Source organism: Diceros bicornis, chromosome 13, assembly GCF_020826845.1.
Source record: "Diceros bicornis minor isolate mBicDic1 chromosome 13, mDicBic1.mat.cur, whole genome shotgun sequence".
In the NCBI taxonomy this organism is placed as follows: Eukaryota; Metazoa; Chordata; class Mammalia; order Perissodactyla; family Rhinocerotidae; genus Diceros; species Diceros bicornis.
Window position 1 is genome coordinate 35,198,678 of NC_080752.1, and position 573,951 is coordinate 35,772,628.

Sequence of the window (573,951 nt, forward strand, 5' to 3'; positions counted from 1 at the left end):
CTAAGGGATAAAGAGATTTCCAAATTTGAACGCCTTGAATAATTTGACAAAAAAGGAAAACACGTCACATCTACCGGCACCATCAAAGGGCCACAAACAGAATGCGCACAGATGCGTTCTTGCACACACTCGCGCGCAGGGGTACCCTAGGTGTGTGTGCACGTGTGCACACCTGCACATGGCGCTGGCACTGCACTTGCTTCTGTTTTTATCCCTGGAGAGCACAGTGATTTTGCCATCTGCCTGGGCTGGGGGCCCCCACCCACAACCTCCTCCTGGACTGTCTTGGCTGGATGGAGGACTTCTGCCCACCGGCCTCCTGCCTCGTTCAGTCAGAGGTCCCCGGGCCCTTGAACCTGTTTGCAGTCCCATCGTGATGCTGGTGCAGTGGGAGCTCAGTGGGCAGCGCTAACAACCCTGGGTCCAGTCCTTCCTTTTCCCGCGATGGCCGGTGACTCTGGGCCCCTGAGACTCACCAAGGATGGTGAACCCCTCCCTGTAAAATGGGGACAGAAGTTCTTACTTTGAAAGGCTGTGACGGGGATTAAATGTGAGGGTTTATAAAACCCGTACTATGGGTTTGTTCAGCAAACACGAGTCAGGGCCCAGGTTCTAAGGGTCGCTCCATCGCGCGTCTTCCTGCCCTGGCACATAGTAGACGCTCAGTAAGCGGAAGTGATGGTCAGTATCAATCGGTCATCGCATTGACTGAGCGGTCACCTGATGCCAGGTGATGTGTCAAGTTCAGAGGCAAGTAGCTCGACTAACACAGCCCATGTCTCTGGAGGGGGTGTGTCCGGGATGCGAGTGAGACAGACGTGTAAGAAAGTTATTCCAAATGACGCGAAAAACGCTATAGAAGACGAAGCAATGGTCACAGCAAAATTAGAGTTCATGTATCTAGGCACTTACCATGTGCCTGTGGGCTGGGTTCAGTGCTTTGTCTCTTCACCTTAATAAATTCTCAGAACGACCCTAGAGGCGAGTACTGTTATGACCTTCATTTTACAGATGAGGAAACTGAAGCACAGAGAGGGTGAGTAACTTGCCCAAGGTCACACAGCTGGTGGGTGGTGAAAAGGGCAGTGGAAGCACAGAGGAAGGGCTGCTAACTCCAAAGGGGGAGTCAGGGACGGGGCATCTCCGACAGGGAGAGCTTTGAGCTGGGCCTTGAATCCTAGGACCCCGTCCCTTCTTTCCTGCTCCCCTGTGCTCCCCAGAGAGCAGCCCACTGCTTGACTCTGAAGGGGCAGTCATGTGACCTGTCTCCCCTAGCCCTGGCTGACTGGACCAGGATGGGCACCTGAGCTGTGAGCTGGACCAATCAGAATCTTGCTCTCAAGAATTTAAACGTGCGCAACTGGGGAATGGGAGTCACAGTGTCAGAAGACTGGGGGGTCATGGAGGAGCTAGTGCAGAGGGAAGAGGGGGTGCAGAGCAGATCCAGAAAGAGGCAGAGCCAGGAAACCACGGTAGGGGCTGGGGGTGCATGGGAAAGGGCGGCAATGAACCTGGTTTGGATCTGATTCTGTCCCATTTCTGAGTTCTGGAGGCCCAGCTGTTCCTCTAGCTTCTGGGGTTCGTGGGGCACCCTTGTGGGATGACCAAATCCTCTTTACTTGAGTGAAGCTGGAATGGGCTTCAGTTTCTTGCCACCAAACAATGTCAGCCTAAGACAGATGAGCGAATGCGTCCTTGCCAGCCAGAGAAGGTGGGGAAGGGCAGAGGCAGAGACAGGGAGGCAGAGATGCTCCTGCAAAGGCCTAGAAACCTGCAGGCTGGCACGAAGGGTGGGGGGGGGGCCGTGGGGAGGGGGTGCCGAGGACAGACAGCACAGAGCCAGTGGGCCTCTCTGCCTTAGAGTTTGTGCCCAGATGTTGACGGGGCCGGTCCATTTGTGAGGCTGCTGGGCCCTCCGCCTTGTAACAGAGGCCCCACAGCTCATTTTCAATCAGGCCCTGTCCCCAGCACACAAGCAGAGTTAATTAAACACAGCCTTCCCTTCAGCAAGGAAATGAAAAGCAGCCTCCTGATACAACAATTAGTATTTACAGCCCCGCCCCTCTCTTCCTTCCTCCTACCTTCTCTTAATACCTCGCCTTCCATCTCAGACTCTGCCTGCCATCCATAAATTAGCAGTAAGAAGCCAAGAGGACAGCAGGAGGGAAGGGACAGACGGCCCATTTATCCCTCCCTGGGACAGGGAGACCCTCCCTGTCAGCAAGGCTTGGGGCCAGCGCAGCACTGGGGAGCACATGTGTTCAGGGGTGGAGAGCTGGGCCACTGAGTTGCTGGGAGCAGGTGTCTTAACCTCTCTGTTTTCTTGTCCATATCACAGGGATCATATGGCCTACCTCATAAGACTCTTGTCAGGATCAAATGAGATCTTGTGTAAGGAAAATGCCCAGCACAGTGCCTGACATGGAAGCGTCCTGCCTATTTCCCCCTTATTCCCAAGGTAGGTGAGACTAGGGACCTGTGGTCTAAAGCCAGCTGAGTCACAGTCTTGTTGTGTGACATCTGGTTGGCTACTTGGCTTCTCTGGGCTTCTGTGGAAAGGAAGGCTACGGCAGCCTCTGCATGAAGTGTGTTCCCCAGAGAGCTGGAGGGCAGGCAGTATGGCACAGTGGTAAAGGGCACGTGGTCTGGCCTGAGACTGCTTGTGTCCCATCCTCCCTGGCTCTACCGTTTCCTGGCAGTACCAACTCAAGCAAGTGGTTAACTCTCTGTGCCTCAATCTCCTTGACTATAAAATAGGGGTGGCTCCTCCCTTCCTAGAGGGATGGAAGGAGTTAGTATGTCTGGAGCATTCAGAGCTGTGCTCACTTAGCACATGACCAGTACTTATTCTTATTTTCCCTCTGGTCCAGCCCCTGCCTTCAGACAAGACTGAAGCCAAACAGTGAAGCCTCTTCCTAGAGGATCAATGTGGAGTTTCCACCAAAAGTGAGTCCAGAAAGAAGAGTCCGCCATCTTGCCAACTGTTTCCATGTCTAAGATGGGGAAGTGGCGGGTGAGTTTTCTGGTGCCTGTGGTATCTTTCTTAACACAGAGCTAGTTAAGTTTGACCCGCGGGGCCGTCAGGAGCGTTGAGTGGGGTTACGGTGCAAAGTTCTTAGAGTGTGGCTCCCCCCTCCATTCTCTGCCACCCTCTGCTGACTGATGGGCCCCTGCCACCCCGAGGGTCTCCAGCAAACTGGAAGCACGTGTTGAGCACCTGCTGTATGCAGGCACCATGCCAGGTGCTGGGGACGGAGACGGGAGACAGACCCGGAGCTGCCTGCTCTCGGAGCAGAGGTGCAAAGCCGGCATGCATTAAACTAAGTGGTGGCTTTGGGCTCCGGGCTATGATGAATCCTTCCCAGGGAGCGATAAATCAGAGCAGAGTGGCGAGGTACAGGTATGAGTGCCAGAGGAGTTGAGAAATACGCGAGGAGCTTCTGAGAACGGGATGGCACAGCCTCTCTCAGGGCTGGGCCCTGGTTCAGCCATTTTGACTAGAAGTGCACTTTGGAGTCTAACCTGAATCCTTCCAGCTGCAAAAGGATCTAATTTCTCCTAATTTCATCATCCCAGTAACAGATCTTATGAACTAGAGGCCAGCATGGCAAATGTATGGTCAGACTAGTAGATAGTGAGATGGATTTCCTCGTGGGACTCAGAAACAGCTCGGAAGGTGATTCCCAAAGCAGATCTAGCCATGTTCGGAGCTGTGGCAGCCTCGAGCCTTCCATGATGACTATTTGAAGGGGCAACATTGGCGGTGGGGGGTTAGCACCGCCTGGACTAAACACCTGGACTGTTGGCGCTAAGACCAATCTCACTGCTTTACACCTTGGAGATGGGCTGTCATTTAAAAAAATAATTTTAAAGAATTTGGGTTTTGCTAGAGATGGGGTCTGGACATACTATAAAGGGACAGAATTTTCTTTAGTCTTAGATTTTATACCCCTTCCTAAGGCACTAATTATCACTGAGCTAATAATCAACGAACTTGGCTGAGCTATCCCAGGATGGGATGGTTGGGGTGAGCTGCCTTTAAACCCAGCTTCCAAGTCAACCCCAATTTGAGGAAAGGGTCTTTTTGGTCTTAAAAAAGCTGATGAGCAGAATTCCCCTTTTGGGCAGGCCATGCTGAAATGATTTTCTTGGCGTGCGCCTTCTGGGCTAAAGGAGACCCTCCCCCTGCCCCCTGTCCGGGCCTGGCCCCCAGTGTGTTTGCTCCTGGGTGGTGGGGAGGATGCTCCACTTCACGGTCACCCCACCTGGCCTCCTCTGGGCACTGCTCTCTGCTCCTGCCTCAGATTCCTGCCCTCACTTCTGAGTCTGCCAGCCTTGCTCCCCAGCTGCTGGGCTCGGTGGCTAAGTTGGGGTGGGGAGGCAGGAGTGGGGGAGTGGGAAGAGGGAGGCTCTAGAGGGAGGCTCCCAGCCCTGCCCTTCACTGACTGCATTATCTCAGGCAAGTGATTTTGCCTCCCTGGGCCTAAGTTTCCTCCACTGTAAAATGGGGATAATAAGGATGCTGCATTCAACAAGAGAGGCATTCAAGGTGCTTAGAACATCACCCAGACACACTGCGAGTGCTAATTAAGAGAGGGCTGTTATTACTTTTGTTCCCTATCTCAAAGACTGGCTGGGAGTCCTCATCCCAGATCTGGGGGCTCTGCCAGACCCCAGCCCAGGGCTCTGGGGCCTGGAGATGACCACTGGTGGAGCAGCTTCTCTGCGCTATGCACCACGCTAGGCTCTGAGGATAGAGAATCTAACAAGACCTGCGAGGTCCCGGCCCCCAGGGAGCTTACATTCTAGTAGAGAGAGGAGACACACAAGCTCTCCAGCCCTTGACCCAATGCTGTGCCCCACGTATCACCATCGACCTCCCGGCAAAGCTGATTTATCTCATGTGTTGTCTCTCCCCACACTGCGGGCAAGGACTTGGTTTTGTTCCCCAAACCTGTCTTTGCTGGGCGCTGTTGTATCCCCAGCGCCCAGCAAAGACCCTGGCATACAGCAGGTGCTCAATAAATACTTGCTGAATGAATGAATGAATGGATGGATGGATGAAGGCGGGATGGCGTTGACCAGTCTTTCCTGGGGGCATGGGATGGCCACAGTGGTCACTGGGGGCTCTCACTCTGTGGCCAGTTGTCTCCTGGCGGCTGGCCAGGAGACCTCCTCCCCTGGCTCTGGGATGCTCTGTCTCCCTTGCTGTAAAATGGCAAGGCTGAGCTATCCTGGCTGCTCCTGGCCTGACTTTCGACTGGGGCTGGGGGCTTGGCCTGGCCTGCCTCCCCTGGCTGGAATTGCTTCTCCTGCCCACTAGCCTGCTTGGGTTGATAGAGGAGAGCTAGGGGCCTTCTCTGTGCCTGGCCCAGGCTGGGTGTGCAGCCCCCACAGCTTTTGCCTCTGCTCTCCTGCCCAGGAATCCTGAGCGGTGCATGCTGCTGCACCCTCCCTGCATCGGCCCCTGTCTCACTGACAAATCCTGTGCCTGCCATTCTATTCGGAATGTGACTGTCTGAAGGGTTATTCCCAAAGACAGACCTGGGTTCAATCCATCACTTAGCCGACGCATGATCTTGGTCAAATACCTTCCTCTCTTTGAACCTCAGTTCCTAATCTAGATAATGGGTAGCAAGCATTCCAATCCCAAAGGATCAGAGTGAGGATTAAATCTGGGGACGGTTAAGAGCCTAGTACGTCAGAGGCAGTTCAAATCCAGGCACGGACACTGACTAGCTGTGACTTTGGCCGAGTGAGTATATATTACTGAGCATCAATTTATTCATCTATAGAATGGAAATAATAGTAAAAATAATCGTTGAATCCCATGATTTTGCGCAAGGATGAAACGAGATAATTCAGGTAAAGCACTTGGCGCCATGTTTGGCACATAAGCAATTTCTTCCTGTTGGCTCTTATTGTTATCATCATCTTCGTCTTTTTAAATGCTGGGCACTTGGGTATAATCAGTACTCATTCTCTCGCTCTCCTTAAAAGTCAGGGCTCTTATTTTGTTGTTGTGGTTAGGAGGGTGAGCACAGTGAGGATTTGAATTCACCTATTTCTGCCAACCTGGAGTTTATTCTCCTGGATGTAGCTGTCTCTCTGGTAATTGTCAGAAAAGCTCTTCTTGTCAAATAAATATTGACTAGAGCAAAATCCTGTCAAACAGGTGCTCAGAGTCCTTCCACACCTCTTATCTCAGTGTGTCCTTCATTTTCTGCATTTGACAGGAGAGAACACCAAAGCCCAGAGAGGTTCACTGAGTTGTCTAAGGTCACACAGCATGCTGGTCCAACCAACACTTCCAGCCTCTTGTTAAGGGCTCAGAGTGCGAGGCCGCTGTCATCAACACCACCACCATTATCGTTGTCATCTATACGTGAATGGGGTGTTAAGGTCTTTCAGTCATTTCCACAACCACCATCTCTTGTGATCCTCTCAACAGCCCTGTGAGCTGGGCAGGACAGGATCAATCAACCATTTTTCCAAGGGGGAAGCCTGAGGCTCAGAGGAGGCTCAGACTGGGCTAAGGTCACACAGAGTCAGTGGCCCCCTGACACCCAGTCTGGTGTTCCAGCCCGCAGAGGAGGGCAGCCCTCATGTGATGGCTCGGCCTTGCTTCTTGTGTCACCCATTCCCTACCCTCCAGCTGTCCTCCCAGCCCAACTCCGAGATCCTCAGCTGAGAGCACTCGAGTAGGTGGACACGCCTTGTAGGACACCTCAGAAACTGTTTTATGGGCCTGAGACCCCCGAACACCAACATGCAATGACTTTTCCTTCTCTTGAAGAACAGCTTCTGAGTACTGACTCTGCTTTTAACCAAGTTGCACAAAAACAACAGGCGTCCCTTCCAGAAAGAAAGATGCTGCCTCTGCCACAGGAGACGAGAGCCCAAGAGGCTTGTAGCTTCCCTGGTAAATTTCTTCTTGTTTAGAAATCACCTTGGGGGTATGAAAAATGGATCCATGGGAGAAAGTGGTGAAACTTGTCACTGGGAGTTTCCAGGGAGTTAAAGGAGCTAGGATTCCATGTCATGCGGGCCCAACCTTTTCTCCCCGGAGGAGGGCAATATACCAGGTCAGAGCAGCTCCCCTCAACTAAAATGTGCTCTTGATTAAGTTCCTGAGGCTCAGCTGCAAACCTGCAAAGAAGGAGCTCCTCTTTGACTAATGGGAGCCCCACCGGCTCTGGGGCCCAGAATTCACCAGACTCTTATGAGGATTAAATGAGTTGGTGCAAGTAAAGCCCTTGAAACAGCTCCTAGCACCTGGCAGACTCAAAGTCACTGTAAGCCATTACTATTATTATTCACAGTATTTGTATAACCTCAGGCAGAGGGTGGGGGCCTGTAAGTCCTATAGCAATACAGTCTCGTTCAGGGAGTAAGAGGAGAATAGAACTCTTTTGGTCACTGTCTCTCAGTGTCCTGAAACTTGCATCTCATTGCATTTAAAAAGAAAAACAATAGCAACAATAAAACAAAGCAGCCTGCCCCTGGAGAAGGAGGCCTCTCTGACCCCGGTAGGTTCTAAGACAGCGGCTCAGGGAGAAAACAGCCCAGAGCTGGGGCCGTGGCACCAACACGCATTTCACAAACCAGCTGTTCCACCCGCCGTGAAATGTTCTGGGTCCCGGGGCACCAGGCCTGGAGCCCACAGTCGGGCCTGCAGTGCTAGGAGCAGCAGTGGCCTGTGTTTGAACATCATGGGATGTGACAATGTGTGCACAGGGAGCAGAAGGTCTGGACTCGCTGGGGAAATGTCAGCGCTGAGCCTGGAGCGCTTGGTTTGGTGTCGAGAGGCCTGAGCTGATGAGCCTTTCCTGGGAGCTCCATCAGCATCTGCTTCTCTGACTCGGAGGGGAAGTGGCGACATCGCCCTGCAGGGATCAAAGCCACCTCCCTCTCTCTCCTGTTCCTGCCTTTGTCTGCGTGTCTCACCCAGAAATTGTCTAGAAGAGAGCCCTTGAGGAGGTGGGGGCTGCAGTGTCCACTCCAGGCTTTTGTGATATGTGGACCCCTTCCCACACACCTGCACCCACCACTCAGTTATCTGAAGGTGGCGCATGAACCAGGCTGATTAGAGCCTCACTCTAAATCGCAGGGTCCCGGGTGGGAGGCTGGGCCACAGAACAATGACAGTAGTCATCAGGGCTCTGTTCATAAGGCATTTCTTTTTTTTTTTTTTTTTTTTGGTGAGGAAGACTGGCCCTGAGCCAACGTCTGTTGCCAATCTTCCTCTTTTTGCTTGAGGAAGATTGTCCCTGAGCTAACATCCATGCCACTCTTCCTCTTTTTTGTATATAGGACGCCACCACATTGTGGCTTGATGAGTGGTGTGTAGGTCCGTGCTGGGGATCCAAACCCATGAACCTCTGACCACCGAGGTGGAGTACGCCAATGTAACCACTACACGACTGGGCCAGTCATAAGGCATTTCTTATGTGCCAGGCACCAAAGTGCAGTATCTCTTTTAATTCTCCCAAGAACCCTATGAGGGAGGTGTGACAATCCCCATTTTACAGATGAGAAAATCAAGGCTCAGGGAGATAAAACAATTTGTCCTAAATCATTGTTTGAAAGAAGTAGAATCAGGGTTGGAACCCAGCTGTGTGTGACTCTGTTCTTCATCACTGCACTGTCACAGGCTTCGTAAAGTGGGAAATAGTTTTCTTTTTAATTAATAGACCCACACCCTGTCCTTTTTTTCTTTTTTACAGATTCCAAAGTTTCCCCATCCATTCATTTGCTTGATCCTGTGAGAAGGGCTTCCCATTTTAGTGATGAGGGAGCTGGGGCTTGGAGAGGTGAAGAGGAGCCCTGGTCTCCTGCCTCCTCTCCCTAGATGCTGGGTTAGAAGCGGCTGTGTGTCTGGGAGAAACCATCGGGGTGTTCTGCCAACAGAAGGAATGATTGTCATAAAGTCATCTCCCAAAGTCTCAATCCCCTCTTTTCAGAGATTGGATTTTGGTCGTTAATAAGGGCTGAGTTCCCCAGCCTTCCATCCCACCTCCAGGTTTCGAGCTTCCTCCCTTGGCTGCAATTTAACCAAGTTATTCATTAACTGCTATGCGCCCAGAGGTATTTATATCAACTGCGCATTTGAAAATTCAGCCGCATTTGAAGTGTGAGTAACAAGCTGATGACTTGCTTGGGGATCAGGTGGGATCTGGGAAACCTGCTCTGGCAGCCCTCACCTTTCCATGACCCTGAATGTGCAGAACAGCACTCTGATGCCTTGAGAGTGGAAGCCTCATAGGATGCAGGGGATGGACAGATGTAAGTATTGTCATTCCCTTACTTGAAACCTTTCAGTGGTTCCCACCATCTAGCCAGCCTTCTCATTCCTTCTATCCATTCATCCATCCAACCATCCATCCATCCATCCATCCATCATCCATCCATCTGTCCATCCATCCATCCATCTATCTTTATTCATTCATTACTTCATTAATTCACTTAATGATAGCCAACCTTATCCTCCTCTAATTTTCCTGTTTTCCAGAACACTTATCATCTTTTAACACACTCAGTTATCTATCATTATTATTGTTTATCATCATTACTGTTTATTGTCTTTCTCTCTTCATCACCATGTTCCTCTGACCCACTAGAATAAAAGACCCACAAGGGCGAGGATCTTGGTTTTATTTACTGGTATTCTAAGTGCCACCCAGTAGACACTTAATAAGCATTTTTTAAACAAGTAAAAGAACATGGGTATAATACTGAAGAAGATACAAATTTATAGGAATTAAGATAGAACTGGAGACTTCAAAGTATTATACAGAAATGCCATTGTCTAGACTCCTACAGGCAATATTTCCTTCCATCTACCTTTAGTGCTTCTTATGAGGGAAAATTCGAGATCATAGGCCAATAGGAGGAATTCAAATACCTTACCTGGCATTCTGAGCTCTCCAACATCTGACCCCTACCCTCCTCTCCTGTCATTCTCTAACTGGGTCACCCAGTTAGTTGAAACTGCTTGCACTTTCCAAACACACTTTGAGCTCTCTTTTCATACATCGAGGCCTTTGCACACACACTCTTTCCCCTGCAGGGATCTCCTCCACCCTCTTGTCCATTTGGAAAACCTCTGCACACTATTTGGAACTATGTTCAGATTACATCTACTTTGGGAAGTCTTACTGGTCTTTTCTCTCCCCATTTGGGGCAAAATTAGACCCACCCTCTTCCCCTTGTGACTTCTTCTACCAAAGAACATTTCAGATGGTGAATTTGATTATTTCTGTCATCTCCTCCATGACGTGGGAGCTCTTTGGGCCAGTAACTATTTCCTCCATACCTAGGAGAGAGTGGCATTTGGGGAATTATTATAATAATAACTATTTGTGGAATTATTGTAATGATAGTGGCTACTGATTATTGAGTACTTACCAGTTACTAAGTGCTTCAACATTCCATCCTCATAATAACTCTATAAGGCAGGAACTATTATTTTCTCCATTTATAGATGAGGAAACAGATGCAGAGACATTATGGTAATTTACCCAAGATTACACCGTAATAAATAGTGGAATCAGAAATAGACCCTGAGCAGGCTGACTCTAGAGCCCCTGAGCTGAATGTCTCTGTGACATTAGAGAAGACTTTGCACATGTCTGGGTCTCAGTTTTCCCATCTGGACAATGAATTGTTAGGGAGAGGTAATATTTAAGGACTCTTTCATTGAAGACTCTCATTGGATTCTCTTCTATCCAGAGACTATCTATCTCCACGGTCAGCAAACTTCTTCCCCTAGAAAGGTGGTTGGGACCGCGCAGGGCTGGGGGAGGAGGGTACCTTTTGTTTGCAGGACTGTTTTGGTCCAGAAGGATGGATAAGGAGATGAGTGAGAGCTTGAACATATCAGAGACTCTTTCTGGACTGTTAGATTTTATTGTTTTCCCTCAATTTCTTTTTCCTTCTTGCCCTTCCCATGGCTTCCCTGTGGGAGGAATATACTCTCTCATTGACTTTGGACTTAGCCACGTGACTTGCTCTCGCCAACAGAATGTGAGTAGAAATAGTTGTGTGCTAGTTCCAAGACAAGATCTTTAGAGCCCTGGCAAGTTCCTACCAGCACTCTTGAGCTTCTGTTCTCCATGAAAGAACCAAAGGCCTGAGGTCCTAGAATAGACACTTGGAGCAGATCTGATCCCTACTGAAGCTTGGAGTCCAGCCTGGCCCAACTTAACCCAGCCAAGATCAACTGAACTGTAATTGACCTACAGACCTATGAGTATGAAATACATGTTTGGTATAACTAGTCTCTGAGAATTTGCGGATGTTTGTTATGCAGCATTAGTATAGTGGAAACGTGACCAATGTATAGACTAAGCACCAGACCAGTGTGAGTGTAGCATCCTTGTTGAATTGTATTGTCCTTAATAGTACAGAGGTCTAACATTAAAGTCAAATGAGCAGTGACCCTTGAGCAAACAGGTAACATTCAGACTTTCCATCCTCCCCCAGTCCTTGCTAGGCAACATCTTAGGGAGGAAGGCTTTGACAGACTAGGTACCCATATAGTGACTTTTCTTTGTCCTTGCTGTTATATAGCTAATGAAGTTTCATTTCCGCTGTTAATCCAATATGCCTCCAAATGAAGTACCTGGTCACAGCCTTCTAGAAGAGTCTGAGTGGGCAAGGCCTGTCCCCTCTGTCAATTTGGTGTATGTAATCTAGAGCTAGGACCTTCAGGGTTTGATTCAGGGTATGGAAGAGTCTTGTTTGAACTATTTGAAATATTAAGCAAGGAGGGAAGATGTCTCAGAAGAAAGGTTCGTGTGTCCCCTCCTTCCGGCTCCCCGAATCTGTCATATGGGTGTGGGTGGTTTCAGTGGTGTGTTGAGAGGGAGATGGAGATGGTGGGAAGGAACTTGGAAAGTTTCTGTAATTTTGGAGCCTACATAGTCTTCGCGAAAATGTCTGCTTCTGATTCAGGCTTGGTTTGGGCATTGCCTAACTCACATGATTTGGCACGTGCCAATAGAATCTCCAAAGATCCTGCAGGCCTGTTTTCCCAGTTTTCATGACCTGACTCCTGGACCCCAGGGCCATGGCTACAATGATGAATGGGTCCTGGTGGTCACCACACTCAGACACATTGTCTCATTGGGTCCTGCATTAGTTTCCTGTCTCTGCTGTAATAAATGTCCACAAACTTAGTGGCTGAAAACAAAACACATTTATTCTCCTACTGTTTTGGAGATCCGAGGTCTGAAATGAGTTTCCTGGGGCTAAAGTCAAGGTGTCAGCAGGGCTGCTTCTTTCTTGAGGCTCTGAGGGAAATATGTTTCTTTGCCTTTTTTAGCTTCTAGAGGCCACCTGCTTTCCTTGATCATCACCCCTTCCCCTCATCACTCCAACCTCTTGCTTTCATCATCACACCTCCTACTGCTGACTCTGATCCTTCTGCCTCACTCTTATAAAGACTCTCATGATTACATTGGGCCCGTCTGGGTAATCCAGGCTAATCTTCCCATCTCAAGATCTGCAAAATCCCTTTTACCATGTAAGGTAACATAGTCACAGGTTCCAGGGACTAGGACATGGACATCTTGTGTGTGTGTGTGTGTCATTATTCTGCCTACCAAAGACCCTGACATTCCCCCCTGGTAGGGAACACTGATATTATTACCTAGTTATTCCCACTGTACAGCTGAGGACACTGAGAGCAGTAGGTTGCAGATCCAGGATAAGCACCCAGACTTCTGACTCCTACTCTTTAAGCTATTATTATTATTAATGATAATTTAAATAATAGTGACATTCATTGAATGTTTGTGATGTACCCTGCACTGTTTTAAGCACCTTTACCTATGTTAGACACTGTTATTACTCCTATTTTACAGATGAAACAGCTGAGGTTTAGGGAATTTGGGAAACTTGCCCAAGATCACATAGCCATTAAGTAGTGGAGTTGGGATTCAAAGCCAGGTCTTCTAATATGAAAACCCACGTGCACTAGATGCTGTTGGTGCCTCACCCAGATGTCCTTACCAGGCCAGTACACCCATCCCCGGCTGCTGTGAGTGTTGACTGCTGACAGCTCACAGCTGCCCCCTTCTGAGAATTGCCATTGGCCCCCAGGAAACATTTCATCAGGAAAGGCCTGGAAGATTACATCCTCCCCAGAGGGTCCCCCAATAAATAGCTGATTGACAAAGGGAGCACAATGCTGACCCTCTTCCCTCAAGGTGGGACAACTCCATGGTGTCATTCGTGTTCCAGAGCTCCCCATAGGATTAGGCTGAGGCTAGACTTCAGCTGAACCTACATCTTTGTTTAGCTTCTCCCCCCTGCCCCCTCCTATTTCACTCACTCCCAGGTTTCTCTTGAGAGGTCTCCTTAAATAAATCACTTACATGGGACTTCCCATCTCAGCCTCTTTTTGTAGGGAACCCAACCTAAGACACAGTCTCGGTTAGGGTTTGGTCAAGGAAGCAGAACCAATGTGAGTGCTAAAGAATAAAGGATTTGTTATAGGGAATAGACCTCCTGTCATTGTGGGGACTGGTTAAACAGTCTGTGTTGGGTTGTTGCCTCTGCATCTGGCGCTGCTTCTGAAGTTGGGAAAGAAAGATGGATGTGCAGTGGGGAAACGACTCCTGCAAGAATAAGCCAGAACCCACAGTGACGAACTGCAACTCGTGGATGACTCTCGCCATCTCCACGCTTCCAACCTGCAGAAGAAGCTGGTCCCCTTCATCCTGAAGTGCACAGCATCCAGCACGGGATCTGGAGATGCTGGAGGAGGAGGAGTGGCAGGAGCTGGGCTTGCTGTGAGGTCCAGCTGCTCTCCCAACCCAACAAGGGGAGCCGTGTGTGAGAACTCAACCTTACCTGATCCTACACTGACCTCCTGAATGCAAACATGGCTGCTACTTCACTTCACTGCTGCCTTCCAAATCCCAAGCACATTTCTCTACTGTCAAGCAAACTCAGAACTAGAAAGGGAAAGAGATTCTGTGAAATGTAGTTCCAGCTTAGTTAAGTCGACCCAGGACAAAACCACCATAGATTACCCATGTCAACTTGGCACATGTACCTTCTTCTTTACGTACCATTGAACTTCCAAATTAAGATCATAGCAAAATCATGCTTCCTCCTAACATAATGCAGCCATCCCTGGAACATCTTAAGACACACTAACCTTTTTCCCAAAAGAGGATACAGTCCGTTTATTCATCTTTGGGTGATGTTCATAACCTATCATTTAACAACCTATCATTTAAATACCGAACGATAAATTAACTACTGTTATCAAATCTCGTGTTAGATGGTGGGAGAATGAGAGGGGGTAAAGGAATTGATTAACATATACACCAATATTTTTACACAAAATAAGGAAGAAATTCTCAAATCTATTACCCTCATTTCTTCAACTGGTCATATATGTGACTGTAGCTGGTATTTATAATTTTCTTCTTCTGCTAACCAGTTTGTATTCCATTTGCCGTTAGCAAGACCCTTGGCCTAGCACAGTTCCTTGCCTGGTGGGGTGACTCGAACCTTCATTCTTTAAGGGTCTGGGCCATTAGCTGTCCTACCTATAATGGGTGGTTGTGTTTTTTATTGACTTTTATCACAGGGAATACTAAGAGATGCCTCAGAGTATCTCTTGAATTCAGGGCATCTTCCTATTTATCTCCATTGTATAGTAGCAACCTAATTTCCCCTTGATATTCAGGATTAATCACTCTAGCCAGTATGGAGACCCATTTCTATACCCATTGGTTCATTGCCTTGGGAAGCCCAAAGTAGCCAGATAGCAATCTCAACTCCAGTTTAATGGTACCATTGTTCTGTCTCCTGGTGGAAGCATTTCTCCTTTGGGAACTAAGACCTCTAGACCAACAGAACCTAAAGTCATAGGGACAGAAAGTGAAAATTTTGCTAGTGGATTACGTGGGATAATAGTGAGAAGAGCCACGTCCATATGACCCCTTGATTCCTGGGCCTGGGAATCTTGGCTATGGGATGAATAATGCTGTACATTTATTGCTGATTTTAGAGTGCAAACTGCTTCCTAGAGGATATTGCCCCAGGCACTTGCAAGGCTGGTGCCATAACTGAGCCTTCAAAAGGCCATTCCACCATTTTATCAGACCAGCTGCTTCAGGGTGATGGAGATCATAGTACGACTAGTGAATTAACAGAGCATGGGCCTATTGCCACACTTTACTTGCTGTAAACAATTCGCTTGGTCAGAAGCAAAGCCATGTGGCATGCTATGATGGTGAATAAGTCCACAGATGGTGGTTTTGGCAGAAGCACTGTGGGCAGTGAAGGCAAACCCAGGTCCAGGGTAAGGGTCTGGACAAGTGAGTGAGAACAAAGCACGCTGCCGTCCTGGGGGTTCAGTGTCCGACTCTGCCATTTTACTTGGGCATTAGCAGTGACTGTAGCCAGATCAGCCTTGATGAGCAAAAGTCCAATTTGCTGAATCCATGCATAACCTCCTTCCCTTCCACCATGATGATTTTGTTCATGAGCCCTTTGGGTAATGATAAAGAAGTCTTGGGAAGGAATTTGACTGAAATCCACAAAATGGATCATTTTGCCCACCCAGTTATTAAGATCCTCCTCTGCTGAGGTCGCTCTTTGATGAGTGTTAACACAAACACAGATATATTCACCCAATCTGGCAATTCAGAAACTTCTGACGTATGCTTCTCCTAAGACCTCATTTCACCAATTTTCCAGTTATGTTCCTTCCAAGTGCCTGACTATTCAGGCAGACCATTAACCACGGCACATGAATCAATGTAGATTCATACCCATGGCCATCTCTCCTTCCAGGCTAAATAAACAATCAGGCTCACTGCTCAACGTTCTGCGGCTGGGAGAATTTTCCTTCACCACTGGCACAGAAAGGGAGGCTGAGGGACTGCAGCTGCCCCTTTTTGGGTAGTGCCAGCATATGGTGTAGAACTCTCTATAAACCAGAACCATTTTTTTCCCCTCAATCGGCTTGTCAGGAATTCCACGTGAGGCCATAGGTGTGGGTTGAGAGAGAGAAAGTAATGTAGCATAAACAGGGGAGGGAGCATTCGGAGCGTTTGCTCAGGTGACTTACTTGTGTCTTCCCGACCTGCTTGAGCTAATATTGTTTATGTCACTTCCATTTTGTGATGAAATTACTGCTACAAATGCCCAATTTTGTGGATTAGTTGCTCAGACAACACCCAGTTTGTGATGGGCAGCTCAGAAGGCATGGTAACTTGGTAGCTCACGATCAAGCTTTCAGTCTCTAAAAGGTCCAGGAGCAACACAGAAGCCATTTCTCAGAAGGAGAATAGCTATCTTCGGAGGGTGGCAAAGCTTTTCTCCAAAATCTTAAGAGTCTGTGCTATGATTCACCTCGGGGGCCTGCCTAAGTCTCCATACAGCACCCCTCTCTGCCACAGACCTTTCAAGCATCATCAGATCTTCTGGGTCACACAGCCCACCTGGCAGAACAGCTTGCGTGGCAGCCCGCACCTGTTGGGAGTGGATGAGCAGATCTTGCGTGATAAATCCACTTCAGCAGTCCAACATCCTGAAGCCTTTGGATACCTTCCTCCACAATTGGCCAGGGAAATGCTGGCATTAGGACTTCGTTTAGTGTAGACCACCTTCGTGTCCAGGTTTTAGTCAATCAACCAAGCAAACTGTTAGAGCCAGTCCCAGCTGCTAGAGCTAATGTGTTGAATCCAAACTCTCTGCTTAATGCACTCGTGTCAATGCATTTGACCTGATCTGACATTATATTTTTTCCACTCTGACCCAACATCCTTAGGGTTCATTCCCAGAACTACAGAGAAGGGAATGCTGGGAAATGTAGTTCCAGCTTGACTAAGTTGACTCAGTACAAAGCCTTGCAGATACCATGTGTTACTTTGCCATGTTGCCTCTTCCAGTTTCCAAACAAAACTACTTCTTGATTTCCCCTGAAGTGGAATTTGTGTCGTTTTAGAGCTACAAGGGTAAGTGCAATAACATTCTTTCCCCAGGTTGAAACCCAAGGTAATTGCCGCATCCTTTTAAGCCTTAGAGTTGTACTCATCTTCTACTGAGCATCCCTGTCTCTTTGTAATAAGAATAGCTACCCACCTCTAGTCTGCCCTCAGCAATTGACACACATCATCTCCCCTAATTCTGACAACCTTAGGATGAAAGAATTATTATCCCCATTTTACAGATGTGGATATTGAAGCTGAGGGGGCAAGGTTGTGCAAACTCAAAGGTTGTGCATTCAAACTCAGTTCCCTCCTCTGCAGCCAGGGCATACTGTAGGGAATTTCCTCTCTCTCTGCTCCCTGCTTGAGCTAAAATCTGTACCAGGTTATTGGTGATGGATTAGATATGGAATCCCAGGACCACAGCCTGTCCTTACTGGGTGGAGTCCTAAAAAACACTTTAGTCGAGGAAATTGAAGCCCAAAAAGGTGAAGTAATTTGTCCAAGGCCACCCAGTGGGTCATTAGTAGGACCTGGGCCAGAAGATGACGGCTGGAGCTGTATCTAAGGGGACGAGAATTAGGTGGTTGAATGAGCTTGCTGTCCAAACGTACCAGATGCTGGGATCCGCATCAGCCTTAGACCAAAATGCTGCCTGTTCAGGGAATGATGTACTTCCGCCTGTCGTGCCCTCTGGTCCTAATAGCCGGGTAAAGCTGGCCAGCTGGGCTCTAACCAAGCTTCATCGACTGCCCACCTCATTGGCCCAACACCCTCAGAGAGAGTCCCTTTTTGCTGGTCCCCAGATGCCACTGGGATTTCTCTAGCCTCCTTTGGTGCAAAGGGAGCAGGGAAACGGGTCCCATGGAGGCAGACGACCTGTTCCTTGAGGACTGGCCTGATTTGTGGGCTCAAATAAAAAGACACGAGCAACATTCTGAGCTCATCGGGGTCCAGCCGGCGTGAAAGGTCCTGTTCAGGTGCAGGCCTTACAATTTAGTGGGGACATTCTCTAAGGCGTCCAGCCAAAGAGTCATTTCCCGACATGTGGCCCCTTGGGCTCTCCATCTCCACTCAGAGCCCGAGGAAACAGCGGGAACTGGGCAAGGAAGGCGTAGGCCGGATTCATGCATCCATTCAGGGAATATCACTGGGCGCCTTCCATGGGCCGGCACTGCTGGAGAGGCTGGGCACGTCAGCCGCAAAACAAACGATACCCGGCCCTGTGGGGTGACGTTCTAATGCAGGAAGACAGGCAATTAGATCAAACAATAAATAACTAAATTAATAGTGTGCTAAAGGTGATACGTGATGTGGAGAAAGAAAGAGCAGAGAAGAGTCAGAGGGAGCAGGAGTGAAGGGCAGGAGGGCAAGTGTAGAATTGCAGGGGGTGGTGAGAAAGGGCCTCATTGGGGAGGTGAGAGGCAAGCAAAGACTTGCAGGAAGTGAGGGAGTCAGGCCTGTGGATGTCTGGGGAGGAGCATGCCAGGCAGAGGGAGCCCCCAGTGCAAAGGCCCTGGGGCAGGAGGTGCTGGTGAGTTCCAGGAAAGTGAGGGGACGCAGTGACTGGAGCAGAGGGGAGGAGAGATGTGGGAGAGGAGGTGAGAGAGATGGGAGGGGTAGGGACAGATCCTGCCGCTTTTCAGCAGTGGTAAGGACTCAGCTTTTACTCTCATTGCAAGGTGTTGAGCAAAGGAGCAGCAGGATAACTGAATTATATAGTGTGGTAACTTTTGTTTGTAGAGGATGCCTCAGGCTGCTCTGTGGAGAACAGACTGCAGGGGAGCAGGGGAGGGGGCTGGTGCAGTAACCAGGTGACAGATGATGGGGCTCAGACCAGGACGGTAGTAGGGGTCGGGGGAGTAGCCTGCAGATTCGTGAAGATATTTTAAAGGTGGAGCCAATGGAATTTGCTAGCAGGTTAGATGTGGGGGTGAGAGGAAGAGAGAGTCAGAGACGATGTCAATCTGCTGAGCCTCTGGATGGGTGGATATAAAGTAGAACTTCCTGACTCATGCTGCCAATTACTGGCTGGGGTACCTTCAGCAAGTGAGTTACTTAACATCTCTGTGCCTTAGTTTCCTCAACGGTCAATTTGCGAGAATAATAGTCCTAACTTCCTAAGGTTATTCTGGGGACTGACCTGGTGCATAGTGAGTGCTCAGTAAATATTAGCTCATTATTATTACTGTTGTTGTTGTTACTGGCGTAGAATCTGGACTAGGAGTCAGTGAACTACAGCCCAAGGGGCCTGCTTTTGTAAATAAAGAATTACTGGAACACAACCACACTCTTCGTTCACGTGTTGTCTGAGGCCGCTTTCCTGCTGCCAGGGCAGAGTTGAGCCGTTGCAACAGACACAGTGATTGCAAAGCCAAAAATATTTACTACCTGGGTCTTTACAGAAAGTTTACTGACCTCCGCTCTAGACCAAATTGGCCCTTTTTCAAAGCATGTTTCAGCAAAGATCTCATGCTCTTTCTGGGGTGCCAGGACAGGGGTGGGGTGCTGTGGGTGATCTTTGTCTTCCCCTCCATCCCCAACACCCTGAGACCGTCCATTCCCCCAGGCCTGTGGCTGCCGGCTCTGGGAGGCGCCAGGGGCCCCACATCCCTTCCTGCCCCAGCAGAAGGCAAATTGTTTGTGGTAATTGCTGCCCATCACAGCACTTGGGTGACACGATGCTGTAGAATTACACGGCTGAGTGGAGGGAATCATAGCTGCTGGAGTGCGTGGCCCCGGAGAGTCAGATGCTGATCTGCGGCAGCTGGGGTGCACGTCCCTGCCCCGTCCCTGCCTCCCTGACCTGCTCCCAGGCTCTGCAAAGCTGCCCATCAACAACTGACTTGGAAAGAAGACAGACCAGCTTGGGTAGCATCCGGGCAGGGTTTGACGCAGCTGTGCCCCTCACTGGCTGTGTCACTCGGAGCAAGTCACCCAGCCTCTCAGAGCCTGGGTTGTCGCACGTGTAGAAGACGTTGGTTTATTTGTTTGGCCCCAAGTGGAAACTCATTTTCTTAGGGACCTTGGCTGCCGTCTCTGACCCTCTAACATCAGGGCCTAATCACAGTGGTTGGCACATGACACATGCTCAGAAAACATTTGTTGAGTGAATAATGGAGTGCGGAGTGGGTGCCCAATCACCACGGCTGTTTGTGATAATTATAATTTTGCTACAAGATCGTAGGACTCCCTGAAGGCCAGCGTCTCTCCCCTCCTTTGACCTGCAGGGGCAGGTGCGAGTTCCGGGAGGGGAGGAAGGAAAGCGCCCGTGATGGCTGTGGAAGCGTTCGGATCCCCGCTGGAAGGCGATGAGAGAGCGAAGGCTGTGGGCAGTTCTGACACACAAAGAGAGAGAGGTGATAGAAGAAAAGACAGGCAGAGAGATTGACAGATAAATAAATAGAAGACAGAAGAAAAGGGAGATAGGCAGGTTGCCAGGCAGGCAGATAAATAGATGGATAAGTGACGGCTGGTGTCCTGTGCACCCAGCCCCTCCTCCCTCTCTCCACTGCCACACTCCTGGAAAGACGGCCGAGCCCAGTGTTGATTCAGCCCCTGAGAGGTGTGGGGGCGCAGGGCCACATCGCCTGTGTCTGCCTTTATGGGCAGGTGCTGATCAAAGGTGCGCGTGGGGACAGAGCGAGGCAGAGTGGCAGGGGCGTGGCTGGAGAGCCTGGACTGGAGGTGGGAATGTTGGGTTTGAGCCTCAGGTCTCCACTTGTGACTCTGTGACCTGGAGCAAGCCCGTGCCTCTCCGGTCCTCTGTCTCCTGCCCCGCCCTGAGAGCCCGAGGTGGACTGAGGTCACGGTGAGAGGCGGCACGCGGGAATGTCTCCGACATCGAGAGGTGCTGTGCAGCGTGAGCGGCGATGATTGCTGGCGGGCACCCATCCGGGGGATGCTGAGTGACAAAACGCAAAGCCATGGTGAAGCGAGGACTGTGGGCATATGCTCGCCCGCGTGTGGGTCTGTCAGCTCGTGTGGGGTAGGAGCTTGACAAGGAAACCGGGAGGGATCCATGTCACGGTCATTGGCTCTTCAGCCAGACCGCCCGCCTCGAGGAGTGTGCACGTGGGAACTCAGTTCCCTTGCTTCAAGCTACGGCGGGCCAGGCCACTGGGTGCAGAGAACGTGTCACTGTCCCCAAACTTCACCATCGCCCTGCAAAACCGACATCCAAAGGCAGAATTGGCTACACAATTTGCAGAACCCAGAGCAAATGAAAATGTAGGGCCCCTTGTTCAAAAATTATGCATTTCAAGACAGTGACAGCAGAGCCGTAAACCAAGCCCCGTGTGCCTGCCCAGGTCGCGTGCCTGCAAAGCAGCCCTGTCTGGGGCCCTCGGTCCCCCAGTGCCGTGGGGGAGGGAGTTGTGAAGGACAGGGGCGTCCTCAGTGTATGCCTCGGTTCTACCACTTGCTAGCTCTGTGACTTTGGACAGGTCTCAATCTCTCTGTGCCTCAGTTTCCTCATCTGTGAAACGGGGGTAATAATAGCGCCAATGCCCTATGCTTGTTGTCAATTAAATGAATGGACCCCCCTCATATGCTGGGTGCTGAGCCTGGCACAAGTGCTCAGTGAATATCAGCTGTTGTCGTGACATGCTGACCAAGTCATGGGGCTAGTAGATGACCGGGTCCAGAGTGGGAACTAGGGCGGTCTAAATCCACGTCCTCTTCCCCACGGGCCCCGGGGATGGGCAGGAGTTCGCTTTGTCCCTAGAGGAGCTCGTGGCATGTCTCTTTAAGAGCAAGTATGTCACCTGCTGACACTGACTATGGGCCCTGCCTACTCCACACCTTGAGTCTCACAGAGCCTGTTCCCGATGTCTCCCTTCTCTTCCTGCCCCATTAACATGACCTTGACATTCACTTTTACTGCTCTCACCTGAGTCTGAAGGCTTGGGCTGAAGAGGGGGAGGCTCAGGGACACGTGAGGGCTAAAGAGGGGTGTCCCCGGGGTCAGGGGTGAGTGGACGAGGGGCTCTCGGGACAGGGGTGGGCCTGCAGCCTTCTGGGGACTCCTTATACCGAAGACCCCACCCTTGAGCTAGGAGCCTTTGATCCGACTTCCATATGAGATTTAGGTACATAAGATGATTATAGATTTATATACCACCCCTCCCTCCAACAAATGACCAAAGAATAAAGTCAGGAAGATATTCCAAGTGTGGATACGGTGGGCAGACCAGCTTTGGGTGGGAAGTTAGCGAGGAAGTGTGGGAAGTTGGGCTGATCAGGGAGGACTTCCTGGAGGAGATGCTGCTTTGACAGGCAGTGCGGGGCTGGCGGCTGTGTCTTCCTGTGCAGTCTTCTCCTGTCACAGGAGAGTGTGTTGCCATGACAGCAGCAGGCACTGAGCAGTGGGACCAGAAGTGTCTAGGCACCATCTGGTCCTCTGCATCTGGGAGCCCTGGGGGCTGGGCAGGTATGAGACTGTGTGTGGGGGACACCAGGAGGACAGCTGAGTGGAACCTGGTAGAGCGAGGTAGAGGGTGGCAGGCAGCTCGTTAGAGCCTTGTGAGCCAAGGCTGGTGTTTGGCTTTTATTGTAAGTAATGGGAAGTCTTTGCAGAGTTTTAAGTTTCAGGGAAATGACCTGATTTGATTTGTGCTTTTACAAGATCAATCACTCTGCCTGTTGGATGCAGAATGGAGAGTAGGGAGCTAAGAGTAGAGGCTGAGAGCCAGCGAGAAGCCTGTCACCCTCATCCAGGGGGGAGGTGATGGTGGCTGCGACCAGGTGGGAGTTGGAGAGAAATGGACATATTGGAGATTTATTTCAGAGGTAGAATTTTTAAGACATGCTGCTGATTTTGAGGTGGGGGATGTAGGAGAGGGAAGAACCCTGTGAGACTCCTCCGGAGGATTAGGGGCAGTGGGGAGCAGGGTGGAGGGGAAGGGAAGGTTACTCTTTGGGGCTCGTGGAGTCTGAGATGCTAGTGAGACTCTCAGGGACACTGGCTGGAGAGCCCGGGACTCAGGAGTGAGGGAGGGTCTTTCGTTCTCTGCCTGACTTCGCGTTCAAGGGTCACGCAGGGTTCTCTTCGCTGCCAAAGGGTAAAGTTCTCAGGTGCTTGTTCCCACACGACAATGCTCTGACCCTTCTAGAGAGACCCTAAAGGTGGAACTCGGGCTGGAGGTGTGGGGACTGTTGTGGGGGGTGCTCTTTCAAATGGGTACTTTCTTCAGGGGCCTCAGAACCTCACAGAAAGTTCCTCTATGCTATCTTGAGGGGGGTGTTAGATCCTATCTCTTAAATGGAGGACTTCATGTAATCTGGGGAGAGGAAAGGAAGAAAAAAGAGAAGAGGGGACCAAAAGAATGAGGCAGAAAGAATAACACAGAAATGGGAGGGGATGGAATTAGAAAGACAGAGCTAGAGTAATGAGGCAGAAAGATGGAGAGAGAAGGATGGAAGAGGCGGTAGAGATGGAAATGGTTCGAGAAGCAGATGCAGGTGGGGAGACAGACTGAGATGGAGATGGAGAGCGTATCAGTCAGGGTCCCAGGGGGAGACAGTGGGCACATTCGGAGCATACTTGAAGAGAGCTTGATGAAGGGACCATTTACAGAGATGTGGTCGGGTTGGAGGGAGCCAGTGGGGGAGGGCAGAGCACCCAGGGAGGAGCGGCAGTGAGGGGCCATTACCCCTTTCCCCAGCAAGCCAGAAGCCAAGGTGAGAGAGCTGGTACCAGAACCCAGCAGCTGATGGAGGGGGCAAGGATGGGAGCCACAGCAGGTGGTGGAGGGATTCTGGGACCAGCCAGAGGGAGAAGGTCCAGGGCTGGGGGACACATCCTCCCCGCCCTCTCCTCCTCTGGCCTTGGATCTCCTGCCACTGCCTCCTGGGTCAACAGAGGCCACAGTCAAGGGAACCCTGGTGATGTACCTGAGAGGTCAGCCTCTAGGGGCACAGAGCTAGGCAGAGAAGGTCAAGGCAAGGATCTGGAAGGGCAGACAGAGAATACTCAGCACAGAGAGGACAAGGCCGAGGGAGAGCAGTAGAACCACAGAAAATGGGGCTGGAAAGGGAGATTAAGTTGGGAGGCAGAGACAGAAACGAGAAAGTACTGGCCCAGGGAGAGGGAGACAGATTCAGGGAAGGAAAGGGCCATTGGCTGGCGATGCTCCCTGCGTTCATTGGCCTTGCCTTCCTTAGAGCCACAGGACTGGGGCTCCGGATAAAATGTTTTTTCCCCTAGAGATGGAGTCTGGTCACCAAGCTAGGGACTCGGGCAACTGCAGGCTCTGAGCTCTCTCCACAGATGCATTGTTCTCTCCCTCATATTGACGCATGAGGATAGTTTGAAGAAAATGGCTCTTGATGTCATGGTTCTGCTTTCTGATTTTAACCTAATTAATTGCAGGCATCCCTGCCTCATCTTGCCCTTCCTTCTGGAAGTCAGGGGTGCTCTGGGGATTATAAGGCAGTCGTCTTTTGAGGATTCCAATGCCAGCTGGTGCCTCCCGCTACTCTGCCTGGACTGAATTAAACCTGGAGGTAGTAAGGTTAGGCCCTCAAAGGATGCTGGGGTCCAGAGCAGAGACGTGGGCAACATCCTGGCTGGTGATGTGGGTTAGGGGGGTCCAGGCTCTTGGAGGTGTTTGAAACAGACACTCTCCTGGTCATATGATCAGGGTACAAATCTTCTGTGTTCTGATGTGCTTGAAGAAACATTTTCCCCCGAGTTATGGAGCTTTGAACTCTCCATTTGAGGACTTTGAGAAGACCATTTCTCAAAGGGTCATTTCAGGGGCCCGTGCAGGTCAGTCCAGCAAAGACCTGGGCAGCTCGAGGAGCCTTTGGGCTGTTGCTGGCGTTCCTTTGGTACCATTGAAGCCTAGTCTGGGAGGCAGCTTTCCAGAGCATCTCTGCTCCTTCTCTCTCCTGCAACAGGGCTGACCACAGCCTTCCTCCCTGGAGCAGCCCTGCCCTGGCATCAATGAGGGGAGGGGGAGGGGAGTTCACATTGGTCAAACTCCTACAGAGCCTGTGCTGGAAACCCTCATCCAACAGGCATGGTTTAGAGTAGAGTCTGGAGCCAGATTACTTAGGTTTGAATGCTGGCTCTTCTCTTACTAGCTGTGTTCCCTTGAGCACGTCACTTAACCTCTCTGTGTCTACTTCAAAGGGTTGTGAAGGTTAAATAAAGCATATATGTCCAGTGTTCAGAACCAGGCCTGGCATATTGTGAGTGCCATGTAAGTATTAGCTGTTATTGTGTTCTCCCTTTTGAATGATCCTCAAACCCCATAAGGTGGGTCCTATTAGGACCGCCACTTTTTGGAGGAAGAAACCAAGGCTCCAAGAGGGGCATGACCTGCCCAAAGCCATATAGCTGAGGAAGGGCAGCGTGGGCCTGTCTCACGCCCAGCCTGTGCCTTTTCTGCTGTCCACACCTGCGGTCGGGAGTTTCCTAAGTAATCACAGTAGCCCCCAGTAGGTCCCCTTGCTCCCCAAAGTCCCTTTCATGAGGCAATCTAGTGGCACTTCCCAAACTCACATTGACAGTCCTATACCTTGATCTCACGCCGGGCAGCTGGGAAGGGGAGTGGCCCTCCCCCTTGTCTCCCGACTGTCAGATCTACTCCAGCTCAGGTGAAGGAAGCAGCTGGCACAGGGCTGCCCCATCCATCACTAGGGGAGCCTCTGCTCTGCTTCTCTGACAGGCTGCCCACTGTCTCCAGGCTCAGGGGCCAGGATGACTAGGACCCGAGTGTGGATGGAGGGACCTAAGGGGAGGGTGATGGTCAGGTAGTGGCCAGCCCCGGGACCCACAGACAAGCCTTCTGCCTGGACATCTGGATTGGCTCTGATGGCCCAGCCTGGCCGTCTTGGCTCTGGGATCCATTAGAGAATCTCTCAGAATGGGCCAGAAGAGAACAGAACAGACCATAGGAAGGACCGTATAAATGCTGCTGTGTTAGGATGAGGAAAGTAAAGCAGGCTTGTGGAGCTAAATTCCCTTCCCTGTACCAGGAATCAAAACCACTGACTCCCATCGTCTTAGAACTGGGCATGCAAATGAGAGATTTCTTGGTACAATTGCTTCACTTTCCAGGTGGGGAAACTGAGGCTTAGAGATAGATGAGTTACTCGACCAAGGCCACACAGCAAACTTTACATGACTGAATGGGACCCAGAGCCTAAATTTCTAGAGTCACAAACTAATGAGCCTTCAGAGAGGTTTCCCGTCTTAGCCAGAGTCAGGTCTCTGCAGAACCAGCCTCCCTTGACCCCACCTCCATCCCCATCATGCTGATAACGGTAGCTAACGTTTATTGAGCACCTACTGTATGCTGGGCACTCTTCCAAATGCTTTACAAGTATTAACTTATTTTATCTCACCTCTTAGGAAGTAGTTAATAGCCTTATCCTCATGTCACACATGGGGAAACTGTCACAGAGAATAATTTGCCCAAGGTCATCTTGCTAGGAAATAGCAGTGTCAGGATTTGAATCCAGATTGTTGGGCTCCAGGGTCCAAAGCATCTTGAAGCTTAGAAAAATACAGCTTCAAGGGAGCTAGAGCCCTTTGTCTGCAAGTGGTCATTCACTTACAGTCTAACAGCTTTTGTGTGCTGCTGAATTCCTTTCATAAAAATCTTCTTTACTGTGTCTTCATGGAGGGCCCCAGGGCCAGAATTAGACTAGATTCAAAGTGGTTTCATGAAATATGATATTAGTCTGTGAGAAAATCCTACCACTAAGGGGGAAAGATCAGAGCAGGAAGGCATGGAGACGACTATTGTCTGGTGCCTGGCCTGGGACAGGAGGGAAGACAAGTGAGTTCTAACACTGAGTTGGCCTCTCCTTCATGTGTCACTGTGGTGTCTTCTAGCCCTAGCCTGGACCTCAGAATCCCCATCTGTAAAGAGGGAAGTTGATCTGAGAAATGTTCTCTCTAGACAGCCTTCCAGCTCTGACATTCGAGGATTCGATGAGCTGCTCCTGGTAATCCCTTTGTTTCCCAACAGGTTTGCATCAGAATGGCCCCTTAAGAATTCCCTGCCCTTTTCACAGGTATCTGCTCTCAAGTGAGTTTTTCTCAGCCATCCTGGAGCTGGACAATTCCTGCTGTTGGAAGGATCTTCCTTAGGTCTAACTTAAAAGCCTTCTCTGCCATGTTTTCTGTCTTCCTCAAGGATCCTTTATGTCTTTTTCTTAATGCCAGACTAACTCAACATGATCCTAGCTCAAATTTGCCGCCATGTGTTGGGGCATGTCCAGGCCTGTCAGAGATGCCACTGATGGCTTCGCTGTGCTGTTGCTGAGCAAACTGAGCCACAGAGGGGAGAGAACGTGCTACTTCCTCCACCCCAACCTGAGCCTGCAGGCGAGGAGAAGCCTCTCCACTCCCTCAAGTCAGGCAGAGCCTTTGTGGGACAGGACAGGGAGGAACAACTAAACCCACATGCTGCAGTGTGAGCCCCTCAACCTCACTCACCCCATGACCTGGGTGAGATGGTCAGCTCCTTCAGAGGGAGAGGGAGTCAGGGTCACCTGAGCTTCCTCTGCAGTCCAGCATCTGATGCAGCCTGAGATGCATCTCCTCCCTGCTTGTTTGCACATTCACCCAGTCCACGCACCATTCTTTTATTCATTCACTCAATAATTTGACATTTACTGAGCCCCTGCTGAGTGTCATCCCCTAGGATGGTGCCTGGCCTCTCTGGATGCTATTAATTGGCAGAAAAGGGCATGGAGTCCAGATTCAGATGGACCTGGGTTCAAGTCTTGGCTCTTGTGCTAACAAGCTGTAAGATTTAGGGGAGCTGCTTTGCTCATCCCTTCCTCTGTATCCTCACCTGTAAAACAGGCATAATATCGACCTTCTACAGTGGCTGTGAAGACTTTATCTGTTTGGTGCCTGGCATGGTGTTGAATAAATGCTAGTTCCCTTTTTACCACTCTTTCCTCTCCTACATTTACCCTCATACATCGTGACTTTTGCAAGTGTGTCTCTCATCCGCTGCACCAGACTGGAGACTCTTAGTATGCTCTTTTCTCTTACACCAGCCCTCCTCTCCCCAAAGCAGGATCTGTTTCCTTCTCAACCATCTGTTTCCTGCTGCCTGAGAGAGGGCCTTCTCCTTCCCTACCATTTACCCTGTAGTCCCGGGAATCCCAAGTTAACTAAGCCCACAGTGATGAACGGAGCAGGAGCTCCGTTCCGGTGCTGACCCACTCTCGCTGCTCTCACTGCGGAGAAAGAGAGTTGTACTCGACAGATATCTTCACAATCCCTTGTAGATCTGCTGGTTCCTCCCATCACAAAAAATGTTTCCAAGTGTGAAAAGCTCTTAGACTTAGCTTGTATGACCAGGCCTAGTATAACCACTCTAGAGCGGTGAACAGGTCAGGGTGACCATTCAAACCAAAGGTGCCAAGACTTCCTGCCTCCCTTCCTCTGATGATGGAGCGGATGGGGAATGATGTGAATGGGAAGCTTCAAAATGCACAAGAAATACAGCCATAAGGCAATCTCTGACCTGTCTCCCTGCTCTTTTCCAACCTAGCCTGTATGCTGCAGCCAGATTCATCTTCTGGAAGACTCGCTATTATCTGAGAAAGAACCACAGAACATTAAGAACTAAAAGAATCTGGATCTGGGCTAGCCTTTGTCACTTGCTTAACCAATAGAATGCTTAGAGTGTTTACCCAGGGGAAGCCAGCACCGTGTAAAAACTCTAACTACTCTGGGACTACCACGCTGTGAGGAAGGTCAGTTTGGCACCTGGGGAGAGAGAGGTGCCTGGCCAGCCCCCAGCTGACCCACCATCCCAGGTGAGGTGCCCGACACATGCATGAAGATATATCATGGACACGCAGCAGCCGTGTGACCGCAACTGTGTGAAAGACCCTAGTGGGTGCTGCTCAGCTGAGCCCAGTCAACCCTCAGGACTTCAGGAGATAATAAAAAATTTGTATTTTAATCCACTAAGTCGTGGGGATGGTTTGTTACAGACTAAAATGTCATCGAAACAGGCCCCCTGCTGTGTGTACCCACGGACCCCTGAGCTTCTCCCATTAAGCATTCAATGTGTGTTATTGTGAGTACTACTCTGTATTGGCAGAGAGGTGGGTTATTCAACCAAGACTTTACATCCGTTCCATATGGTGGTGTAGTTGTTAGGAAACAGTCACTAGATAGACTACATTTCCCAGCTCCCTTTGCAACTTGGTAGCTCAGGTGACTGAGTTATGACCAGTGGATTATGGGTAAAATTGATGTACATCTGGTCCAGTCCTGGCCTACAAAACTGTCCTGTGTGGTCTTCCATACTCTCTGTCTTCCTCTGCCTGTTGATTGGATGTGACTTTGGGAGCCATACATTGAAGATGAAGGTGCTTCCATCTCCTGGGTCCTGAGGAGAACTCCCTCCCTCACACAATGATTGATCTTTATGCAGGAGAGAAATAAATGTTTACTTTAAGCCACTGAGATTTGAGGAGGTGTGGTGGTTCTACTACACATTACCTCAAAGTAAACCTGGAAATCCTGTGTTCCTGCCAGCCGGACTGTAAACACCACGAGGGCAGAGACAACGTCTGACTTGCTCGCTATAGTATCCCCAGCCCTAACCCGACTACATGATGGACATTCGATAAATACCCAGTGAGTGAACCAGTGCTTGGGCTATTTATTTATTTTCCTGCTGGGTTATCTGAATCTCACTTTACCCTCAGGCTAAACTTTGACGGTTTGGTTGTCATGCTCAGCTGGGTGTTTGTTACGGACTGCACGTGTGTGTCCCCCCAAATGCATATGTTGACATCCTGCCCCCTAAGGTGTTAGTATCAGGATGTGGGGCCTGTGAGAGATAATTAGGATTAGACGAGGTCATGCGGGTGGACCCTCCGTGAATGGGATCAGTATCCTTGTAAGAACCCTTATAAGAGCCACAAGAGAGCCTGCTTCTCCCCTTGTCTCCGCCATGTGAGGATACAATGAGAAGTCACCAGTCTGCAACCTGGAAGAGGGTTCTCACCTGAATCTGACCACGCTGGCCCCCTGATCTCAGACTTCCAGCCTCCAGAACCATAAGAAATAAATTTCTCTTGTTTATAAGCCCCCCAGTCTATGGTACTTTGTTATAGCAGCCCGGACAGACTAAGACAGTGGCGAACCTGAAATGTAACACTTCCTTTCCTCCCAGAACCTCCCTGGAGAAGTGGGAGTTGGGAGTGCAGCTTCCAATTCCTCCCTTTGCTTTGGCCTGATTTTAATGACTGATGTTTTTTAGTTTTTTTTTTTTTTTTTTTTTTTAGGTAGAAGAGGGTTAGGCGGGTCGCAGCTTCATTCTAGTCAGAAGCTAAAAGCCTTGTCGATTTTTTGTGATATCCTTTGAATGTGCCCCTTCTCCACAGACAGCTCCTCGCAGCTGTGAGGACTTCAAATTCCTCGTGCATTGAGGGGGGCAGAGAAAAGATATGAAAGGCTTTTCGGCTGACACAAAAGAGGGGAAAAAAGTGGAATGAAAACGACAATGTGGTTAATACATAAAACGGTGAAATTTCTGGCACTCACTGTATCATTAATCTGTCTAAAGTGGCTTTGATCTCTTCTGCTTTAATTAACTTGTAATTATAACATGATGATTTTTGCAGCGGGCAGAATCTGGGAGCCGGGCCCTGAAAGCGACTTCAGCCTCTGAGCAGCATCACAAAGCGGGGTTGGCAGCATCTGCCTTTCAGAGATGTGTTTCCCACATCTGTGCTTGCACACGAGGGCATGCACACACATGCACACACACACGGGCGTGTTTGCACACACACACACACCCCTCAGGCTCCCTGTCACACGTTATCATGGGATAGTAGCTGTGTGTTATAAAATTCCCAGACCCTCTGTCTGAGTGGGGGGCTATCGGGGCAGGGTCTCCTCAGGGTACAGTTGGTGGGGAAGAAGGCCATATCATTTATGAACACCATTTCATTCTCATGACCATCCTGGCAGGTGGGTATTATTAGTCCCATTTTCTGGATGAGGACACTGAGGCTCAGAGAGTTTAATTCACTTGCCTAAGGTCCCCTAGTGAGAAGCTGGTTGTGGTGGTTGACTTGTTGGCCTCAACCCTTCACCCCGCCCTTGTCACGGCCTCATTGTGAGAGAGTGTACTTCTTCAACCTGGACTTGGGTTTGGCCATGGAACTTATTTTGGTCGATGATATATTGGTGAAAGTGATAGAACAGCCCAGTCTCACCTTCCGGTCCCAGGAAGAGGATGAGGAGCAGGTGAAGCAGAGTCACCCTGGTGGAGGTCAGCCTAGATGGGCCAACATCCAGCAGACCTGCAAGTGCATGCATATAATAAACAATTATCTCTGCAAGCCCCTGAGTTTTCAGCAGCAAGAGTTAACCAATATACTAGTGGGATTGGGATGCAAACGTGGACCCATAGGTCCATCGATCTCTAAGGCCTGTTTGCTTTCCTCAAAGCCATGTGACCTCAGAGCAGAGGGCCCTCAGGGCTGCCAGTGTTTCTCAGACAGTGAGGGTGGAGGAGGGGAAGGACTGACCACTAGAGCTCTGTCCCCATCTCCTCCACATCAACCAGAGCTGGTCCACTTCCATCCGCCTTGTGTTGGCCTGCTCTGTAATATTTTGTTGGAAGTATGTGTTTCATGGCTTAAACAATGTTTGAAAATCATGTATCTACTCCAATCTCATTATTTTACAAGGGAGGAAACAGGCTCAGAGAGGGGCAGCAGCTTGGCCAAGACCACAACTGGTTAGGGGTCTAGCCAAGATTATAGCTCCAGCTCTCCAGGCCACTCAGTCAGAAAATCACCTCGCAATATGTGTCAGGAATCTTCGAGACAGAGGACTGGGCAGGGATAATGATGAGGAGTCAGGCTGCAAAAAGAGGCTCAGAGGAGGGAAGCACCTGGGTGTGGGGCCTCCAGCTCCTCCTTTCCCTAGCTGTCTCTCATTTCACTCCATCCACTCCAGAGGGATGGCTGCATGGCAGCTGCTCTCCCATGGCTGGACTCTGAAAGCCTTGAGGAGGGCATTTGTGGTTTTGGCTCCATTCACCGTTTTTGGAAACAGATGTTGGGAGACCCACCCTTCCTCCTATTCAGCCCTTGAGGCTCATGTGTGCCCCCTCCATGCCACACCCCTCCACCCCTGATCTTGGGGTAAGAGCTCATGACACCTCCTCCCTGGACACTGTGATTGGTTCAGGGATAGGCATGTGAGATAGTCAGATCCAAGGGGACCAGTGGGCCTTTCCCTGAGCTCCATGTAAGGTGAATTTGAATGAGAGAGAGACAAGGAGATAGTCTTTCTGAGAATGGAGCCAACATAAGAGAAATCCAGCTGAGTGAAGTGAGAGTAACCAGCTTTGGAGACACAATCTGAGCCCCTGGGTTAGACTGTCCCCGAAGTCCTCCCTGTCCCAGACTTAGGAGTTGGTTGAGCCAATCAAGTCCCTTTGGCCTAGGCCAGTTTGAGCTGGATCTTCCATCATGAAGCCTCATGCTGCTTGGCCTCCTGGCAAACAAATGCATATATCTTCAGAAGAGGCTAAAATTAAATGAGAATAATCCAAATAGGGATTTTTTTCTGGTAATTTCTTTGTAAGAGCATTCCTGGTCACCTGTTTAAAATAAAGTGGGTTCAGGGCTGAGAGGATCCTCCTGGACACATTCTCTCTTCCCACCTTCTCCCCCGTTGGCCTCTTTGACACACTCAGCTCCCAGAGCTCTGGGCTGTGAATGCTTCCAATCAAAGTTCTGCTGCCCAAATGCTGTGTGACTTTGAGGAAGTCACTTACCGTCTCTGGAGTTCAGTCTTCTCACCTCTAATTTGTGTTGGTTGCCTCAAAAGAGGTCTTAGGCCCCTTCTAGCTCTCAGGGCCGTTACCTGCAAGGCCACTGTGTTCTGTGTCGCCTCCCAGGCTCTGCAAGTGGGACTCTCTCACAGCTCGCTTCCTCCGGGTAGCCTTTCTGGCTTTGGTCCTGCCCTGTCTGATTTGGACATCCCTCCTCAGGGCTCCTGTGGTTTATTCTGGTTCCTGTTGAGTGAGAAGGAGTTTTCCTCCATGTGATGCTAGCTGGACCAGTCAGAGATGCAGCTGGAGACTCTGGCCCTTTCCTACCTGCCGCTCCACCCTGATGCTGAGAAAACGGGCTATAGTTTAGAAAGTAACCTCTCATTGGGGCAGAGGCTGGAGCCAGAGGTAGTGGAGATGGCCCCCAAACAGGTGTGCATGTCACAAGTGCCCTTGCTTCCCAGCACCACTTCCCCTCCATCCCCTGTCTATCCTTCATGTGTACTCGTACCGCCACACTTCTGCCCTTGCTGTCGCCTGCTTGTCATCTGTTCCCTCTATCAACCCAGATAGCCTCACAGACCAGCAGGAGGGCAAGCCAGCTCCCCCAAGACAGCTCCCTGGAGAGCCCCAGCTTGTGGAGCCCGGTTCGCTGGTGTTTCAGCGTGGGGGCTTCAGACCCTTGCACTTCTCTTTAAGCATTTCACAGAGTCCCCACCTGACTGTAGAGAACCCAGGGGCATCATCTCTGGTTCCCCAGCATCTGGCTCAGGGCCTGGCACAAGCTGGCCCCTGGTGAACTGTTGAATGACACCTATTTGTGCTCCCAGTGTGTTCAGTGCAGGGCCGGGAACGCAGGTGTCCTGGTGATTCCACGTCGATTACCTGTGGATGCGGCCCGGTGATTAAGGAGGTTGGATGGGTGGATTAACTCACAGTGAGTGACTAGCAAGCACCAGCTCATGCACAGTGTCTTGTGGGTGGCATCTCATTTAGTCTTCCCAGCAAACCCATGGGGTAGTCATTCATTCGTTCATTCACTCATTCAACAGATACTTCTCGAGCGCCTTCTCTGAGTCAGGCACTGCACTGACACCAGGATACAGTGGGACCCAAGGTTTCATCCGACAAACTGAGGCACGCAGCAATGAAGGGACTTGCCCAGGGCCACACGCCTGGTTGGTGTATCCAAGATTCAGACCAGACCTGTCTCTGTCAAGTGCAGAGCCAATAACTGTTGTGCAAACAGATCTCACTTGCCTGAGCATACTCTTTCCTTCAAGGCTCCCCACTCGTCTTCTTTCACCATGCTTTCATCACCCACTCACTCACTCGCTCTCTGTCTTATTAGTTCAGTCACTCATTCACTCAGGCTCTTCCTAAGCTCCTGGCAGGCCTCGACCCCATGCCGGGCATTAGGCGCAGCAGGTAATAACTCAGCCAACAACAAGCCTGGAAGCCAAGCTGGGATTTCCAAGGGCAGACTCCCAGCTGCCCTGTGGGTGTAAGAGGGGGAGATGGGCCCATCTCCACCAGGCCTGGACCGGCCAGGTGTTTCTCCAGGTGTGGTAAGCCCGAGCAGAGGTGGGTAGGAAGTGAGAGGGCAGCAGCATGGAGACCAGTATGGGGAGCCCTGGAGAGTCAGGAGCAAATTGTGAGCAAATGTCAGTATTTTTGGACAGGAAATAAGTGCTATGCAAATGAGATGCAAAACTATGCAAATCATGGACATTCAATTTCAGTCCAAAGCTACTTTTGGTAATAAGTCTACAGCAGGGCTGGTAATGAAGGAGAGGGCGCATCAGCAGGGCCAGCCCCGCCTTGGAGGGAAGCATAGTTGAGCTGGAGCAGTTGTGCTCTGAGGCAGTCTGGGGTAGCTGCTAAAATGGGCATCATCACGGGGCTGGGCTGTGCAGGGTGCAAGGGGAAGCAAGAGTAGTCTTGACTGGGGTGAGGTGGGAAGGTTTCCGGGTGGAAGTAAGATCTGAGAGGAAGATGCGAGTCTGATCATCAACCACTGTGTATGGAGGGGGCTCTGCTGGGCAAAGGGGTGAGGGCAGGAGCAGAGCGAGTGGTCATGGCGGCCTGGGCTTTAGGGACATGGGGGTGGGGACAGGGGAGAGAAGACTGGAAAGGTAAGTAGGACCACTCTGAAGGAATCTGGTCTACAGCTAGCGTGGAAAGTACAGATGCCTCCAGGGGCCAGTATTAATGAGAGAAACCGGCTGTTGTTTGCATTTTAAATACATGGAAATATCCATCACTTCCACAAAGAAACATACTCTCTTTATTTTCCTTGAATCACGAGGCCCTCAAGGTCTATCTTTTGTTTGCCAACTTTTGACAGAGACATGCACGGAGAAATTTCTCTAAAATAAGGAACCAAGAGCATAAGCTAGACCGTGACTGGTGCTCAGGCTGGGTGTGGGGGAGACAGGAATGAGTGGTGAGGACTGTTGTCAAGTGTGGGGACTGCACATGTCCCAGACTAACGGAGCGGCTGCTTCTTAGGCCCAGATGGTGGGTGCCATGCAGGAAGGTAGGGCCCAGAATCTTCTGCTTTTTTCAAAAGAAAGATTTCTATGCAAGGGCTTCTGATATTTAAATGTTGGCTCAACCTTTCTTTTTTTTTTTTTTTTTTTAACACACTGTGTGAGCACAAAGGAAAAAGAAAGAACAAAGAAAAGAAAAAATATCTGGAAGCATGAGCTGCCAGTTGTGATCTCCGTGGTGGCAGAGGGGTTAAGGAAGGGGGAAGGCTGGAGGAGGGGATGTCAGTTTTATGGTGGCTACAATCGTCCCAGTGAGAGCACCTTGGCATGCCAGTGAGAATAACAAGGAGGGAAGGGGTGGGAGACGTGTGTATCGGTTATCTATTGCTGTAGTGATGCTGCGTAACAACCAACCACACAGCCTCAGGGGCTTACTATTGTAAACTTATATGTTTGCTCATGAGTCTCTGGGTCAGCTGGATGGTTCTGCTGAGAGGAGTGGGCCTGGGCAGGGCACACTCCTCTGTCTGGCCAGCTGCAGGTTGGCCAGGCAGCTCTGCTGATCTTGGCTAGGCTCGCTCACATTTCTGGGGCCTGGCTGGGACAACCGAGCTGATTGGGCTCTGCTCATTCCTCCAGCTGGCTAGCCCAGAAATGTTCTTGTCAAAGTAGAAGAGCAAGGGAGACACCAAAAGTGCATAAGACTCTGGAGACACAGGCTGGAAACCGGCATATAAGCATTTCCGTCACCGTTGGTCAAGCAAGTCATGTGGCCAAGCCCAGATTCAAGGGGAAGGGAAATAGGTTCCTCTTCGTGGTGGGTGGAGCTGCGTGGTCACCTTGCGAAGGACATGGATGCAAGGATGGGTGGAGAAGTAGGGCTGTTTTTGCAGCTAATTTACTACAGCGTAGCTTTGGGTAAGTCATCCAGTCTGGATCTGCTTTGTCATCTGCAAAAGGAGGAAGTTGCACAGGATGATCCTTCCAGCTCAGCAGCCTGAGGATTTGCCTCATCTCAGGCCTCCAGGGCCCAGCTGGATTCTAGCTGGTGCCAGCGAGGTGAGCGTCTTGCCTCTGTCCCTCCTCTGCTGGGCCCAGGAAGTGCCTACCCAGGATCCAAGGTGTCTTTCATCAGGGATCAATAGCTCTTTGCATTCCCTAATGGGCTCCTGGATGGTTGGCGGCTGTAGCAGAGCCATGTGGAGAGATGCATTAGCCCCCCTTGTGCCCCTGAGGGGCATTCATCCTTAATGGAGGGAGGGACATGGCTGATCGTTCTCTCCATTGTTTGAGACATTAATGTGGCTTTTGTAGATGGCACCTCACTGAGGAGAGTGACACAAAGCATAGGACTATCTCACAGGTGCAGTTTCTATGTGCTGAAACCTGCAGAAACCTGCTTACAAGGAATTCATTCTATCCATCCATCCATCCATCCATCCATCCATCCATCCATCCGTCCATCCATCCGTCCATCCATCCGTCCGTCCGTCCATCCATCCAACAGTCTTTTTAAGACCTTCTATGTGCCAGGCCAGGCATAGACAGCCCAGAGATGAATAAAACACAGCCCCAGCCCTCGAGGTGCGCGGGCTGACAAGTAAGCAGCCAGTGGGCCATGCTAGGTGTTGGGTGCAGCTAAGCATGATGGAAGGAGCCAGGCAGAGGTAAACTCTGCCCAAGGCCTCACAGGGAGTCTTCTCTAGGCTGAGCACCAAGGGAAAAGATGTGGCCAGTCCTCTGCAGGCCCCAACCACTGTCCTGATGTTGGGTCCAAAACTTCCCGCCAACATTTATGGGAGGAAGCGTAATCCCAAGCCAGAGCATGAGGCTCAAAGTCCTGCCCCCATGGATCTACATTTAAGAAGCCCACCCGTGAGAGTCCGCATGGAAGAACACCATGGTGATGGGATGTACACAGGCAGGACCCGTGGGGCTGAGCTCCAGACCCGCTGTCCTATCTCCTGGGTCCCAGGGAATGGCCCCTCCATCCTGCCCCTGCAGCACGTGATCAGATGCGAACAAGGGTCCTGAGCTCTCTTGCTTAGTGGCCATCCACGGGAAGCCGTGAGCAGCCAATGGGGTGAGTTCATCCACATCCACACTTCCTGAGGGCTTTCCCCTGAGAGTAACTGGTCCATTCGGACAGATCCAGGTAACAGGCTGTGTAGACGCAGCTCTGGCTCCGGGCTTCATCCACCACAACTCTCCCTGCCAGGGTAAGTGGAGGCGGAGCCAGGAAGGACCAGATAAGGGAGAGACCCCCTTCCTCAGCTGGACAGAACCCACCCCAGACTCCCGGATATGTATTTAACGTTCTTTTGCAGCCACAGAATGATGTATAAGTGCTCAAAATCAGGCATACAATTTTAGGGAGACCCCTAAAGTCCCAGGATAAGAACCCCAACTTCAGGACTTAGATTAGACACCAAATTGGACTTCCAGCTCAGACCAGTAAAACTTCCTAGTACCATTAGAGAAAGCTGGTGCCCAGCCCCCACCAATATGGGAAGGGAAAGTGTTTTTGAGACATTGCCTCAAAGTTACAGCCATGGCCCCCTGCCCCTGAGAGATGTAACCACCCGCAAAGACAAAGGAAAGCAGCCATTTCTCTCTGTAGTCAGAACCAGGAGACGCTGGGCAGAAAGAAAATTTCGCATCCAACGTGAGCCTCTTCGTCATGGAAAACCTCGGTATCGATTCTTCACTTACTGCTTCTCCAGTTCCAAAGATGGACTGTGTAGATATGTAAAATAAGTGTAACAAATAAAGGAAATACATTCAAAAGGTACAAGAATTGGCCAATTTTGCAATATTTCGCCTCGATTTTATATGCTGTCAAATATACTTGAAATACATGTGCGCTAAGCATGACAAATATATAGAGACTAAAGCTCGATTATTTTGCTCTAATGGGCCAGGGGAATAGCCCTGAAATAATATTCTTCTGTCTGCAATAAAGGCTTTTCTCTGAAGCTGTCTTAATGCTGTGAACAAAGCCTAGAGCTCTCTCAAAAGTGGCTTTCTTTGAATTACTGCCCTTCTCTGGGGCCTTCCGCCACGATGAGTTTGGCAACCACCTTGTGGGTGGATGGGAACCCAGCCCATGATGCAGTGGGGCTAAGGGAGCGTGAGCCCTCAGGCCCAGGGTGATAAGCATGGAGAGGATGCACACCTGGCGCCATGGTAACTGTGTGGCAGGCAGACATGCCCAGTGCCCGCCCCCTGGAGACACACCTATCAGTCAGCCTCTCCACTTGGGCAGCAGTCCTCAGGAAAACTGGAAGCACACTTGTCTTGAGAGGTTGGCTGCAAGTGACTGTGTGCATGGCTGCAGTAGGCTGGGAAGGAGTCTAAAGGCCTCAGGGAATAAGGCTCTGAAGTCAAACAGTTTCAGAGCTGTGGCTGTGTGCTTTTGGAAGGCCATATAACCTCTCTGAGATTCACTTTTCTTGGCTGTAAAAAGAGAGTAACAATTCCAACCTTATAGGTTGGAATTCCGGGGGGCAGGCCCCGCTCTAGGTAGATGGTGCTCCTTGAAGTTGTACAATGCGCTACCTATGCAGCTGTACATGGAAGCTCTGCATGATATAAAGACCCTGGCACAGAGTAGTATGCAGTAAGTATTAGCTATTACTATCACTGTGATTCTTAGTCTAGAAAAGCTAGTTCTAGAATGTTGAATTTGGAAGGGGCCCAGAGTGGGCTGTTTTGTAGAGTGATTAAAAGAGAGGACACTGGAATCAGACAGGCCTAGATTCAAATCCTACTCTGCCACTTCCTAGCTCAGTTATCTTGGGAAAGTTGCTTAACCCCTGCCTCAGTTTCCCATTCCATAAAATGGAGATGATAACAGAGCTGACTGCAGAGGTCACTGGAATATAAAGTCTGATAATTCGAATCTAAGCCTTTATTGGTCAGTGTCTGGCAAATGACAGATGTTCAGAATGTTAGTTTCCACAGGGCAGCTGGATAGACAGAGCGAGAATATGGCAACCACAGGGCTGAGGGTGGTTAGAAGCCACACACCAGATGCACCCATAGCAATATGGATTGATTACAAACCCAGAGCTAGGACGGAAATTTCATTTAAGTACATTGAAAATACACACACACAAAACAATAATATGCATTTCACAAAAAGATGTATAAACTGAAGGATACACAAAAAGCAGGCCAGAAGGGCTGCCTATGGGAGGGAAGAGATGGAGTGGGGATCGAGGATAAAAGGGAAGATGTGGATGAATATGAACGAGCTGCGACAAAACCACAGCTCTTTGCTACAAGTCTCTGGATAGTGCTCTTTTCTGGAGCCAACGAGTAAAGGATCGCCTCGGACTGAGTCCCATCGAACTTCAGAGCTGGGAAGTGTCTCAGAAACGGTCCGGCTTACCCACCTCCCAGAGAAGGGAGGAGAGAGGAAGACAGTAGAATGGGCAACACGGCCTGTGGAGCAGGTGATCACCGAGAAAGAAGGGTGTCTTCTTTAATAAGAAGAGTGGTGAAAGTTCCACTCTGTTTGCACTGCAGCACGGTAGACTTCTCTGCAACCCTGCACAAATGGAGTTGCGCCTGCTACGCGATGTCTAGTGGGGTTTGGGGGAGATCAGGGAAACACGGCAGAGTCCAGCAGGTGGGCTGCTGCCGCTGTAGGAGAGGAGGCGTGAGACAGGGTGAGTCACCGGGAAGAGGAATCCGAGCCGGAAGTGATCGCGAGACCCTGCTCCCCTAGGAGTGCTCAGAAAACCTGGGGAGAGCACCAGGCTTGCCACAGGCTGTCGAACAAGGGGCTTGATGGAGCCAATTATACTTCAGCATTCAAGCCCAGGAGTCCTTGTCCCACGAGGGGTCATAAGAAGAACCTAGAAGTAGAACCAATCAGCTTGTCCCTGCGTGGGGGTCTCCCAGCATTTTGAGGCACATGGTCAACAGTGCAAAGGAGGCAGAGCTTGAAATGCAGGACTTGGCGGGGGTGGGGGTGTCAGGAATAGAGACATTCAAGTGTTCTGGTTGAAAAATAAACAAATGAATGAACGATTGGATGGATGTTAGATGCAACACCTGTTACCTAAATTGGTAGACTTTTTCAACTTTTCCTCTGGTCTGTTTGGGGATGTGTCGCTCAGAACCGCTCTTGATGTTGTTGGCTACCTCTGTCTCCCCGTTTCCCGTTCTTCTGCCGGTCACCTCCTTCTCCCTTCACCTGTGTGCCTGGTCCTGCTCCTTCAGTGCTTCTGTCCTTCCTCTTCTCTCCTCCTCAGCACAGAGACGCTGCTCTGTGGACCAGCCCTGACCACAGACCTTGCAGATGCTCCCCAAGTAAGAAACAAATCAAATCCCTTAAAGGATTCACCCGCCTCGGCTGTCTCCCCAGTCTCATGTCTCCGCAGGGACTGAGGGTCCTTTGAGCCACCAGTGAGACAGGAAGGGTTCCTGCACCCCTGGAAGTGTGGGCACCCAGTACATTCTTGCATCCCTACAGAATCAGAGTCATGAATGCGCGCAGAACACGCACACAGGCACACAAACACACAAAGGCACGCGTTAGCAGCACCGTGAGCACATGAACACGAACCCATACATACGCCCCAAATCTAGATGCGCACCCAGATGTGTAGGCGTGCACGGACCCACACGTGGATATGCACACACATATACATCTACACATGAGCATACAAATGGGAAGAGCTAGAGACCTCTGTGCAGCCAGGCACACACACAGGTGAACCAGGAAATGGATGAGGAAAGCACGCCCCCCCGCCACCTCACACACTGGTATACAACCAACACACACACACTGAGAAAGCACCACACAGCTGCTCAGAGAGGTGCACAGCCAATAGCCCTCTCCCCTCCCACCTCTCCTCCTCGCCTCATGGCATATGGGGAGCATGTCTGCAGTGAGTTGGGGCTGTGAGATGCCAAGGCGGAGACACATCATGGGAGCCTCATGAAAGCTACAATAGATCAGTGAGTTCTATGGCCCCTCCTGGGGTTGGGTCTGCAGCACCTCAGAGTGACCGCAGCAGACATTCCTGCTGACTCCCTGTGCTGTGCTGGTGGAAGAATTCCATGGAGACGGTGCCTTCATGCAAGAGGGCTGAATATGGGAAACACCGCCACGCATCTCCCCTTCTCTCTACACACAGCCCAGCCCAGGTTCCTGAGGGGAGCAGGTGAAGGGCTGAGAGGCCCTAGTTGCAGAGAAACCCTTGCAGGTTTCCAGGGGGTTGGGCAGACACGCCTCCTTCAAGCAGGAGCATCTGGGTGAGGCTTTAGGGTGGGTATGGGAGCCCCCTGTGAGCTCGAACGGGGTGGAAACCCACTGTGGAGCATCAGCCAGGCCCTTTGCATACATCTTCTCATCTGATCTCCTCAGCTGTCCTCTCTCCCCTGGACGTACTACAGCAGCTCCCTGACTGAGTTTCCTACTTGCCTCTTGGAGAACATTCTCTGCATATCAATCAGAAAGATTCTGTTAACATATAAGCCCAATCATGTCACTTCTCTGCTCTGAACCTTCCAATGGCTTCCGTTTCATCAATAGAGCCATGGCCCGCACAGCGTCAAGGATGTCCTCCATGGTCTGGCCCCTCGTGGCCTCTCCTCTCCTGCTCTTCTCCCCTCACTCTCTCTGCTCCAGCCACACCGGCCTCCTGGCAGCTGCTCAAACACGCCAGGCCTGCGCTTGCCTCAGAACCATGCTGATCCCTCCCCTGGAAATGCTTCTACCTCCCGTTACCTGCAGGACTCTCTTAAATATCACCTCCTCCATGAAGCCTTCCTTGGCCACCTGATCTAAAATTGCGTTTCACCACAGTTTCTATTGTCTTTCATGCTTCATTTTTCTCTGTAACACTTACCACCTCTGACATACAACACATTTTCCTTGTCTTTCTCGTCTACTTTCCGTCTCCCCACTACAGCGTTAGCTCCACGAGAGCTGGGGGTGGACTTGCTCTGTTTATTGCCTAGGACAGTACTCAGACATAGTGAGTGCTCAATACATGCTTGCTGAATGAATGAATGATCCTGTGAGGCAGGCTCTTTCACCCTCATTTTACAGATGAGAAAACTGAGGATACTGAGGCTGCAGGGATTTGTCCAAACTCAAAGGCTGGCAAGGAGTAGAGCTTGAGTCTGAATCCAGGTTGATCTGGCTCACAAGTCAGAAGCTGTATTTATCCTGCCTGGCTGCCACCTGTAACCATGTCATAGGTGACCACGTGCCACGTACCTTGTGTAAACTCCAAACCCGTGGTTGTCAAACTTTGGTGCATATCAAGGTCAATGAAGATCCCTGGGTTCCACACAGCCCTAATTAAGTCAAACGGGTGCTACATGGAACACACTTTGAGAAACACAGCTATATACTGTTTTCCCAAGATACCCAAAGACCCATGGTGTCACTTGGATAAACCCTCCCACCATGTTCCAGAAATCATTACTTTCCGCACTTCCTTTTCAAAACTTCCCTGGTGGTGGCATCCTGTTTCTCTTAGAATCTGGCTATCTAGGGTTAGAGTGAAGGGAAAGTAACCTTTACTGAACTCCCCTTACATTTGAGCACTGTTTTAGAAACATTCCCTGTGTGGAGGAGGCAGACCAGTATTGTAGCTATGTGTACAGGCTCTGGACTCAGACTGCTGCATTTGAGACCTGGTTCTATCACTTTTGCTAGCAGGTCAACCTTGGGTGACTTATTTAACTTCTCCTGTCTGTGGAATGCTTACTTTGTTGCAGATGGTTGTCTCCAATATTTATTCCTTTCTTTTTCTTTTAGTAGTAGAATTGGTGAATTTTAGCTGGGCACATGGTCACCAGGTAAAGACTACATTTCCCATACTCCTGTGTTGCTAGATATAGCCACGTGATTATGTTCTGACCAATAAGATTTAAGAGGAAGTTATAGGAATGACTTCCAGGTCATGCCCTTAAAAGAAAGGAGAATATCCTCTACTTCTCCTGTTCCCCTCTGCCTCTGGTGAGACTGCTGGACCAGGCGATGGAAGCCACGTGTGGACAACAGCTGAGCAATAAAGTTGAAGGAGGCCTTGACTCTGATATTGTGAAACTACCTTAACAGCCCTGGATCGACTGTTATCCAAGAGAGAAACTTCCATCTTGTTTAAAGCACTGTTCTTTCGGATTTTGTTACAATAGCTGAGTCTGTATCTTAACTAAAACCAGTTTTGGTACCAGAGTGGGCCGCTGCCATAACAGAACAACCCATGAAGCTTTGAGCAAGTGGTCAAGGAGCAGGGGGTGAAGAGAGGCATCTCAGAATAGGAAGATGGCGCTCCTTGTTACGACATGGCAGACGTCTGAAATTGCTGTGATACCTTGAAAGCAGATCACGTGCCAACAGCGTTTGTAACTTGAGCAGGTCTGTGGGAACTCTCGGAATGTAATATGCCTTGGCCTGTTCTTTTGTGTTAGCAGATCCTACGAGAGAGGTGATCTCAGGCTAATTATAAAACAGGATTTGGAAGAGGAAGTCTTAATGGGCAGGAGAGAAGACTGAAGCCCAGCCTTTTCTCAGACACTCAAGCCAGACTGTAGGATGGACTACGGTGGCAAAGGTCAGATCAGCCTTCTGTCCTAGGAGGGACGCCACGGGACTCACCACAGGGTTTCTACTTGTTATCAGCTCCTTTGTGCATAACTTCCAAGAACAAGTGTAATGAAAAAAAAAAAAAATGATGTGTGTGAAAACAGTGTACAAAAGCAAGGGATCATGAACCAAGATGGTGGCATCTGTCACGGTGACTGTCCCTGTCCCAAATCCCACTCCCTCTGCCTCCTTCCAGGGAAATGGAGGACATTCTGCCAAGACAAAGGGAAAAGAGGGCCCAGGCGTGAGTGCCACCCTCCTGAGCTTGAACCCTGATCGTGCCCCGTGCTGCCTGTGTGACCTTCGGCAGGCGATTCACTTCTGTGGACCCCAGTCTCCTCATCTCTGATGACATTGCTGCCTCGTGGGGCTGTCGTCAGGTTGAGACGAGGAAATGTTACACAATGCTCACAGGGGTGCCAGGCACACAGTAAGTACTCAGTCAATGTCGGTTACCGTATTAGGGTGATTAATGTGACCTGCTCGCATCTCCGTGGCTTTGTACAGCAATTGTTTATTTCTTACTCATGTTATAGTCTGATGGCACCTGGGTGGCCTTCTCTATCTTCCAGCTACACTGTTCAAGGTCTCCAAGCAGAGGAAGAGAGAGACGGAGGATGTTTCTAAGGGCCAGGCCTGGAGGTAACAGGCATCACCTTGGCCCATGTCGCATTGGCCAGAAGTCATCAATGACACAGCCACACTGCCAGAGGGATGCTGGACAATGTCATTCACCAGGTGCCCAGGAGAGGAAATGAAGTCTTGGCCAGATCTGGGCTGCGCTACTGGCTCGGTCCCTTCTATATTGTGTGATTCCCTCTGCTGTTCAACATCTTTGAGCCTTGGTTTCCTTGTTTTAAATGGAGCTAATAACACCAGTTTTACTGTTTTGAAATTCACATGAGGAAAGTTAAGTTCAAAGTGCCTGGTGCATGGAGGCCACTTGGTGAATGTAATTTTCCTTCCTTTCTTTGCTTCACAGGCCTCCTCTTTCTCCCACCTCTATCTTCCCTCTCTTCCCACTCTGTCTGTCCTCCTCTGTCCTTCCTTCCTCTGCAGTGAGTAGGCGACAGCTGGGAGGGCCCCTGGTCTGCAGGCACTGAACCTGCTCATTTTCAATCAAAGGGACAAAGTGACCAAAGAAAATCCTGAGAGCCAAGGTGGTGGCCCCGAGTGGGTGACTGGAGCCACGTCCCCTGCTCCTCAATGTAAATCTTTGGGAAAGCTATCAGTGGGCCCTGCAGCTCAGAGACAAATTACAAAGCAGGAGGATCAATGTTATTTTTTTTCTACAAGCTGAATTCATAACAGTTTATGGCAAATCGATGCAAATCTTCATGAATAAAGTGATGGCAGGTGCACGTTAGAGAATAATGAGTGAGAGGGAGGAGAAATGTCAGCCAATCAGCAGTGGAGGTGGGGTCCCAGGAGGATTTGGGGTTTGGTCCTCTCTGCAGTGCAGCAAGACCCCTCCCAGACTGGCCTCAGCCTGCCTGAACACCCCTGGGAGGGAAGGGGCCCGAGAGTGGGAAAGGAGTGAAGAAGAGACAACTCTGAGCTTGATGCTTTATGGTCTTACTGGATCCCCAAAACCACTCTCAGAGGTCTATGCCATCACAACCCCCATTTCACAGCTCAGGAAACTGAGTCTCAGAGAGGAGAGGCAACTTGCCTGGCATCACACAGTTAATAACTAGCAATATCTGGATTCGAACCCAGGTCCTCCCTATTCCAGAGGCCCAGAGCTACTTTTTAAACAAAATACAGCCTCTCTGTCCTGTGCTTTCTTGCCTCTGAGCCTCTGCACATGCTGTGCCCTCTATCTGGTGTGCCCAGCTCCTTTTTCCTCCACCCAAGAAAGAGAAACTCCTCATCGGCCCTCACCACCAGGCTGCAGTGTTGCTGTGAAGGCTGGCAGTGTTTGTGATGTCTTCAGCTGGCATCATCATGCCCTCCCAGTGGGATTTTGTGTATGTGTCCGGTGTGGACCCTGTGATATTGTCTAGGGAGTGTTTGTCCTCCTTGCTCACTACCTAGGCTGTGAGCTACTCCAGGGGTGGACCATATCCTATCTTACCATCTCTCTTTCAATACATCCGCCTGAATTCCAGCGATGACATTCATCCTTCCATCCATCTAATCATCTATCCAACCATCTATTTGTCCATTCAGCCGTCCATCCATCCATCCATTTGTTCATCCATCCATCTATCCATCATCCATCCATCCATCTGTCCTTCCTTCCTTCCTTCCATGCATCCATCGTCCATCTATCCACCCATTTCCAGGTAGTTCCCAGCACTTTCAAAACTATCAGATTTTACACTGACAGATACTACAACATGGATGAACCTTGAAGACATTATGCTAAGTGAAACAAGCCAGTCACAAAAGGACAAATACTGCACAATGACATTCACATGAAGTACTCAGAGCAGTCAGATTCGTAAAGACAGAATGTAGAATCGTGGTTGCCAGGGGTTGGGGGGGACGGGGGAATGGGGAGTTAGTGTTTAATGGGTCTACAATTTTGATTGTAAAAGATGAAGAAAGTTCTAGAGGTGGGTGGCGGTGATGGTGGCACAACAGTGTGAATGTATACAATGCCACTGAACTGTGCACTCAAAATGGTTTTAAGATGGTAAATTTTGTCATGTATATATTACTACAATTAAAAATAAGTTAATTAATTGAGAAAATGGTCAGATTTCCCTAGGAGGCAACGGTATCCCTTCTACAGAACACCACGCCCTCCCTACCTCCTCCGATCCAAATTATTGGCCAAGCTCCACCTTGAGTCCTGCCTCCCCTGTGCAGCCCCAGCAGTCTCTCCAGCCCCCTCCAGCTCTCCTGTCTCAGATTCCCCAGGAGCTCATGGTTTTCACAGAATTGGTACACCTGTGTTTATAGTAACAACCATCTCACGGTGAGGGTGCTCTCTCTGTGGGAGCCTGTTCTAGGGGCTTTGCGTGATCACTACATGCCCAACCTGCGAGTGAGGTACCACCACTAGTCCCACTCTAAAGATGAGGAAACTGAGGCCCAGGGAAGGTTAGTAACTTGTCCAAGCTCCCCCAGCTAGTAAGCCACAGAGGCAGGACCCTGACCCAGCACCAATACAACAACCTGTCCTTAAAGCTACCTGGTGCTTCTTCCCACAAACCACCCTTGCTCATATGCCCCGCGAGGCTTTGAGCTTATATGAGTCTTCTCTCCCCAAGACCTTGTGAGCTCCCTGAAGGTGGAGGCTGGGTATTTATGTTCATCAGTACCCACTCTTGACCCAGCATGGACACAGGGTAGGAGCTTTGTAACTTGGCCAGGGCTTGAGTGAGCAGGGGTCCTCTCAGGGGCAAAATTGAAGGAGGTTCCAAAAATTGCAGTTATCACAGGGTAAATGATATATGTATTTTTCGTGTGTGATGAAGACGGGCCCTGGGCTAACATGCGCGCCCATCTTCCTCTACTTTATACAGGACGCTGCCACAGCATGGCTTGACAAGCGTTGCCTTGGTGTGCACCCGGGATCCAAACCTGTGAACCCCGGGCCGCTGAAGTGGAGCATGCGAACTTAACTGCTATGCCACCAGGCTGGCCCGAGGTAAATAACACCTTAATGCAATGTTTTAAAATATCAAATTTAATGCAAAAAGTCCATGATGAGAGGCCAGCCCCATGGCCGAGTGGTTCAAGTTCCGTGTGCTCCACTTTGGTGGCCTGCGTTCATGGGTTCAGATCCCAGGCACAGACCTACACAGCTCATCAAGCCATGCTGTGGTGGCATCCCACGTACAAAAGAGAGGAAGACTGGCACAGATGTTAACTCAGGGCTTATCTTCCTCAGCAGAAAAAAAAAAAAAACATGATGAACAAAATATCAAAATTTTAAATAAAGACAAGATCTGATCCTGCACAATCACCTCTCACTTACTTTACCTTAATTCTGGTCCTGCTGTAACCACCTGTGGCACTTGTTAAGTTGGAGCCATGCTCTGGCATGTTTTGGGGCATCACTGATTCCATTTGCTTGAATAAGTGATCATTGCCCTCTGCACTGGCCCATTTGACAGGAACTGTGTGCTGTAGGGCAGTAGTGCATGGGCCCGGAAGTCTATCTTGGCTTGGTAGCCTGTTTCCAGGCCTCCATAGCTGCGTGACCTTTGGCAAATCTCTTAACCTCTCCGTGCCTCAATTTCCTCCTCTGTGAAGGACGCATCTCGTAGTACCAACTTTGTAGTGCAGCCTTGAGGATTAAACAAGATAAAGCATGAAAAGAGCTCAGCACAGCGCCTACCCCTTGGCTAACTAAAAAGGGCAACCTCCCGAAAAATGAGTCAACTGACTTTTCCATCCAGGAAAAGAAAACCAAGTGTGACATGTGAATTGATGCTAGTGGGCATAAAGCCCTCAGCTTTTGTTTTTCATTTTCTCGTTTCCCATGGACCTTTCTTGACCACGCCTGGCACAGGGGAGCTGGCAGTTGCAAAAGTAGGACAGCAAAGAGTTGGAGAGGGGCTGGCAGCAGGGGGGTAGCAAAGTGGTTCACAGCTTATCAGGATCAGGCAGCTGACGGCTCCCCTCGTCCACTCTCTAGGTCTCGCATATTGTTCATTGACTTTCGCAGGAGATGTTCTTGGTTCTCCAGATGCATGCTCTGAATAGACTGCTGCACTTCTGGAGGACAAATAGCTGGGAAATGAGCTGTTTTACCCCTCCGTGCTGCCAGGAGTGTTCAGAGAGCCAGGTGCCCAGTGGCCGATGGTTATCACATGTGGAAGACAGGCCGAATCTTTTCAACCAGATGCGCCAGGTATTGTGGTGACGTGGGCACCCTCGAGGCCCTAGTCATGGGGAACAGCAGAGAGATGGCCAATCAGGATCCCCATTGCCTGTCCAAACCAAAGGTAGCTGTCATCTCCATCTCTTTCTGGTGTAGACTTTGAGGGATGGGGATCTCTACCCTGCCCCTCAATCCCAGCCTCCTGAACCTGAGGCCTCTGGCTGGAGTTTTCTGTCCATGAAGCCCCTGGCAGGGTGTCCCCCTGAGCAGTCAAGGGGACAGAAGCCAGGCCTGTGGTGGCAGAAGGAAGGGGGCCGACCTCGCTGGATTGTCTCCATGTTGGTTAGGGAGGTGTTGGCCACTCGGCCGTCTCATGCATATGCCAATCCTCAAAAGAATCTTGGGTGCAAGAGAAGTGGCAGTGACTCTCCTCACGTACAGATGGGGAAACCAAGGCTTGGGGAGGTTAAGGGATTATATTGGGCCACTCAGGAATATTGGGCAATGCTAGGATGGGCACTGTGGTTGGTTGAGGGCAGTTTACTTCCAATATGCCAGGCTAATGATCTGGTCATGATGGCACCACTCTGCCTTCCAGAGACCTTGGCCTCTCTCTTCTTCTGGATTAAAGGAAGCGGGGGAAGGTGGAGGAAATGTCCACCTCCAACTACGGTGGGTGGGAGAAAGCAAGGGCCAGGCTTGATTCTTTCACAACAGCCTCAAAATCATCCTTATTTGCAGTGAATCTTAGCATCCCAGAGCATCAGGGCTGGAAGGACCCCGCTGCTTCAGTTCTGGTCCTGCCCAAGTCCCAACCGGGTATACCAAGGCCAGATACAGGCAGCAGCCTGCCAAGGAGAGGAGCTGTTTCGTGGGAGAGCCAAGACCACTACACAAGTCTTCTGACCCCTGTGATCAATCCCCTTGGCTCCACCTGATGCAGCCTCCCTGGGGGCGGCCAGACCCGCCACTAGCTCACTCGTGACCATAGGCAGGCCCTACCTCCTCCGAGCTCTGGTTTCCCCACGTGGATGAATGAGGGAATGAGTCCCTGCCCTGTCCGACTCAAAGGGCAGTTGGGAAGTTGGATGATAGTCAGGTGTAAACATAAGGGTAAAGAGAGCTAGCGCTGTCTGAGTTACTACTGTGTGCCAGGCCCAGGGCCAGACACTGGACATATGAGGTCCCTATGAAGCTACCACAAGCACCCTCTCTGCCTGGAACATCTCCTGACTCCTCTTCTTCTAATTTCTCCATTTGGCCCACAACCACTCAATACAGTCATGCGCCACATAATGATGTTTCGGTCAATGACAGACCGCATAGACGACAGTAGTCTCATGAGTACCGTATAGCCTAGGTTTGTAGTAGGCTATACTATCTAGGTTTGTGTAAGGTCACTCTGTGGTGTTCACACAATGATGAAATCGCCTAATGACACATTTCTCAGAACGTATCCCTGTCGTTAAGTGACACATGGCTGTACTGCAGTCTCAGCTAGATGTCACCTCCTCCAGGAAGCTTGCTCTGATGACTGATGCCCCATCTCTGTTCCCACGGCAACCTGTGCATCCTGGCATACACTGGTCACAGAATGCGTTCATTGGCTGTTTAAGCATCTGTATCCTGCACTAGCCCACGAGATCTGAGAGTGTAGGCAAGGTCCATATCTTTCTTGTTCACTGTGGCATCTCAGTGCTCATCAAGGTATCTGATATGTAGTATGCACGTGATACAAATCTGTTAAATTTTACCGGTGAGGAATCTGGGATTGTAGATATGGAGAAACCGCAAACTATAAAGGACTCTTTTTACATCACAAGGAGCGGGGAGGGGGTGGTGGTGGTGGTGGTGGTGGTGGTATGAGGTGTTGTAATTCCATAGCCCATCTACAGAGGGCGACGCTGAACCCAGGGGAATGCTCTGATGGTTGTGGCTTTCACACTAAAGTGGGGGGGAGGGTGAAGTGATGGTTGGGGGAAAGGAGGTCTATGGACCTCACATCACATCACATGGTAATGACAGAGCCTACTCCAATGATTCCTGAGACCTACACAGGTTAATTCTGGCAAAGAAACAATTTTCCGGGGTTTTAGCCCCTGGCCTGGGAGCCCTGCCCAGCTGGTGGTCGGGGGTGATCAGGCCCAGCTAGACTCTATTTATTACTTCGGCTGCATTTTCTTCCTCCCTCTTTTCCTGGCCCCAGATTAGATTTAATTAGATATTGATACAGACGCGGCTGGAATGAGCCTCCGTGGTGCCGGCTGGAAGGTGGAGAGGCAGCTAGAGAAAGAGGAGCCACAGGACGGGGGCAGCCGGCCTCTCAGGTCAGGACTCGTGGAGCCTGGGCCCTGGGGTTCTGAGCACCACCTCCGATTCCTGCATTTTCATTCCCCTCCCCTCCCCGTCGCTTCCTGCTCCCCGCTCCTCCCTCTCTGTTTTCCTCCAGGATCCATCGCCCTGCCCCTGCCTGGACCTGCCGGTCCTCCCCCGCCTCGGCCTCACTGTTTTATTTCTCTGAGCGTCAGGTGTTTTAGTGCACGTCCTCTTTGGAGGAAGATGGGACACTTTGGATGACAGACATCCTCTCCCCTCTCCTCCTGCTGCGGTAGAGATCCCCAAGCGCCAACGTGGAGCTTGGCCAGACGGCTTGCGTTGCTGAATGCAAAGTTGGCAAACATGACCTGAGCAGAGACCTTAAACATGCGTGTGTCAGTTGGCTTGATTTCCTGTGTTCTTGTAACCTGACATGAGCAGAAGATGCCCAAGGTAGCCACTGCCCCATCAGGCTAAGCTCCAGAGTGACCCCCCCAGGTCAGATCTGAGCCCAACCTGCAGCCGGAGTGCAGCAGCCCAGCCGGGTCCAGCCTAGACCAGCCAAAACACAGCCAAGCTGAGCCCCACGAGTGCGAGAATAAATGCTTATGGTTGGAAGTCACGAGAATTTGTGCTATTGCATAATTGCTGTAAAATCTTGGCTAGTGCAGAAGGTAAAGCGGGACCTCAGTGAATGATACAACAAAACAGATTATTCTAGACCATGAGGCAGGAGACCTGGGCTCTCTTCCAAAAACTTCTCCTAACTTTCACATGCCTTTGGAGGAGCAGGAAAGAAGCTAATATGGGTTGATCATCAACTATGGGCCAGGCCCCGTGCTAAGTACTTTCCACGAATCATTTTATTTTATCACCACCATTCCCATCTTATTTTGACCCTACTCTGTGCCTGGCATTGTGTTTATAATGCTAACTAGGATTATGCTAAAAGTGATACTAATGCTTAAATGATTAATAACTTAAAAAAACAGCCATTTGTTAAATACACACTACGGGACCAGCTTGCGTCAGGTTATTTAAATGTATTGTTTCATTCATGTACCCTCAACACGACCCACTGGACTGTAAACTCATGAAGCAGTTGTCACGTCTGTTTAGTTCACTGCTGGGGCGCCAGGGCCTAGCATGTGCCTGGCCCCTGGGCGCTCAATAAATTGCTGTTGAAATGTAAGTTCTATGAGGTAGATGCCAGTATTACCCCCCTGCCACCCCCCAGCCCCCTTTCCGTAGCTGATGAAACTGAGGCTGATGAGCTGGTAAGCAGTGATTCTTCATTCAATTAAGGGCGATTTTGTTCCCCCGAGGGACATGTGGTAATGTCTGGAGACATTTTTGGTTGTCACAACTGGGGGAGGGGGTGATATAGCTACCGGCATTTAGCTGGTAGAGGCCAGAGATGCAGCACACGTCCTATAAGACAATCCCACAGCCAAGAATGATCTGGCCCCAAATGGCGGTAGTACTGCCTTTGGGAAACCCTAGCTTGGCTATTAGGGGAGCCTGGCTCGTTTGGCCAGGCAGCGAATTAAACTCAGATTTGTTTTATCTCAAAGCCCCTATGTTAGTTTCCTGTGGCTGCCATAGCAAATTAGCAAACTGGGTGGGTTAAAACAACAGAAATTTATTTTCTCGCAGTTCTGCAGGCCAGAAGTTCCAAATCAACGTACCGGCGGGACTACCCTCTAGGGGAGGCTCTAGGGGAGAGTCTAGGGGGGAGTCTGGTCCTTGCCTGTTCCAGTTTCCGGTGGTCACCAGTGTTCTGTGGCTTGAGGCTGCGTCCCTCCAATCTCGGCCTCTATCTTCACACCACCGTCTCCTCTTCCGTCTGTCTCAAATCTCCCTCTGATTTTCTCTTATAAAGACACTTGTCACTGGATTTAGGGCCCACCCAGATACTGCAGGATTATCTCCTCATCTCAAGAGGCTTTAACTAATCTCATCTGCAAGACCCTTTTTCCAAATTAGGTAACATCTCCGATTTCGGGGATTTGACATGGATACCTTTGTGGGGGGCATTCTTCAGTCTTCCACAGCACCTCTTCTTGAACACAGACCCATCCTGCCCTTCCACAGATGTTATTTCCATTTTGTCTTCACAACGACCCTCCAAGGAGTGTGTTTTACTCCATTTTACCTGGGAGGCACTGAGGCTCAGAGAGGTTGTGTAACTCTCCCAGGAGAATCAGTGCTGGGGGTAGTATTTGCTCTCTGGCTCTGAAGCTCTTGCTCTCACCCTTAAACTTTCTCCCAGAGCACTACCTGTCTTCTGGGCTCAGAGATGCCCACACTCCGAGGAGCACCTGGAGCTGTGCCCTGGAACAGCCCTGCAGTTGGTGGTCACTGGGCATCCTACCTGGATGCAGGGAACAGACACATGAGTCATCAGCAGCCTTTTCAGGCAAATACGTCTTTCAAATAACTGGGGATACTGGGCTGAGGGACTCCAGGATCAGCAGCCTCCTCTGGAGAGGGAGAGCATGCGGCCTCCCCTGGGGACTTGGCCATGAGAGTCAGGCCCAGGCCAAGCCCAGCCTCTCAATCACTGTTGCTCCGATGAGCTCCTCCTCTCCCCTCTCTCCCCAGGTGCCTTCTTCTCTCTCCAGCCCTCCACTTAACGAACTGCGTGCCAGCACACCGCGGGGCCTCCCGGATGGGGATGGGATAATGAAGAGAAGGGGCTTGGCTCGCCCTGGTCAGTGTTTGATGGTTTGGATGGAGCCAGTGAAGGGCATAGGTGCGAGACCCACATCTCCACCCTTTGCAGTGAAAGTCCCACCAGACGCCACAGAGATAAATGGGGAGCCACTGCATGTTACATCATTTAATATCCTCAATGAGCTTTTGGATTTTTCCCCCTTCCCGTAATAGCTTTATTGAATCATAATTTACACATAAGAAACTGCATATCTTTAAAGCGATATATTAGATCCATTTTGACATATGTATACATCCATAAAACCATCACCACAATCAAGATAATGAATATATTCATCACTCTCCAGAAGCTTCCTTATGCCCTTTGTAATTCCTCTTTTCACCTCCTCACCCGCCCTCCCATTCTCAGGCAATCACTGATCTGCTTTCTGTCACTTAGATTAGTCTGCATTTTCTAGAGTTTCATATAAATCATGTACTCTGGACTACTTTTTTGTGTGGCTTTTTTCACTCAGCGTGATTATTTTGAGATTCCACCATGTTGTATCAGGTATCAGCAGTTCGCTCTCTATTGATGGCTAATCTTCCATCTTGGGCTGTTTCACAGCTGGTTTATTCATCCACCTGTTGATAAACATTTGATCTTTCCCAGTTTTTAATGATTATGAATAAAGCTGCTATAAACTTTGTGTAAAAGTCCTTGTATGAACACATGCTTTTTTCGGTCTTGGTTAATACCTAGGAGTGGCTGGATCATATGGGGGGTTCGTGTTTAATTGACGAAACCACCAAATTGTTTTCTCAAGAGTTTCTACCACTTCACCTTCCCCCCAGCAGTGCATCAGATTTCCTGTGGCTCCACATCCTCACCAACACTCAGTATGGTCAGTCTTATACTTTTCGCCATTCTAATAAGTATGTTGGTGTCTTTATGACTTTAATTGGCGTTTCTCGAATGCCTAATAATGTGGAGTTTTTTTTGTGTGTTTATTTGCCATCCATGTATCTTAGTGAAATGTCTGTTCAAATCTTTTGCCCAATTTTAATTGGATTGTTTACTTATCTATTATGGTGTTTTGAGAGCACCTTATATAGTCCAGCTATGTCTTTTAGCAGATATAGGATTTGTGAATATTTTTTTCTCAGTATTTGTCTTGTCTTTTCATTCTCTTAACAGGATTTCTCAAAGAGTGGGAGTTTTTCATTTTGTTCTTTGGTGGACTATGTTATTGGTGTTGTATCTAAGAAAATTTTGTCCAGCCCGAAGTCTGAGGCTCTCGTGGTAGAGCTGGGGCACTCGTGTGATTCTTGTTTCTCAGGGGTCAAGCTCCTCCATTCCCGGATGCCCAGTATCTTGAAAACCATTGTTTAGTATATTTATCTCTTTTTTGTTGTTTTGGGCAGGAGGGTAAATCTGATCTCTGTTACTCCATCTTGGTCTGAAGCCCCAATAAACATTTAAGGTATTTTTTACATTATTTTACTCATTCTGTCACCATTCCTCAGTTGAGGCAACAGAGTTCAGAGGGGTGAAGCGGCTTGCCCGGGGTCCTATGGCACATAAATGGTAGTGTCAGCACGGAATCCCGGGGCTGCCCAACTCTGAAGCCTAGTGCTACAGATCAGGCACCCTCAGACTCCCAGGACCGGTTCAAGGCCCACTTGCTGCTGAAAGTTTCAGAGTCTGGAAAGCATCTAGGGTCAAGGATTGGCCAGAGAGGAGGCTCCCATCCAATCTTGCTGGCTTGGTACTGGGACCCTAGAGAAAAAGTAACCTCTCTGAGCTTTAGTTGTCTAATCTGCCTACCGAAAATGTTAATTCTGACTTAACTTGCTCTGTATGGGGTGGAAGAAAACACTATCACAAAACCATAGGCTTTCCAAGACCTTGTAGGATATAGAGCCCAACCTTCCACTCAACGCCACTTCTACAGCAGGCTTAGAAATCTGAAATGCTCATGCCACCACATACCCCTCCTGTGTCCCTTGCAGACATCACTAATTAATGATGGAACTCTTTCCTGCTGTGCTAGACTTCATCTCAAAATCCAACCTTCTTTAAATCTAATACTCAAAGTGCCGACCACCAGTTGACTGGATTGGCACAAGAAATGAAGTCCATTTGCATCCCAGTTCTTAAGCATTCTGCTCAGATGGCCATCCGGCCTTGCGTGCACACCTCATTTGACCAAGCCTTCACCACCTCCTGGGACAGTCTGTTTCATCATCATCCAGCTGCAAGGCCTGAAACTTTCCTGCATGGGACAAGCAAATCCACCATCCAGGCAGTGGTATCCCTCACACAAACTTGTGCCCACTGGGGACTCAGAGACCAGACATGGCAGTCTTCTAGAAAAATTGAAGTCCTCCGAAAATAATGGGAAGATAACAGTCATGGCCTCTCTTCACCTGGTGAAATGTCTCCAGTTCCTGACACGTGACACACGACCCTTTACCGCCCTGCTTTCCCCAGTTTTGGACTCCGTTTTATTGTCAGCATCTTCCTTAAAATGTGAATCCGAATTTGAAAAAATACCCAACGTGTGGTCTGATGAGAGCACAAAAGAGGAAAACTGTTATATTTTGGTCTCAACATTTTACTTTTATGAACATAGCCTAGAACTTGATCAGCTTTTGGAGCAATCATCTCCTATTTAGCTCATGTGAGAAATGGAAGCTAATTTTTATACAAACTGAGTGAGGTCGGAAGTCTTCTTCCCCACAGCTGTGCAGTTGAATTTGTGAACTCAGGGTAGGGCCCGATGCTTTGTCCCTGGTCATCTCGTCAGCCCAGCCAGTGACTGTTTGCAAAGGTCCTCCCAGCACCTGGAGCACCAGGCCAGCCGAGCGCCTGGTACACGCTGGGTGTTGATAAGAGTAATGGTATTAGCTGACATGTACATAGCAGTTCCTGCAAACCCAACACTGTCCTAAGCACATGACGTGTTTGAACTATTTAATCCTCACGACGGCCCTGTGAGGCTGAGGCTATTTTATTCTCATTCTACAGAGAAGGAAATGGAACCAGAGAGATTAAGTTAGCTTGTAAGTGGCGGTGCTGGGATTTGAACCCAGCTCCGAAGTCTGTATCCCCAATCACTACGCTGCACTAGTGCGTAGAGCCTGAACTATTATAAATACCTGTTGTACGGATATTTATACTTTTGCATGTAGTTCTCAGAGAAGCTTCTGGAAGTGGTAGGAGAAGGCTGGGATGTGAAGGATGCATTTGCTGGGCAGGCCTGTTTCCACTTTCCCACCTGGACAAGGACCCCTAGCTGGGCAAAGACAGGAAAGATCACCAGTTGGTGAATCATCCTCTAGCCTGTTGGTTTCTCTGCCGACTTTCTGAGTATACTGCAGGCAGCAAGCAGGTGAGGGCAGATCAAAACCCAGACGTGACTTTATATGTAGCCTAGTTAGGCCCAGCCTGCCTCTCCCAGCACCTGGAGGGCCAGAGCCATGGCCTCTGATTCATCACTCAGGGCTCCACTCTGGAGGGTGCCCTGTGGGCTCCCGCTCAGAAAGGATATCAGAAGACTGAGGGCACAAAGAGACAGCCCAGGTTTGAGACGAGGACTCAGGTTCAGCATCAACAAAGCCACCTCCTCCCCTCCCAGGGTCTTGAGGAAGCCAGTTTTCCTCCCTCCCGGGTCCTCAGGCCCTGGGGTTTGGGTGGGGTTTGGGATCTAGACGGAGCCGATCGACGCACTTCCTCTCCCTGGTCACTGAGGCTGGCTCGGCTGCAGGCACATGGGCCAGCCTGGGACGAGGAAAAGCAGGCCTGGGATTCTGACAGAAATCTTTCTTTTCTATGGACTTGAGCCTAGGAGGAGGGGAACCTTCATCCTTCATGGGAAGAGTGTGCCTGTGTGTAGAATACGCAAGAGGGGGAAGCAGAACTGAAGGGCCTTGCTGAACCCGGAACCCAGGCGCGCTGGACAGCTCAGCTCTTTGAGCCTATAAACCTCCTGGGCTTCTTGAGCTGGTGAGTTGGCTTTTCCGCCACAGACAGCCCAATGAGCTCTGACAGGGACTGGCTGTGACTCCAGCTTCAGTTGGGCCCTCAGTGGCCTTTATATGCCAGCCCAGGGCCAGGGACCACGAGGGGATTTGCCACCACCATGACACGTGAGCCCCAACAACGTGTCAGACATTGATGAGTCAGCCACAGACCTGCCCGCCAGGAACTCACAGCCAGTTAACAGTTAACCACCATATGTACAATTGATGTCCACGGCACGAGGCATATCACAGAGATATACCCAAGGTGCCCGGGACCTCAAGGGAGGGCAGGCCACCCATCCTGGGGCGCGGGGAGGGAAGATGAAGCAGATCTCCAGAGAAAGCAATCTTGAAGGAGCATCGTGATTGACTGCTCAGGTCCTGCATCATTCCTGGGCTTAAACCCTGGTCCAACCCTTGCTAGCTCTGTAACATTGGGCAAATTACCTAATGTCTGTGTGCCTCGGTTTCCTCATCCGTAAAATGGGCGTCTACCTCATGGGTGTGTTGAGAGAATTAAATGTGATTATATAGGCGTAGTGACTGGCCTAGAGTAAATGTTCACCTATTATTGCTGTTATTGTTATCATTATTTCAATGAGGGCAGGAGAAAAGGATACTAAGAATTACACATTCATGAAGGGGGTAGGTGTGCAGGATTCAGGTCTGTGGGAAAAAAGGAGGGGTTCCAGGAGGTGGGGCCAGCGCAGGCAGCAGTGCAGAGGTGGGACAGAGTGAGGCGGACATTCAGCACAGCCCCCTCCCGGGCAGCAGGGAGATGTCAAGGTTGGGGGCAGGAGGACCAGTGTTGACCATCTGGGTTGGGGTGAGATTGTAAAGACCTAGTTTATTCCTATAAACAAAAATGTTGCATTTTCTTCAGAAGAAGAATTTGCAGCCATGTAACTCAGAGGTCACTTGTCAATTTGCTCTATTCAGTTAAGTTACTGGTCAACTCAGGAAGAAAAACACCCAGTCAGGCCACCTGTTCGGCTGAAGCAGGCGGGCGCTGGGCGCCGGAAGTGTGTTAGGATGTGCTATTACGTAAACATCTAGGCAGAGCTCCCTGAGCACACAGGGCCCAGGAGCCCAGCCTCCAGGAAGAATGAGAGAAAACAGCGTCAGACAATGTCACATGTGTTTTTGCTTTTTATCACGTGGAAAAGAAGGGTGTTCACTCCTGTAAGCTCCTGAACAGCGGGAATAAGTAGTCCTTGAGAGGCCAGCACCCCTCCCCCGCTGTGCCGGACCCTCCCCTCCCCTGTGCCCCACCCCTCTCCCACCACTACGTCTGCCTGTGAGGGAAAAGGGCAGACCCGGTGTCAGGTCAGCACCCCAACTTCCTGGGTGACTGAGGCTACATCGAGCAATTTGGACCAGGGTGCCACTGGCACCTCAGGGAAAAGACCACCCCTCTCTCCCCACATAGGCACCCACCCACTCACTGCCCCTCCATTCATTCATTCACTCACTCATTCATTCACTTGCTCACCCACTCACCACCCCTCCATTCATTCACTCATTCGTTCATTCACTCACCCACCCACTCACTGACATCCTCACTCACTCATTTGTTCACAAATCCAGTCTTCCGACCACTCACTTTTCCACTCACACATCCCCGTTTTTACATTCATGAACACTCTCCCGTCACCGGGGCACTGGCGTGGTGACGGGGTGCAGGTGGCAGCGGCGGCCTAGGGCAAGGTCATAGCGAGCTGACTGGGCTGGCTGCCCGGGGCATTTACATTGACAACAACAGCGTGGGCCACCTCCGGGGCCCCAGCAGGAAGCTGGGCTGGCAAGAGACTAAGGCTGGGGGCAGGGGGGTGAGCAGATGGGGGAGCTGCAGCAACTGGGTCAAGTACGGGACGAATTTGAGCGATGTGGGGGAACATTCTGGGCTCCCGACCCCTACGCGTGAGTGGTCTGGCACTGTGGCTGCTCCAGATCAAACCAGGTCATAGTCCTCCATCCCGCCATTTCTTGATACGTGACCTCCCTGTGTATTTGAATGTTTTTGTCGTTTCCCTAGGGATATGCCGCATCTTACAGAGAAGGAGAACTGAGAGAAGGTGCAGGGAGGGAATGACTCTGGCAAGGAGATGATGGGTAAAGCTGAGCTGGGAGAAGGCCTTCTTAGAACTTGGGTACATCTTGGTCAAAAACACGTGCCTTTGAGAGAGGTTTGAGGAATCTCATTGCCCGTCTCCTGTACGGTGCCTGGGTCTCATGAGAATACAAAAACCTCTTGGGTTCCTGTGAACCAGTTACACCTTTGACTTCAAGTTACCCCAGGACCCTAAAGCGTCATGGCCATGGGAAGGGGGTCCTAGGATCCATGAGGTAAATTTCTTTTTAAGAAGGAAAGAAGAACAGAGTCTTAGGCTTCTCCATTCCAAGCACCTAGTGCAAGGTCTGACAGTAAAGACGTTCATTCATTCACTCAACAAATACATATCCCTACTATACTAGTTTTCTATGGCTGCTGTAACAAAGTACCACAAACTGGATGGCTTAAAACAACAGAAATTTATTCTCTCACAGCTCTGGAGGCTAGAAGTTCAAAATCAAAGTGTCCAGGGCCGTCGTGTTCTCTTTGAGACTCTGGGTGGGAGTCTTCCTTGACTCTTCCCAGCTTTTGATGGTGACTGTTGATCCTTGGCGTTCCTCGGCTCACAGCTGCCTCACTCAGTCTCTCCCTCTGTCATTACATGGTGTTCTCCCCGTGTGTCTGTGTCCAAATTTCCCTCTTCTTTTAAAAACACCAGTCACATTGATTGAGCCCACCCTAATGACCTCATCTTAACTTGATTACATTTGCAAAGAACCTATTTCCAATTTAGGTCACATTCACAGAGACTAGGAGTTTGGACTTCAACATGCCTTTTGGGGGGGACACAATTCAACCTTTGGCACCGACTATGTGCCAGGCCAGCTGAGAGGCGCTGGAGGAAAATACCTGTTGAATGGAGATTTCACTCCTTCACCCCACCACACTCCCATTGGGAAAATGCTGTCATAGGGCTGAGGACCCAGCTCACATGAAAAGTCCCTGGGCCCCAGGCTTGCTGGGACACCCACCTCACCTCTCCAGGCTCACCTGTCTGTTTGCAGCCCCTAGTGGGGCCTCAGCAGCTCATCGGTAATCCTAAAAGGAGCAGTGGGCAGAATAAATCTCACCCCGAAATTAATGTAGCTCAGGAAAAAAAGTACATTTACTCATTTCAACTTCTTGTTGCAAGACTCATAAGTGAATAAATCCAAAATAAATGTAATGGGGACGAAGAGAGAAGCCAAGATAAATGCAATCCCGTTGCCCTAAATGAAGACAAAGGCTCTGAGACAATATTAAATTCCATCCCCAAAGGCTCATTTCATTTCAGACCCAGATTTCCACAAAATTGAGTTTTCCAGAGAGCCAAGCACCCCTCCTGCTCCAGTCCTTCCTTCCTCTGCCCCCTCTTTCTGCCTGTGTCTTGGTGTTCTCATCCCTGCGGGTTGCCTGCTCTGTCCGCTCACACACCAGCTGGTTCCCCAAATCCCAAGTCTTGGCGACTTCCTCAGCAGCTCTCGGATGGATAGCTTCCACCACCACACTCTGGGGCCCCACAACAGCATCTGCTTGGGCTTCCAGGATTTGCATATTGTTGTCTGCGTCCTCCTGCAGCCCAGGCAGAGCTTGAGCAGGGCTGCACTCACCTGTGTGCCTCCATGGATGCCTTGGACCTGTGGGGTTGGGAGTCCAGGCCTGCAGGTGGGAGGCTGGATGGTCGGTACTGAGCAGCCTTCTAGGCTAAGACCTAGCCTTAAGCCAGGTCTGCAGTGGGTAGAGGCAGGGCTGTGCTCTGTCTTATTTTGTTTCATGTTGACCCAGTAACTACAGATCTCATCCTTGCTCTATATGCTACAGACCCAGTGTCGGGATATCTGTGGGGTAGGGCGCGATGGGAGTGGGGAATGCAGAGAAACAAGCAGTCAGAGTCTCTGTTCTCAGGAAAGTCTCCAGCTGGTGTGGGGGCACTTGTCTCCTCCCCAACGGAAGGTGATCCAGCCTTCATCCAGGGAGGGTAAACTCTACCAAGCCAGGGACTGCGCCCACCTATTCACAGCGGACCCCACCCCATATGCCCAGCACAGAGCCTGGCACATGCAGGGCATCAAAACATGCCTGTCGAGTGGATTTAGATTGCCCTCACTGCCCCGTCCTCCATGCCCAATGATGTCACTAGCCAGGTGATCTTGGGTAGATTATCAATGGTCATGAGCTTCGATCAGCGGGGCTGAACGTTTGACCATCTTAATGACTCAACTGAACTGACTGGGTACGTGGTGAAAGGTTGTCAGGGAATCCAGTTAGATCCCTGACGGAGCTGACAGGTGTCTATCACCAGTACCAGAACACTGCCAGTGTCAACAGCTGTGTTACCTGGACCCGGCCCTTCCTGGGTCTAGGCTGTGGGTATTGACCTTGCTGTTGGTGGTGGGGGTAGGTTTACTTTAACAATAATAAGAGCTGCCAGGATTAACATCTACTATGTGCCAACTCCCTTCCACAGGCTTATCCATCTCTTCATTCAGTAAATCTCATTTGAGTGCCTACTATTAGCTAGGTTCTATTTTAGTAATGCTGAGGATTGCTCTGCTGTCATGAAGTTCACATTCTAGAAGGGAGTAGTATATTCTGCTTTATTCTATCATGTTCTAGTAGGGGAAGTTATATATATCATCATAAAATGTATATTTATTTTATTATATAAAATTTAGTTACATTAAAATTTAGTATATAAAATTTATGTTATATAAAATATATATGTTATATTACATATCATACCATATCATATCATATCATATCATATCATATCATGTCATATCATATCATATCATATCATATCATTCTATTCCCATTTAATCCTCATAACAACCCTGCCAGGGAGATACTATCTTTGTTCTGTAGCTGAGGAGACAGCTTGGAGAGATCAGTAACGTGTTAAGTGCCCACAGTTAGTGAGCAGGCAGGTGGTGCTGTGTGACAGCCAGGTGGGAGGAGGGTGGCCTTGGAGTGGGACAGACCTGGATCTGAATCCGAGAGGGAGACCTGATCCTCTGCAAACTTCAGTTTTCGGAGCTGCTGCGGTTTCCCTGCTAGGTCGGCTGTAAGACTCACCCGGGATAATGAGCATGCCGTGCCTCACTCAGCTCCTGGCTCATCACCGGCACCAGGTAAGAGCCACCCTTCATTATGGCAGTAATTGTGGTCACTATGGAGCCAGGACCACGGAGACGCTCCACGCAGGACCCAGGCCTCTGGTCTCCTGCACTGGAGCTGCTGATGTTACCCCGTGGTGTGAAGACCGAGCAAGAATTAAAAAGCCCCCACTCTGCACTTGCACTGGAACACCGAGGGGGAGCCCCTCCAGCTCATTGGCCGTCGCTTGTCACTTGAGGGGCAGCAGGTGTCAGGGTTAAGAGAACAGACTCTGGACCCAGGCTGTTGGGTTCCAATCCTGGCTCTGCCACTTCCTCACCACGTGAACCAGGGCAAATTACTGTACCTATCTGTCAAATGAGGTTTTACCTTGTATGGTTATAGGGAGAATCAGGTATGTGTAAAGGGCTCGGGACAGAGCTTGTCCCGTGGATGTTAGTGTGTGGATGCAGGCCAGGCTGTGTTGAAGCAAGCCTCGCCCTCCTGGCAGAAGCTGGGTTGGCACCTGACCCCACCAAAGAGAATTGCAAATGAGTCTTGAAAATGCACCAGGGAGATGGTGGCTTTTGTCAAGGAAGTCAGGAGTCAGGCAAACACTTCTCCCTGGTCCTCTGCTCAGCTCTCTGGGGGCAGAGAGTCCAGGAAGCCCACCCTTGACCTTGACCCCCCTCTCGCCTCCAGAGGGCCCCAGAGGCTCACATGGAAGATGCAGGTGGCTGCCTCTGGGGTAGTTTCCAGGACCAGCACCCTGCAGGGTGCTTAAATCAGACTTACTTTTTCTTTTCTTTCTTTCTTTGTTTTTTGTTTTTTGTTTTTTTTTAACAACTCCATGGGTTTTAGTATATTAACAAAGTTCTGAAACCATCACCACAATCAATTTTAGAACATTTCATCACTCCAAAAAGAAACTCTGTATCATTTAGCTATCGCCCCCCAAGACCCCCATCCACCCCAGCCCTGGAAACCATTAATCTGCTTTCTGTTTCTATAGATTTGCCTTTTCTGGACATTTCATATAAATGGAATCATACAATATGTGGTCTTTTGTGACTGGCTTCTTCAGATTTGTTTATAGACTCCTACATGGATAGAGTTAGGAAGAATCTCCTAGATCATCTAACCCAAATCCTTTATATTTCAGATGAGAAAGTGAGACCCAAGAGGGGCGGTCACTTAACTATGGTCAGGGAAAGAATTAGCTCTGGTGACCCCTGACACCCAGTCTGACCCTCTCTTCCTCCCCCAGGAAGCCTGGGTCAGGAGAAGCTTAAAGATAAGATCCCTGAGAAAAGATCAAGTCCCACTTTGTGGGGCAGTAGTTAAGGAGTTACATTTATTCATTCATTCATCCATTTGTGCATTCATTCACCAGCAAACGTTTATTGGATACAGATAATAAGACAGACTCTGTTCCAGGCAATGGAGAGACACAGGGGAAAAGGACAGAGGAGTTCAGTGCTTGAAGCTACAGACAACAAGCACAGAAATAGATGTACAAAAATGGAGCTGTCCGGTGGCGACCAGTGCTGAAACACAATTACAGGAGGAAACGGGAGAGAGTGACTGGTCTGGGAGAGGGATGCTACTTCAGCTTGTGAGAGAAGGCTCTGGGATGAGGGGATATTTGGTGTGAGGGAGGCAGCTCTTCTAGGGAAATGGCATTCTAAGAAGAAAAAACTGAGTTTGGAGTCTGGGGGAGGGGTACAGAGAAGACCAGCGTGGCTAGAGCATCACAGTAGAGGGACAGTGGCAGGAGGTAAGGTTTGCTTTCCCCCTGACCTTCCCAGGACTATTTCCATTGCAATGTAGTTATTTGTTCACGGTGGTGTCTCCTTTGCTGGTCTGGATGGCAGGGTCCACATCCTAGGGACTTTTTCATGCTTGGTTCCCAGTATGGGGCATGCTTCCTTCTAGGAGTTGGGTCTGCTTCCTTCTAGGAGTCAGGTCAGCATTGTTTGAATTGATGGTTTAGTGGGAATCCCCATGGTAGGCCTCTCTGAGAGCAGGTTTGCATAAATGAAGATGGAGTGGGAGACAGCTGCAGACCCCAGAAGGGTGTCAGGTGACAGGTCCTGCGGGAATGGGGCAGAACCGGGTTGCCAAAGACATGCTCTACCTGTCAGTGCTCTCCTGCTTCCCACATCTTGGTTTTTTCACGTGCCCTTGCCTCTTCTGTCATTTCTCCTTGAGAATCAAGTTGTTTGGGAAAGAGAAAACCAGTTGCATAACTGTGTCCATTGGCAGGCGCGTTCTAATTTTAAAAAATGTGTCACTCTCCAAGCTGCGCATCCCTTAATCAGGCAATTACTTTATGATGTAGTATAGTTAAGGAGAGAAAAAAATTAAAAAAAAAAAAACGACTAATCCTTGAAATCTCAAACAATTTCTTGTAGAGAATTAATTTGGTAAATGTTTGACTTGAGCTAAAGAATGTCTTTTGTTTCCATTTCTAAATGACAAAAGGGACACAAAAGAAAGGTAATAATTTGGTAATAATTAATCAATCTTCTTCATTAAAATTAGCTCCCCAAACCAAGGGTGTCACAGAAACAGCGAATATTGGGAGAAGGGCTTGGGGGCCTGTGAAGAGTGGGCGTGAGTGTATGGGCAGGGTTATTGCGTGGGCATGGCCCCGGGGAACACAGGACAGGACAGGATGAATAGCACTGACACTGAAAATAGTAACCATCACAGATTGAATGCTTCCCACATTCCAGCTGTTGTTCCAAGCCTTTTCAAATACCCTGTTGTTTTTTTGCCCAGGGCAACCCTGTGGGGTAAGTATTGCTATGCCCATTTTACAGTTGAAGACACTGAGCCTTGGGGAGGTAAGAGAATTTGCCCAACACTTACCTCTGGAGGTGGCAGAACTAGAGCCTGAAGCCAGTTCTCCTGACCCCAAAGACCAGGCTCTATCACTGCTCTGTCTTACCATCCCTGAGTGCCCTTTGCCTCTACAGAGTCCTGGGGCAGGTCCCTCAGGTCAGGAGAGGCTGCCAAAGGCCCTAAAGGTATATAAAGACCTTTACCATTTCTGCCAAGGTTTTTGTGAAGGATATTTCTGCCAAGGATGCCCTGAGTGGAAAGGCAAAGTTGAAACAGTTAAGTATCTTCTCACCCCGTGGCATCCCAGGGCCCCCGTTCTTCACCCTGGCTTGCCCATTTTTTTGTGAGGTCTGTATGCCAAATCCTTCCTGAGCCCCTTCCTTCTTCAAAATATCCAGGTCTCTCTGTCCTTCTCCTCGGCCTCCTGGGTCGTGACGAGTCAATATACCCCTCATCCTGTGTGATATATGTGTTGTTAAACCCAAGAAATCCGAAAAGCTAGAGATTTCTACTTCTGCACAGGCTTGTGGAGGAAGCATTCTGAGCTGGAAAGGCAGGCATGGGGTGCGGGGAGTTGGGTCAGTAATCTTTGGATCTAACTCTCTCTCACCAAACTCAAGCACTGAGAACCTTTCTCCTTCCCCCTCCCCCAATTGTTTATTATGTAGAACAGTGTAGATAGCCATTCTTGTTAATTCTGCCCCCATTTGTTCCTCCTGTCTTTATCTAGTCTCCTGCACTGGGCTGCACACAGGGCTGGCCATCACTGGAGGTGGAGGGGAGGGGATGGGATCTTAGTCACAAAGACAACATTTGGGAGAAGTTGAGGGTGGTGGGGAATCCTTACTGGTTAACACACCTCGACCCTGTCACAAGATCACATATCTTTCAACAATAATGCTGTCACCTGGAATTTGAACAGCTCTCTTTATCTGCTAAAGCACAGCTGGGTCTTGAGACTGCAGGAAGTCCAAAGGGCCCACTAAAACATTCCCACCAAAGGGTGTTTGGCTGCTGGTCCCCTGAAAGGCTGATGCGTGCGGGCAATGGGTGCCTGAGCCTAGGCAGCCCCTGAAGGACCCTAAGTCCTCTGACAAGTTAAATGGGAACCCCTAGGCAAGTAATTGCCGCATGTCAGGCTTCAGGCCTTGTGAAGAAAAGCAGTCAATTATTAAGCACTTACTGTATACAAAGTACTCACTTCCCTGCAAGATACGTATTATTTCCCTCCATTTTACAGATAAGAGAACTGAGTCTCAGAGAGGTTAATTCACATTTTCAAAGCCAGACAGCTTGTAAGTGGCAGAGCAAGGACTTGATCCCAAGTCTGCCTGATGTTACAAGCCGTTCCCTGACCGTTACACTCTCTTGCTTTCCAACGATGTGCACAAGGTCTGTTTTCCCATCTGTTGAAAGAGGCACAACATCACGAAGCAAAAGTTTGTGATGTCTTTCTTTTGGGGACTGGGTTGGACTCTGGGGCAGCCTGGCACCCCTCCCTGGGTTACCATTTCAATAACTGTATAGCATTTAGTTATCATGGTAAGAATTTGCAGTAGGCAGTACATAGTCTCATGCATTCAGTCGTTCAAGGCACTGCCTACTGTGTGCCAGGCACTGAGATAGAAGTTGCCATTGTGAGCACCACTCATTGGTTTGGGCTGGCATGCAGTTTGCGGTCTTACTGGGAAAATGGCATTTGACCAAGTAGTTAAAACATTGTATCTGTCAGGGTGCAGTGCTGTGTTTTAAGGAGGAAGGGATTTAATACAGGTGATTATGTGTTTATAAAACCACTAGAAGGTGTGAAGAAGCAGAGCTTAATTTGGGCCTTTGGGAATGACTCTCAGAACAATGCAGGCCTGGACATGAGAGGGCCTGGGACCCTGGGGCCACCCCAGATGCTGTCACGTGGGTTTGGAGCCACCACCACCAATGGCACAGCCCTGCACGCCAGGAGGTGGTGAAGGGACACTTGACACTGTGACCCAGTGATTAGGGAGTCAGCTCAAGGATCCGTCCTGGCCACCACTCTTTCATGACACCTGGGATGCTAGCAAATTAATCTAGGAACTTGCTGCAGGAAACTCACAGCTATCCCAACGGTGGAGAGGGTTAGAAGCCACAGGGAGATGCAGTCACCTCATGTTTGCCTTCCAAGTGTCAAGCAAGCACATATTGGTGGAAACATCCTTTTATCTTGAGTCCCAGATGAAAAGGAATCTGGGAGATGGGGATTTCAGCCTTCCAGACCACGAGATATAGGGGGTAACAGAGAAGGGGCTGGGAGTAGGTGCCACGTGTCAATAGATAATTTCCAGAGCAAGCGTGATGAGGGTTGGGAAAGAAGGAAAACATGTGAAGCAGAAACGAGCCCAACCTGCGGCCTGGAGCCAAACCCAGACAACCATGGCCTGAGGCAGAACCATTTGGCTGAGCCCAGCCTGGATCAGCCAAACCCTAGCCAACTTGCGGACCCCCAGACATGAGAATAAATGCTTGTTATCGTAAGTCGCTGAGCTTTTGGCTGACTTGTTATGCAGCACTAGTGTGGCTGTCACTGACTGATACAAAATCTGAGCTATTGAAAGAAAGCTCAATATGCTGCAAGGTGGAGAATGCAGGGAGCACAGTGCAAGGTGCAGCTGCAGAGCTGGCTCTGCAGACCCTGTGAAAGATGTGGGGAATTGTCCCATTTTACACAGGGTCAGACCAAGGCCAGGAGAGGCGAAGTGCCAGTGGTACACAGTAGGTTAGGGGCAGAGCTGGGGCTGGAGCCCAGGCCTCCTGGATCCCTTCTATACCCGTCTCTTCCTTGCATCTTAACGACGACAGCAGCAACCATTCGACAGCATAATATTCAATGTGATCCAGTCATATCGGATTTTTCCAGTGCTGCCTGATTTAACCCCGTTAATATCTCCACTTGCAGATGAGGAAACTGGGGATCAGAGAGGTTCCCCATTCTGCTAAAGGCCACACCTTAGTTTGTTCAGTCCAGTGGCCATGATCCTAACTGGGTGCCACTGCCCGTCACCAGCCTGGTCTCCATGGGCCCCACTGGGCATGAGCTTCTCATCCCAGCTGTGCTGAGCCAGACTGCTGCCTGCATGGGCACCAGCTTCTGACTCTGTGACTCTCTGCAACTCCGCTCCGGCTCAGGCGGGCTAAGTTTACACCGCAGGCTGGAGTGTGTGGGGACTGTTTGCTGCAGGCGAAGGAGAAGTTCAGATTCCATCGTGCATTCTTGGTAATTACAGGCATCTTTGTCGTCGGCAATCGCTCAGATGCCTGTGGGGAGATTTCCTTCTCAGAAGGTGGCTCCTGAAGAGGGCTTAGCCTGTGTCTAATGGGAAGTGACAAGGGTAAGAGACACAGAGGGGGAACAGAAAAAGGGAAGACACAGGCACCGCTATTCTCGGCTCATCGGAGGAAGGAGTGGGGAAAGACCTCCAGAAATCCAAGTGGAGGCTGCCCTGGTCCAGCCTGGGACATTGGATAACCTGGAGCATCCTTCCCAAATTGGGCTCCGCAGAGCCATAGGGGCCCACGAAATGTCCCCACATAATCTGCAGGCCAGAGAAGAGACCAGAGGGGACCAGAGAACTCCTAGGTGTGGAGCTCTCCCACATTTTTCAGCTCTGTGCTTCCTGGGCACATGGCAGCAGTGCTCTTCCCAGCCCCCTTGTCCGTGGATGAGGCCATGTGACTCATTCTGGCATGAGTTGCAAGTGAAAGTGGCATGGGTCACTTCCAGACTGGGGCAATTAATTGCTGGTGCAGATCCTCAGGAATTCTCGGCCCCCTGCTGGGAAGCCCCTGTTGAGAAGGGGTTTTGAGTGTCAACCTGCAGTGGACACAGTGTGGGTGAGACATACACCTTTGTTGTTAGAAGCCAAGAACATTCTGGAGACTTCTGTTATTGCAGCATAGCTGAGTCTGGTCTCACAGATAAAGATGACCTGCTGAGAAAGGGAAATACTACAAACCACATCTGTTTCTTAGAGATTTACAGGGCATGTTATCATAGTGGAGGATCTGAGAAGTCCTAAAAAAAAAAAAGAAGAAGAAGAAGAAACCTGTTTACTTCGGTTTAATTCAAGTTTCCCAAACTCATAGCCTAACAATCCTCCCTCCACTTTTGTGGAACCCCGTGAATATCCAGAGGAACGTCTTTGGGAAAGGCCCATCTGGAAGGCTTGGGACAGCAGGGTGGCACCACAAGCCTTCCAGGGCACTTGCCCAGACTTGAGGGGCACCTCTGGAAGTCTCATCTCAGGCACCCTCCTGGGCGAGGCTGAGGAGGGGAAGCACTGGGGGAGGATTCGAGCACTCAGATAGAAGCCAGAAAGTCTCCTTACCAACCCAGCTCTGCCGCGAGCTTCCTATCCTACGTGGAAAGTTGTCTAACCTCTCACCTCTCTATGCCTCAGGCTCCTTCCCCAGCATCCGGGCTACAGGGAAGATGAAATGACTCTGTCAAGTGCTTGGCACATTGGCGGTGCCAGCTTGGCCCGTTGCAGCTGTCCCAGATGTGCAGGCCGCTGTCTTGAAGGGTGGACCACAGCCATGCAGTGAGCACAGAGCCAGGGTACGCTGAACCTGCCAAGGAGAGATGGCAAGATTGGGAAAGCATCATTCTGGCGGTCTGTAGGGGGATCATAACATAACAGACCCCACTAATTGGCCCCGGGATGCCACCTGTCAGGGTGTCTGGTTCCACAAGAGTTTTCTGTTTGAGACTCCGAGACAGCTGCTAGAGCCAACCCCTCCTGGCAACTCCAGGGATGTGGGGTTCTGCCTCTGGGAGCCTCTGTCTAGGACTTGCAGTGGCCAGAACCCGTGGAAATGCATCCTGATCTTCCTACCTCCATTCACACCCCTGGGGTTCCTGGGGGCTCAGCTTCCCCAGTCCCAGCCTCTGCTGTCACCCTGTGGGGTCCCACGGGGTCCCATTCCCACATTCCCCCAAGGTCTTTCCGCAGCCTCAGCCCCAGCAAGGTCTCAAAAAATGATGCTCTTTCCTCTGGGTCTCAGTTCAAAAGGGGAGAATGGGCTATGCCTCTCATTTCCAAACTATTTTTTTTTTAGCCATGGACTCTCCTATGAAGGATGTCTTAGGTGGAGCCCCTATATATATAAGAGGTGAGAGCAGAGTGCCTGGGGAGAAGGGCAGGGGACAGCTGGCCCAGCTTCCCGCTCAGCCTTCTTCTCACCTCCGCCTTTACCCCGTGACGTCCGAAGCCTTCTCGGCTCACAGTTGAAAGTCACTGGATTAAACCCACTTGGAGATCCTCCCAGCTCACGGGCAGTCCGCAGCTCAACGAGACAGCCCTCTACTGCCTTGCCCTCCCTTCTGTCTGAGGATGCACACCTTACCATCCCTGATGTCCCGCCCTCCCATGAATCAGCCTCAGGGCTCTGCTTCAATCACATGCTTCCTCCCCTGTCTCTCATTCGAGGTGGACTCCCCAGAGTTTGCTGTTCCTGCCCAGGGGTGCCTGGGAGCTCATGGGATGGCTGTGGAGGCCGGGGTCTGTCCCACCCCGCCATGCCCCTGTAGGCTAGCCCCCCACTAACAGGGTCTGCTGTGGCTACATGGTGAAGATGGGGCTCGGCAAGACATTTCCTGAGGGAGCTGAGGATCCCTGGCATCCGCCCTGGGAGCCAGCGTCGCAGGCCTCCAGAAGCCCTCTTGGCACCAATCCCTTTCTGATCTACTAGCTGAAGAGGGGAGCTCATTAGCTACAAATTAGCATTATAATTCAACTCAGGGGCCCTGTCAGGGGCTGGCTCACACAAGGGAACCATCAGGCGCCCGGTCTGCGGGTCTGCTGGTCCTTGCTTGAGATTTTAATAATCTCTGAAGGCATTGTTTTAACGTAATAATAATAATGATGATGGTCGACGGGCACAGCAGCGTCCCCTCGGGGCCTCAGCAGCTCGGCTCCTGGTGCCCAGTGGGATGGCCTGAGGTGGGGGGCAGGGTGCAAAAATCCCCCCCAAAATAACCACAAACCAGGCTGTTAACAGACCTTGTGGGTGCATTTAATCTGCTTCCTGCATCTAGACTCATGATTAAAGTTTCTCCTGCCCAGTTTCAAATTTCTTCAGGAGCAAGGATGTATTCAAGAGTTCCACACTAATCCCTTTCGAGGAGCAACCTGAGATGTTAACTAATACCCTCTTGTTCTTTTTGAAATGGTTCCTTCCCTTCAGGTCATCTGAGATTGGACAGGAGAGGCAACAACTCTTTTATGATTAACAGAGCCCCCTCCATCAGAGAGAATTCTTTTGGGAACAAGTAACAGAAAAAATTAATTCAAACTGGCTCAAACAACAACGCAACAGATGATGTGTTAGGCCATGGAACACATAAATTTGGGGGTAGTGCTTCAGGTCTGGTTGGATCCAGGTGGCTCTAAAAGTATTGTCAAGACCATATAAAAATATAAATACTTTAATTTATATAAAATGTAATGAATCCCAATATAAAAATATTGATCTTTCTCTCACTATCACTTGGCCCTGCTTTCCTTTGTGTTAACTGTATTCTCAGGCACTTCCATCATGGTGCCAAGATGGCTGCCAGCGGCTCCAGGCTTCCATCCTACCCTTTTAGTGGGAAAAAGTCTTCCTCTTTTTCACCAATCCCTAAAGTCTAGCGTTGACTCTTGTGGGCTCCCATTGGCCCTGCTTGGGTCATATGTCCACCCCTGAACCAATCATTGGCCAGGAGAAGAAGATGCTCTGATTGGACAGGCCTGGATCACATGCCCATCCCTGGAGCAAAATAGGGGACAATCCCACTCAAGCCACCTGGTCTGAGAGTGGAGGAGGGATGAGCACCTCAGGGAAATCAGGGTGCTGTTACCAGGAGTAAGAGGGCCATATTCTGGACAGGCAAATGTCCAGTCCCCAGTCTCCACTACTGCCAGACTCATGGCGCCCAAATCCAGAGCTGGTCTATATTTTAGCCTCAACCCCAGGCCGGGGAAAGCTCTAATGAGCAAGATGGCTGCCTCTAGGGCCAGGTCTCAGCAACGGTCAGCTGAAATTCAGGGAATCACAGGTGTCACGGTCACCCAGTCCAACCTTCACCTGACACTCCTTCCCACTGCAGCCTCTCCAAGAGGTTGTCCAGTCTGTGCCACCAGGGACTGGCCGCGTCCAAGACAGCCTGTGTGCACCAGAAGGTGACTCCTTCAGGGCAAGGACCTTGTTTTGTTCACGTCTTTATTCTCAGGACCGAGGACAGTGCCTGGCACATGTTGTTCCATAAGTGAATAAATTTCACAATTGGTTGGCTCTAACTTTCTCAAAAAACCATCTCCTTATGTATGTATATTTAACCAAAATTCAGTATTTTGAGATTTCCACTCTTTGATTCAGACTACTTAGAAAGATTTTTACCGTTTTCAGGGGGCTAAATGTCAGACATTTAAGACTACCAAGTATCTATCACCTCCACTCCATCCAGTCTCTCCTCAGGCTACACAGTACTAGTTCTTTCAACCACCTTCCACACGGTATGATTTGGAGTCCCTCCGCCAACCACGGATGCTCTCTCTAGACCTAATCCTTTTGGTCAATAGCTTGCTCAAAGTGTGGTGCCATTTGTCTAGGTGTGGGAGTACTGGAGGACAGTATAGCAAGATGATCACCTCTAACACTCCACACACTTTACCTCTTCTAATATGGCCAACATCTCCTTATTGTTTAGGTCCCTGTATCTTATTGGAGACTCACACTACTTACTTATTCCTAAAACCTTTGTGCTTTTACATATCTTAACCATGGCTTTCCCATCTCTTACCTGTATGGTTGACTGTTTATATGGTTCCTGATACCCAAGGAGAAAAGGGTGATGGTGTAGAAGCTGAAGATGAGGGCAACTAACCTTTTTGGAGCATTTCCTATGTGCCAATTCCTTTATATGCATTCAACTATTTACTTCTAATAATCCTAAAGTATGTAATAGGTATAATTGTTCCCAGTTTATAGATGTTGAAACAGGCTTAGACAAGTTTCTCATTTGCAAAAGTCACACAACTGAAAGGGAGCAGATTCAGGCTCCAAACCCAGACCAGCCTGGCCCCCAAGCCCACGCTCTTATGGCAACACTATGAGTTAATCCCAGTGACAGGGGTCTGAGTTGAAGGCAAGGCAGCCAGACCACCCCAGAGAGGATTTCATTGTGCACGCAAGTTCCCCTTGTGTCCCCAGCCCTGCCCCAGCCCATCCCGTTGTGCCCCCCCGACTGCCCTCTGGCTACTGCTTCCGGCGCACTGCAAGAGCTTTCATAACCCGAAAATTCTGTGTCCATCTGCCTGCTTGGCACAGCTGCATCTGCAGGGCACCATGGGCGGCAGATGGGGGGTCAACGAGTCCGGGGCCAACAAACCATTTTGGAAAAGATACGCAGGAGAGAAAAAAGCCAGTGCGGTCCACTGCATCCCTGCCTTCTATTCGCCAGCTGTCAAGGGGCCTCACCAATTAAGTGGCTGTTTAGGGCTTTCAAAACCACTAATCAAACCTGCCAAAATCTTTAAAAAGAGGTTTTTAAAAATTTTCTCTTCATTTATTTTTTTAAGTGTGTTAAAAGGTTCATTAAAGACCCACAAAGGGTGAAAAAGCCCTTCTCCGGCTACCCTCCTCCCTCACTCAGTAATTAAGAATGCTGCTCCCCCCAACACTAGCTCTCCTGCCTCCCCCGTTGGCAGCGGAACATGTGGAGGGGAGTTCAGAAGCGTCTTGTTAGCGTGTCTGCCTTGCAAGAATTGCTCGTTAATGGGAGATGCTGGGAGTTGGCAATTTGGTAAAAACGTGTTGTTATTGTCGGCAGACGGCCCCTCCAGCTCTTGCCTGGGCCCCGCCTGCTCCTTCTCTTCTATCTAGAACTCGTCTGGGAAACAATCAAGGAGAAGATGGCCCTCTGGGAGTCCAGGCGGAGTGAGTCCCTTTAAGGAACTCTCTGGAATAAGTGCCATTTGGGAAGCTGCCGCTTGCATCCCCAGAGAGAGAACTGACTTCCCACTGTGGTGGGAGCCGGGCCTCATGGGAAGGGTGTGGGCCCCAGAGTCAGCAAACCTACACCTGAGACCCCTTTTCTGTCTCTGACTTACCTAGAGCAGGCAGCTTCATCTTTCGGCCTCAGTTTCCACACCTGTAACGTGGAGACAACAGTATCTGACCTGCAGGATTGCCGTGAACATTACACGGCCACAGCAATTAGAATGACAGCCGGCATTGATGGAGTATTTGCCAAGAGCAAGACACTCTGCTGAGGTTCTCAAAACGCCGATTTCATAGGCAAGAAAACTGAGGCTCAGAGAGGTTGAGTGGCTTGACAGTAGTCACACAGGTAGTAAGTGGGATGGGATTTGAAGCCAGGCGTGTCTGCTTCCGAAGCCCTGTACGTGATGCATGTTCTTGTTTCAATCACATTCCAGAGGCAGTTGTGGCTGCAACACAGTTTGTGGGGAGATGGTTGTGTACCTGCCCGACTTTGCAGAAGCATCCATGTGGGCATTCTGTGAGCTGTCAGCCTCCAGGAACGGGAGAAGCAGAAGGGACCATCATCAATTTTCAAGGATGGGGAAAGAGAGAGGAAGGGGAGAGGGAGAAGGAGAGAGAGAGAGAGAGAGAGAGAGACTGCAGACCCCACAGCACATGGACTAATCCATGCTCCAGGTACTTAGAGGGACCAGATCTCAGAGGCTCTGATGAATAGATGGCCCAGGCCTCCCTAGCACCAAAATACATATTCTAATAGAATAGAAAAGCTGACCCGGAATTAGTGGAAAGGTACAAATAACCAACAAAGCCTTGCCCTCACTAGTTCAGCAGATGGTCCCTGAATGCCTGCTATGAAAACTGGGGGTAAAACAGGCGTTTTTTAGACCTCTGTCGAAAGTCCTTCTGAGTCTCCCGTTGCACAGCCCTTACTGAGCACGATCTGACCCTGCCACCTCCACCTCTGCTCCCAGGCCCCCTCCTCCTCCTCCTCACTCTCCAGCACGGGCCTCAGGCCCCAGTGTTTCCGCGATGAGCTTCTCTTCATCCTGCAGGTTTCAGACCAAATGTCCCCTCCTTAGAGAGCCAGACTTACGCCTGTCGGGAAGTCCCTTCCTTCCCCTCAGAGTCTCTGTTCTCACACCCTTTGGTCTCCTTGATAATGGTCACCATCATGCACGGTTATTTTATCATTTGTGTACTTCCTCCACCGTTTTCTCTCCAATTAGATGGAAACTCCTGGAGGAGAGTGAGCGTGCCAGTCTTGTTCAATCATATCTCCAGGATCTGACACCAGTAGGTGCTCAGGAAGTATTGAGTGAGAGAACCACACACAAGACGTTTTACCTGCCCCTGGGGAGCTGAGAAGGTGGTCACAGATTGCATTGGCAGGTGGAAGAAAGGAAGAGCTAATCCTGGTGGAATGACGCCTCCAGGGTAGGGAATGGCCTGGGCACAAACGGGGGGGAGGCTGAGAGCAGGGGAGAAAGCAGAGTTTGGGAGAATTACTGCGCACCGCAGTCGTGAGCCATGAGCTCCAGAGAAGAGGGCCCGGCCTTGCTCTGGTGGCTTAAGTGACAGGACACTGGAAGATAGTGATCATAACAATTGGCCATATCATCGGCAGAGCTGGGAGAACCCAGGAAAGCCAACAGCTCAGCGGCCGGCCTGCCCACGAACCTTGATCTCAGTTTCCAGCCTGCTGCTATAGCAGCTGCGACTGTGCCCCTAAGCCAGACAGAAAAGGAGTAGAAAAAAAGGAGAAAGAAAAAACCCCACACCGATTGCCTGGGAAACACATTGAAAACAACATCTCATTGAACAAGAAATGTGTGCAAGGCTCGGCAGCAGCAGGCGGGCTCGTAAGAGACCTCATTTCTGGGGCTGACACAAGGCCCTCCTGCTGCCAGGCACGGCAGAGCTGGCCGCTGCACGGCCGCCCCAAGCGGGAGCTTCCGCCGGGCAAGATGTTTCTGCTGGAAGGGAGCACTGATGCCGAGCTGGACCTGCAGGGGTCTGATGAGCAAATGTTCTTTCCTGTTTCAACATCTTAGGTCAATAGACATTCCCTGACGACTGCTAAATTCCAGGCTCTGAGCCTCATGCTGGGAAGCAGATGAAAAAGACACAGACCTGCCCTTGAGAGGCTGGTAGTCTGGAAGGGAGAGGAACACGGAAGACAGACAATGGAATCAACACAGAGGTGACGGGGGACAAAGAAGGCCCATTGAGGCTGACAGGCCCTGGGGCCCCACTCCTCCCTTTTCTGAGGGGGGCTGAAAGGTCAAGGGTCTTTGGGATGGCACCCGGGGTGGAGGAGAAAGCTCCAGTTACCTGGAAGGATCCTCAACCCATGGTCATACCCAACTTGCCCAGTTCCTCCAAGGGCCATGGTTGGGTCAATGTATCCCATATATGACAGGATCAGCACAGATGCCATCAGGGTTTCCTGTCCCCAAGGCGAGGCAGAGAGAAGAAAGGAATGGACCTGGAAGGTTTTACACGTGGTTGGCAAAGGCTGTTAAATTTGAGTGTGTAGAGTGGTGACAGGGAGAGGGTTATGAGCAGTGGTGAAGAATTTCAGTGATGGGGTGATGGGGTGATGGGGATGAGTTGTGACAAAGGCTGTGGTTGTGATACCCCAGGGGATGATGAAGGAGTCGATGATGATGTAGAATTGTGATATCAATGGTGTTCATGGTTGTAGAATAAATGTGGTGATGGAGCTGGTGACGCTGAGAGAGAGTGATGAGCAGGGTGACAGTGGTGGTGGTGATGGAACTGGTGAGTTAGATGACGTCCAGATCCCTCTCAAACAGGCCCACCATCCAGACTGGAGGTGCAGACAGCAGCAAACATCACTTGTCCCCGACCTTGGACAGCACTTGGTAAAACCTCTTTGTCACAGGCTGACAATAGAGTTTTCTTTGGAAAAACAGGCTTCCAAACCACCGTTCTGAGCTGCTTGTCCCCACTGGTCTTTAGCCAGTGTCTGTCACCTAGGCAGGAGAGAATTTCCACCATCCCTAGATTTCATGGCGACCCTCTAGAGACATAGTCATGGCCTGGACATCCAGGGAGGGTCCTGAGAAGGGAGTTCTTCCTCGGTGGGATTATCCACAGAGAAGACAATGCCCATCTGTGGGAGAAGAGGTCACTTTGCACATTGGAAGAGAGACCAGCTTGGCGGAGTGAAGGCTGATATCAAATGTCAAGACAGGATCCCAAGCAACTTAGCCATCAAGTTCCAGCTCCAAAGTCACCTCCTTGGAGAAGACCTCCTTGATTGCCCCTGGGCTGGGTGGGCCCCTGTCGGCCTCCCTCACACTCCCATAGTACCTTCTTAGTCCACGAGTACAGCGCAATATTTTGTAATTGACCATGTGTCTGTCTCCTGCGCAGATCCAGCCGTCTTTAAGGGCCGGGACCAGATCTTCCTGTTGGTAGAACCCAAGGTCTGGCGTGTACTCCAGTACATGATGGAGGTCAATGAGTCAAAGTCAAGGATTATAGGGTGGGATCTGGCTGTATCCGTTTCCTCCTTCATTGTCTTGGTCAGCTCAGGCTGCTATAAGAAAATACCACAGCCCGTGTTGCTTAAACAACAGACATGTATTTCTCACAGTTCTGGAGGCTGGAAGTCCAAGGTCAAGGTGCTGGCTGACGTGATTCCTGGCGAGAGCCCACTTCCTGGCTTGAAGACAGCTTCCTTCTCTCTGTGTCTTCACGTGGCAGAGAGAGAATGCGCTCGGGTCTCTCTTCCTCTTCTTATAAGGGCACCAATCCCAACAGGGGGCATCCCGGCCTCACGACCTCACAAACCTAATCATCTCCCAAAGGCCCCACCTCCCAACACCATCGCACTGGGGTTAAGGCTTCCACGTACGAATTTGGGGGGACACAAACATTCAGTCCAGAGCACTGATGATGTCTCCTTTGGGGAGCCAGAGAGCAGCCGTTCAGAAAGGGCAGGAAACAGACAGACCTCAGCTGGCAAAGCTGAGGTCAAAACAAGGTGCACAGAAGTGGGTGAGAACGTCCCCTGGGACTCTGCCCAGCACTCACTCCCTGTCCTGGGCTGCCTGTCTGCCGACTTCCTCATTAGGATGACATTTCTGGGCCTTTAACAAGCTCCAAACTATCTTAATTGATGGCCAGGGATGCTTCAGAGTGTGGGGAGGGAGCTCCAAGGTCCAGGCAGACAAGAAGAGAGTGACCACAGGGACAGTCTCGTGGGATGCCCTGGAGACTGGGCTCCCCAGAGGAGTTTAGGGAAAAGCAAGATGGGTTGTTATCTGCTGTGTATTGCTGGGCTCCTTGAAGGGGGGGTCCTTCTCTCCCTCCCTCCCTCCTTTCCCCACTTTTCCCTTCCTTTCACACACAGTTACTGCAGACTTATTGTCTGCCAGCCCGTGGGGCGCCACCATTCATTCACTCAACCATCTGTATTTTTTGAGTGCCTGCTGTATTCCAGGCACTGTTCTCGGTGAGGAGGGTGCAGTGGAGAATAACACAGACACTGTCCCTGCCCTGGGGAGCTCACAGTCTCATAGTCACGATGAGAAAATCAGACCCAGGATTTTCCCCAATGAAGAGGCACCCACAAATAACCGAGTCGGAAGGAAGAGAGAGATGAAGGACACGTGTCATGACGGAGAGAACATGGGCTTCAGAGGGAGACAGATGTGGGTCCACATCTGCGTATCTATCTCAGCTCTCTGGGTCTCAGCTTCCTCGTCTGTAAAATGGAGATGATGCTGCTCTTTAGGGTTGCCATGAAGACTGTAAGAAGGCAGCTCCAAAATCTGGAAGAGGAGAGTAGAGGGAGGGGTGGAATTCAAGGTGGGAGGGATGCTTTCCAGCTGGAGGATAATGGGGCTCTTTCTTGAGGAGCTGGGTTTCTGGTGAAACCTTGGCAATGCCTAGCAATCCGAAGTGGGCTGGCGGGGAAGGGGGGTGCTTGGCAGAGCACCTGGTAACAAATGAACGACTGATTAATAAAGGTCTGTAAAAACGGGCTGCCACGCTCCATCCAACCAGCCTGTTGGTCTTCTGCATGACTCGCATCTCTGTTTGAAATTGTCATGTTTATTTGCCGTCTTGTTTGTTTTCTGTCTCGCCTAACTAGGTTGTAAGCTCCTGGAGGGCAACCTCTGGGTTCCCCGTGCTTAAAGCAGAGCGGGCATTCGCTTACTGTTTGTTGGACGAATGAATGAAGGTGTACAGGATGCCGTTCTGTGACTCCCAAGGGCAGCCTTACGACGAGCTCATCGACCTGCTTGCTCTTGACCTTCCACAAATTGAGTTGGGGGCTTTTTAGGGACCCCCGACCCCACTGACACTAAAGTATGTTGAGCCGGTGACGTTCCACAGGAGCACCCACCCAAGTCCCCTTCCTCCGAGGCACTCAAAGCAGAGACGCTCCTTGAGATTATTTCTGGTAGCTCTATGATCTCACCTATCCTAGTGGCAGGGCAGGGATAGTGACCCCATTTCCCAGCCCAGGAAACAGAGGCTCGGGCTGGTAAAGTACCTCTCAGGTTCACAAGCGTGGGGACGGGCAAACCCAGGGCTCTGTCTCCAGGCCCAGGGCTCCTTCCGGGAGACCCACTCAGCTCCGTGATCCCAGACACTGATCCGCCGTGCGCACAGAGGAGCCGCTTCCTTTCCAAGCTTTCTCTTCCACCAAGAGTGACTGGTGTGCTAAGGGATATTGTACAAGTCATTCTCCTCCCTGAGCCTCAGTTTCCCCACCTGTGCTGTGTGCATGAAAGTTTCCACTTTACCTGCTTCGTGTGAGGATAATCTCTCAGGTGTATAACCCGACATGGTGCCGTGCAAACAGCAGGTGCTCATACATGAGTGGCTTTTCCCCCTTTCCTGTCTGGGCTGCTAACCTGGCAGTCACAGAGAAGAGAGGTTGCCCCGGGAGCCGCTGTACTGGAGAGGGCAGCATGGAGGGCAGGCAGGGAGTCCAGGATTTGGGAGGGAGCCCAATGGCAGGGGCGAGAGTGAGGAAGTGAGTGGTGGGACCTGGAGCCAAGCAGGACCGATCTTAAGCAGGAATGAGAAGTGCACATACTTGCCGTGTCATATAGATGATAAACAATAATAATAACACTGGTTTGCGTGTAATGAGAAAGACTACAGAGACCAAATTACCTCGGTAATGGGCTGCGGATGTCAGGGAGTCATTTGTTTCTTGAAAGAAGAGCTCTCTCTCTCTCTCTCACATACACACACACACACACACACACACACACACACACACACGCTCACCAAAGGATGTCACTCAAGGTGGGGAGGAGAGAGATGGAGCCCTGGCAGAGATCAAGGCAGCTAGGGCCAGGGTAGGAGGCATACGGGGCTCAGAAGGGGGTTGTGGTGGTCACTGCCCCTGCTCATCAAATATGTCCCACTCTCACCTGATGGGCACATGCAGGTTTGCATTTCCTGGCCCTCTTGTGGTTGCTCGGGCCACTGAGTTGTCCGGGGAAGTGACGTGTGTCACCTCTGGGCTGGAGGCCTTAATGGACGGTGGGAGACCCTCCAGAACTGCCGTCTCTCTGCTGCAGAGGTTGTGGAAGTGCATGTAGACATGAGAGTCCATCAGCCTGGGTCCTGGAGTGAAGAAGAGGCAACATAGAGCCCCCATCTCAATGGATGCACAGCAGGAGAAAGAAACAAACCTTGGTGGATGTAGATCACTGAGGTTGAAGGTCATTACTCCCGAGGAATTACCCATCGCACCCTGACCAACACAGGGCCAAAGTCTAAGAATATGAGCCCCGGATCACAGAGTTGTGCAGCTGTCCACAAGCACAGCCCCTTAAACGCGATTTCTCTGGTCAGATGGAAACTGTCCCCAGACCTCCACGAGGGGGAGAAGGGTCTCTTGACCTTGAATCATCTGATGGCCTGGTCCTCCCGTTGCTGTGTTCTGCTGGCTGTAACATCGATCCAGGAGTTACTAGTCACTGTTCAGTTCAGGAAATAAAAGTCAGATGGGATGTACAGTATCATGGAGACAGAAGGCGATCTATTGACTGAATTTTGCTTTTTCAATTACTTTGTAGGTCATCAGATGTCACAACACTGTGGCTTTGGAGTCAGAGCCTGGCGCATTATCTGAGCATTCAGTAAGTGGTGGTTATTGTGAACTACGTTCTCATCCCGTCCCCTTATCATGAGGTGGGAACCTGAGGCTCATATGTCAAGGTCACACAAGACAAATTATATTGTTTTAAACTTCCCTGGGATCTTCCTATAGTCTCTCTCTACATTTTCCCCAGATAGGAGGTCCCCGAGAACCTGAATATATTACCTTCATGTCTTATTTAGGGAGGCACCAGGGGTGAGGTGGACTTTGTAAGATAAAAACCTCACACTTGGGTTTAAATCCTGGTGGCTGGATGATGATGTATACCCTTCCACCAGGTGGGCAGAAACCTGCCCAGCTCTCGGCTTCCCAATTAATCGTCCCGAAGCTCAGCTGAAGTCTCATCCCCAAAGTTTCTCATTGTATGGGGAGTGCCGGTGCCCGGGAATTCTTCTCTGTAAACTCTTAACCTCTGCTTTGGTAAATAATCCACTCTCCACCTTCCTTGCCGGGAGGTGCTGTTCTTCAGGACTTTAATCATGTCCGCAGCTCATTTCTGGATCCTTTCCAGTTGCCTCGTCGCTCGGCATCTCTGCAAAGACTGTGCGTTTTCTGCTTCCCCCATCCCATATATTACACACTCATGGAGTCAACCTAATAGCCCTCACAGCCTGAAAGCATAAATCACGTTTAAAAAAGGAGCAGAGTGGTTTAGCATCTTAAGCTGGAATAATAATAACAGAGGGAACACTGATGGAGAGTTTATTCTGTGCTGGGGACTGTTTCAAAGACTGTAGATGTGTTAACACGTTTCCTCCCCGCAACAACCTGGAGAGGCGGTGTGATTGTTTTTCTGCCAAGGAAACTGAGGCACAGAGCATTTCATAGCTTGCCCAGTCACGCAGTGGGGGAGTTAAGCATTGGAGACAGTATCTGAGCTCCGAATGCTAGGCCCTGGGCTCTTCCCTCTTAACCACTGCACTATGACCTTCTCTGAAAGGAACTTGAGGGGCCCTCAAATCCAGCTATTTGGAGACAAGGCACAGAGGGACGAAGTGACCTCCTCTAACTCCCACGGAGGGGTAGTGGCAGATCCATTAACTGCTCCACTCCCCATCAGTTCTATTCCAGGCTTCCGACATCCCTCGCATGGGGCAGCCTTTGATCCGCATAAGGCTGCATGGCCCTCTCTTGTCTCTTCCCTGCTCCACCTACAGGCCAGAGCTTTCTCATTATCCCTGGGGACCCAGCCCCCAGTGAGGAGACGAGCCCACTCAATCTGCTCTCCTCCCAGGCACATCCGGAAGTGATTCAGAGATGAGATACAACAGCAAGAGCAACGCACTCCAACCACCATCCTCGGGGTGGGAGCTGCCAGCCATGGAGGAAACGCTAACAGGGGGCGGGGCTCCCGCCCGGCCAGGGCCTGGTTGAGCTGATTAAAATTCTTTGAAGGAGAACAGCACCATACTCTGCTCAGTTGTACCTGGCTTCTTGCCCGAGCTAAGCCCAGATTCCTGTGGCCTCCTCTCCAATCACCTCTGCTTGACAAAGAGGCAAAATGGGTCCTTAAACAGAAATCTCAACTTGCCAAGGAGTCCTAGAACGCAAACAACAAAAAAATGCAAAACCAATTTTCAGCCAGGAATAGGTGAGTCTCAGGGTCTTTGGGACAACAGGTGAAAACCAGTATTAGGGTGAAAGCCCCCAGAGCTCTGAAGTTACCTCCTCCGTGACATATCACGGAACGTTAAAACTAATCAGCTATGCAATGATTTTATTATATATGCCAATAAAATGGGAAAATTACATTTTCACTGTTCACTGTTAGGCTGAGGTTTGTGAACCTTTTATAGCCTCATGGTTCTTAAAGAAGAATTTTTGAAAAATACATTCTTCCGTATTGAACAGAGCCACTATTAAATATTCCACACGCATGGTGCAATGGATAGGATTACGATTCCTAATTCTTCGCTGACCTGCGTCCCCCTTTGTCATGCGACTTTACAGTAGCGTGGCTTTACACACATCCCTGTGGCATTGACTTTGGGTGTGGGCATGTGACTTGCTTGAGCCAATGGAACGTTGGAGGAAGTGACGGCAAGACAGTTCCGAGCTGAGGCTTTAATGGGCTTGTGCGGTTCTGAGTGTCCTTTGTGAACTTTCTGCCCTCCTCCATCGTGAAAAGGGAATGCCCCAGGTTGCCTGGCCTTGGGACAAGAGATGTGTGGAGCAGACCTGAACCCAACCTGCAGGAATCCACCCTGGAGCCGGAAGCCTGGAACCCAACCCTGCTGAGCTGTAAGTGACGCACAGACCCATGAGCATGAAACGAATGCTTGTTTTTGTAAAGCCTTCGCAATTTGGGGTTGTTATGCAGCTTTATTGCAATGAAAACCTGACTAATACAACGTGTATACTTAAGGATGCAGAGAATCTCATAATCTCAAATTTGGAAGAAACTTTTTTATTAGTAATAATGACCATCATTTAGCAAGGGCTTAAGTGCCAGGCACTGTGCTAGATAATTTATATGCAGCATCACTTTCAAGCGAGGAAATGGGAGATCAGAGAGGTCAGGTAACTTGCCCAAGGGCACTTAGCTAATTAGTGGTGGAACTGGGATGTTGGACTCAGGTCTGGCTGGCTTCAGAAGCCTCACATCCACACTGCTCTCACCTCTTGGAGCTGGTCACCCTCAACCTTCCCTGGCCCAGGCCTCTCTGACATTGACTCATCCTCCAAGATCTCTGCCAAGGTTTCCATCAGTGCGCCTTTGAGCCCTTTAATTAAATGAAAAGGAATTTATCTCCCCAAAAAACTGCACTCCATCTTTGAACATTTCTGGTTGTTAGAAATTCTTCCTTATCTTCAGCCAAAACCTGTTCCTCTCCGGTCCTGATTTTTCTCTCCTTTGATACTATGTAGAAAAACGGAGTTCTCCTGTCCACATCCCAGTCTCTCGATATTGTAAGACAGGTTTTACATTCACTCCATATTTCTCTTCTCTCAACTTACTTCCTTAGCTGTCCTTAAGAAAACATATTTTTATTGTGAAATATTGCATACAGAAAAGTGCATGAAATATAAATGCACAGTTTAATAAATAACTCTGAAGTGCCTTTCCTATAACTCCTTCCAGGCCAGGAGCAGGAACTTTGCCACCTCTGAAGACCCTGTGTGTCTCTCCTGATTATCTTTGCCTCTCGCCAGCTGGAACCACCATCCTGACGTTTATGGCAATAATTTCCTGGCTTTTCTTTCTTGTTTTATTACCTGTGAACCCATCCTGAAACACTACAGTTTCATTTTTCCTGTCTGTGAGCTTCATGTAAATGGAGTCATTCTTTGGTGCTTTGCTTCTTTTAATTCACATTTGTTTATAAGATCCATCCAGGTTGTTACTTGTAGCTGGATTTCACGTTTTTCCCTTGTTGTATAGTATTCCACTGTATGAATACGTTACAATTTACTTGTCCATTCTATTATTGGTGGACATCTGGGATGCTCTACATTTTGGTTGTGATACACACGGCTGCTGTAAATACTCTGATACGTGTACCTTGGTCGTATGTCTAAGAGTTTCTCTCGAATCACAGGATATGGGTATCTTCAACTTTGTTAGATAATTCCTAGCTGCTTCCAAAGAGATAGAACCTAAGTCACACACCCACTGGCAGTTTTTGTGAATTTCCATTGTTCTTCTAGCTGTTGTTTATATTGCTTCATTCTAGTGGCCCTCCTATCCCGGTTATTTGGTCTCCACATATGCTTACGAAATGCATATATATTCACAAGGTATGCACGTATGCCTATACACACACACTTGCCCAACAATACCTGAGTTATATGTAAGGACAAGGAACCCCACTTGACTAGGTTTTAGAAGATACACAATCTATTAGGAGAAATCACTGTGACAAGGAAGATAATAAGCTGGTTCCACTTAATCACAATCTTAAGTCTGTACTTGTATGAGTGGGTGAAAAGTCAAAGTAAGTCCACCTGAGTTGTTCATTGTAGGAGACTGGGTTCTGGGACTGCCTCTTCACTCACTGGCCAGTAACAGCATTATATATCCACTCTCTTGGGCATGCGTCTTGTCACTGCCCTCCCATTGTGATCCTAGTGTACTTCTCTGTCTCTTGAGCTGGGGCTCAATCGCTGTGTCTTGCTTTGGCCAGTGGAAGGTTAGCAGATGTGACACAAGCAGAGACTTGAAATGCACTTGTGCAATTCAGCTCGTGTTCTTTCTTTTGACTCTATCATTGCCATGGGCTTGGGAAGAGGGTGAGAGAGAGAAACACGGAGTGCAGCAGCCCCAGCTGAGCCCAGCCTACATCAGCCAAGTCCCAGCCAACTAATTAATGAGCTAATTAAATGCTGTTGTTGTATGCCACTGAGGCTTTGTGGTTGTTTCATACGGGGCAATAGTTAACCATTACACCATCGTTGTCATCATTAACCAGCATTCTACCAATGAGAGCTGCCATTTACTGAGCATTTATCACGAGCAAGGTACTGTGCTAAGAACTTTATATACATTACCTTGTAGAATCTCCCCACCACTCCTTTGTAGTGGATACTATTATTCTCCCCACTTTGCAGTGGGAATCTGAGTCTCAGAGAAGATAAGGGACTTGCCCAAGGTCACAGAATTAGTAAGAGGAGGGGCCGAAATTTACACCCAGTTCTCTCTGATTCAAGAGTTTTTCACCAGATTGGGGGGGTGGTAGGAGGAGCCTTTTAAAACAAATGTTTAAATTTAATGGCATTAGAGGACACAGGTGTCACATGCACTCAAATGGTCAGCCTGAGACGAGCAGAGGAGCAGCCAAAGTGTAGGCCTTTGTAGGCGCTCTCTCCTCATCCGTCGGCTCAGGCCCTTGGCTTTCTCCTCGTTGTTAGAATCTAGCAACAAAGCCGCTGCACTGTGTTCATGGAGACGAGATGGAAACACTCAGGGATCTGAAACAGGTCAGAGCCGGTTGGAGTCCTGGCTGAACTTCTTACCAGCGGTGTGTCCTTGGGCAAGCCGTTTAATCATCCGAAACTCCATTCCCTCATCTGTAAAATGGGGGGTGTGAAAAGTAACCCCTCAATGCTTTGATCCAGTTTGCTGTGAGGGACAATGGTACAAGAGATGTGCCGAGTTTGTAATGGTCAAACCCTCCACAGATGGCCATGGTTGTCATTTTTATTGTTATAATTACAGTGTGGGTCCCCCTTGTGTCCAGGCAAAGATGCCGATGTCTCCAGGCCAGCGCACGGCTCTCCTGGGTGATCCTATGCACAGAAGGAGAGCTAGGAATGTGAAGAACAGTGAGAAGGACAAGGGCCACTTGGGTCTCAGGACTAGCCTTTAGGGTGGCTGACCCCATGATGGGTCCCCAGGGGGCAGGCGTTGTTCTTCGCCTTCTTGCCTAGGCTGGGAAGACTCACATTTGGGAGGGCAATGTCCTCACTTCTTTACTCACAGAAGGAAGCCTGAGCTGCAGATACCTGGGGATGGCCGGGTGAATTGCTGAGGCTCAAGGCAGGGACAGCCCTCACCCAGCCAAATTCCTCTCCTGGTGGCCCTAGCACAGTAAGGTTTGGCGGGGTGGCCATCTTGAATGTCCTGCACGCTACAAAACAGCCAGGGGGGGGCCTCCGTCTTGACCTTCAGTTTTTATGTGCTTTAGCTTCTGCAAAATCCTCTTTCATTTCTCCCCAGAACAGCATCTGACAGCTCTCCTCACTCCTCTGTGTGTGATGGTTTCTTTGGTTGGTTGAATAAAGAAGCTTGTTACCGGAGAAAATGCCTTGGCAAGTGTCAGTGGAGATATCTGTTTCCTTGAAGAAACTCCCATAAAACCTTTCAAGCTGCTGCCTTTGAGTCTCAGAGCCCCTTGGATCCAAAGGCCTCTCTGTTTTCTTCTCTTTCCTCAGCCGTTGCTTGGTGATTTTCGAGGTCTCTCTCCGGTAGCAGGAAAGGTGAGCCCCACTCCTGGAATCTCTGGGGCACACGGTGAGCTGGTCTCCATCATTTTACTTTCCTTGCAATTGACCCCATGCCAAGGCCTTGGTGCTGGGGAGGGGAGGGGAGTGGATTTGTCTCAGGAGGCATCAGCAGGAGACATTCACCTGTGATTAACCCTCTCAGAAGGTTTCCCAAGGCCCGACTGGGTCTTCATTAAGTTTCTAGGATCTAGGCATTGTCTGAGCTTAAGAGAGGGCAACACACACAAAGTGTCTCTGCCCATGGGCTGCGGTGGCTGCTCCTCGGCAAAGACGATATAAGACACTCTTGTTTTTCTTTCTGGTTTCATTGCCCTCTGTTCCTCCCCCAGGCCCTGCACTTCGTCCATCACACACGGTCTACATAGCCCCTGGAACCCACCACTCCCTCACCTCTGTGCTTTTACACACAGCGCTCCTTCTCCCGGGGTGCCCTTCTTCCTCTCATGGACCCGGTTCCAGCATCACCTTCGCAGGAACCCTTCTCTGACCACCCAGGGGAGCCCAGCCCCTCCTCTCCCTCTGTGCCTGCCTTTATTTTAGCACTTCTCACGCGGTGCTATGCCGGTCTGCCTGGACGTCCATCTCCCGCCAGGCAGGCACTGCTCGGAGATCAGGAGCCGGTCTCACACAGCGCCTGGCACTCTGCAGGGGCTGTATGGCTTTGACTTTCCAGAGCTTCTAGGGTGAGTCTCGTCCACGTTGACTGTGGATGTGGGGGCAGGGGCCACTGCAAGGACGGAAAGGACAGTGAGCCAGCATGGCCATCCCGCCATGCCGGGTGCCGGAATTTGCTGGGCTCACGAAAAGCAGAAACAAGTGCTCAGCTGTAGTTCAGAAATACCTAAGATGACCCACCTTCTCTGGGACCCCAGCATCTGGACCCCTAGAAGAGAGACTCCCATTGTCCTGAAGCATCATTCCTGGGCAGGGTCCCCCCAGGTCTCCACTGAGGACGTAGCCTTCTGTTATAGACTCGACCCTGATCCCACCTGACACGGCTGGGGCAGCAGGGTCTCTGTGCTCAGAGCATAAGCCAAAGCCGTTCTACAGAAAGGGGACAGCGGGCAGGGCGGCTCCTGGTTCCCTCTCTAGGACCACATGCCATTCATGACGAGTGGGAGGAAGACTCTCCGAGGGGGTCTTGCTTTGTGAGGGAAGACATCTGGCCTCACCAAGGGAAGCGAGGGAAATAAATGTTGAGTCCCCATGGCATTTCCAAACTCGCAGGTGGTCAACAGCGCACCTCTCTTTATGTCCCAGCTCAGGGCTATAGCCGTGGTCTTAGTCTCCGGAGTGCTCTGATCCCTAGCAACAAAAATAACTAAACAATATTAAGCACTTCATATGTATCAGGCACGTATTATTCCATTTAATCCTCCCTGCAACCTGATGAAGTCAGGTCCTAGTCTTGTCCCACTTGGCAGGTGTGGAAATGGGACTCAGGTTGGTGGAGGGACCTGCTTGAGGACACGGAAGGACCAGTCTGCAACCCAATCAGACTCCAAAGCCTGTGCTCTTGACCTCTGTCCTATACTGCCCAACCGGCGTGTCCTGGCAGCGCTGGGCTCCCAGACTCATCACATGCCCAGGCCCTGCCTCTGCCAGCCCCAGCTCCTGAAAGCTGCATCTTGTTCCTGGGCCATCCGGGAGACCCTCCCATCCCATCTGCCTGGTGGTGTCCAGGGGCGAACCCCACTCCAGGCAGCAGGAACTGCTATTCCATAGTTCTTCATTGCCCAGCAGGCCTGGGACTGTCCTGGTCACTCACAGAGCCTTCAAGCCTCAGCACACCTCCGTGCCAGGGTCACCGATCCCTGGACTGGCTTTTGTCCTGGCCACCCCCCTTGGAGGCATCTTTATTCCTTCTAGGATCTGAACTCCATTCACCTGATGGCCCAATGGGGTGGGTCTAATACACCACTGGGTCCACCAGTTATCACCTGTGTGGGGTGGATCTGGCCACCATCACCCCTGGACACTGGTGGGGGTGCTTCTTCTCTCCCTGGTAGCTCTTGTCCTCACTCTCAATGACCCCCTTGACTCCTAGACCCTGACTGCCACAAACTGCTGGGCTCTGCCCTTGGCCAAGTCCTTCTGTGAGCAGCAATAATAGTAATAATCCAGGTTGCTCTTCATTGAACCAGGCATACGTACCAGGCAAAGGCTTGGTGCTTTCCTGTTTTATCTCTTCTAATCCTCACTGGGTTCATAGGCCCCATTGTACAGATGAGGAAACCGAGGCTCAGTGAGAGTGAATGACTCTCCCAAGGTGGCAGGAATGACCTGCAGGCTGTCTGAGAGCCCAGGCTCTCTCCATCCCCTGGACACTGTGAGCAGACCACCTCCTCAAAGATGGGTCAGTTGTCTCAGGCTTGGTGCTCCAGAGGGGGACGACACTGCTCTCCAGTCTGGGACTTCCCCTCTATCCATGTCCTGTATCGACAAGGATTCAGAATAAACCCATCCGGGATTCCAGCAATGGAGCTAGGATTTCATCTGTGAATTGCTACACTTTGGTGGGGCCCCATCCTCCTTCTATAGGGTAGACCAGCTGATGACAGCGTGCAATGTAACAAAAATAGTGACAGCAACACAGGCCAACATTTAACGAGTGTCCCCTGGATGCCTAGCACTGTGTTGAGTCCTTCACACACAGTAGGGCTACAGAGAGAGATCTCAGCCTCCTATGGCGTGGACACACAGCCAGCATCAAGGATCCAAGGGACAAACCGTCTCCCTGCTTTTCTTGGAAGCCTCCACATCCGATCTGTCACCAGGTCCACCCAGCCCAGCCCATCCCCCGTCTGCCATCTTTCCTTTGCCAAGTGACATCATGAGATTTTTGCTCTGTTGCAAAACGGGGGAGGGAAAAAAAAACCTCAACAACCAACAAGAAATAATTAGCGCACATTGTGTCATTAAACACTAGACTTTAATTAAATCTCATGGAGATAAATACTTCTAACGACTGGAAATCTGGAGACTGTAGACAGCAAAGCACTCAGCATAATGGAGTAATAGACTCCGCAAATAGCGTCAAGTCAGGGATTCCGACTTGATTAAGAATCTGACTAAATTGGGTTGTCACCTCGGATGCTGCACCTACTACCTGAAAATTGCTCATTTCTCTCCCATCTGATCTCCGAGCTAACAAGCCTTTGCGGAATCGCTCCAATGATCAAAGGACCCATTTATTTGGAATTCTTTCCCCCGTCGGGGTCCTCATTGCTGGCAGCCCCTTCCTCCCTTTTTCATTTGCAATGAATCGTCACCTGGCAGGAGCACGTGGGGAGGCCAGGCTGGAGGTGACTTCTGCGATTTCCGAGATGATCATCCCTCCTGCAACCGTGACTACGGGGACAGAGGCGCCTGACTCCAGAAGGCAGCGTGAGTGTCTCTCTCGCGCCCTTGCCCCTACCAGCAGCCAGCCACCAAATCCAATCTCAACCTCTCCCTTGTGTCTGATCTCTCCTCCTTATGTTTACAGCGGCTGCCGCTGTAACAGGTCAGCACAGCCCGCCTGGGGGGTGTAAGGATATCTAATCCGTGTCATCTCCATCCATCCCGTCCTGGCCAGAGTGATACATCTAAAGCACAGCTCTGATTAAACCTCAGCAAGAGCTCCCTGACTTGGCTTTCAAAGCCTTCTCCATTGTGACCCCAGCCTACTTCTCCAGTCTCCAAATGGTTAAGCCTATGACGTGTGTCTCGAGAAAGCCCCTGCACTCCAGTGGCACTGAGCCGCCCACTTTCCTGAATCCAACCCTGCCCTTTCTTACCTCCTAACCTCTGCTCATTCTGTTCACTCCACTTGCAATGCTCTTCCTCACAATCTCAGCCTGGCAATGTCAAAGGCACTCCCCAGGGCCTGCCTCTGATCTTCCTCAGCCATGAAAGCTCCTCTAAAAGCTGAAACTCGGAGGCGTTTGCTAGCTTCCAGGCCAGTCTAAGTCTGAATTCCCACGTGATGTTGCGAGCCGGAAGGCCGTAGGGCAAGATCCCATTCATTTAGCCACGTCTTGGAAAGTGCCTACTACGTGCCAGGCATTGTAGCAGGGTCTGGGGATAGAACAATGATCATCCGTGGGGTTGGAGCTGAGAGAGTGGGGGGCGGGTATGAGGGCACAAGGGTCTGGGGCGTGGAATGAGGGGACCGAGGTGGGCGGGGCCTGAGAATGCAAAGCCTAGGACGTTGAGGGGTTTAGACTAAATCCTTCCCACAGGAGTCACTGAAAAGAGTCTGTGCCTCAGTGTGTCCACCTGTGAAATGGAGAATACTCGTCCCAGATGGCTGGGGTGGGGGCTAAGATGAAACCCGTCCCCCAGAGTGGGTCTGACATACAGGGGGCACTTAGGAAGGCTGGTTCCCATGGCTGTGCCCTCCCTCAATGGGCCCTCGCCGGAGAGAGCAGGTGCTGTTCTTTGTCCCCTTGGTCATAAGGGTCTTAATCTCCTTGGTCTTTGAAGACAGGGACTGTCCAAATCTCTCCTTGGGCCTCAGTTTCTTCCTCCGCAAAGTGGAGATAATAATAGCACCTCCTCCGGGTGTGGTGTAGGGGGCTGTGATAAAATGGTAATAGTCATGGTAGCGAATGTGTTTTTGGTGGTTACTGCACTGTTTGGGGCATTTCTTCATTCATTCATTCATTCATTCATTCATTCAGTAAATGCTCAATGAGCACCCACCACGGGCCAGCCACTCTTCTAGGTACTTGGGACATATCTGTGAATACAGAGGTAAGTCTCTACCCTGTGGAGCTTACATTCCAGCAGGGGAAAGACAGACAATAAATTATATATATGTGGATATATCCCAATTAAGTAAAATCTATAGTCTGTTCGAAAGTTGTAAGTGCTATGGGAAAAGGAAAAAAAAGACAGGCCAGGGCAAAGAAGGTCAGAGTTCAGGACTGGCAGTTTCAAAAGGGCAATCACTCATTTGACCCTTTACAGCAATCTTATGAAGGAATGCTACTATTCTACCGGATTTACAAATGACACAAGCGAGACACGGAGAGGACAAGTGACCTACGTGGTGTTGAGCCGCAGAGTGGGTGGAAGGTCTGGGATTTGACTAATTCACGGACACAGAGGACAGAAAGTTCTCCATAAATGGTAATTTCTGCTGCTGCTGGTGGTGATGGTGATTTTGCATACAGTAGGTGATCATCAAATGTTTCTTGAGTTGAAATCAACTGAAACTGGCAAACATTCAGCCAGGGCGTGTCCGCCAGCCCCTGAGAGACAGACAAACCAGATCTGAAACCCCGACGGCCCCTTGTGGTTCTAGGTGGGCAAGAGCCCTGGCTGCACAAACGCAATCCCGCGAGTGGTCCCTGCCCCTTGGCCGGATGCCCCATTTGGAGGGCCCAGCCTCTCTGGAGGGAAGATGAGGCAGGCGGATGCTAGGGCTTGGGGACTAGGAGAAGCTGGAGCTGTTTCACAACAATTGTGAAACAGGGAAGGACCAAATAAAAGAACCCCGTGCAGAGGCGAGTCAATAATTCACACGGCTCCTTTAAATATTTAGCTTTCTGGCTGCTTAAAATGTAGAACCACGTCTTTGAATATACATGTGTATTTTGTAGTTCGATCACAGAAACATGGACACCATAGACAGAATGATGGGGGTGGAAGGGCGTGGTGGGGCCTGGAATCCTCGGGGCATGCAAAATAGTTTTGCACATAGGAGGAGAGAGTGAGATATTGAAATACCACTCATCACCATCACATATTGAGCGCTTACTGTATGCTAGGCACTGGGCTAAGTGCTTTATCTACTAACTCATCATGCATTCACTCATCTAGCTTCTGGCTCTGGAGCCAAACAGCTTCAGTTTAAATCCTGGCTCCCCCTGGGGTGACGGGCTGTGTGTCCCTGGGCATGTTGCTAAACCTTCCTGTGTCCCAGTCTCCTCCCCTATAAAACAGAGTGATGATGAGAAGTAAGCAAGTTAATGTAAGTGAAGTGCCTGGAACAGTGTCTGGCAGCTCTAAGAACTCAATAAATATTATCACTATTGTCGTCATCATCACTTGCTAATTTATCCTTTTGAGAAATATTTACTGATTGCTCAGTATGTAACAGGCATGGTGAGGTGATGAAATCAAAAAGATAGTTTCTGCCTTCAAGGAGCTTCCACTGGATAATAAGCTAATAAAAAAAATCAATGAACAAAGCCAGTTCAGATAGCCATGAGGGCTGGAAAGAAGATGAACAGGCTGACGGGAGAGAGCAAAACTCCATTGACCAGGTGGTCAGAGAAGACCTATGAGGAGGTGACCTTTAAGCTGAAATTTAAAGTATAAGAAGGAGCTCAGGAAAGAGAGCTCCAGGCAGAGGGAACAACAGGTGCAAAGGCCCTGAGGTGGGAAGTACCTTGAGGTGCTTGAAGCAAAGAAAGAAGAGCCGTTGTGGCTGGGGGTGCAGCATAACCTTCTCCACAACTCACCAGGGGACTTGAAACATTTTGAGGGTGTGGAAAAGGAAGCCCAGAGAGGGGTAGAGATTTGTCCAAGGCTTCACAGCCGGTATCAGAAAAACCAAGGTTGGTTTGACTCCAGAGCCCATGTCCCTAACGAATGCACCAGACACAGGCCCCCACGGACGCGGCCCAACTTGAGTAAGTTCAGTGTGAATTCATGGTGACTCTGACTTAGGGGGTGTCCTGAGAGAGAGGTAACCGGGCACTCTTGGAGGTCTGACAGTCGCTCAAACTGGCCACCCACAAGATGCTGCCAAGGAGAGGCCTCGAGGGACACTCCTTAATGAACACATCAAAGGCGCCTCCCATTAGCATCTCCCTGGGCATCAAACCAGCCACACACAGCAGTTGGGAATCGCAGTACAGGCTCACATGGGCAGTGGGGAGAGGAAGGTGGGCACGGGGTGGGCAGGACAGGGCGTTCGTGGAGCCCCTTTTATGTGTCAAGGGCTGTGCTGTTGTCTTTGTGTGTCATTTAATGCTCATAGCAACTCAGAGCTGTAAATATGACCATCCACATGTTAGGAACATGGGGCTCTTCAATAGCAGGTAATTTACCTGGGGTTACGCAGCTAGAAGGCGGGGTGCTAGGACGAAAACTGGGCTCCAAAGCCCCACCCCTCCACCCAGACCTGTCACTGGTTCCAGATTGCTGCTCAGCTCCGGCTACAAGGCTTGATGTAGCCTCAAATTCCCCATGGTTGCCACAGTTACTAATTGACCATACCGGAACCTTCTGAGATATGGTCACATTCACTCACAACCAAGGTAGCCATGGGGTCTGGAAATTAACAACGGGTTTTCCACAATTCTTAATGAGATTCTAAGGCACTCCAGGAACTGCTGGGGTACCCGTTCTGGGAGAAGACATGTCACCTTTGGGGGCACTGAATTGTTTTAACGGATGTGACCAAATGTGATTTGGGGGTTACACCTCGCTAGGGAGGGAGTGGGAGCATTTGTGGTTGTGTGTGGCTGAGCTGGCTCCTGTTAGACACCATCTGATTGGGGCTGTAAACTCTAGGAGGGCAGGACCCTTGTCTATCTATTTTACCACTGAATTCCCAGACCAAGGTCCTAGAACAGGACCTGGTGCAGAGTAGGGGTGCCAATAAATAGGTGCTGGATGACAGCAATAGTTCAGGTTTATCGGGTCCTTTGTTAGGTATCAGACACTCTGCTAAGAGCTTGACATCAGTGGTATGCAACCTCAGCTGCATAGGGCACTACTGCGGGAGATTGCAAAGACACCAACACCTGAGTCTCATTCCCCAGATGTTCTGTTTTAATTGGCTGAGGGTGCAACCTGGACTCTGGTATTTTTTAATGCTCTGCAGGTGACTAATATACAGCCAAGGTAGGAGCATTGCTTTCCATGCCTCATCTCGTCTAATCCTTCCGTGAGCCCTAGGAGGTGCTGTTAGCCTGCCCATTTTGCAGATGAGAAAGCAGATGCTCACAAAGGTTAAACAGCCTGTCCAAGACCACACAGCGAGGAAGTGGTGCAGTCAGAATTTGAACTGAAGCAGCCTGACTCCAGCACCTGGGCTGAGCCGCAAACTGTTACCAGACACAAACACTGGTTCTTTACCCGGCACACAAGAAGGGCCAAATAAAAAGTGGAACGCCAGGCTATGGCAAGGAAAGGGTTTTTATTTTGAGTGACGTCAGCCGAGAGATGAGAGTGAGCCCGCAAATTCGTCTCGTCTCCCCGAAAGATGGGAGGCAAGAGGTTCTAAATGTTGTGAGGAATGCGGTTGTTTGTAGGTAGGGGAGCCTGTGGCCTTGCTGGTCAGCCCTTTCCCACCAGCCTCCTTGTGAGGCTGCTTGCAGGGGCAGCCCACATTTTGCCAGTGTGGGCTGGTGGCAAAATAAGGGAATCAGCAGGTGGGTGTCCTTGGTTGTCTGTCTCCGTGGCGGAGGGCGGATTCTGGCACCAGGAGGTCAAGGCGTTGGGGTCTGAGAAGCTTTAGTTTCTTGATATTCTCTGGAAATCAGTTTCCCTGTGATAAAACTTAAAAAGACCCATAAGTAGCCAAAACTGCAGTGTAAGCCCAGTGTGAGGCCACCTGGGCTTTTAACAATTTGTAACTTCTATTTGCCTATGAAGTTCAGGGATACAAACGTTTAAAAAAAAAACGATATTTACATATGAATGTAACTAAGTGAGGCCGGGAAAGGGGATGATTGCTTTTGGTTTTAACCTCACATTTGCTGGCTTTAACGTAGGAGAACTGATATCAGGGCCGGCATCAAAACCACAGTGAACAGAGGGAAGAAGGAGCATCATTAGAGCTGTGGTGAAAAGGAAGGAGCTACAGGCAGGGCTGGGAAGCCCCTTGCAGATGCAACAAGGCAGCTGCCTTGATCACAGCTTCTCCACTCCTTCACTAAGGGCAGTGGATCCTCTCACAGTGGGTCCCACCCTGGGCTGTTTCTAGAGCAAGAGTGACACCTTTCTGTGCCTATAACCTGTCCCTTGGGTCAGAAACATTTGGGTTTGGGGCAGATGTTCAACTCAAGGACCAGCAACTTGCAGGCTGGACGGCGGGCACCTCAGGGGCCTGATACAAAAAACCTTCCCATGCAGCGTAATCTCAGTTTACACAAGTTAAATAAGCATTTACGAAATTAATTGCTTGATATTGCATTTTACAAACTAGTGAGTAGATCAGTGTACTGTTCACATTTTTCTCTTTAATCTCAAATATCCACTTTCCTTATTGGATCCCCTAATCAGCTTATGCTCTACACTTCAGACGGTAATGATCAAAGCCTTAGGGCAAGCCATTCACTTATTCATTCATTCGTTCCTTCGTTCTTTCTGTATCTTCTCTGTGCCAGGCTGTTTCCTCTATGCTGGAGCATTTTCTTATGGATAACCACGCATCAAACAACAATGAGAAGAGGACCTGGATGATTCATGTTGATTTTCACTCGCCTCAATGTAAAACAGGATTGCCTGCATTTCAGATTTTGCTGGTTTATCTTGCACGGCCAAAGCCCCAGTTATCTCTGCTTCACTAAGTCTCAAGATTGGTTTGGAACCTGAACGTATATTCTTCGAAACCATTAAAAGTGGTTTAATTGGCTGTTCAGGGATGTCCTCCACTCTACTCTGCAAGTGGATCATCCCTCTCCGTCTTTCCCAAGAACTGGAAGGCTGGAAGCCCTCGCCCGGACGAGCACTCCCCTGGATTTATTCATCTTGCTCTGGGCCCCAGAAGCATCAGGCTTTGCGTTGCAGATCTCGCCTCTGTTCACAGCCGCACATCCAAATCCTACCTCGGGCGCCCGCAGGAACCCACAGAGCTACAGCTCCACGCAACTGGGCAATGCCAGCCGGCTTCATCCAGGGAGAGAAGCCAGACTCTTTAAAAACTCAAACCTTACCTTGAGCAAGCATGGGGGTGGGGTCATCCAAAGTAGGATTTCAGGAAGAAAGATAGACAGCCACCTGGAATTGTGAAACGCAGCAGAATGGCAATGACCTTGGGAGTCAGACTGTCTTAGTCCACTGGTCAGTCGCCATGCACTTGGACCAGACACAGGCTTTTCCAGCTGTCAGCTGCATGACCTTGAGTAAGTCACATGACTCCCATGAGCATATCTCATTGTCTGCTCCACAGGCTCTCTGGAAATGAAGTCAGGGCATGTACGTGTGTGCATGCGGCAGACTACAAGCGGTGGATAAGTGTTGGTGCGATGGCTGGTTTACAATTCCGGTGTCCAGCCTTTTGAAACTGGACACCTCATCCTTATTTGCTGTTATTTGTTAGAATGTATTTTGTCTTATCCCACCCATCCCTAGAGCCCTACATGATGCATATATGTGTATATTTGTATACATACACAAGTATATACACACACAAAATAAATGTGAGTATATTTTACAAATATAAATAGAGAGAGGTATGAAGCTAGACTGGTGAAATAGAGACAGAGACAAACACATATTTCTAGATACATCCTTGAAGTCCTTTCTAGATCATTTCTAGCATCTAGCAAAGCATTTGGTATATAATATATGTATATTTGTTGAATGAATAAGTTTAAGAATCCATGATTCGTATATGTATACGACAGAGACAGAGAATGTGAGTGTGTTTCTATGTAGTTATGATGGTAACTCAAGGAGCAATATCACATTTGATATAACATACCAGAAAATAAAATTAAATAAATAAAAGTACTGGATAACATACCAGAAAACATAAATATGAATTTTCTAATCCCTTTTTTTCTTTCTTTTCCCTTCCAGTTAGGGTTCCTAGATAAGAAACAGGGTACTCAGTTAAATTTGAATTTCAGATTGAAAAAACGAATAATTTTGTAGTGTCAGTATGTCCCGAATATTGCGTGGTCACATATTACACAGGACATACGTATGCTAAAAAATCATTCATCCTGTATTTTTTATTTGCTAAATCTGGCAGACTTACCTGACCATCCTAGACAACAAGTCCCTAAATTATACTTGCTCTTATGCCACTGAAGTGCTCAAAGGCCTTCTGTGGTTTTTTATCAACTGGCATCTGACCCAGAAGCCCTCCCCCGTCCAGAGTGGATGCCTAACTATTGCCTGGCAGAGTCCCCCCTCCGCTCAGGCCTGGCCTGGCCCCTTAAACTCCTGCAGGCAGCTGGGGGCAGAGGGGTGAGTAGCTTTGGTCCGTGTTTTGGTTTACATCTCACATGAGCCACCTCCCCCAGATCAAGTTACATATCAGCTGGTCACGGAGCCCCTGCTGTTTTATGCATATAGTGGTCTCCTTCTCAGAATCAAATCTTGCACCCAAACAGATGGAACCCCAGCAAACCTTTTCCTTTACCTCTTCAGGGCACTAAAAATGCAATTACCTTTTCTCTAGTCATGGAGGAGCTCATAAAATGCCTTGTCAGAGATAACGCCTCTGTAGTGGATAATCAGCCATAACTCACGTTCCAGGTGCAGGAGTGTTGGCAGGCATCACCCTCATGCCAGAGACCGCAGGCTGTTTGGGGAGCATTTTCCTCCCACCAGCCTCTGCACATTGCTTAGCTGGACACCCCAGGCTGCCTTTGGAAGTTTGGACAACACAAGGCTGAAATGGACTTGAAGGAGGGGCAGGACTTGGAGAAGGCAGAGAAGGGGGACTTTTAGGACAGATGAAGGATCAGGGATAGCTGGAGCTCCCTTGCATCCTGGGGACCATCCCCTGAGCATCACCTCATCTGGGAAAATGGGAGCCACAGTCCTACCTCTCAGGGTGGTGAAGATACATCGAGATGGGATGTGGGAAGCATCCCTTGGCCCAGTCTGTCCTCAATATACTTTCACCCTGAGATGCATTGAGATGGGATGTGGGAAGCATCCCTTGGCCCAGTCTGTCCTCAATATACTTTCACATTAGCCACTTTTCCTAATGCACAGCCTGCAGCTAGACATCTAGGCGGCCCCTCCCATGGCTGGATCTCGTGAAGACGTGAAGACGGCATTGAGTTGAAGCTACACTGAGTAGATACTCAGTGGCTGTCTGGTGCTCAGCTGATACAAAGACACAAGACCCTGCCTCCAAGCCCCCTTACCTACGACCCATCCTGGAGACGTTCCAGGTCCTGACATCTCTGGCTGGGCTGTCCATCCCTGCCCTAGCGAATCACAGAGATGCCACGAAACCCGAGCTCAGCCTGCGTTCTCCAAAAATGGCCTATCACTCACCAAATTTTTTCCAGCCATCATCCCACGGAATTCTCTGAACAGTCCTGAGATTGGGCACCATTGTTAGCCTCATTTTACAGAGGAGGAAATCAAAGCTTAGAAATCTGGTCACCAGCACTGCTGGTCACCATGCGGGGCTGTTCGATTCCAGGGCTGCGATCTTAGCCACTGGGCCTGTAGAGAGGCTGGAGGTGGATTTTGGCTCCAAGTGCACAGTCTCGAACCTTCCATCCTTCCCTGTCTCTTTCATCCTGGGAATAGAGAAGGGTCCCCAACACCCCCACGCCCCTGGTCCACCGGAGGCACCTGGGTTTGCTTCAAAACCAGCCCACGACCGCTCTCGGAAGAGTCTCCCCGTCCCTCCCCGCCCCTCACAGCTGCAGTCTTTTTTTCCTGGGTGGTTTTTTCCTATATTTCTCTCTGTGGTTCTGGCCCTCTCTCCCTGAAAATACAGTCTGCTGATGTTAAAAAGAAACACACAATCACTAAAAACACATTTTATATAGTCTTTGAAGTCTAATGCCCTCAGGCTCCCGGACTGATGAGTATGCAGATAGAGCACAGCCGGAGCTGGGGGGACAGCGCCTTCTGCAGGGGCAGCTCCGAGGTACCGGAGGCCCGGCCGGCCCCGCTCTGGAGGGAGGCGGGGTCCCCACGGGGAGGGGGGATCAGGGAGATGTGCACAGGTCCCAGAGGGAGGCGGCCCTCATGGAGGCTCTCTGAAAGGGGATTTGATCTCTCAGAGACTAGGTAATTGGGGGGTCCCCTCTCAAAACAGGGAGGGAAAAAGAACGTTCTGTGCACCCCAATGCCTCAGAGGGCATCTTTGTACCCAAGAAAAGGATCGAAATGGGGAATTGTTGAGGTTCTGTGTTCACATGTACTTGTGGAATACAGGTACATGAGTGCACGCCGGCGGAGGTGGCTGGTAGTGCAGAAGTTGGCTTCCATCGGCCCCTTCCCATGAAGCTTCTTGGATGAGGACATCACCCCAAGTGCAGACACTCAGCCAGAGCACTGGGGCCGTGATGCCCCCTTGGTATAGCGGAAGAGGTCCAGCAGTCCACAAGTCCAGGAGTGGAGGGAAACTGCCTGCAGGGAGCTCTCAGGCTGATGGTGGAGGTGAGGCCCCTGACCCCAGGGAGCTCCCAGGCTGATGGGGGAAGTTCCAGCCCTCGTCCCCAGGAAGTCCCAGGTGAAGTGAGGGAAGGGGGACCTACATAAACATGAAACCCATTGACTTGGGAGAAGTCTGCCTCAGTCTCAACTCCCCATCCACCAAACCTGGCATTTAAAACCCCAAACTTTCGTTGGGGGGCCTCCTGGCCGGAGAGGTGCCTGGTCTGCTTCCTGATCCCACTGCAGCTGCTTCTGACACGGCCTCCAGGTGTCCACGCTCGGTCTCCCTCAGTCCGTCCTCAATTCTCTGACTGCCCCGTCCCTCCCAACCCATCTCACTTCCACTTAAACCCTCTGCCTTCCCATCCATCCCCATCACTCCTGTCCAGTCACCTGACAGTGTCCTCACCTTGCACACTAGTGGTCTTCACCTTGCCCACGGCTTCCAGTAACAGAAACCCAACTTCTGTGCCCATCACCCGACCAGAGCAGGGCCCCTGATGTCGTCGTCTTCCCATCAGCACCTAACACGGAGCCCGGCCACGGTGTTCATCTCACATGTATTAAATGCAGGCTCTGTGACGGCCCCGTGTGTGTCATCTCATCCATAGATGGGAGAACAAGGCTCTGAGAAGCCTGGAAACTTACTCCCCCATTGCCTGGGTCCTTCCTGTCATCCCGTGGGTCCCCACCTAAATGTCCCTTCCTTAGGGAAGTTCTCTCTGACTCCCCCTCCCCCATACACACATAGCGTCCGTTGCATCTTGGTAGCATTAATCACAGTGGTAATTTTTTTTTTTTTTTTGGTGACGAAGATTAGCCCTGAGCTAACATCCGATGCCAATCCTCCTCTTTTGTTGAGGAAGACTGGTCCTGGGCTAACATCCATGCTCATCTTCCTCTACTTTATATGGGACGCCTCCACAGCATGGCTTGACAAGCGGCACATTGGAGAGCGCCTGGGATCCGAACCTGTGAACCTCGGGCCACTGAAGCAGAGCGCACGCACTTAACGGCTATGCCACCTGGCCGGCCTCACAGTGGTATTTAATTACCCATTTTCTGATGGTTCACTCTCTCCTGCCTCGTCCACAGCCCCATGAGGGAAGGGAACGTATCTACGTTGCTGACCACTCTATCCTGAATGCTCAGCATGGATGCTGGCTCAGAGAAGACCCCCAGGAAACATTTGCTCTTAGAGAAATGAATGGCTTACTGGTCTTGTGCACTTAGAACTCTCTGGATTTCAACTGCCTCGGGTGTACAGAGGTGAGAAATAGACCCTCAGGACCATCTCGCTGTTAAGGTGACTTCTTTTTCTTTTGTTGTTAGTACCGTTGAGTTGATTCTAACTCCTAGTGACCCTGTATACAGCAGAGTGGAACCCAGCCCGGTCTTTTTGTGCCATCCTCTCGCCTTCCAGTGCTATATCAGACAATGCTCCACTGCTGTTCATAGGGTCCTCATGGCCAATTTTATCGCAAGTGGGCGGGCTGGTTCTTCTTCCTAGTCTGTCTTAGTCTAGAAGCTCCACTGAAATCTGTCCACCATGGGTGACCCTGCTGGTATTTGGAATGCTGGTCGCATAGCTTTCAGCATCACAGCAACACACAGTCACCACAGTATGACAACCAACAGATGGGTGGTGGGGTTCCTTGACTGGGAAACAAACCTGGGCCTCGGTGGTGAGAGTCCCGAATCTTAACCACTAGACCACCAGGGCTGGCTTTCTTATTCCTAAGTCCCAGAAAATACTTTTTTTTTTTTGGTAAGGAAGATCAGCCTTGAGCGAACATCTGTTCTAATCCTCCTCTTTTCGCTGAGGAAGATTGGCCCTGAGCTAGTATCCGTGCCCTTCCTCCTCTACTTTATATGGGATGCCGCCATGGCACGGTTTGATAAGCAGTGTGGAGGTCTGTGCCCAGGATCAGAACCTGCAAACCCTGGGCCACTGAAGCTGAGAGTGCAAACTTAACCACCATGCCACTGAGCCGGCCCCAGAAAATACTTTTTAAAATTCCACTTTCCGTCTCCAAATTAAAACAACAATATCATACTACTTCATACCAATCAGATTGGAAAAAATTTGAAACTTGGATAATGCCATGTGTGACAACAACGTGGGGAGCACCATGTTCTGGAAGAAACCTGGCAGTGTTTCGGGAAATGAAGTGCCACATACCTACAACCCCGCCATCCCACTCCTGGGAGACCCTGGAGAAACCCTCTCACAGGCCCCGGGAGGGCAATCTGAGCGGCCACTATTAGGGCAGCAGGTGTCTCTTCGGAAACCTCTGCAGCAGTCAGAGGCATCCAAGGAGATTTACACAAGCAACACAGGCAGATCTTAAAAACATAGCGTTAAGTGAAAAAATTAAGCAACAGAATGAGATCTATAGCCGAATACAATTTATGCAAATTAAAACACATTCACACAATAAGCAACACCATTTATTTTACAGGAAGCGCTCATATCTAAGGACATACATTAGCGGTGTTAGAGCAGGGTTGTGGAGGGGTACTTGGGGGGTATGGGAGCAGGATCAGGGGATAAGGGAGAAAATCAAACACAGCAAAACAAGAGTGAGGCCAAGGAAGTACTTGAAGATAAAGGGCAGGCGGTGAGCTGAGGGGCATGGTGCACTTGACTAACTCTCTTTCCAGCTAAAGGTAACAACTTACTAAGGAATCAATTTTGGGGCTGGCCCTGTGGCATAGTGGTTAAGTTCACACACTCCATTTTGGCAGCCCTGGGTTCGCAAGTTCGGATCCTGGGTGTGGACCTACACACCACTTGTCAAGCCATGCTGTAGTAGGAGTTCCATATACAAGACAGAGGAAGATGGGCACAAATGTTAGGTCAGGGCCAATCTTCCTCAGCAAAAAAACCCCCGAAAAAACAAAGAATCAATCTTCCATGTCCCCTTCTGCCTGTAGATTCCCAGGGTGGGGTTAGAATAGATTTGGACAAGATTTCTCAGCCTTGGCACTGTCAACATTTTGCTGTGGGGGCCATCCTGTGCATTGTAGGATGTGTAACAGTATCCAGTCTCTACCCACCAGCTGCCAGTATCTCCCACTAAATTCTGACAACCAAAATGTCCCCAGACATCCGTGGATGTCCCCTGGGGGGCAAAATCGCCCTGGTTGAGAACCACTGGGTGGGAATAAAAGCCTGAAAATCTGCTTCAAACCTTCCAGGTAAGTGGCCCACACTTGCTTTACCAAAACACATACACCGAGGAATAGAACCTTGGTATCCAGGATTAGGCTGGGAGCTCCATCTTGAAAGCTGCCAGCGTCACTTACGCATTTGAATCAAGGATCTGTGGAGATTCCAATTACTGCCTGACAGTCTGCCTCGGGCTTCCTCCTAATTTTAACTGGCAGCTGGATTTGCATAGGACATTTGCATCTGAGATTACCCATGGTTCTCTGGGAGACACAGTCTATAGCAGACGATGGCAAAAAATATATATAATTCCATTTCAGCTTGCAAGGGAGGAGTGGGGAGGAAGGAACAGGGAGGAAGTGTACTTGTAGGACATTTCAGTGCTTTATGCGCTCGGTAAGGGGATGGGAAGGGAATGTTCTACTGGTCACTGGGCAGAGAGGACTGTCCATCTTGGCATCTGGTATGCAAATTAGTGAATCAAATAGCGAATGAGTGGGACTCCATCAGGAGGGGGCTGCTGTTCCGCGTGGAGGCAGGCAGAGGGGAGGGGAGAGTGGTGTAGACCATCTACAGATCAGCTCACAGATCTGAGAGCTGCCTGCCCCCCAGGAATCCAGCCATCCACTGGCACTGCCTGGCAGCCTACTGTGTGCCAGACAGCGCTCCCAAAGTGCTTTCTCCACACAAGGCCATTTCATTGCACAGCCCCACCCCTCCCAAGGGAGGCATCACTCCCCTCATTTAGAAGAGGAAGAAACAGAGGCTCCCAGATCTCACTCTTAGTAAAGAGCAGAGCCTGAATTGGAACAAAAGTCTGCTAGACTCTAAAATACATCCTCTTTCCAAGCCTCTCGGTGGGCTATCGCTGACTTGCGAAGTTAACGAACAAAGCAAGAGTATCTATCGTAGGCTGTGCTCGAGGGACCAGACAGCCTCTCCCTTACATTTCAGCAGCTCATACTCAGCCCAAGATTTAGCCAGGCCTGGATTCCAGAACAGAAGGACAGACACCTGGGAGCCATGAGCTAAAGACCAGGTGAGCTGTGTATGCCCCACATGGGTCAAGGCTTAACTCGAAACCTCCCTGCTCTCTTCACACCCATCCCCAGGCACCAAAAGATAGTCACTCTCTCCACCTTGCTGTTCCAGTGCCTTGTGGTCCTCTATTATTGCATGTAATTTATTCTTTGTTTATCTCTCTCCCCGACTAGACCAGGAAAATCTTAGGGGCGCAGATCATGACTGGCTCATTTCTCTATCTCCAGTGCTTAAGAAATATACGTGCTGTAAACGGAGCTAACTTTGAACTGGGAGCAGGAAAGTAACCAATCCACACCATTCTGGTTGAATGCTTCCTCATTCAGAAAGAGTTTCTTGATTTTTCCAGAAGAAAGAAGATCTTAGATGAGACCTTCCCCTCAGCCACATGTAGCAGGAGGCATTGTGTGCCCCTGATCACATTCCACCTTGCCCATTTGATCTCCATGAATATGCTGAAGACTCCTCATGGGAATGGGCCTTTGTCTAATTGTTTCTGCATTCTCAGTGCCTAGAGCAAGGTCTTGCATATAGGAAATAGAACATGGATGGATGGCTGGATGGCTGGATGGATGCATGGATGGGTGGATGGATGCATGGATGGGTGGATGGATGCATAGATGGATGGGTGGATGGATGCAAGAATGGATGGTTGGATGGATGGATGGATGGATGGGTGGGTGGATGGATGGCTGGCTGGATGGATGCATGGATGGGTGGATGGATGCATGGATGGGTGGATGGATGCATAGATGGATGGGTGGATGGATGCAAGAATGGATGGTTGGATGGATGGATGGATGGATGGGTGGGTGGATGGATGGATGGATGGATGAATGCATGGATGGATGGACGAATGGATGGATGGATGGGTGGATGCATGGATGGATGGATGGATGGATGGGTGGATGCATGGATGGATGCATAGATGGATGCATGGATGGATAGATGGATGAATGGATGGGTGGATGGATGAGTAGATGGATGGATGGGAGAGTGGATGGTTGATGGAAAGGTGAGAAGATAGATGGATGTATGATAGGCATATGGTTGAATGTGATTTAATAGTTAAGTGAGTGGATAGATGGATGGTGGATTTATGGATGAGTTAGTAGATGGACAGATGGATGGAGAGAACAATGGTGGATGGCTGAGTGTTTGGATGTCTGAGAGTGAGCAGTTCAGTGAAAGGATGAATGGATGGATGAATGAAAAGTTGAATAAGTGGATAGATGGTTTGGAGGGTGAATTAAGTGTATATGAGCGGGTGGCGAACGGCTAGATAGATCCACATGATATGGGAGGGTGGATGGTGGGTGAGGTAATGGTTGCATGGATGAATAAATTGTGTTTCCATCTCCCAACATCACCCTCAGTCTCCCTAAGTAAAATAGCACTTTGTACTCCTTTTTTCCAGACCCATCCTTAAGTCCCTCTGCCTCTCCTGCTCTCTTCTCTCCTCCAAGCAAAGGCTCTAAGATGCCAGATGGAAGTCTTCCCAGGAAGTTCAGCTCCAGTCCCTGCCTCAGTGCTCAGCATTCCGTGCTGTGCAGAGATTTAATACTTAACTCCAGCCTCTCCCCACTCCTTACCTGCCTGAGGAGGTAGAGGCAGAAATTTGCATATTTATCAAATATCTCTTAGCGGGATACACAAGCCGCATTGCTACATCCTGCTCCTGGAGCCGTCCTGCTGGCAGACAAGACCGCGCTCTATCAGCGCTGCATCATCACCCGTTAAATAGCTATTCCAGGGCCCAGGAGGTTAGGAGGGGAGCGAAGGGCCACTGGGTGGGCAGGAAATAGGAGGCCCTGGAGGCAGGGATGCCTTGTCTCAGTTGTTTGGCAGCAGGGGGCTTTTGTTCTCAGCCTAGGCAGGAAGGGCTCTGAGGCCATCTCTTCCAACCCCCTGCCTCAACATGGGCACCCCTGAAACTCAGCCCTTCCCTTAGAAAATTCCCAGAGGAGGACTGTTAGAGGCACCTTTGTTTTGTGTTTCTTCTGCTGCTCAGTTTGTTTGGAAGTCCTTCCTGATGTCTAAACAGAAGCGAGCCTGTCTTTGCATAAGCCCATTGCTGGTGTGTTGTCTTTGCTCAAAATGGGACAAGCATCCACAGCGGGTTGGGATGCCTCCCCCAAGGCATAGTCATCCCGTGAGGTCCAGCCCTGGATCTAAGTGTCCAGAGCCTTGGGCACTAGTGCCCTCTATTTTCTGGAAAGAAATCCTCAGGGTGGGGATACCTCCTTCTGGGGACCAGGAGCTCCCTGCTAAACCGGATGAACCTCACCCCTTCAAACTGGGTGTCCCAACTCTTCTTCCTGTCTCCTGTCACAATTCTTAGATCAGAGTTTAAATCCAAGGATGTGGTTTCTGGAGTCAAACTTCCCGGGTGCTGATCCCTGCCTCACCTCTTACTGGCGGGGTGACTTGGATAAGTGACAGAACCTCTCTCAGCCTCAGTTTCTTCATCTGTAAGTGGGGATGATGATAACACCCACCTCACGAGGTTATTGTGAGGAGTAAGTACATTGAAGGACATTCAGGGTTTAACATAAGGTCTGGCTCCCAGCTGAATATTCAGGAAACGTTGGTTGTTATTGTTATGGTATCATAGAAAGTTATAAGTGCAAAGTGAGGCTGATTGCCTTCCTGTCTTTCCCAGGGAGAGGGAAAAAGCAGAGAGACTCGTATCTACTCCATATTCTGACTGCCAGATTCTGTGCAGAGCGTGCCTCCTCACAAACACCTTTGAGATAGATACTCCAAACACACCCACTTTACAGATGAAAAACTGAGTCCTAGAGGGAAGAAAGAAATGCATGAGATTGCACGTGAGTTGGGGACCTACATCTCTCTTTGTCATCTCTTCCCAGGTAAGTCATGAGGGATCCCTGGTCCGGGAACAGCCTAGGACCCCAGGAAGAGGAAGGGGAAACCCACGAACAAACAGCTGTTTTAGCTCCATCTGCCACCTCCTCCCACTGCCCTGGACTGGCTGGAGCCAGGAGAAAGTGCCTGGGCCGCAGCCTCATAAACTTTCCTGAAAGCCCTCGTAAACACGAGGCCTGGCTGGCTCCAGGTCTGCTGCCGCAAAAAAGCAAAATCCCTGCTCGTAAAGTAATCCCCATAAAAAAAAAATAAAAAAGAAGAAGAAAAGAAAAAAACCTGTGCAGTAAAAACAGTAACAGCCTCTAGAAAACAAGGAAGATGAGCTAAGCTCCCGTGACTGGTGTGGGAAGCAGGGGCCGGGGCAGGCCCCACCCAAGAGGCACCAATCTCAGGGAGCCTTGTGGACCCATGGACCGTCCAAGCCGGGAGAGTGGGTGGGGGTGGTTGGGGGTGGGAGATGGAGATGTTGCAGAGTGGTGATGTTTATGATGACGATGATCATGGTAGCACTAAGGCATTCACAGCCACCCCTCACTGGAGCCACCAGAAGTCTCAGGGTTTCCAGGCTCAAGATCCCCATTGTACAGATGCAGCAACTGAGGTAGGAGAGTAGGAACTCTCAGGCAGAACTCAGGCCTGCTGCCCCCTCTAGGACCCCACACTGCTGCTCTTGTGAGCCCAAGTCCCCAGGAGAGATGGGGGGGCCTGACTGCCCACCCCTAAGAGGGAATGCCAAGGCTTGGGAGGTAGATGCAGCTGTGGGATCCTAGGTGGGTGCCTGCACATCTTCGAGACTGTGTTTGTCATCTGTTCACTGATAATGAAGATACCACCTCACCTGGGGGCATGAAATGAGATAAGAGATGTCCAGGTGTAAGGGTCTGGTGCATGCCCAGGGCTCCGTAAATGGGAGCTATGGGAGCCTGGGGTGGGGGCCACTTAGAATCCTGGTGAAGCGAGGCTCCCAGACCAAGGGGCCAGGATGACATTTGGGGTGGGGAGACGTCGCCAACTCAGTACTGGCATAAACTGCCTTTGCTCCTCTTCAGCGCCCATCCCATCCCCAAACAAAGCAGCTCGGCCCAGCTCTGAGCCTCCCAACCCTGACAACTCACTGCCTTTCTTTCCCCCCTCTGCTTTTTCGTTTCTGGCCTTATCTCTTCCCTGAGCCTCTTTCCTTCCCTCTCTGCCCCTTCCCTCGGCTTTTATCTGCCAGGTTCCAGCTTCTCCATCTTTCTGTAGTGCCGACAATCTCCTCTGCTCTCTCTCTCCAGGAATGGGAGACTATCGTCCTCCCGGTTGTCAGAGCCGACTCTGCATTTCTCCATTCAAGATGACATTGCAATGGCCTCTCCCTGGACCCTCTGGTGGCCCCGTCTGGGACCCAGACTCTGTCCTGAGTCTGGTCCCAGCCTCATTACTTGGGGAAGCCACACTTTGATCCCATCCCACAGCCCTTGGAAGTGTCCATCCTTTAGTGAACAGGAGCTCCCGTCTCTCCCACACACCTTCCCAAACCCGCCACGCCATCTCCAGGGAGTAAGCTCTGTAATGGACCATCCTTGTCACGATGCGCTGCACCCACCCGGCTCATCCTCATCCCTCTTCCCCCAGGACAGGGGAGGAACCACTTCCTACTCGTCTTCATCTCTGCCCAGTGCCAGGAACCTAGGAAGAGCATGCTTTGATAAATGAGCCTCCCCAGGGAGTGAGCTCCCCGATACAGGGAACCTCCTAGGCAGAGAACGTGTCCGCCTCCTAAGTTCCCTTCTGTCACTCCTTGCATCCTGCTCAGACACAAAACAAATGAAAGGAAGCTCAAAGTTCTGTCACCATAAACCCTGCCCCAGAACACTATGGGGAGGGGGAGATCCTGGGAGGGGGAGTAAAGCTTCCAGAAGCCTTGGTCTCATGCCTGTAAAATGGGATAATAGTACCCAGTCATGGGGCTGTTGGGAGGACTAAATGAGCCAACAAATGTGAAGCATTGACATCATGCCTGGAGTATAGTAAATAGGCATAAATAAGCTTTGGCTGCTGCTGTTACTATTGGTGGTCGTACTGCCCCAGCTTCACTTCGTCTTAGCTCCTTCTTTCCAACACCAGGAAGGAAATGACTTCCAGGTTCTAGAACCCACAGAGTCTTCACAGGCAGGTGGCTGATTTCTTTTAAGAACGAGAACAGTAACAACGATATAAGTAACAGTAACGTCAGCAGCTACCATTTATTGAATCGTTACTACCTGCCTCCCACCAATGGTCTCACGTAATCCTCGCCAGTCCCAACGAAGCAGCACCGTCATCGCGCCCTCTCCCAGACAGCAGGTCCGGGTGGGTGAAGCAACTCTCCAAGCCTGCAGAGCCCTTTAGGGGTGGGGCATCGGTCTGAATCCCCAGCAGTCGAGTCATTGACTGGCACTGGACAAGTCACTTCCCCTTTCTGGGCCTCGGTTTCCTCACCTGTAAAATGGGTGCCAATACCTACAGGGCCTGGGGTGTGATGAAGACAGCACGCCGGTTAAGATTTGCCAAGGAGACCGGGGCCACTAAGCATGCCCTGCCTGGAGAGGATTAAGGTGCCAGAGCCCTGAGGGCCACTGGGATTTGCCCAGGGGACCGGGCCTTCTCCTCATAGGGTCCGTCCTGACACTTGTGGACCCAGAGATAATTGGCTCCGGTGTTGCTTCACTTTGGAGTGAATAGGGGATTAGCAAGGCTGATGGGAAAGCTCCTGGAGGCCCAGGTGGCATTCCTGCCAGCCGGATTCCTGGGCTGGGCTGTTGGGGCTCCTCAGGGGAGGTTGAGAGTGTGGGGACAGAGGGACAACAGGGCTAGGGGCTCTGAGCTCTGCAAATGCAACCCCAGACTTTGCAGATGGAACAGCTGAGGCCCAGAGAGGGGCGAAGACCCCTGACCTCCTGCCTGATCCTGTTACCACCCCTCCCTCCCTCCCTCCTCAATGGTGTAGCACTTAGCAGTAATAACAATCATAATACCACTGATCATTATAGTAGCTATGCTGAGCCCCTTCTCTGTGCCAGACACCCTCTTGGCGCCTTACAAACATTATCTCATTCACCCTCATGACAGCCCTCTGGAAGGGCATCATTTCACCAGCCTCGTTGTACAGGAGGGGAAAATGCAGACTCTGAGATGTGCCCAGGCTCACCCAGCTAATGGGTAGCAGGACTGGTTTTGAACTTGAATCTGATTCCAAAATTTATGCTCTTTTTAAGATAGACTGCCCCATAGAGGACCTGTTATTTATTTTCTCATGATTCTGTGTCCCCTCACAAGCTTGGCACAGACCTGGGCACACTTCATCAGGGGTCATCGTGAGAGCTGGGGTTGAATAGACCTGGGTTGGAATCCCGATGCCATGCAAATGACAGACTGCTGTATGCATGCTATGTAGGGACGTTCACGGGTTGTGCCTAAGTAGTTAGTTGGTTGATTAAGAGACTGGTGAAACTCCCAACTCACCCCAACACAGGGTGAATGTTGACTAATTTCTCCAGGACTGGGAATCCCTTGCATTTAGCTGGAACCCATTTGCATTTTGGGATCTTCCAACCTGCCATTTCCTCTGCCTGGAATCGCCTCTCTTTTCCCACCTGGTTGTTTTCTACTTATCCTTCCAGATGGTTCCTTGAGAAGCCTTGTCTGACTCCCTAGGCTGAGTTAGACTTGCCCCCTCCCCTTCCAGGCTGCATAGCACATTTAACATCTCTCTCTTCCTAGTAATTGCCAATTACATGTCTGTCTAGAGTACCGTGAGGTCCCTGAGGGCAGGGAGGGTGTCATATTCATCTCGCATCCCCAGCTCTGTGCAGCACATGGAAGGTGCTCTGAAACTGTCGCAGAGCAAAAAAGCAAGTAAGCAGATGAATGAATAAATGAGTGACTGGATGACAGGGAAATCAGCATGAGCAGCATTCCTGTCCTGCCGTATTCAGGGTCATTGACATGGATGACAGAATCCGTCCTCCGTCCCCAGGGACTCCCACCCCCACATCCCCCAATACGCCTCTCCTCAGCATCTAGATTTTCCTGTTGTTCTCGCAACAGATGCTGCCTGGTCATGAGTCTAGAAGGTCAAGACCACAGTGACCTCTGGACTCTGTGGCCACTGGCCAAGGTTGCAATCTAGAGGTCATGGGGCCAGTGTGACATGAAATATTAGGGATGGACATCCCTGAGAGAACTAAGACTTCCACTAAATTTGCCTGGCTTTTCACACCACGTGGTCTATTCCTCGAGAGAAGGGAGCATACGTGTACTGCAGAACCTGGCTGCAGAAATCTACATATTCCTTACTCTGAGCATCCCCCCACAAGTCTCCTGCCAGGGTAAGAGCTGAGTTTGTCGTGAATTGGCATATACCCTCTGGCCGAGGTCCCACCCCATCCTCATCTTTGGACACCAGCAAGGAGGCTTCTGGACTTCAAAACACCGTCTTCCAGGAAGTTGGAGTTGGAACACGATCCCTTGGGCGATACGTCCAAAGGAGAAGTTCTCGCTGAAATTTCCCGCATCATAAAATGTCAGGACGGCTGTGGTCTTTGTTTATAGACAGACTGCTTTTCCACTTTTCTCACTCCAACATTTCGATGTGTTATTCCTGAAGATAAATGCACATTATGATTTCATAATAGAAATTGCATTTCTCCCTCGTGTCACCTCTAAGCATGTGTATACATAAATATGGCACATTGCCTCCGACAGTAATTTAAAAGGCACTTTGGAGAACATATTGATCATGACCAGAGAACGGGGCTGGCATGGTCTAGATTTTGTCAAAGTCCGCCTCCTCCCAGCCCCCGCCCTCCCTCCTTGTCTTTGTTCGGATTCTGAAGCTTGGGAACTTATGATTTCCATTTATTTTTGTATACTGGGATGTTTGTTTATAGGCATGCTGGGCTTTGGGTGGGGTGGATTGAGGGGCGGAGTGAAATTTTATGACTCCAAAGTGTAAACAAGGCATGAAAAATGCAGCCTTCCTTCTGGAATGAATTCCCTGGAGGCAGAAATTCTCTGTCTCACTCCCGAATGGACTTGAGATTTTGTGTGGTAGATGCTGGCTGTGGTTGCCTCAAGGCCACGTGAGTGTGGCCTTTAGCTCATCATCTCATCCTCCTAGGGTTGAATTCTTGGTCTGGCGAGAGCATCCTCCTCGCTGTTCACTCATCTGCCTCCAAGGGACCTCAGGCTCGCCTTGGAACATTTACCTCCTCCCAGCCCTTGGAGCCACTCCCCATCATTCACAGAAACGATTCCCTCTTCTAGGGATCTTCCGTGACTACTCAGAGCTGCATCCCATTCTCTCTGTGGCCTCCTTCACACTCTGCCCATTTTAAAGATAACTTATCTTCAGGCTACTTTTTAGGTCACATTGTCCTGGGCCAGGTAGCTCAGGGTGTTGGAGGAAACCAAACTGAAATTTGTTGAGCATCCACAATACAGCAGGCAAGTCCCTTAGCCCATCTTATTTAGCCCCTGCAGCTGTCTTGAAGGGTAGTGTTTTATTCTCCCATTTTACAGAAGAGAAAACTGAGGCTCAAAAATGTTAAGCTAGAGCCAGCCCTGATGGCCTAGTGGCTAAAGTTTGGCGTTCTCACTGCTTCGGTGGCCCGGGTTCAGTTCCCGGTTGTGGAACCACACCACTCATCTGTCAGTAGCCAGGCTATGGCAGTGGCTCACAGAGAAGAATTAGAAGGACTTACAACTGTGTACTGGGGACTTTGGGGAGGAAAAAAAAAAAAGAGAGGAAGATTGGCAACAGAGGTTAGCTCAGGGCGAATCTTCCCCAGCAAAAAAAAAAAAAAAATGTTAGGCTACCCATCCAAAGACTTGAACCACTAAGTGGAAGGGCTTTGATTCAAATGTCCAAAGACTCCGTTCTCTTTAACATTTCATAAAGTTGATGGGGCTAGGGTTAGGGGGTCAATTTTGCAAGATGCTAATTACTTCTCCAATCAAGAAGAATAGCCCCATAGCTGTCCACTGACAGCAACCATGGCCTGGCCAAATGTCCCACAGACACCCTCTCTGGGCATAAGGGGCCAGGCTAGCACAAGCCTTCACTCTGCCAGCACCACGCTCTATTTATCTTTCCTACTCTCTCTCTGGCCCTCCTCCTCCGTCTCTTCCATTAGCCCCTTTCCTCCGCCCACTCCTTAAACGTCAATCTTCCCCACACTCTGGTCTTGGACATCCTCCCTCCTTCCTCCTTTTGCTCCTCCCGGGCTCGCTCACTCACCCACCCCCCTCCCCGGCTTCAATGACCATTTTTCTCTAGGCAACTTTCCCACCTCCATGCCGGCTCAGATCGCCCTCCTGACTGGCCGACCACTGGACTTCTCCACTGGGATGTCTTATAGTTCTCTCAGGTGCAATCGGGCAAAGATTGAGCTAAACATCCCACCATCTTAGTGAGGGTGCCATCACCCACCCAGGTTGCCAAAGCCAGAAACCTTGGCCGTCACACTTGACTCTTTCTGTGCTATCACACCCATCCATTACCAGCCCCTATATCCTCCACTTCTTAATACCCCTGGACAATCTCCCTTCTCTCCACCTGCTCTTACTCTGTATTAATCAGGCCACCCCTCGTTCAGACCTAATCATGGCAGTGGTCTCCTAATCTCCCTATCCTCATTCTTGCCCCTCCCAATCCATTTTGCATGTAGCAGCCGGAGGGAGCTTCCTCAAGCAGAAAACTGATCATGTCGTTCTCTTGTTTAAAATCCATCATGGCGCCTCACGATAGGCCATAAGAGCAACTCCCATTGTGTCCTCCCTCCCACGCCAGGCGTATCTAGTAGGCACTCAGTGAATAGTTCCCAAATGAATTCTCTCCTCCTTCTCCTTGGGTCTGCTCCTTGGGCTTTGTGCCTGCCAACTTTTCCTTCCAGAACTTCCTAAGAACGATTCTGCTTCAGCATCTCAGCTTCGTCTTGGAGCCAAGATGATGGGGGTTGAGCTGGCCCTTGCCTCTGCCATTAGCTGTCTTCCCCTCTCAATTACATGGTAATCCCTGTTAAAATTACAAATTTATTTATAGTTTTTTTCCCTTTCTTCATTTCCCCCACCCGGCAATTTTTACGGCTCATCGGCCGTGACAAATTCTACTTCATAAAGCAAAGGCACGCATTATTATTACCTTATGGAAATAGACAGTGGCAGCTGACTCCCATTCCCAGCCAGCGTGTTGTCTCCGCGAATCCGTAATGGTTTCAATCAGTGCCCCTGTGGGATTTGTTCCGCTCTTTGAGGATGAGAGCATTTGGACCTGGAAATGGTGTTTCTGCCTCGGAGCTAGTTGGCAGCAGTGGCCGCACCCTGGGGCCCTGGGTTTTGGTGGTTGCCTCAGTGAGAACAGGACAGAGAAATCCTGATGATTCGTTTTTCCAGGAATAAAGAGATCATTCTTGTGCACAATATTTATCCAAAGCACTCAGTAAATATTATTATGGCAACCATATAAAGTGGGTGCTAATTATGATCCCATTTATCAGTGGGGAAAGTATGGCCCAGAGAACTTGCATGACTCCTCCAAGAGAACAGATCAGGGGTCTCTAAGAAGCACGTCCCTTGAGGCCCACACAAGTGGGGAGGAGGCTCTGAGGGTGCCCTGTGCTCCCTGCCCCCTGGCATATCTTTCCTAGGCTCCACTATGGGGACCGTAAGTCATTCTCTCATTCATTCTTTTATTCAATGCAAATGTGCCAATACCAACTGTGTGCCATGCACTGTATCAGATGCTCAGACCCCACGATCATTTAGCTACAGATAAAAGGGTTGGACATTATCTTCTTCCTCATCAGATTACAGAGCATATTTATTAATTATAATGATGATAATAGTAATATGGAGGAAGATAGGACTTCAGAGAAGTCAAAGATGAAGGCAAAGAGGAAGAAGAAGAAGAGGTAACACCAGGCCCTCTGGAATCGATTCCGCTGTGTGATGTCACGTTATCCTCACAGATACCAGGGTCAGAGGGCTGAGAAACACAGACTCCAAGGACCTGACTCTGAATCCCAGCCCCTCCACTCCAGCTCTGTGACCTTGCCCAGGTAACTGACACTCACTACTTCATCAGTGAAATGGGGGAGTACTAACACCTGCCTTATCTCATCATGAGGAAAAAAGACATTATACTGGTGCACAGTCTTTATTAGAAGCACTCAATAAATATTATCAATAAACCACATGAGGTAATTGCTACTTATTATCCCATTTTACAGGTGAGGAAAGTGTGGCTCAGAGCATTTCATAACTTGCCCAAGAGAACAGAGCCAGCAGGGGGCAGAGGTGGGTTTCTGGAGGCAGCTCCAAGATCTGTCTTCTTACCCACCTCTCAAGACCTCACCATTTCTATCCTTCCATGCCTCTGATTAGTAATTAGGTTTGCCAGGGCTGTGGCTGGCCTCACAATCAATAATTAGCATGGGCACCGGCCCTCGAGGAGTTTGCGTTCTTGTAGACTAAAGGTTATTATAAAAGTTAATTCACTTTCAATACAGCCATGGGAACATGTGCGCATAGGGTAGTGGGCACAAAGGAGGAGGGAGGGGTCCTCTCAGCCAGGTATTAGAGGGGCCGCCGGGAGAATGAGAATCATCACATTCGAGATGAGGGAAGGAAGGCTCTGAGATGAAAAAGAAAAAGTGAAGATCTGGTCTGACGTCACCTGTTCTTTTTCTTCATCATCAGTGTCTCCACGCTCCTGGCCCTGGGTACGTCCTACACATCAGTCATGACTCCTTTCTGGAATCAGTTCCCTTGGAATGTTTCCTGATCAGCTCAGACTATGCTGAGCCCCCACGCACTCCCCCAGGAACCTGCTTACCTCTCACGACACTCATCACCATTGTCAGATCCTCACCATAAGCATCAACATTATCTGTCCCTTCAGGACATAAAATTCCTCTTATTTGCTTTCAGGACCACTCAAGCCTTGAATCACATGGTGTGTGGTCATCGTGTGGTGTGAATAGACGTGCCATTAAAACAAAAGCAACTTGCGTGTTAATTATTGGACTATTTTCATAACACAAGACATGATGTTTTTGTGAAGGTCTTCCTCTGCTCCAAATTGGCACCATAAGCAGGTCCAGTGTATCTGCCTTCCAAGAGCTTACAACTGAAGGTCAACAGGATGTGGTCAGGGGCTTCTCTGAGGGGAGCCCCAGGCCACCTTCTCCCCTCTGATGGGGAGTGGGAGGCACGAGGGTAGGGTAGGGACTACGAATGAACACTGGTGGGGTGTTACTCTGTAACTCTGTTGACTTCTCCCTACCTCTGGCTCCAGATCTGATCATATTGGGAAGAAAATCCATCCTTAGAGAATGGCAAGGCACCCTACTCCCTGGGCATAGAGTTGGAAGTGACTAGCATAGCACACCTCCTTCAGCTTTGCTTAAATGCCTCCAGAGACAGGGAACTCACCACTTGCAGAGCAAGCCCATTCCTAAGAAGCCAGACTCTCACATAGTTTTGTTTTGATGGTGACCAAATGGACAATTCTGTGACTTTTTTTTTTTTGATGGGGAAGATTGGCTCTGAGCTAATATCTGTTGCCAGTCTTCCTCTGTTTTGTATATAGGATGCCACCACAGTATGGCTTGACGAGTGGTGTGTAGGTCCGAACCCGTGAACCCCCAGCTGCTGAAGCGGAGTGTGTGAACTTAACCGCTACGCCACCGGACCGCCCCCTGTGACTTCTATTCGTAGGTCCTAGTTCAGCTTTTGGAAGCCACAAGCGCAAGTCTAATCCTTCCTCTCCACTTCAGCTGCTTGGCTATTGCAGACAGAACCTCAGAGCTGGAAGGGATTCTCACCTCCCCCCATGGGTCATTGTGGCCCTGGAAAGCTGACTCTGCCCCGCTTTCCACATCTGTGCAGCAGGATCTGTCATACACAATGTTTATCAAAGACCTGACCCCGGAGCTGGGGCTGGAGCCCAGCCTCTGGCCTCCTCATTTGCTTTTGATCATCACCATCGGCAAAAAGCAGAGTCGGCCGGGATGCGCCAGCCTCCAGCTGTGTCCATTCTCCGGTCACCGCCGGTTTACCCGGCACACACAGCACAGCCCTGGCTTTGCCTATGCGAAAAATTGAGTGCTTTGTTTTGACCACATCTTTATCCTCATCCATCTGACTAATTTGGCTGACGGAGGCGGTCCAGGGTGTTAGCCTGCAGCCTGGGGAGCCAAGGCAGTTTTATCACGAGTAAACTTTTGGGTTTACTTCAAAATGCAGACGGGGCTGCTGACTCCCAGGTCCCTATTCCCCCGAAGCCAGGCTGGAAGCCCCAGCGTCCCTTCGCTGGCCCTCAAAGTAAACCCTCGCTGAATCCTGGACGCAGCCTGGTGGGACGGAAAGAAAAAGTGGGGACTCTGGAGACAGAGAAGGCGGGTTCTAATTCTGGCTCTTTCTTTCACTGGCTGTATGACCTGACTCCATGCTCTCCCCTTCTCTTGGTCTCAGTTTCCTCACCTGTAAAAGAGAGACAAAATATCCCATTCAAAGGGCTGCTGTGGGATTTTAAACATGACAAGTCAGGAGATGCTGGCCTTCCCTCTCCCAGCCCCCTACAGGCACCCTTGTCCTCGCCAAATCCCCTCAGACTTCAGCCTCCTTTGGCTGGCACCTGGAAGATCACAGTTACCATGGCAACTCGAGGGCAGCCCAGATCCCGGTCCCTGTTCACCCAACCCAGTCCCTCTCTGCTCCTGCACCCAGTCCAGCCCAGCCCAGCTCGGGCAGCTGCCAAGGCAGCGGGATTGTATCGGGCACAGCCGGCCCTTCCTCTCAAAGCTGACACCGTGCCGCCAGGAGATTTTAGGGAGTTTAGGACTCAGTGGGCTTAATGGGCTGTTCTCAGCCAGCACAGGCCCTCTTGCTCCCCTGCCAGCAGAGGCTCAGCCCTGCTGTGCCTCTACCCCTGGGAACCTGCCTGGATCCTCTTTACTCTCTCATTAGGAAGCCTGGCTGGGGTGGGGCTGGTATTTGGAGAGCTCTCGCCTACAGCAGCCCCCTTCCTTCCATGCCCTGCCTCCTCCAAGCATTCACTCAGCTAGTCCTCTCCAACTCCCCTTGGCTGGACAGGCCAGGCCTGGGTGAAGGAGACGTCTCAGCACATTGAGAAGTGGCAGGCACTGAAATCAGAGGGACCTGGGTTCAAAATCTTAGCTCAGTGTTTCCCAGCTGCACTGGTTTGCCGGGGCTGCCATAAAAAAGTACCACAAACTGTTGGGCTTAAACAACAGAAATTTGTCTCACAGTTCTGGAAGCCGGAAGTCCGACATCAAGGCATCAGTTCCTTCTGAGAAACATGAGGAAGAGTCTGCTCCAGGCCTCTCCCTGAGCTCCTGGTGTTTGCTGGCAAATTTTGGTGTTCCATGTCTTGTAGAACCATCATTCTAGTCTCAGCCTTCATTGTCACACGGTGGTCTCCTTGTATGCACATCTGTGTCCAAACTTCCCCTTTTTATAAAGACACCATAATGGATTAGGGGCCCACCCTCCTCCAGTTCAAACTCAACTAATTACATCTGCAATGACCCTATTTCCAAATAAGGTCACATTCTGAGGTCCTTGGGCTTAGAACATCATCATGTGAGTTTTTGAGTGACACAATCCAACCCATGACACTAATTGTGTGGCCTTTGGCAAGTCACATCACCTCTCGGGGTCTTAGAAAGGCTCATCTTGAAAATGGGAGTGAAAATAGCAAAGTCCTCATGCAGTTGTTGGAAGGATGAAGTGGGACAATGCGTATAAATTGGCTAGTCCAGGGCTAGCAGAGAGTAGAGTCTACAACTCTAGCTGCTGTGGATTCCTGACTGGGAGGGTGTTTTCCAATCAGGTCCTTACTCTGATGGAGGGAGTGAAGGGACGGGTGGGAAGGAGTTGTTAGCCTCTGGGCCTCATCGGTACAATCCAACCTCCTAGAAACCCCAATACGGCTGTACTTTTCACACTCACTCGCTGACTCCATCCATTTATTTGACAAATGCTAGATGCCTTATGCATGCTATTTCATTTCATCTTTACAAATCTATTATTATTTCCACTTAACAGATGAGGAAAGTGAGGCTCTGAGAGGTAGTGTGAAGGGGATGGTGGGTGTCGGGTTCACCAGCTCAGAGTGTGACAGTGTGGATGCGCCTGGTGGCCGGGGCACATGCCTGGGGCAGCTTTGCCTTTTCTCTCCTGCACGGGCCGCACAAATCCTCCCTGACCCCCTGAGCCCATCCCAGAAGGAGCCCTCATGTGCTCCCATGCTGTCGGCACCCCACACACAGCCCCTGGTTATAAATTTTTGTATTTATATCTTTCCATTCCTTGTCATTAGGCTGTTTATCGGCACGCAGCGATGCACCCCTCGTACGTGTTAAATATATATGCATCTCTGTGTGCATGTGTGTGCCTTCCCAGTTATATTTATGCAGTTCCTCGGAGGATTAATTTAGCTAAATAACTGAAGCTATTTAGGTAGCTGACATTCACACTGTGAAGGGAATGTGGAGTGAAGTCAGCGAGGCCCTGGCTTTGCTCCGAGGCCTCCCCAGGACTCAGTTTCCTTAACTTGGGCACAATGTGATAGAGAGTGTAGGAGCTCAGTGAGTCCAGGGTTCGAATCCAGGCTCTGCAATGGCAGGCTGTGCGACTTTGGAAAAAATCCAGAACGGAGCCTCCGTTTGTTCAGCTAAAAAGGGGCTTTTTTTTCTCACAAAGCTGTCGCAAACTTTAATCGATGTGATGAATTTAAAGCTCTTTGTTCATAGCGGATGCTTTTTTCTTGGTGGTTACTTTCATTCTTTTCTTTCTCCTTTCTATCCCTGCTTGTGGGATCCAAGTGGTATATAAGATAAAGTTAAAATTCCCTGGCTTGGCACTTGAGTTCCTCCACTATGTGGTCTTTGTTGATCTTCTTTCCTCTGGAAATTGTCCTCTCATTGTGCCTGGAACTATGTAGTTTAGTTGAGATGGCCGATGCTGTTGGTGCCCTTTCCATCTCTCTTGGTGCTCACCATTCCTGTGCATGCCTACCCAACAGCTTCTACCTGCCAGCATCCTGGAGGGCTTTCCCTGGGTACCAGAGCTCTCTCACCCACCAGAGGGGCAGGCTGGAGGTGGGAGCAGCCCTCAACCAAAGATTGAAGGGAGGTGGTGCATAAATACCCCCGCTCCCTTGCCCCTCAGTCAGAATAACTCATAGGGCTGTTCTCCACTCTCGATCACTGTGCCCAAGTGGGCTGGAGCCCTAGTTGCCTACAGCAGAAACCTGCTTCATAACACATTTAATTGGCTTCCTTCTCTTCCTTTCCCTGTCTCATTCTCTCATGTTCCTGCAAGTGTGTCCAGGATCCCCTTCAAAACAAACTCCATGCACTCAAATCCTTGTCTCAGGGGCTCCTTCTGGGAAAACACAACCTAAGACCAGATGAGATGGTGAGTGGTAAGAGCCTGGGTTCCCCCCACTTGTCTTTGAATCCTGCTTTAAGAGACAGTTAGAAATGAACTATTTAAACTTTCTGAGCCTCAGTTTCTTCATCTGTAGAAAAGGGGTAGTAATGGCAGTACCTGCCCCCTAGAGATATGAGACGACCAAATGAAATAACCTTCTGTCTCTCTTTGGCCCCTTACGAGCTTGAGCTTGTTTCATAGCCCTCTTCACCTCTTCAGGAGACTCTATTATTTATGGATTTGCATACGGTCTTTCTTCACATAGACCGTCCCTACCCCATCTAGATTATCATCAAGTCCATGAGCAGGGGTCTCTGCCACTCCAGGCCACTCTTTTCAGGACCGTGGACAGCGCCAAGCCTGTTCTGCTCCCTGAACATTACCATATCTTTGCTGTCTTGGTGCCTCTCCCTCAGAACTGCTTTGCGCATTCCTGTCTCTGATTTAGCTCTAGCTGTTCCCATCTCCTTGGATTCCTGTTCTATCCAACTCTATTCATCCTTTACAGCCCAGGAAGCTCCCTAGGTCAACTCTAGCCCTTAGTGAACCCTGCTTCTTCCGAGACTCCCCACTGAGGCCTCAGGTTTTGGGCTTCAGGCTAACACCTGTTTGGTGCCTCATGTCTCTCCTCTCTCATCCTCCTTCCTAGGTTCCAGTGGGATGCACCCATGGCATCTTCAGCTCGCTCCTCTTCTGGGCCAGCAGCAGCAGGCAGAAAGGCCAGCTGAGGACCTCTCCACTGCCACGTTTGCAAGACCCCTCCCTCACCTGCTCCTCACTTCTGCCTGACTTACTGACCGTTGGCACAGTCAGGCCTGCTCAACTTCAGACTTGTGTCCAGGCCGCCTGGTGCCACCTAGTAGCACCTTTGTGCACATCCAGCCTCAGATGTCAAGAGCCAGCAACACGGCTCTGCTTCCTTTTACCACCCTCAAAATGACTGGGAAAGTGCTGGACATAGCAGAGAGAAATCAAAGCTTGTTGAACTGAGCGGAACTAGGAATAAAATAGTTGGGTGGGGGCACGGTGGTCAGAAGACCTGGGCCAAGCCAACTTGCTCCATGACCTTCCCTTTCTGGACCATGGATCCTGCCCGCGCTTCCCATCTGTGCTCTAAGAAGTGTGGGCATGATGATCTCCAGGGCACCTTCATCACAGTGGAAAGTGTCTCTCGCTGAGCATCTGGTATATGCCAGGTGTGTTCACAGATGTGATCCCATTTCATCTGGACGCTGCAAGGTGGTCATCAGTTTCCCCATTTTGCAGCATAAAGTTTCCGAAGCAAGAGAGTTTAGGAAGTTCTGGAGGGTCTGTCCTCCAGCCTGGCCTCTGGGAGAGGCTGCCTTGCCTGGGAACAGAGGGCAGGGCAGCTGACCCTGAAGGAGCTCCTGCGAGTCTTGGGCAAGAGCCCCTTCCCTGCTTTATGTTGTTGTCCTGGTGAGAGCCCTTGCTCACCTCTCCAAGCCTCAGTTTTCTCCTTCGCAAATAGAAATAATAAAAATACGCACCCCGTTGTGTTAGCATGAGAATTCAATGAGTTAATACAAATAAAGTACTTAGCACAGGTGCCTGGCACAGAGTCAAACTCAATAAATACCAGACTTTATGATTATTTAGCTTTTGTCTTTATCATCCTCTTCCTCCTAGTCATCATCAGTCTAGTGCGGAATGTCAAAGCTACGGCTTCTTCTTGTATCTTCCCTGAGTCTCCCGGCTTGCAGCCAGCCTCTCTCTCGGAACCAGACACCTCCCTCACACAGACACGAGCTGCCCACAGAGTGCCTGCCCTGCACCTGGCTCAGGAGGTTCCATTTACATAGGGTGCTGTGCTTTGCAACACACAGTCCCACATTTGGTCATTTCCTATTGGATCCAGGGTCAAGGCTGAACAAAGGCCACCCACAGACTGATGGAAAGCCCATGAGGTGACTTGGGTTAAGGGCTCAGCCCCAACCTGGGAATCCCAACAGACTCGCATTGAGCACATCCTGTATGCTGGGCACTGCACCGGGCCCTCCACCACATGACCTCATTTATCTGCACAGCCATCCTTTGAGGCCGGTGCTGTTATTATCATGCCCGTTTCACAGATGCAGAAAACAGACTCAGGAGGGTTAAGCAACTTGCCTAACATCAGGATTTGAACCAGACTTGTCTGACTCCAGAGCAGGCACTGGGAACACCACTCTATCCTCTCCTTTGAGGTGACGATTAACTGAACAGCACAAATCCTCCTGATTGAACCATCCAGCTTTGAGTGCTCCTGCCTATCACAAATGTGTGTGTGTGTGTGAGAGAGAGACGTATAGACAGACAGGCAGGCAGAGACAGACAGACACTCAGGGAATGGAGAGAAACAGACATGGCCGAAAAAATATGGAGAGAAATCTGGGAGCTGAAGCCAGGAGACGATGGAATCCTTGAGAGCAGGAATCAAGAGTGGTGTGTCAGGCATCAACTCCTGAGCAAAGCTCCATTTTCCATGAGGCCTGGTCCAGCAGTAGCTGGGATGAGTTCCCATCTCCTGAGGAACCCCAGTCATGTCTACATCCCTTGCAACCTGAATGAGCCAACTCAGCATTGCTGCTACCAACACCACCATCACACTCCACCATTCAACATCATCCCAGCCACTGTTAGCTCCACTCCTACCCTTGTCACATCATTTTCATAGATGTCATTTCCACGTCACTCACACCATGCCTGCCCTTACCACCCCACCACCTACATCAGCACCACCATAATTTGTCCATTCATTCATTCAGTGCAAATATTTACAAAGCCTCTATTAAGTGTCAAGTGCTCTTGCAGCCACTGGGTATACAGAGGTAAAAAAAATCACGTGTCAGCTCTCAGTGATCTCCATTCATCATCGTCACCACTCCCTCTGTGACCTTGACTGCCAGCACCGGCACTGTTCCCAGCACCAGCACCATCACTACAGTATCATCAACCATTATTTACAGAGCACCTACTGTGTGTAACATCCCAGCTGGGAACTGAGCGTGTGAAAGGGTGCCCTGCCTTGGCGGTACATGCCCTGCTTCCTACCCTATCATCCACACAAAGGGAAAACCCTCCTTACAGGAACACGCATCCAGTTTTTCCCCAGATGGTATCCCTCAAAGCCTGCTGCTGGGTATAAGCCTGTCTGACCTACTTGGAGATCCTTTAGTGCAAAAAGGAGCCGAGATGCTTCATCTCAGAGGCAGCTGCATTTCCCTAGAGCAGGAAAGAGAATAAGACAAAGACGGTGGCTCTCTTAAGGAAAAAATTGCCCATAAGATGCCAGAGAAGTGCAGAGGAGGACAGGGGGGTTTCCAATGGGCTCCAGCAGCCTCTGCCCACAGCGGCACCTTGGCAAGACCCTCTTAAGAAATAACTAATAGGGCAATAAGGACGCATGTGTGGGGGGCAGATGAGGCTTAATTCTCTGGCTGCAAATGAGCCCATCCATTCAGCCAAGTGGCTCCCCGCCCAGCATCCAGATTCCTTCTAACCCCACACTCCGTGTTACAGAGGACTCCATCAGCCCCCAGGCTGGGATTTATTTAAATGGTGAGTGAGCTGTGTGGCTTAAGTGCATCTTAAGCAATGTTTATTACAATCAATAAATCGTGGGCCCATATCTGATCCAGAGACGGAAATAGCTTGTGAGCCCAGGCTGCAGAGACAATGAGGTGACCGCAGCCCCAGAGATAAGACCAACCCAGTCGAGGTCATTGGCATCTCCGTATTGGCTGCGAGGGGCTGGCATGCCCAAGGCCCCTGGTCTCATTTCTCCTAATAGTTCCTCCTCTGCCTTCTTCTTGGAGGAATCGCGGGAGAAAGAAAGTGGATGGTCTGTCTTTCCTCCACGTGAGAGAAGGCTGGCCTGGGAACAGAGGTGTGGCTTGGAGGGCCAGGTGGACACCTCACAAAAAGCATGATGTGAATGAGAAGCTTGTCGGGTCTCCTTTGGTGACTTCTTTTCTTGTTGTGGGTGGAAGTTTGGCTCCATTCCCTGCAAGTCTGGAAGGGAGGCAAGGTAGCAGACGAGGAGACGACTTGAAATGCCATAATCAGAAAGTGAGATAGAATGAGAGAAGGGGAGCACTATGGAGAGGCAGCATCATGTAGTTTCAGAGCACAGCTTTGTTATCACAAAGAGCTGGAGTTCAGATCCAAGCCTCACCACTTCCTTGAATTAGTTACCTAACCTCTTCGAGCATCCATTTCCTCCTATGCAAATCAGGGGAAATAGGCTTGTTGGCGGAACATGATGAGTTAATGTGTATGGAAGTACTCAGCAGAGTCTGCAATACGGTTAGTGCTCAGCAAATGGTACCCATCGCGGGAGACTGAATAATGGCCTCAAAGATGTCCTTGTCCTAATCCCAGAACCTGTGAATGTTGCTTAAATGGTAAAAGGGACTCTGCAGATGTGATTAAGTAAAGGATCTTGAGATGGGGAGATTACCCTGGGTGATCTGGGAGGGCCTGATGTAATCACAAGGGTCCCTATAAATGGGAGATGGGAAATCAGAGTGAGAAGCAGTCCATGTGACGATGGAAACTGTAAGGAGCAAAGCCTGAGAGAGAAGATGCTACGCTGCTGGCATGGAAGATGGAGGAAAGGGCCACAAGACAAGGAATGCAGGTCGCTTCTAGAATCTAGAAAAGGTAAGAAAACAGATTCTCCCTTGGAGTCTCCAGAAGGAGCCAGCCTTGCCAACACCTTGATTTTAGCCCCATAAGACTCATTTCAAACTTCTGACCTCCAGAACTGTAAGAGAATAAATTTGTGTTGCTTTAAACCCCTGAGTTTGTGGTAATTTGTTACAGCAGCAGTAAGAAAACTAATACATCTGTGACGACAATGATGCTGATGATGCTGGTGCCAACTTCTGAGATGCCTCTCAGGGTCCCTTGGGGGCAACTGCCATCAATCCTCTTGGAAGGTGAAACTTGGCTAGTGAAGACTCTACTTGGGCCCGCTTGCCAATTTTAGAACAGGCCAGGTGGGAAGTTGGAACCTCACATGGATTTCTGATGCCCACATAGGTGGCAGCCGAATCCTTGGTGGTCCCAGGAATGTGGGCCAACATGTGGACCATCTGAACCATTAAGCAGGACTAATTTACAGGACTTTGGTCTGTCAATCAACACCTCTACATTGGCCAGGATGGCTGCTATTTGGAGCTTGGAAAGGGAAGAGATGCAAAGAGCAAGTTTTGGAGGAACTCAAATGTTGTGTAGGCAATTTAAGAGTAAGGATCTGGCAGAGCCCCTTGTCAATATGGAGAACTGGACAGTGGCTTGATTTTAGGGCCAAGGCAGGAGACCCCTTACCTGGTAAAAGGTCACTGATACTGTCAGGTCACCTGACACTGGTCCAAGGCTCCTTACAAACCCCCTAGCTAAGATGAGGATCAGTCCTAGGCCTCAGGGTCAGGGGCGACCTGCTATGGTGTCCACGAGCTCAGCCACTCAGAGAGAAAGATTGAGGGACTGTTAGAATGAGGAGTTTTGTTTTCTTGTGAATTGTATTCTCATTTGGACTGATGCAGGGGCCCAATCTCAGGATCTACTCTGGTGAGGGAGGATCTGCTCTGATGAGCTTGTCTACTCCAAAACCAGACAGATGAGCCATCCTCAGCAGAATGACTCAAGCTGGTGGGAAGTAGTAGGCGCAGTTTCCTCTTCCTTAAGCAGAGCTGACAGCTCTCCTGGAGGCTCCTTGCCTGTCCTATGAAGGACCTGGGGACAGGGGAGATGGTGGGTGACAATGGAGGAGGGCATGAGGGATTAGTGCTGGGACTGGCTCAGGGGGAGATGTCGGGGCAGAGAGGGGTGAGGTGTCTCCAGCAAGGGTGAGTCCAGGGTCTCCACTCGTGGTTCCTGAATGCTCATGCCTGGATTAGCCATGGCAGCATCACCCAAGGAGTGTGTTCAAAAAATAGACTTGAGGGACTCACTTCTAGAGATTTCCGCTCAGTGGTCTGGAGTAGGGCATTTGTATTTTTAGGGCCACCCTATCTACAGCTGCACCCAGAACCTGCCCACAGCCCCCTCCCTCGTGCTCCAGAGCAGTTCTGGCTCTGAGCCAGCATTTCTCGCCTTCAGACCTCAGCTGCATTTCTCAGTTTTGACCCTGGCCCTCTGAACTTGGTGTTAGGAACAGCTCTTCCCCACATGCCTCTGGCTCTTTCCCCAAGGACTTGCCTCCTACCCACCAAACCAGCTTGTTCTACTTTAAATGGTGTGCCTAACCAGCTCTCATTCCAGCTTCCCAGTTCAGAATAGCACGCGGATAGATCCCTAGAGATTTGAATTGTTTGTCAGTACTGCGTGCACCCAGGGCATGATATGGGAACTTAAGAGGGGAAGAAGCTTGTCTTGTCCTGTTAGTTCTCATCCTGTGTTTGTATGGAGGGTGATCAAACTCATCTCTAACCTGGCATCCCCAGAGAGTGGCAGGCTGGGATAGAGCCAGTCCAGCAGAGATGTGGTTATAATCTCATCGGGAGAAGATGGAGGAGGAGGAGGAGGAGGAAGAGAAAGGGGATGGGGGAGGAAACAACAGCCTGCTTCTCTCTTTTCCCCACCCCCTTACAGACCGCTCTCAGCTCAGCAGCCAGAAACATGACTATGACGCATAAATATGAAGATCTCTCTCTATTGTAGGGTTTCTCGTTGACATTTTGGACTGGATAATATTTTGCTATGGGGGCTGGTGTGTGCATTATAGGATGTTTAGCAGCGTCCCTGGCTTGTAGATTCCAGTAGTACCCATCCCCAGTCATGACCACCAAGAATATCTCCAGATAGTGCCAAATGTCCTCGGGGTGGTCTGGGGGCAAAATTGCCCCCAGTTGAGAATCAGTGCCAAATTACTGAAAACTCTCCAGTGGCTTCTCTGGTGGATTGTATTATTGTTCCTAATTCTTGATCCATGCCCTTAGCCATATAACTCTGTAGTCCCTTCCGTTAGAGGCAAGGTATATTTCCCATCCCAGTGACTCTGGGTACAGTTAGGAACCTGCTTTAGCCAGTGGAATGGGTGGAAGTAACAGTGTGCCAGTTCCAAGTCTAGGCCTTTAGAGACATCACCTGTTTCTGCGTACCCTCTTGTGAGTCTGCCATCGTGTCGTGAAGATCATGCCTGGAGCAGTCCACTGGCCCCAGGAAGAGGACATGTACAGATGGAGCAAACCCAGACTCCGCCTGCAGTTGGTGCCAAGCCCAGCCAAGCTCAGGCTAAACTAGGCTACTCCAGCCAACCCGCAGACATGTGAGTGAGGACAAGTGATTGCTACTTTAAGCCATTGGGTCGTTCGTTATGCAGCATTGTGTGCAGTGGCTGACTAATACAGCTTCCTGTTGAAACCAGGAGAAATCTTACATCCATTTTACAGGTGGGGAAATTGAGTCATAACTTGCCTGAGCTCACACAACTAGTGGTGACAAAGCAGGAAGGCAAACTTGGGTCCATCTGACCCCAGAGCTCAAGCTCTCAAGTCACTGCCCCGTCTCTCCCTTGACTAGCTCTACATACCCAGATATTTTCCAGAACAAATTTCCCTTCAGGGAGCAGGAGAGATGTGCTGTTTTCCAAGTACATGACACCTTTGGGAGACAAGTGTCACCGTGGTGTCACCTAAGCCTTAAGTTACTTTCAAAAGCCTGCTGCCTGCTCTCCAGGTTCACAGGGTCAGGGTCCCCTCCCTCTGCAGGGTGTTTGCTTATTTGAGGACAGGCTCTGGGTACACATTATGAGATGAACTCCAGGAGGATTTTTAGACTCTGGAGCTGGATCCCATGTCTGAAAGGCAACATCAATAGGAAAGGGGCAGATAGACCAGGCAAGATAAGAGGCTGGTTTTGTAGGAGACTGGCCAGGGAGAAGGGGTCTCCAAAGGGGCCTTTAGGCTCTAGGGGAGCTTTAAAGAATATGTAAGGCTGGGCTCCACCCCAATCTCTGATGTAGAGCTTGGGCTGCGTTTTTTAAAGCTTTCCTCCAACCCCAGATGGTTCCGATTTGCACCCCTGTTTAAGAATTTCTGCCCTAGAGGTTGTGTTCAATGGAATGTTCTCTGCCTGTATCACCCTCCTTCTTTCTCACATTTTATGGCCAAGGACTTTGGTATCACCTCTTCTTCCATTATGCCTTCTTAGGTTTATCAGTCAAAGGCAGATGCCTTTTCTAGACTCCTTTCTCCATACCTGAATATTTGACTCTCCTAAGGTGTCCCAAAACCAACACACCCCAGAGGGAACTCATCTTTGTCCCTAAGTCTACTCTCCCTACTTTTGTTTTCTGTCTCAATAAATGGCATCTCCTCCAAAATCCAGAAAAGGAAGGCACCACCGATTAAGGGTTAAGGCCCTGGGCTGGGCAGTCAGGCCCCTGGGTTTGTAGCTCAGCTCCACCACTCCCTGCCCTGTGACCATTAGCAAGTTGCTTAACCTCTCTGAGTCTCATTTTCCTAATCTGTAAAATGGGGCAATAATACACCTGCATCCTAGGGGTGTGGTGAGGAGTCAATGAGATGATACATGCAGAATGCTTAGAACAGGACTTGGTAGACAGTATGTGCTCAATCAATGTTCACTATTATCATCCTTGACGCCTCTCTCCCTGACTCCTTGTGTCCCATCCATCACCGAGCCCTGTCAATTCGGTCTCCTAAATATCAAATGCATCCTCTTTTCTCCATGCCCACAGCCATCCACTGAGTGTGGGTCACAGTCATCTCTGTCCAGGACAACTACCCCTGCCTCCTCACTGGCCTCCATGCTTCCCCTCCTACCCGCTTCGTCTATTCTCCACGACGCAGCAGCAGCGGGGTGCAGACCCATCTGCCTGATCCACTCTGCTCCACCCCCATCTGGTCTTCCCCTGATTCCCTCCTACTCATCCTCAAAGCCAAGCCAAGATGTTGCTGGCTCAGGGGGAGCCAGGTCAGATTCTCAGGTCAGGTCCCTGGCTCTGCGCCTCCACAGCCCACCTCACGTGTCCCCTATTACAGCACCTTGCATGCTGGGTTACGATTATCTCTGGTCCGGTCTGCCTTCCGGGTTGGACCACAAACATGTTGTTGCTGGGCACAAAGTAAACAGTAGGTAGATGCTACTATGGTCTTCATCACCAACATGATCGCTATCAGCATCATCTCTCTCTGGCCAATTCCTTCCATCACCTCATGCTATTATTTGATAACTGACACAGAAGCTGCTGAGGGCAAGGGCAAGATAAGGTCCAGAGAAAGATGTTCAGGTCTTTTCAGAGTGAAAGCTGCCCACTAGGACTGAGCCAACTTTGACCTTCACCTTCTCTGCCACCCACTCTGCCAAACCCAGGGACCAGCTGAGGCCTTTCAGCACATCTATACTCTGTCTCTCTTCCCTTCCTCCCAAACTGCTGAGATTAAATGGCATTTCTGAGGACCCCCAGGCAAAATCCTCTGCAGGAGTGGGAGGCTGCTCCTGAACAGCCCTGGGTGATGGAGACTGAGTCATCACACTGCTCCCCAAACCCCAGCGCCTGCCTGCACCCCCCACATCTGAAGCCCGCCTGCCCTGATGTAAGGCACTCCGCGCTCCCTGGGAAGACCCTCCCAAGCTTCCTAGTGGAGGCTTCTCGTGGATTCTTGTTGCGCATCCCTGGCTTTGCCTCTCAGGATTGTGCAATAAACCCTCCTCTTGCATGTAGAGTGACCGGTGACCGGGAAACTATTTCGGGACTGACTGTGTTGACTCCTGGTTACCACCTCGGCTCAGCGAGCGTGCAGCTGGGTGCTACCTGCTCAGCCACAGTCCAGGAAAAAACAGAGAGGGATTTTGAGAACTCAACACTTAATTTAACATCTTTCTTCCTTGCCTTCTTTGAAAGAGAGAAAGAGCGAACAAGCCAATTTTACACAGGGTGAGTTTTTGCACCTGTCTGAACCCGGCCTGGAAAACTCTGGCCATTCCCAGCGTCACAGTGGGAGGGAGGAGGCTGCTGCTGCCTTGAAGCCCCCAACATAGCTTCATTCCATTTGCATTGTTGGCCAGTACGCCAGACATCTCAAACATTAGATAGACTTCCAGCCCAATGTTAGCCCCAAAGCACATTCAAAACCCAAAGAAAAGTGTCTTTCAGATGTTCCTGAATGATTTAAGAACTTTCGGACAACTCTCAATTCTCAGGAAATGTGGTAAGAGCTGTCTGCCCCATGAGGGCCCCAGGGAAGATCAATTTTCTCTCCAAGGCTGGAGCTGTTGGCTGCTTCTCTCCAGGGAAGGCGGTGGGCTCCGTCAGCCTCAGACAAGCTACAAAGCAGGACTTCAAAAAAGTGTACTGATCTTCCTCAACTTACAAGGGGATTATGTGCTGATAAACCCATTGTAAGTTGAAAATGCATTTAATACACTTAATCTACGGAACACCATAGCTTAGCCTAGCCTACCTTAAACATGCTCAGAACACCGAAATTAGCCTACAGCTGGGCAAAATCATCTAACACAAAGCTGATTTTATAATAAAGTATTGAATATCTCACGTAATTTGTTGAAGACTGAAAGTGAGAAACAGAATGGTTGTCTGGGTGCAGAATGGTTGTAAGTGTATTGGTCGTTCACCCTCGTGATTGTGGGTGTGACTGGGAGCTGCAGCTGGCTGCCACTGCCCAGTGTCACAAGGGAGGATCGTACCACATGTTGCTAGCCCCGGAAATGATCAAAATTCAAAATTTGAAGTATAACTTCTACTAAATGCATATCGCTTTTGCACCATCGTAAAGTCTAGAAGTTAAGTTGAACCGTTTTAAGTTGGGGACCATCTGTGTACACCGTATGACCCAGCAATTCCGTTTCTGAATATATACCCAAAAGAACTGAGAGCAAGAACTCGAAGAGATATTTGCACACCCATATTCATAGTAGTGTTATTCACAGTAACCAAAAGGTGGAAGCAACCCAAGTGTCCATCGACAGATGACTGGATAACCAAAATGTGGTCTATATATCCAGTGGAATATTATTCAGCCTTAAAAAGGAAGGGGATTCTGATACATGCTGTAACATGGATGAACCTTGAGGACATTATGCTCAGTGAAATAAGCCAGACACAAAAGAACAAATGCTGTATGATTCCACTTATATGAGGTATCTAGAGGAGTCAAAATCATAGAGACTGAAAATAGAATAGTGGTTGCCAGGGGCTGGGGGGAGTGGGGAACGGGGAGTTGTTGTTTAATGAGTACAGAGTTTCAGTTTTGCAAGATGAAAAAATTCTAGAGATTGGTTGCACAACAATGTGAACATCCTTAATACTCCTGAACTGAACATTTAGAAATGGTTAAGATGTAAGTTTCATGTTACGTGTTTTTTACCACATTTAAAAATAAAAGAGTACACATTATACATGTATTAGACTTCTTAATACACAAAAATACAAGGAAGAAAACAAAAGAGGCCCTTAATTCCCATAGCCTGGATACTATTTTTTGAACATTTATAAAAATAAAAGTGAATATGCACAAATGGTTAGAATACTAAAACATTAGAGAAAAGCATAATTTATATCTAGTTTTAAAAATTTACACGAAATGATCTTTTTTACTTCATTCTGGGCCTAACTTTTTTTACTGAATAATGTACCTTGGAGATCTTTCTAAATCAGTACATCCAGCTCCATCCTTCTTTTCAACGGCGCCACAATCTTAGTAAGTGTCCATTTTTTGAGCCCTATTCTAGGTCAAGTGTTCTTCCAAATGATTAATATGTGGCGACTGATTTAATCTTTCCAAACCTTCTGAAGCAGGTCCTATTATCACCTTTATTATATAAAGAAATGGGTCCAAAGATGTTAAGTCACTTGCCCGGGTTCACAGAGCTGGCAGCAGTAGATCAGGGATTGAGACCCAGAAAGCTGGGCTCCAGAGTTGGGCTCGGTCAGCTCGCCACCGTGAACCAGGAGGCATTTGTTTGCACAAATGAACTAGCTTTTATTAACCAGTTCCCCATCCGTGGCCATTCTGGTCATTTTTACTTTTTTGCCGTCGTAAATAGCGCCACCTAAATATTTTTCTCTCTGTGTGTGTATCTTGAATGCAAATATAAGAATGAGTCTATGTGGTAAACTCTTAGCTATGGAATGGATGAGTTAAAGGGTTTGCGCATTTCAAATCTTGGTATTATCACCAAATCGCCCTCCAAAGAAGTAGCATCGATTTACATCTCACCGCTAATGAATGGGAGTGCCGGCAAGCCCTCTTTTGAAGTGCACAGCCGAGAATCTTATAGAAATGCCTAGGAGGGCTCAGGGCTCTCCTTTCAAAAGCTGACTTCTCACACTTTGGCAATATGCTGGCTGCCTTGGACCAGCTCCTTAGGGAGATTGGGGGCCTGGACCTGGAACGGGCGTGGGATGCCACCCCAAAACCAGGATGGTGGAGAGATAGTATGAACCACAAGGATGTAATGACTCGCGGTCCCTGAATGCCGATGTACCAGGGTCTGTGCTAAGCATGGGACATCTGTTGTCTGGCTTTCCCAGGTGAAGACAGCAGCCTACCTGAGCATAACCGCACCCCTGGAGCATCACGGTGAGACTCCCAGGGTTGCAGTTGGGCTGGATGAGCGGAGACTTGGGTTTGAGCCCCATGAACTTACTGTGTGACCTTGGTCAAGTGCACCCCCCACCAGCCTCAGTCTACCCATCTATAAAATGAGAATGTGGTACTCCGTGCTCTGTAACCCCTTCCGAGCCCTACCATTCTGTGGTTCTGTGGTTCTCAACATAGGCAGAGATTTTCCATGAACCGCTTTCAGCTTCAAGGATTTCTGTGAAGCATAGTGAAATACATGGGCCCTGAAGCCAGACTTCCTGGGTACAAAGCCCAGCTCAGGTTCATATTAGCAATGTGTCCTCAAGCAAATCACCTAACCTCTCTGACTCTCAGGTCTTTCATCTGAAAGTGGGGAAGAAAATAGTTATACGTTAGAGTTATTGTGAGAAAAGAGATAATACATGTGAGGTGTAAGCACTCAACAAACATTAGCTTTGACTGCTGCTACTACTATTATCACCTTCATTCCACTGGCACCTGGAGCAAGGAGGCTGCTGCAAAGCCCTCCTTCCTCTTGGACTCCAGCTGCCTGGCTGATCTTTAAACAAGGCACCTCCTTGACTACCTCATGCCTTGAAATCTGTCTGCAATCGACGGTTCCGTGTCATGTACCCCGAGCGTCTTGGAGAGGTGGGGAGACGTGTTTGTAGTGGCAACTAATGTTGGTAAAGGGTTTGGGGATCCACCAGGGAGAGGATGCTCCAAGATGTACAGATGCTGGCCCACCACTCCCTGCACTGATGTCTTCACTCCCCTTGGAGGCAGCTGTTGGGGGAGAGGTGGAGAGGACAGTGTGAGGGGTTCTTTGCTCTCCTCTGGTGGAAAAGCAGGGTTTGAGAGACCTACCGACCTAGGGTCAGAGGCTGGATCTGATACCTACTAGCCAGATGTCCTTGGGCAAATGGCTGTGCTCTCTGGGCCTCAGTTTCCTCATCTCTAGAATGGGGATAATAGTTGCATTGCTAGCTGTAGTGACGATCATAGAAAGTGTCTGGCACATCATAGGTGCTCGATAACTGTTAGCGTTCCTTCCTCTCCTTCTCACAGATCAGGCAGCCCTGTGAGCAGGGCCTGGGCTTGTGCACCTTCAGGAGGCAATGGGAACAGCAGACACCAGCACTCCTGTCTTGGGGAGCTCTCAGTCTGAGGGACATGCTGACCCTGCCCTTGGTGAGCTTAAAGCTTTGGCCATCAAGGTGACATTCTTTTGTCCTTCCCTGAGAGGCACATAGGACCCTGCTTCTCAGAGTGTGGTCCGTGGACCAGCAGCATCTGCATCCTCTGGGACCTCGTTGGAAATGCAGAATCCAGCCCACCCCAGGCCTCCTGGATCAGCATCACACTTAACAAGAACCCAGGGGATTCGTGTGCACAGCCAAGTTTGAGAAGCACTGGTGTCGGGCACCGATCCTCATCCTCACTCTCCTGGCTCAGCATTGCCGTGCGGGCTCCCCTCTCCTGGTCCAAGAAGGCAGTGAGGGAAGGAAAGGGTGTGGTTACTTCAGACCCACAGAGGACGTAGGAGATGCTCCCAGAGGGGGCCACCATTCGGGGATGCAGGTACACCTTCTGGGACAGCAGCCTGCCCCGTATCCCCACTCCCGCCCCCTGGGCCAGTGGGCCTGCAGGGATGGGAGACGGTGTCGCCACCCAGCAAGCAGTTCTCAGAGGTCAGGCCGGTGGGACAGAGCCTCTGCCTCCCCAGCGTGTCTCCCATAAGCTTCCTCCCACTCCCCTGTCCCCTGTGTCTGAGGGGGAGAGCTGGGGAGACGGAGGCAGCTGGGGCTAGCCGGCTGGTAATGAGGCAGATCCACCAAACAGCCGCTGCAGAAGGCATATTAAAGACACTTGATCCCACTTTAATAAGCTGCCAGCCCGTGCGCCCAAACGCAGCTCAGAAGTTGTGGAACAAGAGGGCCATTTCTTATTATTCTTCATAAAGAGTTTTTCATAACCGACTTAGTGCTATTAACGTGCCATGTGTTTAATAAGACTACACGGTAACAAGGGGGCTATCTCATTACTCACGTGCCGAGGAAGCAGGAGCCGCTGCGGGCATGTCCATGCTCACACACCAGCGTGCACCGGGCAGGCGGAGTCACACACACCTGCATGCAGGCTTTCCCAGACGCGCGAGCCCAGCCTCACCCACATCAGCAAGGGATGCCTGTGCACACACGAGCACACACCCAGGTGCGTGCATGCCCTCACACACATATGCACATCACACACATGCGAATACATGAACCTGAGAGGGCACATGTGGACTTAGGTGCGTGAGTTGTACAAACATAAGCACATGTGTTAAGAAAAGCATGCATGTGTGCGCACACATATGATTTTCCAGTCCATGTGTGGAGGGGGAAAAGGCATTTGAGAAATGTTTCCCACAGACCCACAGGAATGCTGTCCCAGGCGCTCCGCAGATCAGGATTGGGGATGGGGTGTCGGGAGCCCCTCCCGCCCTGTGTGTGTCAAGTGAGTGGAGCAGCCCCAAGACCGATGTGGTCAGACAAGAGAGTGAGGCCGGCGAGGGGAGGGAGGGTACCCAGCTCCCAAAGTCTGTGGGCTAGGCTCGGGGGAGGGGTGTCTCAGGACCAGGAGAGGAAGAGAGAGAAGGAGAGGGAGAGGGAGGGATGTGCGGGCCACTTGTGAAAAGTCAGGATGGGGACAGGGAGGGGGTGGGGGGCAGCAGTCCTGCCTCCCTCTTTCAGAGACGCCTCTTCCACTTCCAAGGGTCTATTTCTAGATCCACCCTGTTCTGAGATGCGCGCTCGCACTCACACACACACACACACACACACTCTCTCTCTCACATGGGGAAAATGAAAGCAGTGGCAAACACTTACGGAGGACCCGTGCTGTCCCAGGCCCTCGTCTAAGTCCAGTGCAGGTATTGGCTCATTCAAGCCTCTCCACAGCCCTTCGGGGAGGGGGGTGGGCTCCGTGACTACCTAGCTCTACAGTCAAGGAAAACGACACTCGGAGAAGGTGACTGAGTAACTGGCGGTAAGGGGTGGGGACTCTGGCATCCGAGTCCGGAGCCTCAGCCCTTTTCCGTGTACTGTCCCTCCTAAAGGGACAGAGGAGAGAGCAGAGGAGGTGACAGTCAGGGCTAAGGATTCAGGATGGAAAGGAAAGGATGAAGAGGAGGGACAAGGTGGCCGCAGGGCAACGGAGCAGGGGTGACGCTGAGCCAGAGGGACGGGCGTGAGCACCGTGTGGGGGTAATCTACACCCACTATAATCACACTTGGTCTTCACGTCAGCCCTGGGAGGGAGGGAGGGATCGGTGGCCTCATTTTGACAAGTGAGGCCTGGGAAGTTGTGCAGTGTGCTCCAAGTGACGTCACAGAGCAGGTGTCCCATCCAGGTCTTCTGGCTCCTATGGGTGCCTCTTTGGGGACTCCACTCACAGCGTGACCACACACCTTCTGGCCACTGGCGGCTCTCCTCTTACTCCTTTGTCTGCAGAGCTGGAGAACGGGTCAGCATCTTCTTTACAATGTCCCCGTGCTTGGCGACTGGTAACGAGACACCTGTCAGCCTTCTCATCCCCAGGCCTCTGTGCAGAACAGATGAGAGGAGCTCTCTGCAGAGTCGCGCTGAGCGGGAATAAAGCGGAGGAGAAGGGCAGGAGAGAGGGGGGTGCGGGAGGAGGATGAATAAAACCATAGGTGTTTGCAGAAGAACAGACGCAGCGTTTTTTGCCTTCTGATCTGTAAGCCTCTGGAAATTGGGGGTCTGCGGGGGTCCCTCTGTGTGGGCCGTTTTAATTCTGGCCTCTCTGCTCCACGCGGCTTTCTGGAGCCGTCATCGAACCGGCTCCCCAAAGGAGACATCGATAGGCCCGGGAAAAACAAAACGGTGAATCCGCTGCCTTCTCCGGGGCTGGGAGGAGGCGGCAGGCGGATGGGGAGCAGCAATCGACATTTTAACAGCTGGTTTCAGCGCGGCACTGGGCAGCCCAGGCCCAGACAGAGGCCCAGATCTCTCACCCCACCCCACCCTGGCCTCCTCCAGGCTCGCTGCTGTCCTGGGCACTCTTCAGAGCTGGCCTCACACCCGTTGGGCCCTCAGAAAGGTCGGAGGCTCCTGCTCGCTGGCTGAACTCAAGCCTTGAACTTGAAAGGGGCCAGTGAGAGGCTGTCAGGAGCTGAGTGTGGGGCTGCTGGAGAGCAGGGAAGCGCGTTGGGTGGGGACTGTGATGCTCAGAGATATGGGGGTAGGACCACAGAGGTGGTCTGCGGCAGCATGCTCTGCGCCTGTCGATTCTGGCGTCAGCCCCTCCTGCCCACCCCCTCCGCTGACCTACTTTCCGGGCTCTTCATCTCCTCACTCCGCTTCCCAGACCCAACCGCAGCCCCTCCCTCGACTGAAACCGGTAATGAGAATGGACGTCTCTCAGGCACAGCCCCAGGACCCCCATTATTGCCCGCCGCTCTGATCCGCAACCCTAACCAAGCTCGGCCAGCCCGGCTGGTCTCGGACAAAGGAAAAGAAACAATGGTCAGAGACGTGCTTTGTAAACTGCAAAGGGGGCCGCACAAACGTAGGCTCTTTTCATTTCTACTGGGAGGGAGGTGTTTTGGATGCATATGACCACCACTGTGGAGACTATAACCACTATATCCAGCACACAGTCCGTGCCAGGTATGGGGTTAAACAGTTTACATAAAAAATTTTATTTAGTCTGCACAATGGGGAAACTGAGTCTTAGAGAGGGTTAAGTGACTTGCCCATGTTCTCACACAGAAAGCAGCTGAGTTTGGATGGGAACCCTAGCAACCTGACTCCCAGTTGCACACTTTGCCTTCCCTGGTCATCGAGGGCGTGGGAAGTATCATACCCCTCCTTACAGTCTCCCTCCCCTGTCCCCCTATGGACACCCTCTCTGCTGGTCATCTGTCCTCAGTCTTGCACCAGTCCAGTGATCTCCAAGTGCCCCTAGACTTACTGTCACTTGCTGTGGCACCACTTCTCCCACAAGCTCTGGAACGTCTCTCTGTAGGGCCCTGGAAGATGGACAACGAGCATGACCTTGTCTCAGCAGACACCAGATAGGGTGACCTCAGGGTCTGCACCCATATACCCTGCTGGGAACACTGAGTGTGGCTTTATAAGCTCAGCTGGCTGCACACCAAGATACCAGCCCAGAGGACTTTCGGGGGTTGGGGTGGGGAGAGGACAGGGTCTTGTCCTGGGTGTTTGAGGCCAGCAGGAGGAAGGCACCATCACAGAGGCACCGTAAAGTGGGTGAGCCCCTGCGAGACCAGGTGCCTGATTTCTTGCTCTGCTGCCAGCCCATGGCTTGGGGGGTGGGCACCCTCCCAGCCACCAGCCACACATGGAATCAACCCTCCTCATCCGTCTCTGGAGGTTGAGGGACAACAGTGGGAGGTGGCACTAGAGTCCGTACATGAGAATCAGCCAGAGAGGAGCCCAACCCCTGTCCTGTCATGTATCAGTGGTATGATCTTGGTAAGTAGTTTTCCCCCCTACTGGGTCTATTTTTGGCCTGAGTTTTGCCCTCTGTAATGGGGATCATAAGACTCGCTCCAAAGATATTGCAAAGATTAAACACACTGGTACAGCACAGACATTAAGTAAGGGATATCCACTAATATAGGTAGAGAATTAGGTTCAAGCTAGGCCCCCTGACACTGCCTCCTGGAATTCCTCATTGCACCTTCAGACAATAGGACTAGGAACAAGAGTGGACATTTGGAGCTGTCACTGTGTTGGGTTGCCCCAATGCCCCAGCGGGCTGCACTGTCTTGGGGGTCACGAGCAGTGGGCAGTCAGTGGGCAGAGGCTGGCTGACCACCTGGTAGGGATGCTTTGGAGGGCTTCATCAGGGGCAGGGAGGTGAATTGGATGGCTTCTGAAATCCCATTCTGTCTTTAAAGCTCTGTCCTATCTGAATCACCTCCGTCCTTCCCTGACTTAGATAGATGGAAAAGCGGCCTCTGAATGTCAATGTCTGCTCAAATGACTTGGATTGGATCAAATGAGGGCTGGACCACCCAGCTTAGGCTCCACGATGCAGTTGTGTCGACAGCAGGGGTTCGGCAAAGACGTTGAATAGTGATGATGAGGACAGATTGACAGAACAGACCAGAATGAGCTGCGAAGAACTGACAGTGATAGGAGACAATTCTTCCAGGTCAGAGTAAGAGTGATGTATTGAACCCCTGTCATGCTCCCAGCACCAGGCTGAGGGTTGGGGACCTCTAGATGAGTGCAACAGAGTCCTTGCCACAGGCCATCGGCAGTTCAAGGCAGTAAGGCTAAGTCAGAGGTAGAAATAGAACACTATGGAAGCCAGAGGAGGGACCAGCCTGGAAGAGGTGACCCCTGAGACAGACCCAAAGGATAAATAAGTTAGAAAGAGTGATGACATGGAAAGATAAGAGAGATATTCTTTATAGAGGAAAGAAAAAAATAGAAAAGAAATCAGAAGCACAGTCTACTGGTCTACCTATCTACATTGTTCACCATAATACTCTAGCACTTAGCACAATGCCTGGCAATCGTAGGCTCTCAATAGACATTTGTCAAATGAATAATAAAGCTAATGCTACATACTGCTTATTAGTTTAACCTACACAGCAGCTCTATGAAGCAGACATTATTATTGCCCCCATTTCACAGATAAGAAATAGAGGCACAGAGAGACTAAGTCACTTGTTCAAGGTCAAGTGGCTTGAATAAGCTGGTAAGTGGCAGAGCTGGGATTCAAGCGGAAGGACCCTGGCTGCAAAGCCACACTCTGAGTCACTCTGCTAGAGTGTGGCCCTACTACGCTCCCCTGCTGCTGAGCAGTGCACTGTGTGCGGGGACCATACACAGGGGTGCGTTCGTTTGCTGGGGCTGCCATAACAAAGCAGCACAGACTGGGGGCTTCAACAACAGAAATTTATTTTCTCATCATTTTGGAGGCTAGAAGGTCTGAGATCAAGGTGTGGGTGGGGTTGGTTTCCTCTGAGGCCTCTCTCCTTGGCTTGCAGGTGGCCGGCCTCTCCCTGTGTCTCCACGTGGTCTTCCCTCTGTGTGTGTCTGGGTCCAAATTTCCTCTTCCTACAAGGACACCAGTTGTATTGGATTAGAGCCCACCCTAATGATCTCATTTTAACCTTATTACCTCTTTAAAGGCCCTGTCTCCAAGCACAATCACGTTTTGAGGCACTGGGTTGCTAAGATTTCAATATATGAATGTGTGTGGGGGGGACACGTAATTCAGCCCATAGTAAGGGGTTCAGGGAATAGGTAGGAGACGAAGCTAGAGCGATGGGCATGCTCAAATCCTGCTGGGTCTTTGCATGGAAAGGGTGCATCTGGACGAACCTAAACAGAATGGCTAGGCTGTAACAGACGCTCTCACACTCGTCTATACACGGATTACTTCAGTGCAACAAAAGGCTCCTAGGGGTGCCCACTTTGCAGCTGAAAAACTGAAGTTGGTGATAACAGCAGAGCATCACCATCTATGCAAGGACACGTGGATGATTCATTTTCAACTGTAACTCATGCACATTGTAAAATCTAGTCGGATTAACTGAACACTGTAAAATTAACCAAACCACTCCCAACAAACTAAATTGATAAACGGTGAAGTCAAATTAGAAGGCATGGCTAATTACAAAGCAAGGAGAGAAGCAACTGCAAACCACAGCTTCCTCTGGACCCCCCTGCTGATTCGCTGATAACAGGGCCTCCTTCTCCCCTGAAACGGGAGAATCGAGACTCTCTGCAATATCACGTGCACAGTAGGAGCTGTGAGATGCTGTCAAGTGTGTGAGGCAGGCAGATCTCTTGAAAGAAAGACGAATCTCAGCCTGAGGTGACGGTCACTGTTAATAACTCACTGAGTAGGTTAGTAATAAATAGGCCTTAGTCTGATGTCAAAACAAAAGCTCATGGAAACCCGAGCCATTTGCCTGGAAGAATGGAAGAAAAGACCTACATTATGAATTCGTTCACGGCCCACCAAGTGACCCCACGGCCCCCCAGTGAGCTACAAACAGTACTTTTTGAAAATCCCTGTCGAAGAGACATATCTCAGATCCGCCTCACCTGGCCTGCACCCCAGGACTGTCCAATATAATATGGCTCTCGAAACAAATAGAACATATTTAAACACATTAAACACATCCTCAGTGAGAGATGTGGGCATTTTCTAAATCCACATTTAAAATCTCAAAGAAACTGGGGACAGCCCGGTGGCGTAGCGGTTAAGTGTGCGTGCTCCGCTTCAGGGCCTGGGGTTCGTAGGTTCAGATCCCGGGCGCGCACTGATGCACCGGTTGTCAGGCCATGCTGTGGCGGCGTCCCATACAAAGTAGAGGAAGATGGGCACAGATGTTAGGCCAGGGCCAATCTTGCTCAGCAAAAGGAGGAGGATTGGCAGCGGATGTTAGCTCAGGGCTAATCCTCCTCACGAAAAAAAAAGAAAAAAATCTCAAAGAAACTGAATGGCAACCTTCAACAATCCATATGCCAGCAGAAAGAGTCCTGGACAGAGAGATAGAAGACCCAAGTCCCATTTATCTGTTCAGACCCAGCACAGCCACAAATCAGCTATACTGGAGACTTGTCTTACCTATAAATATGCTCTTTATACAATGCATGGCTAGGGTTCTTTGAGGTCTCTGCTCCAATGGAATATCTCCTGTTATATGTATCGTTCCTTTTCCTGTTCCCTTCCTGTATTAGTTATCTACTGCTGTGTAACAAATTACCCCCAAAATTAGAGGCTTAAAACAGTGTACTTTTATTATTTCACAGTTTCTATGGGTCAGGAATCCAGGTGCAGGTTTGCTGGGTCCTCTGGCTGAGGATGTCAGCTGGGGCTGTGGTGTCATCTTAAGGCTCAGCTGGAGATGGATCCATTTCTAAGCTAATATCAGTGGTCGTTGGCAGGATTCAGTTCCTTATGGACTTTTGGACAGAGAGCCTCAGTTTCTCATGAATTCTTGACTGGGGGCCTCCCTCTGTTCCTTGTTACATGGGCCTCTCCACAGGGCAGCTCACAATATGGCAGCTGGCTGCATCAGAGCAAGCAAAGGAGGGGCCAGAGAAAATTCCAGGAAGACAGAAGTCACAGTCTTTTGTAACCTAATCTCAGAAGTGATATCCCATCACTTTTGTCATATTCTCTTCATTAGAAGTGAGTCACTAGAGGCCGGCCCTGTGGCATAGCGGTTAAGCGTACGTGCTCTGCTGCTGGTGGCCTGGCTTCAGATCCCAGGCGTGCACACAGGCACTGCTTGTCAGGACATGCTGTGGCGGTGTCCCATATAAAGTGGAGGAAGATGGGCATGGATGTTAGCCCAGGGCCAGTCTTCCTCAACAAAAAGATGAGGATTGGCATGGATGTTAGCTCAGGGCCTATCTTCCTCACACACAAAAAAAGAAGTGAGTCACTAGGTCCAGCCCACACTCCAGGAGAGGGTATTGGGTGTGAAGGCAGGAGATGGGGATCATTGGGAACCATTTTAGAAGCAGCCTAACACACCTCCCGTCTCTACTATTCTCTTGGCCTCACTAGGCCATCTGAGACCACAATTCTCCCTCTTGGTGTTTACAAGATGTTTCATTAGAAAGGGGTTGAGAAGTGGGAAGTGGTGACTTGGAGGAACATGAGGTAGGTCAGCCAAGCAAACTTCAGTGGGGTAGGTGCACCAGGAGGATGAGGAGTAGGAAGTTGACCACAGATGTGGCCCCATCACCCTTAATGGGAATTGCTTCAGCCAATTACCCCATGGGTGCTGCATCTTAATAATGCACAGAACCTGGGAGAAAAGGCAGTATTTGAGGCACATTAGATTCGAGTCTTTTCTCGTGCTCCATGAGACCTTTCGGCCCCCAGTCCTCCAACTCCGAGTTTCAGGAGCCCCGGAGGGTGGCGTGACCACCAGAGCGACACATTCTATTTAATCTATTCCCTTGAGCTCAGTGGATATTCATTCCCTCAGGAAGAGAAAAAACGAAAGCTGAGGCCTCTTTAAGAAGGGTAATGGAGAACTTTCTCCGTTCCATAGGAATGTCACTTTCTCGTTGTGGGGAGTTAAGGATACGTGGAACGTGGAAGGAAACAATGGTACATGTTTCAATGGTCTTGCCTTGGCCAAGTGCATGAAGGAGCTGAGAACTTGGAGTGTAGAAAACGCAATGCAGTGGACGTGCCCGAGACCCACTTGACTGATGCAAATACTTAGTTACAGGTTGACATCCAGCCGTGTCGTTGGCTTCATGGGTGGGGTTTCAGCACCCTACAGCCCCAATGGCAGAGCAAGGGTAGGCCAGTGCTGGAACTAGGGTGAGGCATCTGGGGGGCACAATTTTAAGGAGACCCTCACTCTCAGAAGTGCAGCATGACCCCAGTCCTGGCCTGGGGGAGACTAATTGGTCATGTGATTGCTTGTTCAATGTCAGCCTCTCGGTCTACACGGGTACTCCATGTCTGTTTTTGTTCACCACTGTATTTGCAGTATTCCCTATGGGGTCTTATACTTGTTTGTAGGATGAATGAGTGAATAAGCCAGTGAATCAATCAATAAACTCCACTGGGTGAGATTCCATTTATCTGTCAAGATCCAGCTTGAAGGGTCTTCCTCTCTGAAACCTTGCCTATTGCCCGGGCAGCACCGAGGGCCACTTCTTGGGTTCCCATCACACCCCATACCTCCCACCCCAATCACCACCACCATCCATGCTATAGTATGGTGCTTGAGAGCTTGGGCTCTGGATTGCACTGCTAAGGTTCACATCCTCACTGTATCTCATTAGCTCTGTGACCTCGGCCAGTTTGTTTGTCTTATCCATAGCTCAGTTTCCTCATCTGTAAATTCGGGCCACTAATAGTTGCCTTGTAAGGATTAAAGACGTTAATACACACTAAGCACTTAGGATGATGCCAAATACACAGTAAGTGCCCAATAAATGACAGCTCTTCCCTGCATCAGCTCGCTTACCACCCTACACTCTCATTATCCACTTAATCAGGCCGTGAACTCCTCATGGGCAAGGACATTGACTTACTCATTTCAGCGTCCTGTCTTCCAGCACACAGTGGGCTGCATATCCTGATTCACCTAGAGGGCCATTTTGCTAAGGGGTCCTTGAACTCTGAGACTAGCCCTGTGGCCTTTTATCTCCCCATTTCCATTCCTCAACACTCCCACGTGGTACAGACTCCTCGGCGCCTGGAGACCCGCCGAGGGCTCTGGGCCCCCGTTTCTCCCTCCCCACCCCCTCATTAATCTCGATTAGGGAGTCCTTGCACTGGAGTTAATTTTCCTGCAGATGCCTATCAGTCATGGAGCACGGAATCTCTCCTGAGCTAATGAGGAATCATAGACTTGCCATGTTATTACTTAGCTAATTAGTACCCAGACTTCTTTGGGGGAAAAAAAGGTCAGGGAAGATATTGGGAGAAAGTTGAGATTTCCAGGGGATTGGGTGTGGGTGGTGAGTCTCACAGGAGATGGGGGAAATGTTGGGCTCCTGGCTTCTCCTTCCCCTGGGCTGGCCCCTGGAGGTCAGGCGGGGCCATAGAGGGCGTTCCCACTTTGAGCTCAGTGCCCCGTGGGGGAGGGACCACACACAAACTCCAGGTTGTGAGAGCCTCTGGCTTGTGGATCCAACATCCTGGTGAGAAAGGCAGAGGCCAGCTGGGCAGTTCCCAGGGGCCCTGGTCACAGGTGGCTATCTGGCTGCCAGCAGGCAGGACTGTCAAGGCCGGGCTGGGAGGCCAGGCCAGACAGGGAGACCAGGAAGCCCAAGCAGAGGCCGGGCGCTTGCTGCAGCATCTGCCTTCTCTAGGCCCTTTGTTCTGCTCAAGATTCAAGTTCTAAAGAGGAAGCTGGCTTCCCGGCCCGGCCCTCGGCAAGTGGAAGGTGGGGCCTTTGTGACGGCCCCATAGACTGACATGTTATGGAAGGATTAATTTCTCCAAAGGGAGTGGGTCCCTGCTGGGAAGGGGGAAGCTTCACTGGGCGGACACGGAAAAATGCCCTCTCTGCCTATCTCGTGAACAAGACATTAGGTACCCGCTAGAGGCTGGCACCTTGGACTGTACCTAAGGGACTAATGGCCTAGGGGAAGATTGGAGACCTCCATGCATCTCCCAGACATGGTCTCCCCCAGGGGCACACTCTGGAGGGCACACTGGTGACAAGATCCCACCAGGGATGGGAAGAAGCCTGCAGTTCGGGGGTTGTGGTGTCCAGGACAATTTCAGATCACAGCGGGGTTAGGGCAGGAAGGCAGCACAGCCCAGCAGGTCAACAGGTCTTGGACGCTGGCCACGTGACGTGGCAGCTCACGTCTCTGAGCCTTGGCTTCTTCACCTGTAAATGGGTTGCTTCATTATTAAATAGGATGAGGTGTATAGTGTGTACACTGAGTGGGTGCCCAGGACTTGCAGGATTGCAGGGTCCAGAATTAAGTCCAAGGAGTAAATTCCAGGCTCTATCAGGGAACAATGCAAAAGATCGGGTTTCGAGGAGAAAACACAACAAAAGACTGGGAAGGCCAGCCTAAGACGGGATGAGGTGAGACTGTTCTAGAAGGTCCTTTGTGTTGGGTTCCAGCAGAGGCCATGGGGGTGCATAGGCTGACTTAAAGGTGGGTGCAAAGCAAGTTGGAAGTGCCATCTTCCTGACTGGATGGCAGTGGCCTCAATGTGGAGAATGTGCTTCCTCCATCAGACTGGCACTCTCCAGGGAAGGGATGGTGCCTCCCTCATCAGTGTGGTGTTTAAAGCACGGACTCTGGAGCCAACCGCTTCTGTGTGAATCTTTTCCCTGACGCTTCTTAGCTGTGAGGCCTTGGGTAAGTTACTCAGACTCTTTGAGCATCAGTTTTCATATCTATAAAATGGGGATAATAGTGTCATAAAATGTATGTCTGTAAAGCTCACATTAAGTGTTCAATACGTGTTTACTAGTGTATTGGTTGTCAATTGCTGTGTAACAAATTACTCCCAAACTTAGTAGCTTAAAACAACATTTGTTGAGTCCTCTGGCTCGGGGTCTCTCACAGGCTGAATTGGCCAAGGCTGCGGTCACGGCAGGCTTGTCTGGAAGAGGAGCCTGGGGCCTCTCCGAAGCTCATTCTGGCAGACGCTGTCAGGTTCAGTCCCTCCTGGGTTGTTGGACTCAGACCTCAGCCCGTCACGAGCTGTCATCCTCCCCCAGTCCTTGCCACCTGGGCCTCTCCATAGGGCTGTCACAACACGGCAGCCGGCTTCAGCAGAGCGAGCAAGGGAGGGGCCAGAGAGAGTGCCGGCAAGACAGAAGTCACAGTCCTTTGTAACCTAATCCCAGAAGTGATATCCCATCACCTTTGTCCTATCCTGTCCATTAGAAGCCAGTCACCAGGTCCAGCCCATGCTCAAGGGGAGATGACACAGGTGGGAACACCAGGAGGAGGCCATCATTGGGGGGCCACGTCGGAGGCTGCCTACCACACCCAGACTAGGGGCTGCCTGTGGGAAGGGGCCGGGAGAGGAGGCGCTGTCGTTTCCTTCACTGCTGCATCCCCAGCACCTAGAAAAATCCCTGGCACAACATTTGTCCAGTGTATCAGACAGGGGCTCCCTCACGGCAGGGGCTGGTTAGGGAGGGGCCTCCTCTCCCCTCTGTCCTCCTCCGAGCACCCAGACAGGGTTTTGCAGCCCAGAGCCCAGAGGCTAGAACAAGCCCCCAGGAGAGCCTTTCCCCACCCAGAGAAGCCTCTGCTTACACTGCAGTGTTTCACTCCGACCTCCGACTCTCGGGGAAGGCAAATTCCATCCAGAAGGAGATGTGTGAAAATTGGATTTGTTGCCGGGGTCAAACTTTGCTGTGCTTCATCCTGGCTGTCACCTGCCTTTGAGACAGAGCGTGTTTCTCCAAATGATACCTCTCACTTGAGGCCCCTCCCCGCTGGAGTCGGAGCCTGGGAGCCTCAACCAGTCCCCTCGTGTGCATTTCTATGACCACCTGTCCTGAGCCACCTTCCTGTCTGCCTGGCCCTCACGGTGGCCTCCTGACTGGTGTTGTCACCTCCACCAGCCCTGCTCCTTCCTGTTTTTCACAGAGCAGCCAGAGAAGTCTTCAAACACGCACATCAGATCTCGTTGTTCTCCTGCTTAGAGCCCTCTGATGGCCTCCCGTTGCTCTGGAATAAAATCCCAGCTCTTACCCTGGGTTCCCTGCCAGGCAGCCTCATCTCCTAAAACTCACCCCAGGCACCGTCTGTCACTTTCTAGAACACACAAAGCTCTTCTTCCCTCAAGGCTTTTTCTCCTGTCTTTCTCCCCAGCCCTCTGCAGGTCTGGCTCCTAATCCTTCTGATGCAGCTTAATTGCCACCTCTTCAGGGAAGCCTTCCCTGACTGCACTATGCTCCCATTATGACCTTGCACATCATCGTGTGTATCTATGTCCTGGTACGGGTTACAACCTGTAATCATTTTGGTTTAGTTGCTAACTTGTTCATTGTCTGTTTTCCCCACGACACTCAGCAACACGAGGGCCCGGTGGACACCTGCTTGGTCACAGCTTTGTTGCCCCGGGCCCAGCATGCTATGGGCCAAATGGATTCCCCCTTTCTGGAGGATTCCAGCCGCCCTTCCAACCTCCCTTGCTGCCCGCAGGCTCGCCTCCTCCAATCCACCTCATACATCACCACTGGATGAATCGAGGTAAAGCTCAGCTCTGAGCATGTCACTCACCTCTCGGAACCCCCGGCTGTCCAACAGCGTCAGGGACGCTTGGCCTCAGGTTCAAGGCTGGACCAGCCAATCATTTCCTAAAACTCCCTTACGTATACTCCATGATCTGTCCACCTGGAATATTTGCTGTTTTCCTGAACATCCTCTGCCCTGTTCTATCTCTGGGCTCAGGCCGGAATGTTTCCCTCTACGTGGAAAGTCTTTCTCTCCTCTGGAGGCAGGTGTGCACGCTCATCTCAGCTCCAGTCACGTCCTCCAGGAAGTCTGCTCTGGCCGCCTCTGCTGGTGAAGAGGGAAGAACTTGGGATTTGGAGTCAGGGCTGGATTCACGCCCCTGTTCCGCCATTTGCCAGTGTATGACCTTGGGCAAGTCACCCCACATGTCTGCACCTGTTCAGTGGGAAGAGTGGTGGCTGTCAGAGTATCTGAATAAGTGTATTATAGTCAGGTGTCGCTTAATGACTTGCTGAGAGATGTGTTGTTAGGCGATTTCGTTCTTGTGCGAACATCATAGAGTGTCCTTCCATACACCTAGATGGTATAGCCTGCTACACACCTAGGCTCTAAGAAACTAATCTTATGGGACCACCGTAGTCTATGTGGTCCATCATTGACCGAAATATTGTTACGCGGTGCACGACTGTATAAGAAAGTACCTGGCCCAAAGTGGATTAGAATGGATGCGAGAGGCCCTTTCCAGGTTTACTGGTGACTTCAATTCTCCCTCACACTTCATTCCCCCCACAATACACTTGGTGGTGGCCTTGACTCCCTCTGTCCCCACTGGTCTGTGAGTCACGTCTGGGCAGGACCATACATTCTCCTTCTCCATTCTCTTTCCCTGCCTTCCAAGGTACTAGCTTTGCACCAAGTAGGGTCCACGGAGAGTTTGTTGCATGTTCTTAACCTCTCTTCTTCTCTGGATATTCTTCCTTTATAGAGAAAAGCAACTTGGTACAATTTTATCCTCATTCATCCGTTCACTGAGCTTCCACCGTGTGAACAAGAGACCCACATTTCAAGCCCCTGTGGAACTTGATTTCTAGAATTTTGGAACCGCCATCAAATGTCTGCCTGCTACTGCGCACGTGTTCTAGTCACCCCATGGAAGTCTCCAGCCTCCTAGCAGGTGTTAGCAGGTGCCAAAGGCACTGGGTCCCTCCTTCCTGTGGCTCCAAGTTTTCTGGGTGTTGTTGCTCCCAGCTGCACTCCGTGTCTGCAGTGAGGCTCACGAGAGGCAGGACCAGCCAGGCAGAGGACTGTGAAATCTGCACGATCTGCTGCAGCCAGTGAGAGTCAAGAGTTCCCTGCCTCCCCGTCTCCTAGTGCCTTCCAGCCTCTCTGACCAGGCTCTCCTCCCTCAGATGGAGCAGGGGTGCCTAGCAGATGATTCCACAGAGCCTCCTTCCTTAGAGAGGAGTGACTACGTCATCCAGCAATTCCACTTCTGGGTATACATCCAAAAGAATCAAAAGTTTCAAAGAGATGTTTGTATATCTATGTTCATAGTAGCATATTCACAATAGCCAAAAGGTGGAAGCAACTCAAGTGTCCAACGATGGAAGAATGCATAAACGAAATATGATCTATCCATACGATGGAATATTACTCGGCCCTAAAAAGGAAGGAAACTGTGACACATGCTACAACATAGATGAACCTAGGGGACATTATGCTAAGTGAAATTAACCAGTCACAAAAAGACAAATACTGTGTGATTCCACTTTTATGAGGTACGCAGAGTAGTCAAATTCACAGAGACAGAAAATAGAATGTTGGTTACAGGGGGAGAGGAGAATGGGGGGGTTAGTGTTTAGTGGGTATGAATTTTCAGTTCTGTAAGATGAAAAGTTCTGGAGATTGGCTGCACGACAGCGTGAATGTATTTAACGGTACTGGATCATGCACTTAAAAATGGCTAAGATGGCAAATTTTATGTTATATGTGCTTTGCCACAATTAAAAGCTTGTTTTAAAAAGAGAGACAGAGGGGATCAGGGACGCCCTCCCGGGAAACAACACCTGAGCAGGTAATAACGGCCCTGTGGGGTCTGCACTTGGCCTCTGAGCCCCAGCTCCTCCCAAGAGTCCTCTGGCTTTCTCTTCTCCTCCCACCAGACTCACCACCCTTCTCTTTCTCAGCTGCCTGAGTGTGGACGCGCCTCCTTCCCCTCGCCACTCCTCAACACAGCCCACTAAGGCTGGTACTTCCAGCCGTCCTGAAACCAGAAATAAATTAGAATGGAAATAAAGAGAGAAAAAAATCTAACTGCAAAGAACGAGGTTCTGACCCAATACCGCCAACCTGCTTGTCCAGATTCTGAGCCCTGCTAGACTCCACAGGGGCCACCCTCCGACAGCCTCGCGTAATTCCTCACTCACAAATGAAGACGGTTTTTCTTGTCAGTAAACCGTGCTCGGCTGTTACTGAGCCCCTTCATTCTCACTGCCACGGCTCACCTCGCTCCCTGGACCTCGCCTGCCTCAGAGGTCTGCCTCTGCATTCCTCGCTGTGCGTGGGGTTCTCCCGCCTGGCCCACTGATGTCGGTGGCCCTGGGTAATTTCCTTGTCCAGTCCAGCCTGGTCTCTGGGCCCTTAAACTTGGCACTTGTCCTCATGGGCTGTGCCTCCTCTGGACTTACAAGATACAGTCGGGGGGCATTTCCTTATCAGCTGCTGAGCCTCCCTACCCAGGGCCCTGGGGCCGGAGGAGCCCTTTGGGGAGAGGAAGGCAGCAGGTGCCAAGCCCCCTGGACCCTGGGCCCTCTGACTGGCCTCAGGGATGACCTAGCCCCTGGGAAGAGAACAGCCTGCTTCCCCCCCGATCTTTCACATGTGGAATGTGAGTTCAAGAGATGAGAGGCCAGAGCTCAGCATCCTTTGACCCCCGACCTTGGCCATCACAGAGCTGTAATTGCTTTAAAATCCATCTTCCACCTGGGCGCATCCGCACCAAAGCCTTTGGTTTCTCTCTCTCTGACTCTGGGGGCCTGGCAGATGAAAGCCATCCTCTCTGCTCCAGCCTGTGTGTGTGATAAAAGCTGGACCTGCGTTTCAGAGGCGGCGATGGCCTCACGAGCTTCCTTCAAGACCACGTGCTCGCTCTTCAGCCAGCGTCACTGTGGGGCTGCTCTGAGGGACACACCACGAGACAGCACATCCCGCAGCCTGAGTGCCAGACCATCCCCAGTGGCAGGCAGTCATCCAGAGATTGCAACGCCCTGCGGCCATCAGGGGAAAGTGAGCACTGGCCTGCGTTCACAGGTGGGCTCCACCACTCACCAGCCTTGTGAGCATGCACACGTTCCTCAACCTTCCTGAACTTCAGCCTCCTCCTCAACGAGCAGGAATAACACGTCCCCCGTGGCGTCACTGTCACGTTCCGATGCGATAATATATGTAAAGCACCCGGCCCCGTAGCAGGAGGTCAATAAACGCTATTTGCCTTCCTCCCCTCCCTGATGGGCGAGGAAGCCTGTGACACCCGGAGCATCCATCACCTATATACTAGATACCGTCTTGTACTTTCACTAACCCGCTGCAAATGAATGGCTGGGGACGAATAATGATAACCTCTTGCAGTTGTATATTACAGTTCTCAGGGCCCATTTTAAATTCTTCATCATATTTGTTCTTTAAAAAAGACCTGGGAGGCTAACAGGGAAGGCATGATTAACCCCATTTTATAGATACAAATGCCAAGATCCAGAGAAGGGAAGAGCCTTATCCGAGGTCACACGGCTGTAAGCGGCAGAGGTAAGGTGGTAACCCAGATCTGCCTATTTTCCTTAATTTTGTTCTGGAAAGTTTGCCAAGGCACTGCCCTGCTCTCAGGAGCCCATGAGGGCAGACACCATTCTAAGGAGATTGGAGCCCGCAATGCCGGCAGAGGCAGCACCTTTGGACTCAGTAGAGCCTGTGCCCTGGTTGACTAATTGCCGTGCTCCCTCACACTCACTGCGCCTGCCTTCCAGAGAGACCCTAAAGTGCTTCGGAGCTCCTCGTACATATTTATATGCCTGTGTGCGCGATAAAAATAAAACCACTTCACCCACCATTGAAATGCAGCCACTCGGGGTGTGAAATATGGGGCTTATCGAACAGTCGCAAAAACGGCTCTCAGGGAGAGGCTCCTGTCCCTCCCGACATTGCAAGGGGGCAGCAGGAAGGAGGTGGAATTTAATTATCTTGATAAGTAAGTGTTGGACTCAAAAGCAGGAGTCAGGAAAACAACAGGTCCCCAGGCACCCAGGACGCCCTAGAGCCTCCCTGGGATGGAGAGCTGGTCCTGCCAGAGGAGACAGGACACTCTAAAGGGAAGTGTAGGCCCCTCAACATTCGCCTCTTCACACGCACCCCTGAACTTCACTCTCTGAGAGCCGGCCCGCAGGTATTGTGGACTCCAGCCTTCTGTTCTCCTAAATCCAATGTTCTAGCATGTACTCCTTCTTCCTTTAAAGGAAGGTGTCAGGAGGCTTCCGTGCTCTAACATGTCTTGGAGTGAGGACGAGCATCTTTGCTGGCGGTCCATTTAAGGCAGCCCTAGTTAAGAAAGCTATCATTCTAGAGAAGTGGAGCATCTTTTCTGGCCGTTCCAACCTTCAGTGGTACCTAGAGTCTGTTCTGATTGCTGATTCTGAGCCATGCTCTAGATTGAGACTTCTGGCTCCCTCCCTCTCTCCCTCCCTTTCTTCCTTCCTCTCTCCCTGCCCCCTCCCTTTCTCCTTCCCTCCCTCTCCCTGTGCTTTGCCCATCTTAACATCACACTCTTAATTCCCTGGGGTAAGCCTAACATAGGCTTCCTGAACTAGTGACAGCTAAATCTGAGCCCTGAGGCACAGCCAGCCTAAAGGGTGTGCATAGGGTACGTGGGAGCAGGGTAGGAGAGATGGGAGTAAGGAGGATGGGGAAGTTGGAGGGGGAAGGGTGTTTCAGGCAGAGGGAACAGCATGTATAAAGGCCCAGAATCAAGCTTAATGAACACTAAGAACTACAGAGGTGGGCCCAGTGCGGAGATGAAGACCCTTGTAAGCGGTTCCAGGGGAGCTGGCTTTGGTCTGCAGGCCGTGGGGAGCCAATGAGGGATTTTAGTGGGGACGTCCCAACTAGCCTGTGGTCCTTGGTGTGCCCAGGTGATCTGGGGTATGGATAGGTGGGGGTTTGCTTTACATGCAGGATAAGGTCCAAGGACTTGTGCAGGGGTCAGTTCTAAGGAGCATCAACTGTCCTTCCTTTACTGGAAGATTTCCTGGGGTGGGGACCAGGGGCAGAGCCTGAGAGAGGGGGCCTGGGGAGGCGTCTGGGAAGGAGGAACCAAGTGGATCAGGCAGGCGGGTGCAGGGTTCCGAGGGTGAAGAGGCCTGGTGAGCAGATGCAGGGTGGGCAGCCCTGACGTTGGCTCTCAGGCATCTTGATGGTGCACCAACCCCTGCCAATCGTGAGCTCCCCAAGGGCAAATTGTGTCCTTCAGCTTCTGTATCCCTGGCACTCAGCTCAGCGCCTGGTCCAGAGGAGACCAATGCACATGGATGACCTTAATGCCCTTAGTGGAAGTGGAGACCCATTAGAACCATTTATTTAGGGGCACTGGAGTAATGCCATCAGGTTTTAGGGCCCTTGTACCTGTGCCACTTTGGGCTGTCATGCCCCCAATGCCTGGGTGCCTTCCCTTGGAATCATGCAAAGCTTTAACAATGCCTATGTGTCTCCCGGGGTCCATTAGCATCCCTTTTGAAGGATGGATAACTTTGAGAGATGAGGGACTCTCCCTTTGTGCTTCCCAGTATTCCCCAATTCCAGGGAAATATTCCAGCTGATTCACAAGCTGCCTCTCTGCAGGGTCCCCTTCTTGACAGGGTAAATGGAAGGAAGTACTGGAGGCTGGACCTGGGCAGAAGAGGGGCAGCACAGGAAGGCAGGGAGGGAGGATGGACTCAGGTGACTGGCTAGGGGGTCAAGGCGTTAGCGGGATTGTTTCCGTTGGCCAACAGTTGGGAAGAGATGGTGGGGGAGGAGAAGAGCATCTCTACAGGGATGTGAAGCCTTCCACGATGACACAGTTCCCTCTGGGGGCTGGGAAGGGACTGTTCAGGTCTTGATATAAGGTCAAGAATCACAAAATCTCCAGACGGGCAGGTGTGTCCAGGTCATTTTGTTGAATGCAGGTTTTTAGGGCAGTTTCATTGTTCCTTTGCCCTCCCTTGGCCTTCATTGCCTTCTGTAGTCTACAAAGACCCTGCCCAACCTCACAGCTTCGCCTCCCTACACACCTCTGCGCCCGGCCTTCCCGGGCCACCTGTCGCTCCCTGGATGGCAATCTCCAATGCACGTGTGTAAGGCTTTGTGCGTGCGGCTCTGCCCCGAAAGCTTTTCTCTAACTCTTAGGCATCCTTCAAAGCTCCAGGTCTCACCTCCTCCAGAAAGTCAGTCTCCCAAGTCCTAGCTCAGTGCCAGGTACAGGGCATCTGCTTCGTCAGTGGCACAGGAAGGAGAGAGGAAGAGAAGGAAGGTGGAGGTAGATTCACGCCCAGGTAAGACATCATCTGTCAGGGGCCCCGGGGAGCGAGCCTGGCCTTTTGCCTCTTACAAATGGGAAGTGTGAAGCCCAGAGAAATGAGTACTATAAGTCAAACTGGGTTTCCTCAAATGTTTCAGGATCGAGAAACTCAAGACAGAAAGCAGGCTGATGGGAAGAGAAGGAAATATCAGGTTTCATCAGACGGCTTTTGTAATGAGCCAGATCACTTAGCTACAAATACCTTTATAATCCCCACCAACCGACTAGTCTGACCAGCTGGGCCTGCCTTCTTTGCTTCCTGGCCCCTCCAGAACCATGTGACCCAGGCCTGAGCAGGTGGCATTGGAGGTGCCAAGGTGCAAAGTGAAATGGGCCCAGACCTTACATCATGACCTGGAGAGACAAGACGCACAGGTGAATCGACTGAAGAGAATATCACTTCACTCTGGAGTGCAGACAGTACACACTTCAAATAGTGAAAACACAGGGAGCTGGCAATCTTGCTTTGCATCTCAATGTCTACATCTATAGCATTATGGACCCATCACACAATTGTGACTAAGGAGCTTAAATATATGTGTTTTGTGACAGCATGCCTCATTGTGAATATATGAAAGCTCAACAAATTAGTGAAATAGGAAGCTGATTCGTTTTACAGAATACAGGCCCTCAAACTTGAAAGGTTGTGAAAATGGAGCAAATCCCATATTAGATGGCGCCACCTATTGTCTACGGGTGGTACTGCAGTTTGGCGAGGAAAGGAGGAAAGGCTGTTCCAAGGAGGACCTAGAAGATCCCGGGTCCCACTTGACAATGGTGGAGACAAGAGTCCAAAGCCAGGAATGGACTGACTAATGCTGCAGAATGCCATAGGAGAGAAGGGAATTGCAGATCCCATTCGCGTTGACCTCTTCCTTTGGTTCGTGGTCATGGCAACCATCCGCTGAGTCCCTTGAGATCTTGTCCCTGAGTCTTCACCCCCCCCCCCCGCCCCCACTGCAGAGTCCAGGAAGCTAAGGATGAAAAGAAGGAACCACTGTATGGGGTAATTGTAGCATCGTATGGCTGCCTTGGTGAGTAATAATTGTTACAGCTAATATTTAGTGAGTGCTCACATCACATGAAGCACTGTCTTATTTAATCAGCACAACAACCCGAGGAGGTTGGTACTCTTCCTCATCCCATTTTACAGATGAGGAAATCAAAGCACAGGGAGGTTAAATAATTTGCTCAAGTTCTTACAGCAAGTCCTTCCTTACTTTGTTCCTTCCTTCCTTCCCTCCTCCCTTCCTTTCTTCCTTCCTCCCTCTCTCCCTGACTCCCTCGCTCCCTCCCTTCCTTTCTTCTACCCAACCAACATTTTCTTGAGTGCTGAAGCTGGGATTTGGGTCTAGGCAGCCCAACTCAAGAGCCCATGCTTTTAGCCACTGCACTTGACTACTTCTGCTGGCAATTCAGAGATGAATCAGCTGTGGTCCTTATCCCCATGTTGCTTACCGTCTCAGAAACACCTGAAAGCAATGTGACCTTAGGCAAGAGGCTTCACCTCTCTGTGTCTACTCTGTGGGGTTAAAAACAGAACCTGCCTCATAGGGTTACGGAGAGGATTCAATGAATTAGTACAAGCAAAGCACTTAGAACAGCACCTGGTACATAGTAAGCACTCAATAAATGTCATCAGTTGGCAATGGTTGTTATTGTTGTTCTTACTATTATTATTACTGCTACTACTACTACTATGGCAATCCAGGAAGAGATCACGGGGCTTGTCCAGGGCCGGAACAGCATCTCCCATCCATCCCGTGATCTATAGAATTCTTGCTTATGAGATGTTAACAGATATTTATGCAAAGAGGGTCTGAGGCCAAACTAGTTTGGGTTTCAAGTAAATAAAACTGAAAAACTCTGCAGGATTTCTCACAGCCTTTAATATGCTCGTGTGAATTGTAAATCTCTAAGAAGTGGAGAATGGCCTAACAGGCAGCATTTCTCAAATATATTTAACCACAGAACCCTCTTTCAAGGAAGGTTTATTACAAATTTGCAAAACAAGGTTGGAGGGATCCAGTTTGGGGAATGTTGGTCTCCAGTGTCAGCCTGCTTCTCTCTTCCCCAGCTGATCCCCAGGGCTTAACCTCCCGTCCCTAACTCCTTCATGTGGTCCAGCTCCTGTCTCCGGGCCTGGAATGCTGAGGCCCGTTCAGCAACCCCCAGCCTCAGATTCCCATGGAAAACCCACTGAGGTGCTCCTGTGGGAAGACGTGCGGGAGAATGGAGCTTGAGAGCCCACGTGGGGCTGAGGTCCATTAAGGACGCGGCGTTGGACTTAATTCCAAGCGGCTGACTCCATAGATTTGGGTCACCAGTGTCAAGGCGTCACTTTCAGTTGTGTTTAATTTAAACAAACATTAAAAACCCCTCGGTCCTGTCTGGGATGCAGCCGGGTGGATGTTTCATTCCCTGCACGGAGAGGCAGAGGGCAAGGCGGGAAGGAGCCAGAGGACTGCATGAGTGAGTGTGTGTGTGTGCATGTGTGTGTGAGAGAGACAGAGAGAGAGACAGAGAGGATAAGTGTGGATCTCTGAAGCACAGCCTGGGGAAGGCCCACACTAGGTTCCTGTGCCCTGAATCCAGAACGAATCCCTCTACCTTGGCCTCTTTGGGCAATTCTTTTCATTTCTCTGAGACTCAGTTTACTTATCTGTAAACTGGGCATAAATAAAGCTGCCACAGAGGGCTCTTATGAGGATTAAATGAGACAAGAGAGGTGGAATACACACACTGGGTTTATGAAAGTTTTGTTTTTCTCATTTCCGATCAAAATACTGGCTTCCAGGGTGTGTGTATAGGGGTGTGTGTGTGCCTGCAGGCACATGTGCCCACATGTAATGTGTGTATCTTGGCCCAGAAGGACATTTGAGAGCCCTGGCTCTGGACTCTTCCTGGGTCAAATCTGGCTCTATTACTATGTTATACTGGGCAAGTTGCTTAGCCTCTCTGCACCTCAGTTTTCTCATCTGTAAAATAGGAATAATGCTAGTACCCACCTCATGTGTTATTATGAAGATTCAATGAGTTTATACACATTGAATGCATTAACAGTGCCTGGCATAAGAGAAGCACTTTCATAAATGCTAACTACTCTTAGTAATATTATGGAACTCCACAGAGAAGCCTTTCCCCAACCAACAGAGCCCATCCCTTTGGAAGTCAGTCTGTGGGAGGTAATAACATGCCATATCCCTCCCCTTTCCTGGAAATGAACAAACTAGAGGTCACAGAGGCCCCTTTGACCTCTGGAGGAGTTCCCTAGGGTCAAGAGAGGAGAAATTTGCTTTGTGCTGTAGCGCCCTCTGTCGGGAGAGCCTAGCTCAGCTCCATGGACAGAGGGAGGCTGGGGACAGCCAGTCCTCAGGCTGTCAGGAGGTCCAGGGCTCCTACCCAGCTGGTGCCCAAGGAGGAGGCATGTCCCGCCGTGACTCATGGGTCTAAGTGCCAGGAATGCAGAGTGGAGGCCCTGCCGCTGGCAGCCTTTCCATTAGGAGACAGGAGCCGAGGGACATTAAGCAAATGAAGACTGTGGCTGCCCCGCATGACTTTCTCTTTGGCTAAGTCACCCCCTGCCCTCTGCTAACGGTGCCTCTCCGTGCTTCGGAGATGCCTTTCTCTGGGGCCAAAGAAAAGGCTCTGGAGCTGTGTTCTATGAAACAGGAGCTGGAGGAGCGGGGTCCCCCAGGAGAGGGTGTGTGGAGGTATCAGAATTCCTATGAACAATTACCATATGGTAATAAACGCGCACATTGCAGCCAAGCCCCTTTGAGGAAAGAACCCAACTGTGCACCTGGGCAGGATGTCCTCTCTCTGAACATGTGACCCAGGGGGGTGCTGGTTCTCTGCAAAGATTCACTGCCACAGGATGCCTGCTAGCACCTGCCAGCCTTGTGCTAGGAGCTGAGGAGTGGAGTGGATATGACAAAGTGCCCTGCACCTATTCATTCATTCATTCATCCATCCATCCAACAAATATTGAGGGCCTACTATGTGCCAGGGCCTACTTTGTGCCAACTGTGTGCCAGGCACTGACTAGGAAGACCAGTAATTATAATACAGGGTGGTGCTAAAAGAGAGTGTGGGTGATTCAGAAGTCCTGGGGCTGATGGAGGGTTAACTGAGGTCTCCAACCCCAGGACCAATCCTTGGCCCTAGAAGCCAACCCTCCCTTTCCCAGCAGGCTTCCTTTCCTCCTTGCCCACCTCTCCCAGGTGTTATTTACAGCTGGCATAATGGAGGTGACTGTCTAGCCCATTCCCGGTGCTCTCTGGTGGGGGGAGGTCTCTTTCCCAGCTGGTATGGACTTGGGCTGGGAGAAAGGATCACCCAGGGGCCCTGGAATCCCACCTGGTCCCTGGCTCTCCTCTCTAGCGGCTGGGCTGCAGTGAGTGCAGATGGTAAGCCTCACCTGTTCAGGGTTTCACCTGGAGAACCATTGCCTGTCCACCTTCCCGGGCCTGCAGAGCAGGAATGCCCACACAGCACTGTCTGTGCAACTCAGATCAACATGAGGGTCCTCCCAGCTTGGTGCAGCTTCCCAGCCAGGAAGGCCCTTCCACAGAGTGCCTAGCACCTGGGACGGTTCTGGGTTCTGCTAGCTTTTTCCTGGGCCAGAGGTGGCGGGGGGTGGGGGGTGGGCAGAAAGGAGCCAGTCATGGACCGTGCCCCATGGCATGGCTGAGTCAGCCCACAAAGAGGGTGTGGGGGAGAGGTGACCTCAAGCTAACCCTCAGCAACTTGGAGAAGGGGAGACTCGGGTGGGTGAGGGTGAGAGGGAGCAAAGAACAGCCAGCCAAAGGGAGAAGAAAGGTCCTAAGACTCCAGTGTTCCAGCTAGATCCAGCCCAATCAGCCTGGCAGCCAATTAGTCTGATTCAAAAAAAAAAAAAAAAAAAATCCCACATAGGGACAAACTGTAATCAAACACCTATTTATAAGGGTTTATTACGATCATTATTATTATTTTACTGAGAGGATCATTCTAAAGCCTGTCAGGTGAACGTATGCCTTCAGATCTTCATAAATGCAAATCACTCCTTCCCCCCGGGGTGGGCGGCCGTGAGCCGCAGCACGGCTGCCTTGGGACATGTTGTGGTGAGGCTTGGAGAGGGCCGACGGAGGAGCAGCTCCCTGCCACGGAGCATCTCTGCACAAGGCCCGCCAAGAGAGAGCTTAGCAACCACCCACTGCCCACCGCACTCCCTCCACCCCCTCAAAGGGCTGCTGGAGACAGGACTGGGTATGTACCCACTGCCCGTCTAGGTAAATAGAGCAACAGCCTTCTGAGCCCAGTTCTGTCCTTGGCTGTGCTGGCCTTTCTAGGCCGCAGCTTGCCAATCACCTGCCAGGGGTGAAATTCCATTCTCTGAGCTTCCCCATCTAACCTCACACTCAGCCCACTCCAAGGACTAGAGTACCTCTCCCCTTCTAGGAGACCTCAAGGCCCACAGCCAGGCCTGAGGCTCAATGGGGTACGTGTGTGTGCGCCCGGCATGTGTGTGTGTTGGTGGGAGGATAATGCCTAAATACAAGTCCTAAACCCCACTCCTCAGGCCTGGGGAGAAAAGGCGACAGGCCTGCCAAAAAGGTGACAACATGGTCTCTCCCAAGAGGAAACAACCAATTCCTTACCCATTCCTGGCTGGATCCAAGAATGTGGCTATTCTTGGAAGAAAGGACAAAGCATATCCCATCTCTGTGGGTTCCTGGGGGAAACCAGCTGTAATTTGGGAAGTTTCAGAACACGGATGCCACTAATCCTTCTAAGGCCATTAAGAGGTGGCAAGGCCAGTACTCCGGGGCCACACCCTGCCTGCTCTGCTCTGCGGAGGCCACTGCTCTCCCGCGAGGCTGCCTCCCTCCTCACTGGGGGCGGGGGGTGATCCCAGGGACAGGATTAGGTGGAGGGGGATCAGATGGAGCTTGGCTTCTGGAGGGCAGAGGTGCTGGGTCAGCTGGGGGAGGGTTAAGCAGCTGAGGGCAGCAAGCGAGTTGTGAGTGAGGAGAGGAACCTGGGGGGAGGAGAGGGGTGGGAGACAGGGAGGAGGGAGAGGGGGGCCGGGAGGGGGTGAGCTCTCCTTCTCTCTGCAATAAATCGGCTTAGCGGACGAGAGCCGAACAGCCCAGAAAGGATTAAAGAAAAGTCTGTATAATACAGCGGAGAGCGCGGCAAGGGGAGGGCGGGGAGGGCGGGGGGCGGGGAGAGGGGGAGGGACAGAGGGAGGGCGCGGGGAGGGGGGCGCTCGCGCCGCCGAGAGAGGCGAGCGCGAGGCAGAGAGCGCGATTCGGCTGCAAACTCCGGCGCTGCAGCCGATCCGACTCCGCGCCGCGGTGGGCGCCGCGCGCAGCCGGGGAGCCGGAGAGCCGGGAGCCGCGGCGCGCGGAGGACGCCCCCAGCGCGAGGGTCGCGGCGCCCCGCAGAGCCCGAGCCGAGTCGAGCCCGGCGCCCGGGCGGCCCGGCTGCGGCGGCATGGGGGCGCCCCCGCGGCGCCCCGCGCTGCCAGCCACCGTCTCGGCCGGCGGCCGGAGGCAGGAGCGCGCCTGAGCCCATGGCGAGGGGACCCGCCGCCCCCGCTGCCTCTGCCACCGCCGCCGCCCCGCCACAGCCGCCAGCTCCCGGGCACCATGCAAGCCGGCCCGAGCCTCCGTGGCTGCGTGTGCCTGCTGCTCGCCGCGATCCTGGACCTGGCGCGCGGTGAGTGCGCGGGCGCCCGGCCGGAGCCCCGGAGAGGGACGCTCGCGGGGGCGGACCGCGGGGAAGGTCGCGGGCCGGGGTCGCTCCGGAGAGGCTCTGGGTCCGACCACCGGTCCTGGCGTGGGGGCATGTGGAGCTGGTCGGCTTGGCGAGGAGGGAGGATGCCTCCTTTGGAGAGAGCACTCGTGGGTCTGTGCCAGGGTGTGTGTGTGTGTGTGTGTGTACGAGCGTGTGTCTTTGTTGCGTCTATGTCTGAGGGTGTCCGGGAAGGAGCTGTGTGGAGAGGGTGCGGAAGTGTATTTAGAGATGTGAGTGTGTGTGATGGTGTGTGAGTGAGCGAGTGTCTGGAGGGGTGTTTGAGTGTCGATGTCAGTTACACGGAGGTGTGTGTGTGAGAAAGAGTGAGTGTTTGGGGCTGTGAGCGGGTGCCAGCTTCTCGGTGAGGATATGAAGTGTGTGAGTTTGTGTCATTGTATGTGTGAGCGTGTTAAAGGGTGGTGAGTATGTGAGGTGTGGCTTTTCACGCATGTCCCAAGTGTGCGGGTCTCTCTAGGGGTGTGTGACAGCTGATGACAGTATTTGGGGGGTGGGGAGCATGTAACACAGGAGGAGAGAGTGTGACACTTGGGCAGGAGTGTGTGCATCTAGGATGTGTGAAGGTACAGGCACATGGGGGTTGTGTTGCTTCGTGGGCCGGCAGTGTGTGTGTATGCGATGGAGCGTGTGGTTCTAGTGTGGAGGGAGGTATGGAGGCGTGCAGGGGCTGAGGAGGTGTGAGCAGCAGTCTATGTGTGTCCCGCATGGACTTGGTCCCAGGCGCGGCTTAGCCGGCTGGAAGGGGGTTGAAGCTGAGCGGGGTCCACAGAGCGACCGACCGGTGGCTCCGCAGCTCCAGGGTCCGGGGTTCACAGCCGCTTCGGTGCCTCCCGCCGGGCGCCGCCGCCTGGTGGGTCTTAAAGGATGCCAGAGCCGAACCTGGCGACCCCGGCACCTTTCGGGCAGGGCAGTGAGCCGACGCTTTGGCTACGAGCCTGGCGGGAGGGAGGCAGGACCAGCGAAGAGCCGCGGGCGCGGAGACTAGAGGGTCCGTGTCCTCGATTCCCCCCTAAACCTAGTGCCAAACCTGGGTGCCCAGAACCAGCCCGACTGGAGTCACAGCCTGGTTTCACCGCGGAGGGAGAGGGAGACGCGGGGGTGCCAAAAAGTAGCCATTGTGACCGTAGCCCAACAGCGAGATGGAGGGGGGGTCAACTCTGTCCTCTGCCATATGTCTTGCCCTACCGGGAGCCTAGCGAGGTTCTGAGACTGCCTGCCAGGAAGGGGTGCCCTCCTAAAATAACCCCACCGCCTTCTACCCCGAGGTCCTTGGAGAGTGCTGGGGTCTGCGGATGGGAGAAGCTGCAGAATTTGGGTCTGAATGGTGGTCCAGCTGGCAGGGAGGGGGAGGGATTGGTGTGGCCCAGAAGGAACGCAAGCCCTGTACTTTGTCCCCCTACCCTTGGAGCAAGAGACTTTCCAAAGTGGATTAAAATCTCCCCCCGACTTTGGGGTGAGGGCTCCCTCCCTTGGATGCCTCTAGAGGGAAAGGTTATATGGGAGGGTAGGGGGGCAGGTCCGGTTCCAGCGCTACCGAGAGGGCACTGGGCTTTGTTGAAAACCACTGGAGCCCTCACCTGGACATTGCAGGGAGCGGGGGTTGGAGGTTGGAGGCAGGAAGGGAGCATCCCTTCCCCCGGAATGCGCAGAACAGAGAGACGCGGCAGGTGTGGGGACGGCGACTGATGGGAAAGGCTTTGGTGGGAAACCCCGCTCCGTCAAGACCCCACCCTGCAAGCTCTCCCCAGAACCCGCGAGCAGCGTTCTCCGGGCTGCCGAACTGCGGAGAGCCGACCCGGCGTCCCGGCGCCTCCGCTCCCCTCGCCCGCCTCTGCAGGCTGCGGGAGGCGGGGGCTCGGGCGCTGGAGGAGAGCGCATCTGGGTCGGGGAAGCCGGCGTGGCCTTTGAGCTCCGCTGCTCAGGGTGAAGGAAGAGCGCCGACCGGGATCGCGGACAGGAAACTTTCCGAGCCTGGGGCGCGGGCGGGGGTCCCGGGCCACCAGGGAACCCTCTCTTCTCCGCAGAGGAGACGAGCGTGCACGAGGGTGGGGTCCGTCGTTCCCGATTCTAAGTCAGCGCCCACGAGGGGGCGGGGGTACGAGAAGAGTCCGTGCGAGATGCAAGAGGCCGGCTTGCCGGAGGAGGGCGCCCTTCCTGGATGTGACGAGAGCCGTGCACCTGGCAGTTGGTTTTGCCGGGCCATCTGCCAGGGGCTGCCTCGGAGGCGGGGAGAGCAGAATCCAGGGCAAGCGTTCAGAAACATGCCTGCCCAGTGGGGGACGATGGCGGTCACTCCTAGGCAGGGGCATGGCCGGTGCGCCCTCGCCTAGTCTCTCCCTATGGGTCGCAGGGCAAAGGGGCTCAACTTTGGAGAGGTGTGTCTGCGAATTGGGAGGAGAAAGGAGTCCGCTGCATACAGGACTGGCTGGGCCGGAAGTCCTGCCCCTGGCTTCCCACTCCCCAGTATCTGATTCTCCAGGGGGGAGACTCACATTTCTCTGGTCTCCCAGAGCACCCAGCAGCGCCCTGTGCTTACCTGGCCCGGGCGCTTCTGGGGAGGAGGTCCTGCACCTGTGCCTGTGTAGTGGTGGGGGACAGAGGGGGCACCGGGGATTGGGAGGGGAGGGGGAGGGGGAAGAGGGTGGTTCCTGGACCTGCCTCTTTCGCCCTGGGAAATTCTCCTCGAAGAGTAGTGGGTGGGCAGGCCCAAGTCAGGGCGAGTAAAGGCCCCAGCCAGAAGCCCCCCAGTTCTCTCTTCGCAGCCGCGTGTCAGCAGGCGGGTGGGATGACGGGGCTGGCTCGGCTGGGCCGAGGCCGCCGCAGGACTGAGACTGCGGGGGCTGTGCGCGCGCGAGCTGGCGTGACGACTTTATACATTCATCCCGTTCCCCACCCCCATCCCGCGCCTGGACACAGCACGGTTCCGCTCAGCCCCGGGCAGGCAATTTAAGAGCCCTGCCCAGTGCGGGCTGCTCCGCCCCTGCTCCCCCAGCCGCCCCGCCCACGCCTGGCCCCACCCCCAGCCGTAGACTCCACCCCCTTCCCATCCCAGATGCAAACCGGAGTTTTTCTGACTGGTTGAACTAGTTTTTGCTTTTCAAGTGCAGAAAATGTTAGAACTGGAGGCAACCTCCGAAATCACTTAGTTCAGTGGTTCTGAAACTTCTGTTTTTTAGTAAGAGAAACCGTTTGGAGTGGGAACTGATTATCACCCTTTCCCTAATGCCTTGGGAAAGATGGTAGGCACAAAAGAAGAGCGGTGCTGGTCAATGCGGGGTCCTTCCACACAAGTCTCCTTCGACAATCTAAGAATCTAAGATTGCTCCTTTCGTAACACCACAGCTGGATATTCGTTTCCTGAAGAGCCACGATTATGTGGATCAGCTGCAGTGTGTCAAGCTCACGCTAGCCGCTTCACAGCCCTCTTGTACACTGCAAGATGGGTTTCAGCTCCTCTTGTCACAGATTAGGAGACTGAGGCTCAGAGCTTTAAGATTTGTTAATGACAGGAGTACAGGCTCCTTCCAGCTCCTGCCCGGTCTAGCCCCCGGCTCTCTCTTTCCTTTCCGTCTTCCCTCTCTCCGGCTGCAGAGACTTCCTTGGGTAGGGCATCTGGGCCGGGGGGGGGGCAAGGTACCAATGATGCCTTAGACTGGCCTGGCTACCCTGACTTTTCAGAACACCTGTCACACACACACTTGAACCTCACTACAGTTGGGGGGAGGGGGGAGGGGAAGGAGTTGGAGGACTTTAAGTGACTCGCTCAGGTGTCTGGGTTACAGTAGTCAGGACTCCAAAGGCAGAGGCCCAACGAAGAGGAGGCTGGTTAGTTTTGTGAACTGGGTGTCCTAGGATCCACGCAGGTGTCTAACCTGGCTTACCACCCTGCCCACCTCTGCTGCATCCCTAGGCCACTTGAAATTCATGTATGCATGAATTTATGCAAACACCCAACAAGTGTTTATTGTATACTGCCTATGTGCCAGGCGCAGTGCTAAGCATTGGGAACATGGCCCTGAACATGAGAAGGGAGTCCCTGCCTTTATGGTGCTTACAGCTTAGTGGAAAATTGATTCCTCACTTAGAGGGAGGAAGTGGCTATATCTCTGACATTAATTGAACTCTCACTCTATGCCAAGCATTGTGCCATGTGCTCATTGTTCTTGACTCATTTAATCCTTACAACCACTCTGAGAGGTAAAATTAGCCCTATTTTTCAGAAAAGGAAACTGAGGTTCAGAGAGGTTAAGTGACTTGTCTACGGCCACCCAGTCAGTAAGTGGCGAGCAGAGATTCAGACCCAGAACTGTCTGACTCTTTCCCTCTGTGCTCTGCTGTCTCCTAGTGAGGATGGACCTCGGTCATGTCCTCGGCTCCAGCCACATGGACGGTTGCAGTGTATCCAATCCCCTGTCTAGATGTTTTACTCCTTCCCAAACCCTATTTGAGATAGAATTATCCTGTGTGTCCATCTGCACAGATGGGAGAGGAGGTGTCACTGTCTCGTCGTCACCGAGAGAATGAATGGGCATCTGTTGTGGGCAGGGCACATCTGAAAAGAGAAAGACCTACAGCAGTGACCCTCATCACAGTGGGGTAACAAGTTGGGCATGTTCCTGAAAAGATGAACGATAATCCAGGTGGAAATCTGTGGATACCTGCTAGATACCAAGTGAATTGATGTCCCTTTCAGGAAGTTCTTGGGGGAAGAGTGGTTACTTGGGGTATTAAGGAAATGCTTCAGAGGGGACGGAGAACTTGAGCTAGACCTTGAAGTAAAGAGAGGACGTTAATAAGCTGAGGGCTAGGGAGGGAAATGCTCTCTGCATGAGCAAAGAGCTGGAGGCAGGACTGTGCATGGTGGGACCAGCTCAACTTAGACCTCTCCCTAGAGTCTAGTTGAGGCCTGGGAGAAGGACGTGTCCTATTACTGATAGCCACCGTGTATTGCACACTGGTAGATGTTCTTTATGCGTTAAATGCTCTCCACAGTCTATGAGGCAGTGTCATTAGCCGTGTTTTCCAGATGAGGATGAGAGGCCCAGGATCTTTCTCTCTCTCTTCCTCCCTTCTTTTCTTTTCTTTCTTAAATAATAAACGAGGCTCAGGATCTTTCTTAAGTGGAAGAACTGGGAGTTTCAAACCCAGGTTCAACCCAGAGACATTTCTGCTCCCGGAGGAGAGGAGAAACTGTTTATTTTTTCATCACTGGAAGGAGGAATGCAGCAGCTCTCCCATTTGCGAGAGGATGCAGAGCCTTCCATTTTAAATGGTACATGTCAGTGGTGGTGAAATGGATGATATCACTTCCTAAGAGGTGTCTGTCTTCAGGATGCAGTTCATGGGAAGGAACCAGGGGATGCGATCCTGGAACCCACCTTTACATTTTCAGTGGGGTCCAGTAGCAAAGGAAGCCCATGATCACCAAGACCTACTGGCCAAGATTCCATAGATGGAGCAAATAGATACCACGTGCATGGAGCTGGAGGTGTACCGAGAAGCAGCCCAAAGGAACAGAAAATGACATTGTGACACCCAGGAAGGGAATCTGGAGTTTGTCTTGTTTGCTAGCCATTCCTACATCTCTTGGCAACACACCAGATTTGCTTTGGGGAATTATGTACCCTCTCCAATTGCACGCCATCTTGGTAGGTGGCACAATCAGGTAAGGGACCCCCACGATGAGCCCGTCAGACACACTCTCCCTGGAATTTGAATATGGAGCAGAGGAAGACTGAGAACCACTGGAAAGTCCCCCTTGCCAGTGGGGGCCCCCAAGGAACTGTACTTTGCTGGTTTCCTGAGACTGGTAATGATGGGGCCTACCTTGCAGGGTGCTGACTGGATGGAACGAGTCATTACATGCAACACTCTTAGCTCAGCCCTGTGGGCTCTGATGGTTGTTACCAGGATTAACCGTGGTTACACCAGACCTGCTCCAGCTCAAGTGGTGGGTCCTCCCGACACTGGGGGCTTCAGATTGACCTTGCGTTCCATAAACTTCCTCATAAGGTCCCACCAGTTACTTTTTTTTTTGGCTTGAGTTGTCCAGAGTCAATTTGTGCCGCTTGCAAGAAAAGGACCCCACTTGCTCCCCTCCCTAGGCGTGATGAGCCTCAGAGTTGCAGGCTGGCCACTCTTGGTAACACCTGGAGGATGGGTCATGTCCTTGCTCCCTGTCTTTCCCTGGAGGCCCAAGACGTCCCCCGCCCCATATTGAGTGCAGTCCAAGATCCAAGTTGTTTCTCCCCGAGAAAAGCGGGGATGGAGCCGGTCTCACCGTGAACCTCCCATCCCCAACCCTACTAGACTAGAAGCTCCATGAAGTCAGGGGCCCCATCCGTTCCTGCTCGCTCTTGAATCTTCCCCACAGAGCACATAGCGGGTGCTCAATAGAGGTTGGTTGTTTGGATGAATGAGCCACCTTTGGCCTTTAGACATGTGCATCCTGGTTTAGAAGAGGGCTGGGTACATGTCTTTCTACAGAAAAGTGAATGAAAAGCCTTACAGTGTGTGGATTTTAGGCTGGCTTCACAGGTGAGCTGCCTATTAGCAAAGTTCTGCTCCTGGAAGTACATCTGTCTTTCTGGAGGCTCTCAGATACTCAAAGTGGTAGAGACTGTGACTCCAGACATCCAACTCTCTACCTGCTGGGACTACTCGACAGTTGACAAAATGCTTCTATACCTATCGCTCCATTGAGTCCTCACATCAGACGTGAAGGTGGTTATCTTGTACCCATTGAAGACACCAGGGAGACTGAGGCTTTGGGAGATGAAAAGATGGTGGTAGGAGGTGGCTGGACCGGAATCTGGGTTTGGCTGCAAGCCCAGCCTTCCTTCCCTCCCCTCCCCATTGCGATGCTTCAGTCAGCCCACGGGGATCCGAAATGAGACAGGCCAGCTCCCCGTGAGCTCACAGGCCAGTAAACTTTGACCAAAAAGTATGCACTGTGAGCTGGGTGCTGTCGTAGCCACTTTGTCGATGTGACCTCCTCTATCCTCCACTGCCGTCCAGATGGGTGTTATATCCCCAGTCCCCAGGCGAGGATGCAGATGTGCCCGTGGTCACAGCCTGGAGACCAGAGCCCGCCATCTCTCTGCCCCACAGACTCGGCCTGCTCAGCGGTTTCTGGGCCTAGCTTCACCTCCCCCCTCCTCCCCCACTTCTGCCCTTTCTTGGCTCCAAGAGCAGACATCTGCCCTCAGCCAGCACAGCACTTGACTCCCCGTAAACCTCCCTCCAAGTCTCTACTTGCCACTTCTCGCCCTCCACACTCCCCCACCCCACCCCTGCTGACCCAGGTGTCCCCAGGAGTGCTGGCAGCGGCACTTTGGGCAACCCTGTTGAAACGGCCCTCCTCTGGGGCTGGAGGTGCTCATGGGTTGGATTCCTTACTGGACAGAGAGCTCTTGAAGGCGGGATCCCTGCACCCCCAGCCCTGGCGTGGGGCCCGGCTCTGAGCAAATCCTCAAGGTGTGTTTGTTGAATGAATGATGTCTCCCCTGAGCCTGAGGTTCGGTCCAGACTCTAGGCCAGGGCCTGTTTCCTGGCCCAGCTCGGTCACCTCTGGAAGTCCTTTCCAGTGTGAGGATGTGTTCGTTGTCCAGCTCTGCCCACCCTCACTCACACTGGCATCACGACTGGCATCTGGGGAATGAGCCAACAGGAGAAGGTGGGGGAAGACCAAATGGCTTCCTGTTCTCTCTGGGTTCTCCTGGGGGGGACGCTGTCCTTTATTGGTGATGGGTGGGGGGTTTGGGGAAGAAGGAAGGAAGGAAAAAACACACACTGAGCAGCTACCATGTGCCGAGCCCCGTGGCAGCCGTGTTCACACATAAAGTCATGTTAAATCCTCCCAGAGACTCCCATTTGGGAGCCAGTATTCTCCCCATTTTCCAGATGTGGAATGAGGCTTAGAAAGGTGGTGTGATTTGCCTAAGGACCCACTGCTGGCGTGGGGGGCAGAGCTGGATTTGCAGCCGGGCGTTGATTGCACATCTCTTTCCAACTCTGTGTTTATAGCTTGAAATTGACCACAGCAGGAGCATTTACACCACAGAAATCAGCAAACACTACAGATCAGGGCTCCCCTCACCCCAGAACTGGTTGTTGCCCTCACCAGCACACCACTGGGCATGCCCCTCCTTCCTCAATCACTGTCTCTGTGGAGCAGCCACCTGGTGTTAATGTACTTTGGTTCCCATCTGAATTGGGTTCGAATCCCAGCAGGGCCGCTTCCTAGCAGAGTGTCCTTGGGCAAGTCACTACCTCTCTGAGTCGTGGTTTCCTTGCCTTTTGAAAATGGAGGGTGTTGTGGGGATAAATAAGATAATGCATGAATGCCGCTGGCATGTCATTGGCCCTCAGTCATTGGCTTTCTCTTCCTCCTGACCGCCAGGGTGGGCTCAGCCGGCCATGGCGTCTCTCGGAAATGCAGAGTGGGCTCATGCTTTCTGCTCCCTCCCCTGGAAGCTGACCCCCCCCCCGTCAGGGGGTCCAGTCACTGCCATTAATTGAGCAGCTGCCCCAGCCTCATTCTGGGCTTGCAGAGAGCCCCCCTCAAGGAGTTTTGGGGTGTTGGCAGCCCCACACGGCATGAACGCATTTGAGAACCATGAAAGATCATATATAATAAATGGCCTGTACAGGGCCACCGAGGATAAATCCCTGGGGATTAAAGGGAGCGGCCCAGGAAGGCTCTGAGGGATTGAAATGATCTTGATCTTGACAGGTAAGGAGGGAACCCCAGGCAGGGAGAACAGCACGTGCAAAGGCCTGGAGGAGGGACTCTGAATGCTGCCTGATGTGTGAGGGCTGGGAGGCAGGGAGGCAGCTGGCCTCACTTGAGTATAAGGTGCTCGTTGAGAAGCTGGGCATGAGGTTGGAGTTGTTGCGGAGGCCTGCGGGCCAGGGCGAGGGGTCTGGGTATGAGCCCGGGGGCCGTGGGGAGCAGTTGAAGAGAGACGAGTGAGTTCCCAGAGCAATGTTCTGGGAAGATTAATTTGGCTTTTCTGGGCCACCTGAAGCTGGAAACTCCTTGGAACCTCCATTGGGTTATAAATGATTGCTCTGGGATGCCCAAGGAGACAATGGCCTCAGGAAGAAATGCCATCACTTGGAGACTGCCCGCCTCTCCTGGAGTGTCCAGACCTGGCAAGGAGGGAAAACCAGGCCCCTGCCAAGGCCCTGCCAAGATGGCACGGCCTGGAATGGGGCTGCTCCAGCCAGAGCATATCCCTTGGGCCTGAACCAAGAGTGATGGGAATAGCTTCTCCTGTGGAGAAGCTTCTAGTTCCTCAGGGGGCATGGGCTCTGGGGTCTGACCAGGGTTCAGATCCCATCTCCACCAGTTATCCAGCACGTGAACTCAGGTAAACTCTTCATTGCTTTCAGCCTCGATTTCTCAAACTGAACGTGCAGCTCATCATGGTGGTCTCGTGGGGTGGGGGCTACTGGGAAGGGTAAGCTACACAAATGAGGAGTCCGCCTGTGTGGTGCCTGGCACACAGTAGGTGTGTGACAAGTGGATCCTGCTGCTATAGTGATGCTTGGCTTCCTGCCATGTGGTGGAAACCCCTATGTGAAGGGGAAGAAGTGTTTATGAGTCCCGATGCCCGGGAGGAGGGGGTACGCTGTAGGTTTCCCCACATGGAGCACTAAATGAGTCTTCAGGCTTGGAATTTCAGAGCGTCAGAGCAGGAAGGGAGCTGAGCAGTTATCTGCACGATCTCCTTCCCCCCATTTTGAAGCTGAGAACACTGAGGCCGGAGAGAGGACCGACTCTTCTGTGGGTGCACACACTGTGCATGACGTGGGGGGCAGGCCTTCTCCCTCGAGGTCCTGGGGGCCATCCCAGGGCGCAGTCAGGCAGACCCACCATCCTGAGAGCCTTGCGCGGGGGAGCATCAGGGTCCCCCAGACTTGGATGGGGGTCTTGGCAGCCCTCCAGTGGGGAGCGACCCCCCAGACTCATAAATCACAGGAGCAGCTTGGGAGTCGCCAGGGAGAGGAGCAGCTGAGCCATTGGGTTTTTTTGTCCCTTTGCCAAGCTGTTCCCTTGCCCTTTTGTTTCTTTCTGCAGAGGCACTCGCCCCCCTCCGATGGGGTTGTTTGTCACCAGTCGTTGGCGCCTCCATTATCTCCCCAGCACCACCTCTTCCTCCTCTCTCCCTAACGCTGCCCCAGAGGAAGGCGTCCATCACGGGATGCCCTGGCACCGGGCTGGGCTGGGCGGGAGGAGGGGGCATCGCGGGGCAAGGATGCGCTGGCAGGGTGACGGCAGAGGCTGGCGCGGCTGGAGGGTGGATGGCATCCACGTCCAGAGCTGGTGCTCACTGCCTGAGGGTGCACGTTTTTGTCAAATGGGTATTCAGGCCACACAATAACCCAAGGCCAGTGCCTGGTTCTGCAGAAGTGGGTGATAAGTTTCTAATTGTCACCCGGCACCTAATGTCCCCAGCAGGGCGGAGGGAGTGAGGTGGGGGCGGCAAAGGCACCCACATCACAAAGACTTCTTTGTTCTCTTGAGCAGCAGAGAAGTGAGCCGAGCTCAAGTTCGGCTTGGAGAGGAAGAGGCATCATCAGAAGGCGAATTCTAAGACCTATCACTGACTGAGGAGCCTGCTGGGAGGGGAAAGGCAAGCCGCAGGGGGAGGGATACCAGTTACCTAATGGGGAAAATTGAGTGCTTCCCAGGGCAGTCTGAATCCCAGAGAGAGCAATTTCTTGTTGCAGGAAGCAGTATGGTTCATTCATTCATTCATTCTTTCATTCACTGCCTCATTCATTGGTGCAGCGAATATTAATTGATTGCTTCCTGGGGGTCAGGCACCATGCTGTTCTAGACATCCAGAGAAGAATGAATAGGCAAGTTCTTGCTCTCATGGGGCTTACAGCCCAGGGCTGGGCTGTTCAATACATGGCCATGTGTGACGACTGACATTTACGTGAAAACTAAGCACAGTGGCTTGGCTTTCATTTAACCGAATTAAACAAAACCCAGCTCTTCAGGAGTACCAGCCACATTTCAAGTGCTTAGTAGCCACACGTGGCTCGTGGCTCCTGCGTGGGTAGCACAGGTGTAGAGAAGACATGTCCATCATTGCAACAAGTTCTGTTGGACAGCGCGGGTCTAGGGCGGTGCTCCTCTTTGGGTGGGGCCTGCCCATTGGCAATAAATAACCAGGGAGATCACGGAGAGGGAGAGTCTTTCCTGTTCCTTTCTCATCCTGCCCTTCTAGTCGTGCCAAGGAGAAAGCCTCAGGCTGATGAAATCATGTCTATAATGCCCACCATTTCTTGCTAATCTCCGTTTCCAACATACATAGGTCTGGGGCGACAGGCCTTCAGTGAGCTGGAGGGAGCAAGACTTTCACTAACAGTGTTCTGTTTTCATTGTAACTCTTTTTCAATCGCCCTCTGTTTAAGGCAAGTGAGACTGGTTTGCCATTTGGGGCGGTGATTTAAATTCTCTCTCTCTTTTTAAAGTGGCTTATTTAAGTAAAAAATGAGTCGAGTTAAAGAAAAATGTTAAGTAGAGAGCGGAGCAGGTGGCACGCGGATATGGCCAATCTGGGAAGGTGGCGGGTGTGAATGTCTACGGCTGAGAAACCCCAGTTCAGATGGAATGACACGCGCCTTGGAGGCGGACGGAGTAGGGTTCCACTTTCGGTGCCGTCGTTTGTAAGCTCTGTGACTTGGGGACAAGTTACTTTGCTCTACATCAATCAGGTTCCGGCAGGAAATACCGAGCTCGGCTGGGGAGTCTGAGCAGGGCTTGTTAAAGGGACTATTTGCGCGGGGTGTGGGGAAGCCAGAGGGGATGGTGCAGCCCCTGGGGGCTAGGAACATGGGGAGCCGTTATCACCCATAGACTGGAAAGAGGGCTGTGGCCTTGGGTAGAGGAAGCAGCCAACTGCTGGGGACCTGGCAAGGAGCCGGAGGGAGAGACACCCCAACCTCACCCTCCTCCTGCCTTTAAGTCTCTTGCTGGTGCCGCCAGTTGATCAAACCCAAGTGGAAGCCCATATAGGTCGGCCTCCCAGTCACAGAGCAGGTGCAGAGAGGAGGAGAGAGAGCTGGGGAGCAAACGGCAGAGAGCTAGCACCATCCTGCTAAGTCTCAGTCTCCCCATCTGTACAGTGGGGATTGTGTTACTACCCAACGGAGTGGCTGTGATGATGAAATGGGACACTATGGGGTGCTAATAATCGATCACTGTTTATGTTAGTAACAACGGCAGTAATGAAATGGCTACTCTTGTGCCCAATCCTGTGCCTGAGGCTAGATTTTCCTGAGCCACAAAGTCGCCTATGAATATGGGGCTTTGGGAAGGTGGAATGGGCTTTTCAGGGGCACGTGACTCTGAAGGGAGAACATTGCAGTTTGCAGAGAGGAAACGCCTGCGCTCTCCACTGTTGCTATTGACCTTTGCGCTGTGTCGTCTCTGCTCCAGACTCCTCAATGTCCCTGCACCTCCCTTGCCCCCTGGTCCGTCTCACTGATTGATTACTACACCCCGGGGCACACGGATTCGTCATTCCCCAGTCTATTTTCCGCCCTATTTCCCACGAAGAGATTCTTTCTGCTTAGATCCATTTAGGTCATCTTTCCTGCCATCCCTGCTGGCTCCGACCATGTGCCGCCTGGGCCACATCAGTCATGAACCCGCGCAAAGCTCCCTCCCTTCTGAGTGGAGAGGCAGGTGCTCTTCAAGTCTCAGCTACTCTTTCTGGAGGCTCCTTGCCCCTTGCAGGTGGGGGAGAAGGAGGGTCCCAGTGAGGAAGTTAGCCCTTTGGACCACCCGATCTTTATCCCTCACCTGAAAGCTGAACGTGCCGATGCCACTTTCAGAGGGCTCGTCTCAGTGGAGTAGCCGGCGTTCGGGGAGTAGCTGGCTTCTAAAGGGAGCTGACCATTTCTTGGCAAAACTTCCACCAACAGCCCCCTCAGCTCCCAGCCTCTCAGTTGGCTGAGGTGGCTTCCCTCGCGCCCCTCTATTTTCCTCTGTCCGGCCCTTTTTTCCATCTACCTTGACTGTTCAAATTGACTTTGATGAGGACTAATTTTGCCAGTTGGAATTCATGAGACGCTTACACCGTGGGTACTTTGCTGAAATTGCTGTGACAAATACCAGAGGCAATTTCTTCTCTGGCTCATTCTCTAAAGTGCTCCGGGCAAGACAGAGCGCCCCTGCCTCCCGCCCACACGCCGTCCATGGACAGTGCCATCTTCCGCCAGCCCTGCTATCTGCCCTGCCCCGATGCAGAGAGGTCTCCACCCTGCCTCCTGGCTCAGTGGCAGTGTGACCCTCCGTGGGGGATCGATTGCTCACTGGGGATAAAGATGCCTTAGGAAAAACTCCACCAACAGTCCCCTTGGGTCTCAGATTCCAAGTTGGCAGAGGTGATGTTTCTTTATTCACCCCCCTTTCCGTCTACCTGACTGCTCAAATGACTTTAATGAGGACTCATTCTCCAGTTGAATAAGGGGCTGTGTTCTGCAGGCTGGTCCTCCCTCCGTGCTGGCTGCGGGGCCTCCATCTCAGCGCTGGGGTGCTAACTCTGGCTCCTTGGGCAGGGTCCTGGGTCCCAGGGGCAGCTTTTGTCACCCATGAGTCTCATCTCTCTGGGTGGTGGGAGTGCTCCCTTCTGGTCGGCCAACCTTCAGTCACCCCTTCACGACATTGGTCATATCTACATCCGTCCGTACTATTATTTACCTCATCATTTTCTTAAAGTCAAATTTAAATTGATTCCCTCTTTTTTGATTTGTTTTGTGCAAAGGTATAACGTAGAGGCTTGTTATACTGAGTGTATATATTTTTCTTAGTTCATATTAAAATAAACATGTGACTATTTGAATTTTTTAAGAAGCTTCTCCATACCACCTAGCATCATGCTGAGAGCCACACCAGTTTGGTAGAAAGGGCACCAGCCTCAGAGTTATGAGCCCCAGGATCTGATTTCAACTCTCCATTAACTTGCTGCATGACTCGCTTACCCCCCTCCTCTGAGCCTCGGGTCCGTAAAATGAGGGGTGAGTCTGCATGATCCAGTTCTAAGGTTCTTTGACGGGTAATAATATTGGGAAGGAGAGTCCCATCTATGTCCCAGATATTTCCTTTAAGGCATATTTGATGCTCCCAAATTCCCCCTTTGGGATGAAGCGCCCTGCCCCCAGTAGACCTTGCTGAAGGGCAGCCGTGTCAGTGACGAGGGACACGCCAGCAGCCGCTCATTTCCTCGGAGCACAGACTGGGCCTCATTTCCATTCCACTCAGCAGTCGTTCCCTGAGCACCTGCTCTGGGTCGGGCCCTGTGCTCGGGCTGGCGCCACAGGGACCAGCAAGACCCGGCGTCTGTCCTCAAGGAGTTCACAGTCTCCTGGGGCAGATAGGCAGGCAAACAAATAAATTACAGGGTAATATTGCAAATTCTAAAATTGAAAGAGCTACCAAGTCCTGGCAGGAATGCAGAAGAGGGAATAACGAATCTGCCTGAGGTGCTGGGGAAAGTCATTTATCACCAGAGAGGTTAAGCCACCTGCTCGGGGTTGCACAGCAGTGAGTGGCCAGGCTGAGTTTGAACCAGGATGTCTCAACTTGTAACGGCTTTCTATGCTCTTGGCATCTTGCTTCCCTGCCAGAGGCCCCTTCAACTTGGCCTTTTGTGTTCTAGGGCTTTCCAGACCGCCCGTCCTGACCCTTGGTGGCTCTCGGGGCGGGGTCTCCAGCAGCAGCCCGAGCTGGCCCTGGGCTCTGTGGCTGGGCCACTGTGGAAGGCCGCAGGCCTGGCCCCTCCCTGCCTCGGCAGTCACTGGGTGGCAGTTCGGTTCTGCTCTGCTGTCTCCGGCCTCGTTATTATTATTATTTCTTTCCAGCATGCTTCTAAAAGCTTCCTGCAGAGAGCACACAATCCGGCTCTTTAAAATTTAAAGGGTTTTACTTAAACAATGTTATTTCCCTCACAAAGGAGACGGAAGAGGCATTTGCGACGGTTATATTTAGTGCGGTGTGTGGATCTGAGCAGATGAGTGTGGGGTTTGGTGGGTGTGGGGGTGACCAGCGAGATCTGTCCATGGCGATGGGAAGGTCTGCAGCTGGTCTCCCTTCCCTCCCTTGCCCCAGAAAGCATGGCCTCAGAGGGGTCTTCTGGGAAGATCGCTGGGGTGCCACCTGAGGAGAACCACTAGGGAAACATGCAGCTAGATCAAAAGCCCCGTCCTCCTGCCACACAGGACCTCAGCACTGAAGACATGGTGCTCTTTGCTGCCCCAGGGCCTTTGCACATGCTGTTCCCTCTGCTGGAACCCACCTCCTTTTTTGGACTCAGTCCTGTTTATCATTCAGGTCTCACCTTAGACATCACTTCATCCACTCAATATTCATTCAGATATTTTCTGTGTACCTACTGTGTTCACAGCATATGGGGCACAGAGGTCATCTGTGACTCGTCTTCATGTCTCCTGTGCCTGGCGTGGTTCTGGTGCAGAGCAGGCATCAGGAAGTGTTTATGGAACTAATAAGAGCCTAAGTGGATGCTGTAGGATCTGGAGGAAGGATTGAGTTGCCCTCCCGTTGCTTAGAGCCTCCTTGGAGATTTGTATCAAAGACACTGTGAACTCCGAATGAGCCAATTAAGCCTGGCAGAGCTATACTTATTCAGGGAAGGAAGGGAGAATTCATTCCTTCCTTCTTTTGAACATCTACCCACCCACCCATCCATCCATCCATCCATCGTTCATCCATCCATCCATCCATCCATCTTCCATCCACCTACCCATCCATCCATCCATCCATCCATCCATCTATCATCTCTCCATCCATCCATCTATCCATTCATCAATTCATCCGTCTATCTCTTCGTCCTTCCATCCACCCATCCACCCACCCACCCACCCACCCATCCACCCATCCATCCATCCGACAAATTGGACATTTCCTACGTTGCAGGTAGTGTGCTGGGCACTAGATACGGTGGTGAATAGATGAAGATTAAGCCTGCCCTCCTGGAGCTCCCCTTCTAGAGTGTATGACTAGGCAGAGAGTACTCATGAACATATAGCAAAAGGATGGGAAGTGATAACCTCTGTGAAGAAGAAGAAGGCTTGGTAAGAGTGATGGCAAAGTGCAGAGATGCAGGGTCAGGGAGGGGCTCTATTTCTTGATCATCTTCTATGTCCGGGTCCTGGGGCTGCGCAGAGGCATAGTCGCTGCCCTCGATGAATGTGAGGATGGAGAAAGCCAGGATGCGTGTGGCAGTGACTAGGCGAGGTGCACCATCAGGGGGGCCTCCCGTGAGGTTCTGAGGGATGAGCTGGGCCTCAGACAATGGGAGGCTTTAGGCAGGATTCGGCCGAGTCATGGTTTTCAAACTATGCTCCTGGGAACCCTCGTTTCCCATGGAGGTACCCCCTGGCATCACTGAGAGGCCAGAATGTGGGTCAAAGTGATCGTTGCGGGGCCTTGTCCCCAAATCAAGCCGGGAGCCCTGCTTTGCCTGTTTTATAGACGGGGCTTCTACTTAAGCTCCACTCTGAGTAAAGGAATTTGAAAATGAGTGTTCTGGATGATGGGGAGGAAGTCTCGACCATCAGGGCTGGAGGAGGGTCTGGGGTTTTTCTGTTTAGGTTCAACCCTACTTTCACTCTACGTGTGGGGATACTGAGGCCCCAAGGGGCCAATGATTTGTCCCAGGTCACCAGCAGGAGGGGGCCATAATTTGGGACAGAAGCCTTTGATTTCTGCCTTTTTCCAAGATGGAGGGAAGGCCTGTGAGAAAACCCACCCTGGCCCTGCACAGGAGGCTGAGGGGCCACTGCCCCCGACTGTGCCTGCCCTGTCCTCCGGCCCAGCCTCAGAGCGCCCCCTATAAACCTTCCTCCTTTGCCAGCCCACTGGTCTGCCCCACCCTCACGGGAGCCCGGAATTAGACGAAATAGTTTATGATCCCACGCTCCGTTATGTTTTATTAAATGCGCCCATGCTGCTTCCGCTGGCACATCTGCCAGGCCCGGTCCTGGGGCTCCCTCTGCCTCTCCACCCCCACCTCTCGCTGCCAGAGCAGGCGGACAGCTGCCACCCGGTGGTTCCCCAGCCCTTCCCTCAGAGCGGGGCCCCAGCCGGGCTGTCAGGTGTCGATGAGATAAAGGGGAGTCCTGCAGGTGAGGATGGATCGGGGATTTAGAATGATCATCCTGTGTGTTCACACATCCCCGGCCCCATCTGGTCCTGCAGCTGCCCCTGGATGGGACTGGTTCAGAGAGGTGGAGGGGCAAGTCCAAAGTCACACAGCACAGCGGATGCTCTAGTCCTGTGTTTCTTGCCCCTTCCCGTGCTCCCCGGGCAAATCCGAGAGCAGGCTGACGCTCTCCCCAGGATGCTCATGTTATGTCCCCCAGAGAGCAGAGGGAATGCCTTGCTGTCAGCCCTCCCGGTTTCAGTCTGGGAGCCAGGAGGAAAGCCCTGGCATCCAGAGGTTTCTGGTGGAGAAGCAGCTCTCCACTTCTCTCCTGGTGGGAGGCGCTGTGCCACCTCAGGGGGCCAGGTGGAGGGTGCAGAGTGTGGTCACCTGGATCTACATGGCAGCTAGATCACCTGCTAGATGGGTCATCGGGGGCAAGGCACGTAACCACTCTGAGCCTCAGTTTCTCGTCTGTAAAATGGGAGTGATGATATCTGTCTTGTTGGGGGATCACGTACGGCATCTGACACCAGTAGACATTTAATACGTGGTGGCAAAGGGACCCCGCACTAAAGGAGAGAGGGCGTTTAATCAGATCTTCATTGAGGGAAGAGGGGAGTTATAATCATTATTATCATTAGTATTAGTTAATACTAATGGAGAGCTCCTTATTCTTTTATCAAATACTTACTGATCTCCTACTATGTGCTCGAGGAGATGATGCCGAACAAGACAGTCAAGAGCCGTGGCCTCACAGGGCTGACGTTCTGGTGGGTGAGGCAGAAATAAACAAATAGATAAATAACCTAACTCTGGATGGTGCCATACCAAGAGGAGAGCCCAGCAGTGCCATGGGATGGTGAGGGCCCTGGGGACAAAGCAGCTTCTCTAGATTGGGTAGTCAAGGAAGTCTTCTTGGAGGAGGTGTCTTTTTTTGTTTTTGGTGAGGACGATCAGCCCTGAGCTAACATCTGTTGCCAATCCTCCTCTTTTTGCTGAGGAAGATTGGCCCTGGGCTAACATCCATGCCCATCTTCCTCTACTTTATATGTGGGACGCCCACCATAGAATGGCTTGATAAGTGGTGCGTACGTCCACGCCCGGGATCTGAACCCGTGAACCCCGGGCCGCCAAAGCAGAGTGCACCAACTTAACTACTATGCCACCTGGCTGGCCCCAAGGAGGTGTCTTTTGAGCTGAAAGGAAGGAGAAAAGAAGCCAGAAAAGCCTGGCTCAGCTCCACCGTTGTGTCTCCCGGCCAGGCTGTGTGTTTGTAGCCGACTCCTTCTCCTGAGGGGCCTTCTCTGGACCCTGCTCCCCGCCACTGGGAACTGGCCACTTCTCATTCCTTGACAGCAGGGCTTCTGTCCATCGTGGTACCCCCTTGAGCCCCGGGGCCAAGGCCCAAGGAAGCATGAGGCCAGGGACCATGTGAGGCACATTCTTGACCTGCTCTCATTTAACTCGTGCAGAGCTCGAGGAGGTGGGTCCCGTGGCTTTCCCCGTTTTGTGGATAAGGAACCTGAGACTCAGAGATGGAAGTCTCACAGCTGGTTTGAGGAGGAGCTGGGATTTGAACTGAGGTCTGTCTGACTCCGTCCCTTCTGAATTAGCCGCCACCTCTTGCTGGCTGTGTATCTGTGTGTCTAGTGGGAGGACGAGGAGAGGGGAAGAGCCCTCTCTCACCTCCTCCTGCTCCACCTCGGACCCCCAGGGTGCCTCTGCTCCGGGGCTGCAGCCTCACGCCAGCGGGGTGAGTTCGCTGGGTGGCAGGGAGCCCACAGAGTATTGATGGCCCTTGAAGCTGGCAGGCGTTGGGAGGCAGAAAGGTATTAATTAGCAGTTATTCCCCGGCCGTGAGGAGATGGATAGAGATTAAGGTGGCGGGCCGCGCATCCGTTCTGTAGCAGCCGAGAAGCAACAGGGCTGTGAATTGATGCTGTAAGAGGGAGATATGTTTTAATCTTATTAGAGGTGTAGCATTACGGGGAGCGAGGCAGGAGAGTTCCTCACTCGCGAGGCCCGGGTCGGGAAGGAGGGAGAGAAGGGAACAGGGGCTTGGACCATCTGGGAGGGCACCAGGGTTGAGAACTTTGACCCCTCTTGGGAAAAGGCAGGGGGCATAGAAATGAGAAGTGGGGACTGGGTCAGCAGAGGGGGACCCTCCAGTCTTCCCAAGGGTCTCCACCAGGCTTAGCCTTACTAAGCGCCCCCTCCAGGGCCTCCTCATGAACAGAGGGCTCTGGGTTGGACGCTGGTTCAACTGCTGGGCCTGGAGGGGGTTCTGACTCCATGTCCGGGCCTGGCCATGCCCCCGCCCACAGTGAAGGCTCAGAGGCTGAGAACCGGGTGGTGGGTGGAGGGCAGGAGCCGGCGCCTCTGGGTGGGTGGGAGGTGTGAGGAAGAGGATAGAGCCAGCCTGCGAGCAACACCCAAGGCAGGCGCTGAGTCGCACGTTGAATGGCATGACATGGGCATTAGTCCTCCCAACAGCCATGGTGGTTGGCACCTTGTCCCCATGCACAGAGGGCACAGTCGCAGCAGGTGAAGCGACACGCTCAGGTCCTAGCAGCACCACATTGACCCAATTTCTGACGAGTGAAAGCCTGCGTCCTTTCTGGTGTAGCACCGACCACCCCCAGCAGCGGCTGTGGGAAAACCCGTGAGATCAGCCTTTGAGTGTGACAAGGGGCTTCGGGACGGGACTCTCTCTCCTTCCTCCTCTCCCCGTCCTCAGTTCCACTCTCCACACCGGGACAAGAAGTTCCTGTGGGAGGGAGACTGGGAGGCAGAGGAGAAGGTGGGAAACACAGAGAAGCTGGGATACATCATGAATACCCACCCTGGGTGAGCGGCTAACTCTCTCTGGGCCTCAGTTTCCCTACCAGATCTCTGAGGGCCCTTCTTGCTAGAACATTCTCTGATTCTGTGTTCCTCCCTTCTTACGTGATCAGTTGCCTAGGTATATCATTTAATCCCCTCCGTAGCCCCTGTGACACAAGCATTATTAGTCCCATTTTACAGATAGTTAAGCTGAGGGGCTCAGAGAGGGTTAGTTACTTGACCAAGGTTACACAGCTAGTAAGTGTCAGAGCCTAGATTCAACCCCAGGTCAGTCCGCTCTCAAAAGCTCAGCATCCTTTGTACACAGCACCACCATCTGCTTGTCTGACAGCCAGAAAATCATGGAAAAAATAACATTACCTGAGAAGGAACTCGACGCCAGGCCTTCAGGGGAGGGCAGCCGCCCTTCTGTGGGTGTGCCATGGGGCTTCCTGCCGCCCGCCTGCCTCCAGGACCCGTCCATGCCTGGCTGCCCCTTGCCAGCCACTCTGCTCTGCCCTTCGTTCACTTACAGGCAGGCTGAGCCAGCCCTGCAAATGACTCTGACAGCCTGGGCAGGGGACGTGGAGTGCCCCTCAGCTCTGGCAGCCTCAGGCGGCCGATGGGGATGTCTTGGAGGTCTCCCTGGGCTGCCAAGGACGGGGCCAGGGCTCTCAAGGGATCCGGCTGCCTCCCGGGGGTGGAAGCCTGGTGTCTCGACGTCCTTGCTTCCTCTCGTCCTGGGAGGAGGGAAGGGGGCTCTTGTGGTTTGAGAAAAGCCCCTCCAGAGAGATAGCAGCTGCCAGAGGAAAGGGCCCAGCCTGGGGGCCTCTGGTCCCTGCTTGCGGAGGGGGACACAACGGCAGATTTTTGGTTTTTCTTCTCCATGTGTCTTGGTCACAGAAACCACACTGGCGGTGCAGGGATAAACGCCCAGCCAGAGCTTCTGCACCCAGAGGCAGATGAAGGCGTCGGTTCCTCCATTTCATGCTGTGGTTCCCTATCTGTACCTCAACTAGGGGCATGCTGTCATGTAAAGTGAATGGATGTGGGAGGCAGGTTCGAATCCTGGCCCACCACGTACCAACTGTGTGACCCTGGGCAAGTTACTTCACCTCTCTGAACCTCGGTCTCCTCATCCATAAATGGGGGCAACAATTAGCTATCATATGTAGTTGCTATAGGAATCAAATGACGTGATTTTATCCCTTCGTTCACTGACAGAATGGTGCACTGTAAAATGTAATGATGTTAGATAGAGTAGCACTTGCTGCTGTGACAAACAGACCCCCAAATTCCACTGGCACAAGCTCAATACAAGTTTATTTTTAGCCTACATTGCAGGTACCTTTGTCGGCAGATTCCGTTTCTCCATGTGGAGACTCAGGGATCCAAGCTCCTTCCACCATGTGAGTCTGCCATGTTTGGGCCTTCAGAGTCCTCCTTTCCAGCCAGGGGAAGAGGAAAGAGAAAGTAGAGAGGTGTCTGGGAAATGGTGTCCATGGGGGCGGCAGTTGCTTCCCAGACACGTCTCCATGTGAGCAGCAGGACACGGAGAAGAAGGGTGTGTGTGCGCATTTTTTTTTGTAGCCAGCTGCTGTCTCTGCTTCAATAAATGTCCCATGTACTCGCCTGCCTCACTCACTCTGTGAAATCAGTAAGGACAGTGTCCCTGTTTGTCTTACTTACCCTGTCTTATTAATTTCTGTAATCCCAGCACCTAGCACTGTGCTGGGCACAAAATATGTATTTATTAAATGTTCAGATTGATGGATGGAGGATGGATGGATGGATGGATGGATAGATGAATGGACGGATGGATGGATGGCTGGCTGGCTGGCTGGCTGGCTGGATGGATGGATGGATCGATGGATGAATGGATGGATGGATGGATGGATGGACGGATAGATGATGGGTGAATGGAGGATGGATGGAGGATGGATGAGTGGATGGATGATGGATGAATGGATAGATAGATGATGTATGGAGGATAGATGGGTGGATGGGTAGATGCGTGGGTGAAGGTTGGATGGGTGGATGGATGGATAGATGGGTGGATGGGTAGATGGGTGGGTGAAGGTTGGATGGGTGGGTGGATGGAGGATGGATGGATGAATAGATAGATGATGTATGGAGGATAGAGGGATGGGTGGATGGGTGAGTGTAGGTTGGGTGAATGGGTAGATGGATGGATGGATGGAGGATGGATGGAGGATGGATGAGTGGATGGATGATGGATGGATGGATAGATAGATGATGGATGGAGGATGGATGGATGGATAGATTGATGATGGATGATGATGGATGGAGGATAGATGGATAGATGGATGGATTGATGGGTGGATGGAGGATAGATGAATGGGTGGGTGGAGGATGGATGGATGGGTAGATGGATGGATGGCTGGGTGGGTGGATGGATGGTTGGATGGATGGATGGATGGATGGATAGACGGATGGATGGATGGAAAGATTGGTAGATGGATGGATGAGCAAATGGATGATGGGTGGATGGAGGGATGAATGGGTGAGTGGAAGATGGATGGATGGGTGGGTGGAGGATGGTTGGATGCGTAGATGGATGATGGATGGATAGATGATGGATGGATGGGTGGATGGACGAAATGATAGTTAGTGAACCAAAGTACACTGATCTATGACTAGGGGAACCCACAGATTTCCTCTGGATTTATGGTCAGCCCTGTGGGCATATGGACCATTCCTGCCTTGTTGACTATTAGATTCCCACCACTGTGCATGGCACATGGCAAATGTCGGGTTTTCAGTGTTTGTTGAATGGAAGCCTTAGGGATCCTTTGGAAAGGCCAGTGTATAAACCTTAGCTGAGCCTTGGTAGGAACAGCCTGTAGGCAGAGGGATGGCGGAGATGACCTGGGTATGTGCTAACTCCCAGAACGGGGAAATGACTGCAGACTCTTGCCCCGTCAGTGGATTCTGGGACCCAGCAGCCTGTCGGGGCTGTCAGGAAAGCAGATTTTGCAAATCCTTAAAGAGAGCATCCTTAAAAAGTGCCCTGCCCTCGCTTGAGTGGCTAGTGTTCCCCTGCTGTGTCCCTGGGCGGGGTCTGGGAGACGTGGAGGCTCTGAGCAGGCGGAGAAAGGGCAGAGGGAGACCACCGAGACAGGGTTAAGTGCATTCCTCTCTTCTTGCCAGACCAGTGAGAATTTGGCTTTAAATTTTTAACCTAAATAGAGTTATATTCACTCTCTCTCCCACTAGATGCAAAGCGCTTTTTTGGAGCAATTAAGGAAAAGCATAAATCAGTCCGTTTTTAAAAGCTCAGGCTGACTTTGTGGCTGGCTAAAATTAGTGTCTGCATAGGGAGGAGGAGGAGGGGAAGAGGAAGCTGGAGTTGGCTTCCAGACATCCATCACTGAGGCTGCGGATGAAGCCGGGCCGCTGCCCTGTGGTGCCCAGACCGTGGGGAGCCAGGGCTCCCAGCCCCATCTGGCCTCTGCTGGCCAGCACACCCTGTCTGATCCAACTCCTGTCTCAGATCTTTCCTAATCCCCTGATATGGTGGAAAAAGATATGTTTGCAGAATGACTGGGCCTGAACTCCAACTTCACCACATAGCTGCTGCGTGGCCCTGGGCAAGTCGCTTCACCTCTCTGAGCTCCCAATTTCTGCGTGAGACAAATGACACCCTCTCATCTTCAGACCTTCCCTCTACCACCTGATCACCCACGACAGAGGCTTTGGACCCACGCAGCTCGGAATACAAAATAATGGCCCTTCTTCCCACGGCCCCCGCCTTGGTTTGCAATTACCATCCTCAGCACATTCGCTGTTTGACCACAGCTGACTCCTCCATTGGGTGGAAGGCCCCAGATGGCCTCGTCTGCGTGTTCACTGCTGGCACATCGTAGATGTGCAACCAATATTTATTTCTTGACTGAATGCATTCATTCACGACCACACGGGCTGGTCACTTTACCTCTCAGAGCCTCAGTTTCCTAACCGTAAGATGAGAATAAGAATGTTTTCTTTGCAGGTGAGAATTAAATGGGATAAATCCCATACTGGGCAGGTCTTCATCAAACTCTTACTGCATGCCAGGCTCTGGGGATAGAGCAGTGAGCAGCACAGGGGTGGTCCACACCTACAAGGAGGTGCGAAACAGTGGGAGACAATGTCGTATGTTTAACCACCTAGGAGAGCGCCCGTCAATTACTGTCTGTTGACTAATGAATGAATGAATGAATGGGCGAGGGAACGAGTAAATGAATGGAAGGAAATCTTCCGGCTGTGACTCCCGTTAACTCTCACCTCTAGCATCTCCACCACACGTTATCCGGGGAGATGACTTTTGTGCCAACAGTGTAGACACTTGGTTCCACTCTGGCTAGGTTGCCTCGCTGGGTCCCTTGCCCTCTCTGGGCCCCCTTTTCCCCATCTGTAAGGTGAGGGGGTGGGGCTGTCATCTGTTCTGGTCCCCTGTAGACAGGGCCTCAATAGCTTCCAGGGCAGGGATACTGTGACCAGCCTTTCCTCCTGGCCTGGCTCTTCTGTAGGCCTACCTGTGATGCCAGCTCAACTCCCAGGGGGAGGGTTAATGACTCCTGGGCGCTATCTGCTCATCTCAGGCCTCTTATCTGAGACATAAGCATTTAGGCAAACACGTTAGGCCGAAGCAGGCAGAGCCTTTTGACAAACATCTCTGGGCTTCTCTAGGCCAGGGAGGATGGACACGGATGTTGGCCTGTGCTCCTCAATGCACCGTGTCCCCAAAGGCCTGCCTCGCCCACACCTTCAGGATCGACTCTCAGGTCCTGAAGATTCCAGGCACTCGAGTCTGGTCCTCTACCCTGGGGACCGCGGGCAGCAAGACTGAACTCTAGGCTGGCTGCTTCCCACACCCAGCCTGCCCAGCGAGAGGGGGCCTCAGTCCCTCACGGCAAGGCAGAGAAATCCCACACAGAGTTCCACGGCCGTGTCTGGGAGATTAGAGGGTTCTCTGAGATTCAGACGGATCACCAGATTTTTCCAGAAGACAAGAGGGCTGTCACTGGCATATGCTCTCCCTCAAGCCTGGGCTTCAAGCTCTCACGTGCATCAGCCCACGCGCCCTCCACCAGCCCAGTGAACTGGTGTCTTGGAATCCTGTTACAGGTGAGGACCTGAACCCCCAAAACAAAGTGACTTCTTTCGGGGAACTGGGGAGAGAAACTCACATTGACGAGGTGCCTCGGGGGGCCAGACCCTGGGCCAGGTGCCTCCCCAGCCCATCTTCCCCTAATTCTCACCTCTCACTAAGAGAGGGGTGCGTGGTTATCCCTGACAGGGAAACTGAGGCTCTAAGGCATGAAGTCACCTTCTCGAGGTCCCCCGGCTGGTGAGGGGTGGCACCACATTTCACACCTGGCTCTGGGGACTTCAAAGTCCCTTCTTTATGTACTTCACTACAAAGCCTGCGGAGCGAAGCCACTTTTGGGAAATGGAGATATAAAGAGAATTCATAACTATAATACATTGTGCATGGATTTCTACCACGTAGGAAGGATTTTCATGTACTTATAATCTGGTGATTCCACCACAACCCTTTGAGGAAAGCAATATAGGTGTTTATTTAACAAATATTTATGTAGTGCTTACTGTGCGCTGGGCACTCTTCTAAGCGCTGTATAAATATTAATGTGTTTAACCTGCATTCAAAACTCCATGAGTTAGACTCTATTATTTTCTCCATTTTATAAATGAGGAACCAGAGGCACAGAGAGGTTAAGACACTGACTCAAGGCCACACAGCTAGTGGGTGACAGAGCTGGGATTCCGTCTCCGGGGGTCTAGCTCCTGGCTCTTATCCCGAGCTCTGCTGCTGTCTTGTCGTCCACATTTTAGAGGAGGAAAAGGGAGGCTCAGAGCAGGAGTGACCTGCTCCAGGACTGACAGGGGGAAGTGGCAGGGCTGAGTCTTGAACGGGGCCTGACTTGGGGACAGGAGCCGAGGGACACCCCTCTTCCCCCTGCCCTGGGCCCCCCAGGTCCGCAGCGTGGAGGGTGCTCTTTGCCTCACAGCGAGGTTGATGAGGTTGGATCCGTTTCAGGGAAGCGTCGTCTGCCCCAGGGTTGGGGCTGCAGAGGATGGGGCCCTAAGTGACAGGCGGGCCGGGCGGGATTAACAGGGCTGGAGACTGTCTGTGTCTGAGCCCCACATGTGGGCTACAGAGTCAGCGAGCTTTAAGATCCTTATCTCACCACAGAAATATAATAATCCCTCGAAGGATGTGTGGCCTCGCTCCCTTCTTGTCCTCTGCTTTGTCCTGCTGTTTATCTCAGTCAATCCTCACGACGGCCTGAGAAGTAAGTAGGAAGGGGGGCAGTATTGCACGGTCTTTACTTCTCCGGTATTTAGTGGAGGCCATCTGACTACTGTTATTGTTATTACTTACTTTTGGGGTTCCCATCAAAGCAGAGCCTGAGACAAGGATTCAGGTGCAGGTAGTTTATTTGTTTCCTGGGGAAACAGCAGCAGGGGAGGGGCGGGTGAGGCAGGAAGAGGAAGGAAGCTGAACCAGGTGCGGCCGGGACGGGCTGAGAGGCCGTGGGACATACTTCAGGATTGTCCCCTCCCCTGGGGGCCAGGAAGCTGGGGTCTTTGTCCACCAATCCCCGCCCTCATTGACTGAGGGTCTCTTTGGGGCGTCACTGTTCTGGCCTGCCACACGTGGGCTGAGCATGCCCATCTAAGAGCACATCTCCTCTTAGAAGGCGAAGCCCAGGGCGCCAGCCCATGGTCTGCTCCCTCCCTCCCGCTCTGTGTCACTGCTGCCACCACCATCATGGTTACCTGCGCACTTACTGTGAGCCGGGCTCCTGCTGAGGGCCTCCCTGCGTGATCTCACTTACATCCCCTTCCCATGGACATTGCTGTCCTCTTCCTACAGATGGGGAAACTGAGGCACAGAGAGGGCCGCGCTCAGAGTCTGTGGGAGAGTTGGGAGTCAGGCCCCGTCACAGTCATCAGCACTTGATGAGCACCCACTACAGGCTCAGTCCTGGCTGGGACTCGCACGCCCGCGTTCGGAACCGCTGGCCCGCTGCTGTCCGTGTGCAGCTCTCATCCCTCCTGGGCACAGAGGCTCTGTTGTCGGGACTCTCCAGGAGGGTCCCAGTTGAAGCATTTTTTTATCCTTTTCAATAAAGACAGTTTGTGACATACGTAACCAAATGCATGCTGACGTTTAAACTTTTGTAAGACTTTTCGCGTGAATGAATTCACTCCTCCCTTCCCACTGGGAAAGCCAAGTCTAGCCAGACATTCTAGTTTGGGAAAACGTGGTCATCGAACCAGAGGGAGGGGAGCCCAATTAAGCCTCAGAACCCAGGGCTCCGTGGGGGCCCTGTCTGGCGATGAGGGGGTCGGTGGGTTTCCCCAATGCCTCTCAGTGCCCGGAACATCTCAGGGCTCCCAGGGCGAGGCACCTCCCCCACTCTCCTCCCAGCGAGTCTTGGCCTCCTTCCTCTCTGTCTTCATCTTTCACCGCTCCCCAACCTCCTGCCCTCCCGTGGGGAGGGGACTGCCATTGAGCAGGGTGCCTGAGTGGTTATGATCTCAGGCACTGGGCAGATCCCTGGGTTTGAGCCCTACAGTGTGCTGGCTGTGTGACCTGGGCCCAGTTACCTGGATGCTCTGGGCCTCAGTTTCCCCATCTGTGAGGTGGGGCTAATACAGTAGCAGACGCTGTCAGTGCCCAGCCATAGCCCCCCCCCCCCAAGAGAGCCAATGTCTGCTCACTGTGGACGCAGCGACCTCTGCTGGGGGGCCGCACCCCTGGCCTGGGCACAAGGCAGGCCGGAAGTACGGAGAGCTGGTGCCCCGGAAGCAGCCCTCGACCCAGGACGGGCAGGGAGTTGGAGGATGGATGCGCCAGCGTCTTGTCTGGGTTGGATGCTGCAGGTGCGTCTTCTGCACTGGCGCCTGGAGATCCCCGGCGGCTGGGCCCCCGTTGCCCGCGGTGAAGCTGGTGATGACCCCCCAAGACTGGCGGCCTCCCCCTCCCCGCCCCTCACTGCAGTTTCCCGGCTCACCTCCCCGAGAAGCTGCCTGGGCTTGAGTTCTTTTCTGCGTCTACATCTGGGGGAGCCCAAACCACACCTCCCTGTGCCTCCTTTGGGGCGGCTGTGGGGACTCCGTAAGTATTTGTGAAGCGGAGGACAGTGCATGAGCACGTGCACGTGCCGTCGGAGCACACACTCCCATTGTCAGCAGACACTCACGCTCTGCAGTCTCTGTGCCTTTGCTCCTGCTGTTCCCTCTGCCTGCTCTGCCTTTCCCTACCTCTTCACCTGCTCATGCCAAGATGTCCTTTTGGATTCAGCTCAGAAGTCGCCTCTTCTTGGAAGCCTTCCCTGACCACTGCTGCGCCTGGCCGGCGTGGGGATCCCTCTGTGTTCCCACAGGCTTGCTGCCTTCATGGCATTCACACCCGGGGTTATAATCCTCCTCCGACTGTCCCGTCTCTCCATCTGTTCCTTGAGGCCGGAGACCACGTCTCCTTGCTCTCTGGTTCTCTGAGGAAGGAGGGAGCACGTGTGTGTCTTGTGCATCCCTCTGCTCCCCATGGCCCCCGACACGTGTCTGCACACACTAGGCACCCAGCAGACAGGGAGGGATGATGGCTTAGAGCCCACACAGGGGAGCAGGGCCAGAGTGCAGGGCCCCAGACCCCCAGCTCCTTTCCCGCCCCTTCCTCTCTCCTCACCGCCTCCTGGGATCGCCCCCCGGGACAGGACGCTGGGGCAGCTGAAGCTCGAAGAGGGATGAGCGTCCACGGTGAAGGGAATTGACTTAGGGGAGGAAAGTTTAAAGGGCCTGAAGGTCAACATCTCATCTGGTGAAGAGGAGGCCAGAGAGGGAGGGAGGGAGAGAGAGGGGGTTGAAAGCTTTGAGGTCTGCTTTGCTTTGTTTCTGTGGATGATGATGATGCTGAGTCTTTAATGAGGAGGATGACGAGCCAAAGTTTTCCCCATCTGCCAACGATGAAAAGAGAGGGTACAGGTTGATTTTAAAGCAACGGAAATTGCAGTCAGACACAAGAAGGAACTTCCCACCCTGGCTGAGCAGAGTTGGCTGTTATTGGGTTCTCAGGTGGCAGTCGGCAGAATGACAGATTCAGGGAAAAGACCCTGGAACACAGGGATGTGGGGAGACGATGAAGACCCTAGAAGTGAGAGAGAGCAGAGAGGGGGAGAGAGGCTGATGCACAGCGGACAGGCAGCGTGCCGCGGCTCTCCAGCAGCTGCTGTGGCCAGAGAGAGCACACGCGAGTGAGGAGCCTGGAGCCCTAATTCCCTGCTCTACTGCCAACTTGCTGGGTGACTTTTTTTTTTTTTTTGTGAGGAAGATCAGCCCTGTGCTAACATCCATGCCAATCCTCCTCTTTTTGCTGAGGAAGACTGGCCCTGGGCTAACATCCACGCCCATCCTCCTCCACTTTATATGGGACGCCGCCACAGCATGGCTTGACAAGTGGTGCTTCACTGCGCGCCCGGGATCCGAACTGGCGAACCCCGGGCCGCCACAGCGGAGCGCGCGCACTTAACCGCTTGCGCCACCAGGCCGGCCCCTTGCTGGGTGACTTTAAGCAAGTAGCTTCACCTCTCTGGGCCTCAGTCTTTTTATCTGCAGAATGGAGATACATCCCCAGCCAACTTCACCAGCTGTTTCCTAAGTTATCAGATGGAATGCTTCCCACAGTTTAAAGCACAGTTCAGATGAAAGACAAACAAAACAAAAACCAACAGGGTGGGGAGAGGAGAAGCAGAGAGAACCAAGTATATGCTTCTCATTCTGTGGCAAACCGTGTCTGGTGACAAAGCGGGTGCCTTTGTCTATCACTTAACGAGCAGCTATTCTATGCCTAGCACTTCACCTATAAGGACTCTTAATCCTCACAATAGTCTATGTGGGAGCCATTGTCTCCATTTTACAAATGAGAATCCTGAGGCCCAGAGAGGTCAATTAACTAACCCAGAGTCACACAGCAGCACATGGTAAAGTAAGTTCTCTGAATCAAAGCCCTGGCTTGTTCTCCTTTGCCATATTATCAGAGCTGGGATGGTCAGATGTCCCACTCTCATCTGATGACCTGAATGCCTTTCTCTCTCTGCCTAAAATAAAAGATAAGAAGACAAGACCCAGGAAATCTTCCCAGACCCTCGGGCCCTCCCGGTCCCTCCGCAGAAAGCCCTCACAGGCTCCCCTACCCTCTGGAAGGGGGATCGGGCGCAATCTGGGGCTTCATCATCCACCGCAGCCAGGCCTCAGCTGAGAAGAAGCTGGGCGCTGAGCCAGCCAATAAGATCCCAGGCCCGGCGGCCGGTCCTGGTGGCCTGGCCAGGCAGTAGGCTGTGCTAATTGCTGACAGTGGAGCCTTGTTTGCATATATGCAAATTGGGGCTTATTAGTCCTTCTCCCAGATGGGTCAGTTCAGGACTGAGCCTGACCCCTGCACTGCCTGGTTTGAAGGCTTCACCAGCCAGTGGGACAAATGCCCATCCAGATGGAGGACTCAGCAGGCAGGGTCTGCCCGTGGCCTCGGCAGCTGAAGGGTCCAATTGGGACCCGAGTGTTTTGATGGGGGAACTGGAGGCTGTGGTTGGCTGTTCCTCTGGCTCTCTCTCCCAATCTGGGAACCCCAGGATATCCTAGGGTCTGCCCTGGGCCGTCTCCTCTCAGGCATGGGGCTCGTGAATCTGACCTTGGCCCCACGCGTGCCTAGTAACAGCAGATGTGAGCTGTCCAGCTGCGAGAGCTCCTGCAGACCGACGGGCATCTGCAGAGGAGGACCCTGGGCCTGCGTCCTTGAGCCCAGCCTGGCAGTTGCTCAGAGGGCAGGCGTCAGTGGGCCTCATCGGCCCTTCTGTCAGGCTGGGCTCAGGGTACGGAGCTTCAAGACTTCTGTCCAACGTCCTCCCCCACCAGGCCCCCCGGCTGGCCCCTCCTCTCCTGCCTGGATGACCACAACAGTCTCCTCTTGGTCTCCTGCCTCCACCCTCCACCACTCCCTCCTCTTCCCAGCAGCCCAGCTGATCTTTTCAAATCACAAATCTGATCACTCTCCCCCCTGTGTAAAACTCCCCATGGCTCCCCAGTGCCCAGGCATAAGGTCTACACTCCCAACGTGGCCTCTGCGCATCACGTGGATTCCAGTCTCTGCTTTCCTGTCAGTGTTCAGGGCCCGCCCTCCCATATTCACTGTGGATTCTGTGAGGGCAGGGACCCAGTCCTGCTGGCCGACGTGTCCTCAGAGCCTGGCAGAGCCAGGTGGACTCTCAGAGGCCAGAGAAATCACCTTCTCAGGGAAGCCTTCCTGGATGCACTCCATGCCATCCCCTCCTTCTGGATTTTGAGTCCCTCAGGAACTCAAATAATGCAGATAACCTGGCGGGCCTGTGCCCTCATCTCTGCATCTCTGTTAGAGGGCTCTAAGGTCCCTTTTCTGGGTGAGGGTCTTGTCTTCTCTGTTAGATTTGGAGTTCTCAAATAGTAGAGAGGTACGTCTCCCCCATCAGACATGCGATCTGCCCAGGGAGGGGCTGTGTCTGCTTCCTCAGACTTGAGACCTCACACATCAGGCCTGGGGCTTCCCCAGGGAGGGGCTGTGTCTCCCCCATCAGACCTGGGGCCTCCTCAGGGAAGGGCTATGTCTCCCCCATCAGACTTGGGAACTCCTCTGGGAGGGCCTGTGTCTCCCCCATCAGACCTGGGGCCTCCTTAGGGAGGGGCTGTGTCTCCCCCATCAGACCAAGGCTTCATGATGGCAGGAGCTCTGTCTCCCCACATCAGAGTGGGAGCCCCCTGAGAGTAGGGTCAATGCCCCTAGACCTCATCACATTTCAGTCGTAGGGGCACGTGAGTATCCCTTCTGTTTCCTTTTCATGATGTTTTCACATGGTCGTCCGGGGGAAGACCCGTGCCCAGGAAGGAGGACAGGATACGAGGAGCTCTCTGTCCCCCTCCCCAGGCCTGTGCCACGGCCTCTCCCTGGGACAGGTCAGCCTCTCAGTCAGTCTGCATTGAGTGCGAAGGACCGGGGTCCACAGGTAACTCACAGACCCCACCTCTGCTCTGTGCGGGGAGCCCAGGGCCCTCACACCCCTGCACCCCGTCCAGCCAGGTCCTGCCCGGGGGGGCGCTGTGCCCCATCCCCTCCCTGCCCAAGTTGCCTGTGACTGAAGCAGCTGAGGTGGCTCTGCTCCCCATCCCTGAGGGAACCTGGCCCACCTCTCCTTCCACACCCAGTTCCTTCTGCCTCTGCTCCATCCTCACCTAGCCTAGCCTGGGTCTGGAACCTTCTGGAAGCATCTAGGTGCAGACCCCCAGCCCCCTGAAGACACCATCAGGTTGTTCTAGGCGGCCGAGTCCGAGCAGAGAGGCCTCCAGTGAACATAGCCCCCTCAGACCACCAAGAAAGAATGCCCAGGACCCTCCAAAGTGAGGGCCCCTCACCCCCTCTGAGGATAGTCAGCCATAACCTCCTGACCCGGGGCCAGCAGGGATCCTGGGCAGAGAAGGATAAAGGGCTGGCCCGGAGAGGAAGGTTGCTGGTTCCTGTTGGGGCCCTTTTTCTGCATGACCTTGAGTAAGACATTTAAATCCCTGTGCCTCAGTTTCTCCCTCTGTCAAGCTGGAGGATCGTGGTGAGAAGGAAACAAGACACCAGAACAGGAGGTCCGGGGTGAATTGTGGGTGTACCCTCGGTGAATTGTGGGTGCCTTGGAAAACATCCCTTTCTGCTGTTTTGAATTACCTGACTTGGAAAAAAAAAATCACTTTCTTTTGGATTACAGAAGTAATACCCGAAAGCTGGAGATAATTTGGAGCATTTAGAAAGGCACAAAAAAGAAAATACCACGACTCAGAGATGACCGCTGTTAACTCCGCGGTGATTATCCCGCCAGCCATTTCTGTGCATGGAGACCTAGAATTTTGGGGGGGGAACAGAAAGGAATTTATGTGAAATGTTTTTTCAAGTTATCATTGGAGGAGTTGTTGTGGCCAGACGGCACCTCCTTGCCTTTGTTCCCTGACCCTCCTGTGGGTTTCTGAAAGCCGCCCATTACCCTGTTTTTGCCACCAATTTCCTCAATTCATACTCCCTATAAACTACCATGGGGAGCTTTATAGACCCACAAAGGCATTCAAAGCTAATGGCAAAACCAACCATGTGAAAACGCCGCCATAAAATCCGCCCCCGGCCCTCCCCAGTGCCCGAGCGCCCGGCCCCCCCCCCCCAGGTCCCTCGAGGCAGCCCACTCCCTGCTGCCCCAGCAGCCCCAGGCCCTGGGACGGGGGACAGGGGGCAGGGGGCAGGGAGAGAGTCCTCGGGGTGACCTTCCCTCCACCAGGACACAGAGCACACACATGCCCTTGCCGGCACAACACAGAAGCAATAAATAGTGGGGCTGTAATTTATGTAGATATTTTGGAGTCCAAACAGAGGGGTGGGGAGGGACTGATGAAATGATGCCCTCGTGTTGGCTTCTCAGGGCAGGGAACAGAGCAGGTTTGTGACGTGCGGGGCGCCCACTAGCCTGAGGATGGAAGGTAGATAAATCCTACTGCTGCCCTTGGGCTCCCCTACCGAGGTCCAGGCTCTGTCAGGGGATGGAACCCAGAGCTGAGAAGGACTTCAGCCGTTCCTTTATTCATTCCTTCAATAAATATTTCCAGACTCTGCTCCGTCTCTTGCCCAAGTCTCCCAGGCTGAAGGGGACAGAAGCCTGGCTTGATCTTTTGAGAGAGAAATGTGTAACTTCTGGCAGGGCAGTGGATAAAGCGTGGACTTGGCACTGAGTCTGCCTCTGCTGTGTGACCTTGGGCAAATCACTCACCCTCTCTGATCCCATGTAGACATCCATCTAATGGAGAAAATAAGGGTATTATAAGGATTGAAGGCCCTACTGTAAGGAACTAGGCAGAGAGAAAGTGCCTGATAAATGCCAGTTTCCCCATCTTCCATCAGCTCCTCAATTTTTTGCGAACTGTGAGGGAGGACAGATCCCTTGCCATATTCATCTCAGAACCCCTAGTTCGGAAGCGCTGGGCTTAGCAGGCTTCAATCAGTTTGGGGACTGCCCTCCCCCCTTTTCAGACAAAGAGGCTATGGGGGTGCAGGGGCATGGTACAGCGTGGAGGTGGGGCGACTCAGATCTATGCTGGGCCCTTAACTGACTCAGAAGGTGACCTTGGCTGAGTCATTGCACCCCTGAGAGGCCGGACCTGAGCCAGTGCCCTTTCTCCTGGGCCCTCCAGCGAGCGTGCTCCGAGGAAGGGACAGGTTGTGATGTTGAATGATCAGGCTCTTCCCCGCACCAGCCCAGCCACACCCCTGCCGCACCCGCCTCCTGCTGGTACAAGTACCTGCTTTTGGTCCAGGTGGGGGTGGGGGTGATCCTCTAAGCTGGAGGATCATTCTGTTCAGCCTCATTTGTTGGGTGAGAGAACTCAAACTGGTTTCTGGCCAAGGTCAGAGCCACCAGGGTCCCAGGTGGGACTAAAATCTGGTCCACCATCTCCTCCCCACCCACCCCGGCCGTCTTTCCTGCTTCTCTATTTACATGTCTGTCTTATCTTAATTGGTCCTCACAGAAACCCTGTAAGAGGCCAGATAACTTTACCCTGATTAATAGGAAAACAGGGCCCACAGAGGTTACGTGAGGTACTGCAGGTCACACAGCTAGTTAATGGCAGGGTCAGAAATAAAATGTATGTCTCCTAATAGAGCCCCCCACCCCCCCCAAAAATGGAGTCACCCTTGATTCCTCTCTTTCTCTCCCTCTCGGAGTCAGGTCTAAGAACCAGCCCTGGCGGCTCTTCCCCCAACACATCCCGGGTCTGGCTTCTTCTCTCCACTGTCGCTGCCACCCCGAGTCCAGGCCACCATCGGTCTGCGCTGCCACAGCCTCCCAGCTGGTCTCCCCGGCTGCCACCCTCGCCACCCCCGCGCTCGGCTCCTGCCGCGTCCAGAGAGATGTTATTAAAATGTAAATCAGATCAGATCGCCTCCAGGCTTAAAGCCCACCAAGGTGCTTGAAGTCAAACCCCACTCCTCACGGCCTCCTTGGGCGGTGGCCGCCCTCTCTGACCTCGCCTTGTCCCGCTCTCCTCCACGTTTGGCTGCTCCAGCCACCCGGGCCTCCTGGCTTTCCTCTCCGTGTGCTGGGAGCTGTCCAGCCTGCGGGCCTCTGAACTTGAAGTTTCCTCTGCTGCAATCCCCCTCAGCCAGATCCTTCCACGGCAGCCGCCTTTCCTTCCCGCAGGGCTCAAGTTAGATAAAGAGGTCTAGGACCCCATCAAAATGTCGTCTCCTTCCCCCACTTCCTCTCGCTGTGAACACATCTGAGCCCATCCTTCAGGGTACTTCTCGAGATCATTAGTAATTTTGTTTTGGTCATTTTTCTGCTGGTTCCTCGTCGGAGTCCCCACTAGAATGTATTATTGCTGACAGTTTTATACCTCCTACACACCAGAACTGTTCTAGGTATTTATACGCATGACTCATTTAAATTCACAACAACTCTGCGAGAGAGGTACTGTTTTTATATCCGTTTTACAGATGAGGAGACTGAAGCCCAGAGAGGTTAAGTAACTTGCCCAAGGCCACACAGCTGGAGAGTGGTAAAACTGGGATTTGACCCCAGGCAGTGTAGGTCCGGAATCCAGGCTCTCGACCACAACACCAGACTCTAAGCTGCACCAGGACAGGGGCCAGGTCCATCTCGCTTTCCACGGCATCCAGGGTGCCTGGTGCAAGATCTGGCACGGAGAAGGGACGGAATAGATATTTGATGAGTGAAGGAGTGTGGACCGTAGTGAGCAAGAGATCTCATATTCAAGTTTATTTCATTGCTCAGAAGAAACAGCGAAATAAAAATAAGAAGTGGAAAAAAAACAAGCCTGTATGATTAAAAGAATGAACATTTTGTCCTTGAATGAGTGAGGTTGTTTCTATTCAAGAGCATAGTCGTCTGCCCGCTCCCACGCAAACAAGTGAATGTCTCACACCCGTTACAGAAGCCAGAGCATAAACCCAATGCTCGAACTGTGTCCGTGAGCTCTCACAGCATCAGCAAGACATGCTCGCCAGCGTGCGGCTGGCGCCGTCCCTGGGACTCATGATGGGCTAAGTCCTCCCGTAACCCACCTCGCCTGGACCAGCAGCCAGCCAAGTGTGTGTCACCCACACGTGCCTGTATCCATGAGCCTGGGTCACAGCCCTGCTGGTCAGCGCTAAGAGACAGGACCAGCAACACGGCCCAGGGTCAGAGAGCCTGCGAGAGACTATGTGGCCCCAGTGGGGAGTGCTTGGTGTTCAGGGGAGACCACGGGGGCTGGGACAGTCCCCAAGGCTTCAGGGCAAGGGACAGACTTGAGCGGGCCTTGCCAGGCGAGGATGACACACACAGAGGGAGGGGCATCCCGGCATGGTCCAGAGGCTCAGACTCATGGCTGTGCTAATCATTAGTGTCAACACTGTGAACGCTGGCGAATCGTGGAGCTAATGTTGCTGATAATAAGGGGTGATGTATCCTGAGTCCGCTGCTCTGGCTGGTGCTTGGCCAGCCGGGCCTGCCTCCCCGGCACCGCTCAGCCCACAAGCTCTCGGCAGCAGGCCAGCCGCACGACTTGCCCCAGTAGTCTTTGTCACATGGGCAGGTCATGAAATCTTGGGTGTCTTTCTGAGGTTCCTCCAGGGCAGGACCCAGCTTCACTTATCCATCTCTCCTTCTTGGCTCCGTTATTTTCCAGCTGTGTGACCTTGGGCAAGTCATTCCCCCTCGGTTCCTCAGCTGTAAGGTGGGGACGGTAATGCCTACGTCACAGGCGGTTCTGAGGGTTCTCTGAGATACTGTGAGTGCAGCACTGAGCAGAACACCTGACTCAGGCTTCAGTGTATATGCTGATTATTGTTGTGGTGAGTCTCGTGTTCATTTATTTAACAGTAGCAAGAATGTAGCTTCTGGAACCAGGCTGATCTGGGGTGGAATCTCCCTGCTGCCTCTCACTCTGAACCTGGGCCTCTCTGAGCCTCGGTTTCTTCATCTGGAAAATGGGGATACGAGCTACCTTATGGGAGGTTGGGAAGATTAGAGATGGTGCATATGTAACACCTGGCTCTGGACACCTAATGGGGCTTAGGTTCCCACCGTGCACCAGTTACTGTGCCAGCCCTGGAGGTGCGTGTCCAGGGATTCTGTTTTAGCCCAAGTCTTTGAGGCAGGCGGCCAGGGACCAGAGCACTGGCCTCCTGGAAGAGTTGCTTGTGGGGCTGAGTGAGGAGAGGTACAGAAATGCCTAGTTCGGGACCAGGCAGTCCACAACGTTTGGCCCTTCCCTCCTCCCTGGACTCCAGAGGGGTCTAAATTGCCCTCTCAGAACCTCCCAGGGCCTGAGATCCCTGAATTCAGAGTAGTGTCCTTCTGGACCCCTGCCATCTAACTGTCCCATTAGGGCCACCAACACATTCATTGGGGCAGCTGCCACCTGCCGTGGTCTCACCAAGTGGGGTCACAAATGCCAGTGCATTCTGGACAGTTCAGAGTGGAGAGTGTCTGGTCTGCCCTCAACGCCCTCTATTCTCTGTTACCACACCAGCCTTCCCACCTTGGTGCCACTGGGGAGAAAAGCAGGGCCTGCCTCAGTTTACACCAGAGAAAACAAAGTCTCTGGCAGGTTATATGACTTGAGCAATGTGGCCAGATGGTGAAGGATGCGACTCAGCCACTGTGAGTCACTGGCATTCCAGACTCCCCAGGGCCTTTGCACATGCCGTGTCCTCTGTGTGTAGTGATCTTCCCTTGCTTCAGTTAGGTCTCAGTTCATATGTTCCCTCCTCAGAGAGGCCATCATTGACTGCTTGTAATGGTGAGGGTAATTAACACTCGCTGCTGTAATAAACAATGCCAAACTCTTAGTGACTTAACACAATAAAGTATATGTGTTACTCAGGCAAAGTCAAAAGCATTTCATTGGAGGCTCCCTTGGATGACCCACTTCCAAGTGGTGGTTCAGGGATCCAGCCTCTTCCATTCTGTGTCTCTGTCATCCCCTGGGCCCCCTGGGGCGCCCCTGTCTGAAGAGCAAAGAGAAAGGGTGCTAGAGGGTCTCAGCTGGTGTTTCAGGGACCAGTCCCGAGGGGCATACATCACCTACCCCCACAAAACAGGTCACATCGCCCAGCACAGCCTCAGTGGGGGGCGGGAGTGTACTCCACGACAACAGCCCGGGGAGGGGAGTGGATATTTCTGGACCAGTAATTCGCACTACGTTTCACGGGATGTCTGTGCCAGGCCTGGAGGTGGCACACGACACTTATGTCCTCCTTCCATTGACATAACTCGGTCACACACCCTCCTGAACTGCGGGGGGCTGGGGAATACTTCTCTCTGGATGTTGGTAAAAACTAACAGTTTCTGCCCCACCACCCAATCAAAGAAAGCCTAGTAGTGTTCCCATCACAAGGGTGACCACAGAATTTGTCACCCAAATGGGACAATTTTAAAGCGAAAGGAGTCACTGATGCTTGTCAGCTGGACAAAAGGCTTAAACAGGATTGCCCCAGGCTTTGGGGGTGTGTGGTCACCTACTCGTCACTCTGCGTCCCCTGGGGCTGTTGTATTGTTCGTTTTCACCCTCGTCTCTACATGACTTTTACCACCTGTTTGTGTGCTCAGGTGTTCTGTTGTCTGTCTGCCCCGCTAGGATGTGGGGTCCGTGAGGGCAGGGACATTTCTAGGTATGCTGCTGCCTCCTCAGTGCCTAGAACCAGGCCTGGCACATCATAGGTGCGCGTTACTTGCTTGTTGAATGAATGAGTGAATTCGCTCAACTATCCCACAGATTGGTTTTGAGGACTAACTGTGCCTTAGCCCACAGTGGTCCCGCCCTCGGGAGCAAACTCTTGTGGGGGAAAGCAGACCCCAAACGAGGAAGAGTAAACTTCAGGGGCTCCAGGTGCGGTCGGAGCAGATCCCCTGCGGAGGCACTGTCTGAGCTGAGGAGGTTTAGAGGGCAGAGACCACAGACTCGGGTCTAAACAGGCTTGAGCCCACAGTCCAGTGTGGCCTTTTAGATGCTGGGTGAGCCCGAAAGAGTGGCTTGACCTCTCTGAACCTTAGTTTCCACATCCGGAAAGTGAAATTAAGCGCCTGTACGTTCGCAGGGCGGAGGTGATGTTTGACTGTCGTCTTGCTGGTGGGAGCCTGGCATGTTGTTGGGACCCCACAAACGGTGTTGGTTGTCATTTCTCTTATGCAGATTAGACTTGAGCCTCCATCACCATGTAATCGGGTCTCTGGCCACATAGGGGACATGAAGGTCCCGGCCTGCTCATTAGGCATCCCCTTACAGCCCACCAAGGACGGCTCCCAAGTCCCCAGTGTGGGAGCCCTTAAGAACGGGTGCTGCTTCCTGCGGTGGGGTCCCACACTCTCGTTTCGGCTCGGCCCGTTAGCAGCTGTGTGGACCTGTACAGCTTACTCAGGCTCTCTGAGCCTCAGCTTTTTTGGAATAGGGATATGAGAAGCTATCTCACAGGGCGAAGGTGCGGATTAAAAGAGATAATACAACTAAAGAGCCTAGCGCAGCTCCTGCCCCACAGCCATGATGGGACAGCATGGGGGCTGACACTTATTAATGCTCTCAGCGTGCCAGCCAACAGTCGTGACATCTGCAGGTCCGGGGGCTCTGTGATGAGGCCCCAAGGCCCCCAGGTCCTGCCCAGCAGCAGCAGTCTCGGGCCTCCGTGGCACAGAAGGGAGACAGCTGTCTTGAGGTTTGCTCCTACTGTGCTCTGCTGGCTTAGAACAGGCGGCCGACGGTGAGGAGGCCGGGAGGGTGATGGAGATGTTCCCGGGCGTTGCTTCCGCTTCAGCATAAACTGTGTAACAGTTACGGATGGTTTTGTCCTCTCGAGCTGTCCGTCCCGTTACCGTCTGCAGAAGGCCGTAATGGGCTTCGGAAGCTTGTGCCAACATCCTCGCCTTTACTCAGCAGAGGAGGCTCACAGAGGGATGGGGTGGGGCTCAGAGCAGCGCAGGCATCCACATTCCCCAGGAAGTCAAAAGGACCCAGCCTGGGGCCGGACACACCGTCCAAGCCGAGCCCTGGTGACTTGGCTCGCTAACGGGAGGGAAGAAGGAGGGACAGTTACGAATGAAACAGCAGCACCAGGGGGGTGGGGGGCAGTAGTATTTACTCGGAGCCATTGCGTCCTCTCATCCTCTTTGTCCTGTGGATTAAGTGTTATGATCCACTCTTTAGAGATGAAGGTCAAGGAGGTGAAGCAGTCTTCTAAGGTGGTTGAGCAAGGGATGGCGAGGGGGCGGTGACTGATGGAGGGGAGGGACCAGAACTTGATACATGTTGTTCCCGCTACCCTACACAGCGACCACGTAATCCATCACCATTTACCCGGGCTGTCAGAGCGTTCTCTCATTTCACTGGCCGCTGATAGACTGGCAGCCCTCGTATAGTGCAAGCCCATGCGTTCATTTAACAGATGGAGACACTGAGGCCCAGAGCAGGGAAGGGCCTTCCACTGTCACATGGTGAGTTAATTGTAGGTGCCCGCCAGTTCCAATTCTAGTGCCTTCCAGGTCAGTGTTCTTACCACCTGTCTCTGTGCGTTAATTAATTTTCATACCTTTCAGCAGGGCACATCTTCCCATTTCACCCCAGGCCCCACCCATCCCTATTGCCTTCACCTGGACTGATTCTCTCCTTCCTGTCTCCTGAATGAATATTGTCTGCATTTGCCTCCCTGCCTGGGCTCTCCTTACAGGGACTTGATAAGAGTCTGACCTTGGTGCTTTTCTCCCTTCACATCAGCACACTGTGGCCCCTTTCGAGGCCTGCCAGCCCCAACCCCCATTTTGTACTGTTTTTCAAACCTCTCTCCCACATCAAAACATCCCCAACGTCCCACTGCCTCAGTTTCCTCAGACTCTGCTCAGTGGTGGAGGAAAGCGAAGGAGGGAAGCTATAGGCTGCTCAGCCTTCTCTCCTCTGACCTTAAAGCCTGGCTCGGGGAGGCTGGGGGTGGCTCTGTCCACTCCCCGACTCTGTGCTGGGTCCTCTCCTGAGAGAATGCACACATGTTCCTGGGCACGATGCATCTGGGGCAGAGAATTCTTCCCTAGGCAGGGAGGCCTAAGCTGGGGGTGAGGGAGGGTCTGTCCCGGGGAGGGTCAGCTGCGGGGGCTGCTGGTGGGAGGGGCTGGCAGGAGGTCTCACTCAGGACTGGTCGAGTCGCTGCTCCTCCCGGCCGCCCTCCAGTCCTAAGGGCTCCAGGGAGTCCCCCTCCTAAGGAGGCGAGAGGAAAGAGGCGAGGAAGCGAGGGAGGAGGGGACAGGAGGGCAGGGGTGGGGAAAAGTGAGCGGTAGGGAGAGGACGGACGTCAGCTACAAGGCACCTCCGTTTTCCTGGAGCCTAAACGGCTTAGCTCGTGCTGTTCCCACCTGGAATGTGCCCTGTTCCTACCCCTCCCTAGTCCTTTAAGTGCTGGCCCGGAAGCCACTGCTCTGCCTCCTTGGTCTGCCACCCCCCCCCCCCACTCCTGGGTCCCATGGCACTTTGCATGTGCCTGAATTTTGTCCCCTATCTTTGTCATCTACACCACTTCCCACGCTGTGACCCCTGGAGGACAGGGCTGGCCCATCACCCCAGCGCCCAGCACGGGGTGCGGCAGAGAGACCCTCACTCGTGCGAGGAAGTTGTCTGAGGAGGGATCCGAGTCTCAGTCCAGGCTCTGCTGCCTTGGGGCCCTGTGACCTTGGACAGGTCGTCAGCCTCTCTGGGCCTCCGCTCCTTCGTCTGTAAACTGGAGATAACAATACCTGCGTCGTGGGGGTGCTGTGGGAACAAGAGTCTGGCGTCTGTGCGAGCTTGCCGCTTCTTAAAAATTCATCAAACATAGCTGTAGAGCAGCTCGTCCACCCCTCCCGGGGCCATTCTGCTGAGCCCCCAAGGGAAGGGCACAGGGCCTGTGGGGTCCAGGGTTTCCAAAGAGCTGCGGTGCCTAGCAGAGGGACCCAGGCCCTCCCCAGAACAAGTCATAGGGACTTACAGACCATCTTGGCAGCCCTGAAATCAAGACAGGCTGACCCGGGCTTGGGGGCTGTGATGAGGCCGTGGCGCAGCCTTCAGTGGGGCCGGGGCAGGCTGGAGGAGGGCAAGCCAGTGTCCCTCTGTCAGTGCTGAAGGTCCAGACACAAGGCCGAGCCTTCCCTGAGGCCGGGCGGCGACCTTGGGTGAGCCTGGCTCGCAGCCCCCTCCGGGGTGAGGGAAGGGAAGCTAATAACCGTGGTCTGTTGGGGAGGCTGGGAGCTTAATTGATTAATGTTGGGGCGTGTTTTGACGGGCCCAGATGCAGCTCTGGTGAAAGGTGAAGTATTAATACATATAATATATAATTATGATGTACCACCGGCCCGGCAGCCTGTGTAAACAGTTACCCAGCTGGGAAGTAATCCGGGTAAGTGGGCCCGGGCTGCGTGCAGGCCCCTCTCAGACACGGCAGGCTGGCTTCCACCCTGTCGGGAGGGCTGGGCTCTGCGTGGCCTTGCCCACCGCCAGGGGACCGTTCTGCCTGGGTGGGAGGGGTCACTTCCAGGCCCTCCAGGAACCGTCGACCTTTAAGAGGTGGCGGTCAGGGAAGGAAGGAGACCAGGATGGGCTGAGTTCTCACCTCTGGCTAAAGACTGTGCACATATCATCCCTCTTCATGCCCCTATTTGCCTCTCACCCTCTCTTCTTTGCAGATGAGGAAACAAGGTTCAGAGAGGGTAAGTAACTTGCTTAAGGATGCACAGCAAGTGGGTGGCGGAGCTGAGATTCAAATCCAGGCCCTCCTGGCTCCAAGCCTGAGTGCCGTTTCTTGAGGAAGGCAAGACCAAGGCCACCACTCCCCGCTCCTTGGGCCCCTGTAACGAAGGTACTGAGGGAGGTCTGCAGCATCCTAGATCTTTCTCCGTAAGGTAACTTAAAGGATTAGAAACCAGGTTTCATAAAGAGAGTTTGGGGAAGATCCCAAGCAACTCTGGGTTCTCCTAACAGCCAGCGACGTGGCTTTCTTCTCTGAGTTATGTAGCCCAGGAAGCACAGCATGGCCACGAGGTAACATCGATGTGAGGGGCAGTGGGGGTGAGGCTAGGAGTCAAGAAGACATTCAGATTCAGGGGTCTGGCCTGGTGGCGTAGTCGTTAAGTTCGCGTGCTCCACTTTGGTGGCCCGGGGTTCACAGGTTCGGATCCTGGGTGCGGACCTACACCACTCATCAAGCCACGCTGTGGCAGCAACCCGCATACAAAATAGAGGAAGATGGGCACAGATGTTAGCTCAGAGCCAATCTTCCTCAGCAAAAAAAAAAAAAAAAAAGACGTTCAGATTCAGAATAACTTTCAACAAACCTGGCTGCCCACTGTGCCTTCCCAGTCAAGAACCCAGATTCCCCATTCCTCCATCCTTCTCTGCCCCTCGAGGACTTTTTAGGGGCAAGGGGGATTCTAGCTCATTCTTGGGAGCTCCAAGGCTGCCTCACTGTCTGTCCCCCCGCCTGAGCTGGAGCAGGACCGTGGTCATGGTGGCTTACCCTCATGGTGACCCCAAGTCCTGGTTCTCCCTGGATGTCCTTCCAGCCCCCCCCGAAGCGCGCCCTGCAGCCCCCAACCTGGGGACTCCCCAGGCAGGGGACTCGTTCATCTCTGTGGGCTCCGGCGTCATCTTCCCAGCGTGTCTGCCTGGCTTCCTGCCTCTGGCCAGGACTGAGACACGCTTCAGACTTAGTCTCAGCAACACTGCAAGTCGGCCCCCCCTCCCGGCTGTAGCTGCTAATGGGACACTAAGTGCCTGTTTTGCAGATGAGGAAATTGCGATTAAGGAGGTTAAGTAACTTTCCCAGGGTCACGTATTTGGTTTGCCAAATCCACACACCATGATTTTTCCATTTCATCAGATTGCTTCCTTGATGGATAGGGCTTCCAGGGTAGGGGCTCTTCCCTCATTGGACTCAGGGCTTCTCTAGGGCTGGGGCTGGGCCTCCTCCATCAGAGTAGGCATTGCTCAGAGCGAGAACTCTGTCTCTCCCACTAGACTGTGAGCTTCCCAGGGCGGAGGCTGTGCATCTCCCCTGAGCCTGGGACCCTCCAAAGGCAGGACCTGTGTCTCCTCCATCAGACTGGGAGTATCCTAGTGTAGGGTTGTTTCTCCCCCATCAGACTGGGATCTCCCCAAGGGCAGGCGTGAGTCTGCAGCCCCTCAGTGTCTCTGCACGTGCCCTCCACCCTGCCCCACCCCCAACCTTAGGACCCCCTGCCTATGGTACCCCTGACCCTGGCCGCATCCTGCATGGGACTCACCCTCAGCCTGAACAGAAGCCACCAACAGCTAAGCCATAGTACGCCCCGGGCATTAATTAGTGTTGCCGCTGTTAAGTGTTTCTTCCCATTTATGCAAATCAGCGAGGTAAGAGGCATATAATGAAGTGTTTGTGGTTTAATACTGTGCGGTAGGAAGGAAGATGAATTTTAATTACTGGCTCCTAATTGGATGGACGGCTTGTTAATATCCTCCTGACGATGTCTGAGCCGGTGCTGCCCACCCACCGGGGTCCGGTGTCTGCTGACCCGCCCCAGGGCAGCGTAGACTAACAGCACCTTGGGGAGCCTTCCTGTCTGCCCTTGCTCAGGGGGCATGCCAGACATCCCTCTTCCTTTGCTTTTGGGATTCCCGTGGAGGCTTGTAATCTTGTAATCTCTCTCTCTCTCTGCCTTTTGCAGAACCCTGGGGCTCGTGTTCAGATTTCCTCTGTGCCACTTACTTACTATGTGACCCTGAGTAAGTCACCTCCCCTCTCTGAGCCTCTTGTTCTTCAGACTAAGTGCTGAAGGGTATGGACGAAGGGCAATGGGAAATCAGCAGGGTTATGCAGTTAGGAGAGGTTTCCCTGAGAAGGGGAGGTCTTGAAAGATACGTAGCATCAAGAGATGAAGAGGGGGCAGCCCAAGTGGACTGCCTGGAGGAGGGAGGAATGTGGGATGTTTGGAGAGCTGGGAGATGGGCGCTACCCCAGAGTTAGGGGTTGCTGAGGACGATCCCATCCCGCTCACCCCGGGCGGCTCCTCGTCTCAGAACTTCCCTGGGAAGAACTGACCCTGTGACCCCTGGGTTGAGGGTCCCTGCCCTGGGTTGGATGGAGAACTCTTGGATTTGATGGCCTCTCTGTGCTCCGCCCCCATCACAGTGTGTCACATGGTAGTGTCACTGTGCATTTAGCATGTGTCCTCCCCATCAGACGGTGGGCTCCCTGGGGGACAGAGCCGGTCTATTTGTTCGTCCTGTAGCTGGGTGTCCAGCACAGCTCTGGGACCCTCTATTCCTCCAAGATGAATTTGTCCAATGAAAGAACAATCTACGTGGGGCCAGGTTCAGGCTGGGTCTGTCTGCTGAAGATGCTCCAAGGCACAGCGCAGCCTAGGTTCTGGAGAAGATAGGCAGTAGGGAGCCACAGAGGACTCTACACAGGGAGCTGATGAAACGCTGTGATAAATGGCATCTCTGTGGGTCCTCTCCACTCCCCTCTCCTTTGACATCCAAATCATGACATAATCCCAGGTCTCTAGATGACAAATTCAGAGGCATTTATGGATCCTCTAGATCAGGCAGAGTGTGAGCGAGAATTGGAAAGGGCAGGGCTAGAGGGAGAGAAGAAATTCCTTCTCACCATGCATCTGAGGAGGTAGGACAGGTAGACAAGCTTCAACCTGGGTTCCTTGTAATACAAAGAGCAGTCTCCTCGGAAAAACAAACACTCTGGAGTTTGAACCTAGCTTCCAGACTGAAGCAGCTCTGTCATCTTGCTGAGCCTCAATAGTCTGATCTGTAAAATGGGCTAAACCTACCTTGCAGGGTGTGTTGAGAGAAAAAATGATATAAAGTGTTTCAAACACTCAGCATAGCGCCCAGCACACAGTAGGTGTTCAACAAATGGTGGATGCTATTGTTATTAGATCTCCCACAATGCAGGAGAGAGAGAGAGCGCGCACGCGGGCGAGCTCGCTGAATTCCCAGGAGACCGGGCTTGCTGTCCTGGGCACAGCTTCCCGGGGAGAAGCACAGGTGTTGATTTCAGGCTCACCTGGCTCTGCCACGTTCTAGCTCGGTGACCTTGCCGAAGTGTTCCTCTCTAAGTCATCATTTCTTTGTTGTTAGAATGGGGAATCGTGTAGTACCGACTCACAGGGTCTGGGGAGGTTAAAGTGAGGAGACGCACGGGAAGCGCCTGGCGCTCAGGGTGCCCTGGTTCAGCGTGCCGACGGCCGCTCCTGTCAGAGCAGTTCTAACCCTCTTACAGGGGCCCCGGGCAGGCCGCTTTCCCTTTCTGAACTTCAGCTCCCCCACTGTATCCGGGATGGTAGTCCCTGCCCAGACGCCCTCCCGGAATCATGGTAAGCCAGCAGAAGGGTCTACACACAGTCTTCCTAAACTGTAAATTGCCGGGCTCCTGTGGGCTCTGAGGGCTGGGTTCACAGAGGGCGTGGCGGGTGAGGTCTGCAGGGCGGAGGTGGCCATTCCCGGGAGCTGACTGGGCTGGGCCGGGTGGGGGGCGGCTCTGACGCAGGTATCCCTGCACTCGGGTGGACACAGGATGCAGTTTTGGACGCAGGAGACCAGCTGCAAAGCCTCGGGCCTCTGGTTCTACCGGGGAGGGGAGGGGAGCCTCCTGGGCTGGGCCCTGATATTAGCAAACTCCTCAACCTTGGGGTCGAGATAAGAAAAGAACCCTGTCCTCCCCCCTCCACGCTGCTGCCGTCCTTTTCTCCACTCAGAGTCCCTGGAGGCCCTCCCAACCCTGCTGGGATGAACAGGGAGGGGCAGCCAGCATTTACTGGACGCCTACTGCATACAGCAGGCACTCCTCTAGCACTGTTATCATCCTCATGCTGCAGATGGGGAAACTGAGGCAGCTTGTGGGGATGCGCGGGGCGTGAGTGTCAGAGCAGGGGTGCCTCCCAGGCTCGCTGACCCCAGCACCGTGCTCTCTCCTCTGGGCCTGCAGACACCTGCTCGGTTCCCGGAAGTGTACCCAGGCCACCAAGAGCCTTATGCACCTTCCTCCTGGCCCGCCTTCTTGGGCTCATTGGGAGAGGCTGAGGCAGCCGCACGCACTACGAGGGCTTGTTCCAGATGCCTGGCCGGCGACAGGAGAACAGGGGAGGCTGCGCCCTCAGGAATCCCCTGGCCGAGGGGCCTGCGGGAGTTTTTAAAGGAGAGAAGCTCTGAAACAGGCGAGAAACAAACATTTGTTTGAAAGGAAAGCGGATGCCAGACAGATGCGCTCCCAACTCACACCGCAGCCTTCTAATGCGCTGGTGGAAGGAGGCTGTGTCCTCGTGCTCAGCGGCCAAATATGTATGACGCGTTTTCCGCCAGAGGCAAAGGGATGGGACCAACGGCTCAGAGGCTTTGGCGTCGAGCAGGCGACGCGGGCCTGCCTGGGTTTGAATCCCAGCGTCCCCTCTGAGTGCTGGGTGACCTTGGGCATGTCACTTAACCTCTCTGAGCCTCCATTTTCTCTTCTGCAAAAAAGAATCATCATACCCACCTTATAGGGTATTAATGTATACTAGGGACAGAGCATAGCTCCTCGCATATAGGAGGTCCTCAATAATCGTTCATTCCATTCCCCTTATCATAGAGGTGTTCGCAAGCTAAGGATGTGCACCTTACCAGTATTTGCCCTACAGACCAGGCCGACGGGAAGGGGAGCTCCCCAGGAACGATGATGGGAAGCAAGGTCCTGAAGGCAGGAGGGCTACACCCCAGAGGAGTCTTTGGACTTGGGGGGGACCAAGACAGGGGAGGTTGGGGGCTTGGGGAGACCCGTGAGGGTGCCACACTGCAGGGGTGGTCACTGGAGGGTGATTTGAAGTCGGCTGTGCAGGATGTGGACGTGGGAAGGTGGAGTGAGACCCCCTCATCACTCTGGGGTGACCCCTCTGCACTGAAGACGTCTCCAGGGGCTTGGGGCCTGTGGCAGAGGCTGGGCGCCGCGTTCTGGGGTCAGAAGGCCTGAGTGACAAGCTCGGTTCTGCTGGTTACTGACCGCTGACCTCAGACAGACTCCTTCCCTTCTCCGAGGCTGCTTCCTGAGCTGTAGAAGGAGGATCGGAATACTTACCTTGTAGGGTCGTTGCAAAAAAACAAACCAGTCAAGTGCCAGGCGGGTGGTAAGAGCTCAGCAAACAGTGATTATTGCTGTGTCGTTGGTGTTGATTGCGCGGGGGAGCTGGGAGGATGAGTTGCAGAAGGAATGCACATGCATGAGAGGGCAGAGGGAGGAGTGGGGTGCGGGGTGGGAGAGGAGGTGGATCTGCATCTGAACCCTCATTTCCTGGGCCCTGGGGAGGAGATTCTTTTCTGTGAATTGGGGCACATTCGCTCAGGGCAGGGGCAGCTCTCCAAGGTTCTGGACGAGCCCCCGTAGATGCCTTTTATGCACATCGGCCTCAGTTTCCCCACCAGGAAGTGAGGCTCCTAAGCCCAGTGTGTGCTTTCCACCCACTCAGGTTTGTGTTGAGGACCCGCACTTTGCCAGCTCCCCTGAAACACCGTTGCTGCAGCCAGCTCTGGTGGGTGGGAACCCCCCTCCTGCCCTCTGCCCCTTTGGGATGGGAGAGGGGAAGCAATGAAGTGTCCACCTTGGTCTTCTTGGATTTCATTGCATGATGACAGCCTGGGTGCTTACTGGGTGGAGTTTGGAGATCATAACTTCCAAACCCAGTATCACAGCTGGGGACCTGACAACAGAAGTTTTCTGATTCCTGAAAATTAATTTATATGAAAAGGGGAATACAGGGATAGCATTATCCATATCAAATCCAGTTTAGGCAGTGATTTAGGGAATCACTTTACTAAAAAGAAGCAAAGAGGGCCGGCCCGGTGGCGCAAGCGGTTAAGTGCGCGCGCTCCGCTGCGGCGGCCCGGGGTTCGCTGGTTTGGATCCCGGGCGTGCACCGACGCACTGCTTGGTAAGCCATGCTGTGGCGGCGTCCCATATAAAGTGGAGGAAGATGGGCACCGATGTTAGCCCAGGGCCGTCTTCCTCAGCAAAAAAAAGAGGAGGATTGGCGGATGTTAGCTCAGGGCTGATCTCCTCACAAAAAAAAAAAAAAAAAAAAAAAGAAGCAAAGAATATGAAAAAGTACAGAATCCACCAAGGGGAGATCACCCAGTGGCTGGCGCATTGAGCGATGATGACAACAATAAGGGACCAGGACTAGCTCCATCCATATGGCACTCTGCAGAATGTGCTGCCACAGTTCCCTTTACAGATGAGGAGACTGAGGCTCAGAGAGGGTAAGAAACTGCCCAAGGTTGTACGGCTAAAAGTGGCTGAGCTGGGATTTGAACCCAGATTTGACTGACTCCAGGACATGTTTTTCTTTCCCTCTCTCACTCCCTTGCTCCCTCCTTCCTGCCTTCCCTCCTTCCTTCTTCCCTTCCCTCCTTTCTTCCTCTTTTCCCTCCTTCCTTCCTCCTTTCCCTCCCTGCCCCTTCCTCCCTCCCTCCCCCTTTCCTCCCTCCCTCCCTCCCTCCCTCTCCTTCCTCCCTCCCTCCCTCCCTTCTTTTCTTTCTTCCTTCTCTGTCCTTTCTTTCCATTGGGTATTGCCAAAGCGCCATCTATAGTGTTGTACAATCTACACTCCCACCAGCCTCATTGGAGAGTGCCCCCTATTTTCCCAGAATCTTGCCAAACACAGTGTTAGTAAACTTTTGGAAATTTGGTTCCTCTGATAAGTGAAAGATGATATCTCGGTGCAGTTTTATCGTGAATGAGGTAGAACATCTTTTCATATGTTTACGAATCATTTGTATCTCCTTTTTGGGTGAACACCCATCACATTCTTTGCCCATTTTTAATATTAGTTTGCTGGTCTTTTTCTTATCAATTTCTAGGAACTTTTTATATATTAGGGATATAATTTGTCATAGGAGACTGTATTAGTTTGTGAGGGCTGCCATAACAAAATACTGCAGACTGGGGGGCCTCCACAACAGAAACTTCTTTTCTCACGGTTCTGGAGGCTGGAAGCCCAAGATCAAGGTGTCGGCAGGGTTGGTTTCCTCTGAGGCCTCTCTCCTCGGCTTGCAGACGGCTGCCTTCTCACTGTGTCCTCACATGGTCTTTCTTCTGTGCATGAGCATCCTTGGTGTCTCTTATGTGCGCAAATTCCCTCTTTTTATAAGGACGCCCATCAGATTGGATTAGGACCCCCCTAATGGCCCTATTTTGACTTAATCACCTCTGTAAAGGCCTTCTCTCCAAATACAGTCACATTCTGAGACACTAGGGGTTAGGGCTTCAGCATATGAAATTCAGGGGCATACAAGTCAGCCCATAACAGAGTCCCACATATTTTTCTGTGTTTATCTTTTTTTTAAACCTTCCTTGTATATTTTTTCTCACTGTACATAAAGCCTCCTCAAATTCCTGAATTTAACTATCTGAGATCAGGTCTGATCCAGAACACTGAGTGTCTATCTTTGTCCTGTTCCCCGAGTTTGTCTTCTGGGACAGTGTGGTCCAGAGGGAAGGGTGTGGCAGGCCCTGGAGTCACTCATGGTGACCTGGCCTGTAAGTCCTGGAGCTTACAGGACAGCAGGGTGACCTTGGGCGAGTCCCTCTGTCTGAGTCTCAGAGTCTTGTCTCTATAAATGAGGCTGATAATAGTGAGCTGGCAGGGCTGCTCTGAGGATGAAATGAGATGAAGTCTGGAAAACGTGGAGCCCATGTCTGGCCCATGACAGGGGCTCAGTCTGCCGGAGCTGTTGTGACTTCTTTATGAATAACGGTCCGTGTTTATCAAGCATCCAAGACTTGCCGGGCACGAGGGGAGGGGGATGCAGAGGTCATGGTCTGGAGGGGCGGCTGGAATCCATGGGCCAGCCCCCTGTCCTCCAAAGCCGAGATGGGGAAGGGAGGCATTCACAGACACGCTGGTGCGTCTGTGTAAAATCGAGTGGAAGAGGATTTCTGCAGGTGGCAAGGAGGAGTGGGGCGGAGGGCGTGGCTGGGGGAGGGCCCAGCATGCACAAGAGCAGGCAGCGAGAGTGGAGAGACCACCGTCATTGACGGAGTCTCCTTCCTCTCTGGGAGGTATCTGGAAAGAATGGAAGCGGTCGGGAGTGGGAGGTGGCGTGGAGAATCCGTTGGGGAAACAGATCCCCTTCACCTGGAACAAGCAGAGTACACGCGTGTGTGATGGGGTTGGCCATGAGACTATAGGTGTTTGCTGGGTGAAGGGCCACGTGAGTCAGCAAGCGTGGTCCAAGTCCCACGTCAGTGCCCGCTGGTCCATCGTAGGCAGCCTGGCTGAGGCTGAGCTGGCAGAAGGAGAGGGCACAGCCTGGCACCCACGGCTGAGGACCTGAGAAGTGTGTATCCTAACCAGGAGAAAAGGACGACCAAAGACATCAGCAAGGTGGTGGGGGTTGTCCAAGGAACCATACTGGGTAGAGGTGGCTCAGCAAGGCAGTGGGAGGGAAGAACTTCAGTGCCCGGCGCTTCACCTCGTCTAATTCTCGCCAAACCTGCAGAGGATATTATTGGCCCCAGTGCACCGAGGAGGAAACTGAGACTCAGAAAGACAAAACAGTTTGCCCACAATCAAGTTAGGGAAGATGGGAGGAGCTGGGCTTAGGACCCAGGGTGCCTACGTTCTCTCCCTGCTCCCCCGTGTGCTTGGAAAAGGGTCTCAGGTCAGGGCTACTCCAGTGAAAGCAATCCCCAGGAAAGGATTCCGTCCCCCACTCTGCCTTGTTGAGTCCCCTCCTTTCCCACGGAGAGTGGACTTGGCTAAGCGAGCATGGGTTACGGTGTGCCCTCTCTGGCTCCTCTCTTAGGAGAAAAGGACCCCTTGCTTTCCAGCTGTTGCCAGAACCTCACTTTGTACCTTCATCCTCGAGATCTGAGGGTGGGGGCATATGCTAGGTCTTACCTTTGGCCCCCACCCCTGCTGATACAGAGGAGAGGGCCCCCCCCCCCCCCGCAGTGAACACTCTCTCTGTTCCTCATAGCAAGAAGGGCTGGGCGGCCAGGGCACTCTCACTTTCCATGGGGCCCGGGCACCACTCTGGATTATTTTGTCTGGCTGTGAATCCCGGGGCCACGTCTCCTCCATAGGTCCGTCATTTCTCTCCCAGCTCCAAGACCACCGAACACCTTCATCACATCTATGCTAGGAACACCCGCTCTCCTTTAAAGATCGCATCCAAGGGAGGAGACCCAACCAGCTTAGCGTCATGGTCCAAAATGTCCCCCAGGGGCTGGAGGGACATGGAGAGTTCAGTGGGTCCACGCTGCTGCCTTTGGGGTGGGGGCGGGGTGAAGATGCAGGATACCCTCTGAACTCCAGTGAGGGTCTCTGCAGCTGCCGCCAGAGCCCCCTCCGCGCCCCTCTGCCCACCACGGACGAGCGTCTGGCCATTAACTTATATATAATAACCCTTAAACACTGCCATTAAGTCACCTCTCATTCTTCTAAACTACCCAGGAAGGGAATTCAGGGTGATATATGGAGGCTTTTATGGCTGGTCCTGGGCAGCTTAAGGACTTCACGGCCCGCTGCACACACATTGTTGCGTAAATGAGAGTCGCTGTGATATCAAAGCATCGCTCAGCTCGGTGTCTGACTTCTCAGCAGCACAGAACCCAGCCCCCTGCGCCCTGAGTCATCGCCACTTGGCGAGGGCCACTGAGGACAGAGGGACTGGCCCAGAGCTGGACCACTGGGTCCCGTGATGTCGGCCCAGCTGGATGCACCAGGAGACCCCATCACTCCATCTCCCCCGCCCCCTTCCTTATCCAACTCAGCCCTTTCCTCAGTTAGCCTTTCACGCCGTGTGAGGGGCAGGAAATGGAAGAGAATAGGCATTGCCGTGTGTTGGAATTAACCGACCACGTGCCAGGCACTCGACACGTGTTATCGCATCAGAGCCTCGACTTTACGCAGTAGTTAAGGTGTTTCGCCCATTTACAGCTGAGGAAATCCAGTAGCACGCCCAAGGTCACCCAGCTCGTCAGTGACACAGCTGGGATTTGAACCTGCCTCTGTGCCTGGCATCGAGGTCACCCGTAAGGAACACGAGGCTCTGGGGCTGGGGTGGGGCAGCTCTGAGGGGACTGAGGAGCCCCATGGGGGGTTAGAAAAATGGTGACGAGAGAGCAGGGAAGGGAGAGCTCGCGAGCTTCTGTCTGGGTTTGCAGGCGAGGGAACGCTCGCCCGGGCGGATGCACTCATCGACAAGCAAGTGGACAGTGTTAATATTTAATGAGCAGTGATGGCTGCGGGGGAATTGCTGTTTACTCAGCGATTCTCTCCAGTCCCTCAGCAGGCGGCTCAGGACCCCGACGGCCCAGGCAGCGCCCCACGGGCAGGCCTCATATTAAGGCGTGTCCACAGGCCGCGTTAAGCTGCTTCCCGAGCGTGGTCCAGTGTTAGGTCCTGAGGGTGGGGGCCGAGCAGTGGGCTGTGAAGTCGAGTCTCCGAGCTCAGGGGAATTCCGTCTTTGCCCGGAGCAGCTGAAGACAAAGCTCAGACCGTATTTCTTCCTTCTTCCTTTCCTGTAACCTCCACCCCTCTTTCCAGCGCTGGCCAAGATGCCAGCCGTTTGCTGGGGTCTCTGGCTCTTTCGGAGGCACAGAGGCAGCCCAAGGGTTCCAGAGCAAGACCTCAGGGAAATCATCGCCTCTGCTGCTCCCACTATCCCGGGGACGGTGGCACAGCTGGCCACGTTAGCGAGTGTCTTGGTTTGTGGCTGGAGCGCCCTGCCCTCCCCCAGCCGGGGGTGGGGAGTTCTCACGGGCAGTTAGTTCCGCCTGATTAACCAACGTGAAGATGAGCTGAGTGCCGGGGGAGCATGTGCTGCTGGTTTGGAGGGAGAGCGAGCTTTCGAATCACAGTCCTGGGGAGGGGGAGAGGATTGTAAGTGGGGTTCCCAGTACTAGGGAGTTTGGGGTCCACGTGTGGGTGCTTGGTGCCAGACATAAGCTGCCTGTCTGGTGGGGGTGGCAGATGAACCTGAAAGTGCGTGAGCTGTGAGCCAGGAGGGAGCAGGGTCTTACGAGCACAGGCTACGAGCAGGAGGTGGGCCAGGAGAGGTTCCACGGAGCAGACGTGCCGGGAAGGCATCACAGGGAATGGTCAAGGGAACAGGCCTTGGGGTTGCAAAGCTCTGTGTTCAAATCCGGGCTCTGGCATAATCCCTGGCACACAGTAGGCACCCGGTAAGTGGTGGTGCTGATGCTGTCATGGCGGGAAAGGCAGGGAAAGGCATTCCAGTTAGAACAAACAGCATGGTCAAAGGGCATCACCAAACCTAGATGCTGCATCTGGGGGGTCCTATACCATGGTGAAAGGATGTAACGGCAGGGGACAAGGCAGGGCGGTGAGGTGAGAAAGGGAGATTGGGGTCCAGACGTCCAGCTGAGGAATGGGGTCTTATGTTATTGGCAAAAGGGAGCCAATGACCACTTCTGAGTAGGGATTCTAGAATAATAGAGATGAGTGGCTCCTGAATGGCTAAGCGTGACCCCTTGCTGGCTGGCTACAAAAAACCCATTTGGGATGATACATAATATAGAGTCCGGGGTCTCACGTCTGGAGAGTCTGAGTCAATAGGTAAAAATACCTCATCTCTATCAAATGCCTGCTACTAGCTTGGCTTTATTCTGTCTGCTTTGCTTTTTTTTTTTTTTTTAACCTCATATAATCCTTACAACAATCGTATGGGAATAGGTACTGATTATTATCCCCATTTTACAGGTGGGGAAAGTGAAGCACAGAGAGGTTAAGTAACTTGCTTAAGGTTGCACAGCAGACCCACGATTTGAACCCAGGCTGCCTGACTCCAGAGTCCATGCTTTTAACCACGCTGCTATCCTGGCTCTTATGCAGGCTGGGGAAATCTTACTTTACTGGGCACCACTCCCCAACCATGATTCTAATAGGCTGCAGATTTGGGACTCACTGGTGTTGTCTACGAGCTTCCTTGCATGCAGAGAGGGGAGAGGTCAGAGTAGGTGGAAACATCAGGAAGGGCTTCCTGGAGGAGGTGGACTTAAGGGGGTCAGGTTGGAGTGGACACAGGGAATCAGGGGTGAGAGGCACAGAATGAATGAAAGGCAGGAGGGAACAGACATGGGGACCAGCGGGAGAAGCTGCACGTGGAGGTACCTGGGGAGGTGAGGCTGTGCCTGGAGTGGACTGGGCAGGCTCCCGAGAGATTTCTGTCCAGGTGTAGGTGAGGAGGAGTCAGTGGGTCATAGGACCTCAGGACACCTTCTCTTCCAGAACCTTCCAGGCTCAGTGAGAATCTATCCATGGAACAAAGACCAGCCCAGAAAAGGAGCCCCCGTCACTGCACTTAGAAACCATTCTCTCTGCCTGGGACTTGTCGGTAGAGCTCGCTGGCCTCCCTGGAGTCGGGAGCTGTGGGATGGAGTGGGGGAGCCCAGGCTCCCACCGCGACCTGGAGGGGAAACCACTCTCCACTCTGCTCCGGACCGCAAGCACCTGATGGTCCATGAATTCCTGGCAAGGATAAAAATAACAACAGAGAAAGTAGTGGCCGTGCCGAGGAAGTAGCATAGCAGAGCGGTGAAGAGCCCAGTCCTCAGAGATGGAAAGTTCTCGTTCTGGCTCTGCCGCTCCCCAGCCATATGACACGTTCATGTGCCTCTTCCTCTCTGAGCCTCAGTTTCCTCTGCTGCAAAATGGGAATTCATATCACCTGCTAGGGCGAGATGATCCACTGTGCTCATCATAAGCACTTAATAAACAAAGCCATTATTATGATTTCTTGCCACACACTCTCTTGGTCACCTTCCTAACCATCATTCTTGTTCATTTCTCCTTTCTCACAAGAGTTGAATATTGTTGGGGGATTCACCTTCCTCCCTGTGGACCTGGGAGGCAGCACCACCTCCAGCCCCAAGGACTGAGTCATGATTGATCTGAGGCTGAGCCAATCTCGGCTGCCCTGTTCCCCTGCCAGTGATTGGTGGAGTCATGGGCACCTGATACAGTTTTGGCCAATGAGAAGAAGTCTGCAAGGGGGCTTCTGGGAAAAGTTTATCTCACTAATAAAAAGAGGCACATGGGAGGTAATGGTCCTTCTTCTTCCCCGGGCAGAGTAGTGTCTGCCGTTGATGGCTGGAATTGCTGCAGCCATCTTACAGCCGGGAGGGGAACGAGGACAACAGGCTGAAAAGGGCAGGGAAGAAAGATAGACAAGACCTGGGACCTCGATGAGGACCTGGGCTACTGAATTAATCAGCCCTAGAATTCCCCTAGCTCAGGGCTTCTTATGTGAGATAATACGTTTTTAACCTTGTTTTAGCCAAGTTGAGTTGATATTTTCTGTTATCTGAGATGGAAAGTGTCTACCTAACACCCTGTATTCAATAATTAAAGTTTATTAAGCACCTGGGTGTCCTGCAGCACAGCACTTAAGTACACATCATCTCAGATCTTCTGCACAAGAACACCACAGAATCAGTATCCCCCTTTGCCTTAGTCAGCTCGGGCTCCCATAACAAACCACCGCAAACTGGATGGCTTTAACAGTAGACATTTATTTTCTCACAGTGTGGAGGCTGGAAGATCAGGTGCCGGCATGGTCAGATTCTGGTGAGAGCTCTCTGCCTGGCTTGCAGACGGCCACCTTCTTGCTCACATGCTCACACGCCGTGTCCTTGGTGCATGCTCTTGGAGAGAGAGCAATCTCCCCTTCTTCTTATAAGAACCTCGTTTAACCTCAATTCCTTGTTACCTGCTAAAAGCCCCATCTCCAAGTACAGTCACATTGGGGGTTAGGGCTTCAATGCATGAATTTTGGAGGAACACGGTTCAGTCCATAGCACTATTGTGCACACAAGAACGTTTGGGCTCACAGAGGTGAAATGACTTGCCCAAAGTCACACAGCTTGCCAGGGCACAGAGCTGGGATTTGAACATAAATCTGCCTGAATTCCAAGGTGCGTGCTCTCTGTACTAGCCAAGCGCCTCTGGGTGTGTGTGTGTGTGTGTGAGTGTGAGTGTGACTTGATCCACGAGTCATCCCAGGCTGACACACACTGGGTTTATTTTTGTTTCTCATGTTTTTAAATCGGTTTCAATGGAGGGATAATTTACCTACAAAAGAGTCACCAACTTTAACTGTCCAATTACAGGAATTTTGACAAATGTATGCAGTTGTGCAAACACCACCACAATCAAGATATAGAACCAGTCCCTCACCCCCCAAGGTCCCTTTATGCCCCTTTGTCCCCCACCCCTGGGCTCAGGTGACCACTGATCTGCTCCCAGTCCCTGTGGTTTGGCCTTTTCTAGAATTTCATGTAAATGGAACCCTAGTCTGTGTCTTCTGGGTCTGGTTTCTTTCAGTTAGCACAATGATTTTGAGATTTACCCATGTGATTGGAGCAGTAGTTCGTTCCTTTTTGTTGCTGAGTAGTATTCTAGTATGAGGATATACCAGCTCTGGGTTTATTGGAGTATAAAAATAATGCCTTACGCACGTGGATGCTCCGGGAAGCTGGGCCCATTTGTTCCGTGGCTTCATGCATCCGTTTCCCCAGGGTGTTCCTGCAGAACGCCCAGGGCTATGGGATCTGCGCTGCTGAGGTCTTGAATCTAAACATCTCTAGTTCCCTTGCGTCACCAGAGAGCCCCCGAGGTGCTCCAGGGAAGGAGTCCCACATGCTCCCCAAATCCTCCTAGCCAGTGTTGAAGCATCTTCGCAGATGGGCAGTTTTTCCTTTATCTGGTCCCAAACCCTCGTGCTTCATTACCGTCCTTCCTGCTGCTGACGAAATGGAAGCTTTGAAGTGAGCACCATGCATGGGTCTGAAGGGGCGAGGAGAAGTGCTGGTAAGGAGACCCAAGAGTCCCTCCTGCATCCCTGGTTATACGGAAAGCTGGTTAATAGCACAGCAGATGCTGTGGGTACCGCTCCCATCCCCTCGCTCGCCTCACTTCAGAGCACGCCACCTCCCTCCCAGCTGCCAGCTCCTGCGTTGCTGTGCCTAAGGGCTTTCTTTGTCTGGCAGAGGCCCCTCTTCCCACCCAACACCCTGTCGCCTTCTCCCCTCGGGCGGGATAACTTGCAGACTTAACTCTCCCCTCGGGCGGGATAACTTGCAGACTTAATTCGACACTGGTTCCTGGAGGTCACTGCCCAGGGGACTGAGCCCGTTGCCCACCGTGGTGAGCTGCCCAATAACACGCTGCGTCTGGCTCCTCTGGGGCCCCGATGAGGTTTCCTGGAATCCCCCACAACCCCCCAAATAAACTACATGCACTGGATTCCTTGTCTCGGGTCTGCTGCTGGGGGACCCATCCTGAGCCAAATGATACCATTTATTGAGCACTTATGGTCTGTGAGGCTCTGGGCTAGATGCTTCTGAATTATTCTTGTCACCACAGTCCCCTGAGGTGGGACCCATCCCATCACTATCATCTTGCAGAGGCCCGGAGAGGATGAGTAACTTGTCCAAAGTCACACAGCAAGTGGCCAAGCCAGGTTTCAAACTCTCAGCACTTACCCCCGCCCTGCACCCCTCAAACACACACACTCAAATATCTGTGTGACCCTCAGCTAGAGTTTGAGTAAAGCTCTCTGTCTTGGGAGTCCAAAAATCAGAATTCTGTCCCAGCTCTGCCGGCAGATGTGCTGTGTGGCCTCAGGTGAGTCACTTGCCCCTCTGGGCTCTGTTTCCCCAGAGGGAGATTAGATTGCTTGATGTAAACAGGCCCTTCTATCTCTGACATTTGGTAGAATCTAAGGTTGAGGAAGGTGGTTTTAGGACAAATAACAGGCCACCTGTGTTACCCAGTGGGGAGTAAATGTGTCGAGTTAGCCCCAGTAATGGGAGGAGGGAAAAGAGAAAGAGTGGTCTGAATGCTTCAGGGGAAGTTGGCTGTGGAGGAACAAGGCAGCCCCTAGAGGGACATCGGGGCTGTGGGGGGCGGGGGGCAGATGTCCAAGGTTAAGGGCAGGAGGGTCGGCCTGGAACCTCTGCTCCACACCCTTCTCTCTTGGCTGGAAGTGTCCTGGGAGAACCGAGGGGAGGGCTCCCTTTGTTCGGTCCCTTATGGGGGTCCCCTGAGCACAGCCTGCTCCAAATCCTCCTTCCCAAGACAGGCCCCATCATCCAGAGGTCGCCTCCCCCAGCACAGAGGAGCAGCAGATGAGGTGGCGGGAGAGCTAACGGGCCAGTGCCCTCCACCTTCCACCTCCCAAAGCAAAGAGCAGGGCGAGGGACGAGCCGGGTGAATTATGCATGCGCCTGTTAATCACGCCCCGATGAAAATGATTGCGCTAATATTAATCCTCCCAGCCCTCTCGGAGGAGGGGTGCAGGGGCCCCTGGTGGAGGCCAGGGCCTGGTCCCTGCTCCTTGGTCTAGATCATGCCCCGTGGATCCGTGCATTTGCAGGGTGCTGGCTCTCTGACAGTCCCGGAGCACCCTCTGGGTGTAGGCTCACCCCCTGGGTGTGTGCCCCCTGCCTTGTGGAGGAGGAAGGACCCCATGACTGGCCTGGACTTATGACCCTGCAGAACGAGGCTCAGATGTCCAAGGCCTTAACTACGGATGCACAACGATGAGCCTGATTAGGATCCAGGCTTCCTGTTCCCCAGGCCATGGGATGTGTCTGGAGGGGGGGGACAAGGAGGGTCTACAAGGCAGCGTCGTATGGGGAGTTACTTTGGAAAAGATAGGATTCTTCATTTGGTCAGATAACTGCAGGAGGGGGCTGGGGGCATCCTCAGCTTACAGATCCCTGATCTGTGAACAGCCAGACACCTGGGGCTTCATTTCTAGACACCTGGAGGCATTGCGGTCAAGTTAAGGAAAGAGCGTGGACTCTGGAGCCAAGCGGGCCTGAATTCCACTCTGTCCTCCATCAGGCTCTAAGGGGTGATCTTGAGAGTAACTGACTACTTCTCTGAGCCTTAGATGCCCCACCTGGAAAATGGGGCAACGATGCCCACCTCCCAGGCCTGTTGTCAAGACGAAGGATACAATGTAAGGAGGGCCACCTCGGTGGCACGTGGTGGGTGCTCTGCAAGGATGAATTTCCCAAGGAGAAAACCTTTTTCTGTGCATGTGGAGAGTCAGCCTGTAACTGGTGTTTAGGAGTTTCTTCACACTCCCATCTTCCTTCCCTCCCACCTCCTCACCACGCAAGGCTCTCGGGGGATTGTGTCTTCTTTCTGGGTGAGGTGGGAAGAGTGCGGGGGTCCCAACAGAGAGTTTGGAATACAGAGCAATTTGCCAAGGAAACAGCGTTTCCCATCATTGGCAGCCACAAATACAAATGAAACTTTGTCAGCTACCCCCAGCACTGCGGGGGCTGCGGGGGCCACCCTGGGACTCTGACACCCATCCGCAATGACAGCAGTGCGGCTGCCACGTTAGCAGTAACACTGACAGCCACGGCCACGGGTTAGGGAGCGCGTCCTGGGGGCTGGGCACTGGGCACGCGCTGGCCATTCTTTCATTTTTCAACCCATGTGAGGTTGGCGCATCTTTTTATTCCCGCCGTTACAGAGGAGGAAGCGGAGTGGTTCAGTTCCTCGCTGATATGCGCCGTCCTCAAAGTCTGCGCATTCACCGCGACTTTATTGCATCCGCGACGCTGCTTGACGGGGAAGATGTATTGCCTGATCCTGGAAGCTGGTTTGTCAGTGAATTTTGAGGACAGAGCCTTCCATGAACCAAGGATTGCATGGGCTCTGGCGGCCTGGGGGTGCAGAGCCAGCGCTAATGCAATCAGTGCGCACTTTCTGAAGGGCCCAGGCCACAGGGCGGGAGGTCCAGGGCTTGAGGTTTCGTCTCTGCCCAGAAAAGTCCCACAGAGCTCTGAACACGTGCCCAGCTATGGCTAGCAAGAACTGTGGGTGTGTGCGTGCGTATGTATGTTTATGCGTGTGTGTGTGTGTGTACACACATTGGTGCACACACATGAATCTGTACCCACCTCACATGTGCATACAACATAAACCCAGGTCGTTGCCCACTCGCAAGCTTGCTCTGATATTTTTTTTCCAGTTGATTGCTGCCTTGCCCTGTCCTCTCATCTCTCATTTACAAATACACTTATTGATGAGGCTGCATTTCATTAATTTGCATGGGTTTGCATAGTGCCCAAGGGATGATGGAATGTCTTACTCCTCTCTCATCACTCAAGCTGGGAATTCCCTCCCTTTAGAGCCATGATCCTGTGCCGGGGAAGATGCCTGTGTCTTAGAGATTGGACTGCGGGAGGTGGCACATGTACTTTGAAAAGCAATATTCAATATGCGCCTGGTCTTCAAAATATATCCTGTAGCGAATCAAGCTTCTTGACGGGTGGAGAAGACAATGAGAATCTGAATGTGAACCTCCTGGGGGGTGGATGGAGAAGCCCTGAGATCAGCGCGTTTATCCGCAGGGGCAGGGGTCAAGGTTGAGAAGCCTCCCGGTCAACACGCCAGGAATTGCAGGTTGGTGGGACGTGAAGGCAGCCGCAATGGGACGAGTTTCCTTTGTTTTGCAAGCTGTCACCGGCCAGTGCTTAAGCGATCACTTAGATTTCAGTCAGCTGTAACAGACATAACCTTGAAGTGTGAGGTTGTTGGGAAAGAGAAGAAAGGAAGGCAGAGAGAGAGAGAACGTGCAGTGCAGGCTGGAAGGAGAGAGGAGGGGAGAATTTCTCCTGAATCCCTACTGTGCGTCCAACCTCCATCCCTTTCTTGATGACCTGCTGTAGGCAGCCCAAAGATGCATACGGCCGGGTCTCCCCAGGTCTTCTCACACTCTTGATAACTTTGTGATTAAGCTGTATTTCCTCCTTTTTACACAAAGTGGAACCTTAGAGAGGGCTTTTGGCCACCGAGAGGGAGACTCAGGTTTCAGCCACATCTCTGTCTTCCTGCGTTCGAGTCCCTGATCTGCCTCTTATTAGTATGTGATGTCTGACAAGTTATCTAACTTTGTGTTGCCTCAGTTTCCTCCACTGTACAGTGGGGAAAATAGTACAGAACTCACTGGATGTGTAAGCGTTAAATGAGTTAATATATGTAAAACGCGTGGGGTGGTGCCAGACGCATATTAAATTCTGTCCAAGTGTTAGCTGTTATTCTTTTATTGTTATTCTATGTGCGTGGCTTGTTCAACACCACCTCGAATGTCCTTTTCCTCTTTCTTTCTCCCCAATTTCCCTTCCTGCTGGCTCCACCAACCTTTTAGGGTGAAGCCCTGTTGTCAGCTTCTCCAGCCAGCCTGCAATGTGGGTGCCCCCCCACATCCCACCCTGGGGGTTCGGCTCGTGGAGGACGGGTCTGTCCACGTGACCCAGACCCCTTGGAGCAGGCAGAGCAGTGTGGGTGGTGTGTGCGGGGAGGCGGACCCTCCTTCTCGCTGAGAATCTGAGGGCATAAGTTACATAACCGTGACACCCGTTTTAAATTAGCCTTCAGAAGCCTCCGACAGCTGAGAAATTATTTAACAGGGAAAGAATTGAGTACATGAATAAATATTAATATTAAATCACCACTTCCCTAGATTTAAGGGGAAGGAAGGGGGACTCACCAAGAAATGGAGACAGCAGATGTCCTGGAGATGCCACTGTGAGTGGCTCGGAGAAGCGAAACACTGGAGCGGGGACAGAGAGCCGCAGGCCCTCGGTCACCAGCTCCTGTCCGAGCCGGGCGGGGCTCCATCCGTCGGGGGCCGGGCAGGTGGCAGAGGCTCGTGGCAGCTCAACAGAGATGAGCTCCAGTCTTCCGGGGCTGAGGTCCTGGAGGGGCAGTGGGGCAGCCTGGGGGTGGCCAAAGCAAGGAGCAGATTTCCACCCTCTGCCCCTCAGAGAGGAGCCACATGGGGACTTTCATGGCCTGGCATCGTTGCCTCTGTGGGCCCCTTCCTCGTATCAAAATATTAAACTGTATAATTTATGACCACATTGGTATAAAGGCAAATATAATCCAGGCTGATTCATGATTATATATTCATGATTATTACATTCTTGTGTTCCCCCTGATTGTAAAAGGAATCAGAATTAGAACACTTTTGTGGGCCCTGGGCACTGTGCCTGCTGGCCCGGATGAATGAGTCGGTCCCCCCCCTAGGCCGGGATAGGGCTGCTGCTCAATCCCGGGAAGCCGCGGCTGGTGAGGAGGGGCCATCCCGCAGGTGAGGGTCCCCAGGAAAGCCAGAACCACCTAAGGCTTGTGAGGATTCAGAAACTCGGACCTTGTCTTTCAGGCCCAGATCATGTATTATAGTAAGGAATAATAAGAAATTACTACTAATAGCAAAAGTAATAATAATATAATAATTACAAGTAACTCACTCTGCCTTAGCTGCTCTGACTTGCTTGGTGCTTAAGAGCAGCCAAGCACACTGCAGGCTCAGGGCCTAGCGTTTCTCCTCTCGCTTCGCCTGGAACCCTCTTCCCCTGGTATCTGAATATCTCACTCCTTCACCTCCTCGGGTCTCTCCTCTGGTGTCACTGCCTCAGTGGGGTCCTGCCTGACCTTTCTATCTAAATAGCACCCCCACTCCTTTCACTCTGTCCCCTTTCTGCTCAGTTTTCTTCATGTATTTATCACTTCCTAACGTCACATTGTGTGACAAATACAAATATATGGTACCACATATACCGTATATAAATACGTTGCCGATGTTTACTTCATTGCGGTCACTAGACCATAAGCTCTGTGGGGGTGGGGACTGTGTCTCACTCGTCCCTGTGTCCTTAGCATCCAGAGCAGTGTCCGGCATGCCGTGTGTGCTCAATAAATATTTGCTGAATGAATGAACGAATGAATGGGACATTTCTGGCACGTGGCAAGTCCAACAGTCGTGGCACCTGCCACGTTGGGTTGTCGAGTCCTCGCGACTCCATGCGAGGAGGTAGCACCTCATTCCGCCATTGGGGATGCTGAGGCCTGGAGAGACAGACAAGCAGGCCGCACAGAGCATCCCTCGATACAGCCAAGTGAGCATCCCTCACCTGTGGAGAGGTCCCAGGTGTGAGCCAGGGAGGGGTCTGGAAGGCGCAGATAGAGATGGTGAGGGCACGAGGCTGACTTGGTTTCCTCTCCTAATCCTGGATAGGCGTGTCAGTTACTGTTTGCCCCAGAGCCTTTTGGGCCCTCTTTTGGAGTTGGGGATGCTGAGATGACCAGGAGTTGGGGGCCCTCGGGAAGCACCTGCCCCGTGGCACCTGTGCAGATGTCCTGCCCTCTGGGCCTCGTCTCCCCAGCTGTGACTCCCGCACTCTCTAGGGGCTCGGCGCTCCCCTCTGCTGGGGCGCAGGTTTCTCGCCTTCCTTCTCTCTGCCCCCTCCTCCTGGTCCCTGGCTCAGGGCCTGCCGCCTGCAGGAGCTGGTAGCCCTCAGTCACTGAACGGGGGTGTCTGGCGCCATTTAACACCTGCCCAGTATTTCCGAAGCCCCATCCTACACGTAACAGTGAGTAGCGCACTGCTCTGCGAACACCAAATAGATGTTGCGCCACAGCTCCGCTCAGCTTCTTGTCTAATTATAGCTGCGACATTGATGTGACAGAGTGTATTTAATTAGAGGACCGTGTGCACTGACCCAAACGCTGTTCTGGCCTAGGATTTTCTGGCTTGAGCAGCCCAAACTCGGCGTGTGATGATAATAATAAGAACCTTTAGATTGTGCTGAGGATTAAATGAGATACTGTGTGAGTGTCTCAGAGAGCTGGGCCCCAGCCAGTGACCTGCCCTCGATTCCAAGCCCCTTCCTGTTTCTGACGGAGAGCCCTACTGTGCCCCACAGGTTCCCCTCCACCTCGTTAGGATGAGATGTCAGCTCGCTGTCTCTGATTTTGTCCTCCAGGTGTTCGCAGGGGATGGTGGAGAAGGACTTCGGAGGCTCTCAGGGGCGTGTCTGGCCTGCAGCATCTTTGGGCTACCTGAGGTGGGCGTCCCTGGTCCAGACAGCATCCGGGGCAGTGTGAGGGCCTTTCTTAAGCACAAGTTCCCATCTCGAATCCACTGCCATCCTTAGACTAGACACTGAGTGGGATGGTGAGCTCAGTTACAAATAAGGAAAGTGGATTCAGAGAAGTTAAGAAACTGGCCCAAAGTTTACCAGCTAGAAAGTTCCGGAGCTGGACTGAGATGCAGATCTGTGGATGTCTGCCCTCTGCCAGGCATCCCCCTCGTTATCCTTTAAGTCGGATTTGGACCCTTTATTTATGGAGAAAAGCTCTGAGTGTGGGGCAGGCCATGCTTCCTTCCACCAGAAAGTACAAAGGCTCACCACCAAAGTGTCTCTCGAAGGTAACTTGTTCATGTTTTTCCTGAACCCATGGCCTGGGTCCCCTCCACTTGTCACAGGCGGTCACAGAACCTGTCTTCTTCTTCAGAGCAGCTGCCAGAGCTGTGATGAAGTAACTCATGAATCTCGTGAGAAGAAAGAAGACTCTGTGTCTGTCCTGGTCGCCACTGTTCAATGAGTGAATGCAAGAGTGCATGAATGAATGAATGCAGGCATGAATGAATGAATGCAGGCATGAATGAATGAAACATGGGACACATTTCTGAATTCCATCCTCTCATCCCCTACCCAGCTGCCTGTCCCCCTCGGTTACAGCCTGGGAGGGGGGTCCTCATTACAAATAGGTGGGAATGGGGCCAACCTGCCGAATGGGGTTGGAGGCCTTTCCACCTGGAGAAACTGCCTATGGATTCCACGTCTGTGTTCATCCACTTGCCCCGTGCCCCAGACCCCCATGCTCTCGTCTCTCGTGCCCCTGATGAGTCACATGAGTCCCAGTGACATAGCCGCCGTCACGGTCCTTATGCAGCAGATGTGACATCACTGTTCTTCAGCTGCTGCAAACCGGAGGCCTAGTATTACAGGAAGCCGTCCCCGCCCCCTCCCCCACCGGGCTGCTCTCCCCTCAGCAACATCCTTTTCCTAATAGTCACCTGAACCCTGTGCTCTTCTTAAAGCAGCCTCGGAAGCCCCGAGGGAGGTGGCAGGGTAATTCCCTGGCTGAGGCGTGATCTTGCCTTGCAGTTCTCGTCAGAACCTGCTCTCTGGCTGAAGAGGTCTCCTCGCCTGCGGTCTGAAGGATGCTGTGGGGCAGTGGACAGAGCACTAAGCTAGGAGTCAAGCCGCCCAGCTCTACTACACACGCCCTCTCTGAGACTTAGTTTCTCTATTGATAATAAAATAAAGGGACTTGATTCTGCCAACTTTGGGGCACCATCCATCTCTGAGATTTGGAGGCTCTCCCCTCCCCATTAAGTTGTAAAGGCCATGAGAATGGGCCATATCGGTGAACTGGTGAATTTTATTTTATTAATTATAACTCAATATAGCTGGCAAAAAATGAATTCAAGTGAGCAAGGTATGTGGCAGTCAAACAATATTCCAGGAACAATGAGAATCTTGTGCATTTGGTGCCAGTGGGCATGAGGTCAGAGGAGAGCCCGGAAAGCTGGCATAAGCCCTGGTCACAGAAGGCCTTGAGTAGCATTCTGACATCGTGGGATACATAACAGCTATTGCTGTGTGATAACCCGTCCAAATGTAGTGGCTTAAAACAGTCACCGATCCTCACAACCATGGACCTGGGGTTGGGTGGGGCCGGCTGATCTGGGCTGGGCTCAGTTGGGCAGTTCTGTCTAAGCAGTGGGTCCAGCTAGGCTTGGCTGCAGGTTGTGGACTGAGCTCAACTCTGCCCCGTGTGTGTTCATTCTGGGGTCCCAGCTGAGGGGCAGCAGCTCCTGAGGAAAGCTCTTCTCATGGAGAGGCTGGAAGTTCAAAAGGGCCGATTCCACTGTGCGAGCCCATTGCAAGCTTCTGTTGGCATCTAGCATCCCATTGGCCAAAACAAGTCACGTGACCATGCCCTAGGTTGATGGGGTGGGGCAGTATGTTCTGCCCACAGGGAAAGGGAGAAGGGAGTGGGTATTTGCTGAACAAGAGTCAGGCCAGCTTGGCTTCACATTCTGATACTCATCAGTCCTGTGACTTTGGGCAAGTCACTTTCCCTGTCTGTGCTCAGTGTCCCCGTCTGAAAAGCAGATATCCTTAGGCATAGGCATTAAATTACATACCGTCCATCGAGCTCCCTAGCCTCGGGCTTCCCAGAATGAGCCCCTATATCAGCCATGATTTCAAAGATGACAAGAGATATTCCAATTCACCTTTGTGGTCATTCCTGGTCCCCCCCCCCCTCATTTCCTTCTTCTGGACCAAACCCTTCTCCCCTCCCCCTCCCTAGATCTCCACTCTCTTCAAATATTTGGAAACATCCCTAAAGTCCCCAATCTCGGTCACGGTTAAGCCAAGCTACACAGATTTAGTTCCTTTAATCTTTCCTCGTAAATTAATCCCTCTGAACCTTTAAAACCTTTAATCATTTTCCTCGAACGAGATTCAAATGAGACACATCTCTGGCCTCCCACCATACTCAGGCTGCAGTCCGGGGACAGGCTGTCATGCTGATGGGTTTCTTGTCCTGCCGGGAGGGCACACCAGGCTGCCCCAGAGATAAGAAGATTCAGGCATCGGGAACCTTACCCAGTACCAGAAGCCAGCCCAGGCTTTTGTCGGTGTCCTGCCCACAGGTGGAAGGCCCGCCTGTACCTGTGTGTTTTCTGCAGTGGGGATGAGAGGTTGGACCTGTGGCAGCTGGCCGCCATTTATCCCTTATATGGAATGTATGTCCTGTCTTGTACGCAATGTGTCTAATCCTCCATCTTAATTCTAAGAGATTGGAACTCATCTCTTTGTACAGCTCCAAAGCCTGGGTGGTCCCAACTCCCTGGCTCACCCTTCCAGAAAGGGAACAAGGCGTCCCCACAGAATGGAAAATGGCTGGGACTGACTCATCTGGGGCTGCACCCATGATCTGGGACAGGCAGAATGTCAGATACACACCTCGTCCGTCCTGCTGTCAATCTCTGAGATTCGGGTTTGGAAGCTGGCTGCTTATTCCTATGACCTTCTAGGAAATACTCCCCTGGCCGAGCTTCAAGATGGATTCCAAATACAAAAGTCAATGATGGAGGAGAAACACTGAAACACAGCATGCTCCCGGCCGGGTTTCTCCGGGTGGCAGGATCCACGTGGGTTTGTAATGCCTAGTGGCATTTCTCTGCCATTTAACTCGTGGGTTGTATAGCCCACAGACGGCTGAAGGGTTGTTACACGGATGCTGGGCAGATCCGAGCCGATTCCTCCTTCCTGATTGTGAGGACGTCTAGCCTGGTGGCTAAAGACAGATTTTGGAGTGAGACTTCCCGGGTCAGGGTCCCACCTCCATCACTCACCAGGTCTGTGGCCTTGGGCAAGCCACTTTGCCTCTCCGAGCCTCAGTTTCTCCATCTGTACAGTCGGCATGCTGCTACTCGTCTCCCAGGGGCCATTGTGAGAATCAGTTGAAGTAAAGTAGGTGAAAGTGCTTTGCAAAATGGCAAAGCATTATGCATTTCAGAAGATCATTGGAGAGATGGTGGCGTCAATGTACTGGCAATGAGGAGAGTGATGAGCTGTGATATTTAAATGAGAATTTCTAAGCTCCCCAGAAGCCTTTATTCCCGGTCCCCAAACACTTATTGTGTTGGAACATCTCGTAGCTTTCCATTCCCCACCTGGGAGACTGATTTGCTCGAAATTGGCTCAGAGAAGGCAAAGCTATTAGGGGTAGGGCACGAAGGGAGGGGGGCTTATAAATCTTCCCCCAACTGTGAGTTTCTAGGTGATTGGGAAATGGATTGTTGAATCTCAGTCTCTCTCTCAGCATCCCTCCCTCCCTCCCCTAGAATATTGAGGAATGAGATGAATACCATCCGTCTCAAAGCCGGGTACCTGGAAGTCACTCTCCATACCTCCCTCTCCCTCACTCACCATGGCCCATCACTCCCCAAGGCCTATAAAGATCCATCCAAAATGTCACTCGGAGCTGCCCCTTCTGTCCCCCTCCTTGGCCGCCGAGTCCAGCATCTCACCCCTGAATGTCTTCAGGAGCATCCCAGCTGGACCCCTTGCTTCCTTTCTGGCCTCCTAGAATCCATTCTTCAAGTAGCAGCCAGCAGGGTCTAATGCTAATCTGATCCTTCCCCAAACCCTTTGGTGGCTTCCCTTTGTTTATAGAAAAAAGTTCAGAGTCCTCGGAAGTAGGCACTATTATGATCCCATTTTACAGATGAGGAAACTGAAGCCCAAACAAGTTAAGTAACTGTGGCCCCAGGTCCCACAGCGCAGAGGTGTCAGGAGTGGGATCATGACCGAGCAGCCTGGGTTCCTCCCCCACTCCAGCCTCCTCTCAAGCCACTGGTTCTCTCTCTGTCCCTCTGGTTGAACAGGGTCCCTCTACCCTCAGGGCTATTGCCTATGCCTTTCCCACCACCTAGAATTCCCTTCTCTTCTCTCATTGTCTCCCTACCCCCACCCATCGCCATCCAGGCTGCCCCTGCTCCTCCTTCAGGTTGCCATTTCCATGGCACTTGCTGTGGGAGGTCTCCTGGCTGGGTCCGGGGTCCACACGCTCACAGCCCCTCGCCCTTTCTTTAGTGTGCTCATCCTAGTGGAACCATCATTCCTCTGTGACTGTCTGTTGAATGTCTGCCTCTGCTGGTACAGCAGTATCACGATTGCAAGGGTGGTGTCCCGCCAGCTCGGGCTGCTATAACAAACTCCCACACACAGTTATCTCTCCCAGTTCTGGAGGCTCCAAGTCCAAGACCAAGATGGCAGCAGATCTGGTTCCTGGTGTGGACCTCTTCCTGGCTTGAAGACGGCTGCCTTCTCTCTGTGTCCTCACATGGCAGAGGGCGAGAGAGAGCCCTGCTCTCTAGGACACTAATCCCAACAGGGAGGCCCCACCCTCATGACCTCATCTAAACCTAATTACCTCCCTAAGGCCCCACCTCCCAATACCATCACACTGGGGGGGTTAAAGCTTCAACATATGAATTTTAGAGGTTCACAAACATTCAGCCCATGAAACGTGGCATATATCTTCATCCCCTCTGGCTCACTGATTCCAAGCACATTTCTTGGCACTAAGCAGGCACTCAGAACATTTGTTGAAGGAATGAATGAATGAATGAACAAATGAATAATGAATTATAGTCCTGCTTGGACATTGAAGCTGGAGGTCCCTCCTAGATTCGAGAGGGACCCTGCAAACCCACTTATGTCCCGAGAGGTTTTGGTGACACCAGAGAGGGCTGGGCGAATCACCATTGAGCAAAGACTCTTCTTTTTCCCCTCCCCAAAGCCCCAGTGCATGGTTGTATATCCTAGCTGTAAGTCATTCCAGTTCTCCTGTGTGAGCCGCTGCCACAGCATGGCAACTGACAGATGAGTGGTGTGGTTCTGTGACCGGGAAGGGAACCTGGGCTGCCGAAGCAGTGAGCACTGAACTTTAACCACTAGGCCATCAGGGCTGGCTCAAGACTCTACTTTTTATTAGCAGTGACCTAACTGTTTGCAAAGTCATGGCTTGCTAGGATACTTTCACTTTTCCTGAAACATACAAATACATTAAGAAAAAAAAGAAGAGGAAAAAGTCACGTTGAAGTGCTCTGATCTCCCAACCATGAAATGTACCACCGGGGTGAGATCCCTCCTGTGAAATATTGCCTTGTGATTAGATCTCAAGCCATGAAATATAACCATGAATTTAGATCCCCACCTTGGAAATACAGTTTGCTGATTAGATCGCTCCCATGAAATATGGCCTTTGGGTGAGTGCATGCTGGTAAAATATGGCCTTTGATTAGATCACCGTGGGGGAGGCTGAGTCGCTAGCTGGGAGTGGGGACTTTCACGACATCCTCACAAAGTAAAATCTCAATACATGGAGGGGAAGAGAAAGCAGAGGAGGTAAATTCATAACGGTGACATTTCAGAACTTGGACTTTCTTGGAGATTGTCAGCGTGAGGAGAGGGTAGGGGACGGGGACAGACCATGCTGGCAGCATCCTCAGCTGGGTGATAATGGTGGTGATAGCTGATGTATGGGGGCTTCCTGCGTGCCGGGCACTGTGCTGAATGTTTATGATGCTAGCTCCTCATGTTCCTGAGGGGAAGGGGACCTTATGACGGTTCCCATTACAGGTGGAAACGGAAGCACAGAGAAGTTAAGTCACCTGCTCAAGGATGCACAGCTAGCACGAGTCACAGCTGGGATTTGCACCTGGGTCATCTGCCGCTCCAGACTTGACTCTTAACCACTGCCCTTTGGTTGGCTGAACTGATGCCACCCCAGCCAGGCCTGTGGTGCCGGGAACATGTGACCCCCCGCCCCGGCTCTCTGCTGCTGCAGGGGTGAGTGGGGGGGATTCTGCTGCAGGGGTGAGTGGGGGGGGATTCCCTGCAAGGATCAGAGATGGGCTGGTGCTGCCCCTGGGCTCACCTGGTGAAGGTCAGAACAGAGAACCCCAGGGTGGGAGCCCAGAGAGACACCAGATCCAGCTGGGTCATCCCTGCCTTTAACCAGAAGCTCAGGCCGAGGGCTGGGCAGCGGCAGAGCCAGGCCTAGAAGCCAAGGTCGCCTAACTTTGAGGCAAATGTCTCCCACTTGCTCTGTAAATCTTTCTCTGAAGGGAGCAGAAAACTAAATTTGGATCCCGAGTTTATTCAGCGAGATGGTTTAGGGTAATAATTCAGAGGCTGGGCAGGGTTGGTCAGACATGGTTTCGCTTCCAGCTCACACTTAGTCATCGGTGAGCTGGCTCTGTGGGGCCGAGCTCATCCCCCAGGCTGCTCCCAGGGGAGCCTTTTTTCGGGAATTGCCCTTGAGAGCCACTGCCTACCCCAAGGTCACGCCTCCCCAGAGGCAGCCCCCATCCAATGGCTGCTCAACGGGACACAAGAGCCTTTTGTCCTCTTGCATCAATTCAGGGTAACTGAAGGGCTGTCTCAGCTCCAGGGCCCCCAGGGGGACTGGCCGAGGCCCCAAGCCCAGCTCCCCTCTGCCTGTCCTCCTTCCTGTGCCCCTGCACAGGTGCCGTCCCCCAAGAACCCTCCTGCACACAACTCTCCATCTCCTGGTCTGTGTCCCAGAGCCCAACCTACGGCAGATGCTTCCCTGCCTCTCCATATCTTAGTTTCTCATCCATAAAATGGGCGTATGCACACACCCACCCCAGGGTGTGCTGGAGGCAGGGGTGTGATGGTGTGACGTGCTCAGCCGGGTCCTGGCCCACGATAAAAGTGGGGTAAACATTCACCCAGATCCCTGACGGGTGATCCCCAGCTGAGGACGTCCCCAAGGAGCAATTCGCCTCCTTTCATCTGCAAAGTGGAGCCAATAAGCCTGTCTGCAATGTCCGTGTGTCTCTGGAGTTGGGGGCTTTGGGGCCTGGAGCAGGTACTCATCAGATGTCAGTTCTGGCCCTCTCTCTTCCCCTGGCATGAGTGCTCAGCAAGGGTGGAGGGAGGAGAGGTGGGCATCTCCTTATCTCGCTGGAGCCAGCCGACTGGCCAGCTCTTATCGTGGATTTGTGAGCTTGTAAAACATGGCCGGCTATCACGCCATCTCGCTGGGGCCAGCGCGCGCTCAGCTGGGCCTTGTCATCGGGTGATCTTGGCTTGGGATTGAGAGGAGGGCCAGGTTATCCTGGATGGGTGGCAGCTGAGTCCTCCGGGGAAGCTGGGGGGCGTCAGGGCTGGCGTGCTGGGGGCTGACGTGACATCGGAGTGGACGAAGCAGCGTGCAGGACTCCTTCCTCCCTCTTTTCTTCCCTGCAGAGCGATTTCAGACTGTGAGGTGGTCCTGAGAGGCTCCAGGAACTAAAAAGGAAAAAGTTTTGGGGGAAAAAAAGAGAGTGGCATCAACCAGAGTGACCCCCTTCATTCACCCATTCCTTGTTAAGCACCTACTGTGTGCTCAGCTGGCCGGAGCGCTGGACTTAGAGGGAAGCTTCAGACTTTAGTTCTGCCTCTCAGGGTTTCTAGCTGTGTGACCTCGGGCCAGTCACTTGCCCTCTCTGAGCCTCATGTGTCCAGTGGGAATAATAGCACCCATTTTACCAGATTATTATCAGGGTGCCCTGAGGCAGTGAATGTGAAAGACCTGCCTTATAAACTGAGAAGTCCTGTGCCCACAGGAAGGGTGTGACCCAAGGATAAGTTTGCATGTGGATTACATGCCCAGAGGAATGGCAGAGAGGGTGAGGGTCCCAGAAGCCAGGGCAGGATTCTGGGAGTGGGAGCAGGTTGTGTCAGGGTTTGCTCTGAGGGGAAGGAGGGGTGAATAGAGGATATTCCAGGCAAAGGGGATGACGTCCATAAGGCCGGCTGGGCAGGGGGCACTTGGGGCGGGCCCTCGCAGCGGGGTGTGAGCGGGTGGCCTGAGCAGTGCTGGCTCTGGCCGCCTTGCTGGTCGGGGAGGCCAGGCCCATCTGGCTCTGTTTTTCTCCTGTTTTTTGGATGCTTTTGTGCTGAATTCCCCGTTTGTCACTGTTTTCCTGTAATTCTCTTTTGAACTTGGCATGTGTTTGAGGCTCCATCCGGGCCCCACCTCCTGTGTTCCCATGCTCAGATCTGTGCGCATCCTGGGCATCTGATCTTAGGGCAGTGGGTGGTTCCGGCTCCCTCAGCGGGTCTTGGAAATGGAGCCGGGGATGCTGGGTCGAGGGCAGAAGGCCTTTGTTGAAGGTGCTGGCCCCGCCTGACCTGGGCGTGTGGCACCTGCCTCTTCTGAGAGTCAAGTGAGCAGCTTCCCCTGCCTTCCCGGGGTGCCGTGGGCTTCCCCTTCTCCATCATATGCCTCTTCCTCCCCACCAGGCTTCAGGCAGCAGGAGAGCCCGGCCATTCCGAGCACTTGCTCTGGAGCCAACCAAGCCTGGGTTTGACCCTTGGCTCTGCCATTTCCCAGCTGGAAATCCTTAGCTCAGTCTCCAGGAGCCTGTTTTTCACCTTTGCGAAATGGGGCTAGTTCTACCCACCTGGAGCTCCTGCGAGGGTGCAGCGGGCTCGGGCTCTGCGGTGCTTCCCCGCCCGTGACGAGCACGTGGGGCGTGAGCACAGCTCTGGGCCAGGCCACCGGAGGCTGCATCCTGGTTCTCCCAGGGCACGTTAGCTAACCTCTCTGTGCCTCCATCTTCTCATCCACGGGATGGGAACAAGACCTGCCTCGTAGAGTTGATGGGCGTCATCAGTGAGTTTGTGTGTCTATAAAGGGCCCAGAACTGAGCCTGACACCGTCAGTGCTGTACCGTGCTCTCAGCAGCAGTGTCACCCCCAGCATCGTCAGTGCCCAGGAGCATTGTCCTGTGGCTGCCCTGGGGCTGCAGAGAGGACAGAGGCTACCACCCGGTCAGCAGCGGGGCAGACTGAGAACCAGCGACGTTCAGCATCCCAGCTAAGGTCACACGGCCCAGTTAGGATTTGAATCCTAACTGTGTGTTGGGGGGATAGAAGACCAGGGTTCAAGTCTCCCCTTGCTAACAATAGTCTGTGTAGACTCCAGCTGGTTACATCCGGACGAAGTTCCATTCAAGTTCCATTTTTGTTTTCTTCTGCCAGAAAATGGAGATAATCCTCCTCCTGGAGCATTCATGAGACTTAAACAAGAAAATAAATGTGAACAATTTTTTAAAAACAAAGGGCAGTGAACTGATTCAATTCACATATTCAACACCTATCTCCTGAGCACCTGCTGAGAGGGAAGCACTGCCCTGCACCCTGGTCCTCACGGAGCCTTCACTCAGGGGCAGGAGACACCCTGCCAGAGGAATGAACACTCTGGGTTCAAGGAGGGGCTGAGGGCTGTGTTGGGGGGACAGTGTGAGGGGGGTGACATTTGACATGGCAGCTGAACGAAGGGGGGACAAGCCCGAGGACATATGGGGCGAGGGAGCAATGAACAGAGAGGAGCTCAGCATGAAGGTGGGGGGAGCGGGCTGGTTCACGGGACAGTGGGGGCGGGGCAGTGTGGCGTGAGCCGTGGTGGGGGGCCAGTCCCTGCAGGGCCCTGTGGCACAGGGTCAGAGTCTGGAATCTGTTCCGAGGGAGATGGGAGCTGTGGGGTTTTGGATAGTGGAAGGATGTGATCTGGGGGGATGTTTGTCTGTTCCACTCATGTAATATACAGATAGTAGACTACAATGGGACAAGCTGAGGGGAAGTGACTTTTCCCGTGTGTGTGTGTGTGTGTGTGTGTGTGTGTGTGTCCAGGGAGGGTGTTTGTGAGTGTGCACAGATGGTGCCGTGATTTAGAGGACATTCAGGCGTCAGAAAAGGATTGGATGAGTCAGTCTGAGATTCTTTTGACCCAGAGACTGTGGTTTTATGAAGAAACAGTCATGTGGCTTATTTTCCAAGTCCCCAGACCATGAGTGAATTTAAGATAATGGGAGGAATTTAGGATAAAGCTGATGTGAAAGATGCTGCAGCCAACAGGTCAGCAGGGGAAGCCTCTGGAATTCCCATTTCTGCAGAGCAGGAGGTCTCTGCTCCTGGTGGAGGGAAGAGAAAGGAGACACTTATATTGAATTAATAAAAAGCAATGAGGGCTAACGTGTTTTGAGCATTTACTGTGTGCAGGCTCCGTGCTAACCACTTTACATGAACTCCCTTTCTCGGCTGCTACACACACTGTATTAGTTTTCTAGGGCTTCCCTAACAAATTACCACAGCCTCGGTGGCAAAAAACAGCAAGATATTTATTCTCTCCCAGCTTCGAAGGCGAGAAGTCTGAAATCAAGGTGTCGGCAGGGCCATGCTCCCTCCAAAGGCTCCAGAGAAGAATCTTTCCTGCCTCTTGTAGCTTCTGGTTGTCAGCAACCCTTGGTGTACCTGGGCTTGTAGACGTGTCACTCCAATCTCCGCCTCTGTCATAGCCATGTGGCATTCTCCCTGTGTGTGTCTGTCTCTCCTCTTCTTACAAGGACACTAGTCATGACTCATCTTAACCAATTACATCGTCAAAGACCTGATTTCCAAATAAGATCACATTCTGATGTTCTAGATAGACTGAATGTTGGGGGGACACTATTCAACCCAGTGTACCCACTCTTCTGAAGGGGCTAATAATGTCACCCCAATTTCACAGAACCTCCGGAAGGTTAAATAAGCCCTCAAAGTCACACAGTTACAAGGTGGGAAAGCTGGATTCGAACCCGAGAGCATCTTTGATGGAGGTTCACTCTGGTCCCACCCCGCCGGGCTGCCTCCCGTAGAGGGACTGGCGTTTCAGCCAGCAGAGGGGCGCAAGGCAGCTTGGGGTGCCTGGGGCTCCACAAATAGATCGGAGTGGCTGGAGTGTGCCGTGGTGGGAGATCGGCTGCGACAGAGTTGGAGTGAGGGTCAGAACAGGCTTGAGGGGCAGAGGAGCCCCTCCTTCCTCCTCCTTCTCCCCTTTCTGGACCCTTCTGAACCTACCACAGAGACCACCTTCCCTCTGAAGCCTCCCGGATTCCCTCACCCTGTGAGATGTGTCAGCGCTTGCCCTGAGCTGCCCCAGCCCTGTTGCTTGTGTCTCTCTGGAATGAATCCCGTTCTCTGTGTACCTTATATTCCCTGATGGTGAGTCTCACTCACCTTGACGCTTGGTCTTGACCTTCTCCAGGCCAGTCTGGGTTCTCAGAGCCTGACACAGGGAGCGGCATGCGGCAGGTGCACGGTGAAGTCATCCATTCCACACACAGTTATTGAGCACGATTGTGTGCTAGGAACTGAGGACAGAGCCTGGGAGGAGAGACTGTCTGGTGGGGACACAGACATGCAGACAGACTGGCCATGGGGCAAGTGCAGGCATCATAGGAGCCCAGTGGGCAGACTGGGGTGTGGGAGAGAGGCAGAGAAGGCTTCCCAGAGGAGGCGACGGCGAGCGTGACAGGTGAGGCAGTGCAGTGACGGGAAAGGAGAGAGAAGGTCACTGCGGCTGGAGTGACCAGCAGGTGAAAGCCCTTCAGGCAGGAGTGAGAGCTCAGAGCCTTCCGGAACTGCAGGTGGCTCCGCAAGCCTGGCGGGCATGCCAGGGAGGAGGTGGGAAGGGGAGGTGCTGATAGCAAGTTTCTCCTGGGATGTCCCTTCTCTGGAGACAGACGTTGGGGTGGGAGGAGGCACTGAGGAGTGTTAAGCAGGAAAGCATTTTCTGGTGGCAGGTGGAGCAAGGCTGGAGGCAGGGAGGCGGGGAGGAGGCCGTCCTGTGATCCGGGGCAAAGACGCCAGGGGGCTGATTGGACTCCGCGGTGGTAGGGGGAAGAGGGGAGAGATTCAGCTCTCACTAAATGCTCACTGGACCGAATTCTATGTTGACCTGCTGGGCTGGCTTTGACCTCAACACAGGGAGGAAGGGCCATGTCTTGGACACCTCCTGAGTGGTGTTCTAGGAGGGTCCTTCCTGCTGGGTGTAGGGAGAGGATGAGCAAGGGGAAGACAGAGAAACCATCTCTGTTGGCACACCGTAGTGATGGAGCTGGCCTGCTCATCCCTGAGTGGTTGGGTTCTCTCTCTTGCCCATAAGCCCCTAGAGGACTGGGGCCAGGGTGTCTGCAGAATCCAGGTGCACGCTGCATGGCCAGAGCTTAACAACCAGTACACTTAGATCCCAGCAAGAGAGCCCGGCGTCTGTCCTCACAGCCAAGGCTTAGCAGGGGCACCACCGGGTCCTGAAGGTGCCACCTGAAACAGCCCATGTCAGGGCTGATGTTTATTGTCAGCTCGCTGTTCACCAGATCCTGTCACAAGTGTTCTCTGCATTATCCCATCTAAGCCACATAACAGCCCCGTGAGGTGGGCGCTCTTGTTGTACCCATTTGGCAGATGAAGAAACTGAGGCTCCTAGAGGGGAAGCAACTTGCCCAATGTCACACCCCTAGGAAGTGGCAGAGGTGGGACTTGAACACTTGTTGTCATGGTTCCCATTCCCCGGCCTGTGCCGCCACCCTGGGAAGATGCCATTTTCCCAGGATGCTGATCTCTCGGGAAGGTAACTTTCCACCCTGAGCTGCAGAGCCGGTGGGAAAGCCGCCCCACGCCCCCGTCCAAGTGAGAGAAGGGAGACTGACGGGCCGGCTCCCTCTCTTTTCCTGGCTTCCCGGTACCAAGTATATATTTTTTCTAATCGGCTCGGCTGCTGATGGTTATCTGGCTTCGTGAGAGAGCGAAAGAGACTTTGTGTCAAATGCTGAAAAATGACTTTTCAGGCAGCCTCTCTGTCTCCCGAAAGGAGTGACGTGCTCAGAGCATACAAATCACTCAGCACTCGGGCATCTTGATGTGAGGAAGGAGTGTGTTTAGATTGCTAAAACCGCTCCTGTCCCTTCCCAAGGTCATGGGCGGGCCGGCCTTGTGAGCGCCTGGAGGGCAGCGAGGCCTGGAGAGGAGAGGAGATGTGGCCCGGGGCAGCAAGCCTGGGGAGCTCTGGGCCCAGGAGGAGTCCCTCGGAGGCAGAAGGTGTGAGAGCCCAAGAGGAAGGCTGACCTGGGATTCCAGGTCTCTGTCATCCCACGGTAAGCTGTGTGACCTTGGACAAATTATTTAACCTTTCTGGACCTTGGGCATCCCTCTCCATATATAGTCCCACAAACCCTGTCTTCAGCTATGCCGTTCCTCCAGCCGGATGTTTTAATAACTGGGTTTGCCTGATGCCGACGGACGCTCAGAGATGCCCAGGCAGTAGAATTGACTGAGAGGCCACTGGGGTAGGGGAAGAGCGTGGACTTTAAAGCATATCAGAGAGGGACTAGGACCCAGGCTCTGGACTGGGCAGCCTGCTTGGGTTCTGCCATTCAAGCTGTGTGACCTAGGGTATGTGGCTTACCTGCTCTGAGCCTCAGTTTCCTCATCTATCAACTGGGGAAATAACCAAGACCAGCTCCTGAGGGGCTGCGGTGAAAGCAAAGGTCTTAGAACAACGCCTGGCACGTGCGTCCATCCTCGTCAGTGTCAGCCTTGTCACGGTGACTGCTGCTTAGTTGGGCTGACTGGGCACGGCTCCTGACCTCTCGCAGCCTCGGTCTCCTCATCTGTAAAAAGGGGTGAGGATTTAAAAACTCAAGTACTTAAAATGCTGGGCACATAGTAGGCTCTTAATCACTCATAGACCTTATTCTGGCTTTTTGCAGAAAGATAGTTTTTAGTAAAATTTCAGTTTTTAAGTGTAGCTGATGTTTTGCAATCCCTTGAAAATTTGTAACAAATTGCCTAACAGGATGTTTCTCAGTGTCAACAGTGGATTGACTAGAATGTCCCATTTTCCCAGTGGCCATGGTGGGGGTTCCCCAGAGGGGGGTCTCTTTACTAGAGTTGAGAGTCCCGTGGAGGTCAGGGCTCAGGGAGAACGCCCAGAGCAGAGAATGCCCAGGAGGTAGCACACACCCCCGTCTTGAACGCCAGCTCCAGTGCCCCTGGGGCAGGGGTCCTGCCTGCCTGCCCTTCTTCCTGGAATGCCAGGGTGGTCCCCGCCCTGCAGAGGGGAGTGGCCAGCTGCCAGAACAAGAACTGAGAGAGCTCGACCCAGGCTCCAGGCCTCCGGGGGTGGGGGGATATTCATCATTTGTCTCCCCATTTTTATTTTCCTCGCTGTAAAACACAGAGAAACCACATAGCCAGGACTTTAAAACTATAGACCGTCTCCAGATGAGTTTGTGACGTTAGGCAAGGCCTGCCAGGAGCTTTCCTCACGCTGTAGCAAAACGAAAGGTCCTCCTCAGCCGGGAAAAATTCTAACATTAGGGAGCAGGTCCGCAGTGTAAAGTGCCCGGGATCAAGAGAGAGCAGAGTATTGAAGAAAGGGCCCCAGACGTGGCGCCAGGCAGACACAGGCCTGGGCGTCACTTGAGAGCGGCTGACCCGAGGCCCATCACCTCCCTCCTGGCCCCACTTAACTCCTGGGGTGTTATGAGGGTCTAATGAGATGATGGAGGTAAAAGGCTTTGCTGTTTGCAAAGAATTAGCATAAAACGACAACGGGAAGGCCTCTCCTCTCCCCCTCTACCCAGATGCCCACCAAAGGCAGGGGCGTGTGACGGTGACAGGCCCCATGGGACACGGGAGGGTGGCTTGGTGGGGCTCTCACTCAGTCCATTCTTCTGCCATCTGCCTGATCCCCCCTCCCTAGTGGGTCCCGGATGCTGTACCCCAGGTGTGGGGCCAGATGCGGGGCTGGTGGCCCAGGCAGGGACAGCAAGGGGACACTCAGGCAGGAGCATCTTGGAGAGGGCAGAAGCACGATCTCACAGGGCTGAGCAGAGAGGGAGCACCTGGCATGAGGCAGTGGCACACGTGGCAGAGAAGCAGACTGAGGCGATACCCAGCACAAGACGGACGGTCCTGGCATCGAGGAGAGGGCCCCTCAGCAGCCTCTCGGGGTGCCTGTCGCCTCAGCTGTGGGGAGGAAGGAGGCCTGGACCCAGTGTGGACGCTCCATGCCTCCATGCCTGTAAATGAGGCGAATACACTGGACTGAGGTTCTTATCAAGCAAACTTTTTTAATACACAACTTTGTGAGGCACCCCAGTATGTCAAACAGATGGAAGGGGAGCTGTTCTGGTTGAAGAATGGGTTGGGGACCCTGCGCCCCATCTCTGAGGTGCCCCCAAGTTCAAATGCTGCCTCTGCCCTTTACTGGTTGGGTGATGTGTTTAAATTACTTGGCCTCTCCAAGCCTCTGTTTCATCATCTGTAAAATGGGGGTAATTTAGAACACGGTGAAGATTAAATAAGACAAAAGATGGGCCGGACGCAGAGTAAAACCTCCACTGATGTCCCCATTACAACAATGACTATTATTGACTCCCCCACGCCCAGGCCACCCTCGGATCCCTCAGCTCTGCTGGGCACAGCTTGGGTACCACCCCTCAAAACATCTCCCAGAAGGCCCGTCACTTGAGGGCGTCCTCTGACTCTGAAGTTCTCAACATCCCAGACCCAGTGACTGTGGGTCTCTTATTTGGCGATGCTGCCTTTGCGTGGTGTGGAATTTTGCCCATGCCGCCTTCCCTGTGGTGTGGTGACAGAGCCCAGAGGGAGCACGCAGCAGCCCCCCTTTTCCCCGTCTCCGCTCCCCAGGTCTCCCTCCTTCACTATCTCTCACCTCTGGCAGACACAGCCGCAACGCTCCCGACTTTATTTAATCGCCTCCATTGTCTGCTCCACGCGGGTAATCTCAGCTTGGAACACATGTTAACAAATGGACAAAGTTTTGTCGGGAGCCGGGCTCCCCTCCCTGCTTTGTCAGATAAGATTCTCACACTCCTGGGCTCATGCTCCGGAAGATGCTCCCGCGGGAAACCACCCCGGGCGCTGCGTTGCCGGCAGGTGGGTGGGGCAGTCCTAGGGGGCTCCAGGGACCCCACGAAGGCCCACTCATGGGTTCTCTGTCTCCCCTGCTGGTCAGTGGCCCCCTGAGATCCTGTCAGCTGCCAGGCAGGGGGAAGGCTGGCGTTGGTTCTGGGTTCGAATCCTGCCTCTGCCTTTTCCTAACCACGTGATTGTGGTGATTGTGCAAAAGTCACTCCCTTTCTCTGAGTCTTGATCAGCTCATTACAAAATAAAAAAAAAATGCCACTTACCTCTTGGACAAAGTGAGGTTAAAATGAGATTATGGACACGAAATTATCTGCGGCTTAGTAGGCAGACAGCCGTCCTTTCTTTCTTACCAGTATTAGTTTTCTAGAGTTGGCATAACGAAGTGGCTTAAAACAGCAGACATGTACTCTCTCACAGTTCTGGAGGCTGGAAGTCTGAACTCAAGGTGTCGGCAGGGCTGTGCTCCCTCTGAAGGCTCCAGGGGAGAACACTCCTTGCCTCTTGCAGCTTCTGGTATTGCCGGCAGTCCTTGGCTTGTAGCCGCATCACTCCCATCTCTGCCTCCATCGTCACGTGGCATTCTCCCTCTGTGCATCTGTGTCTTTGTCCAGATTTCCCTCTTCTTATAAGGACACTGGTCATATTGGATTAGGGCGGTCCTCATCTTAACTTGGTTACATCTGCAAAGACCCTATTCTGAAAAAGGTCACATCACAGGTGCTGGTGGTGAGGACTTCAGTGTGTCTTTTTGGGGGGACATAGTTCACCCCACAATACCACCCTTTGGCCAAGCGCTCCTAACTCGAGTAGTGGGGGTCATCATTGCCCTTGGAAGCAGCCTCCGTCACTAAGTTCACCCTGCTCAGAGGGTCACATGCCTTATTTCGTCTGTCTTATGGCAGCCCCTTGAGGGGTGTGCTGTTATGGGGTCCCCATCCTCCCTCTGCTGCCTCCTCCTGTTCTAATCCAGGGATGGGGGTGTAAACAGATAATAGTGTTTACATGAGATGGGGGCCATGCCAGAGAGATGAGCAGTTATGGAAGCAAAGATACAATGTGCCTCCCACACTAAAGGGAAGTGAAATTAGGAAAGCTCTCAAGGGACCGACTGAGCTGAGCCTGGAAGGGTGCAGAAGGATGAGAAGGGCAGTCCAGGCAGAGTGAACAGCTTGAGCAAAGGGCTGGAGGAAGGAATGCTCTTGAGCTGTCCTGGGGTGGGTGGGGGGCCCTGGGAGGCTGAGTCAGGCACTCAGAGTGTGCTAGGGGAGGATGGAGCTCCTTGCAGATGGGGCTCTAAGGGGCAGCTGGACTGACACCTGGCAGAGCCAAGCTAAGGAGTACAGACTTGATCCTTCGGGCACCGGGGGGCCAGTGAAGGTTGTGGAGCAGAGAAAATAGCGGATCAGAGCTGTGGCTCAGAGGGCTAATCCGGCAGGAAGAACATTTTCAGGTTTTTGCTGAATGGAAGGCTTTCCCACCTAGGGACACAATTATCACTGGAATTTTAAAGAGCTAGAGAAGTCTTTCAACCAGAAATTTCCCAGCAGGTCTTCAGGCCAGCTGGGCGGACGGCAGCTGCGTAGGCTTAGCCCTCTCTCCTTCTTCACATTGACGGTGGACATCAGGTTTGGCCCAGGACATCCAGGGACTGGGACCCAGCTGTTTTCCCTCCTCAGGGAAATAGCAAGGGGGGCAGCCATCCCTGGGGCCGGGCCCCCTTTGCCCCTGACCGGGGCACGAGGATCTACCCTTTTTCGCTGGCACCCCTCCCCCACCCCACTGCCAAGATTTTAACTTTTACATCCAAGTCTAAGCTGTCGTGGTAGAACCTCCCGGAAATCAGCAGTGAGAGGACTCCAAAAGGCTCGGGCATCCATTTCTATGCCCTGTAAGTAGTGAGTGGAATCATTTATTTCTGCCCTCCAATCTCGATTAAACCCACCTGCAAATAAGCCAGATATTAAATCCATGACCTCAATCCTCTCCCCTCTCTTTACCCCAAGAGTGGCCAATTTAGTCCAGGAGAGCACCGAAGGACTGGAAAATTCCATTCTGGGGTCTGCCCAGCTCGTTCCCCCCTGCCGAGCGCCCTGCCGCCTCCTGACAATTTCACTTTTAACTCTATTTACATTCTGGAAAGTACATAGGATTTCTATCATGTACTCTTCTAATGTCAGTTTTCCCATGATGAGAATAAGGCTGTAAACACCCATATTTTCATAAGCCTCTTATAGTTCTCCATGTATTCAGAGCAGATGAGCGATGCTGTCTTGCACTCCTGGAGCCGGGGGAAGCTGGCACAGGAAGTTGGCCCAAGGCGAACGCTAGGAGCCAGAACTCATGCTGTCATCCCTATCGTTCCTTGGGTGACCGCCTCCACTACATTTCGGTGGATCCTCTTCCCATGCCTAAAACAGTCTGTCTATTTCTGATTGGCGCCATCAAAACCTGCTAGACTGCTAAGTCAAGGGAATGGACAGATACCAAAGATGGCACCCAGGGAGGCCATGGAGCGTGCACCCCCAAGCCCTCGTCACCCCAGGGAGAGGCACCTTCCACCTGGCCCACTGGACCCACGCTGGGTTGGGCTCTGGGCGAAGGCCAACACCCCTGATGCTTTATGGGTTTCTAGGGACCTTGGGAAGACACGGGATGCATTGGACCAGCGGTGTGACAGTGGGATTGAAGTCCATGAGCTTCTGGGTGGGGGTAGGGGTGAGCTTTCTCTGGAGGACATCAGATGTTGGTCACCCAGAGGAGTTTCCTGATCAATCGAGTTACCAGGGACCTCTGGCTCCTTCCTGCAGAGCCCAGTTGTTGCAAGGCTAACTGGGGAGGCTCCAGGCATCCAGCGGTGAGCTGGCCTGTGTCTCCTCAACTATAAGCCCTGCGGGCAGACAGACATGGCTGGCTCTGTCTCTGGCCCTCAATAAGTAGTTGTTGAAAGAATGAATGAATGAATGAACACAACCTTCAATCTGAGCTGGAGGAGATACATTCCCTAGAAGTAAAGCAGCAGAGTCTATATGAAAGGGGATAAGTTTGGGGGTGAGAATCCTGCCCCCACCCTTTAACTTTAACCTTTTTGAAGCCTGGGGTTGGCAAACGTTTTCTCTAAAGGGCCAGATGGCTTTGCAGGCCAAGAGGTAAAATCGAAGATATTAGAGAGGTACTTATATAGTCATTTAAAATGTTATCATTTAAAAATATAAAAATCATTTTTAGCTGGTGGGCCCTACAGAAACAGGTGACCGGCAGGATTTGACCCCGGGGGCCACGGATTGTTGAGCGCTGCCCTGAGCCTTGTTTCCTTCATCTGTAATTTGCGACCCACCCTTGTCTCGTCAGTGGTAGTGGAGAGCCCGTACCCCCTTAAAATGTGTTTAAAATGGACTGAGGTGGAGATACAGGATCTCAGAGGATTTCCAAAAGCTCCCTTTCTCTGGGCTAGTCTGGAAAACTTATATGTTATTATGGTATTGGCGCTAGGGACGGAATGTTGTATCCCCCCAAATTCATATGTTGAAATCCTAATCCCCACTGTGCTGGTGTTAGGAAGTGCGGCCTTTGGGAGGTGACTAGGTCATGAGAGTGGGGCCCTCGTGAATGGGATCAATGCCCTTATGGAAGAGACCCCACAGAGCTCCCTCACCCTTGTGAGGACACAGCAAGAAGACATCCATCTATGAAGCGGGAAGCGGGCCTCACCACACACCGAATCTGCCAGTGCCTTGATCTTGGACTTCCCAGCCTCCAGAACTGTAAGACATAAATTTCTGTTGTTTATAAGCTACTCAGTCTATGGTATTCTGCTAAAGCAGCCTGAACTGACTCAGACAGAAATAAATAGAGTCATTAGCATCTTTAAACTAATTAGATTAGAAAGCCGAGTCCAGAAACCCCAGAACCAATTCGGAAAACTCATCTTTAAATTCTCCTCCTCTAGAACCACTCTTGGTACCAAAATGTGTATTAGTCAGGGTTCTCCAGAGGAACAGAATAACAGCATATATATATATCATATATATATAAACAGAATATACATAGGATTTTATTGTGGAGGCTGAGAATTCCCATGATCTGCTGTCTTCGAGCTGGAGACTCAGGAAAGCTGGTGGTGGTGTAATTTAGTCTGAGTCAAAGGCCTAGGAACCCGGGGAGATGATGGTCTAAACCCCAGTCTGAGGGCAGGAGAAGGTGAGAGGAGATGCCCCAGCTCCACGGGGAGGCAGGAAGAAAGGAGGCAGTTCCTCCTCCCCTCCTCCCTCTGCCTTTTGTTTTATTGCGGCCCTCAATGGATTGGATGAGGCCCACCCTCACTGGGGAAGGCCATCTGTTTACTGAGTCCACCGATTCAAATGCTGATCTCATCCGGAAACACCCACACAGACACACTCAGGAGTAATGTTTAATCCGGGACCCTATGACCCACTCACGTTGACACATAAAATCAACCCTCACAACTGGGCAGAGAGGGTTTGCATTTACGTGTCAGGTGATACCAGTATCACCAAGTCCCGCTAAAAAGTTGATGGAGAGACAGAGAGAAAGAGGAGAGAAAATTCCAGAATATTAACAGTGACTTTCTCTGAGTGGTGGTTCACAGGAGGGGACTTTTTCCTTTACAATTATTAGTATTATTTTTTATTTTCTACAATAAACATGTATTACTCTTGAAATCACCAAAGGGACAAATCATTAAAGATACAAATATTGATAAGAGCAGGGCTGGGTCTCTTCTTCTGGATCCCGGTGAGAGGTTACCTTCTCAGTGGAAAAACCATCCTGTTTGTTCGGGGACGTTTGTCATCCATCCTGACTGCCTCTTATCTTGCTGACAAGGAGAAGGATGGAGAATGGGGCTCTGAGGAGTGAAGCCTAGGGGAGCGTGACTCAAGCAGCCTGTTGTGAAGGGAGGTAATCATAAGAATTCACTTTGGAAATAAAACACAGCGCCATGTCTCGTAGCCAGGAGACGTCGCCGAGCGTTTTCGTTCTGAACGTCACTGAAACCCTAGAGTCCCATTTGAACCCCAGGGACAGCTGACTCAAGGTGGGACTCAAGGTGACCTAAATGAAGGATTCTAATCAAAATGTAATCCAGAATCAGAGTTAGAGAAAACCGTGAACGATAACTGTCGCGGCTTAGTGAGAAAGGTACGTAATCCTACCTAGGGGTTCTTTTAAAATCTTGCTCTGGAAGACAATCTGTTTCCATGTTGAAGAATGGTTGTGTGGATTTGTCACTTTCACCAAAGTGGTAGACGGCACCTGACGCAATGCCTAGCTCCTCATGGGCACCATAAAATGTCAACAGTTCCCAGACAGCATTCCCGGTGCTGGCGATACCACAGTGAACAAAACAGGTGAAGTCCATCCCCTCCTGGGGCTGACAGCCCAGTCATGGGGGTAGAAGGGTACATAATTGTAATAAACAAACAGACACATTTAAAATATAGTATCAGGGAGAGAAATAGTGTTATAAAAAATAAAGCAATTTTAGGGATAGACAGAGAAGTTAGGTGGGAATTTTGGACTGGGTGGTCAAGGAAGGCCTCTGTGGGGACATGACGGTGAACAGAGATCAAAATGAAATGAGTAGGCAAGCCATGTGCATAGCTGGGACAAGAGTGTTCTGGGAAGGAGAAACAGTCAGTGCAAAGGCCCTGAGGTAGGAATGGTCTTGGACTGTTTAGAGAAGAGCAAAGAGGCCAGAGTCATGGGAGCTACTTGAGGTCTTGGAGCAGGGGAGTGGCATGATCTGATTGATGCTTCAAAAGGATCATCCCCGGCTGCTGCAATCTCAGATAAACATGTTTTATTAGTCCTCTGTTGGTGCCTAACAAATTATCACAAACTCAGCAGCTTAAAGTAGCACCCATTTTTTAATCTTACAGTTCTGTAGGTCAGAGTCCCAGTGGGGTAGGCTCAGTTCTCTGCTCCGGGTCTCTCAAGGTCAAAACCAAGGTGTTGGTCGACTGGGCTCTCATCTGGAGGCTCTGGGAAAGAGTCCTTTTCCACACTCATCCAGGTTATTGCAGAAGTCAGTTCCTTGTGGGTGTCGGACTGAGGTCCTAGTTTGCTTGCTGGCTGTCGATGGGGGTCACTCTCTGCTCCTATAGGCCTCCCGCATTCCTTCTTCAAAGCCAGCCAGGGCCTGTCGAGCCCTTCCTGGACCTTGGATATCTTTGACCTACACACATGCGTTACACAGTTTAGCTCTATTTACAGGAAAGTCTCTCTAACGGGGAACTTGAAAATCCACAGTCACAAAGTGAAGTCGACTCCATTACACTCTTTTGGAGCATTTATTAAGCACTTCTGTTTTCCTAAGAGTACTGGGTATATGGAAAGATAAAAAAAAACAACAATAACAGAGAATTTCATCTCACTGGGGAGCTGAGACTAATGCTTCAGAAAGCCAGCAGTGGACTTGGCAAAATACAAGGGCGCTTGGTGCTAAAGGACGCAAAAGCAGGACAAATCTGGCAGGCGGTGCGATTCTATGCTTAGGCATCTCCCAGCAGACCAGTTCGTGGCTCTTTCAGGTGGCTGGCCCTGCAGCTAGCAGGTGTCTCGTAAATATCTGTCCAGTAAGAGAACAAGTGCGTGGATCAGTGTGCTTCAGTTTTCCTACCTGAAAAATAGGGATATTGGCCTCCCCACAGGCTTGTGGGAAGATCAGACACAGAAGGACGTGTACATTTGCAAAATAAAAACGGGTTCAAATGTCATGTCATTTAATTGGGGGAGTGAAGAGATGGGCTTCGACGTGCCCCTAGGAGCGAGATGAGGGAAGAGTGTTCACATCAAAGGCAAACAAGTGGCCAGCATTCTTAAGGGATGCCCCCAGTGCCCCTGGGAGGACGGGCAAGGGCCCCAGAGGGCTGGGTGGGCACGCTGAAGGCAACCTTCATCTTCTTCATAACCCAACAGAGGGCCTCCCTGCCCAGAGCTGGCCAAGGGCAGAGGTCAGTTCCCCTGGGAAGAAAGGGGTTGACCAGTTGTCCCTTGGGTCTAAGATTAATATTTTAGTGACAATAAGAGGCTTTATTCATAATATCTCCAATCTAGCAACCACCTAGATGTCCCTCAGTTGTGGAATGGATAAACGAATTGTGGTATTTCCTACAACAGAATACTACCCAGGACATTTTTTTTTTAAAACATAAACTACTGATAAATGTAACACATAGATGAATGTCAAGAACGTCGTGCGGAGAAAAAGTAGCCAGAAATGAAAGGGCACATCTTGTGTGATTCTACTTATATGAGGATCAAGAAGAAGCAAAGCTAATCTATGATGGTGAAGCCAGAATAGAGGTTAGCATTGGGGTGGGGAGTAGGAGCACAAGGGAACTTTCTGGGGAGCTAAGAATGTTCCACATTTTGACCTGGATGGTGGTTACAGGGGTATGTAATATGTAAAAATATATCGAGTTGCTCACTTGAGATTTGTGCACTTTACTATAAATTATACCCCAAAAAAGGAATAAAATGGTCCCAGCAGAGGTAGCATCAACCACGGATTGAGTGATACATTAGCACCAGACATCCCTCATCTCCAACCCCGGGAGGTGGGCATAGGAGTCCTGCTTAATAGGTAAAAAGAACGAAGCTTCATATTCCAAGGGCATAGAGTTAGGATGTGACAGAGCAAGTTTCCAGCCCATTTTCATGGGCGGAAAGGCCGGCCGGTCTACTTGCCCACAGTAGGCTCACCACTTTTTCTTTTTTTTTTTTTGTGAGGAGGACCAGCCCTGAGCTAACATCCAATGCCAATCCTCCTCTTTTTTTTTTTTTTGCTGAGGAAGACTGGCCCTGGGCTAACATCCGTGCCCATCTTCATCTATTTTATATGGGACACCGCCATAGCATCGCTTAACAAGCGGTGCGTCGGTGCATGCCTGGGATCCGAACCGGCGAACCCCGGGCCGCCGAAGCGGAACGCACGCACCTAACCGCTTGTGCCACCAGGCTGGCCCTCACCACTTTTTCTAAGTTGAACTAGAAGTATCCAGTTGCTGGAGTGTGTCCTGTGCTGTTCCTGAATTCTTTGTCCCTGGTGACAAACTGGCCCCAGACATGGTCCACCTGCTCCCTGCCTAGAGGCCCTCTGCCTATCTGTCTTCACTAAGAAGCAGGAAGCTGTGAGCCCTGGAGGATGGGGATGAAAAGTCTCGTGCTTGCCCTGCCCCAGCCCCCTTGCTCCCCACCTAACCCCTCCACTCAATAAGATGTCTACAATCTGTACCTTGGGATCTGGCAGGAAGAAGTTATATGGTGAGTAAATCAGGCCCAAACAGCCTTCGGGTGACAAGCAGGCACTCTATAACTGAACAACTCGAATGGGCTGATGTGTATCTTGCAGGACGTATGCATTTAATAAAGTATTAATATGAAGACCAGATTGCTTCTCCTGCCAAGCAGGCAGAGCGAGATTAGCAAGGAGGAAAGTGCCGAGTGCTCCCCTGGGAGGAGGGAGCCGTGAAGACTCTCTCCTTTGTGAGCCAGGACTCCTTTGCTTTGCAGAATAAATGCATCCTGCCAAGAGTGGCTGGGAAAGAACTTTCTCCTAAGATTCTCGTATCACAAGATCAAAATAGGTTCCCGAGGGCAGAAAAGATGCTCTGATGGAGTGAGTTGATCCATTTTGGGGGTAAAGGAGTTTGGGGGGAGTCAGGTGTTAGGCGCGGCTGGAGCTTGGGTAACGTGGCGGGAGAATCTTTCAGCGATCTATAACCCCAGCTTCAGATAGTTAGTTCGGATTTGGAGATTCTTTCTGTCTCCCGTGCCTGGCAACTCCCGAGCACACATTCATGCCTTCTAGAAGTTTGCTTTCCTCCCTTTCCTGCAGGATTTCTCAACATCAGCACTCTTAACATTTGGGGCTGGTCCATTCGTGGTTGCGGGGGGCCGTCCTCTGCCTTGTAGGATGTTTGGCAGCATCCTTGGCCCGTACCCAGTAGATGCCAGTGACAACCCCTCCACCAGTTGTGACAACCAAAAATGTCTCCGGACATTGCCAGATGTCCCCTGGGGGCAAAAATCGCCCCTACTTGAGCCCACTGTGCTTTATTGCGCTATTCCTAATGGCTGCTAGAGTGGAGATGCAAAATCTCGCTGGACCAGTGAGACTGCTATCCTGGTAAGTGAGCTGTCCAGCTGGGAGAGTCTGAACTCAGGGGCTTCGATCCTGCAAAATGAGCCCATTCCCTAAGCCATCAGTGGGAAAACTCTCACATGAGTTTATTTAAAACTGACACAGATCCAGAGAGCAAAGCCACACTTCCTTCAGATCATCTCTTTAAATAATAGGTTGAAGGCAACAGAATTGTTACTGAGCAAATTCCCTCTGCAAATTTCCAGGCCCTTCGGTGCCAAAGAGAGGAAACCCAATCTAATGCGGGTTGCCTTTTTGGGAGAGGAAAGTAAAAGACCAAAAAATTAAGGATTCCTTTATTGTGCCTTTAGCTTCTGAGCCCAGCAATTAATTCTTATATGCTAAAGGACTTCTGTGTTTATGAGCATTATTATTTAATGTAGGCCTATTTTAAATTGTAATTTTTTTCATTAAGTTGCCTCATTTTACTGATTAAGACCAGTTTATAACCTAGCTTAGACTGTGTTCCTTGAGTAATAACTATTTTTCTTTTAAAATATTCCTTAATGACCTTTCATCCATATTTTAAATTTTATCCTGTCAGAGAAGCTTTCCTGTTGCTCACGATCTGTCCTCATGGTTCTGAGTGATGTCGGAGAATGGAGGGCTGCCAGGCCCTCTGTGCTCTGCTTCAGAAATCTCCATAGAGGAATCAAAACAGCATCGACTACTGAATTCTCAGCCTCCGTGCTTCCGAGGCTTATCTGAAACAGCCAACAAAAAAATGGGCCGTCTACCCCCAAAGCTTTCTAGCAAACTCCTTAAAGCAGTCTTGCTGGGAGAAGAGGATGGAGGGCATGGAGAAACGGGGTGGCGAGGCAGGGGAGTGGTGACCAGGCTTTCTATGTCGGCGCTGTCTCCATATGCCAGCGCTGCAGTAAGCCCCTTGCCTGGGCCATCTTCCTGTGTCTGCCTCCCCAACCTCGCCCAGCCCTAAGAGTAGGGTAATTATCTCCATTGGGCAGAGGTGGAAACTGAGGCTCAGAGTAGTGACACGACTTATCCAGGGTTGCAGGGCTGGCCTGTGGCAGAGTCAGAAGCTGTCCCCAGGTCTTTCTGGTTCCCAAGCCCAAGGTCGTAACCTCCTGGCACCAGTGGTCCCTGACAATATCCCTATACAAAGAAGGATGCCAACTTTTCCAATCACTTTTCTGCTTTTCAGATCACTTTCCTCTCTATTTTCTCATCTTAGTGTCACCACTGCCCTGAGAAATAAGCACCGTGGGCCCCTTTTTCAGATGAGATGACTGAGGCCCAGAGAGGGGGAGGGACTTGACCTCTGTGTCCATGGCAGAATGAGGCTCTACCAGGTCCTTGGCTTCAAGGTCTGGGGCTGTTTCCTTTTCTTCCTGACCCTTTCTGCCCTTCCTTCTCCCCCATTGTTGGCTGTGCAGTCGGCCCTGGTCCGGTGGGCCCTGGCCCCAGAGAGGGCACTGCAGAGATGGCATGGCTGGTCAGGGCCTCTCACGGGCATCCTGCACCACGTCACTCTCTCATCCTTCTTCCCTCCCAGCAGTTCCGGCTGTTCCCTGGATGCTGGACTGACCCAGGAATAAGGAAATGGTGATTCCCCTCACTTACCCTCAAGGACACAGAGAAAGTTCCAGAGGGTGACAGCAGGCTGTCAGATGAAAGACAGTCGGAGACCAGACAATGGTGTGGTAGAAGGGTCACAGGACTATGCTTCAGGAGACCTGGGTACTGGTCTTAAATTGCCTGTTAATTGTCTCTGTGACCTTGGCTAAGGCCCTGCCCTTCTCTGGGCCTCAGTTTACCCATCTGTATAACAAAAGAGTTTCAATTCAAGGTCATGAAGGCCGTTTCCCTACGATACTCTGTGATGGGGAATCCAACTCAATGACAGGGTGGCTAGATCCACTGATTAATTGTTGCGTATTCATTTATCTGCCTGTTCACTTTTTTTCACCAAGAACGTACTGAGTACCTACTATGTGCAATATATTAGTGGAACGTATTAGTAGAAAACTGCTCTGACAAAGCACCCCCAAAATCTCAGTGGCTTAGTAACATTTTATTTCTCACTCATATCACTGTCCGTCAGGAACCGTGGGAGGACATTGCTGCCTGCTGTATTCAGGTACCCAGGTTCTTTGTATCTTATGGCTCTGCCCTCCTCCAGGTCCCCAGAGCCCTCTCCATCCAGCAGCAGATGGAGAGAGGGGGTGTGGGGGATGGCATGGGAGGCTTCTAGGGCCAGGCCTGGAAACCATATTCCCCTGGCCAAGATTTAGTCACATGGCTCCCCCAAACTGCAAGGGAGGCTGGGAAATGTAGTCTGGCTGAGTACCTGGGAGGAGAAGGGAGTGGGGCTTGGGGAACACACACACAGCGCAAAGCAGGCACGTTGCACAAGACAGAGGGAAGACAGCTTCAGACTCCAGGTGAGGGAGCCTGAGACAAGCAGAAGAACACGGGGGTCCAGAGGGAGACGCAATTGGCAGGTCCAGCATCTGCATCCTGTAAGAATCTATGCCCTTGGCCCTGCTGTCAACCCAGGACGTGCTGCCTCCTGCGGCCTTTCCCAGTCCCATCACTTTCCCTTGGAGACGTCTCGGAGGCAAGAGGACTGACTGAAAAAGTCCTGCTATTCTCTGGCCTCAGTGTCTCCCATCCATAAAATGGGAAGAAAAATGACCTAGGCTGGCTCTCCAGGGAATCTGAGGAGCATCCAGTGTCTGCAGAGGGCCACAGAACAGCCTTCCGGAGCCTTCTTATTAATAGTGTAACTACATCATTATCAATAATGAAACACAAATTAATAATAAATAAACAAACTAGTGATAAATAATACATATGTCATGAATAATACATTCATACTACAAGGCTTTTGAGTATCTATTGCCTCTGACAGAGGGAAATTTGATTAGCTGGCTGGAGATCACAGAGGGAGAATATTTCAGAGGAGCCTGGGAGGTTGGGACAGGGGACAGATGCCCAAAAGTGGCAGGCACCTCTCCCTGCAAAGGCTGCAAAATGTTTGAAGTCCCTGTTGACCCAGAGCTGAGCTGAGTTTCTACTGGGGGACGTGAGAACCTGGAGTGAGAGTGGGGCTCACCCTTAGATATTCTTTCATGGTCCAAATTTAGGGTGAGGAATTCATAGCTCAATAAGGCAAAAAACATCCAGCCCCAACAGAACTGGGTGTGATGGCTAAGGCTAGGGCAGCTGAAGACGTCTGTAGAATTTATTTGTTCGTCCTTGGATTCACTCTGTCATTCATTCATTTATTCAATAAATATGCCTTCATTGCCAGTGGTGTGGCCAGCAGCATGCTGAGCACTGAGAGTGCAGTTACTGAGACATGCTTTTGGCCCTCAGGAGCTCATAGTGCATGGTGGTGGCAAAAAAGACCGGAGAAAAAGGGTGTCACCATGCAATGTGTTAGGGCTATGGTAGATGCTATGACAGGGGCACTTACCCAGGTTTGGGGGTGCTGGGCGTGTGGTAGGTGAGGTTAGGGTGTGTGTCAGGAGAGGCCTCTAGGGTAAGTCACATCTAAGCTAAGCCCTGAAGGGTATATCAGAGCGATGGTGGTAAAGTGATGGTAAGTGTTCCAGGCAGAAGGACCCCAGGTGCATAGATGCACTAGCCAGATGTCACTCCGGAGGGCTGAGGCTCAGCATGCAAAAGGCAGAGGGACAAGAGATGAGCTGAGGAGGACGCAGACCATGGGTGTGAGGGGAGGGGTGTGGACTGCATCCCAAAGGCAGCGGAGGGACAAAGGATTTGGCTCCTGGGTGTGACGTCACGTGCTGGACTGCAGCATGATCCACACTGGTGCAGGGCTACCCGGCTCACCAAGCCCTGGCACATGCAGTGTTCGTGTGTTTGTTCATTCGTTATGTGATTCGTGCTGCACACTGGCTGAACACCCACTGTGTGCCTAACCTCATCCAGGGAGCTAGAGACGGACACACCAGCTCCCGGACCTTAGGCTCCCGTGATGGCAGAGATGCATACAAAGAACCATACGTTATATCACAATGCAGTGTGGATGGGCTATGATTGAGATGTTTACAAGGGGCTGTGAGCTCAGAACAGGGAGTATCAGACTCATATAAATCAAGGAGGGGGTGACTGATGCATTGAACCAGGAAAGACGTGTACAAATTTCCCTAGGTGAACTCAGAGAAGAAGGGCGTTCCAGGAAGGGGAAACAACGCAGGCACAACGAGGGACCTGAGGGGGTCTGGGAGGGCTGGTGGGGGGGTTGCGAGGGGCACAAACACATGCGAGACTGATTGAGTTGGAGAGGCCGAGAGAGGCAAGATCATTTGGGGCCTGGTCGGCCATGGCAGAGTCTGAACTTGATCCTGAATTGTTGAAGGCAATGGGGCGGGGAAATTGAATGGCATTAACCAGAGAGGTGGCGTCATCATATTTGAATTCTAGAAATATCATTGAGACTCCAGTGTGGTGGGTGCATTGGAGGGACAAGGTAGAGACTGGAGACCAGCAATCCGGCTGTATAGGGTACTGGGAGGGATTTTAAGGGCCCAAATCAAGGCAGGATTGGTGCAGGCCGGAGACAGTTTTGAGAGCTATTTGAGAGGAAGAACTGATCCATCTTAGAGATAGATGAGCCATTAGCTTCCTCTCTAGGCTCAGAAGCTTTCTTGTCTTAAAAGGCCCCCTCCACCCTCGGCCCCAGCTCTCCTCCCGATTTCTGCTAAGAAGGATGCGACGGCCGGGAGCGCCTGCTAACCCAGCATGGGAGGGTGTATTTCACAGAACCCTCCGTACCCGCCTGAAAGATATGGTTGCAGTAATTGGTTTGTTGTAATAATATTTATGACGATAGTAATTACACGGCGCGGGGAGCCCGGGGAGGCTGTCGGCATTTATCTTCATGAGGTGGGGTGGCCTCTTTTCTTCATGAGTGGTGGTGCACGGGGCTCCTGTGATCACGTGGAGAAAATCCCAGACCCACAGAGGGGGGAGGGTGGCATGAGGAATTCGTGTGACCCTGACTTCCACTGTCCACCCCAGTGGGGCCTTGGATCCAGCTGGTGGAGCTGCTGCCACCACCTGACTGTGTGTCTGTCCCAGGTCAACGCTTGGTGTGGTCCACGCTGGTTCTCCCAGAGCAGAAGGGTCCTGAGTTCCCTGCACCACTTCTGCACTCCCAGACACAGAAGGGGGTGAGACACTGTTCCTGCCCTCAGAGAGCTCCTAGTCTGATGGCAGACACAGCGCCTGCCCTCTAATGGAAAGATGGTGGTCCGTTGTTTTTGATTCTTCTCTAGTTACTTTGTATCAATAAGTGATGACTTAGGTGACACAAGACAGGCACTGCCGGGCCAGGGTGACTCTCCAGAGCTGGGTTCAGAGGATGGTACTGCAGGGATGAAATGGAACAAATTCACCAATCCAGCCTCAGGTCTCTCACAGCCCCAGAAAAGTGCAGACGCGTCTTCCTGGCCTTCCTAGCATCCTCTGCTGGCTTTGAACTTGAAAATGGCCTCAACCATCAGTGGTCCTGCTGCCCCCTTGTGGAGTTGTTGTGTCCTGCTGGTCTAACCTGGTGTCTGATCCCTCCACATACAAGCAGGATTTCTTGTGTATTTCCAGGCACCTAACCCCTCTACCCACCCCTGTTTTCAGCTTCCCCATTTGGAAACAAGGGACAGAGGGCTCTTGTGGGACAGCAGAAGAGAACGGGATTCAGAATCAAAGGGTCTGCCTGATAAGCCTGGTTCTCTGTGTTTGTGAGGAAGTCATTCTGTATCTCTGAGCCTCAGTCTCCTCACCTCTAAAATGGGGACACTATTCCACAGGGTCACAATGGTGACAGATGAAATAATAATTATAGAAATGCTTTGAAAGTTGCCAAGTACTGATCAGATATTTATTTGCTCACTTTTTCATTCATTCAACACATATTTATTGAGCTCCTATAAAGTGCCAGGCACTGTTCTAGTTTCTAGGGATAAAGAAGTGATTAAAAGACACAAAGTCAAAGACCTCTGATTGTGGTGAGTCGGAGTAAAGACCAGCCTCCCTTTATCTTCCTCTAATTCAGCTGTGAGACCTGGACCGTATGTATGGACACCTATTTGAAAAATCTGAAATGTAAACACTAGCAGGCAGTTTGGGGGAAAATACCAGAATCTGAATTACTACTGAAAGAATTAATGTAAACAAGACCTAGAGTCTCATAAAGTAATACTTAAAATGTCCAAATACAAACTAAAATCACTCCACATACAAAGAACCACGAAAATCTCAATTCACATGGGGAAAGACAATCAATAGACTCCAATGATGAGATGACACCTACGTTAGAATTATCTGACTTTAAAGTAGATGTTATAAAAATGCTTGGACAAGTAATCACAAATAGTCTCGAAACAAATATTAAAATAGAAAAGTTCAGCAAAGAAATGGAAGGTATAAAGAAGAACCAAATGGAATTTTTGAAACTGAAAAACACAATAACTGGAATGAAAAACTCACTGGATAGACTCAGTGGCAGGATAGAGATGATGGAAGAAAGAGTCAGTGAACTTGAAGATAGATCAATAGAAATTACCCAACGTGAACAAGGGAAAAAAGTCGAAACACAGACATATACACACACACAATCTCTGCTCTCATGGAGCTTACAATCTAGTTGGGTGGATGTGGGGGGGGATATCAACAGACAATAAACAAATAAATACGTATCAGGCAGTAATAAATGTTTAAAAAAGAATAAACCAGGGTAAAGAGTTAGAGAATGACAGGGATGCTCTTTTATATAGGATAGTTACAAAAGGCCTCTCCAAGAGGTGCCATTTGAACAGAGAAAGAATTGAGGCATTGAGCCATGTGGGTATCCGAGAAAGGTTGTTCTGGAAGGTGGGAGCAGCATGTGCAAAGACCCTGAGGTGGGGTTATGCTTGGAGTGCTCAGAGGTCAGCAGGGTTCATTGTGTGTGGGTGGAGTGAATGAGGGAGAGAGTGAGGGGAGATGAGATCCGAGAGGTGGGCAGGGGCAAAGGTGGGCACAGGGAGACCAGTTAGGAGGCATTACAGTAGACCAGCAGTAAACGATGGTGGCTGGGCCAGGGAGGCAGCAGCGGAGGGTTGAAGGAGTTGGATCCTGGGTACATTTTATAGAGTCTGCAGGCCTTGCAGGTGTTCCTTGAGCTGGGGAGAGGGAGGGGGAAACATCACTTCAGCTTTGGACCTGTTCATTTGAGATGCCTGAAGACATCCCAGCTGTGTAGTGGGCAGCAGTGTGAGTGTGGTGCCCCATTACGGCAGAGGTTCTCAACCTGTCTGCTGCAGGGTATCAGTTTACCTCTGTTGGCGACAAGGCTACTGGGAGAAGCGAGGGAGACAGGACCCCAGCTCAGCACATGTTCCCAGGGGAATCAGGACATTGTGTAGGGTGCAGCAGTAGCTCCGCCCCTGACACTGCCCCTGCCCGTCCTCGCAGTCACCGCTGTCTCCTCCTCTAGGCGCTGCCGTACGGTGGTTCAGCAAATGCTGCTGCCTGTGGTTTCTGCTGCCTCTGCTCACAGCTTCTGCAGCCTGCGTGGTCTCAGCTCCAGCCACTGCTTTCTGCTGACTCGGCCCTTATGTCGTATGTGCTACCCTCTCTGATGGGGCATCTGCTCACCACCCAGCGCCAGCGTCCTCTGTTGGATGGAGTTCTCCCGCCTGGCCTCCAGGAGGGGCCACTGGATACACTAGGGTGACACCAACACCCGTCCAAGCAGATGTGGTCAGAGAGGCAGGTTCAGAAGGCACTTGAGGTCACGGATGCCCTCGGCTTGGGCCACCTAGGACAAAGTCAGAGGGAGGAGGTGCTTCTGAGAGGGTCCTGCTGGGAACAGCGCCCACTCTGATTATGGAGCGGCCTAGGGGATGGGCAGAATTAGTTTGTTCCTTCGTTCACCACGTGCTGTGATGCAGGCACCATCCTAGGCACATGGGTTACACGGCACATGGAAGCAGTTCATGCCCGTGTGAGGTGGTGACTGTACGCTGAATACAGCGTTACAATTAACACTCAGCGTCCTAAGTGGTAGGAAGAGGGATGCTTTGGGGACCCTGAAGTCGGGGGAGTCAGGGAGAGTTTTCTTGAGGAGGCGAGATTTCCACTAATCCTTGGAGGATGAGCAGGAGTTACTCGAGCAAAGAGTGAGGGCTGGGGACCGAGGGGACAGGACAGCCTGTGCTGGGGCCCAGCAATGAGAGAGGGGCTGCACGTGATGGGGAGCAGAAGGCCGCAGGACCTGGACGGGGAGTGAGAGCTGAGAGATGCCGGAGGAGCCGGGGAGCTAGGCCTGGGCCGGATCACCCCGAAGAGGATTTGCAGTTTTTCTCTGGAGCAGTAAGCCCCGGAGGCCCTTAAGAAGGCCAGGGGCGTGCGTTTCAGAGAAATCCCTTTGGCTGCTGGTGGAGGATGATTGAAGGGCATGAACGGGTGCGGGAAGTCCAGGAAAAATCCTCATCTCACACGTTACCTACCTAAGCACCACCACCACCTACGCCTCCTATAGGTGGAGGTTTAAGTGACTTACCCAGAGCCACCCGGGGCCATGGTGGGATTATAATCAGGGTGACCCACTTGTGTGTTCCACTTGTTTAGCACTGAAAGCTCTTGTCCGAGGAAACCCCTGGGTACTGGGCAGACTGAGACATCCGGTCACCCTAAGACGATTTATGTCCCGATTCACTACATCAAGGCAGGCCTGTACCCCTCCCATGGAAACCCTCACTGACTCCCATCCATCCAGCGGGCCAGACATGGGCCGGGCCTCTAGAAACACCCGCTCTGAGCCGGGAAAGGGGAGGGGAGCGATGCTGGGATATTGCGAGGCGAGTTTCCGGATCGAGGAGCTATTTGTCATCACCTCATTGGGAGGGTGCCTGGTTCCTAAATATTGCCTGCAATTTTGCTAAATGTATCTTAACAGGAGTGGTGTAAGCGCTGTCAGAGATGGAGGGGAGAGCGATGGCACCGCTTGGGATAATGAACTGCTTAGTTAAGATGAATCCGTCTCCACTTCTGATCTCGATACCACGCGTGGGGGGGTTCACGCTTCGAGGCTGATTGGTGGCAAATTTAATGCCGAGAAAGAGCTCCGTCTGTAGCTGGTGCCTGATTAATTGGCAGATTCGCTTCTGGGAGATATGGCATTGAGTTGTACCGGGAACAAAGGTGGCAAGATTCAGGCTCAGTTAACATCTGACATGGGGTTGATTGGAGCAGGGAGGCCCTAAAAATCCAATTCACCCCTCATTTTACAGATGAGGAAACTGAGGCCCAGAGAGAGGGACAGCCTGCCTGGGGTCCCAGAGCTGGTTGGCAGCACACGTGTCTCTTGTGCTCTTTCCACTGTACTCACTGCCTCCTGGCTGGAGGGTGAGCCTGCCTCCCCCGACCCCTGCCTGCTCAGCTGCCCCTTCCCACCAGCCCGGATTCTTGATATGGGGGTCCTGGCAACAGGAGGCCTTCTTGGCTCTCCTGTCTGGTTTTCTGTCCTCTGCCTCGTGGGGAGGATTCCACGTGCGTCTCCTGGCTCTGATCCCAGTCTGAATGGGAGCCCTGGCTGAGCTGGTCCTCTCTGAATCTTCTCCTACTCCCTCACCAGCTCCCAGATGTCAGACCCCACTCTTTCCGCCTCTATCCTGGACATCCTCCCTCAATTGGACAGTGGGAGGTGGGAGGGAGTGGGGGTCTGGAGGCCGGGGGCCATGGTGCTGCCTCACCCTGCTCGGGGCGCCCACCTGTGTGGGCAGGGCTCACGGGGAACCAAACCAACGTGCTTCACCACGTTGGACCCTGTGATTTTCCCACGTCCACATAACACATGGGGAACCTGAGTCCCACGGAGGCCACATAACTTGCCCAGGTCACTCCTGAGTGGTACAGGAACTTGAACTGGATGACTGCCTTCACATTTGTTGGAGCTGTGCGGGAGGGAGAAGAAAGGAAAGCGAGGGAGGGAATTTTCAGAGCAAGAACCAGGGCCGGGAGTGCAGAAGATGATGGAATTGTGTGAAACAGGAGCTGGAGGAATGTTAGTTGGACCTAGAGGAGAACTTTTCCTGTGTTTTTCTTTTGCAAAAAGCTCCTTGGCGTGAACCCTTGCTGTCGCCTCTCCTGTGTGTGTCTGTCTGGGAAGGTGATTCCTCACCTGTGGTCCAGGTGTTGCCTGGCACTGATGCAATCCTCGCCTGGCACATCTGTCAGAAAGCAGCCTCGCCTCCTGCCTTCTCCCTCCCCACCCCGCCAGCGGTCCTGCCTCCAGACCTGAGGCTCAGAGCCCACACATCGCCGCAGGCTTGTCCTGGCCTGGATATGAAAGGTCCAGGGAGCCTGCCGCTCACTGTGAGGCTCTGATCTCAAGCCCTGGGGGAGTGGCGTCTCCCCTCTGCCCACCATCCCTCGCTGGGGCCTGATCTCACCCCCGACCTCTCTATTTGCAGTCTCCATCGCTCAGTGTGCAGTTCCGGGTCCCCTCTTCCGGCCCCTGCACTGGCTGCCCTGCCCCATCTGAGAGTCAGGCCTCTGATGAAGATGCAATCAATGGCTTGGCGAATCAGGGGGCTACTCCTGGAATTCCCACATGACCTCAGCAAGTCACGAGACTGCTCCGGGTGGTAGCAAAATAGGGTGGAAAGAGATTGGTTTCCGAGTCGGACAGATCTAGGTTAAAATCCTGGCTTTGCTGCTTACATCGAGGCGGTACTGAGCAAGGCACCTCACCGCTCTGCACGGCGATTCCTCCTCGTGACAGAGGAGCCTTCACAGGGGCTGTGAGGATGGAGATTGCCTCCATGTAAGACGCTCAAAAAGGAGCACTCGTATTCTTAGTTGAATACACTGCCGATATTAATGGAACTCGCATTCCAGAAGGAGAGGCAGATGTGCAAACAATTACGCTCCAGTGTGACGTAGGCAGCAATCGCAGCATCTTACAAGGCGTGCGCAGGTTGTTGCGAGGGCCGATGAAAATATGGGCGCGAAAGTGCTGGGAAAACTAGAAAGTGCCATGTGCCCAGGAAGGAGGTTTTAATCCTCAGAGCTGAGGCCTCCTGCCTGCTCTGCACCCTGGAGCCCGCCCCATCAGCTCCTGGTGCGGCTGAGAAGAGGAGGAGCCTCGGCTCGGAGCGTTTCACCCCTGTCCCCACCCTCGTGGCTCCAGGTAGGGGACCTCGGGAATGGGAGACACAGTCACTTTTGCCTCAGCTGAAGGAGGTGTTTCCTAATGTTGTTCTAAAGGACTCTAGCAGGAGGGGGACCAGGGGGAGAAAGTGGGACTCAGGGTCCTGCAGTGGGAGTGAGCGCCCCCTTAAGTTTGGCACCCTAGGCATCTCGCTTGCCTCACCCTCATCCCAGCCCTGGTTCTGGTCCTATACCACACTCAGCCAAACTTGGGCTCCAGAGTGTGCAAGGTGACCAAAACATTTCCTACCACGGCCCAAGTTGGGAGAATCATGGAGCACTCTGAGCACAGTCCAGCTTCAGGGCTTTTGCACGTGTGGTATCCTCTAACTGGAATGCTCTCCCTCTAGATACCCACGTGGCTCACACTTTCCTTTATTCTGGCTTCCTCAGAGAGGTTGCCCGGGCCACCTTGTCCAGAGCAACCCCGATTTATTTTTCTTAATTACACTATCACCACCTTACATATCTCCCATCCTTTGTTTACCTGAGTATTGTCTCCTGTGCTGGATCCCCAGTGCCTAGAACAGTGCCTGGTACCGAACAGATGTTTAATGAATATTTTTTCATGCATGAAGGCAGGACAGGGAGAAGAAAGGAGAGACAGGTTCTGAGAAGTCTTGAAGGGGTGGAACATGTTTAATTTTGTTCAGCCCAATATTTCTCACACTTAGCTGATAATAGAAATCTTGTTGCCTGAAACATCTATTGGAAGCCCCCTATTCTGTACACACTCCGGGAAAGGCTGCCTTAGAACCACCCACTCATGCACCCACCTTCTAATTCTCCTCTTCCCGTGTCCCAAGGACCCCCTCCCTCTGATGTGCAGTGGGCTGTTCTCTGCTCTCACCCTACGTGCCCCTGTGGATCCTATTGCCTTAGAGCACCTGTTGGTGCTCCTCTAAGACTGTCACCGATTACCAGAGCTTCGACCATTCCTGCCAACCCCACCGCACTCACTCCTGCAACGCCCACATGGCTTGCCAAGAAACGGTGACCCCACAAGCCGGCATCTCCATCCCGCCCTGCCCGCCTCCCATGCTCACACCTTTCTGCATCGACCTCGGGCCAGTTGGAAGATTGATGCCTCTGAGAGTGTGTCCTTCCTGCCTCCTTCCGGTGGGAGGGGCCCTTCTCTGGTCTTGAGCTCCTCAGCCATCTGGACTGATGATGCTCAACTCTTAGCTGTAGCTTCAAAGGTGAGACCCCCAGGGGACGGCATCCCCACTGGAAAGGGGAGCCAGGAGGTCAGCCCAAGACTGGGAATGGTAGCAGACGGGACCAGGTCCTGGGGTCCTGCCACGGTCCCCTCAGTAACACACCCCCTCCTCTCCAGGGCTGGCTGGCTCTTTCCTCTTCTCCCGTCATTAGAGAGGCTGTAGAGACCATGGGGGTTGTAATGGAACAGAAAGTCTGGGTTCGAATCCCAGCTCTGCCCCTCACAGCTGTGTGCTCTTGGCAAGTTGCTTTGCCTCTCTGTTTCCCCATGGAAAGAGGGAATAATACTTGTTCCTCTCTCCCAGGACTGCCGTGACGATGAAGCGAGTGAGTGTGTCTTAAGCACTGAGCCGGGCTCAGAGTGGGTGCCGTGGGTCCTCTCTCCCTGGGGTTCTTCTCTCTGTGGTGGCCTCCTTGTTCGTCATGGTTTGGGACCTGGCTGGGCTCGGGGACTTCCCTGGTCATCCAGGCTGGGCCAGGTTCCCCTCTCCCATCCCAGAGCCCCCCACCTTCCTTCTACTATTACCCCTGCCCATGGAGTGTGACTGTGTCGTGAACGTGTCCCGCACTGTGTGTTCCTGGAGGAAGGACAATGCTCAAGCCCTCCTACTTTCCGATCCCAGCCCAGGGCTTGCTCAGAGCAGGTGGCAGCAAACTTTGGGGCTGAATGAATGAGGAAAGGAGGAGACAGAGTGTACCTTTCCAGTGAGTTCTGGTCGCTGCTCTCCTGGACCATGCTGGCTCTGATTCTGTGCGCGTCTGACCTCCAGCCTAAGTCAGAGGCCGCCTGGGGGCAAGCCCCGCGCCTTACCCCTCACCCTTGGCATTGGGACCTGAAGCTTGCACCACACAGGTCGAGTCTGACTCAAGCTTCCAAATTCATGCTCCCGAGGTCAATTCTTGTTTTGTTTTTTTTTTCCCTGGAGTGTTGTAGCCATTAAGTTCCAGGCAGGGGTCAGGCCTCTGGACTCCATCCGCTCAGGTTGCCTGCACAATTGAAAGCCCCGAACTCATCCTGGCTAGTTTTCTCATTAAGACGATCGGACTGGATTGATCCTTTAGATCGATGGCTGGATGTCAGCCGGTGGGAAACAAATCAGATGAGCATGGACAATCGGCTCAAGAATGAGTTCCCCCGCCGAGCTGGAGTGGGTGCCCAGCCCTCGGGATGGGGCTCTGGAGGCAGAGGAGTGGGTCAGAGCCTCACCAGGCTGGACTTTGGTGTGGAGGCAGCAGTGTTCCCCAGGAAGTGGCTACCAGGGGGAGAGCCCCAGCTCCCAGGATTCCCAGGGGCAGCCGGTGGGCGAGAAGCATCATCTGGTGTTTGCAGAGGTTTGAGACTCCTTCCTAGGCAGTCAGCCCGTGCTCTCCTCCACCACCATCACCACTGCCGTGGCCAAGGATGGGAACTAGGTCTCCCTTTGGGTGGCAGGGTGTGTGTGATGGGAGATGTGGGGGTTCAGGAAGCAAACGGCAGTGTCTCAGGCTCTCTTCACTTTCACCAGGAGTAATCGGTTAAGAGGCTGGGAGTGGAGGCGTCCAGGCACCTAGAACACCATGTCCCATGTGGGTTTCACGGGACCGTGGCTGCATAGGATGCTGATGGGGTTTGAGGGATGGCTAAGGGACCCATGTTCAAATAGGTTTGGAGACACTATTGGAGACACTGAAATGCACCAAGTGCATTTCAGATGTTCATTCCCTGCAGGGCTTACTCGGCTAACGAATGTCGCGACTCTCTAAAGGGGGGATGGAGGTGCAGTGTTTGACCACAGACCCGTGCCTCTGGGATATCCTGTAGAAATACGTTGAGGCACCGCCTCCAGGTCCTGTTTTCATGGAAAAATTCATCCCAAGAAGAAGTGTTTTCAGGTTGGAGGGATCCGTGGGGGCCAAGGAGGTTCCCAGAAAGGGAGATGTCAAGGAGAAGAAAGAAGAGGTCATTGAGCTCCACTCAGGCCCACAGTCACCCATCACATAGACTACAGTGTGAACAGCGCCCCCTACAGTTGCGTGCACTCTCTCCCCCACCCCGCCCCGGTCAGCCCAAGCCTCCTGCTGGTCAGCTCGTGCCCTCACTGCCCCTTTCTCCTTTCTTCCCTAGGCTACTTGACTGTTAACATTGAGCCTCTCCCACCTGTCGTGGCTGGTGATGCCGTGACTTTGAAGTGTAACTTCAAGACGGATGGTCGCATGCGAGAGATCGTGTGGTACCGGGTAAGTCGCCCCCACTGTCCCCTCTGCGCCCACGGCCAGGGCTGAGGCCAGAGTCCCCAGAGCCCCTCTGGAGACCCTCACAGGCTTGGCTGTGTCCTCAGCCCTACCCCAGCCCTAAGCTGTCCTGCGCCCACAGCCGGGTCCCCATCCTCTGCCAAGACCCTCCTCAAAGACCAGCCTTCCCTTCTGCCCTCAAGATCTATCTCGTTCTGGCCTCCTTTGTGCCCCAACGCTCAGGAAACCCCACTAGTACCAGGGGTTTTCATACTAACTCAACTAACTCAACGTAGTATGAGTTACTAAGAACCCCGTGGGCCCTGCTGGCAGTGTCACAACTAAGGAATGTCGAAGGGTGGAATTTCAGGCGTGAGGCTTTGGATGTTTTTGATAGGGGAGAGAGAATCAAATTACAGAGATTACCTGCCTCCTACTCTAATTGCGTATAGGACTAGTCCTGGTCTGGCACCCTAAGTTTAGGGCTGAGAAGGGATGTTGTTGGAGACGCGCAGATGCCCACCTGCCCAGGGCCCAGGTGTCGGCAATAGCAGGACCAGCCTCGGGTCTTGGGCACAAGTGTTGGCTTTTTCAGCCACTGATGGAAACCTTCGTGTGTCTGGACCGGGCCTCCCAGCCTGGTCTCCCTTTGCCATAAGGGCGTGGGGGCTGGCTGGGCTCGGGAGAAGGTCCAGTTGGCACTGGAGTTCTTCTCACAATGCCGTGCTCAGGTTTGCACAGAGCAAGGTACCACCATCTTGGGAATGGGTTAAGGCAGAGAACTTCCCTTCCCTGATCTAAAAACAGGGGTTGGCAAAATTGTTCGGTGAGGCCCAGATAGTAAATATTTTCCTCTCTGGGGACCATATGGTCTCTGTGGCAACTACTCAGCCCTGCTGTTGTAGTGGGAAGACAGCCACAGACAGTGTCCCAGGGGAAGGGCATGGCTGGGTTCCAATAAAACTTTACTCATGGACGTCAAAACTTGAATTCCTTATCATTTTTACGTGTCGTGTCACAAAATGTTCTTCTTTTTTATTTTCTTCGACCATTAAAAAAGGTAAAAAATTGGGGCCGGCCTGGTGGCGCAAGTGGTTAAGTGTGTGTGCTCTGCTGTGGCTGCCCGGGGTTCGCCAGTTCGGATCCCGGGCGCGCACCGACGACACACTGCTTGTCAAGCCATGCTGTGGCGGCGTCCCATATAAAGTGGAGGAAGATGGGCATGGATGTTAGCCCAGGGCCAGTCTTCCTCAGCAAAAAAAGAGGAGGATTGGCAGATGTTAGCTCAGTGCCGATCTTCCTCACACACACACAAAAATAAAATAAAAAAAAAAAAGGTAAAAAATCATTTTTGGCTTGTGGGTCATACGAAAACAGGCTGTGGGCTGATTTGGTCCACTGGCCATGGTTTGCCAACCCCTGATCAAAAACAACACCTTAACCTCTGTAAGCTGCGTCGCCCTCTCTTCAAATGGAACCAGTGGATGACACCGTCTGATGGAGCTTCTCCCGATGGATAGTGCAGGAGGGGGGTGGAGGTGGGGAGGGGGTGGGGATGGGGTGGGCACAGTTTAGTGATCATGCATCTCGAACTAACTCCTTTGCTCCTTCAAGCTGCTGCCACATCCACCGTGCAGGGCGTGGACACCTAATGTTAGAGCAACCCGCTGGGGCACACACACCACTCACGGCCTTGACTCAGAACTGCCCTCCTCAATCTCCCTCTTGCTCTCGGTCCAGACTTGCTTTGAACCGTCCAGTCCTTGCTGTTCTTTCTTGCATTCTTGGTCTTTGATGCATCATGTGCTGGGCACTGCTATTTCATTGGCTGTGACCTGGGCTCCTTTGAACCCGAATCGTTGTCCTCCGTCTTGGCATTGCAGCCCCTCCCACTTGGAATCAGCTCCAGGGCCCTCCACCCAAGCTCTCCCGGCAGTCTGGGCCCCACAGGTGTGAACCTGACATTTGGCACCCCGCAGGGCCCCAGCTTTAGATGAGGTTTCTATCCTGGGTGGATCAACGGGCCTAGAGAAAGTCAAGGCATATGTTAAATAGTGCCGTGAACTGAATCCCTGAGAGGCGTATTTACATGATATGGGAACTGCTTGGCTGACACACGCTGTGAGCATCTCATTAGCACCTGGCGGAAGGACTGGGATAAATTAACTCCAGCTCACTGCTGACGATGAGACCCTGGATGAGACCCTGTCTCTCCCTCCACCATCCATAGGTGCCATGGGAGTGAGGGGTAGTGAAGGATCTGCCCCACTGGCAGAGAGAAATATGGAGACCCAATGGTCACAGTTAATGGGGGTGAAGGCGGGAGGGAGCTTGGAGATGGTAAAATACCGGTGGACACCTCACTGCCTTCCCAGCCCATGGAGCAAGTATCCTCAGTCTTGCTTGAAATCGAATGTCACCACATCAGTGGTGGAAATCTTTCTGCAGAGGTGGCTGCTGGGCAATGCCAGTGCCAGGCCCAGGTGCGACACAGGCGCAGGCCTCCACATGGTCAATGCTGTGCTCTCTGAGGATGGGGAATAGGGCCGGGGCAGGAGGAAAATGCCCCGCTTCCAGTTCAGACGGAGACTTTCCCTCCCCTCTCTACCCTCAAAGCTGAGAACCCCCATTTACCTGCCCACCGCATCTCTCTCCACCCTAACCTGCCATCACATTGATTGCTTTAAAATCGGTTACTACATCTCTTACGGGTGTCAGGCCCTGCATATTGGGCCATGGTAGGCTGCACTAATTAATTTATTTTATTTCATTTCACATCCTTTGACTGAGGGCCTCTGGAGTGGGGGTATGCAGATGTATGCAAATCACATGCAAATTGCCCACTGGAGCCAAATACTTGGGCCCTTTTGCTTCTATAGCTGGCTGAGGGAGCAGCTCAGCTGACTTGGGACTCTCCTTGGGACCAGGGGAGCCCCGCGTGCCCTCTCTATGGACAGAAAGGAATTCCAAGGAAGTGGCTCCATGCTGCCAGTTTTCTCTTTGCCTGCTGTCACTCTGGCCTTCCCTCCCCATCGCCCCTTTTCCCGAGGAGCCAGCTGAATGGAGAGAGATAAGAGCTTACCAAGATGGGGGCTCCCCAAGCCAAGGCTGGGACAGGGCTTCTGGAGGGAGGGGGAGAAGCAGCAACGGGGGCCCCAGGCTCCTTCCTCAGCCAGACATCCCCCCAGAACAGACCCCCGGCTTTATCCTCCCATCTTTGTGTGCCTGCCGCCACCCACCCCCCTCAGCCACCCCCACCAAACAGGGAGCTGCCAGCATTGTTTGTTTTCTGTATGTGTGCTGGCTTCCCAAGCTTCCTTTGCCCATCCTCTGTGAATGAGCTTACAGAGCACAGCTTGGAAGGAAATGAATAGATTACACAGGCCCAGCCAGGGCTGTGTCTCCAATCCCTTTAGAAGGGAAAAGCAGGGCATTGTGATGAGGCTGCCTCTGCCCGCTCAGGCCAGTGGGCACAAAATGGCCCAAAACATGTGTAAAGCCCAGCGGCCTCCCCTCTGGTCCTAAAGACATTATCTTAGCAATGGGGTCATCCTGGGCTTTCAGAAATGCAGTGAATGGACTGGATTCTTTGGGTAGATTGGGGGAGCTGATGAAATTGTCTGAAGCAAAAGGGATTAGCCCTTGGGGTTAACAAGACTTCTGGCTGAACGTTTGGGAAGCTCTTGCCTTGTGGATCCCTTAGGTGTAGGGTGGGGGTAGGAGATAGGAGGAGGTGCCCAGGGCCTGTACCCTGGATACTTTGCCCCAGGGTCTGGCCAATTTGTAGAAGAAGATGCCAAAACCAGACAATAGACTCAAGAAACTGTATGTGATCAGAGCCCCTGGGTCTGTGCCATCTAATAGGGTAACCACCAGTCACATGTGCCTATTTAAATTTAAATTAAATCAAACATTTATTTCCTCAGTCAGACTAGCCACATTTCAAGAGCTTACCAGCCACACATAGTCAGTGGCTACCATATTGGACAGAGCACCAGGTATAGAACATTCCTATTGTCACAGAAAGTTCTATTGGACAGCCTGCTGTGGATGTGTGAAATTTTTTCTGTGGCCTCTGGAATATACAGTACTTTCGTGACAAGGGAATAACAGACACTGTTCATCGAGCAGGCTTTCCAGGAAAACTCACTCCAAAGTGAATTTTAGAAGAATGAATTTTATTTGTTTTGTAACCTGCCATTATTAGACTGTGGGGAGTGGGAAGTGGGAAAAGGGATCATCATTGTCAAAAGGCTTCTTTGAAAACATAGAGAAGATGTCAAGAGAGTTGCCAGGCCCCTGAGATGCTGGGCATCATAATTGTCTATCAAAGCTTCAGGATGCCTCACAGCCCGTTTCCTCATCGCCCCATGGATCCCCACTGTTGCATGGGTTTCTCTCCCAGATTTGAGTTTCCCAGGCTCTATCTTCGCAGCTCGGGCACTCAGCTTTCCTTTTTTCCTGGAAATAAATAGTGGCTAATAGAGTAGAGGTGCAATTCCATAGTTAGCCAGTAGGAGGCTGTCACCTAACAACCAAACTATCCCAGTGTTCAAGTCAGGACTCAGTTCTAGAAAATGAATGATAAATAATATCCTTTAGTTAATCATTTCTGTGCATTTGTGCCTACAATTGTGGACTCATTTAGTAATGCTGCTACTACTAATCTGAGTGGCTAACATAATTGAGCCTTTACTCAGGCCAGGCACTGGATCAGATGCTTCACATAACATGACTACATCTCATTTTCATGTTGGCAATGTGAGGCAGGTAATATTGTTAAGCCTATTTCTCAGATGAAGAAACTGAGGCCATCCAAAGAGACTCTGTCTCAGCTCATATTGCCTTCCTTGTCTTCTCCAGAAAGTTCTAGACACTCCCTCCTCCATAATTCCTCTTTGTGGGTCTCTACTCCAGATCTTAGTTCATTATCAAAACACCTGTCTGTCCAGTGGGCCGTGAGCATCTCAAGCACGAAGGCCACGTCTTTCCCTACTGTATCTGCAACGCCTGGTGCAGAGTCACCTCAGTGAATATCTAGGTGAAGGAACAGTAGAGCTGTAAATACAAACATGTGCGCACCTTGACAGACCGTGTCACGTAGCCCACTTCTGTTCCAGGGGGGCATGTGTGTACAGCTGATGGTATCTGTGTGTTGGGGGAGGAGTGTGGGTGTTTGTATACTCAGGGGGCTTTGTGGAATATGGAGAAAAAGGAACATTTCTTATTAGGGGACACTGTCTAAACTCATTTATTTGGAGGTCACCTGCCCAGCGGGCAAAGCCAGAGGTCTGTTTATATCATAGAAATCCATTAACAGCCGCAGAGGATCATGGGAACTTAACCTTTCACAGCAGTTTTTATCATCTCTCCTTTGTTTTGTCTCTTTCTTCACAATCTGTTCCCAAGAGCTGCGCTGGGCCCAGGTTACAAGGCCACAGGAAAGACAGCCACGGAGTGAGATAGAGAGAGAGGAGATCTACAAACAGCGATAACACCCCCACTTTCACGAGCCCCTTATCTCGCCTCTTTCACCTTGTGGGGAACATGTGCCTGGGTGTTTGTTTTGTGGTGTAGATGCCTCACCCACGATGCCACCTGGCTGGGGTGAGCTCCCCCTTGGGGGCTCTTCTGGATGCCTCTGCAGTGAGGGTTTGTGGCTGCTCTGGACCATTAGAGAAAGGATTGAGCCTGGAGGCTGGGAAGGGTAGAAAGAGAGGACTTAGGCATCAGAATACCTGACTATGAGTTTGGGGTATGTGACTTTGGGCAGTGACCTGACCTTCCTGCGTTTTAGAAACCTCATGTGAAATTGGACATGAAAACACCTACATTGTAAACTTAAATGAGATGTCTGCGATCCATCAAGCCCAGTGTTTGACTCATTATGGCACCTATTGGGTAAATGGCAGCCATTGTCCTGTCATGTCTCTTGGTAGCTTAAGGGATCCAGAGAGGGAAATTACAAAACAAGAGTGGAAGGTGTTTTGGGAGGACCACCAAGATCAGATTCCTTGAATTCCATCCTGCCACCTACACTGCCAAGGCAGACAGGCAGAGACAACACTTTAAGCCCGTAGCCTCTTTGTTCCTGTGTGGTTATGCTGGTGAACTCACTGGATTTCAGTTCTTGGAAATATCATCACGTGGCTAAGCCATTTCAATGGATCTTAGCTCTCTCTGAAGCAAGGACTTCTTTCAAAATGGCTTTCCTGGCATTGGTTCTCTCTTAGTCGCAGTCCTTGACAATCTTTTCTTGTCTGAAACAGTAGAGAAAGTGGTGATCATAAGGGGACGTTACAGTCCAATGATATCATAAGGTTAAGAAGGCAGGTACACTCTTGGTGATGAGAACAGGGCTCAAGTCCCAGAGAACTGGGCTGGACCACCCCTTTGGCCCCTCTGGCTTAGAGCCCAGCCTGGCAGCCACTCACGCTGGCTGCTCCTTGTCACTCTCCTGGACCCGCATTCTGATCTTGGGCTCACACTCTTACAGCTTCAAGGTCTGGAGGAGGAAGGGAGTGAGGAAGATAAGAGACCTTGACACAGAGCCAGAGCCAAGCCATCCAAGCTGCCTTGTCTAGGCCTCCGTCCCCTGCCCCTGGCCTTCCAAAGGGGCAGACACTCTCTGATAAGGAATATCCTGTGCCCAGTCTTATCACAGCAGTCATAAGAGGAAAGAGAGAGCCCCAGAGAGAGGGCCCACCAAAGGGCAGCTGATTGTAGGATAAATATAACACATAGAGAGGGAATAAGAACAATTTTCCAAGTCTAGTTCCATTGCAATGCTTTTATTCCACCCTCCCCCGTAGTTTGTATCCATCCCAGACCCATATCACACAGCACCTCCTTCTGGGGGTGGAGTGATGGGAGAAACCTTGAGCGCCCCCCCCCCCCCCCCCGCAGAGGTCAGAGTGTGAATTACAATTATTGCAGCCCCGGTCCTTGGTCTTGAATGGAACTGGTTGCAAAGGGGCAGGAGTTGCTCACTCTGACTGCTCCTTAGAGTTTTCAGAGGGGCCTGTAGAAATATACTGATGGCTGGGCCTCATTCTACAGTTAGTGAATCAGAATCTCCAGGATTGGGCCTCAGGGCGTTTGTACGTCTAACCAGCTCCCCAGGGATTGTAGTGCACTAGGCCCAGCCAGAGACCATGTTCTGGTGTCTGGGAAACTCTGATAGAGGGAGGTGCTCTATTCATTCATTCAACATTAATTCGGCACATAGTTACTGAGCCGGATGGTTGCAGGCACTGGGGGTCCATCAGGGAACAGGACAACAAGATCCCAAACTCTTGTAGTTTATGTTGGGGGAGGAGCTAAAAAGATAAACAAACAAGAAAAACACCAGATAGTGATGAGGGCAGTGCATGTCACTAAAATAGGCTGATGGGATAGGAAGGGATTGGATGGTCAGGAAATACTCTCATTGAAGCCGAGGTCTCAAACACAACAAGGAACCCTCCATGCTGAGGGCAGGAGATGGAACATTCCAGGCAGAGGGAGGAGCAAATGCAAAGGGCCTGTGTTGGGAACAAGCTTCGCGTGTTCAAAGAGCAGAAAGCCAGCCCACCTCGTGGCTGGGATGTAGCCAGTTGGGGAGAGAGAAGAGCTGAGGTGACACAGATGGGCAGGACCATTCATGCCAGACCTTGTGCTCCAGGGGACCGGGTCTGGAGTTATTCTAAGGGCAGCAGGAAACTTTGGAGGGTTTTCAGCAGGGAAGTTATAGGATCTGGCTTACTTTATTAAAAGGTCACTTCAGGGTGGAGAATTGACTGTAGGGGAGGCAAGACTGGAAGCAGAAGGACCACACTGGAGGCTATGATAACAGTTCAGGCGGGAGGCAACAGTGGCTTGGGTGAGGACGAGGATGGTGGTAGTGGAGATGATGGGAGGGAAAAAAAATTCTGCTGTGACTTGCAGGTAGAATCTAAAGGGCTTGCTAACGTGTGGGAGGGATGAGGAAAAGGAAGATCCAGGATGACTCCTGGCTTCAGACTTGAGCAGCTGGGAGTGGCGGAATGATGCTGTTTACTGAGGCTGGGAGGGTAGGAGGGAGGAGAAGGTTGGAAGGGATCCTCTGTCAGCCAGGTAGAGTTCTAAGTGTCTCTTAGACTTGGAGATGGAGCTGTGAGAGCAGCAATTGAGGCTACAAATCAGGAATTCTGGGGAGAGGTCAGACCTGGAGATTTATACTTGGGGGTCATCAGAGCATGGATGGATCTAAAACCACAGACCTGGATGAGATGACCTGGAGAGGGGGGCAAGAGAAGGTCACCCAGTGCTGGACCCCAGGGCACTCAAGATCTGGAGACAGAAGAGTAGACCAGCCAAGAGACTGACGGAGCAGTCAGCAGGAGATGAAGAAAACTAGGAGAGTGGGGTGTCCCAGATCCCAAGGAGGCTAGTCAGCTGTGTCCAATTCTGCAGCAAGGTGACTTAAGAGAAGAGCAGAGAAATGACCAGGAATTTGGCAACATGGATCCCAGTGGGGATCTGGACAAGAGCAGCCTCCTTGGAGTTAGTGGAGGCAGAAACCTGGCCAGAGTGGGCTGAGGGGAGCCCTGAGACCAGCTGTGGCAGGGCCTTGAGGTTTTGACTCAAAGGGGTTAGACCTCGAACTTCTGGACAAACCTTTGCAGATAAATGAAGACACGATTGCTTCTATGTGGTTTGCATGTCCTTTGTAAGCAACCAAGTCCATTATCTTTTCCAAACTTCCCCAGCCTGCAATCTGGAACCCGTGGCAGCCTTGCTCTCCTCCTCAAGAATGTGAAAGTGGCTTTCCAGAGAGTTTAGGGGATTCTAGAGTAATTAGGCAACGCATTTGGTATTTGGAGGAAAGATTCCAGTTCTACCATCCAGTTAACTTGGTGGCCTTTGGACAATGACAGCCATTCACACAACCCTGCTCGGCACTGGGACTGGAGATATAAAGAAGGAAGTGGATGCACTTCCCTCCAGGGGAGAGCCTCCAGTCCAGCCAGGCATCTTTGAGTTATCAAGATCTGGTTCCTCATGTGGCCGAAGGGCTTTATTGACTTCCCTTAGCATCTCGCAGGGGTTTGTGTGAAACAAAGGAGATGCCCATCGACCAGCCGTTTCCATCACCCACGGCGCACGGGAAATAGGCTTCACTTATGTTCCCTCATCCTCTCTTTTCCGCCCGGCCAAATCTTACTCATTCTCCCCTCGGTGACGCCTCTGACTTTGCTCACCAAGACGGGATTCAGAGACCCTCCTGCTCATTCCCTCAGCATTCTGCCCGGACTCCCATCAGAGAGATACCACCTGGCGTTTCAGTTACCTGTCTCGTGTCTGCGTCTGCGGCTGAGCCTTGTTTATCTGCTTCTCTGGTGTGTGCCGTGGTGCCGGCAGGCCCCGGACTACTGTCCTTACGTGGGGTCTCTGGATCCCAAGGGAGTACACTTTTGGGAGGTGCCTGGAACCCCAGAAAGTATGCCAATACGTTGTGTGCGTTTTTTGGGGGAAAAGGACTGACTAGTCTCCAAGGGGTCTGTGACACCTCCTGAAGAGCCCAAGGATAACAGCTCAGGTGTCCAGGTGTTTGCTGAACGGGGGCACCTGGGAGTGTGAAATGCACAAGGTGTCATTGTCTCCACCGTTGGGTCATCATGGTCCATACTCAGGATGGATCTAGGGGAGCCGGGGCCGCGAGGCTGCATCAGAAAGCCGGGGTCCAGGAGCTTTCCGAGGACCTGGCGGGGAGGGATGCTGCAGTCAGCCTGAGGTGGGAGGAGCGGCCGGGGTTAGGCTCGGTCCAGACACCGCTGGCTAGCTGGACGTGTGCACAGACGCCCTTGGACGGGAAAAGGAGATAAGGTGGGAAGAAAGGAGAGGCTTGCTCTGGCAGCGCGTCACGGCTCTCCCTGGCACGAGGGAAGGTATTTTGACCAGAGAAATCCTTCCTCTTTGGGGATTAAGATTAGATTTCTCATATTGGCAATGAGACCGTTTCTCTGCCTGGAGGCTTTTGGATGAGGCTGATAAGAGCTCTTGGCTCCCAGACTGTGAGAGGGGGTGCCAACAGTTGGACACCCAAATAACAAGACATTCTATTGGGCCACACGTGGACTCCACCAGGAAGAAGCTCTCCCGTTGGATGGCTGTGACAGACCTGGTAGACTGGCAGATCCAAGGTGGACATGCTGATGACTTAGCTTACTCTGGGGAGTTTGTCCTCAGTTACCAAGTGCACAGAGCAGGCGCCTGGGGACAAAACATCCTGCTGTGTGACCTTGAGCAAATCACTTTCCCTCTCTGAGCCCCAGGATCTTTATTGGTAAAATAAAAGGGTCAATTGAGGTGGTCTCTATAGAATGTGCTGTCTCTTTCCCACCTTGCAGTCCACCTCCCTCCCTCCTTTCCTTTCCCCCAGAGGACCTTGGGCTGGGGGAGAGGCTGGTGCTCCCAGGTCAGCCCCAGCGTGAGGCTTGGACAGTTCATGAGGAGTGGAGGGCCTGGCCTGAGCTGCGGTCAGGGCTGCCGAGCCAGTGGCCTCGGGAGCTATATTAAGCCTGGAGTGGGATTTCCAGCAGGCTCTGCCTGACTTAGCCCTGCTGGGTTTAAATGCCAGGGGGGCTGACTTAACTCGTCAGGAAGGATTAGAGGTGAACTTCTGCTCCAGCAGGCCAATGAAGTAAGAGAACATGACTGAAATGAGAGATGCTTCCCAGAAAACCGGCTCAGGATCCCCTCCCTCCTAAGTCCTTTCTCCTCCTCCTCTCCCCATCTTTTCCATGTTGGATGTGTCATCCTCGTATGAAGGGTGACGGTGCCCTCTCACCAGGAGACTCAGAGATGTCCCTGGGGCGGTCACACAGTCTCCCCATTGTAGACAGGCACAGCCTGGCGCTTTTTTAAAACACGCATCTGATTGTACCGTGGCTGCCCCACACTCCGCAAGAGCTCCCCGTCACCTTAAGGACCAAGTTTAAGGTCGTTGGCCCAGCAGGCAAGGTCCTTGATGCAAGCTCCGATGACTGATTTCTCCAGCCTTGCTTCCTACCACGTTCCCAAATGGGCCCACCACTCGAATCATATGGCCCATCTGCAGTTCTCAGAACGAGGCAGTGCTCCTTCCCACCTCTGCGTCCTCTGCCTGCGGTGCCCCTCCCCCCTCCAGCTGGCAAACTCCGACTTGTCCTCCGAGCCTCAGCTGCACCGTCACCCCCAGAGACCTTTCCCCATCCTTTTTCACCTTCCGTCTTCTCCCCCAGGCAACTGCCAGGACCCAGGCTGCGTAAGACTCTCATGACGCTCTCAGAATGCTCAGGAGTCGGCCCTGTGACTTAACACACGGGACCCGCGTCTTCACTGCTGCAGCATGTACTTCTTGAGCTCCTGTTATGTGCCAAGCGTCAGGAATGGAGCACTGAATAAGAGCAACGTGGCCTTGTTTTTCTGGAGCTTATAGTTAAGCGGGGAAAATGGGTATTACGTGAAAGATTGCCAAATAAATGCTTCTTTGAAATTGTGGTAACTGCCCCCAAAAGGGACAAGTATCTGCTGGCTGAGAGCTCACAACAGGGGGATTAACCGTAATAGTTGAGAATCTCTCTCCCAGAATGCAAACCCCTTGTTGGTAAGGACCAGGTGGCCTGTTTGTCTTTGTATCTGAGCACACAGCTTAGAGAATGAATGAATGAATGAATGAATGAATATCTTATGTGGCTCTGAGGGACGTAGAAGTAAACTCTCAGTTGATGAGGCAAAGAATTTTCTCACAATTAGAGCTCTTCAACAATGGATAGGATGTCTTGGGGACTGGTGAGTTCCCCAGCCCTGGGAATGTCTAAGCAAATCTTAGAGTGGCCGCCTGTCAAAAATGTAACAAAGGATTTCTGGCTTCCTGGCCCAAGTGAGCCCAAAGCAGGACGATGCTGTCCATTTCAGCTCTGGAATTCTATGCTGCCTTAAAGTCAGCAGCCCAGAGGTGACGTCATGACAAGGTAGGGATGGAGCGTCCAGCCAGCTTGGCTAGCTCACATTTCAAGTGTGAGACACTAGGTATCCAGAAAGTTCTAGATTCCCCAGGAGTGGGGTAATTGTGAATGTTTTGGGAATCAGACTCATGTGGGTGCCCCACCCTTGAGTGAACATTCACAGGAGGTGAGGAGCCCGCCCCGTGGCCTAGCAGTTAAGTGCGCGCGCTCCACTACTGGTGGCCCGGGTTTGGATCCCGGGCGCGCACCGACGCACCGCTTCTCCGGCCATGCTGAGGCCGCGTCCCACATACAGCAACTAGAAGGATGTGCAACTATGACATACAACTATCTACTGGGGCTTTAGGGAGAACAAGGGAAAAAAAGGAGGAGGATTGGCAATAGATGTTCGCTCAAGGCCGGTCTTCCTCAGCAAAAAGAGGAGCATTGGCATGGATGTTAGCTCAGGGCTGATCTTCCTCACAAAAAAACCCAAAAAAACAGAGGAGGTGAGGCCGCAGACACTTGGGAGCCGAGAGGAGGGGGAGAAAGAAGGAAAGTGGGTAAGACCAGATCCAGAAGACCACTACACAGCTGACGGCCTTGCACAGCACATCTGTCCATGTCACCCTGCGAAGCCTCCCCGTGGTTCTTGGGATAAAGACCAAAATCCCCTCCATGGCCCTGTGTGGTCTGGTCCCCGCCTGCCTCTCCAGGCTCGTCTCCCTGTGTGCTCTCAGGAATGAAGAAGCTGTGGGCATTCAGAGGCCTCAGAGAGCCTTGAGCGAAGGAGGAGGAAGGATCGGGCCTGAGCAGAAAGGACCTTGCAAACTGAACGCCATTATTCTCATTTTAGAGCCGGGGAAGCTGAGGTCAGGCAGGGTTAAGCAACTTGCTCAAAATTGTGCTGCTCAGGAGAGGTCGGGTCAAGCTTTGAACCCCGCTGTCTGACTCCGGAGTGATGCTGTTTCTGGTAGGCTCCATGGAAGGCCGTACATACCACACTGGGGGGAGGAAGGGACTCCTTCTGAGTGGTGGGCAACCTGAGGGCCGAGCTCTCGGAAGGGCGGAACCCCGCTGGCTTGGGGAACCTGTCCCTTCCTCCTCCTCAACATTAATGCCGTCTCTGTATAGGTCAGGTGCTGGGTCAGAGACGTGACAAAATCACCTTGTTGAATCCACACAGGATTTGATGCTGTGCCATTGTGTATTTCAGAGTTGGGGACATTGAGGCTCAGAGAGGTTAAGTAACTGGCCCCAAGCCTCGCAGACAGTAAGGTGAACCGGGATTTGCACATCGGCCTGTCTGACTTCCCCTCACAACCCGACCTTCTCACCGTCCACACTGATCCACAGAACTGACAGGGGCCATCCGGATGGCCCTTTGGGAAGCTCTGCAGCCTCTGCCACGGGGATGGGGTGGAGAGAGCTGGTGGGGGGGCCAGGTCAGGCTGGTTCAGGCTGTCCTCATCATCACGCAGCCGGAGCCACCTGTCTGCAGAGGCGGCGTTACAGATCCAGGCAGAGGCTGTCAGCACCAAAGGAGGGCCTGAGGGAAAACACAGCTTCCACCCGCAGAGATGACACAGGCAGCACGGCTCAGCTACCCCGAGACAAACGTGCAGAGCAGACAGGTGGGAGGGACAGGACCCCTCCCCCCGCAGCCCGCCCTGCAAGCTCCTCTCACAAGGGCGCTGCCCAAGTTCCTTTGCTGAACGTTGGAAAACGTTTGTGAGAGCCCGGTCCTCTTCGAATCCTGTCACACGGCCTTCAAGAATCCCGATGATTAGGGAGACGGGTGGCTGGGTTAGTAAAAGTTGGAACTGGAGACTCTCCTTTAAGAAATGAAATTTTATTATTATTATTTGGGGAGGCAATGGAGTAACTCAAATGAGTGTAAACAAGTGTTGTCAAGTAGTGGTTCATGGGGGACCTGCTTTGATGGTTATAATAATCATTTTAATTGGCGCATTAATGATATGTGAGCAGGTGCTTCCAAAATAATCGAGGGTGTTGGAAAGCTGTTTATTTCCTTAAGTGGTTTAAACATCCCCCTTAACCCTGTTTACTCTGAATATCAAATCTGCGAGGCCCGTTCTTTGGAGGCAGAGAGAAGCGGAGCCTGTCTGAGTTTGTGGGCGCTGAATTAGCGAGGTCTCCAATTCATGCCTTCATGTATGGAACTAACACCTACAGACAACCTGTGCAGGGCTTGGGGGACAACATGGAGACGCCGGCCCTGGCTCACGCTCTGCTGGGAGAGACAGGATGTCCCAGAGGCAGAGAGAGGAGCCCCAGCCTAGTCTGGAGCTGTTCCGGGATGAGGAGGGGACAGAGGGCATGGCGAGCAGAGGCCCAGAGGGTGGCCCTTCGAGATCCTGTCGGGCGCTCAGTGGAGGAGGAGAGGGAGACAGCCGGGGGTAGGGGGCTGACGGCAGTCAGACCGAGCAGTACGTGCCACGTGCCACGTCTGGGGTTCCATGCAATGCAGCTTGGATTATATCCACGGGGAACATTCAAAGAATTTTAAACCAAAGAGCAGCAGCACCCAATTTACAAATCTCTAGACGCCTCCCCAGAGTGTCTGATAAGCGTCTCAGCCTTGACACGCCCCAAGCAAAATTCTGTGTTTCTCCCTCCAACCTGTTCCTCCCCATTCTTCCCCATTTCAGTAAACGGCGTCGTCATCCTCCCAGCTCCTTAAGCCGAAAACCTGGGGATGGTTCCTGTCTCCTCCGTCCCTTGCCCTGCCCCCACCCTGCAGCTCTTCTATTTAGTCAAGCCTCAAAAACGTGCCCCGATGGCTTGCTCTTCTCTCGGCCACCGCCCTCTCGCCGAAGCCGCCATCGCCACGCGGAGGTGGCAGCCTCCCGACGGCGCTCGCTGCTTCCGCTCTTGTCCCCCCTGCCCCCCAGTCCAGTGTCCACGCAGCAGCCAGAATGATCTCTGAGAAACAGAACCAGGTCAAGTCATTCCTCAGCTTGGCCTAACACTTGAGAACACCCTCCTGGGGGCCGCTCGAGCCCCGCCCCTCCCTGAGCTCCTCCCCTCTGCTGCCCACCCCCCCACCTAAACACCCCCCTCAAGTCCACTGGTCCTAAGAGTCCGATTCCTGATGTGCAGGACCCTGTGTTCAGTGGTGTTTCAAAGAAGAGCCTGTGCCCCAAGGAGGGTGTGGCCCAGAGGTGAAAAGGCCACTTAGCACGAGGGATGCTGGAGGCGGCAAGATCTGAGTTCAGTCCCAGCTCCGCCTCCTCCTCCGTCACCTCTCGACCTCCATATCAGCATCTGTAAAATGGGCTGGTAATAATAGCACGGACCTGGGGGAGGGCAGTGAGAGTAGCCTTGCAACCCGGTTTGCCTGGAACAGTCCAGACTGTGTTTGTTATCAGAGGGTAGTTGTGAAGAGGGTCCCTCTCAGGCTCAAAAGCATCCCAGTTTGGATGATAAATCCCGTTGTTGCCAGTTCGGCATGTGGGAAATTCTCTTCATGAGTTAACTCTCACCATGGCGCTCCGGTTCTCTGTGACACAGGCTGTGGGACAGGTTCAAGGGCAGCGCCCCATCCATTGCCAACAGTCCTATGAGATTCTGAGTAACGGTGGGAAGGAGGATGGGTTAAGAGTAGGCTGGCTTGGACTTCACCTCCCTCGCCGTTTCCAGCAGGGATAGCGTGATGCCACCCAGCTGTCAGGCTGAGATGGAGGAGGGATCAGTGGTTTGAAGGAACTGTTATCGATGATGCTGGGGTCTTCCTCTGCATCTGAGAGAACATGCTGGAGGGGACCAGCTGGAGCTGGAGGGAGGTCCTTCAGTGGATCCCTCAAGGAAATCCAGCTGCATCGCTGAACTCTTTTGGCCTTTGCAAACGATGCTGTACTCTCTATTGACTCATCATGCAACAAATGGTTATCGAGAGCCCACCAGGTCCCAGGCGGGGTGCCGGGCGATGCTGTAGAGGTTCTGTCAGGTGCAATAAAGGAAACTGGTGACGTTTGCATGTTTGTCTTTTATTCAGATATCTTCCTGACACTTATCAGTTCTAGTAGGCCTTTTAAAAAAATTTCAATTTTGTGGATTTTTTAAGTTATGCAATTATATCATCTGCAAATAATGACAACTTTTCTCTCTCTTTTGTTTTTTTTTGTGAGGAAGACCAGCCCTGAGCTAACATCCAATGCCAATCCTCCTCTCTTTTTTGCTGAGGAAGATTGGCCCTGGGCTAACAGCCGTGCCCATCTTCCTCTACTTTATATGGGACACCACCACAACATCGCTTAACAAGTGGTGCATCGGTGTGCACCCGGGATCCAAACCGGCGAACCCCGGGCCACCGCAGCGGAGTGCGCGCACTTAACCGCTTGCGTCACTGGGCCGACCCCGCAACTTTTCTCTTTTAACACCTGAGAGACAGTATCTCATAATGTATAATAGCACATATCCTGTGGCCAGATCACTTGGATTCAAATCCTAGCTTTGCCACTTACAAGCTGTGTGACTTTGGGCAAGTTACTTAACCTCTCTGTGCCCCAGTCTTCTCATCTCACGTAATGAACTTAGGCCAGTGCCTGGCACCATATAAATGTTGGTGTTGTTATTGGTTATTGAATTTATTATAATTTCTTGCCTTATTTCATTGTCTAAAACCTCCAGAATGTTTATATACTGTCTCCTTGTCTTATTCCTGGTTTTCATAGGATTGCATTTATTATTTTAACCTTGCATATAATATTTGCTGCTGGTTTCTGATAAATACTATTTTTGTCCTATAAAGGAAGTTTACTTCTTTTCCAATTTCACCTAGAGTTTTTATAAAGAAAAATTAATTAAATGCTTAAGAGTCTATTGAAGTAATCATAGGGTTTTTCTCCTTTCATTTACTAATGTAATGAATTATGTTGATGGTTTTCCTAATATTGAGCCTCCATTGGGTTTTTATAATTTCTTTAAACAAATATCTTGTGTCTCAAATTAAAAGAACTCTCAAGTGTTCATTTTTTATTATTGTAAATGGAATCTTTTTCACTGGATTTTCCATGGGTCTCTGGGACATAAGAATGCAATGCAATTGATTTTTTTTTTTTTTGTGGCTTTATCTTGCATCCCCCAAATTAGATAAATGCGTTTATTCTCTTTAATAAGTGTGTGGTGGCTTTCCTTGTATTGTCCAGGCATTCAGTCTCCCCAGCTGACGTTTCATTTCTTTCTTTCCTATATTTTTCGGATATATTGAGTTTATCCATGAACAAGTACGTGTTGAGTGCCTACTGCGTGCAGGCACTGAGTGAGGCTCTGCTTCCTCGGTTACTCTTGTTTGGGGGGTGAGGTGGCTGGGGTACCCTCCTCGCTGGTACATTGACAACAGAGGCTTGAAGGAGGGAAGAATCCCTCCAGGTCCCAACACCACTCGCATTCCGATTGGGATTCAAACACCATTGACCTTCAGGCCAGGCTGCCTCCGGACTGCTCACTCTCGCCTTTCAGGGGCTGGAGGAATTTACCTTGACCCCTAGGGGAAGCCAGAGCTCTGAGTCGCACTGGTTGTTTCTCGCAGTGAAAGTGAAAATAGATGCCCTGACCCTATAACCTGGCCTTGAACTGTCTGACTCTCTGTCCCTCTCTTTGTCCCTCAATCTGGGACTCACTTGGACTGAAAAGGAGCAAGTGTCTGAGTTCTAGTTTTTTCTCTCAAGCAGCATCTCAGCTTGAGGGGCTTGAAGTGGAGTTGCAGCATGCCGTGGTCCCAGGCTCTCCCCCTGAGCCCGTGGACGATGCTCTCCTGCTCCCTGAATGCGTGTCCCTAAGATGCTGTTGGCATCTCGGTCCCCAACAGGCTTCCCTCCCTGCCCCGCTGCCTCTTGCTGCCTCAGGCCCCGCACCTCCTGCCTGTGGTCTTGCTCTTGGTTTTTGAGCTAATTACTCCATCTCACCATTGTGCAGACAGCCCCCTTCCCTCTTCCCAGCATTTCACAGCCCTAGGAACATGTGTCTTGTCATCGCCTTTCACCAAACACCAGTGAACTTAATCATCCTTGTGGAGCTCGGGATTCCAACCTCCAGACACATTCTCTGCTGTCACCCTCCGAAGTCTCGTCCCCTCGGGCTTTCTCTGGCCTCCTGCAAAGATGGCAGCCGGCGTCTTGCTGTGGAGTCCCTGGAGTTGTGCCCTCCCTAGGTACCCGACTGAGAAGGCAAGGGGGCCTGACTCCGCATGGGCTCTGATCGCCGAGCCCCATGCTCGGGACTCCTTTTATGAATTCACGCCAAACCGCTGTGTGGGTTTGTGGCAGCCTGTCTAGCTTCTCCTTGTGGCGCCAAACAGCTGCCCTGCCCACAAAAGCCACAGGCAGCCCTCGGGCCCGCTCCCCTGCCCCAGGCGCTCAGGAGATTGTGCGCAATTCATCAGCTGCTGAGGCTATTTGGAAGTTGCTTGGGACTCAAGGAGGAGAGAACGAATCCTCCTTGGTTATTGGTGCCGTGCCAGGCACTAGGCTCAGAGCTGTCTGCGCACCGCCTGAAACAGGGGCTATGTGCAGCTCCGTTGTGTAGATAGGGAAACTGAGGCTCAGATATGTGACGTGATTTCCCAAAAGTTGCACGGCTGGAATTCGCACCCAGGTCCTTCTGACCCCAGAGCCCCACCCTAGTCATTTTCTCCTTCCCTGAGACAGTCAGTGGCTGTGAATCTTCCACGGCCCAGGGGCTGCAGGCCTTGAGGGCCCAAGGATGTAGCTGGCTCTGTCAGGCTTCCAGAAACAAGACTGGTGCCCTGGCCTGTGCCGAGAGTTGGAGCAGCAGGTGCGTCTCCTTCCTCCTCTGGGCCATCAAACCCCACCTGGGACCCGCCGCCAAGGTTCCACCCGCTGCCTGTCTCTACCGTCCTGGGTGGTGGCAGAGAATGAGGGCATCGTCCTGATTGTGAGCTTCCAAAGCGCTTGGCAGAGAGGGGCATCGGAAAGGAGAGCAGGAGGCGAGTTCCCTCCATCCGATCCGGTGCTCCGAGCTTCGGCCAGGCAGCAGCCTGCAGGGGGTGTGGCAGGTCAGTGACCTCACCTGGAAAGTGAGGGAAATAATAGCCCCCTATGGGGTATCATGGGGATAGAATGAGCTCATTCTAGCAAGTACTTACCATAGTGTCTGGCAAATAACATCAACAACAGTAACAATAGAAGCTAATATTTATTGATCGCTGACTATAGACCAGACACTGTCTGAGCGCTTCACATATATTGGCTCATGTAATCCTCAAAGCAACCCTATGGGTAGGTACAGTCCTCGTCCCCATTCTACAGATGAGGAGACTGAGGCACAGAGAGGCGATAACTTGCTCAAGATCACACAGCTGGTAAGTGAAAGAAGTGGGATTTGAACCCCGGAAGTTTGGCTTCAGCATCGACACCCCTATTTAGTAAGTACGCAGCTCCTCCCCCATGCATCCCCTCCCCCCACGACACACACACACACACACACAAACACACACACAAACGCACGCGCGCAGTCTGCCCAGGCAAGTAGAGTCAGGAGCTGAAAGGAGTAAACCCTCAGATGACGGAGCCCAGGAATAGAAGTGTCTACACAGCATGGAGGACTGTTCCCGGCTCTGGAGAGAGATGCCCACAGCACACCGCAGGAGAGGCCACCGGCTTGGTGGGATTATAGCTTCCCGCGAGCTGAGTCTGCGCTTTCTCCCTCTGTCCTGTCCCTTCCGCGTTCCCCACACGGGCTGTGCACACGGTGGGGGCCCGGCCGACGCCGGCTGACCCGACTTTGAAGGGAGACCCTGCAACTCCTTTCCAGCTGCCGGAATTAGGCCCTCTGTATGTCTCAAAACTTTGCACGATGTGGGGGGCTTCAGGCCAACCGTCGGAGGCTGATTTCCGTGGCGCTGGTGAAGTTCTGCAGCGTGATTTATGGATTGCCTTTGTAGAAAAGCGACGCTGGGATTTTCCATTAGAATGGGGCAGCTTACTGTTGTGGCTTTCTAGAAGGTCAGAGGGTAGGGGGCTGGGAAAACACTGCTAAAGCAGACAGACAGCCTCGTTCTTGGGGCCTTGAGAAATTCATTCAGTGTGATCGCTTATCTGCCATGGTCCTTAGGACACAGATATCGCTAAGACAGAGTCCAGCGGTGCCATATGGCAGAAAGTACCTGGAGGGGTGAGCAGGACCTAGATCAGGTGTTCCTCTTGCTAAGATGCTTGAACTTAACCCTGAGGGCAAAGGGGGAACCCCTTTTATGCAGAGGAGGGCAGGCACAGTCTATTTGATGGCTGGCTGCTGTGAGGTCAGTGAACTCGGATTGGGTGGAGGGTGGGGAGCCCAAGGGCAGGTTAGGGCCTCAGGTCGGAGGAACAGCAGGCCAGGCGAGCAACGATGGCGGCCGAGGTAGGGAACCGGCAGTGGGGTGCAGTGCAGCGGGTGGATGAGTGGCCAGGGGCCTGCCAGGTGCCCAGCAGAGGGAGTAAACTGCTGAGTGGGCGGGATACGAGGAGGCTTCACAGAGAAGGTGGTGTCCGAGGTGGGCTGGGGGCGTGGGTGCCTTCGCCACTTCACCAGATGGAGAAGGTGAGGGGAGAGGCAGAGGTGGTCCCGCAGGGGCAGCCGTATGTGCAAAAGCAGCGTGGGTACCGGGGCAGCCTCTCTGAGCTCAGAGAGGTTGGCCGGCACAGTGAGATCGCCACTCCAAAACCCAAGCCTGGTTTCTCCTCACCCTGGACCCCTAAATCTCTCTGGTTGAGACCAGAGAAACGGCCAAGAGCCACGTGGCAAGAGAGGGAGTTCCAGCCTGAAAAAATAAAACCTGTCCTCGTTCTAGATTTTGCCCCCCCTTCCCCACACCCGCTCACAGAGGAGGGTGGGGGCAGTTGACGCTGTGACGGAAACCCGCTGGTGCAGGAGATGGTGACAGTCAGAACCTGCACCCCGGGCCCTGGCTCCCGACCACCTTCCCTTTGTGTGTCCGCAGACTCATTTGCTGCTGCCAGGGGAAGGCTTGGCAGCAGCTGAGTCCTGTGCCGGCTCGTCCATGAGACAATCTGTTCTCCTCCTTATGCTGGGGAGGGACGTGCGGATGCCCCACATCTCATGGCGCTCTCTGTCTCTGTATGTCTCTCTCTGTCTCTGTCTCTGTCTCTCTCTCTCATTCTCCCTCTTCTCTCTATCTCGGTTCAGTTTGTACAGAGTGGACTTTTTAGAGGCCCTGGTGAATGCACACGTGCTCTGTCAGCTAAATATTGCTTTGTGAATGCTCTTGTGATTCTCTCAGTTGCTAGGATTTTGTCTTCAGCCTCAGCCTGCGTGTTCCTTCTGGAGAAAAGGACCATGTCTCCCCGATCAGACTGGGAACCCTTGACAGCAAGGGCTGAATGAAGAGAAGTTACTAGACAGAGTAACTTCCCTTCTGTGTGTTGGATCATAAACTCCATGTAATTAAAATACCTTGGAAAGAGGCAAAAATGATAGAGTAGAAAGAGCATGGCTGTGGGGTTGCACAGACCCAGGTTGAGATCTGTGCTCTGCTATTTACTGGTTTTAACCTCTCTGGGCCTTAGTTTCCTCTTGTGCTAAGTGGAGATAGTAACTCCCACCTCACAAGCTATAAAAGTTAATGTCCCCAGTCCACAAGCACTTATAAGTGTCTACTGTCCCCAGGAACTATTCTAGGCACGGGAATATTAAGGTGAATAAGACAAGCCGTATCTGTGATCTAGTGGGGTGGGCTGGGGAGACAGACCATTAATTCATTAATTAGCAAGAAAATATCAGACAGTGGTAAGTGTGGTGTAGATAATTTAGGATGATGTGACAGAGTAACTGGGTCTTCCTAGATCGGCTAGTCAGAAAAGGTGCCTTTTAGGAGGTGACATTGAAACTGAGCTCTGCATGACAAGGAGGGGCCGTGTGAAGCTCTGAGGGAGGAGCATTCCAGGCAGGGAGGACATCTACAGAAGGGATGAGCTTGGCTGCACTGTCCAGAGATCAGACGTGTGCCTGGAACGCGGAGGGCAGAGGAAAGAGAGAGCAGAGTCAGAGAGGAGATGGGGATAGCCCACACAGGGCTTTGTAGATTTTATTCACAGTGTAATGTAGGACTTAGTGGAGACTTTTCAGTGGGGAATGACATGTTTTGGAAAGAATTCAAATTTATGTTTTGAAAGGAATTCTCTGGCTGTGTGCAGAAAGTGGACTCCAGGAGAGTGTATGAGTCAGGATAGCCAGGTCGTGCGGCATTAACAAAATAACCCCCAAATCATGGTGGCTGGAGACAGCAAGCGTTTTTCTTGTTCATGAAAAGTTGGAAGGGGGTCCTGCCTCTAGGGCGGTGCTCCTGCATGAGGTGACTCAGGGATCCAGGCTCATTCCATCTTGCAGCTCTACCCTCTCGTCATGCTTGGTTACCACGGAAGGGGGGCACACAAGCAAGAGAGCCCTGTGATTGCTCTTATGGGCGGCTGTGGGAGTGGCGTAGGTCATTTCTGCTCATCTTCCATTGGCCAGAACCCAGCCACATGGCTGCCACTGCAAGGGAGGCTGGGAAATGTAGTTCTCCTGGGCGCGCTGGAAGAGGAGAACACCGTGAGATTTGGCGATCGCCCAGCACTGTCTCTGCTAAGGACAGGAGTGGAAAGGGTTAGAGGCTTTCACAGCCTTCTGGATGAGGGACAGTGGTGGCCTGGACGTGGGTGGTGGTGATGGGGATGTGGAGAAGTGGACAGATATTGTAACATTGATACAACACCTGGTACTCTGCCAGACCGGTAGGCCCCAGCTAAACGAACTCTCTTATTATAATCCCTGACAGTGAAAACATTTAAATTTTCCTTCGTAGGCTGAAGTCAAATCTCCAAAATGGCTTTTTCTCTGATTCTGTAAAGTCAATAGGCTGCGATAGTCTCTGACCAACACTTTTGAAAGACATGGTCATAAGACCCCCGAGCGTTAGCCTTGGAATGGACTTTAGAGATGTCAAGTCCACCCTCTGCATTCATCAAGTGGAAAGAGTGGCCCAGAGGAGGGTGTGGACTTGTCCCAGCTGTCGCGGTAGTCACCAGCTAAGCAGCGTCCAGGGGCCAGAGTGCCTCCCTGTGCACAAGTGACTTCCGGATTTCTCCTTCCCAGCAAATCCAAGAGCCCAAACAGCTAGGGAAGAGCCTGGGCACAGTTCCCCTCTCGGTCGTATCGGGCAAGGTCTGAGTGGAAAGAGAAGAGGGGACGCAGGGAAGGGGGTGGGCTGCGGCTCGCTCACCCCAGCCTGCTGCTCTCTCCTGTCTCCAGGCTTCTGAGGAGCGCTGTGTGGGCTGTGAGGAAGATCCTGGGCTCTCACCCCATCTCCGCCATTTACTCCCTGTTACATCTTGAGTTAGTTACTTAACCTCTCTGAACTTTAGACTTCTTTTTTAGAAAAGGAGGCTAACGACCCTGGCCTCATGGGTTGTTATGAGGACTGAATGAGATGGTGCAGGCAAAAAGCCCTAAGCTCGGAGCCTGGTGCCCAGGAGGTGCTCAAGCAATGGGAATAATTACTGGGAGGAGTTGCCAAGCCCGCTTCCCCCCCACCCCCCTCACACCCACAGCCCTGGGTGCTGACTCTGTATGGTCTTGTTAAAGCTCTTCCAGGGTCGGCACAGGTTTAGGAACTCACTCTGCCATAATGAAGGTGTCCGCCTTCCCCAAGAAGCAGGCAGCCTTCCCTGGCATCTTCATCCACTGTGTAGGGTCCACCGGCCCTTGCTGTAAGATGCAACTGAGCATCCTTGCCCCCATGCCCAGGGATGAAAGGGGCCACAGCAAACCCAAACTTTCCCGCGTCGTCTGTGGGGCTGCGCTATTTCCTGGCACCCACCTTAAATGGGCTTCTATTGTTTGCCTTGGATCAAATTTAGAGGGAATAGGAGAGGGAACACTCACTCCCTTGAGGATTGGGCCAGATCCCAGGCTTCTGGCTCCAGATCTATCAGCCTCTTAGAAGGTGCAGGGGCCCCTTCATCTCTCCATGGTCCTGCCCAGGGAACCTCCAGGCTGCCTCCTGCCAGCTCCTGGGATCCAGCGTGGGCTCTCAGAGGTAGTTCAATAAAGAGAATTTTAAAGCCTTTTAATGCTTGGCAGGGAGTGTGTCCTTTGCCAAAGCACCAATTACAGGGACAGGCCCGTTCAACATGACTTTATTATTAGCATTTTTTTCTGGAAGAGGAGGCACGGGGGAGGTGCAGGCAATGAGGGCTCTAGGACAGCCATCTGAGCTTCCTGTGACAGGGACAACCATCCACAGTAACTGGGCACCTCCCACCTTGAAGACTCCAGGAAGAGGCCAAGGACTCCTCGACTTTGCCCCTACCCTTAGGAGCTTGCAAAGCCATGGAGAGAAATGAGAGAGTGGAGAGAGTTTGGTCAAAGAAGCCTTCCTGAATGGGGCATACTTTAAGCTGGGCCTTGAAAGGTAGCTAGAGTTAGGAGGAAATGGAGAGAGAGGAGAGGGCATCTTGAGTGAGAGGCCACGCAGGAGCAAAGGCAGGGTTAATGGGGACTAATCAGTAATGTTTTGGGGGCACTTTCTGTATCCTAGGAACTGTGCTAAGCGCTTGATAAATGATCTCTAGTCTTTCAAACAACTCCACGACACGGGTCTATTATTGTGACCATTTTGTAGATATAGAAACTGAGGTTTAGGTACTTCAGTTCAGTTCATGCTTCTAGAAAGTACTGGAGCCTGGACTAGAACCCAGCAGATGATCCTAGTGCTTCTGCGTCTAACCCCTGGACTGAAAAGTGGGAGAAGAGGTGTGGAGGGTCAGGACTATGGGGTGTGAAGCTGGTAGAATTTGTCTTCACCTGAAGCCCACAGGTGCCCATTTCCCTCTTTCTGAGCCTCCCAAGGACATCTAGCGCTGTCCACCTGTTATGAGAGGTTCGGGGATTCGATCTGAGACGTAAAAGACACTTTCCACTCCAAACAAATGGACTGAAGGTATATTTTATTATATAGAGGATAGTAAAGGCGACAGTCTGCACACAGATCCAAATAGGTCAAATATTAAGAGGGAAAAAACATCAGCCCGACTGGAAAGGGAAAACACCCACATCGGCTGAAGAGAAATGACACAAATCAACCAGAAAAAGAAACACCAGGTTGACCGAAAAGAGAACACATCAAATCAATTACTTCATATCAAATCAATTACTTCACATCAAATCAGTTATTCACAACATCCACGCCCCACTGCCGGGAGAGCCCTGTCAATCGACGCGACTGGGCAAGGATCACACGTCCTGGGCAAGGTGTCCCTTCCACAGGTGGAACTCTCACTAAGGCTCAGTTTCCAGCAGTTTTTATACCATCAGTAATTTTCAGAGTAAGCAATTACAGAGTTTGCAGAGCAAGCATTTAGTGTTCCCATGTACAAAATGGTTATCAGTGGCGTACGTGCACTGAGCCCCCTGGCTAACATCCCGGCCCAGTAGTTGTGTACGTGCATTGTTCTCTTTGGTTATCGTCCCAGCCCGGCACAGATGGCCAGTCCATCCTGTGCTACGATGCTCCAAGAGCCTTGAAATGTTACAACTTGCAACTCCCTCCATGAGAGAAAGGCCAGTTCCCGGGAAAAGGCCAGTTCCCACCACACAGAAAGCAGCTTTTATATTTCTTTTTGTGCTGGTGGCTGTAGGTCAATGGAGCGGCCAAACATGGCTGTACTCATGTCAAGACATCACCCATGCACCAGCTTTAGACCTACCACCTAAACTGACCTGGCTTAGGTCCCAGTCCCTCTTATCAGCTGTCTTCTGCCCTTCTGTTCTAGCAGGTGCCTTTGGAAACTGTGTTACTCCCAAAGGAGTGTTTGTTGGGTGGGCTTCTCAGGTTGTGGCTCATGGTCCTGGAATTCCTCATCAATAACGAAATAGACTGTTGCCCACACCACCCCTGGACATAGGCTGTCCAAGGCTAATAGCTCTGCCTCACTTCTGGAGTCTTCCAAGGAGGCTTTGTCCACGCCTAGAGCCGATAAGAATGTGGTGATCATTCAGGTGTCTATCCATCCATCCATCCATCCATCCACCCACCCATCCATCCAGCACTTATTTTGAGCCAGTGGCCTTGTTCTCCTTACACTGGGCCCTCAGCATCATAGTCTGGGACTTTCTGGAAAATGGAGAGGTTAGTTCACCCAGTCCATCTGCCTTTAGGCTTTGTCAAGTGATAGGTGCTCTGAATCCACAAAGTGAAATCCACTGACCCCAGGACAAGTGTCATGTCTGATCTGGCCCAGGCCTGATCTTACCATCTCTAGTTTCTTCCACTATAGAGAAGTAGATGAAGTGTCCCAACATCCATATTACAGAGTGAGAAACTGAGGCTTGGAGGAGGGGGCTGACCCTGCCTCGGGCGCATGGCAATCAGGAGCCAAACCCTACTTACGCTCCCCTGGCTACCTGCTCAGTGCCCACCCAACCTGTTGTTCCTGCTGGGCTTGTGGGAGTTTCCTCACCCATCCAATCAGAAGAGCTTTTGTCAAGCCCAGTATTGCCCACAGTCCTGCCTGCTGCAAGTCCGTGATTGTGGACAGACACTGACACACCCTGACAGGACACGCAGGTGACAGAATAAAGGCTTGCATCCCTTATCCTGATCTTGCTGTCCTGCCCCTCACCTCTCACGGCCCTCGCCTTTCCCCACGCTCCTCGCCCTCATTCTGTAGCTCTGTCCATCCCTGTTCTGTCACGTTCTCTCCCTTTGACTGTAACTCCCTCTTGATTCTACCTTGCATTTCTGTTCTTCCTCCCTGATTCTCATACGTGCTCCCGTACATTAAGAGTCATCCTTAATTCCTGCCTCATCCTCACTCCTCATACTCAAGCAATCTCCCTCTAAGTCCTGCTGATTCCATTTCTTAAATCGCTCTCAAATGCGTGCGCTGCCCTCCATCCTGAGGCCCCTCCTGCTACTCCAATCCATCATCACCCGAGTCAGGATGACTGTCACCTCTTGACCTGCCCAGAGGTGGGGGCTTGCTGGGCCCCACTCCATTCTCCATCCTACAGCTAGAGGGGAATTTCAAGATGCAAATCTAATCATGTCATTTCACTGCATACAGCCCTGAAGCAGACTGCTATTGGCCTCAGAAGGGAGTCAGCTCTGTTCCATGCCATGCAGAGCCCTGCAGGATCTGGCCCCTGCCCAGCTCTCTACCTCATGTGTCACCACCCCCCACCCGGACCCTCCCACCTGATGTTCCAGCCATATGATGACAGAACTTCTTCCAGCTCTTCAAATAAGCCGCACTCTCTTTTACCTCTGCGCTGTTCCTCTCCCTGTAACGTATTCACTCTCCTCTCTCACTCGGGTTATTCCTACTCATCTTTCAGTTTGCAAATCTTTTCTCCGCTCCCAAATCTGGGTGGGATGCTTCTGCTCTGTTTCCATGGTCCCCTCCAGTTCCTCTAAATCATAGTATTTATCAAAGTGATCCGAATTGCCTGTTTAATGGTCTGCCTTCACTGCTGGAGCCACAAGGGCTTAGTGTACAATAGGCTTCCAGTTTCCCGCAAGAAAACCTAAGACTGGATTCCTAAGTGGAGATCCCAGGTCACCAAGGGAGCCTGGCTCCCAGCCCATCTCTGAGAGCTGTCCGTGGTGCTGCCGGCTCCCGCCTTTCACTGAGGCGTGGCAGCTCAGACACCATCCTGGAGGTGGCTGTTCCTGGATATTTCCCAAAGGGAAAGGAGAATCTTCCGAATCTGTGGTCTGCTCCGCCTGGTGGATTTGGGTCTGCCTTTATGTGGGAAAGCTTCTAATGCCACATCTACGTCTCAGCATTTGGCTAGGTTTCTGAGAAGAGGCCACCCCAACCACAAGTAATTTAGTAAAGAGTTTCTCCATCCACTAGCCTAATCCCCTCTCCCTCCTCTGAGTATCAGGGCAATGGAGACCAGGTCCCCTTTCCTAAAAGCCTGGCTCAGGTGCCAGCAAGGGCATCCTCTCCGGTCAGCCTCTTTGCTCCATATCATGCCAGGAACTAGCTCCCTGTCTCCATAGCTCACCCATCACCATCTCAGCTGCTTCCCCTTTTCCTTGAAAACTCAGCCCTCTTGATAATATTGGATTAGCCCACTTTCTTGAAAGCTGATTTCTATTTGCATAATCCTTCCCTCTCGGAGTTGCTAGGCCCTCGGTGATAAGCTGATGGGCCGGGAAGTCAAGCAAATTATACTCTTTTACTCTGCACAGCCGTTGAAAGTGGAGGAAGTTATTTTTTAAAGAAGACGCACACTTTATTTTTACCTCCACAGTCCATTGACCAGTAGTGCCATCCCAGTTTTGGGTGCACTAGCCTGTGCTTCCTGGAATACATAGATCTTTACCAAAGCACAGCAGACAGGATGGAAGTTAGACCTGAGGAAGGACTTCCTAATAGGGTTAGTGGAGAGAAGGCATATGAAAGCCCTTTGTAATGACAATGCTTTACACTTTATATATAAAGCACATTTCCATCTGTCATCTAATTTTTTCTCTGTGGAACACAACAGGCAGCCAGGACAGGCATCTTCCCCAGGGACGGTCGAGACTGCTGAGGCTCAGAGAGATCATATGTCGAGTCAGGGACGGAATTGGCACTAGAGCTCCTGATTCCAGATTCTATGAAGTCCGGCTCACTGAGCTCAATTCCAGCCAACACACACTTAGCAGCTACACACGATGCGCCAGAGGCACTGAGCCTGCGGGCCGGTGAGCTGTTTATTGAGTGCATGTCAATCCTCCGCTTACAGCCTTGGTGGGGGGGTGGTTAGCACAGACCACAGACCTCTGCAGAAAAGGGGACGGAAGAATAGTCAGGAAAGAGGCCTCTTCTCTTTGCCCAGTACCAGGGGCACCGGGACAGAGGGCACCAGGACACGGGAGCCGTCTCCCCTCCCCAGGAGCCCTTACCTGAGCATCTTCTGAGAGGCCCATGGGTGAGGAGGCCTCGCTGCAGTCTCCTGCCCGCTTACAAGTGAATGACGTTCTTCACTGAGCTGAGGCGGGACTGCTGAGTTATGTTTATATGATTCGTAAATCTCCCTGTCAGGCCCTCCTGTGAAGCCCAGGATCCACCTGTGTGGGAAGGCAGGAGCCTCAGTTGATCTTTTCCAATCATAGTCACACTCCTGGACACCCCTCAAGCCTGCTGGCTTCCTAAGGTGACCCACACACCCAAGATACACAGGCAAAGATGGGAGGGATGGGAGGGAGAGGGCTTCCTTCCTTGCATTGGGCCTTGCTCTCTCCAAAATCTTTTCTGGGGGATGTCCCCACTTCTCTGTCCAGGCTGATTAAGGAACAGAATGTCCCAGAGGTGGGAGAGGGACTCCGTGAGGTGGTGAGGTGGACCCCGTGTCTTTGGGGTTCCAGTAACCTTGACTTTCGCAGTTGATGCCTTTGGCAAAGCCAGGCAGGAGGGTGGAAAGTGTCCTGGACTGGGAGCCGGGAAACCTGGGTTCTAGTCTTGATTTTTGTCCTAAGTACACTGTTTGAGCTCAGGCATGTCTGAGCCTCAATTTCCCCATGTGTAAAATGAAGACTCCAGTGTAAGAATGTTTAAGGAGAGTCCCCTTCTTTAGGGCAGAGGTGTTAAATAGGAAAGCTCAGACCTGCATTCGAGGCCTGGCCATCACATTTGCCAGCTGTGTGACCTTGGCAGTTTGCTTCACCCCATTGAGACTCAGTTTCCCCGTCTATAAAATGGGGAGATACTTCCTTCCGTGTGATTTTGTGAGGATTCAATGCACACCGATGTCAAGTCTCTGGTACAGTGCTTGGCACCCAGTAAGTGCTCAGTAGTTCTCGTCTCTCCCCTCCCCATGAATCTGGTTCCCAGAGAAGCTTTCTGCAGCCCAGTCCTGAGGGGTGGCCAGGCCTGAGTGCTCGTCTGAGTTCCATGGCAGACAGTACCAGCCAAGGAGCCAGGCCCAGCCCCTCCCTCCCTCTGTCTCCCCTCGGCCTCTGGTGTAGCCCTTTTGAAAGCAGGCAAAACACTAATAAATATTGAAAGAAAGGAAATGGTCTGGCTGCTGAGCCTTTGAATGCATAAATAAAACAGCAAAAGGGAAAAGATCACTCCTGGATTGGGCGTCTGCCAGATCCCCTTGAGGCTGGGACACGCTGCTGAGGCCAGTTTATGAGAGAAAGCTTGGTTTACTGCAAAGACCAGGCACTTTGGGGCCGGGCCAACTTGGGTTTGCATCTTGATTCTCCTTTTGAGCATCTCTGTGCTGCTGAATGGGACCACTCTGAGCCTTAGTTTCTTCTTCTGTGAAACGGAGAGTTCCATACCTACCTCATAATGGTCAGGATTAGAGAGAAAGTGTCTAGCAAAGTTCATGGCATACAATAGGTGCCTAATACAAAGTAGTATTCCACCCTCTCCAAGACCATGGAACGAAAGAGGAGATTTTCACAAATCAAGTAGTCATCCGTGTTAACTTTAGAGGACAAAGAGGTGGTCTGGAAAATGCCAAGGGGGTTGTTGTCTGGCTTGCATTGGTGCCCATGAAGCTCCTGCTGGAAGTCCACCTGTGAGCTGCCCGCATTCTGTCTTCATGCCCCCAGAACCTTCTAGCCTTCCCCCACGCCATTTGATAGGGTCTTGTCTCTTGACATATCCTATTAAAGAAGAGAAAGGGCAGGGGTGTGAGGGAGTAGGTTCAAAGTGTGTGTGTGTGTGTGTGTGTGTGTGTGTGTGTGTGTGTGTGTAGGGTGGGGGAGCTGTCCTCATGTTTATAGGCTGCAGAGAAGGAGCCAGTGGTTGGTGAGCTTGGAAGTGAAGGTGGGAAGCAAGTCAAGAGGAAGGACCAGCACGTGCAGGAGAGCGGGGCTCAAGCCCTCCAGTGGAGGACTCACCAGGGAAGGGGTGTGAGGCTCGTGTGGAAGGGCAGGACGGTGCTCGGGACAATGTATAGCCTCTGGCGATGGACAAACCTGGGTTCAAACTCCAGCTCTGTCACTTGCTAGAGGTGTGGCCTAGGTCAGGTCCCTTCATCTCTGAGCCTCAGTTTCCTCCCTTCTCAAATGGATATAAAAGCTTTCACCCTATAGATTTGGGGCAGCGGGTGGATTTAAGAGAAGCCTCTAGTATGTGCTAGCTTTGGGATGTTCTGAACACATGTGAGCTCCCTTTCCTGTCTGGGTCGGAGGACTGCAGAGAGGATGAGGGAAGATAGAGAAAAGGTGGGAAGGAGGGACATTGAGGGGGGTCTGGGGAGAATAAAAGTCCAATGTCCTTTCCCAAGTGACTCCCTGTCTATGTGAAGGGAAGGGCTGGGCGGCCAGTCCCGGGGCCTAGGCCAGTCAAGAACCAAGAGGCCCAGCGATGCTGGCAGGGGGCTCTGCCTCATCCTTGGAACTTGCGTACAGTTGCCACAAGAATCCATCCCGGGCTTGGCTAGCGCGAGCCTTGTCCAGGCAGAAGTGCCTGGGGTCACCTGCGTGAGGGGGGCTGTTGAGGGTGAGGGATGAGTAGGTGGAGCCACGGTGAAAAGATTAGGGTGATCCCTTTGCCTTTAGGCCAGAAGCTGCCAGCAGCGTCCTGATGTCTAATCATAGCTCTCAGGGGCTGATTCAGACAGCTGGGTGACCTCGGTGTGCTCACCTCCTTCATCACATCAAGCCGCCAATCGCTGTTCCTACTTCAAGGGGATCATGGTGACAATTAAATGAGATGATACATGTGAAGCACTTAGCACATTGACTGGCCCAGAAAAAGTGCCCGATAAATATCAAGCATGAAGACGGAGGAAACGAAAGAGAAGAAACCTCAGTCAGGGGCCCCAGACCTTGGCATTCGGGGCCGGAACGGAAGGGTCTGGTACCTCTCAGATTTCATCCTCAACATCAGCACCCAGACTGTCTCCCCACCTTAGCCTCAAAGATGTTGCAGGAAGAGTTGGGACTTGAGTCTGTCTTGGGCGGTCTCCCCTGAAGCCCCCCACCCCTACCACCAGAGACAAAGATTTGACTACAAATAATTTATTTTGGATGTGATCCCAGGAAGTGTTGTTAGGGGAAAGGGAAAGTGACCCAGGGAAGAGAAGACAGCCGGTAAAGAGTGTGCTGTTGAGCAGGTGGGAAATGAGGCTCAGTCCCTCGGGAAGCTTTGGGAGACCGTGTAGAGCAGAGCTGCCAGAACTTCAGTGTGCGTAAGAATCACCTGGAGAGGCTTTTAAAAGAAGATTCTGGAGCCCCACCTCCAGAGATTCTGAGTCTGTAGGATTGGGGCGGGGCCCAAGAATTCGCATTTCTAACAAACTCCCCGCTGATGCTGGTGCTGCGGCTGCAGGGACCACACTTTGAATGGTGGTGTAGACCACACTCAGGGTTACCCCTCCCTCCACAAAGGGGGGAGGAAGCGGGGGTATTTGCCCACCAGCTCCCTGTCTGCCACTGGGGAGAACTGCTTCTGCCATATGAACACTCTGCAATTCTGGCAGCCACAGAAGCAGCCTGGGGCGGAGGGTGTCAGGGGATGGCGCAAGTGGCCGTGTAGATGTGCGTGTGGAGGGGATGGGCACCAACAGCCTCTGCTCAAAGTCAGAGGGTCTGGGTTTGAACCTGCAGGACTCGGGTCAAGTCTGTCACCCCACTCTGAGCCCCAGTGTCCTCATTCCATAAAAAGGAGGTTGTAATTCCCACGTCAGTGTCATTATGGGGATTTAATGAGATTAATCCAGTGAGAGTGTCTGGCACATGGTAGGTGCACCATGCCTGTTTATTGACTCTGTAGCAGCACTGTTCTAGAATTGGAAGGAGAGAGGTCTGGATCCTAGAGGTGGAAGCTGGAGACTAGCACAAGTTCTGCCTGAGTCCTTGCTTGGCTCCTCAACGCCTTGAGGAATAAATCATGTATCGAGGGAGGTTCTTCCTTCTTGCTAAGAACCAAGTCCATGCCGTCTGCTGCCATCTTAGAAAAGCTTTACCGGAAACCCAGCCTCATGAGCGGGCATGTTTTCCAAAGGGGCTCCCGAGTTGAGTCTGCATCTTGAGCGGTGGTTGGCAGCTGCAACTACACAACGGATGATGTGGGCATGGGAGAAATCAGCCATCTCCCTGTCCCGTCCCAGGCCAGCCCACAGCCCTCCCCTCACCCTCCCTGCACTTCAGGATCTGCTGCGATGGCATAAAAGGGAGAGTTCTGGACAGCTGTGTGATGGGGGTATCAGCATCTGCGAGACAAATCCAGACTTTTGGTTTAGGGGGTGGGGGGGTGGGCGGTGCAGAGCGGAGAACCCAATATAGACCGATGATGAGGAATCGGGAAGGCCCCTGAAGGGAATAAAAGAGGGGCGAGAAGGAAGGATCTGCCATATTGCGCCATTTCTCTAGTTCATGATGTAACTGGGGATTCCGACTCTTCTGTAGAATGCTGCTCAGAGCCAATTTTGGGAATGACCCTCAATGCTCGGGAGAGGTTGTACCTTCTCGGCTTTCTTCCCCCATCACTTGTGAATACTCCAGTGTGGCGAGCCTGAGGAAGGAGAAGGAAGATCTGGGGGTCTTCCGGTACCACCCCCATCTCTACCAGGCGTCATGGTGTAATGGAACCAGTTTTGGACTGAGCATCTGAGTTCCGGGCCCAATTGTGCCTCTTACTTGCTGTGGGATCTTGGAGCTCCAGCTTCTATCTGTGATGTGAATTGTCTCCCAGACACTTCCCTGCTCTGACAGCTTCTGACTCTTCATTTTCTAGGAGTCTCTCAGAACCATACGTTTCCCCAGCCAAGTGGGCTTGGGGAGAACCTGGAGCATCCTTCTCAGAAGATGAAGCAGCACCCAGAGAGTGTGTGAAAAGGGCAGCTTCCCGGGTCCTGCCAGGGGCCTGCTGGCAGACTGGGAATTTGTCTTCCACTGCCCGCCCATCCCCCGTGCCTCTCACAGACGCTGCATTTTGAGAACTCCTGTTGGAAGACAGGAGAATTTTCTCTTCTTCCCTGTCTTCTGTAACCAGTTAAACAAAGCCACCCAGCTGAGCCGGGTCATCTGAAGCTGGTGCATGTAATTTCTAAGTGGGAACAACAACTCATCAAACAGAACAGTTTACAATTGCCTGGGATAAAACTATTTTCTTTTCAATCTTCCCCAGAAAGTGACAGATAATAACCAGCCTGGAGATTGTAATATTATTAGGGCCAAAAATAAAATAAAACCTCTTAACTGCTTCCTGTTACCGAGTGAAGCCAAATATTCTTCAATTCATTTGAATAAAGTGATTGTTTTCCTTGCTCATTATCTTAAATTCCCAGGAACCTGCATCACCCTCCCTCTCTCTGAATAAAGGGGTGGTCCTGTCGTCCCCTCTCCTGTTGTCTCCCGGTGGGGGCTCTGATCTCTGATTCAGCTCACACTTCACCAGCATCTTGTTGAAACCCGCCAGCAAGAAGCTACACGTTTATGAACTTGTCTAACTCTCACACTTAAATTAAATGAGATGATACACATAGGGCACGCAGAACTAGGCCTGGCATATAGTAAGGGCCCAATTAATGCATAGTGTCACTATTAATAATACTGTTATATGGGGCATTTGTTTACCATGACTCTAGTTATGCTAAGACAATGTATGCCTCCAGGCAAGTTGCTGTGCGCTGAGCCTCAGTTTCTCCAGCTGTGAAATGGGGAGAGAGGTGTGGATAGAGCGAGCCCACAGCAGGGATCAGTAGGCTGGCATCTCTTTCTAGGAGGACATCATGACAGGAAAGCCCTGGGTAAAAGGTCAGAGGTCTTTAAGGCCCTATCATTCCGTTGTTTTATATATAAACAGAAACATGTAGACCGACGGGGGCAAATTCAGCTGACAGACCATTTAGTTTAAACTAAACCCCTTTCTTCCTAGGCACTTGATTCTAGATGATTCTCTGAGTGCTATTTGTCTCTTTTATGCTCCTCTCTCCTCTTATGAATTGTGGTGACTTAGGTATTCCCATAGCCTTGGCAACCCTACCTTTCTCCTTCTCTACCAAATGGAAAAGACAGCGTCCACTTTTTAGGGTCGTGGTGAATATTCCAGCTGGCCTATAAGCAGGGCCGACCACGTGGTAGACACCCCACACATGGCAGCTATTGTAGTGGTCATTGTGCATAATGTCATAATTCTTACTCTATTTTCACAAGCCTGCAACCCCTCACCAGCAACCCGGAAATCCAAAGAGATCTGAAACCTGAAAGGCCTTTTTTTTAAATCCATTTGGTGGCCAGACTGGACCTGACTTGAATTGACTTGGTGGCAAAACCCAGCCTGAGCTGATGGGAGGTAATTTATGGTCTTTATTTCTCTCACTTAGTGTTACCATCCAGACGTTTCACTGCAGAAATATTGATGTGGGTGATTACGGAGTGATTCCTCAGCCCCCCCTGGGCGGGTTAGGTAATATACTGAACAGGCACCACATCACCTTCCAGAAGGAGAATGAGGCTTGAGTTCCAAAACACATCTGGCTCCGAGGTTTTCGGATACGAGGTGTGGGACCATTGTTACCGTCCGATGCAAACTCTCACCCCTGTGTGTCCTCTGTGTGCCTCGGCAAGCTTCCGCTTTTGGAAAACCATCATTTATAGAGCTGTCCTGTTGCTCATAGATGCACATAAATCCAGCTCAAACCCACCCACCTGGGCACACCTTCTTGCCACGCCACACACACAGATACACACACACACACACACACACACACACACACACACTCTCAGCATCTCTGCACCCTTGGTCAGCCTCTTCTTTGGGCTGCTGAGTCTCTGTTTTAACATGCTGCACACCTTCCGCCTCATCGCCTGTTTCCAGGCTGCTGTCTGTGCCCACCGGGCAGCTGGAAGGGACGGCCTCCACCCTGCCTGAGGTCCACATGCTCGCCTTTCCACATGCTCGCCTTTCCCCATGCTGCGCTGCTGGCTGAATTCTCCGCTCTTCACGCGGGTTTTTGGCACCAAATCCACACAGCCGGGGATCTCAAAACAGAAGTGTGCATTTCCCGGGCAAGCCTGCTCCTTCCCTAAGCTCACAGGCGGGGAAGCGAGCCAGGCCTGGCCAGTCTGCTCTGTCCAGGGTCCTGGATCTTCCACTGGTATTTTCTCCAGAAGATTATTCTTCTGAGCCACGGGGATCAAGACCTTGGAGGTAGCCACTGAGGAAAGGGTTTTCAGTGATTTAATGTCACCACAATGGAGCCAGGAGTGGTGGGGGGAGGGAGTTTCTTTCTACCAGACTGTGCAGAGTTGGGAATGACCCAGAAATTTAGCCTTGTAGGCTCTGGTTCAGCCCAGGAACAGCAATATTGAGTTAATATTTATTGACCACTTGCTATGTGTCAGGCTCTGTTCTAAGCACTTCACATGAACTATCTCATTTAATCCTCACAGCACCCTATGAAATGACTTCTATTATTACCCTTACTTTATAGATGAAGAGACTGAGGGTCAGAGAGAGACTAGTTAACTTGCTCCAGGTCACACAGCTAGTATATGGTGGAACCAGGAGCTGATCCCAGGCAATTGGATCTAGTGCCCAGATTCTTAACCATATGAGTATCAGTTACCTATTGCCACGGAAATGCTGTGCAACAAATGACCACAAAGCCTCAGTGGCTACAACAATAAGCACTTTTTGCTCACATACCTGGAGTGATGAACTAGGCAGCTCTGCTTTCTTGGCTGTGCTTGTTCACGTGACTGGGGGTTGGTTGACTGTTGGCTGGCTTACACCTGTTCACCCTAATGGGCATGAGCTGTCTAATAGGTGAGGTGGGACACCTATGTAATCAGAAAACAAATGCCACTGTGCACTGAGGGCCAGCAGATTTGAAGAGATACAGCAAAGACCCAGTCCAAGAGAGTCAACCTGGGTGGGCATCCTGGAGGAGGTGAGCGTGGCCATGATTAGAGAGGCAGAGGAACCTCCCAGCTGGACAAGGATTACAAGGTGGGGTCAGGGAGCACAAGGGAAGAGGATGTGAGGAGCTGATTTTCCAGCTCCTTGGCCTTCTGTGAGCTTTCTGCCTGCCCTGCCCTGGCCTCCTGCTCCGCACCCACTCTCTGAGAGTCTTCTGGGTTCTCTCTGCCTCCCTCTCTCTGCAGCAGCCACTGCAGGGAAGGACGTTCCTGGGCTCAAAGGGAGAGTATGCAGGGGTCTGGAGAAGGAGGCTCCGGGCCCCTGTGTGAAGCGTGGAGAAAGGAGGAGAGGATGGAGGAGAGGAGAGAGCGTGGGGAGCAGGCCCTGCAGCTGGAACCTGCTGATTTTCCAAGACGTGAGCTCTCGGGGGCGGAGTCTCTGTTCTTCGTCATTAGAGACGAGAGGGCTGATTCTCCAGCCTGGATCCTCGAGAATAGATGGAACCACAGCCCCCAGGCCAAGTCTGGCCCAATCCCTTGTATTTGTAAAGAAGAGTTTATCTGAAGACATGCGCGTTTATTTCTGTGTCATCTACACTGACCAACAGTAGAGAGTATGTGTGGCTTGTAAAGCCCAAAGCAGTTACTCTCTGGATCTTTACAGACAACATCTGGGACGCTGCCCTAGAACGGGAGCTCCACTAGGACGAGGATCCTCGTCTGTTTTACTCGCTGCTCTGTCCCCAGTGCCCAGAACTGTGCCTGGCAGCTGGCAGGTGCTTGACCAGTATGTGCTGAGTGCAGGCGTGACCCCGTGCCTCTCCACCTTGCCCCCCGCTGACAATTCCAGACACGTGCTGCCCCTTTCCCACTGCATGAAGCAACATCACTCCCCGCTTCATTTATTCTGGTCACTTTACAGATGAGGAAACTGAACTTGAAGAGGCCAAAGGGGGCAGCAATAGTCTTCATCCAGGTAGTGGCAGAGCCGCCCTGGGACCCGGGTCTCTGGACCCGACACCCCCAAATCTTCCCTCTCTGTGGTTGCCTGGGCGATCGGCTCAGAGGTTTCCTTCTTGGGTGTTTGGTAGGAGGTTCCCAGGTGGTGTAAGTACTTTGGGGCTGTGGATGGGGGTCTCAGGGACTCCTGGGTCCCCGGGCAGTGAAGCTGGAGCAGAGGTGGGCCCCGAGGGCAGGCTGCTCGAGCTCCCCGGGGTTCGTCCAGAAGAACACCACCTGCACTCGGGGGGCGGCCGAGGCCGTGGCTGTGGTTTTCCTCGTCTCTCCTCCAGCCCTGCTTAGGGCTGTCGCCCACGTGCCTGGGGAGTGGAGGAAATCACCTGTCACCGACTTGCAAAACAAAAGCCAATTACTTCCTCCCAGAGCTCTAAGCAGATGGAGGTACAGGAGGCATCAAATCCGTAGCTAGCCTCTCGCCTGGGGGGGCTCCAGGGTAGGGGACAAGGGAAACAGCCAGACAGTTGTCCCACAGGTGTATGCGAGGGGAAGACAGTCATTTGTCACCCATGTGTCACCAAAGGCAGGAATCCTCAGCCCTGTGGGCGGCGGATTCTACAGGTTGAAACACACACAGGCTCGCTTCACTCCGCGATAGCCCCAGGGCCTCCGTACCACGAACCTCCGAACCTCCGCCTGTGTCAGTTCAGGACGATCTCTTTCCTGAGCTGCTCAGTTGTTCTCCGTGTCCCCAGCTCATCCCCCAAACCTCTTATTCCGGGAGCAAATGAGCTGTAAACAAACATATCAGGGCGCGGGAGGAGCTCTATTTAAGGTGCAAGGGAGGCCAGAGCAGCTCTGCGCAGGGAGGGTAGATGGAATTGGGGTGTCTGCAGCCTCTGATGGGCTCTGATACCATTTGTGGGTGAGAGAGGCTATGTGATGCTCATGGGACTGGGGGTGACAGGCCTGGGGCATGCATGGGGCAAGTGTGATACCCTGAGAGACCTCTTGGGCATTGCCAGAGGCTTTGGGGTGACTGTGAGTCCCTTCCTATTAGATGAAGGAGGATCCAGATGGCCTTGATCCTGTGTCGTGGGATGGGATGCAAGTCCTAGGGAGGACTTCCTGGAGGAGGAGGAGGAGTGCAGCATCCCTGAATGAATGACAAGTTCACTGGAAAGAGTTCACTGTGGGCTCCCCTCCACCAAGGAGTGGGCCTGAGGTCCCCTCTCGGCCTGGAAGCTTCCCAAAGCCCTAGGCTGCACCTCTTTGGTACAGAGCTCGGTCTCCCTCATCAGACTGGGAGCTCCATTAGAGTCAGAGCCGTGTCCCACCATAAGTCTGAAGATTCTGCAAGACTAGAGAGTATGTAGGTGCCATCAGACCAGCAGCTCCCGGAGGGCAGGTGCTGAATCTCCTCGGTCTGAGGATGTGTTTCCTGCATCACTCTAGCAGCAAGGAGAGGCCTTCGTTGCTCTCCCCTGATGACCCCAGGCCTTCACCTCCCTTCAGGGCCACGGGGACCACTGAGAAAGAGCAGAGCCTTCCGAGAAGGCAAGGGCAGCCCCTGAGTTAGCCACTGTGATTTGCTGTGTGACCTTAGGCTGGTCACCTCCCCTCTCTGGAGCTCAGTTTCCCCCATATGTGAACCAAGAGGCTTTCCAGTATTTCAGAAGCCTACTTCCGGCTCTCTGCACTCCCACCACGCACCTTCCAGAGAGAACCTGCTTGGGGCACTGGCCCCGCATCCTCCACCCTCGAGCGTCTCCCCTCCCCTCAGGCTCTAAGGTGGAGCCCGGCGGCATCTTTGCCCTTGTGCTGGCTGCTTCATTTCCCACCGCCTTGTGTCTGCAGCACTCCTGGTGGCTGAATTACCAGCCCTGCAGGGATCCAAAATTAAGAGACTCCAAACCCCCTCGGTCCCCTCAAAGCTCAGGGAAGTGGCTCCTCAGTTGAAACAAGAGAGGAAACAATTCTGAGACATGGGTCCCACTCACTTGGCTTGGTCCCTGCTAACTGTTTTCTTTCTCAGCCCCAGATATTCTAGGAAGAATGGGCAGAGGACTGGGGGGGCCACGCTGGGTGACTCCTGGCCCCCAGGCGTCTGCCAACACTTGGCATCTGCTCTCCAGGGCAGCTGGGTGCAAGAGGAGGCCCTTTGTACCAGAGCTCAGATGTGAGCACATTAGCACGGAGCTGGCACCTACGAGGTGGCCCACGGAGACGGGCCCCCTTCCCCGCAGAGAGGCCTGAACCAGGCGCCCCCTCCAGGCAGCTCAGTGCCTGCCACTGACTAGTGACCAGATTTCTGACCATGACCCTGGACATTACCACATCGGCCACCCTGGAAACAGGCTGGGCTCCGTGACAATGGACTTCCTGCCCTCCGGAAAGTCCCCACCACCTGAGGGGGTGATCTCAGGCTCCTTCGTATCAGTGTCGATCAGAGATTTCAAAAGGAAAAAAAAGCTACTCAAACCGGCGTCATGGAGGCTGTCAATCACGGCTCCCCAAGCAGGCCGCGTGTCTGATTTCACGCACTGGCAGCGTTTCTGCAAATTACACATCATTCTCCCCACCGAAGCCGCTCCTTTGACTGCTGTGATATTTCCCTGACCTGCACGTCATTCTCAGGCCTCACTTAGCGGGCCGGCGAGGAGTGGAGGCAACAGAGTGGTCATAAGGCCCCCTCTTGCGTTTTCTGGCTTTGGAATGAGTGGTTTGGAAGGAATCGAATCTCTGTGGGTTAAGCATGTCCTCTTGGCTCTTGCCGGGGGCCTGCTGCTCAGGGGCAGGGGAGGATGGCTTTCCCAAGCCTCTCACAGTCAGGCCCACTGGACAAGAGGCGTTTTAACTCAGAGCCGCCCGAGGTCTGAAGGTCTCCAGAATCTTCTCCATTTGGCCTGTAGACATGCATTAAAACTCCTCGGATGACAGGGATGTGCAGGAGGAAACAATGAAACCACAAAAGGAATGGATCAGGGATTTAGCCTCCATCTACTTCATGTCCAGATGGGAACCACTATCTTCTCCCGTGACTGAGGAGCCTCTGGCCAGGTCTTCCCGCCCCCACTGGGCCCTGCAATCCCTTCCCCACCAGCAACCAAGGGATCTTTTAAACATGTAAATAAAGTCAGATAATTCTCCTGCTTAAGACCCTCTGACATCTTCCCATTGCAGCAAGAATACGATTCAACCTCCTTGCACCAGCTTTTAAGACCTTGTGTGATCTGGCCCCAGGCAGCTCACTGAACTCTGAACTGGCCCACCTCTCTCCACATTGCTTAATCCACTTCCACCATTCCAGCTGCCTTTCTCACCCTCACATAACAAGCTCGGTCCCCCCTTAAGGCCTCTGCGTTTGCTCTGACCTCGGCGTGGCATTCTCTTCCTCAAGTCCTCTCCAAGGCTGGCTCCGTCTTATCATTCAGGTTTTAGAAAAGCCTCCTCTGGCCCTTTACAGAATCCCTAGGTCACTTTCTAGCCCCTCATGCCTGGTGTGTTTGCTTCACAGCAATATGTCCATTTGAAGTCATCTTTCTCTTGGGATTTTCTGGTTTACACACGCAAGTTTGGTCTCTTAGCACAAGGCCTGCTACCTGAGAGCAGGGGCCACGTCTCTCATAAAGGGGCGTGGCACAGAGTAGTAACCATTGATGACATCATCGCTGCGTCCGCGCCACAACCCCGGGAAGGAGGCCGCAGCATCCTCATTTTACGGTGAGAAGACCGAGGCTCCCAGAGTTAAGTGAAGAGTCCAGGCCTCTCAGTGAGTCAGGGATCGAGCTGGGATTTGGACCCAAGGCTGTCTGACTCCAGAGCCCCCTTTCTTCTTATTTTCTTTTATTAATCATCCTGCCAGTGAAATCCTAGCTCTCTGGAAACAAGAAAACAAAACACAGCCAGATCTATAATGAAAAGCAAATGGGATTTTCTTTTTGGTTGTAATAACACCAAGTGTTCTTTCAAAGCCAGGTAAAGACTTTTTTTAATATACTGGGTGATTTTTATTGGACGGTTTCCTTCTAATAGAAACCAACACCAGACTCTTCAATTTTCTCTCCCCCAGAGGAAATAAACCAGCCCTCCCGCTGGCCTGGTGGGGAGTGGGAATGCCCGTATACCCTTCACTGGGACCCGCGATACCAGCTGCCGTGTCACCCTCCTGGCTATGTTAGGGAAGCAGCACCTGAGTCTGACTCCCGGGTGTGGCTGAAATGGGCCTGGCCTGGGGCTTTGCATCCCAGTTCTGTCACTAGTCTGCTGCTGTGTGTCTTGGGGCAAGTTGCTCAACCTCTCTGATAAAGACACCTACCAGCTCCACCTCCAAGATGATTCAGAGGCTTAAGTGGTCCAAAGGAAGGAAAGAACTATAAGCATATGGCCATGCCTTTGGGTATTGGTTCACTCATTTTGTCACCGCATAATTAAGCTAGGATTGGGGATATGCAATATTGAACAAAATGGCCCAGCCCTGCCCTTTTGCAGTTCATAGCCTGGGACTCTACGGTATTTACCACAAAGTTTCGTGAAGGCTGCAACCATGCCTTCTGCTCACCACTGTAGCCCCCGGGCTTAGCAGAAAGCTGCCTCTTAGCCCGGGCTCAATAAATAAATATGTACCGACGCCGGTGTGGGCGGGGGATTGAAGAGGAGCAGCTGAGCTCTCCCTGGAGATGTCAGGAAAAGCTTTTGAGTGAGTCATAAAGAATGAGCCAGAATCAGACAGGCAGACGAGGAGAGGAGGGCCTTACAATCTAGACCAGGGGTTGGCCACCCATGGCCCATGGGCCAAATCCGGCCCCCCATCTGTTTTTGCAAATAAAGTTTTATTAGCACACAGCTACGTCCATTCATTTGCTTACAGATGGTCTAGGGCTGCCTTCATGCTATAACAGCAGGGTTGATTAGTTTAAACAGAGACGGTATAGCCTGAAAATTCTAGAATGTTTACTATTGGAGAAGTTTGCTGAGCCCTGATCTAGACAAAGGAATCAGGCCAAGGGATGGCCCAGAGGCCTCTTGCTTGCTTGGAAGTAGGATCGGCTCCCTAATTTACATGGGCCAGTGGAAAATGAAAATGTGAGGTCCTTCTTTCAAAAATGATTACAAACTTCAGATTTCAAGATGGCAACAGCAGAGCAGTAAACCAAGTGTGAGGGCTGAGCACAGGGCCCCGTACCATGGCACAGGTGGCACACTGCAGAGCCGGCCCCAGGAGAAGCTAGAAGCCCCTCTCATGCTCTCTCCTGGAAGACTGCCCACGAAGCAGAGTCCTGGGGAAAAATCTAGACCCAGGGCTCTACGTTGGGGCCTGGAGTCCCCAAGCCAAAATTCCCAGGAGGACCAGCCTTGGGACCTCCTCCCCAGGCCACATGAGTGGAGGACCGGCTTCCTTTCTCAGCTTCCTGCACACCCATTTCCCAGAGCCTGGCTGGGATGGAGAAGCAGAGAGAAGCCCTGCTCTCTCTCCCCCGCCAGGCGCATCTTAGAGATCAGACACGAGGCAGCCGTGGGAAGAAACATGACAGTTTAACGGGAATCTCTCTCTCTGACGATGCTGTTTTCCACACGCTCATCGGGAACTGTCTGATGAGGGGAGTGGTGGGGGAGGGGACCTCGCTTTTCCCAGCTCTGGGACACCCAGACAAGGAGCAGCGTCTAATGGAAACCTCCCAAGCCAGGTGGCCACTCAAGATCAGCCCCCTTCATGGCTGAAGTCCATGCCATCTGTCCCTAGGTGGACATCTTCTCTTGACCCTCAAGACCCACTCTCACTCCTCTCCATCCTTCCTCGGGCCCAGAGGTGGGCCTGTATGGGTGGCATCCATGGGCTTCCTTGCCCACTGGCTTCCAGTTGTATTTGGCGAATGGGAGGCGCCCGCAGGAGCAGGGAGGGCAGGTGGAAATGGAATCAGGGCCTTTGTTCTCCAGCTCCTCCCTGCCAGGTCCCTGTGTCCCTCTACCCACGCCCCTGGGGAGTGGCATCCTCCTCCAGCTGCTGCTCTCTGAGATGCAGGTAGAACTCCCACCCCTTTGCCCCTTTCCCTCTGCTCCTTAGAAAAGTAACGGCTCCCACTGGCCCCTGCCCCAGGGACCACCCTGGCCTTGTCGGGATCCCTCAGCCCTGCTCACACCTTTGTAAATAATCCCGGTGTGGAAGTCTCCTCGTTTGCCCTCTTTGCGCGGGCCGTCTGTTTCCTGCCCAACCCTGCCTGACACAGTCATCCTCTCCCCGCCCCAAACGTGGCTGCAGTCAACCCGAGGCTTTCCCCATCTGACGGAGCTGGCAGCGGCACTTCCTGTGTGTGCAGGTGGTGCCGACGTGGAGCCCCCGTTCACAGGAGTTTGAATGCTCAGCTCCGTTATCTATTGCTGCGTAAAACCCCCCAAAATGCGGCGGCTTAAACCACAGCTATGTTACTATATCGCGCGATTGTACGGGTCTGGCATTCAAGCAGGGCTCGGCCGGGTGATGCTGATGCTTCAAGTGGCGTCAGCTGGGGTCTCTGGGCAGTGCTGAGTGGGCGTCTGGTCTGGCCTGCGGGAGTCAAGGCCGCTTCCCCCAGGTGCAGGCACAGCTGGAAGGCGGGGCCCCGCGGGGTCCCCCTCCCTCTCCACGTGGTCTCGCCAGCGCCACAGTCAGAGACAGGAGGGGGAAGCCGCCAGCCTCCCGAGGCGTGGGCCCGGAAACTGGTAGCTTCTGCCACTTCTGCATGTTCCGTTGGTCGAATCAGTCACAGAACGTGCCCACTGTCAAAGGGAGGGAGCAGAGCCCCCCGACTCTCAGTGTGGGAGGGCCAGAGAAGGGGCGCCATCTTCAATCCACCACACATTCCTTCCTCCCGTTCTCCTGGCCTTCCTCATTCCCCTAGAGCTGGGCTCACAAAACCGCTGTCTGAGGCCAGCTTCACCTGGCACATTATGCTAAGGTGACATGCGCTGGGGTTCTTGTTTTTTAATTAAATGGCTTTTGACCTGCGTAATCTCTCCACCTCTACGCTGGTCCCACCACCTCCCGCCGTCGGCCAGAGGCTCACACGCCGGCTTCTGCCTGCTCCTGGGGCCCATACTTTGTGGTCCCGAATGAGCAGGCACAGGGGACAAGTTTAGTCCCTGGGACACAGATACACCCACATAAGCAAGCTTTTGCATAACTCAGCTCTCCCCATTTCTGGAAGGAAATGTTCGTCCCACAAATGCTGAGACCTTTTCTGAAGGTCCCCAAGATGAAGTTAGCATGGCGTCAGGAAAGAGCCTGAGACAGGGAGACCCAGGAGCCTGTGTTCTTGTCACCGCACCACCTGTGTGACCTTGAACAGAACACCCAGCCTCCCTGGGCTGCTGCTCCTGCGTCCTGCAGGACAGAGGAAAGAGCAGGGTTTGGAGTTGTCCCAAGTTTGAAGCCCAGCTCTGCCACTTGTCTCAGACGGGTCACTTTATCACTCTGGCCTCAGTTTCCTCCTCTGAGAACTGGTGACAATGATCATCCTGCGGGGCCATATAAGGATGAAGCTCGGTGACATGCAGAGAACACTTGGTTCCTTGCAGCCTCTCCTGTGCGTTCTGACGTTCTGTGCCTGCTGGGAGCCTTCGGAGCCCAAGCCCCCAGCCCAGGCTGAGATCACCCCCCACCGTGTCCAGCACAGAGCCTGACATGCAGGAAACACTTGTTGAGTTGAACTGACTCTTTGGCAAGCAAAGCACTAGCAAGAGAAATGAAAACATTCGTCCATTAAAAAACCATGTGCAAGAATGTTCTTAGCAGCCATATGCACGGTAGAGCCAAACTGGAGAGTGTCCAGGTGTCTACTAACAAGAGAACAGCTGAACAAACTGTGGGATCTTCTTCCAATGGAATACTACACAGCGATGAAAAATGATGAGCTATGGGTACACACAACAACATGGGTGGACCCCAAAAACATGCTTGGAGAATAGAGCCTTTACAAAAAACTACATGCTACATGATTCCACTTATATGAAATTCTGGAACAGGCAAAAAATGATGTGAGAGAAATCAGACTAATGGTTGCCTCCAAGGGCCAGAATTGACTGGGAAGAGGCAGAAGGAACTTTCTGGAATGATGGTGCTGTTCGACATCGTGAGAGGGGTTTGGGTTACAGAGATGTATGCATTTGTCAAAACTCATTGAGCAGTACACTTGAGATTCATGCATTTCATTGTATGTAAATTTTATCTGAAAAAGAGAATTGTAAATTAATATTGAACTCTAATTAATGATATGCATGCCGAAGCTTCTAGAAGTAAAGTGTACCATGTTTGCAACTTCCTTTGGAATGCATCAAAGAAATATGGGTGGATGGTTGGATAGAGGGATGGATAGAAGAAGAGGTATATGATGAAGCAAACGTGGTCAACGTTTGTGATAGAAGCTAGGTGGTAGGAATACGGGTGTTTGCTTTAAAATTCTCTACATTTTTCTGTATGTTTGAGTATCTTCATAATCAAATGTTTGGGGGTAGAACCAAGCCAGTACCGGGGGAGTGACCTGTGCAAGGTCACACAGTCTTTCACAAACATTAGGACTGGTTTTGGGGACAGTAAAAGTTGGTTGTGAAGACAGTAGAAAAAGGATTGTCTTCCCCAAGCTGGATCTGGACCGTGGGCGTGCTGGCAAACCCGTTCACCACTCTGAGAGTCTGTATCCCCACCTGGAAAATGCAAGGAGCTCTGCCCACAGGGGTGTCGCCAGGATTAAACGAGAAGCCAGAAGCATTGCACAAACAGGGTTTCGTAGGGAGCTGGGGAAAGCAACTTGATTCTTTCCAAGCAAGCTGGCGCCACCTCCTCACAGGCGTTCCAGCCTTACCGCCGCGTCCTGAGACGGGCCTCCCCGCCACCTCGTCTGCTGGGACCCCCACCTCTTCCATCCGTCACTCTGGGTTAATTGTCTGTATGACAATTCTCCCAATCTGATGCATTTCTTCCATCTTCCCTAATTTGATTTATTATTTGTCTGTTCCCACTAGAGTGTGGACTCCAGGGGAAGAAGGACTTTGTCTTGTTCATGGCTTTATCTCCTGTACCTGAAACAGCCTCCAGCACGTAGTAGGGACACAGCGACTCTTTGTTGAAGGAAGGAATAAATGCACAGGGCTGGATAAGCCCTAATGGGACCCCTCAGGCACAGAGTTCTGCCCCCAGAGTTTGCCTGTTGCTAACACCACCTGCACGGAACAGCAGGAAGTGAATTAGAGATCAGCCATCTTCACCCCATTTCACAGATGAGGAAACTGAGGCTCAGAGAGAATGAGAATTTCCCAGCGTCCACTGACAGGTAGAGGCTGAGCAGAGGTGGGGTCCAGACCTCGTGGCTCCCAGCTCAGTACTCTTTTCTCCAGCTGGCTGCTGAGGCTGACAAGGGTGGCCGCAGATGGACAGACAGACAGGCTCCACTGGGCCGGGCAGCCCTCGATGCCCCGTGCTAATTACAGTGGGCAGAATATGCCAGCCTAGCAATGTTCGCTGGCACACCCCGGCCCTTGTTTAGCAGGTGGACAGGCTGGCACAGGCAGCTGATCTGCCACGTCCCCGGGTCCGCCGGCGGCCGGTCATGCTGACACAGGCCCAGTTGTCTGCAGTGCCTGCCAAGTGCGGAGGGCCAGGAGGATTGGCACAGCGAGGTCCCTCCCCTCGGACTGTAAGCCCCTCCTGACTGCACCGGTCAGCCAGACTAGCACAAGCTGGGCATCTGTCCCCGTGATGCATTCTTGCCAGACACAACCTGTGCACACAGGTGTGCTCGCTGACAGGCAGCCCAGGGGGTGGCCCCGGGACTGAGTGCTGAGCGTGGTCACTGCAGGACATCGTGGGGGGAGGGGGTCGCAGGCAGGGGACTGGAACCAGAGCCTCCCACACAGATACACAGACACTGAGCTCAGACAGGACCCAGCCGTCCCCCACCCTGAACACACACCTGCCCAGCCGGCTCATGGGATCCAAAAACCAAATTGCAGCCCTGAAAAGGGGGTGGAGAAGTGGTCTCTTCTGTCTGCTCCAAGGGCCTCTTCCCAAGTCCAGGCTCGCTTGCCCCTAGATCTATTGTCCACACTGCAGCCAGGGGGATCTTCCTGACCCTGGTGGGAGCTGTCACTCCCCTGCTTGAAGCCTTCAATGGCTCCCCATCTCCCTCCCAGAAATTAACAGCAGTAATAATATCTACTATGTAATATCTACCGTGCCAAGCATTTTACAACAATAAACTAGCACACGATTATAAAGTGTTTGCTGTGTGCCAGGCACCTTTCTAAGCACTGTATGTGGGAGAATTCAGTTCATCCTCCAGAATCCTATGAGGCAGTACTGCTGTTATCCCCGTTCTATAGTTGAGGAAACTGAGGCGGGGAGCTGTGAAGTGATTTGCCCGAGGTCTTGAATTAGATTTGAACCTAAAGGTTGGACTATTATTACCAAACCCAGACTACATGGGTACGTGGGTGTGCCACACGACCCTTCACACCAGGCCCTGCTCCAACGGTCAGGCTCTGCGTCCCTGCATCCCTCACATCCCACAGAACCCAGCCTGGACTCGCCATCGCTCTTCTCCTGAACCTCGCCTGCTCTTGTATGTTTGCCCGGCTGTCCTCCACGCCTGGAAGGCCCTCCTGTCTCTGCTTGTCTGCCCTGCAGACTCTCCATCCTCCAGGGCACTGCTCGTGTGCCCTCTTGTGTGGGGCCTGCCCTGAGCACCCTCGGCAGAGCTCACTGCTTCCCCTGCCCTGTGCTGTCTCCACTCCACACCAGGCCACCCATGGCCGGGCCAGCACGTGTTGCTGATGTTTCTCTCTGTGATCCCCCTGCTCCGCCCTTCCTGTGAGCTCCTCGAGGGCCAGGACCCTGTCTGATGCGCCCCTCTGTCCACAGGCCTGGCCCCCAGGAGGTGCTGAATGAACAAGTGAATGAACGAATGAATGAATGAATGAGAAGCTGAGGTCACTGGGGTTAGAGGAATGAAGGCTGAGGAGTGGCCTTCAGGGAGATACACGATGGGTGATAAAGTCCCTCCTTCCTCCTCCCCCGCCATCCCAACCCACGGCTTCCAGAACATGACAGGGAAAGAGCCTTCTCTTTGGGGGTGATGGACATGACCCTGGAGCTCATCTCTCACGCTGGGGATCATTGTCAGGAGGAGGGGAAGAGACAGCAGGGCGCAGGGTATGACCGCCCTGATCTGGAGGCGGAGGCAGGACAGAATGTCCCCGGGGCCGCAGCTGCACAGCATTCGACGGTGAACCTTGGTTTCCGGGGTCTGGAGTCCCAGCATCAAGGGCTGTGGTGTGAGGAGGAGGTGGTTCGGGGCCAAGGACCTGGCTCCCAGCCCTGCCGCCTCCTTCCTGTGTGGCCCTGCGCGTCCCTCCCCTCTTTGGGCCTCGGTGTGGCCTTTTGTAAAGTGAGGGGTCTCTGTGGGTCAGGAAGGGTCCCTCCTGCTCTGAGTGGCCGGGCCTCCCAGGGCTCCAAGGGTCTGGCAGTTGACAGCCACCTGGGGAAATTGCAAAGAGACCCGGGTTGGAGGAGGGTGCCAGGGGTTAGGGCAGGGTCTCCCAATTGTGGTCCCCGACCCCTGTATCCAACTGACCCCGTTGGGCTCATAAAAATGCAAAATCCAGACTCTACCCAGGGCTCACTGGATTGGGACCTCTGGGGTGAGCTTTGAGGGAAACTGACATTTTCAAACGCCACTCCCACCTGGCCAGGTGATCCTGCCATGCACAGAAGTTAGAGTGTCTAGCATCTATCCAGGTCCCTCCTGTCTCCCCCACTTCTTGCCTGCTAGCCTCTGCCACGTGGGTTTCAGGGGGGATGCACAGGGGATGGAGAGGGAGGTCTCCAAGCATCCAAGCCTGTGTCTGGGGGAGTTTGGGGGGCTTGGGTGGTTGGGTCCTGACTGTGGCTTTCATTTGACTGGTGGGAGCCTGCCTGGGGGTGGGAGATGGCAAGGGGGCAGGGTTGGCGTGATGCTGTCCCCCGCCCTGGTAGATACAGCCTGGCATTTCTCAGAAACATACCCCTCACCCATGCACCCTAGCTGACATCCCCGTCCCCCTGGCCCAGAGGAAACGAGGTGTGTAAACTGGGCTTACACTGCGGGTGCAGGGATCATGATGCACACACACTGTGATTCCACAAACTGACACACAACCCTGGACATACACACACACACAGTCTCTCTTACACACCTATAAACCCTCATGTTCTCCAAACATCTAGAACTATACCTAATATTCTCACCATTACTTTGCTTTTCACACACACACACGTCCATGCTCATATGCAGCCCAGAAGCACGCAGATTTGTACACTCACCCCCGCTGACACACGTACACACCCACTCCCCCCAAACACAGGCTTTCTCATTCACACACGTGCTCACCCACACGAGCTGGCCGCTGGCAGCTCCCGGGGCTCCACGTGCGACTGTGCTCACACCAGTTGCACACACACTTCCTCACACTGGCATAAGCACCTGCTCCCATGTGTGGGGCCCACAGAGCCAGCGGCCACTCTCCTGCCTACCATTCTCACCGGGGCCCGCCCCACACCCCATCCCTGAGCTGCTGTCTGCCATCGCGCGGTAACCAGATGAGACAAGGCAATTTATGACACCAGCTGTCTCTGTCAAAACCGGATCTCCCGCACACCCAAGAGGAAGCCAATTACCCCGAGCCCAGCCCTACCAGAAGCTGGGACTGAGAAGGGAGACAGAGCAGGGTGGAATCGGCCGCCCAGAGAGGTGGGTGGCACCTGACTCAATGATCTCCCCCTCCTCTGCCCTTGGGAATCCGGTATCCTCCTCCCCCAGGCCCAGGGGGAGCCAGCCCCTCCCTCTGTGGCTGTTCCTCTGGCCCAGCTCCCAGGCCCCGGGGGCTACAAGAGCAGACTCAGGATGGAGACCAGGTGGGCGGGAGGTCTCGGGGAAGAATGGTCCGGGGTCACCATGGCAACAGGGAAGACAGGAACCCTGCGCCCCTCCCCCTACACAACCGGCCATGGGGAGGCTGCGTCACTGGCCCCTGCTTCCTCTGCACCTTCCTTCTCCTCCTCCCTGAGCAGGCGGTCTCATGCCCTGCACCAGCTGTCCCTCTGCCTGGAATACCCACCCCCTCCTTGCCCCCGACCCAACACTTAACCCAACTCTACTGCCGGAGCTGCTTCCTCTCTGGACCCCAGATCAGACCCAGGTTCCAGTGTCTGCTGCTCCACTTACCGGCTGGGCAGCCTGGGCAAGTGGCAGCCCTGATTTTTGCACCTATGAAAAAGATGTTCATTTCTATAAAAATATTGACTGGGAGTTCCCTCTGTAGCAGACCCTGCTCCAGGAGCTAGGGATATAACACTGAGCAAAATGAAGCCGCAGCCCTCCTGGGCTTCAGGTTCTACTGGAGGAGTTGGAAAACACCCGTTGGGGAAATTTAAATGAGGTGATTGCGTTTCTCCACGTCTCATCTGCTGTGTCCACGGCTTTACTCCTGGACTCAAGCACAGCTCGTGAAAGGAAATCAATCAATAAACGAACGCTCGAATGCACGAGCAGCTTGAACCCTAGTGCTGGGGTTGATTTGATCTGAGGAAGCCCTTTATGAACGCTAATGTAGCGCCATCTTTGCACCGGGCCCTGGAGGGAACTTTCTCAGCATAATTTCGGGGTAACTGGATGGAGACAGATCTGCTTAAGTGGACTTCAGTTCATTCCTCCATTAGCTGACTCGTTTAGTCACTCCACAAACGTACATTAAGGACATACTCTGTGCCAGTCCCCATACTAGGCACGCAGGGTGGAGTGAGATGGGGGAGGGAATTTTAGGTGATGGTTACATGGCAGAAGTTTCTAGACACGCTCTTTATCACCTACTGAAGTACTAGGAACAGAGCAGTAAATTCACGTTTTATGAGATACTTGCACATATAGTCGTTCCTTTGAGTATTTCTAACAGCTCTGGGGCGTAGGTTCGATGAACATCCCTCATCTCACAGATGAAGGAACTGAACCCAGAGCCAGGAAGGGACAGCGCCCACAGCAGAATGAGTCTCCTCGTGCTCGGCACAGGGGTCTAGCCAACATTCAGCACTCTCACCATCTAATTAAATGTCCCTCCCCCCAACGACAATCCTATAGGGTGGGCATTTTACAGCCACGGTGCATGACCTGCCTGTGCTGGGGTTTGAACCCGGGCCGCCTGACTTGAGAGCCCAGGCACCATCGGCCCTTCCATGTCTAATCACTTCATTAAAACCCTCCTTGCAAACCCTGCCTCTCGCTGGCCGGCCACAGAGACCTCAGCTGCTCCGTTTTCAGGAAAGCAAATTCCTTCCCGGCTGGAGAGGGGATGGAATAATGTAGGCAGGCAATTTAAACAGCTCCGGCAAAATACACCGGCGGTTTTCACTCTCTGCCACTATTACACTTTCCTTCCGCGGCGGGATTGGCCCGTAAGTGGGATATCAAGTTTATTACAGCTATTTCCAACCTGTAATTGGTTTTGTGGAACACAAAGAGAAGGAGGTTGGGGGTGGAGGAGGTGAATTTTTTCCCCCTTTCTTTTTTTCCTCTTCCGGATGATGGCGCCCAGGGACGTGGGTGAGGAGGCTGGCGTTGGAGGCTTGTTTGTTTTTCAAATGGAAAACCCCAGTCGGCCAGCTCTCTTCCTTTTGGCTGGAGTAAGTCCATTTGCCATGCTTTGGTGGCTCCACTTAAAAATCAACCCAGCCTGGTCGAAGTCAGATTTGCTGGTGGTGGGGGGCAGCCGGGGCCCTGTGACTGTGGGCAACTGTTGACCCCTGGTGGTCTCTAGGGCCAACTGTTCTAGAATCAGTGCATTTGGGCAGTCAGGGTAGAAATGGCCATCAGATATCACCTTGCCCCAAATCTCCTCATTGAGCATTTCAGTAAACTGAGGCCTGGAGTGGGGGCCAGTGCAGAGACAGCCTGTGGGACTCAGAACCCAGGTGTCCGTTCTCGCGGTCCCTTCCACAGAGTGTAGCTGACCATTCGGGGAAATCATGGCTGAGATGCTGTCAGCGTTGAGGGAAAACGCCACCAATTCTTGAGCAGCTACTCTGCACCTGCCGCCTTCATCAGAGTCTGCCCACCCTGCCCAACCTCCTTAGTTTGGACCTAAGTAGAAATAAATATGTCCTCTTATAATTACACGAGTTAATGCTTGCAAACAGTGCCGGGCCCGTAGCAAGCACTCCATCCGTGCTATTGTTATTTCCATCACCGTCGTCGTCACCGCACGCCCAGCAATCCTCAGGCTCTCTGCATGCAGTCGTGTGTGCTGGATCCTCACCCAAGCGCCCTACAGGTAGGCCTTATCATTCCCATTTTGCAGATGAGGAAACGGAGGCACAGAGACCTCTCTAAGGTCACACAGCAATAAGCTAAAAGTGGCAGAGCTGGCACTTGAATCTAAGGCTTGTGACCCCCCCCAAAGCTTCTGCACTTTCCACTATACCAGGCGTCCTCACATCCCCAGGCCCCAAATGGGTCCTTCACTCCTCTCTTTTTAAAGAATTCATGCTGAGGGGTCAGCCCTCCCACTTACCTGGGCAGTCCACTTACCTCTCTCTTCGCCTCGTTTTCTTTATCCGCAAAATGGGGTTGATGACACGTCTCCCAGGACGGTTCACTGACTCAACAGCCCTTCGTTCGTGTGTTGTCAGGCACTGGGGCACGTGGCTCCTGGAGCTTGCCGTCCTGAGAATCCAAACGACATAATGGAGGGAGGGCTTGTGTACACCATCAAGCCCGTGTAGACGCGGGTTAGGACTCGGATTCTTTTGCATAACCAGGCTCACAGCCTCCTCTCTGTGGTCCAGGTGTGCCCTTTGCACGATTAGGGTGCTCCCCTGTAGCGGACGGCCTTAGAGCTGGGCCTCTGAGAAAGAGCCGCTCAGACCCACACCGGCTCCTTTGGGAGCATCGCGGCGTGGATGGTCCGGGCCGCCTTGCGGCTGGGCCAGGCTGCTCCCACAGGAAGCCCTAGCCGGGGCGGGGTGTGGGCGCAGCAGGTGTCCTGGGGCGAGTCTGTGCTGAAGCACAGCGGGAGCGTTTTCCTGCTCTTCATGGCACCCTCGGTGCTCGGCACATTCATTCATTCACTCAACAAATATTTATTGAGCGACTACCGCGTGCCCAGCTCTGGGGAGACAGCGTGAACAGGACAGATAAAGACCCTGCTCTCAGAGAGTTTATGTTCTAGGAGTGGCTCACATTCAAGGGCTTTTTATTGATTCCATCAAAATCTGTTGAAGGAATGAATGAACACACAAGCACGTCTCCCTCTGGGGGAGGAGAAACCCACGCATCCTCGGCTTTCCAGGACAGCACCTTGTCTGCCCCAGCGGACAAGCTCTCTTCTGTCTGTCTGACCTTGTGGTCGCACCCGCCTTGGCGCCTACAACACACCAGGGAAGTGTCTCGGAGCCCCTGAGCCCAGCCTGCCTCCAGGTACTTGCTCAGAGCGTTTTCAGCTTCCTCTCGGGGCTGAGACAGTGACTATCAGCAAGTTCCTGGGCCTCTGCTCTTCCCCGCCCCCAACGCTGCACACACACCCCCAGCCCTCCAGTCCCTGGTTGCCCACACTGGCTTCGGGCTCCTCCCACCCGCCCCCTTCCCCAGGTATGGGCCCCCTTCTTTCCTTTCTGGCCTTCTGCATCCTCTGACTTTTCAGCAAGAGATACTCTGCTCTCCAGCCTGGCGAGTGGGAAGGGACACAGAAAAAGAGGTGGCCCAGGACAGTGTTAGTATTCACAAAAATAGCTGTCTCTGTTGAGCGCTTACCACACACCAAGTGCTCTTAACAAGCTTCGTCTCGGTTGATCCTCACAAGGAGGTGGGTCGCACTATCCCCATTTTACAGATGGGGAAACTCAGGCTTGGAAAGGTGAAATGACTTGCTCAAGAGCACAAAGTTAGTAACAGAAAGCAAGAGTTCGACTAGGGGTGGAGGAAGTCAGTCTTCCTTCTTGCTCAAAAGCCTCCCATAGGCAGACAAAGCCAACCAGGGCCTGAGCACTCCCTGAAGAGGGTCCACCTCCTCCAGGAAGACTTCTGTGATCGCCCCTCCCTCCAAAGGAATTCTCGGCTCCTCCATGGGCATCATAACACCTGGCAAGTACCTGTTGCTGCAGCCACGGTCTTCCTGACTCTGGTCCCAGCTAGTTGTGGGCCCTGTATCTCCTCCACTGGACTGCGGACAAGCTCATGATGGGCTACAACCACGTCTGAAATTCACTCCTTTCTCTCCTGTGGGGCCTAGAACTGTGCCGGCATGTCTTAGGCCTGGGGAATCTTTCCAGAATTAAAGGGAAGGTGTCTTCCAGCATACTCCTAACCTAACACTCACCACGCCCGCTGCCCACAGCCTGCGATAACCCCCCACCCCCACACAGCCTCTGTCTTGGGGGCTTTCACCGCCAGGAACTACAGAAAAACCTCCTTGCAAATAGCCACTCGCCCACCGGCCTGGGACCTGAGGGTGAACTCCGTCTCTTCCTTTCCTGCACCTTCGCTGAGGCTGAGGGAGGTGAGAGCCGGGGGCAGTGAACTGGGGGGGTGATGCCGTGCCTGCGGTGGAGGATACGCACCTGTCCCCAGGTGCCTGAGGCCAGCGTAACCGAAGGAAGCCGTCATTAGTCCTCGGGCTGACAGTGAGGCTCCAGACACGGCCCCAGAGAAAAAGATGTAAATAAACCCAAAGGAAAACTAGGTGCGTCCTTGAAACTCCCCTGTCCCTCGGCCTGAAACAGTGATTTATGACTCAGATAATTCTTCGGTGCTTTGTCTGGGGTGTGTGGGTGTGTGTGTGTACGTGTGGGGTGCGGGTGTATTTTCCTAGTAATAAAACCCTCAGTCCCGGCGAATAAATTTGAGGAGACAGCTTTACCGACAGATTTTTTTCTCCTTTGTATAATAAAAAAAAATGGAGTGAAATTCAAGATTGGGACGATAAGGGCTGCCGCATTTTAGGAGGAGATAAAAAACAGTACCTGAAGGGAGTCCAGGCTGCAAGTCAAATGAGGGGACGCCTTCCACTTGATGACTTTACGAGAAAATTCCTCAAGCGCTCCAAGGCAGGGCTCTGGCATCCTGCCGTGTGAGGAGCCCGTCCTGGGGGCAGGGGGAGGGGTGGAGAGGCATTTAGTTCATCCACAGACTTTTTCAGCCTCGTGGGTGGGTGTGAATGCTGGTCTGGGAGCCAGAGCTTGGCCAGTGTGAGGCCTCGGCTGAACCACTTTGCCTCTCCGAGCCTCAGTTTCTGCATCCGCAAAATGGGAAAATTATTGTCTCTTCTGCTCATTTTCCAGGGACATTGTGGGTCCACGCAAAGTGGTGGGCTAAAGCAGATTTCTCACCCTCGGCACTGTTGACGTTTTGGGCCACTTTGGGGGGCTGTCCTGTGCATCGTAGGATGGTCTCAGCACCCCTGGCCTCTGCAGCTAGATGCCAGTACCAACCCCCGTGCCAAGCTGTGACACCCAAAAGCGGCTCCAGGGGCCAACACCGTCCCCCTGAGTTAAAGGTGCTTTGCTTCTCTTCCTCCCTCTTCTGCCCCTCTCGTCGTCCCCTGTTGGGGAAGCTGGGCCCCGTGCTGTGGAGGAGGCCGGGTGACAGGACGAGAGGATGGATGGCTTGCCTTCCGACGGCACGCGGGCACAGTCAGACAGGCACAAAGGCCCAGAGGGGAGCACAAGTGAGCTGAATGGGCTGTAGATAAGCCTGGAGGAGGCAGAGGGGTTTGCTTAGCAAGGGGTAGGGAGAAACTGCAGTGGGAAGTCCCACTGCTGATCCCCCTCAGGGTCCCGGAGCTTGTGCACGTGTTATCATCCTTCCAGCCCTCGCCGGCCAGGGCTCCCCGGGGCCCCCGGCACTGGTAGAGGCCTCCTTGTTCTTTATGAGCATGCAGTCTGGGGAGGGTGATCCACACTGATGAGGCCCATGCCTGGCACACAGTTGGTGCTCAATAAATGCTGGCTGGAGTGCACTGAATCCGTGTCCCCTAAACCAGTAGCCACACGACAGCTCCAGGCTCCAACGCCCACCTTCGTGGGGTGAGGGAAGCAGCTTTCAGCATCCCCCGCCCCAGCCCCTTGGAGAAGCGCGGTCCCTAGCCGCCGTCCTCCCAGCCCCCTCTCCCCTGCCTCCACACGCAGAGCCGCGGGGAGTTAATTCCCCTTCTCCAGGCCCGGGCATGCGGCCTCCCTGTCGCAGGCTGTGAATGCGGAGCCCAGCTGAGCGGCGAGAGGCTGCAAGCTCCCCGTCTATAATAGAGTTGCTGAGACAAGCGGAAAACTGCAGCAGAGTAAACAGATAAATAATTGAAACAGTGACAACGCGTACCTTGCTGCTCTGTGGAGTAACACTTTCATTAGCGGGAGGCAGTGCGCCGCGGGGACGCGGGCGGCCGCAGCTGGGCGCGCCGGACACTTGGGTCCGGCTTCTAATCAGCTGTGAACAGCTGGGCACCGGAGCAGCCTTTATCTTCGCCTCCTGAGGTCCCCCGCCTTCTCTGGCCTCCGTGCTCCCAGTGTAGTGGGGACCTCATGGTCTCCCTCCTGGCCTGTCCCAAGGGCAGGCAGAGGAGGAAGGGTCCCCCGCACTGTCCCCTTCTCTTTCTTTTCCTCCCGGGTCTGCTGCCCTCAGACCTGCCGCTTCAGTCAGTCCTCACCCTAAGGCCAGAGGGAGCTTGTAGGTAGGATCCTAGCAGGCCCTCCACCACCGTTGCTTCAGGGGAGTTGAGCTCCTGCCCAGCAGGCCGCCCCTCCCCCCCATCTGGCTCATATTTCACTCCCCAGCATCTCAGTCCACTCCCTTTCTGTCCCAGGCGCTCTGATTACAGTCTATTTTCACTGAGCACACATTGCTCTTTCCTGCCCCAGGGCCTTTGCTCCTGCTGTCCTCTCTGCCTGGAAGCACTCTCAACTTTTGCCAGGCTGGCTCCTACTCTCCTTTCAGAAGGCAACTTAGATATCACTTCCTCCAGGAAGCTCTCCATGACCACCCTATCCCCAGGATGGGGGCTGCCCCTCCTCTGGGCCCCCCTGCCATTCTGGGCCTACCCCTTGCAGGATTTATCAGAAATGATTGCAGTTTAGCTCCTTTGTCTCCCCTGAGATCTTTGCACCGGTGACTGCCCCCGGCCCCCAGTTCCCCTCTTCTCTTTCTGTCCATTCCTTCTCTCCTTGGGGCAGGGACGGCTTTGCGATCAGGCCGTGAGTCTGTGGCTAACTCTGCAAAACACGTCCACACTCTCTGGCCTTGTCCGCGGCTCCCCGAGCTCTGCTTGTCACTTCGTAGGTCACCTTTGCTGCAGGACCTCAGGAAGCCCCTTCACCGCAGAGCCTCAGTTTGCACATCCATAAAGTGGGGATGACCTGGGAGGGTTCCGGCAACGGCTGTGACATCTCCCACCGGAGGCTTCTCCTGGGGCACCAGGCGGTGGGCTTCCCGGCCTCTGCATCTCCCTGGTTTCCCGGGAGCCCCTCACTGCCTGGGGGAAGGGGCGGCCAGGCTGGCAGAGGCTCACCTGTGGCCTCCTCTGTGCTCATTGCAGGTGACGGATGGCGGCACCATCAAGCAGAAGATCTTCACCTTCGACGCCATGTTCTCCACCAACTACTCGCACATGGAGAACTACCGCAAGAGAGAGGACCTGGTGTACCAGTCCACCGTGAGGTGAGGCCGGGCCGGGGTGGGGGCCGCTCCGCCGGCCCCGTCACTTCTGTCCCGCTGTGCTCTTGGGGGTTCTCAGGATCACCCTCCAGGGGCCCGGAAGCCAGAGCTGGGGCTCCGCTGCTGAAGGGGGACCCGTTCCCTAGGGGACCTCTCCTGGAGGGAACAAGCAGGAAGGGGGCAGGTCACAGCTCTGGCACGTGGGGCAGACCCTTGACGTCGGCCTCCCCAGCCGGCTCCTCCAACAGTCCTGCAGGGTGGGTTTTCCAAACCCCATTTCCAGGTGGGGACACTGAGGTCCAGAGAGGGTGAGCAGTGTGCCTAAAGTCACACAGCCAGGAACGACAGAGCTGGACGTGAACCAGCTCTGCCTGACTCAGAAGCCCACGCGACACGTTCTACTGTTCCCCACGGGCTCCAAGGCCACAAGGCCCCAAGTCTGGGAAAGAAAACGGACCCTAAACAGCCAGACTCCCGGTCAGAAGCAGCAGCGGGATGGGGAGGGAAGAGTCCTCAGGACGGAGATACTTAATATTTCTACCCCTACTCCATTTCTAGAAGACTTTAGGGTCACAGATCTCATTCCAGGCCCTGCCGTGTTCCAGGTGTGTGGGCACCCACTCCCCTCCTGCACACCCCTAAAAGGCCCAATCCGATTTTATTCCGCTGACCCTTTCCACTCACTGGGCCCTCTTCCCAGAGTGCCTGTCTCCTTTGCTCACCTGGTAAACTCCTCTTCAGCCTTCAGAACCCAGCTCAGGCAGGTCCTCCTGTGGGACACCTTCTTTAGAGTGCCCCTCGCCCCAGCAGAGCTGATGCCCCCCACAGCCCACAGCTGCGACCCCTCCAGGACCCACCCCTCCAGGAGAGGGGGCCTCACAGGGGCACACATGGGTGTGTGTTCACACTACATCGCCAAATGCTTTGCCCGGTGCCCAGGCAGAAAGTGGCAGTCTGCTCCAAAGTGGAGGATGAGCCGGCTACGCTGGGCATGTGGAGAGAGGCTGCAGCGGACACAAGCCCACACGCACTGTGCTCTGTGGGACGCCTGGAACGTTTCCTCCTAGCGCCTGATGCTGTCCCCCAGGAGGGTGAGGCCCCGCTCTCCACACACACGGTGGCTCTTCTCTCTGTGACCGTGAGCATCAGGACAGAGCAGGTGTTCCCCTTCACCTTGTATCCCCAGCTCTCAGCACAAGGTTGGGCACACAGTAGGTACACAATGAAATTTGCATATTGACTGGATGACCCTGGGTGCGCTCCTTGGCCCTTTGGGCCTCAGTTTCCCCAGGGGTAAAATTAGAAGATGGGACAAGAGATTGCAAAGGGCGCATCCAGCCTGCATCGGGAATCCGGCAGGCGTCTTCCTCTACCCGCTGGGGTGAGAACGGAAGGTGGGTGTGCTCCCTGGAGGACCTTCTGGGTCCTCCTCCTCCCTGGGCTGTGTGCCAGGAGCTCCGACTCAGCACTTGTTGGGGGATCTGGTGCGAATGTGGACCCGACAGGACCGTGAGGAGGTATGCAAGTGGCCGCACAGCCGCCTTCATTCCTCTGCTTATGACTCTCCTCCTGCACCCGCTTCCCAAAAGGATTGGGGGCGCCTTACAATGTCACAGCACACCTAAGACAAGCCAGCTACAGTCGAGGTGAAAAAGGAGGTAAAAGGTCATTTTGGAGAAGAAAATAACTATTCTGGGCCCCGCGGATGATTTTGCAGCAAGTGAACATTCAGATCCCTGCCTAGCTTCCCAGGAGCCCAGCGCCGCCCGCCCCGCCCTGCACGGTCCCCGTGGTCTCTGAGCAGCACCCCAGCGCATCCCATCACTTCCAGCCCCCCACCCCCTGCCGCAGGTGTGGTCCCCAGGGAGACTCCTTGGCTCTGATTTCTAAGCCAGGAAGGAACTCTGGAGACCCCAGAACATCCCTGACCCCACCCTCTCGTGCTCCCTGGAGCGTCCAGGACACAGCCCTCGTTCTGGAAACCTGGGTTCAAATCCCAGCTCAGCTACTTCCTGCTGCGTGACCTTGAACGAGGGCCTTAACCTCTCTCTGCCTCGGTTTCCCCACCTGTAAAGCAGGCTTAACATGATTAGCTTCATCCAATCGTCGTGAGATTTTTTTTTTAAATGGAATTGTCCTCCTTTTTTTTTTTTTTGAGGAAGATTGGCCCTGAGCTAACATCTGTTGCCAATCTTCCTCCTTTTTTCCTTTTTTCCCCCAAAGCCCCAGTAGACAGTCATATGTCATAGTTGCACATCCTCCTAGTTGCTGTATGTGGGACGCGGCCTCAGCACGGCTTGATGAGCGGTGAGTAGGTCCGCGCCCAGGATCCAAACCGGTGAACCCCGGGCCACCGAAGCGGAACGCGAGAACTTAGCTGCTGTGCCGCGGGGCTGGCCCTGTTGTAAGATTTATGTCCGATGGCCTGAGTTCAGATCCTGACTCCTCCACCCCTCGCTTCGCTGTAATCTTGGGTTGGTGACTGTGCCCGAGCTTCCCGATCTCTGAAAGGGACGACAGCAGTAAGACGCTCCCTGCAGCCTCGTGAGGATCCCCGAGTTAATCCACGTACAGCGCCGCAGTCACTGAGCCGTGCATGTTATTGCCCAGAAAAATCCCTCCTTCCCTCACCATAAAAAAAACTCAGCTTTTCTCGAATCTCATAAAGCCTCCTTATACGCACTCTTTCGTTTTTGATCCTCACAAACAACCCCGTGAATGCAGGCAGGTATTATTATTATTTTTTATAGTCTTGGTTTTACAGACAGGGTCAACGTTCAGCAAGGTAAAGGGACTTGCCCAAAGGTCCCCCTCTGGAACAACGTGAACTTGGTCAGCCCTAGCCCACTCCATCCTACCCCTACACCATGCTGTCTTCCTCATTTTACAGTTGAGGAAACTGAGGCCCAGAGAGGGGAAGAGACTGCCCCAGGGCGGCACAGCAGCGCTGACTCACGGCCAGTGCTCTTTTCTTCCCCAGCCTTCTCCCCGAGCCTCGGTTCCAGGGGTGGCCTCCCAGCAGAGAGCACCAGGGGAGAGGGCCGCAAGGAGGCCGCAGCGGAAGGGAAGGAAGCAGCAGACTCTCTGGGAGCCTGCAGAGCTGCCAGCCGGAGCAGCCATGCCGCAGGGGGCTGCTTCCCGAGGCTGCAGGGCCCCGTTAGGGCTGGTGGTGGGGCTTGGGACTCCACATTTACATATAAATGAAGATATTCACAAATTAATGCGTCTCAACTAGAGAGCATCCCCGCTCCACAGCTGCCTGAGCCGCTTCCCCTTCAGCCGGGAAAGTGGGCGAGAAGGGGGCTGAGAAGATGGGATGAATTGGCTGCGAGCAATTTCCCAGGCAGCTGAGAGGAACCCCAGGGACTCCCAGAGCCCTTCCTCCCGCTGCTGGGGTTCCCAGAGGGATGGGAGTCCGGTGGGGTGACAGGATCCTGCCCCAGGTGGGGAGGGTACAGGTGGGGCCCCCCAGTTGCGTGACCTTGGACAGATCACTGCCCCTCCTCAGACCCCAGAGGCCTCGTCCTGAGCCTCAGGACCAAGACCTCCCAGCTTGGAATTGACAGTAATTTATTCCTTCAAAGGATATTTAACTGAGCACCTACTAGGAGCCTGGATGGTGCAAAGTGCCTGGGGTCCAGGGGGAACAAGAAAGGCAGGGCTTTGCACTCTTGTGGGGAGATAGTCACCAAGGGAGGTTGAACATAAATAAGTTTATCACCATACGTTCGAGTCCAAATGGCGATCGTGTAGCGAGGGGGCAGGCGGGGTGCAGAGCTGGGAAGGACTGGGGTCAGGCCGGGCCTCCCGGGAAGGTGGCACTTCCGCTAGGACCTGAGGGGAGGGAAGGAGCCATCCCTGGTAGGGACAAGTGGATGTGGCAGATGTCTGGCCCGCCCACAGCACCCGTGCCTCTCCCCCAGGGGTCTCTCCGGCCACCCGAGCCCACTCACCTGCACAGGGGTGGGCCAGAATGCCAGGGAGTCCCCGTCCCCGGGAGCAGCCCCGGCAATGACGGAGGAGTTGACAGAGTCCTCAGGACCCTCCCGCCTCGGGTGGGACAACACAGATGCGTGTTCTCCTCTGTCGCCCCTCCCCCTGACCCCCCCCCCGAGTTCCCCAGCGAGGCTGAGGCTCAGCACCCCCCACCCCTGCAGAATAACCTCCATGATGCACCTGTGTGGGCTCCCCTCCATCCCGCTCATTCTTCCCTCCCCTTCCAGCTTCCCGGGACGCCCTCCCAAACAAACCCCTCGTTCCCGAATCCTGGTCTCAGGGTCTGCTTCTCAGAGGTCCCCTAAGTGGGCAGGTGACATGGGTACAGTCCCCTCTGCTGGCCTCCTGCACATCCGCCGTCCTGCACACCTGCCCTCTCAGGCCCTGCCCCGCCCCATCCACCTGTCCTTCCAGGCGCATGGGTCAAGCGGGTGGATGGATCCCCCACCGAGCGGAAGACTGTGGGCAAAAGTCCTCACTCCCTGCAGACTGTGGCCGTCCCGGGGGCAGCGTGCTGAGCCCTCAGCCACCCCCGCCCCCGCATGCTCTGCCTTCTGTTTCCCGAAGCGCTCTGCAGTCGCCTGTCCCGTTCCACCTGCTCAGGATGGCGCAAGGAGCCCCGCGCAGGCCTCGCTGGCCCCTTCTGGTGTTACGGGAAATCTAGGCTCAGGGTACGTGCTCCCGTCCCTCCCACACCTTGCCCACCTCTCTCTGCCAAGGCCCTACTCCTCCTTTCAGGTTCTGCTTAAATGCTTCTTCCAGGAAGCCAGTCCTGACTGCCAGACTGGGTTAAATATCTCAGTGCACTCCACAGACTCACTGCCCTGACACTGGGTCTTCAAAGCCTGCCCCCCCCCCCCACTAGCAGGGACGTCCCATGAGGACAGGGACTGGGTGTGATGTCTTCACCACTGTCCCCCCAGCCCCTACCCAGCACTGTCCACCACCCCCACACGCACACGTTGTGGCCGATTTGTAAATATCTGGGGGCGGGGAGTTAGTAGTGGGAGCAGTGGTGGATCTCCTCCACTGCAGCACGTCTGCTGCTGGATAAGCCCAGGAAGGAGCGATTCAGGCCTCTGTTCCTTCCTCCCACATCTGCATCGTTCATTCCTCATAAGGGAATTGAGCACTTGCTGTATGTCAGGACGGCGCTGGGGATAAAATGGTGAACGAGACATAACCAGACCTGCTCTTGTGTAGGGGGTAAGGAGAGACAGACTATAAAAATATGTTTAAAATAATAAGGAAAAATATTTACAATCGGCAATGAGTATGGTGAAGGAAATAAAGTCATGTGACAGAGAATGATGAGAATAATGGAGCGGGGGATGCTACAAGGTGTCTCGTGGGAGGTGACATCTAAGCAGAGATCTAGAAGATAAAAAGAAGCCAGCCAGGCGGGGCTGGGGGTAGGGAGGGCATTCCAGGTAGAAGGCACAGCAAGTGCAAAGGTCCTGAGGTGAGAAGGAGCTTGGCATGATGGAGCTGCCAGAGCGACAGCGTGGCCAGAGTTCAGGGAGCAAGGAAGCAAGTTGGCGTTGATTCTCAGCATCCTGGAAGCCACTGAAGGTTGTGGCCTCAGCTGTGACGTGTGTCTTGTAAAGCTCACCGTGGTTGTGAGTGAAGGGTGGGTTGGAGGTGCCAGGGAAGGAAGACACAGCCCTCCACAGAGGATCTGGGAGGCGGAGAAAGGTCTCATCAGAGGCCTCAGGACTCAATTTCCAAACCTGAGTGAGGCTGGGAGAGGGAGCTGGACCCCCGCCTGGGGCTGGTGGGGGCGGGAGAGCCACCTCTCACCTGGGTCTGATGTCCATGCCCCATGACCACACGAGTGGCGCCGTCCCTGAAGGCACACGAGGCTGAGAACAGCTGGGTGGGCGGGGCGGAGCCTGGGGGATTGGTGGGGAAAGTGAGTGCACGTTCCACCTTGCTAATTCGTATTTACCCGGGGAGCGAGACTGGGGAGAAATCAAGTAGATGAAAAGAGAGCCTGGAGGCTCGAGGACGCGGAAGGAAATGCCACCTCCTTTGTTGCTTTGAGATGCCTGCGTTCACTGTTCGCCCGCTGCGGAGCATCTGCGGCCTTCAAGGCACCGCTGGGGGCACGGGGCCCAGAGGAGGTCAAGGTGCCGCCCTGCCCCCCGGGGGGGCTCAGAGCCTGCCCCCTCCCCTCCCCCGTTAGCCTTTAAGCTCCTCCGAGGCTCTGCTCCCCCTTTTTCATCTCAGTAACCCCAGCACCTACTTGGCATTTAAAGAGGAACAATAAATATTTGTGGAATGAAAAGAGGAGATAAAACACGGAGATAAATAGCTAACAATTCAAGTAATAAAGGGATGGCTGTCACAGGGAAGATTCAGATATAATGCAGTGATGCAGCAGAGAGGGAGAAATCGTGGAGAGGGTGGCATTTGAAGTGGCCCTAGAAGCGTAAGTAGGTTTTCGACAAAGAGGAGCTGGGAGCAGATACTCTGGGGCCGGGGTTGGGGACACTGTGCAAATGCACGGAGGTCGGGAAGGGCTGGCGTAGGCAGGAGGCAGACAGAGGTTCCGAAAGAGAAGCCCTCTGGAATCTGTTCAAACGAGAAAATGTAGCTGGTTTTTAAATAGACACATGAACTGTTTGGTGCAAAGCGCAGAGGGGTTTATTTCCCTTCGAAACGTGGAACGTCCGCTCCGTAGTCTCCTCTGTTAGCGTGCGGGGCAAACTCTGTCCTCACTGTTGGTGCAAAGCGCAGTGCTCCCTGCCCTTTGTTGGTGTGCAAGTCTGAATTCTATACTCCCTTCTCCGTCTGCATATTATCATGAACCACACATCTTTTTTCTCCAAAATATACATCATACGTGTTGCTTGCCCACGAAAGGTCCTTCATTTGTTCATTCATTTGACCACTCAGCAAAGAAACATTGAGCACCAACTGTGTGCCCGGCTTGTGCCAGGCACTCGGCAACGGGACAGACGCAGGCCCCACCCTTATGGAACTGACAGCCAGGTTACGCCCGGTTCTGGACCCACTGCAAACCCGTTCCTCTCTGTCCCACCCAGAAGTCATCCAGGGAGGTGGAGGAGCCAGAGTGACATTGTAAGGGTAAGCTTGAGCCCTTTCAGCGCCTCATTCGTAACCGATTGTGCCTCTCCCTCTCCGTCACATCCGAATTGAACATCCCAGGCCTTCCACCCCGCAGGGAGTGGGGTCCCCATCTCAAAGCCAGGAGCTGTTTTAGGAGCGAAGGCTGCAGTTCTCCCCCCAGCCACTAGGGGGCCTTCCAGTCGGGTGCTCCCGAGGCTGCAAGTTATATCACCTGAGCAACAAGCCACCCTCTGGGGGTGTCTACACTGCCGGCCTGTCTGTGGACCCCCTGCATTAGGATCACCTTGGAAGTTGCTTAAAAATACCAGTTTCTGGGGCCCACCAAGACGGAATTTGATTCAAGCGGTCTGGAGCTGGGCCTGGGGAAGCAGTCCTTTTAAAAGTCTTCCAGGTAAAGATGTTGGCAGCGAGATCTGGAAAGCTCTACTCCACACAACACCTTCCATCTGCTCCGATATGCAGCCTGGGGCCAGAGAATTCAGCGGGAAGCTGCAAGGCGCAGATAATTCTGGTTGCTGCTGGCAGCCGGTGGCTGACAGACGATTGTCCCGAGGCCCCCCAGGCCAGACCTGTTTGGGTTGAAGATGAAGTAGTTGGACCAGCCAGTGACCTCCCAGTCCAGTGACCTCACAGGCACCGCCCATTCCAGAGCCCGGGCCCCCCTAGTTATCCCGGAGAAATTACAGCTGCTGTGTGCCCGGCCCTGTGCTAGGCTTCTCTGGAAGTGAGGCCTTGACTGGGGGCAGGGGACCGGGAGCAAGATGCTCTGTCTACGACTCCCTGCCCACAGCAGTTTCCCTGAAGGTGGAGTGAGCCCCTGCCTTCTGAGCCCGATGTCCGCCTGGGCCTCATGCAGAGGCTACTGAATCTGCTCCCCGCCTCCCTCCCTGGGTCCTGTCTCTCAGGGTGGGACCCTCCCTTCTTTATCTCCAGGTCCTCAGCGCCCAGCCCAGGGCCTGGGATGGAAGCCCAGGGCCTCAGTACAGGTTTGTTGAATCAATAGGCTGACAAGTTATCCAAATGTGGAATTATCATTTCAAACAGTCAGCAGAACTCTTTCCCAACCGTCCTGTTGTTTAACCCTGACAATCATCCCGCAGAATGCAAATCTCAGACTCATTGAATCCTGATGTATAGATGATGACTCAGAACAGAGAGGTGTGGTCACTTGTCCGAGGTTACACAGCTTGTGCATGGTGAAGCCTGGGTACACACTCAAGCTGAGGCACTCCATGGGCCATTGGGGTCAGCCTCATTCAACACACAGTCATTGAGTGCCCACCCCGTGCCAGGACCAGTGCCAGGCACTGGGACTGGAGTGACTTGGTGAGGATGTGTGACCTTGTGTCTCTACCTCGACACGCACATGCATGTGCGCGCACGCGTGCACACGTGGAACTGTGGTCAAGGATGCTTGGTGTCTCCAGGTGGGAAGTTGCCGGCGTCAGTCACCACCTTAAAAATAGCCACTGACTGGCAGTTCCAAGGAGACCAAGTGGTACCAAATCCTGGCTCCGGAACTGGGGCTCCAGGAGCCACCCAGGTCTCCTCTCTGGCCTCAGCTGGCAGCATCAGTTCTATTGACTTGCTGCGAAATCCATTTAACTTGACACATTTCCACTGCGCCGTCTAAGTCCCCCTTGAGTGGGATGCCCTCCCCGCTCCCCACTCCCCACCTGGCCCTGCTGCCTTCTCCCCCGGTTCTCCCTCCTGCTGCTGACTTCTCAGCTCCCCACTTCTCCCGTGGCTGCCTGTCCTTCTCTGCATTTTTGGATCCCAGTGGTGCTTCCAGGCCCGGCTCTAATGCCCGGCTCAGCCAGCCCTCCCCTCCATGGCCCTCTCCCCGCAGGCAGAATCGATCCTGCCGGCCGTGCTCTGGGAGCACTCTGCGCATTGCACTTGAGCTCTGCTTGCGCCGGGTTGCAATTATCCACTCCCGCAGGGCCCGACTCCTCTCCACGGCCCAGCACGGCTCTCACAGGCTGGTCCTCTGTGTGCTCCCAAAGGATGGGTGCCCACCCTCCCGAGTGCCCTCGCTGCCTGCCGGTAAACGTAGACCCTCTTCTCCTTTTGTTCCTTGAATTTAAGTCTTTCCTTCCCCTTCTATGGTTTTCCTTCTGTAGCTGATAGATATTCTTCTTTTCTTCATTTCTCCCTCTCCAAATCTCCCACTCCCGCGTGGGGCTTTGTCCTCCCGTTCTGTGCACACGTGGACATATGCGTGCATGCTCACACACACACACGCTGCTGTCGCTTCTCTTCTCCCTGCACATTCTCGCATCTCTTGGCTTGGAGCCCCTCTCTGGCCCCAGAATCTTCCCAGCAGCACAGATCTTAGATCCCGAGGCCCCAGAGGCCCCAGGAGCTTCAAGGGGGGTCTCCATTCCACACTGGGTGGGGGGACGCTTCTCCATGGTTGGGTCTTGGGTTAGTGGAGGCTTTTGATGCAGGGCAGTGAGATGTGCTCTGTTGAGTGCATCTGCCACTGAACAGCCTCCCCCACGCACCGGCCCAGTCTCGACTTGCCCCCGGGCCCACAGGAGTCCTCTAGGACTCCCAGAACACACCCTCATCTCGTTTCCCCAGTCTTTCTCCCCGGGGGAGGGAAGTTCTTGCAAGGCTGCCTGCTGCCCTCTGGTGATGCACCAGGGTATTGCAATGAGGGGTCCCCCACCTGGGGCCCCCAATCACCAAGGATGGGTCTTGTCCCTCCGGAGCAGGGACCCTCTCTTCTTCATCTCTAGGGCCCCAGCGCCCAGCACAGGATCTCAGGGGAGATTTGTTAAGTTAATGAGCTGACAGGTTATCCAAATGTGGAATTATGATTTCAAACAGTCAGCAAAACTCTTTCTCATTCATCATTTGATTAAACTCTAACGACAATCCTGCAGAGTGCAGATCTCAGATCCTATTGATGGCCATCAAGCTGGGCTGAGAGAGGGGAGGTGCCTGGGCTGAGAGCTCCCCCATCACGCAGAGCTTTCCTGCCCTGGGGCCTCCCCAGTGAATGGGGCTGAGCCCCCGTGCTGCTGGAGTGGGGGCCTCTGGGGTAACCCGCTTCCTCCTCTGGGAGCCAGGGCCCTTCCAGAGACAATGTCTTCACCCAGAATCAACCACAAGGGATTGCAGCCCGGTGTCAGGCAGCCTCTGGGCAGGGCAGGGCGAGGTGGTCCTGATGACGCGTCCCAAGCTCCACGTACGTTTCAACCACCTCGGGTAAGGGCTTGACCTGATTATCCATTTGCCATTTATGCTGTGTTTCTTAACTGTAGACCTTGAGAGACAGGGGTGAACAAGGGAGGTAAGGTCCCTGTGCCCCTGGAGCCCACATCTCCGGGGCTGTGCTGGCAACAGAGGGAGAGGTCGGGGGCGGGTGGCGAGATGATGCAGCCACGCCATGGCCAGGGAGCGAGCGTTCCGGCAGAGGAGAAAGTAAGGGCTGAGACGGAGGGAGCTTGATGTGTCAGCCACGAGGAGAAAAAGTCCGGAGGGGCTGGGGAGTGGATGAGCCCTGCGAGGAGTGTGGGGACGAGGGGGGACGTGAGCAGAGATGCCAGCCGGCCTCCTGGAGCAGGCCTCTTGAGCTTGACTGTGCACGGGAATCGCCTCGTCAGGACGCAGATTCTCATTCAGTGGGTCTGGGATGGGGCCTGGGATGCTGCTTTTCCAACCGTCTCCCAGGCGAGGCCGGTGCTGCTGTCTACGGCCCACATTAGAAACACCCAGGGGGGCGTCACCCTCCTGCGCCCCGGCCGAGCCCCGGCCAGTTACAGCAGAACTTGGAAGTTGGTGGGGGGTACCCAGGCATCAGCTTTTTAAAGCCCCCCAAGATGATTGCAATATGCAGGCAAGTTGGAGAGCCGCTGTTGTAGAACGTTCTGGCTCATCACAGCGAGTTTGGGTTGTATTCTAGGAGTGATGAGGGGTCATCGAAGATGATCTCGCTTCTATTTTTGTGTTGTTGAAAGTTCCACCTTAGCTATCGGGAAGGATGCGGAAGTGGAGGCAGGGAGACCCGGGGGAGAGGTGGCGATGGGATGGCCGGGAGCAGCTGGAGAGCGGTGATGGGAGGCAGAGCTGGCAGGACTCACTGGTGGACTGGAGATGGGGGACATCAGAAAGAGGGGAGTCAACGGTGACGTCTAGGGCCATGATCACAGCATTGGGGGGGTGCTCCTTCCAAGATGGGGCAACCAGTGAAGACCGACTAGGGCTGGGGGTGGGGTACAGTTCTATTTGGACCAGGTTACACATGTCTGTTAGACACCTGAGCAAAGGCAGCAAGTGAGTCAATGGAAACACAGGACCACGGAGAGTTTTTGGTCACGGATACAAATACAGGAGCCACCAACACACGGATGCCATTTAAAGTCACTGTCCCGCCCAGACTTGGGACAGATCTGCCAGTAGCCTTCAGGCATCACCCAGGCCAACCTCCTCATTCTCCAGATGCGAAAACCAAGGCCCAGAGACTGTGGGTGACTTCCTTAAGGTCACACAGCAAGTCAGCTATGAAACCAAAACTCAACTTCTGACTCCCGGCGGGGGGGCCATTTCCACTGCGCAGAGCTCGCTGCAGCTCCCCCCCGACCCACAGCCCGCGGGACGGGGTTGCTGAGATGGCAAATAATTTATATATCTGCAATCAGAAAACCAGTGCTGTTAGAAATTATCTACACACACACACACACATTATCCTTCTACTTCTAAGTAAAAAATCAGTAACCGGCTGTCAGCTTTATTACTAATTACGCAACTACTTTATCGCTGGTATTAAAAAAAACTGAAGGCTAAAAATGTCCGGGAAAGACTTAATTTAGTAAACAGTTCAGAACAAAGTATTTGTCGCCGCGATATTTCTTCGCATTAGAATTTGCTCCGGGTGACTCAAACCTCCTCTTTAATATATTATTGCAGTCTAATAAAGTTCCCAGGTTCTGGGAGAATCTTCGCCTCGGAAGGTAATTGTGTTTCAGGAGCGGAGGATTGGGTGGGATTGATAGTGAATGGGGGAGTCGGGGAGCCTGAAGGTCCTGGAGAAGCCTGACTGGGAGAGGGCAGGAGACGCGAGTGCCACAGTAAGCTCTCAATAATGGAGGGATGAATGAATGAATGAATGAATGCGTGAATGAATGGAGGAAGAGCTCCCAGCTCGATCACCACGTTGTTGCAGAGCTAAACCTTATTCAAGGAAAAGGAGTCACTTAAAACTTGCCATTGATAGAGATAAAGGAGAAAATGTCTGTGGGCCGTTGGCCTTTTGTACAAGATGGGCACCCGTCACCTCTGTTTGCAAATAACACAGACTACAGCGGAGATGGTGAAGCAACACCACACAAGGCTGCAGGGCTGGGAGGTCTTTCTCTTTTTACAAGAAGCAAAGAGACAGCCAGAGAAGTTGAGTGACTTGCTCAGGGTCACACAGCGCAGTAGCGATGGAGAAGCCAGGACCAGGCTTCCTGACGTCTGGTCAAGGGCTATCTTTTTCTTTCCAGCTCCCGACAGCTTACGTCCCGTCTCTGCACATGGGGGTCCCTCGCCGCCCGGAGTCTTTCTGCACCCAGCAGCCAGGGCGAGCTTTTCTAAAGTGACATCAGGTCACTGCGCTTGCTGCTTGAAGCCCTCGAGGGCTTCCCAACTCACTCGGGAGAGAATCCGGCTTCCTGTCAGGGCTGCAAGATCCCAGAGGATCCCAGCCACCTGGGCAGCCTCGTCTCCCACCCTCCCTGTCCCTCACCATCCTCTGGTCACCCTGGCCCTGTCACCAAGCTCGTTCCACCTCAGGACATTTGCTTGTGCTTTCCCTCTGCCAGTACACGCTTCTCCCATCACAGGTCTGGGATCAAATGTCACCTCTGCAGATGCCTCCCTGACCCCTCATCCGGAGGAGTCCCCACCCCCAGCCGGTCGCTCTTATCCCTCTGCTCCCGTTCGCTCGTTTGCTGTTTGCTTGTCACGGCCTTGACCACGCCCCAGTGCGACTCTCATGTACGGATCTGAACACGTGCCTTCCCCTTGTGTCTCTATTGCAACCCTGAGGATGAGGCCTCGGTCCCTCCGGCTCTCTTCTGTCCCCCCAGCATCCAGGACGATACCATCACCTCCACAGTCGGCGGCCGGGAAGTATTTCTTATATGGATAAGTGGACTCCTGGTCAGAGGGCTGGGTTGTTAGACCACTGCCTGGCATTGAGCCAAGAGCCTCGGGGTCTAGTCCCGAGTCTGCAATGAAGCCACAGTGTGAGTTGGCCAGCCACTCGACATCTCTGAGCCTCAGTTTCCCTCTTTTTCCATTGCACACATGGGAGGGGGCACCCGGTGATGGGCAGCCCTCCCGGCTCTAACCGTATCTGCCCCTTCCTCGCCGCACTATCGAGGGGACCAGACAGCGGTCCCGGCCCCCAGGGCGACTGGACTCCAGGTGCGCAGCCAGGGCTGGGCCCGGGAGACAGATGCCCAGGGCTCCGAGACATGCTGGGGACTGGCCTGGCACCCGGTGGGTTCTATGCATTTGCGTTTGGATTCTCAGGGGGGTGGCTGGTCCCTGCTGTGACAGCAGCCTGTTTGTGCGCTGGGCTGACACTCCTAGTTATGTCTTGCAGAGGTCCGGGGAGGCTCAGTTAATTGATTACATGTTTCCTTCCGTGACAGGACATTGGTTTACTCGTGTCTTTTGTTTTTTGTTCCCTGCTAGGTTAATGTTCGCAGGCATGTTGAGTATTTTGTGGGGACCATGGGACTAAAGCCAGTCGTAACTCTCACCCCCATTCACCAGCCCTGCCAGGGGCTTTTGGGTACTTGAATTTAACTTCCCTGGACTTTTGCTTCCCCCTCGAGAGTGATGCGGTAGCCAGAGCCCTGAGATCTGAGGACTAAAAATAATGCTAAGACTAGTATTTATCAGGCTCTTACTCTGCGCCGGGCCCTGCTGTGAGCTCCTTCACACCTGACTCGTAAATCCTCACAATGGAGGTGCTGTTACTATCCCCATTTGTAGGTGAAAAGATGAAGCTCAGAGAGGTTGGTGACTTGCCCAAGGTCACGCAGCAGGTAAGTGTGTGGGATTCACACCACCAGCTACGCGAGAGGTCAGAGGCAGGACACAGGCTCTCAGCCACTGCTCTGTGAGGGCTCTGGCAGGCTTGGGGTGCGGGGATACAGGACCTCCTCCCCCTGGGCTGCGGTGCAGGCAGGTGGGCAGCTGTGGTTTCCCTCTTCCAAGGGCTCTCTACGGTGACACTGGGCAGCACTTAGAGACGCAACTGCTTCACGGGTGAGAGGAAAAGGATTCCAGCCCCCCAAGCTTTCGTGAGGGTTGTAGGAATTCTCCTCTTCAAAATGCCTAATGTCTAGCACATGTGGTGTTAAGTGAGTGAGAGCAGAATCCCAGGTGCTCGTTATAACACGCTCCGTACCATACATACGTGTTATATGTATGCTTCTGTGTGAGACGAACTTCATATCGTAACGTAAAGTAACCACAACGGTGATAATAATGGAGGGGAAAGGTCATGTGTTCACAGGAGTACCCAGCAGGGACACCCTGCTCCCGGGGTCTCAGGAGCCTTTCTCCTCAGCCTTCCATGGTCTGACTGTTGCTCTTGGAGGGAGGGACCATGTCTGCACCCCCTCCCCACCCCAGGCCCTGCAGAGCTCAGCGCAGAGGAAGTGCAGAGGGGATGAAAGAATGAATGAAAGATCTAGCTTTTCCTTCTGATTTGGGGACCCTTTCTGCCCCTCCCCCGAGTGACCATCCTAAGAACAGCTCCTACCCCCAGTCGGGCCCGGATGCTTTCCAGGAGTGAATGCAGAACGGAATTGCCAAACATTTTGTTTGTTTGTTCATTGAACAAACATTTATGAGAGCCTCTGGCGAGCCAGCCGCCAGGTTAAGCAGAGCAGGGTGACATGATTGCAGAAAAAAGCCAGACCCCTCCCCCAAAGGAAGAGCTTCTATTTGTTGAGCGCTCACATGGTTTTAAACATTTTAGTGCGTTGTCTCATTCAAGCCCCACAACACCCCAGGAGGTGGGCTGTGTCCCACCTCCCATTTTACAGATGAGGCAACTGAGGCCCAGACAGACATGTGAGGAGACGGTTACAGTACAGGGTGCGGAGCCTGGATGGGCTGGAGGGCCCAGCGCGTGCAGGTGGGGCCTTTCCACGCCCAGGCTGCTCACCTACCGGGGTTGCAGAACGGGCGTATGGGGGCAGCCTGGGTGTGGGGGCAGCAGTGGGGGCAGTAACCTCCTTCGTGAGCCCTTCTCCGAGGAGTCAGAGGCCCATTACCTGGAGCCTCCATGTCAGTGCCTGCCCTGCTGCCTCCTTCAACAACCAGACAAGCCTGACCACTCGTGCCCGACCACAGCCCCGGGCTCCCCACCCTCCTCCTCCCCCAGGGACCCTCCTCTGCAGATTCAGACAAGGGGCAGGAGCCCCCTTTTCTGGCTTGGCGTGAGTGTGGTGGGAAGGCAGGGGGATGGCCCGGGTGACCCTGTGAGGTCTATGGGGCCGGCAGAGCCCGAATCCACACCCAGGACCCATGCAGCCTGCAGGGCAGACCTGGGATTTTAAGGAGGCATCAAGCTGGGTCAGGGCAGCAGGGAATGGCCAGAGCTCAGGCCGAGGGGCTCACGACACTGCCTGGAGGGGCTGCAAACAGGAGGCGTCTTTGCAGGCCCCCACTTGGGGCCTGGAGGCACCACGGCCCCACTGACGGTGCCACACTTGAGGAGGAGCTGCGGCTCAGCCGGATCCGGGCTCACAGCCCCACCAGCCAGGTGCAAGGGGCCCCCTCTGCTGTGGGCCCTGAGCAGACCCCACCCTCACCGTGCCCTGCCCCCACCCCCCTTCTCCCCATCAGAGTCATTGAGAAAGAGGAGGGGGTGCCCACAAAGGGTCTGTCTGTGGGTCTGATGCCCTCAAAGGGCTCCCGGGGAGAAATGTGACCCTTTTGGCTTTCACCTTTATAGCCGCCTCAGGGCCCGTGATAACAACACTGATTACGACAGCGAGCACTGTCTGGCCTCGCTGTGTGCCAAGCGCACGTGCGTTACGCGTAAAAACTCATAACCGTGGAGAAGGTGCCACGTCTGTCCCGTTTTACAGATGGGAAAACCGAGGGGCCAGGAGGTTAAGTGTCTGGCCCCAGGTTAAGCACGTGGCAGGGCCAGAGCCAGGGTTTGAACCCAGGCATCCTGCAGCCAGGGTCCTTCTCCACTGGACCACACCGCCACCAGTCGCCACTGGCCTGGGGGTTCATTCACTTGGCGTATTGCGCAGTCAAGAGTGGGGAGCACGGAGCAAGGGGCCAGGCTCTGGGGTTGAGCAGACCAGAATGGGGAGCCCAGATCTGCCCCTTCGGGGCTGTGGGACCTTGGGCAGATCACTTGGCCTCTCTGAGCCCCCGTATCACTCGTCCCATGACAGGGACCCCAGTCCTGCCCCCGATGGCCGTTCCATCCGCTGTCTCCAGCCGGCTGCTGGAGGCCTGTCTCCTTTTTGCCCCAGCAATACGCCGGCGGAGGAGGCGGGCGATGAGGTCTGGGCCCCAGAGCAGTCAGCGTGGAGGTGCTGAGGTCTGACGGAGTGAATACCAGGGTGCCCTGGGAGGGAAGGAGCTGACGAGACCAGAGCACGGCCCAGCAGAGCAAGCTGATAAGGCGAGGCTGGCAGCGAGGAGAGAGACAGCCTGGACTGCGTCCCTGCTCCGTTAGCTCCGCCTGCTCTGTTTCTCCCCCGCTTGCTGTGACGCCAGCCCACGAGATCCGGGGCGGGGAGGGGCACACGAGGCCCTGCCAGCTGCTCCAGCTGCCGAGGGGCCAAGGGAGCCCCTGGATTCACCGTAAATCCTCTTTAGATGCCACTAAATGCCCCCAGTCCTGCCCATGGCTTCATCCCGTCCTCTGGTCAACAATCCTCCATCCCCAGCCTCTTGGAGGCCAACAGAACCGACTCCAGGTGCCTCTGGGAGACTTTTGAGGCTCTCGACCTGGGGGTCCACATCTATTTATTTTCCTTTTACATTAAGATATAACATACACACAGTCAAGTGCTTAATCTAAAGGGTCCAGCTCAGGGAATCACACAGACACACCCTGGTGCCCACCTACCTCCCAGATCAGGATATAAAACATTTCTGGCATCCCACGAGGTTTCCTTCCACCAAGAGGGAAACATGATTCTGACTTTCAAATCAACTTAGACTAGTTTTTCCTGTCCTTGCTCTGCACGTATATAGAATCGCACTTTCTGTGCCTGGCTTCTTTCACTCAGCATGATGTCTTGGAGATTTGTTTGTGTGGTTGCCTGTGTCAGTGGCCCAACCTTTTTCATTGCTGCATACTACTTCATTGCGTGGATCTATTACGGGTTATTTATCCATTCTCCTGTGGAGGGACGTTGGGGTTGTTGCTTCCAGTTTTGAGGAATGACAAGTAAAGTTGTTCTGAACGTGAGCATTCATTTCTCTTGGGTGTATCCCTGGGAAAGGAATTGTGGGAGCAGAGAAGGCAAATGTTCAGCTTTCATAGAGGCTGCTTATATTAATTTGCTAGGGCTGCCATCACAAAATACCACAAACTGGGGGGCTTAAAACAATGGAAAATTATTCTCTCACACTTCTAGAGGCTTGAAACCTGAAATCAAGTTGTCAGCAGAGCCTTGCTCCCTCTGAAAGCTCTAGGGAAAAATCTTTCCTTGCCTCTCCAGCTTCCGGTGGTTGCCGGCATTCCTTGGCATCCCTTGGCTTACAGAGGCATCACTCCCATCTCTGCCTCTGTCCTCACATGGCGTCCTCCCTCTGTGGGTCTGTGTCTCTGTGTCCAAATTTCTCTTTTCCGTTAAGGACACCAGACACTGGATTGGGGTCCACCCTAATCCAGTATGATCTCATCTTAGCTTGGTTACATCTGCAAAGACCTTCTTTCCGAATAAGGTCACATTCACAGGTTCCAGGGATGGGACTTCAACGCATCTGTCAGGGGGACACAATTCAGCCTCCCATACTGCCTGTTCCCAAAGTCCTTTTCCCTTCCACACTCCCGCCAGCAGGGTATGCGAGTTCTGGGAGCTCCATATCCTGTGTGTCCCTACTCTTGATCCAGCCATGAGGGTGACTCCACGTTTCTTAAAGCACCACCTACTTCTCCGCCCCCTGACTTTGCAGAAGCGGACCCCCCACCTCTGCCTATCAAAACCCTCCCCATCCTTCCAGATCACACCCACACGTCTCTGCCCCCGGGAACCTGCCCTGAGACCTCAGCCCAGGCCCAATTCAACAGACCCTCCCTCTGCTTCCTCTGCACTCTGATCGCTCTAGACAGACTCCCCGATTCACCGTACGATGTGGAGGTTAGGGCTGAAGCTCAGGAGGGGCAGAACTGGTGAGCTTCGACCCAGGCGAGCAAGTGCCTCGCCTCTCTGCGATCGGTTTCTTTGCCTGGAATGTTCCAGATGTCCGCATGGCTCCTTCCTCAGTCCATCCGGTGTCTGCTCAGATGTCACCTCCACAGAGAGGCCTTCCCTGACCCCCTCGTCCAAAGCAGCATCCCCATCCCCATCTTTACCTGCCCTCTTGCTTTTTCATGGACCATCTGTGTCACTTCCTGGTGGTGTGTGATATGTACCTGCACGTCTGCTTGTTCATTGTCTCTCTCCCTCCAGAAATCAAGTGTCCTCCTGTCGCTTGCTCACTGCTCCATCTCCGGCACTGGGAAGGTGCCTGGGGCCGTCAATGAACACTTGTTAAGTGAGTGAATTAACTGCATCTGCAGAATGGGGGTAAGAGCATCTTCTTGCCGGGGCAGCAGTGGTTGTTGGGAGATTAAACGAGACCACGCTCACCTGGGTTTTATCACAGTAGGCGCTACTCCATCAGCGTTAGCTGTCCCTAATACCTTATTGCTTCTGTCACAAATCACCACAAACCTGGTGGCTTAAAATGACACAAATTCAGCATCTTACAGTTCTGGAGGTCAGAAGTCTGGCTGGGCTCACTGGGCTAAAATCAAGTGTTGGTAGGGCTGAGTTCCTTCTGGAAGCTCTAGGAAAGAATCTGTTTCTTTGCCTTTTGAAGCCTCTAGAGGTGCCCACATGCCTTGGCTTGTAGCCCCCTACAGCAGCGGCATCACTCTGACCTCTGCTTCTGTCATCACACCTCCTTCTCTGAGTCTGACCCTCCTCCCTCCCTCTTATAAAGACCCTCGTGACGTCGTTGGATAGTCCAGGAGAGTCGCCCATCTCTAGATCCTTAATCACACCTGCAAAGTCCCTTTTGCTACGTGTAAGGTACGAGGACCATCCCTTCTTCCTTCCTGTCTCTCCAGTTCCCTCTTCAGGGTCCGGCGCACAGTAGGTGTTCAGGAGTTCGGGGTGGGCTACTTGGGGCAAGAGCCCCTGTTATCATCCCCGTGCCCCCACCATCCAGGGCTGGGCCTGGCAGGCTGAGGGGCTCGAAGGCGTTTGTTGCACTGAGCAGACCCACTGGGTGCTGTTTGGGGCCAGCGAGGAGACTGCCTGAGCAGAGAAGGGAGGGCCCAGGGGAAGGCAAGAGAGGGGAAGGAAGGAGCGAAGAATTGCAGCTGGAGAGGGAAGGAGCGGCCAGACCCCAGTGGGCTCGGGCTGCAAAGAAAAGGGTTCAGATTCGACATCCTCACAGTGTCATGGGACTGGACCTTCATTATGAATAATAAAGCTAAAACATAAGAAATGCTGAATTCAGGAGGGGACATGATAGAGTCACCCTGGAGCTAGGCTCCTGGCATCTGAATCCCAGCTTTGCCACCTACTGGTCATGGGACCCTAGGCAAGTCACTACCTCTCTGTGCCTCAGTTTCCCTATCTCTAACATGGGGGTGATGATAGTAGTACCTACTTTGTAGAGTGTCTTGAGGCTTAAAGGAGTTAGTAAAGCTCTTAGAACTGCACGATGTACAGGAGACAGGGGCTCAGTGATGATTATGTGCTAAGCGTAATGGATGTGACATGGATGTTGGCCTTCGCCACCTTCCTTCAACAACAGTTACTGAACATCTGTGACGAGCCAGGCACAGTGCTGGGCGCTAGGGAGACCGGGGGGAACAATTCCACTCAGGCCCTGTCACACAGGGCTCTCAATTTCCATATGGGTAGGAATTATTATCGCCCCCATTTTACAGGCGAGAAAACCGAGACCTGGAGACACTAAGTCCTTGAGGCCGCAGACTAGAAAGTGAAGGAGCTGGGATTTAAAACCAGACAGTCTGCACTCCGGACCACCGTCTTCTACTGCCTTTTTAATTCGCAACCCCAGAACCCAGAGTCCTGGAACTCTGCCCTGAATCTTTCTGGAAAACCTGGAAACAGCTTTGAAGCAGGGGTCTCTTCGCTTATTACGGCCATCTCGGGAAGACGTGAAAATTTGGCTGTGATCAAATTAGGCCCATGTTGTGGTCTTTGGTTCTATATTCACCATAAAGCTAATAAACTAATAAATTAGACAGAATGAAAATATCGTTGGGCGAGACTGCACGCTGAAGCATTGCCGTAATTACTCTCACGGCCGGGGCCAATTTCTCAGATTTCGCATTGGCCAAGTTTCCTCAGCTCACCGTGTCCCTAATAAGGCATAACTCACTCTCCAAACATTAAATTGACTTATTTATTTTAAATTACAGTGGAGCTGAAAACCACCTTGATAAACCTATTCTCATGCATCTGCCTTCGTCTTGAATGTAGCCCAACATTTTTTTTTTTTAACAAAGAAAATGTCTAGTCTGTTTCAGCCCTTCTCCTCCAGCCCAGCCTGGCCACTCTCTCTCGCCACAATTCCAACGTTAGAGATTTGACTCACTCCCTGGAGGCGGGCGGAGGTCATCCTTTATGTGTAAAGATGCTGCGTGCCTAATTAATAATAATTACGGTACTAAGATTTATAGAGTGTGTATTGCTGGTACTGTGGGCTGAGCCCTCTGCAGTGGCCTCCGTACACATGAATTTGTTTAATCCTCATAATACGCCTCCAAGAGCCATCCTTTTTTTTTCATCATATATATTTTTTTTTTTTTGAGGAAGATTGGCCCTGAGCTAACATCTATTGCCAATTTTCCTCCTTTTTTCTCCCCAAAGCCCCAGTAGATAGTTGTATGTCATAGTTGTACATCCTTCTAGTTGCTGTATGTGGGACGCTGCCTCAGCATGGCTTGATGAGTGGTGTGTAGGTCCGCACCCAGGATCTGAACCGGCGAACCCCGGGCCGCCGAAGCAGAGTGTGCGAACTTAACCACTGTGCTACCTGGGCAGGCCCCGAGGACCATCCTTCATGAGCCCCACTTTGCAGATGAGGAAACAAGAGATCAGAGAAGGGGAGTGACTTGCTGGAGGCCACACAGAGAATGACTTGTAGCAGAGCTGGGACGCAACCAGGGTAGTCTGAGGCCACGGTACCATCTCACCTCTCAGCAAACTTGCACCGATGCCAATGATACATCAGGCCCCAGGAGAGCAGCTAGGAATTCTGGCGGCATGAGACGCATTTCTTGAGCTGTGCGAGGCACTCGCAGCCTGTTCAGGGAGCGGGCGATGAAGGGGAAGATCTGGACAAGCAGACCGTGGCTCCGGGGGCCCCAGGAGTCCACAGGCGTCTACCTGGCCTGGCTGATGGAGGTGTGGGAGGGTAAGGGGCTTAGGCAGCTTATCAGAGACCGTGATTGGTGGGGGAGTGGGAGATGGACAAAGAAACAAGAGGAAGGCATTCCGGGTGGAGGGCACAGCAGGGGCAAAAGTCAGGCAGTGCATCCAGAGATCTGTGGCTGGAGAGAAGGGAGGGAGCGTGGGAGCGCCTTGTGAGAGGAATCTCAGCAACGGGGAGCATTTGCCTGGTCCACCCACAATCTCCCGGGCTATTCCCACCCAGCCCCAAGGAGATGAAACTGCTGTCAGCTGAGAGCTGTCTGTAAGCAGACACGAGCTGGCCCACATGGAACCATCTGGAGCCAAGGAAAGAGGGGAACTCTAGCTCCTGCCAGGAAGCTGGCTGCACGTGAATCCAGGGTTTGACAATGTTATTCTTCCCAGAGATTAACTCGGGTAGGCCCGGCACCTGGACACACGATGGCACCTCTCTGAGGCCAGCTCCTCGTGTGGCACATGGGAGTGGTGGTGCCTGCAGCCAGGGCCCTTTGTCCTCAGCCCGGAATCTCTCCAGACCCGCACGCCCAGGCCCTGTTCAACATTTCCCTTTGGAGGTCTCTCAGGCAACGTGAACTCACGCCGTCCCCTCTCAGGGGCTCCTTGCTGCTTGTCTTAGTGAAGGACCCCGCTACCCGCCAGCCGCCCAAGCCAGAAACTCGGGAATTTTCTGGGCACCTCTCTCTCCCTCACTCCCCATGTCCAATCAGTCACTGTGTCCCATCTCCAGCACCTCCTGAATTGGTTCCAAGATAGTTCATTCCTCTCTATTTCCTCTGCTAGATCCAGCCGCCAGTGTTTCCATCTAACGCCATTGCAGTGGCTTCCTAAGGGGCTGGCCTCTGCCCACTCTTGTCCTTCCTCATCCTGGTCTTTATTCAGCAGGGTGACAGTGCAGACTAACCATGTCACGCCTCCATCCTCACTCTCCTCCAGTTTTGCCGGTTACTGCCACCGTTCTTAGGAGGAAAACCAAAACCTTCAACCTGACCCAGGAGGCCTGCGTGGCCAGCCCTGCCCGCTTACCCTTGGCATCTTGTACCACTGCCCCTCACTCCCGGGACCTGCCTTCACTTCTTCAGTGACCATCGCCCCTCTCCTCTCCCAGGAGTTTTGCACAGCTGGTTCCCTCTGCCTGGAATCCTCCCCACCTGTGCTCCCGCACCGCCTCAACTGCCAAGGCCTGCTCCTCCTCTGACCTCTGTTTTCATGTCCCTTCCTAGGAAAGCTTTTCCTGACTTTCTAGTGCAGCTTGGTTAGGTCCTCCCACTTCGACTCTAGGATGTCCCATGGAACTCATCACATGGTTAATTAAACATGTATTTAGGTGGTTAGTTCCTCTCCATCTGGAGCACTAGAAAGTAAGCTCCATGAGGGCAGGGTTCACGTCTGTCTTATTCACTGTTGTTTCTGTAGTAATTACTCCATGTGCCATTGAGTGGCACATGGTAGATACTCAATGTAGAATTGTTAGATGGATGCATGAGTGGATAGATAGATGAATGGATGGATAAATGAGTGGATGGATGGATGGTTGGATGGATGGATGGAGGGATGGATGGATAAATGGATGGATGGATGAGTGGATGGATAGATGAATAGACAGATGGATGGATGCACTGAAGATTTCATGACATCCTCTGTAGAAGCCCCCAGCATAGAGCCTGGCACAGAAGAGTCATTCAGTGTTTGTGAGGTTGGAAACGCAAAGCCCTCCCATGCTCCAGTGCAGGGATTCCTGCTTGGCTCTAGGCTCACTTTCTGGAAAGCAGAGTCCATGATGGGAAACCAAGACCCAGAGCCAGCCCAAGACTGAGGCATGACAGAGGCCAATTGGGGTCCTTGGCCTATGCCAGCCACCAGGCCTAGGCTCTGCCAGGCAATGACACAGAGCAGTGGGGGCAGGATGCCCTGGAGACCTTGGGCCATGTCAGAGGAGAGCTGTCATCTGTCCCCTCCTTCCCAACATGGGTGTGGCCACTGCCAAGGCCACAGAGAGTGAGTTCCAAAGCTGAACATTGGGGAATGGGGTCCCTCCTGCCATTGATGGGGATGGACCCCCAGTCCTTCCAGAAACCACAGCTACCCAGCCCCTTCCTTCCCACTGCTCAGAGACTGAGAGTGTCCTACTCCTGCTCAGGGATCCACACGGGCTGTCATTTTTATCAGCCCTCCTCTCTGACCTTGAACACTAGTGTGGGCAACTCTCCCACTGTCCTGTGTGCAAGCCCCTGCCCCTCAATTCCATGAACAGATCTTTAATTGAACCCCTGTCCCTAAGTCCCGGCCTCAGTGCCTCCCCAGGATGCCAATTCCTCCCAGACACAACCTTGACTTGATCTTGCCTCTTGCATTGACGATGGAATAGCCAGTCTTTCAGCATGACCTTGGGCACATTACTAAACCTTTCTGTGCCTCAGTTTCCTCAGCTGTAAAACAGGGATGTTAATAACAGCACATAATATAGTAACAGCACAGAATAACAAGCAGAGGGTTGTTCGGGGATTCAGTGAGCTAATGGGTATAATGTGTTTGGAACAGTGCCTGGCACACACCATGCTGTGTGTTATCTATTGTTATTCCACAAGTAGACAGGGAACACCAATATGCACCTAGCAGTGTTCTAGGTGCTGGGGACACAGGTGGACAGACGGGCCTTGGAGTTAACCTTAAAGGACAGAGCCCACCCTTGGTTCCATTTTGCAGAACCGTTGAACATCTGTCTCTACCGCTCCCTCTGTGTGTGACCTCAGGTGGGTCATATAACCACACTGAGCCCCAGGTTTCCTGTGTGTCTGGTGCTTGTCCCTCTGGGGTTCAGTGAGGATTAGAGATGGAGTGGATGGAGTGCTCAGAACTAGGGCATTCTCAATAAATGGTGGCTAGTGTTGTTCATGCCAATGTTTTCCAGGAGTGGCATTCCCTCCCCTACTCCAGGGTCTATGAGCAGGGAAAGAACATTCCATCCTTTCCGTACTGTTATCTCACTCCTCACCATAGTCCTGGGAGGCGGGCATTGTATTACTTGATTTTACAGATTAAGAGACATAAGCACAGAGAAGTTAAGCTACTGGCTCAAGGTCACAGTGCTTCCAAGTGGCAGAGCTGAGATTTGACCCCACTCCGTCAAATGCCACCACCTGTGCTCTCGGCCGCTAAGCCATACCCCTCTGCATAGGAGCCACTCCTTACCTCTGAGAATCAGGACCACCACATCCAAGAGACCGCAGAGCCAGGACAAAGCCTCGAACATCCACAACTCATTTGAAAAAGTGAGTCCTCAGTGTTGAGTCTGAGTGTTGCAAGAGCAGCCCCCCTCCACATTCTCTCTGTGTGCACCCCAATGGCTCCACGTTCCTGGGACCTCCTGGTCCTTTTCCTTCCCCCACTCAGTCGCTGGGCATGAATCCGAATCCCTACCCAGGCCTCTCAGAGAACAGCAGAGGAGAGCCGAGTGATTGGAAGACAGTGTAGACACCAACACTAGTGATGGCGATCAAAATGAAAAGGCGACTGTGGGGCAGGGGCTGTCCAAAGTGCAGTCCGTATATTATCTCACTTAATCCTCTCAACAGCCCATAGAAAAGATACTATTACTATCCCAAGTTTAAGGTGGGGAAATGGAGGCACAGAGTGGTAGAGTAACTTGCTTGAGGTCACACAGCTGGTCAGTGGAGGAGTCAGGATTCAAAGCCAGGCTCATGTCCGTGCTCTTAGGATTGCCATCCTTGGTATCCAGAGTATTCGTGCAGGCACTCGGAGTGGGTCTGGAGAATCCACGGGGAAAGTGAACCTGTGAGAGGAAAGACCTTCCTCAGAGCTGGAGCTGGGCACGTTGACTCTAGGTGGCTCTTCCCGAACCAGGGTGGTGGGCCAGACTGCACCCAGCTGTTGGCACTCTCCTGGGCCAGTGTGACTGTTAAATGACATTGCGTGGACATGAGGAGACCCCCTGACCCTCCCCTCCAAACTCACAGCGGGGTGGTCAGTCGCTCCCTTGCTCATTCTCACCTTCCCAGAACCACCGCCGAGAACCTCTCCTCCTTACTCTGACAGTTAGCAGAAGGAGCAGATGGTGGAGGCTTCAATTGAAAGTAACACATCCATTAAAATTCACCAGCCTGCCAAGCCACTGCTCACTTCTGTGGGCCTTGTCTCCACTGATAAGGGGTGTATGTCTGTGTGTGTGTGTGTGTGTGTGTGTGTGTGTGTGTGTGTGTGTGTTTGGTTAAACAAGACTGTTTCTGTTGTGGCCTTGGTGAGAATCCAAGATGCTCACCCCAGGACCTCAAACCCAGTGGGGCTCAGAGTGGGGCCTCACCCAGCAGATGGCTGCCCCCTGATGGTCCCAGCTCTGCCTCTCCCTTGGTCGTTCAGTTTCTCTTGTAAGTCCTTCCTCTCGTGGGCCCTCACCCACAAACCAGGACTCACAGGCCAAAGGCAGCAGTGAACAAGTTCTGTCGGACCAACATTGAGTTTTTTTGATTAAAGAAAAAAGTTTAAAATTAAATCAATGACAAACTTTTGAAAATTAGGAGATTTCACTTACAAATCTTTATTTTTGGCTTTTCTTTAAAAAGCTGAAGATGTGGCCTTTTAACTGATTATTCCAGAATTATAGCAGTCGACTGCCAAAAGTAGTGGCTGGATTTAACCAGGGAATGGCCTCTCCATTCCCTATAGTCCACACCACTCTGTTGTCTGAAACTGTATCAATTAGAATTCGTTTGGGTTACATGCAAGAAAAACACAAAATAAATGTGTCAAACTAGATAAAAGTTTACCCTTCTTTCTCCTGAGAGTCCCCTGTAACCTGTCCAGAGCATGTAGGGTGTTCCATGGTGTCAGGGACTCAGGCTCCTTCACTCCTGATGCTCCACTGTGCTGGCCTCCATTCTCAAAGGTCACCTCAAAGTCTAAGAAGGCTGCTCCAGCTCCAGCCCTTAGGACTACATTCCATCCAGGAGGAAGTGGGAAGAGGAAGGAGAAGGACACAACCTCTTCCTTAAGGACCCTTCAGGAAGTTGTACATAACGCCTCTAGTTACATCCCATTGGCCAGAATGTAGTCACATGGCCACCCCTGCTGCAAGAGTGGCTGGGAAATGTAGTCATTATTTCAGGCAGCCACGTGTCCAGCTCTCAGGGGCTCTATTACTATGAGAAGAGAATGGCTGTGGAATTGTTTAACTTCCTTACACAGGCCGTGAGCCAGTGAAGAGGAGACATTGTCTTTGACTTTGTCTGAGATTCTGTTACTTCATTGGTAATTTACACACTGCTGTTCATCTCATAAAGCTGTTCCAGGGAATTCACAAGGAGATGACAGAGGCCAACATGCCTAGCGATTTGTGGCACTTAATGTCAGTTCAGTGACGGTCAGTTTCATCCCTCCTTCCCCCAGATGTCCATGTGGCCCACTCACTGCCCGCCTTTGCTCTTCACTCGTACGTCCCCTTCCCTGACACCCTGCAGTTTAGCATCTAAAATTTAAACCCCACCCCTGCTCCCAGCACTCTCCATCCCTATCCTGTCTTTATTTTTGTAAATACCCACATAACCTCCAACACGCTATTTGTTTAAAGCTGCGTTGTTGATGATCTGTCTCTCTCAACTGGAACATCAGCTCCATGAGGACGGAGGTTTTGCCTCTATTGTTCACAGCTGTATCCCCAGCACTCAGGACAGGCCTTGGCACACAGCAGGGACTCAGTAAACATATACTGAATGAATGAATGAATGAATGAATGAGCAAACAGATATTTCTCGAGTGTTTTCTACATCTGAGGCACTGCACTAGGTGTGAGAGACAGAGAGGGAACAAGACACCATCCCGTGTCCATGTCCCCATGGCATCGAGCCCACACTGAACACACAGATAAATACCTATTACCGTGGATGGGATCTCGTGCCAGTGGGAGTCCGGGCGTTTTAATTTTGTTTTGACAAAGAGGCTGGTGGGAGAGGCTGGCCCACTCCTCTGTCTCCCATCTGCCGGCGGCCTCGGCGCCCCGGCCTAACCTTCCGTGCTCTCACGTAGCTCAGGACACTAAAACATAATTGGCCTGCCCTACTTTTTAAAAGAACCCAGATTGAAGGATTGGGTTTTTGGTGGGCTGACCTGTTTAAGAGCCTTAAGAGGGAACGGGGAGATTCAATTTTCCATTGTCAAAGCAAGGCTGTTTTTAGCTCAGCTTTGATGAAACAGCGGGGATCGGTTCGGCCCCGGGTCACCCATCAGCTGACCTGGTTGGGAAAGGCCTCCTGTGGGGCCCCAGGCCCGGCTGCAGCTTTGCAAGGACAATTAAGGTTTGTTTTACTCCACTGGGGTGACTGTCCTGCTCTGAAGCGGCCCCCCAGCCATCCTAAAGGAGAGGGGGACTCTAGGCCACAGTCAGATGTTTTGTCCTCTTGATGGCCTCCTGGAGCCAGAGAGAGCTGAGTGCCTGCCCCAGCTCTTGCAGGCGTTAGCTGCGTGACCTTGGACAAATTGCTTGGCCTTTCTGGGCCTCAGTTTCCTAATCTGCTAAGAGGTTTGTCACTTTGATCTCCCTGGGTGGTTGTAGGTACTCGATGATAGAGTGTCAGCTGGCTGCGCGTCCATCTCGGACTTGGAGGATATTTCCCCTGACTGTCTCCCTCCAGGAAGCCAGGCTGATCGACAGCCACGCCCGAGGGCCAGGCAGGCTCCGGCCTCGGCAGACAAGGCTTCTCCAAGTTGCACTGCTTTGGCGTGCTGCCTGCCTTTCTAAGCGTCAAGAACTATCTCTTGGAGCCTCTTTTCTGAGCTTTTGTCAAACTGTGGTGGAAGAGATTGGCCTCTGGGCGGCTCTGGTCCCCTATTACAGGGAACTGTGTGATGGATTCTTGCTCGAGTTTGCTTCCAGGAAAAATTTGGTCCCTGCAGACGAAGGGGTCTGCTCTTGGTCCCCAGAAGGGACAGCCAGGCCATGCTCCCAGGGGCCCAGCCTGCCTCCGCTGGCGGGAGGCCCAGAGCTGAAATCATTGCTCTAGAGCCGCAATCTGCCGCCTCGCTGACCTCGGAGCGCTCGCTCCTTCTGCTCCCCTGTACGACTCTCTCCAGTCTGCAGGAGTTTGTTTCCATCCTGCCGCTGACCGGGGTCAGGGCGTGGGGAGTGGGGGGTGAAGGGGTGACCTTGCAGAAGCCCGGGTCACTCCCACCTTCAAAGGCAACGAGCATGGGGGTTCAGAGCATCAGCTCGGGAGCCCGACTGCCAGGGTCCGCGCCCCAGCCCTGACATCTTCTGGCTGCGTGATGGTCAACAAGTTCTAAACAACATTCCTGTGCCTCAGTTTCCTCATCTGTGACACTGGGATGATAATACCAAGACCTACCTCATGAGGTTGTGTTGAAGGTTGATCTTTGCAGATGGGGAAACTGAGGCACAGATATTAAAAAGTTGTCCCAGATCACTCAACTGTAGCATGTTAGAGCTGGGAGTATGTGACACACAGGAAGCTCTATTATTATTATTACTATTATTATTCTTATTTCAGAGAGCTTATGTAAGGGTTGAAAGAGATCAGTGTTCTAAATGCCTCCCATGGGGTCTTGCACACAGTAGGTGCTCAATGAACCACTGATGCACAGAGATGAACAAGGCACGCATTGTCCCCTAGAATCTTTTGCCTTGCGCACAGTAGGGGCGTGGCTGTGTTCACTGAAGAAGATCAGGGAAGTGCAGGGACCTGGGCCAGCCACCTGCCATGTCTTCCTTCCCCTGCTGAAGGTCTTCATGATGCCAGCACTCACCCACCGCCAAGTCGAGAGACCAAGACAGAGAGGCAGAGATTCCTGTTAAAAAGCAAAGCGCCCACCGGGATAGAAAGCAGGCAGCAGGCACAGCCAGGTGCCTTCAGCCTCTCTGCCTTGCTTCTAGTTGGCTTGCTGCCAGCTTCCTCGGTCTGCGTTCCCTTTAGCCCGCTGCCTGGTTTCTAGTTCCCTACCACCCAGTGTGTTTTTCCAGGGGGCACATGCCCCTGTGCCTGCTGGGTCTGGAATGGCGTGGGGTGGAGACAAGGTGGGAGGAAGATCCTGAACCCCTGGCCCCCCCGCCCTTGCCGTCTCCCAACCCAGACCCTGAGTTGAATGAGCTGATCTGAGGGGCTAAATGGATCAATCAGGATGTGGAGGAGAAGGTAGTTTCCATGGCAGCGGCAAGAGAAAGAGAAGAGAGGCCTGGAGAGAAAGGGGAGGGGGAGGGGGGGTCAGGCTAGAGGGACAGGGGAGGGGGAAGCAGTGGGCCGGAGAGTCTGGGGAATGGGGTCAACAGAGAGAGATGGAGGTGGGAGTGGGATTTGGGCCTGAGGCTCAGGGTAGCAGCTGAACAGAGTAGGAAGGGCCAAGAAGGATGGCACAGTGACCCATCGTCCACCGACCAGGCATCAAGGCGGCCAGAGCGGCATGGGCCAGTGACCCCAAATCTGTCATCACCCAGGGTCCTAGTTACTAGCTTCCTGGGTGATGTAGGGATCCCAGGCTAGGCTGTGGTTTTCCTTTGGGAATTCATCATTGGAAGATAAAATCTGATTTCCAAGAAGTGTTTCCCACGTTGGAAACAGGTCAGTCCCAGTTCGCTCACCGGGAGATCATGGCTGCCCTCTCTGGAGCTCCTCTCTGGGCAGGAGGGAGGGGCCTTCCACAGTGACCTGGCTTGAGCCTCAGAACAAGGGGCTCCCTACTGCCTTGCTGCAGAAGTTGAGGCCCAGAGAGGCGAGTGACCTGCCTGAGGTCACACAGTCCTGGGAGGCTGAGCTGGCCTAGGATGAGCTCCTGGCATCTTCCAGGCCGGCACAAAGGGTCCCCTCTCAGAGTGAAATGCTAGAACGTAGGAGGGTGCAGCTCAGGGTGGGCCAGTGGCAGGCGAGACCCTTCCCTTGGAAAGGCAATGGAGGGGCAGAACGAGGCCTCGCCCTCCACTGTCGGTCTGAGGGTCTGGCCAGAGAGCTGCAGCAGTTGGGCCCTAATTATGACTAACACCTTAATGCTCACAGCTGGGATTGCCAATCCACAGTCTGGGGCTGGGGGCAGGGCCTGAGACGAGGGGTCGGGGGAGGTGGCGGGGGGGGGGGGAGGGGACAAGGATGAAGGGAGGGAAACAGGGGACAGGGCAGGAGGTGCTGCTGGAATGTTCTGGAACTTCTCCCTCCCTCCCTTTGCCATCCTTCTCCATCATTCTCCCCACCAGCCCTGCATTTGATTGGAAGCCACAGATGTTTTGCACCCACTGAGCGGTTTTATGATGGAAACCATTTTCAGGTTGAAACGGGGATGAAAATCAGGCTAATGGCTTTTTAAAGGCCCCAGAAAAAAAGAGTTCAGGCAGTTTCTGGAAAGAATGAAAACACAAGGAAGAAAGTAATAAAGCTCTGTGTGCCGAACGAGGGGCTCAGCTCTGAGGTCGGGGGGCTCTTCTGGCTGCCTGGGCCCCCTGCCCCGAGCTCCCTCTCCTTCCCGCCGACCTGGCACCTGGCCCCCCCAGTTTGAGACAGCCTGTCCACCTCTGGTGCTGCCCAAGTATTTTCAGGGAAGCGTACCGCATCCAGACCCTTGACTGTCTCCCCAGCCAGGGGGAGCAGCTAGAAGTTGGGGGGCCCCACTGTGGGCTCCCAGCCCCATGGAGCAATTCCAGCACGGCCTTCTCTGCTGGCTCGGGGGGGAAGTCAGACCCAAACTCTCCAGCTTTGTGTTGTGAAAAGAGCACCGGATATTTCTGGCCTGTGGAGACTGGACTCATCGAGACTCCTGGCTCCTGACAACTTCAGTCGCCATTCAGTGAACCCTACCACGTGCCCTCCACCCCCACCCTGTGTGAGGGGCTTTGTGACGCTATCGCCAGTCCTCAGGTCACCTTGCAGGGGGCGGTCCCTGCAGGCGTCCCAGAGCCTGGGCTGGATCCCCTGGCGCGGCTGGCCTGGCCCCTCCATCCCTGATCTGTGCTGACTGCTGCCCAGCCTGGGGCAATCACTCCTCTCTCTTTCCTTTTCTCACCTGTTAAATGTGAGGTGACCAACTCTCCTGGTTTGCCTGGAGCCAAAGTGTTCCTGGGACTTGAGACTTTCAGTGCCTAAACCAGGAAAGTCCTGGATAAACCATGACTAGTTAAATGAACAGGCTGGACTGGGAGATCTGATATTAAAACAGGAGTCCTAGCCTCCTCCTCATACATCCTGCGCCCATAGGAGGGTCCCTCAGCTCAAGGGAGAGTCTCCTTGGTCCACCAGGGTCTCGGCGTGAAGCAGTCCCCCTGGCTCCACACCTGCCCAGGGGAAGTGTCTCCCCAGTCTCCTCCCCTAAAGGGCTTGCTGGAGCAGAAAATCCAGGATTAGCCAAATGAAGGCGAGGGGATCGTTTCTGGGTTTCGGATTGTTCTGTTCCTGCCCCAGTGGGGCTGAAACTTCTCTCTTCACGGGCAGCCTCTCCAGGAGAGTATTGACGAGGGGCGGCTCAGGTCTTTCCACTGCAAGTGACGATAGCCAAGTTCACACCAAGCAGAGTAAGACCATTTGCGCCTGATCTAAATCTAGGGCCCGGGACCCCTTTCTGGGGTGAGCTTGAGCAGAGACCCACCTCTAAGGGGGCCAGGAAAGACTGACATTACATCATCGCTTTCAGAAGCTGGAGGACAGGGAGCAGGTGCAGGCAGGACCCAGGCGGCCTGAGTGAGATTCAGCGTTAAGTCAAGACAGAGGAAGAGGGATGGAGGCCATGGTCTGTGTGTGGCCAGCTTTGTGGCAGCCCCTGAGGGTTCAAAGGACTCGTGCAAAGCTGCAAAATCTATCCTGAAATAATCTCCACCCAGCCATACTCACTAGGGACATACCGTGTGTGAAGGCCTTCCCAGCTCTGGGTTCTGGCGTTTGAGGTTTGGTGAAGCCAGTGGAAGGGGACTACCCAGCATGTCTGGTGGGGGAGGGCAAGGTTAAACGGATGGATGGACCCATGGGGGTGGGAGAAGGAGTGAGTACCCGAGACTTAGAGTGGGGTCATCCACTTAGAGTGGAGCAACGTGGCCCCAGCATCAGGGGGCATGACCCATCAGTGGGCAGGTGTTGAGGGTGGGAGAAACAAAGCCCAGGCCTCAGGGACGTGCAGCCCATCGAGGCGGCACGGCAGATGCTCGAGCGGTAAAACTTTATCACTTCCCACTGGAGATCTTTCCGGCAAGGATGAAGGAGAGCAGGGCTGAGGCAAACTCGGGGCTCATAAGATTGCAGGGAGTGTGTTTAACCTACTTGAAGAAGCAACTGTTTCCTGGCCCCTTAGAAGCTTCGTTTCCATGCAGACCGTGGTGATACAAATGAAAAGGCTCTCTCATCTCTTCATTAAAGCAGGGCCTCAGAGGACCAATCGTTACCTGAATCTTCTCCGTTAGCCCAGAATGAGGTACTGTGTGTATAAATGAAGACATTTGAATTACAAAATGCTTTTTAAATAGGGTAGATTATAAAACTTTGGTCCTGACAAGTCTTCTTATTTGATTGCTGAATTTTGGCAAGAGATACGAGGCCACACGTCCCTTTCCTCCCTCCCTCCCTCCCTCCGTCCATCTCTCCTTCTCTCCTTTCAGGGTCCTGGACAGATCAGGGAGGGTCTTGCAGTCAGATTAAGTTTGGGCTTGATCCTCCAGTGAATGGAAGCCACGGGAAGATTTTAAGTTGGAAAGGACAAGCCAGATCCTCACAATGATAAGGTCACTCTGGTGGCAGGGTAGGGAGGGGACGGACTGGAGGAGGCCTCAGGCAGGGGGACATGGCAAAAATGAAGACTGAAGTGGAGAGGTTCCAGATGGAGCAGAGGGAAGGAAATGACCGTGTGTCCCCAGCCCTCAACCTCTCCTCACCTGAGAAAAGATTAGAAGAAAAGAGAGTCAGAGGCATCCCCACGGATGTCGTGCACGCTCTTCTCAGAGAGAAATCCCATAGCCCCCAGCCTCCCTCCCTGAGCCTTTTTAAATCCATATGCACACACAATCCCAACAGGACTTGTTATTTGGGTTTGAGGCTCCCTGCAAATGGAGAACAGCACTTTAGAAAGTAGGAATAGGGTGGGGGTGGTGGGGATAACGTGGGGTGAGCTGCTTCTACAGGAAGGCACCCTGAGAGGTGGGCAAAAAGACAAAAGTCGTAAAAAGCCAAAGGGTCCTCATGCAGTCACTGTAGAAAACAGCTGGGCGATTAAATGTAAATATACGCACAGCCGTGCCACTCCTCTGTATTTCCCCAAGAGAAATGACAGCACATGTCCACACAAAGGCTTGTACCCATGTGTTCATAGCGGCTTTAGCTGTAACAGCCCATACTGAGAGCAACCCAAGCATCCCCCGACAGGTGAATGGACAGACCAAGGGGGTATATCCATGCAATAGGATGCTGCTTGGCCATAAAAAGGAGTGAACTATTGATACAGACAAAGCATGAATGAATCTCAAAATAGTGATGATGAGTGCAAGAAATGAAACCAAAAATGGCGCATGCTATATGATTCAATTTATATGAAATCCTAGGAAATAAGATTTACAGTGACGGAAAGCAGATCCATTGTTGCCTGGGGTTGGGATGGGGATTACACAAGGGCTCAAGGAAGCTTTTGGGGGAGATAGATATGTTTATCATCTTGATTGTGGCAATGGTTTCAATGGTACATCCTATGTCAAAACCCATCAAATGTGTAAACTTTACGCACAGTTTACTGTTTGTCAATTATACCTCAATAAGTCTATAAACGTATTTTTTTTTAAAAAAAGGCAAGGATCCCAGGAGACATATGGTGTAGGAGCAAGGGAACCTAACACGTTGCTCTACCCTAAGATGTGGCAGGCTGAAGTTGACGTTTGTTATGAGGAACTTAATCCTGGGGCAACTTAATGTCCAGCCGATTGTTCTAAGAAGGAAGGAGGTATAAACGTAGACTCCGTAGAAAAGATGCCTTCATCGTGTTGCTGTTTAGAAGTATTGCTCTGTCTTCTTCCCTGCTGCAGACTCAACATCGCAAACAGTGCCTGGTATGTGGTAGGTACTTAATAATTAGTTGAAAAAATTTAATCAATTAACAGTGTCGGGGGAAGAATCTGACAAGCACCCACAGCACGCAGGCTCTGTTCTAAGTGTATTTGCATATATTCATTAATTTGGTGTCAGTTCCCAGCAAAAGTCACTTACTGGATCATCTGATTCCCCAGTGCAGGAAGAATAACGCAGAGAACCTTCCCCATCTCCTCCCAGCCCCGCCCTCTGCCCCCAAGTCCACGGTCTCAGTTCTGTGTCAATGTAGGATCTTCCTCGTGGAAAGACCAAGCCAGGGAAGGAAGGCGATCACAGGCTACCACATGGTGTGGGGTGTGGAGAATGTGAAGGCAACTTGCTCAGGAAATTAAGGGGCCCACCGGAAGCTGCAAGAAGGGAATTTAGGAGATAAAAGGCCATCCTGTGTCTCCCAGCGGGGAGGAAGCAGATGACTCATTACCTGGAGAGGTGGTGGTGAGGCTCAGCACAGAAATGCGCTCGCTCGAGAGCCGCGGAGACTGACTCCGGGACCAGAGAGCTCTGATTACCGAGCTGGTGAAGGAGGATCCGAGGAGCAGCGTGGGGGTGGCGGGAGGGGTCGGGAGACAATCAGTGGGCTCTCGCATCCACCTGGCTTGGTTTCGAGCCGTGATACCCACCTCCTCACTCTGTGACCTCGGGCGTTACCTCTTCTCTGGGAGCCTCAGCTTCCTCATCTACACGGTGGGGATAATAACATTATGATTGCAGTGTAGTACATGTTAGAGTGTGTTTTATATGCTGCATTGTAATAGGGTGATGTCAAGGATTCGGTGAGATAGGGTGAAATGCTTAGCATAATGCCTCTCACTGTAAATCTGTGTAAATATCAGCATTCCCCCAAAGGCTGCAATCCCACCAGGCAGGTGTTATAATGCCCATTTGTCAGATGGAGAAACAAGCTCAGAGAAGCCCAAGGACCTTGTCCAACCTCACGCAGCTAGTCGGGTGCAGAGCCCCGACCAGAGCCCGGGGTCTCTAACCCCTGGGCCAGGCTGCTTCCACTGCCCTCATTCACGCAGTGGACAGTCCCTGAGCACCTACCACGTGGCCGGATTCACCTTCAAGAAGCTCACATGCTTCCCTGGGAGGGAAGACAAATTGGTAACGATGTAGCATGATATGGACAGGTAGGTGCTCCCAGACAGACACAGTCCTGGGGAAGTGGCGGGGAACTCCATCTGCACAGGGAGCCGGCAGTCAGGGCAGCCTGTCTGGCAGAGGCGGCAAATGTAGAGCCTGTAGACCACTATTTATCTAATGATTCTAGTCTATTGGACTCGCACACCGCACCAGCTCTGAGCTGAGCCCTTGAATTATCCCATGGAATCTTCGCAACTGTCCGATGGGGTGGAATGACAGATGGGGAAAGTGAGACTCAACTGCCAGGCTTTGAAAGATGGCTAGAGGCTTAAGAAAGGAAGAGTGGTCCAAGCAGAGGGAACAGCCTGGGCAAAGACACGGAGGCACGAACCAAATCCTTTGCATTTCTGTATCCACCCCCCACCCCCACCCCTGCAAGGGCGTGGCACACAGTAGGCCTAAATGCTTGTGTGGAATGTGGACAGCCCACAGTCCCAGCCCCGGGCCTGGCAGAAGCCCCAGTGACTAGCCCTTGCATGGCCTCACCTGAGCCATGGGGGCCACAGGGACTGCCAAGGGGGTCCCTGCTGTTTCTGTGCCCAGCTTTGCAAAAACACAGTTACTCGGCCTTCAGAGCCACCGTCAGTGCTGGTAAACTCCAGCCGCTATACTGCATCACACTCATCTCTCCAGAAACCCCTGCAGTTATTAATAGTCTATTGACCGCAGCCCATTGCTGATGAGAGGGGGTCTCCTCAACCCCAGCCCCTTGGGGCCCCGCCATCTGCGGAAGGCCTTCTATCCGCTATGCAGATCAGTGCCATTCAAGTCTGGGGCAAGGGGGTCTCGGCCACTCCATCCACTTCGGAAGGATAACAGTGAAGACACAAGCTCAGATGGGGTGCTGAGAAGAGGCAGATTGGTCCAAATCCAAGCTGGACCTGGAAGCTGTTGGATCTGCGGATGGGAAGCAGAATCTGCCTTGGGTGGGCAGGGGCTGCACCTGGTTTCCAGCCCAGAGGGAGACAAGGTTCTGCATGCTCATACTACAGCCTCCGGGAAGGTCTCCCCTCCATTCATTGAATAAATATTGATAGAGTCCCCACCATGATGGCGAGCACTGCGCAGGGCCCTGGGACACACTGGTAAACCAGATGGCTGCAGACCCTGCCTTCAGGGAGCTTACTGTGTGTGCATGGAGTGGGGGAGGAGGACATTTGAGAGTCACAAACACAAGCTCTTAAATTACAATTCAGACAAAGACTGCTAAGGAGAGCTATGAGGAGACCTGCTGTATCAGTTAGCTATTGCTATGTAACAAGCCGTCCCAAACCTGGATGGTTTAAAGCAACAACCGTTGCTTATTGCTCACGAGTCCAGGGGTTGGCTAGGCTCACTCCTGAGTGTGGCCTTGGCTGGAACGGCAGGGCCAGCTGGAGCCTCTCTCCACGTGCTCTCATCCTCCATCAGAGGCTAGTTCTCAGGGCAGAGGCGGGAGAAAGAGAGAGAGTTCTTTTGAGACTGAGGCTTGGAATTTACACACCATCACTTCCACCACATACTGTTGGGCAAAGCAAGTCACAAGGCCAAGAATGGGGAACTAGACTCCACCCCTGGATGCAAGAGCTGTAAAGGCATAGGAGGCGTAGATACTGGGAGGCTGTTAATCCAGGCCATCAGTACGATCAACCTACCACACCCACCTAGTCCAGGTTGTCACTGAGAAAGTGACCATTCCTTTGTAACTTGAAGGACGCAACCAGGGGAAGAAAGTGCAATATTCTCAGGAAGTGAGGATATTGCAGGCAGAAGTGCTGAATGAAAAAAGGAACTTGGCTAAATGCACCCATGAGTGTCACCTATGAGGGATCCTGGGTGGGATTCTGGAATAGAAAAAGGACATTAGTGGAAAAACTGGTGAAATCTGGATAAAGTCTGGGGTTAATAGTGCTGTATCGATGTCGGTTTCTTCGTCTGACAACCGAACCATGGTCATGTGAGATGTTAAGAATGGGGGAAACTGGGCGAGGGGTGTATGGGAATTCTCTATTCTCTGTGCAGCTTTTCTGTAAATCTAAAATGATTCCAAAATTTAAAAATTGCTTTAAAAAAAGGAACTTGGCACATGGGAGGAATGGAAACAAAGCCATCGTAGCTGGAGGAAGGGGAAGTCTGAGATGTGGCTGGAGATGTGGCAGGAGCCAACCCTCCTGGGCCTTGTTGGCCAAGGATTCTTTGACCTAAGAGCAGAGAGAGGCCTTGGAAGAGCTTTACGTAGGGAAGTGCCATCAACCATGTGCATTTGAAAAGATCAGGGTTCTACCTGGAGAATGGATTAGGAGGGAGATGAGCAGGGCAGAAAAACTAGCAAACTGCCCACTTCCACATTCCAGGTGAGAAAAGGTGGTGGCAGGGGAGATGGGGGGAAGGGGATAGTTCAGAATTTATTTAGGACTTGGTCACTGACTGTATTTGGAGAGTATAGAGGTGGGAGATATCAAGGATGGTGCCCAGGGGTGTGATTGGACCAATGGTGAAGGGCAGGACCATTTGTGGAGCTGGGGAACCCAGCAGAAGAGCATCAGAGGCTGTGGAAATTGTCCTAAGTGGGAAGCTGCCTTCTTCATAAAGCACCAATCCAGGTGTCCCCTGAGCTATCTTCTATACCACCTGTGTTGTGTCACCTACAGGTGTCACAAACATATTGCTTATGTTACTGTCACCTGAGCATGTCATCAGTGTAGCAATTGCCTAAACATGTCACCTGTGTCGCTATTACATAATCACATCTTCTGCATGTATCACCTATGTAGCAGTTACCTGTACATTTCCACCTGTGTGTCAACCATTATCATCTTATTACATCACCTGGGTAGCTGCCAGCTACACACATCCCCTGAGCCTGTTTCTTTATGGAGCTGTCACCGGAGCGTGTCACCTGCACACCTGTCACCTACACAAGTCACTTAAGCAGGTCGCCTCTATAACTGACACCCCTGAGTGCCCCCTAAACATGTCACTCCAGGTTTCTGTCACTCAGCAACGGTGCCCGATGGAGAGGCTATTTTTTCCGGCCAGCTGAGTTACAAACAAAGGAAACAGTTCCCAGAGGAGACAGTTCCCTGCTGGCTCCGCTGTCACCACTCTCTTCTGAGACTGGGGACGAGAGGGAGGCAGCGTCTTCCCCACAAAGTCTCCCTGATGATAAGCTCCCTGTTCTTTAAGTCCTTCCGTGACAGTCGGTAGACCAGATGTCAACCTCTGTGTATTCTATGTAAATGAAGGTGTTTGTTTATGCTAATGTGTGCTGGGTGGTGGGAGGGAAGGGGGAGCCTTAGAGGGGCTGGCTCCAGAGGCAACAGCACAACAGTGAGGGAAAGAGAGGCTGAGAGCCCAGGTGTGTGGGGGGCGAGGGGGAGGGAGGTGGGGGACAGTGAGTCATGAGGGAAAAGGAGCTGGAAGACAAAGATGGGGGGACAGCTGAACTGAAAGAGGAAAGGAGTGAATCTGCAGTTAGATTGCTCAGCAGAAACAGATGGGAGAGAGGCTTAGCTGAATCGAGTGGAAATGTGTCCACGAGGGGGTGGGAATGAAGAACTGGATTAAAGGAACCTCCCTTCTCGGGGTGGCAGGGCTGGGACTCAGACCCAGAGCCTGTGCCCCTAACCACGGCCCTCTTTTCCCCTACCGGGGTCTCTCGGATAGGACTGTTGGGCCAGTTTGGCGGGTAGGGCGCCGTGCCTGGCATTTACTAGGGGTTCCGTGAGTATGAAGTTCTTCCCTCGGTTTTCTGCTGCAGTGTGAGAACCTCCAGAACCCAAACACAGAGACTCCACTTCCTCTAAGTTTTGGCGGGAATAGGCTCTCCTTGGACGGCATGATTAGGCCCAGAGAAGGTTGGAACTTGCTGGAGGGCACACAGACTCCCTGACGCAGCAGCAGCCCAGCCTCTGTACCTCCAGGTCAAGGCTCTTCCCCTTCCAAGTGTCCAGATCCCACTTGCCAGGCATTCCTACTCTCCGCCGGGCTTCACGGTGTGAAAGAACAACAGTGATGGTCCTTCGTCCATCTAATGCAACTTTGCTGCTGACAGAGGTCTTGCAGTGACATCGTCACATTTAATCCTCCCTGCCGTCCTGTGAAGCATCAGTGCCATATTTTAGATAAAAAGACGGCTAGGCTCAGAGTGAGACGGCGTGACTTACGCAAGGTCACCTCGCCCACCAACAGCAGGGGCAGGATTGGAACTTGGCTCTCTCTGACCCCATGTCAAGGCTCCTTCAGGGCAGGAGGGAGGAAAGAGCTGCCCTGTTGGCATTTTCCACAGGGAGAGAGAACCCACTCACTTTTAGCGTGGTCTGACCCTGTAGAAGGATCTAGAACAGGAATCATCGAACTACAGCCTGTGGAGCCAATCTAGCCTGTTTTTTAACAGCCTGTAAACTAAGAATGTTTCATAGATTTTTAAATGGTTTGGAAGAAATAAAAACAGAAGAAGAAGAAGAAGATTTCATGGCACATGAAAATATGTGAAATTCAAATTTCAATGATTATAAATAAGGTTTTATTGGAACACGGCCATACTGATTTGCTTACACACTGTGGCTGCTTTTGCTCTACAAGGACAGAGTTGAATAGTTGTGACAGAGACCGTTAAGAGCAACAAAGTCTAAAATATTTAGTCTCTGGCATTTGGGAGGAAAGGTCCAGAAGGTTTGAGGGGGTCTCTCCCATCCTGATGGGTCACCTCCTCCGAGAAGTCCTCCTGACCACCTCAGGCAGAACCAGCTGCTCTGTGTTCTGTGCTGGGATAAGCTCACCCTTTTCCTCATGATTTGGAGCACTGATCAGCTCTCTGCCTCCTTGTGCACTGGGAAGGGGCTCCTTGGAGACAGAAATTTTACTGTATTTCTCCTCAAGTCCCCAGGACTGGGCATAAAGTGACAGAAGGCAGAGTGGAAAGAGGAATTCAAGTTCCCATCCTGGCTCTTATTAGCCATATTAGGGGCGGGGGCAACACAGCCCCCTCCGGAGCCTCAGGCTCCATGTTTCTGAAATGGGAATAACGATCCTCCTCCTGTGTGGAGGGCGGCCCTGAGGGATCGGCAAGGTGATGTGCTGGGTAACGGTTTTGAGCCTGTCCCACACGCCAGGTGCCTCTTAACCACGTCATCCTCAGGGCCCCCTGGGGGTGGGCACCATCACCAGCCCCAGTTCTTGGAAATCACAAAGAGCACAGATTTAACTCCAGCTGAACACACAGCCCACAGCCTCCCCATCTGAAGCGCCAAGCACAGGGCCTGGCATACAGTCGGTGTTCCATAAATGTTGCTTCTCCTCCCAGCACAGCACACGGGCATGTGGTCGATCAAGGAGCGTTTGTCGAGCGAAGGCTGAACGGTGGGGCTTTGGGGTTGGTTTTCTGGAAGCTGCACCTTCCAGCCCCGATGATGGGCCCTCACCCTTCTCCCCACCTCCCCCCAGGCTGCCCGAGGTCCGCGTCTCGGACAACGGTCCCTACGAGTGCCACGTGGGCATCTACGACCGCGCCACGAGAGAGAAGGTGGTCCTGGCATCCGGCAACATCTTCCTCAACGTCATGGGTGAGTGCGGGGCCCCAGCCCCAGCATCACGATGAGGAGCTCTGTGTGTGTGCGTGTGTGTGCGTGCACGCTGCACAGAGGGGCTGTCCTGGGAACCACCTGCCAAAATGCCTGTGGTTCTGGCAGTGGACGCTCTTCTTTCCCACCCTTGCCCTCCAGGGGCAGGAGGCTGGCCGTGCCAACGTGTGACCCGTGTGGCCTTCCCAACCAAGGATTTGCTCTCGGGAACCCCTTCTCCTACTAGCACTGATACCCTGACCCCAGAAGCCAGGGCCTTGCCTCGTCCCTGGATGCTCATGGACAGGGCACTTGGGGAGGCTCCGACACGTTGATTGGAATGAATGAGGACCTGGAGGAATGACAAGAGCTTCCCGAGGGGCGGCAGGCGGTCGCATCCCTGGGCCCCAGTTTCCACTTCTGTAAGATTGGTGCGGGATGCAGGCCTAGTGGATCATTTGTGGACCACTGAGCTCCAGGCTCTGTGACCCGGTGGGGACACAGGGAGGGAGGTCCTAGGCACTGTGGGAGCAGCTGTGTGGGCACCTTCCCCAGGCTGAAGCCAAGAGCCACATTCATAGAAACACCCGTGGGGAAAGTGCAGTGGGGGTAAGTGCTCCCCTGGGGGGGAGGACAGTCTAGGAGCACCCCGCAGTGGGGAGGTCTGAGACAGCGTCTCAGCAGTGATGCACACTTGCTGCAGAGAGCATGATTCTGACCCGGCCACATGTGTCCCTGGGACCTCCCCAGGCCTGTCCCGAGACGTTAAAGCAGTGAGTGATGCGTTAGCAGGTGCCCTGGGCTGGGTGTCAGGGCTCCTGGGTTCTGACCCCCCATCTGTGCCTCAATTTCTACATCTGCAAAATGGGGGTAATAATGCTGGTGTCTGTCTTTGGCTGGCTGTGTCCCCCACCCCAGCCTCAGTTTCCCCATTTGTAAAAACAAGGGCCTTGCTCCATGTGGTCTTGGAAGCCCCTGCCAGTGCTGAGCTCTTGTCAGGCACGCTCTTGGATTCCGCTGCCAGAGTTCTAGGGACTTGGCTTCAACTCCAGGCCCCGTGTTCTCTGATTTTCTTATCAAATGATATTTACCAGGGAAACAAAGCTTGCCGTCCTCGGGCAATCAATGAAAGGATAAAGGCCCCGTGGAAAGCCGCGGCTTCTGGGGAAATTGAAAACCTCCAAAGGCCAGACCTCCGGAGGGACATTGATTCCCGCAGTGGCAGCACGTGGTGTGTTCTGCTACCTGGGGGACAGGCACGGTGGGGAGGTGGCGGTGCCAGGGAAACCCCGCCTCTTGCAGCCACCACCTCCCTGAGTGGCTCCTGGAATATATGGACAAGGGGCATTCTGGGCCCCCGGCCCTGAGCTGGTCACACCAGGGAACCGGGTGAAGAACACAACTCCGTTTGTGCCATCAGGGGCTCCAGTCTGATGAGGGACGTGTACGCATTATTTATTCATCAGGTATTTATGGAGCACCTACTGTGTACCAGGGGTTGGCCACACACCCCCAACAGGACAACGTCTTTGTCCTTGGGGAGTTTGCACCCAGTGCAGGATGAATAATGAGATGACTGTGGATAGTGATAAATACGGGGAAGAAAATCAGGCAGGGTAATGAGATTAACAGTGACAGTAGGTGGGGTGGCAGCTGGGTTAGGGTGGGGACTGAGGGAGGGCCCCTCGGAGGCTGCTGGGCTGGGCGCTTTCCCTGTTATGTCATTTAGTCCTCACAACCAACCCAAGGGCAGGTACTAGTATTATTGTCCCCATTTTGCAGATGCAGATATGGAAGCACAGAGAAAGCAAGTAACTTGCCTAAGGTCACACAGCTGGGATCACAAAATCTTCCTATGATATCAGGCAGTTCAGTGTTGGGGCCAGAACCCAGGCATCTTGACTCCCGGGTCAGGTCTGTAGCTCTGCTGGAGGCAGTGTAGACACTCCAGCTGAGGCTTCGTTCTGTTGTGCCTGTGAGCAAGGACATGGTCCTCAAAGCCAACTCCTCCATGAGGCCCACGATCCTCACTAATTCACCAAAGGTCCCCGAGCAGGTTACTGTCCCTCTGTGGCCTCAGTTTCCTCCTTCATACAATGATGATAATCCTAAACTCTCTCCCAGCTCTGACATCTGTGAGTCTGTCACCCCACCTGCTGGGCAAGGATGCTGAGGGACAGAGAGGTCTCATGGGACCCACCTGGGCTGCACAGCTGGCCTGTGGTCCTGGCTGAGCAGGGCAATGTACTCTGGAAAGGCCCGGCTTCTCTGCTGCCCGTGGCTCGGCCGGCTGAGGCTTCGTTCCTCCGTCTCACTGTCTGCAGAGTGGGAGACTGTGAGCCTCTAGGTTCCTCCCGATGGAGAGTGGCAGCCGTCTGGGGATGGGGCGAACAGCTGACTGATCCCAGTTACTCAGCAGGAGGCTGAGGCTGCCAGGAGGGACCAGGGAGGGGCGGGGCCAGGGGCGCATCCCCCGCCCTCCCCCCAGTGCCCCCAGACTCAGGGTAAGGCTCTGACCTCTGGAAACTCAGGGCATCCCGGGCGGGATTCTCCCCGAAATAGCACCCACCCATCTCGGCCAATCCTCTGACTGACCCCACTGCTCACAGGTCATTGTGCTTGTCATTGGTGTCCTCAGCCCAGCTATCCCCTGGTGGGGCAGGCTCGCCCATGCTCGCTAAGCCCGCAGCTAAGCTGACGCCGTAGCTACTGTCCCTCCCTGGCGCGTGCATGACAGTGCGTGAGCTTCTGGCCTCACGCACGTTATCCTGTAGAATCCTGGCGCCAGCCCTGCGAGCTGGCAGATGTTATAATCCCCGGAATATGGGGGACCGAGGCTCAGGGAGGGGAAGTGACTCGTCTAGGGTCATAACAGCCATCTGAGGCCAAAGCCTGTGGTCTAGAGCAGGGGATCTGAAACTCGGGCGTGCATCAGAACCACCTGGGGGCTGCTGAAGATGCAGATTGCTGGGCCCACCTCCAAAGCCCCTGACTCAGCAGATCTGGGCACGGCCTGGGAATCTGCATTTCTCACACGTTCCCAGTGATGCTGATGCTGCAGGTCCGGGGACCGCACTCTGAGAACACTAGTCTAAACCTCTAAGTATTCAAAAAACACTAATTCAGTGTACGTCTATATTGATATCTACATCAATATATTTATCTATATATCTACAGCTGTGTCTATACTCTTGTCCATGAACAAATATATTCTCCTTCCTCCTTCCAGTTCTCACCTCCCCTTACCTCAGACACAGGAGAATGCCCCCATCCCTTTAGCATTCAAGTTAAGGACACACAGGTTTCGGTCCGAATCCCACATCCATCACTGTGTTCGTAGCCTCCTTGGGCCGCAGTTTCCCCATCTGTGAAATAGGGATAAAAATGCCTGCCTCCTAGGATGGCTGTGGGTTTAAATTAGATGAAGTTTGCCAAACACCCAGCCCAGCACGAGGCAGCCAAAAGTTTGCAGGTCAGACTTTACTGTCTTGATTTTCTCTGTCTCTGGCGGCCCGCTCTTGGGCACGGCTGTGGCTGCCTCTTTCTTGCCCCTGGTTTCAGCCCCGGCACGAGAAGTCTGGTCCATGATTCATGACTCCGAGGGGCTGTGAGCCAGTCTGAGAAATGAATGTCACAGCTCTGTGCACTGAGTCCCTGGAGAGGGGCCCAGCTCTGCCCAGTTTCTGGGGGTGGCGGGCACCTGGCCTCTGCCTCCCCGTCCTCTTGGCCTCCTCTCTGAGCGTCCGCTTCTCCTGGCACCACGCACCTGGGGGAGGAGCCAGGATATATCCCAGCTTTGCTGATGACCGCCACACCTCACACTTAGCTGCTTTGTGCCAATTCCAACGTGCTTTCCGTGGAGCATTTCACGCGATCCTCACCACAGCCCTCAGGGCCGGGGTTACGATTATTCCCAATTCACAGATGGAGAGACTGAGGCTCAGGGAAAGGAAAGGATTTGCTCTGGGCCTGTGGCTGTCCCCGTCCTGGAGCAGCACAGCTTCTGTGGCTCACTAAGGTCGAGAATGGTGGGGGAGGGCTGGGAGAGACAGCGGGCCGAGGGTGAGGAAGCTTCCCGTGCTCTCTCCTGTAATCCAGCGGCCGCAGCAGCCTGAGGGGCAGAAACTGTGCTGTGCCCACTGCACAGACCCAGGCTCCGAGAAAGAAGTGACTCGGCCAGGGCTGGGAGAAGTAAATGAGATAATCCATAGAACAGAATGTTCTGAGCCCAGGGTCTGGCACGTTCCGTGTACTCAATAAACAGTATCTCTTAGGACAAGCAGTGGTCACATCAATTAAACGTCAGGCACAATTAGAAAGGCTTAAAATTGTGTTACTCCCTCCCCCCTTCCATGAACCTCTCTGTTAAATATATTTCAAGACGGGTTTCAAAAATTACAATCTACTCCTTGTTTTGGCCTGTCTGTGACATTGCGTTGACACTTTCTTGTCACATATGCACACAAAGACCCTCTTTCCGAGCCAGTGGACGTCATTGAAAGCTGGAGTCTCCTTTGTGTCACAAACGACTCTAAGGACCGTGGCAGCCAACAGTGGGGCAAGATAGCCCCTCCCCAATTTGGGGGTCACAAGGAAGCTTCCCAGAACAGTGGGAGCGCGGGAAGACAAGGAGCTGGGTACAGCTCAGGGCCCCACTGCATCAAAAACACAAAGCAGTTCTGCCGGAGAGCCAGGCACCCCTGTCTGCCATCACCGCGTCTGCATCCAGCGCATTCTAACACGCCGTTGCCAGAGCCCTCCGGGTGGAGATCAAAATGCGAGAGCGGCTGTAATTTCACGCCTATAACATCCCTGCGATGTGGTGGGGACGCACATTCGGGAGCCCCGTGGGTGACACCAAGGGTTCGTGCCGCACACAGTCATTAAAATGTTTTTATCCGAGCTGCAGATAAATTGTAAGCCGATTTGAAAGTCGCGTGCTGGGCCCGGGAACACATTATACACCGTCACGGGAAGATCACGGAGGCTCTTCTTGGGGGTGCAGGTTATGGAGGGGAGCGTGTTAAGTGTGCGATTTTGCAATCAATTAAATGTTGTGAGGCCCAGACACCCCGAACCTCGCCAAAGCCAAAAGACGCTGCTCTTCGGGTTCCGCGAGGAGACCAAGGGTTTTTCTGCCACCCGGGGGGCCCTGCCAGCCCAGAGCCAATAGTCAAGGCCACTTCCTATCAGGCATGGGCTGTGTGCTGGCATCGTGTGCTGGGTGTTCAGTCCACAGTTAATCACGTGACCCTCACGAGAGCCCTCCGAGCCAGATGTTGTCATCCCCATTTTATAGATGAGGGAACGGAGGCTCTGAGTTTAAGAGGCTCACCCACGTGAGTGAGAGAGCTCGATGTCCGACCAGGTCTGCCCGGAGCTCGTGTTCCTAACAGCAACTCTGAACTAACTGCCGAGGGAGATGTCCCTACCTCTGACACAAAGGCTGTTAGTAACGCAAATATCAAGCAAGCAGGGGGGGCAGTGCAGAGTGGAGAGAGTGGGGACCCCAGTAAGACTGAGCCCTAACCAGGAGCACGTGGACTCAAATGCTCAGACAGCTGGGGGCCTGGGGAGTGTGTGCTCCCCACTGCTCCATCCATTCCTGTGCCCCACGCCCCATGGGCGGTTCACTCACCCACTACCACCCAGGGCACCATCACTACTCAAACCCTCTGGAAGGAGCACTGGACTTGGAGTCCAGCAGACCTGGGTCCAAATCCAGGTCAGTGTCCACTTGTGACATGGACAGTCCAGTGCTAAACCTCCTTTCTAGTAAAAACAATATCAGAATGTCTTTTTTATTAAAATATATTAGAAGGTGACTTGAATGTCCACACACAGAGGCATTCTAACTCTCGTTCATTCATTTTTCATTCATTCATTTATTTAACAAATATTTGCTGAGCACCTAGGACATTCCAGGGGCTCTCATATGCATAGGAATTCAGCTTCAGCAGTGAGACAGACAACATTTCCGGTCCTCGTGGGATGTACAGTGTGGGAAGGGAGGCAGACACAAACGCTAGACGGCTGGAGCCTGTGGTATGTCAGAGGGTGGTCCAGCAGAGCAGAGGCAGCTACAGCCAGAGGGAAGCGGGGCTGTTTTGACAGAGTGGTCAGTAAGGCCTCTCCGAGAAGGTGACTCTCAAGAAAGGTGAGGCCTGAGCCGTGTGGACTTCGTGCAGCTGATTCAACCACTACTTCTTCAGCATCTCCCCGCGCGAGCACAGTTCTAGGTGCTGAGGACACAGTGGAGAACAAGGCAGAGTCTTTGCCTCCTGGAACTTTCGTTCCATCAGGGAAATAGCTCGTGGTGCAGATGCAGAAACCGAGGCTCGGTAACTGTAAGTCCCCAGGTCTGCCCTTAATGAAGGATCACAAACTATGTGGCTTAAAGCAGAAGAAATGTATTCTCTCACAGTTCTGGAGGCCAGAAGTTCGAAATCAAGGTGTCGGCAGGGCCACGCCCCCTCCAAAGGCTCTGGGGAAGAATCCTTCCTCGCCTCTTCCAGCTTCTGGTGGTTGCGGGCAATGCTTGGCATTCCTTGGCTTGTAGCCGCATCACTTCCATCTCTGCCTCTGTCCTCATGTGGCATCCTCCCTCTGTGGGTCTGTGTCTCTGTCCAAATTGCTTTCTTCTTGTAAGGACACCAGACATCGGATTAGGACCCGTGCTTGTCCAGCACCTCATCTTAACTTGGTTATATCTACAGAGACCCTGTTCCCAAATAAGGTCACATTTGCAGGTGCTGGGGCTTAGGACTTCCACATATCTTTTTCAGGGACACAATCCAACCCACAACAGTGACTGAGCCAGGAGGGAGCAGAGCAGGAGGCACTGTCTGACTCTGAAGCCCATACTCTGCTCCCAACCACACGGGTCCCCCTTCACTGAGCATTTACTGATACGCCAGGCACTGTGCTAAGCTCTTTGATAAATTAACGTATTGAACTATCACAAAAAACTCTGTCAGGTGGGTACAACCATTTCCCCTTTGGTGGATGAAGAAACCGAGAGGTTACATCACTAGCCTAGGCCACCCAGCCAGCTAGCAGCAGAGCAGGGGTGAATGCATCCTGTACGCTTAGCCACTCTGCTCTACTAGGAGTCACAAGGTATTGACAGGCATTAATAAAATGTTCTATCTCGGATCCCTGTCTCTCTTCTGGAGGCTTCCAAGTGAAGTTGGCAGATGAAGGTAGAATTTTGGAACCTGAGCCCACAATGGCACCAAACCACACCATATGCATTCCAAACCTGGGGCCAAGGGACACATCTCCCACCCCAGGGCACGGTTTTAATGAACTTTGCATAGCTTGTCTTTTTTTTTTTTCTCAGTATGTTTTACTGAATTTTTATTCAGTAAATATTTAAAAGCTAGTGCTTTTTTAAAAAATCGTTTTATTGAGATATAATTCACGTAATATATAATTTATTCATTTAAAGTATACAATTCTATAGTTTTTAGCGTAGTCACAGAGTTGTGCAACCTGTTAGAGAATTTTCATTGCCCTCCAAAGAAACCCTGTACCCCTTAGCGGTTACTCCCCATCTCTACCCCTCCCCTCCAGTCTTAGGCAACCACTAATCTCCCTTCTATCTCTATGGATTTGCCTGGACATTTCATATAAATGGGATTGTACAATGTGTGATCTTTTCTGACCTCTTTCACTTTGTATAATGTTTTCCAGGTTCATCCACATTGAAACATGTATCAGTATTTCATTCTCTTTTATTGCTGAATAATATTCCATTGATATGTGACATTTTGTTCATCCATTCACCAACTGATGGACATTTGGGTTGTTTCCACTTTTGGCTGTTATGAATAATGCTGCCATGAATGTTCATGTACAAGTTTTTGTGTGAACACAGAGTTTCAATTCTCTTGGGTATAAACCCGGGAGTGGAATTGCTGGATCAAATGGTAACTCTATGTTTAACCTTATGAGGAACTTCTAGACTGTTTTCCAAAGCAGCCGCACCATTTTACATTCCCACCAGCAGCATATGAGGGCTCTGGTTTCTCCATATCCTCACCAACACTTGCTGTCATCTGTCTTTTTGATTATAGCGTCCTAGAGGGTGTGCAGTGCTATCTCACTGTGGTTTTGATTTGCATTTCCCTGATGGCTAATGATGTTGAGCATCTTATCACGTTCTTATTGGCCATTTGGATGTCTTTTTTGGAGAAATAGCTTCAGATCCGTTGCTCCTTTTCAATTGGGTTCTTTGTCTTTTTATCAGTGAGTTGTAAGAGTTCTTTATTCCAGATAAAGGGGCCTTTTAAGATATATAATTTGCATATATTTTCCCCCCTTTTGTGAGTTATCTTTTCACTTTCTTGATATTGCCCTTTGAAGGACAAAAGGTTTTCTTTTTGATGGAGTCCGGTTTATATATTTTTCTTTTGTTACTTGTGCTTTTGGTGTCATATCTAAGGAGGCTTTGCCTAACCCAAGGTCACGATTTACTCCTGTTTTTCTTCTAAGAGTTTTTATAGTTGTGACTCTTACATTTAGGTTTTTGATCTATTTCGAGTTAATTTTGTACATGGTGTGAGGAGGAGTCGACCTTCATCGTTTGCATGTGGACATCCAGTCGTCCCAGTGCCGTTGTTTGAACAGACTCCTCTTTCCCCATTGAATTGTCTTGGCATCCTTGTCGAGAACCAATTGACTGTAAATATGAGGGTTTATTCTGGACTCTATTCTAGTCCATTGATCTGTACGTCCCTCCTTAGGCACTTCTGGTCCTTTCTAAGGCCATCTGGCCACCACCAGTTTGGCTCTGTCGCTCCCCTGCTGTGTGACTTTGGGCACCGAGTTCACAGGAGGTCCTCCTGTGGCCAATTCCTCAGAGCTTTCCCATTACAAGAAACTCACCCTGGGGCTGGCGAGGGCCCCAGAGAAAAAGAGACTACGGGCATGCTGGGGGGTGATGGAGGCTGAGCCCACTTCCATGAGGCCAGGCCAGGATTTCTAGAGATCTGGAGCTCTGCTTTCTAACACCAGATTCTTGAGCCCGATTCTCTGGACTCTCAGTCCCGTGCTCCTCTCTAGAAAAAGGAACGCATTCCCAGGACCAATAATTAGAGTGTCAAGGACCTCTCTTGACTTGGGAAGGAGAAATGTCTACGGCTTCAAGTGAGATGGGAGATCTGCGGGCTGAGGGCAGACCTGCTGGTGCTCCCACAGGCCTGAGCAAAACAGGAGAAACACAACTCTGCGTCTTTGAAGGAAAGTGGGCTTCGGTTGGCAGAATCCCCTTTCAAGAAGCCTGCTGTATGCAGGACAGCCGTGGGGGTGGGCATCTCCCAGGCAGAGCCACCGCACAGCTGGTGTAAATGGTGGTGCAGGGGGCAGATTAGGTCAGTGGAGGGAGGCTGCTGGTCTGAGAATCCCGGGGGGTCCCCAGGCAGGGTAGCTGGGATGTGAGATTCAGCGCCCAGGACGCCTGCTGGGTGAAAAATGATCAGCTCATTCTGTCTTGGAGCCTGAGTGGATGAGCCACCCGCTGGGCTCGAACTAATTACATGAGCTGGCCCCAGGCGATTGCAGTGGCCACAGGCTCCAGGGAGCGCAGGCTGCTGTTGGAGGAGGCGTGGGCGGGTTGGGATCCAGACCAGAGCCGCAGAGGAGTCCCAGGGTGCTGAGGGGGAGAGGGTACGAACCCAGACCCCCACGTCCCACCCCAGAAGCCGCCAGGGTCCTGAGGACCAGCCTGGGTGCTCTTGTTCCCCAAGCAAACATCCGGGCAGGCCCAACTCCAAGCCCCTCCCCTCCCCCATCCTCCTTCCCACCCACCCTGGTTGAGTGACAGCAGGTGCCCGAGGTCCTCCAAATTGGACACAGGAGAGGACTGGGTGGTCCTCAGTTGAAGAATTGTCCCTCTATTCAAGCAGGTTGACTAGAAACAGCGTTTATTCCTTAGAGAGTTGAAGAGTGGTTAAGGGCATGGGCCTTGGATGCAGCCATGAATTTTAAACCCAGTTCTGCAACTACTGGTCATAAAATTGGCAAATGTTTCTTGAGCATTTACTGTACACCAGGCACGGTTCTGCTGGACACCTGTTAATGCGTGTAATTGTCAGAACAGCCCCTAAGGTGTGGTGCACTGTTGTCCCCATTTTACAAGCGTGAAAATGGAGAGGTTAATAAATTTGCCCAAGGGCACAGGTCCAGTGAGGATAGAACTGGGATTCAAACCGCGGCAGGCTGGTTCCAGAGCCCATAGGCCTACCACGATGCTACACTGGCAGGTTATTTAATCTCCTCATGCCTCAGTTTCCCTCTCTGTGAAATGGGGGTTGCTGTAGCACCTCCCCTGTCGGGGCATGAAATGCAGAGGCCCATGCCCCAAGCTCACAGTGATCACTCATGGAAAAGGAAGTCGTTCTTGCTTCTTACCCATTGGGTCCTAACCTTCACCCTGTACATGTCAGTGGGGTCAGGGAATGGGGTCAGAGCTGCAGGAAGTGACATCGGCCCAGTGGGAGCTCTCTGAGCCAGGCAGAGACGACTCTGGCCTCCCGCCCTGGGCACTGAGAGGAGGTCAGGAAAGAAGGGATCCAGCGCCCTGAGCCCAATCCCACCTCCTCCAGAGTCTTGCCGTGCCTCTCCCTCTCCAAGCCTCAGTTTCCTCATCTGGAAACTGGGGTAGTGAAGGCTCCTACTGCAGAGGGCCGTTGACGAGTAAACATGTGCGTATGGAAAATGCTCAGCCTGGGTCTGCTGGCAGGTCTGAGAGCAGGGCAGGCAGTTAGAAGGAGAGAGACGACAGCAGCCAGCCCGGGGCAGGCAGTAGAGGCTCGACGTGGGAGGCCTTTCCAGACAGAAGCCACGGGACGTGGGGACCAATTGGAAAGGTGGGAGCAGATGTGGAGGACACGGCAGGACCTGGCACTGGATGGAGACGGTCCCCTGAGCAGGTACCAATAAAACTATGTGATTTCACTCAGCAGATGGTGACCACAGAAAATGGGCCACTGGGGTGGAGAGGCCAGGGCTGCAGGCCTAGGACCCCTGCTGGCCTCCTTCCCGCCAGCCGGAGCTTCTGAGGAGGCGGCTAGATGGGCAGCGGGGGCCCTGAGACAGCTGGCTGGGCTGGGCTGCCAGAGGCGGGGCTGTAGCCCGGAGGGCTGAGGCCAGAGTGGCCAGAGTGTTCAGAGACTGGACACCATCATCTTGAATGCCTGGACCTGGCCGGGGACCTGGAGGAAGGATGTCCACTCTACCTGCCCGCCTGCCCAGGGGCCCCCAGCTAGCTGAGGTCACCAGCTGAGAGCCAGTTCAGAGAGGAGCCAGACAGATGGGTTTGGGGCTCGGAGGAGCACTTTGGAGCTAACTGGGTCATCTACCAAGGACGGACACTTCCCAGCTTCAGCCCCAAAGGCCCAAGCCTGCTGACTGCCTCCTGGACAGGCTTCTAGAATCTTCTGTCCTTCCCTCTCTGAACATAGCCTGCAGAGGAGTGGCGCCCTTGACTGCAGCCCACAGCAGCAGGCCCGGCACCTTCCATTAGCCACCAGTCCTCCCTCTAGTCTACCCACTCCCAGGCAGGCTCTATGCTGCCTCAGTCACAGTGAGCAAACCACACACTGCTCAGAGAGGTCAGGGAAGTTGCCCAACGTCCCACAGCAGTGAGTGGGCTGGGATTTGAGCTCATATCTGCTGGGAGCCAGAGCCCCCGATGTTCCCACTGCACGAGGCTGCCTGGAAGACGGAGGGACGTGGCTCCTCTCTGAGTGGGGGGCAGTACGGCAGCCATATGGGCCTCAGCCGCATCCCAGGGCTCCTCTCAACAGGGACAGTTCGGAATATTCGCTCCTCCCAGCCGTCTGGGAAGTAGCACGATCAGTGTCCCCATTTCACAGAAGAGAAGACTGAGTCTGCTGATAAAGGGGAGCCTCGAGTGTGCATCTGACATTCTCTGATTGCCTCTCTCCCCCCGTGGGGACCTGCGGCCCTGAGCTGGGGGTGGAGACGAGGCCCCCGAAGTGCATCCACGCGCTGGGCATGATTTGGAAAGCTGCATAACTTCTCTGACCCGCCGTTGCTGCTGGAAGGAGCAGACGGCTCAGTTGAGCAGCACGCACTGCTCTGTGCATCTTGTCCCCGGGGCCATGGTGCTGATGTCAGCAGCCCTTCTCTGAGGGAAACAGACCATTTGCTCATTCATTCCTCACACTTGCAAGTCCTTGATTCAACCAATATTTATAAGCACCTCTCATGCGCCTGCTGTGGGGGCAGGACTGAGATTCATTCTAATATGAGGCAGCCAGGACATATTATAATAATGGTGAATTTTGCACTTACAGGGTGCCAAACAGTGCTCTAAGCACTATAATTACACTAATTCACTTAATCCTCACAACTCTAGGAAGAAGGTACTTCTATTATTACCATTTTAATAAATGAGGAAACTGAGGCCCAGAGAGGTTAAGTAATTTGCCCAAGGTCACACAGTGAGTGAGTAGTAGAGCTTGTTTTCAAACCCAGACTGCCTGGCTAAGGCGCCTCTCACAGAATGGCCCATCATGCCCTCCTGAGCCGGGCTGTAGAGATTCATCTCCTCCCTGGAATTGTCCGGGCAGGTGGCTGCAGCCCCTCGAGGCCCTCACCAGCTCCCTGGACCTTCCGTGTCTCACAGGGCAGGGCTCACTCCAGGGTTGCCTTCTTCACCTATCACCGCCCCCCGCCTCGGCCCCAGCCTCCTGGGCCCCACCAGCGCAGGCCCGTAGATGCACCATTAAACCTTGACAAGTGTTAGGTCAGGGCGATGCTTTATCCTCTCCACCACCGGGAGCTGGATTTAGTGTCTCCGGCAGAAGGTAAACTTCCCCTCCCTGGGACAGGCCCCTTAATTACAAGTGATATGTGGCTGCTGAGACCGCAGCGCCTCGGGCCCGGTGATTTAAGGAGCAGGCACGAGGCGGAGGTTACAGGTGCTAACAGAGCTGTATCGAGAGCCGGGAGAGCAGAGACAGCGGGCTGGGGAGGCAATGAGCTGGCCCCGGCAGAGTGTCTGCTGCCTGTAGTCACCCTTGGGGGGGAGGGAGTAATCCCACCGCCTCCTGTGCAGAAGGGGAAACTGAGACCAGGACCACACTCCGAGTTGGCTTGGCCTGGGAGTCAGCAGTCCGTCTCTGCTGACAGCTTGCCGTGCACCCCTGGACTCAGTTTCCCCATCTGTACATGAGGAGGCAGGATTTGCTCCCTAGGAGTGATAATCTTAATAACAAATAATCTTAACACTCACAATAATCTTAATAACAAAAGCTGGCACGGATCGAGTGCGCATTACGTGCCAGGTGCTGGACTAAGTTTACGAGCATGCTCTGGTCTAATTCTCACGGTGGCTGGTGAGAGAGTGACTGTGGTTGTTCTCATTTTACAGAAGAGGAGACCGAGGCTCAGAGAGGTGAGGCAGCCTGCCCACGATCGCACAGCTAGTGAGTGACCAAGTGGACATTCTCAGCCCGTCTCTCTGAATCCGGAGCCTGGGGGACAGGGATAACGAGGGGAATGTAAGATGTGTCTGCCCCGAAGGAGTCCCTGAGTGATGGGGGAGACAGAGAAGGGCACAGGTTTCCAGAATTCCCGCAGAAGGAAAATCAGGAAGATGGGGGAGGACGAGGGTGCGAGCTGAGGGATGTGGGGATCCCAGGAGAGAGAGTCTCCTCCAGGAGGAGGCGTCAGGAGGGCTTCATCGAGGAGGTGGCTGAGCGCTGGGCCTAGTAGCCTGGGGGTGGATAGGACAGGAGGTTCTGTAGGCCAGGTTGCAGGAGCAGGAAAACATGGAAAGCAGGCAGCACTCCCGTGTGGCAGGACCCTAAGGCACGGGTAAGGAGTATGTAGTAAAGTGGGATAATAATAACAGCAGCGATAACAACAACGGCTCTCATTTATTCACTGCTTGCCAGGTGCCAGGCCAGGGTCTGAATACTTTACGCAATGCTCACAAGAACCCTACAAAGTCAATATTATGATGATCCCCATGTTACAGGTGGGGAAACAAGCACAGAAAGGGTAAGTGACTTGCCGAGGTCACCCAGCTAACAGGCGGCACAGCCAGGATGCGGCACCTTGGCTCCTGAGCCCCTATAAAGCCAACTGCTGTGCCAGTCCTGGCAGGAGCAGGGGGCGGTGAGGAAAGGGCCTCCCGGGAGGGCTCCTCTCTCATGCCGGGCTGCGCGGGCCCTGCTGTCCTCTGTCCACCGGGCCTGGCTGTGGACAGACAGGAAAGATGAGGCCAGAGCAGGCCCTGAAGCCAGTCTGTCAGGGACGCCCCAGGAGCGGGGATGGGCCTGGGAAGCTGCCTGCAGGACCCTGGAAATTCGGGAGCAGGAGTGAGGGTAGGGAGGGATTCTCTGGGCAACTCTGGTGCCAGCCACACCTCCCAGCTGATTCTCCCGTGGACGCAGGCTCATCAGAGGACAGGCCCCCACTCCTGAGGCTCCCACCCAGGAGAGCCTGGGCCCTTCCCTGCTGACCAGTCCTGCTGTCTGACAGTGGGTCAGGACGGTCCTCCTCCTCTCTAACCTTGACCCTTCCTGCTGTCGCTTCCCTCGACCTCCTCCACCCAGAGCCATAGACTTGCCAAACTGGAGAAGGCTTTAGGAATCGCCTAGTCCAGCCCCTCATCGGGTCACAGGGGAAACCGAGGCCCTGGGGGAGGTCCCATAGCTGGAGAGAAGCAGGCCAGGCACTGCGCTCGGGGTTCTGAGCACGGGCTGAGGGCTTAAGCCAGACGTGGGTTCAGGACTCAGCCTTGGTCCTTACTGGCTGAGCAGCTGTGGACCAGAGCCTTTGAAAACCTCAGTTTCTGCATCTGTAAAATGGAGATAATTCCTACTTCCCAGGTTCTGTGAGGCTCTAATGCGTTAGAGCATTTAGCATGGAACCTGCCCCAGAGTGAACACCCAGGAGCAGCGATGACGGTCAAGTGCCCTCCCCGCCCCTCACCCCAGTGGGCTCTGGACTCAGGGTGCAGACGAGGACACTCACTGAGCAAATCCACCCCCCAGTCGCTCCTGCCAACATGGACTCAGCACACGGCGCTGAGCTCTTCCCTGGGGCCCCGGTCGGCCAAATGAACAGCGTCCCTAGCCTGAGGAGCTCCCAGGCCAGCAGCCAGAGTGAGTGGTGAAGACCAAGGCCGCCCACTGTTCCAGGCCCAGCGATGGAGGGTTCTGTTCACAAATGGGCTGGCCAGTGTGGACGTGGCCTCACCAGTACCAGGCGTCCTGCACAGCGCTTCCCAAACGTGAGCTCAGTCCATCCTCCCTACAGCCCAGAGAGACGGGCGCTGTTGAGATTCCCATCTTACAGGTGAGAGAACTGAGGCCAGAATAGACCTGGCCAGGGATGAGGTTAGAGAGGTCAGAGATGAGACAGGTGGCCAAGGCCCCGGCACACGGAGAGGCTGCGTTTGCTGGATCTCTGAGTGCCCTCACCCCCAAATCAAGCCCCTCTGCCCTGGATCTCATTGGGAATGAAGCTCTGCCTCACCCCTTTAGAAAGATACAATCCCATAGACGTGAGACAAAGCAAGCAGAGTTCAATGATCATCACGGAACCCGGGCGATGGGTACACGAGTGTTCATTGTACAATAATTTGAACTTTTGGATAGGTTTAAAAATTTTCCCAGTAAAATGTCAGGAAGGAAAAATGCACAGTTCCGTTCCCACCAGTGCCCCTTCTCCACGGCTCCTCCCTCCCCCCCGCCCCCTCGTCTCCCCTGGAAATCGCTTTACAAGAAGTAAGCGGCAAGAATGATTTACTCACCCTCTGACTCAGGAAATCAGTCCTAAAACACTGATGGGACGGGAAGGACTCCGGCCGCAGAGCCGCCTGGGAAACCTCCCACTGGAAGGGAGAGCTCTGAGCTGGTGGGGGGGGGGGCGGGGGTGGGCTTTGCTGGGGGCGGGGGCGGGGTGGCCCCTGCCGTGTACTTCACGTACTCACAAGCCCCCCACATGAGAGTGTCACCCCTGCTCTGTGAGGCCCAGGAAGTCAACACCTGCCTGAGGGACGCACTGCTTGTGAACAAAAGGGTGGCGACCTCGGGGCCAGGTGCCCCAGGCCCTGGGTGGGGAAGGCCAGGGATTACCCCTGTTCTAAGGCCCAGAACACCAAGGCCTCAGTGCTTGGGGAGACACCGCTCTGCTGGAAGGGACAGAGGTTTTCCAGGGTGGGGAAGTGGGGTGATCCACCCAGAGTCTCCAAGCTCCAGCCCACTGCTCCCTGGTGGGAGCGGGGAGTATAGAGCAGCCTGAACTTGAACTTGAGCAGGAAGAACTTGAGCTGGGTGCCACGGCCGCTGGCCAGATCTTGAATGAGCTTCCCTACTCGCCAGGGCCTCCTCAGGCTTCTGTGCACTTCCAGAGGCTTCTTTCATAAAGCTACAAATATGGCACCTGGTAAAATCACCCGTGTGTGTAATATATACCTCTGGGATACGTTGAAAACATCCCCCAAATAGCCAGCCTTGCTGCTGTTTAAAATGGATTCATGTCACACCCCATAGATTTCATCTCTGCAGAAATGGCACTTATCGTGGGCCTGAACACATTTGCTCTATTGCCACATAAACTACAATGGCAAGGAAGGGCCGAGGTGTTCTCACCAGGCGGCTGCAAGCAGGCTGCAGGATGGGCTGCCTCCAGCCAGCAAACCCCAGGCACAGGGAGGGTCCACAGGGGAGTGGCGGCCCAGGAGGCCAATCAGAAAACTGGGAACATTGACAAGCAGCCAATCAAGGCATGAGCAGCAAGTTACACCACTTGTGAGGGATGGGGCTTTGGGGATTTGAGGTCCTTTGACCCAGTCAGTGCAGAGAGCCAGTCTCCGGGGAGTTCTACCCATGCCCAGTTTGCTGAGGCCCCAAGAAGCCAGACTGAGGTTCTCCAATTCCCCTGAGCCTTGCCCTCTCGGTAATAATTTTCCCCACTGTTTACTGAGCACCTGCCGGGGACCAGGTCCTGCCCATACCACCCCCGTTGCATGGGTCTTGTTATCCCTAATTTAGAGATGCACTGAGGCTTACAAAAGTCAAGGCCGTGGTTCACACACTGAACTTGCATTAGAATCTTCTGGAAGGCTTGTTAAAACCCAGCTGGCTGGACCCAACCTCATCCTGGGGTTTCTGATGCAGCTGATGCTGCTTCAGGATTCTGCAGATTTTGATTTCTGATTCAGGAATGAGGCTCAGGAATTTGCATTTCTAACAAGCTCCCAAGTAAGGCTGCTGCTGCCGGTCCAGGGAACACACTTTGAGAACCACCAGGTTAAAGGCACAGTCCACAAAATACCACTAGAACACAAATCCAGACCCAACACGAAAGCCTGTGGCCTGGCCTCCCCTCCACCCCTTTAAGTGCGCGCGCGCGCGCGGCGCACGGGATTGCATTTCTCCATCAGCAGTAACCCGAGTTGGAGCCTGCTCTGCCCAGCCTCACGGGTTCACCGCCCCCGCTCCGGCACCCCCTGCTCCCCCAGAGCAGTCAGCCAGAGCCTCCAGGTGGGGTTGTTAATTTTATCTTCCACCGCTGCGAGAGCACAACAGCTGGCAGGGGAGGGGCGAGGCAGGTGAGCGGGCGCTGCCAGCCAGCTCCCTGCGGAGTGGAAGGCGGGTGGATGGATGACACCCGCAGCCACTGGGTTTCCTCCACTTAGAAAGGCCCCGATCTCCGGGCAGGGAGGGTCCCGGGCAGCGGCCACCCAATGATCTAGACCCGGGATCCCCCCAGCCCTCGCCATTGCATCAGCACACGGGTTCCCACTCGCTTTCACGTTGGAGGGGGCGGGCGGTGGGCTGGGCTCAACAGCTGCCGCGTAAAGGGCCAGTTGCAGCCTATAAGCACAGAGGCTGCGTTTCTCTCTCCTGTCACTGATGGCGGCTCCATTCGGGGGCTTTTTGTCAGGGTTTTTTTTTTCCCTTGGCTGCTGTTACTACTCAGTTCAATATTTAATTTTTCCATAAACCAAAGAGTCGTGCTTTTTCCCTCTCTCTTTTTCTTGCTGGCGCCCCCCTCCCACTGGTGGGATCTGCCTCCTCAGGCTTCTGCTGGGAGAGAGGGGCGTGGGCGGAGCTGGAAGGGTCAGCCCTTCCAATCGCGCAGGGATTGGAGGGCAGGACACTGGGGTCCCTCCCCCTGCTCGTTCACTCATTCATTTGAGGAATAGTGATTGAGGAAATCCTTGTGTGTCAGACCCTTGGGATTCGATGACAGACAAGTGGAGGTCCTGCCCTCATGGTGCATACATTCTAGTGGGGGGTGTCAGAGAAGAAGACATGCGTGCAAACCGGTATATGAAATAATTATACATTATGATAAACTCTATGAAGAAATAGCAAAGTGCTGTGACAGAGAATAAAAGGGGGACCTAGCTTAGACTGGGAGGTGACATTTGAGCTGAGACTTGAAAGATGAGCAGGACCCAGCCATGCAAAAAGCTGAGTGAAGGAGGTCAGGCAGAGGAAGCAACAGATGCAAAGGCCCTGTGGTGGGAACGAGCTTAGGGTGTCCGTGGACCTCCCCCCAAAAATGTCAGTGTGTTTGGATCATGGTGATGGGGAAGGTGGCATTGGTCAGGATCAGGCTAGAGACGGGGGCCGGGCTCACAGCCTTATGGGGTCTCATGGGATTCTTTCTACACACGGGCTGTGTGCTTGCCTATGCTAGGAGAAATGAAGGGAGGAAACAGGAATTGAAATTGAATTCCTGTGTGGCGTGCTTGCACTAGCTCTGAGCTTAGGTTGAAGAAAGAGAAAGCCCCAGAATCCAGGGAACACACAGTCTAGTAGAGAAACAGATGTCGACCCAGGACAGAATGACAAGCACTATGAGTATGACAAGAGCAGGATGCTCCAGGAACCCAGAGGATAAGCCCTAACCCAATCTGGCCAAGTCTTAGAAGGCTGCCTGGAGGAAGCAACACCTCTGGCCAGCCCTAAAGGATGAGGTGGAGTTAACCAGCAGAAGGACTGCTATGTGCAGGTCACACAGGAGGTAAGGAAGGAACCGTGCGAAGCTCAGTGTGGCTGGAGCACAGAAGGCTTCCTGGAGGAGAAGCTCTTTTAAGTAGCATCTTGAAGCAGCAGAGAAAGAGACTAGTGGAAAGGATGGGAAAGAAACTGAGATGTGGGACAAGAAAGGAAGGAAGGAAGGAAGGAAGGAAGGAAGGAAGGAAGGAAGGAAGGAAGGAAGGAAGGAAGGAAGAAAGAAATTAAAATAGGGAACATGCAGGGACATTTATATTCATGGGCACTTTTATATTAAGAGGATGGTTTTCTTTTCTTTTTTTTTTTTGGAAATATGGTGTAATGGCAAGGAGCTGATTGAAAAGGAAGGCAGTCAATAGGGCAGGCATGCTGAGAGGAAAGAATGGATTTTTGCAAATAATATAATTTTGGACTTGTCTTTTCCCTCCCCTGCCCCTCCCCAAAATCTAATTGATTACCACCCCATGAGAAATGAGACCCAGAGCATGAGTGTGCTAAACACATCATGGAGTGGTACCCAGGGAACAGGAGAGCTTATCCCCTCCTCCAGACAATGGCCACTCCTGGGAGGGAAAGAAATTCCCCTATAGGTCTCTGTGGGACAAGAGACGGGTGTGGGCAATCGAAGAAATAATATACATCATCCCTTTCTGTTTACGCAGCACTTAGCAGTCCTTGTAGAAGGTTTATGTCCATTTTCTCATCTGCTTCTCTTCTCAAAAGTCCTGGAAGCTGAAATGTTGGCAAGATATGTTTTATTGAACCCATTTTGTAGATGAGAAGACTGACGCCCAGGTGGGTCCACTGATTTGCCCAAGGTCTCATGGGATGTGGGGGGCAGAGCTGGGGCTGGAAACTGGGTCTGATTCTATTCAAGCTGGTTCCCCAGGGGGAGTTGAGGGGACTTTCACAGTGGGGAGAGAATTTAACTCTAATAGATACAGTTAGACACAGGCCTACTGGGGTTTATGTAAGAACGGGCTTGTGTTCCCAAATTGCAAAGGCCACGGGATGATTTACAGAGCCAAGAGCCATCACATTATCTCCAGAGTGAGTTACGATGACCGAAACAAAGTTCGGCTTTCAAGATAAAGACAGGCAGTATTTCAGAGTTAATTTCATGAAACCGATCACCCATCCACTACCTCGCTGTGTCCATGTTAACTGTCGAGTCTAAAATGACTTCAACTCCTGCCTCCCTCGAAGGCCATGGAGCAGGGGCCATGGAGGTTAGCTGTGAGGTGTGTCAGATGCGAAGCTGCTTTACCTTTCCTGATGTCGGACAAAATCAGTCAAAGAAATTTCTAGCAGCAATTCTCTCTGCTTAAAGCAAAATCAAAAATAAACTGCAAAGTCCACTGGCTTGACTTGGGGTCAGTGGATTCAGGGGAGTTTTATGACGGTGGCCTTTGTTTGACCATGATGGTGGACTTGTAGAATGGGGGGCCCTTCCTACCGCCCGGGGCTGGTGTTCCATGACCATGATAATGTATCCAGAAGTGGTCTGTAAATTCTGAGTCCCGGCCCATGTCTAGGTTCTTACCACTACCACTACTACTGGTTACTACCCCCCAAGCCAAATATCCCTGCTCTCTTCACCTGAGGAGGGTCATTTCAGGTAAATGGTGCAGGGGGGTGCACCCCCAGGAGAGCGTGGCACTGGCACAGACATCTCTCCAAGTCTGCAGAAGTGAGACACTAATGGTGGGGGCATTGGACACTGTCGCAGAAGAGTGGGGAGAGATTGGCGAGCCAGGGGTCTTTGTTGACGATTCTTTGCCATTATGTGCCACCTGGATCACAGCCAAGTGGGCTTGCTTTACACTGCTCATTCTGGAGCCCTACTTTGGACTTGGGATTATTCTTGTTGAGGAAGTCGTGTGGACTTTATGTCTGTGCCTGCAGCTGGCCTTCTGCCTTTGACTAGACACTGCTGCTGGGGCCATGAGATCTATCCCAGACATGGGGCACATAAGGGGGCTGCTTGCTTTAACCTTGGTCAGAGATTGTAACAGGGATGGGCGTGGAGGTGAGAATAGAGACAGGGTTGGGGATGGGGGAGGGATGGAGACAGAAATGAGGATTGAGTTGGAGATGGGAATAGATATAGGGAGAGAGAAGAGAGTGGAAGCGGGGAAAGGACTGGAGGGAATGAGATGGAGGCGAGGATGGAGGTGGAAAAGGGAACAGAAAGGATATGGGGCGGAGATGAGGATGGGGAAGGGGATGGAGGTGAGGGTGAAGATGGGGATGGAGATGAGGATGGAGATGGGGATGGATGTGAGGATGGAGGTGAGGATGGAGATGGGCATGGAGATGGGGATGGAGACGAGGATGGAGAGGGGCATGGAGATGGGGATGGAGGTGAGGATGGAGATGGGGATGGAGGTGAGGATGTAGATGGGGATGGAGGTGAGGATGGAGGTGAGGATGGAGATGGGGATGGAGGTGAGGATGGAGATGGGGATGGAGGTGAGGATCGAGGTTAGTATGGAGATGGGGATGGAAGTGAGGATAGAGGTGAGGATGGAGATGGGGATGGAGGTGAGGATGGAGATGAGGACAGAGATGGGGATGGAGGTGAGGACGGAGATGGGGATGGAGGTGAGGATGGTGATGGGAATGGATGGAGATGGGCATGTAGATGGGGATGGAGATGGGGATGGAGGTGAGGATGGAGATTGGGATGGAGGTGAGGATGGAGATGGGGATGGATGGAGATGGGCATGGAGATGGGGATGGAGGTGAGGATGGAGATGGGGATGGATGGAGATGGGCATGGAGATGGGGATGGAGGTGAGGATGGAGGTGAGGATGGAGATGGGGATGGAGGTGAGGATGGAGATGGGGATGGAGGTGAGGGTTGAGGTGAGCATGGAGATGGGGATGGAGGTGTGGATGGTGGAAAGGATGGAGATGGGGTTGGAGGTGAGGATGGAGATGAGGATGGAGATGGGGATGGAGGTGAGGATGGAGATGGGGATGGTGGTGAGGATGGATATGGGGATGGAGGTGAGGATGGAGATGGGCGTGGAGATGGGGATGGAGGTGAGGATGGAGATGGGGATGGAGGTGAGGATGGAGATGGGGATGGAAGTGAGGATGGCAATGGGCATGGAGATGGGGATGGAGGTGATGATGGAAGTGAGGATGGAGATGGGGATGGAGGTGAGGATGGAGGTGATGATGGAGGTGAGGATGGAGATGGGGATGGAGGTGAGGATGGAGATGGGGATGGATGGAGATGGGCATGGAGATGGGGATGGAGGTGAGGATGGAGATGGGGATGGATGGAGATGGGCATGGAGATGGGGATGGAGGTGAGGATGGAGGTGAGGATGGAGATGGGGATGGAGGTGAGGATGGAGATGGTGATGGAGGTGAGGGTTGAGGTGAGCATGGAGATGGGGATGGAGGTGAGGATGGAAGAAAGGATGGAGATGGGGATGGAGGTGAGGATGGAGATGAGGACGGAGATGGGGATGGAGGTGAGGACGGAGATGGGGATGGAGGTGAGGATGGTGATGGGAATGGATGGAGATGGGCATGTAGATGGGGATGGAGATGGGGATGGAGGTGAGGATGGAGGTGAGGATGGAGATGGGGATGGAGGTGAGGATGGAGATGGGGATGGAGGTGAGGATGGAGGTGAGCATGGAGATGGGGATGGAGGTGAGGATGGAGGGAAGGATGGAGATGGGGATGGAGGTGAGGATGGAGATGAGGATGGAGATGGGGATGGAGGTGAGGATGGAGATGGGGATGGAGATGGTGATGGAGGTGAGGATGGAGATGGGGATGGATGGAGATGGGCATGGAGATGGGGATGGATATGGGGATGGAGGTGAGGATGGAGATGGGCATGGAGATGGGGATGGATGGAGATGGGCATGGAGATGGGGATGGAGATGGGGATGGAGGTGAGGATGGAGATGGGCATGGAGATGGGGATGGAGGTGAGGATGGAGATGGGGATGGAGATGGGGATGGAGGTGAGGATGGTGGAAAGGATGGAGATGGGGTTGGAGGTGAGGATGGAGATGAGGATGGAGATGGGGATGGAGGTGAGGATGGAGATGGGGATGGTGGTGAGGATGGAGGTGAGGATGGATATGGGGATGGAGGTGAGGATGGAGATGGGGATGGAAGAGGAAAAGAAAATAGAAAGGTGATGGGGATGGAGGTGGAGAGAGGTGTGGGTGGGATGGAGTTGGGGAAGACTGAGAGCGAAGAAAGGCTGTAGATAATGAGCCTGAGAAACAGTGGGTTGTGGAGGAAAGGGTGCTGTACTTAGTCAACGGAAGGGAAAGAGAGGAGGAAGGGGGCGAGGATGATGTGATGTGCGGGGGGAAGCAGCCCTAAGCAGCCAGGGACGCCCAGGTGTAGACAGCTCCCTGACTGCCTGCACTCAGAGCCCTCCACCGGGAGACAGGAGGCCAGATGCAGAGTGACATTTGCCTGGGACGCAGAGACTGCGGAATGTGCTGATGGGGAGAGTGCGGGAAGCCCAGGCTGTCCACACCGATATTAGCAGCTCTGCTGTGTCATCGTCCACACAACTGGAATCCGTTATTGTCTTACGAACTTGATTAACTGTACATATTGCGAACACCTGCTCAGAAATATAACGAGGGACAGGAACACAGCTCCCAATCAGGGTCCATGTGGGTGGTGTGCGTGACCTGGGTGCAGATCTCCAGAATGAGGATGTGTGCGTGTGCAGACGTGTGTGTGTGTGTGCGTGTGTGCAAGTGTGTTGAGGAGGTACCCACACTGTGCCAAGAACCCTGGCCAGGATGTGGAAGGCTCGGGTTCCAGTCCAGGCTCTGCCATTGACCTATAGTGTCACCACAGGCAAATCTCTCCCTCTCTCTGACCTCAGTTTGCTTACCTGTAAAATGGAAGGTCCAGACCAGCGCTCTCCAATAGAAATATAACGCAAGCCACATATTTAATTGTAAGTTTTCCAATGACCACGTTAAGAGAAGTCTTTAAATCGGTGACTAATTTTAATACTATGTTTATTAAATCCATTATATATCCCAAATAGTATTTCAATATGTAACCAATATAAAAATATTAGTGATATATTTAACATTCTTTTTAAAAATTGTCTTCAATATTCAGTGTGTCTTTTACATTTACAGCACTTATGAACTCGAAAAAGCCACATTTCCAGTGCTCACTAGCCACGGGGGGGTGAGTGGTTACTATACTGGACATGCCAGTCCAGGGCATTTTCTGGTGCCCTCATTAAACTGAATGCCCAAAGGCAGAGGCCACGTTTTATTCTCCTGGCCAGTAGCAAGGAGCTTCAAAGAAAGAAGGTTAGTGAGTAATACTACTAATGACACAGCTGACGTGCCGGGTGCACTTTCAAAACACTTTCAGGTACTGACTGCTTCATGCTTCCTCCCAGGTACCTGTAATTCGGTTTGGCAGATAAGGAAACTGAGGTTCAGAGAGGTTAAATAACTTGCCCAAGGTCACACAGCAGGAAAGTGGTACAGCCAGTCTTTGAACCCCGGGTAGTCTGATTTAGAGTCCACACTCTTAACCATTGTCCTATACTATCACCCCTTATAATAGTGATGCAAATAACATTAATTAAAAATGCTGGGGCCAGCCAGGTGGTGTAGTAGATAAGTTCGCTCCGCTCTGCTTCGGTGGCCCGGGGTATGCAGGTTTGGATCCCGGGTGCAGACCTACACACTACTCATCAAGCCATGCTGTGGCGGCGTGCCGTATACAAAATAGAGAAAGATAGGCACAGATGTTAGCTCAGGGCCAATCTTCCTCACCAAAAAGAGAAAAAAAAAAGAAGGAAAAAAATATTGCTAAATGGCATTGCAGGCTTACCATGTGCCAGGCATCTTGTAAGCATCATCTCATCTGCTCCTCAAAGTGATTCTATCAGGAAGATTCTAGGTGTCTAATTCCTGTTTGCCCGATGAAAGTAAGAAAGAACAAATGAGTGATTTTAAAGGTGCCCCCTGCAGAGTTCTGAGCCTCTAGGGTCTTTAGAGGGTATAATTATACCTGCATATATGCCACCGTGAGCCATGCCAATTATGCTCTAATTGGCGTGGTCCCTTAATCATCGGGACAACCCAGCGAAGTAGGGCCACCCCCAGGAGCAGATCCCGAGGGATCTGGGTTACAAGGTGTCCGTGGAAGTTGAGATGTGCCAGGTAAATGTGTGCTCCGGTGGCTAAAATGTGTAGTTAGGGCTAAAGGTACCAACAGATGTGAGCCCCTTTCTTCTTGCCAAAGATCGAGGGGGCACAGCTTCACGTCGGAGTTTGGGCTCTGGAGTCGGGGCGTTTGGGTTCAAATCCTGACTCTGTGAACGCGGGCAAGTGGCTTCACCCCTTCTTAAGTTTCCCCATCGGTAAAATGGGAGTAAATAAACCCACCTCATAGACTAATGGTGAGGATTAAATGAATTAACCCACATTAAGGACAGCTCCTGGCTCCTAAGCGTTAGCCATTTCTCGTTCTTGCTGTGGGATCCAGGTTTTCAGTCGCGTCCTAGAAAAGAGAGATTGCAGAGTCTGCGACTTCTGGGTAATTGAAGTGTTCTGGTGTATTTTCCCCTCTCGGAATTTCTACTCGACTTACCATCTGCTTCATACCCTCTTACGCTTAATTACAATTCTCCATCTATTGTTCTCCCGTTGTTTCCTGTTCGTTCCGCCTCCCTTGCCGCTGGCACGTGGCGGCTGCCTGAATGAATGAATGGCTCATACCTGCCTTCCTGTCACTAGACCTTAAAATAGAGTCGCCAGGCGTCTGTCGCCCCCGCCAGACTGCAAGCTTCTCAGCGCCGTATCTGCTTCATCACCAGGCGCCCATGGCGAGCACCTGGCACCGTGCCCGACACCTCGTAGGTGTCGGGAAATGTTTGTCGAATTTAATTAATCTTAACCGGAGTGAACACCCTGTGCAGGAAGGAAAGGCCCACGCCTCTTCATTTTCTCCGCTTCCGCCACTACACTTGACCCAAGGCCAGATGAGCCAGAGCTGACAGCTGTTCCCAGGTGCAGGTCTAAGATTCTGCCTCCTGTCCTGCGGATTACAAGGGGTTGGGGAAAAAACAGTACAAGTAAGAATAGCAAACTCCTTCCATGGGCTAAGCCATTTCATGTCTGTTAGCTGGTTCATCCTTCAAGTATGCCTGCCGAGTATCATCCCATCTAACAAATCGGGGAACGGAGGCTCCCAGTTTTGGTGACTTGCCCAAGGACATGGAGGTGGTGTCCTAGCTGGGATTTGGACCCAGGATCCCGATGGCTCCACGTGTGCCCTTTCCAGTACCCCGCAGTGCCGGGGGACACCGGCTGTAGCAAAGGGGCCAGTGGCAGCCAGTGAGGAGAACAGAGAGGCGAGCTGGTGGGAGGCAGGGCCAACTTCCAGACAAAAAGGGAAGGGGGCAGATTCCTGGCTCTAAATCTCTCTCAAGGTCATCTACTTCTCTCTCCACCGCCCTCACCATAGTCTAAGCTACCTGTCTCTCTAGCCCAAATCACACTCTGTATTTCCAGTCTCTTCAAAATGCAATTCGGATCATGTCACTGCTCTTGCTTAAAACCTTCAGTGGCTCCCGACTGCTCTCAGGACAAAGAAGAAAAGCTCACAACCAGTGGTGTGCTGACTCTGGGGGCCAGGGCAGCGGAAGGAAACAAACAAACAAAGAAGCCCCGGTCTGTCTTGGTGGCTGATTTCTGTGGTATAAAGACGCCCATGGTGGCTGGTTTCAAGAGAGCAGCAGTTTAACAACTGGTTCACAAAATTCCTGATAGTGTCATAATCGGCTCTCCTGAGCTGGTAGGAACCGGCCCCTGCACACCACTGTGAGTGGTAACCCACTGTCAGCCACCCTGTTCTGTGCCCTGGGCATCTCCCCAGCCCCACTGGGCACCACATTCCCCCAGGATCCTTGTACTCCCACTACAAGGACCTGCCTCCCATCCCCCCTGCTCTGAGCTGACCTGCCACTGGGCCTTTGCACATGCTGTTCCCTCTACCTGCCATGCTTGTCCTCTGCCTACTGGTGCTTCCTCTGGTCACAGCACGGTGTCACCTCCTCAGACTTGGGCAGGGGCCCCTTTACACTCGTTATACTTCCCCGTATCTGATGCACTTTGCACGTTTAACCATGGGATCTTTTGATTCATGCTCGTCTTCCCCATCAGCTGTAAGCCCAGTGAGGCAGGGCCCTTGTCTGTATGCCCAGCAGGGACGTCATTGTCACTGTAGCTGATGCCAGTGGCACCCCCTGGAGCCGTGCAGCATTTGTCCCCACAGCACCACCGTGGGACCAGCCCATCTTAGGTATTCAGTGAATCTTCCGGAATCTTCCAGTTAAGCTTTTGTCTTCTCTTTTGGGTAGCTCCTCCCAGCTCCATCGAAGTGGTGGCCGCTGACACGCCAGCCCCCTTCAGCCGCTACCAAGCCCAGAACTTCACGCTGGTCTGCATTGTGTCTGGAGGGAAACCAGCACCCATGGTGAGTAGCCCTGGAGCGCCCAGTCCCCCTCCGTCCCTGCCGGACCACCCTCCTTCATGGCTCATCCAGCTGCAGGAGTCACCGCGAGGCCCACTCCGCAGAATGAAGGAGAGAGGGCGTGTGAGTTCCCTCTGCCTCGGTCTGACCCTGCGCACTCATCTGACCTGCCCAGGCGTCCGTGTGTCTCCCTTGCTCCTGGTCTCCCAGCGCTGAGAACCCCACTTCTCCTGGACCCTGGGATCCTAGAACTGCGCAGTGGGAGTGTTTAGGGGAGCCAGCGTCAAGCACACCCCGACCCCCGTTACTGAGCAGGGTGGAGACGCATGAGCCCAGAGAGGGGAAGGGGGTGTCCAGAGGCACCCACAGGTTCCTGATGGAGCTGAACCCCTGTTCTGGCTGACTGCTTATCAGACCCAGCCCAACCGCTCGGAGCTCTGCCAGCGCAGCCCCTGAGTTACTGTCATGGCCATTCAAGGGGCGGGGGTGGGATGTGTGAGCACTAACCCGAGCGTCTGGAGAGCTGGCCTCTCGCCCCGGCCCTGCCCCACGCCCTGAATGACCCTGAGCAGGAAGGTCTTCCTCTGCGTCTCAGTTTCTGTAAGGGGCTTTAGGGGTGGACACTGTTCAAGTTTCTCAGCTTTTGTGGAAGCAGCAAGGACCCATTTGGTCTGAAGGAAGTACGTGGAAGCCCCATGTACAAAACACCTAAAAGGGAAGGGAGGGCAAGTTAACCTTATTGATCCTGAAGCACTCTGTGGAACCCCTAGGGTTCCCGGAACCCACATTGAGAACCTATGGGCTACACACTCCCAAGGTCCCTTCCGGTTTTGACATTGTATGACACTTTGGGTCTTGACCCTGTGAGTTTCGTACGTTACTAGGATTAGTGAGGGGTGGAGCTGCAGCCATGGGCAGGTGGGGGTGGAGTTCAAGGCAGGGAGGCAAGGGCTCCCCTCATCTCAAACCCTGGCTGTCTCACAGGCATGGTCCAGTGGGGGGACCTTGGGACCCAGGCCAGCCTCACCTCAAAGTAGGCCCAGATAGACCCAGCTGCCCAGGACGGGGCGGTAGACAGGTGTGGAGAGACCCAAGACAGGGCAGCAGGCAGGGCACACGGGCACGGGTGGGGCAGCAGGCAGGGCACACGGGCACGGGTGGGGCAGCAGGCAGGGCACACGGGCACGGGTGGGCAGCAGGCAGGGCACACGGGCACGGGTGGGCAGCAGGCAGGGCACACGGGCACGGGTGGGCCAGCAGGCAGGGCACACGGGCACGGGTGGGCAGCAGGCAGGGCACACGGGCACGGGTGGGCAGCAGGCAGGGCACACGGGCACGGGTGGGCAGCAGGCAGGGCACACGGGCACGGGTGGGCCAGCAGGCAGGGCACACGGGCACGGGTGGGCAGCAGGCAGGGCACACGGGCACGGGTGGGCAGCAGGCAGGGCACACGGGCACGGGTGGGCAGCAGGCAGGGCACACGGGCACGGGTGGGCAGCAGGCAGAGGTGCAGAGAGAAGCCTTTGGTGAGGCCCATCTCCCTCCACCACCCCTTGCGGGCCACAGAGACAGATACAAAGCAGCTTCAAAGCCAGCAATTGCCGAGAGCAGGATGTCGATGCCCCTTTTCCCCTTTGGAGCCCATAAAGAGGTCTGGCCTCCCTAAAATCAGACAAGCTGGGCTTTTTCTCCAAAGAGAAACTCCTTTTCCGGAGCCCAAAAAGAAACGCTCCTCACAGCCTTGGGGCAGTGGATCCCCCTCCCCCAGCCTGCCTGCTCCTGCCGTTTAAGACACGCAATAAAATATGGCATGCGTATATGCAAAAGACATATATATATAAAAGATTCTCATCTCCCTGCATTCCAGGCATCTTACGTTTGCCTGGGACGTCAGAACTTGAAAGAATTCTTTGATATAAATTACAAACCTGCTTTTGAAGCACTTTTCAAAAAAAAAAAAGAAAGAAAGAAAAATCCCAAAGCAGGCTATTATGTGCATAAGAGATTCTTCGTGGGAGCTATAAACTCTGACATATTCTCCCATCCCACATTTCATTTACCGCCCCCCACCTCTCCCACCTCCCTTGCCTGCAGCCCCCCTCCTCCTGCCTCTCCCCCATCCCCCTTCTCCCTCCCCCCACTTGCACCAGCTTCCCTGAGAGCTGCTTCCTGCCCTCCTTTCTCCTTGTCTCCCATTGATTTATTTATCTGATTTATTAAAAATGCACCCAATTCCCACAGGCCTCTGGCCGCAAGTACTAAAATAAAAAGACAGCAAATTAAATTAAATGCCGCCTCCCCAAACCTGAATTCCCCATTAGCAGAAAAAGTGAGATGTTTGCTTTCGCCTCATCCCCACACCTAGCTCCCTCCCACACACGCACCTGTTCTCGGCCTTCCATCTCCCAAACCTCCAAAATGCTCACACACAGAGATCCTTTCCCCTTCGTGCTTCTCCCCACATCTCATTTCATCTCCGGGCACATCCACCTTCTCTCTCATCCACTTGCTCTCTCCAGGTGGGCACGGACCACCCCCATGGAGCCCAGGTGGCTGCCATGGCTGTGTCCAGGGCCCCTGTCTCTGCCCATCATTTCCTTTAAGCATCTAAGAGCCCCACGAAGTAGGTGATCTTATTCCCCTGTACCAGGAAGGAAACTGAGGCTCAAAAAGTCTCACCAGCTGGTAAGGGATGGAGATGGGCTCAGCCTCTGCCACCAGGGGCTGCGTGTCCCCGTTGAACGGAGCTGACTCAGAGTGCTGGGGGAGCTGGAGGGAAAGGAACAGAAGGAGGTCCATCTGGAAGGCCACTAGGAGGAGAAGGCTCCAGAAGGAGCTGCCTTTGGTGGCCAGTTCCTCTGAGAGCCCATTGGGACGTCCACGTCATTGGCACACAATCTTTTCCCACACCCTCCTTGCAATTTCAGGTTTATTTCAAACGTGATGGGGAACCGATCGACACAGTGCCCTTGTCAGAGCCATTGGCTGCAAGCTCTGGCCCCCTCCAGGACAGCAGGCCCTTCCGCAGCCTCCTGCACCGTGACCTGGATGACACGAAGATGCAGAGGTCACTGTCCCTGCTGGACGCCGAGAACCGGGGCGGGGGTCCCTACACGGAGCGTCCCTACCACAGCCTGACCCCAGATCCCAGCATCCTCCTCCAGCCGACCACCGAGAACATCCCCGAGACGGTGGTGAGCCGCGAGTTCCCCCGCTGGGTCCACAGCACCGAGCCCATCTACTTCCTGCGCCACAGCCACACCCCGGGCAGCGACGGCACCGTGGAGGTGCGCGCCCTGCTCACCTGGACGCTCAACCCGCAAATCGACAATGAGGCCCTCTTCAGCTGTGAGGTCAAGCACCCAGCGCTGTCGATGCCCATGCAGGCAGAGGTCACGCTGGGTAAGGCTTGGTGGGTGCCACTCTGCAGGCCCCCTGCAGAGCCGGTGGCGGGCCTTGGGGAATAGGGTCCCTGAGCTGCTGGCTGCCATGGAGAGGGAGCAAATGGGAGTCAGGCATGGAGGTCAGAGTCAGGGGTCACAGGAGGTTTACTGAGCTGGACTGGAGAACGTGGCAGGTTACGGGGGTCAAGGGGCGTTTGCTGGAAAGGGTCAGGAATACAAGAGAGAGGGGAATTTGGTCAGTCGATCAAGAATATGGAAAGTCAGAGAAGCTTGCTGGATCGTTGTTAGAAACAGGAGATTTTTAAGGTTGGAAATGCAACATGGGAGTCATGGGGAGGTTTGCTGGGCTAGTGGAAAGCACATAAGAGTTTGGACTTTTCCAGGAGTGTTGCTGAGTCAGGTCACAGAAGGTCGGGGGGGGTTTCTCGGTCACATTGGGGAACATAGGAAGTGACAAGGAGGTTTTCTGGATCGCATAGGAGACCCATGAGCTCAGGGGCAGTTGCCAGGTAAGGGTCATGGACACGGCAGGCTGGGGGCTTGCTGGGTCAGGGTTGGGAAGTGCATAGGAAGCTCTGCCAGGTTGAGGTCAGGAACCTGGGACGTGGGAAGATATCACTCTGATTTGCACTTTTAAGTACATGAAAGCCGTGTCATCCGTGGGGATGTGGGAGGTGGGCACAACCTGGAAACTGGACGCCCAGGGCCAGCTCAGCCTGAGAACCCAGTCCCCATGTGCGACCCCCTTCCTCTTGCCACAGAGCACCAACTCAGGCGTCCCCACAGCAGTTCGCTAGTACATCTCTTATACATCTCCCCTGATACATCTCCTCCCAGGTGAGTCAAGGCAGGGAGAGGGGACATGTGGAATCTTCTCTACCAGAAATATAAGAGACCCCTCGAGCCATTTCTCTATTGACTGGGGGGCTAGGGCAGGGAGATGGACACACGGACCCTATACTGACCCTCTCTGCCCACAACTCTTGGGGCCTTGATCTGCAGTACCCGGAAGCTCGTTCTGGAGCCCAAGATGCCTGGGCTCGTCCTCTGAGTCTCCTGCAGTGGCGAGGGCTGCATGCAGCCATCCACAGCCCGTAACCCAGGCCCCTCATGACGGAGGACAGAGAGCAATGACTGACAAGGGCTGGGACCACAGTCTGTGTCAGGGGTTCCAAAGGGATTCTCTGTTTTCAATTGGTCCACCAGAAATTCCAGCACCTTCTCTACCCCAAATACCAAGGGAGGTGATTTCATGTACATATAGCACCTACTAAGTGCCAGGAATATTTGCAGGGATCATCTCATTCGTTCCTTACAAGTAGAAGTTTACCATGCTGTCCCATTTTACAGATGAGCAAAACTGAGGCTTAGGTTGGTGGAGTCCCTTTCTCTGAGTCACCAACTTATAAGCAGCAGAGCTGGGATTTCAAGCCAGGTCTGTTGGTGCCTTCTCCAATTTCCACAGTGCCAACCACTGAACTCACCAGCCCCGGGACCAGTCACCCTTGGCTGGCTAGGGGGTTAGTTCCCTGAAGACCCATTAGAATGGCCCTTGGATTCCCACAGGCCACCTGCTGACACAGAAAATAATAATAAGGGCTAACATTTACTACACACCTACTATATACCACGGACTGTTGCTTTTCTTATATTAACCCGTTGATGGCCCATTACCCAATTGGCAATCCTCATGATAACTCAATGAGGTAGGCACTAATATTATCCCACATCACAGATGAGGCAACTGAGGCCCAGGGAGGTTAAGCTAAGTGGGAGAGGATTCAAAGGCAGGCAGTAGGGCCCCGGAGTCTTGCTCTTAGCCTCTCACTGTCTCTCCTCACGGCACCCGCCCCCCGAGTACCATGTGCTTGTCATTCCATAGAGAGTTCATGAGCACCCGCTAAAGCCAGGCCCTGTGCTTGGTGCTGGGACCTTCTCAACCACAGAGCCCGCCCAGACCCTCTCTCAGCCCTCCCACCTCACCAGCCTGCACCCCCCCCTCTCTGGACCCTCCATCCTCCCCGTGCTCCTTCTTGCATTTGAACCTTCCCGTCCTCAAGATATAACCTGCTCCCGGGCTGGGGGGCAGAGCAGCCTCAACCCTTCATCAGGCTGCTTCGCCCATGAACCCCACTTCCTACCTGTCTTGCCCAAGAGAGGCTTCCCATGGGATGGCTCCTTGGCCACTCCCACCAAGAAGGAGAAAGACGAGAGCTGACGAGGACTCCAGAGCATCGGGAAGGTGAGCTTGCGGCTCACAGCCTCCAGTGATGGAGAGGTGCTGCTGCTGGCCCGTCCCCCCCTTCCCGCTCCCCACCCCAAGCCACATGAAAGCACTCGCCTGCCCTGTCCTTGATCCCAGACGGCTCCCTTGATCAGAGCCACCTCTGCGTGCACCCCAACCCCCATCATCAGAGCCAGGAAAAAGCCCACTCACGGGGAGTGGGCATGCACGGATGTGTGTGTGCAACCGAGTAAGGGGGCAGTGGGGTACACGGCAGGGCCACCAAGGCGAAGGGGCCAGATTGAGTGAGTAAGTAAGGAGATCCATGGGCTGGCTTCCCATCCTGCCTCGGCTGCTGTCAGCCAGTGAGATCTCAGGCCTCTTAGGTCTCTGGGCCTCATGTTCTGACGTGTTGAATGGGGAGAATAAACCTTTGGAGCAGGTGCTGGGAACCAGGTTCTGTGCAAGATGATTTCCTCCAAGATCTCCTTGAAACTGTACAGTGACCGTATGAGGCAGCTGAGAGAAGCTATTGTTATTCCCATTTTATAAATGAGGGGACCCAGGCTTAGAGTAACTCTCCTTAGGTCACTCTAGCCAGGTCTGACCCCAGAGCCCATGTTATTACCACCTGGCGGGGCTGGGATGAGGACGCGTTGAGCCAGTGGGTGTGGCCAGTGGAGAGTGGTGTGAGCGGAGGGCACCCTGCACTCCTGCGGTGGGGATGAGAGCGTGCGATGGGCGAGGTGACCTCGGGGCACAGAATTCAATCATCTGATCAGGATTTTGAAGGTCAGGACAACGAGGGTCGGGGCATGTCCCCTCTGCCCCTGCTGTTCCCTCTCCCCGGGGGCGCCCTCCCCTGCTCAGATGCCCCCCACAAAAAGACAGATGCCTGGGGGTCCTAGAACCCATCTCAGTAGATGGCAACTACATTCGTGCCGTTGATCAAGCCAGGCCCCTTGGAGTCACCCACTTTTCTCACTCTTTCCTCAAACCCCACATCCAAGCCGTCCTCCAGCCCTGGCAGCTCAACCTCAGAATATGTCCGACACCTGCCACTTCCCGTGGTTCCCTCTCCGACCACCCCATCAGAACACCGTCAGTGCACACTCGGATTATCAGGTAGCGCCTAAACTGGTGTCTCTGCCTCCACTGTGCCCCCGTCTATTCTCCACCCTGATTGATCTGTTTAATGTATAAATGAGATCACGACACACACACGCACCCACCCCAAACCTCCGATGGTAGACAAATAGATTTGTAGAACAGAGTAGAGCCCAGAAATAGACCCACACAGAGAGAGTCGATTGACTTTTGACAAAGGCCCCCAGGCTGTTCAATGGGGAAAGAGAAGTCTTTTGAACAAATGGCCCTGGAACACCTGGATAAGCTTAAGAGAAAAATGAACTGGGATCCCTACCTCGCACACACACAAGAATTAATTTGAGATGAATCATAGACCTAAATGTAAAACCCAGCATCATAAAGCTTCTAGAACAAAACATAGGAATATATCTTTGTGACATTGTGGTAGGCGAGGATTTCTTAAAGACGTCACAAAAGCACCAAGTGAATAATTGAAAATTGGTAAATTGGGCTTCATAAAAATTCAAATCTTCTGCTCATAAGAAGCACCTTTAAGAAAATGAAAAGGCAAACTACAGACTGAGAGAAAATACTCTCAATACTGATGTGTGACAAAGGATTTGTATGCAGAATATATAGTTTTTTTAATACAAAAAACTACTACAGATAATGGCAAGATAACTCAATTTTTTTAAAGAAAGAAGATATGCAAATGGCCAATAAGCATATGAAAAGGTGTATAATGAAGATTAAACTCTCAGTGAGATATCATTTCTTAACCACTAGAATGGCTAAAATTGAAAAGACCGATAATACCAAATGCTGACAAGGATAAAGAACCATCAGCAGCCTCATGCACTGCTGGTGGGAGTATAAAACAATGCCACTCCTCTGGAGAACTAGCAGTTTCTTACAAAGATAAAAACACCCCTGCTCTATGACCCAGTAATGTCACTCCTAAGAATTTACCCAAGAGAAATGAAAATATATGTCCACAAAGATTTGGACATGAACATTGGTAGCAGCTTTGTTCATAACAACAATAACAAAAACTATAAGTAACCCAAATGTCCATAATTAGGAAAATGGATGAACAAATTTGTGGTGTATTCATACAACGAACTACTTCTCATCAAGGCGAATGAATGAACCCCTGAGACACACAGCAGCATGGATGGAGCTGAAAAACATGACGTTGAGTGAAAGCAGCCAGACAACAAAGAACGATTGCGTTTATATGAACTTCTAGAACATAAGACTAATCTCTGGTGATAGAAATCAGAAGAGTGTTTACCTATGGAGAGTGGGGATTGACTGGAATGAGGCATAAGGGAACCTTCTGGAAGGATGGAAATATTCTAGAGTTTGAGATAGTGGATACACTTGTCTTCACATTTATTAAGATTCATCAAATTACATTCTTAAGAACAGTGCATTTCCTTATATGTGAATTTTATCACAATTTAAAAATATATGAAGCGTAAAAACAAAAAAAAAACAATTCACTAGACAGCCATCACATTTAAAACCAGATCCCAGTGGGGCTCGTCAGTCTCTCTCCTCAGCGCGATCTGTTCCAGCCACAGGGTCCTCCTTACTCTTCCTCGAATATGCCCAGCTCAGCTCACCTCTGTGACTTTGCATTGGCTTTCTCTTCTGCCTAGAATAGTCTTACCCCAGCTATTCTCAATCCCTCTTCATTTAGGTCTCTGCTCAAATCTTCTACTCACAGGGTCTTTCCTGGACCATCCTCTCTCAAACAGCCTCCTCAGCTCCTTACCTTGCTTTGCTTTCTGGCATCGCATTTATCTCCACCTGCAAGTCTATAACATATTTCCTTATTGCCTGAATCCCCCACCAGAATTTAGGTTGCTTGTGGGCAGGGTCTTTACCTGCCTCGTTCACAAGGTGTGGAGCTCAGAACAAGCCCTAACATATTGCTTAACAGACACTTAATAATTTTCTGGGTTGTTATGAAGATTAAATAAGGCAGTGCAGACAGAATTCTTAGCACAGTGACAGAGTAAGGACTGAGTAAATATCAGCTACTATTGTTATTCATCATTGTATCCCCAACATTGTCCTGCATGGTGACCAACACAGATTAGTGTACAATAAAGAACTAGATGGGTAGAGCAGATGAATGAATGGATGGGTGAATGGAATGATGGAGTGGTGAATGAATGGATAGAATGAATGCTTGGATGGATAGATGGGTGGATGGATGGGTGATATGGAATGATGGATGAATGGATAGAATGAATGCATGGATGGATGGATGGATGCATGGATGCATGGATGGACGGATGGATGAGTGATAGGGAATGATGGATGAATGGATAGGATGAATGCTTGGATGGATGGATGGATGAGTGAAACGATGGAACGATGGATGGATGGATGGATGGACGGATGGATGGATGGATGAGTGTATGCATGGGTGAGTGGTTGTCTTAGTGAACACCCAGCATTCCTGGGGGGAGCCTAGCAGGGCTTTTCCATGAGATTTCTCAAGGCTGTCCTTGTAGTCAAATGCTCAGGAGAGGTAGAGAGGGCAGTTTATATAATCAGCATCTTTTGCATTCTCCTGATTAGATGCACACCACTTTATATTTCACATTACCTTCTCATATTTCTCCCCCATTGTCATTTTCAGAGCAACTCCTCAAATAGGGTAGTAGCTTATTCTCCCCATTTACAGGTGAAAAAACTGAGGCCCAACAAACTGAATTGACTCATCCAAGTCCTGTAACCAGAGCGTAGAAGGCTGACCCTCCATCCCGGTTTCTGAACTCCCACTCTTTCTGTACGTCCAGGGGTTGAGAGGCGTGAAAGCTCAGGGACTGAGAACATTCCTTTCGGGTTCCCTCCATCGTCTGTTCCAGGAGCAGGCAAAGGGGCCAAGATTTGCCTGCCAGGAGCTGCTAATGGCCTCAGGGTGGTGGTGGAAGCTCCAGGGGGATGGCAGCTGGCCTGGCTTCCGGAAGCAACGTCTTGATGCAGCAGTGAGGGCGGGAGTCAGAGGGGGCCATCTGCTGCAAAGGCAGCTGCCAGGACCGAGCTCGGAGAAGTGAGAGCAGAGCAGACCCCTCGCCTACCCAGCCTCTGCCCCTCAGGGTCAGCTCCACGCAGGAGCCTCAGGAACAGGCTGCTCGGGCGGCAGGAGCAGGGGTCTGGCTGCCCAGGTGTGAGAAGGCATCCAGCTCCTCCTCTCCTTCATCCCTGGGCTCCGAGCTTCCCTCTGAGGACCTACGTGCCATCCAGTCCTGCCCCTGCCACCTCCTTGCTGTGTGACCTCAGGCCAGCCACTGCCCTCCTGAGAGCCAGTTTTATGGCCTGCAAAATGGGTTTTGTGGTAACCTGCCTGTAAGCACCAGGATGGGTGTGACAGTCCTAAAACAGGGTCTAGCACATGGTGGCACCTGATAAATGCCGAGTCCCTCTCCCCTCGGGGCCAGGAGGCTCAGGCTCGGGCCTGAAGGTGGTAGGTGAGGCCTTTAGAAAACAGGGCGGTGAGGAATCGGACTTGGAAGGGGAAGGTGCCTGCCGGGTCCTCCAGCTTCTCCGGGACAGCGATGCCCTGCCGCGCCCTCTGCTGGCTGCGGTGGGACAGTGCCATCCCAGCGGGACCTAAATAACCCAGGACCACACTGGCCCATGCAGGGCTTCCCACCTGCAAGGTGACCTACACAGCCCTTGAGAGTTCATAAAGAAGGCGAGAAAGTTGCCTGGTCCCCTCTAAGCCTTCATTTCCTTATATATACATAAGGTTGGAAGGTTAAATGAGATCACGCATAAGGCGCTTAACGTGGTGCCCGGCTCTTAGCACACACCAGACATGTGTAAGCCCCCAAACCAACCATCTCCCATGTTCCTAGCAACCCAGTGTGGTGGGGGGGCGAGGGTTGCTATCACTGTTCCCACTGGGCACTGGGGCAAAGCCAGGTGAAGTGACTCGTCCGGGGCACGCAGACTAGACCAGACCTTGCTCTGGGTCTCCCGGGGCAGCTCCCCCTTCTCCAGCGGGTGGATGCAGCCGCAGAGGCCACCCTCGCCCTCCATGCCGTTCCCGCCCCTCCCAACTGAAGCTTCTCCCAGCCCCACGTGGCACTTCAGATGACTTGCTCATGGTTTAATTAATAGCGCTTTGGTTTCCGTCTCAGAGGATGAAATTGGCAGTGCCTGGGAGACCACCCACGTCTGCCGGCTGCTCTGATTTCTGCTCCGAGAGCTCTGAGGGGGAAGGAGAGGCTCAGGGAGCAGGCAAGGGCAGATGGGGGAGGTCTGAGGCCAGCCCCAGGCCTGGGAACAAAGCTTTTCTCCTGCTGCCACCCCGTGGAATGTTCACGGAGAAGGCACAGAGCACGGCCCTCCCATCAAAACCCTAAGGCCTTCCTCGGGCCGGGGAGGCTCTACAGCATCTGCCCCCAGCCCCACCTCCATCAACTCCCTGACCTCAGCGCCCTGCCCTGGCTGTTCCCTCCACCTGGAACCCTCCTCGTGAGCTTCACGTCTCAGTGTCACCTCCCTAGAAGAGACGCAGTGACCACCACTGCCCCTTGGTCGATTCTCCGCATGAGGCTGTCCTCCCTGACAGCTTCTGGTCTGTGTGCTCGTTTGTGTACTGAATGCCCCGGACTGAAGTGCAAGCTCCGCCTTGGAAGGCACACGGTCTTGTTCACCACGGCGTCCCCAGCCTGGCCCCAAAGCCTGCTAGCACCTGATAAATGTCAGGTGGTTGGCTCAATAATCACTTGTTGAATGAATGAGTGAGGGAATGAATGAATGATTCTGGGGAAAAGATCCCTGGACTGGAAGTCAGGGAACATGGGAAATTGGCTCCGTGGGTGACCCTGGATAAGCCCCTCTGTGATCCATGGGCCTCGGCTTCCCAATCTGAACCAGAGGGGAGGGACTCAGTGACCCTGGTGGCTCTTCCGTAGCTGATAGTCTCTTGTCCATGCCCTGGGGTGTCGTCTCTCCCAAGCTCAGAGATGTGAAGGGGCTTGAAAGAAGTGGTGCCAGGACACGAGGAAGAGAGGCAGGGAGGATAAAGACCCAAGGAACGAGATGGTCCACCATACCTTGTCTACCCCCCGACCTCCAATCTAGAGACTCCAGAAAGACCCCACTGGGCAGATATGCCTGGTAGAAGGAGCACGGGAGCAGGAATGAGGAGACCCGAATCTTGGTCCCAGCTCTTCTTCACTGTGTGACCTTTGGCAGATCACTTTCCCTCTCTGGGCCTCAGTTACCCCAGCTGTTCAATGGGGATGATCACGGCAGAGCCCGCCTCACGAGGGTTTGGTGCAGCTGGGAGTCTGGGGTGCTTCAAGCAGTCGCGGCTGCCCGAGCAGGCTTCTCCCCGTTCCCAGCTGAGTCGTCTCCTGGGTAGAACCTCCCCTGGGCATCCCTGACTCCACCGTCCACTGGGCTTCTCTGATCTGACCCTTGTCCACTGGCCTGTACTTTTCTTTCACGCCCACTGAGAGGGAACCCCAGAAGGGCAGAGATCCCATACACTGGCAAATCCTGTACACTGTCCTGCACGCCTTTGAATCCCCAGGTCCCAGACAGGGTCTGACCCATGGCAGGGGCTTGGGGAATGTGTATGAATGAATGCAGGCATGAATGAATGAATGGGCATCCTCGGAGCTCCTATCTCAGTGGCAGCTGATCCCCAGGATGCTGACTGCTGGACTGGAACCTTCTCATGCACTTCCTTCCCCCTCCTTTGCTCCTTCAGCCCCCCTCGCCCACACATACACACACCTCTCTGACCTGGCCTTCCTCTCCTACAGTTGCCCCCAAGGGACCCAAAATCATGATGACGCCCAGCAGAGCCCGGGTCGGGGACACAGTGAGGATGCTGGTCCATGGATTTCAGGTCAGCCTCCCTCTGAGCATCTGGGAGGGTGGAGGGAGTGGGAGGGACACCAAATGGGCGCCAGCATCCCTGGCAGCATGCTCCGAGACCCTTCCCTTGACCTCCGGCACAGCCAGCGGGCCTCAGTCTCCTGATCTGTGTAATGGCAGAATGGGCTTTGATAAGGAAGGGCATGAGGTGCGTGTTTTTGCTCTCCCATCCAGAACTCGGAGCAGACGTAGCCCATGGACCTTCACATCCTTCCCAGCCCCAGAGTCCTTCTCCTCCTCGGGTTCCGGGAAGCCACTCCCAACCCGTCAGATGAGAATGTGTGGCCGGCCCTGGCCAGGCCACGCTCTGCCCCCTCCTGCTCTGACAGAATGGTTCCCCCCGTGCCCCGACTCCCCTCTGCTCTGGCCAACAGAATGAAGTCTTCCCGGAGCCCATGTTCACGTGGACGCGGGTCGGGAGCCGCCTCCTGGACGGCAGCACGGAGTTCGACGGGAAGGAGCTGGTGCTGGAGCGGGTTCCCGCCGAGCTCAACGGCTCCATGTACCGCTGCACCGCCCAGAACCCCCTGGGCTCCACCGACACGCACACCCGGCTCATCGTGTTCGGTACGCTGCGCCCCACTGGGGTGGTGAGGACCACCATGCGGGGGCCCTGGCTGGAGCTGCCCCGGGAGGAGGGAGCAGCCAGGGCCCGAGTCTTAAATTTGCCCGGAGAGGGTGCCCCGCAGGGAGGCACTGTAGTTCATCAGTTAAAACCAGAGAGCTCTGGGCTCAAATCCCAAATCCACCACGTGGCAGCTGGGCAGCCTTGGGCAAACTACTTACCCTCCCTCAGTTTCCCCATCTGTAAAATGGGCTGACACTACCCAGCCCACAGAGGCTGCGTGGCTGCACCGAGACTGCACGTGATGCCATGTTAGCAGGTGCTGGATAGAGGGGAGCTCCTTTGCTGGTTCCCAATGCCATCCACTCTCGCGTTCTCCTTCTGTTCTTTCCAACAGAAAACCCAAATATTCCAAGAGGAACGGAGGACTCCAATGGTGAGTCTCCACTCTCAGAGCTTCTTGCTTAAGAGCAACTGATGTTCAAGGTTCCAGGGAGCTCTGGTCCTCCAAACCGCCCATTTGCATACTTGCTCCCCGCTTGGGCCTCAGGCAGGGAGACATCCTCTTATTGGGCAGAGTCTGTCCTCTAGTTGGGCAAAGTCTGGGTCAGAGGTGGTCAGGAGTGGGCACTGAGGCAATAAAGGGGGACTCAGCACCCCAAAGCAGCAGGTGGGGACTTCCAGTGGCCAAGTATGCCCCCCCCCACCACCTCTATCCATAGTTACTCCAGCTCTCTTAGCTCAGAGGGCTCAGCTGTCCTGGCCCCAGGAGGATGTGTCCAGCAATGACTTGTGTTCCGGGGCTCTGGACCACTCCATAGGGCAGTCGGGAGCACAGACAGATGCCTTGGCTGGGGCCCTTTATATTGCCCTCCCCGGGCTGCCCCCCAACCTGAGCACCACCCCATGGGACCCGGACACTGCTCCCCAGCCCCCCAGCCCTCTCTCTCCACACTGAGCCAATCTCACAGTTCACAATGGATGCCCCCATTCCTAGTCCCTACTGGAGGGTCCTGATGGCCACCAGGGAGCCTGACCTCTGCCCAGCTGGCCTAGCTCAGGAAAGGATCACACACAGTGAGGTGGGACAGGTGGCAGAGCTGGGATTTGAACTCAGTGCATCTTGATGCTGAAGTCCAGACTCTTGCGGGGCCCTGTGAACCTCTGCTGTTCCCAGGCTCCACGCCCCAACACGCCCTACAGAAAGCTCCACGGGTGGGTGGGCAGGCCCTGACCCCGCCCCCTGCCGCCCCGCACAGGTTCCGCTTCTGGCCGTGCTGGCGTCCGGCTCACCTTGGTGCTCGCCCTGACAGTGGTCCTGGAGCTGACGTGAAGGCTCGGCCTGCTACCCGCACCAGCCGGCACTGACGTCTCCGCCATCGGTTTTCAATTCTTTTCTAAACTATTTCCAGTCCTGTTCTTAGTCTCTTTCTGTCCGTGTCTTGGCTTCTTCAGTCGGTTTAATTAAAACAAACAGAACGATTTTCCCCACCTCAGTCTGTGGCTCTGGATTCTTCATTTACGGCAGCAAGTGGGTGCCCCTGGCATCCAGCACTGGCACAGGCCCTGGGTGGGGAGGCCAGGAAGGAGATGGAAGACATGTCCCTCTGCCGGGATGTCTGTGTCCTAACCCCCAGAACCAGTGACCATGCTACCTTACATGACAAAAGGGGTTTTGCCGATGTGATTAATTTAAGGCTCTTGAATTGGGAAGATTATCCTAGATTATCCGGGTGGGCAAATGTGATCACAAGGGTCCTTGTAAGGGGGAGGCAAGAAGGCGGTAGAAGGAGATGTGATGATGGAAGCAAGAGATTGGAGTGATGCAAGTAAGGGGCCATGAGCCAAGGAACGCAGGCCACCTCTGGAAGCTGAAAAGGCTGAGATGGGTTCTCCCCTGGAGCCTCCCTAGGAACCGGCCCTGCCAACACTTTTGGCGCCATAAGACTCATTTCAGACTTCCGACCTCCAGGAGCCGAAGGAAATACATTTGCCTTATTTTAAGCCACGAAGCTTGTGGGCATTTGTTACAGCGGCCGTAGGAGACTCAGACAATCACATAGGATGTTTTTAAGGGCCAGGCCTAGTGGTGGCCGAGATCACCTCTGCCCACATCCCATTGGCCAGAAGTCGTCACATGGCCCCAACCTAGCTGCAAGGGAGGCTGGGAGATAGTCTTCCTCTGTGCCCTGGAAGAGGAAATGGAGAGGTGAGCACAGAGCATCGTGTCTGCCCCGGAGAAGCTAGGGCCCCTCCAATGACTCGTTTCCGTGTAACTCTGTCCAGGCCAGAGCAGCCAGAGGAGGGAGGGCTGGGAGGCCCCATCACCAGGAACGGCCCTCACCAACATCTCCTCCCTTCCCAGCCAGGAGAGACTTGACCTCACTGAGCCCTCCCTCCCTCTCCCAGGCCATACAGATGTCCCAGGGGATACGGACCCATCCCTACAAAACTCCAGGCCCCAGACACACGAGGCTGGGAACTAAGCAGTGGCTCTGTCCCTTGCTGCCATCATAGCCCCTCTGAATCCATAACTTTTCCCCAGAATTTCAGACTCAGATGCCTGACTTCCTGCTGTTACCCCTCCCCCACTGGATACCTAATACCCGTTTCCAACTTCATGTGACTGAAACCCAACTTCTGATTTTCCTTCCCAAAACACGCTCCCTCCCCTTCTCAGGAAATGGGGCTGCCATCAACTCAGTTGACCAGGTCAGCCATTTTGCTGGTATCTTCCATTCATCTCTTTCCTTTGTCCCTCCACATCCAATCCAACAGCTTGTTGACCTGACTCCCAAACTCATCCTGAGTTTGTTCCTCTCCTTCTCCACTGCCGCCACCCTACACAACGAAGCTACCCTTGCCTGGAACACTGGCCCAGCCTCCTGTCTGGGGTTCAGATTGCACCCCACCATGGTCTGGTCTCCCCACAGCAGCCAGAGGGAGCCTTGTACACATAAATCATTCCAGGGGCCCCTCCATCTCTGAACCCTCCAGTGGTTTCCTGTCTGCTGTGGAGTGAATGTGTTGCCCCCAAAATCATATGTTGAAACCTAACCCCTAGTGTGATGGTGTTAGGAGGTGGGGCCTTTGGGAGGTGACTAGGTCTTGAGAGTGGAGCCCCCACGAATGAGATTAGTGCCCTTCTGAAAGGGACCCCAGAGAGCTAGCTTGCCCCTTCCACCATGTGAGGACACAGTGAGGAGGTGGCAGTCTGCAAGCCGGAAGAGGGCCTCACCAGACCCTGGCCCTGCTGGCACCCTCATCTCGGACTTCCAGGCTCCAGACTGTGAGAAATACATTTCTGTTCTTTGTAAGCCGCCCAGTCTGTGGTGTTTTGTTATAGCAGCCCGAACAGACTAAGACACCATGACACAGAAAATAAATCCAAACCCCTTACAAGTCATACAGGACGCAGCCCTGCCTGCTGACCCTGTCTCACACACACACACTCACATACACACACACACACTCTCTCTCTCTCTCTCTGCTTCATTCACACTCATCTCTCCATTCCTCAAACTCTCCAGCCCATTCCTGCCTCAGGGCCTTTGCTCCACCTGTTCCCTCTGCCCGGAATTGTCCTCTCCTTGACCTTTGCAGGGCCGACTCCTCCTTGCCATTGAGATGGCAGCTTAACTAGCACCTCCTCAGACGGCCCAACTGGACCGCCCTGCCCCTCTCCATCATGCCATCCTTAATTCCATTCTCTGCATGGCACATACCACTGTCTGATGCTTCTCCCATTTGCTTATTTATTTGTTGACAGTCTTCCCCCACCCTTGGCCAGAATGCCAGCCTATGGGTGTGGGGACCACATCTGTATCATCCACTTTTGTGCCCTCAGCACTTAGACCAGAGCCTAGCACATGGCAGGTGCTCAGCAATTTATTGAGTGAATGAATGAGTGAGCACCCCCCAAGGACCTGCTATGGACCAGGCCCCACGCTAGGCACCCAGGCTACAGAGATGAGAAACACATGCTCGCCGCCCGGAAGGAGCTCACAGTCCAGTGAGGGGAGAACATCGACCCAACTGACCAGTATAACTCACACTGTGAGTGTTCAGCAGAGGCGCCTTCCCAGGGCTCTGGAGCATCGAGGTGGAAGAGATTCATTCTGCTGAGGTGGGAGGGGTGGGTCAGAGGAGACCAAAGAGAACAGATGACAGATGAACAGAGCTTGGGAGGAAAAATAGAGGTTGACCAGGCAGAGAATGAAGAATATTCTAGACAGAGAGAAGAGCATGAGCAAATGTTTAGAGGTGGGACAATTTAGTATATATTTGGGGAAAAGACAAGTAGTTGTTATCAGTGCTTCCGAAAGCACATTAATTCACTCAAAAAATATTTATTAACCACTCACCATGCATCAAGCAGTGCGATGAATGCTGCAGATTAAATAGGAACGCTGTCACATGGCTCTTGTATCAGTTATCTATTACCGCAACATGCTGTGTAACAAACATCCCCAAAACGTAGTGGCGTAAAACAACAGCTATCCATTATTTCTCATTAGGCTTTGGTTAGCAGCTGACCTGGGCCAGCTGTGGCTGATCTACTCTGGGCTCTCTCTAGTGTCTGCAGTCAGCTGGGGGGGTCAGCTGGGGGCCAGCTGGTCTAGGCTGCCCTTCACTGGATGACTCAGCCCTGCCCCATGTAGTCTCTCATCCTCGAGCAGGCCAGCCTGGTGCAGCAGAGGAGCAAGAGAGAGAGCTGAAGCAGACAGGCTTCCTGGGCCTCGGGGAACCTGCTCTCTGTCACTTCCGCTACATTTTATTGGCCAAAGCAAGTCACAAGGCCAGCCCAGACACAAGAGGTGGAGAATTCCATGTTTTGATGAGAAAAGCTACAAAGTCATATTGCACAACGTGTGGACACAGGGCAGGAGGCAGAATTAGGGCCATTTTTGTAATCTGCAATAGCCCTACCTTCTGAACGTGATACTCTAGAATCTTTGTTTTCCATCCACCATTTCACACACTCTCATTTAAACTGGGAAACCCAAATGACTCCTTATAACAATTTCTCTTTTAAAAATATATCAAATAAATGATTCATTCATTTAATAAATGTTTGTGTGCTCATATTTTGCAAGTTGATAGCAACACTGAAGCAGATGATTTTCAAGTGTTGAAGGCTCTCAGATATTCCTCGGTATAAACATCCAGGCCTGATCAGCAGGCAACAACCACACAGCACCACCTGCCTCCTCAGCCTACTTCCTCCTTCCCCAAAGCCCTGCTCTGTCTCACATGAGCCACTGCCCCCTCTGCTGCCTGCCAGCAATCCTGCCTAAGCCTCTGTCACACAACGCTTTTGCCTATTTTCTGGAAAGAATAAAAAAGTTTTGTTCCTTTTCTTTGCCTTAATAGAGGGAGTTCCATGTAGGCGTGAAATTGGAATTGCTTTGCCCTGTTAACGGTGAGGTCGTTGGGCTCCACTGACCCCTGCAGTGCATTAATATCTCAGCAGCAAGTGGATGAACCATATAAAGTGACAGGGGACACGCCTGGAGAGGGCTGAGTGGGAGGTGTGAGGGCCAAGGGGAGGGGGCGGCCAGCTGTTTTCAGCTCTGAATTTGAGGATTTTGAGCCCTGAGCAGGCTGGAAAGGGTGGTTTGTTCAACCTGGGAGTAAAGGGAGAGAAGAAAGGATGAGTAAGACAGAGCCCAGCCCGAGAGGGGAGGTGGAGCCTTCGTTCATTCGTCCACTTGCTCATTCACACTTCTGACAACCCTGAGCATCCCCCCGCCCGGCCCTGTGCCAGGCAGGCGAGACACAAAGACAAGCTGGGCAGAGCCTGCCACTGAAGAGCCCCTAATCCATCCGGAAATACAGACTCGAGGGGAAAAAAGAATTGAAATTCCATGTAATGGATATTGGAATAAAAATATGAGAGAGTACAAGAGGGTCACAGAAGGGGTGAAAGTTTGTTCTGCCAGGGGAGTCTGGGCAGGCTTCCAGGAGGCAGTGAGTTACAGCCAGGGCTTGAAGGAGAAGACGGGGCATCGAAGTCAGTCCTGCTACCTTCACAGTTTGGCCCAGGTCTGTTCAGAAGCCTCAGCTGTCTCTCGGGCACCAGCCCAGATGCTGCAGTTCATTGGGAGGGAAAAAGCCCGACTTCTGGCCCTGGAGGGGGCGTAAATCCATCATAGCTTGAGCTCTGCACCCCAGCTGTGTGACTTCAAGAAAGCAGCTCCCCCTCTCTGAGCCTCTATGTTCAGGCACAGTGACATATGATTATGTATATATGTATCATGAGGATCTTATAAGGGTCTCACTAGATAGTGGATACGGCCGTGTCATGTTAATGGTACAGGGCATTTCACATTGCTAGGGCCACAGAAACGTCAGGCATTTTGAGCACAGCCCCCCACACTGGGCCACCTGGTGCCACCTGAGTTCATGCGGCTGCTGGTCCAGGCCTGACCGCCGAGCTCCTGACCCCCTGGAAGCTCCACCTCTGCTCACTGCTCTTCCCGACCATGAGCGAGTCCTGGTCCCCTCCAGCATCTGCAGACCCCCTGGTGCCCTGGCTTTGCAGAGGCCCCTCAGGCTGGTCGGCTGCCCCTGGGCCACTGTGTCCCCGATGCTCACTGGTCCCTGTGCCCAGGTGACCAGGGAGGTGGACCCCTGCTGGGCCTCAAGAGGGCCACCCCCATCCCCAGCATATCAGCAAGGGTCTCGGTCCACCTCCTCCCGGTCCGTCGAGCTCTCAGACTTGGGCTCATAAGGAGGAGTGTCCACAGCTGCACTCAGCAGTCTTGTGTGTGGCAGCTGCCAGATGGGGCCACACTTTCTCGGGCCTGGGCTCTCGAGCTGTGGACAGCTGGGGTCGTCCCCCTCACTCCGAGAGACGCAGAGAGAGACAGAGACAGGCGAGAGATGAGAGAGAGACAGACAGAGAGAAAGAGGCAGATAGAGAGAGAGAGAGAAACCAGTCTGGACAGAGAGACAAAGAGAGTGAGACAGAGAGACAGTGAGGAGAAAAAGGGGACAGAGACAAAGCAAGAGACACCGGCCCTGCCGTCCAGCCCAGCCCGGGAGGCTGAGCCACAGACCAGATGGGGTGGGGGGGAGTTTTCCACAAAGCACTTAAGCTGTTATGTCAGCGATTACACCCTTGGCCTCCTCCAGGGAGCGAGGAACGACAGCCCTGAGTGATGGGTGGAAGGAAATAGATGTGCGAAATACACGCATTTTCTCCAGTGGGCCCAGTCGTCACCCACAGGCCTGAAGGCCAGCACACAGCAGAGCCCCGGGCCGCCGGCCGCACCAGCCTTGGGCTGAGCTCCCCGGCCAGCCGCCTCCCGCCTCCCCTCTGCCCTTGTCCCCTCTCCCTCTCCTCCTGCCCCGGCAGCTGCCGTGCCAGGTCCCGCCCGCCTCTAATTCCATTGATCCTGGGGTTCCAAGGGCCACAGGTGCCCGGGGAACTGCCCACAGGTGCCCCACTCCCACCTCCTCACCCTCAACCTCCCCAGGGACCTTCCTACTCGGACCATAGTGAAGGTCCTTCCTCAAGGCCCTTAAACGGCAGGCCGAGGGGATGGGCCTTCTCCTGTGAGAGGAGCCAGCAGAGCGGTCAAGCACAGACCAGCCTGCGTCTGAAGTCGGGCCCTGTCACTTTCTCTGTGACTTGGGCACTTTACTTACCTCCCTGCACCTCTGCTTCCTCTTCTGTAAAATGGGCGCGCTGGTGTCCACGGTGCTCACCTCAGAGGACCGAACGAACCAAGATATGGAAAGCTCTTAGAACAGAGCCTGGCGCGTCGTAGGTATTCCTCGAGTGTTAGCTGTTGGCATCCTTCCCAGGTAACAGGGAGCCAGCAACAGCTGGGGGGCGGGAGTGAGAGCATCAGAGCCCAGAAGACGCTTGGAAGCAGAGTCGAGCGGGGAGCACTGGAGGGAGAGAGTTCCGGATCCTCACTACTCAAAGTGTGGTCCCTGGACCAGCAGCAGCTCCCCTGGGAACGCGAGAGACACACAGAACCTCAGGCCCCACCCCAGACCTGCGGACTCAGACTCTGCCTCTTAACCAGATCCCACGTGCTTGTGTGTCTAGTCGAGTTTGAGGAGCCTGCTGCTGGCAGAGGGAGCCCAGTTAGGCGGTTACTTAGGTAGTTCCGTGAGAGGATCGTGAAGGTCAGCGGCGCTCGCTGGACAGGCAGGTCTAAGGTGTGCCGGGCCCTGACTATCCACCACGCGTTGTGCTGGGTGCTTTAGCTCTTGAAAAACCCTGCCCCCTGCTTTCCAAACGAGGAGAGACAGCTCAGAGGGGCTGTGTGACTCGCCCCGGTACAAACACGCCGCGTCCGGCAGCAGCCAAGGCTGATCACAGATGGCAGGGCCGGGCAGTGGGGCTGGAGGAGGGCAGGCTCAGAGGAAGCCCCCAGCCCTCCGGGAGTGGTGGTCGTGTGATGTGAGGGAGAAGGAGGGGTGTTAACGTGCCAGAGGTCCTTGGCCTGCACAGTCAAGAGATGGACTAAAGACCCAGGAAGGAGGACACCGGAGGACGGCAGGAAGTTCAATGCTGGACAAGCTGAGGTTGGGGAAGGAGGGACGTGTCCAGCAGGTCTGGTGCTCAGGAGAGATGCCGATTTGGGATCATCTGCCTTGAGAACAACAAGCATTCATTAAGCACCGACTGTTTGCCAGGCACTCCATCTCACTGGCTCTAGGAACAGATAGATGTTCCTTACATTACAGATGAGCCAGTAGAGGCTCAGAGAGGTGAGTCATTTGCCTAAGATCACACAGCTCACAGGCACAGCTCTGAGATCTGAGCCTACATCTGCCTGGATAAAGAGCTCACCATCCTTCCACTGCACCGAACCACGGCTAATCCGATGCTTGAAGTGGCTGAGGGTCTTCACACGGGTTCCCCCAAAAGCAGACCCCGAGACGAGGGTTGGGTGCACGTAATTTATTTGGGAGGGGATCCAGGAAGCACAGTGATAAATAGGCAGATGGGACAAGGAAGGGAGGAAAGCCCCAGTGGGTTCAGGGGCCTTATCAGCCTGAGCAACTGGGGCTTTATTCCGAGCGGACCCTCGAGAGGCTGCGTGCACACACCTCAGCCTTCAGACTGGCCCCACTAAGAGGCAAGGAGCTGGACTGGTTATCCACCGGCCGCTGGAGTGTGAACTCCAACACCTCTGGGCTGACCCTCTGAGGGCTGAGCACACCCCTGAAGCCAGAACAAGCCCCTGTAGACAGACACAGGCGCTGTGCGAGGAAGCACAGGCTTGTACACCACAGGCGGCTCCCGGGGCAAAGACGGCGTCTGCTAGACTGAGCCTTTGGGCTTTCCGGGGTCCTGTGGTCCTCTCTGAGATCCTGTGGGAGGGGAGAGAGGGCCCTTGGGGTAGAGGGGCGGGGCTACTGTAACCAAAGAATGGGGTGCAGGGAGGGGGCTGCAGAGAGAGAACATCCGGATAGCCCTATGCCCCTGGGATCAACAGACCTGCTCCTGACCCTGGACCAGCCCTGGGGAGGCTATGCCCGCTCCCAGCTCCGGCTGGAATGTAAATGTCACTTACCCAGAAAAGGGCTTTGTTATGAAGATGATGTCATCAGGGCTGAAAGGCAGGCAGGGAGTGTGCCCTGCGGGCTGACGCTCTCAAGCTCACCCCATCAGCAGTGACAGGCAGGGTTTTGAAAGACTTCGTGTTGAAAGTTTAAGGGCTCAAATGGCAACTTTGCCGCATTCCCTGTGGGATCTTGGGCAAGTTGCTTAACCTCTCTGAACTCAGTTTTTCCAACTATAAAATGGGGATAATTACACTTCACTTACAGTATATGTGTGACAAATCAAATATCAATATTTCCATATACAACAATTTACATATGTATCAAGATTCCTGTATTTAGGAATTTACCACATACCAGATGTTCTCTATGTGCCAGGCACTCTGCTAAGCACTTTGTATACATCATCTCGTCTGATCTTCACAACGAGCTTTCAGTATACGAAACATTATCTCCTTTTTAGAAACAAGGAAACGGAGGCTCAGAGAGGTTATGTAACAAGCTCAAGGTCACACAGCAAATAGGTCCTGGAGCTGAGATGTGTACCTAGGCTGGATGCACCAGGTAATTTTTGCCTCCACAGGTGAGAAGCACCTGGCGCAGACCAGGAACTCAGTAAATTCGGCTCCTTTTCCTCCCTTCTCCTTGAAAGCTCCACCACAGCAGATGGTTCTCCTAAATATTCTAACGTCCTCGAGCTGGTCACTTCAACAGGCAGTTAAATGCGGTGGTTAAGAAGATGAGCTCTAGAGCCAAACTCTTCTGGGTTCAAATTCTGGCTTGGCTGTGTGACCTCAGGCTATTTACATAACCTCGCTATGCTCGCATAGCCTATCTGTCTGTATAACGAGGATATAACCAGACCCACTTCTTAGGGCGGAATAAGAGAGCGCATACAAAGTACTTAGAAAAACGTCTGGCATATAGTACGTGCTCAGTAAATATTACCTGTCATCATTACTCACTTGGCACCAGATGCTAACATTAATCTCCATCCTTTGGTGCTGGATAAAAGAGATCACGTGGGGCTCCTTCCCATTCCCCCAAGGTCACTCTCTGCCTCGAAATCATCCCAGCATAAGGGGAGGGAATGGAGATGAAGGGAAAGAACAAAGAGGAGAGAAACTTACATTTACTAACTCAGATTCTTTCCAAGGTTGTTTTGATCTGTCCACGTGACGATCGTATCAGATAGGCACTGGTTACTCACTCAATAAATGAGACAAGATGTGAACCTCGAGGGGGAGAAGGGACTCGCCCAGATTCACCCAGCCGTGGCTGAGCAGCGACCCAGCTGGAAACCCCGTCTCTCCCCCCGTCCTGCCTCCCACTAGGTGGGACGACATGGCACGGCACCACCGCCCTCTGGGGCACGAGCCTTAAACTGCTGCCAGCATGGGGATGAGTGCGGGCAGAGAGCCACACTCTCCTGTGGCCAGTGGCACCCTCAGGGGGACAGAGAGTGAGCCGACAGAGCAAGGAGAGAACATTCTCCGTGGACGCCCAGGGCAGGTTGCCCGGCCCCTCTGCGTGCTGCAGAAGTCCACCCCTCACCCCAACGCCAGAGAAAAGACCTCTTCCTTCAGCTAAAGCAGAAAGGCACATTAAGTCTCAACCCATTTTATCGCTGGGAAGACAGAGGCCCAGAGCAGCTCGCCAGGGTTACAGCAGGTCAGCGACGAAGTGAAGCCCGGAAGCTGGGATGGCTCACCCCCATCCCTTCTTCTGGAATCACACTCATTTCTCTGCCTGGTCAAGAAAATATTAACTCAGCGAGCAGGTGCCCCTTTCACCCCGTTTGGGGTCTTGGAATCTGTACCAGGGAAGACTCCAGGGTGGACCCATCTCACGGTGGGGGGGTGGGGGCAGGAGCTTCTATAGCCAGGGCAGCCCTCCCCCAGGGGTAGGACCCCGGAGGAAGGGCTGAGGTCTGAGCTTGGTGGCCCCTCCTGCTGCCACCTCCTGAAGATGGGAGCAGCCTACCAGAGGAGGTGCCCCACCCTCAAAGACGATGGCCCTGACTGTCACACACAGCTCCACGCCCAGCCTTCAGGAGCTCTGAGCTCTGATCTGGGTTCTAACAACTCCAAGGGCTTTTGTTGGAGGCTCTGGCTGAGGTGCTGAATGAGTCCAGCTTTTAAACAACTGCCTCCCTGTGAGCCTGCTTCCACATTGTTCTTTTTTCTCAATTTCCCCTAAAATATATACGTATGTGTGTGTGTGCGTGCGTGTTGAGGTTGTTCCTGGGGGACTATTAACTAAGGATAATTTATCCAAGAAATTTGTTATGTTAGAATTACCAATTAGATATGATTATAACTTACCATGGCTAACGCTGCACTACTGTTGGAAATCTGAATCCTATTAAAATCTAATTAGCATATATTAAGTCGAAGGCAGTTTTACTGCAGTGCGCCAGCAGGTTTGAGCCGCGCCGGGCCGGGCGCAGGGATTCGCTGCCCACTTTGGCTGGCCGGCCACATTGCCCACGGTGCCCAGGTGCCTGCCGGGTGGCCTCTGGGCAGCTTTTCTCTTCCTAAGCTGGGACCAGATGGTCCATGCCCGTGGAGAGGGCAGCTGAAAAAGTGGACATGACAGTTGAGGCTCCATCCCTGGAGGGGTGGCTAGAATCCACAGAAAGGCATCTTTGACTGTGGCTCACACAGTCAGGGTGCTCTGGGGTCAGTGCTCTGGGCTAAGAGGACTGGGAGTGGTTTTGGCAGCCGCTGGGAGCCCGTTATCTTGGCGGCTGAGTGTTAGCATCGCGGAATTTATCCTTCCCTGAGCTGTAGGGCACTGTGGGTCCTGATGTGAAGGCATAGCTGCTATCTCCTCATCCCTAGCAAAGCCCCTGGCGTAGTGACAGCAAACGCTTATTGAGCTCTTGCAACGGGGCTGAAGGCTTTACTTTCTTATTCTCACTTAATCCTCACAAGAACACCAAGAGATAAGTCCTAGTGTTACGCCCATTTTATACACAGTGAACCTGAGGCTTAAAGAGGTCAAGGAACTTTCTTAAGGCCACATAGCCACTAAGTGGCAGAATCAGCATTTGCACCTGGGGTCACTGTTTTAAAAAGCTCCTTCTCCTAACAACTTGTTGCCGGAATAAATCAAGTCCATTGTCCAGATCCAGGTCAGGCCTCGCCAATGCCCTCCACTGCCAGTAGGGGGAGGCAGTGAGAGGGTAGGGAGCCCAGAGCATAACTCGCTGTGTCAATGGGTGTCGGTTACAAGGTCGCTAGAGGATGGCCATTCCAGGTGCAGACTAAGACCCCAAGACGATGCTCCAGAGAGATTTGCTAAATGCAATCATCCCAACCAGTGGTTTTTGAGTTTTTTTAGGGAAAAAAAATCCTTCTTTTGTTCAAAAGCTTATTGAATGTAGTAGATTAGATTATTGTGCAGTAAATAGTCCCTCGCTCCCCACCACCTCCGAGACGGTTGTGTACTTCCCCTTCTGGGTCCCATTGATGTGGGACATGGCCACAGGACTCGCTTGGGCCAATGGGATGTTACGGAATGTGCCGTGAGCCAGAGCTTCAAATATGCCTGCCCATTAGGCTTCCTGACTGGCACATCTGCCATCACCATGACAACAGGCCTTGGGTAGCGGAGGTCCAAGAGGATGAGGGATGCACGGAGCAGACCTGGGCCAGACCCTCAGCTGGAAGCCAAGGCCAGCCAAGGCCAGCCTAGATCAGCTGAAGCCCAGTGGACCCAGTGTAAGAAATAAATGCTTGTTGCTAAATGCCACTGAGGTTTTGGGTGGTTTGTTACACAGCAAGAGCTGACTGATGTACCAGGGGACACCCATCTGTGAAAAAGATGAAAAGCAAGCCATTCCTATGAAGCCTAGAAGAGGGACCGAGTCCTGCTCTCACCACATGCCACCTCCCTGTGCATCATCCCCAGGCTTATTTCTAATCAGCATGTTCATCAGATGCTTTGCTTCAGCTAAGAGGCCCCCCCCCCCTCCACCCCCAGGCCATACCTCTCTTCTGGACTTCCTCCCAGACTCTGTGCAGGCTCCCCCACGGCCCACTCCGCATCCCACGAAACACGCAAACTCCGTAGGGAGCTGGGACCCACCAGCCTCATCAGTCACTTCCTCTCTGAAGCCTTCGGCTTCAACCCCACCCAGTTTTGAGGCTCCCCTCCACCTTTGCCAGCCTGCAGGCGGGGGCATGAAAAGTGGAGGGAAGCCTCCTGAAAAGCTACCGTGAACAATCTTGCACACTCCACACTCACACCGCTACCCCACGTAGGGTCACACCTGTGTCACCAGAGGGCTTCACATCTTCCTCCAGGGCTGGCAGACTCCCCGCCCCCGGCCCAATCCTGCAGGAGGAAGGGGAAGCCCAGAGAGTCAGGGTGGCCCGACCGAGCCACACAGAAATCCAGAGATGCACAGCCTCCCTGGTGCCCTGGAGAGATCTGGCGCTTGGGCTGATTTATGATCAGGGGACAGCGAGGTGACCAGAGGGTCAGGGCCCAGGCCTGGGTGGAGCAGGTGTCGAGAGAAGACAGACGAAGGAACATGGTGGGAGGGGAGAGCCAGATAGAGTGAGGAAATGAAGGACCAGCCTCAGGACTCTCTGGAGGCCTAACCAGGGCGGCCCTGCCCCTCTTGTGGGATCAAGGGAACATCTGAGCAATTCCTACTCCTCCAGCCTCCGTGCTCAGCTGAAACTGCCAAGAAAAGAGATGCTTAAACCTCCACTGGACTCACTTTGCACGAGGCTTGGGACGGACAAGGAGGCCATGCTCTGGAGGACACAGTCTCGTGTCCCGGTTGTCTGCGGCCACCAGCCCAGCGGCTTGTGGGTTACCGAAGAGAGAAGATGACCAGGGAACAGACACCTATATTAGTGTGCTGGGCTGCCATAACGAAGCATGACGGACTGGGGGTCAACAACAGAAATTTACTTCCTCGCAGTTCTGGAAGCAGCAAGTCCAAGGGGTGAGCAGGGCTCGTTTCTCCTGAGGTGTCTCTCCTTGGTGGCCATCTCCTCTCCCCGTGTCTTCACAAGGTCTGACCTCTGTACCTGTCTGCATCCTAATCTCTTCTTATAAGGACGGCAATCACATTGCATTAGGGCCCACCCTAATGACCTCATTGTAACTTAACTGCCTCTTTAAAGGCTATCTCTAAGTACAGTCACATCCTGAGGTGCTGGGAGTTAGGACCTCAACATAGGAATTTTGGGGGACACAATTCAGCCCACGACAACACCCCTCAGACTGAGAGGCCATAAGGCCAACTGCTCTGACTGCCCTGGGGCAGGGCCGCGGAGGACCTCCCTGGGGACGAGGGTGGGGGCTCTGTCCCCAGGTCACACAGGGTTGTGCCCTTTATAAAACTCTCTGCCTACACAGTGGTGGGAACGAGCCAGTTACAACTACACACTGCAGCGTGGATGAGGCCCCCAGACAGGAGGGTGAGTACAAGATGCCGGACACGAAGGATTCCACGCGTTCAAAGCGCAAAATCGGGCAAAGCGAATCTCTGCTGTTGGAGGTGAGGACCCACTGTGGTCACCCTGGATGGGGGAGGTGACTGGAGGGGGCACTTCTGGGTGCTGGTCATGTTCTTGTTCTTAATCTGGGTGCTGGTTACAGGGCTGCATTCAGTTTGTGAAAATCTATTGAGCTGTATGCTTAAAACATGCGCACTTTTAGTTTAGTTAATAATATTGTACCGATGTCAATTTCCTGGCTTTGACAACGTTCTGTGGTTACGGGACATGGCGTTAGGAAAAGCTGGGTAAAGGGTATATGGAAACGCTGAGCTATTTTTGTAACTTCTTGTGAGTCTTGAGTTATTTCAAAGTAATTTTTCAATGCTTTCAAAAATACAAATAAAAGCCAGACCTTTTAGGTTTATTTTAAGGTTTTGTAACATTTTCAGCCCTGGAGAGTTGAAATAAATTTTAAATTAAAAAATAAAGAAAAAAGGTATATACACTTTTCCATGTGTATGTTATACTTCAATTAAAAGTTTTTAAAAAACAGTGTCTCTGAATTACCCAAAGGGAGAGGAGAGAGGAGGCATTCACAGAGCACCTACTGTGTGCATATAGTTCTAGGCGTTGGGCCCAAGTTATCACATTCGTTACTTAGAGAGAGATTACTGTCCCCATTTACAGATGAGGAAACTGAGGCTCAGTGAGGCAAAGGAACTGCCCAATGACACAGCTCATTCAGGGCTCAGCTGAGGGTCAAACTCAATTCTGTCTGCCTCAGAAGCCCTGCCCCTGTCCTGACCCACACTTGGGTCACTTAGAAGGACGCCTCTCCCCCATCCACTGCCCTGGTCTGCCCTGCCCAGCCTCAGGACAAGGCACCGAGGTCCCCAACCACCCCTCCCCACCACCACCCCCCAATCCTACTGGCAAAGCTGCTGGTGCAGGTTTTGCAAGGAACGTCTGCCCCACCTGTCAAGCTCCCAGGCTGGGACTGACCTCAGACCATTATTAGCACCATTAATTGCAGATCTGAGTAAGCGGCTAGCCCTCCTCAGGCCCCCATAGACCCCAGAGCACATTCCATGCCGGGCCCACTCCCCGCCCAACGCATATGCACACCCTCAGCACCAACGGCCCAAGACACTTGCAGCTTGGACAAAATGAACTCACTTTTCCAACCAACCCACTGGGGAGGATGCCTGCTCATGGCCACGGGCCCCCAAATTAACCTGGTTTACCATGTCCTCTGAATTTCAGCTCAGGCAGCACTTTGAGGAACTTTCAGGCGATGGGAACAAGAACAGTCGGACGTGCAGCTGATGACCGTGATTCCGGCCTCAGAGATCATCTCCTGAGACGGACTGAGGCCAGGGGCCGAGGCGGGATGCCGCCCGCCTGCGGAGTCAGTGGATCTGGGTTTGGCAGGTGTAAGCGGGATTCAGCTTGCGGGGTCCTCCTGGCCTGACAACCACCGAGAGAATGCCATAGACTGTTCTCAGGACGCTGACAGGGGTTCTGCCCCAAGGAGGTCCGTGAGCATCCGAGCTGGAGAAAATGTCCTTCCTGCAGGACTTCTCGGAGTCCTCGCTACGCCAGTGTGCCCCGGGGGCCTCCAAGAAGGGCCCGTTCAAGACAATGTTTTCCGCTCTCCTTTGGGATGTTCTTCAGAGAAATGCTGGTCCAAAGCCTTCAGCACAGATGTGTCTCGGGGGAAGTTCTGGAACACAAAAGAAAAGAACCTGCGGTGGTGGTAAGGTGACGGGCAGGAGTGTGACTGCTCCCATTTTGCAGATGGGAAAACTGAGGCCCAGAGAGGGAGAGAGACTTGCCAGGTCAGCAGGCAAATTAGAGACAGAGCCAGCCCTTGATCTCCACAAGGCGTTCTTTCCTCTGCCCAGGGCCGAGGTCAGGTGGGTGGAAACGTGCTCACAGAAGACTTCTAGGGCTTCCATGGGGGGAAAGACTTGGTGTCCACGCTGTCTACCGTGCCTGGAAGGAGGAACCAGCAGAGAAGCATAATTTGATAACTCGTGTGTAACATTTACAAAACTCTTTCAGGGCCAGCCCCTGTGCCTAGTGGTTAAGTTTGACGCGCTCCACTTTGGTGGCCCGAGTTCAGTTCCCGGGTGCAGACCTACACCACTCATCTGTCAGTGGCCATGCTGTGGCAGTGACCCGCATACAAAATAGAGGAAGATTGGCAGGGTGTTAGCTCAGGGTGAATCTTCCTCAGCAAAAAAACCCAACTCTTTCAAAACTATTCATTATCCTTCTAAAAATATTGTCATTATCTTTTTTCATCTTTGTAATCATTTTTCAAATCTTAGGCATTAGAGCCCCACCTTTTTTTCTTCCTGTCTCCTCCCTGCTGCTTCTCTCTTTTTCCTTTACTACATCCCTGCCAAGGTCAAATTCTGCTCCAGCAGCCTAGCCGTGGTGGGACTCCTGAAAAGAGGGGTCTGCTCCTTTCTGCTTAGTAAAGGAGGAGCTTTGGGATTTAAGCTCCTTGGGAGGAAACGTATCCTCTCTGTTGTAAATCAGAAGTCAGGTCCGGAGTGATCAAGTAACTTATCTTGAGTCACACGGTAACCAGAGATGGAGTTGATCCACCCAGCTTTACCCATCAGACCAGTGAGTTTCAAACTTCACAGAGCATAAGGAGCCCTTGGGAGGAAGTGGGTGTTGCAGACAAGCGTTCGCTTAGCAGGCCTGAGACCGCTGCCCTTTGAAAAGCCTGCTTGCAAGGCTGGCCCTTGGCTGACGTCCAGGAACTTGGGTTTTGGGAGGGCGCCCACCACCCTACCTGATAAGAGCAGCTCGCTGTGCCTGAACTGTTTGTGCAAACAATGTGCTTTACACTGAACATCTGCTTTCCTTCTGGGAGTCTGGATTTTGGGACATGCCAGGCAGAAGGTGCCTGCAGGACCAGCCCCCAGTAAAAACGCTGAGCGACGAGACTCTGACGAGCTTCCCCAGCAGACAACATTTCACGTGTGTTCCTCGTTGCTGGAGGAATGAAGCCCATCCTGTGCCACCCCACAGGGAGAGGGCTCTTGGAAGCTTGCGTCTGATTTCCTCTGGAACCCCCCATGCCAGCCTTTCCCTTGGCCGATTTTGTTCTGTCTCCTTTCACTGGAATAAATCAGAGCCCTGAGCACAACTACGTGCTGAGTCCTGGGGGTCCTCTTAATGAATCATCACAGCTGGAGGTGGTCTTGGGGCCCCCGAATCAGAGAGGTATCACGATGCAGATTCCGGGTCACCCATTCCATGAGTTCTGATCCAGCGGGTCTGGGAATCCGCATATTTGCACACACACTGGGTGACTTCGAGACCGGGAGTCTGCAGACCTCACTTTGAGAAACACCACTAACTGGTTCTCTGGTGGACATTTCATTGAGGAAAGGGTTGCCTGGGGAGCCACCTTCTCTGAAAACTTCCCTGCAGCCACATGGGGCAGGGGAATGGACCAGAAAACTTGGGCAGTGTCTCTGAGACACTGAGTCACCAGTTTTCCGCTTCGTTCCTCTTCAGAATGCGAGCCCAGAGCCTGGGCCTGAAGCTGTTTTAATGCGGCTGCCTCAGTGTCCTGGCTCCACTTCATCATGGCCAGCGGCCGGACAATCACCTTCCCTAATCACACCCTGGAAGCCATCAGATGAAGAGGTTCAGAGGAGTGTGGGGTGGGAGCGAAGAAGGGCCTAATTGGCTGCCAAGGAAACAGGCCTGATGAGAGGGAACTTGAGGTCAGAGACGGCGCTTCCTCTCCAAGTGGGCGGGGGGGGGGGGGGCCCATGGGTGTCTGGTGGCCAGAGGCGCTGCCCTCCCTGCCAGGGCTGGAGGGACAAGGGACATCATCAAAGGTCGTCTCTGGCAAAATGAGTATCATCCTCAAGGTACTGACCGCGGCTGATAGAAATGTACAACCATTTCGGGATGGGCGTGTCACTGTCAGCTTCTGCATCCACACTGGACGGCAGTGGACCTCCACGCACGCCAGAATTCCTCAAAATCCTCTACCTTAATGAACCTGAGTCGTCCTCTCAGTGTCTCAGGCTCGTGGGCACCCAGCACCAACACCCTTTGTTTCTTGTCAGAGCCACAGTGATTCATTGATTAATTCAACGAATACTCATTGAGCACCTACTCCGCGTGTGCTGGGCACTTTTCTAGATTCTGGAGACACAGCAGAGAGCAAAAGCAACAAAAACCCCACCCCTGTGAAACTGATACGCTAACGCAGGAGGCGGGCCATATACAAAGTAACTAAGTAAAATATATGTTAGAAAATACATTCTACGGAGACAGATAAAGCCGGGAAGGAGGATGTGGAGTTTGGGGAGGTTGCCAGTGTAACGGGGTGCTGGGGGAGGCCTCCACTGCCTCTGATCATGAGATGGAGAACCGAGCATCTCACGTCCCAGGCTTGGCCTGAGAATCCAGCCAGGGAAGACAGAGAACCCACAGCCTGGCTTCCAGGAGAAGAGAGAAGGCAAAGGTTACTCCAGGAAAGAAACTGTGTCAACGCTACAAAGGAGCTCAGCAAACAGAGGTGACAATGGCGACAAATGCATGATACCTGCCCCTGCCCTGCCCTTTGCAAAGAGAGCCCAGGATGGCACCTGTCAGCGGGGCCCACCCAGAGGCCAGTGACACGACAAAGGTAAGTGATTGCCAGTCCCCATAAGCGCTAGCCCCTTGTCTTTCAGAGGGTTTTCACTGTGTTACCTTGAAGTCATCAAACATTCCAGAGGACCTTCGGCGAGCCGAGTAGGTGGGTCGGGGGGTGATGCCATTGGCAGAGTTGCTGGCTCAGCACTCGCAGCACGGGGGATGCGAGCAGGTGGTGCCCCCCATGCTGAGCTAGCCAGAGCAGGGTCCTGGGTGGGCCAGGGGGTCACTGCAGCCCAGTGAAGGGACAGAGAGTATAGACTGCTCTTCTCTGATCGCCACACTGGGGAGTGTGAACATTGCCCCTGTGCTTTGCAAGGTCAACATGGAATATGGAATCATCACCTTCTTTATCCTAGACTCAGGAACCGAGGCAGGAAACAGAGAGTGTCCTGTCAAGATCCCTCGGCTGCTTGATGAAGGCGGCAGGACAGGAACGCAGGGCTCTGGCCCCGGTTAGGTGTCCTCCTGCTACTCACTGACCCAGCGGGCCTGATATGAGACTGATTACACTTGACCACGAAGGCTTCTCAGAATGGTCCCTGCATTGGAGCCCCCACCAAAGAGGGAGGTTACAGAGCACAAGGGACCCTGGTCTTGGGTTAGCCAGCTCCGTCTGAGACCTTGGCAAGCGGCTCACTTCCGCTGAGCCTCGTCATCCCCGTCTCATAGATGGGAAACTAACACGTGTCTCATGGGGTTGCTGCGAGGATGAACTGAAGGCATGGATTAGATGCACCCAACAAGGCTGCAGGGAGGGACGTGCTCCATAGTTACAGTACTTTTGATGATGATGATGATGATGCTTATACAGACTCTGGGCCTCTCAGAGCGGTCTTCCAAATCTTTTCTAACTCCACAACTAATGTGATCAATTGACAAATCGGCCAGGCCACCCATCCTGGCACAACAACTTTGGGGTTGCAAAAAGTGCCGTTCTCCCGGGCTGCCCTCAAGGACCCCCAGTCTGGCTACAGATAAGATGCTCACAGGACACAATCAGGGAGCAGATCCATGTCAACCTGGGGAATGAGGACAAGGAGTCAGGAGGGTCAGAGGAGGGGAGAGGATGCGGCTGCAGCACTGACATAGGGAGGCAGAAAGGCTTTGGGCCAGGCAGAAGTTTTTAATCGGAAGGAGCATCAGATTCACCAGAGAAGAACATCAGCAGAACATGAGCCGTTACCTTTTAGCGGCTGCAGGTGGCTCTTCCCGTCCCCACCTCACCGCCCTCAGCTCCCTGGAGAGCTTGCTCTCACGCCTCCAGGCCTTTCTGTTTGCAGAATCCCCTGCCTCAGTGCCCTCCCTCCTCTGCCTGGCTGTCTCCTGTGCACCTTTCAGGACCAGCCTGGGAAGAGCCAATCACACCCTCCCCGCCACCACCATCACCCCTGGGCACACCTGCACCACGTTCATCTCAGAAGCAAACACAGGCTCGGGAGTCAGGCTGGCTCCAGCTGGAATCCCCGCTCTTCTATTGACTATTTGGGCAAGTAAGTTAACTTCTCCGAGCTTCAGGATCTTCAGCTGTAAAATGAGTATAAAATATTCTCCTAGAATTATTGTGAAGATTACAGGAAGTAAGGTATGCAAAGTGCTTCGTACACGAAATGTTCAACAAATGTTAGCTAACATATCAGGAACATTAATAGTTGGAGGAATAACAATGGCATCGCTTGGCACGCATCTCGCCCACCAGACTGGAGATGCTCAGGAGACTGTATTATTTCTATTTATTACTCCTGGCTCCTAGCCTTAGGCTTGACATACAGTAAGCATTCAGTGAATGAATGAACTAATGCATCAATGAACGTAAGCAGGTTGGGGAGTTCAGGGAAGGCTGCCAAGGAGAGGTAAATATTGAACCAGGCTGGGGAAGACTTGGAGGATGGTGGTGTATCAGTTAACTGGGGCCTCAATTATGCTGTGTAACAAACACCCACCAGACCTCAGTGATGTACAAAAAGTATTGATTAAGCTCCCTCATCTGCTGTGGGCTGGGCTCCACTGGGGTGGCTCGGCCAGGACCGCTCTTCTCCACGTGTCTCTCATCCTCCTCCCCGGGCCAGCGGGCTAGCTCAGGCGTGTTCTTCTTGAGACTATGGCAGAGGACCAAGGGGGCAGGCGGAACACGTGAGGCCTCTCAGGACCTAAGCCCAGAATTAGGCTCCGTCACTTCCAACTCGTTCTGTTGACCAAAGCGAGTCATGTCGCCCAACTCAAAGTCAGAGGGTGGGAAATATCCTCCGCCTGTTAGTGGGAGAAACTGCAAAGTCGCATGGCAAAGGATAAGGAGACAGGGAGGCTGAGGTAGTGGGGCGAAATCCCAGTCTCCCCGAGGTGGGCACGGGGTGGGGGTGTGCAGTGTGGGGCAGTGGGGGACAGAGGAAGAACTGGACGAAGCAGCCAGTCCAAGATGCCCGTTATGGGATTGGAAGGGCTTGTAGGGATGGGTCGCAGTGGTCCTTCATGATCGCAGACTGCATCATTCATTCATTCACTCGTTTGTTCATTGAACGACAATCGTGGTGCACTTGCTGTGTGCCGGGCCCTGTTCTCAGCATCATGGATATAACGTGAGTAAAACGAGACAAGGTCCCGACCCTCAGGATGAAGAGGCTCCACTTCTTTTTCCGGATCCTGCACAGTTTGCTCTGTGACCTTGGGAAAAACCCCTCCCCTCTCAGGGCATTGCAGCCACCACTAATAATACCTTACATCTGAAGAACACTTTTAACTCTATCTAATTGTCCTCACGGAACGTTCTCCATGAAGCATCGGAGACCGGCTCTGTTACATCCCTGATTTGATTCTAATGGATATAAAACGCACAGCTCCTTGGAAGCGCTCTCCAGAGAGGCCTCCGGGGGCAACCCCCTTATAACAAACCCTGGGATTCTCTCTACAACAAAGCGGGTCCCTGGGTAAGGGCCGATGGTTGTCATTTCAGATGATGTTTGGGGCCACACAATTCCTGTGTGACCCAAGGACTGGGACAGCTCCCTTTATCTTCCCTTTTATTTTAAAGAGCCACTACTCTGAACATTTCAAAGATTCCCGTAGAACTTTCCCAATTTAATTTAAAAAAAAAAAAGACTACCTCCTCCTAACAGGCTTCACAAATGAAAGAGTTGAAAATAGGACGTGAGCCAGGCCGCGGAGCACGCCTAATCACTCCAGCTCCTCATTTAATAAGGAGACGCCCTACCACCTCCGGAAGCAGGCTGCACATCTTACCAGGGGAAAGAGAGGCAGAGGGCCCCCTCCTCCCTGTCCCGTCAAATTGGCCTCTCAGCCCAGGGCTGGGGTCAAGTCCAAAGCAGGCTTCTCTTGCAGGGAGTCTACTCTGGGCTATGTACTTAACGGTATCGCCTCTCCTCGTGCCAACCCTGCAAGGTGTATATGCCATCCTACGGGCGAGGAGACGGAGGCTCAGCCAGAAATACAACTCAGCCAGTAAATGGCTGAGCTGGCTCCAAACTCAGACCACCTGAACCGAAATCCCGTGTTCTTTCCCCTAATGCACACCACCTCTTTGCTATGGAGGGGCAGTGGGGCGGGCGGTAATATTGCAGGGGAGCAGAGTGCCAGGTTCAGTGAATGCAGAAGGAAAGAGGGAAGTGGGGAGGGAAGGAAGGAAGGAGGGAGGAAGGGACGAAGGGTAATATTTACTGTGTAGCTACTGTGAGCCCGGCACTATTAAAAGCTAGCCACATAGTGCGAAGCGTCATAATTGAAGTCAGAGAAAGGCACCCTGGGGACCGAGAGGGGTCCCCCAGTGTTGCCTGAGTGGGATGTTGGTAAAGTCTCCCAGTGATGATGCTATTGGAAGACGAGTCAGGGAGGAGCGCAGGCAGGGGCTAAGGTGGGGCTGGAAGATCACAAGCAAACCTTTGTCGAGCTCCTGACTGCTTCAATCAAGACCTGCTGATTCCCCTCTTAAATATCTCGTGTCCTTCTGCTTCTGTCTATTTCCAAGCACCATCCCCTCCGCCTGGACCGTGCAATGACCTCCTCTCCGTCTCCTGCCTCCCCTCTCAGCTCCTCCAGGGCTTTCTCCAAAGGCAGTCAGAGTGCTTTTTTTTTTTTTTTTTTTTTTTTTTTTTGTGAGGAGATCAGCCCTGAGCTAACATCCGCCAATCCTCCTCTTTTTTCGCTGAGGAAGACGGCCCTGGGCTAACATCGGTGCCCATCCTCCTCCACTTTATATGGGACGCCGCCACAGCATGGCCTACCAAGCAGTGCGTCGGTGCGCGCCCGGGATCCGAACCAGCGAACCCCGGGCCGCCGCGGCGGAGCGCGCGCACTTAACCGCTTGCGCCACCGGGCCGGCCCCCAGAGTGCTTTTTGCTAAGGCAAATCTGATGATGCCCTGCTCTGGGGAGCCTTCTTGGGGTCTCCACAGTCCTGCCAGGTGTCCCCCAAGTTTCACCTCCTACCGCACTCTCCACCTTGACTCCTGCCACACTGGCCTGGGCAGGGCTGTTCTTCCTGCCCGGAAATTTCCTGCTTCTCCTCCTCACCTGGTTAATTTCTACTCAGTTACATTTCATTCATTCCTTCATCCAACAAATATTTACGGAGCTCTTAGGCACTGTTCCAGGTGGTGGGAATACAGTCCCCCTCCTCATGGAGCTGAATCCTGGGGGGTGCCTTCCGCAGGGCAGCCTCGCTGATTATCTTTCAGGGCTGGGTGGCTGTAGAGGATGCTGCCAGTGCTCTGCGCCAGCACCGCAGCCCACGTGGATGTTGCCGGCAGCTCCAGCAGATGGTTCTCATACAGCAACAGGATGCCCTGCCTCAAACAGGACATCCCTCTGCCTGAAGCCTTTCTCTGGCCACAGGAGTCTATGCGGGGCCAGCCAGGAGCGTCTGAGAGTTAGTGCCCCAGAGCAACGCACAACGATGAAGAATGGGAGCCGTGTGTATCAGTTATCTACTGCTGTGTAACAAACAGCCCCAAGCTCTGCAGCTTAACACAACTATCGTTTATTTGCTCATGGTTCTGCAGCGGGTCTGGTCTCGTCTGGGATCACTCCTGCAGTTGCCGTCATCAAGCAGCTGTCCTGGACGGGATGGCCCAACACGTCTTGCAGTTCAGTACAGCTGGGGGCTGGGCACCTCGCTCCTCTGCATGGCCTCTCAGTCACTAGCCCAGGTTGCTGGTGTGCTGGCAGCGGCGTTGCCAGAGGTCCAGCACTCAAGTTCTGCTGACATCGTGTGTGCTCATGTCTCATTGGCCAAAGCGAGTCCCGTGGCCCCTCCCAGCATCCATGTGGGAGGGGCCTCTGCCAGGCTCAGACATAGGGAGGTGAGGTTCACCGGGCTACGCCAGCAGAGAAGTACGCCAGCTTCCTCAGCCCTCAGTGGGAGGATTCCGTCTCTCGGAGAGTCCCTGGAGGGCTCGAGGCCAGTTGCCCACAGCTGTCCTCTCACTGACACAGCTTTGATGGACGTTTCTGTCTTCCCTGGCCCGCTCCCCCGACTCCCTCACTGAGCTCCCTGAAGCCCCCTCCCAGATAACCTACCTCCACCCAAGTCCTTGTCCCTGAGTAGTTAGACTCCTAAACGTGTGATCGATTCTGCCATGCTGGCCCCTCAGAGGGACCAAAGGGGACAGGAAAGGATGAGATGGGACCATGGCAGCCAGGGCACTGGGGAGCCTCTGAAAGTTGCCTGCAGAGCGAGGCATGGTCGGCAGACAATTGCAGCCCCTCTGGCCTTGGCCTGGCCTCTGGGGATGGGTTAGGGAGGGGGACCGGCCCTGCCCAACAGGGATAGGAAGGCAAGACCCTGCAAAGCACCTCCAAGTTGGGGAAAAATCCCCCACCCACCAGCCCTCCCAGGTCCACTGGGGTCCCCAGAGCTGCGCTTCCAGTTCGCTGGCCTGAACCCCACCCTTTTCTGAGTTCCATTTCTACTGAGTATGCAAATCTCTCATCCCAGCCTAAGCAAAGCAGGAGGGAAGTGGGGCAGCCCGACAGGATGAGACGGGCAAACGAAAGATGACAGCTGCCCACTCTGGTAAACACGAGTTTAATTGCTTTTTCAGAGGGGAGACACGGAGGGGAGCAGGCACGGAAATAAAACAAATTCCCAGTCGGCTGTGTCAGGGCTGCTGAGCTGAGCCAATGGCAGGGAGCACGGGGCTGGGAGCAGTGGACTCTGCCCTGGGCGGAGGGAGGAGACTGGTGGTGGAGAGGAGGCACGGAGACCTGGACGTGCCTCCTGGCGGAGGCGGTCTGCCTTCAGGTCAGTGCGGGTCAAGGGCAGGGCAGTCTATACCACGGGGGTGGGGGAAGCTGAGTGTCGAGATTCTCACCTGGATCTTTAACAACAACGATGAGAATAATAGTGCGTCATATTTATTAAGGGCTGACTGTGTGCCAGGCACTGGACTAAGTGAATTAACCACTTCATCCTCACAACAACCATATGGTAGTGTTACCATCTCCGTCTTACAGATGAGAACATGTAAGCATATTAAATTTGCTGAAGACACAGGGAAAAGTGTTCATTGGTCCACCCAGAGCCCAAGGGCCTGTTTATTCAACAAATCCCCATTTACTGAGCCCTTGCTCTGTGTCAGCTGCTCCGAGCACAACGGATGATAGCAACCCTGTGTAGAAGGTGGAGTTCTTTCCCTCATTTCACAGATGTTCAAGTTAAATAACTGTTAGAGAAGTTAAATAACTGTTGCAAGTTTATATCATTAATAAAGAGTAAGGCTGGGATTCAAACCCAGGTCTGTCTGATGCCCATGACTATGCCTTTAACTACTAAGCTAGACAATGTCCCTGAATACTACTACACACGTCCAAGTAATAACTCCTATTTGTTGGGCACTTGTTCTGTGCTAGGCCCCCAGGCCTACATGCCAGGCTAGTAATAAGTAACGGTCCCTGCCCTTGAGAAGCCCATGAGCTAATGAGGAAGGGAAACACATACATAAAATGTTGCAGTGATAAGGGCTTGAGCAAAGTGGAGGGGGGAACATAGGCAGCACCTGACTCGGCCTGCAGAGGTGAAGACAGGCTTTGCAGAGGAGGCCACATCTGAGTTGAGACTTAAAGGATGAGTCAGATTTCACTGGACAGGCAGGGAAATTGTGTGCGAGGTCCTCAGGTGAGGCAGCAGCTAGCATGTTCTGGATTACCCACGCAGGCGGCTGGGGCCGGGACACAGGGTCCTGTCCAGGAGGAGGATGAGGAGACCATGGTGGGTGGGCCGGCAGGAGTCGCATCATGATGGGCCTTAACTGCCAGCGTAAGGCCCGCCCCTAACCCCCAGAGCCAGGCTCCCTCAGCGTGCCAGCTGGTCTGACAAGCCGCTCCCAGAACGGAGAGTGTCCACGGCCGAGGAAGGTTGGGAGCACGGCACACTCCTGTCTCTTCCGGAAGCTGCACTGGGGTCTGAGAAACCTTGTAGTCAAGACAGCTGCTCATTTCTGTGGCGCCCCGCTGTCCCCAAACCCATCTGACCCCAGAAGCCACCTCTGACCTGCGACTACCCCCTGGGACCAGCATCCAGGGACAGACCCTTGAAGCAAGGGGAGTAACAGGGAGAGAGCAGAGTGCCCATTGCTCCTTCTCGTGTCTCCAGTCCCCCAGAGGCCTTCTATCAGAGGGTGGCAATAATAATAATAACAATAATAAATAATAATAATAACCACTGACATTCACTGAGTGCTCACCAGGACATGAGCAGCACCCTGTGCACAGTGCTCTGTGTGTATCATCTCACTGCATCTTCATACTATTTTTATTCCCATTTTACAGATGGGGAAACTGAGGCACAGAGAAGCAAGAACTTGCTTACTATCTTTGGGTTAATGGTGGAGGAGCCAGGATTCTGCCAAACCGTGAGGTCCAAGCACCTCCCTCTGGACTCTAGCTCAGGTCTGTGGTGAGGGCCCTGGCCCTCCATGGGAGCATGGGCTCAAAATAATACCTGGCATTTCTGTGGCACTGACGATGTAGAAAGCCCTATACTGTTAACACGACACAGCCACATCTACTATCCAGTAAGATCCTTGTAGAACCTCATGATACATGTATCGTTATCCCCTCGTTATGGATGAAGATACAGGCTCAGAGAGGGAGAGCCGCTGTCTCGAGGTCACACAGCTGGGGTGCAGAGCTCAAGCCTGGTTGGGTTTACCCCTCTCCAGAGCCGCTTTCTGTGCCCGGTGCTGCCTTACGCCTCACACAGGAGCACAAGGGGATGGCACTCATCATAGGTTCATCACTTACAACAAATGTACCCCCCTGGTGGGGGAGGCTGTGCATGTGTGGGGCAGGGAGTATATGGGGAATTGATGTACCTTCCTTTCAATTTTGCTGTGAACCTAAAACTGCTCTAAAAATATAAAATCTTAAAATAAAAAGAAAAAAGAAAAGTTGAAGTCAAATCCCCAAATTTAGAACAGACAGAAGCAGCGTTGTCTGCTTGACCTGGGGTGGGAGCCCTGGTCCACGGCTTGACTCTCGCTCACCCCTCCTGAGGGCTCCAGGCAGGAGCTGCAGAAACAGGTACAAACAAAGCATGATGACGTCACGGGAGAGGGACCTGGGTTTGCACCGGGAGAGCTCCTTCAAAGAGGCGGGCTTGCCCTGAGCTGACGAGTGGATGGGCTGGTCAGGCTGAAGGAGCAGCTCAGCCGTGGTCTGTGAGCAGAGCGTTCTGTGTTCACAGAGGACGAGTCCCAGGAGGTCGGGGGGACGGGGAGAGGAGGATGGCCAAGGCCCCATCCTCACTCACAGCCCATCCACTTCCAGCATCGTCCCCAGCCCTTCCCAGGCAGGGAGGACAAGGCAGATGGCAGGGCCAAACCGCTGCTTTCTCCCACCAGCATTTGAGTAACTTCTCTGAAATTGGAGACGTTCCTTCCCCGGCTCCAGACTGACCTGGTTGTTCAGGAGAATTCCGGGGGACAAAGGAAGACTGGAAATGCCACCTTGGAAAGGTCACCTGTCCCATCCCAAACCCTGGGATCCAGCCAGGTCAGGAACACACCTGCCTCCTGTCACAGCCACCAACACAGACCAAGAAACACCCGGACTGACAAAGTCCCTCTTAAGCCTCTGGAGGCGGCTCGGAGTGGACAGTGGGTGAGCATACTTAGGCCAACGGGTCCCCCCAGTCCTGCAGCCACCCTGCCCGAATTTCAGAAGGGCCCCGGGAGGGACGACCTCCAAAGGCAGAGATGATCAGGAGATGAAAATCCCTGCTTCCTCCCTCAAAATTGGACCAAAAGAACTCTAAGAGGCGGAGGTGCAGAGCATGTTTCAAATCCAGACGTTCCTGAGAGCGCCTTCCCGTCGCACTCCTGTATGAGGTGGCACAGGGCACAGAGAGCAGCCCTGGAGGGGGCTAAACTCATCCACCACACCCCAGCTGTGTGACCTCGAGAAAGTGGCTCTCCCTCTCTGAGCCTCTGCCTTCATCCACAATGATATATGATTATGTATCCATGTATCCTGAGGCTCTTACAAGGATCTCACCAGATAGTGGATGTGGCCGTGTCGTGTTAACGATACAGGGCTTTCTACACCATCAGGGCCACAGAAACATCAGGCATTATTTTGAGCACAGAGAGCACAGCCCCCCAAACTGGGCCACGTGCCACCTGCATTCATGTTCACACAGTAGGACAAGTCATTGCAGCTGGGGCTCATGGCAAAGACAAGTACACAGAGGATGCTCAAGTGGCCAAATGAGTGTCATTAACTCTTACCACAAAGCTCCCTCCCTTTCTCCCAACTCCGGGGGGCAGTCAGAGTGGGGGTGACGGCGTTTTAGATACGTTCCCCAGTAACTCACCTCCCAGTCTGAGAATCACAGCCGTGAAGCAGGCCCCCGGGGGCCAGGCCTTCTCAAGGTTAAGAGCAATTCGGAGTTATACTGACTACTGTTCGAAAGGCCCCTACTGTGTGCGGGTACTTTGTGTACATGATTTGGAAGGATACTCTGGTGTGTTCCAGATGCGAACGGGGACACCCAGAACAGTTGAGTGACCTGCTGCCCAGGGCCACCGTTGATCGGGGGCAGGTCAGGCTTCCAGCCCAGGTCTCTCTGAAGCCACATCTCAGCCACCGCTTCTCCTCTTCTCAGTGACAGCTCCTTCTGAGCAATCCCAGGGGCCTCCCTGGAAGGAGCGGGGATCAGGGGCCTACCTAGGTCCGTGGAGAGCACCAAATAGTCTGCCCACCTCCCCAGCAGCGCGCTGGCCCGGGCGGTGAGGGAAGAGCCCTCGGCCTGAACGTCCCTCATTTGATCCTTGTCTTTGCTGTGTGGATTTAAGACGCACCAACCCCCAGTGCTCAGGGGTTCATCCAAACATGATTAAACAACCATTAGGCCTCCGCGGTTGGGAAATGGAGATTTACAGACTTCCAAACCTCCATTTAAATGCAAATGCAGCGTTGTAGCCCGGAACCACAGATCTGAGCAGCATTAAAGTCACCATGGTCCTGTCGCTCCTGCTAGGCTGGGCCACCTCGGCCCCTTAATCCAAGGGGCGCTGTGGGCACCGGTGGGAGCCAGGCCAGGGGAGGACGGGGGACGGGGCCCGCGGTGATGATGGACGTGAGTCAACGCCCCGCCTTCCTTCACCCACTGTTAACCCTCCTGGCCTGGGCAGACGTTAACCTCGGGTTCCCGCCAGCACGACCTTGTCAAGGTCACCCACACAGCTGGGAAATCCTGGAGCCAGGACTCAGTCCCTGGCCTGCCTGGAGCCTTCGGAAGGCCAGGCTCCGTGTAGAGTGGCACCAACTGGGTCCTCAGAACAAAGGGCCTGGAGAGATTCAGCGGGTTGAACTGGGTACGGCTCCCTCCCACCCCCAGCACTGCTGCTCGCTGACAGGGCTGAAGTTTCTAGTGTGGGAGCCTGGGAGAAGGGATGGTCGGGTGACCAACTCATCCTGGCTTGCTCGGGACTTTCCAGGTTTTAAAACAAGGTCCCGTGTCCCTGGAAACTCTCTTGAGCAAACCAGGATGACTGGTCACCCTAGTGATGACCCAGAAATGGGACAAAGGGCCCGGGGGTGGGCAGCTGGGAGAGTGATGGGTCAAGTTTTTTGACATGTTGAGTTGGAGGAAGGCCTGGCCACTGCTTAGCACAGGGTCAGGCCAGAGGCCCAGATTTGGGGTTCACCCAGAGAGAACTGGGGAGCTCCTGGGCACTGCTCAGTGACCTGAGCCATGCCTGGAGAGAGGGATCCATGTCGAGGAAGGGAGCATCCTTCCCAGGACGGAGACGGCACAGAAAGACCTGGACTCTCGGTCCTGCCTGCCAGCGGCTTGCTAAGTGGGGGGTCCAGGAAGACCTTTCTCTTCTCTGGACAACATCTTAGCTACTGGCCCTCCCGGCGCATTTGCTCAAGGCTTAGATTCGAGAAATCATGTTCCCCTGGGGGCATTTTCAGGCATCAGGCCTTCCCCGTGTTTCTGGAATCTGTCCAGTCAGCCAGTGGGCGCTGTCTTGTTCAGTGGCATCAAAGAGGAGAAATGGCAAGTGGTTTCTGTTTCTGTCCCTGCCCTCTCCACTTCCTCCCAGCTCACTCCATCTCGGGCCACCGTCGCTTCTGACCTTTGGCCTCAGAGACAGAGAAGGACCACAGAGGAGGACAGAAGTCAGGGCCAGCTGTGCACACAGGGTAGCACGTCCTCCGGGAGAGGCCTGAGCTGGGCTTCTGGGGGAAGAAAATGACAGATTCCCCTCTGGCCTCCAAGTACAGACACACTACTGGGGCAGGGATGGGGGCTTCCCGTCCACTCACTTGGCCTGAGGTTTGGGGGCCAGACCACAGGTCCAGGAGACCCCAAACTGTACGTCTAGCTCTGACTGCCACTGACTTGCATGGTGACCTTGAGCAAGTTGCTTCCCCTCTTTGGGCCTCAGTTTACTCATCTGTCAAATGGGGCCTATACCATCTCACGGGACATTGGCTGCGGGGCCAAAGGACAGAGCTGGGCCAGAAGAGGATGTGAAGTAGTGTCACAGACGGGGAGAAAGGAGGGGAAAGTGAAAGGCAGAGAGCAGAGAGAGGGGCGCAGATGAGGGATTTGGAGGGGGGCAAGCTGGGCGGAGAAGACAGGCGATGACGAGGAGCCGATGTGGGCTCATCAGTCAGTTTTTATAACCCCTGCCCTTCCCTCCCACCCCTCCCCGCCCCCGTGGATAATTACAAGGACACCGATTAAGACGGCCGACCCCCTCGGCTTCTGCGTTTGAAGCCCTCCTGGTGAATTATGCAGGAGGCTGCGGAGAAGCGGGAGCTGGGATCACTTCATTGTTGATGACGGGCCCTCCGCTGACAGCCTGCCCGAGAGATATGATCAGCTTGTAAAAAATTAATCACTGTTCTCTGGGAGGACACAGATTAAACCCTGAGGAGTGGTGTTGTCGATGTTCCCTAATTTCAGGGGACTTTGAAAAGGTTTTAGCCCAACTCCGAGGAGACAATTAAATTGAATTAGAATCACAGGTATCGAAATGTCACTGCCTCCTGTGCGGTGGGCACAGGGTGGCCCAGGAGGGAGGGGGCTGCAGGTAGACTCGGGGCAGGGGTGGCTCAGAGGCCAGCCTACTCTGCTCCCCTCGGAGGCTCCTTCCGCTCTGTTTTCTCTCCAGGTGATCTCATGCTCACCTATGGTTTCAATTTCCACCAGACTCGGATGACTCACACATTTATGGCTCCAGCCCCGACCTCTCCCCAGGTCTCTCCGTTCATATATTCAGCGGCTTTCTCAACACCGTCTCTGGGGTATCTCAAAGGCACCTCCAACTCCACGTGGCCGCCGACCATCCCTACCCTCCCCACCCTCATACCTGGTCCTCGCCCAGGATTCTCTTTCTTAATGAAGGGCACCACCCTCAGCCAAATCCATCACCAAGAACTGTTGCGTCAACTCCTGAACACTTTGGAATCCACCCTCTTTCCTCCATCTCCCGGACCACCGCCCTAGTTCCTACCTCCTTCCGCTCTCACCCAGATGACTGCGGTGGGCCCCATCACAGGTATGGAGTACACAGCTCCTGCAGGATTTGATTCGCTGCACGCTGACAATGTCTGGCCTCAGGCGTGTGCCATAATTTTGTTTCCTGCCTGCCCTGGGGCTCCTCTGATGTTGGGGGGCCTGTGTTCATGCAAAGCTCAGAAGTGTGGGAGCACCCCGATGGATAATGTCCCGGCCTGCCATTTGGGGTGGGTGGGCAGTTCTGGGAGGCCTTGTGTTCGCTCCTCTGGAGGTCCCAGCAGAATGGTGCCCTGTGGCCCAGCCTCCTGACCCTCCGTGACTTGTTCTCCCTGCTCGTCGCTCCTGCTCCCAGAGGTCACTCCCAGATAAACGGCCTGCCCCTACATCCTGGCCTCAGCTCTGCTTTTGAGTGACCCTAAGCTAAGACGTCCTGCTTCCTCTCTGGACCCCTCCTCTCTCTTGTCCCCACCACACTGATGATCTTCACAAACACACATCTGATCATGTCATCCTCCCACTTCCCTCCTCCAAGATCTCCCAGTACCCTCAGGAGAAAAGTGGAACCCCAAACGTGGCCTCCAAGAGCCCAAATCATCTGACTCCTCCAACCCTGTCTCCTGTCACACACCCGCCCTGCAGACCTTCGTGTTCACTGTGACCGTCCTGCCACAGAGCCCTTGCCCATGCTGTGCCCGCTGCCTGGAATCCTTTTCCCGGCCTCCTTTGCTCTGTGGCTCATGTTCATCCTTCACATCTTTCCCAGGGGGCCTGCCTGACCCTCTAGCCGAGGTTAGACCCCCTCTCTTATGAAATCTCAGCGCACCAGACCCCTGTCCTCTTACAGCTAATCAGAGTTGCAATTTCATAAACTTCACATTTCTTGGAGGGATTATTTGATTAACGTCTGCCTTTCGCATGAGGAGTGAGCATCACGAAGACAGGCTGTGTCTGGTAACCCCGGGGCCGGCATGGGGACTTTTTAGGAAGGAAGGGAAGGAGGGAATGAGGGAGGGAGGGAGGGGTCCACCTTGAGCTGATTACAAATCTTCCTCTACTCCCCACTCTTCCCCAGTGCAAGCAGAGAAATCACAGCTACTCTGCGGGGCTTTTCCACTTTGCTTTTCCACTGCAAACCCTGGCTTCTCCCCACCATTGTTCCCTTTGCTCCCCGTACACCCCTGGGCTCCAGCCAAGCCAAGCTGCTTACACTTCTCCATTTGGTCCTCTTTGGTGAGTGCCTATTAGAACGTAAGCTCCGGGGCCGGCCCCGTGGCTTAGCGGTTAAGTGCACGCCCTCTGCCGCTGGCAGCCCGGGTTCGGATCCCGGACGTGCACCAACGCACCGCTTCTCCGGCCATGCTGAGGCCGCGTCCCACATACAGCAACTAGAAGGATGTGCAGCTGTGACATACAACTATCTACTGGGGCTTTGGGGAACAAAAAGGAGGAGGATTGGCAATGGATGTTAGCTCAGAGCCGGTCTTCCTCAGCAAAAAGAGGAGGATTAGCGTGGATGTTAGCTCAGGGCTGATCTTCCTCACACACACAAAAAAAGAATGTAAGCTCCGTGAGCCAGAGGGTCTCAGGCACACAGCATGAAAGTTTGTTGACTGAATGAATGACCTTCTACACGAGCCCTTCTGATTCTGCCTATCCTGCTCCTGAAAAACTGTCACTATTGTGTCAGGTGCTCTGTGAGACCATTCTGGGCACTCTGCATAGAGGCTTTCTATTTTACAGATGAGAGAAGTTGGGGCTCAGAGATATAAAGCCATTTGCCCAAGGTCACACAGCTTGAGAGTAGCACAATGTGAACATCAACCCAGGCTTTCACACCATGCCCATCGCAGTGTCCCTGCCTCCTGTCACCTCCAGCGTCCAAAGTTCCCACATTCCTGGAGTTCAAATGCCACCTCTTCCAGGGAGCCTTCCATGATCACCACATCCCTGGCCATAATAAGTGCTTCCTATTCCGAAAGGCCCCCAGAGCCCTTGTTTATTGGTTTGGGTTTATTTTAAGAGCTTTAGTGAGGGATAATTTATATGCCATAAAACTCACCTGTTCTAAGTGAACGAGTCAACGATCAAGGCTTTGTTTTTACACGCCAACCAGACACATATTGATTTCTAGCTGGGGTCGTTATTCACACGCAGCTCTCAGCTCCCTGCTGAGGGTGGGACCAGGGCATCCTCATCTCCAGGACCCCCACTAGCAGGGCCTGCACCCCGTGGGTGCCGGGCAAGGTGAATGAGTCTGCAGGCACATCACCTCCCTCCGGGGGAAGGGGATTTGAAAGAGTACCAGCAGCTGACGTTTCACAGCAGACGCCAGACCCAGTGCTCATGCTCCATAGGCGCGACCTAGCCAAGTGCACAGGGCCCCGCGAGGTGGGCCCGTTACCTCCGTCTTACCGACAAGGACACCGGAGCGGAGCAAAGTCCGTAACTTGCCCAAATCACGCAGCAAGTCTCAGAGCTGGGACTCAAGGCCGAGGGTCTGGCTTCTAACCCAAGGGCCCCGATGTGAGTGGCCAACCGTTCTCATCGGCCCTGGACACAGGACGCTCAGTTTCAAAACTAGGACAGTCCCAGGCAGACTGGGACACGTTGGTCACCCTCTATGATGTTCACGTGTGCTCGGGAGACATAGAACGAGGCGCTGCTGAGCATGACGAGGCTACTCTGAGGTCGTAAGGGGCTCTTGAGGTGGCCGTGTCCCCACTGCTCATGGCCTCTGGGGTCACCGTCCAGGGCTCTCTCTCCTCCTTTCCTCTGCGTCAGCTCTTGGGGGATCACTCACGCCTCTCCCGGACCCCACCTTGCGGGTTAATGATTCCCGGGGCTGCTGTGTGTCGAGATCCTGGGGAGAGCCGGGTAGGAGCTCGGGCCTAACCCCAATGTCGGGGGCTCCCGTGGGGCTGGAGTTCATCAGGACAGGAGGCTGGATGAGCAGTCGGGGCGGAGGAGGCGACTCTTTTGCTCACTGTCGGCTTGCTGAGTGGCCTCTGCTACGAGACCCCTCACCTTGCCCATCTGCTCAATGGGTGGGTCCCTGCTACTTAGCCTCATCCTAAAGAGCTTGACAGTTTGCTAAGCAAGTCTGCATCCATTGTCTGATGGGGTCCACAGCAGCCTAAGGAGCTGGGAGGCCGGGAATGATTATCCCCATCTGACCACCAACAAGACGGAGGCTCAGAGAGGCGAGGTGACTTGCCTGAGGTCACACAGCTTAAGAAGCAGCACAGCTGCAGTGCTCACCAAAGCCACGGGACTCAGCAGTCTCCACCACTTCGCTTCCTGTGAAGGGGAGGGCGGGCAGCAGAGGCCTTGGCTGACCTCGGGGCCAGGCAGCAGTGAGGGTGGAATCCTGTAGAGGAATTGGTCCTGCTCGAGATTTAAGATGATCGACCCACTCTGAGGTCAGCCATGTGGCTGCACAAATGAGGTGAGGTCCCGAGAGAAGAGGGGGCCTACCCCGGTCACGTAGCTAACCAGCTGCCGATATTCAAGTTCCGCAGTGGACTGAACCTAGATTGACAGGAAAGGAGGCCCCTCCTCCCGTGGGCTCCTGTCCTCTGCGTTTCCAGTCCTGCCCCAGCATCATCATGTCATGGGTCCCCATGCCTCCCCCACCAGAAAGTTCCTTTCCTTCCTAGAACCCACCAGACGGCTCCTGGTGACAGTAACAGATACAGCTGACACGTATGGCGCATTCACTGTGTGCCCGGCACTGGGCTATGAAGTTCCGTCATTTTTCTATAATTCTCCCAACAACCCCGTGGGAGGTACTGTTACACACACTCCCGGCACACAGACGAGACTGAGGCCCAGGGAGCTGCTATGTTGCCCACCGGCTCTCTGACCACCTGTTTTACCCCCTCGGGCCTCATCCTCAGGACAGGAGGAGGCCGATTCTGTTGGTACAAGTGGGAACCAGGAATCTGCATTTTTAGCAAGCACCCAAGGCAGGCATTGTTCTCTGCCTTTCACACCTGGGAAAACTGAGGCTTAGAGGGGCGAAGAACCTGTCAAGGATCACCCAGCTCATAAGCTGTAGAGGTGAGACTCAGAGACAGAAGTCCAGGCCACAGTCAGCTGCCACCCCATATAACTGAGTAGTACCCACTGCCAGCCATTGTCAGGAGCCCGGTTCTCCACTGGGAGCCCAGGGTGGAAATCAGCACCACCCAGACCCCAGCAGTAGCCTCAGGCCAGGGTCCAAGCACTCTCTCCTCCCAGAGGCCAGGAAGGCTCGAGAAAAATGGCTGAGGTCCACCTCCAAGTGCAGCCACCAAGAGGAAAGTTCATTTGCTGGAATTGGAGGGGCGCCATCCATCTGCTTGAGGAGTTGCTAATAACGGCTGGGTTTAATGATGTTAAATTAGTGGTGACAATGATGCAGATCTGAGGGTGCTCCTGGAATGGAGTGCGTTATCCGGGAATGGTTCCCCGAGCATCTTTGCCTCAGGGCTGGAGAGGGGAGAGGAAGAAAAGATACCAAAGGTGGGTACGAGTGGGAGCATCTGAAAGGGGATCACTGGGCACCCAGACCTTCAGGCTGAGGGAAGGGATAGATTCCCCACCCAGCACTTGACCTGGAGCCTGCTCCTCCTCTAGCAGACTGGGGGTGTCTAACAATAACAACAATGACAGTCACCATAATAGCTGCATTCACTGAGCACTTATTAGATACCGGGCCCTGTTCCGAGTGCTTTCCAGGTATTAAGTAATTAATTTAATCCCCACAACCACTCTATGAGGTAGGTACCTGTGGCTGTTATTAAACTTGATTGCAAACTCTGACATTCAGCCCATCAAGAAGATGGGCTATGTCCCCCTTCCTGCTTTGAGTCTAGGCGGGCTTGTAACTACTTCAACTCACAGAACACAGTGGAAAGTGACACCACGTGACGTTCGAAGCTAGAGCAGCAAAGCCCAGGCAGCTTCTGTCTGGTTGGTGGGAACACCAGTACCTGGAGCCCTGAGCCTCCACATATGAAGTCTGACGACTCCAGGCCCCCACGCGGCAAGGAAACTCAGGCGACACGCAGGTGCTCTGATGCGCGGTCCCGGAGGAGTCCCGCCCTCAGCCGCTCACGTCCTCCCAGCTGAGAGCTCAGAGACAAGCCACCCCTCTCTGTCCTGCCCCATGCTGACCTAAAGAATCGTCAGCATAATAAAATGGTGGGTGTTCTACGCCATAGAGTTCTGGGGTGGTTTGTTCCACAGCAGAAGATAATCATAACAGTATTTGTATCGTCCCCGCTTCCTAGTTGAGGAAACCGAGGCACCACAGGGATTAAGCCCCAGGCAGTCGGGTCCCAGAGTCCATGTGCTTAAAACCCTCCATAAAAGGGAGCGGTTGTCATTGCTACAGCCCTGTCATTATTCACGCTGCTTCTGTGGCCCAGTCTCAGAGCCACATTGTCTCCAAAAGCTCACGTTAGCAGCAGAGATAATTAAAAGTAACTGCCTTCTTTACTGAAGTCTGTTCAAGGTGACCCCCAAATTAAGTCCCCAACCTTATTAAGTTCCCTTTTCTTCCCCCATCTACCTCCTTCACAGCCCCTCCGGCTGTGGCATGCTTCTCCTCAACTCCATTCCCCCATACAGTCCCCCTCCCCCACAGCCACCCCTCCACACCCCACTCCCCAGCAGGAAAGAATGGTTCCTCTTTAGGAGAGGGGGCCGGGGGCACCGGGCTGACAGCTGCGGGGGTCTCTGCGACAAGCAGGGGGAGTGTGCACAGCCTGGTAAGGCTCCCACCTCCCACTTGAGTCATTTTTGTCCTGCCCCGTTGCCGAAAGCCCTCAGCCCTTTCTGATCACTTTGGGAACTCTGACGAATATCACGAGTTTCCCAGAAGCGCCCAGCAGGTTGAAGAAGCCCCAGTAGTCCAGGGAGGCGGTGGCTCTCAAGAGCTGACCTCTGCGCCTGGATGTCCCCACAGGCACCTCTAGTTCAACATCCAACACTGAAGTCCCTCCCTCCTCCTACCTGCCCCACCTCTCCCACGTCCTGTCTGTGACAATGGCATTCCTCCACTCAGGCAGCACCTCCAGCAGCCGAGTCTTTCTCAGCCGAGAGTCTTTCCCGGGCCTCTCTCCTCCTCGCTGTCCACACCTAAGCAATAGCCCGGTGGATTCTCCCTCCCACACATCTCTCATGTCTCCCCTGTGCCCTCTGCCCCAGCCTCACTTACCTTCCCCTCAGTGTCCAAGCCAAGAACCTGGGCATCTTCCTTCTCTCCTTCTCCATCTCAACTGCTATTGGTCCTATGCCCTTAAAATCTTCTCATTCCAGCCTCCTCTCTCCATTCCCACTGTCCCCATTGTCTGGGCCCTCGTCCTCCCAGGCTAGACTCTCAGCCTCTATTCTCTCCCCTCTCCAGCTCATCCTCCACGGAGGGGTAGGCAGAGGGTCTTCCTTCAGGCCACTGGAGGGTAAGCGCCCTGAGGGCAGGGGCCCTGTCTGTCGTCTTCCTGGTGCCTGTAAGCAATGGAGCTGTGACTGCACCCAGCTCTGGTCCCCATTCGAGGCCCACTGTCTCGGCAGCCCTGTCCCCATGATGAGGTTGCAGTGCGCCCCCCGGAGCGGCGACGTCTCCGTGCCCATTCCGTGGATGCAGAAGTGCCTCGGCCCCAGCACTACCCTGACTCCCAGGTCCTGGACGTTGGGATCTTTGCCCAGAGCCCACTCTGGCTGCCTGGCAGAGGCCTTCGCTCTTTGGGAGGCTGACTCGCACTCCGGATGGCCCAAATGTAGCTCTTCCTGAGTCCCCTCCCCGCCAACAGCCCAGCCCAGCTGCAGCTCCCTGGGCCGAACCAGAGCCAAACGTCCCGGACTGAGGTGGCTTCCGCACCTCCCCAGGAAGGACTCCAAGTCTCCCCTCTCCACTTGCTTGATAGTAATCCCTCCCGTTGGCAGAGACTGTTGTGTACAGAGCACTTCTGATGCAGTGTCTTTCTTTTTTTCAAAAGAACGTTTGTTGAGGCTCTTATGTGCTGGGCACCAGTCTGCCTGTTTTCTCCTCCATCTCCCCTAAATTCCCACTGTCCCTTGGCCAGGTGGACATTCTAATCCTCATTTACTGATGAGAACTCAAAGCCCTGGAAGGTTCCATGTTAATAAGAAAAGGAGGGACATGAACAGGCAATTGACTGAAGAGGCACCAGCAACGCGCAATCTACAGACGAACAGGCGTCAGTCCTGCGGTCAGTGCAGTGGGGGAGGAGATGCTTTACGAAGTGGTTTCGTCTTTAAACCCTGGAGACAGCCCTGGGGTCAAATTCCTGCCCAGCACTGTCTGGGCGTGTAACCTTGTGCCTCGGTTTCCTCATCTGTAGAATAGGGATGCATCGTCATAGTCCCCACCTCACACAGACCAGTGCCTTCTACAGTCGGTCCTCGGGAAACGACAGCTTTGAAAATGGCATGTAATTGACACACAGGGAAATGTGCAATGACTATTAGTCACTAGACAAAGTCAGCAAGGATTTCTTATTTTTTTAGCTCTCAGATTTATGGGGGGAAATTAACATCTTCTAGCTTTGGCAAAAGTCCAGGGGCAGTGGCCTCATCTTTCACTGTTTAGACACGTAAATTGGCACCAACTTTCTGGAGGACAAATTTGACCGAGTATGTCAAATGCTGTGTTGTGGATCACTGGCTTTGCTTGTTGTCTGTTACCCACGAGCGCCTTGGCCTGCTTTCTTCGCAGCTGTGACCCCAGAGCCTTGGATGGTGGTCGGCGTGTCCTAGGTGCTCAGTGTCTTGAATGAATGAATGGGCCAAATTGACTTAGAATTTCTACTCCTGGGCATCAATGCCAAACCAGTGGGCAAAGTTGCACGTGCAAAAAATTTAATGAGCATTGTTGTAATAGTAAAAAAAAAAATGGGAACAACTTTGTATCCATCGAGCAAAGGTGGATGAAATAAATGACAGCACAGCCAAGAAGCCCTGCCCGGCCATTAGAGAGGATGGTCACGTGTCCACTTGTTGATACTGAATGAAAGAAGCAAATGGCAAAACATGGTGCTTCATTTGACTTAATTTGTATAAAATTGTGTGTGTGAGTGTGCGTAGCAAAGGAGAAAGTCTAGGATGGTGGTCACTTTTTCTGGGTGATGGGACTCCAGGGAATTGCCTTTCTGATCGTTTGTATTTTTAAAATTAACAATATATAAGTTTTGCAAACAGATAAACTAAAAACAACTTACAAGAAAGATAATGAAAAGCAAAGGGAAGGAAACAGAAGAGAAAGGCTCTGTGCCGAGGCCAAGGCCTCCCAGGCCAGCGTGTTCGTGAGGGGCTGGACCTGCACACAGGGCCCTGTCCTTCCTCACTCTCCACCCACCCTTCTCCTCCCCCACAGAGGGGCAGCGGGCACAGGGTGGCGACAGTTGTACCTGCAGGGGTTCCTGCTGGCGGGAAAGGCAAGGGCATCATCCACTGAGGCTTTCCCCCCAGCCAACGCTCTACTTCCGTCCTCCTCTTTAGAGGGAGGAGGGCAGCACCCACTGGGCACCAACGTCGTGGATGACTGTACGAGGAGGACGGCTTTCATTGTTGTACAGCAACTGTAACTGTAAAGTATGATATGATAACAATAAAATCAGTTAACACGAGTTGACTTCTTGCTCTGTGCCTGGTTCCAGACTCTGCTGAATGTGTTACCAAATGTAATTCTCACTAGACCCCCTGTCAGGTGGTGCAACTGTGGGTATTAACTCAGCTGATAGCCATTTGCACGACTAATCGTGACAACCACCAACATATGTGTGTGTGCTATGGGCTTTGTATCCCATGCCTACACGGAATGCCTTATATGTGTTGATGTATGTGATCATTACAGCCACAGATGAGATTGATACTATCGTTATCCCCATTTTACAGATGTGGAAATTGAGGCACAGAGAGGTTTAGTAACTTGCTCAAGGTCACCAAGCTAATAAGTGGCAGAGATAAAAACTGAACCAGGAAGTCTGGTCCAGACTCCAGAACTGTGCCTCCAAAGCTGACCTGAGTCTCAGGTTTAGGAAGTGTAAGTTGACAGCCAGGGTACCTCTGTGAGTGGGTGGCAAAGCCACAACTGGCGGAAACCACAGCCTCAGGGCTTCTTTGTGCCTCCATTTCCCTGGCTGCCTCTGCTGGTGCCGATCGCTCCCCTCCCCTCCCAGCAGTGCTCAGCCTAACAAAGCCTTGGGATCTGCTAAGTGCCTTGTTTGACAGATGATTCTAGAGCCCAAACATTTTTCTTCTTTCCTTCTCAAACTCTCCAGACAAGCAAGTGCTTCCTAGTTCCGAAAGTGCGTTAAATATATTTCATTACTTTCTCTAGTTTTATTATTTTCTGGATGCTTTGGCATCTTGGGGGCCTTGCTGATGGGGGAGAGACTCCCCAGGGCTGGCTGATTCTTAGAGGCAGCAAACAGCTCGCCTTCTTCAAGTGTGCCCTTCCTATGCTCACCAACCAATCCAGAGCCCCTGCCCCCAGGCACCTCCTTCATGGAGCCCTCACAAGTCACCTCTGCCCTGATCACCCCAGGGCCAGGCACCAGACAACCGGGGGCATACCCTCTACCCCAGAGCCTGCTGAAATTATGCTACCAGCCAATCCTGAACCTCCTTAGCCTGCTTATCCCACCTCGTCTATTCCTTCCCTCGAAAACCACAATAAAGGCTCTTGTTTGTGATTTCCCCTTGCCCTGTCTGCCTCCTGACTGACCCCGGTGCTTCCCCATGTGGCCCTGCAGGGCATGACCCTTCCTCCGGGCAGCTGTGAGTCACTGCTGTCTTTCCAGTGGCATCCTCTCCTGATCTGTTGGCCTCACCGTCCCTGAATAATTATGAAAGCTACATTTTAGAACACAATGTTCCAGCCTGCCTCAGGGAAGAGGTGGCCGAGTCAGAGGGGCATCTATAACATCATGGATCTCTTGCGAGGGACCCCCTCCCTCACCACCTTGAAAGCCCCCTTCTGCGTGGCATAACCCCTCGGACTCAGCTCTCCTTATCTCTGCCTCGGTGAGAGAAGTTTCACATAGTAGTGGCTAAGAGTGTGGGTTCAAGACCCCACCATGCCATTTCCAGGCTGTGCACACCTGGGCCAGTTAATGAACCTCCCTGTGCCTCCGTTTCCCCATCTGTAAAATGGGAAAATAATTTCAACCTCACATTTTTCTTCATTGCTGCCTGGGCCCCCCAAGAAGGGAAGAAGGGAACCAACATTGTTGGAACCAACTATTGCAAGGACCCTGTGACGTAGGCATCAGCATGCCCATTCTGCAGAGGAAAAGCGAAAGTTCTGAGAGACATATGTCTTCCCCAGGTCAGGTGGAGAGAAACAGTAGAGCCTCAGTACCAGCCTATTTCATGGAGCCTCTCTTGTCCCACTAACAGGGCTGGGACTAGGGTGGGGCAGTGAGACATCCAGGATGCAAAACTCAGGGCGGCTCACTCCGGGGATTGGGCAGCTGAGAATGGGTGTCTGCTTAAATTTTAGACCCTAGATCCCTCACTGGCCTCACCCTAGTTCCAACCCCGCTCATCAGACACACTCAAGGCTGTCTTCCTCTCCCAACCCACCCCGACGTTGGTCTGGGATCCTCATCTTAACCTATAGGGAAAGAAACAGTCTCCCGGTGACAACCTCCATACTCATGGAAAGCTAAGGCTAGGCTTGCTTTGCGTGTGTTGTTGGGGGATGGTCCTCAACAATTCCCGGGCCTGGGGGGCAGGGGGAGTCAGGGTGCTGCAGACCGGGATGGACTCCCCCTGAGAGTTGTCAGCCCAGAACCCCACCCACCAAGGATAGAGAGGTGTGGCCCTGAGGGAGTTTGTCCCATGCTTTTCCCCATTTCAAGGTTGGAAGAGTCCCTAATAACAACAGCCACCACTTGCTGCTGCTTCTGTATGTAACCCTAATAAAATAGCGGCCTCCACGGTCCAGTCTCACGGCAATGTTGTGACTGAAGGAACCCAGCCCAGCAACAGGAAATAATTTCAAAAGAATTCAAGTCTTTGTTTGTATTCCTCCACCACAGGATACCCGGATCACAGCAGCAATTCCTAACTGCTCCTTTACCATCCTCACCTCCTGAGGGTTCCTGGTGTCTCTCTCCCCCCAGGCCTCCAAGTCCCTCCCGCTGAGCTGCTGGTCCTTCTCCCTCCTTCCCTCTTCTCCATCCACATCACAAAAGCCCACGGAGTTGGTCTGGTCGCTGCAGAGCCCACCTCAGAGGCGGAGCTTTAAAGACCCGAACAGGCACAGCCAGAATTCTCGGACAGCCTGAGAGCACGCAGAGGTTGGTCATTTCTGCCCTGTCACACACGCGTGGCCTCTTGATGTCGTCCCAGCAGACCAGCTCCTTCTGCTGCTTCCCCCCTTCGCAAAGGGCAATGCCATCTTCACCGCGGCTCGGGCCAAACCCCCAGGGCTCGGTTCATCTCTGGTCCTACCGCCTACATTCAGTCCATCAGGACACGTGGTGTCCGTGCCTCCAAATACGTGATGAGTTTCGTCCACTTCTTGCCTCCTCTGCTGCTGCCGTCGGCTCCCGCAATAACCCCCTGCTGGGACTCCCTGCCGCCACCATTCCCTGCAGGTAGAGGCTGCTCTCCCCACAGCAGCCATGGCCATCTCCTACACATGCAGCCAGAGCATGCCATTCCTCTGTCCAGAAGCCTCCACTGGCTTCCCATGTCCCCAGAATACAATCCAAGCCCTGACCACGACTTATAAGGCTTTCCGTGATCTGCTCCTGCCGTTTCCCTCTCATTCAACTTTCATCTCGAACGTCGCTTCCTCGAGATGCCTCTTGGATAATTCTCTCTGACAGTGATGGTCCCCCTGCCTCAAGGCCCCCCTCAATCTGTCACATGTCACCCCATTTTGTGGTCTTCATATCCCTGGTCCCTGAAATTTTCCTGTTCTGTTATTCATTTCCAATCTGCCTCTCCAAACTAGAGAGTAAGTTCTATAGGAAAGCCCCTTCACTCCTTGAATGCTGCCTCCCCAGTGCCTGGGGCATTGTCCGGTTCTTAATAGATGCTCAATGAATGCTTGTTGACTGAATACATGAAAACAAGAATGAATGACCTGGGAAATATACATTTGCATTCATTTGGCTGCAATCACAGAGAAAGGACTCAGCCTGGCTTAAACAATAAGGTTTTCACCTTTCACAAAACAAGGTCCAGAAGTTGGGTGGATTCAAGGTATAGTATGATCAGGGCTCTGGCTCAATTTCTCTGTGGGTGGCTCAGCTCAGCCCTTCTCAAGTGTGGGATTTATCCTAGGACTGGTTTCTCTCATAGGCATGCGATGGCTGCCCACAGCCAGGGAGCAAGAGGCTTTCCTGTTCCTGCCCCATACGAGAGAGAGAGAGAGAGAAAGACTCCACCCCCATCCCCCCAAAATGACATGTTTCCTCCAGTCTGCCTCAGCCACCCATTGGAATGCCACGTGCTGATTGGCTTAAACCTGGACTCCTAACTGATCACTGGAAACTATGACCCTGTCTGATGGCTCTCATGAGGATCACCCGTGCCCAGCCCTGGAGAAAGGGAGAGGTGAATGCTTGAATAAGACAGGAGCGTCCTTAGGAAGGAGGAATGAGGGGTGGCTCTTAGGAAGGCAGCCGACAAGATCTACCACAGTGTTGTCATCCCTGCGTTACAGATGAGGGAGCCTCTGCCCAGAGAGGTTGGGTTCTGTGCCCAAGATCACAGAACTCACATATGGGGAAACCTGGATTTGAACCCACACCCCTCTGACTCCAGGGCTCTTAGTGACAAGGCTCTAAGCCCTCCCAGCCTGCTTAGATCCCAGGATAGGGGTGTTCCTGGTGTGTTTCACTCTCCAGGACATGGAGAAGTGGCAGGACCCCTCTAGTGATGCAGCACTGGGAGCCTGACTCAGCCGTCCCCCAGCATGCTCCTCCCTGGGGGACTGGGCTTCTCCCTCATCCTCCCAGGGGCTCCAGTCCTCCCCTACCTAGAGGTCTGGGCTAGGTCCCTGGGCTCGGGGGCATCCACAGTCAGCCCAGGCCTGGGGTCCCCACCTCCACGTTCCCAGCCTGTGGTCCTCCCTGAGTGGGGTTCATCTCTGGGACTTACCTTCTCTCCCCCGCCTCCCCCAGACTGTCGCCCCTTCAAGAGAGGACCCATGAGGATCTGCCCCAGCCTCTCTCCCCATGCTCCTCCTTGTACTCTGTTCCACTCCTGTTCCGTCTCACCTCCATGATTTTGCACAAGCCGTTCCCTCTGCTTAAAGCATCATATCGTTGCTTCTCCATCCCTCTCCCCACCTTCACCTCTTCAGCATCCCTCACTTCTCAGTTTGTGACCCTGACAAGTTACCTGCCTCTGCTTCTGTTTTCTCATCTGAAAGGAAAGGTAACAATAGAATTGTTGTGGAAATTAAATGAGAAAATGCATGTAGAGAGCTTAGAACACTGTTTGAAACATAGTAAGTGCTCATGGAAAGTTTGCTATTATGATTATTATTATCCATATCATCTGTTGGGTCTGAGCTTAAACATCACTTCCTCCAGGAAGCCCTCTCTGACTCTTTCTCCCAGGTCAGAGTTTCTTGCCCTGCTCTGTGCCCCCATGCATCACGTTTAGGGTAAGAACCCATCACTTGTAGCACTGAGTAACTATTTACTGTATTCATCCCTGAGAGTGGAGATGACAGTCTCTCCTGTTTACTCTTGTACCTTCAGTGCCTAACACAATGCCTGCCACATTGTTGCAAATGAATAGACACTTGCAAGAAAGAGAATGAATGAGCAACAGAACAAGTGATAACTCTTTGCGCTGCCTGAGTCATTGGGCCACCGGTAGACTCCCCATGGTGGTGGCGAGGGTTTTCTTCTGCTCTGAGAACGGCTTCCTTCTCCTCTTCTGCCCTCCCCTCCCCGCCCTGCCCCTTGGTGAACACCAGCCTGGAGTGTAGCCTTCGTGGTTGATTAGCACTGTTTCTTCTCCCCAGCCCGCCTCTCAGAACAGATGCCTTCTCCCTCCCAATCAGTCCCCTCTGCTGCCACACCTGGAGCTTCATCAAAGGACCCTGATGCCCCCCTGCACCCCGAACCTGTCAGACTTATTTTGGTTGCCAACAGGGACCAACCCCTCCCCACCCGGCCAGGCCCTGCCCATCACAGGCCCACCACCCCAGTCCTTCCAGGAGCCATGGGTGCCATTCACACAGGTATAGATAATCCACGCAGCCAGATGAGAATCCAGGCAAAGATAATCCAAACACCAGTGGAGGGTCCAGAAGACATTTCCATTTGGCTTTGAAGTGCATTCAATGAACTTATTTTTCTTCCCTAACCACAGATTTCACCTCTTAATCCTCTTTTATTTCAGCTAATATTGAAATGAGTCTGCCTGCCCTGTGCACACATGGGGGGGACGACCCCAGGATGCATCTAAGAGTCGCAAGTAGCAGCTTTAGGTTTGAATTTGGCCGACGCAAAGAGCCAGGCCCTACTGGGGTGCAGGGACCCCAGACACAGTCCCTGAAAAGGCCAACTGTAGTCCCCAGGTCTGCGAGGCCCCTGCCCTGATGTCTGCCATTCAAGCCCCTCTGGATGAGCAGCCCTGCCTCTGGAGAAACTGCGCCTCCGCACCGTCACACATACGTGCATCTGTGTGTTTACACACACACATATACACACCACACACTCAGGCACTGGACCAGCTTTTCCCAGAAAAAAAAAAGCAGAAATCACTTCTCATTTCTCTGGAAGAACTTCTCAGAACCCTGGTGGAGGGCAGAACTCCCAGCACGCCCGAGAGGAGTGGAAGTTTCCAGTCACCCCTCCAGCCTCCCTTCTTCCCAGCCACTGGAACGTTCTTTCCTTGTGAGTAGAAGGAGGCAAAATTTCATTCCTTATTAGCTGGCTCACCTGGAGCGTGTCACTTAACCTCTCTGAGCCTCAATGTTCTCTGAAAAATGGGTGATAGCACCGGGTCTGCTTACCTCACCAGGTGGTTGTGGGGAAATCAGGGGCCGTGCTGGTGAACACGGAGTTAGCAGTGGGCGTCGTCTTAGTGACCCCACCGCCGTAATGGTAGCTCATGCTAGTTGAGGATTTACTATATACTAGCCCCTACTTGCAGAGCTTTGCAGATATTGACTCACTGACTCCTTAAACAACTTCCTAAAGCAAATATTATTATTCATCTTCCTTCCACAGATGCAGACATGTAGACTTGGAAGGCTTGCTGAGTAGCCCCAGGTGCCCCAGGGCCAGGATTTGAACCCACGTCTGGGCCCTGGGCTACAGTGGGAGAGCCATCCCACAGGCCCACAGTGTGGCGGGGATGCGAGGACAGAGAGAGCAGGACAAGGAGCCACCCACTGGTAAGGAAGTCAGCCATGTCCTTTGGAAGTGAAAACAGCCCAGCTGCTTAGGTCGGCCAGGTGAGGTCCAGAAGGAATACAGTGACCCGATGACCGGGCCTTGACAGGAAGAAGGAACTGTGCCGATTCTAGACGGGCATTGGGTATCTCTGCCTCCCTTCGATTCCCATCTCCATCTGCCTTGGACTTTTCTTCAGTCATTCAACAGACCTCCACTGGCTCCTGTGACAACCACCTGCTCCTTCCCCATCACTACAGTCAGAAAGCCTCCACTTAGGTCACCAACACTCCCAGGGGCCAGTTGGACTTCCCTGACTAGCCCCCAGGCCTGGGCAAAGCTGGAGGTGTGTGAGGGGCACAGGCGTCTTGACCCTCAGTGGGGATCCCCTCACTCCACTCTGCGAGGCCTCCCAGGAGGGAACCTGCAGCAGATGAGGGCATGAGGCTGACCTGCAGGACACAGCGGGAAGGCCCCCTGGAGTGTGGAGGGTTTAGTGCACGGAGGCATGGGGAGTAGCTTATCTCTGCGGGAGCCCTGGAAGGCTCTCTTCAAAGTCGGTCTTGGCAAATAAGGGACAGCGCCTCTTTCTCGAGCAGATGGTTCTCCTCTCCTGATAACTTTCTGCTCCTCTTCAATTCCCTAGTCAGACAGGAGAAGGAGAGTTTGAGCTGAGAAAGTCAGAAGATGTGTGCTTAACACTTAAATATGCCATTTTTGGTGAGGAAGATTGGCCCTGAGCTAACAGCTGTTGCCAATCTTCCTCTTTTTGCTTGAGGAGGATTAGCTAATATCTGTGCCCATCTTCCTCTATTTTGTATGTGGGAGGCCGCCACAGCATGGCTTGAGGAGCAGTGTGTAAGTCCATGCCTGGGATCTGAACCCATGAACTCTGGGCCACTGAAGTGGAGTGCTCGAACTTAACCACTACGGCACTGGGCCGGCCCCTGAATATGCCACCTGTTAATCAGCTGTGTGACCTTGAACAAAGTCCTCTTGGGGCCTCCATTTCCTCTGCCGTGAAATGAGTCAGCAACAGTGTACTTCTCCCATTGCTGTGCCCATGGCAGACACTGCTCAAAGATCGTTCAGTCATTCAGCAAATGTATTTGTCATCACAGGAGACTGCCTATGTAGCACGTGGTGTCCTACGCACTGGGGATACGATAATTGACAAGATAGAGAAGTTCTCTGTTCTGTGAAACTTGCATTCACTTTACTCTTACTCATTAAGTCTAGATGTGGTCTCAGAATCCTTCTTAACACAGCTTTCAAGGCAGCCACTACTAATCACATTAGCGTTAGAGACGGCTTCTGTATTGGTCAGGGTTCTCCAGAGAAACAGGACGAATGAGATATATAGATTTACAGATATAAATATAGACTTATTGTACAGAATTGGCTCATGCAATTGTGGGGGCTGGCAAGCGTGACATTTGCAGGGCATCCCAGCAGGCTGGAAACTCAGGCAGGGTTTGTATGTTACAATTTTGAGGCAGAATTACTGCTTCACCAAGGAACTTCAGGTTTTGCTCTTAAGGTTTTAACTGATTGGATCATGCCCGCCTACAATTACCCCATTATCCAGGGTCATCTCTTTTACTTAAAGATATCTGATTGTAGGTGTTAATCACATCTACAAAATACCTTCACAGCAACATCTAGACTCATGTTTGACCAAACAACTGGGCACCGTAGCCTAGCCAAGTTGACACAGAAAATGAACCACCACAAACCCTATTTCCCACCCCTAGGAATAATTTCTAAGCAAACATTCAGCTGACAGTCTAGGATTCAAAGCTTCTGATTCTATGTGGTTCTTGGGAGAACACCTCCAGCTGGCAGTGGGCTAAGTCATCAAAGAGTCCACTTAAGTCTCTGCAAGAGAAGTTGGGAAGGAGTATTTCTGAGAGGACAATTTAGACAGACACCTCCATAGAACCTTCTCAGGATGTTTTGTTTCAATTATCTGTTATTGATTATCAACCAAGAACACTTCTTATTTAACCCAGAAGTTGGGAATGTACAGCCCTTACAATTTTCAGGCTCTGTCTCAGGGCAAGAGGATTTTTGCAGGTCAGTGAAATCTTCCTCCGCTATACCTGCCCCTTCTGTGTGGGCATGTGGTTTATGCCCATCTGAGTCACTAAGAGAGGGACAAGGATAAAGCATGAGCATCTACCATGGGCCAGGCCCTGTGCTAGGGACTTGCATTAGTCAGGAACAGTCTGGGTTATGCTGCAGTAACAAATATCCCTGGAATCTCAGGGACTCAACACAGCAAAGGTTTATTTCTCTCTGATGTTATATGTCTGACGCAGGTTACCTGGTGGCTGTGCTCCAGAGTCACTCAGGGACCCAGGCTGATGGAGGTGCCACCACTTAGTGAGGCTGCTATGCCAACTTGTGGCTTCCAGAGTCTCCATAGTAGGGTAAGAGACAGTGTGGAGGATTCACACATGCTTTAGATGCCTTGACCTGGAAGTGGCACACAGCACGTCTTCTCACATTCAATTGGCTAGAACTAGTCACATGACCCCACCTGGGTTCAAAGGATGCTGGGAAATGTAGTCATCTGTATCCCTGGAAGGACAGGAGAGCCAGATTGAACGAGCATTATTCCTCTCTATCACAGTGCTTTTTTACCTATTATTATTATTGCCTATTACCATACTTCATACTCACAGCAATACTCAGCAGGGGATATTGTGTCTGTTTTACAGATCGGAAAACTGAGGATCTCTGCTCCGATCCAAATGCAGGAACTTTAGTGGAGCGATTTTCAAGGGCTATTTTTGGCAGCTCCAAGATCTTTTGTAATTTCCCTGTTCTCAACCTGGGGACTGACACACCAGGAGGGTTCCTCAAACTATTGGTTATTAACAAAGAGCAGGGTATAAAAATTTGCAAATTTTTGCTTTGCTAAAAAGTGTATGAATTAGAGTAAGTTCAAGGTTAACCCTAGGATGGCAACAGTCTCTGGGGGGGGGGGCGGTGCAGATGGGAGGGGCGTTAGATAGGAGCAAACGGCCACAAGAGTACTTTTCCTTGGGGATTTGAATCTCCCCAGACACAAGGCTCCAAACCACTGCTCTTGGCAGCTGAGTTTTCCACTCAAATGCCCCCTGCAGAGCAGTAGAGTCTTTATGTGACCATTTGGGGGAAAAGGCGACAGTCATCTCATTGGGTTATAACTGTGATTCTCTGTCCACACTTGGGAGGGGGCAGCGTGGGACAGGGAGAGGAGCATGGACCGGGAGTCAGGCTGATCTTAGAATCCTGGCTCTGCTCAGCTCTAAGCCTGTGATCTAGCCCATTCACCTCCTGAGCCATCATTTCTCCCACTGTAAAAAAGGGAGAGCTGTGTCTACCTCCCAAGATCGATGAGAGGACTAAGTGGGAAAACTCTGAGGAAGCTTCTAGAACGTGCTTGGCTCTCCCTTCTGTCTCTCCCTTCTCTGTCTGATGGACGTTTGGCATGAGGGCCAGATGGGTTGGTGTGTGTCATTAGAAACCTGCTACATCCAATTTCACCTGTCAGGGGATGTTTCAAATGCCGTCTTGAAAGACAAAATGGAAATGAGTTAAACATCCAAGTACAGGAGATTGGTTAATAAACTCCTTCAGATTGATGAGGATTGTGCTGCCAAGTGTTTACAGGGAACTTGAAGTAGCAAAGGAAATGTTTATGACACAATTTGGAGAACAAAAAAAAAAGGGGCACAATATGGTACATACAAGATGGTATCAACTGTGCAAAAATAAGGGTTCTGTGGCCTAGGAAAAAATCTACAAAGATGCACCGTAAAACGCAGCATGAGTCTTCAGATGAGTCATCATCTTTTTCTTTAAGTTGTGTTTAGTTTCATGTTTATTTTATGTTGCAATTTCCATTTTTACTGCATTTGATTTCATATTTTAAAATGTAACAAATTATAATGAGAAAAACTATCCCTTCTTTAAAAATGTGAATGTGGAATTTCCATAGGTGCCGGTTATCATTAAGGATCTGCCTGTTAGATGTTGCATGTGACTGGGACAAACAAGGCTTGGAATGGGAAGCAGCAAGCAATGCAGGGAGGGCAGAGCTGAACTTGACCCCTTCCCTACCCCTTTCTAGCTGTGCGACCTTGGGAAAGTCGTTTAAATCCTCAGAGCTCCAGACTATTCATGGGTCAAATGGGGATGAGGATTCCCACCTCTCCAAGGACCTAGCCACCTAGTGCAATCTTTGGCTCAAACTAGATGGCAAGCAGGGTCTCAATAGATGCTAATCCTTTTCCTTCTCTACATCCCGTGGGTATTTCTGAGGTGGGGGGGGCTCCCTCCGACCCGGACCAGGACACTGACAGCGGCTGCAGAGGCCTCTTGCCTGGGATCGATGGGCAAGGTGCCCCGCATCCGTCTTTACTTCCCGCCAACATGGCTCCAGTCCTGGCATCATGCGTGCTTCCCCCAAGACCCTCGGGCTCCCGAAACCTGAATGCAACTCTCTGTGCAAGTCAAGGAGTGTTGCTGTCGACAGCTTCGTCTTCAAAGGGATGTTGAGTTAAGGAGCAGCTTCTTCTCTGTCTTTGAAGTCCAGGCTCCGGCAAGCAGGGCGATTGGACAACATGACCTTGAAGGGTCCCTTCCAACTCGAGGGTCTGAGATTCTCTTCCGCGCCTTCATGACATTCTCCGAGAGGTGAAGCGCGCTGAACCGGGCTTGCGCCAGCTCTGCCCGCAGCCTGGGATGCCCACGCCCCTCCTCTAACTCCCAAACTCCTGTGCGTCCTCCGAGGCTCCACGCCGGCATCGCCCCCTCCAGAAGCCTTTCCTAACCTACCGCCCTCTTCCTGACTGGGCTGGAGCCCGCTGCCTCAACGCTGCTCTACGCCTTCAGTGTAAGTGCCTTGCAGGGGACTGCCAACCCCCAGAGCCTGAGCTCCTGGAGGGCACGGACCGGGTCTTGTTCCTCCTCACATTCCAGTACCCAAGGCAGGATCTGGCACAGCTCAGGTGCTCAAGAGATGTTTCATGAGTTAATTAATCCCATTTCCTCCCCAGAGATAATGTCTCACCAGTAAAGCCAACACTAGTTGCGGCTCTCCTAAAAGGGACCAGAGTGTATAATGGGAGTGTATCTCTGTGCTGGGCACCTGCTAAAGCTTTTGTTACCCCCCTTTAATTCCCAGAAGTACCCCAGGAGGTAGGTATTATTGCCCCCATTTTACAGATGGGGACACCGAGGCTAGGAGAGCTTAAGTGATTGCCAAGGAAGAGGCAGAGTGGGGCCTCAACCTGGGCTGTCGCCCTGAGGTTGCGTTCGCCAACATTCCTCTCTGTCACCTCCCTGTCAGAAGCTGGGGGCTCTAGCCAAGAGTTTCTCAACTATTTCCCTTTGACGACATGTTATGGGCTAAAAATATACCTATTTTTTAACAACTTCATTGAAGTACATTGACATATCATGAAATCTGCCCATTTTAAGTGTAGAATTCAATGATTTTTAGTAAATTTTATAGTTTTGTTCAACAATCACCACAATTTAATTTTAGAACATTTCCATCATTCTAAAAAGAAATCCATTGCCCATTAACAGTCACTACCCGCTCTCACTGTCAGCCCAGGAAACCATGAATCTCCTTTCTGTTTCTATAGATTTGCCTTTTGGGAACATTTCACATAAATGGACTCATACAACATACAGTCTTCTGTATCTGGCTTCCTTCGCTTAGATAGTGTTTTTAAGGTCCATCCATGCTGTAGTATATACGAGCATTTTGTTCCTTTTCGTTGACAAATAGGATGCTATCGAACGGGTACACCATTTTTCATTTATCTGTTAACCACTTGATGGACTTCGGGTTGTTTTCAATTTGGGGCTAATATGAATAATGATGCTGCTTTGAATGTTCACATAGAAGTCTTTGAGTGAACTTAAGTCTTCATTTCTCACGGGCAGATTCCTAAGATTGGAATTTCATGGTCATATGGTGAAGTTATACTTAACTTCTTAAGTATAACTGCCAAAATATTTTCCAAAGTGGCTGCACCATTGTACATTCCCACCAGCAGTGGATGAGGATTCCAATTTCTCCACATCCTCACCAACACTTGCTATTGTTTATTTTTTTTATTATAACCAGTCTACTTGATATGAAGTGGTATCTCATTGTGGTTTTAATTTGCCTTTCTCTAGTGACTAGTGATGTTGAGCATCTTTTCATGTGCTTATCGGCCATTTGCATATTTTCTTTGGAGAAATGTCTACTAAAACCTTTTGCCCATTTTTAATTGGGTTGTCTTCTTGTCGTCGAGTTGTGAGAGTCTGTTTTTTCCTGCTAAAGCTGCATTCTCATCATTGCTTTGGGGCAAAGAGAGGAGCTTATATGGTGGGGAATCAGATCTGAGTTTAAGTCTTGGCTTTGCCACTTTCGTGATCTGGGATTTCAGATAAGAACCTTCAGTTCCCTCTGTTCTCATCCCCTCTGCTGCAGAGCAGGACAACAACACTCTCTTGAAGGGCCGTGGGGCACATCGATGGCGATCATGCAAACACAGCCTCAGCACCCAGTAGGGGCTCATGTTCCATTTGCTCAGAAGTATTTCTTGAACCCAGCTCTATGCTGAGCACCCTTCCTGGAGCTGGGAATAGAGCAGGGACAAGGCCAACAGCCAAGTCCCTGCCCTCACGGAGTTCTCATTCTAGAAAGGGAGACAGACAATGAACAAATAACAAAATAATGTAGAATATAATGTCGGGGAGTGACAAGTGAAAAACAAAGCAAGGACCAGTGTGGCCAGGGGCCCAGGGGTGGCCTGGAGCCTTCTTGGATAAAGTGGTTGTTAGTTAGAACATAGCTTTGTCTGAATGTACCCAGGGTCCAACATAGTGGCTTAAAATAAAAGTTTCTTCAATCTCACTCATCACCCGGGCTGGTTGGATGGCTCCGCTCCTCAAGGAGTCCAGGCACCCAGACTTCTACACTGTGGCTCTGCCATCCCTGGTGCACAGCCCCCCTGGATACCACTTGTAGTGGCTGGCCACGTCGTCCACACAGTGGGCCGCCAGAGGGAGGAAGTGAGGAGGAGGAACTCACACCCTCCCTTCAGGAAAGGTGCAGAAGTTGCTCAGGTACCCAGCTAAAAGCGGGGGAAGATATTGGAGGATATCACACCATCTCTCTGCCACAGGTGGTCAGGGAAGGCTGCTCTGAGGAGTTGAGCACAACTCTGAGTGGAGTGAAGGAGCCACGCCAGGTTCTGCGGGAATAGCATTCCACGGCAGAGGGAACAATGGTTCCGACGTTCCTGAGTCAGGAGTGAGTCTGGGGGGTTGGAGGGAAAGCAGGAAGGCCACGGTGGCTGGACCGGAAGAACCAAGGAGTAGCTTGGTAGAGAAATGGGTCTAGAGAAGCAGTCAGGCCAGATAATAGAGATCACAGTGAGGAGCGTGGGTATCACTCCAAGTGGAAGGGAATCCTCTGGAGAGCTGTGAATCCAGGACCAACACAATCTGTGCAGTCTCATTTTATAAAGACGGCTCAGCCGAGAGCTCGGGCTCGGGTGCAAGAGGAAAAGCGGTCAGCGTGGGGTGTATTTTGGAGAGAGAGTCGACAGGACTTGCTGAGACGGATTGGGTGTGGAATATGCAGAAACAAGAGGAATCAAGAGTGACATCTATTCTTCAGACCAAGCATTTATTCTCTTATAGATCTGATGGTGACTGACCGTGACGACACTAGAGCTAACAGAATCCACTAAGTGCTAACGGAATCCAAAACTCAGGCCACGCCCCTCTTCTGCTCCAAACCCACAAACGCACTACCGTTTGTAGAATAAAATCAATGCCCTTTGCAGTGTGCCGGGTCCTCCCATCAGATCCTCAGGTCGTCCGTGAGGCAGATGCTGCTCCCTGTTTTTCAGATGAAAAGACCAAGCTAGGAGGGGCGAAATGATACCCGAAGCTGCACCCGTGTGGGTGGAGGGTCCAGGATTTGGGGCTGACTCTAAGGCCTGAGCTCTCACCCATGTTCCCTGCGAGGCTGGGCAGGTGTGCACTGAATAGCTGTGCTGCTTATTCTGGCTGAGGTCTTCCAATGTCTCTCCAGCCTCCACACACACACACACACACACACACTTGCACACACACACACACATGCATGCGCACACACACACATGCAGACACACAAGCACACAATGCATCACACACTCATACACACATATGTACACATGCGTACACACGCACCCACACACTCGTGTATGCACGCGTGTGCACACCCATGCATGCACACATGCACACACACACCACCCCCTGGCCCCTCTCCCCTGCTGTTTCTTCATCTCACACTAGACGCCCGGCAGGGGTTCGGCATGTCAGGCTGAAATAACCACAAGTCCATCATCTTCAAAGGCACGGTGTACTTTCCCATTAGTGGCGCGTGAACATCCAGAACTGCTTTCCACACAGCAGGAGATCCTCTCACAGCCCTCGGTGGGGGCCGCAGTATTCCCGAGACCCTCCAATGGAGCTTTGAGGATCACGGGGGCCCCTTCCCAAGGTTCCTCAAAGGGTGCCTTGCCCCTGGAGATGTAGATAAATGAGGTTGGGGGTGCCGTGATTCTTTCCCCGGCTGCCACCTCTGCCTGGTGGTCCCTTTGTTTGGTGGCTAAGAGTGAGGCCCTAGAACCAGACTGTCTGGGTTCAAATCCTGGCTTGACCACTTGCTAGCTTTATACCACTGGGCGAGGAGTTTAATTCTATAAGCCTTACTGTCTTCATCCGTCAGCTGTTGACCGTAAGAATGTCCAGCACAAGGGATTCCTGAAAGAATGAAGTGCTTGGATTGGTGCCTAGCACACATAGTAAGTGCTAGATCATATCATTATCATACTGATGAACTCTTTCCGGGGTTGATCCTGAGAAAACCTCCCTCCACCTTCGTGTGAGCCAGACAGAATAATTCTCAGTTTGTGTTAAAATCTCCCTTTGTCCATCATTCTTCCTTGAAGCTTATCACGACCTATTTGAAGTTTGCTTTGCCTCCCATCCTCAGCTTTAACCAGACTGCCTCTTTCTTTCTACTCTCCAGCCACTCTGGCTCTCCCGTCTGCGTAAGTTACACTCCTGCCTCAGGGCCTTTGCACAACTCTCTAAGTCATGAACTCTCTGTCCAAGAAGAAGACATCTCAACTGGTAAAGCCAGGATTTGAACCCAGCCCTTCTGGCCCCAGAGACTGAACACTAACCCACTGCCCCAGTGGCCTCCCTCCTCTCTTCTCCCCTCTCCTGGTGTCATGTATCCCACCTTTAGGGCACGTCCCTCAAGTGTACAAATATCTGATGAAGGTCTGTTTCCCCCTGGAATGTGAGCTCATGAAGGCTGGGCTGAGGTCTATTTTGCTCATGCAGCATCCCTGGTGCCCAGCACATAGTGCTCAGACATTCATTCATTCATTCATTCAATAAGTGTTTATATATTCAATAAATGTTTATATATTCAATAAGTGTTTATATATTCAATAAACACTTATTGAATGAATGAATGTCTGCCTATCACTGCTACAAGTGTGATCCCCAAGAGCAGAGACCATGTCTTCATCTTTGCATCCCCAGTGCTCAGCAAAGTGCCCAGCACTCGAAGTCACCAATGTGCACCTTGAATTGAAACTGACCCATCTTTCCAGCACGTTCACCAGCCACACCACCTCGGACGTGGGTAGGACAACCACCCTCACATCCCCATGTGTGTTCATGCCTCCATACCTCGCTCATTCTGTTCCTTCTACCTAGAACGCCCTTCCTCCTCCATCTGCTGGAAACTCCCTCACAGCCTGCAAGGCCTTGGGTGAACAGCCCTCCCCTACTCTCCCCTGCCCCCCAGGCAGGTCGCGGGATCTCTCCTCTGTGCGCTCACAGCACGATCATACCACTGGTCATTCCCGACGGGAATGGTATTGTGACCTTTTTTTTTGTCTGCTACACGTGAGCCTCCTGGAGGCAGAGTCGTATCTTATTTATTTCTTACACCCCACCTGGAGGCCTGGGGCCAGGGGCTCCCCGAGAAAGTGTAACGCACACAAGATGAATAGATAAAGATAACTTGGGCTGAGTAGCCCTTCTGAGCACTCCTCCGCGGCAGGTGTTCACACACAGAATGCTCAGGAGGTGGGTGCTGTTCTTAGTCCCATTTCACAGAGGGGAAAACAGAGGTCCAGGGAGTCAAGTAGCTGGTGGGAAACTCCTCCACCTTGAGGGGCAGCTGGTGGGTGTGGGTGGTGCCATCCTGAGTGGCAGAGAGTAGAGACGAGCTGGAAGAAACTACTGTCGTCCTTCACTCTCTACAGGGCTGTCAGCAGCTCGTCATCCTCTCTGTTCCAGAGCCGCGGGAGGGGGATCCCTGCCCATCAGGAGCACCCCACCACGAGCAGCCCTGGGGAAGAACAGTGCCCCCCTGGTGTTTCTTGTTTCTTGGGCTAAGACTCCAGGGCGGCCTCAGGAGTCGCTGGCACGAGATCCAGCCTTTGTTTGTGGCGATGAGCAAATCCCGGCGCCTGCAGGGGGAGAAGCCTGTTCTTGGGCCTTTCAGAGCCAAAAGGGCAGGAGAAGGGCTCTCCGGGAAGCTCGGGCTGCAGGTCACAGTCTGTCCTGGAGCAGATGCCAAGTCAGACAGAGCTCCCCGGAGCATCCATGCGGGTTTATTTACAGGGGGTGAGGGACAAGGCTCTGCGGCCGGGTTTTCAGAGTCTAGGCAGCTTCGGGGGACTCTGCCTTTTCCGCTGAATGGAGGGGGGGCATGCTGGCAGCAGGGCATGGGGAGATATATGAAACAGGAGCTGGGGTCACCCAAGTGCGCCTCTGCTTCCCAAGGAAAAATGAGCCTAGGACAAAGGGACAGAGAAAACCAGGAGAAATAAAACATGAACAGCTTCACCTGGCACCTCCCTTGGCTCTCAGATCCCACACGACCCCCTTCCACCTTCCGTGCCAGGCCCAGAGGTGGCTCCTCCCCAGAGGGGGTGCAGTGCGAGGGAGGGGGTGCCTTTGGAAGGTGGGGGCTGACCACAGAGAGGCTGGGGCCTCAGCTAGCGCCCTCCACAGCCACTGTTTCTCTACACCTCCTGTGTTAGCTTCCTACTGCTGCTGTCCCAAATTGTGGCAGGCGAAGTGGCTGGAAACAACACAAATTTATGACCTTACCGCCCTGGAGATCCCAAGTCTGACACGGCTCTCGCTGGGCTAAAGTCAAGGTGTCAGCAGCCTGTCTTCCTTTCCGGAGGCAGTAGGGGAGCATCCGATTCCTCGCATGGTTCAAGATTTTAGAGGCTGCCCACATTCCTTGGCTCGTGGCCCCGTCCTGAATCCTCAGAGCCCATGGTGTCCAGTCTGGGCTTTCTCGCATCTCAGCTCTCTAACACAGACTCCCCTGCCTCCCTTGTCTACTTGTAAGGACCCTTGTGACCACACTGGGCCCACCCAGATAACCCAGGCTAATTCCGTGTTTTAAGGCCAGCTGATCAGCAACCTGCATTCCCTCTGCAGCCTTAATTCCCCTTTGCCACGTAACCTAACACAGTCACACATTCCGGGGTTTAGGATGTGGACGTCTTGGGGGCCATTACTCTGCTACCACACCCCTCACCCCAGATCCAGTCACTGTCTGGGGGGCGCCTCCTGGGCCCCAGGCACTTCACACAGAGTTACCCCATTTCTTCCTCCCAACAACCCTGAGGGGTCAGGTTCATCGCACATCTTCCCAAGGAAGGAACCCTGGGAGAGCTGGGCCACGTACGACTTTCGGGGGCCCTGGCACTTTTACCTTCTTTCATAAAACAAATCTAAAAGTATGTTTTATGGCTGCACTGGTATAAACATGACTATAACCGAGGTGGATTATATTCTTTTTTTATTTCTGATTTTAAAAAGAAATCAAAACCTTTCCCGGGGCCCTAAAAGTGTTGTAGGATCTCGGCACTGTGCCCACTGTGCAGAGTGGATAAGCAGAGCCGAGGGGCCAGTGAAGGAACTGGCCCAGCGTCACATGGCCAGCAAGCAGCAGAGCCGGGGGTCACACCCGGATCCCTCACCACCCAGCCCTCCACTAGCGTCCACACACGCCTTTACAGAATCAGACTCAGAGCCCCAGGGACACCGGGGATTATTCAACCCGAGGCTCTTCTTTTACTGGGGGGGATCCATGTCCCCAGAGAGGGGGTGCGGCCTTCTCAGGGACACACAGCAAGTCAGTGCTGCAGCCAGGATGAAGACCTGGTCTCCTGATTGTCCGTCTGGGGCTCTTCCCCGCCCTCTCTCTCTGTCTTTCATCTGCCAACTCCTCTGACCTGAGAAAGCTCCCAGCTCTTCCCCACCCTGCCCACACACTCACACACACAAACACACACCTCCCCCCCGTCGTCCTGCAAGGTCAACATAAACCTTGGCCACTGCCGCGCTGACTGTGCTCTGTGTCTGGGCTGATTGGGATCTACCCAATGCATTCATTTGGCAGATGGGAAAACCGAGGCCAGAACAGGAAGCCCTGACCCGAGGCCACTCAGCAGCTCAGCAGGAGAGCCCGAGTGCCCGCCCAGTCCTCCGATTCCCAGGCCTGTGCTCTTTGCTCGCTGCCACGTGGCCCACACACGCGTTCCATGCCGTTAAGCACAGATGTCAGGTGCCAGCATGTGGCGCCTCCCTTTGCCCTCTTCCAGCCCTTGGAGGCAGAAGAAGGTTGTGTGACTGGAAGGTTCTGAAAGAGAAGTTTCCAAGTCCTCGGTGTCCAGACTTGGCAGAGCAGCTGCCTTCAGCTCAGACCCAGAGCAAGAAAAACCAGTTCCAGGAGGCTCCCCTGGGGCTGCTCCAGGCCAGGCCGACTTTAATCCTGCAGTGGGGAGGGCGGTGGTCGGGGGCCCGGGATGCGGGCACTGGGCCGAGCCTGGGGTTCAGGCCTCGCACTGCAGAGTGGCAGGTCCCCCCAGATGCCTCTGGTTTCCACTCCAGGTCACTTATCCCCTCTGAGCCTTAGTTTCCCCACCTAGGAATAATAATAGTACCTACCTCTCAAGATGTTGTTGTTCAGGATTAAATGAGGTGCTTAGCCCAGTGCATGGCATGTGCTAAGAGCGAAATAAGCGTTCTGATTTTCATCGTTAGGGTTAATAACGACGATTGCAATACATGAAGGAACTGATGCTTGAGCTGGATCCTGACGGCCCAGAGGAGTTGTTGGGCTGAGAGAGGACTAGCACGGCCTCTTGGGGGAATGGTGCAGGAGCAGAATCCAAGGCCAGAGAGGAAGCAGAGGATGGGGGCCCCCGGTGGAGACCCCCACCATGGCCTCCAGCACCACAGGGAGGCCTCTGATAGGGCCCCAAGGCCGACAGAATCTCCGATTCTCCACCCAGCGTCCTCTGCAGGTTTCCACTGGTAGAACGTACATTCAGGATCTTGCCTCTCTGGCAAGAAAGTTCCAACTCCCCACCCATTTTATGGATGGGGAAACTGAGACCCAGAGAACAAGAATCACTTGCCCAAGAACACACAACCATTTCAAGATGAGGCCAGGACAAACCCAGGGGCTCCTCGTCTTTTGAAGGAAATGATGGACCACTGTATTGTGGGGACGACAAACCTTCCAGTCACTCAGCTGTCCTGGGAACAGTTTTCTTTTCTTTTATTTCCAAGCCTTATCTGACATCTGACTCGACACCACGGACTTGTCCCTGTAGCCCTGGGAACAGCCTGAAGAAAGGATGGCTTGCTGAGCCAGCTCCACTCCCCTGCGTCCTCTCACGCCCCGACACAGTCCCCGGCTCCAGCCGTGACCACTCACCTCCCTCCATCCCAACCCGGCTGCTCATCCCCACCCCGAGCCGTTGCCCAAGCTGTTCTTCCTCCCATCGCCCTTCCTCAGCAATCTCTTTGCGAAGCCACATCCCCTCCTTCTGGAGGCAGCACCATCCGGTCCTCCTCGTGCATCGTGGCCTTGTCGACACCAGCGCATCGCCCGCTCCGTATTGAAATGAACTAAAGGCTCCTCTGCACTGTATTCCTTTGCTCTTGTTAACGTGGCAATTTGTCTGTTCTCATTTATTCGTTTGTTTATTCAACAAAAGTTCACCGAGTACCGACCATGAGCCAGACAGCCCCGTCCGCGCAGAAAGGCCGCCCTCCAGCCGCTTCCCTCCTCGTGGGGCGAGAAGAGTCACAGGGACATCCCCACATTTGTTAAGTGCTGAGCGTCACTGGAGATGGACTGGGGCCCCTGTCCTTGCCTCAGGGTGCCTTCCCAGTCAGGCACCTTCCCAGATGGGAAAGGGTCTCTCCCGTGATCGCCGACGCTAGCTGGAGATGAGGACTCTGAAGGTCCCTGAACCATCTTGCATCCCCTACTGGGTCACTATGGGGTTCAGTGGACAGCGATCTCAGCTCCGCCTCCCCTGAGCTGAGGGACTTGGTCAGGATCGCTTCCCTCTTGGGGCTCAGTTTCTCTCTTTGAAACAGCAATGGGGGCTCCCAGCACGCCGGTTTCCTGTGGGACGCGGGCAGCCACCACCAAGCAGCTGTGGGAGTGAGGACAGTACAGGGTGTGGGGCCCCGAGCTGACCTTCAGTGCCTAAAGCAACGGCACTGGCAGATTGCCCCCCTTAACGCGAATTTGGGGTCGTCACCTCCCTTTGTTCTCCACCGGCAGTATGAGAGGGTTGGACTGCGGGCCCGCCAAGGTCTCTTTCAGCTCTGAGAAACTCTGGTTACTGGAAAAACAAGCCTGCTGCCTGGAAACAGCGGACGTCGAGGCTCTGCCCTGGGAGGTCTGTGCTTCCTCTGTCCCCAGGGCTCTCGGACAGCGATGGAAATGGAAACACAACACCTCCGAAGATGGCAAATGAAATAAGCAGCATTCACCCATCAACAGCTAGAGAGACATGAAAGAAAACCGTTAGGCAAACAGCCCCACCACCTCACGGAGCCCTGAGTGCAGAGCTGGACACAGTCTTTAAATGATGCACCTTGGGAAATCAGAACTCAGAACACAGAAAAGAGTCATGTGCCTGGGGGGTGGGGGGACAGGAAGAATGGGGTCACACCTGGGGGACATGGACAAGGAAACAGTTTAGGTTCCCCTCTCGCCACGCTGGAACTGTCACCTCTCTCATTTTCTCGCAACGCTTAGTGACTGCTGATGGAGGGCCTTGCATGATTTGGAATGTTCCAATCAAAGGAAGTCCTTCCTTGGTTCTTATCTTAGTCTTTCTTGCTGTAAGTCCTAGAGCTCATTTGGTCTCCATGTCATTCCTACCCCAGTGGAGACTGATTCTGGCCACTTCAACATCCCATACCGTTTCCAGTGCTGGGAACCATCCCTGCACATAGACCTATAAATGATCGTCTCCATCCTCAGGGCCTTTGCACCCAGTGGGCCCTCGCCTTTGACTGTCCTTTCCCTACCTTGTCCACCTGTCAAAGTCTTCAAGACTCAGCTCTGAGAAGCGCCCCCCAAAGTTCTGGCTTTTTCCTCCTTGTTTCCACAGCACCCCATGCACCCCCTGTCGTGTTTCACCATGATTTGCTCTGATGTTCTCCTGCCTCATGAGACCGTGAGTTTCTAGAGGGCTGGGGCAGGTCTAATAGGGCAGAGGGCCTGAGGCTAAGCCTGCTGGCTGGGGGAGTCTGAGCATCTTTGAACCTCAGTGTCCTCATCTGCAAAGTGGGAACAATCCCTCTATCAGTGAACTTAATATTAGCCCAGGAAATCGACACTGGCTTCTGCAACCAGCAAACCCAGGAATCTCAGTGGCTTAACTCAATAACAGTTTATTCTCACAATCTTACGGGGGCTGGGGGCCCTCGTCATCTGAGACATGTGGCCTCGGAGGTCACTGCGGCAGAGGGAGTAAGAGGAGGAGGCAGCACACTTCTTCACTGCCTCAACCCAGAAGCTGCTCAGGTCACTTCTGCTTGCCCGCCCTAGGCTATAACTCCATCAAATGTCCCCCCACACTGCAGGGGGGCCTGGGAAAGGTAGTTTTCCTGGCTGCCCAGGACAAGGAAACCGAATCAGGATTTGGTTGAACACACAGCCTTGTCTCTGCCACAGGGTTGTCGTAAGGATTAAATGGCAAAGAATGTTCCCAGCCCAGTGGCTGGCACACAGTAGGCATTTGAGGAAGCTGCTCATTCCCCATTTGTTACTCCATCCCCAGAGCCAGCCCGGATCTGGCCCCTAGCAGAGGCCGTGCGGATGCTCCGTGCAGCCTCGCCATTCCCTGGCCCGGGTTTCCCTGGCTGCTCTCCTAGCAGCCTCCCCTCCCTCCTCCGGCTCCTGGCAGCCTGGATCCACCTTCTGCACCTGGGTGGCTGTCTCTTTTCAGAGCATTGATTTGCAATCGGCCAGAGCAGCCCTAATGGGCCAGTGAGGCCCCTGGTTGCGCTGAGTTAGCTGCATTTAGAGGCTCAGAGCTGTGAACACAAACCTGCCCGTCCTCTCAGGGGCCAGCACCAGCTCTCCAGCCTCTGGGAGAGATGAGAATGGGATCCAGACTCAGGGCTGCATCCTCTCCCAGCAAGGCCCACCCTCACTCTCCCCCACAGCACCCCTCTACTGGTCTAAGGGAGCAGCTGGGAGCCACAGCATGCCCACTGGGCTCCCAGCCCCCTCTGGGCCCCCATTCTCCACTGGGGGGAGCTGGAGAGGGTCTCTGCTTCCCTCCTTCCTGCTGGTCTCTTGAAAACAGCACAAGATGTGGGGCCTTCAGTGCCCCTTAACTCATCTGATCACCACGACAACTTATATAGAAGCTAGTTTTATTGGTCTCACTTTACAAATGAAGAAATTGAGGCTCAGAGGCCACAAAGCAGTATTTTCTAAACTTATCTGGCCAGGAAAGCTTTTTGTGCACTGAGTTAACTCAGAGCACACACTGCAAAACATGCCGTTCTCGGCTGGCCTATATCTCACCCCAAAAGCCAATCTCATACATATGTCCAAAAGCTCAGTATGCGTCCTCCCCTAGCTCAGGGCTTCTTAGCCAAGACTCCAAGAGTCTGGGGACTTCCAGAGCGGGCATGTGAAATATTATGTGTATGTGCATTTTTCTAGCAAGGTTCCATAACTTCCAGTATATCCTCAGAGGGGCCTGGGACCCAGAATGAGTGAAGAGCTGTGTCCCTGGCTTGAGTGCTATAGAAAAGGCTCGATTTTGATCTAGCGTTTTGCAAAAGCGACCAGAACAGCAGAGATGTAGGAAAGAGAGCCATGAGTGAGAGAAACGGCCCGTGCGACAGCAGGGACGAGGGGACAGTAAACAGATGAGCTCGGCTGGAGCAGAACCGGTGTTTGGGAACAGTGACAAATGAGGTTGGGGCGTCGAAGGGACCTTGGAGCACAGGCTGAGGCGTTTAGGTTTGATAGGAAACGCCATGGGGTGCCGCAGGACGTCCTGGAGCCGGCTAGTGGCAGCTCAGAACAAGGGTTGCAGAAGAGGCAGGCGAGGGGGAGGGGAGAGATGGGCTGCTAGGATGGGGCCATGGGCAGCCGGATCCAGGGAGGGTGCTGCCCTGGAATGGCACGCAGGGCTGGCGACTGTTGCAATATTGCAGGAGGAGGAGAGAGCAGTGGTACCGGGGGACAGCCCGGCGGGGAGCATGGTCTTTGGATCTGAAGGTGCCTGGTTTGAACGTCAGGGCTGCATTTCCTAGCTGTGTGGCTTTGTGCAAGCAACTCAACCCTTCTGGGTTTCTTCCTCGTAAAACGGGGATAATCATAAGGTTGTGAAAATTCACTGTGATGTGTTCTATCACGATCCATCACCTGATCCTATAAACACGTATGGATCCTTGCCATGCACCTGCACCACGGGCCCTCCTAGGCCTCCAGGGTGTTTCCTGACAATAACCCCACAGATGGATGGCGCCATGCCTATTTGAGAGATAAGGCCACGGAGGCACAGAGACTATTTTCACAATCAGAATCAGTAACATTTCCATGCTGGTTGCAGAGCTCAGATGTCAGAGCGTCAGTGATGGAGGTGTGACCTCTCTCTGACCCGGTGGGAGAAAACACATGCTCTCGAAGATGTTCAAGGTCATACAGTTGATTGATTTTGGGGACTGTGGGTGAGGGGGATGCTGATCCGGGTGTTTATAGTGCTTCATAAGCTGTAATGTGCACGGGAGTCACCTGGGATCTGGTTAACACGAGGATTCTGATTGTTTGAGGCTGGGGTGGAGCCTGAGATCCTGCATGCTGACAAGCTCCTAGGTCTTGCTTCTTTGAGTAGCAAGGGTTTCTAGAGAATGGCTTTGGGGTAAAACAGACTTGGCCTTGGGCGAGAAACTGAGCCTCAGTTTCCTCATCTGTAGAATGGGTCTTACCTCCCCCGCAGGACTGGTGCGAAGATTAAAGGAGATGTTGTCTGCAGCCTCGGCGGAGCACAGGGTCTGACACAGAGCAGGCGCCCAGCAAATACTGGCTATTATTATTACTGTTGCTCTGGGCTCTGAGCCCTCTGTGAAAGCTCTCTCTCTGTGTGCAGGCAGGGGGTTATGCCATATACTCAAACCTCAGGATGCTGCCTTTGCTTCAACTCCTCCCACCCCAGGAGAAAAAAATCAGGATGCACTCTGCCATCTCAAACAGCACCCATGAATCGTTTCACATTCGATTTCCCCATCAAATTCACAGGCACGTTATCACATGCCATTCTTCCATTTCCTAATGATCTGTGCGGTGGAAATTGTAAGTAGGACATTTCTTCACGCCCTTGGCATTCCCAGCTCTTCAAAACTCCCTTTCCAGGCCAGACTCCCTTTCTAGCGGCGGCAGCATGCCTCGCCCTCTCCACAGTCCTGCCATCACCCACCTCCGGCCTCTGCTCATCCCAGGATGTAAAGGAACAAAAGTAACGTGTCTCCTTGGAGAGCAACATTGGTCCCTCCTCAGGTTTCTGGGGAGGCGAGCTTTGGCAGCAGGCAGAAGGGTGGGCTGGATGGGTGCACAGTCCAAGGTCAAAGAGGAGACTGATCTGAGCCCCACCTGTGCACCACTCACAAGCTGTGGGACCTTGGGTGTGATCACCTCACCTCCTGGGAGCCTCAGTGCCCTCATCTATAAAGCGGGGATAAGAACACCAACTGAACTGGATAGTAGAATGGGAAGTGCCTGGTCGGGGGCTGTGCCCGTCACAGCCATGACAGCTATTTGTTGAGGTCACGTGAATGGAAGTCTTGACGGGACGCTCTGGAACGGGTGAGCTCGGCAGGCGGCGTTCACCACGGTGGGTCCACCAGGGTCCCCGTTTGGCCTCATCTTTGCAGGCTCAAAATTCCAGCTGAAGTGGCAGCCTCGTCCAGTAACTCCTGAGCCAGCATCACCCTAGACGGAGCAGAACAGGGGCCTGGGGGAGGCAGAGCCTGGGGGAATGTTTGATATTTTACCTCCTGGCAAGGCATGGAACTGCCCTGGCTGAGTGGTACAGAGGTGGGGGAGCCCTGCCGTACCAAGCATTGACTTCTAATTCATAAATGGGAGGGAGGACGGAGGGTGTCCTGGGGGGATGGCAGCCAGGCTGGTGGGGTTGGGCAGTGGCTATTTATCAACCAGAAGGGAAATATTTCAGCATTTTAACAACCAGTGTGGACATGGCAGTGCACACCAGCTGGGACGCAGCCCGGGACGCTGAGCACAATAAAGCCCAACGTATGCCTGGGAGAGTTTATCCAGTAAAGGCCCCTGGGTAACACAGAATGGCCACCACCACCAATACTCACTGATCACCCCTTAGATGAGCAGGGATTTATCCTTGACCTCCTCCCCAGCCCCCAGACCCAGTCAGATGCCCTGTGTTCTAGGCCCAGCTAGACAGACTCTCTCTCTCTCGCTAGGCCTTAATCTCCCCATTGGTCAAACCAGGATCCATTTATCGCTGACCCTTCTGGACTCAAAAGGGGACACTCTCCCTCCAGTGTGTGTGTGTGTGTGTGTGTGTGTGTGTGTGTGTGTGTGTGTGTAAAAGGCCATACTCTTCCCTCTCTCCCTCTCTAACATCTCCACACCCTCTCTGCACACACATCTCACTTCCCACCTCCTCCCAGCCTCGGGCCCAACTCAGGGCCTCACCTGCCACACCCACCCGGTGGGGGCCTCCACCTTGGAAAACGCAGACAGAGGCTGAGACCAGGGGAGGCACCAGCACGACAGAATTCAAAGGTAATCACTCGAAGATGGGCCTGTTTATTTGCGTGGCACGCATTTGTCTCTGACTGTTTTATCCACCCCCTGAGCCAACCCAAGAGTTCTCAATTTATCCTGCCTGCATGGAGAGACCAGATTGGCGGGCAAGCAGGCGCATTTGCAGGAGCCCAATATAGACTTCCAATTATCTGTTAATTTCGCTCCTGTCTTCATTTGTTCATTTTACTTTTTCCAAATGGACTAAAAAAAAGCTGTAATTGATGGGGTTTGAAGTCAGCGGGAGTGTTGTGTTCACCTGCTGGCTGGATGGACTTCACACCTCCCTGCAGGGCAGCCGGCCGCCTCTTGGGGGCCCCGAAGTCCCTGTTCTCCTGTCTTCTGATCTTCTGACTCTCCCTAGTAGCTATCTCTTCTTATTTTCTGTATGCTTGATGCTCTGGCATCTGGGGCCCTTGGTGAACTCCCAGTTAGCTAGTTCCAATGAGAGACAGCAAAGGACATGCCTAGGAGCGCACCTTTCATATGCAAATGAACCAATCCAAAGCCATACCTCCAAAATCTCCCTTATCAGGCTCTCACAAGGCTCTGATACACCAGGACCAACATCCCCCTTCACTAATCACTCCAGGTCCAGCTATCAGACACCTAAACACAGCACTGGGCCCCCCGAAATTATTCAAGCCAGCCAATCCTAAAGCTGTTGACCCTGCCTTGCCCATTCCTTCCACAAACAGCACAGGAAAGGCCCTTGCTCCCATTTTCCCTGTGCCCCCTCCGCCTCCTGACCGACCTGGTGCTTCCCCACGTGGTCCTGTGTGGTACGGGGTGGGGGCTTCTCTTAGAAACTGTAACAAACGATCTTTTCAGTAGCACTCATCTCTGATATGTTGGCCTCGCTACCCCTGAATAATAATAAAACCTACCTTTTAAGACAATCTCAGGTGGCTGTGTTCACTGAGAACTAGAACGGAGGGCAGACAGCAGGAAGTCTCATTACTGAAGGCCTCCCCTGTGCTCAGCTGTTTCACAGGTGTTACTTCTGCCCTCAAACCAGGGAAGGTCACAGGAAGTGCCAGGATTCAAATCAGTGCCATGTGACCCCTCCCATACCCACCCACACACACCTGCGCCCAGGCCAATATGGAGGTCTTCAAACCTTGTCCTGGCTCTCAAGTCCCCCAGTTTTCCTTATACCTTACCATCTTTCCCTTCTTGGCCTTCCCTGTTCCTGCCACGTCAAATGCCCCATCCACTCTCTCCACCCAGCCTGGTGCAAGGACTCCTGTTTCACTCTTCCACCGAAACCCTCACCTCTGAGCATCGTCACACTCCGCTATCTTCGTGCTCAGCATCTTCTTCCCCCAGAGTCCACAGTCTCCAGGGGTGCGGGGGCCACATGTGTTTCCTTAACTGACATCCCTGTAGCCCAGCGCAGGGCCTGCTACATGGTAAGCATCCAGTAAACATTTGTTCAATCAATCAGTCTGTGCCCCCTCCTTTTATCGATACTCAATGCCAACGCCTCTTTCTGGACTCCTTTCCTGACCTCTGTTCTGACGCCCCTTGCTCCAGCATCCCTGGCTGCCCGATAGCTGGGCTGTTCTTTGTCAGTTAGCATCTGTTGACAAATCACCTCATTAATTTTTCCCTTGCAATTCATTGTAATTTGATCATATCTCAGGCATATGCCCTGTCTTCCTGGTAAGGACAGAAGTCCCCCTGGGGCTGGGACTGTGTCTTCTGCTCTCAGTTCTCCCATCGTCCCCCTTCTGCCCCGGGGGCTGGCTTGGCCACACCCAGTGGCCAGGAACGTAGTTCCAAATGGAAAGACTGATTGTCTGACTTAGTGTGTTTAAACTGGAGCTGCAGGTAGGGTGTGCTCCGGGTGCAGCCAAGCCTTCATTGGGTGGGAAGCAGCACGACACATGGCTGAGACACTGATTGCTTGGTGGCATCTCAGAGGACAAAGCCAGGTCACAGCACACCAAAGGGATATGCCACAAGTCTGCTCCCCTCCAAGGGCACAGGAGTCCCCAAACTGCCACTACTGCTGGAAAGGTAGCCTGATTGCTGGGGGACCCCACATCAGCACCCAGAGACCTGGTTTCCCCACTGGACAGATCGTTTGCATTACCTTTCCACCTCGTCCTCTCCTTCCCGGAGGAAGACGAGTGGGCCATGCAGCTAGAGACCTGGTTATAAATCAAGATGCTGCCACCCACAGCCTACGTGACACATCCCTCTGAGCCTGTCTCCTCACCTGCAAAGTGAGGGTGACGACAACACCCACCTCTCTGGGTTGCTGTGACGATAAGATGATTCTACTTATGCAGAGCACCCAGGACTTCATTCCCTGTGTCCTGTTGCTCACCTTGATGATGGAGGAAGGACCTGCTCACCCAGCACCCAGGGGTGAGGAGGAATTCTCAGCAGACAAGTAGAAAAGCTGACTTTTCATCCCTAGGCCCACTGAAATCTTCTGAGGTGACTGTTAGCAATGAGGATTTCCTGGGAGCACCCCCAAACCCACTGAATCAGAAAGGCTGGGGGTGGAGCTTGGCAATCTGCATTTCTAACCAGTACCCCGGTGATTCTCGTGCCTGTTCCATTCGGAATCACTGTTTTGAGCATGATGGAAGAAAGAGAACCCAGGAGTGCCTGCTGCTGGTCACAGGTGCGGCAGGCCGAGGAGGCCTGACTTCCGAGAAGTCATATGTGTTGGATGAATTCAGGTCTGTGAGACTGTGGAGCCTGCAAACAGGGAGAGGAGGCCCCGTTTATTAGCGAATTGACGTCACCTTGGAGCTGCCGTAAAATGAGGATGACAATTGTACCTCCCCCAGTCAGGGCGGTGAGCAGTGGATGAGATTTATCCAGCGTGTCCGCCCCATTCTACCCGTACAGAGGCACAGTCCATGCGGGCTGTTGTCCCCATCGTTCCCCACCCCGTATCGGCCTCAGGGCCCAAAGTCGAGCAGGACACAGTCTCTGTCCTCGGACCGAGAACCCAGCAGAACACAGGGCACTTTAAAGGCTAAAAGAGGCGCGTAGAACAGAAGACCAAAATGGGAAAAGATGATCCTGGAAGGATGGAGGCACCAGGGAAGAAGGCCCGGGAAGCACAGCCTTTGACCCGACTCTGAAGGGCCGGAGGGATGCGGACCAGCAAAGATGAGGGAAGTCGGCCTCACCCCGGCTCAGAGGTGGCAAAGCCGGGCACACGGGGCAGCGACCGGGAGATGACTTTGGATGGGTAAACTGAGGCTGGAGCGTGCAGGGCTGTGAACACCAGCAGAAGGAGTCAGAACTTTCTCCTCACGTCAGAGATTCAGGGGCAAATTCCTCCTGTGCACATGTTTCCTTTGGCCCACAAAGTGCTTTGTATTTTCTTTTTTAATTTGATGCCAACATTTAGAAACCGAGAGTGATCACATCACTACCAGACTCGCAGTGTCTCTGAAACGGTGGCACCAGGCGGTGCTGGGCCCAGCCCCCTGGCACCATCAGCCGGGTGACTGTGTCTGCCCGCGGCCCCCTAGGCCGCACGAGTTTGAGATGCCTGCACTGGCCATTGGGGCCTTAGAGGACTGCGGTCTGGGGAGGGGCAGAATTAGGTCTGTGCTTTAGAAAGACCAGAGGATAACAATTCACATGAGTGATGATGAGGCTGATGATGAAAATGGGGAGAGGAGAGGAGAGGAAGAAGAAGGGCCATTTACTGAGCTTCTGTGAGGTGGAGATTGGCCCTACGGCCTTACACACATTCACCCATTTTGTTCTCATCACAACCTTATGAGGTGTGTATGCTGTTACCCACATTTTTCAGATGAAGAAACTGAGGCACAAAAAGTTGAAGTCACTTGCCTAAAGTCACACAGCTGGTAAGTAAGTAGCAGAGCCAGGTAGTTGGGATCCAGAACCCACAGCGCTGGTGAGACAGGGGCAGGGGAGTCTCCCTCGGCCTCTCACCATGTGAGGCTGTCTGGTTTTGAGGGCGAGGATGTGCCCACGTCTATCCCCAATCCGAGTGGTAATGCTGTGCATTTTCCCCAGCTCCTCTCAGTAAGGCCAGGTCTCTCAGTAAACTCGTCAGGCAGGGAAGGAGGGCAAAGGGTCCAAGAGCCAGTCAGGTGGCTTGGCTGCACTCCCCGGCCCAGCCTCCCCTGCTCTTAACTGCGGACCCCACCGTGGGGACCAGCAGACCCAAGGGGAAGGAAACAGACGCAGAGAGATGTGATGCCACACCTGCCGTGGCTCCACCTGCCCTACGACTCACCACACCCAACTCTCCCGGCCCAGTGCATTTGCAACAGAGAAAATAAAGCACACACACAAATAATAACCAACCGCGTGCGCTTCCTGGCATCGGGTGACTGCTTGGTCAAGCGCTCCCTCCCTCTGCGCAGACCTGCTGGACGCTCCTAACATCCTTCTGCTGCCGCTGGCTCAGGGGGCCGATCACAAGCTCAGCCCCCAGGCAGACCCCCCGCTCCCACCCCCAGGGAAAGCATCAAAAGATCCAAGGAAGTTGGCTGCCGAGACCTGCCAGCCTGGGCCCAGCTGCTGCCCTCTGCCAGCTCAAAGTCACCTTTGCTCCAACTCCTCTGCTGGCCAGCCAGAGCGGGCCACTCAGCAGGAACCAGGAACCAGCCCCTATTGGGCAATCATTAAATCGGATTCTTGACATTCCTCTGCCCCAGGTCGGCTTGGGAAACATGCTCCCCGGAGGAGGAGGCGCGGAGGCCCAGGACCCGCATTTGGACATGCAGCTGATGGGCAAGGTGGTGCTGTCTGCCGCTGCCCTGCTCCTGGTGACAGTCGCCTACAGGCTGTACAAGTCGAGGCCTGCCTGGGCCCCGCTGTGGGGTGGGAACGCCAAGGCCGGAGCAGAGGAGGAGGCAGAGGGCTCCTGGCAGCCTTCCATCCAGGGTGCTGCTCCCGGGGCACCACACTGGGAGCTGAGACGCCGGAGGGGAAGCAAGGGGGCAGGAGCACTGCTGGGCTGCAGCTGGGAGAATCCCAGGGGCTCCCGAGTCCTGGAAATAGGAGCCTCTTCCAGGGACTCAGAACCCCTAGAGACTCAGAAGCTGGAGAGGACAGGCGCAGGTGAGGAGGGGAGTGGGCAGCGCCCGGACTCTGGCCTGGTGCCTCCCTGCTGCAGTGACCAGGAAGCCGGAACAGCTGTTGGCGGTAAGCCTGAGCCACCCCCCCACCCCCATTTGGGCAGTGAACCAGAAAGCTCTGCCGCTGGCCTTGCTGTGGCAGACGGCAGCGGTGTGGGTGGTGAACCTGCTTCATGGCAGGACGGCAGACCCCCCGAGCAGCCAGGGGCTGGGGAGCAGGAGTCCCCCCACCACTGTTGGATGGCCCACATGGAAGGCAGCAGTGACATGAACAAGAGCTGGGTCTTCACCCAAGTGACGGGCGTCTGTAGGGAAGAGGCTGGGGCCCTCCAGGCTGCCTCGGACATGGGCCTGGCCCTGCGTCAGCGGGAGGGAGCCATCAACGCCTCCTATACCTTCTCATCCGTGGCCCGGGTTCGAGTGGAGGAGAATTTCATCCAGAAGGTGGAGGGGACCAGGCCCAGGCTGAAGGGCAAGGTGTACGATTACTATGTGGAATCAACCTCTCAGGCCACCTCCAGGGGCAGGCTGGCCCCCAGGACAGCAGCCCTGGCTGAGGCTCTACTCCCTGTGCCACTGCCAGGGCCCCCGGGAACTGGGGCGGCCTCGGGAGGCCGTGCCAGTGACACAGATGGCAGAGCTGAAACAGCTGCCTCCCCCCAGCCCGTGCTGTCGCCCTCCACGCGGGGCTTCAACAGGAAGGCGAGCCTCCTCCAGATCGTGGAGCACCCGGAGCTTCAGCTGCAGCTCGATGGCTTTGGGGCCCCCACTCCATCCTGCCCAGACCAGAGTGCCCCGCCAGGCTGCCCCATATCCCAGGATTCTCTCGGGCCCAGCTCAGCTGGAAGCAGTGGGGAGGCCCAGGTGGAGCCCGTGGCCGGGACCACTTTCTTCCACCTCCCGATTGCCCTCTGCTCAGCCCCAGGCGTTCACCTGGATCTGGGCAATTGCTATGAGGTGCTGACCTTGGCCAAGAGGCAGAACCTGGAGACCCTAAAGGAGGCGGCCTACAAGGTGATGAGCGACAACTACCTCCAGGTCCTGCGCAGCCCGGACATCTATGGGTGCCTGAGTGGGGCAGAGCGGGAGCTGATCCTCCAGCGTCGGCTCCAGGGCCGCAAGCACCTGGTGGTGGCCGACGTGTGCCCCCAGGAAGACTCCGGCCGCCTCTGTTGCTATGACGACGAGCAGGATGTCTGGCACCTGCTGGACCGTCTGCCCCCCGAGGCTGTGTCCCGGGGCTGCGCCATCTGCAGTCTCTTCAATTATCTCTTCGTGGTGTCCGGATGCCAGGGGTCCGGGCGCCAGCCCTCCAACCGCGTCTTCTGCTACAATCCGCTGACAGGGATCTGGAGCGAGGTGTGCCCGCTGAACCAGGCCCGGCCGCACTGCCGGCTGGTGGCCCTGGATGGGCTCCTGTACGCCATTGGGGGCGAATGTCTGAACACGGTCGAGCGCTATGACCCTCGCCTGGACCGCTGGACCTTTGTCCCGCCTCTCCCCAATGACACCTTCGCCCTGGCGCACACGGCCACCGCGTGTGCCGGTGACATCTTCGTCACAGGCGGCACGCTGCGGTACCTGCTGCTCCGCTTCTCGGCCCAGGAGCAGCGCTGGCGGGCCGGCCCCACGGGGGGCAGCAAGGATCGCACGGCCGAGATGGTGGCGGTCAACGGCTTCCTCTACCGCTTTGACCTCAACCGCAGCCTGGGCATCAGCGTGTACCGCTGCAGCGCCAGCACCCGCCTCTGGTACGAGTGCGCCACGTACCGGACGCCCTACCCGGACGCCTTCCAGTGCGCCGTGGTGGACAGCCTCATCTACTGCGTGGGGCGCCGGCGCACCCTCCGCTTCCTGGCCGACCACATCTCACCCAGGTTTGTGCCCCAGGAGCTGCGGAGCCTCCCCTCCGCACAGGGCACCCTCCTGCCCGCCGTCCTGGCCTTGCCCGCCCCCAACGTGCCTCAGACCAGGGTCTAGCCACCCCTCTGCTGGGACCCTCCTGCAAAACAGGGAGGCAAAAGCACCTCCTGCTCTCCACCCCAGGGGCCGGTTCTGGGAAAGCAAGTGGCCCAGGAATGTGGCCAGCAAGAGGCGGATTCTAATCCGACCTCCTCTGCTGGCTGGGGCTCTTGGATGCATCTCTGCCCTCAGTGGGATGCAGAGGCCCAGTGTGAAAACAGAACTAGGAGCTGGTGTTCTGAGGCCGGGGCACCCACATCTGCGGGGGTGACCACCAACTTCCTTCAAATCTGAATTCTTGGGGGGAGGCACACTAGGACCCCATGGAAGTTCAGGGGCACAGCCTTATCATAACCATGGTTCTGGGTGCCAGTTGACGCCCAGTGACCCCTCAAGCGGACCCCACTGGATATGGGCCAGCTGTCTGTAAGCCACCAGGGTCCCTTCCTAAACATTGGGTACTGGGCCCCTACCCCCATGGTTCCCAGAAGCATCTGGAACACAAAGGTGGGAAAAATCTGGCAGGACCAGGAAGTTGCCCAGGGGAGCCCCTGGGAGCCCAGCCAGAAGGAGAGATGGTTGGAGAAGTGGAGCAGCGGAAGCTGGGTCCAGCCACGGGGACTCTTCCTGCAGAGTAAGTCAACCGCAGCCCGCTTCACTCTCCTCATTACCTGGAATTCGGGTATACTGGGAGGAGGAGAAACCTCTATTTTTAGCAGCCATTTGAAAAGGTACATCTCCTTGTAGTGGTCTGCTAAGGATACAACTGATTCTACATCTGAGGTCTCTGGAGAGGGAGGAGAGGATGTGGTCCCACCACCCTCCTCCTGGGCCCCTGTTCGTGCCCACTGTTAACTGACCACTGATCTCAGAACCTTCACAACACGGCTCTCCAAGCAACTCAGCCCTCATGCCTGGGAGCTGGGGCAGCCACTCCTGCTCAGCCCTTCAGGGCTGGTGAGAGGAGATGACATCATTTGCCCTCCCTGTGCCATGTTGCCCCTTGGTCTGCCTCAACAGGCAGGAGAGGACCAAAGAGGGGCAGGTCCACGATGAAGCCAAGGAACTAGAAAATTCTAGTGGTGCCTCTGGAGGCTGGGATCTCCTTTCACATCAGGTTTGGTGAATTCTCAAAGGGAGGGGACCCTCCAGCCGCAGGAAGTTCCCGTTCTTCCTAGAGGTGAGGGAGAGAGGATGGTCTAATCCATTACCACAGCCCTGCGCCATCTCCAAGGGAGACGCCTATGCTGATGGGACAGCAGGCACACTCTCGGTCCCAGCCAGAAGCCGGGGGAGCTGGGACTACTCCTAAAGTGACAAGCAGCATGGAGGAAAGAAGTAGATATGAAGGATGCCCCAGGGCAGGCCCTGACAGGTGGACACTTTGGACGTCAGTGTCCCTATCTTGAAAATCTGAGGACAATTCATGTCCTTTTTAGCCCAGGGGCTAGACGAGAGCGCCTGGAGAAAGTTCTTCCCAAGTTTGGAGGGGTGTGGGGGGTGGGGGGGCATATGTCGTGGGGGTTCTCAGCAGGAGCTTGTGTTCACTGCAGCTGCTGGGGCTGACCTGGGGTCTTTCTGAAAGATGCAGGATTGAAACAAAGAATGAGAAGGAGGTTGACATGGAGATGAGGACTTTTATTGGACTGCACAGGCCACCTTCCCTATTCCAGAGCCTGGGAGGTGAGGCTGCTTAGTCTGTTCCTAAGCAGGAGGCGGGGAGAGGACTCTGGCTGGCGCCTGGGGACAGTGACCCCCCAGCCAGGGCCATGATCAAGCTCAGAGTCAACACTCAGGTGTGAACCTCCAAGGGGCGCATGGGGAGGGGGTGCCTCAGTGACGTGACTGGGAGTTGGCATTGCATTCGCAATACCAGATTGGGGGAGGGTTTTCTCAGGAGGAGAATCCCCTCTGGGCGCTGTGGCAGGTGGAGCCACATCCAGCCCCCAGGGGCAGCCTCCAGCAAGGAGCCAGGCAGAGCACAAGACCACAACCACACTGGATGGAGTGCCAGAGAGGGCTCCCAGCCAAGGGTGACCTAGGCAGCACTCTGAGAACCCTTTCAGAAGCCCTTCAGATACGTATGGTAGGGACCAGGGGAATCCTTCCAGGGACAAGGCAGCAGAGCTTGTTCCAGACCCAGTGATGGCCCGAATGGCCTATGTGTGATGAGAGGGAGAGCTGAGATTCGGGCCTGGGCTGAGATGGGAAGTAGACAGCACATCTTATCTGCCTCCCTGTGGTCCCAGGGCAGACATCACTAATCGATCACCGTGTCTTTTCCTTTAATGGCCTCAGAACAGGGACCAAGCAGTCATTACCTATAGATTAGAGCTGATGCATTTCTCATCACTGGCCGGGGTCTCTGGAGCCACGTTAGGGACAAGAGTGCTCAGGGCCATCATGGTAGAGCAAGGAAGTTTAGGGGGCCTGCAAAGACCACCCGGGGCCATGCGGTCAGGGCTCATTTACAGGGTGTTTGGGCCAGGCACTCTTCCAGGTGCTTGAGCTGTAGCAGATGCCTGCCTAGTGGAGGAAAACAGGCAATTTTAAAAAACAAATACAGAAATGAATAGAACCGGTGCTGCATATGTGCCACAGAGAGACAGAAGGCAGGGAAGTGGGGTAGTGTGATCAGGCCTCCTGATAAGATGACACTGGGCAGAGACCTGGATGGAAATCCAGGAGATGCATGGACCAGGGCTGGCTCAGGGCACCGGAAGGCTGCCCTGCCACCAGCAGGGCTTTGTCACAGGGCGGGGGAGGGCAGCTCTGCCTCCTAGGAGCTCCATCCCAGTGAAGAGGCAGGAGCCCCGCTCTTTCACATAAGGGAGAGAACTCTGTTCCACCGACATTTATAAAGGGGGCTCCTGGTGTGGAGATAAGCTACGTTCCCGAGAGAGAAGCAGAGTTGGCACATTTAGGGGTGAGAGTCAAAATAACTACCAGGACGTCACAGACGCCTTACCTTGTGTGGCTGGGGCTCAACCTGCCCATATGACCCCATGGGGTCACAATCAGGGATTTCCACTTGACCTTGTGTAATAGTCTGGTCTGTCGACCTCTAGTCCCCAGAGTGGCCTGTGTGTCACTAGGCTTCCCCCAGGTCATCTGTCCTGCTTTCCCGTTCAGCATTCCCTGCTCTTTCTTCTTCAGAAAAAAAAAAACAAAACAAACTCAAGTTTGGCTTGCTTACCACGTTAGGCTAACCATGCCATTATAGAAAAAAAAAATTGGAAAATAGAGAAAAGTATAAAAATCTCCCCAATTTCACCCCTGCTGTGATGCGTGTCCCTCCCGCCTGTTTCTTCTGTGTGTAATTTTTGTTTGACTTGATTTTTGCCTAGGTGTGATTATGCTGAATATACAATTCAGTTGCTTCCTTTTTTTCACTTAGCTTTTTAGAATAAGCATTTTCTCGTGTTATTACAAACCCTCGGTAAACATCATTTCAATAGTTGCACAATATTCCATTGAGTGGATGTACCACGGTTTATTTAAACATCCCCCGCTCCTGTCGGGCCTGTAGATTTTTTTTTTTCTGTTGGTTTCTTTTTCTATCATAAATAAAACGTCCTTTGTTTTCTTGTTCCTCTCTGTCTGGGGCCTCCATCAATATTTACGAGAGAAGCCTAGTCTGGTCCTGTCTGGAATAGCAGGGTTGTTGAAACAACCATAGAAGCCACAGCTTTGCCTAGAGCTGGGGCTGGGCCTGGGCCCCACTCTGACTGTAGGGCACAGTGCCACCCGTGGAAACGTCCAGCCAGAAAGGCAAGGCTGTCTAGAGGGGCCATCCCAGACACCCTGCCCTGTGACATCCCTGGAGCCAGGAGGTAAGACATTTATAGAGCCCCTGCTCTGCCTACGCCAGGCACTGAACCAGACGCTTTCTATGCATCACCTCATTGATCCTCGCAACCCCATTTTATAGGTGAGAACACTGAGGCTCAGAGAGTTCAAGGAAACTTGCCTTCATGGCAAAGTCCAAAGACCCTCAGTTTCCTTAAAAGCATCCTTGAACCCCGCCTGCCCACCCCTAGATCCCACCTTCCCTTCCCCTATCACGAGGCCCTGGAGCCAAGGACTTGGCATCAGCCATCTCCTGGGCTGCCCCCAAGCCCTTCTCCACTCACACCAGTCAATTATGCTCTGTCCTTGAACTTTGAACTCAAAACAAATTTTCTTAAGCTCTCTGACCCTCGATATCTGCATCTGTAACGTGGGTTTGCCACTGCCAGCCTCAAGGGGATGCTGTGAGAAGGAACAAGAGAACGCGTGTGAAGCACCCGGCCTGGGGACAGCTCCAAAGTCGGTCTCAGAAGAACCATTGTCTTCTGCAGGGGGGGCCGCCCTGAGCCAGCTGGGAGGAGGGTCTTCTCGTACTCCTCTCCCCTTTCTCAGTGTCCCGGCCCCAGAGAAGGAAGGTTGTCTGACATTTAAGCTGCAGGGGCCCCATCTGGTTTGACAAGGGTGGGGTGAGGGGTGCTAAGTTATACATACTCTAGACCATCCAGGTTTTGAGACTCTGAGCCTCTGCTCTCCTCTTCCAGGGTGCGTGACTTGTCGATTTCAGTTTCCCCAGCCTCCAAGCATTATGCATTTTCCCAGGCTGCCTGCCAGCACCGTGGGGCTTCAGAAGCTGCTCAAACAGAGATCCCTGGAAACAGCGAGAAGGTGCAAGGTGGAGGGGTCGCCTTTCTTATACAGATTGAGAGCCAGGGCCACTCGGAGAGACTGGGAGGGCTGTGTGCTGCGTCTGGCCTGCAGATATTTAGAGCCATGACAGGTGCCCTGTACTTCCCGCCCTTGTCATCCTCACCTGGAAGGGCCTTGTGGCTTCAGGGTCACCCTGGAGCTCCCGGAAGCTGTGGCTCCAGCCGAGAGGAGCCCCCTAGGCAGATGTGAGGCTGCGGCAGAGGAAGGGAGATGAAACACAAAGGGAGGAGGTGCCTTCAGGGAGCGGGGGAGGAGGAGAGAGGCAGCTGAGGAGCCAGAAAAAAAGACAGCCTGGAGGAGAGTCTCTACAAACAGCCCAGAGCCGGGGGTTTTGAAAAGCGGGTGTGGGTCAAAACAAAACAAAAATGAAAAAGCAGTCAAGGCTGGGTTGCCTTTTTGTGTGCAGGGGGGAAGTGAGACATGGATCTTATACCAATAATAATACCCAGGGCATTCCCCACACCGGGCTCTGTGCAGACACCTTCCCATCACTCCCTCGCTGAAGCCCTGTCTGCAAGTGAGGATCCTCACGATATGGGGGAGGAAACGGAGACAAGACATTTCAAAAAAATTAAAATTACTATTTAATGTCTATTATGACAGCCAGCGCTGGTGGGTCTAGTGGTTTAAATTTGGTGCTCTCACTGCCACAGCCCGGGTTCATTTCCCGATCAGAGAACCACACCATCTGTCCATCTGTCAACTGTCATACTGTGGTGGCTGCATGTTGCTGTGATGCTGAAACCTGTGCCACCATATTTCAAATACCAGCAAGGTCACCATAGTGGGCAGGTTTCAGAAGAGCTTCCAGACTAAGGCAGACTAGGAAGAAGGACATGGCCACTAACTTCTGAAAAAATGGCTGTGAAAACCCTGTGAATGGCAGCAAAGCATTGTCTGATACGGCACCAGAAGGTGAGAGGATGATGCAAAAAGACTGAGTAGGGTTCTGCTCTGCTGTCCACAGGGCCTCTAGGAGTCAGAATCCACTCAGCAGTAACAGCCACCTGTTATGACATCTACCTTTTTATTAAAAAACTGGAAGAGAAAAATTTAATCACTGTCAGTACATTTACGGAGCACTCAGAATGCTAACAGGCACTCTACTTATATGATCTCATCTTATCCTCAAAACAACTGTGGTAGAAGACAAAACTGGCCAAATTCTCCCCTTCCCACCAACTTCTCCACCCCTCGAATCTGGCTGGGACTTGCTTTAAATAGCTTGGGCACTGGGTGTACCCCCTTGTGGCTCCTAGAAACGCTGAGACCACCACCTTATGAACAAGCCTGCGGGATACACATGAGACACGAGGCCCAGTCACCAGTTACCTCAGTCGACAGCCAGCCAAACCCCCGGGCCGCTGACCACCAGCCCACCACAGGTGCCTGAACGAGCCCAGCCAAGACCAGCGGACCACCTGACTGAGCCCAACCCAAATTGCCAATGCACCGACTCATGAGCAAAATAGAGGGTTGTGGGTTTAAGCCACTAAATTTTGGGGTGGTTTGCAACACAGCAATAGGTCAGTGATGCAACGGTCTCATGATGTATGTGCTATTATCACCACTTTATAGTCGAGGAAACTAGAGTGCAAGAAAGTAACTTTCCCAGGATCACACACTACAGGGTAGAGAAGCTGGGACGCCCCCCAGGTCTGCCTGACTCCGAAGCCCGTGTTCTTCACCATCCAGCACATAGTCCTGGTTCTGCTCCAGCCAGACCCGGAGCATTGGGGTCCCCCCTGGGGGTCTGGCCATGGGGGGTTGCTCAGCCCTCTCATTTCCAGAAGAGCTAGGTCTTCACCTGGACCCAAGGTCTGCAGGGCAACCGCTCTGAGCCAGCTCAGAGGAGGATCTTCTCAGAAAGATTCGGTCAGCTCCCTGAAAAATAACCGCGAACACCTGTTGAGGGCCGGGCTCTGCTGTAAGCACTTGACTTGCAGAAATTCATTTAATTCTTAAAACAACCCTGTGTGTTAGATACTTTACTATTTGACAGATAAGGAAACCGAGGCACGGAGAGTTTAAGTAACGTGCCCATGGTTGCAGAGCCAACACGTGATGGTGCCCATGAGACCCCAGGGCTGCTCCAGGGTCTGGGGTCGCCTCGTGGGAGGCGAATCAGCTACAAGAACAGGAAACGTTCTGCTTCCCTCCTCCAGCCCCCTGGAATGTCAGGGTCGGTGGATGATCACGCTCGAGGTGGCTGCCCGTGAGCAGAGGCCTTGGCTGCCTTGCTCACTGGGTCTTGTTCATACCTGTGTCTCCGGTGCCTGGTCCAGGTCCTGGCTCAGGGCAGGAGCTCGCTGACACTTTGCGAAGACAGAAACAAAGTGCCAAGTGCCGCTCTGAGACACTGCCTGGCTTCCAGCCTGCCTGGACCCCCTCTTTATCTTCAGGGGCCTAAACCCCTGCTGGTGTTTTAGTGGACTCCTTAGAGCATCCTGGTGTGGGGTTTAATTCCTGGGGGTGAGTGTTGGAAATTCAACGTCCTGAGGCCACTTCCGAAAAGCCACTCCTGAGGCCACTTCTGAAAAGCCACGGCCCTTCTCATCACATTACCCCACACTGTATTCACTCAGAAGATTATACAGAGATTTCAAGTTGATCATCGCCCCATTTCACAGATGAGATAAGTAAAGTCAGAGAGATCTCGCAGCTATGATGTCAATACTCAGCCTTCAAGGCCTTCAAAGTGTGGCCTCGGCTCCCCACCCTGACACTCCCCACCCTGACACTCCCCACCCCTCTGCCGGGGCACCCACAGTGCACACACAACTGCTCACATCTCACTCTGCAGCCTTCTGCGGGTCTGCAGGCCCCGGTGAGTTCCCCGTGGGCAGCGAGGAGGCCTTGTTCGCCTCGGTCCTCGGTGCCAGCACAGAGTGGCCACACGGCCCTGCTCAGAGGAAGCCGCAGCTGAGCTGTGTTCTCGGTACCGCAATTCGGCGCTGCCCACGGCCCCACCACACTGCCTGTCTCCTAGAGGGGCTGTTTCATACCTTCCGCCCATTCCTCAAACACCAGCCCCCCCCCACTGGTACACAATGTGGGGCGCAGAGAGCCCCTCAGTTCTTATAGCGCAGCCCCACTGCCCACACGCTGGCAGGGTGGATGGGGCCAGGGCGGGGAGGGAGTTGTGCCCCCGAGAGGGGCCTGACAGCAAGAGTTGGTGTATAAATACCCCGGCTCCCTCAGCTCTCGGTGGAGAACTAACTCGGGCTCAGGCTCCACACGGGCTCCCTGGATGCCGTCCCTTTAACAAAGTCACTCCCTCTCCCCTCCCGTGCTCCCACCTGCTCCTCCTCCCTTCCAGAGACCACGGAGGAGCCCCGCCCTCCTACCTCCTTTAGGACCTCACACCGAGGACAGCCCCGCTCTGCCACCAGCCTCCTCATCTCCCAAATGCTTCCAAGCGCCACTCAAATGGGTCCTGGCATCTTCCATCATAAAAGAAAAGCCACTTTCCCACGATTTGTCTGGCAGTGCAATAAATAAAAACCATGAACACACTTGAGAAGGTTAAAATCACTGTGCAAATACAATGCGTCTTTAGTTGTTGTGTCAAAGTGGGCCGGCCCCGTGGCTTAGCGGTTAAGTGCGCGCGCTCCGCTGCTGGCGGCCGGGGTTCGGATCCCGGGCGCGCACCGACGCACCGCTTCTCCGGCCATGCTGAGGCCCCCTCCCACGTACAGCAACTAGAAGGATGTGCAACTATGACGTACAACTATCTACTGGGGCTTTGGGGAAAATAAATAAATAAAAAACAAAAAAACACAGTGATGTGGTGTCTTTGTGTTCTCGAAAAGAGTTTATCCTCTAAAGATTCGTGATTGTTTCTCCTGCAATCATGTTGATCCTGTCGCACTAAGCAATCTACTTTGTAGAAAATAGGAGGGTTAGCTGTAACCTGGCCTCAATTTGAATCATAATAAATTCTGAGTGAACTCTTTAAAAAAGAAACACAAAAAACCTGTTACAGATTGCTTCCCATCTGATGTGAAGGAGCCGAAATCTTGGATTGTACCTAGAAACAACGAAACCCACACCTGGTATCTTTCGGCGGCTTGATTTCACTTCCTAAGCCCAGTCTCTCCCCTGGACTACACAGTGGGGTGGGGGTAGGGGTGATGGCAAATTAGGGCAATATTAACCTCAAAAAATACCCAGGGAGGAAACAGCTTTAGTACAAGTTATCTTCACTTTTTGAAACACATTTTTTTATTGTGGTGAAACACATAGAACACAGAATTTACCATCGTAACCACTTTAAAGTGTACAACTCTGTGGCACATTCACAATACTGTGTGTCTATTTTTTACAAAAGATACACAATCTGATTACAAAAGGTATACAAACATTTATTATAGAATATATAATTGGAAACATACAGAGAAGCCCAAAGAAGACAGCAGAAATCACTCATACTCAGAAATAGTTGGTTATTGTTTTCACTTCATTTCCAGTGTCTTATTTATTATCCACCACTTTTAAAATAAAAAGTGAGATCTCACTCTGTACTTGCCATGTAACCGACCTTTTCTTTTATCGGAATATTGTGACCACTTTTGAGTTTAAAAAATATATCACGGAGTTTCTTTTTATTGTAGTAAAATATACATAACATAAAATTGACCATTTTAACCATTTTTATGTGTGCAGTGCAGGGGCACTAAGTACATTCACACTGTTGTGCAACCATCACCACCATCCATCTCCCGAACTTGTTCATCACACTCACGGGCTCATTAAACACTAAATCCCCACTCCCATCTTCCCCCCGGAACCCCCCACCCCCAGCCCCTGCTAAGCAAAAGTTGTCTTTAACTTTGGAAAACATCCCTTACCAGGATAAAGAAGTTCTCTGCTCCATCAGCACAGATCATCGGGAACGTGCCTTAAGCACAAAGACACACTGGTTTTCATTCGTTCTGGAAAGTTCCACAAACAACACAGAACTCAGTTCAGTGGGATGCTTTGGGGCAACAGAATCAATAGCTTCCTTCTCAAGGACACTAACATTCCCTCCTGGTTACCATCGGGAAAGGCAAAGGGAAGAACGTTGTCTCTGTTCTCTATGAACTTCCTCCACCCTCACGCTAAACTAGTGACTTTTTGGTGCTTTCACAAAAATATAGTTTGGAAAAGTCCAAGGAATAAAACAGTTAATGACTGTGTTACATTGTGGGTCCTAATTATGCAATTGTGAGCCCTTATAGTAACATGGACCTGAGTGGTTGTAATTCCGTAGTAATAACCTGCCAAGGGGTGCACGCCCAGGACGGGGGCTGTAGTTTAGGAGTCTCAAGTTGCAGGTACACATGGGATGAGCAGAAGGAGAAGGGTTGGAAGACGAGGGCTTGGGGCATAAAAGGGAAAGGGTCCCCTTCCAGGTGGCAGGGAGATCAGGACAGGGAGGGACAAGGCTACAAGCCAGCACAGTTTCACAGACACGAGTCCTGTCCTTCATTCACCTGAGGTTGATTAATCTCCTGCTCCCTGCGGGCTGCTAGGGCTACGGTTGTGAACGGGTTGGGCACATTCTGCTGGCGAAGCCAGGGATACACACGTGAACAATTACATAAAATAATGGCAGATGGGCATAAGCTCACTGATGCAAATAAATGTGTGTGATGGAGAGTGACAGGAGGGATATGCTTAGTAGTTCTCAAGGTGGCTCCTTGGAGGAGGTGGCCTTTAAGCTGTGATATGAATGATGAGAAGCACGTAGCCTGGAGGGAGGGAGGAAAAGAGGGAGAGAGAGAGAGAACAAGGGGACAAGGAAGGCACGTCAACAGTGAGAGCCCCATGCCCAGCCCGAGAGAAGGCCCGTGTGGCTGGAGAGGTGGTGGGAGCCAGGGCCAGCAGGGTACTGTCAATTATTAGGGTAAGAAGACTGGATTTTATTCTCAGCTCAATGAGAAGCCCTCAGAGGATTGTTCATTTGTTAATAAATTTTTTGTGTGTGTGAGGAAGATCAGCCCTGAGCTAACATCCATGCTAATCCTCCTCTTTTTGCTGAGGAAGACCGGCTCTGAGCTAACATCTATTGCCAATCCTCCTCTTTTTTACCCCAAAGCCCCAGTAGATAGTTGTATGTCATAGTTGCACATCCTTCTAGTTGCTGTATGTGGGACGCGTCCTCAGCATGGCCGGAGAGGTGGTGCGTTGGTGCGCGCCCGGGATCCGAACCGGGGCCGCCAGTAGCCGAGCGCATGCACTTAACCACTAAGCCATGGGGCCGGCCCTAAATGTTTTATTTTAGGGAGTTTTAGATGTACGGAAGAGTTGCAAGGACGGTGCAGAGCCCCACCCACTTTCCCCTGTTGTTAACATCTTACACTAATACGGCACTTTTATCACAACTAAGGAACCGACCTCGATACATTACCATTAACTAAAATCCATGCTTTTTCAGATTTCCCGAGTTTTCCCTCAACGTCCTATTTCTGATCCAGGATTCCGTCCAAGATGCCCCATTGCTTTTAGATGTCACATCTCCTGGGGCTCCTCTTGGTGGTGATAGTGTCTCAGCCCTTCCTTGCTTTTGACGACCTTGACAGTTCCGAGAGTACTGCTCAGGTATCTTGCAGCCCGGCCTTCAGTGTGGTTTTGTCTGACGTTCTTCTCGTGGGTTATGGGTTACTCACCTAGGATGAAGGGTCTTGGGAGAAAGACCTCGGAGGTAAAGTGCCATCCTCGTCCCCTCACATCAAGGGGACACGCGATCGACATGACTTTCCCTGTTGATGTTGACCTAGATCACCGGGCTGAGGTCGCGTTTGCCAGGCTTCTCTGCTGTGAAGTCTTTCTCTTTCCCTCTTTCCATAGTCCAGCCTTTAGAAGGAGTCACTATGAGCAGCCCACACTCAAAGGCCGGATGAATTCTTCAGTCTGGGGGATTTGTCTCTCCCTCCTCATTTATTTACTTATTCCATTATCTATTCATGTCGGTATAGACCCGTAGACACTTGCTTTGTACTTCGGATTGTATTCCAGCGCTACGTTCTTTATTTTGTTGCCCAAATCATTCCGGCTTCACCTGCTGGGAGCTTTCAGGGACTCCTGTGTCCCTCTGACATACTCCCATCATTTTTTTCTTGAGCATTTCCTTATTTTCTGGCCCTACACGATGTTCCAGGCTCTCTTGTATTTCCTCTGCTGAGTCCTAGACTCTACAATTTCTCCAAGGAGCCCTAGTTCCTTTTACAAGAGAAGGGTATTAGAAATCAAGTTCTGGGCACCGGGTCATCAGAGGTTTTGAAGCACAAGGGTGGCGTTACCTGCTTTTCGTTTTAAACGTGTCCCTGCGGCTGCTGTGGAGAGAATGTATTGGTGGGTGGTCACAGAGGAAACTGGGAAACCAGTTAGGAGGGCGTTGTGGTCACTCGGGTGAGAGATGGGGGACCCGCTTGGACCCTCAGAGTTAATATGAAGATTGTGTTAAACTAAAGACGCTTGAGATGAACAGATGCAGAAAGAAACCTTCTCCGAGCTTCCTTTATCTCACTGAACGCAGAAAGTTCTGGGAATGAAACTATCATAAATTCTCTTCTCCAGGGGAGTTTTATGGCCATCAAAAAGACGGAAAAGATCCTTCACATCTGCACAAACAAACATTATCACAAATTTTCTTATCTCCTGTTTCTTCCTCTAGAACCCCATTTGTTCTTTCCGTAAAGCCTATTCTCTCTCCTCTCTTTCCCAAACTTTAGTTATTTAGCAAGCTACTTCTTTTGTGAACTTCCATATACATAAGAATGAATTTTGGGTTTTTCTCTCCTGTTAATCTATCTTTAGGTCAATTTAATTTGCATGCTCCCAGGTACAGAACCTAAGAGGTTTTTCTTCCCTGACAGAGGCAATGGCCTGAAGTACACAAGGACACAAGGTCAGCTAGAGATGAGTCTCTGTAATGGCAATATACTCATCAGATTGTTCTTTCCAGCCCTCCTCAGCCCCCTCCACAGCCTACCTCTACCCCCTAACCCCTCCAATACATTCCCTTTCTCTTCACTTATCCTGAATTGATTTCGGTTGCTAACAACCAGGAACTCTAACCGAAAGAGTCTGACAACTCCCACCCTTGGCCTCTACGGTGGACTCCTAGAAGACACGGCCTGGGCCTGGTGCATTTCATCATGCCCCGGCTCTCACACAGAGCCCAGCACGTGGGCCGTGCTCGGGAAACGCTTGTTGATCTGGATTTGTGCTGTTCAATGAACAACACAGTTGGCTGTGCAGCAGAGCACCATCAACAGGGCTACAGGGGGCACCTTGGTAACCCACTTAAGAAAATAAACTGTTTCCAAGTTCTTTCCCAGCATCCATTTGCATGGAAACAATTAGTGGGCTAATTAAAATTTAGTCTTATCTGTTCATTAAAGTAGGCCCAGCAGGACCTCCAGTTGGCAAGATTCTGTTGGCAGAAAGTTCGAGGTTCTCTGGTGTAGAAAAAAAGCCATTTTCATTTCTCATCAAATGTTTAATAATTCAGGTGACGGCCGCATTTGGCTGACCCTCTGTTCAATGGGCTCGCTGTTGCAGGGTGGCCAGGCATGTGACAATTGACACCCAGATCCCAACTCAGATGAGTGAGAATCTGTAATCCTTCTCCCTGCCTGGCCTGGCTGCAGCATGCCTTGCTCCGTAAAGGAAGAGTTTGCTGCTCAAATTAATAGTATAAACAAGATTTCAGAAGGGAATGTTTAACCTACTTAAGAGAACACGCTGTTTTCCAGCAATTAGTACATTTGCGCACAATGAATGAGCTAATTGTAGATAAGCCTTGTTTCTGCTTTGAAGAGGGATCTGGCAGGACTGGTCCTTGGCAACACTTTGCCAATGGTTAGTTGGTATTGCCACATGTTCTTGAAGGAATGTCGCAATTCACTGAAAGCAGTCTCCTATATTCAGATTTCTACGTAATTCTCACTAGGCCTTAATGTGGCATCTATGAAATGGGGGTAATACCTGTCTCGTAGGTTGTCGTGAAGAGTTAATGAGTGTGTTTAGGCCCATAAGTGGCAGCTAAATTCACTCTGGCCTTCTCTCAAATTTGGTCAAATGAAGAGACAGATTCTGGGCTCAGCTGCTGATGGAGACACCAGGCATCCGGCTGACTCGATTCAGCAGCCACTGTATTCACGGAATTAGAACAGCACCAACCTTCGATCTGCGCTCTGCTACCAACTAGCTGGGCAACTTGGGGCCAAACCTCTCTCCTTCTGTCAAATGAGCTGGGTGAATTAGCTTTGTGGTTGTAAACTTGAAAAAAAAAATAAATTTCTTTGTTTGCTTCTAGTCTGTCACAGAAGGAAAATTTTTCTTCTACCCTCTTAGGGGTGTGACTGGGGTCCTGCAAATTAAACTAAGAAAAGACATTAACAGGAGAAAAGGCACAAAATTTTTGTTAATATATATGTGCAAAAGAGTTCACAGAAAGAAACTGAAACTCAAAGAAGCAGTTAGACTCAGGGGCTTATACTCTCTTTTAACAAAGAAAAGAGGATTTGGGCTTCAAGGGACAATACATTGTGGGAAAGTGACTAGGAAACATACGGGGGGAGCTAACGGAATATAAGGGCTATTTGAATAAGGTCTGTTCACACAATTGATCGTGGTGTCCATTTCCCATCTTCAGTGATAAGAGTTGTTCTTCTCTCCCTGGTACTGCGGGGTGGGGAGAGCTTCCTCAAAGGGACGTTTGTATTCTTTTAGGTTTTTACTCTGCTTTTAGGCGCGGGGGGGCAGAGAACTCTTCTGCATCTGTTGATTCTCAATTGCCTTCAGCTCAAAACAATCCCTACACCAAAGTGAGTGGCATATTTTGGGGCGGCGTATTCCAGTCCCCTTCAGTTCCAAGTGGAACAATAACAAGTATGGACCAGAGTTTTACTGAGCTGAGGGGATCCAGCCCGGAGAGGCCTCCTGCTGAGCTTCTTTCTTGACGAGGGTGGAGCCTTGAAGCCCCGGGAGCCTCTGGGAACCCAGATGGAAAAACATTCCTCTCCTTCGTTCATTCCACAGATACTTACTGAGCACGGTCCGCGTGCCAGATACTATTTCAGGCATTGCAAAAACCAAATAAATGAGGAAATGGACAGGATGATTGCAGATGGTGAGAAATGCTATGAAGCGAATCAAGTAGGGGGCTGTGATAAAGAGGGTCTTTGTCTGCGTTCCCAGGAAGCTGACTCAGAGACAAGGATCTGAGCACAAATAGTTCATCAAGGAGGTGATTCCCAGAAACGTGGATAGGCGAGTGTGAAGTGAGACAAGGAAGGGGAGAAAATCAGGAAAGGGTGTGTATGGGGCTCCATGCTGTTGGAGAACTAGGGATCCATTCAGCATCATCCCCCTGAAGGGGAGGGGACTGGGGTATTTACTCACCAACTCCCAAGAGGGGAGGGGCAGTAATTCCCTGACACTTCTGGCCTGCTGCTCACGCGCAGTGGCTCTCTGGCTCCCAGAGAAAGCCCTCGGGGGGGTCGAAGGTGCCGGCAGTTGTAAGTCAGACCAGCGCACAGGGAAACGGCCGAAGCAAAAGGGCTACACGCAGAGGGGTCACGGTGTCCCTGCAGAGAGTGGGGAGGACGTACCTGCTCAGTGGTTTTCAAACACTAATTTGATTGGATTTCTTTCTGGGGGGAAGGGGTGGTAAGAGTGAGCCGTGAGATTATGACTGTTTTCTCTTTTTCTTTTGAAGTAATTTCAAGTTTATAGAAGAGGTACAAGAATAGTACAAAAAACTTTTTTTCCTGAACATTTTTTTTTCGAGAAGAGCTTGGTGACAGGATGCTTCATCACTCCCAAATTCTTTAGTATTTATTTATTCCCCGCAAACAAGGGCATTCTCCCACATAGCCACAATGTAACTGTCAAAACAGGGAAATTAATATTGATACATTATAACCACCCAGCCCGCAGAGCCCCAGCTGCCTCAACAATGTCCTTTATGGCGGAGTGATCTAATCAAGACCCCACACGGCACACATCACGTCAGTGTCTCTTTAGTCTCCTCCACTCTGGAACCGTCCCTCTGACTTTCATGATCTTGACACCTTTTGACAATTTCAAGTCAATTTCATACAGTACCCCCCCCCCCCTCAGTTTGGGTTTGTCCAATGTTTCCTCATAACTAGATTCAAGTTATGCAATTGGGCAGGAATATCCGGAAAGTGCCACTGTGCTCTTCTCATTGTGTCCTCCCAGGTGTCACCTGATTTGTCCCATTACTGGTCATTTGACCACTTTTGATAAAGGTAGTAGCTACCAGGTTACTCCACGTAAAAGTTACTCTTTTCTCCTTTGTAACTAATAAGTATGTTGTGGTGAGGACCTTTGAGACTATGTAAATATCTTGTTCCTCATCAAACTTTCACCCACTAGTTTTAGTATCCATTGATATTTTTTGGCAGAATTAGTTGCTACAATGATGGTTGCCAAATGGTGATTTTCTAATTCTGTCATTTCTTCTATATTTATTAGTTGGCTTTCTACCATAAGATCTTTCTCTTCTCCCCAGTTATTTATTCATTCATTTATTTATATCAATGTAGACTCAGGGATTCCTATTTTATTCAGTGGATTATAATCTGTTACTAACAAATCATTTATTTCGATGCTCAAATTGTCCCAGATCTGGCCAGTGGGAGCCACTTCAAGCTAGCTTCCGTGTCCTTTTTGACATTTTTCCGTCATACTTTGAGCATTTCCCTATTTTTTAGCACATCAAGATGTTCTAGCTTATCTTGTACTTTCTCTGCTCTAGCTTTGGAATCAGCCATTTCTCCAAGGAGGCCAGGTTCCTTTTAGTGGAGAAAGGTATTTAGAAACCAAGACCTGGGTGTTAAGGGTGTTCATTGCTCTTGGGCTGTTGGTGCTTCCAGCCCCTCTCAGGGACTACAGGCATTTACTTCTATATTTATTTCTTTATCTATCTCTGCATATTGAAAACATGAGTTCACACTGACACCTCCAATTCCAACCCAATACCACAGAGTTTATTCTAGTTTTTCTCCCTTTCCATATCTGTAACTCCTCAGACAATGAGAAACCTGGGTCCCATTAACCTCAACATATTTATTATTGGATCAATTCCTCTGTACATAACTAATCTCCCATTACTGCAATTGTCCATGAATGCAGCCACCACGTCACCCTGCCTGGACACCGTTACGTCATGACCCACCACTGCCCCCCATGCAAACACCCTTCCTCTCTGCTCAGGCTCCAGCACCTCCCACCAGCTGCCAGACCACAGGCCCCTGCCCCCCACTGCAGACGTCTACCTTGCTTGTCCCAACCTGATGGCTTGCGGACTTCATTGCTCAGGAAGACAGATAGGAAAGAAGGAAGGTGTGAACTGGACTTCTAATTCTGACAATGCCTGCTGTCTCAGGCTACATTCTCTTGAAGCAGAGCCTGAGAGCAGAATGTGTATATATGTGACTCATTGAGGAAATGCTCTCAGGGGAAGTTAGTAAGGGATAAGAGAAGCAGTAGGGAGAAAAGAAAAGTTGCCACACAGGAGAAGGGAGAGTTGCAGTTTGACCCATTCACAGAAGCAGCACAGGACCTGGGGATAGGTGAGCTAATCATAAGAGGTATGTGAGGGTGTCTGGGCGGGGCACCGAGAACCATTCCTACATGCCCATTTTCTCTGATTCTGAAGAGAACAAAGATGTCCATTCTGGACACACTAGGAATGTGTGTCAAGGGTCAACAAAATTTGTCTCTAAAGGGCCAGATGGTAAACATTTTAAGTTTTGAAGGCCATCTGGTCTCTGTCACAATTACTTAACTCTATCCTCCTAGCTCTCAAGCCAGCATAGACGATCTGTACTGAATGGGGGTAGTGTGTTCCTATAAAACTGCGTTTACATAATCAGGCAGAGGGCTGTATTTGGCCCACAGGCCGTAGTTTGTGGATCCCTGCAGTCTGTCTTGCCAGGTTATGAGTCCAAACAGATCCGGGCACTTTGTGGTGACCACTTGATCGACGGTCCCTCTAAAACATCAAGGTTAATTATTGGATCAGTTATTCCCAGCCATTCCCACTGGTTTTCAAGGCCTAAGCAGGACAACTAAACAAAGAGTGATTCAGGGAAAGGAGATCAAAAGCTCTAAATTTTCTCCAGTTTGGGATCAGGAACTGCATTAAGGGGCATATTGGTCAGTCAAGGGTCCAGACTCTCTCAGGGGACTGAACACATCGCTGGAATAGCAAGGTAATGGACAAAATTAAACTGAGTGGCTTAAAAAGATGACAAAACACATGCAAAAGAATGAATTGGATGCCTGCCTCACACCATATAAAAAAATTGACTTGAAATGGATCAAAGACTTAAATGTAAGAGCTAAAACTATAAAAGTCTCATAAGAAAACATAGATGTGAATATTTGTGACCCTGTATTAGCAATGGTTTCTTATATGTGACACCTACAACAAGCACTCAAAGAAAAAATAGATAAATTGGACTTCATTAAAATTTAAATCTTTGTGTGTCAAGTGACACTGTGATGGTTAATTTTATGTGACAGCATGACTAGGCTATGGTTATTTAAGCAAACACTAGTCTAGATGTTGCTGTGAAAGTATTTTGGAGATGAAGTTAACACCTTGATTGATTGGTCCAATAATAAAGTTGACTTTAAGTAAAGCGACTACCCTCCACAATGTGGGTGGGCCTCATCGAATCAGTTGAAGGCCTTAAAAGCAAAACCTGAGGTTTCTGGGAAAAGAAGAAATTCTGCCTCAAGAATACATCATCAGTCTTGTGTGAGTTTTCAGCCTGCAGGCCTGTCTTATGAATTTCAGACTTGCCCACATTTGCATGAGCCAGTTCTTTAAAATAAATCTTTTCTATTGCTTGTATTGTTTCTGTTTCTCTGGAGAGCCCTGACTGATACAGACACTGTCCAGAAAGTGAAAGGCAATCCACAGATTGGGACCAAATCGCATATCTGATAAGGGTCTAGTATCCAGACTATATAAAGAATTCTTATAACTCAACAATAAAAAGACAAATAACCCAATTAAAAAAATGGGCAAAGGGTTTGAATAGACATTTCTCCAAAGAAGATATACAAATGGCCTAAGCACATGAAAAGATTCTCGGCATCATTAGTCATTAGGGAAATGAATATTCTTTGGGGGAAAGTTCATTGAGCTTCTTGGATCTGTGGGTTTACAGTCTTCATCAAATTTGAAAGCATTTTGGCTATTATTTCTTTAAATTTTTTCCATCCCCTCCCGTCCTTCTGGGTCTCATGTTATATCACTTGATATTGTCCCATAGGTCACTAATGCTCGGTTCCTTACTTCTAGTCTTTTTCTCTGTGTGCTTTGTTATGGATAGTTTCAATGGCTGTGTTTTCAAATTCGCTGATCTTTTCTTCTGTAGTCCCTAACCAGCTTTTAATCTCATCCAGTGTATTTTTCGTTTCAGATACTCTAAGATCCCCTCACTGATTTTCCTTCTCTCAGGGGACTGTCCACGCTGCCTGTTTCCAATATCTGAAAACCATCGGTTCATATCTTTTGTCTGATTTTCTAGTTGTTTAAGGTGGGAGGGTAACTCTGGTCCACGTTTCTCCATTATGGCCAGCAGCAGAATTCAAACACATTTTAAAAACACCACAGTAAGCTAAGTTGGCAGATGAGGACCCAAGAACCATATTCTGGCAAATGAGTTGAACATTAAACAACTTCTAAGGAGGTGGGTTCTGTTCGCTGCATGACTTTTGCTTCATTGAATGGGGTTTGCAAATTTGAGGCCCAAGCAGATTGCTCAGAGCAGACTGAGTACCACCACCAGGCATCTTCCTCTGCCTACCCCAGAATTCAGCTGCTCTTTGAAAGAAAGGTTGAACAGATACTGAAATAATTGCCTTTAAAAGGGCACCAAACTATTAGCCTAGCCAAGACAAACCCATGTCGCCCTCTGCCCTGTTAGGAACAACAGGATCTGGGGGAGTCTGGTTTCTAGGTAATCAGAAGTGAGAATTCTCAGTTGATAGTAAGCTTTCTTGCGTGCCAATCTGATCACGTCACTGGTAACTGTGGTCATTTTCAGGGGATAGTCCAGGCTTCTGCGTAGCCTACGGTGAACGCCCTTTGAGGTCTGGCACACCTGTGGCTCCAGCCACGCCAAACCTCCCAGGCCCTCTCGCATACCACCTGTCCTGTCTGAGCAATGTCTGTTTGCACGACTTCTTCCCCTTTCAACCTGAGTGACCTTCTTCTTTTTATAGCTGCCCAAAGTGAAAGTAACAACGCCTACCTCCTTGTCATTTAAAGGTGTGTGTGTTTGGGGTGGGGGATAGACTTAACAACAACGATGCTGTTGCAAGGGGCACCGTTGGCATTCGCAATCAAGGCATTCTGGATCAGCTGGCCTGGGCTTGTGGGGCGTGAACCCTGCCATTGCCTTGAGTTGGGCCAGGCTGCTTGGATCCTTGACCCCAAAATCCCGCCAGAAGATAGATCAGAAGTTAAGTCTGACCCAGGTGAGGTTAACATGGGCCTTGGTCTTTTAAACACTTAACTCTTAAAATAATCAGTACTGTACAGGCTGAGTCCGAGAAAACCTGGATTCAAATCTTGGCTTCCTCACCCACCAGCTTTGTGACTTCAGATAAGTTCTCTCTCTCTTTCTGAGCTTTAGAGATGTGCCTCGGACATAAATGGAGATGATCTTAGTGCCCTCATAAAGCTGTTGTGAGGGTAAAGGAGATAGTGGGTGTAAACCACTCAGCTCAGTGACGGGTGCATGAAAAACACTGAATATCAGCTGTGGTAGGAAGAGGAATGGCCAGTCCACACTGGTCACTCGGCTGCAAGTTTATGGCTGATGTGCCCAAGAGCCTGTCATCGGGTGAGACCTCAGCAGGACCTCTGTCTCCAGCCTCTCTCAACACAGTTTATAGAATTAGACAAACAGGGCCGGCCCCGTGGCTTAGCGGTTGAGTGCGCGCACTCCGCTGCTGGCGGCCCGGGTTCGGATCCCGGGCGAGCACCGACACGCCGCTTCTCCGGCCATGCTGAGGCCACGTCCCACATACAGCAACTGGAATGGATGTGCAACTACGACATACAGCTATCTACCGGGGCTTTGGGGGAAAAATAAATAAATAAAATCTTTAAAAAAAAAAAAAAAAGAATTAGACAAACAAAGTCAAGTTTCTCTTTGGCACCCAGCACATGAATTTGTTTCTACATGGACTCTGAGACGTGGAACACTTTCTCTGATCGAATAAAAGGAAGGGAAACTCATCTGGCTGACTGGTTTGTTGGCTGTTTTCTGCAAGTAACTCTTGCAGCCAAGGAGAGGGGAAAATCTATATCTGAACTGACTTCTATATGGTGCAGCCAGCTGGGATGCTGGCCAAATTTTGTGGGCGAGGAGTGAAAAAGAAATATTTTTTCCCTTGTTTGCAGGCACCCATCTGCCTTCAGTCCTGCGTATTTCATGGGGGTCACTGCTGGATCCCACCCCTTGTGGGTTTGGGGGAGTCTTGATCATAATTCCAAACCTTTTTCTAACATGGTTAACGTTATTGTCTGTGTAAATGAAGGTTTATTTTATGGCTCTTGCTGCGGTGACAACTGCCCCTCATCACTGGCTGGTCCGGGTTTATGACATGCCCCCCTCCCCCAAAAGGCTGGTGAGCGAGAAGGTAAATGATGGAGGTACTGGCGGTTTCACAATTCCTGGCAAAAAGCAGAATGTTTGAAATTGGTTTCTTTTTGTGGCCTTGGTCACATCAAGAGCAAGAAAGAGTTTTGAAAGTTAGAGATGGAAGAGTGGAAAGTAATCGTTATTCACTCTCCCACTGGCCAGGACACGTTGTGGATGATCAAGGCACTGGGGCGCACGTAAGCCTCTCCACCCTTTCTTCAGCGAGCTGACCACCTGGCTACTCTGGGCTGGGATCAGAACCACTGTGTGACCGAGGTAGGGAGGTGCCCGGCAAAAGGCAAAAGCTTACCCACTCAGGAGCAGTATCAGAAAGTCTAGAATGTGATGTTACACTTGCTTCTATGTAGAGCTTTTATCTCATAAAAGGCCACACACTTCCCCACTTGGTAGAGAATTTAGTAAGCAAGACCTCTCTCAGAATCACAGCACCCGATCCCATTTAACATGACCCCTGGGCTCAGAACTCAGCTTGAGCGCTGCGTTAACCTTGCAAACGGTTTGTCCTCTTAAGGAGATCAACCATCATCCCACCTCCTTTGGTCCACGCCGTTGGTGCACAAATGGTGCAAATTCATTTCCACACATACTGCTGAAGAGCGTCCAACTGCTAGGGCTGGGTGGCAGTGTGTGTGTGCGTATGTGTGTGCATGTATGGGGGGGGGGGCGACGAAATACAGAGATAATAAATAAAATACAGTGATTGATAGCCAAAACTTGCCTCTGGAGACCATGGGGTGCCTTTAAGATACTTAAGGCTGAGACAACCAACAAATGGACACCAGATTCCTCCGTGGCCTCCCCAGAGGGCTTTGTGTCACCTTATGGTAGCACAGGAGGCACGGAGGAACGAGGACACATGGCTTGGCGGTGCGTTCGAGTTGTCATCCACACCCTCCGCCTCCCCCTCTACCACTTTCCTATGTCACCAGGCTAACCAACACATCACCCACAACGCCCACAGATACGGCAGCCAGGCAGGTCAACACTAATGAAAGATGCTATCCGGAAAACCAATGCCAAGCCGAGCTGACATAATTAGCTGTATCTGTGGTCCTTGAGGTTTGGCAGGCAAGGATGGGGTGGGAGGAGAGTTGGGGAGGGGGACATCCTCTTCCGAAGCTACTGGAACAAAGAGAGCAATTTGGATGGCTTCCAGTTAGCAAGACCAACTTTCCGAGTGGCTATCTAATTAGTGCCTGCCTGGCTTCCAAGAGACGGCTGCACACAGCAAATAAACAGGGACGCTTGGCTTCCCCTTCGCTCCAGCCCATGGACTTTCAGGATGTTGACAGCTTCAGATCCAGCCTTCATTACCACTATTCCAATGCCAGAGGGTGTTTTTCCCTCAAAAAGTGCCATTTGCATCTCAGCATCTAGAGTGCAGCCTAATAACGTTGTTGACATCTCATATACCCTCAGAGCCACTTGAGAAGAGTTATTAGGTCTCTGAGGTTGATGGGCAAAGGAGAAACACGTGTGCAGCAACAAATATCCTTTTAATCTGGCTTTTAACTTTCTAGTGAGCCAAGTTTACTTCTGTATGATCTCGAGCAAGGAGATTAACCTGGACTAGCCTCAATTTCCTCATCTGTAAAAGAGGGTTAATATCACACACATCCTGAAGGATCACTGTGAGAATCTATGACAAGGGTGTAGCTTGGTAGGTGCTCAAGAAATGGTACGTGATGATGGGGACAACAACAATGACAAGGATGATGCTGCTGATGATGGTGAGGGTGATGAAGAAGATGATGCTGGTGAAGATGAAGATGATAGCGATGATATTTACTTCCCCCTCATTGATTGTGTTTCCCAGAGTGGGGAGAACTCAACAATGGAACATAAAGAGGGACTGTTGGTTGATGAGCTCATGCACTGGTGTTCATTGTACCATGAGGCGTAATAATGGTAATTACCACGTGTAGAGAATACGTTTTCAAAGTCCTTTCACACGTGTTCTCTCATTTGCAACATTCCACTGCCCTATGAGGAAGTTACTATTATTACCCTCAGTTTACAGATGAAAGACAAAAATGAGACTCAAAAGATTAAGAACCTTGCCTAAGGTCCCACAATTGGTAAGTGAAATAGCCAGATCTTGAACTGAGCCTTGAGACCACAAATCTGATGTTCTTCCTGTGGCACAAATATTGCCTTCCAAGCATCTCAGGGAGTATGAAGAGAAGCTTAGGACATTGATTGAGGTGGTTCCAGCACAGGGACTTTAGCAGTGAAGGAGCTCGAGAGGCAGAGACCTGACACAGAAAGAGAGTGAGCCTCATTGGGCAATGACATCTAACGCTCACTGCACCAGCCCTCAGGAGATGTGGGAAATTGATATGAGCTCAGTGAAAACCAGAATTCCAAAATACCTTTCAAGAAGTTGTTTTTGTTATCTCCTGCTGCATAACAAACCACCCCAAAATTTAGTGGCTCGAAATAACAACCATTTTATTTTCTCTCACAATTCTGGAAGTTGGGAGGACTTAGGTAGTTCTGCTACTCTATGCGATGTCACCAGGACTGTAGTCATCTGGGGGTACACTAAGCAGAAACGTCCAGCATGGCTCACTCCACAGCTGGCAACTCATGCTGGCTATTGGCTGAGATCTCAGCTGGAGAGCCTCATCTCCTCCACACGGCCTCTCCATGTGGCTTGGGCTTCTCAGAGGTGGGCAGCTGGGTTCTAAAGGGAGAGTCTCAAAGATGAGCATTACAAAAGGGAGGAAAGAGAAGTGGCCAGTTCTCTTAAGACCTGGGCTCAGAAGTCCCAGAACATCACGTCGACTACATTCTATTGATGAAAGCCGTCCCAGAGCCAGCCCACATTCAAAGAGACGGGAAATTAGCTCCACCTCTTGATGTGAGATGAGGCGTGTGCATACGGGGAGGGGAGGAATTGACAACGACCATCTTTGAGACTAGAAGCTGCGTTGTATCATTTTCAATCATGACTTATACTGAACTTGGATTTATGTACTATTACCTCATTAGAGTAATAAAAGTAATAATTGCTGCAACTTACTGAACGAACACTATGCACAGGTGATTTACCTGTGTCTTCTCTAGTCTCACCACAGGTAGGGATTAAAGAGATTAAGTGATTTGTCCAAGGCATCACACCCAGACCCAACATTCAGAGGAAGGAAAAGGGCCATCTCTGCTTGATTGTCATTTCTAGAAGAGACAAAACTTTTCCTGACAACCCCTTCCCTCCCCCAGCAGATTTCCACCCACTCTTCCTTGGCCAAGATTGAATTATATGTCTGTTCCTAAGTGAGTCACTAGCGAGGGGGTTGAGGTTATCATGAATGGCAGGAGAAGGTGCTTCCCTATACAAAGATTGATATTGTGCACCTCTCTGGGGGTGGCTATCCTGGGGGTTCTGACCGTCCCTCCCCACACCTAGCTATCTTGAGGGCTGAAGGGCTTCACCTCAGCTGAGAGAATCACTTAGGTGGTGGTGGAGGAATGCACGCTGGGGAGTCAACCACAAAGACCACTCTGGCTAGAAAGGAGCAAAAGTAGGACCAAACCCCATCTCTTTGCATTCCAAGGCCCATGTCCTTTCCGCTACTCTCTACACAATCTCAGAACAGATGTGATGAGAAAGGGAGTTCCAGCTTCCTGCTTTGCTGTCCATGCTGATGACTTGGCAATCCCAAGGCACTTGAGTGGGATGTGCCCTGTGCCTTTGTCTCCAAAGCTCCCCTCCACCATGGTGGGTAACTGAGAGCAACACTCATAGCACAGCCTCCCGGGCGACTGGGAGAAACAGTTCTCCTGCTGGCCTGGGCTTTCTGTGGGTATGAACTACATAGAGTCAGGTGGACTCTGATGGACCCACGGAGCTCCGAATCCCACTGCCCAGCCACCAGATGCTAGCCCATCCATGGAATTTGTCTGCAGTGTCTGAGCAATGGTATATATCTTGTGGAAGAACATACCTTCTCCCTTCATCAAACCAAACCCAGACCTCCAAATTGTAGCTCTTAGGAGAGAGGTCTCAGGTTTGGGCAGGGACCCTAGATAACCAAAGAGTCCAACAGTGTGGGCTGTAACATCCAAGCTTGCCTCTTCATGCACATGTCTGGTGCCTCATACTCCTCCACCTGAACTCTCTGTCCAGCAGGGTAGATGGGCATCTTATATGGCTCCTTAGAGCTCACCAGAGCACAAAAACAGGAGCTTGCTGGCCTTCACTTTTGCTGCATTCTGTTGGCAAAAATGAGTCACTGGGCTGGCCCCGAACCCACATGGGACGAGATTACACAGGGATCTGAATGCAGAGAGCGGTGGTTAGTGGTGGCCATCTTCAAAGACTGTCCACCACACAAGCAAATAGTAAGAACTCCAAGCTGCTCGAGCTAACACATCAAATCCAGATTCTCTGGTAAGTTCACCCTGATGGATCAATCCACGATTAAACCAGAAATGTGATTTTAAAATTACACTTTTCCCTCCCTGGTTTAATGCCTTCAGAGTCCATCTCCCCATTTTCTGCTAATGTGAATTAACAAAAAATTACCATTTTTTAGGTGCATGAGTTGCTTTGATCTAACTTTAGTGACCTCCCTAGAGGCAATAGTGTAGTGGAGGTTGTCAGGATGGAGCACGGGTTCCCCCTGTAAGTGGAGGTCATTCCAGGATTTCCAAACAATAGGATGCTCACTGAATTTCAGGATTGATGGTACTTCAGCCATTAAAAGCCACCAAAAAACTTCAATTCCAAGACTCAGAGCCCCACTCTTTTAATGCATGCTCTAGCTCTCACTTAAGTGACCTGTTGAGGCTGTGAATTCAATTGATATTGTACTCGAGCAACCTGCAGGTTCAAGCCATGCAACTGATTTTATGTTAGAGCTGTGGCTAACAGAATGAGCAATTACTTTTAAGGCAGCCATGAAAGTTCCCTGGTCCTCATACCAGACCTTGAGATGTGAATGCAGAACCTTGAGCTTCTCATTTTCGTTCTTTAAACTCTACAGTATACTTAGAAATAGTCAACGCACTCCACAGTTCTTTTATCCTTCACTCTTGTGCTAATAGATCGTCACAGCAGACTGTTGACCTGCCAAGACTTGCCTTTAATAGAGCATTCACTCTAGACCCTACCCTCTTTGCCAATTGGATCCTCCTCGCCTTCAAATACAACCAGGTCAGGTAACCAAGCACAGATTTCCATTTCCTTGAAAATCTGTAATCTACAACCTATTAGGATTCAGTTACAGATCATAGAAATCACTCTTACTAAGTTAGGCAGAAGGGGATCTATCATCAAGTATTAGGAGGCTTAGAGACCATTAGAAGAGCAAGTGACACAGGCTCTGAGCTGAGATCAGAGGGAAAACTTCCAGTCTCCAGAATCTTCTGTCTCTGTTGTGACCAGAAAAGCTTCTTCTCCTATTACCAAGGAAACCAACAATTCAGAAAGCTGCTTAATGGCACTGGCTCTTCATGACCGACGCCTGCAAAAATGGGGATGCCTCATGCCCTACCTCTTTCCATTTTTAACCCAGTTCCAAATCCAAGTCTTGTACAGGAGATTTTGACTGATGGAACCTAAACCACACCTGAAACACTGGCTTCAAGGGAGTCTGTGAAATTAATTTTTATTTTTACAGCCTCTACAGTATAGGAAGGCTCACGAGAAGGAGGCTGGAATGGAAGTTGAACAAGTGAATCCATAGCATCCACCACATAGCCAATTTCTTCGGATCTGAATAATTCTTTTCCTGAAAACCTCACTCAGAAACATGCTTTCAACTAGTTGAGGGAACTTTCCTCTCCATCTCAGTTCAGTTCCACCAAGGACTTAGAGAGAACCTGTTCAGTGCTGGGCCCCATGCTGAGAGCTGTAGACATAGAGATGAATAAAGCAGGCTCCAGTCCTCTCGGAGCTCACAGTTTAAAGAGGGACACAAATAAATAGAAAATAAGCTGGAGAAGACATAGAGCAGAGGCAGCGGGAACAAAGTTGATTCCATATTGTGGAGTGTATGACATACTAGTTTTTATGTCTCCATAAATCAGACAAATTTTTTCCAGTCTCTCCCTGCTGGGTGGGCAGGCAATACCATCTCAATCATTATTGAGACCCCTGTTTGTCCCCAAGGGTTGAGTCAAGGTCCTGGGGTCTTAACAGTCCAAAACATTGGGGGAGGTAACCAATTGCACACTCCTGTCCAAGCCCGTACCATCCTTTGACATCCAGTGGCTGCACTGTTTCCAAACTAAACCTGGGCATGATGGCCTTGATGGAGCAGGTATGACCGATGCTCCATCCATGCAGTCATTCTCCACATGTCTTCCATCTTGCTGGGGTGACTTCAAAAGCTTGGAGTTCTGCTACTCACTACTTGGGATTCCATAATGACCTCTGTGCCATTCTCAGCCCTGGGGGGAGTTTTCTAACCTTCTCCTAGTAGGGCACTCCCACCTCCTCTCTCTAAGATCCACTCATTCCCTTGATAATATCCCCACAATGGGGCATTATAAATATAATGCATCCAATTTGGTTGGTTGAGGCCGGAATAACCTTGATATCAAAACTAGACAAGGACAATAAAAGATAGGAAATTTTAAACCAATCTCACATTTATGATCATGGATGCAAAAATTCTAAATAAAACATTGGCAAATGGAATCTAGCAGTCTGTTTAAAATAACAATACATCACGACTCAGTAGGCTTTATCCCTGGAATGTAAAGACAATAATAATAGCTGACCTTCATCAAGGGTTCAGTGCATGCCAGACACTGTTCTAAATTACTTTCTAATACTTAGAATCAATGAGAATAGACTCTCGTATTCTCAATTTTGAAAATGAGGAAATTGAAATATGGAGAAGTTAAGTAACTTTCCCTAGGAACTCAGGTACTTCAACATCAGAAAATCTATCAAGTAATTTATCACAGGAACAGCTTAAGAAGAATAATCATTTTCTCATCCCAATAGATGCAGAAAATCATCTGAAAAAATTTAAAACTTATTCCTGATTTAAAAAAAAACTGTAGTTCTGGCCTCTGAGGATCCACTCCTCCATAAAAGCAATGATAACACCAGAAAAAATTATCCAAATCAACTTTTTCAGAGCTGTAAAGTAATCAAAGGCTAACCATAACCCAAGGAGCCTTTATTCAAGAAAAAGAGCTGAATCTTGGAAAGAGCAGTGAGGTTTGTGGCATTTTAACTTACTCTATTCCCATTCTTTTTTTCCTAGCTCCATGTCCTTGAAAACCAGCAGCCACAGAACCACAGTAGCTGTGAAAACCAGTCACTGGAGGGAGCAGACTGGGTTTGGAGCTCCTCAAAATGCTCCATCCCCAGAGATGTGTCACTATTTGACTTGTCTGGCAATTTCCTGGAAATGCCTGTGCAAGGCTGGCCATTATTTGACCTGACTCAGTGCCTGCTCAGTGGAAAAAGCCCTAAGCCAGAGCATTTGTCAAAAAAAATTTAGTGTCAATTGTTTAACTTCACAGCTGCCTGAGGTGGTGACACCAATTAGAACAAATAAGAGCCTGGCCAAAAAACTTAGGAAAATCTGGGGAATGAGATGCCCATAAGGGGCTTTGAAAACCTACAACACATTCCTGGGAATGTAGAAGACCACACACATGTGCATGGCTGTGCATGTGCCCAGAAAAGACCAGAAAAAGTCCTAATCTCTCACCTCTGGATAACCTTGAGACCCCGAACAAACAGAAAGTGAAGGCTAAAGCAGAGTTGTAAACTGTCAGAGCATTAAAGGCACACACAGAGTCCCTTGACAAAGGGTAGAAGATTTATCAGTTCAGGGTATTTAAGAAAATTTCTTTCCAATCATTTGCTGACCGCTAGCCTAAACAATCAGAGACTTTGGTGACTACACATGACAGGGAACAGATTTTACATAATTAGTCCAGAAACGTCACTAAACAGACAAATGGGGGAAAAAACAGCAATAACAACAAACTCTGGGGAGGAGGGAGAATCTGATTTCCAAAGTTGCCACATTATATTGTGAAAAATATCCAGTATTCAACAGAAAATGTTGAGACACACATAGAAACAAAAAAGGATAGTGATACACAGGGGAAAAAAATAGAAAGCGTTCCTCAAGATACTTAGATGTTGGACTTACTAGAAAAAGCCTTTAAATCAGCTAATATAAATATGTTCAAAGAATTAAATAAAGTCATGTCTAAAGAATTAAAGGAAAGTGTGAGAACTATATTTCACGAGATATAAAATGTCAAAAAAGAGATAGAAATTACAAAAAAGAACCAAATAGAAATTCTGAAGTTGAAAATTATAACTGAAAGGAGGAATTTATTAGAAGAGCTCATTAGCAGATTTGCACTGACAGAAGAAAGAATCAGCAAACTTGAAGACAGGTCAATTGAACGTATCCTGTCTGTGGAACAGAAAGAGAATAGAGTGAAGATAAATGAGCAGAGCCTCTGAGACCTACGGGACACCATCGAGCATATCAACATATGAACATTGGGAGTCTGAAAGGAGAGTGGAAAGAAAGGAACAGAAAGTATATTTAAAGAACTCATGATGAAAATTTCCCAAATTTGATTTTTTTAAAAATAAAAACACAGTTATCTACACATCTGAGAAGCTCAACAACTCCAAATAGGATAAACTCAAAGAGATCTACACCTAGACACATCATAATTAAGCTATTGAAAGACACAGAGAGAATCTTGAAAGCAGCAAGAGAGAAGCGACTCATCACACACAAGGAGCCTCAATAAGATTAACAGCTGATTTCCCATCAGAAACCATGGAGGTCAGAAGGCAGTGGGATGACATATTCAAAATGCTGACAGAAAAAGACTGTCAACCAAGAAGCCTATATCCAGGAAAACTCTCCTTGAAAAATAAAGGAGAAATTAAGATATTTCCAGATAAATTAAAACTGAGAGAATTTGTCACTAGCAAACAAAAGAAATACTAAAGGGAGTCCTTCAGGTTAAAATAAAAGGATGCTAGACAGTAACTAAGAACTGTATGGAGAAACAAAGAGAACTGGTAAAAATAACTGCATAAGTAAATATAAAAGACAGCATAAATGTGTTTTTTGGTAACTCTCTTCTCCTCCTATCTGATTTAAAACTCAGCTGCATAAAGCAATAGTTACAAAGCTGTGTTGAAGAGATTATAATGTATAAAGATGTAATTTGTATGACAATAATAACCCAAAGGAGAAGGGAGAGAATGGGACTATATCAGAGCAAAGTTTTTGCATGCTATCTAAATTAAGTTAGTATTAGCCTGAACTAGATTGTTTTAATTTAAGATGTTAATTGTAATACCCAGAGCAACTATTGAGAAAATAAGTGAAAAATATACGGCAAAAGAAATAATAAAGGAATGAAAACAGTACACTAGAAAACATCTATTTAACACAAAATAAGGTGTTAATGAAGAAATAGAGGAACAAAAAGACATAAGACATATAGAAAACAAATAGCAAAAGGGGAGATGTAAATCTAGATTAAACATTCCAGTCAAAAGGCAAATATCAGAAAAAATATTTTTTAAATGATCCAATTATATGCTGCCTACAAGAGACACATTTTAGATTCAAAGACACAAATGAAATTGCCAAAACAATTCCAGTAGCATCAGAAAGAATAAAATGCTTAAAAATAAATTAAACAAAAAAAGTGCAAGACTAGTATAATGAAAACTAGAAAACATTGTTGAAATGAATTAAAGAAGACCTAAATCAGTGGAAAGACATCCCATGTTCGTGGATTGGAAGACTTAATATTGCTAAGATGGAAATACTCCCCAAGTTGATCTACAGATTCAAGGTAATCCCTATCAAAATCCCAGCAGCCTTTTCTACAGAAATTGACACACTGATCCTAAAACCCATATGGCAACCCAAGGGATCCAAAATAGCCAAAATAATCTTGAGAAAGAAGAACAAAGTTGGAAGACTCACACTTTCCAGTTTTAACACTTACTACAAAGTTAGTCAAGTCATCAAGTCATCGAACCATAATGATAAGGCACAGGGAGTGGCATAAGGACAGGCATATAGATAAATGGAATAGAATTGAGAGTCCCGAAATAAACATCTATAGCCCATTGCTTTTCTGTGACAATGCCAAGACAATTCAACGGAGAATAACAGTCTTTTCAAAAAATGGTGCTGAGATAACTGGGTATCTACAGGCAAAAGAAGGAATCTGAACTCCCACTATATGCAAAATTAACTCAAAACTCTCAAAGGCCTAAATGTACAAGCTAAAACTATGCAACTCTTAGGAGGAAACAGGGATAAAACTTCATGTACTTGGATTAGACAATGGTTTTTTTTTATATATTATACCTAAAGCACAGGAAAAATGAACTAGGATTCATCAAAATTAGAACTTTTGTGTATCAAAGGACACCACCAAGAAAGCGAAAAGGTAATCCTCAGAACAGGAAATGGTATTTGCAAGTCATGTGTCTAATAAGGGACTTAACATCCAGACTATATAAAGAACTCTTACTACTCAACAATAAAAAGACAAATAACTAAAAATTTTTTTAATGGGCAAAGTATTTGAATAGACGTTTCTCCAAAAAAGATATAGATGTGGCCATTAAGAACATGAGAAGATGCTCAACATCATTAGTCGTTAGGGAAATGCAAATCAAAACCATAATGAGATACCACTTCACATCCACTAGGATGGCTATAATTTTTTTAAAAAAAGATACTAACAAGTATTGGCAAGGATATGGAGAAATTGGAACCCTCAGACACTGCTGGTGGGGATGTAAAATGGTGCAGCCATTTTGGAAAGCAGTTTGGCAGTTCCTCAAAAAGTTAACAGAGTTACCATATGACCCAGAAATTCTACTTGAAGTATATACCCAAGAGAAGTGAAAACATATGTTTACACAAAAACTTGTACACAAATGTTTATGGCAGCATTCTTCACAACAGCCAAAAAGTATAAACAACCCAAATGTCCATCAACAGGCGAATGGATAAACGAAATGTGATATATCCATATGATGCAATGTTATTCAGCAATAAAAAGGAATGAAGTGCTGATACATGCTACAACATAGATGAAGCTGGAAAATATTATGGAAAGCTAAAGATGCCAGTTACGAAAGACCACACACATTGTATGATTCTATTTATATGAAGTGTCCAGAATAGACAACTCCATGGAGACAGAAGGTAAACTAGTGGTTGCCAGGGGTTGGAGAGAGGGATTGTTGGGATTTCTTTCGAGGGTAATAAAAATGTTCTAAGATTAGATAATGGTGATGCTTGTACAACTCTGTGAACATACCAAAAACCACTGAACTGTGCTCTTCAAAATGGTGGCTTTTAAGTATGTGAACTTTATCTCAATAAAGCAATTTAAAAAATAGTAAAATAGAAGTAGAGGAAACTTCCTTAACTTGATAGAATGTATCTACCTACATTCCATCATGTTAAACCTAAGATAAATATTATATGCAATGGCAAAACTGTAAAAATATTATAATTAAAATCAAAAATAAAATAAGCATGCTTGCTATACTTGTTTATGCAGCTAGTTTATACTAGCTAGCAATATAAAACAAGAAAAATCAGATAAGGAATAAGAAGAGAGGAAGAAAGGAAGGGAAGGAAGGAGGGAGGAAAAAGGAAGGAAAGAAGGAAGGAAAGAAAGAAGGAAGGAAGGAAGGGAAGGAAAAAAGAAGGAAGAAATTGTTATTGGTGGATGCTATGATTGTTTACATAGGAAATCCAAGATAATCTACAAACAATTAGAATTAACGAGATAGCAAGAAGTTTCTGGAAACAAAACTCAATAGCTTTTCTGTATGCCACAACAATCACTTAGAAAATGTAACTGAAACAAAGTGCCCAGTCATAAAAGCAAGAAAAACTATAAGTTACTTGAGAATAAATCTAACAAAAGACATGCAAGACCTTTATGGAGAAAATTATAAAAAGTTACTGAGGGACGTAAGAGAAGACCCGAATAAATGGAGACATACAGCATGTTCATGCACGGGAAGACTCAGTGTTATGCAGATGTCTGTTCTCCCCAAAATTAATCTATAAATTCACTGCAATTCCAATCTAAATCCCAACGGAGCTGTTCATAGAGCATGACAAACTGGCTCTAACATTAATCTGAAATGGTTAAGGGCAAAGAAGAGCCAAAATAAAAGAACTTTCTGGAGGAGAAACTTTCCCAACAGGATATAAAGACTAACTATAAAGCTGTGTGAAATTAAAATAATGAGCGAGGCCTGCAGGACAGACTAATCCATCAGTAGAACCGACCAGAGAGCTCAAGAGCAGTTCACGTATTTTTGAGGATGTGGTATATGTCAGAGGGGGCTGGAGGCATCAGCGAGGAGGGAGGATATTCCACAAATGGTGTTGGGTAATTGGTACCTCTATGGGGGACTTGGTTTTTTTCTTGCTGAGGAACATTCGCTCTGAGCTAACTTCTGTTGCCAATCCACCTCTTTTTTTGCTTGAGGAAGATTAGCCCTGAGCTAACATCTGTGCTAGTCTTCCCCTATTTTGTATGTGGGTCGCCACCACAGCATGGCTGACGGGTAGTGTAGGTTTGCGCCTGGGATCCAAACCCATGAACTCGCATTGCCACAGCAGGGCGTACGGAACTTGAACCACTCTGCCGTGGGGCTGGCAATGGGGGACATTTTAAATTGGATCCCTACCTCATAACACACAAAAAAATGAATTCCAGGTGAATCAAAAACAAAACTTTAAAACTATCATAAGGAAATATAGTTGAATATCTTCATGAGATGGACGTAGGGAAAGATTTCCTGAACAAATAGCAAAAGATACAAATTACAATGGAAAAAAGTTTAAATTTGACTACATCAGATACTCAAATTTCTGTATGCTAAAACCATCACAAAACAAAGTTGAAGTACAAGCAGCACATTTGGAGAACATGGTTACACCAGTTTGGAAATAGTATTCAGAATATACCATGCTCCTACAACTCAACAAGGAAGAGACAAAGAACCTGATAAAAAAAAAAAAAAGAATCAAAGAAAATACAAAAGAAATACAAGAAAGAAATGCAAAGGAAAACTCAAAGGGCTGACAAATATATGTTAAAAATGCAACTTCACTACTCATCTTGGAAATAACATTTAAAACAAATGTTGCATTCTATTGCATACAGATCACATTGGCCCCTAAAAATTTAGTCCCATCCTTGTCCAGGCAGGATGTCTCATGCTGTGGTGACTGCAATTGGGACCCTCACCCTGGAAAACAGTTTTGTACTATCTAGAAAAGTTACACACGCATCTGTTCTACGACCCAGCACTTCCACTGCCTGGTATGTGTAGACCTAGCAAAACCCATGCACAGCATTGATTGTAATTGAAAAGAAAAGGAAACAACTTAAATGCTCTTCAATAGGGGAGCATTTTTTAATGTGTTATATACATGTGATGATCTATTACCATGAATGAACTAGACCTGTGAGTATCGGCACGCATAGAGCTGGCACACACGGCATTGGGTGAATAAAGCCAGCTGCAGAAGCTTAAATACAATGTACCCTGTATGCCAAATGTTCATACACGCACAAGTCACTATGTATTGTTTATAAGAACAGATACGTGTAGTAAAAATGCAAAGTCATGAGCAGAAAGGACTAAAACAGGTTCATGATCATAATTGCCTCTGAGAAATGAGTGAAGGAAAATTAGGACTAGGAGGGAGATAAAGGGACTTCAGGTTTACTAGTCATTTTAAATTTTTCTTACTTTACAAAAGGATGTGAATCAAGTAGGACAAATGTTAACATTCATGAACTCGGAGAGTTAGGTAGACAAGAGTCTCTTCCTTCCCTCCCTCCCTCCCTCCTTTCCATTTTTCCTTTCTAACAATAAATAAATAATACTGGCCTCTCCTTCCTCAAGGCTAAGGAGGAGAATGAAAAGCTAAAACCAGTCTATTTTTTCTGAACTCCTTCTCTTATGTATCTTGGAATAAGGATGATGAGACCTCAAAAAGCCTTCAGTGAGGAGGTAATACTTGAACGGAGTTTTGACGGATGAATAGAAGTTCTCTCTGTGGACCAGGAAGAAAGGTGGAGGGTGGACATTCCAGGCAAGGAAAAGATTGTGTGCAAGAGCTCAGAAACCTAAAACAGAGTGCATATTCAGGAATGATAAGCAAAATGGGCAAGGAGGTGAGAGGAAGGGAAGCAGGAGAAATCTCCAGGGCCAGATCACGGAGGGACTGTGAGCCAGGCTAAGGATCTCAGACCTGATCTTGAGGGCACTGGAGACTCAGAGTTAAAGTGTCCTGCCAGACAGGGCCCTTTGGCCTCTGCCTGCCATGCACCAAGACTTAGAACAAATTCCATAGCAGTTGGAATGGGTTAAGGTGGGTCTGACTCTCCCTCTTGTCACTGTCCCTTCTTAAAGTGCCAATTTGAGAAACCATATCAGTGGAGGATACAACCAACCTTTTTGTGCCAAATGACCAGATATGAGGGGCCAGCAGCTTGCAGGAGTTGCCTGGGAAGACCAGATGTCCAGTGACTGGAGACCTCAGTCTACCAAGGAGGAGAAAGTCCCTAGACCATGGGAAGCTGAGCTTGGGTGTAGACCCTCGCTGGGAAGAGTGGGGTGGGAGGGACTCAGTCCTCTCTGGTTTACTGCCCAGCCAGCCCAGAGTCTGTTGCTAAGGTCACTGTGGGTCATTCTGCTCATCACACTACAAGCAGCAAAGGGACATGGCCAGACTTGGATTTTTTTTTTCAATAATTTTATTTATTTATTTATTTTCCCCGAAAGCCCCAGTAAATACTTGTATGTCATAGTTGCACATCCTTCTAGTTGCTGTATGTGGGATGCGGCCTCAGCATGGCCAGAGATGCGGTTCGTCAGTGCGCGCCTGGGGTTCCGAACCCGGGCCGCCAGCAGCGGAGCGCACGCACTTAACTGCTAAGCCACAGGGCCGTCCCAAGACTTGGATTTTTAAAGCCTAGCATCAAGTAAAAGATGGAGTGGGGGCAGGGGGCAGGGCCACGTTATAGCTTTCATGGGCTCTAGACAATCTTGCCTTCACGGGCCCCTTCCCCCATAAAAAATATTAAAAAATTCTGTTTTACCACTGTGTAGGTATAAAGGCAAATATATTAATATTATACATGAAAACATTTTCTTTGACTTAAAATTTTATTTTTTATTCTGATTTTGAAAGAAATTAAAGTATCTTCACAGGGCCCCTGAAAGTATTGTGGGTCCTAGGCACTGGGCCTACTGTGCCTAATGGAGAAGTCAGCCCAAGGGATGAGACGCAGGGAGACCATGCAGGAGGCATCACAACAGTCGCTGGGGTGGGTACTGATGCAGTTGCCATGGTGATGGACAGCTGGGGCAGGTGGGAAAGATGTTGGGGAGCCAGGACTGCAATGAACACAGACAGTCTTCATGGAAGAATAAAGATGAAGGGGAGAAGGAGCAGAGGCCCAGCAACCAGGGAAGTGCCCCTGCCTTCCCGCCATGCTCCTCTCTGCCTCCCACACCTCATGCAATATAAATGAAGACAGAGAGAAGGAAGCTAATTGGAACCATTTGCAGCCTATGAGGCTTCCTCATCCCTCCAGTGGGACCGCCCCACTCAGGAGCCGGGCATCCATCACAGTTAGCATTTAGGAACTTGCTCCGTTCTGAGCAAACAGCTGCTAAATGAATTCCCCGGACAGCCTCCTATGCCAGAATGGGGACGCAGGCATTCTGAAACTCCAGAGCCAGGCAGGGGGCAGGGAGTCAGCCCCCAACAAGGATGTTCCTACAGCTTCATCCATCAGTGGGCAGGCTGCCCTGCTGGCATCAGGACCCTGTGTAGAGCCTGCACCTCAACCAAAGGAGAGACACAGTCTGGACCACCCGCTGCTGTTGGTGTCTCGCTTCTCCACTGAGCTGAGCCAGTAGCCGGGGAGAAAGAGAAATGGATCCTAATTAGGGGCTGCCTCAAGCTGTGGCAGAATGTCAGTGGGTCTCTCCAGCCAGCTCTACACACACACACACACACACACACACACACACACACACATTCCTTTCTCCTATTCTTTCCTAGAAAGCTAGATCAGCATTCACTGCCTTGCATTCTATCCCAAAACCCTGGGCTCAGCTCCCTACACAGCAGAAAGAACACAGGGCTATGGGTTTCCTGTGCCCTCATCTACTAATTAACTCAATGTCCCCCTAGCAGAGGCCAGACACTTTGTCAAGGGGGCATTTGGGTGCCACCTAATGATCACAGCCCAAGTCTTGAACAGCCCCAGCTAGTCTCAAACGTTAGCGCATGTCAGAATCACCTGGAGGGTAATCTGTGATGAAAACACAGGTTGTAGGGCCCCACCCTTGGGGTTTGTGATTCGGCAGGTCTGGGAGGGGCCCGAGAACCTGCATTCCTGGCAAGTCCCAGGTGCTGCTGCTGGTTCTGGGCCCACACTTTGAGAACCACCACCTTTATCCGTCTTCCAACCGTATCCTCTACTGCTTGTAAACTTCTTGACCGTCCTCCAAATCCTTTCAGCTCTGCTGTTTCTTACATTGCTCCTAACTTGACTTCTGACCTTGGCTCCCCCAACCCCAAGCTCTTGGTTCCTCTAAGCTCCAGTGCAGCCACGCAGCCTGCACCCCCCAGCTAACGATGCTCCTGCCCCAGCAGTGCTCCAGGAGGAGGCCCCGCCTCTGGTGCACACAGGTCCTTTTGCTTTTTAAAAGCCCCTTTATATGCCTTACCTTAAATACTCAAGGGGCCCCTCTGTCCAAACAGGTGCTCATTAGAGCACACCCACAGGGCTCTTCTCCTGTGTCGAGCAATGGGACACTGGTATTGGTCTCTCTGCAGCATCCCAACAAGCCCTATTTTACGTATCAGGAAACTGAGGTGCACATCACTTGAGAGACTAGTCCAAAGTGCTGGCTACATGGCAGAGATGAGTGCCCAGCCAGGCCTTCTGATGCCAGATTCTCTGCTCCTCCTACTTCCAGTTGGCTTCTGCATCTGTTGGGAATGCTTCTGGCTACAAGTAACAGAATCCCCGACTAACAGAGGCTGAAGTCCATGGAGGTGTCATCTTCTCATGCATTCTTATGTATTTTCTCAGAAGTCCGCAGGGGAGGCGTGGGATTGGGTCAGGGGTTCGCTGATGATCAGGGCACAGGCAGCCTCTCCAACTCTCTGACCTTGCTCTCCGGATGGCAAAGTGGCCGACACAGGGCAAGCATAAGACACTCCCGCCATGACTGTGTTAAAGGCAGCGCAGAGGGCAGGCGGGAAGCAGAGCTTTTCCCTGGCTTGTTCCTCTCTTGTCAAGGAATAAGCTGCCTCTCCCATCATATTTCCCCTTCCATCTCCCTAGCCAGAGCTAGACAGGCACGGAAGTTCTGCTGCCAAAGAAAAGAGGCAGTGATAGCTTCGGGGCAAGCAACCACGACAGTGTGCCACAGCATCCTCCAGAAACAAATGCCCGCCACATCCTGGGAGCATCTGAATGGCCAGCACCTTCAAACCTGCTGGACTGTAAGAGCATTGACCCACGTCCTATGTCCCTTCCTATTCTCAGTGTCTAACGCAGTAACCCCTGCGTTCAGCACACATCTCTTCTTTCCCATGCGCCTGCTGTGTAACGTATCACACACCACAGCAGACACTGAACCAGCACGGCCTGGTGGAAAGAGCGTGGGCTTTGGAGCCAGACCAGATGGTCTTTGAATCCCACCATTCAAGCCGTGTGACCCCGGGCAACTCATGTCACCTCTCTGGACCTCACTTCTGTCATTGCAGAGTGGTCATGAAGACTTAATGAGAAAAGACATAAAAGGCACGGACACAGTCATTCAATGGCTGAGAACTGATGATGATGGAGTGAAAACAGCACGAAGATGGTGCAGAGGAGGGGGTGGGGGATGTGTCTGTGAGTTCATCAGAGGCTTTCCCATGTGGCACCGCAGCAAACGGGTCAGATCTCACGGCTGGGGAGAAAGGGCCAAAGGAGTCATCATTCAGAGCTCTGATTCCTTCAGAAGGCTGCCACAGAAAAATACGGAATGATTATAACAAGATTAACTCTTTAATCCTCATAGAAATCCTAGCAGAGGGGTATTATTATTAACCCCATTTTTCAGTTGAAGAAACTGAGGCACAGGCAGGTTGCACACTTGAACCCCGGCCCCTGGCTCTGGAGCCTGAGCGCTCACCACTGTGTTACACTGCCTCCCAGGGACAGATTAAAAGCATCTTTCCTGTTTACAGTCTCCGTATGGCAGATGCCATTGCTCACATGGACGATATCCAGATGGAACTGGATTTGGAAATATTCCCACCAAGAGGAGTAACAGGCAAAGCATGGTCCCTTGCAGGAGGGAGACACTCCACTCTGCACCTCCAGGGGGCCGTGGGCAGAGTGGTGTGGGCCTGAGTGATGCCGGTGGCACCCTCAGCTCTTGGCAGTACTGCTCCTTCATTGTCACTGGCGTCCTGCCTCCCCCAGCCGTGCTGCGGGATCCTCCACCCCTTCCCAGCACCTTGTTATGCCAGGCCCCGGGCTGGGCACCAGCCACACGCAGAGATGCCCCAGACTCAACCTCAGCCTCCGAAGGGTTCAAGGTCTATCGGAGGATGCAGAAACAGCCCACGAAGACAGATTTTTGCAAGACTGTCTGCAGAAGCCCAGAGGGAGGCCTCTTACCCAGCCTTGGGGAGGGGGTGGTGACGCTTGGGGAGGGGCGTCCGACGCTGAGCACTGGCGGATGGACAGAGACCAGCAGATGGAGCGCTCAGGAGTGATAACAACAAGAGCAGCAAACACTGTGGCAGGCACTTCTCTAAACACTTTAGCAAAGTTAACTCTCCAGGACTCAAGAACAAGCCAAAGAGGCAGGAACATCCATCACCCCGATTTTACAGAGAGGAAACTGAGGCACAGAGAGGCTAAAGACTTTTCCTGAGACCATAGAGATAGTAGACGGTGGAGCCAGGATCTGATTCTGGCTTTTGGGCTCTCCAGCTCTACACCCTGCTGAAGAAGGGTCCCTGCTGCAGGCAGCTTGTGCAAAGGCCCAGGTGCCCGACAGTGGGGCCCACCCAGGGACGAGGCCAAAGAGATCATCCGAGAGGGCACTTGTTCACTGAGACAACTCTTGGTTGGGGCGACAGCAGCCCAATCATGCAGTGGCATGAAAGCATGGTCGGCTCTCTCCCCATCCTGGCTGATTGACAGCTGAGCCCATGGACCCAATCCCCAAAGACCTAACCCTGACGCCAACCCCAGCCTTCTCCCTTGCCCCAGCCTCTGTGAAATTTTCCCCAGCTAATTAGGAGAGCAGAGACCATCCAACCCACCAGGAAGGATTCTCCGCTCGCTCATCACTCACTGCCCTGACCCCTGCCTGGTCTGGTATCCATAATGCATACGTCCAACTAACGTATGCCGTTTATGCGATCTTTAACGTCCTCACACCACATCTGGCTGATTTGCTAAGCACTGGACCAAAATCCAGACTTGCTCAGCAGATAAGCTGAGAGACAACTGTTCCGAAGAGCAAACTCCTCTTCAATGCCAGTGCAATCCACAGACAGTCTATTTTTAAAACAATCCACAAATGTTTGTTCTATTGATTTTGTTGGTTTGTTTATATATATCATCTCATTCCACAAAAAAAGAAAAAAGAAAAAGGCTCAAGGCAGTTTTCAAAATACATGTAACCAGATACAATAAATAGATGTGGAGTCAGGACAAAGGAAAAGAAAGAGTAGGAAATAAAATAAAACAAGGAGTTTCATTAAGTTATAAAATGTTATAAACTGTACAGTTTGGTTGAGTTGGGTTGCTTACTGGGTTTGAGCTTCCTGGTGGCCAAAGCAAGCAGGACAAACGTATTCATTGACCAGATTCCCAGGGCTTGTGAAGGAAAAACAAAAACAGTTGCTTGAAGAAGGAAGAGGAGAAGAATGAGGTGGAGGAGGAGGAGGAGGAGGAGGAGGCAGAGGAGGAGGAAGAGGAGCGGCGGCAGCAGCAGCTACAGCAGCAATAGCAGCATAGGGTTTCTGGTTCTGAGATGTGTTCATCAGGCATGCACTGGATTTGGCCAAGGTTTTGGGGGATGCTGAGGGGAGCCCCACACCCAACCTGATCTGGTCTGATCATACTCCCCATGCAACACATTCAGCTGGATAAAGACCATCCCAAGATCAGGTCCTGATACTGCCCGAAAAGGCTGATAGGGCTGGCCCTGCCCCAGGCCGCCCTTCCTGAGTGGGCGGGACCAGTAAAGGGGGCGGATGAACACTCTTCTTCATAAGCCCTGCAAATCCAGCCCTCGAGCATCTCTTTCCCCTTGAGCTCCAGTCAGGTCACACCTGAGTCAGCTTAGGGCTCAACGAATTCCAGCTTAGTTGAGCCTCCACCATCAGCCAGCAGTCTTTCCTGTCACCCCCCCCCCCGACAGAAGGGCTGCTTGTCTCTGAGCACAGGTGGGCAACAGTCCCCAAGGCCCAGAGAGACCACCTCCATGGCCAGTGATGTCCCTTCCCCTGGGCTCCTGGAAGTTCTTACTCTTAAGATGAGAAGGAGGGGGCTACGCTCTTTGGAAGCCCTCCTAGGCCCCGGCATTGTACAAAACACCCTACATCTATCTTGCTTAAGTCTCCCTCTATGAGGTTCACATCTCCAGCCCCAGCATCTCCTTGGAGCCCAGACTCTTCTAGAAGTTATTAGGTACTTGGATGTCTCAAAGACACTCCACACTCAATGTTTTCAAGATGACCCTCACAGTAGTCTCCTCCGTGACTTCATCCAATCTTCTTCCTGTGTTTCCCGTCTCAGGGAACGACACCACCATCCAACCGCCAGGCCAGAACCCGATGAGTCACCCGTATCCCTCTGCCCCAAGCTCACGCCCATAACGAATCCACCGCAAGTGCTGTTGACTTTACCTCCTAAACAGCTCTTGAGGTCCTTGCTTCTCTTCACTTCCGTCTTCACCTCCCTTCCTCGATCGGCCACCTCCTCTTGCCTGGACCACTCCAAGAACCTCCCGTCCCGGCTTCTCACCTCTGGTTCTTCTAGCCCATCCTTCAGTCTGCAGCCAGAACCATCTTGTCAAGACACAAAACACACCAGATCACGTCAATCCTACCTAAAATCCCTCACTGGCTTCCCCTTGCTCTTAAGATGGAGACCACAGTCCTCAAGGTAGAGAACAAAGCTTACCCCTGCCCACCTCGCCTCTCCCCAGCTGCCCCTCAAATCCTCCCCCTCCCTAGCTCTTCTCCACCCTCACGGGCCACCTGTCCATTCCTCCACCGGGCCGAGCTGCCCCTGTGCCCAGGACGTGCGTCACATCATCCTGCCCAGTCAACTCTTGCTCATCCTCCTGATGTCCCAGCCATCATCTCCTCAGGGGAGCCTTCCCTGACCTTCCTCACTAGTCAAATCCTGCTCAGGCTTTCCTGGTGTCCCTCCCTCCACTCTGAGGCCTGTATCCCAGTCGGGAGGATGGAGCTGGCTAGGCTGGCTTCAGAGTCTGCATCTATAACCCTTGACACTATTTGTTGAATATTGTTAAATAACTGGTTTACAGGCCTACAGTAGGCTAAAGAATGGCTCCCAAGGATATCAGATCTTAATCCCTGGAACCTGTAAATGTTACCTTATTTGGAAAAGGATCTTTGCAGATGGAATTAAGTTTAGGATTTTGAGATGGAGGGATTATCCTGGATTATCTGGATGGGTCTTAAATGCCATCACATGTATCCTTATAAGATCGAGGCAGAGGGAGATCTGACACGTAGAGAAGGTGATGTGAGGACAGAGCAGAGAGAGATCTGAAGATGTGAGTGATGCGGCCACAAGCCAAGGCATGCCAATGGCCGCCAGACGCTGGAAGAGGCAAAGAACAGATTCTCCCCAGAGCCCCTGAGGGAGTGCAGCCCTGACGACACTTTTATTCCAGCCCAGTGACACTGATTTTGGACTTCTGGCCTCCAAAACTGTGAGAGAATAAATATGTGCTTCTCTAAGCCGTGGAGTTGGTGCTAACTTGTTCCAGTAGCTGCAGGAACCCAACACAAGGCTCACAGGTGGTGAAACTGAGGCTCAGAGAAGCTAAGTCATTCCCAAGGTCACATAGCCAGCCCATTCCTGCCCTCAAACTTATCTTCAGGAAGTTGACCCCGAAAAATGAGAAGCCCCAGGAGACTGAGGTCATTTGGGAGCAATGAGACACGCAGCCCCCAGAACAGGCGAGAGGAAGCCGCCCCTCTCAGGCCACATGGAGCAAGTTCCCGGGCTGGCCTGCTACACCTCTGGCTCTGAGGCCGCAGTGTATTCTGGCACCTCCCTTCACCCCCAACTCCAGGAGGGGACCCTGCTCAGGGTTCAATTCTCCCCAGGACAGCATCTTGAGAAATCGAGCAAGTGACAGCAAGGAGTTATTCGAAAGCTCTCGGCTTCATGCCGTGGTGATCCTTAGCCACGCAGCCTTCTTCCTCACGTCTCACTTTAAGAAGCCCCAGGCCCCTGCCTGTTGTCCCCTCCTTCCCTTCCTGCAGCTCTCGCAGCAGGGTTGTAGAGAGGGACAGTCCAGGGGCCATGCAGAGGACGAAGCCAGAGTGGACATCACCTCGCCAGTTCGACTTGCTAGGAGAAGCTAAAGCAGGAGAACATGTTACAGCTCCACCACACACCAGGCACCACCACCTCACGCTAGGTACTGTCCTGTGGGTCATCTCAACAAGCCCACAGCATCCCTGCGAGAAACACGGTCCTATTCCCATTTTGCTGTCGGGAAAACTGAGGCTCAGAGAGGCAAAGAGCTCTGCTCCAGGTTACCCAGCTAGGAAGCAGCCAAGGTGGGGCCAGGTCTGCTGACTGCAGGTCCAGTGCTGCCCCCACCCACCCCGACCCCAGTCCTAGCCCAGGAGAGACTGCCCCTCCCCTCAAGAGGGAAGACACTCAGGTGCCCAGCCTTCGCAGCCTGTCTCCACCTCTCCCCACCCCACCTCCACCAAGCCGTCTGCTCTGAGTTTCCATTTATCCGTCCAAAAAACGAAGAGGCCACCCGAACCAGCCCAAGCCCTCTCAAAGGTACTCGTGCGCATCGAATGCAAGAACAGATAAGGAGTTGTTTTGAAAGTAAAAGTATCGTGTCTGGGATTATTGTTGTAAATACTGTGCGTTCAGCTCTTGATTTCCCACATTAATGGGAGGGAGCAGTGGTGCAGATAATTAAAAATGCATTTATATTTGGCTCCAGAACATGTTTTTATTCTCGTGTTTGGATATGGGAGGGTCTGATGTTCCGGGCATTCAGTGTGACTTCATAATCTTTCTGCAAAAAAGACAAGAAAAGAATTACAAACACCGGCCTTCAGAGAAACCAGAAAGCCATCCCATGCTCAGCCCTGGCTTGTCGCCCTGTCCCCGCTGAAGATGAGAAATGTCACCTCCGTGGTGGATACAAAAGCACTCAGCCTAGCAGAGCTTCGAAATAAATGATTTTTGTTGCTTGAAGCCACTGAGTTTTGGGGTGGTGTATTACACAGCAGGAGATAACTGATACACCCCCACTTCATGTTCCAAGGAGGTCCGTGACCTCTCCAAGATTTCTGTGAATTCCTGTTCACTTTGGGGTCCCCCTTCTTGCTTCTTCAAACCCCTCCACCTGGCCCCCATCTTTCCTCCCACACTGTTGCCTTCCCAGAACTGAAAGCCATCTCCTTCCCCAATATCCTCCAAGGAACTCACAAGGCTGTGTGACTGTACAGACTTGACTGAAGATCTGAAGGAGGTACAGAAGTTTTCGTATCATGGGATCTCAAATGACTTACATTTGGATGCTAGAAAGCTCTGTTCCTAAAAAATGTCTGGTCACCCCACCAGCAGCTTTGTTCCTTACCTTTAATCTCCTGCCAATTTGCCTCCTCTCTCCCTCTCCCTGTTCTCCTCCCTTCTCCAAGTTTCCACACCTCCAAATTCCCGTGCATCTCATAGGCTGGTAGTTTAGCTATCTGCCGTTGCCAGACACTCCATGCTCTCTGAGTCTTAGCTTCCACCCACAGAAGATTGTCAAAGGATTTTCCAAAACAAAGATTATTCTTCCCCTAAGGGGCCTCTGATGTCAAATGTTAAACTAACAGTTACACTTTCTAATTCTGCTGCCTTAGTGAGGGAGGACACTTACAGTTGTCCATCCAATAGCCACTCTTTCCTCCTTCTTACCTTTAGAGTGTTAATTTTATTCAGGGCAGTTAATTCTCCAGCTCCTTTGTAGCCCAGAGTGGACATGAGACACAATTATTGCCCTTGAGATGCAAATAGAAGTCTGCTGGGGATTTATGAGACTGTTTATCCTTTCCTGATATAGGCACCATCTCCTCCTCCTGCTTTCTTCTGCCTAGGATGTGGATACAATGTCTGGTGTTGCAGCAGCCATCTTGCAACCAAGAAGACGAAAGTCACATGCCCAGGGTGGCAGAGTAGAAAGACAGAACAAGGCTGCACTCTTGACGACTTCCTTCAGCTGCACCTGGACTGCTTAATTCTGGACTTCATGTTCACTGCAGAAAATAAACTCCTGTTTGTTGGGTTTTCTGTCTCTTGCATCTGAATGCAATTCTACCTGATTCAATAAGTAATTACATTTTGATTTCAAAAACCTTTCCTTTAATTACTGCTGCTTCAGGTAAAAAGATACAATGTCAACCACAGACTAGACATTAAACAAAGTTCGTAATGATGTCAATTAAAAGTGCTCAGGTCGTATCACCTGCAACCATCGAGAATTGTCTATAAGTGGAAAAGAACAGCTAGGAACCCCAGTCTCATCCCAGATATGGCCTAGCCTGAGCCCTCCTGAGGGCAGAGATGGTGGCCCTATTCAGGTCAGTCTCCCTTGTGACATGCCCGGCATAGAGGGGACCCGGTGCTCATCAGTGGAACAGATGCGTAATGACTGAACACAGCGTGTCTGAGGACTGAGCAAAGAGCAGGTTTAGAGCCTTCTGAGCTGTCTCTTCGGTTTGGGGTGGTCCAGAGGAGGTGGGTTCATCTGGGCCCTTGGTGGACAGGCAGAGCCCTTGGGTAGCAGCCTAGCAGACACTGGTCCTCCCCCTTGGCTTCTGTCCCAGCTCAGCCACCAAGCATGAGAATAACCCCAGGGGGGCACAGTATTTCCTCCACAAGCCTTAGCTTTCTTGTCTGTGCAATAATGATATTAACTGCTCCGTCTCACAGCCGTGAGCATTACCTGAGACCATGTGTGCAGAGCATCAACTGCCTGCTCACAGTAGGTGCTTAATAAGTGCTCGTTTACTGTGACTACCCTCAAGGAGTCATTTCAGTGCTGGGAGCACTAAGGAGACAAGGACTAAATGTACGACAGTCGCTCAGTAAAGGGAGTCCTGCCAGGGCTCTGGGGTGAAGTCGGCCGGCAGCAGGGATGGAGTCCGTGCTTGGAGCCTACGGCACTTTGCTCGGTCTCGGGTGTTCCCACCCCTGCACAGACCCTCCTCATCACCTCGATGTGTGAGCACTTGGCCACGTGGTCACCTTCCTCACCAGACGGTGGGTTTATCTCTGGACCTCCAGGGTCTGGCACACAGGAGGTGACAGTGAATGTTCACGGAAGGAGGAGTGGACAGACAGCCGCGGGTGGCGGAGCTGGCGGTGCTCTGGGCGAATCTGAGCTGGCCCAGGCCCCCTGAAAAGAGGACTTAGTGCTGGGGGGCCCGACAAGCTGCAGGGTCTCCTGGGGGCGTGGAGAGGGGTCGCGTCTGAGGGTGTGGACAGAGGCAGACAGGCATGGGAGGGGGACGGCCACCAGGCCCAGCAATTTGGGTGGGCTCTAAGCCAGAGAGGACTGAGCCTAACAGCAAGACAGGTTCCGATCAGGAGAGGGTGCGTCCGACCATCTCCAGGGGCAGGGCCGCCTGGACCAGAAGAGAGCATGGGGTTTGGAGCCTGGAGCCTCTGGCACCGCCTCACTGTGCAGGTTGGGCCGCCCCGTGCCTCTCTGGGCCTCAGTTTCTCCATCTGTAGAATAGGGCCCGTCCAGCTGATCGCTGGGATCTGGGAATGGGCTGCGCTTTGGGAGCTGGACAGAGGCTCCTGCCAGAGCCCAGGCCGGACCCCCTAACATGGTGCACTGAGGGCCCCTGAGGGCCGCTCTGGCCTTGTAGGGCGTCTGCTCGACTCCCAGGGCTCCACCGCAAGAGGACGTGAGCAGAAAACCCCCAAATTATCAGGAGCGGGAGGGAGAAAACTAATAAACAAAGCACAGGGAACTTCCTGCTCTAAGAGACCACGCAGCTAGCAGGGGCCTTCCTGCCCTCCTTCACTCGTTCCCTCCTTGAGGGGGCCCCTCCTCTGTGCCCGGCCCCACGCAGGGCGCTGGAGACGATGACATGAATAAGACCCTCCAGAAGCCCACAGTCGGAAAGCAAAAGCAAACACTGAAACCAAGAATTCGAATCTGGAGCAGTGGGGGCCGTGATGCGGGGTCAAGGGGTGTGTTCCGGTGAGGTGGGGTGAGGGGAGAACATATCTGCCCAGTAGAGCCCGCAGCCCAGTTTTCCCAGCACTGTCCCCACTTTAAAGTGGTCCTGGGAACCTCCTCAGTCCCAGGCAGACGGGGACATTCGGTCACTGTCCTTGGGGGGGGCGTCCCACACCTCGAAGCTGGTGATGGATGGCGACTTGCGGGGAGGGTGGGGACGGACCCGAGGGGGAGGGTTTGCGAGGGCAGGGGCAAGATGAGGTTGTCCTTCCCTCCACCTCCATACGTGGGGACCAACTGGAGGCCCTACAGTGTGCAGAAATGGCGGCTCAGTCATTATTAAGCATCTTACCCCATCAACGGAAAGCCCCAGTGGGTGCCGAGCGCATGCTGGCTTCACCATCCCATCCCCACCTTTCCTGCCGCGGTCCCCAGGGTCAGCCGGGGTCTCCGGGCCCAGAAAACGCTGGTGGCTGCCCTAGCTGGGTACAACAGCCCTTGGGGGGTGAGGGGAGCCTTGCCCACACCGAGCACTGTTCCACGAGCCCCATATCCTTTGCTTCCCGTGGGGGAAAGTGACCCACCTTGGCCTCCCTGTGTCAGCTGGGCCACTGCTGCACTTTGATATATTGGCCTAATATTCCCGGAATTAATTTTTGCTCTGTGTACTGTTTTCTTGAACAGCCCCTGGGAGGCCTCATTACTTTGCTCCGAGCACGGGGCGCTATTGTCATCAAGTCACCCCTGGTAACTCCAGCAGAGCCAAGATGACACCCGAGCAGGGCCCAGAGGATTCGGAGCCTGACGCCCAGCAGCTGGGAAGGCATCAGGCTGGTGCTCTCAGAAGCCTTACCCATCCTGGGAGCTCAGAGCACATCAGCACTTTCATCATATCTCTGTTCCATGAGCAGCCAGCCCAGAGACCTGGCTCAGCAGGAGACGGAGAGGGGCGGGGAGACCACCCCACTGAGGGGCCAGCCCTCTTTCTGACTTGATTTCCCTCTTTCTGTTTCCAGAGTCTCTGGGTTTTAAAATTCTTCCCCAAACAACCATATGCCCCTCTCCATTCCCGGCAATGGTGCCGTGCAGCCGTGCTCAAGGCTCCTAGCCTTTCAGCATCTTGCTTCGCTCCTCTTTAAAACAAGGGTGCAATTTCCTGCCTTCTCATTTCTTGGGAATTAAATATTTAATGAGCAGCTACTACACACCAGGCACCACTCCAGGCTCCCACACTGTAAGGCTGTCGTAAGAGAATAAGAGCGGCGACAATAACAATAACCAACCTACCGTGTGCCAGACACGGTGCTGACCACTCCTCCTCCTTCTTCATCACCTTCCTTGTCGTCACCATCTCCCCGGCTAGCTCTCATCAGGTGTGTGCTGTGCGGTAGACACTCCATCACGTCGATTGTGGGTATCAGCTCTTTTCATCTGCAGAGCAATGCCATGAGGTACATACTACTAGGATCTTCGTATTTCAGATGAGAAAGCTGAGTCTCAGAGAGGCATTGTGACTCACCTGAGGGCATGTGGTTTCTAAGTAGCGATGCACAGAAATAAGAAGGTGCTTCCGGTGGCAGCAGGAAGTGAGGAGATGCGGCATGTGAGCAAAGGAGCTTGGCCGCCTCTTGGCCTGGCCACTGCCGACCAGGATTGAGGGGCCCAGGCCAGGACTCCAAGACAGTGAAATGTGGCTCTGAGCCACGAACACCCTCCTGGGGAGGGAAAATACAGGAGCCTGTGGACTGTTGACCCCTCGGCACCTTTCTGGGGTACTTGCCAATTCCCCGTCCCTGGGCTGCCAAGGGGCGTGCAGTGGTGCCGACTCTGCTGACCCCACCCCTCATGGAGACAATGGTCACACTGTGGAATGTTCCTCGGCCCTGGAGCCTGGCACGAGGCCCCAAGCCAGTGGGAGAGGCCTCCTCCAGAAGAAAGAGCAGTGAAGATGGTCTCCCGTGGGGACACCTAGCTTGCAGCCCTCTCTGCCACCTCCCTAACCAGGTGACCCTGGGAGAGTCGCACCCCACACCGCAGCCTTGGTTAAGTCACCCCTCTCCATTCCCTGCCACAGAGAGCTGGGTGGAGCCCTGGACTCCCAGCCAGGGGGAGTGAGGTCCACCCCCGGCCCTGAACTCCATGTACGCAGCCGTGGTCAAGCCCCCCGACCTTCTAGCATCTCCCTTTGCTCCTCTTTACGTGAGGGTGCAACTTCCATCTTTCCCTGCTCATTCAACAAATGCTTACTCGACACTTACCGTATGCCAGGCTCTGTGCTGGGTCTTCGGGCTGCTCCAGGAAGCAAATAACAGTAACAACACTAACAGCCAGCCCACTGTGTGCTAAAACCCTGTCTCCCAGAGGAAAACGCAGGTGAGTGGTGAAGATCTGGGCCCGGGTGTCGAGCCGTCTCTGATATTTCCCCAACTGTGTGATCTTGGGCAGGCCGCTTACCCTCTCTGAGCCTCGGTTTCCTCATTGTAAAGCAGGGATGACAGTAGGCCCTCCCCAGTTGGGTTTGGTGGAGAGGAGATGGGATCATGCAGGTCAGGTTCCCAGCCCAGCGCCTGGTTCACTGTGAGCTCCTGGTACACGGTGGCTTTTCTCTGAGTCCCATAAAACGGGGTTCAGACAGTGCTCAGAGGTGGGAAAAGAACCGGGATGACTTGCCTTATCCCTCTTTCCATCCTCCGCATCATGGCCCTAACTCAGGCCTCATCATCTCTCTTATGGAATTTTGCCCTAGCCTCCTAACAGCCTCCCAGCCTCTGGCCTCATCCCCTCCATTATGGGCTGTGCTCCCCCAAGATTCCTATGTTGAAGTCCTAGGCCCCAGTACCTCAGAATGTGAGCACATTTGGAGAGAGGGTCTTTAAAGAGGTAATCTAGTTAAAATAAGGTCCTTAGGGTGGGCCCTAACCCAATGTGACTGGTGTCCTCATAGAAGAGGAGACTGGGACACTGACACACACAAGGGACGACCACGTGAAGACATGCGGGGGAGACAGCCATCCACAAGCCACGGAGAGGGGCCCAGAAGTCTGCCCACACCTTGGACTTGCCGCCTCCAGAACTGCGAGGAAATAAACTTCCGCCGTTAAGCCGCCCAGGCTGTGGTGTTCGTGAGGGCCGCCCCAGCAGACTAACACACCCTCCAGTCCACCTGCAGCACGGCCACCAGGCTGACCCCCCAGGCCGCGGATTGTCTCAGGAGTGTGTCACTTCTGAGGCAAAACCTCGCTGGGCCTCCCAGAGACCACACGATGAAAGCCACCCGTCTCAGCCCGGCGTTCGAGACCCCCGGGGGCTGACGGCAGGCTCCAACGCTGTCCCCTGCTCCTTGCCACCTCCCAGGAGGACCCCCGCTCCCGCCCCAGCAAGGCCTCCCCCACTGCCTGGGGCCTCTGGAAAGGAGGAGGGAGAAGCTCCTCCCCTGTCTCGGGGGCCAGAAGCCAGCTCCTGTGGGATGGGGGGACCTGGGGCACAGGGTTACGCCGGGACGGGGGCTCCTCGCAGGAAGTGGTGGAGTCCTCCAGCGTCTGGTGCTGCCGGTGTTCCTCGGCGTTCCTTGGCTGGTAGCTGGGTCACTCCCTCTCTGCCTCCATCCTCACGCGGCCTCCCTCCCTCTGGGGTTCTCTGTGCGTGTTCACACGACAGTCTTATAAAGACACCAGTCATTGGATTTAGAGCCACCCTAACCTAATAGGACTTCATCTTAACTGGATTACATCTGCCAAGTGTTATTTCCAAGTAAAGTCGCATTCTGAGGTTCCAGACGGACGTGAATTTTGGGAGACACTATCCAACCAAATGCAGCAGATATTATTGCCCCATCTCACGGAAGAGGAAACCGAGGCACAGAGAGTGACTTGCTCAAGGTCATATGGCCACCCAAGTGGCAGGGCCAGGATCCAAGCTCAGGTTGGCCAGCCACCACCCCCCACCAGCCCCCAGCTCCTCCGAGGACTGCGATCGTGCCCATCACTTCTTGATGTGCCATTTTACATCTGTCGTTTCATGTAAGCCTCACACCAGCCTTCTGGGGCTGGAGGCATCATACTCGTTTTACAGATGAGGTCATCAAGGCTTAGAGAGGCTAAGTGACTTGCCCAAGGCCACACAGCAGGTTAGTGAAAGAGCCAGGATTAGAACCCAAGCCGATCTGCCTCCACACTAGTGTCTTAACCACTACCTCAACACGCCTCTATTTGTCCCTTCCCTCCGTGACAGTTTAAATCTGGAGGAATTACAGATCACCATCCTGCAGTTCAATGGCCTTTTTCTAAAGCCAGAAATGCTCCCAACCCAGTCTGTGCTGAAGGGGGCTCTCCCATCCCTGGGGACCTGGGAGTGGGGAGCCGAGTGGAGAAGCCGAGGACCCTCTCCACCCTCTCCCACACACAAACATACACACACACGTACACATGGGCTCACACACAGGCACACAATATACATACTCGCACGGAGACACACGCAGACACACACATGGGACACATATACTCACACATACATATTATACTCACTCATACAGACACACACAGACGCACCCACACATAGGCACGCTTACACACAGACACACACTCACACACAGGGACACAGACACTCCCAAACACACTCCGCCAACCAGCCAACTCCCAGAGCCAATTAACGAGCCTGGGTGGTCTCGGGGGAACCCCGTGCAGTGATGGACTTATTGATCAGCCCGAGTGGCAGAGTGTTGAGCAGAAGAGAGGAGTCATTTAAGCAGTGTTCTCCGTTTTCCGAATGCGGCAGGGACTCTGGGGGCGGAGAGTAAGTTGTATTTACTGTGACGGTAATTGAAAGGCAGCGGCAGCCACCGCACGTTGTCCCCGCCAACACCTAATTGCTGGACCAAAAACTGCAGGAGAGCTGGGGCTGGGGCTAGGGGGAAGGGGGAAAAAAGTTAATATAGCCGAGAATCAATAGCAAAAGCTTTCACAGTGTCAGGCACAACAAACGAGGCTGAACAATGAGACGCTGCAGAAAATTAGCCTCCAGGCTGACTCAGTTTGAAAGCTAAAAGCTGGTAAATGCAGAAACAGAAGGAAGTTCCCAGCGCCCCTTCTGTCAACGCGTTTTCTGATGGCAAGCAGAGGCCTGGCGCCAGCTCAGAGCACACAGGCTCAGCCGAGAATGGATCAGGTAGACCCTAATTTGGCCCCCGGGGAAAGGACTCGGCATGAAAAGCCCATGGTAGCCCCGACCTTGAACCAATCACAGCTCACTGAGTTTCCATTCGCTCATCTGCAGGTTGTGCACCTGCCAGTGGAGGGTAGCATCCTGTGGTGGAAGGAACATGAAGACCGGCGTTTGAATCAAAGACCAGGGTTTGAACCCCAGGTGCACAATGTCCTCACTGTGGGACCCTGGACAGGTGACTTAACCTCATCTAGAAAAGGGGAATTACGAGGCCCGACTATGGCAGGCTGAAAAACGCACCCCCTAAAAGATGTCCACATCCCAGCCCCTGGAACCTGCGAATGCTATCTTGTGTGGCAAAACAGAAAAGGATCTTGGCCGATGTGAATAAGCTAAGGGTCTTGAGATGGGGCAACTGTCCTGGATTATCTGGGGGGGCCCTACATGCCGTCACCAGTGTCCTTACAAGAGCGAGGCAGAGGGAGATTTGACACACACAGAGGAGGAGGTGACGTAAGAATGGAGTAGAGAGAGACGTGAAGGTGCTGGCCTTGAAGATGGGAGCGATGCAGCCACGAGCCAAGGAATGCCGGCAGCCACCTGAGCAGGAAGAAATTCTCGCCTAGAGCCTCCGGAGGGAGCGCAGCCCTGCCCACACCTTGAATTTGGCCAGTGAAACTGATTTCAGACTTCTGCCTCCAAAGGGTAAGAGAATAAGTTTCTACTGTTTAAGCCACCGAGTCATGGTAATGTGTTACAGCAGCAGTGGGAAACTAATGCATCAGCTTTGCAGAGTTGCAAAGATGAGAAATATTTGTTAAAACACCTGGCACATAGCAGACTCCGGAGCTCAGATGTCACCAATCTGAAAGGACCAGCGGCTGCCACGTTGGAGCTCAGAGCCCCAGTGTAAGGAAAAGTCCTGAGTTCTATGTGACGCACCTGAAATTTATGCAAAAGATTTAGCGAGAAAATGGTTTATTTCTGCTTCCTTTTGTTAGAATGTAAGCCCCACGAGGGCAAGCTTCTTTATTTTGTTCACTGATGTACTCCAGTGCCTGGAACACAGTAACTGCTCAATACACACTTGTCGAATAATAATAATGACAATGACGATAAAAGAATAACATGAAACAAACAAACTCCCGGAACAGAGGAGGTGCTCAAAGATGGTGGCTGTGGTGTCATTAACACAAGCCTCTTGGGGTGGTACCTTTCCTCTCTGGGCTTTCGTTCTCTCATCTGAGAAATGATGCTCAGGATTGCACAGCTCCCAAGGATGGGCCATGCAGTGACTACCCACTGATGGAGGGGACAGTGCTTTGAAACTCAAATGCCCTCCAGAGACCCTAACCAGCCACCCTGACCTCGTGTGAGGCTCCCATCACTCACCCCCTCCCCACTCAAACCCCTAAGACTCTGAGAGTGTCCTTCAGTTGCTTTGGGAGGGTCCAGGAATCCCCTGTAACTGTGTATAAAACGTTCTGCACATGGACATATGGACACTTCCCTGGTGAAATCATTTTTAGGTTCTCAAAGATGGTCTGTAACCTGAAAAAAAGTGTGAAATCTCTGGAACAGTCTACCTCCCACATCTCCAGGTGCAGCCAGCCTCAGAGGCCAGCGTGAGAGCATCACTGGCCATGCCCCAAGACAAGATCCTCTGGGAGACGTTGCACAAATACTCAGCTTCGACGAGCCCTGAGTGCAGGGCTGGACGCAGGAGAAGGGGAAAGGGGATGGCTCTGGAGCACCAGACGGCCAAGGAGAAGCCCAGGAGTGTGCTGGAGATGATTCACACCTGCTCCCGAGAGCCGACCGTGTACACTCTCCCCAGTTCCATAGCAGCTTGAAAACTGCCGTGGTGGGAGTATTTACTCTATGGAAATAGGAAAGTGCTACAAACCAGACAGTCTCCTTTTTTCACTGGAAAAGCTGGTTGTTAAACATTTTACCAGCACACCGTTGGAAAAGCCCCACCTTGGAGACAAGCTACCTAATCCAGAGTTTTGCAAGGAAGCCCCCACAGCTGTCCCCATGCAGGAGGCCTCTGCCCAGCGTTCATTCCATGTATATTAACCAGGACTCAGCCCAGGCAGCTCTGACACCTGCTGGACCAGAAACAGAGAGGATGCCCTTCCCCTCCCACCTCGTTTTTCCGAGGGGCCTCAGTCCAGCCCTGCTGGCAGCAGAGGGTCCGTGGGGCCCCTCAGGCACCGGGGGACTCAGATGGGGCTGATCCACCCAGCATGCAGAGATGGCTCCATCGGTGAGGGGCTGTCCTCGGGGTCAGCCTCGCTCCACCCCTCTGTTGAGCCAGCGCCCACTTCACTCAGCTCCCCCAAGCACGGGTGCTGCTCTGGGAGGTCAGATGGTCCAGGTCCAATAGGTCTTGCGCCCTCCCAGTCACTTCGCATCTCCGAGCCTTCATCACCTCCTGTCTACCCCAGCCCTGGGGGCAGGGGAGCTATGAGAATTACTACGATAAAGTCACAGAGAGCCCAAAGCCCAAACTCATGTTCATTGAGCATCTTGTCAGATGGTGTTACATTCACCCTCGGGACAACTCATGAGGAAGGCATTTGGCCCTGTCATCCCTCTTCTGAGGAAACTGAGGCTCAGAGCAGGTAAATTCCAGGCTCGAAGCCACACCAGGGAGCTCATGACGACTTGGAACCAGACCCATGTGGTTCTAAGGCCTTTGCCGTCGCCTGACGCCCAGCACAGTGCAGACCACATTGGCCTTGAGAGTCCAGCCTTCCCGCCCTACTCCCGGGTAGTCACGGACCCGTGCTGCAGAAACCATGAGCGCCTGCAGCCGTGTCTCTCCTTTCCCCAGGGAAAGTCACTGGCCCCAGGTTACTTGCTGGCTTGAGAGCAGGGGAGGAAGGCCTTGGGGGGTGGAAATTCGGTCCCAGCGCACAGCAGTGTGGCCTCCCCCAGTGCAGACAGCGAAAGCAGCCACGGCTGCTCTGCAGGCTGCTGCTGCCAGTTCCACACCTGCCCTCTGACTCGCTAATTGGCACTTGCTCGTTAGAGCTGTTTCACTGAGATGAAAAATGTACATGTGTATGTATGCGGTGGGGATCAGCCGCGAGGGCTGAAATATCAAATTAATGGTGCCAGCTCCTACGGAGAGCTGCAAAAATGGAAGCGTGATGGGGGAGGGGTGAGACGGGAAGAAGCCAGGGCCTCTCCAGCATTTGGTCTGGTCAAGCGCATCCCCTCCAGCTACAGAGGAGTCTGAATGAGAAACTCTCAGGGGATTAAAAACAGATGCTTGTTACGAAGCACGCACCTGCAGCACCCGCAGAGCCCTGGCTCGAGGAGACGCAGGCCAGCTAGACAGAATGTGTCTCCTTGGGCACAGGCAGCCTGTGTCCCTTCCAGCTCCTGACTTCTCCTGGCTATAAACACCCAATGGCAGGTTCCAGCACCTTGTGTGAGAGAAGGCTATCATCTTGGAGAGTGGAGACAATTGGCTCTGGCCACCTAAGCAATTCAGCATCCAGACCCAAGAGGAAGAGGAAGAGAGAGTGGGCATCATCCATCCATCCATCCCTCAGGTCAATTAGCACTGAGGTCTTCTCTCCTCAGGGCCTTTGCACATACTGGTCCCACTGGCTGGAACACTTTTCCCTTGATGAGTGAGCGGGTGGGAGAGTGAGAGAAACATTTGCTGAGCTCCAATGGTATGCCAGGCCCTGTGCTGGGAATCCCTGGAAGAATAAGAATGACAGAGTCCCCGCACCCAGGAGCTCAGCCCCCCCGCCCAGGCCTGCGGGGGCTGGTCAGTTGGGCCCCTTGTGGTAAGTGTTGTAACAGAGGCGTGAACACAGCACTCAGAGAGCCCGGGGGTCTCACAGAAGGCTTTCCACAGGAAGTGGCGCTCGAGCTGAGTTTTGAAGGGGGAACAAGAGTTTTTCAGGCAGCCGTGGGATAAAGCGGATTCTGGGGGGAGAGAGGAGCATGAGCAAAGGCCCTGCGGCAAGCGTTTGGAGGACCACAAGTTGCTTGGTGTGTTTTGAGCACAGAGGAGAGTGACGCGCCCAAGCTGCCTTCTAGGAGATTGCTCGGCAGCGGTGGTGTGAATGGAGGATGAGAGGGAGGGGCTGGGCGTGATGGAGGAGAGAGAGCAGCCAGGAGGCAGCTGTTGCAAGAGGCAAGCTGGGAGAAGGGATGGACGTGAGAGATATTGAGGGGTAGAAGGGAAAGGATTTGGGGTGAGGGAAAGCAGGAGCCCAGGATGGCATCCGGGGTTCTCTTCCGGGCAACTGGATGGGTCCTGTGGCCCCCACTGAGCTAGATCAGCCAGAAGCAGGGCCAGTTGCGGGGAGGAACTCTGTTCTGTGTCTGCTGAGCCTGAAATGCCTGTGGGACCTCCCCCCCAACACCATTCACCCCATCCTCTGAGTGCTGTCCACCTGTGGGAAGGACAGAACCTGTTGGCTTGGGAGGAGCATGGAGGGGAACGAGGCAGGGGCCCCGGCGGGTGTGGACAACAGCACCCCTGATTCCTCCTCCAGAAGGTGGAATGGAGGGAACCTGGGGAGATGGACCATCTAGTCCAGCCTCTCATCTTCCAGACGAGGAAACTGAGGTCCAGAGACAGGAAGCAATTCTCTGCATCAGTCAGGAAAAGTGAGGTTTGCTGTATTCACAAACAATCCCCGAATGTCAGTGGATTCAACCCACAGTGCTCATTTGTTACTTATTTAACTCGTCTGTGGCAGGTGCTCTGGGGGTCTGCTCAGCGTCCCCCTCCTCTTTCAGGACCCAGGCTGCCCGAGCAGCCAGTCCTCATGGCAAAGGGGGAGAAGCCCCCAGAGGGTCTCACTGGGGCAATGATGACATCTGGTCACTCCCCAACTCATTGGCCAGAAGCAGTCCTCGGCTCCACCCAACCCCAAGGGGTCCGGACATGCAGTCCTGCATGTGCTCAGGATGAGGAGGAGCTGGGAATATTTGGGGGCTGCATCGATGAGCTTGCAGCCCCGATCACTCCTATCAGAACTGACTTGGTGCTGGGCAGCGCGCTGAGTGTTTCCTAGGTGTCATCCATTTCATCCTCACACCCTACAAATAAAGCATCATATTGGACCAGCTCACAGTCAAAGGCATCATGGCTCAGAGAAGCGATGTGTCTTGGCCAAGACCACACAGTGGTAAGAGGTGGGGTGGGGTTTAAGCCCAGAGTTTCCCCCTTTGGGGGACCAGCAAAGAGGCTGGATTGCTAGCCAGAGGAAGAATTCAAGGAACAGCCTTACTCCGTGACCCCAAGCATGCTGCTGGTGTTCTCCGTGTCCTGCTGTATTTTTCCTGAACGTTGCAGCCAGCTCCCTCCTCAGCTCTCGGGGGAGTAGATGGTGAGAGTGAATTTGATCTTAAAATCTGTCAACTCCTGTGTGTGGTGAGAAGTAAAGTGCCATACACTTTCCTAGTGTTTTTATTGGAAAAGAAAGGTGCAAAGTCCAGAGTCACGCTGCCTTCGTAAGTGGGACGAGGCTAGCCAGCTGGAAAAATGACAGCTCCAGACCAGCCCTTGGTGTTAATTGGATCACAACCAATACCCCGTGGAGAAACACGGATGCAATTAGCATGGAGCCAGTGACCCCCAGGTGCCTGTTCTGTCATCGCATTTGTCTGGTGGCATTAACACCACCCCACGGCCACCACCCCTCACAGACCAGAGCCCCCACCCTCTTAAAAAGACAAACATATGATGTTTCCAATGAGCCAAGCTATGTGCTAACGCTTATATGTGTGACCCTGGTTCCTGCCTGGACATCTGCCATCTCTGTTTTGCTCACCTTGTATCCCAGGTGCCTGGCAGAGTGCGGGGCATGACTGAGGTGCTCAGTGGATGTCCGGGAATGAATGAATGATGTTGCCACGTCTCCCAGTTTTATGGATTCGCCTGCCTTTAATGTTTCAATAAAGTGGCTCCAGGCACAGGCAGGTATTTCTCGCACTCTGAGTCTCTGTGCTGGAAAGTATCAATTTCACTCAAGTTTCCCCTCCTGTGGTCCTTCTCTCCTCCCTGCCCTGTGTCAGTCCAAATGCAGGACACGGCAAGTCCTTTGCCTTGGTTCCTCCTGGCTTCCACTGGGACAAGACACACGTGTATCCAAAATTTGCTGAAGGTTTTGGGGAGCAGTAATGGAAGAAAATTGCGTGGCCCTAAAATGGAAAAGAAGGCACCTCTGTTGTGAAATCCTTCTCTTGGTCCCACTGATGGAAGCCTTCCCTGCTGTGCTCTCCCACCACCCCTCCCATCACCACCGCCTCTGCCCCTTCCGCTCCACCACAACCCCCACCAGCTTCTCAGCCTCTCTCCCCCTCCTCTCCTCTCTTGCTCACTGGCCTTCAACCCCCAGGAGCCACCTGCTCAAGGCTTTTTCTAGCCCTCCCCGGAATTCCCTCGAGCCTGCTTTACATATCCCAAACTCACCCAAGTGCTCTGCTAAACACCCTGAATCTTGCCTGGCAGCCCAGATCCCCAGGAGAAACTCTGAAATCATCGTTTCTCCTTCGACGTGGAATTCTGGACTTGGCTCTTGGCTGCCGGCTCTGCAGGAGGAAGGCTTCGGGGCAGAGACTTATTCTCCCCCAGGCATGAACTGTGCTGCAGAAGTGGCTACAGCAGGCTTCAGGGGTGACAGTGGCCACTTTTGTTTGCCAAATGCATCTAATCCTCACAATAACCGTCTGAGGCCGTGGTGTGATTCTTGCCATTTTAAAGATGAGGAAACTGAGGTGCAGAGGAGTGAGCTGACTTGTCCAAGGTCCCCAGGGAGTAGGAGGGAGAACCGGAATTCAAAGGCAGCTCCATGTGAGTCCAGGGTCCACGCTGGTGCCCATCCCTCACACGGCCCGCATGGGTACCCTGTCACCCCATCTGACATCCACTTCTGCTGAACAACAAAGAAACCACAGAGAGCAGAAGAACCTTCTGAGGCAAACAAGACTCTGGAGGACACCCACAGAGGCCTGAAGGGGCAGGGATGCCCTCGGGTTCTGGAATGGGAGAGAGGGCACAAGCCAGAGGACTAGTCTTTGCAGGGCACCTGCCGTGTGCCAGGAACCAGTGGGGCACTCAACCACCTTCTTACCACCATTTTACAGATGGTAACTGAGGTCCGTAGAAGGCCATGCATGTTGTAAAAGGCCAAGCTGAGACTTGAACCAAAGTCTCTTGGGCTCCAAGCCCATCGTTCACGTCTCCAAGAAGCGCCCGTCTCAGGGCAAGACGGAGTGAGGACAGGTGGTCACATCCTGACTGTGGCCAATTCAGCAGAGGGACTCCCATGCTAGCCCTGTTCTCACACAACACTCCACGGAGGGAGGGCGGTGCCCAGGCAAGTGGTCTCCCAGCTGGTCTCCACTACTGCCCAGAACCAACATGAGACTGTTGTCCACCTGTGCAAATCCATCCTGTGTGCCCTTTCCCTTCCGTCTGTCCCAACAGACGGTGCCAGCGTCCAGCTCATGGGCCGCTGCACCTGGATGAAAAGCAAAATGCTTGGTCTCATGTACGTGGCACAGGCTTTAAAGTTAGACCACGATCAGATCCTGGTTCTGAAATAGCAACCTAAGACAGCTGACGAGTGACCGCCGAATAGAGAACCAAAGGGCAATGCTCTAGATGTTCATAAAATCAGAGAAGTATGAAGAACGGGTTCACACACACACACACACACGCACACACACACAGAAATGTCCTCTGGGCCAGTCCTCTGTCTCCACTCTGGTAACATTACTACAGACAAGGAAATGGAGGCCAGAGCCCTGCCCTAGCACATGGCACAGGGGGCACTAGCGCCTGGCTCCTGCACCAGCGGGCTTCACCATGTGTCCGGAGGAGCCCAGACCGCACAGAGATGCTGCCGGCTCGCCCGAGGAAGGAGGGTGACGCCCAGAAGGCAGCTCCCACCGTCGGAACAGCTCTACCTTGGTCTGTACATAGGTTGAGGCTCCATGTCAGGTTTTACTTGAAGAAATAGTTTGCCGCTTAAGAAAAATCTGAGGGCCAAGGCACTGCGCTCCAGGGAGAGGCCCGGGCGGCCTTTGAGGGCCGAGAAGGTCAAGACGAAGGTGGATACGCCTCAGGAAATCAACTACCCAAAAAGCGTGCACCTCGTCTCATCTGCAGAGCCTTCTCCTCCCCGAAGACCTTTCCATGTTGTCTCTCCTCCGTTTGCTACTCAGCTCTGCCTCCCCACTCGCTCTCAGCTGGCGGCCTTGCCCCTTCCGTCTCAGAGAGTATAGAAGCTGTCAGATTCCAACTCCTCATCTTCCCACCACCAGGCCTTCCTCCCGCCCCACTGCCATTGCTCCCCGCCATCCCCGCTCTTACAGAGGAGGAGGCCCTCCCTCCCCCAACACCCACGGAAGGCCGGTCTCTCCACTCGGACCCAGGGTCCCCCCAGGGGTCCCCCCGTGTCGTATCTCGTTTCTCTCCTACATCTGCAGTCTCTCTGTCTGGATCCTTCCCATTAGCATTCAGAAGTGTTCTACTCTCTCTCATCCAACAAAACACCTTCCCTGGACCCCCGTATCCCTTCTCTCACCTCTCCTCTCATCACTCTTCCTCTGTCCATCCCCATGTTCCAAAAAGCAGCTCTTGGCAAAGCCCACATGGCCTCCACGCTGCCACATCCAAGAGGCGCCTTCCATGCCTGGCCGTCTCCAGCACAGTCGAATGCTCCCTTCTCCTCGAGACGTTCTTTCCTGGGCCTCCGTGGCATTAAACTCTCCTGAGTCTGTCTGCATTCTGGTCACTCCTTCTCCCCCCAGCTGCTCAGGAGAGGCCTTCAGGAGGCTGTGGAACTGTCTTCTGTTCCACACCACCCTTCCTCTCTGGATGATTTCATCCACACCGTGGCTTTGAAGGCCACTGCTTCCTGATGACTCCAGAGTTTCATCTCTGCCTCACACTGGTCTGTTGAACCACATGCTCCGTGTCTTCAGCCTACTTCACACTTCCACCCGGCTGACTCAGAGGCGCCTCAAGCTCGCTTCTTCAACGTGGAGCCCTAGACCCTGCTCCGCGGGATCTTCTCGACCCCTCAGGCTCCTCGTCTCGAGGATGGCTTCTCCTGCCACCCAATGCTGACTAGAACCCTGGGAGTCATGTTCAATGCCCCCTTGCTCTTTGCATGCCCCACCCAAGCCCTCAGCAGGCCATGCCATCTCTGCCTCCAAAAGTGTTCTGGAATCATCCACTCAATCACTGCTGCCCCCGCCCAAGTCCAAACCACCGTCATCTGTTGCTCAGACATTGCAAAGACTCTCCCCCTCTGCTGCTCTCCCTGCTTCCCCTCCTGCCCTCCCTCCAATCCATTCTCCACAGAGCAGTCAGAGGTGCGTTATGAAAACAAAATCTAGTCATGCTTCTTCCCTCATCAGTGGCTCACTGACCCTGTAACACGGCTTCTGAGGCCCTGCTGACAGGGTTTGCATCCACATCCCTGGGCTCATCCTAAGTCACTCTCCGACTTGCTGTCCAGACATGGAACTTCCTTCTGCCAGGCTTTCTCTTGCCTCAGGGCCTTTGCACATGCCAATCTCCCTTCACGCCCCTGGCTGCAGTTTCACTGGCTCACTGCCACTTATCCTTCGCTGGGAGGGAGGTCTCACCTCCAGACTCAGTTAAATGGCCCTGTCTTGTAACTTCTCCAAGGTTTTCCTCCCCATGCACTAATCCAAGCCATGCCTGCCTTCCTCCCTGGACTGAGGGTTCTATGAGGTCAAGGCCTCCATCTTTCTTCTCTTCAACACGGTACCCGGCACTTAGCACACAGTGGGCACCCAGTAAATCCTTGCCGGGTGAATAAACAAGTTAGACCAACCCTCAGAACTCTCCAGGGGCTGCCACAGAAGCTGGGCAGGAATTATCTGGGGAAACTGAGTCTCAGAGAGGAGAAGTGACATGCCTTCAGGGACAGAGCCAGGATGGAGTGGGCCAAGACTCAGACTCAGGGACAATCAGCAGGCCTGGGCGTTCAACCAGGCCGCCCAGGCAGGCAGGATCCTCGTGACCTCCCTCCCACCTGCCTTTGATAACCGGCTCTAATTAGAGTGGCTTCGTAAGCTGTGATAGATCCACGACCGGTTACAGATTTCATTAAGCAAACCACGCCCCAAACCATCTATGGTGTAATTGGCAGCGTAACACACATTTTCCTTTGCTGTGTGGTTACACCTTAACTTGCCAGGTCAGCAGTTCTGCCTGAAGCCACGGGCAGCGGCCTGGCTCTGAACAGTACTGATGCCCCCAGCACCGCCCACTGTGATGGGGCTCGTCAGCTCTTCCCGGGGGCGGGAGGCTGACAAAGGAGGAGACCGAGGCCTAAAGGGGGCGATGACCTGCTCCAGGCCCCACCACCAGTAGGCGCTGGGCTAGAACTGGAATTCCCGCCATGCCCATCTGGCCTCGCCTTATGCCTCCCCTCCTGCCCCCCACGTAACCAACTGTTCTGTTGTTTTTAACAAACATGTAAGACTTCTTTGCGACTTACCACTCCCTCCATCCCGTTCCAGAGTATAAGCTTCTCTTTATGCACGGTCATGCGCCGCATAACGACGTTTTGGTCAATGACGGACCACGTAGACGACGGTGGTCCTCTAAGATTAGTACCACATAGCCTAGGTGTGTAGTGGGCTGTACCATCCAGGTGTGTGTCAGGCCACGCTATGATGTTCGCACGACGACAAAATCGCCTGACGACGCGTTTCTCAGAACGTATCCCGTCGTTAAGCAAAGCATGACTGTGTAAGGAGACGGGAGCACTTGCTCACAGGGCGTTCAGAGTTGTGTGTGTCTGTCCCTGCACCCCCAGCCTCCCAGCGCGAGCTCCTGGGGGTCGGGACTGCATTTGTCCCGCTGTTGAAGGTGCCCTGCACCAGAGGAAGCAATCGCCCATGAACACGTCCTGGATGGGCTGGCTGCTTTCAGAGCAGACCCCTCGTGTATTATTAACAGTGATTCTGGGGAAATATTTATGGACGAAGGAGGTGATGTTTGAGATTTGCTTTAAATTAACAAGGGACGGGGCAGGGGCAGCGAACGGGGATGTGGATGGGGCGGGACTCGCCAGGGGTTGGTGGTTGGTGGGGCTCGGGGCCAGTACATGGGGGCTCCTTGTCCTTTTTCAGGGAAGTTCAAAATTCTCCATATTTGAAAAATTTTTTAAATTAGATATCCTTCCCAAAAGAGTACTAGTCCCGGTAATGATAGTAGCTAAAAGGGATCATTTACTGATCACTTGCTATGTGCCAGGCATGGTGCCCTGTGTCGTCTCATTCAATCTGACGCTCCCCCCACGGATATTTTGTCTGTTACACCAGGAAGCAAAGGTTCAGAGACAGAAATCTGGAAGCGTGACCCCAGACCCGTCAGGGCCCGGTGTCTGGTCTCTGCGCCCACGCCACGTCATGCACGGTAGCGATGTGGTCGGTCCCCTGGACACCCTGGCCTCACCTGGGGAGGGGCCTCGGGAGCCGGCACTTGGTTCCTCTGGAGTTCCATCTCTTCGTCCTCGGAGAGGAGCGACGCTGATTTTCAGAGTCATCCAGGAGCCATTTGGAGCTAAAATCCCATGGGCCGGGGGGGCCGGCAAGTCGGAAAGGCAGGCTTGGGTCCAGAACCAGCTGTGGAGTCATGGGCGCCCGGCCCTCCTGGGCCCGGGGTCCCGCCGTGTTCCTCCTTACTGTTCTGGAGGTCGCCCCTTCTCCTGTGCCCCAGCTCCCACCTCGCTTCAAGCCTCGGCCTCGCTCATCCAGGTCGCCCCCCTCCCTGGTCCACCTGCCCCCCCATCCCCAGTCTGGTCTGGCCTCTCCACAGCCACCAGGGAGCTCAGTCTAGACCCCAAAGCTGACAGGCCCCATCCCTCACCACAGGCTTCCCAAGCCCCAGAGGATGAAACCCAGATTCCTTAGCATGGCCCCCAAGGCCTTGGGTGACCTACCAGCCCCCTACCCTCTCACCCCTGATCTTCCAGCCTCATTTATCTCTCTCTCCCAGCCCCACACCCCCATGCACTCTCCTCCCCACCCCAGCCAGACTGAACAGGTTTGGGGGAAACAAAAGCCCCATGTTCTCACATCTGGGTGGCTTTGCATGTTCTGTTACTCTGTGTGGCTTGGACAACACCTCCTTCCTTGGCTGCTACCTCCTCCAACCTGGTAAACTCCTACTCATCCCCTAGGACCCAGCTCAGGTGTCATCTCCTCCAGGAAGCCCTCCCCGATGCCCCAGGCTGGGCTGTGTGTTCCCACTGTGCTCATCTCCTGCCCTGCACACAGCCCACTGGGTTATCCCACCAGCCAGGAAACTTCTCTAAGATGGGACCCATCTCTGTGCCCTGGAGCCTAGCACACAGAAGGTGCTAAATAGACACCGGATGTGGGATCATGGGCTGGTCATTTGGTTTCTTCATCTGTGAAATAGGATTAATTATACCTACCACATAGGGGTGTTCACTTGTCCAGCAAATATTTGTTGAGCCCCTACCATGCGCTCAGCTTGAATCTAGGCCCTGGGTTTAGAGCTGAGAAGAAAGCCAGCAAAACTCTCGTGGAACTAATGTTCCAGCAGGGAGAGACAGACAAGACATAAAATAAATAAGAACATATAGGATGTCATATGGTGATGATGAAAATAAAACAGGGAGAGCGCTGGAGAGTGGCGGGGGGAGAGGCAAAGTAGCAATTTCAAGTAGTGTGGTCAGAAAAGTCTTCCCTTCGAAGGTGACAACTGAGTCAATTCCTGATGGACGTGGGGAATGAACCATGCAGGTATCCTGGAGAATAGCAGTCTAGGCAGAGGGAAGAGCAGGTGCAAAGGCCCTGAGGTGGGAACATACCCTGTGAGAACCAGGGCCGGGCAGACGATACATGGAGGAAGGAGGATGGGGAGAAAGTGCAGGACCAGGGCGACGAATCTTTCACTCAGAGTCCGATGGGAAGCCATTCTGAGCAGCCGAGTGACATGACCTGATTGCCAGGCCGAGGGACGGAAGCACTTAGCACCATGGCCGGCCTGCAGAAATCACTCGATAGGCGTTGATTGTGGGTTCTCTCATCATCCTGAGCACCATTATTGTTCTTCGCCTGATTATTAAGGCGTGAATGTTACCTGCTCCTGACGGCAGTTTCCAGAAACGTTCTGCACACGGAGCTTCTCTTGAAAGAGCCCTCAGCGCTCAGAGGGGACTTCTTTGAAGGACAACCATGCTTCAAAGTGAGAGCCCTGCCGGCCTCTTTAGAACGACACAGAAGTCTCTCTACCTCGTGCGAAGGCTCTGACTGGGGAGCCCTGTCCGGGAGTTATTTACAAGCCGGCCGCGGACGAGAGTTGAAACACCGGCTGTGCCGCACTGGAGCCACCGCCGCTAGGGAGACTCAGCGTCACCGTGTGCCCCGGCGGGGGAAGGCAGGCCAGGGAGCCCCAAGGGGATATGCCTACAGGGGCTGCGATCACCAAGGGCGAATGTGGCTCCACCCGAGCCTGGAGGGGCTGGGCCGGGTGGAGGAGGGGGACATGTGGACAGCCAGGGCTCACCGCCCACCTTCCTGGGCTCACAGGCTGTGGAAGCTTCTGCAAGGGGGCAGCTGGACCCCCACGCGCCAGGGCTGAGCTTCACCCAGGACAGAGGGGAGGTGCTCCTGGAAGGAGGATTGGGGAAAGGAGGAGAAGAAAAACGAAGACAAGGAGCGGGAGGGAAAGAAAGATGAGGCTCCTTCTAGAACAAGAGGTATCTGGTAGTCAGATGGGGGAGACACAGCCCCTGTACTGGGAGCTCCCAGTCAGATGGGGGAGACACAGCCCCTGTACTGGGGAGCTCCCAGTCTGATGGGGGAGACACAGCCCCTGTACTGGGAGCTCCCAGTCAGATGCGGGAGACACAGCCCCTGTACTGGGAGCTCCCAGTCAGAAGGGGGAGACACAGCCCCTGTACTGGGGAGCTCCCAGTCTGATGGGGGAGACACAGCCCCTGTACTGGGAGCTCCCAGTCAGATGCGGGAGACACAGCCCCTGTACTGGGAGCTCCCAGTCAGATGGGGGAGACGCAGCCCCTGTACTGGGGAGCTCCCAGTCAGATGGGGGAGACACAGCCCCTGTACAGGGAGCTCCCAGTCAGATGGGGGAGACACAGCCCCTGTACTGGGAGCTCCCAGTCAGATGCGGGAGACACAGCCCCTGTACTGGGAGCTCCCAGTCAGATGGGGGAGACGCAGCCCCTGTACTGGGGAGCTCCCAGTCTGATGGGGGAGACACAGCCCCTGTACAGGGAGCTCCCAGTCAGATGGGGGAGACGCAGCCCCTGTACTGGGGAGCTCCCAGTCTGATGGAGGAGACACAGCCCCTGTACTGGGAGCTCCCAGTCAGATGGGGGAGACACAGCCCCTGTACTGGGAGCTCCCAGTCAGATGCGGGAGACACAGCCCCTGTACTGGGGAGCTCCCAGTCTGATGGGGGAGACACAGCCCCTGTACTGGGAGCTCCCAGTCAGATGCGGGAGACACAGCCCCTGTACTGGGAGCTCCCAGTCAGATGGGGGAGACGCAGCCCCTGTACTGGGAGCTCCCAGTCAGATGCGGGAGACACAGCCCCTGTACTGGGAGCTCCCAGTCAGATGGGGGAGACACAGCCCCTGTACTGGGAGCTCCCAGTCAGATGGAGGAGACACAGCCCCTGTACTGGGAGCTCCCAGTCAGATGGGGGAGACAGCCCCTGTACTGGGGAGCTCCCAGTCTGATGGAGGAGACACAGCCCCTGTACTGGGAGCTCCCAGTCAGATGCGGGAGACACAGCCCCTGTACTGGGAGCTCCCAGTCAGATGCGGGAGACACAGCCCCTGTACTGGGGAGCTCCCAGTCTGATGGGGGAGACATAGCCCCTGTACTGGGAGCTCCCAGTCAGATGCGGGAGACACAGCCCCTGTACTGGGGAGCTCCCAGTCAGATGGGGGAGACACAGCCCCTGTACTGGGAGCTCCCAGTCAGATGGGGGAGACACAGCCCCTGTACTGGGAGCTCCCAGTCAGATGGGGGAGACACAGCCCCTGTACTGGGAGCTCCCAGTCAGATGGAGGAGACACAGCCCCTGTACTGGGAGCTCCCAGTCAGATGGGGGAGACAGCCCCTGTACTGGGGAGCTCCCAGTCTGATGGGGGAGACACAGCCCCTGTACTGGGAGCTCCCAGTCTGATGGGGGAGACACAGCCCCTGTACAGGGAGCTCCGTGTCTGATGGGGGAGACACAGCCCCTGTACTGGGAAGCTCCCAGTCAGATGGGGGAGACACAGCCCCTGTACTGGGGAGCTCCCAGTCTGATGGTGGAGACACAGCTCCTGTACTGGGAGCTCCTAGTCTGATGGGGGAGACACAGCTCTGCCCTAGTGCTCCCAGTCTGATGGTGAAGGCAGAGCCCTGTCCTGAAGTGCTCACTGTCTGACGAGGGAGGCACAATACCACTGTCTCTTTGCCCTCCGCCCTTTCCTGGATGTATCCCAGGAGACTTCAGAGTGGGGAACGCCTCCCCAAATGAACCACCAAAATGAAATATCTTTCTTTCAGAAATTGAGGCCAAGAAGCGAAGCAAAGCGGAAGGTAGTGGCAGGTTGCTGACTTTACAGAAGTTTCTCCTAAGGGGGTGATCAGGGTTTGTTTCTAAATTCCACAAGAACCACGGGAGCAGACGTGAAATGAGCCTCAGCCAAACTCAGAGTGAGGGTGGTCAGACCTGCAGCCGAGCTGCGTTTTCATGAGGTTTGGGCTTTTTCCTGATTATGAAATTAAGACACGCTCCTTGCAAAGTCCAAAAAATAGATAACAAAGAAGAAGAGGAAAGACTCCTGTAACTTTTTGTTACCTTTTCTTCCCGTCTTTCTTCTACGCGTTTTCACCTCGTTGAGTCACGTGGCTTGCACGCTTCCACTCATTTATTTACCAGCAACTTCTTAAGTCGCCCTTGTGCACCGGGTACGTTCTGGGGACAGGGGACCCCGCAGTGACCAAGACAACAGACCCCCTGCCTTCGTGGAGCTGACCGCCTGTTGGGGAGACTGGCCAGATATAAACAATTACATCCATAAAACACGTTCAGCAGTTGACAAATGCTATGAAGAAAGAAAACAGAAGAGTGCCACAGCGACTGGTGAGGGGAGGGCGTGGGGCGGCCTTAGACGAGGTGGAAGCCCCTTCCGAGAGAGAATATTGGAGCCGAGCCCAATCACAGCAGCCCCAACTACGAGACGATCCAGAGGAAAGGCGTTCTGGGCAGAGGGCACAGCAGGGGCAAAGCCCTGGGACCGGCGTGCGCCTGGCGTTTTCAAGGAACAGAGAGAATGCCATAGTAGCTGGAGGCAAGTGCCTGTGTTATTAAGAACTCAGGAAGAACTTCCTAGAGATCAAAGGGCTGCGAGCCTGGGCTGGGTGACTGGAGGATTCTGGCCTTGAGCAGGCATGGGCATCCACGCAGCCTGAATTTATCCTGGAATCGTAGCATGGGGAGATGATTTAGAAACTGTCGGTGCTCCAGATTTTCACATCAAAGTGAGGATGCACAGCTGTGTGCAGGGAGGATGTGGGCTAACAGCTGCTGAGAGCCGAGTCGATGCCAGGCACTATTTTAGCTCTATGACAATCCTACCACCTTTCAGCCACACAACAGCCCCGGGAGAGAGGTACTGTTATTCTTTCATTTTACAGATGAGCAAACTGAAGCTCAGGGCTGAGAAATACCTTGTCCAAGGAGACCCAGCGGGTAAGTGGCAGGCCATCCGGCTCCTGAGTCCTCCTGTAACTACTGACCACCGCCTCCTCTGACAGAGCCAGAGGATAAAAAGATGACATTTCTTCCTGGAGCTTCCATTTTCCTTGATGATTTGGGGAAAAGATGCTGAGTAATTTAACTGATAAGCTCTCCAAATCATTATTTTTATACCACAACAAACATAGATTGATGACAGAGTGCAAGGAAAAATGTGCATGGATTTTTAAGAGAAAACTCAAAACTTTGGAAAGATTTTTTGGCCTCTTCTAATTCCCTGAGAATAAGGTGCCATTATACAGATGAGCAAACTGAGGCCCAGGGAGCCGAGATGACTCGTCTGCAGGGCTGTCTCCCAAGGCAGAAGGCTGGCCCCTGAGACCCCAAGACGTGGTGATCCAGTGACCTGAGGAATGGTAGGAAGCCAGAAGCAAGACGGCGGATGCCACCAGCCAAGCTTGCACTGTCTGCTTCTCAGCTCCGATGGCCCACACAGGACAGGCCCAGAGAGGCTAAAACCAGCTTCTATTGGCCAGCAGCACACGGTGTTTGCTCAGCAAGACCTCACCGAGAACCAGGGGCTCTGAACCTGTGGTTATAAGGTCAACACAGGTTCCAGAGAGGAACTGTGCAAATGCCCCAGAGGAGAGAAGGCGGGCCCTGCACTGGCCACACCCCCAGCCCAGTGCCCCCACCCCCACCCCACACGGGGCAGGAAATGGTGCAACACAGCGGAGAAGAGCGCTGGTTTGAGTAAGCAAACAGAGGGAACAGATGGATGGATGGACGAATGGGTGGATTCCAAAGGGGGAGCTAGACGTTATGATGACATGATATCTACCAGAGACCTATCGATGAGGGGGAGTCGTTTTGTATATTTATGAACCTATTTGTTTGTATAGCATTCAGATCAGTATCATTTTGAGATACACGGACGATGTGTTTCAGTTAGATGGATACATTCAGTGGTAGGCTCGGCCCGTTCATACCAGCTAGAGGGAGCCAATTACGCACATGTCTCCCTAACTCTGTCTTCAGTGACGTTGTGCTGGTTGCCTGAAATTAGCCTTAGTGGGAATATTTATGCCATGGAAACACTCGCTACAAATCAGGTCTTTTTTTTTCTCAGAGAGCCAATTTACCAGCACACTACTGCCCACACACGGCATATAACAAGCTGGCTATTTGGCTACGTGGCTAGTTAGATATATCTCAGCTAGAAAATATATATATGCATTACACACACACACACACACACACACATATATTATATATAATGCGTCTATACACACACATATTAAGAGAGAGTCTATGTGCAAGGTGGATGGAATATTTTTATTTAGTAGATAAATAAACATAAGTATATATATTTATATACAGATAAAATTTACATTTGTTTGAACCTGATGAAATTGCTGTAATTCAATTGTTTTTGGTCTACCAAAAAAGGCAATTTCATATGGTTATATGTGATAGGTAAGTTATAAAAGTATATATGTGTGTGTGTGTGCACGTGTGTGTGTCATCATTAGAAAACACCCCAGACTGAGAGTCAGAAAGGAGGGAGAGACCTGGTCTCCAGGAATAATTCCACCACTTACAAGCTGTGTGACCCCAGGCAAGTGGCTTGCCCTCTCTGAGCCTCTTTTCCCCTGCTGGGAATGTGAGGGCACTGAGACGCACCTCTAGGGCTGCTGAGGGGACCTCAGGAGGGACAGCCCAGAGCCAAGCCCAGATGAGGTCTCCAAGGAGCCCTGGTAGGCCTGTGCCAGCCCCACCAGCACATCCCCACTTCCAGTTGGCCCTGGGCATCCTTGTGGCCCCACTGGATCTTCGAAGGACTGTGCCTGCAGAAACAGACTCTTGCCCGGGGAAAGCCTGGCCTCTTCTGGTCCGCATCCCTTCCCCCCTGCCTCCCAGCTCAGAGAGTGATGTGGCACCAGCTGACAGAGGTCCCAGCCCCGGCGCCGTGCTCAGTCTGGCTACGGAATTTCCTCCCTTGGCCATCAATCAGCAGAGTGGTGACCAGCGCTCGTCCCCAAGAGAATCCATCATGGGTTCCCTGCTCACCCATCTCCTCCGGTCCTTCCAGCAAACCCCCGGGGGGTGCCGGAGGGAGCCTTTCCACAGGACGGAGACGGCGTTTGGAAGGAGCTTGGGATCTCAGCGCAGCCAGTGTCTTCGGACAGGCCGCTCCCTGGGGCCTTGGTTTCCTTCCGTATGCTTAGTCTAAAAGTGTTTAAATATGATCTAAAAAAGAAAAGAAAAAAAAACCTGCCAGGCAAAGAAAGCTGCCTCTGGGTGGATCCAGCCCTGGGAGGAGAGATTGCAGGTCTGCCCTTTCCAGAAATCAGCGCACAGGATTCTTACCGTGGTCACTGGTGTTAAGGAACGAATACAGATTCAAACTCCAGCTCTATGAATCCCTAGCTGTGTGACCTTGGGCAAGTTACTGAACCTTTCTGAATCTTAGTTTCTCCATCAGTAAAACGAGAATAATAACCCCATAGGCTTCTCATGAGGATTTTTTTTAATAACATATAAGAACAATGGCATCTGCCCTTTTTAGAGCCCAGGCTACGTGTCAAGTCCTGTGCCGTGAACTTTATATATCATCTCATTTCTTTCTACAATACCCATGTGAAGTAGGTACTATTATTCTGCTCATTTTACAGAGGAGGAAACTGAGGCTCTGGGAGGTTAAGCAATTTGCCCAAGACACACAGCTGGCAAGGGGCAAAGCCAAGATTGGAACCCAGGCAGCCTGGCTGAGGAGGCTACGGGCTCACCCACTACACCACACCGATAATGTATCATTCCTGTAAAATCTCTGACACCTTGTACCTGCCCCATCCAGTTATGGGAGTAACCATCATTCATTTTTAATGCTTTCTTTCCTTGGTTAACAGGACCATCTGAGCTGGGACATTTCCTCCAGGGCTATGCCTTGGGGCTTTTGGATCAAGACTATGAAGGGAAAGGAGTTCACCCATCGCTTTTGAAACAGATCAAAGCCTTGTTCAGAGACAGTCTTGCTGTTCTCTGACCAGCTTGCCCTGAGCCAAGTATAGCTTAGCGTCCCTTACTGCACTGGGACATTTCGGGCTGTGCAGGAACCTGAGGAAGGAAGTAGAGTGGGGGGCAGCCTCAGCCTGGCCTCTGAGCACCCACTGGAGAGGAGAGCAAAGAGAAACCTGGGATCAAAATCTGGGCACTCTGCTGCCCAGCTGTGTGATCTCGGGCAGGTGAACTGACCTCTCTGAGCCTCTGCTTCATTCCCCCACTGGGGATGTTGATGCCCACCTTTGCAAAGCTGTGATGCCTGGTACACAGCAGATGCTCAATAAACGGTGGCTGTCGTCATTTATTGTTTTATTTAGGCAAGCCACTCTTTCTAAGCCAATCACGGTCAGCCTGCTTCAAACTCAGCAGCTGTTGGCCCAAATCTATCTGGCTGGTTTCAACATACCCAGGAGTTTGAATGCAACCGAAGGCTTTTGGAGAGTTGGTTGAGTTTCACTGCTGGTTGTTTGTAAAGATCAGGCTGCTCGAACCCGGCCCAGGCGGCTGGTTCTTCCAGAGACGGGGCTCTGGACTAAAGGGTGAGGCTGTGTACAGGAGAGCCAGCTCTCTGCACATCTGCAGAGCAGCCAGCTGTACAATGGGATATTAGCTCTTCTGTTCCAAACAACGGTCCGTGACTACAGTTGAAAACCAAGCCTGACGTAGCCCCAGAGGCAGCTGGAGTAGCTCTCAGGCTATCTTTGCAGGAAGGGCAGGTTGGTGCTGACAGCTTAGGGCCCCACTCTAAGCCTGTCCCTCCAAAAGAGCCATCAGTCAACTGAGCTGCCGTTTTGCTATAGAATGTTCCAGTTGGGGTGATCGGGTGTGGGATGCAGCTAAACTCTATAACTGATATTGGAATCATCCTGGACAGGTAGGCGGGACATCATGGAAAACAGCCAGAGAAGGGCCGAGCAGACCCCAACCCCACCTGGATAAGCCCCAACTTCTGGCCATTAGTTGAAAGCAAGGATGGAGAAATAGAACCTGGAGAGGGGCGAAGGGGAGGGGGAGGAAGCCTGTGTGCCCAGGGCTGGTTGGGGGCCTAGGAGGGACCCATGCGGCTGGGAGAGGGATGGAGCAGGAGGCCTGGGAAGCAGTGTAGGGTTTCTTTCCACCTCTGCTGTGTGATCTTGGGACTCTGTTTGCCCTCTCTGGGCCCTTTCTGCCTAATCTGAGAGACTGAGGGTGTAATATGACCGTGAGCTGTATGAGATGAGGACTGGGTTTTATTCACTGCGTATCCTTAGCACCCGGCTCAATGCCTGGCACACAGTCGGCCCCCCATAAATAATTACTGAATGAAGAGGCTTCTCCCTCCATTCCTTCTCCGTGTAACTTTCCCAACGGCAAGCTTTTGATTAGAGAGTGTTCTATGTTGGCACAGATTGTTCCTGATGCCAGAAACAGGCAGTGTGTACCTGATTTGAAAAAGCGTTGATCCAGCCTGTTCGGATCCTAATGAGGCAGAGGCGGGGAGAGAAACCTTCATTTCCGCATTCCCCTCTGGAATTGTCTCCCACCACAGCCACCGTGGGGCTGTCTTCTGCTGCCGCCACAGAGTACCTCGGGCCCCAAAGCCGGGACTGCAAATCCAGACACCTCCAGGACTGGGCAGGTAACGGGAGACGGTGGGGCCGAGTGAAGCCTGGGGTGAGCTGGAGAGCTGGACAGCGTCCTCCCCAGCCACAGGGCAGCTCCTATCAGCTCCCGCCAATCACTGCTGAAGGAAATGCAAGGCTGGCGCAGCCAGCTCTTACAATTTTTTTAAATATGAAAATTTAGATTTATACGTGCAATTGCCTGATTTTCAAGTGTTGGCGACTAATTCAACAATTAAAAAGAAAAAATACTGGATGAGGCAAATAGAACATTCTATAGGCTGGATTCAGCCAGGCCCCTGAGGTCTATGGGTCATGAATAGAAACCTATTCGAAGGGAGAAGGCTGGGCCTTTGCCCCGGGGGACCTGTCAATCTGGCGCTGGAGACACGGCTCTACTCTGGGGAATCCCCTAGTTCTGATGGAAGAAGCAAAAAGAGGCAAGCTTTCCAGATGTTTCCAGAGCAACACACAAAAATGTGCAGATGAATTTCATATAGACTAAGACCACAGCCACCAGGGAGCCACAGGATGGAGGACCAGCCTGGATGAACTTGGGGTGATTCAGGGAGATATTTCTGACACCTTCTTGCAAACTCTTGAAGAAAAGGCAGGATGCAGGTTGACAGGGGACCCTGTGGGGAGCACAGGCGATGCGGAAACCCAGAGGCACAACAGAGCAAGGTGCTGGGGCGGCAGGCAGGGAAATCTGGGGGCTGAATGGAGACGCACCCTTGGAACATCCAGCCCAGAAGGGCTCCTAGGGATCGCCTGGTCCCATGGTCCCAATACACAGACGGGAAAATAGAGGTTCAAGGAGGGGAGGAACTTGCCCAAGGCATGCAGTGAGCTGGTGACACAGCCAGGACAGGAATGAAGTCGCAGGAGATCAGCTGGGTGTGGGATGGGGGCCACAAAGCCCACCTGAGAGAGGGCTACTTGGTGGTTCACATGGATGAGATGCCCCTGGCTGGTGACCCCACCCTAATCCCTCCCTGGTCTGTGAGCTGGAGCCAGGTGGAGGGCTCCATCTTCAGCCGCGGCTGCCCTTTGAATTAACCTTTAGACCATGCAGACTAATGGTTCCATCCATCTTCCGCCCAACAGGCTCCAGACATCTGTCAGGGGGAGTGAGTGTGGTCCAGAGGGGCTGGGGACTCAGCGAGAATGGGAAGGATGTCCTGGACCCAGGAGGCCTTGCCTGCCAGGACTCGGGGCCCACGGGCGGCTGGGAGGGAAGCTGTGTTGAGCCGTCTGTTGGTGAGCCAGGCACCCCGGGCCAGGAGTTTCACCGGCATCACATTCCTGACTCTTCCTGGCAGCCCAGGACTCTTGTGACCCATTTCACAGATGAGAAAACAGGGCCTTGCCCACCCAGCCAGAAGTGGCAGCTCTGAGATTCTGCGCTTTCAAAAGGGGAAGCCAGGTGGTGTCACGCCCCCGCTTGGAGCCTTTCTGTGAGCCCCGCCGTCTCTCTCGCCTCCCGCTGGACCACCACCCTTTCCTCACTCAGGGTCTTTGCACTTGTTGTTCCCTCCTTCCAAACACTCTTCCACCATCTTCCATTCAGCTGGAGACATTCGTGCATCTGCAATGGTCGGGGGCAAGGAGAGCAGGAAACAGAACCAGAGAAGACAAGGGGGCCAGGTCTAGAGGGGCCTCGCGTTCCAGCCGAGCTGCTCGGACCACTGGCAGCCAGCAGAGGACCAAGTCAGATTTTCTTTGTCCCATCCTTTAAATTTTGTTTAATTGAGGTATTAAGTGCACGAGGGTGTGGAACTTCAGCGAACAGTGCAATGCACTTCTCACATATCTCCATCCATGTAATTTCCACTCATGTCAATACACAGATCATTTCCAGCACCCTAGAAGCTTCCCATGTCCCTTTCCAGTCAAAACTACCTTCCCCAAAGGGTGACACTTCTGACTTCGGTCACCATCAGTTAGTTTTGGCTTTTCTTGACTTTTGTATAAATGGGATCGCAGAGTACGTGGCCTTCGGCAGATTGCATTTTCCAGAGATGGCTCAACAGTGTCTCCCATTCCTCACTCTTCTCGCCATGTGACATTGACAATCCTCCCATGGAGTAGTGGGGTCTGTGTCCCCTCCCCTTGAATCTGAGTGGACCTTTATGACAGCCTAGACAGATAGAGTGTGCTGGAAGGGATGCTGTGTCACTTTGGAGTAGATCAGAAAAATGCCATGCACTTTCACGTGCTCTCTTGGGATGCTCGCTCTCGGAACCGGCCACCATGCTAGGAGGAAGGCCGAGCAGCCTGTGGAGAGGCCCGTAGGAGAGGAATCCTCAGCCCTGGTGGCTGAGCTCCCGGCCGACGGCGGCAACAACCTGCCAGCCACGTGAGTGACCCAGCTTGAAAGTGGATCCCTCAGCCTGGGGTGAACTTCCCACTGATGCCTTGCTGAGCAGAGATGAGCTATGCCCCACGTCCTGCCTAAACTGCATCTTGTGAGCAAAACAAATGATTGTTTTTATTGTATGCCGCTAAGTTTGGAGTGGTTTGTTATACAGCAACAGACAACTGAAACGTGGTCCATAAAAAGATTTTAAGCAGAACAGCAGTGTTCAAGGCAGTCTTCTACCCTTTTATGTAATGAAAGACCCAATACAAATTGGCTTAGGAAAAAAGAAAGACAAAGGATATCTTGGTTCTCAAAACTAAAAAGTTCAGAGGGGGTTTGAATTCGTTTGCAAAGGCTGACATAACAAAGGATCACAGATGAGGGGGCTTAAACAGCAGAAATCTAGTATCTCACAGTTCTGGAGGCTAGAAGTCCAAGATCAAGGTGTCGGCAGAGTTGGTTCCTTCAGAGGATGCGAGGGAGAATCTGTTCAAGGCCTCTCCACTTGGCCTGTAGACGGCCACCTTCTCTCTGTGTCTTCACGTCATCTTTCCTCTGTGGGTTTCCATGTCCGAATGTCCCCTTTCTATAAGGACACTGGTCATACTGGATTAAGGGTCCACACTACTCCAGAATGACCCCAACTAATTACATCTGCAATGACCCTATGTCCAAATTAGGTCACATTCTGAGGGTCTGGGGGTTAGGACTTCAACATATAAATTTAGGGGGAGGGTTAATTTGGTCGTGGCCAGGTCCAGGCCTTCATAGCTATCACCAGCCTCTCTCCATCTTTCAACTTTCCTTTTCTATGTTTGGGTCATTCTCAGGCTCCACGTGGCGACAAGATGCTCCAGGCCTACAGTTCTGTGTCTCGAGTACCAGCAGAAAAGAGAGCTGCCTCCCTCTCCACAACGCCAGCATGAGTCTCCTGCCATCTCATTTCCTCAGATCGGGCCACGGAGCCACACTGAGGCTGATTACAGCAGCCAAGGAAGGCCATGCTTTAATGGGTTACACCTGAGTCCCAGGAGGACCCGTGGAGCAGGGCTGGGGTGGGCATCAGGAATGCAATTCCCAGGAGAAGAGGGATGGGGTCAGCGGGCCACGCAGCTAATGTCCACCACGGAGACAGGGGGACGTTTGAACATGTGGCTCTGGCCAGCTTGGAGCAGAGCCCACCGGTGAGCAGAAAGGGCAGGAGAGCGTGGATGGCTCCGTGCCGACCTCCCCACAGCCAGCAGCCCTCTTGGAGGAACGGCTCCTGCCACCCCCTGGTCTCCTGTGTCACATTCTCATTCAAAGAACGGCATGCTCACACCCAGCCCCGAGATTATGAGGAAAAATAATATTTGAAGGCACTTATTAAAGATACTCAAAAGGCCTTTCGAATGTCAAACAGCTGTGAGCAAACCCTAATTTGATGATCTACGTGTTAATGAATCCCAGACATGCAGATTAAATTCTCTTTAAGTCGCACGTGGTTTTAAAATGCATTTCTCTCCTGCATGTCTGGTTGGGAACAAGGTTAGCAAAAGACCTGTGAGGCAGGTCCGCTGATCTGGGGACGGACGGAGCAGGAGCTGAAGATGGCCCTGGCTTGGGCCCTGGGGAGCTTGCAAGTCCAAGAAAGAAAAAGACACAGGGAGAGACACAGTCACGACAGCATGGACCAGTGCAAGCCAGGGCACGCTGTGAGGGCAGCTTGCTACACGTGGTTCTTTTGCTTAGCAAATGTTGACTGAGCGCCTAGTGTGTGCCAGGCTCTGCCCAGGGCACTGGGGATGCAGCGGTGAAGACGGAAGCTGCGGACTCTTCCCTCGTAAAACATTCAGGCGAAGGGACAGACAATGCATAGGGAGGCAGGTTGCTAACCACGGTAATTTCGAGTATAGCAAGTGCTAGAAGAAAAGAAACATTGTGATGCAATATGAGAAACAGGCTGGGATGAGGGAGAGAGGGGAGAGGAAATTGTCCAGGAAAAGCAGTGAACCGTGGAAAGGCTGGGGGAACAGCAAGGACAGAGGCCCTGGCGTCAGAACAGGGCTGGCCCATTCGGCAATCGAAGCAGCCAAGAGGGAATGGGGAGGTGGCCCTCGGCAGACGCACCCGGCAGAGGGAGGACTCCACGGCTAGTGAGGAATGTCGTCTGAACAGCACCACGGATGCTCCTTAAACGCACGGCACCAGAGACCAGGGGGAGAGGCAGAGTGGGAGATCTAACTCAGCCCCACTGGGGAATCCAAAACGCACGCACATCCTGGAAGGAGGCACGGCGGGGCTGCTGGCCGCTGGCCACGCTCTGTTTACTGACCCAGGGCTGTGACGGGGGTGAGTCCACTTCTGGAAAAGTCTCAAGCTGTGCGCACAGGATCTGTGCACTTTTCTGCAGGTATATTCTGCCTCAGTAAAATGTTTACTGAAATTAAAAACTTGTGTGCACAGGAAACAGCTGTGCACTTTTCACCAGAACATATGCCAACCAAAAGACAGACTTAAATCCATTAGTGTGGTTGTCCGGGAGGGAGGGAGATGAGAGAATTTGAAAAACATCTTCCTGGAGCACCCAGACACTGTTGCAAGTTACCTGTGTATATTAACTCACTTATTTTACATTCTTGACAACCCTGTGGTCTTGGTAAAGCCATGTTCAAGTGAAGAGGGTAGGCCGATGAGGCCGGCCCTGTCATCCCTGTTTAACAGACGAGTTAACTGAGCTCCTGATAATGAGTGAATGAATGAATGAGTGAATTAATGAATGAGTGAATGAATGAATGAGAACAAACGAGCCCAGGGGCCTCTGAGTGGCTGTTAACGTGCAGGTGGGAAGTGGCCCACGGAAGCTTCCAAGGCCAGCTGTGTGTTTTCTCAACCCCACAGGTAGGACCCCTCCTGCACCCCCCAGCCCACCCTGGGTCAAGGTGGGAGCTGGCCCTTTCTACCACTTTCACAACCTGCAGGTGGCCGGGGACGGCGCCCCAACGGCCAGCCACCCGCCAGAGCCCGGAGACAACGTGACAGATGAGCAGCTTGGCGAAGCCCGGCTGCTGGAATGACAAAGGGAAGGGGACTATAACTTTCCCTGGCCCCCGTCTATTTTTATTTCTCTCTGAACCTTGAAAGACAAGGGTTCCGGCAAGTCGCTCCCGCCAGCTGATAGAGACTTGAAGGGTCCTGAGTTGCTTATCGGCGTCTGAGCCCTGAGTTACCCACCCAGAGGCGAGAGGGGGGGCTGGAGGGAGAGGAGGCGGCCTGGCTGGGCTCTAGCCCCTCTGGGCGGAGAGGAGCTCCTGCAGGGGGTGCAGGGGAGAGAAGGGGCCCAGGCCACGCACATGACGGCCCTTCTGTCATTGACTGGCTGTGAGACCTCAGCAGCCCCTCCCAAGGCCTTGGTTCCCTCGTCTATAAAATAGGAGGGGTCACTCCAGTCCCTCCCGTCACCAATGGGTGGGGAGGATGGCAGATAATGTTTGGCCAACCGTCCAATCTGACGGAATTGGCCTGGGCATCCTCATAGGACCTCAGCACCTTTGCTCCCTGCCCCCTGTGGCCCCAGGGTCCCCACCGTGTCAAGGGTAGACTCTCCACATTTGGGATGAAACCAGGCCAGAGCTGCATCCCAGCGCCTCCTTCTCCAGCCACGTGACCTGGACAGGTCCTTCTCCCCTCTGGGCGTCGGTCTCCTCATCTGTCCAGCGGGGAAAGGCGTCCGCACTGCTGGGCATCACTGTGAGGGGCTATTGTATGTTCAGCCCTTGTCGCCAGGCATCTGGCACACAACAGATATCAGCAGGTGGGGGTCACTGTTATCTTGTGAAAAAAATGATCCAGGGACTGGGGTGAGCAAGTGAGGCGCCTGGGGTGTAAAATTTCGGGAGGCGCTCACTCTCAGCCATGCAGGCGCAGGGCCGGCCCCCGAGAGCGCGTGTGCCTTACATTCGCTCTGCTTCACCTGATGCAGCCCCGTCCCATGAGTCAGACTCGATGACGGGCCCGAAAGGGGGGGCCTGAGGAATGAGGCACAGCTCCCATTATTTGTGAGTGCCTACTGGATGCCGGGCACTGTGTGTGCTGAGGGTCTTAAGGTTCTTCGTTACCCAGGCGTCCGCACGGGGGGAGATGGGTGTAGGCTCCGAGAGGCTGCGTCTGTCCACTGCCGCGGTCCCCAGACTGAAAGGGGCAGAGTCCAGATCTGAAGCAGGTGTCCAGTGAGTCCCAGGCTGAGCCTTAACCACTGTGCCCTACTGCCTCTTGATGCCACTGGCAGGATGCGTGAGGGGACCACGGTCAGCCTCCTGTGGGTTGACAGGTCTATGGGCACAGTGACCTGCTGCCAACCTGGTCCCGGGGCGGGATCGCGAGCTAGCACTGCTGAGGACCAGGCTTGTCCATTGCAGCCTGTTGCTTTCCTTCCCAGCACAGCCTGTGATCCGTGATTAACTTATTTATAGATTGGTTGACTTGTTAGTTGTCTGTCTCCCCCAGAATGTAAGCTCCATGAGAGCAGGGCCAGCGCCTGCTGGGTCACGCTGGGTCCCCAGGGCATAGATCCACACCTGCCTGGTGGTAGAAACTCCATAAATATTTGCCGAATGAAGGAATGCCTCAATGAAGGATGTAGGGGTTCTTCCCATCTGCAGACGAGGGAATCGAAGCTCAGAGGAAGAACATTTGAACCCAGAACTTGGGAGCTGCAAGTGCTGTGTTACTCTCCCTCTGTGCCAGGCCGCCTCTCGGGCCCTTGCTTGGGAAGAGATGGTGCAGTATCAGCTGGCACGTGCAAATGAAATGCAAATGACGATGCAAATATCACGGGGGCGCGCTCACACAATGTCCTGGCCCTCGGAGAGCTCTGGCAGAGGCTGTCGGAAGCTCGGCTGGAAGCTGGTCCCTCCAGGTGGCAGGTGCGGTGGAGGTGGGCGACCCCAGAGGAGGCAGGGGGGGCCAGGGTATGTTGCAGCCCTGGCCCCAGTCGGCCCCTGTGGTCTGAGGCCTCTGGCGTGGTGCTCACTGTGCTGCAGGCTCGGGCCCCAACCCTCCCACTCTGCAGAGAAACCAAAGTGCACAGCTGAGGACAGAGGTCGAGCAGAGCTGGAGCAAGGACCTGCTGTGACGATGAGGCTCAGAGTTCTCACCCCTGCACCAGCCTTCACACACACCATCCCATTGGGTCCTAACACACCCCTAAGCAAGAGAGATTCATGTGCCCATTTTACAGATGAGAAAACTGAGGCTCAGCAAGGTTACATAACTTACCTAAGTCTACAGGGCTAGCAAGCGACCAGGTCAGATGTATCTGCTGCTGAAACTGCCCGTCTAACCCCTGCACAACGCTGTCTGCTCACCCTTCCCTTCGTCTCCCTGTTCTCCTTGCCTGCGCATGCCCATGTGGTCCCCAGGAGGGCCCTTTCTGCTCCCCCTTGTGCTCCAAGACCTCGCCATCCTCCAGCCTGGTGGAAGCCCTCCTCCTCCAGGGAGCCCTCCTTCAGACTCTCTCCCTGGGGAGACCTGCAGCAGGGCGAGGCTGTGCCCACAAACCTGTGGTTCCACTTCCTCTTGGCCATCTCTGCCCTGTGTCCAGCTTCACAGACTCTGAGGCCCCGGGCTGGGGGCCCCCATTCATTCATTCAACTGCACCCACTGGGAAGTGGTAAAATGATTAACTTTGTGGACCTGGGTTCAAGTCCTGCCTCTGCCACCTACTGGGAGCACGACCCTCAGCAATTTGCGTAGTTCTCTGGGCCTCAGTTCACCTATCTGCAAACAGGGACCACAGTGGTATCTCCCTGGGGGAAAGGGGTTAACACATCGAGCAACATACCGCGGAGCCTGGCACGTAGGAGTGCCGCTCGCCATAACCAGACCCCGCGAGGCGCCAGGCTGGGCTCTGGGGTACAGGGAGATCTGGACTGTACCCGCAGGATACCCCCAGACACACAACAGAACCACGAGGCCACACGATGAGAGTCACGGTGGACAGAAGCGCAGGGACTCGGACCCACCCTGGGGCCAGAACAAGCTCCCAGACCTATTGAGCTGGGTCACATCTCCCCACCCGCTCCCCTTCTCACTTTTCTTCTTTAAAAAAAAAAGTCTTTCCTGAATGCGGAAGCCCGGATGGGGGTGGGCCTGATGTTGTCGACTCAGCCCCTTCCTGCCGTGCCCCCCATGGGCTCCGAGGCCTCCTCCCGGAGGTGGCAGCCTGCCCTCCCCTTCTGCTGAGGCCCAGGGTCTCCTCAGAGAGCGGGAGGGGTCTCCTGGGCAGAGGGAAGGGGAGAAGGCAGAAGCCCCTGCTTAAATTCAGGGCCTCCGTCCTGCCACGGGGCACATGGGACTTCCCAGGCCTGCTGGCTGGGGGCGGGGGCGTGGTGGGCTTCAAACCTACAGGGGCGGGGCTGCCGGGGTCCCAAGGGGGCTGGTCCGGGAGTTCCTCATTTTAAGATCCCATATAACAACAGAGAGAGGCAGGGGCACGCCCTAGAAGGGGGGGCGGGTACCAGGCAGCCTCGCCTTCCCTCAGCAGCCTCAGAGACCAGCACAGTTCAGAACCTAATGGATCCATCACCTCCCAGTACAAATGGGGAAACTGAGTTCCGAGAGGCCTGGGGAGGGGCGACTGGCCCAAGGTCATGCAGAAACACAAGACTGGCACTTGTCTCTTGACCCCACCCCATAATAGGGGGGAGCACCATCAAAGTCTGCATGAACGGCTGGGAGTACACAAAGGCTGGCAAACACGGGTCCCTGCCTCTGCGAGCCTCTGCCCGCCCTGGCGGGCCCGACAGGTGCCCAGGCCTTTGGCTCTGCTGTCCCCTGGTGGTCGCCGGCTGCGGTCTCCAGCTCCAGGTCCCTGACTTGGGGCCATGGGAACAACCAGAATATGGGGAAATGAGGGACCAGGGAGGGGGAAGATGGTGAGAGGGCCGGAGAAAGAGACAGAGGCCTGGCCAGGATCCTCCCTTCAACACGCCCCCCCCCACACACAGAAAGAGATCCTGGAGAGAGATCCTGTGGGGAGAGCGGACGCCGGTCAGCATGGGCTCAGGAGAACACAGGGCTGCAGTCCCACTGGGTGGACTATAAACGGCAAATCCTTGGCTCTCCTGCCGTGCAGAGCGGAGTCTATTTCCCTCCCTCCACTCTGGCCGTCCCTGGACTTGTTTTGACAATAGAATGCAGCAGAAGTAACACCGTGTGGTCCCAAGGCTGGGCCCTAAGAGGTCAGCAGCCTTTGCCTTTGCTTCTTAGAACACTTCCTGGAACCCAGCCGCCAAGTTAGCTGGTAAAGGGCCACGTGGAAGAAAACCAAGGCGTTCCAGCTGACAGCCCAGCTCAGCCCAAAGCCAGCCCCGACTGCTGCCGTGGGAGGGACCATCTTGGACGGCCCAGCCCCAGAGTAGCCTCCACACAACCACAGCCCAGGCTGACACCATGTGGAGCAGAACCAGCCAACTAAGCCCAGTCAACCCACAACCGTGAGAGAGAACAAGTGATGGGAGCTGTTTTAAGCCACTAAGTTTTGGTCATCTTGTTATGCAGAAATAAATAACCAAAACAGTGCTTCCCCCCTTGGCAGCTGTGTGACCGTGGGTTTGTCACTTGGCCTCTCTGAGCGTCAGTTTCTGCATGGGGTAACAATGCCCAGAGTAGCTGTGGGGTTTAACTGAGATGATGTGTGCAAAGTACTGAGTTTCCAGAACCCACTAATAACCGACACGTATGGAGCACTTCCCCAGAGCCAGGCAGCCTGCTCAGCGCTCTGCACACAGCATCTTATTAAACCTCACGGCGGCCATCTGAGGTACTCAGAGTTACAGATGGGGCAGCAGGTTTCCCAAATAAATACGCCCAGTTCACACTGAGGAAACTAAGGTATAGAGAGGATAAGTAACTTGCCCAAAAAGAGTAAAAAGAGTCAGGATTCAAATCCACATGGCAAGCACAAAATAAGAGATGAATATTATCATCATCACCAGCATCACTAGCATTACCATCACCATCACCAACATCATCATCATCACCATCCTCCTCCTCCTCGTCATCTCATCTCATCTCTGTTGTCATCATTGCCATCATCACCATCACCATCATCATCTCCACCATCATCACCACCATCATCTCCACCATCATCTCCATCACAATCTCCATCACCATCTCCACCATCATCTCCACCATGATCTCCATCATCATCTCCATCATCATCTCCATCACCATCTCCACCATCATCTCCACCATCATCTCCACCCTCATCTCCACCCTCATCTCCACCCTCATCTCCACCATCATCTCCACCATCATCTCCACCATCATCTCCATCATCATCTCCACCATCATCACCATCATCTCCATCATCTTCTCCACCATCCTCTCCACCATCATCTCCATCACCATCGCCATCAGCATCACCAGCATCACCATATCCTCACCATCACCATCATCTTCTCCACCATCATCATCACCATCACCAGCATCCTCCTCCTCCTCAAAACCATCATTGTGTTGTCAGCATCATCATCACCGTCACCACCATGACCACCCCCACCCATCATCATCATCATCGCCATCGTCACTAGCATCACCATCATCATCATCATCACTGTCATCATCAACATGCTATGTGTCCACAGGAAACTGGCTGAACCTCTCTCAGCCTGGGAAAACTGTGCCTTCTGAAGGGGCTGGATCCTCGGCTAAGGGGATGAGGCACACAGAGCTATCCTCCCTTTCTCTATCCCCCCTCCGCAAGGGCCAGCACAGACATGAGTCTTCACCCAACACACCCTTCACCTCTGGGCAAGGCTCCCTGAACACCTGGGGAGAGAAGCCAGGTTCTTAGCCCTGGGCTCCCTCCCCCACATCTGAGCTAACCAGAGCCCACGGGTCTCAGGAAGGGCCTCTGGCCCTTTGTCCCCACCTATCTCCCTGCCAAGCCCTGGACAAAAATGAAACCACATTCGACCAGCCCACATTCTGCAATTATTGGTCCTTCACACATAATTCTTGAACCCCCATGGGGTCCATGTACTGGGCTGCTTCCCGCACCTCTACCAACAACTACATGGGAACAAGCTTGGGATTCAGACAGGCCTGGACCAACAGACCCCTTCAACTCCTGAGTGTGTGACTGTGGGCAAGGCCTTAGCCTTTCTGGGCCCCATATAACAGACACATCCCCAAGTGTGTGCAGCCCCTTCCAAGGCACCCCTAGACCTCCTCTGCACCCCACCCCTGGGCACTGACATCAGAGGCCGAGACTGGTGTGGACAGGACAGTGGGCCTGGTCTCAGGGCTCTGTGAACGCAGGAGGCCTGCCCTCCAGCTCCAGGGCCAACAGGCTGGGTATGATGCCTTTGGCCGCAGAAGGGCCTCCGCGATTCTCGGGACCTTGCTTTCCCCTCTGCCCGCCTCTGAGCTGCTTCCAGGCTGCAGAGAAGGGACGGCCTGTCAGGGATTGCTGAGACATGGACCTGCCTTTGGACCACTGGGAAAGGGCCTTTGTCATCACTGATGCCCTTGCCTGACGGCCACCTACACAGGCCAGTTAAAACACACAGGACCCTGCCATCACGGACACACAATTTCAGAGAATTGGGCTCCACGCTCTGCTCAAAACCATCCCATCTCCCAGGATTCACAGCGACCACTGCTGACCCTGCCCCATGTGCAGCTCTAGGAAGTTTCCACATGTGCACTCAGGGGGTGTTCTTGAGCACCTACTGTGTGCTGGGCACTTTTCTGAGCCCTCGGGAGAGAGCAATGACAAAAGCAAAGATCTCTGCCCTCATAGAGCTGATTTTCTAGCAAGAAAATTAAAATAATAATAATAATAATTAATACTAATACTAAATAAGTAAATTACATAGTAGGTGACAAGTGCTATGGAAAAAGGGTATTGACATTGCTAAAAGAATTTCAACCTTCCATAAAGTGGTCAGGGTGGCCTCAGTGAAAAGTGTCATTTAGCAAAGACTTGAAGGAGGTGAGGGGATGAGCCAAACAGGTATATGGAGCAGGCAAGGCCTGTGCAAAGGCCCTGAGGCAGGAAGGAGCTGCCACATTCCAGAACAGCAAGAAGGCCGGAGTGGCTGAAACAGGGAGGCAGCAGCAGGAGGCAGGGCCTTGTAAGGACTCTGGCTCCACGCCAGGGCCGTGGCAGGGTGCTGAGCAGAGCTGTACCAGGATCTGACTCACAGTTTAAAAAGCCCCCTCTGGCTGCTGCGTGGAAGAGCAGACTTGTGGGTGGAAGACGGGAGATCAGTGGGGAGGCTGCCTGGGAATGCAGGCACAAAAGGATGGTGGCTGAGGCCAGGGGGGTCCCAGTGGAGGTGGGGAGAAGCGGGCAGAGGCTGGATGTGTTTGCAAGGTAGAGCACAGACCAGACTCCCTGACCGACTGGCTGGTGCTTTATTTCAGCTTCACAGCCCCTCTGAGAGGTGGGCGTGATTATTCCCATTTTAGAGTTGAGTCAACAGAGGCTGAGAACTGAAGTCTCTCCCCCGACTCACTCAGGGAGGTGGCAGCCCAGCGTAGCTCTGCAGCGAGTGGGGAAGCTGGTGTCCAGAAGCCACCAGAGACAAGCCTGGGGCCTTGGGCGGAGGGTGGTGAGGGGCCTGACACCTGCCTGCCCAGCGCCCCATAAAACGAGCTGGAGCATGAATTGATGGCCCATTAACGGCCCCGAGCTCAGAGCAGCCGTGTCCTCAGCAGTTTATAAACTCATAAAACGCCGTGGTCGCGGCCGCACATCCCTGCCGCCTTTAGCTGAGAATGGATGGCCTTCCTGGGGGAGGAGGCAACAGGCTGCTGTGCTGTCCCGGAGCGGGGGCCTGACCGGAAGCCTGACCGGACTCCCGGACCCCATCTCTCTTCCCACGAGCACTGAGGGGGTCAGCCCGTGGCCACGCCCCCACCCCACCCCTGCCTCATGGCTCCCCCTCCCCCTCCTCACCCTCCAGGGAAGCCCCCTGGGGGATGGGGGTGCATACAAGAGACGACAGAGGAAGGAAATTTACATCTGGTGGCACCTCCTTGGTGCCAGGCTCAACCCGCGATCATCACAGCATCCCCCTAAGGTCAACATCACAGCCCCCATCGGACAGACTGGCAGACTAAAGGGCAGACACTGAGCGGCTCACCCGAGGCTCCCGAGGCGGTGCCCCACCCCTGCCCTCTGAGCCACACGTGGTCCCCAGCCCGTGGTGCAGGGACAGACACGCGGCATCACGTGGCACGGCCACGTGTGTGCCAATGCATGCCACCCAGATGGCATCCCACCCTGGCATGACTCTGGCACGTTGTTACAGGGACACACTGCAGCTGGGACCAGAATCCAGACGGCACGGTGCCACCCGCCTTCCCTGGGGCGTCTCCTCTCCACCCACTCAGTCAACAAGGATCCCGCACCCCTGACACGTCTCTGCACCGGACACAGTTCCCAGCTCCGAAACATTGAAACATTGATTCGTTTCAGCCACCCAACAATCTTATGAGAGGTATGTTCTTCCCCTGACTTACAGGGGAGGGAACCGAGGCACAGGAAGGTTAAGTAGCTTGCCCAAGGTCACGCAGAGGGTAAGTGGCAGAGCTGGGCTTTGAACTCACGTCTTCCACCCAGCACCCACTACCCCACCAGGCCTCCCTTCCTGCCAGGTCCAGGCTGCTGGTCCCCTGAAGGCGCCACTCACACCCAAACGGGGGACTCTGTGTCCATGACCCCGCAGAGGGGCGATGGGGAACGCCCGGGGCGGCTGCAGAAAAGGTGGCTGCGGCACTGCCCACCCCCACCCCCAGGGTCTGGGAGGGCTCTGCTCCCACCCCCGGCGACCCCCAGCCCAAGAAGGCACGATTCAGGCCACACCTGCGACAGGTGGGGCCCTGGCGCCACCTCGCGTCCTCTCGCAGCCTTGCAGCCGGCGCGCGGCCAGGGTCGCACGTGGCTGGGCTTCTCAATGCAGACCCCGGATCTGTCCACGCCACCCGCCACCCTTGGGTTTGGCTACGTCTGCATCCCACCCGAGCTATTGTTTACTGTTCTTCTTTACATTAACTCATTGTTTTACTCCGCTTCATCCTCGGCCATAATTTCTGTGAAATCCCAAGTCTGATGTGCTAGTTGTATTTTTTCCCCGTACACTTCTAAATAAATACTAAACACACAACTTCAAAAATTGTATTCATGAGCCTCATAGAATCACCTCCCCACTCCTCTTGGCGGCGCTGCTCGTTCACGAGCCGACTCCCGGTTCATTGGGTCTGTCCGGGAGGGTGGAGGCTTCCCGTGTGCTGAGGGAGGCAGACGCTGCACCGCCTTCACCTAACCTACAGCCACGTGGCAAAGCCAGACATTAATCAAAGAATTGCCAAAATAAATATAGAGTTACGACTCAACAATGTTATTAAGTCATAAAACTGGCTTGCTATGAGGAAGCGGAAAACACTGGAGGAGCCCACAGTTTGACCTGGGCTGGGGAAGTCAGGGAGGGCTTCCTGGAGGAGGTGGTGCTTGCGCTGGGACCCGAAGGAAGAGCGAAAGTTAACCAGGTGAAGAGGGGAGGAAAGAGTGTTCTGGGCAGAAGGACCAGCATTTGCAAGATCCCCCCGGCAGGAGGGAGCCTTCCCCATGAGTTCTTAGTCTGCACCTTGAGACTCGGCTCCCTGTCTGTGGCCAGGGTGGGAATTCCGCCTGTGTGGGCTCCCTCCTTTGCCTTCTTTGCCCCCAGCTCCAGCCTGACTCACCCACGTGCGTCCCCAGCACTGCCGGGGCTTTGGGTCTATTTCCTTTTCATCCTCGTAACCCTGCAGGTTTGCTCTCAGGACCCCATGTCCAAATCAAGGAAACTGGACTTCAGAGACGTCAAGTTACTTTCCCAAAGTCACACAGCTTGGCAAAGCCGGGATTTGCACGTAGACCTGGTAGCTGTGCTCTCTTACTACATCAGGCTGCCGCTCAACAGTGTCCCCACTCTCACTCCTGTGGACGTCGAATCAGGAGGCCTGGGGGCAACGCTTGGCTTGGTCCTAACTTGCTGTGCAAATTTGGACAAGTTACTGCCGCTCTCTGAACCTCTGTCTCCTCATCTGTAAAATAAGAAGGGTGTAGAATAATGGCAGCTAATATGTATTATTTCTCACATCAACTTTTTAAAGTAAGCAGCTAGTGTTCTTCCCACATTACAGATGCAGAAACAAGCTCAGAGAGGTTTAGTGACTTGTCCAAAGTCACACAGCTGGTGAGTGTCACAGCAACACGGAACCATCTCCAAGGTCCTTTCTGGTAATAATCTTCTCAGCGTGACATTCCCAAGGAATCTCAGCTTGTCCCTGGAATGTCACCCCACATCTGGCCGCATTTCAGTGCACTCCCTGCCGTCTGTGGGTATGAGATTCCTCTCTCCAAAGAGGCAGGGGTCCAGGACGCTGCCCGCCCCACACCGCCAGCTCAGGTGAGCTGAGCCGGGTCCCCGGGTTCTGGTGGAGCCCATCACTCTCCCCGGGCCACCGTGCAGCCTCCCTTGGCAGACATGCACTGACCCATTTAGAGTCTCGGGACAGCCTCTGCTCTTTCTGAGGGTCTCGTTCTCTGGCCCCCGGTCAATACCTGGCTTTGTTCCTGGCATCGGAAAACATTCAGTTGCTGGCTCTGC

At 52.4% G+C, this 573,951-nt stretch overlaps 2 protein-coding genes across 2 annotated transcripts; both read left to right on the forward strand.

The window, feature by feature from the left end:
* Window positions 1-162,166: 162,166 nt before the first annotated feature.
* Window positions 162,167-409,562, forward strand: IGSF21 (immunoglobin superfamily member 21). The gene is made up of 10 exons (XM_058552031.1): window positions 162,167-162,236; window positions 267,341-267,453; window positions 325,774-325,895; window positions 367,279-367,397; window positions 394,800-394,915; window positions 397,840-398,314; window positions 407,431-407,516; window positions 407,920-408,112; window positions 408,508-408,546; window positions 409,370-409,562. Exons 1-10 carry the CDS (start codon window positions 162,167-162,169, stop codon window positions 409,441-409,443), a joined length of 1,407 nt encoding a protein of 468 aa, XP_058408014.1. The 3' UTR covers window positions 409,444-409,562.
* Window positions 409,563-480,735: 71,173 nt separating this feature from the next.
* Window positions 480,736-483,915, forward strand: KLHDC7A (kelch domain containing 7A). Its single transcript, XM_058552032.1, has one exon. It carries the CDS (start codon window positions 481,030-481,032, stop codon window positions 483,415-483,417), a length of 2,388 nt encoding a protein of 795 aa, XP_058408015.1. The 5' UTR covers window positions 480,736-481,029; the 3' UTR covers window positions 483,418-483,915.
* The last annotated feature ends 90,036 nt before the right edge of the window (window positions 483,916-573,951 follow it).

Coding starts and splice junctions, on each gene's coding strand:
- IGSF21 (XM_058552031.1), top strand. CDS start 162,167: ATGCAAGCCGGCCCGAGCCTCCGTGGCTGCGTGTGCCTGCTGCTCGCC. Junction 394,916..397,839: donor GAGGGAAACCAGCACCCATG/GTGAGTAGCCCT, acceptor TTGCAATTTCAG/GTTTATTTCAAACGTGATGG. Junction 408,113..408,507: donor CACCCGGCTCATCGTGTTCG/GTACGCTGCGCC, acceptor TCTTTCCAACAG/AAAACCCAAATATTCCAAGA.
- KLHDC7A (XM_058552032.1), top strand. CDS start 481,030: ATGCTCCCCGGAGGAGGAGGCGCGGAGGCCCAGGACCCGCATTTGGAC.